This window comes from Oncorhynchus nerka, linkage group LG1 (assembly GCF_034236695.1).
Source record: "Oncorhynchus nerka isolate Pitt River linkage group LG1, Oner_Uvic_2.0, whole genome shotgun sequence".
Classification (NCBI taxonomy): domain Eukaryota; kingdom Metazoa; phylum Chordata; class Actinopteri; order Salmoniformes; family Salmonidae; genus Oncorhynchus; species Oncorhynchus nerka.
The window spans coordinates 48,222,167-48,639,144 of NC_088396.1; the positions used below are offsets into that span (position 1 = coordinate 48,222,167).

General features: G+C 44.7%; 9 protein-coding genes and 1 pseudogene across 27 annotated transcripts in view; 6 read left to right on the forward strand and 4 right to left on the reverse strand.

Annotated features, from left to right (window-relative positions):
• LOC115124084 (dedicator of cytokinesis protein 9-like) overlaps positions 1-17,616 on the forward strand; it is a 229,148-nt gene extending 211,532 nt beyond the window's left edge. For all 10 annotated transcript variants that reach the window (XM_065019375.1, XM_065019381.1, XM_065019383.1 and 7 more), the window contains 3 exons: positions 16,132-16,232; positions 16,634-16,772; positions 17,167-17,616. In XM_065019375.1, coding sequence (XP_064875447.1) covers positions 16,132-16,232; positions 16,634-16,772; positions 17,167-17,292 — 366 coding nt within the window. In that variant the 3' untranslated portion in view covers positions 17,293-17,616. The remainder of the gene's footprint in view (positions 1-16,131; positions 16,233-16,633; positions 16,773-17,166) is intronic.
• Positions 17,617-22,257: 4,641 nt separating this feature from the next.
• LOC115119730 (serine/threonine-protein kinase 24-like) lies at positions 22,258-46,108 on the forward strand. 2 transcript variants are annotated; one of them, XM_029648593.2, is made up of 11 exons: positions 22,258-23,125; positions 29,636-29,866; positions 37,334-37,390; positions 37,535-37,643; positions 37,741-37,898; positions 38,557-38,742; positions 39,025-39,170; positions 39,375-39,507; positions 42,518-42,586; positions 42,998-43,137; positions 43,290-46,108. In XM_029648593.2, the coding sequence occupies exons 1-11, from the start codon at positions 23,084-23,086 to the stop codon at positions 43,321-43,323; spliced, it is 1,305 nt and encodes a 434-aa protein (XP_029504453.1). In that variant the 5' UTR covers positions 22,258-23,083; the 3' UTR covers positions 43,324-46,108. The 2 variants fall into 2 exon arrangements, with proteins under 2 accessions (XP_029504453.1, XP_064875473.1); XM_065019401.1 differs by lacking the exons at positions 22,258-23,125; positions 29,636-29,866 and adding an exon at positions 31,725-32,488.
• Positions 46,109-49,756: 3,648 nt separating this feature from the next.
• On the reverse strand, positions 49,757-70,883 carry LOC115119725 (INO80 complex subunit D-like). 2 transcript variants are annotated; one of them, XM_029648587.2, is made up of 11 exons: positions 70,596-70,883; positions 70,160-70,232; positions 62,296-62,542; positions 61,264-62,180; positions 61,013-61,118; positions 60,710-60,931; positions 59,892-59,989; positions 59,572-59,705; positions 59,257-59,483; positions 55,773-55,930; positions 49,757-55,491 (listed from the first exon to the last, which is right to left on the reverse strand). In XM_029648587.2, exons 2-11 carry the CDS (start codon positions 70,164-70,166, stop codon positions 54,527-54,529), a joined length of 3,081 nt encoding a protein of 1,026 aa, XP_029504447.2. In that variant the 5' UTR covers positions 70,167-70,232; positions 70,596-70,883; the 3' UTR covers positions 49,757-54,526. The 2 variants fall into 2 exon arrangements, with proteins under 2 accessions (XP_029504447.2, XP_029504449.2); XM_029648589.2 differs by lacking the exons at positions 70,160-70,232; positions 70,596-70,883 and adding an exon at positions 64,196-64,278.
• A 24,613-nt stretch (positions 70,884-95,496) lies between these two features.
• On the reverse strand, positions 95,497-98,879 carry LOC115119724 (chemerin-like receptor 2). 3 transcript variants are annotated; one of them, XM_029648586.2, is made up of 3 exons: positions 98,582-98,879; positions 97,722-97,849; positions 95,497-97,487 (listed from the first exon to the last, which is right to left on the reverse strand). In XM_029648586.2, exon 3 carries the CDS (start codon positions 97,470-97,472, stop codon positions 96,363-96,365), a length of 1,110 nt encoding a protein of 369 aa, XP_029504446.1. In that variant the 5' UTR covers positions 97,473-97,487; positions 97,722-97,849; positions 98,582-98,879; the 3' UTR covers positions 95,497-96,362. The 3 variants fall into 3 exon arrangements, with proteins under 3 accessions (XP_029504446.1, XP_064875491.1, XP_029504445.1); XM_065019419.1 differs by having other exon boundaries at positions 97,738-97,849; positions 98,707-98,878; XM_029648585.2 differs by having other exon boundaries at positions 97,738-97,849; positions 98,582-98,878.
• Positions 98,880-100,567: 1,688 nt separating this feature from the next.
• Positions 100,568-154,781, forward strand: LOC115119727 (disintegrin and metalloproteinase domain-containing protein 23-like). Its single transcript, XM_065019425.1, has 26 exons — positions 100,568-100,897; positions 102,353-102,555; positions 103,058-103,134; positions 120,912-120,975; positions 123,124-123,206; positions 124,613-124,676; positions 126,564-126,636; positions 127,027-127,094; positions 128,532-128,597; positions 129,018-129,086; positions 130,421-130,587; positions 130,910-130,994; positions 131,073-131,160; positions 131,324-131,375; positions 134,171-134,270; positions 134,385-134,456; positions 134,545-134,631; positions 135,489-135,569; positions 135,660-135,710; positions 135,959-136,022; positions 136,191-136,296; positions 136,640-136,759; positions 137,181-137,349; positions 140,338-140,449; positions 147,728-147,818; positions 152,600-154,781. The coding sequence occupies exons 1-26, from the start codon at positions 100,822-100,824 to the stop codon at positions 152,643-152,645; spliced, it is 2,334 nt and encodes a 777-aa protein (XP_064875497.1). The 5' UTR covers positions 100,568-100,821; the 3' UTR covers positions 152,646-154,781.
• Positions 154,782-169,436: 14,655 nt separating this feature from the next.
• LOC115119721 (caspase-8-like) lies at positions 169,437-181,018 on the forward strand. 4 transcript variants are annotated; one of them, XR_003862026.2, is made up of 13 exons: positions 169,437-170,239; positions 170,793-171,076; positions 172,144-172,249; positions 172,394-172,529; positions 172,677-172,750; positions 172,864-172,909; positions 173,042-173,118; positions 173,933-173,966; positions 174,077-174,172; positions 175,077-175,165; positions 175,350-175,470; positions 177,229-177,966; positions 178,115-178,200. XR_003862026.2 is itself a non-coding variant. In XM_029648581.2 (13 exons), exons 1-13 carry the CDS (start codon positions 170,237-170,239, stop codon positions 178,290-178,292), a joined length of 1,761 nt encoding a protein of 586 aa, XP_029504441.1. In that variant the 5' UTR covers positions 169,438-170,236; the 3' UTR covers positions 178,293-181,018. The 4 variants fall into 4 exon arrangements, 3 of the variants coding, with proteins under 3 accessions (XP_029504441.1, XP_029504443.1, XP_064875500.1); XM_029648581.2 differs by having other exon boundaries at positions 169,438-170,239; positions 177,229-177,745; positions 178,115-181,018; XM_029648583.2 differs by having other exon boundaries at positions 169,438-170,239; positions 173,099-173,118; positions 177,229-177,745; positions 178,115-181,018.
• Positions 181,019-186,129: 5,111 nt separating this feature from the next.
• Positions 186,130-190,817, forward strand: LOC115119728 (interferon-inducible double-stranded RNA-dependent protein kinase activator A homolog). The gene is made up of 8 exons (XM_029648591.2): positions 186,130-186,327; positions 186,562-186,737; positions 186,892-186,973; positions 187,087-187,162; positions 187,350-187,467; positions 187,608-187,702; positions 187,819-187,981; positions 188,112-190,817. The coding sequence occupies exons 1-8, from the start codon at positions 186,257-186,259 to the stop codon at positions 188,267-188,269; spliced, it is 939 nt and encodes a 312-aa protein (XP_029504451.1). The 5' UTR covers positions 186,130-186,256; the 3' UTR covers positions 188,270-190,817.
• A 4,873-nt stretch (positions 190,818-195,690) lies between these two features.
• Positions 195,691-362,907, reverse strand: LOC115119723 (oxysterol-binding protein-related protein 6-like). 2 transcript variants are annotated; one of them, XM_065019433.1, is made up of 22 exons: positions 362,638-362,907; positions 316,419-316,707; positions 304,443-304,565; positions 304,213-304,266; positions 303,267-303,380; positions 302,880-303,071; positions 299,403-299,682; positions 294,076-294,179; positions 289,562-289,742; positions 284,903-285,033; positions 284,357-284,464; positions 283,704-283,835; positions 280,333-280,420; positions 210,563-210,816; positions 206,382-206,519; positions 205,450-205,513; positions 205,256-205,334; positions 204,568-204,712; positions 203,763-203,907; positions 200,572-200,698; positions 199,814-199,936; positions 195,691-198,423 (listed from the first exon to the last, which is right to left on the reverse strand). In XM_065019433.1, exons 2-22 carry the CDS (start codon positions 316,566-316,568, stop codon positions 198,315-198,317), a joined length of 2,841 nt encoding a protein of 946 aa, XP_064875505.1. In that variant the 5' UTR covers positions 316,569-316,707; positions 362,638-362,907; the 3' UTR covers positions 195,691-198,314. The 2 variants fall into 2 exon arrangements, with proteins under 2 accessions (XP_064875505.1, XP_064875507.1); XM_065019435.1 differs by lacking the exon at positions 284,357-284,464.
• A 4,660-nt stretch (positions 362,908-367,567) lies between these two features.
• Positions 367,568-371,829, reverse strand: LOC115123318 (RNA-binding protein 45-like; annotated as a pseudogene).
• A 13,317-nt stretch (positions 371,830-385,146) lies between these two features.
• Positions 385,147-389,430, forward strand: LOC135572175 (cytochrome c). Of its 2 annotated transcripts, none has more exons than XM_065019452.1 (3): positions 385,147-385,276; positions 388,443-388,616; positions 388,719-389,430. In XM_065019452.1, exons 2-3 carry the CDS (start codon positions 388,448-388,450, stop codon positions 388,862-388,864), a joined length of 315 nt encoding a protein of 104 aa, XP_064875524.1. In that variant the 5' UTR covers positions 385,147-385,276; positions 388,443-388,447; the 3' UTR covers positions 388,865-389,430. The 2 variants fall into 2 exon arrangements, with proteins under 2 accessions (XP_064875524.1, XP_064875520.1); XM_065019448.1 differs by having other exon boundaries at positions 385,148-385,302.
• Positions 389,431-416,978: the final 27,548 nt, after the last annotated feature.

A 416,978-nucleotide genomic window follows, 5' to 3' on the forward strand; every position in this document is an offset into this window, starting at 1 on the left:
ACTTGTTCTGTATGGTAAATATATCCCTCAACTTGTTCTGTATGGTGAATATATCCCTCAACTTGTTCTGTATGGTAAATATATCCCTCAACTTGTTCTGCATTATCAATATATCCCTCAACTTGTTCTATATGGTAAATATATCCCTCAACTTGTTCTGTATGGTAAATATATCCCTCAACTTGTTCTGCATTATCAATATATCCAACTTGTTCTGTATGGTAAATATATCAACTTGTATCCCTGTTCTGTATGGTAAATATATCCCTCAACTTGTTCTGTATGGTAAATATATCCCTCAACTTGTTCTGTATGGTAAATATATCCCTCAACTTGTTCTGTAAATGGTATCCCTCAATATATCCCTCAACTTGTTCTGTATGGCAAATATATCCCTCAACTTGTTCTGTATGGTAAATATATCCCTCAACTTGGTCTGCATTATCAATATATCCCTCAACTTGTTCTGTATGGTAAATATATCCCTCAACTTGTTCTGTATGGTAAATATATCCCTCAACTTGTTCTGTATGGTAAATATATCCCTCAACTTGTTCTGTATGGCAAATATATCCCTCAACTTGTTCTGCATTATCAATATATCCCTCAACTTGTTCTGTATGGTAAATATATCCTCAACTTGTTCTGTATGGTAAATATATCCCTCAACTTGTTTTGTATGGTAAATATATCCCTCAACTTGTTCTGTATGGTAAATATATCCCTCAACTTGTTCTGTATGGTAAATATATCCCTGTTCTGCATTATCAATATATCCCTCAACTTGTTCATATCCCTCAACTTGTTCTGTATGGTAAATATATCCCTCAACTTGTTCTGTATGGTAAATATATCCCTCAACTTGTTCTGTATGGTAAATATATCCCTCAACTTGTTCTGTATGGTAAATATATCCCTCAAATTATCAATATATCCCTCAACTTGTTCTGTATGGTAAATATATCCCTCAACTTGTTCTGTATGGTAAATATATCCCTCAACTTGTTCTGCATTATCAATATATCCCTCAACTTGTTCTGTATGGTAAATATATCCCTCAACTTGTTCTGTATGGTAAATATATCCCTCAACTTGTTCTGTATGGTAAATATATCCCTCAACTTGTTCTGTATGGTAAATATATCCCTCAACTTGTTCTGTATGGTAAATATATCCCTCAACTTGTTCTGCATTATCAATATATCCCTCAACTTGTTCTGTATGGTAAATATATCCCTCAACTTGTTCTGTATGGTAAATATATCCCTCAACTTGTTCTGCATTATCAATATATCCCTCAACTTGTTCTGTATGGTAAATATATCCCTCAACTTGTTCTGTATGGCAAATATATCCCTCAACTTGTTCTGTATGGTAAATATATCCCTCAACTTGTTCTGCATTATCAATATATCCCTCAACTTGTTCTGTATGGTAAATATATCCCTCAACTTGTTCTGTATGGTAAATATATCCCTCAACTTGTTCTGTATGGTAAATATATCCCTCAACTTGTTCTGTATGGTAAATATATCCCTCAACTTGTTCTGTATGGTAAATATATCCCTCAACTTGTTCTTATCAATTATCAATATATCCCTCAACTTGTTCTGTATGGTAAATATATCCCTCAACTTGTTTGTTCTGTATGGTAAATATATCCCTCAACTTGTTCTGCATTATCAATATATCCCTCAACTTGTTCTGTATGGTAAATATATCCCTCAACTTGTTCTGTATGGTAAATATATCCCTCAACTTGTTCTGTATGGTAAATATATCCCTCAACTTGTTCTGTATGGTGAATATATCCCTCAACTTGTTCTGTATGGTAAATATATCCCTCAACTTGTTCTGCATTATCAATATATCCCTCAACTTGTTCTATATGGTAAATATATCCCTCAACTTGTTCTGTATGGTAAATATATCCCTCAACTTGTTCTGCATTATCAATATATCCCTCAACTTGTTCTGTATGGTAAATATATCCCTCAACTTGTTCTGTATGGTAAATATATCCCTCAACTTGTTCTGTATGGTAAATATATCCCTCAACTTGTTCTGCATTATCAATATATCCCTCAACTTGTTCTGTATGGTAAATATATCCCTCAACTTGTTCTGTATGGTAAATATATCCCTCAACTTGTTCTGCATTATCAATATATCCCTCAACTTGTTCTGTATGGTAAATATATCCCTCAACTTGTTCTGTATGGTAAATATATCCCTCAACTTGTTCTGTATGGTAAATATATCCCTCAACTTGTTCTGTATGGTGAATATATCCCTCAACTTGTTCTGTATGGTAAATATATCCCTCAACTTGTTCTGCATTATCAATATATCCCTCAACTTGTTCTATATGGTAAATATATCCTCAACTTGTTCTGTATGGTAAATATATCCCTCAACTTGTTCTGCATTATCAATATATCCCTCAACTTGTTCTGTATGGTAAATATATCCTCAACTTGTTCTGTATGGTAAATATATCCCTCAACTTGTTCTGTATGGTAAATATATCCCTCAACTTGTTCTGTATGGCAAATATATCCCTCAACTTGGCAAATATATCCCTCAACTTGTTCTGTATGGTAAATATATCCCTCAACTTGGTCTGCATTATCAATATATCCCTCAACTTGTTCTGTATGGTAAATATATCCCTCAACTTGTTCTGTATGGTAAATATATCCCTCAACTTGTTCTGTATGGCAAATATATCCCTCAACTTGTTCTGTATGGTAAATATATCCCTCAACTTGTTCTGCATTATCAATATATCCCTCAACTTGTTCTGTATGGTAAATATATCCCTCAACTTGTTCTGCATTATCAATATATCCCTCAACTTGTTCTGTATGGTAAATATATCCCTCAACTTGTTCTGTATGGTAAATATATCCCTCAACTTGTTCTGTAAATTATCAAATATATCCCTCAACTTGTTCTGTATGGTAAATATATCCCTCAACTTGTTCTGTATGGTAAATATATCCCTCAACTTGTTCTGCATTATCAATATATCAATATATCCCTCAACTTGTTCTGTATGGTAAATATATCCCTCAACTTGTTCTGTATGGTAAATATATCCCTCAACTTGTTCTGTCAATGGTAAATATATCCCTCAACTTGTTCTGTATGGTGAATATATCCCTCAACTTGTTCTGTATGGTAAATATATCCCTCAACTTGTTCTGCATTATCAATATATCCCTCAACTTGTTCTGTATGGTAAATATATCCCTCAACTTGTTCTGTATGGTAAATATATCAACCTCAACTTGTTCTGTATGGTAAATATATCCCTCAACTTGTTCTGTATGGTAAATATATCCCTCAACTTGTTCTGCATTATCAATATATCCCTCAACTTGTTCTGTATGGTAAATATATCCCTCAACTTGTTCTGTATGGTAAATATATCCCTCAACTTGTTCTGCATTATCAATATATCCCTCAACTTGTTCTGTATGGTAAATATATCCCTCAACTTGTTCTGTATGGTAAATATATCCCTCAACTTGTTCTGTATGGTAAATATATCCCTCAACTTGTTCTGTATGGTGAATATATCCCTCAACTTGTTCTGTATGGTAAATATATCCCTCAACTTGTTCTGCATTATCAATATATCCCTCAACTTGTTCTATATGGTAAATATATCCCTCAACTTGTTCTGTATGGTAAATATATCCCTCAACTTGTTCTGCATTATCAATATATCCCTCAACTTGTTCTGTATGGTAAATATATCCCTCAACTTGTTCTGTATGGTAAATATATCCCTCAACTTGTTCTGTATGGTAAATATATCCCTCAACTTGTTCTGTATGGTAAATATATCCCTCAACTTGTTCTGTATGGCAAATATATCCCTCAACTTGTTCTGTATGGTAAATATATCCCTCAACTTGGTCTGCATTATCAATATATCCCTCAACTTGTTCTGTATGGTAAATATATCCCTCAACTTGTTCTGTATGGTAAATATATCCCTCAACTTGTTCTGTATGGCAAATATATCCCTCAACTTGTTCTGTATGGTAAATATATCCCTCAACTTGTTCTGCATTATCAATATATCCCTCAACTTGTTCTGTATGGTAAATATATCCCTCAACTTGTTCTGTATGGTAAATATATCCCTCAACTTGTTTTGTATGGTAAATATATCCCTCAACTTGTTCTGTATGGTAAATATATCCCTCTATTTGTCCTGCATTATCAATATATCCCTCAACTTGTTCTGTATGGTAAATATATCCCTCAACTTGTTCTGTATGGTAAATATATCCCTCAACTTGTTCTGTATGGTAAATATATCCCTCAACTTGTTCTGTATGGCAAATATATCCCTCAACTTGTTCTGTATGGTAAATATATCCCTCAACTTGTTCTGCATTATCAATATATCCCTCAACTTGTTCTGTATGGTAAATATATCCCTCAACTTGTTCTGTATGGTAAATATATCCCTCAACTTGTTCTGTATGGTAAATATATCCCTCAACTTGTTCTGTATGGTAAATATATCCCTCAACTTGTTCTGTATGGTAAATATATCCCTCAACTTGTTCTGCATTATCAATATATCCCTCAACTTGTTCTGTATGGTAAATATATCCCTCAACTTGTTCTGTATGGTAAATATATCCCTCAACTTGTTCTGCATTATCAATATATCCCTCAACTTGTTCTGTATGGTAAATATATCCTTGTTCTCAACTTGTTCTGTATGGCAAATATATCCCTCAACTTGTTCTGTATGGTAAATATATCCCTCAACTTGTTCTGCATTATCAATATATCCCTCAACTTGTTCTGTATGGTAAATATATCCCTCAACTTGTTCTGTATGGTAAATATATCCCTCAACTTGTTCTGTATGGTAAATATATCCCTCAACTTGTTCTGTATGGTAAATATATCCCTCAACTTGTTCTGTATGGTAAATATATCCCTCAACTTGTTCTGCATTATCAATATATCCCTCAACTTGTTCTGTATGGTAAATATATCCCTCAACTTGTTCTGTATGGTAAATATATCCCTCAACTTGTTCTGCATTATCAATATATCCCTCAACTTGTTCTGTATGGTAAATATATCCCTCAACTTGTTCTGTATGGTAAATATATCCCTCAACTTGTTCTGTATGGTAAATATATCCCTCAACTTGTTCTGTATGGTGAATATATCCCTCAACTTGTTCTGTATGGTAAATATATCCCTCAACTTGTTCTGCATTATCAATATATCCCTCAACTTGTTCTATATGGTAAATATATCCCTCAACTTGTTCTGTATGGTAAATATATCCCTCAACTTGTTCTGCATTATCAATATATCCCTCAACTTGTTCTGTATGGTAAATATATCCCTCAACTTGTTCTGTATGGTAAATATATCCCTCAACTTGTTCTGTATTATCAATATAAACTTGTTCTATATCCCTCAACTTGTTCTGTAAATATATTATCAATATATCCCTCAACTTGTTCTGTATGGTAAATATATCCCTCAACTTGTTCTGTATGGTAAATATATCCCTCAACTTGTTCTGCATTATCAATATATCCTCAACTTGTTCTGTTCTATGGTAAATATATCCCTCAACTTGTTCTGTATGGTAAATATATCCCTCAACTTGTTCTGTATGGTAAATATATCCCTCAACTTGTTCTGTATGGTAAATATGAATATATCCTCAACTTGTTCTGTATGGTAAATATATCCCTCAACTTGTTCTGCATTATCAATATATCCCTCAACTTGTTCTATATGGTAAATATATCCCTCAACTTGTTCTGTATGGTAAATATATCCCTCAACTTGTTCTGCATTATCAATATATCCCTCAACTTGTTCTGTATGGTAAATATATCCCTCAACTTGTTCTGTATGGTAAATATATCCCTCAACTTGTTCTGTATGGTAAATATATCCCTCAACTTGTTCTGTATGGCAAATATATCCCTCAACTTGTTCTGTATGGTAAATATATCCCTCAACTTGTTCTGTATGATAAATATATCCCTCAACTTGTTCTGTATGGTAAATATATCCCTCAACTTGTTCTGTATGGTAAATATATCCCTCAACTTGTTCTGTATGGCAAATATATCCCTCAACTTGTTCTGTATGGTAAATATATCCTCAACTTGTTCTGCATGTATCAATATATCCTCAACTTGTTCTGTATGGTAAATATATCCCTCAACTTGTTCTGTATGGTAAATATATCCTCAACTTGTTCTGTATGGTAAATATATCCCTCAACTTGTTCTGCATTATCAATATATTCTGTATGGTAAATATATCCTCAACTCTATTTGTCCTCAACATTATCAATATATCCCTCAACTTGTTCTGTATGGTAAATATATCCCTCAACTTGTTCTGTATGGTAAATATATCCCTCAACTTGTTCTGTATGGTAAATATATCCCTCAACTTGTTCTGTATGGTAAATATATCCCTCAACTTGTTCTGTATGGTAAATATATCCCTCAACTTGTTCTGTATTATCATATATCCCTCAACTTTCTGTTGTTCTGTTCTGGTAAATATATCCTCAACTTGTTCTGTATGGTAAATATATCCCTCAACTTGTTCTGTATGGTAAATATATCCTCAACTTGTTCTGTATGGTAAATATATCCCTCAACTTGTTCTGCATTATCAATATATCCCTCAACTTGTTCTGTATGGTAAATATATCCCTCAACTTGTTCTGTATGGTAAATATATCCCTCAACTTGTTCTGCATTATCAATATATCCTCAACTTGTTCTGTATGGTAAATATATCCTCAACTTGTTCTGTATGGTAAATATATCCCTCAACTTGTTCTGTATGGTAAATATATCCCTCAACTTGTTCTGTATGGTGAATATATCCTCAACTTGTTCTGTATGGTAAATATATCCCTCAACTTGTTCTGCATTATCAATATATCCTCAACTTGTTCTATATGGTAAATATATCCCTCAACTTGTTCTGTATGGTAAATATATCCTCAACTTGTTCTGCATTATCAATATATCCCTCAACTTGTTCTGTATGGTAAATATATCCCTCAACTTGTTCTGTATGGTAAATATATCCCTCAACTTGTTCTGTATGGTAAATATATCCCTCAACTTGTTCTGTATGGCAAATATATCCCTCAACTTGTTCTGTATGGTAAATATATCCCTCAACTTGTTCTGCATTATCAATATATCCCTCAACTTGTTCTGTATGGTAAATATATCCTCAACTTAAATATATCCCTCAACTTGTTCTGTATGGTAAATATATCCCTCAACTTGTTCTGTATGGTAAATATATCCCTCAACTTGTTCTGTATTAAATATATCCCTCAACTTGTTCTGTATGGTAAATATATCCTCAACTTGTTCTGTATGGTAAATATATCCCTCAACTTGTTCTGTATGGTAAATATATCCCTCAATATATCAATATATCCTCAACTTGTTCTGTATGGTAAATATATCCCTCAACTTGTTCTGTATGGTAAATATATCCCTCAACTTGTTCTGTATGGTAAATATATCCCTCAACTTGTTCTGTATGGTAAATATATCCCTCAACTTGTTCTGTATGGTAAATATATCCCTCAACTTGTTCTGTATGGTAAATATATCCCTCAACTTGTTCTGTATGGTAAATATATCCCTCAACTTGTTCTGTAAATATATCCCTCAACTTGGCATTAAATATATCCCTCAACTTGTTCTATATGGTAAATATATCCTCAACTTGTTCTGTATGGTAAATATATCCCTCAACTTGTTCTGTAAATATATCCCTCAACTTGTTCTTATCAATATATCCCTCAACTTGTTCTGTATGGTAAATATATCCCTCAACTTGTTCTGTATGGTAAATATATCCCTCAACTTGTTCTGTATGGTAAATATATCCCTCAACTTGTTCTGCATTATCAATATATCCCTCAACTTGTTCTGTATGGTAAATATATCCCTCAACTTGTTCTGTATGGTAAATATATCCCTCAACTTGTTCTGTATGGTAAATATATCCCTCAACTTGTTCTGTATTAAATATATCCCTCAACTTGTTCTGTATGGTAAATATATCCCTCAACTTGTTCTGTATGGTAAATATATCCCTCAACTTGTTCTGTATGGTAAATATATCCTCAACTTGTTCTGTATGGTAAATATATCCCTCAACTTGTTCTGCATTATCAATATATCCCTCAACTTGTTCTATATGGTAAATATATCCCTCAACTTGTTCTGTATGGTAAATATATCCCTCAACTTGTTCTGCATTATCAATATATCCTCAACTTGTTCTGTATGGTAAATATATCCTCAACTTGTTCTGTATGGTAAATATATCCTCAACTTGTTCTGTATGGTAAATATATCCTCAACTTGTTCTGTATGGTAAATATATCCTCAACTTGTTCTGTATGGTAAATATATCCTCAATGCACTTATCTGTATGGTAAATATATCCCTCAACTTGTTCTGTATGGTAAATATATCCCTCAACTTGTTCTGTATGGTAAATATATCCCTCAACTTGTTCTGCATTATCAATATATCCCTCAACTTGTTCTGTATGGTAAATATATCCCTCAACTTGTTCTGTATGGTAAATATATCCCTCAACTTGTTCTGTATGGTAAATATATCCTCAACTTGTTCTGTATGGTAAATATATCCCTCAACTTGTTCTGTATGGTAAATATATCCCTCAACTTGTTCTGTATGGTAAATATATCCCTCAACTTGTTCTGTATGGTAAATATATCCTCAACTTGTTCTGTATGGTAAATATATCCCTCAACTTGTTCTGTATGGTAAATATATCCTCAACTTGTTCTGCATTATCAATATATCCCTCAACTTGTTCTGTATGGTAAATATATCCCTCAACTTGTTCTGTATGGTAAATATATCCCTCAACTTGTTCTGTATGGTAAATATATCCCTCAACTTGTTCTGTATGGTAAATATATCCTCAACTTGTTCTGTATGGTAAATATATCCTCAACTTGTTCTGTATTATCAATATATCCTCAACTTGTTCTGTATGGTAAATATATCCTCAACTTGTTCTGCATTATCAATATATCCCTCAACTTGTTCTGTATGGTAAATATATCCTCAACTTGTTCTGTATGGTAAATATATCCCTCAACTTGTTCTGTATGGTAAATATATCCCTCAACTTGTTCTGTATGGTAAATATATCCTCAACTTGTTCTGTATGGTAAATATATCCCTCAACTTGTTCTGCATTATCAATATATCCCTCAACTTGTTCTGTATGGTAAATATATCCTCAACTTGTTCTGTATGGTAAATATATCCCTCAACTTGTTCATGGTAAATATATTGTTCTGTATGGTAAATATATCCTCAACTTGTTCTGTATGGTAAATATATCCTCAACTTGTTCTGTATGGTAAATATATCCCTCAACTTGTTCTGCATTATGGTAAATATATCCCTCAACTTGTTCTGTATGGTAAATATATCTTGTTCCATTATCAACTTGTTCTGTATGGTAAATATATCCCTCAACTTGTTCTGTATGGTAAATATATCCCTCAACTTGTTCTGTATGGTAAATATATCCCTCAACTTGTTCTGTATGGTAAATATATCCCTCAACTTGTTCTGTATGGTAAATATATCCTCAACTTGTTCTGTATTAAATATATCCCTCAACTTATGGTAAATATATCCCTCAACTTGTTCTGTATGGTAAATATATCCCTCAACTTGTTCTGCATTATCAATATATCCCTCAACTTGTTCTGTCCCTCAATGGTAAATATATCCCTCAACTTATTCTGTATGGTAAATATATCCCTCAACTTGTTCTGTATGGTAAATATATCCCTCAACTTGTTCTGTATGGCAAATATATCCCTCAACTTGTTCTGTATGGTAAATATATCCCTCAACTTGTTCTTCATTATCAATATATCCCTCAACTTGTTCTGTATGGTAAATATATCCCTCAACTTGTTCTGTATGGTAAATATATCCCTCAACTTGTTCTGTATGGTAAATATATCCTCCCTCAACTTGTTCTGTATGGTAAATATATCCCTCAACTTGTTCTGTATGGTATCAATATATCCCTCAACTTGTTCTGTATGGTAAATATATCCCTCAACTTGTTCTGTATGGTAAATATATCCCTCAACTTGTTCTGTATGGTAAATATATCCCTCAACTTGTTCTGTATGGTAAATATATCCCTCAACTTGTTCTGCATTATCAATATATCCCTCAACTTGTTCTGTATGGTAAATATATCCCCCTTGTTCAACTTGTTCTGTATGGTAAATATATCCTCAACTTGTTCTGTATGGTAAATATATCCCTCAACTTGTTCTGTAAATATATCCTCATTATCAATATATAAATATATCCCTCAACTTGTTCTGTATGGTAAATATATCCCTCAACTTGTTCTGCATTATCAATATATCCCTCAACTTGTTCTGTATTATAAATATATCCCTCAACTTGTTCTGTATGGTAAATATATCCCTCAACTTGTTCTGTATGGTAAATATATCCCTCAACTTGTTCTGTATCAATATATCCCTCAACTTGTTCTGTATGGTAAATATATCCCTCAACTTGTTCTGTATGGTAAATATATCCCTCAACTTGTTCTGTATGGTAAATATATCCCTCAACTTGTTCTGTATGGTAAATATATCCCTCAACTTGTTCTGTATGGTAAATATATCCCTCAACTTGTTCTGCATTATTATCAATATATCCCTCAACTTGTTCTGTATGGTAAATATATCCCTCAACTTGTTCTGTATGGTAAATATATCCCTCAACTTGTTCTGCATTATCAATATATCCCTCAACTTGTTCTGTATGGTAAATATATCCCTCAACTTGTTCTGTATGGTAAATATATCCCTCAACTTGTTCTGTATGGTAAATATATCCCTCAACTTGTTCTGTATGGCAAATATATCCCTCAACTTGTTCTGTATGGTAAATATATCCCTCAACTTGTTCTGCATTATCAATATATCCCTCAACTTGTTCTGTATGGTAAATATATCCCTCAACTTGTTCTGTATCAATATATAACTTGTTCTGTATATATCCTCAACTTGTTCTGTATGGCAAATATATCCCTCAACTTGTTCTGTATGGTAAATATATCCCTCAACTTGTTCTGCAATATATTATCAATATATCCCTCAACTTGTTCTGTATGGTAAATATATCCCTCAACTTGTTCTGTATGGTAAATATATCCCTCAACTTGTTCTGTATGGTAAATATATCCCTCAACTTGTTCTGTATGGTAAATATATCCCTCAACTTGTTCTGTATGGTAAATTTCCCTCAACTGCATTATCAATATATCCCTCAACTTGTTCTGTATGGTAAATATATCCCTCAACTTGTTCTGTATGGTAAATATATCCCTCAACTTGTTCTGTATGGTAAATATATCCCTCAACTTGTTCTGTATGGTAAATATATCCCTCAACTTGTTCTGTATGGTAAATATATCCCTCAACTTGTTCTGCATTATCAATATATCCCTCAACTTGTTCTGTATGGTAAATATATCCCTCAACTTGTTCTGTATGGTAAATATATCCCTCAACTTGTTCTGTATGGTAAATATATCCCTCAACTTGTTCTGTATGGTAAATATATCCCTCAACTTGTTCTGCATTATCAATATATCCCTCAACTTGTTCTGTATGGTAAATATATCCCTCAACTTGTTCTGTATGGTAAATATATCCCTCAACTTGTTCTGCATTATCAATATATCCCTCAACTTGTTCTGTATGGTAAATAAATATCCCTCAACTTGTTCTGTATTATCAATATATCCCTCAAATATATCCCTCAACTTGTTCTGTATGGTAAATATATCCCTCAACTTGTTTGTATGGTAAATATATTCTGTATGGTAAATATATCCCTCAACTTGTTCTGTATGGTAAATATATCCCTCAACTTGTTCTGCATTATCAATATATCCCTCAACTTGTTCTATATGGTAAATATATCCCTCAACTTGTTCTGTATGGTAAATATATCCCTCAACTTGTTCTGGTAAATATATCCCTCAATTATCAATATATCCCTCAACTTGTTCTGTATGGTAAATATATCCCTCAACTTGTTCTGTATGGTAAATATATCCCTCAACTTGTTCTGTATGGTAAATATATCCCTCAACTTGTTCTGTATGGTAAATATCTCAACTCCCTCAACTTGTTCTGTATGGTAAATATATCCCTCAACTTGTTCTGCATTATCAATATATCCCTCAACTTGTTCTGTATGGTAAATATATCCCTCAACTTGTTCTGTATGGTAAATATATCCCTCAACTTGTTCTGTATGGTAAATATATCCCTCAACTTGTTCTGTATGGTAAATATATCCCTCAACTTGTTCTGTATGGTAAATATATCCCTCAACTTGTTCTTCATTATCAATATATCCCTCAACTTGTTCTGTATGGTAAATATATCCCTCAACTTGTTCTGTATGGTAAATATATCCCTCAACTTGTTCTGTATGGTAAATATATCCCTCAACTTGTTCTGTATGGTAAATATATCCCTCAACTTGTTCTGTATGGTAAATATATTCAACTTCTGTATGGTAAATATATCCCTCAACTTGTTCTGTATGGTAAATATATATCCCTCAACTTGTTCTGTATGGTAAATATATCCCTCAACTTGTTCTGTATGGTAAATATATCCCTCAACTTGTTCTGTATGGTAAATATATCCCTCAACTTGTTCTGTATGGTAAATATATCCCTCAACTTGTTCTGCATTATCAATATATTCAACTTGTTCTGTATGGTAAATATATCCCTCAACTTGTTCTGTAAATATATCCCTCAACTTGTTCTGTATGGTAAATATATACTTGTTCTGTATGGTAAATATATCCCTCAACTTGTTCTGTATGGTAAATATATCCCTCAACTTGTTCTGTATGGTAAATATATCCCTCAACTTGTTCTGTATGGCAAATATATCCCTCAACTTGTTCTGTATGGTAAATATATCCCTCAACTTGTTCTGCATTATCAATATATCCCTCAACTTGTTCTGTATGGTAAATATATCCCTCAACTTGTTCTGTTGTAAATATATTCTGTATGGTAAATATATCCCTCAACTTGTTCTGTATGGTAAATATATCCCTCAACTTGTTCTTGTTCTGTATGGTAAATATATCCCTCAACTTGTTCTGTATGGTAAATATATCCCTCAACTTGTTCTGGTAAATATATCCCTCAACTTGTTCTATTATCAATATATCCCTTGTTCAACTTGTTCTGTATGGTAAATATATCCCTCAACTTGTTCTGTATGGTAAATATATCCCTCAACTTGTTCTGCATTATCAATATATCCCTCAACGTAAATATGTTCAACTTGTTCTTCAACTTGTAAATATATCCCTCAACTTGTTCTGTATGGTAAATATATCCCTCAACTTGTTCTGTACTTGTTCTGTAAATATATCCCTCAACTTGTTCTGTATGGTAAATATATCCCTCAACTTGTTCTGTATGGTAAATATATCCCTCAACTTGTTCTGTAAATATATTACTTGTTCTGTATGGTAAATATATCCCTCAACTTGTTCTGTATGGTAAATATATCCCTCAACTTGTTCTGTATGGTAAATATATCCCTCAACTTGTTCTGCATTATCAATATATCCCTCAACTTGTTCTGTATGGTAAATATATCCCTCAACTTGTTCTGTATGGTAAATATATCCCTCAACTTGTTCTGTATGGTAAATATATCCCTCAACTTGTTCTGTATGGTAAATATATCCCTCAACTTGTTCTGTATGGTAAATATATCCCTCAACTTGTTCTGCATTATCAATATATCCCTCAACTTGTTCTGTATGGTAAATATATCCCTCAACTTGTTCTGTATGGTAAATATATCCCTCAACTTGTTCTGTATGGTAAATATATCCTCAACTTGTTCTGTATGGTAAATATATCCCTCAACTTGTTCCTCAACTTGTTCTGTATGGCAAATATATCCCTCAACTTGTTCTGTATGGTAAATATATCCCTCAACTTGTTCTGCATTATCAATATATCCCTCAACTTGTTCTGTATGGTAAATATATCCCTCAACTTGTTCTGTATGGTAAATATATCCCTCAACTTATCTGTATGGTAAATATATCAACTTGTTCTGTATGGTAAATATATCCCTCAACTTGTTCTGTATGGTAAATATATCCTCAACTTGTTCTGCATTATTATCAATATATCCCTCAACTTGTTCTGTATGGTAAATATATCCCTCAACTTGTTCTGTATGGTAAATATATCCCTCAACTTGTTCTGCATTATCAATATATCCCTCAACTTGTTCTGTTTGGTAAATATATCCCTCAACTTGTTCTGTATGGTAAATATATCCCTCAACTTGTTCTGTATGGTAAATATATCCCTCAACTTGTTCTGGTAAATATGTATGGTAAATATATCCCTCAACTTGTTCTGTCAATGGTATGGTAAATATATCCCTCAACTTGTTCTGCATTATCAATATATCCCTCAACTTGTTCTGTATGGTAAATATATCCCTCAACTTGTTCTGTATGGTAAATATATCCCTCAACTTGTTCTGTATGGTAAATATATCCCTCAACTTGTTCTGTATGGCAAATATATCCCAACTTGTTCTGTATGGTAAATATATCCCTCAATCCAATATATCCCTCAACTTGTTCTGTATGGTAAATATATCCCTCAACTTGTTCTGTATGGTAAATATATCCCTCAACTTGTTCTGTCAATGGTATGGTAAATATATCCCTCAACTTGTTCTGTATGGTAAATATATCCCTCAACTTGTTCTGTATGTTCTGTAAATATATCCCTCAACTTGTTCTGTATGGTAAATATATCCCTCAACTTGTTCTGTATGGTAAATATATCCCTCAACTTGTTCTGTCAATGATAAATATATCCCTCAACTTGTTAAATATATCCCTCAACTTGTTCTGTATGGTAAATATATCCCTCAACTTGTTCTGTATGGTAAATATATCCCTCAACTTGTTCTGTATGGTAAATATATCCCTCAACTTGTTCTGTATGGTAAATATATCCCTCAACTTGTTCTGTATGGCAAATATATCCCTCAACTTGTTCTGTATGGTAAATATATCCCTCAACTTGTTCTGTACTTGTTCTGGTAAATATATCCCTCAACTTGTTCTGTATGGTAAATAAATATCCCTCAACTTGTTCTGTATGGTAAATATATCCCTCAACTTGTTCTGTATGATAAATATATCCCTCAACTTGTTCTGTATGGTAAATATATCCCTCAACTTGTTCTGTATGGTAAATATATCCCTCAACTTGTTCTGTATGATAAATATATCCCTCAACTTGTTCTATATTATAAATATATCCCTCAACTTGTTCTGTATGGTAAATATATCCCTCAACTTGTTCTGTATGGTAAATATATCCCTCAACTTGTTCTGTATGGTAAATATATCCCTCAACGTGTTATATATGGTAAATATATCCCTCAACTTGTTCTGTATGGTAAATATATCCCTCAACTTGTTCTGTATGGTAAATATATCCCTCAACTTGTTCTGTATGGTAAATATATCCCTCAACTTGTTCTATGTGGTAAATATATTCCTCAACTTGTTCTGTATGGTAAATATATCCCTCAACTTGTTCTGTATGGTAAATATATCCCTCAACTTGTTATATATGGTAAATATATCCCTCAACTTGTTATGTATGGTAAATATATCCCTCAACTTGTTCTGTATGGTAAATATATCCCTCAACTTGTTATGTTTGGTAAATATATCCCTCAACTTGTTCTGTATGGTAAATATATCCCTCAACTTGTTCTATATGGTAAATATATCCCTCAACTTGTTCTGTGTGGTAAATATATCCCTCAACTTGTTCTGTATGGTAAATATATCCCTCAACTTGTTATATATGGTAAATATATCCCTCAACTTGTTCTATGTGGTAAAGACATCCCTCAACTTGAGAATCTAAAATAAATGTTCCTTTAATCTATAGGTAAATGCTGGTCCCCTCGCATATGCCCGAGCTTTCCTCGATGATGCCAGCACCAAGAAGTACCCTGACAACAAGGTCAAACAACTTAAAGAGGTCTTCAGGTGAGTTGCTAAAGTACACATTGTAAAATAGGATAGTACTTGACAGGAATATACATATGAAGTGGGTAAAACAGTATGTAAACATTATTAAAGGGGCCAGTGATCCATTTTTAAAGTGACCAGTGTTCCATGACTATTTACAGTACATAGGGAAGCAGGCTCTAAGGTGCAAGGTAGAGTAACCTGGTAGTTGCCATCTAGTTCAGGGCAGGGTACTGGACAGGGGCCAGCTAATGGTGACTATTTAACAGTCTGATGGCCTTGAGATAGAAGCTGTTTTTCAGTCTCTCGGTCCCAACTTTGATGCACCTGTACCGACCTCGCCTTCTGGATGGTAGTGGGGTGAACAGGCCGTGGCTCAGGTGGCTGATTATTTATGACACTGGCCTTTTGTGGAGCAGGCAGTTTGTGGAAGCGTGTGGCCATGGCCTGGGCATCAACGAGCGGCTGATTAAAGAGGACCAGCAGGAGTACCATGACGAGATGAAGGCCAACTACAGAGACCTGGCCAGAGAGCTGTCCGCCATCATGCACGAGCCAGTAAGCATGAGTTACCTACTATCGTAACTAACATTGGGATCCATCATTGTTTGTTCATCAGCCGTTTTTTGATTATTTGTAAATTTTGGAAGAATCTGTTGTGTTTGTTTTGATTGCAATACTGGTAAAACAGTTTAATTGGAGTATTATTATGAAAGTAATAGTTATAATTAGTAGGGCATTGGGATTTCGTAGTAATTTTATAATATTTCATGCTATTGTGATATTTGATAACCCCCTTTTCCCTCTGTTTGTCCTTTGTGCTGACATGAGCAGATTGGATGGTAAAACATCTCTGGACTTTATTACGTGTGATTCATTCTTACTAAGTTGTCGGAACGAATCATTTGTTCCTGTAACATTATCTTGAACACCCTCCGTCGCTCCCTTCCAGATCATTCCAGTGGAGGATGGCATGAAGAACGTTCTTCCAGACTCACTGCACATCTTCAACGTCATCAGTGGTACCCCCAGCGGCGCCACCATCGTGGGCCTGCCCAACTCCTCCTCTGTGGTGTGAGACCCACCGGATTGGCTGACTCCTGACCTCAAACGCTCTGTGCCAGCGCTGCCATGAGTGGCCATTTCCTGCTTTTCTGTTCTCCTTATCATCAAGTTTGCTTTTGGCTAAACTGAGACAATATTGATGTTCTGTTAATTTTCTCTCACACCTTCTCTGGCTTGTCCAATGGACCAGGACAAAGGATTGTGTTACACAGTTGTATAGAGTACAGTCACTCTGTGGAGGATGGGACCCGGGGCATTCATCCATGAGGATGGATGAACTAAAAGAATGCCACATGAACAGAGAGGGGGGGGTGACTTGAGGCATGGGGGGGGGGGGGGGGGGACTGGTGTAGCCTCCATCCTGACTGGGGTTCCTGTCTGTGGAGTGTTGGGGTTCCTGTCTGTGGTGTGTTGGGGTTCCTGTCTGTGGAGTGTTGGGGTTCCATGATTCATACAGTGGGAGGAAAAAGTATGTGAACCCTTTAGAATTACCTGGATTCCTGCATAAATTGGTCATACAATTTTATCTGATTTTCATCTAAGTCACAACAATAGACACACACAGTCTGCTTAAACTAATAACACACAAACAATTATAATTTGTCATGTCTTTATTGAACACACCATGTAAACATTCACAGTGCAGGTTGGAGAAAGTATGTGAACCCTTGGATTTAATAACTGGTTGACCCTCCTTTGGCAGCAATAACCTCAAACAAACGTTTTCTGTAGTTGTGGATCAGACCTGCACAACGGTCAGGAGGAATTTTGGACCATTCCTCTTTATAAAACTGTTTCAGTTCCACAATATTCTTGGGATGTCTGGTGTGAACCGCTCTCTTGAGGTCATGCCACAGCATCAGGACTGACTGGGCCACACCAGAAGGTCAGGACTCTGACTGGGCCACTCCAGAAGGTCAGGACTCTGACTGGGCCACTCCAGAAGGTCAGGACTCTGACTGGGCCACTCCAGAAGGTCAGGACTCTGACTGGGCCACTCCAGAAGGTCAGGACTCTGACTGGGCCACTCCAGAAGGTCAGGACTCTGACTGGGCCACTCAGATTGAGGTCAGGACTCTGACTGGGCCACTCCAGAAGGTCAGGACTGACTGGGCCACTCCAGAAGGTCAGGACTCTGACTGGGCCACTCCAGAAGGTCAGGACTGACTGGGCCACTCCAGAAGGTCAGGATTCTGACTGGGCCACTCAGATTGAGGTCAGGACTCTGACTGGGCCACTCCAGAAGGTCAGGACTCTGACTGGGCCACTCCAGAAGATCAGGACTCTGACTGGGCCACTCCAGAACGCATATTTTCTTCTGTTCAAGCCATTCTGTTGATGATTTACTTCTGTCTATTGGGTTGATGTCCTGTTGCATCACCTAACTTCTGTTGAGCTTCAATTGCCAGACAGCTAGCCTTACATTCTATTGCAAAATGTCTTGATAAACTTGGGAATTCATTTTTCCTTCGATATTAGCAGGCTGTCCAGGCCATGAGGCAACAAAGCAGCCCCAAATCATGATGCTCCCTCCACCATAGTTTACAGTTGGGATGAGGTTTTGGTGTTGGTGTGCTGTGCCTTTTTTTCTCCACACAGTGTTGTGTGTTCCTTCCAAACAACACAACTTTAGTTTCATCTGTCCACAGAATATTTTGCCAGTAGCGCTGTGGAACATCCAGGTGCTCTTTTGCAAACTTCAGACGTGCAACAATGTTTTTTTTGGACAGCAGTGTCTTCTTCCATGGTGTCCTCCCATGAATACCATTCTTGTTTAGTGTTTTATGTATTGTAGACTCGTCAACAGAGATGTTAGCATCTTACAGAGATTTCTGTAAAGTCTTTAGCTGACACTCTAGGATTCTTCTTAACCTCGTTGAGCATTCTGCTCTGTGCTCTTGCAGTCATCTTTGTATGACGGCCACTCCTAGGGAGAGGAGCAACAGTGCCGAACTTTCTCCATTTATAGACAATTTGTCTTACCGTGGACTGATGAACATCAAGGCCTTTAGAGATACTTTTGTAACCCTTTCCAGCTTTATGCAAGTTGACAAATGTTAATCTTAGGTCTTCTGTGATCTCTTTTGTTTGAGGCATGGGACACATCAGGCAATGCTTCTTGTGAATAGAAAACTCAAATTTTGTGAGTGTTTTTATAAGGCAAGGCAGCTCTAATCAACATCTCCAATCTAGTCTCATTGATTGGACTCCAGGTTAGCTGAGTCCTGACTTCAATTAGCTTTTGGAGAAGTCATTAGCCTAGGGGGGGGTTCACATACTTTTTACAACTTACACTGTGAATGTTTAAATTATGTATTCAATATAGACAAGAAAAATACAATAATTTGTGTGTTATTAGTTTAAGCACACTGTGTCTATTGTTGTGACTTAGATGAAAATCAGATCAAATTTTATGTCAAATTTATGCAGAAATCCAGGTAATTCAAAAGGGTTCACATACTTTTTCTTGCTACTGTATATGACATCACTGGTAGTGTTTCCTGTGGAGCCGTCCCCATAGGGATCCTTAAAGCGACAGAAATGTGCATGTGATGTCACTAGCCCTCATCAGCTTTCTGTCGTCTCATTTTGATCTCTGTTTGTTTCGATCATTTGTCTTCTACTCTGAACTCTTCAAGTGATTTTCTTTGTATTGATGTCTTGACGAACATTATAAACCAGGTGGTTTGAGCCCTGAATGCTGATTGGCTGAAAGCTGTGGTATATCAGACCATTTACCACGGCTATTTAAAAAAATATATATATGTTAGTAACCAGTTTATAATATCAATAAGGCACCTCAGGGGTTCGTGGTATATGGCCAATATAGCACGGCTAATGGCTGTATCCAGGCACTCCGTGTTGCGTCGTACATAAGAACAGCCCTTAGCCGAGGGAATATTGGCCATAAACTAGTCCCCTGAGGTGCCTTATTGCTTAAATATATGCTGCATAAATTGGCATTCATCTCTCTGTACATGTACACGAAGACGTGTTATATTTCTACAAAGCTGCAATTTATTGGGAAAATAGCCTCCTATGAAAAAGTTAGCATTCAACCTTAATCATTTAAATGTCTTAGAATGGGATTTCTTTTTTTTTTTATATTTAAATCCATTGCGTATAAGTATATTCCAAGCTGTTTATTCATGTATATAAAAAAGGAGTGCAATATTTGTATTTTGCAAGGTACAGTGTCTTGCTGTGTTGGGTTCAATAATACATTGTAAAGATTATGTTCATACTTCTTTTCAAAGCAATTCTAGTGTTTATTGACAGACCTACCATTTGAGTGTTTATTCAAATATTTAAAGAAATCGTTTTATATTTGGGAAGCAATGGGGTTTTTAATTTTTTTTTCTGCTGTAAACAGAAATGTTCTCTAATGCTTTTCTTTTCAATAAAATTCACTCATTCCTCTTCACTTCTACCTTGGGATTTCCTAATCAACTTTGTTTGTTTATTGTCCAATAATTGTACAACCGCCCTAGATATGGAATGTTTGGTTCTAAACCATATTGATGGGATTAGAGAAGCTAGTTGACTGTTTGGTTCTAAACCATATTGATGGGATTAGAGAAACTAGTTGACTGTTTGGTTCTAAACCATATTGATGGGATTAGAGAAGCTAGTTGACTGTTTGGTTCTAAACTATATTGATGGGATTAGAGAAGCTAGTTGACTGTTTGGTTCTAAACTATATTGATGGGATTAGAGAAGCTAGTTGACTGTTTGGTTCTAAACCATATTGATGGGATTAGAGAAGCTAGTTGACTGTTTGGTTCTAAACCATATTGATGGGATTAGAGAAGCTAGTTGACTGTTTGGTTCTAAACCATATTGATGGGATTAGAGAAGCTAGTTGACTGTTTGGTTCTAAACCATATTGATGGGAGTATAGGTCAAACACATAAATGTAATCCTAATCTTATTTTATCTGCAGGACGTGGAAACAGCACAGAAGATTTCCTTTATGGCCCCCACCTCCTTCAATCATGAGGCCCTAAATGGAACAATAAAACAGAATTGGTATAGCATGTTACATTGAGAGTTTACAGCTGTTTGCCCCGGTGTCATGTGGCTGCCGTGTTGACTTTCCTCTGGCCTTGTAGTATCTTTTTATATGTATTAAGAGAGAGCCATATCAAAAGAAGTGGTGGGGCAGAGAGGTAGAGGTGGAGGTGGTTGAGGAGTTCATCGGAAACTACATGCATGACCTTGATGGGTTGGTCATAATGTCTGCAAAAGTCGTGAACGACTATATATAACAAATACAGCATATCATTTCACTCCTCTACCTTGACCTCCCCCTTGTCCTTTACCTTATAAACCACCTCTACCTCCCCCACAATCATATTTTTCTTCAATTACCAAGTTGGGGTTAGTGGGGCCCCTCAACAGTCTTTGTTTTAAACGGGCCACCAAATCGCTAAGTCCCCTGCAGTAGGCCTATCAAGAGCACTCTCTCTGAGGTGAATTAACTCAGACTGCTGAAGTGATGTATAGCGAGCGCTCTCAGACTTGTCTGTCAACCAAAAGCTATTGTAATGTTTTACAATACATACAAGTCCATTGTAATGACGTGTCATAAATCCTAAACAAATATATATATATTTGAACTTTTTTCATCAGTCACTGAGACTTAACCTACCTCTCTCTCTCCAATATGTTTCTTCTCACAACAAGTCTATTTCTGAGGGGAAGACACAGGGGCAGCTGATTGGCAGATAATTAAGGTATTCATATATTCAAAACCCATACCAGGAAGTTTAGTAATAAGAGACAACTCAAGTCATATCAACTGATATCAATCAACAATTCAGCTTTATTAAACATAGATAGACATATTTATTAAAGTTTTATTAAACACACTACATCATTGTTGTCAACTCCTTGCCTTCTGGGACATCATGGTAACAGGACACAATGCAACTATACAGACTGAAGGTTGGGAGTGAGAGAGAGATGCAATCCATTACCAGCATAACTGTAGTTTGTGTATTTTAAAACCTGAAACTAATAATCCTATCTCACTCGTTAGCTAGTTGACGCAGTTTACATATAGCATTGTATATACGTCAATATTTGTCAGTCAATCGGAGCTGGCTGAATTTCTACAGTGACTCCCGACAGTATCTAGCTAGCTACTTTGCCGCTTTGGACGCGGTATGTAGTCTCCTCGGACGCGGTATGCATTCTCCTCGGACGCAGCTGTGGAAGCGTTGCTGAGAGCCCATTGGCTATCGAGCGGCCAATGGCGTGGGTCTTGATTGATTGGTCTTCCATGGAGGAATGTTCCGGTTCACTGCGCACGGCTGTAGTTTTCCTGAAGTGTTTCCCTAATGTCAGAATGACAGCTATAAAAATGGCGGAGGGCAATAGAGAAAAGTGATGAGGACGGGGCAACAAATGAGACAACTATCCTCAATTTATTATATTATTCTCATTGTTCATCGGATATTCTCGAAAACATTTAAGGTTTGGTGAGACTTGTGCAGAGCCTAGTTTGTTCTTCTGTTGAAGATTTAGCTAGCTAACGTTAGCTAGTTTGCTATCTGCGGAAGAGGCACAACTTCCAAGACATTGCAGCTAAAAAAACAAGCAATGTTTTTGAGCTGATTTCGTGATAGTTGGGGACTTTGTGTAAATCAGGCATTATAATTCCAATAACGCAAGGTATCATTAGCTGGACATAAACCGCTTTGCACTCTCCTCCGATTTGGGCTAGCTACAGTAACTCATTTAGCTAGCAAACAAAGTGGCGTCAACTGACTACGAATTTAGGTGATTGTTTATTTTATAACATGGCTCGTTCCCCGGATCAGAGTGGCATTCCAGGGATGCAGGTAAGATTTTTTGTCTTAGTTCATCAAGTAGTCGGTCTCCCTCAATTTCTTTGCAGTACTTTAGCAAACTTGTTAGCCAGCTAACCTTAACGATACTGACTCGATTACGTGATCAGTAACTCGACTTTATGTATGATCACATCCTCACTAGCTGTATTAGTATATTAGTTAACGTTAACTAGCCACTTAGCTAGAAAGACACAAGGTATTGGATTCTTTGCACCAGAAAAAGGCCCACTGATAAGGCCAATCTATTGAGCCATATTTATGTTTAGCAGAGATGTGGCCAGATTGTGGTGCAGTCTGTCTCTGACAGTCCTGTAGACTGGATGGCAAAGTTAAGCATCTGGTTTACAATATATAAACTATTTAGCATGTTGCTAAAACAATAAGTGTTTGCCATTTAAGCCAAATCCTAAGCTACAACTGAAATGCTTTCCCTGTAGTGTTACACTAATGCACATTAATTGTTTGTTTACTCAAAGGCAATACATTTTAAGCACGACTCAATGGCTCAACCACTAAACTACCTCTTTCCTTACTGTATTTATTTTATTTATTTAGCTCCTTTGCACCCCATTATTTTTATTTCTACTTTTGCACATTCTTCCACTGCAAATCTACCATTCCAGTGTTTTACTTGCTATATTGTATTTACTTTGCCCCCATGGCCTTTTTTTGCCTTTACCTCCCTTATCTCACTTCATTTGCTCACATCGTATATAGACTTGTTTATACTGTATTATTGACTGTATGTTTGTTTTACTCCATGTGTAACTCTGTGTCGTGTGTCGAACTGCTTTGCTTTATCTTGGCCAGGTCGCAATTGTAAATGAGAACTTGTTCTCAACTTGCCTACCTGGTTAAATAAAGGTGGAAAAAATAATAAAATAAAATAAACACATTTTATTCAACAAGGAAACATGAAAGCAAAACAGCAACATGTTACTGAGGTGCCTGCCAGTTTTGAGGCAGTGCAAAGTAATATTTCCTCTTAAACATTCTTAACATTTTTCAGTGCAGGCTGTCAACAACAAATCTGCCGGGACATGACTTATCTTGTAAGAAAACTAGGTCTCTAGGTCATTCCCCATTCTGACAATGGACATATGACTGTCATTCTCATGGGGCACCACTGCGAGATAGCCTTGAGCTGCATGAATAGAGCCATGTTTCACCACTGTACTGTCCTATCCTGAATGGTGGCAACATGGTTCATTCAGGCTTGGCCTGGGTAGAGCTGACCCAGAGGGAGAAGTGGAGTGTGTGTGTATATGGGGCGGGGGGGATGAGCCTCAGGGTGCAGACTGACTGCATTGGACCACGCAATCTGGTGGTGCAGCTGGGAGAGGAGCAAACTCATGCTTTTTATAGGGATGTTTTAGCAGTGGTGATAAACCTGACTGTGGAGGCTCCCACCCAGCATGTGGAGCCTGTAGTCACAGTGCCCAGTGTTTTTCCCATTGAGGTCAGTCTCAATAGGATGATTTTTCACCTGGATGACTGCTCTGCGGTTGTGACAGGCTTTATTCTTCTTCACCCCCCTTTCAACTCATGTCAAGATATTAGTAGTCTCTTTGCCTCTTTTTAATGGAGCAGATTTACAACATTCTCCAGGGGTTGTATTGACAATAGGCTAGCTGTTCAGCATTGTTTTTATGGTAAATTAAACTGTAATTCTAGTGCAAGCAAATCAAGTTCCTCTCTTTCCAGAATGCCCCATAATGGGTATCAAATTGTGATTTTTAGAGTATAGGGATATGAAATCTTTATCCCTGTAGTGAAATTAATTGGACATTGTTCACCTATAAAACAAAGTATTTTCAATAGAAAATGTTCCTTCACACTATTTCTGTTATGCAGCATAATAGACCGTTCCATAATTTGTGAAAAAAGTGCTTCAGGCAGTTAATCGTTGCAGTGCAGGAAGTGAATTGTAATGTCAAGCGTGAAGAGGACCATCCCCTCCTTTGTAGACCACAGGGGGGAAAAAGAGGGCCTGTCTGAGGGGAGGGGGTGTTGTGTTCCTGCTCCAAGCTATTCACCATCTTTATGGAGGAAGCCTTGGTTCTATTCTTTTACTGTCCGTATTGATGTTTAGATTTTTTTTTACTCCAAGAGATTTTCTCACTTTATCATATCGGGATTTTCTTGTCTGCTTCACAATTTCCCACTTTACTGGCCAAAGTACAAAATCCCAGTAGATTGTCCCAGTAGGGGCGGCAGGTAGCCTGGCAGGTAGGAGCGTTGGGCCAGTAACCGAAAGGTTGCTTGATCAAATCCTTGAGCTGACAAGGTAAAAATATGTTCTGCCCCTAAGCAAGGCAGTTAACCCACTGTTCCCCGGGCGCCAATGACGTGGATGTATATTAAGGCAGCCCCCCGCACCTCTGATTGATGGTTGGGTTAAATGTGGAAGACACAATTCAGTTGAATGCATTGTTGTACAACTGACTAGGTATCCCCCCTTTCCCTACATAGTAGGCATCCAGCCCGCCTCCACTGCTGGAAAAACAAGGGAAACACTGATTGCCTAACTTAAAGAAACATAGGCCTATTTGACAAAAATGGATAAAGGCAAGTGACCAAAGAGTCACTATTGCAAGGCAGAAAGTGTGAAAGACTGCTTTGTTTGTCAATAAGGCCGAACTAAAGCCATCGGATTAGTGATGCTGTTCACCTATTGGTTGTTACGGGTGTTTAGAATGAATTCCTCAAGCTGCTTGAGTTTCTCAGGGGTATAATGATGATATTATTGGTTTCAGCTTTGGGAATCCAAAGCTGTGCCCCCCTACACCAGAATCCTTTGTATTATAGCGTTCTGTGATTGGCCCAGGGAAGCATTAATAACTGAACAGATCCTTAATAGTCTTACCGTGTTGCAGAGTATGTAACCCTTCATCCATTGAGAATTTACAATAGTTACTCAATGTTTTTGAAAAATCTTTCCAGCTCACTTACTTTTGATAACCACTCGGCATGAAAGCGAAAAATGTCATGCTCTGATCCAGTGGAAACGTCATAAAATAGGCCTACCTGATAACTTCTTATCAGTGCTTGACTTGGGCTGAAATGGGTTACGGTACTCATTTTGGATGCTGGTACTGTTTACAGTGCATTCGGAAAGTATTCAGACCCCTTGACTTTTTCCTCATTTTTTTTACATTACAGCCTTATTCTGAAATGGATTAAATTGTTTTTCCCCCCTCAATCTACAAACAATAATGACATAGCCAAAACTGTTTTGTTTATACAAATAAAATTTAAAAAAGGGAAATATCACATTTACATAGGTATTCAAAACCTTTACTCAGTACTTTGAAGCACCTTTGGCAGCAGTTACAGCCTCGAGTTTTCTTGGGTATGATGCTACAAGCTTGACACACCTGTATTTGGGGAGTTTCTCCCATTCTTCTCTGCAGATCCGATCAAGCTCTGTCAGATTGGTGGGAAAAACAACACAATGACTACAGGCTCCACATGCTGGGAACCTCCACAGTCAGGTTTATCACCACTGCTAAAGCATCCCTATAAAAAGCATGTGTTTGATCTGCAGTCATTCTGCACCCTGAGGCTCATCGCTCCCTAAACACATGTGGAAGACTCATTTCAGTTGAATGCATTCAGTTGTACAACTGACTAGGTCATCCCCCTTTCCCTAGATAGTAGGTATCACCCCCCAGCCTGCCACCACTGCTGAAAAATGGGGAGCGTGGCTGCACAGCTATTTTCAGGTCTCTCGAGATATTAGATCAGGTTCAAGTCTGGGCTCTGGCTGGGCCACTCAAGGACATTTGGAAACTTGTCCCGAAGCCACTCCTGCATTGTCCTGTTGGAAGGTGAACCTTCGCCCCAATCTGAGGTCCTGAGCACTCTGGAGCAGGTTTTCATCAAGGATCTCTCTGTACTTTGCTCCGTTCATCTTTCCCTCAATCCTGACTAGTCTCCCTGCAGCTGAAAAACATCCCCAGAGCACAATGCTGCCACCACCATGCCTCACCGTAGGAATGGTGCCAGGTTTCCTCCAGACGTGACGCTTGACATTCAGGCCAAAGAGTTCAATCTTGGTTTTATCAGACCAGATAATCTTGGTTCTCATGGTCTGAGAGTCTTTAGGTGCCTTTTGGCAAACTCCAAATGGGCTGTCATGTGCCTTTTACTGAGGAGTGGCTTGCGTCTGGCCACTACCATAAAGTCCTGATTGATGGAGTCCTGCAGAAATGGTTGTCCTTCTGGAAGTTTCTCCACAGAGGAACTCTGGAGCTCTGTCGGTGACCACCAGGTTCTTTGTCATCTCCCTGACCATGGCCCTTCTCCGCCGATTGCTCAGTTTGGCCAGGCGGCCAGCTCTAGGAAGAGCTTGTTGGAAGAGCTTGTTGGTTCCAAACTTCTTCCACTTAAGAATGGAGGCCACTGTGTTCTTGGGGACCTTCAATGCTGCAGAACATTTTTGGTACCCTTCCCCAGATCTGTGCCGCGACACAATCCTGTCTCGGAGCTCTACAGACAATTCCTTCGAACTCATGGCTTAGTTTTTGCTCTGACATACACAGTCAACTGTGGGGCCTTATATCGACAGTTGTGTGCCTTTCCAAATGATGTCCAATCAATTGAATTTACCACAGGTGGACTCCAAGTTGTAGAAATATCTCAAGGATGATCAATGGAAACAGGATGCGCCTGAACTCAATTTTGAGTCTCATAGCAAAGGGTCTGAATACTTATGTAAATAATATATTTCTGTTTTTTATTTTTAGTAGATATGCAAACATTTCTAACAACCTGTTTTCACTTTGTCATTATGGGGCATTGTGTGTAGATTGATGAGGAAAAATAGTTTAATCCATTTTAGAATAAGGCTGTAAAGTCCCCAGTTTCATGATATCCAATTGGTAGTTTGTCTTGTCCCATCACTGCATCTCCTGTACGGACTCGGGAGAGGCGAAAGTCGAGAGCCATGTGTCCTTCGGAACACGACCCTGCCAAGCCGCACTGCTTCTTGACTCACTGCTCGCTTAACCCAGCCGCACCAATGTCAGAGGAAACCCAACTGGCGACCATGTTAGCGTGCATGCGCCCGGCCTACAACAGGAGTCACTAGAGTGCGATGGGACAAGGTCATCCCTGCCGGCCAAACCCTCCCCTAACCCGAACGACGCTGGCCCAGTTGTACGCTGCCTCATGGGTCACCAGGCTACAATGTGTTTTTGTTGCTTTATGTAGGCTATTTTGTTTACGTAGTTAGCAATAAAGTTACTTTTTAGGTTTTGTCGTTTTCATACAGATTTGGATATAATTTTGATGAACCACATGACAATGATTTTAAGATACGAAGACGTTATTATACATTTAAATTAAACGGTTTCACGAAAATGTGCATATGAAAACCAAAACTGGCACGCATATCAGTAAAAATTGTAAGATAAATTGGCATTCCACATGAGTGATTGCTGACTCCTCGTGTAGGCTATCGGCAACTTCAGGAGAGTAATGGCAGAATCTGCGAAAGTCAGCAGGAGTGGGAGGAGAGAATTTGGTTCAGGTTAAGATTTTTTTTCTGGTTATCTAGATCTCTTGAGGCGCATTTCATCAAACCGTAATGTTTTTTTAAAGTATCAGACAAACTCTTCCTATAGTTGATTTTATTAAAACACACAGGGTGTGTCTATATATGGACAAATACACCCCCCCCCCCAAAAAAAAATCTACCAATATATTAGTCAAAAGTACAGGACTTTCAGTCGACCAAGATTTTTGTTGTTGTTGGGGACAGCTCTAGTCTGAACATTTTTTTTTTTAAATACATTTTTTAATTGTAGATATGGTTGTCTGGATTTTATACTGAGGAAGGTGAGCTGTTGAGTGAACATTATCTCTAGCACAAGGGGAAGTTCATTTGGTTATACAGGAAGCAGATGTTCATAGGATATATAGAACAAATATCAGTCAACAAAGCCACTGGCCCAGATAACATCAGCAACCATGTTCTGAAATCCTGTCAAGGTATTGCTGGCTGTTCAATCGCTCACTGAGGGAACACACAGTACCAGCCTCCGTATGCCCAGCCTGTTAACAGTTTCATTTTTGAGAATTTCTCACCACCCTAATAACTATAAACACAACCCTCACTATTGTCATTGTTTGCACGAATTGCGCTGTTTGTCTACATAACCCGGTTCAAGCATTCATGACATCACCCTGAAGAAGGCACAGTGATGCTGCAACATTGGTGGTTTACCCAATAAAACTGAGCTTGTATATGAAGGGTCCAACTCTCTTTTATAGCGTACCGTTAGTCAGTACCTCTACTAACTTTTAATATTTATTTTTTTTGGGGGGGGTGGTTGTGCCAGCTCGTGCTTTTTATTGTACTATTATTAAAACCAGACAGGCTACAATCATCGACTAAAAACCTATGCTTAATCTCTTGATCGCATGGTCCTTCTTTACCTGTGATTTGAATGTTGCTCTGCTGTCCTTACCACAGCCCTGTTTCTCTCCTTCCCTCAGAACTTTAAAGCCGATCCGGAGGAGCTGTTCACCAAGCTGGAGAGGATAGGGAAAGGCTCTTTTGGAGAGGTGTTCAAAGGCGTTGACAATCGGACTCAGAAAGTAGTGGCCATTAAGATAATTGACCTCGAGGAGGCTGAGGATGAAATCGAAGACATCCAACAGGAAATAACAGTCCTCAGCCAGTGTGACAGTCCCTTCGTTACCAGGTATTATGGATCATATTTGAAGGTAAGTTGACCTAACCTCGTGTTATTTCAACATGCTGTGAAAAAATGATTTTGGCTGAATAGTCCATCCACAAATTGTGGCAAAGCATTGTTCTCTCTTTCTACACCCCCCCTCTCTCTATTTGTGTGACAGTTGTGGTGTCAGTTCAAGTGTTGCTGCCAGTGGTGGTATGTGTAACAATTGCAGGCAACTGTATGTGGGTCAATAAATGATTCATATGGTTAATGGGACAAGGCTCTCATTTAATTGTGCCTGAGCATTAGGCCTATGGCATGGATTGGTTACTGGTGATGGTGAGCAGAACACAGGCATGCATTACTTAATTATCCTATATGTCCTACAATGTACTGCATGTCATGCGAGGACAGTAATACTATTAAAAAACAATTAAGCATTCATGAGGATCCCGTGTTGACTTGTTCGTGAGGGATTTCATAATTTCCTGTCCCTTCGTTGCTGTGCACTATAGGTTTGAAATTAATCTGGATTAGGCAGAGTACTCCAGGTCTACATGTGATAGGGCTTAAGTGGCTCTTAGAGAGCATGTAGTGTGTTGGTGGCAGTACTTAAGTAAAAATACTTTAAAGTACTACTTAAGCTGTTTTTTGGGGCATCTGTACTGAACTATTTATATTTTTGCCTGCTTTTGCTTCACTATATTCCTAATGAAAATAATGTACTTTTTACTCTGTACATTTTCCTTGACACCCAAAAGTACTTGCTATATTTTGAATGCTTAGCAGGACAGGACAATGGTCCAATTCACATATTTAGTAAGAGAACATGCCTGATCATCCCTACTGCCTCTGATCTGGTGGACTCACTAAACACACATGCTTCATTATTAAATGATGTCTGAGTGTTGGAGCGTGCCCCTGGCTATCCATAAATAAATGAAACTTCTGTCTGGTTTAATTAATATAAGCATATATTAATTTTATGCTTTTAATACTTAAATATATATTTTGCAATTACATTTACTTTTGATACTTAAGTATATTAAAACCCAAATACTTTTAGACTTTTACTCAAGTACTGTTTTAATGGGTGACTTGCACTTTTACACAAGTCATTTTCTATTAAGGTATCGTTACTTTTACTCAAGTATGAGAATTGGGTGCTTTTTTTCCAATTACTGGTTAAGGGTTTACCTGAGGCCAGTGGTGAGAGGGCCAGCTAGCTGTTGGCTCCAGTCGTACTGACAGATGGAGGCTAGTGTTGTGTGCGTGTCTAAAAGTGGGGCAAGCAGGCAACCGGTGCTACTCCAGCCCTCGGAGCGCTGGTTCGTATAGCTCAGACCCAACATCTGCCCTCCCAGAGACGGCAATAGCCTGGCTCTGACCACACTCTGTTCAGCCAGACAATCAGCCTGTAGCCTGCAGCACGATCAGGCCAAGTCTAGGTGAATACACATACTGATGTTATGCAGTCTCTGAAAACGATAGCCGAATCGTATAGCATTTCAAATGCTTGGTTCTACGGCTTGTGCTCACTTTATATTTGATGTAAAAAAATAAACATGTAATGCTGCCCTCCCTGACATGAAATGGATCGATGTGGTATAACGTCCCTAGCCTTGACTGTCAACGGTTAACCACCGAAAATACATTTGACCGGTCATGCTTAACGGTCAATTTGCATCATTTAGTGGAATTAAATTCTGGACACCAATTTAACAGTCATAAAATAGGAAGTGTCTTGATCGGAATTATTATTATTTTTGCGGAAATAGTCAGTTAAAAAGTAGCTTTCGTATCTCAACTACTGTCTCTAGTCAGTCAGCCACGAGCAAACTAGAGCGGAGACTCGTTGCTAGGTAACTCAGAGGGAGCAGTGGGAGAGGGAGGAGCACCACAAAGCAGCTAACAGAAAAGCAACCAAAAAAGGAGTTCCATGAAGATTGCTCCGTGTAAATGTAACTTTTATCCCTCTCAAACTTAAATGTAACACCTCGGTTTATAGTTAACACGAGAACGGTCAGTAGACTGCTTATTTGATCTGAAACTAGTCAAAATGGATGAAAAAAAAAATGTGGAAAAGAGCAAAGGGAGAAGACAGTTGCTAGCTGACCACTCATACACCGGAGAGAACCCGCCACCTGACTCCTCAGGTGACGAAATGGAGGAATCTGGACATTCGGTTGATTCAGAAACTCCAGTCAATGGTTCTGCACCCAAAAAACACAGTTGTCTTTGAGTGAACTCCAGGTCGACATAATCAAAGCTGTCACTGCAAAGATGATCGAAAGAGCCAATGGTCTGGAAAAAAAGATACGCGAAAACACATAAAAAAATCATTGACCTTGAGAGCAGAATCATGCATACGAGAGTATCGAAGAGCTTAAACGTGCAAACAACCTAAATACACTGCACAGGAGAAGACTATAGTCTACATCGACATGCAAGAGCGCTTGTGTGAAGCAGAGCGATACCGGAGAAGGTGGGGGCTACAGCTTTACGGTGTCCCCGAGGACCAGGGTGAGAATGTGAAGCTCATAGTAAATGACATCTGTAACCGTGTGGCCCCGGACTTCCCCAAAGGATGTATGGCTGTGGATGTCGCTCATCGTATTGGGAAGAAGCAAGATCAAATTGTATTTGTCACATGCGCCGAATACAAAAGGTGAAACACTTACTTTACAAGCCCTTAATTAACCAACAATGCTTTAACAAATTAAAATTAAGATTTTTTTTTTTTTAAATACAAGTAACAAGTCGATGTAATATGTACATGTAGGTAGAGCAGTTGCCATACCAGGCAGTGATGCACCCAATGTTCTCGATGGTGCAGCTTGTTGAACTTTGAGGATCTGAGGACCCATGCCAAATCTTTTCAGTCTCCTGATGGGGAATAGGCCTTGTCGTGCCCTATTCACAACTGTCTTGGTGTGTTTGGAACGTTATAGTTTGTTGATGTGGACACCCAAGGAACTTGAAGCTCTCAACCTGCTCCACTGCAGCCCCGTCGATGAGAATGCGGGCGTGCTCGGTCCTCTTTTTCCCGTAGTCCACAATCATCTCCTTTGTCTTGATCACGTAGAGGGAGAGGATGTTGTCCTGGCACCACACGGCCAGGTTGCTGACCACTTCCCTATAGGCTGTCTCGTTGTTTGTGATCAGGCCTACCACTATTGTGTCATCGGCAAACTTGATGATGGTGTTGTGCCTGGCCATGCAGACATGAGTGAACAAGGAGCACAGGAGAGGACTAAATATTCCTGTTACATTGCACAACCTTAAATGGTATGTCATAATTATTGTAAAATTCTGGCAAATTAGGCGGCCCAAACTGTTGCATATACACTGACTCTGTGTGCAATGAATGCAAGAGAAGTGACACAATTTAACCTGGTTAATATTGCCTGCTATCCTGGATTTCTTTTAGCTAAATATGCAGGTTTAAAAATATATACTTCTGTGTATTGATTTTAAGGCATTGATGTTTATGGTTAGGTACACATTGGAGCAAGGACAGTCCTTTTTCGCAAATACCAACCGCATCGATTTATATGCAACACGCTAGATAAACTAGTAATCTCATCAACCATGTGTAGTTAACTAGTGATAATGATTGTTTTTTTATAAGATAAGTTTAATCCTAGCTAGCAACTTACCTTGGCTTACTGCATTCGCGTAACAGGCAGGCTCCTCATGGAGTGCAATGTAATCAGGTGGTTAGAGCGTTGGACTAGTTAACTGTAAGGTTGCAAGATTGAATCCCCGAGCTGACAAGGTAAAACATCTGTTCTGCCCCTGAACGAGGCAGTTAACCCACCGTTCCTACGCCGTCATTGAAAATAAGAATGTGTGTCTTGACTCTCTGTGGTCACTAAAGATCCCATTGCACTTATCAAAAGAGTAGGGTTGTTAACCCCGGTGTCCTGGCTAAATTCCATCATGGTCACCTAATCATCCCCAGCTTACAATTTGGCTCATTCATCCCCCTCCTTTCCCCTGTAACTATTCCCCAGGTTGTTGCTGTAAATGATGTGTTGTCAGTGAACTTACCCGGTAAAATAAGGGTTAAATAAAAGCGAATGATAGGCTCGCTATTGTCACATGACCATTCCTTCAATGCATAGTATTTTCTGTTGGTCACATTTTACCGTTTGGAATGAATTGAACCTTTTTGTTAACCGGTGAATTTGCTCAATTGCAATTTGTGGGAAAACCTAGTCGATAACAAAATTGACAAAGTCAAGGCCATATAAAAATTGGTTACAGACTGACTTTAAATCTCTCAATAATTCCTGGTAAAACTGTTATACAATAAGAACCATTAGAGAGAGAAGATATTAGTGTCAGTCAGTGATGAATTAGAACATGCCCAACCGAATACAATTTCCTATGTAATTACTCATAGGCCTAGTCTTTATAAAAATTCAAAATAAAGGTGAAATGTGCTCTTTTACACATGACGCTGGCACCTCAGGCAGGTTTATCTAGTCCGTCTAGCCACAGGCCTCAGTCTGCAGCTCATACTTACTCATCCACACACCACTGGCCTACATGATTACCTGTCTACAAGGGGAAATTCACAGCCGCAGCAGACCGTCATGCACAGCCATTTATAACAGAAAATGCTCACTCGGGCAGAATCGCCTTATGTTGCAGTCAACAAAGGTTGCAATTTGGTTCATTTTATATATTTTTCAGAAACACTAAATTACCAAATGTATGTGGACACCTGCTTATTGAACATCTCATTCCAAAATCATGGGCATTAATATAGAGTTGATCAGCCCCCTTTGCGGCTATAACAGCCCCTACTCTTCTGTGAAGGCTTTCCACTAGATGTTGAAACATTGCTGCGGGGACTTGCTTCCATTCAGCCACAAGAGCATTAGTGAGGTTGGGCGATTAGGTCTGGTTCGCAGTTGGCATTCCAATTCATCCCATAGGTGTTCGATGGGGTTAAGGTCATGGCTCTGTGCAGGCCAGTCAAGTTCTTCCACACCGATCTTGGAAAAACATTTCTGTATGGACCTCAATTTGTGCGTGGGGGGGTGGCATTGTCATTCTGAAACTGGTGGGGAAGGCCCTTTCCTAACTTTACAGTTGCCACTATGTATTCGGGCAGGTAGCGTTCACCTGGCATCCGGCCCTCGGACTGACAGATGTTTATGCGTGATTCATCACTCCAGAGAATGCGTTTCCACTGCTCCAGAGTCCAATGGTGGTGTGCTTTACACCACTCGAGCCGTCACTTGGCATTGCGCATGGTGATCTTAGGCTTGTCTGTGGCAGCTCGGCCATGGAAACCCATTTCACGAAGCTCCAAACTAACAGTTATTGTGCTGACTTTGCTTCCAGAGACAGTTTGGAACTCTGTAGGGAGTGTTGCAACTGAGGACAGACGATTCAGCACTTGGCTGTCCCGTTCTGTGAGCTTGTGTGGCCTACCACTTCAGGGCCGAGCCGTTGTTGCGCCTAGATCATTTCCACTTCACAATAACAGCACTTAGAGTTGACCGGGGCAGCTCTAGCAGGGCAGAGCTGACTTGTTGGAAAGGTGGAGTTCTATGACTGTGCCACATTGAACGTCACTGAGCTCTTCAGTAAGGTCATTCTACTGCCAATGTTTGCATGGCTATGTGGTCGATTTTTATACTCCTGTCAGCAATGGGTGTGGCTGAACTAACCAAATCCACAAATTTGAAGGTGTTTCTACATACTTTTCTATATATATAGTGTATTTCCCCCCCCCCGACTTCCAGGTTTTCTTCTGCGGAGTTGGTCATGTAGTATTTGTGCCTGATCATAGCTGTTCCTTATGACCCTTGATTGAGTGCTTGGGCTACTTTATAAACTCTTGGGTATTGTTCACCACAGTGCCTAGTGAAAGTCAACACGCCTTGCACAGTCTTCACATGAAATCTAAAAAGGGAGTAAATTAGATTTTTTTACTGATCTACACAATTTGCTCCATGTTATAAAAGTGAGAGAAATTAACATTTTCCAAATCAATGAAAAATGAAGATTTATTGATTTGTGAATGTCTTCACCTTAGTTAATACACATTTGGCAGCCATCACAGCTGTGAATAATTTTTAATACGTGTCTACCAACTTGCACAACACATCCATTGATTTGTCAAATTTGTTCAATTTCAGTAAATTTGGTTGGGCAGAAATATTTAAAACTCGTCTCTGATTTTCAAGCAGATTTAAGTCAGAACTGAGACTGAATCATTCAGAAACACTCAACATCTCTTGAAAAGCCGTTCTTTGACATTAAAATGTGTGTAAATACCCCAGGGTGAAAAGAGGAGTTTTCCATGTTAACAGCACCGTGCAGGGCCCATTACTTCTGCTCCACATACTGTTGCAATTATGGTTTACATATGAAATGCTCTGTCTGATCCCATACTGAGGATAAGAGCTGGTTAGTAGGCTATGGCAAGCTGCTGAAGAGATTCAGGCCAGGGAGGCTGGGAAGGAGAGATTCAGGCCAGGGAGGCTGGGAAGGAGAGATTCAGGCCAGGGAGGCTGGGAAGGAGAGATTCAGGCCAGGGAGGCTGGGAAGGAGAGATTCAGGCCAGGGAGGCTGGGAAGGAGAGATTCAGGCCAGGGAGGCTGGGAAGGAGAGATTCAGGCCAGGGAGGCTGGGAAGGAAACCAGCTGGTTTATGGATCATAACGAGGAAGAAAGTCTGGTCTTTTTTTGTGTTTAGTGTGTCCTGCATAACACACTAGACCCTTATAGCTAAACATCCTAGTTGTATTTCTTTGACCTGAGGCTATTCTGCTTTATAAATTGTTGTATTATGCCATCTCTCTCTCTCAAGGTTGTCAAGTCTGCTGTTAGAATGTGTAGGCTCAATTTGTATCGCATTGGCACATGAAACGCCAGGGTTGTGGGTTCAATTCCCACTGGGGGACCATTATTTAAAAAATATAAAACATTACAAGGATGAAAATGTATGCACTCACTACTGTAAGTCACTCTTGATAAGAGTGTCTGCTAAATGATACCATTTTTTAATGTGCTGCATTATTGAACTGCACTTGTTCCGGGCGTCGCTAGGCGGTTGTGTTCCGGGCGTCGCTAGGCGGTTGTGTTCCGGGCGTCGCTAGGCGGTTGTGTTCCGGGCGTCGCTAGGCGGTTGTGTTCCGGGCGTCGCTAGGCGGTTGTGTTCCGGGCGTCGCTAGGCGGTTGTTGCGTCATACCTTAAGTGACCTAACTTTCCACCATTTGATATGATCCCTGATGCAGTCAGATGTGCTGTGATTGACTCTCCTCTAGGCTCACCGGGAGAAGAGATTGCTGAACTGCTTAGCTTAAGCTTCTCATTTAATATGAATTATTATGAAAGTATTAAATGAGAGGTTAACTGTCTTCATCTTATATTTAATTTCCCCTTCCACTCTATTCCAATGTGATGCAGAATTATAACAGTACATGTTGATCTGTTTTAATAAAGACTCATCATGATTTATGATTAAAACATTCTCTCTTTTTAATTTCAGGATGCGAAATTATGGATTATTATGGAATATTTAGGAGGAGGATCAGCTCTGGATTTAGTAAGTTTCTCTACAGTATAGTAAACTCCTCAGTAAGATGGCATTGATGTAACACAGGCCTAACCCAAAAGGAGTCTTAACATTTCCATCAAGGTCCAGTAGGACACTTTTTTTTTATTTATTCCAGCCTGCTTTCTCTTTTAGTTGGAGCCCGGTGCCTTGGACGAAACCCAGATTGCCACTATTCTCAGAGAGATCCTGAGGGGACTTGAGTACCTGCACTCTGAAAATAAAATCCACCGAGATATTAAAGGTACTGTTTAGAACCCACTATGGCCATACAGTGCAGCATGAATATCCAACTGACTGGCCACCATGGTAAATCTCATAGTTTGTGTTATTGCCCTCAGCCGCTAACGTGTTGCTATCGGAGCAAGGAGACGTGAAGCTGGCAGACTTTGGAGTGGCGGGGCAGTTAACGGACACCCAGATAAAGAGGAACACGTTCGTGGGCACTCCGTTCTGGATGGCACCTGAAGTCATAAAACAGTCTGCGTACGACTCAAAGGTCAGAAATACCACAAGCTCTCTTTCAGGTTCTAGGTTGTCTCTTTCAGGTTCTAGGTTGTCTCTTTCAGGTTCTAGGTTAAGATGGCATATCTGTTCATAGGTTCGTGCAAAGTGTTATGTGTGGAATTGTCAACAAAATGTTTAATGCAAATTTGTTTTCATAGTGGGGATCCTAATAAATCAAATAGTGTCCAATTAACCTTTTTTCCCTAGCTGAATTGTTCTGCTGAGTAGAGGCATTGCAGAGGTAGCTTCAGCTCTGTAACCTGCGGTGATCACACTACAGCCAGGGCACAGCACTGCACACAGATAGAAAATATCACCAGACACATTAGGAACGACCACAACATATGAATCACCATGCGGCAAACCAGAGCCACCACAGTCTCACACTGGGTTGACGGTAGTTCCTTAAATGGCTTACTACAGGATCAGGTTGTCTGGCGAAATATAAAATGCCTCCCTCGTCTCTTGAATAGAAATCTCAAGTGTTATTATCACTTTCATTCTGTGACTCATGCTGTCTGTATATCCTTTGCATCACAAACCTTCCCTATTGATATTTGCTATGAGGTTTTGAAGTCCGTTGTGGAAGTGTGATGAATTTGTTCTAAAAAAATCTTTCTCAAGTGTCTTTTTTTCCCGTTGTGTCGCAGGCGGATATATGGTCGCTAGGTATAACAGCCATAGAGCTAGCCAAAGGAGAGCCGCCCTACTCAGAGCTTCACCCTATGAAGGTCTTATTCGTCATCCCAAAGAACAACCCGCCCACCCTGGAAGGAAACTACTGCAAACCCCTCAAAGAATTCATAGAAGCCTGTTTGAACAAAGAGCCCAGCTTTGTAAGTGGTGTTTGGGGAGCAATTGAGCTCAAATGGGCATTTCGTTAATTAGCGGTTAAGAGCGTTTGGGCCAGTAACCGAAAGGTCGCTGGTTTGAATCCCCGAACCCGACTAGGTGAAAAAAATCTGTCTGTTGCCCTTGAGCAAGGCACTTCTATTGCTCCTGTAAGTTGCTCTGGATAAGAACTGCTAAATTACAAGAAAATGTAGAAAGTCAACCCTCTGTACATTTAGAAAACACATCCAATGTTTACACTTGTTTGACTCTATGCTCCTCCTCAGAGGCCAACTGCCAAAGAGCTGCTGAAACACAAGCTGATCATCCGGCACGCCAAGAAGACGTCCTACCTTTCAGAGCTGGTGGAGAAGTACAAGAAGTGGAAAGCAGAGCAGTCTCGGGAGGACTCCAGCGACGACGAGTCGGGCTTGTAAGTAGTCATCATTTGATCCATTAAAGTCCTTTAATGTTATTTAGCCGATCGTGGTCATTCGTTCCTCGGGCAATTCACACACACACACACACACACACACAAGTGGTGGTTAACCAGATTGTTTATTGGGACAGTTTACTAATATGCTTCAGACTGTGCTTCCATGTGAGGTTGTCTAAAAGGTTGTCTTTGTCTTGTCAGTGGGCTGGATGGCCAGGCATCTGGAGTGAACGACTCTGGGAACGATGCCTGGATCTTCTACACCATCAGGGAGAAGGACCCCAAGAAGTTCCTGAATGGTGCCGCCCAGTTCGATGAGCTGGAGAGGAACCAGGTAAGATGGCAGAGAAACATGCATCTTAGGTTATCATGGTTATCCTCAACCCAAATTCTGATTTAAGCTGAGTGTGTATTCATACCATTGTGTGTGTTTATACCATTGTGTATATTTATGCCATATTATAAACCGGGTGGTTTGAGCCCTGAATGATGATTGGCTGAAAGCCGTGGTATATCAGACCGTATACATTGGGTATGACAATTTTTTTTTACTGTTCTAATTACGTTGGTAACCATTTTATAATAGCAATAAGGCACCTCGGGTTTGTGGTATATGGCCAATATACCACGGCTAAGGGCTGTGTCCAGGCACTCTGCATTGCGTCTTGCCTAAGAACAGCCCTTAGCCGTGGTATATTGGCCATATACCACACCCCCTCTGCCCTGGTAATTATACCAGGGCATTCTAGAGCACTTTCCCTATAATGCACGGTAGAATTCAATGGCTATAGTTAATTTTTACATGTTTCGTTTGAGCTACTTTTGAAAGCAGAAGTCAAATTTAAAACCTTGGCATTGTTGGAATTCTGAATGTGTTCATTTTTCAGGTTGTCATTGGATTTGGGGTGAAAAAAATGGGGTCCCTGGAAACTGCAGGGGATAAAATGGGGTCCCTGGAAACTGCAGGGGATAAAATGGGGTCCCTGGAAACTGCAGGGGATAAAATGGGGTCCCTGGAAAGTTTGAATACCACTGGCATAGTGTATTCCTATCATGGTATATACTCGTACCATGGTATGTACTCGTACCATGGTGTATACCGTAGTGTACACTGAGTGTACAAAACACCTTACTAATACTGAGTTTGCCCTCAGACTAGCCTTAATTCGTCGGGCATGGACTCTACAAGGTGTCCAAAGTGTTCCACAGGGATGCTGGTCCATGTTGACTCCAATGCTTCCCACAGTTGTCTGGATGTCCTTTGGGTGGTGGAACATTCTTGATACACACAGGAAACTGTTGCGTGTGAAAAACCAAGCAGCATTGCAGTTTTTGACACAAACCGGTGCGCCTGGCACCTACTACCATACCCCGGTCAAATGCATTTAAATCTTTTGTCTTACCCATTCATCCTCTGAATCCTTCTCTCGGGGCTTAAAAATCCTTATTTAACCTGTCTCTGCTTCATCTACACTGATTTGAAGTGTATTTAACAAGTCACATCAATAAGGGATTATAGCTTTCACCTGGTCAGTCTGTCATGGAAGAGCAGCTGTTAAAAAAAAAGGTTTTGTATATACTTAGTATATATTTATACCATAGTGTGTGTGTGTATTCATGCTGCCATAGTGTGTGTGTATTCATACCACCATAGTGTGTGTGTATTCATACCACCATAGTGTGTGTGTATTCATACCACCATAGTGTGTGTGTATTCATACCACCATAGTGTGTGTGTGTATTCATACCACCATAGTGTGTGTGTGTATTCATACCACCATAGTGTGTGTGTGTGTATTCATACCACCATAGTGTGTGTGTGTGTATTCATACCACCATAGTGTGTGTGTGTGTATTCATGCCGCCATAGTGTGTGTGTGTATTCATGCCGCCATAGTGTGTGTGTGTATTCATACCGCCATAGTGTGTGTGTGTATTCATACCACCATAGTGTGTGTGTATTCATACCACCATAGTGTGTGTGTGTGTATTCATACCGCCATAGTGTGTGTGTGTGTGTGTATTCATACCGCCATAGTGTGTGTGTGTGTGTGTGTATTCATACCGCCATAGTGTGTGTGTGTGTGTGTGTATTCATACCGCCATAGTGTGTGTGTGTGTGTGTGTGTGTATTCATACCGCCATAGTGTGTGTGTGTATTCATACCGCCATAGTGTGTGTGTGTGTGTGTGTGTATTCATACCGCCATAGTGTGTGTGTGTGTGTGTGTATTCATACCGCCATAGTGTGTGTGTGTATTCATGCCGCCATAGTGTGTGTGTGTATTCATACCACCATAGTGTGTGTGTATTCATACCACCATAGTGTGTGTGTGTGTATTCATACCACCATAGTGTGTGTGTGTATTCATACCACCATAGTGTGTGTGTGTGTATTCATACCGCCATAGTGTGTGTGTGTGTGTATTCATACCGCCATAGTGTGTGTGTGTGTGTATTCATACCGCCATAGTGTGTGTGTGTGTGTGTGTATTCATACCGCCATAGTGTGTGTGTGTATTCATACCGCCATAGTGTGTGTGTGTGTGTGTGTGTGTATTCATACCGCCATAGTGTGTGTGTGTATTCATACCGCCATAGTGTGTGTGTGTGTGTATTCATACCGCCATAGTGTGTGTGTGTGTGTGTGTGTATTCATACCGCCATAGTGTGTGTGTGTATTCATACCGCCATAGTGTGTGTGTGTGTGTGTGTGTATTCATACCGCCATAGTGTGTGTGTGTGTATTCATACCGCCATAGTGTGTGTGTGTGTATTCATACCGCCATAGTGTGTGTGTGTATTCATACCGCCATAGTGTGTGTGTGTATTCATACCGCCATAGTGTGTGTGTGTGTATTCATACCGCCATAGTGTGTGTGTGTGTATTCATACCGCCATAGTGTGTGTGTATTCATACCGCCATAGTGTGTGTGTATTCATACCGCCATAGTGTGTGTGTATTCATACCGCCATAGTGTGTGTGTATTCATACCGCCATAGTGTGTGTGTATTCATACCGCCATAGTGTGTGTGTATTCATACCGCCATAGTGTGTGTGTGTGTATTCATACCGCCATAGTGTGTGTGTGTAACCATACCGCCATAGTGTGTGTGTGTAACCATACCGCCATAGTGTGTGTGTGTGTGTGTAACCATACCGCCATAGTGTGTGTGTGTAACCATACCGCCATAGTGTGTGTGTGTGTAACCAAACACAGTTGTTCAGGAGGTGGTTTCTGGGCATTCTCTGTTTTAATAAGCTGACGTTCACTCTTCAGCTGTTTTTCAGCTCTTGCACTGAGCCATCAGTATGATTTTTAAATTTTATACTGTCTTTATCAGGTGCAAGACAATCCAGAAAGGCCTCTGTCACAGAGCTGGTGCAATATCATTTCACCTTTGTTTGCCGAGGTAAGAATGTATTTGGGCTCATTTTAACTATCTTCTGACGTTACTATTTCTCTTTTTATCTCAAGATAATAACGGTGAATCTCAGTCAAGTTGAATGATTCCGGGTCAAACTGTTCTGATATATCTGTTGACCTTATTGAAGTTACAGCTGCACACTTTAAGATTTTATTGAACTAGGCAAGTCAGTTAAGAAATTCTTATTCACAATGACTGCCTACACCGGCCAAACCCGGATGACGCTGGGCCAATTGTGCGCCGCCCTATGGGACTCCCAATCACAGCCGGTTGTGATACAGCCTGGATTGGAACTATGGTGTCTGTAACACTCTAGCACTGAGATGCAGTGCCGTAGACCGCTGCGCCACTTGGGAGCCAAAATCATCCAGTAAACTGTCTCTCCTTCCCTTACAGTTAAAAGAGAACCAGGTTGAGGCAACCAATGGCAAGCCAGAGGCTGTGGATGAGCTGAGGGAGGCCGTTTTCATGTTGGAGGAGTCCTATCCTGGTATCTCTGACGCCCTGGTGTCTGAACTAGTGCACAGACTACAGAGGTAATGGCATCAACACCTCCCGTGATTTGATGACAGCTCATAGTATTGTAATTTTATTCCAACATTAGGGTGCAGACCTATAAGTCTAGTATTGTTTCTCACACCTCCATCCCAAGGTAAATCTTCCCATTGTTCATCCTTTGCTCCTGCAGGTTTTCTCTACCCAGGGCCTCATCCTCCCAGTGACACACCCACCCCTACAGTAGCAGCAGTCTGTCAGTCCATGGCCTCTGACATCAACAGCCAAGATTAAGTCTCCCAGGAAGTTCTCCATCACTCATTCATTCACCTAAAGCAAAGCCTCAGCCCACTTTTTTCTTTTATTTTTTTTATCTCTACTTAAGGTATATTGTCACTTTGCGGCCAGTCACGGGCCTGTTGGTCAGCTGCCACTTTGACAACTGCTGTAAGACCTTTTGGGCTCAATACCTCCGATATGAACACAGGACCATTGATTCAAACATTTTGGTGTGGCTTATTCCTAAAAGGTCCTGAAGCCTTTCAGGGAGGATCTAACTTTCGTGTGTGTGTGTGTGTGTGTGCATGCATGTGAGCATCTCCTTTGAGATCCTGTGAAATGTGCGGTGGAGATTGAAGCATTCTTTTCAAAACTCAGGTATCCTTCTTTTAAGTAGATGGGGGGTCCTCTGGGAGAATTAAGAGATCTGTTGGGTGGCTGTACAAACTTGTAAATAGGCACATTTTTACAAATATTGAGAAATAATGGAGTGTACACAAAGGAATCTATGTGTACAAGTGGCCAAATGCTTCTGTACATATATTCTGTTAGAAAGGGTCAATGTTTAAAGAGACGTGTAAATGGTCATAACTGAGATTGCTTTGCCTTTATTACTTGCTCTTTTGTATTTCAGTCATGGATTCCCTCGTTTAAATAGCTCATCGTGGATTCCCTCTTGTTTAAATAGCTCATCGTGGATTCCCTCTTGTTTAAATAGCTCATCGTGGATTCCCTCTTGTTTAAATCATACATTTTCAAGGACACATCCATTCAATGGCAATTGCTTCCCTCTGTTGTCTTTTTGTTAATTGATACTTTGGCCACTTTTTTTTTTTTGTTTCGTTTTTAAATGCTCTTTGACCTTTTTGATGTCTCACTCCGTGACATGGCTGTAGTTGCCATGCAGTGCAGACCACAGAAACAGAATCTGTCCAGGTGCACTACTTCTAACCCTCTCTAGTCTTGACACTGGATTCTATGTTGCCAGAGCATCGAACTTCATGAGACCACATGGTTTCATGACAAGATGTCTGTTGGATTGTTCCTCTATCCTGTGTAAGATGAGTGCTTTAGTTCTATTGAAGGTTCACCTTTCCTCTTTTTTTTTTTTAACATGGCAGTAAATTAAACTACATCATCCCACAACAAACACGTCGTCTTTGGAACTGCAGTGGTACAATCTATTCAACAGCTTGAATTGGTCATTATTGTACAGGCATGTCTCAATGCTACATAAGACAACTGTCCACCTGAAGCAACACAGCTTGGAGCATAGTACAACAGAACACTAAACGTGAATTCCACACTAAGTTTAGTTGAAAAGGATTGCAGAAGTGCGTTATGGTGTGTTCATACTAGTTGACGTAAAGTAGCAGAAAGCCAGCGGCCATTAGGAAGCATACCGCACTTCCCTGCTGCTACTGACCCCCCCGTGTAGTTTTAAATGAATGTGCGTTAATGTACACGCATTTCGCTACACCCACTAAACACGTGTTTACATAAAGTTTAATTTGATGAAAAATAACTCCTGTGACTTGGCCTGCACAGTATTTATTTAACTAGGCAAGTCAGTTTAAAAATGGTGTTTTTTTTTTATTTTGTTTTTTTACAAGGATGGCCATAGGTACAGTGGATTAACTGCCTTGTTCAGGGGAACAGTGGGTTAACTGCCTTGTTCAGGGGCAGAACGACCGATGTCTTTACGCCTTGTCAGCTCAGGGATTCGACCTAGCAACCTTTCAGTTACTGGCCCAATGCTCTAACCACTAGGCTACCTGCTGCCCCTAATATCCATTGTAGCAAGCATGCTACTGGACTCTTAACCTGATGTCCTGGACCTTGAGTGTTCAAGTCAGCCTTAGCAACTTTATTGCGAGTGGGGTGCAGTCACATTTAAAATATTTTGAGCCAAGTGTTACATGGCAGCATGGACACATTTAACAATTGATTTACATCAGCTAAGTTAATGGTGTTTGCTCTTTACATGGGGTTAGATACTATAGCTTCATAAAGCACACAGAAGTATGAACACTGGGTCTCTTATGGGATTTCAACAGCTACTGGAAACCTTCTTTGTATTCGCTGTGTTCAGACCAATGTGAGATGTCCAGTATTGAACTGTTTTTCTTCTGAGTTTTGGGCATTTGGGATTGGAAACAGAAGTACCCCCTTGTTTTGAACCCACTTCTGTTGACCAGTTTTTCCAACATTTGAGTGGACCCCTTTTGATCTATTTCCGTTATTCCCCTCATGTCACACATGAAAGTGCCATGTATGGACGCCCATCTTTGTTTTGTTTTGTAATTTGCACCTTGTGGAGACAACTGTCCCGTTTCATTCTTTGTGTTGCACTTTTTGTAAGCGTTTTCTTCAGGATTCAAGTAAGAATAATGGTACTTGAGACCATAGTTTTTTTTTTTCTTTGTCATATCTTACGTGATTACTAGTAAACCTTTCTGAGTGTAGCAATAAAGCAGTGGCGGCGTCAGGACACATTTATCAGCACAGATATATTCTACGGAACAAGAATATATTTTTATAACTCACACAAGCAGTATGTATAGAATAAAGAATATTGTCCTTCCGTTTGTTATTAAAATTGAAATGTCATTTTCTGTAACATTGCAGACTGTTTATAGTCCTGTATATAATCATTGTTCATGTCACTCAAATTCCAAGGTATTGGGAGTCTTTGTAAGCTTTCAAGTGATTAAAATCGAATGCAAATTTAAATGGATATTTCTTTTGTGTGGAGCAATATTGTTTTTTACCAGCATTACAATGCAATACCAGAGTGCAGCTTTTTAAAACCTCTACAGGATCAGTGTCCTGGCAGGATGGTTGAGTTAACGTAGACTAATATGATTAGCATGACGTTGTAAGTAACAAGAACATTTCCTAGGACATAGACATATCTGATATGGTCAGAATGCTTAAATTATTATTATTATTAATCTAACTGCACTGTCCAATTTGGAGTAGCTATTACAGTGAAATAATACCATGCCATTGTTTGAGGAGAGTGCACAGTTATGAACTTGAAAATGTGTCAATAAACCAATTAGGCACATTTGGGCAACATTTTGAAATTAAATGGTTCATTGGATCAGTCTAAAATGCTGCACACACTGCTACCATCTAGTGGCCAAAATCGAAATTGTGCCTAACCTGGAATAATACCTTGAACTTTCTCTTGCATTAAAAAAAGATGGAACAAAAAAATGCATGTTTTTTTTCTTTGGATTATCTTTGACCAGATCTAATGTGTTATATTCACCTACATTAATTTCACATGTCCACTGACTTCAAAGTGTTTCCTTTCAAATGGTATCAAGAATATGCATGTCCTTGCTTCAGGTCCTGCGCTACATGCAGTTATATTTGGGTATGTCATTTTAGGTGAAAATTCAAAGGGTCCGATCCTGAAGTAAATTCACAAAGTTGTCATTAAAAAAACAAACGCCATTAATGAAAGAAACCCTACATTAGGCAGCTGGTTGTTTGGTCAGTACTGTGCATTTAGTTATGTTCTCATGCGGTTCCATCCGAGATGTTAGCTTCCTTGACAGGGCGAGGGGCAAAAAGGCCCTAAAGTTTAGTTTACTCATCACAGAAGGCATGCCTTTGTGACTTGACGGTCCGGATTCCGACAGGAAAGTATGCCTTACCTACACACTTCTCAGTAGTTGGTATTCCGAGTTACTTTATGAAGGTGCGTAACTGGCTTTGCAGACGTAGCTCCCTTGCACGCGCTAAATAAATGTAATCCAACCGCTGAAAACCCAACAGATTTTTCTCGTGGAGCTGCCATTCAATAGGGTTTTCAGTACACTTAAACCATCCCTTTAAATACTATTTACCTTTAATTAGAATTTTGTCGACAGACTAGACTACATCGAGAGAACGGGTTCAGAAAATAGGGATAAATGAAAGGAAGCTAAATATATGCATATTTGTCTCCGTTTCAACACCAACTGGTAGATTTCAAATAGTCAGATTTTATGGATTATTTTGGGCAAATTTCAGGGTTAGGAAATGTCTGAATCACAAACGGGTTTGGAGAACCTTTGCGCACTAAAATATATTGATGAATAAAACACTGTGGTTTGATTCAACCTAAAATCCTTGTTCTCAACTAGCTTACCTGGTTAAATAAAATAAAAATAAATTGTCATATTCAAATTCAATCCACGAAATATTAGAAAATGGGGGAAATCGTGTACAATGGGGGTGCCCTAATTCTCACTAATCATGCTCCATGTTTAACCGTTTGGTCTGAGTGCCATAATGATTAGATGGTAGATTTATAGGACCTGTCCCGAATGTATTACACAACGTTAGCCTAACATGATCCACTAACGACACCCAGGAACAATTTACACGGACGTGACAGAGGAAAGTAGGGTGAATGGAATGATGCTAAATGTAAGCTACAAATGGAACAAAACTAACACTAAAGTGACAGTTATAAATGTATGTGAGTATTACTGACGATGGCTTCCTATGATGGCTAATATTTATCATGATACACATTGTAAAATAAAACGTAGAAAAGCCTAGAATATTGAACATTCTATAGCGCATACACCAACTCGGCAGGTTCAGACCTACAGAAACCAATAGCTTGGTTGTCAAAATGTCATAAACGCAAATTGAAGGCATAGCTATGTACAGTGGGGCAAAAAAGTATTTAGTCAGCCACCAATTGTGCAAGTTCTCCCACTTAAAAAGATGAGAGAGGCCTGTAATTTTCATCATAGGTACTGTGACAGACAAAATGAGGGAAAAAAATCCAGAAAATCACATTGTAGGATTTTTAGTGAATTTATTTGTGTTTGGGATCATTGTCATGCTGAAAGACCCAGCCACGTTTAATCTTCAATGCTCTTGCAGATGGAAGGAGGTTTTCACTCAATCTCACGATACATGGCCCCATTCATTCTGTCCTTTACACGGCTCAGTCGTCCTGGTCCCTTTGCAGAAAAACAGCCCCAAAGCATGATGTTTCCACCCCCATGCTTCACGGTAGGTATGGTGTTCTTTGGATGCAACTCAGCATTCTTTGTCCTCCAAACATGACGAGTTGAGTTTTTACCTTTTTGGTTTCATCTGACCATATGACATTCTCCCAATCTTCTTCTGGATCATCCAAATGCTCTCTAGCAAACTTCAGACGGGCCTGGACACGTCTGGCACTGCAGGATTTGAGTCCCTTGCTGTTACTGATGGTAGGCTTTGTTACTTTGGTCCCAGCTCTCTGCAGGTCATTCACTAGGTCCCCCCGTGTGGTTCTGGGATTTTTGCTCACCGTTCTTGTGATCATTTTGACCCCACGGTGTGAGATTTTGCGTGGAGCCCCAGATCGCGGGAGATTATCAGTGATCTTGTATGTCTTCCATTTCCTAATAATTGCTCCCACAGTTGATTTCTTCAAACCAAGCTGCTTAACTATTGCAGATTCAGTCTTCCCAACCTGGTGCAGGTCTACAATTTTGTTTCTGGTGTCCTTTGACAGCTCTTTGGTCTTGGCCATAGTGGAGTTTGGAGTGTGACTGTTTGAGGTTGTGGACAGGTGTATTTTATACTGATAACAAGTTCAAACAGGTGCCATTAATACAGGTAACGAGTGGAGGACAGAGGAGCCTCTTAAAGAAGTTACAGGTCTGTGAGAGCCAGAAATCTTGTTTGTTTGTAGGTGACCAAATACTTATTTTCCACAATAATTTGCAAATAAATTCATTAAAAATCCTACAATGTGATTTTCTGGATTTTTTCCCCCCATTTTGTCTGTCATAGTTGAAGTGTACCTATGATGAAAATTACAGGCCTCTCATCTTTTTAAGTGGGAGAACTTGCACAATTGGTGGCTGACTTAATACTTTTTTGTCCCCCCCCCCACACTGTATATTCTATTTCACTGTGGAAATGGGGTCCCAATATGTCATATTTATATGATTTTCAGTTTTATTCCATATGGCTGGCTTCACTTTCATATCCAGGGATGGATATCCCCGAGCTGACAAGTTACAAATCTGTCGTTCTGCCCCTGAACAAGGCAGTTCAAAATAAGAATTTCTTCTTTACTGACTTGCCGAGTTAAATAAAGGTAAAATATATATTTTTTTAAATAACCAAATGGTTTCCTCTCGCGTAAAGGTGGTGGAATTATTCCCTTTTTTTCTCACTTTTCTCTATTCTGACCTTGAATTTGCGCACGAGAATAGCATGCTATTGTTTTCCTTTGGTGTGGAGATCTAAGAAATAAAAGGTGTGTCGACAGAGACACTGTATTCTGACTTGATTATTTTCCCTCAAACGTGTCATTTACGTACGTACGGGGGTATTATTGTCAGAATTGCGGATCTATAAATCAAAACCGACAACCCATGACAGTTTTATTTATACATCCAAAAACAAAAGATCACATTTTATCACACTATATACACATTCCATACAGTGTTTATACACATATTACATCGTTTGTACACAAGAAAAATATACATAAAAATGTAAACCTTTGTATACAAAAAAAATACCTTAGACAAATTATACAAGGACCGATAACAAAAGGTGACTAGATTATTATTACCTCATCCTATCATCTTTAAAAACAGTAATACAGTACATTCAATGAGTATAGGAATTTGTCAGCCATCTCTCAGATTTCAAGCAGTTACAAGTGCCTACAGAGCCCTGCTTAGTTTGTTCTATATGGTTGGTGAGGAGTCAAACTGCAATGAATCTAATCTCATGCTTTGTGAATACAGCAGTGTCGCCTTGCTTGCGAAAATTCAAGAAAACATTCCAGCCCACCTATTTCCTAGGGGCTGTACATCTAGGAACAATGCTGTGGTCAAGCAAAAAAGAAACTGAAACTTGAAGCATCTGCTCTGGTAATGTCTGTCTCTTTGAAATAACTAGGCCTTCTCACAGTTGGAAGTGGGGCCTGCTCGGTTCTAAGCAGTGTGTGTGCAGTTAATGGCAGCTGTTAGTTTTTCGTATCATGACAAAAGGCACGATGCTTACTGGGAGTATCTGGCCTCCCACAGTGCTGTTTAGAGCAGGTCAGGGGTGTGTTCCAAATCCAAAATGACTATGGGTGCTGTTATGTGCAGTATATATATATATATATATATATACATATATATATATACACATATACACACACACACACACACACACACATACATACTTGCGAGAAAAAATAATGCTATGGCTGGATTTACTGCTACCAAGAGATCTGGTAATCACAATAAGGGAGAAATGTTGTGGTCTTGCACTCAGCTGTAAAGTTGTCTCGCCATGCGACCCCAGTCTTTCAGCAGCAACTACTTGCCAGAGTTTAATAGCTATCAAAAATACTGTCTCACATTAGACATTTTTCCAGTTTGGTTAGCTAAATGACAATGTACACAAACAATCGATCATTTCACTTTGAAGAGAAACTACGAGAGTTTTGATAGCCATTAAAACAAGGGGTGTTTTAAAAAGTTTCCATCAAGCGCATCACAAAAAACTGACTTCATTTTTCAATCCATTGCCACTCATTAACTCACAATAAAACCTAAACTGTAGAGACCTCTACCCTATAAATATATATAATACTTAACAATGAGTAGTCTTTCCATTTCTACGTTTCTAAAAAAAATAAAAAATCCATGATTTACTACTGTAGAGTTTAAAACCAGACAGGGCAGAGTTGTCTGGTTAATTCCATCCTCATTCCTTAACAGTTAACATTGAGACCCATGCTTCATTAACCTTAATGCACCTGAGAATGTATTTATTTAGTACAACAGACAGTGCTATCTATACCTCAGAAATGCTCATTGCACCAGTTTACACCAATGGTGTCACACTACCACACAAAACAGATAAGATGCTAAAACAAGGGGGCATCATTTCACATGTCCAGATACGTATCCATATACACGGCTAGACTAGTGAAAGATGACTTTCTGGTCCTTTACTGGGGGGAGTTACAGAGTGGACAAAACATTAGGAACACCTGCTCTTTCCATGACAGACTGACCATGTGAAAGCTATGATCCCTTAATGATGTCACTTGTTAAATCAACTTGAAATCAGTGTAGATGAAGGGGTGGAGACCGGTTACGGGATTTTTTAAGCCTCAAAACAATTGAGACATTGAATGGCACACGTACACAATCCGAGGGTGAATGGGCAAGACAAAAGACGTAAGTGTATTTGAACGGGGTTATGGTAGTAGGTACCAGGCGCACCGGTTTGAGTCAACTGAAGCACTGCTGGGTTCATGCTCAGCTTCTCATGTATCAAGAATGGTCCACCATCGAAAGGACATCAAACAAGGGCCAGCATCCCTGTGGAACGCTTGACACCTTGTAGAGTCCATGCCCCGACAAATTGAGGCCATTCTGAGAGTTAAAAGAGAGAGAGAGGGGGGGGGGGGGTGCAACTCAATATTTGGAAGGTGTCCTACTGTTTGGTATACTCAGTGTATACCCCCCCCAGGTTCCTTAAGTAGTTTCTATCTAGATGGGACCATATCCTTGAATGTCCTTTTAAAATGCCATTATATAGCAAGAGCACCATGGAGAGTTGTGGACACCCGAGCAGATGGATTTGGCCCCTTGCAATAACTACTCAGTATGACCTAAGAGAAGCATCCTGTTCAATGGTCAGTTACAGTCTCTCTCTACTCAGACAGTTCTGACTTGATTTAGAACAAACGGTTTATGCCACAGAGAGTTACACAGGGCCCAAACATATCTGGTCCACATCGGTTTGGATTACATAGTGAAGATACATAAAGTGGAGACCAATTCAATACTGTGACAAGAGTGTGTGTCAATGTGCTTATTGCTTAAAGTAACACCATTTACCTTCAAGTGGCTAATAGGTCACCCATAAGGAGTCCCACAATGGTGAGGTCAATAGATCTTTTACATTTCTGAGTGACCCAATAATAGAGCAAATATATACACAATATATAAAAAATAAACGCTGTTTAAAAGTGGTTTGGCCAAATTCTCTGTTAAGTGATGGAGGACAGGACTACATCATGGTAAGATGGCGGAGCCATTTCTTCTGTTGCTTCACAATGGACCTACCTTAGAATCTCTTTCAAAAAGGTGAATGGAACAGATGAACCCATGCAATGACCAATAGCAAGGCAGGCAGGATACACTACCCTACGTATTTATTTGGACAGTGAGGAGAAAACGTTTAATTTGGCTCTATACTCCAGCATTTTGTATTTGAGATCGACTGTTTCATATAAGGCAACAGAATGTCACCTTTAATTTGAGGATACATTCATACACATCCGTTTTACCGTTTAGAAATGAAAACACAATGTATCTAGTGCCCCTCACAAGTATCTGGAAAAATTCCCTTGTCTATTAAAGTAGTCAAAACGTGTAACCTAGCACGCAATGATTACATCAACCTTGTGACTCTACAACCTTGTTGGATGCGTTTAAAATTTGCGTTTCAGATTATTTTGTGCCCTATTAATATTAAAATAGTAAATAATGCAGTGTCATTTTGGAGTGACTTGTGTTTCTGAACCCTTCTACATTAAATGTGGAGGCGGCAGGGTAGCCTAGTGGTTAGAGCGTTGGACTAGTAACCAAGAGGTTGCAAGTTCATATCCCCGAGCTGACAAGGTACAAATCTGTCGTTCTGCCCCTGAACAGGCAGTTAACCCACTGTTCCTAGGCTGTCAGTTAAGAATTTGTTCTTAACTGACTTGCCTAGTAAAATAATAAAGATAAAATACCATGAATAATGAGTGAGAAAGTTAGAGGCATAAATATCATACGCACACCAAAAAATGCTAACATCCCGTTATTGGTAATGGAGAGGGGTTATCATGTCTTGTGGGTATGATATAAAATGCTAACATCCCGTTATTGGTAATGGAGAGGGGTTATCATGTCTTGTGGGTATGATATAAAATGCTAACATCCCGTTATTGGTAATGGAGAGGGGTTATCATGTCTTGTGGGTATGATATAAAATGCTAACATCCCGTTATTGGTAATGGAGAGGGGTTATCATGTCTTGTGGGTATGATATAAAATGCTAACATCCCGTTATTGGTAATGGAGAGGGGTTATCATGTCTTGTGGGTATGATATAAAATGCTAATGCATCCAACAGTATAAACTTTGTGCCTCGAACTCATTCATGATTATTCATAATCAGCATCCACATTATTGTAGAAGTGTTTAGAAACATTCTATATATATATATATAAATAAGTGACTATACAAGATTTACTTTTCATTTCTATGGGGGCACAACATAATCTGAAACATCAACAAAACAAACTAAAATGCAGCCAACAAGTTTGCAGAGTCACAAGCTTGATGTGTGCTAGGAAACTGGGACCAAATACTAAACTTGACTACTTTAATACACAAATGAATTAGTCCAAATACTTATGACACATTCAAATTGGGGTCTAGATACATAAAGTGCTTTTTTTTTCTAATTTAATCTCAAATCCAAAATGCTGGAGTATAGAGCCAAATTAAAAGTTGTAGCTTCACTGTCCAAATAATACACAGGGGAGTGTTGTTGATGTATGTCAGACACGAATAAACTGGCAATATTATTATTTTATTTTTTTAATTGACCATTGATTGACGCTTTGTCTCCGTATTCTCTAGCACTGTTTTCACTATGATATAAATAATCTCTCCTAAAGTCCATCCTTCAATGTTCCCCCACATCAATCCATGTTTTCCTCGTGTCACTATTTCTATTGTATCTTGAACTCCGCATTGTAACTCCGACTCGTAAGTAAGCATTTCACTGTTAGTCTACACCTGTTTACCAAGCATGTGACAAATAACATTTGATGTTTCTACTGAACCACCTCCCTCCACACACACACACTCTGCCCCCTGCTGGCGAAACTCTGGAGCTGCGTTTACATCAAACCACTGGACCCTTTCAGGTGGCCAACTGGCTATATTACCACCAAATCATTACACGGTTAAGGAATATCTGAGGTTGTGCAAATTCCAATAGAACAGTGAAGCGTTAGGTCCGTTACCACATTGCACACTTGAAGCAGAAGGGAAATGAATGGACACTGGGTGAATACGTTTCTAGAGTCCACGGTTTGACCTACAGCCATTGTACTGTGCACGGCTTGCTCTAGTTACTGTGTGGAAAGGGGGGCGTTGCACTGTTGGCACTTGCAGCGGTGGCACTAGCTATGGAGAAGCCAGTGGGGGGCGCTGTGGAGCTGTGACTGGGCTGCACGTCCTTGGGGATGCCACTGTGGGAGGCCAGTTGGTGGCCGAAGGCAGCACTGAACTGAGGGAGCTGCTGCTTGGGAAGGGTGGAAATCAAGAGGTCGTGTGGTGGCGAGGCGGCGGGGAGCGCAGTCAAGCCCGTCAAGCCGCTCTGGGGCAACGCTGAGAGGGCAGCCATGGGCTGTAGGGTCACAGAGTGGGAGGAGGGGGGAGTGGACAGAGAGGTGGATACGAGGTGGCCCTCTGGTCTGATGAGGTTGCCGAACTGTGTGGGGTCAGTGAGGGCCAGGGGGAGGTTGTTCCAGGAGGAGCGTGGGGTACTTGGTACCTCCAGCAGGAGAGGAGAGTCAGTCTGAAAGGAGGTGGCATGGGTAGAGGACATGTGGTCATTGTAGGGGGATGGTACATGCTCGCTGCAGTAATGGGTACCCTGCGGAGACGATGTGGGCGCCTCCGGCTTGGCCAAGATGTGAGGCGGGTGTGTCCGGGGGACTGTGCGGGTGGAGGAGGTGAGGCTGGGTCCCGAGGGAGGAGTCTGGCCCTGGGCAGGGGGCTGCTGAGGAGACACCGAGGGGGAGAAGTGGCCACCAGCAGAGTGCAGCAGGTTGTCCTCCAGCTCCAGATTGGAGAAGTTCTCTACGGGGATGCGGCCGTTGAGCAGGTCCCCCATCCCCCCCGGCTGGACCCCTGGCCCAGGGAACACTGCTGCCATGGTCCGGTGGTCCACGCCATCTGCCTGCGCCATCTCCGCCATGGAGGTCAGGCACACCAGGGAGTCTGGGTAGGAGCCCATCAGCCCTGCCTGTAGTGCTCTCACCAGCTCCTCTGCCTCCTCTGTGGTGGGAAGCAGCTCCCCATTCTTACCTGAGGATATACACAATATCTCTTACCCACACCGTAGGAATCTACCAACCATCCCCCTTTCTCAGAGAGCAGGAAGAAATGTTTGAGTAAATACTTGAGCCTTCAGCTTATTCAATAATATTCAGACAAACCTGTTCAAATAAAACCATTTTTTGTAAAGATAAAAATAGCTGATGTCACACACACACAAGCTAAAATGACCCCTTTTTGGAAAGTAGAGTGGCTAGAGTGGTGAAATCCATGACAACAATGAGCAAAAAAAAAAAAAAAAAAAAAAGTACCTTCAAACAAGTCAAAGTCCTGAAGGTCATCGGGAAGCCTGGGTAACACGTCCGAGAAATCCTCCTGGTTGAGCTCGAGGTCGTTTGGAATGTCTGACATGTCATTGGTGATGTCATCGGGAAGTTCATCGGTGCTCAGTTCAGGCGTCGAGGGACTCCTGCCATCAAGGGAGAAAAGAATTCAGCAAGTACATAAGGACTGTTCATGTACAACACACACTCCTAGTGTCTGGAACAATATGTTCATAGCAGCGGAGGTTCCTCAGAGGAAGGGGAGGACCATCCTTCAGAAAAATTAAAAGTTAAAATGTTCAAAAGTTATCCTTTTTAGATGAAACTATAATAAATATAATCACGTCACCAAATAATTTATTAAAACTGTTTTGCAAAGGTTTACAGTAGCCCAACACCCTCTAGGGTAGCATCATGGTGTAGCCGGAGGACAGCTAGTTTCCATCCTCCTCTGGGTACATCGACTTCAATACAAAACCTAGGAGGCTAATGGTTCTCACCCCCTTCTATAACCTTACACAGTAATTATGATAACTTCCAGAGGATGTCCTCCAGTCTATCGGAGCTCTTGCAGCATGAACTGACAAGTACACCCAATCAAAGGATCAGAGAATTAATCTAGTACTGAAAGCATAAGATACAGCTAGCTAGCACTGCAGTGTATAAAATATGGTGAGTAGTTGACTCAAAAGAGAAAAAAAGTTTAACAGTTTTGAAAAAAATGTATTTTTCAAAATGAAGGAGAAGCGAGAGAGAGCTAGCTATATTTTATTTTTTTCACTTTCACCGCTAGCTAGTTTAGCAAACTCAAACACTCAGCTCAAACAGAGAGGGATGTTATGTTAGCTAGTTGGCCATGGCTATCCAACACGAACTCTTTCAAGTCAAGGTTTAATTAAATTTATTGCCACCGGGGCCCACCGATGTAATTGCTAAACTGCTCGCTGTACACTGTACTGCATGATTGTAGCGGGTTAACTAACACGTTAGTTTTCTAGAACTATGTTGATGGCGCCGGAGGAGATGGCTGAGGTTTTACAGGCTCCTTACCAATGGTGCTATTTTGTGGGAGGGTTTCGCTTAATTTGTAACTTATTTTGTAAATAATCTCATGACCGAAAAGAGCTTCTGGATATCAGAGCAGTGATTACGCACCTCGCACTGAACAAATTTTTCATTTCTTTAACAAGTCGGACGCAAATGATTTACTCCAGATACCTGACCAGGCCCAAATCCCTGTCAATCTCTTGAAGAGAAGACGCAGGTCCGGGTTACCCGCCTCTACCATCCGTCTTATTAGCCAATGTGCAATCATTGGAGAATAAACTGGATGAGCTCCGTTCAAAACTATTCTACCAACGGGACATTGAAAACAGTATTATCTTATGTTTCACAGAGTCGTGGCTGAACAACATATACAGCTGGCTGATTTTTCGTGCTTCAGCAAGACCGAACAGCTGCCTCTGATAAGACAAGGCGTGAAGATCTGTGTCTATTTGTCAATAACAGCTGGTCTCAAGGTTTTGCTCGCCTGAGGTATTTCATGATAAGCTGTAGACCACACTATTTCCCAAGAGAGTTTATCTATATTTTTCGTAGCTGTCTATTTACCACCACAAACCGATGCACTAAAACAGCACTCAGTGAGCTGTATACGGCCATAAGCAAACAGGAAAATGCTCATCCAGAGGTGGCGCTCCTAGTGGCCGGGGACTTTAATGCAGGGAAACTTCAAATCTGCTTACCTCATTTCTACATGTGCAACAAGAGAAGAGAAAAAAACCTCTACACCAAAAGCCTTCTGAACAGCTTTTACACCCAAGCCATAAGGCTGCTGAACAGCTAACCAAATGGCCACCCAGGCTATTTGCATTGACCCCTCCCCCCCTTTTTAAACATTGCTGCTACTCTCTGTTTATTATCTATGCATAGTCACTTTACCCCTACATACATGTACATATTACCTTAATTACCTTCACTAACCTGTACCCCCACACATTGACTCGGTACCGGTACCCCCTGTATATAGCCTCGTTATTGTTATTTTATTTAGTTATTGTTATTGTATTTATTATTTTATTACTATTTTATTTAGTCATTATTTCCTTAACTGCATTTTTAGTTAAGGGCTTTTAAAAGTAAGCATTTCACGGTTGTACACCTGTTGTATTTGACGCATGTGACAAATAACATTTCATTTGATTTGACTATGGCGTTAGCTAATATGGTGAAAACGATGTAGGCTGTGAGTAGCAGTTAATGGTTTGAAGGTTTGGCTTGGAAAGTTTTTTTTCCGCCTGGTCACAGACGGTTGTGCTCTTCAGTCCACAAGCGAAGGGAAAAGGTGAGATGAAGAGAGTGCGTAGAAGCGAAGAGGAAAGGTGAGATGAAGAGAGTGCGTAGAAGCGAAGGGAAAAGGTGAGATGAAGAGAGTGCGTAGAAGCGAAGGGAAAAGGTGAGATGAAGAGAGTGCGTAGAAGCGAAGGGAAAAGGTGAGATGAAGAGAGTGCGTAGAAGCGAAGGGAAAAGGTGAGATGAAGAGAGTGCGTAGAAGCGAAGGGAAAAGGTGAGATGAAGAGAGTGCGTAGAAGCGAAGGGAAAAGGTGAGATGAAGAGAGTGCGTAGAAGCGAAGGGAAAAGGTGAGATGAAGAGAGTGCGTAGAAGCGAAGGGAAAAGGTGAGATGAAGAGAGTGCGTAGAAGCGAAGGGAAAAGGTGAGATGAAGAGAGTGCGTAGAAGCGAAGGGAAAAGGTGAGATGAAGAGTGCGTAGAAGCGAAGGGAAAAGGTGAGATGAAGAGAGTGCGTAGAAGCGAAGGGAAAAGGTGAGATGAAGAGAGTGCGTAGAAGCGAAGGGAAAAGGTGAGATGAAGAGAGTGCGTAGAAGCGAAGGGAAAAGGTGAGATGAAGAGAGTGCGTAGAAGCGAAGGGAAAAGGTGAGATGAAGAGAGTGCGTAGAAGCGAAGGGAAAAGGTGAGATGAAGAGAGTGCGTAGAAGCGAAGGGAAAAGGTGAGATGAAGAGAGTGCGTAGAAGCGAAGAGGAAAGTGATCAAATAGTTTGTATGTGGCTGCTATGAATGTGAACTGTGTTTGCAGGTGATCAGTGGTGCATTCATTCTGGCGATTCTGTTGAAAAAACGTTTCACAAACAGAATGGGGATAAACATCCCTGAATTTGTCCAATAGAAATGCATGTTTAGAATTGTTGGACTAATGACTAGACCCTAGATCAGCTAGATGCAGGCAAGAGCGTGCAAGGCGGTATTGAACGCGTGTCACTTTCACCTTGATTACTCAAATTTGTCTCTGTCCTGTGTGCACCTACGTTGTAACCTTGAATTAATAGGTTAGATTGTAGCAACCTCGTGATAGGTACAGGGGAAATTCTAGTATCATTGTAGTAGCCTAAACCTATATAGGGACTAGGGTTCCATTTCAGACCCAATGAGAGACCAGATGGTTCTGGGACAGACCTGATGTTGGCCTGGGTGGGCATGGTCAGGCTGGAGGAGGAAGGCATTCCCAGGTTCCCCTGGGGCAGCGCCGGCGGGATGGGCTTCTGGGGCCGCCACGGCCCTCTCCTCCTCTTCTTCTTGTGTTTCTTGGTGAGTGCAGGCGGTTTGGTCTTCTTACGCGGCTTTCGCTGCTGCTGCTGCTGGTGCTGCACTCTTCGGTTACCGTCTCCACGCAGGAAATTGTCCTGTAGGAAGAAAAAAAACATGTGTCCGTAAGTATAGTAATACAGAGCAGATACATATGTATAACAATGGTACTCCCAATGTACTGACCATCTTTTTGGCATGCTCCTCACAGAGCGGTGTCTGATGCGTGATGTCAAACACAGGAATGGAGCACTGTTGTCCATCTGCAAATTTGGCTGTGCAACTGGAGAAGAGCTGCTGGGAGCGATTCAACAGAATGTCTGCAGAAACAACGTGAAGGAAGCACTCCAGTGGAAAAGAGGACAACTGTCATGTCTCAAAAACAGAAGCCATACTTTGAGTCTGTTAACTTCTATTAGGACAAGTTGTAAAGCCATATTCTGCAATAATGACAGTTTGGTCCCAACATTCCAGTGTGTCATGTAAGAGGTTGGTGAAAAGGATACGCTGGAAGCAGTGTCGGGTGAAGGGTAGAGCTCGGCTGCTACATGCCTGGCCCTTGGTGCTTCCAGTGCAGATTCCCGTCTCCTGCTGCCCTGGCGCACTGAGCAGAGACAGATAGGCCCACGCTCAGGACACAACCATGTCAACACTCTCTCAGCTCTTCACAACACAACTATCATTACTGACCACATTAGCAGTGTGAGAGGGCTGGCCGATGTCAGTCACGCAAAAAAGGGTTTTACTAAAACAACTGGAAAGGTTTCTTCCAAATTTTTATAAATATATAAATACGAGAAAAAAAAAGAAGGCTTAAAAAATGGCAAAGAGTTAAAATTGTAAAAACAAGGACTAAAAAGATTAAGACGAAGAATAAAATAATAATCTTCGCTGGTCTATCCCTACTTACCTCTCTTCCCCACTGGCACTCTCCCACAAACAGCTATAGCTCATCATCTCATTTAGGTGCAGGGGTCCTACAATTACCTCTTTAGCCAATAGCAAATTCAGACACTCAATTTACTAGACACTTAAATGGTTCTGGTGAAATTAGATCTCAACTATGGCATGATATGAATAATGTAAGTTAAGCAGGAACCTCTTATACAATACACATAGAAATACATTTAAAAAACGCACAAATCCAATTTAAATAAGGAACTGTGCTCAAATGAGGATGTACTCACATCACAACCAGGAAAAGCTTTAGTATCTAAGTCATTTAAAAATGTACCATTGACATGGTATTGGAGGAGACTATTAAGGTTAGTCGGGCTCAATTTCACAAATGGGAGTGTTGAGCAGTGTTGAGTATTTAGTTTACCTTGAGGTCTGGGAGACCTTGCGCAACTTCTGAATCAACTGGCCAGCACAGTCAGGGTCTTTACTGGCGGCGTGCAGCAGGGCTTTGCGGAAGGCATAGTGGTATTTCTTCTGGCGCATGGTAGCCCTCTCCTGCCTGCACAGGTGCTTGTATTTCTCCTGGAGGTATGAGCACAGCCGAGCCAGCCGCGTTCTCCGCGAGCCACCAGCATCTTCATCTGAGCTGGAATAAATAAATAAACAATTCAAAAACAAATCCATGTTTGATTTCATGATAGTATAACTATGTATGTAAGAAACTTACACATCCTGCATGTGTCCTTCCTGTAGTCTCCAGGCATTGTGATAGGGTGGAACTCTCTCTGCCTCCACTTCATCATCCTCTGAACTGTCTTCAGACCAGTCCAACCCTGAAAGAAGATAACCTGTTAGTACAGCTGGTCTCAGCTGTATAATGTCAAATTATCTTTATTTATCTCGTCTTACACAGACCCAATACGACATTCAACTAATAAGCAAAATACAGTATGTCATGTGAATAGGGAGGAGAGGTACCTAGATGATGGAAGAGGTCTCCGTGCTCCTGATGTCTTTGGGTGCAGAGCTGCACCAGATGCTGTAACCTTGCCATGCAGGCAAGGGGAGGTGAGAAGGCAGCCGGACGCATGGTCACCAAATGACGCTGAGTGCTGTCCCAGCTACTGGATGGCAAGTGCGTGGCAGTGAACAGAGCTTTCCTGCCGAGGGGGGGACAGGAGGACTGCAGCGGACTGGGAGCTGTGTTGGGGGGCAGTCCGACAGGCAGAAAGGCGGGAATCTGAGGTGGAGCTAGCTTACATAATAAACCCTGCAGCTGTCCTGGGAGGACAAACGAGGGCATGGTGGAGGGCTGGGGGAGTCCTGTCTGCAGCTGTCCAGGGAGGACAAACGAAGGTATAGTAGAGGGCTGGAGGAGTCCTGTCTGCAGCTGTCCAGGGAGGATAAACGAAGGTATAGTGGAGGGCTGGAGGAGTCCTGTCTGCTGCTGACAGGGAAGATGAGGATGAAGGGGCGAAGAGCGGTGCACACAGGTAAGAGGAGAGGGGCTAAAGTGCTCCGGAGGTGGTTGGAGGAGGGCATTGTCGTGATGGGGGAGCTGGAGTTTCTGGCTGAGCACCAGTCGACTGTGTAGTTTCTTCCTGACAGTGGAGCCCTTCCGAGGAGGGCCCTCTTCCCCATCAGTGTCCTCCTCGTAGAAGGCAAAAGGGTCCAAGAGCTCCCCATCTGGGAGGGGTAGCAGACGGATGCAGGGTGGAGAGGGTGGCAGCTCGTCCAGGCCATTGGAGGCCTTCAGAGCTAGCGAGGGCACAGTTATGTTAAGAGCCACTGACTCCAGGTGAGGTGTTGAGCGCATCTCCTCCAATGCATTGTGTTTCTTCCTCCGCTCCTTCTTGGGGATAAAGCCAAGGACTTGGAGGTGGCTGTTACAGTATCTGTGGAACAAACACACCTTTAACATGCTGTTTCACAACTATGACAGATACATCAATCACAAAGACCTGACGTCTTCTGTGGCGAGGACAGCTTCTACTGGAACGCCACACCCACCTGCGGTCCTCAGACTTGGGGATGGGGTTGGTGCATCGTTGGCTGTTGTACTTGGCCACATATTCACATTGCTTGAAGGGAGCGGTCTTATCCTCCAGGACATGACGGATACAGAAGGCATAGCCATTGAGTCTGCGCTGCTTGCAGAGCTTTGGGCTGTATGAGCACAATGGCTTATTGTCCACCTCCGAGAAGTGGATGTGTTTGCCCTCATACATCACGTGACTCTGGTCCTTGAGAACATCAGCTGATGGGAGAGGGAGAAAGCAAGGAAAACCATGAGTCTTACATTATGCACAGTAATTACTGAGACTGCCCTGAATATGCAAACAAGACAAAAACAGACCAAGGGTACAGATTGAAATAAGCATTTACAGCTCCTCTGACTCTATAGTTTGACTGTTGCTAGCAAGAACTTAACATGCACAATTCAGGCAACTAATTAAGAATGTGGTAAAGAAAATAGTCTACTAGTGTAAAAAAAAAAAGTTTCAAACAAACATGCATACATGACTAAAACATTAGGAAGATGTTCTAAGAAATCAAGGGTGAAATTGGAAATGTCAAGATACACCTCTGTGGCATATGACTTCATCTTAAATGTGTTTTTGATCCAATGATGTAAGGGATATTTCTGGCTTACCACCCCCAGGTTTAGAATTTAGACTGTACGCTTTCCCAAACATGTGGCTACTGTCAATTCAAGCGCCCATGATGCAGCGTCAGACTGGGGTTTTCTGTTACATGCAAATGCAGGATACAGACACGGACTGTACAGTACTGTCACAATGTAATTTGCCAAACGAAGGGTAATACAGTAGTGTGTCCACGTAACATTGAATTAAATGTGTCTCTCGTAAAAACATAGCTATTAGCTAGCTCTATAGCTAACGTTATGATTCAATCTGGAGGAATTGCATAGCTAACTAGGTAAACTAAATGCATTAAAACGTGCAGACTTGAGCAAATTTACATCACGAGTTAGCTGTGCAAGTGAGTATTTGTTTAGCAAATAATTAGCTGACTACACAGAACAATGAACTTTGCATAACTAGGTACCTACTAGTTATCAAAACAAATAGTTCGGTTATTTTCCTACTTACTACCTAACGTTAGCTAGCATAGATAACCTAGTTAGGTAAAGTTAACAAACCCGAGCTAGTTAACGTTAGCTACCTAGATTTTGTGTAGTTGTTCCCTTGCTAACTAAATAGCTACATTCTGGCAAATTTGCAATAATCCGAAAACAGAGTATAGGCATTGGACAACAAGTAGATGTGGTTAACGTATACATTAACATCATACAATAAAACGACCTTATAAAAATGGCAATTTTAGCCTGCTACGGTCTAGTGATAGGTAGCTAACTAGTTAGCACATTAGCTAGCTACGCTAAAAACACAAGTAGCGGTAGCCAGGAAACGGAAACATCAAGACATAGAAGATTTCTATGAAATATGATGGGGAATTTACAATAATTTTTTAGTGTATTTGGAAATAGTTAAAAATATAAAAAGTACTTAAGATGAGGATTTCACGACAATCAAACCGCCTAATTTGTGGCAAATAGGAAAACAAAGGGAGAGGCACAGAGGCTCTTTCAAAAAGGCCTTAAACTAAATATTGCCCGCAAGTCATCCGGTCATTTTCTGTTTAAGAAAATGAATACATTTAGGTGAATAACGAAACGTTGTGAATATATGTATATAATAAAACAACTCCGTAACTATCATAATCATATGTTGTGTGATACAGATAACGATCAAAAGTTAAACATTTAACATGAAACGATAAGGCCTATCAGACCTAGTAACCCTAGGGCCTCGAGTAGCAAAGTCGTCCCGTCTAGTCCTGCGCCATAAGCGGCCTCTCCAAAAATTGATGTCGAGGCTTCACTTACCTTCAATTTGTATAGGCTGTGTAAGGTATTCGCTCCTGATAGAGTAGAAGTGCCTATTACAACCAGCTCGCCTATTTGTGCATCGATATTCGATATTTTAGGTAACTAATAATGCTCCTATCTGAATGCAATATCATTGAAAATACTGATGCATGTAAATGTAGATTATCCACAGCAAACATTAGCAGGTGGGAGCTGCTGAGGATTTTAGATTAGTCCACAGCAGACTCCTCACAGCACCACTACAGGCACTGCGGGGACATGACAACAGTCCACAGTCCAACAACAACCTCTCTACCATATTGGAAATTCAACTTTGTATAAGCTACAGCAGGGAAGAAATACAATGTTATGTCTTGTCGACTGCATGCATGGCAATGCTGATTGAAGGGTATAGTAGCTATAGTTATGTACTTTTAAATAAGTGAAATGTCCCTGCTTATATCAACATGGTTTAGAAACTCTTATATAACACATGTCAAATTCCTATCTGGCAACGGGCTTATGTCACATTCTTTATGAATGGTTCTCTACTCTGGCTGCAACACTGTTGCTCAATGCTGATGCAGCACGTGACCATCTCCTACTAAACACTTGGAACGCTAAAACATTATAGGAACACAGTTTAAGGCCCTATACTCCTAAGGCCCTACATCCCACATTTGTCGTATTCTTTCCCCAAGGATAGTATTTAAAAGTTATTGTTTTTTTTTTTTACTTTCTTGCCTTAATGATTTGAAAGGCACATGTTACCAGCTCAATTTGACCATACTACATGCATTTGTGGGTGTGTGACTATAAACACGTATTTAATGAAGGCATTACAATTTAGTCAATTTGATCCTATTTCAACAGTGTAATACAAATATTTGTAATCACTGGTATAAACTGTGCTATAATAATAATGACACATAAGATATTCCACTGTGATAGATTGTGCTGACCAATGTCTCTATACAGGCTTTATCTAAAGATTAAGAACATGTTGATATTTACCATTTATTACTACTGAAGAAAAATAGATTTCTTAAATAGTTTATTGTGTACATTATCTACAAAGCAGCATATTCTCAATAGTCATTGGGGAAAATACAATCTTTACACAATTCACAGCTGTAATATACATACAGGAAATAAACTATGCAGCTGGAAGACTGAAAGGTGCTTGTACTGCATTTGGTCAATAAGGAATGAGGAAGTTGGTTCTCAAACCTCCTAAGGGACCCCCAGACGCTTTACAATGTTGTTGTAGCTCTGAACTAGCTCACCTGATTCAATTAGTCGAGGGCTTGATGATTAGTTGACAAGTTCAATCAGGTGTGCTAGCTCTGGAATAGATCAAATGGATGGAAGGGCTGTGCGTCCTGAGGCTAGGTTTAAGAACCACTGCTGTATAGGGATGGGAGTTGTGCGTATAGCGTACAGGAAGTCGTGCGTATATAGCGTACAGGAAGTTGTGCATATAAGGTGAGAGAGGAATAGGCATCTATAAGAATGACTTTACTGCATAATAAATATGTGTCTACGGATGTTTAACAGCTATTTTTTATAAGTGAGGATTGGATAGGTACTGTATCTATCGCATTGACTTTACAGAAAACATTCAAGTAATTGTCCAGTGAAATTCTCACTTTTAAAAGTTCATATTTTGTTAACTCATACCCAAATAATGTTGTTGAATCATATGTGGCCAAAGCATAAATTGGATTTTTAAAAACATGTAAAAAACCCACCTCAAACTTGTATTTTATTTTTATTTTATTGAACCTTTATTTAACTAGGCAAGTCAAACCAACCGTTTCAAAAATGCTTGTTATTTCCTGATAGAGGATGTTTTCCTCCTGAAGAGGATGAGCTGGCCAATCAGCGGTTTACTCTAATGAATATTTTTATGACTGGTATATGCCCAGACTCTTCTGTTGTTGGGGTATGCCCACACCATTCCAACACAGAAACACTGCTTTTTAACGTAATTAATTACACTTTTTTGGAAGGAAATCTATTTCACTCTCATATGGTACAAAAAAAGGGAGCTACCCCCTATTTCCCCCCCCCCCCCATCCACATCGATGGGACGGCAGTGGAGAAGGTGGGAAGTTTTAAGTTCCTCGGTGTACATATGACCGACAAACTTGAAATGGTCCACGCACACAGACGCGGTGTGAACAGGCAGTGGCTCGGGTGGTTGTTGTCCTTGATTATCTTTTTGGCCTTTCTGTGACATCGGGTGCTGTAGGTGTCAGGGAGGGCAGGTAGTTTTCCCCCAGTGATGCGTTGTGCAGACCGCACCACCCTCTGGAGAGCCTTGCAGTTGAGGGCGGTGCAGTTGCCATACCAGGCTTGGATACAGCCCGACAGGATGTTCTTGATTGTGCATCTGTAAAAGTTTGTCAGGCTTTTGGGAAACAAGCCAAAAGGAGGCTGAAGACACATTCTCTGTGTGGGTGGATCATTTCAGTTTGTCTGTGCTGTGTACGCCGAGAAAATGTATACTTTCCACCTTCTCCACTGCTGTGTGGATAGGGTGCTGCTCCCACTGCTGTTTCCTGAAGTCCACGATCATCTCCTTTGTTTTATTGACGTTGAGTGATAGTTGAACAGGCTGGAATCTATTACAATGACACTGTATGGCATATAATAACATTTCTATGGATGTATGTAGGCCTCAGAGTTATTTCTGTCTGTGTGAGTTGGATAGACAGCTTGTACATGTAGAGAGGAATGACCTGGAAAACAGATCTTAAGCATATGGATGGCTCCTCTATAGCTTGGGCTCCTTCAGTCACAGCCTACACACACTTAGCCATGGTCTGACAGGCTCTGCTGATTGAATCTGTAGACAAGAGGGATATTTTAACACAACCAGTGCTTGAGTTGGGCAGGAGCTCGGAGCCGAGTACCAGTACCTGAAATGTTCTACTGCTTGAGCTCCTGTTCCTCTTATAGAGTATTATCTCAAAAGTATTGTGGATCTCCTGCACCTAAATGTAAACAGTACCGGCACCTATTTCAGTCCAAGTCAAGCACTGAACACAACATTCACATACAGTAGTAAAGACAGACAGAGTCAGATGATGTTGGTTCAATTATTAGAATTCCATTTCTTCTTCTTTTTCTGTGAGCTCAATGCACCATCGCACCGCTTATCTTAAGATAAATTAGATCCAGACTGAACTGTGCAATGTAGTAAGGAGTTGTAGTTTCCAACATGCCAATATTCTACGTAGTATTGTGCATAAAACGTGGTAATTAACTACAATGACTAGGGTTGCACATTTTGGGTAATATTCAGAGGTGGAAACTTTCTGTGGGAATTAATGGAAATATATGCAAATTCATATCAATACCATTTAAATGTAAATGTTTTTTTGCATTGGATATATTTACCATATCATATGGAGACAGAAACATAAACCTTTTACCTCATCATAAGTAGACATAATTGCAAAAAATGTAATCCTTCCAATAGAAATAAAATAAAATAAACATTTAGTTACAAATTTAACTTTAAATAAATGAGTTGACTCTTCACATGGGATGATTTCACTGAACAACAAAAGAAAGGGAATATTGAATTATCCCCAACGATCCATTGCATCTGTAAAATTATAGTCGAGAAACTAAAGCTTTGGTTGTCTTCCTCTCAGGCTTCCATGTCTTCTCCCTGGACCTCCTCAATGTCCACCTCTTGAACATCAAACTCTGAGGCTTCATCTTCACTGTCACTTTCCAACCTTGTTGAGGATGGCTCATTGTCAGGCTCAAAAAGCCTCACATTTTCCCAGAATGCCACCAATTCTTCAACCCTTGTATTGGTCAGCGTGTTGAGGGCTTTGGAGTGTGTGTTCCCAAACAAGGACCAGTTGCGCTCAATTCCTGCTAATTGAGTCTCCGCAGGTTCTTGTGGTATTGGGATTCTCTTGGCTCCAGCGACACAATCCATCGATTAACTGGTCTACTGATGCCATCGTGGCCTTGAGCCCGTTCTGCCACGCCCACTGCCTGAAATCCTCTCTGCCTGCCCCGGAACATCTTCCTGGGGGCTTGGAGATTGTCCCGAACCTCTCCGCCATTCCCACGGAGTATCAGGACCTCCGGGAGGGGTTCAGTACGACCCGGGCCATTTCGCTTCCAGAACACTGACCGGTACCCAAGGAGGTTAAGCCAGATACGCTGGCACGCCACTATAGCCCCGCGGCTACACCCCCAGAAGCCGAGACATTTCCCCCATGCTCCAAAATCAATAGCCCCTCTGCTGTTTGTCCTCTGTTGCCCCGTACCCTCATTATACTTCCTACTTTTCATGTGTCTAGATGTAAACCCATGTCTCACAGCCCTTTGTCTCCTGTTTCCAGGCCCACCCCTCTCCCCCGTCTCATCGACGTCCAACAGGCTTACAGGGTGAGACGTCGGGGCAGGGGATTCCAGTACCTGGTTGACTGAGAGGGTTATGGCCCGGAGGAGAGTTGCTGGGTCTCCGCTAGGGACATCCTGGACCCAGGTCACATCTCTGAATTCCAACACCGACACCCCGGTCAGCCAGGTGGTGTCCCCAGTGTGTGTGTGTGTGTGTGTGTGTGTGGGGGGGTACTGTCACACCCTGATCTGTTTCACCTGTCCTTGTTTGACCCCCCTCCTCCCCAGGTGTCGCCCATCTTCCCCACTTATCTCCTGCCTATGTTTCTGTCTGTCTGTGCCAGTTCGTCTTGTTTGTTCAAGTCAACCAGCATTTTGTCTCAGCTCCTGCTTTTCCCCAGTCTCTCTTCTTCTTGTCCTCCTGGTTTTGAACCCTGCCGTCCTGTACCTTGGCACCACTACTCTGGATTTCCGACCTCTGCCTGACCTGACCCTGGGCCTGCCTGCCGTCCTGTACCTTGGCACCACTACTCTGGATTTCCGACCTCTGCCTGACCTGACCCTGGGCCTGCCTGCCGTCCTGTACCTTGGCACCACTACTCTGGATTTCCGACCTCTGCCTGACCTGACCCTGGGCCTGCATGCCGTCCTGTACCTTGGCCCCACTACTCTGGATTATTGACCCCTGCCTGACTTGACTTGTCGTTTGCCTGCTCCTGTTGTTGCAATAAACATTGTTACTTCAACACAGTCTGCACTTGGGTCTTACCTTACACCCGATACTCATTAGTGTGCAAGATCTTGAGAATCAGTTGAACATGTGATGGAAGAATGCACTGTGCATGCAGAGGGTTGCAATTCCATTGAATTGGGGAAAGTTTAACCAAAATATGGCACAAGACCTAGAATTACCTAATGTGTATCCCACAAAAGGTTCACTAATCACTTGGCTACCTGCCGCCCCAAAATTGAATTCTGTAACACAGAATAAAATAATTAATAAAAGTCCCATGATGGTAGTGACTGCCCGTTACTGCGTATTAACCATAGTTTATTCACACGACTTTAATCAAATATTTCACTTGTGTAGGTTATATTACATTTGTTTGATTTGATTACTTTATTATTTAGTCTCTTCTCTATAAAGCTGCTGTCTGGGGGAAAAACAACTATTTTGTAGTTCAAAGTAAATAAGGCATACTTGTATGACTGCTGAATACCAACTATCAATCACTTAGATCATATTTTCAGGTAGAGATTCATTTTGCTTAAATTCATCCAAAAAGTTTTAGCTTTAGAGCGTTGGGCCAGTAAATCGAAAGGTTGCTGGATCGAATCCTCGAGCTGACAAGGTATAAATCTGTCGTTCTGCCCCTGAACAAGGCAGTTAATCCACTGTTCCCCGGTAGGCTGTCAGTGTAAATAAGAATTAGTTCTTAACTGACTTGCCAAGTTAAATAAAGGTTACATTTTTAAAAATTCAACCCACATAATGCATAGTTAATTTAATGTTTAAAAATACATGATCTAAACCGAAATCCGTGATTATCTTTTAATAATCGAACCGAAACCGACCTCAAAAAGCACTAATCGCTCTGCACTACTCACCTGTCATGTAAAAGTTTCGAACTCTGAGCTGTGGAGGGACCAGAGGCTCTGTGAGGACAGTTTGATTCACATCCTGCGGTAGAAGACAGACATTATTATTTAACAACCTCACTAACCATAGGGATGAGAGAATAATGTCAAAATAACAGTAACATGTTTATAGGAGGGGGTTTCCTTAGGCCAACTATGTCCGTCATTAGAGGACCACTAACTATATTCTGTATGGCGCTCCAGGGAGGGGAGAGGGGTGTGTGTGGGTGTACTATCATCATAGCGCAAACCTCCGCCAATCTGTCACCCACCTCATCCATGGTGTCATAGAGCAATGTCACTCCAGCAAGCTTTAGGGTAACCCCCGCCCCCGCAACAATGATACTAACTCATGAAATTACTACTGAACACATTCACTGACTAGTGTGGTGAAACATTAGTTTACCTCAGATATGGCAGAATGATCTTCCAACCCTGCCGGGCCATGCCTGGAGCAGTCACAGCCAGCCTGGTCTGCTGGTCGCGCCCCTCAGTGTTCACATAGGTGCTACATTTCTCTGTGTACGCTGCTCCAGGGAGAATGATGTCAGCCATCGCCGCCCCAGCGCCTCCATGGTGCCCTGTGTAGAGGTCTGAAACTAAAAATACATTCAGTCTGACACAAGACTCAATTAAAGATCATGGATATTAATTCTAAGTGCTGCACATCTGATCATGTTTTTTTGTGTATCTGTTGTGGAAGAGCGTTGCAGCCAGCATCCGCCCCAAGGAGGAACAGGAAATGGTGACAGATAAACAAAGAGGGAGTTGGCTATGAAAACTGAGCTGTCAATAGCATTTTATAAAATTCACCAATCTAAATGTGAGATCAGGTACAGTAGTAGATATTAGCTGTGAAGCACATTGAGAACCTTCCAGCATTCTCCTACTCCACTGCTGGCATTATGAGCAATGGTGGACACGGCTGCGTTTATAGCGGCTCCATTCCTCTCTCTGCAGAGAACCACTACAGGATGCTTTGCCTTGGCAAGAACCTAGGAACAAGATTTGTAATAATTGTTGACATAGTGAATTCTCTATGACTACACTTAGTGACCAACCATCAGACATGTGTAAATAATAGATGATTACCTTAGAAAAGGGTTGGTCCCAGAAACTATTTCCTGCAGGACCTTAGCAGACTCCCCCAGATAATCGTACGTGTAGGTCAGATCCACCTCCTGCCCCACCAAGGCCACCTACAGCTTGTTGTGAAGCCAACTACCAGGGGTACATGAAGTATCCATAGAATACCACCAGTCACGTTTCAGATTTATAGTTTCCACTTAAAGAGAGAGTGTAAATCAGGAGCTGGAAGCAGTTATTTACATGCAAATTGATATGCCAGTGATTTTCGACAGCACTTAAATCCCATCCCGACCTCCCAGCTATACCTCTTTCTGATGCGTGCGTTGAAAAGTGGTGCCTCATAGTGTGGGTTGGTGCCAACTAGGAGCAGCCAACCAGCCTCTTCAATGCCAGCGGTGCAGGAATTCAGAAGGTAGTTTGAGCGCAGGTCAAATCTAAAGGAAATAGAACCCAGATCAGGAATGTTCCACTGTTCCCCTCAGGCTCGGCCAGTGTTTCCCCTATATTCATTTAGCAATTGCGCTAGCATCCTAGTTGTTCCTGTAGACTTCCAGTCATTGCGCTAACGCTAGTTAGCAATGGCTTGCGAAACTACCTTCAAATTGATGGAGGTTATGATATCGTGAAGGACCTTGAGCGTGGCTAAGGTGCACCCATGACCAGCTCTGAAACCAGATTGCACAGCGGAGAAGGTACGGTGGGATTCGAAATGGTCGGTAATCTGTTTGTTGACTTGGCTTTAGAAGACCTTGGAAAGGCAGGGTAGGATGGATATAGGTCTATAACAGTTTGGGTCTAGAGTGTCTCCCCCTTTGAAGAGGGGAATGACCGCAGCAGCTTTCCAATCTTTGGGAATCTCAGACGATATGAAAAAGAGGTTGAACAGGCTAGTAATAGGGGTTGCAACAATTTTGGCAGATAATTTTTTAGAAAGAAAGGGTCCAGATTGTCTAGCCCGGCTGATTTGTAGGGGTCCAGATTTTGCAGCTCTTTCAGAACATCAGCTGACTGGATTTGAGAGAAGGAGAAATGGGGAAGGCTTGGGCAAGTTGCTGTGGGGGGTGCAGGGCTGTTGACCGGGGTAGGGTTAGCCAGGTGGAAAGCATGGCCAGTCGTAGAAAAATGCTTATTGAAATTCTTAATTAGAGTGGATTTATCAGTGGTGAAAGTGTTTCCTATCTTCGGTGTAGTGGGCAGCTGGGAGGAGGTGTTCTTATTCTCCATGGACTTTACAGTGTCCCAGAACTTTTTTGAGTTAGTGTTGCAGGAAGCAAATTTCTGCTTGAAAAAGCTAGCCTTGGCTTTTCTAACTGCCGGTTTCTAGCTTCCCTGAATAGCTGCATATCACGGGGGCTGTTCGATGCTAATGCAGAACGCCATAGGATGTTTTTGTGTTGGTTAAGGGCAGTCAGGTCTGGGGAGATCCAAGGGCTATATCTGTTCCTGGTTATACATTTCTTGAATGGGGCATGCTTATTTAAGATGGTTAGGAATGCATTTAAAAAAAATAACCAGGCATCCTCTACTGACAGGATGAGATCAATATCCTTCCAGGATACCCCGGCCAGGTCGATTAGAAAGGCCTGCTCGCTGAAGTGTTTCAGGGAGCGTTTGACAGTGATGAGTGGAGGTCGTTTGACCGCTGACCCATTACGGATGCAGGCAATGAGGCAGTGATCGCTGAGATCTTGGTTGAAGACAGCAGAGGTGTATTTAGAGGGCAAGTTGGTTAGGATGATATCTATGAGGGTGCCCGTGTTTATGGCTTTGGGGAGGTACCTGGTAGGTTCATTGATAATTTGTGTGAGATTGAGGGCATCAAACTTAGATTGTAGGATGGCTGGGGTGTTAAGCATGTTCCAGTTTAGGTCGGCTAGCAGCACGAGCTCTGAAGATAGATGGGGAGAAATCAGTTCACATATGGTGTCCAGTGCACAGCTGGGGGAAGAGGGTGGTCTATAGCAGGCGGCAACTGTGAGAGACTTGTTTTTAGAGAGGTGGATTTTTAAAAGTAGAAGCTCGAATTGTTTGGGTACAGATCTGGATAGTAAGACAGAACTCTGCAGGCTATCTCTGCAGTAGATTGCAACACCGCCCCTTTGGCAGTTCTATCTTGTCGGAAAATGTTATAGTTAGGGATGGAAATGTCAGGGTTTTTGGTGGTCTTCCTGAGCCAGGATTCAGACACGGCTAGGATATCCGGGTTGGCAGAGTGTGCTAGGGCAGTGAATAAAACAAACTTAGGGAGGAGGCTTCTAATGTTAGCATGCATGAAACCAAGGCTTTTACGGTTACAGAATTCAACAAATGATAGCGCCTGGAGAATGGGAATGGAGCTAGGCACTGCAGGGCCTGGATTAACCTCCACATCACCAGAGGAACAGAGGAGGAGTAGGATAAGGGTATGGCTAAAGGCTAAAATAACTGGTTGTCTAGTATGTTCAGAATAGAGAGTAAAATGAGTAGATTTCTGGGCACGGTAGAATAGATTCAAGGCATAACGTACAGACAAATGTATGGTAGGATGTGAGTACAGTGGTGGTAAACCTGTGCATAGAGTGACGATGAAAGAGATATTGTCCTTAGAAATATAATTTAAACCAGGTGATGTCACCGCATGTGTGGTAGGTGGAACTGAAGTGTTTAAATAAGGCGTATTGAGCAGGGCTAGAGGCTCTACAATGAAATAAGGCAATAAATATTAACCAAAACAGCAATGGACAAGGCATATTGATGTTAGCGAGAGGCATGAGTTGCCGAGTGATCATAGGAGTCCAGTGAGTGGCTTCAGGCAGCTTGCGGGCCAGGGCTAGCAAGCTAACAGAAGGACCTTGGAGGGACGTCGTGACGGAAGAAAGTCTGTTGTGGCCCCCTCGTGCTGTTACGTTGGCAGATGGATCAGCAGGGCTCCGTGTGGTAAACCAGGCCAATTGGCAGAATAGGTATAGTGACCAGAGAATTTGTCCGATGGGCCTCTTAAGCTAACAGCCCGATGTGCTCTGGACAGCTAGCAGGCCGCGGCTAGCATGCTAGCGGATGGGATTTCAGGGGATGAAGAGACGGCGGAGCCAGTTGAGAAAAACCCCATCGGGCGAATCACGTCGGTGGTCCAGTCGTGACGAGTCGTCATGGGTCCAAGCCAGTTGGCAAAAAGAGGTATTGTAGCCCAAGTAGTGGCTGATGGACCTCTTTGGCTAGTCGGGAGATGGGCCTAGCAAGGCTAGCTCCAGGCTAATTGGTTATTGCTTCGGGACAGTGACGTTAGCCAGGAGTGGCAACTCGAATAGCAGCTAGCTAGCTGCGATGATCCAGGTGAAAGAAAAAAAAAGTTCAGAGCTTGCGGTAGGAATCCTGAGATATGGGGAAAAATAAGTCAGAATTGCCCTGATTTGAGTGCAGACTGACTTGAGTTGTCAGTGCTAGTTAGCTGGCTAGCTTCTGTTGGGGTTCCGGTTCAGGCGACGGATCAGCAGGGCTCCATATGGTGGGTATAGTGGCCAAAGAATTTGTCCGATGGGTCTCTTAAACTAACAGTCCGATGTACTTTAGACAGCTAGCGGGACGTGGCTAACTAGTAGCCAGTTAGCTGGTAGCCAGTCAGCTGGCTAGCTTTTGATGAGTTGATGAGTTCTTAAGTATAAAAATAGCAGATCTGTACCACATTGGGTGAGGCGGGTTGCAGGAGAGTATATTCAGTCCGTAGATAGAAAGTGATATTAAAATATTAAATATATATACAACAAAAAAACAAGGAAAAACAATGTTTACAAGGGACAGGAAGGGCAAGACAAAAACACACGTCCGACTGCTACGCCATCTTAGAGAAGGTCTATATACTACTACTTGGACTCTATTCCAAGAGCCGATTTGTACTGTATACACAACAGAGTGCACATACCTGGTCTCCCAGGGACAGGAAGTGAGGGCATATGGCTTGGAAGTCAATGCTCCCACAGGGCGTATGTCAATCACATTCCCAGACAGCGCAGACATGAACATCTTCTCCACATGAATGCCAATCTGCAGGTCACTGGCAAAGCTACAAAGGGGAAAAACCTTATTTGGCGCATAGATCTCTGTCCCCTTTGAAATTCTTGGTAATAATTAGGTGTTGCCCTCTATAATGAATGCTTCCAAGGTGGACCATACTATGATTACTAGCCTGACTCACCGGACACAGTGGGTGGCTGGATACAGCGGGTCATGACGGTCTTGATGAAGGGACCAATGTTCTTGTCCTCCACAGCTCTCTTGCTCTCTAAGAAGCGGCTCCGGTCACTGGTCCCGCACAGAACAGCACACAATGGCAACATGTTCCTTTAAGAAGTCCAATGCCAAAAACCTTGTTGCCAGTCCCTCCCAGAGGCTGAACCATCATCATGATTAACCAGTCCCTCCCACAGGCTGAACCATCATCATGACTAACCAGTCCCTCCCACAGGCTGAACCATCATCATGACTAACCAGTCCCTCCCAGAGGCTGAACCATCATCATGACTAACCAGTCCCTCCCACAGGCTGAACCATCATCATGACTAACCAGTCCCTCCCACAGGCTGAACCATCATCATGACTAACCAGTCCCTCCCACAGGCTGAACCATCATCATGACTAACCAGTCCCTCCCACAGGCTGAACCATCATCATGACTAACCAGTCCCTCCCACAGGCTGAACCATCATCATGACTAACCAGTCCCTCCCACAGGCTGAACCATCATCATGACTAACCAGTCCCTCCCACAGGCTGAACCATCATCATGACTAACCAGTCCCTCCCACAGGCTGAACCATCATCATGACTAACCAGTCCCTCCCACAGGCTGAACCATCATCATGACTAACCAGTCCCTCCCACAGGCTGAACCATCATCATGACTAACCAGTCCCTCCCACAGGCTGAACCATCATCATGACTAACCAGTCCCTCCCACGGGATGAACCATCATCATGACTAATCTCTAAATGAGGCTTAGAAGCTTTAGGAAACAATGATGTTACGTTTTTACATGAAGGTCACATTCTCCCCCCGGGTCACAGGTTGGGCAGTCTAAAGTGTGATTGGCCAACTGAAACTCCATAACACCCTGGCTACCGGAAGATGTAGGTAAAAGTTATGAAAAACACTATAATACTGGTGATTATCACCAAATAAGAAGGTAATGCAAACATCACTATAGAGAAACAGATTATCAAAGGGATTATGTATTTGCAGTTGATTCTGACTACTATTACTTATCTTGTCAAGAGTCGGTTCAAATGTTCCAACCCTTCAGGGCTAATGAGTGGCACAACGGTCTAACGCACTGCATCTCAGTGATAGAGGCGTCACTACAGACCCTGGTTCGATCCTGGGCTGTATCACAACTCATAGTTCAAATCAAATCAAATTTTATTTGTCACATACACATGGTTAGCAGATGTTAGTGCGAGTGTAGCGAAATGCTTGTGCTTCTAGTTCCGACAATGCAGTAATAACCAACAAGTAATCTAACTAACAATTCCAAAACTACTGTCTTATACACAGTGTAAGGGGATAAAGAATATGTACATAAGGATATATGAATGAGTGACGGTACAGGGCAGCATACAGTAGATGGTATCGAGTACAGTATATACATATGAGATGAGTATGTAGACAAAGTAAACAAAGTGGCATAGTTAAAGTGGCTAGTGATACATGTATTACATAAGGATGCAGTCGATGATATAGAGTACAGTATATACGTATGCATATGAGATGAATAATGTAGGGTAAGTAACATTATATAAGGTAGCATTGTTTAAAGTGGCTAGTGATATATTTACATCATTTCCCATCAATTCCCATTATTAAAGTGGCTGGAGTTGGGTCAGTGTCAATGTCAGTGTGTTGGCAGCAGCCACTCAATGTTAGTGGTGGCTGTTTAACAGTCTGATGGCCTTGAGATAGAAGCTGTTTTTCAGTCTCTCGGTCCCAGCTTTGATGCACCTGTACTGACCTCGCCTTCTGGATGATAGCGGGTGAACAGGCAGTGGCTCGGGTGGTTGATGTCCTTGATGATCTTTATGGCCTTCCTGTAACATCGGGTGGTGTAGGTGTCCTGGAGGGCAGGTAGTTTGCCCCCGGTGATGCGTTGTGCAGACCTCACTACCCTCTGGAGAACCTTACGGTTGAGGGCGGAGCAGTTGCCGTACCAGGCGGTGATACAGCCCGCCAGGATGCTCTCGATTGTGCATCTGTAGAAGTTTGTGAGTGCTTTTGGTGACAAGCCGAATTTCTTCAGCCTCCTGAGGTTGAAGAGGCGCTGCTGCCCCTTCTTCACGACGCTGTCTGTGTGAGTGGACCAATTCAGTTTGTCTGTGATGTGTATGCCGAGGAACTTAAACTTGCTACCCTCTCCACTACTGTTCCATCGATGTGGATAGGGGGGTGTTCCCTCTGCTGTTTCCTGAAGTCCACAATCATCTCCTTAGTTTTGTTGACGTTGAGTGTGAGGTTATTTTCCTGACACCACACTCCGAGGGCCCTCACCTCCTCCCTGTAGGCCGTCTCGTCGTTGTTGGTAATCAAGCCTACCACTGTTGTGTCGTCCGCAAACTTGATGATTGAGTTGGAGGCGTGCGTGGCCACGCAGTCGTGTGTGAACAGGGAGTACAGGAGAGGGCTCAGAACGCACCCTTGTGGGGCCCCAGTGTTGAGGATCAGCGGGGAGGAGATGTTGTTGCCTACCCTCACCACCTGGGGGCGGCCCGTCAGGAAGTCCAGTACCCAGTTGCACAGGGCGGGGTCGAGACCCAGGGTCTCGAGCTTGATGACGAGCTTGGAGGGTACTATGGTGTTGAATGCCGAGCTGTAGTCGATGAGCAGCATTCTCACATAGGTATTCCTCTTGTCCAGATGGGTTAGGGCAGTGTGCAGTGTGGTTGAGATTGCATCGTCTGTGGACCTATTTGGGCGGTAAGCATATTGGAGTGGGTCTAGGGTGTCAGGTAGGGTGGAGGTGATATGGTCCTTGACTAGTCTCTCAAAGCACTTCATGATGACGGAAGTGAGTGCTACGGGGCGGTAGTCGTTTAGCTCAGTTACCTTAGCTTTCTTGGGAACAGGAACAATTACATTTTACATTACATTTAAGTCATATAGCAGACGCTCTTATCCAGAGCGACTTACAAATTGGTGCTTTCACCTTATGACATCCAGTGGAACAGCCACTTTACAATAGTGCATCTAGGTCTTTTAAGGGGGGGGGGGAGGTGAGAAGGATTACTTTATCCTATCCTAGGTATTCCTTAAAGAGGTGGGGTTTCAGGTGTCTCCGGAAGGTGGTGATTGACTCCGCTGTCCTGGCGTCGTGAGGGAGTTTGTTCCACCATTGGGGGGCCAGAGCAGCGAACAGTTTTGACTGGGCTGAGCGGGAACTGTACTTCCTCAGTGGTAGGGAGGCGAGCAGGCCAGAGGTGGATGAACGCAGTGCCCTTGTTTGGGTGTAGGGCCTGATCAGAGCCTGGAGGTACTGAGGTGCCGTTCCCCTCCCAGCTCCGTAGGCAAGCACCATGGTCTTGTAGCGGATGCGAGCTTCAACTGGAAGCCAGTGGAGAGAGCGGAGGAGCGGGGTGACGTGAGAGAACTTGGGAAGGTTGAACACCAGACGGGCTGCGGCGTTCTGGATGAGTTGTAGGGGTTTAATGGCACAGGCAGGGAGCCCAGCCAACAGCGAGTTGCAGTAATCTAGACGGGAGATGACAAGTGCCTGGATTAGGACCTGCGCCGCTTCCTGTGTGAGGCAGGGTCGTACTCTGCGGATGTTGTAGAGCATGAACCTACAGGAACGGGCCACCGCCTTGATGTTATTTGAGAACGACAGGGTGTTGTCCAGGATCACGCCAAGGTTCTTAGCGCTCTGGGACGAGACACAATGGAGTTGTCAACCGTGATGGCGAGATCATGGAACGGGCAGTCCTTCCCGGGAGGAAGAGCAGCTCCGTCTTGCCGAGGTTCAGCTTGAGGTGATGGTCCGTCATCCACACTGATATGTCTGCCAGACATGCCGAGATGCGATTCGCCACCTGGTCGTCAGAAGGGGAAAGGAGAAGATTAATTGTGTGTCGTCTGCATAGCAATGATAGGAGAGACCATGTGAGGTTATGACAGAGCCAAGTGACTTGGTGTATAGCGAGAATAGGAGAGGGCCTAGAACAGAGCCCTGGGGGACACCAGTGGTGAGAGCACGTGGTGAGGAGAGACGGATTCTCGCCACGCCACCTGGTAGGAGCGACCTGTCAGGTAGGACGCAATCCAAGCGTGGGCCGCGCCGGAGATGCCCAACTCGGAGAGGGTGGAGAGGAGGATCTGATGGTTCACAGTATCGAAGGCAGCCAATAGGTCTAGAAGGATGAGAGCAGAGGAGAGAGAGTTAGCTTTAGCAGTGCGGAGCGCTCCGTGATACAGAGAAGAGCAGTCTCAGTTGAATGACTAGTCTTGAAACCTGACTGATTTGGATCAAGAAGGTCATTCTGAGAGAGATAGCGGGAGAGCTGGCCAAGGACGGCACGTTCAAGAGTTTTGGAGAGAAAAGAAAGAAGGGATACTGGTCTGTAGTTGTTGACATCGGAGGGATCGAGTGTAGGTTTTTTCAGAAGGGGGTGCAACTCTCGCTCTCTTGAAGACGGGAGGGACGTAGCCAGCGGTCAGGGATGAGTTGATGAGCGAGGTGAGGTAAGGGAGAAGGTCACCGGAGATGGTCTGGAGAAGAGAGGAGGGGATAGGGTCAAGCGGGCAGGTTGTTGGGCGGCCGGCCGTCACAAGACGCGAGATGTCATCTGGAGAGAGAGGGGAGAAAGAGGTCAGAGCACAGGGTAGGGCAGTGTGAGCAGAACCAGCGGTGTCGTTTGACTTAGCAAACGAGGATCGGATGTCGTCGACCTTCTTTTCAAAATGGTTGACGAAGTCATCTGCAGAGAGGAGGAGGGGGGAGGGGAGGAGGATTCGAGAGGGAGGAGAAGGTGGCAAAGAGCTTCCTAGGGTTAGAGGCAGATGCTTGGAATTTAGAGTGGTAGAAAGTGGCTTTAGCAGCAGAGACAGAGTAGGAAAATGTAGAGAGGAGGGAGTGAAAGGATGCCAGGTCCGCAGGGAGGCGAGTTTTCCTCCATTTCCGCTCGGCTGCCCGGAGCCCTGTTCTGTGAGCTCGCAATGAGTCGTCGAGCCACGGAGCGGGAGGGGAGGACCGAGCCGGCCTGGAGGATAGGGGACATAGAGAGTCAAAGGATGCAGAAAGGGAGGAGAGGAGGGTTGAGGAGGCAGAATCAGTAGATAGGTTGGAGAAGGTTTGAGCAGAGGGAAGAGATGATAGGATGGAAGAGGAGAGAGTAGCGGGGGAGAGAGAGCGAAGGTTGGGACGGCGCGATACCATCCGAGTAGGGGCAGTGTGGGAAGTGTTGGATGAGAGCGAGAGGGAAAAGGATACAAGGTAGTGGTCGGAGACTTGGAGGGGAGTTGCAATGAGGTTAGTGGAGGAACAGCATCTAGTAAAGATGAGGTTGAGCGTATTGCCTGCCTTGTGAGTAGGGGGAAGGTGAGAGGGTGAGGCAAAAAGAGGAGAGGAGTGGAAAGAAGGAGGCAGAGAGGAATGAGTCAAAGGTAGACGTGGGGAGGTTAAAGTCGCCCAGAACTGTGAGAGGTGAGCCGTCCTCAGGAAAGGAGCTTATCAAGGCATCAAGCTCATTGATGAACTCTCCGAGGAACCTGGAGGGCGATAAATGATAAGGATGTTAAGCTTGAAAGGGCTGGTAACTGTGACAGCATGGAATTCAAAGGAGGCGATAGACAGATGGGTAAGGGGAGAAAGAGAGAATGACCACTTGGGAGAGATGAGGATCCCGGTGCCACCACCCCGCTGACCAGAAGCTCTCGGGTGTGCGAGAGCACGTGGGCGGACGAAGAGAGAGCAGTAGGAGTAGCGGTGTTGTCTGTGGTGATCCATGTTTCCGTCAGAGCCAAGAAGTCGAGGGACTGGAGGGAGACATAGGCGGAGATGAACTCTGCCTTGTTGGCCGCAGATCGGCAGTTCCAGAGGCTACCGGAGACCTGGAACTCCACGTGGGTCGTGCGCGCTGGGACCACCAGATTAGGTGGCCGCGGCCATGCGGTGTGGGAGCGTTTGTATGGTCTGTGCAGAGAGGAGAGAACAGGGATAGACAGACACATAGTTGACAGGCTAGAGAAGAGGCTACGCTAATGCAGAGGAGATTGGAATGACAAGTGGACTACACGTCTCGAATGTTCAGAAAGTTAAGCTTACGTAGCAAGAATCTAATTGACTAAAATGATTAAAATGATACAGTACTGCTGAGGTAGGCTAGCTGCGTTGTTGACACTACCCTAATCAAGTCGTTCCGTTGAGTGTGAAGTTTCTACAATGCTGCTTTTCGGGGGCTAGCTGGCTAGCTAGCAGTGTTGGTTACGTTGCGTTGCGTTAGGAGAACGACAATAGCTGGCTAGCTAACCTAGAAAATCGCTCTAGACTACACAATTATCTTTGAAACAAAGACGGCTATGTAGCTAGCTATGTAGCTAGCTACGATCAAACAAATCACACCGTTGGGACTGTAATGAAATGAAATGAAAATATGATACTACCTGTGGAGCGAAGCGGAATGCGACCGGAATACGAAAGTTCTATTCATAAGACGTTGGCTGGCTATTGGCTAGCTAGGAGTGTCTCCTACGTTAAGGACGACAAAATAGCTGGCTAGCTAACCTCGGTAAATTAAGATAATCACTCTAAGACTACACACTCTAACTACACAATTATCTTGGATACGAAGACAGCAAAGACAACTATGTAGCTAGCTAATACTACACTAATCAAGTTGTTCAGTTGAGTGTGATAGTTACTACAGTGCTACGGTAGACGGTGAACGTGTTGGGCAGATAGGAGACGACGAAATACGATAATTACGCAATTATCTTTGATACAACGACGACTATGTAGCTAGCTAAGAAGAAATTGCTAAGATTAGACAAATCAGACCGTTGTACTATAATGAAATGTAATGAAATGTAATGAAAAAGTTATACAACCTGCAGACCGAAGCGCGGATGCGACCGGCTCGCTCCAACCCGAAAGTTGCTATACGACGCCATCGTCACTATAAAAAACTGAACTAGTGCCCCAAACCCAGTGGCACACAATGGTGGCACTCTTGAAGCATGTGGGAACAGCAGACTGGTATAGGGATTGATTGAATATGTCCGTAAACACACCGGCCAGCTGGTCTGCGCATGCTCTGAGGGCGCGGCTGGGGATGCCGTCTGGGCCTGCAGCCTTGCGAGGGTTAACACGTTTAAATGTCTTACTCACCTCAGTGAAGGAGAGACCGCATGTTTTCGTTGCAGGCCGTGTCAGTGGCACTGTATTGTCCTCAAAGCGGGCAAAAAAGTTATTTAGTCTGCCTGGGAGCAAGACATCCTGGTCCGTGACTGGGCTGGGTTTCTTCTTGTAGTCCGTGATTGACTGTAGACCCTGCCACATGCCTCTTGTGTCTGAGCCGTTGAATTGAGATTCTACTTTGTCTCTGTACTGACGCTTAGCTTGTTTGATAGCCTTGCGGAGGGAATAGCTGCACTGTTTGTATTCGGTCATGTTACCAGACACCTTGCCCTGATTAAAAGCAGTGGTTCGCGCTTTCAGTTTCACGCGAATGCTGTCATCAATCCACGGTTTCTGGTTAGGGAATGTTTTTATTGTTGCTATGGGAACGACATCTTCAACGCACGTTCTAATGAACTCGCACACCGAATCAGCGTATTCGTCAATATTGTTATCTGACGCAATACGAAACATGTCCCAGTCCACGTGATGGAAGCAGTCTTGGAGTGTGGAGTCAGCTTGGTCGGACCAGTGTTGGACAGACCTCAGCGTGGGAGCCTCTTGTTTAAGTTTCTGTCTGTAGGCAGGGATCAACAAAATGGAGTCGTGGTCAGCTTTTCTGAAAGGGGGGCGGGGCAGGGCCTTATATGCGTCGCGGAAGTTAGAGTAACAATGATCCAGGGTTTTACCACCCCTGGTTGCGCAATCGATATGCTGATAAAATTTAGGGAGTCTTGTTTTCAGATTAGCTTTGTTAAAATCCCCAGCTACAATGAATGCAGCCTCCGGATAAATGGTTTCCAGTTTGCAAAGAGTTAAATAAAGTTAGTTCAGAGCCATCGATGTGTCTGCTTGGGGGGGGATATATACGGCTGTGATTATAATCGAAGAGAATTCTCTTGGTAGATAATGCGGTCTACATTTGATTGTGAGGAATTCTAAATCAGGTGAACAGAAGGATTTGAGTTCCTGTATGTTTCCTTCATCACACCATGTCTCGTTAGTCATGAGGCATACGCCCCCGCCACTCTTCTTTACCCGTTGGCTGCACCGCCCGGATAGCGTCTCTCCAGTGAGCCATGTTTCCGTGAAGCAGAGAACGTTACAGTCTCTGATGTCCCTCTGGAATGCTACCCTTGCTCGGATTTCATCAACCTTGTTGTCAAAAGACTGGACATTGGCAAGAAGAATGCTAGGGAGTGGTGCACGATGTGCCCGTGTCCGGAGTCTGACCAGAAGACCGCTACGTTTCCCTCTTTTACGAAGTCGTTTTTTGGGGTCGCTGCCTGGAATCAATTCCGTTGGCCTGTTTGTAAGGCAGAACACAGGATCCGCGTCGCGGAAAACATATTCTTGGTCGTACTGATGGTGAGTTGACGCTGATCTTATATTCAGTTGCTCTTCTCGACTGTATGTAATGAAACCTAAGATGACCTGGGGTACTAATGTAAGAAATAACACGTAAAAAAACAAAAAACTGCATAGTTTCCTAGGAACGCGAAGCGAGGCGGCCATCTCTGTCGGCGCCGGAAGTACCACCTGGTAACAGAAGCGAGGAATATGCACTCCCACCTTTTCACATGCCTAAAAAACAAAACAAACAAAAAACTTCAAGAAGCCTGATTTCATTGCCGAAACGGTTACTATCTACAAAAATGAGACAAGATGCTCTATTCTACAGTCAGATACAGTGAGTAGAGCCCCTGCTACCTGCAGCACTGTAGTTTCTGGTTCCACTATGAGTGACTTCCCATCCACACACACCGCCCGGTTACTTCCTGCTTGCTGTAGCTGTACTACAAGCACAGATGACAAACCCCACATCGTCTGCATCCTTGTATCAGAAATCACACTGCGTCTCACACAATGACGTCGGCTTTATTAGTATCCCCAGTACATCACGCGTTAGTTAAATGTGAAGTGTACCATCACAATAAAAGGTAGTCTTAACAAACCACCTATACTAAATTGAGCAGATCTGATGTCACCATTTCGGCAACGGCCTGGCACCTATTCTCATTCCCTCCTTGGTTCATCTGTAATCTTGCAGATAATCCAGGAATGGAATAAGGGACAACATCGGCACACTTCTTACTCCTGCAGCTATGATAACAGATCATGATAATAATAATAATAATAATAATAATAATGCTACTAATGCTAATAATATGAATAATAATGTGAATAATACTAATAATAATAATAATGATAATGATAATAATAATATGAATAATAATACCAAGAATAATAATCATGCCGATAATGCTAATAATACTAACAAGACTGCTAATAATGCTAATAATACCAATGCGGATAATGCTAATAATAATAATAATACTGCTAATAATGCTAATAATAATAATAATAATGCTAATGATGCTAATAATAACAATGCTAATAATACTAGTAATAATGCTAATAACGCTAATGATAATACTAATAATAATGCTAATAATGCTAATGATAATAATAATAATGAAAACTGTTGTGCTGCTTTTTGACTGTAACACCAGTGTTATACTAGCAGGGTAATATGAATGGTAATTCACCCCCTCTCTACTCTTGCTCAGTGGTACCCAGAACTATATATGTGACCTCTTGGTTACGGTGACACCGTTCTGCCGAAGACACCCAAAGCCCAAGATGCCCGACCCTTTCTGGAAGGGGCTGTAGCCCTGCTTGGAAAATTTAGCCTACATTTGCTATTGGTTGAGACGCATGGCTCATTCTAGCTAGGTATGTCAGGGTGGGCAATTGGAAATGTGAATCGGGCCAAATTGGAGGTAATAATGCAATAAGTAATAGTTTATTGAGATGCATGAATACACCACACCAGGCTTACATTAGGCTGTAGCCTACAAATAGCTATACTATGTGGTTGTAGGCTAAAGCCTACTGAAAATTATTGTTGTTTCTCCTGAACTGGCCGAATGCACAGAGCTATCCTTCAGCATCAAATGATTGGAAGGGAGATACAGTTTGGACTTTCACAGATAAAACATGAATAATTATTATTCATGATTAACAGGGATGATGGATTATTGGAAGTTGGTAGCATATGCCTAACTTAGTGTTTGAGGGTATTAAAAATATTACATTTTCTTGAAAATACGTTGCAATTGGAGGATGCATTTTATGCATATTCTATAATGATAGGCTATTCAATTATCTATGTCTGTCTGTAAAAAATGTTGATTGAAGAAATGTTCATAAAAATACATTTAAAAAAGAGCACTCCCTTACCTAAAAAAAATGACACTACACTAGTGTACACTAGTGTATACACATGTATGTTATTCTAGGGAAATTGTGATTATTATTATCATTATCTCGTCGAATAAGACATGGGAGATGACGAATTTTGGCAAAGAGATTTATTTATAGACTAATACAAAAATCAGTATTGGATTTAGTTACGGGCGACATGGGTAGGGCGGCATCTTGCTGGTGGCAGCATGGGGCGATGTGCCTGCCAGAATCCCCCCCCCCCCCCCCTTCGCGTTCTTCATTGCTGCGACTTGCTAGTTGAGATTTCTGCTCTTCACTCCATTGTCAGTTTAGCCTACATTTCCCTGATCTTAGTAGCAGAAAGCATTTTTGCCTGTAGTTTTCAGTTTGGCTATTTGTTTCAAGTGTATGTGGCGGTTCTAGCTTGTATGGCGTCCTGAGCGAACCCCCCTCTTCAGTGCACGGACCCCCCTCCCATGTTACCCGTACCTAAATCCAGTACTGATTTGTATTAGTCTATAAATAAATCTATTTGACAAAATTCGTGTTTCTCTCCCATGTCTTATTCAACTAGTACTTTTTAAAGTGTAAGGATAATAATTCAGCCATAGTTGTTCTGAAATGTTTATTGTTTGCCAACATTTTACTCCCTCCTCTATGTTTAATATAACACACATACATTAATTATTCATTTCGGTTGCCTATCCTGATGTGAAGTTTGTTCTACAGAAAGTATTTGACTCTAGCCACAAAATTAAGGAAATTAGAAGGGGTTGGGGGGTGGGGGGTTCTGGCAGGGGGAGATTTTCGGCACAACACCGGCCTGCATAGATGGGAACACTCGGGTATATCCTGCATGGATTGGTAAATTGGTAAATGCACTAACTTTGTCGACCAAGGTAAAGGCAGTTTCAAGTTGGATATTCAATGGATATTCACGCTTTCAAACCTCAGTAGCTTTCAAACCACTTGAGCCACAGACTCCAAATAAGTGTCATGATGTTGGAAACATTGCACAGGTCTTATTTTCACGATTTGGACATTCATTCGCTTTCCAAAGCTAATAAACATGTGGAAATGTGAGCAGCATTTTGTATTCCTAGTTGAATTAGTTAGGGAGCGTAAACAAAGTACAAACCTTTTTACATTTGAAATTCAATAGCTCCTTGGTCAATGGACCTACTTGACTCAAACAAGGTTCAGAGTGTCCACTGACTACCCTTCTATATTGCACACCCTTTAATTTGTCCATTTTCGTCACACACGTTTTCACATTCATTTTTCTAACTTTCTCATTTCAATAGCTCCTTGGTCATGTGACCTACTGGACTCAAACAAGGTTCACAATGAACACTCAGTGGGCCTACACATTACACACCCTTCAGTTTGTCCATTTTCATCTCACACATATACATTTTTTTTCCATTTATAATTTCAATAGCTCCTTGTTCATGTGACCTACTGACTTCAAACAAGGTTCAGAATGTACACGGACTGGCGGAGACGGGTGCCGCGAGGCATCCAGTGCGGTAACGCGACTGATCCCTGAGAAGCTGGCGGGAGCCCCGGGGAACTCTGGACGTGCACCAGGCCCATCTCGCAGATCTCCCCAGCTACGGCGTTCGCCGGCCCCTAACATTGTAGGTGGGGAGGTCTCCTCTACGCTCACTAGGCTCGAGGTGGAGACTAAACCCATTAGCCCCGCAGTGATAGGGCGTTGCATGGATCTAGCTCATGCCCTACGAAGTGGGGAGAGGTATCTCCAGCTTGTCTGGGGAGGGAGGCCTACATCTGATGTGGGTAGTACCATCCACACCCATTGATTTGCTGCTGAACCATAAAACGGACGGCAGACGCCTAGGTTTCCACTGGGCACAGATCACTGAATGTCAACTTGATGAAATTCAAAGGAGCACAGGGTGACCCGTGGGGTGACTGTGACCCCTCATGTCAAAGTGAGGAATATGATGGACCACTGGTAAAGGTGGTTCCTATGGTTCTGTCCCAGAGGGCTGACTGGGAAAGCAAATGATTGAAAGGGGATGATTATTTTCTGTTGCTTCTTCCGACACCCGGTTGATGGTGCCGCTAGATACTGCGAGGGGTATTTGGTTCTCAAGCCTATAAGTATTGCGCTGGCACTTGATGTCGATTGGGTGTAAAAAAAAAACAACTGTTAAAGTCCGCAGAAAGTTAGTAGAGGCAATTGATGTCCAGTTTGTACAGAAAAGCCTCTGATGATACCACCGGGTGTGACTCAGGGGCTGGGGGCAGACTTAGTCTCTGGGCGGGTCACCAGGTGCACAGACCTTGATTCAGGTTACCAGGTGCACAATGAGGCCTCCATCAAGGCGGGGGGCACTCCGAGTCCAAGCGGGGCGGGGGGCCGGACTTGGGGGCAGCACTCAGGGCATGGAGTTTGGAGTGGGGACTTCAGTCTGTGAGCAGAAAGGGTCACCAGGTGCACAGAGCCTGTTTCGGGTCACCAGGAGCACAGAGCCTGTTTCGGGTCACCAGGTGCATAGAGCCTGTTTCGGGTCACCAGGTGCATAGAGCCTGTTTCGGGTCACCAGGTGCACAGAGCCTGTTTCGGGTTACCAGGAGCACAGAGCCTGTTTCGGGTCACCAGGAGCACAGAGCCTGTTACGGGTTACCAGGTGTACGTGGTTCCTGACGGTAGGACTATAGACGTCTTAGGGGAGTAAGCTATACTCCAAGGCCAAGGGAGAGGGGTGTTGACCGGGTAGGGAGAGTAGGTGTGGAGGCCTGGAGGTCTGTAGTTCCAGGGAGTAAGCTTTACACTCTCAGGCCCAGGGAGAGGGCAGGCAGGCAGGGAGGGTAGGCTAAGAGGCCAGGAGTCAGAGGTCACCAGGTCAATGGAGGAATGCCTTGAGACCAGAAGGCCCAAGTGAATAGGTGTGTGAGTGACACTGTCCTTCAGGGGGGCAGAGCAGGCAAATTAATGTAAAATCGTGTGAGATGAAAATGGACAAACAAATCAAATCAAATTGTATTTGTCACATACACATGGCTAGCAGATGTTAATGCGAGTATAGCGGAATGCTTGTGCTTCTAGTTCCGACAATGCAGTAGTAACCAACGAGTAATCTAACCTAACTATTCCACAACTGCTACCTTATACACACAAGTGTAAAGGGATAAAGAATATGTACATAAAGATATATGAATGGGTGATGGTACAGAACGGCATAGGCAAGATGCAGTAGATGGTTTCGAGTACAGTATATACATATGAGATGAGTAATGTAGGGTATGTAAACATAAAAGTGGCATAGTTTAAAGTGGCTAGTTATATACATAAAGATGGCAAGATGCAGTAGGTGGTATAGAGTACAGTATATACATATGAGATGAGTAATGTAGGGTATGTAAACATTATATTAAGTGGCATTGTTTAAAGTGGCTAGTGATACATTTTTTAAAGTGTTTTTTAAAGTGGCTCGAGTTGAGTCAATATGTTGGCAGCAGCCACTCAATGTTAGTGGTGGCTATTTAACAGTCTGATGGCCTTGAGATAGAAGCTGTTTTTCAGTCTCTCGGGCCCTGCTTTGATGCACCTGTACTGACCTCGCCTTCTGGATGATAGCAGGGTGAACAGACAGTGGCTCGGGTGGTTGTTGTCCTTGATGATCTTTATGGCCTTCCTGTGACATCGGGTAGTGTAGGTGTCCTGGAGGGCAGGTAGTTTGCCCCCGGTGATGCGTTGTGCAGACCTCACTACCCTCTGGAGAGCCTTACGGTTGTGGGCGGAGCAGTTGCCGTACCAGGCGGCGATACAGCCCAACAGGATGCTCTTGATTGTGCATCTGTAGAAGTTTGTGAGTGCTTTTGGTGACAAGCCGAATTTCTTCAGCCTCCTGAGGTTGAAGAGGCGCTGCTGCGCCTTCTTCACAACGCTGTCTGTGTGGGTGGACCAATCCAGTTTGTCCGTGATGTGTACGCCGAAGAACTTAAAACTTACTACCCTCTCCACTACTGTCCCATCGATGTGGATAGGAGGGTGCTCCCTCTGCTGTTTCCTGAAGTCCACGATCATCTCCTTTGTTTTGTTGACGTTGAGTGTGAAGTTATTTTCCTGACCCCACACTCCGAGGGACCTCACCTCCTCCCTGTAGGCCATCTCGTCGTTAATCAAGCCTACCACTGTAGTGTCGTCCGCAAACTTGATGATTGAGTTGGAGGCGTGCATGGCCACGCAGTCGTGGGTGAACAGGGAGTACAGGCCTGGGCTCAGAACGCACCCTTGTGGAGCCCGAGTGTTGAGGATCAGCGGGGTGGAGATGTTGTTACCTACTCTCACCACCTGGGGGCGGGCCGTCAGGAAGTCCAGTTCCCAGTTACACAGGCGACGTTGTTTAGGCGATTGCGTAGTCTGTGGACCTATTGATGACGAGTTTGGAGGGTACTATGGTGTTAAATGCTGAGCTGTAGTCGATGAACAGCATTCTCAAGTAGGTATTCCTCTTGTCCAGATGGGTTAGGGCAGTGTGCAGTGTGGTTGCGATTGCGTAGTCTGTGGACCTATTGGGGCGGAAAGCAAATCGGAGTCGGTCTAGGGTGTCAGGTAGGGTGGAGGTGATATGGTCCTTGACTAGTCTCTCAAAGCACTTCATGAAGTGAGTGCTACGGGGCGGTAGTCGTTTAGCTCAGTTACCTTAGCTTTCTTGGGAATAGGAACAATGGCAGCACTCTTGAAGCACGAGGGGACAGCAGACTGGGATAAGGATTGATTGAATATGTCCGTAAACACACCAGCCAGCTGGTCTGCGCATTCTCTGAGGACGCGGCTGGGGATGCCGTCTGGGCCTGCAGCCTTGCGAGGGTTAACACGTTTAAATGTTTTACTCACGTCGGCTGCAGTGAAGGAGAGTGCCCAGGTTTTGGTAGCGGGCCGTGTCAGTGGCACTGTATTGTCCTCAAAGCGAACAAAGAAGTTATTTAGTCTGCCTGGGAGCAAGACATCCAAATCAAATCAAATCAAATCACATTTTATTTGTCACATACACATGGTTAGCAGATGTTAATGCGAGTGTAGCGAAATGCTTGTGCTTCTAGTTCCGACAATGCAGTGATAACCAACAAGTAATCTAACTAACAATTCTAAAACTACTGTCTTATACACAGTGTAAGGGGATAAAGAATATGTACATAAGGATATATGAGTGAGTGATGGTACAGAGCAGCATACAGTAGATGGTATCGAGTACAGTATATACATATGAGATGAGTATGTAGACAAAGTAAACAAAGTGGCATAGTTAAAGTGGCTAGTGATACATGTATTACATAAGGATGCAGTCGATGATGTAGAGTACAGTATATACGTATGCATATGAGATGAATAATGTAGGGTAAGTAACATTATATAAGGTAGCATTGTTTAAAGTGGCTAGTGATATATTTACATCATTTCCCATCAATTCCCATTATTAAAGTGGCTGGAGTTGGGTCAGTGTCAATGACAGTGTGTTGGCAGCAGCCACTCAATGGTGGCTGTTTAACAGTCTGATAGCCTTGAGATAGAAGCTGTTTTTCAGTCTCTCAGTCCCAGCTTTGATGCACCTGTACTGACCTCGCCTTCTGGATGATAACGGGGTGAACAGGCAGTGGTTCGGGTGGTTGATGTCCTTGATGATCTTTATGGCCTTCCTGTAACATCGGGTGGTGTAGGTGTCCTGGAGGGCAGGTAGTTTGCCCCGGTGATGTGTTGTGCAGACCTCACTACCCTCTGGAGAGCCTTACGGTTGAGGCGGAGCAGTTGCCGTACCAGGCGGTGATACAGCCCGCCAGGATGCTCTCGATTGTGCATCTGTAGAAGTTTGTGAGTGCTTTTGGTGACAAGCCGAATTTCTTCAGCCTCCTGAGGTTGAAAGGCGCTGCTGCGCCTTCTTCACGACGCTGTCAGTGTGAGTGGACCAATTCAGTTTGTCTGTGATGTGTATGCCGAGGAACTTAAAACTTGCTACCCTCTCCACTACTGTTCCATCGATGTGGATAGGGGTGTTCCCTCTGCTGTTTCCTGAAGTCCACAATCATCTCCTTAGTTTTGTTGACGTTGAGTGTGAGGTTATTTTCCTGACACCACACTCCGAGGGCCCTCACCTCCTCCCTGTAGGCCGTCTCGTCGTTGTTGGTAATCAAGCCTACCACTGTTGTGTCGTCCGCAAACTTGATGATTGAGTTGGAGGCGTGCGTGGCCACGCAGTCGTGGGTGAACAGGGAGTACAGGAGAGGGCTCAGAACGCACCCTTGTGGGGCCCCGTGTTGAGGATCAGCGGGGAGGAGATGTTGTTGCCTACCCTCACCACCTGGGGGCGGCCCGTCAGGAAGTCCAGTACCCAGTTGCACAGGGCGGGGTCGAGACCCAGGGTCTCGAGCTTGATGGCGAGCTTGGAGGGTACTATGGTGTTGAATGCCGAGCTGTAGTCGATGAACAGCATTCTCACATAGGTATTCCTCTTGTCCAGGTGGGTTAGGGCAGTGTGCAGTGTGGTTGAGATTGCATCGTCTGTGGACCTATTTGGGCGGTAAGCAAATTGGAGTGGGTCTAGGGTGTCAGGTAGGGTGGAGGTGATATGGTCCTTGACTAGTCTCTCAAAGCACTTCATGATGACGGAAGTGAGTGCTACGGGGCGGTAGTCGTTTAGCTCAGTTACCTTAGCTTTCTTGGGAACAGGAACAATGGTGGCCCTCTTGAAGCATGTGGGAACAGCAGACTGGTATAGGGATTGATTGAATATGTCCGTAAACACACCGGCCAGCTGGTCTGCGCATGCTCTGAGGGCGCGGCTGGGGATGCCGTCTGGGCCTGCAGCCTTGCGAGGGTTAACACGTTTAAATGTCTTACTCACCTCGGCTGCAGTGAAGGAGAGACCGCATGTTTTCGTTGCAGGCCGTGTCAGTGGCACTGTATTGTCCTCAAAGCGGGCAAAAAAGTTATTTAGTCTGCCTGGGAGCAAGACATCCTGGTCCGTGACTGGGCTGGGTTTCTTCTTGTAGTCCGTGATTGACTGTAGACCCTGCCACATGCCTCTTGTGTCTGAGCCATTGAATTGAGATTCCACTTTGTCTCTGTACTGACCTTAGCTTGTTTAATAGCCTTGCGGAGGGAATAGCTGCATTGTTTATATTCGGACATGTTACCAGACACCTTGCCCTGATTAAAAGCAGTGGTTCGCGCTTTCAGTTTCATTCTGGTTTGGGAATGTTTTTATCGTTGCTATGGGAACGACATCTTCGACGCATGTTCTAATGAACTCTCCTGGTCCGCAACGGGGCTGCCACATACCTCTTGTGTCTGAGCCGTTGAATTGCGACTCTACTTTGTCTCTATACTGACGCTTAGCTTGTTTGATTGCCTTGCGGAGGGAATAGCTACACTGTTTGTATTCGGTCATGTTTCAGGTCACCTTGCCCTGGTTAAAAGCAGTGGTTCGCGCTTTCAGTTTCATGCAAATGCTGCCATCAATCCACGGTTTCTGGTTTGGAAATGTTTTAATAGTTGCTATGGGTACGACATCGCCAATGCACTTTCTAATGAACTCGCTCACCGAATCAGCGCATTCGTCTATGTTGTTGTTGGACGCAATGCGAAACATATCCCAATCCACATGATCGAAGCGGTCTTGAAGCGTGGAATCAGATTGGTCGGACCAGCGCTGAACAGACCTGAGCGCGGGAGCTTCCTCTTTTAGTTTCTGTCTCTAGGCTGGAAGCAACAAAATGGAGTTGTGGTCAGCTTTTCCGAAAGGAGGGCGGGGGAAGGCCTTATATGCGTCACGGAAGTTAGAATAACAATGATCCAAGGTTTTACCAGCCCTGGATGCACAATCAATATGCTGATACAATTTATGGAGTCTTGTTTTCAGATTAGCCTTGTTAAAATCCCAAGCTACAATGATTGCAGCCTCAGGATATGTGGTTTCCAGTTTGCATAGAGTCAAATAAAGTTAGTTCAGGGCCATCGATGTGTCTGCTTGGGGGGGAATATATACGGCTGTGATTATAATCGAAGAGAATTCTCTTGGTAGACTGTGCACTGCGCCCTGGCCCGCCACAGGAGTCGCTGGTGCGCGATGAGACAAGGATATCCCTACCGGCCAAGCCCTCCCTAACCCGGACGATGCTAGGCCAAATGTGCGTCGCCCCACTGACCTCCCGGTCGCGGCCGGTTGCGACAGAGCCTGGGCGCGAACCCAGAGTCTTTGTATGTTTTCATGGAAAACAATGACATTTCTAACTGACCCCAAACTTGTGAACGGTAGTGTACATGTTGTTTATGGTCGTGTACATGTTGTTTCCTACTCCCCAACACTGCTATCTAATCGATAAATTGCCATATCTCTATGAATGCATTATCTACCAATAGTGAACACAGCTACTCAACAATAAACATTTTAGTATTTTTAATTAACCACAACTACTCAACAATAAACATAGTGAACATGTTAGTAGTGTTTTTAATATGTTAATTAGTCTACTGGTCATTTCTTTGCATGTCATGTGAGAGAATTTCAGACGTTCTCACTGGCTGAGCAATTCATTTCCATCAATGACTTGCAGAATTATTTTGCTTCACTGAGATGCAATTGATTTTCATTCCTATCTATATTCAATTCAAATTGTGCCGAAATCTCAGATTAAATGTCCAAAAACCCTAATCTTGTTTCATTCATTCCAAATGATTTTTTATTTAACAATTCCATCCATTTGCCAGTTAAATAAATCTGAATCAAATGTCAACAGCCCACTTTTCCAAGCATTGCATCAATATATTTGTGAGGACAGACACTGGGAGACGAGAAGCAAGTACAAGGAGTGAATATTGAATAAATAACCGACATGACACTAATCAAGGACGGCGTCTGGACAGGGGGAACAAAACAACATTAATGCTGACACAGGGATGAAACTGAGGAATAGACAGATATAGGGGAGGCAATCAATAAGTGATGGAGTCCAGGTGAGTCCAAGGAAACGCTGATGCACGTAACGATGGTGACAGGTGTGCGTAATGATGGGCCGCCTGGCGAGCTTGAGCACCAGAGAGGGGGAGTGGGGGCAGGCGTCACAATATTGATGGAAGAAATGGGGGTAATTAACAAACAATGATACAGTTGATGTTCTTTGAGGCCATGGTCCCAGATGTGGACTTCACTCAACCAAACTCAAGTCATCTCGGTTTGTTTGCTATGGGGGGGTTTTGGCAATAACAGGAAATAGCTGCATTTACATTGTCAACAACTGGACTGAACTTCAGGAAGCCAGCAGTTAGGACTAAGTGAGGTACTGTTTCAAGTTATATTGTCACGTGCACAAGTACAGCGAAACGCCTTTATTGGAAATGCACATCTGTGAGAGTGGAGAGCGGCAACACTCTCTCTAGCTAGACCTGAATAGGTGTTAGGTATTCAGGTCTTGTGTTTCCTGCTTTCATCAACTATGTGTGTAGTATTTTCATTCCATCTACAGGGTATTGTAACCATAATTGAGGTTACAGGCAATATACCGTTGATCCTGTTAGATTGAGCACCACTCTATATAACGGCACTTCTGGCACTGCGTCTGTATAACACAGAAGGAATACATATTAACACCCACTACCAATACCGAGAAGGGACTGGATTCATTGTTTATTCCTTTGACTCAAGTATATTACAATTAACAAGTCAATTGCATGCCAGATTTCCCTCATATATTTCAAATTCCCACAAAAAAGAATTGCACACAGTGATTGACAATGTGAACACTATTAGAAAATGTAATTTAAACATTGAGATTAATTTATACGCTTAATATAATTACAACATAAAAAGAACGGCCTAATAGAATTTGTCTCATGTGTACAGCAGCCATATAATAACAGAGTACACTACAACAGCAAATCAACTGGTAATGGGAAACTTTTCAACGTAACAAGAAAGAGAAGGACTAAATTCCCGTCAGGGTTAAACTTGGATTTGTTTGATGACCGAAATCTAAATACAAAAGTGTTTATGAAAATGGTAGATCTGCTTCTAATCATTCCTGTTCCAGAGACAGTCTGTTCCAGAGGCAGTCTGTTCCAGAGACAGTCTGTTCCAGAGACAGTCTGTTCCAGAGACAGTCTGTTCCAGAGACAGTGGGGAAGGGTGGCCTCCTTTCCTATTAGTCTTCGGGGTAAATAGGATCAGATACTTCTTTTTAAAATCATTAAATAAAGTTGCTTCTTTTCCCCTGTGCAAGTTATACTTTTAGTGTATGTCTTTACTCAAGTTTTCCTATGAGGGCACTCAAACAGACCTTGGCACTCAAACAGACCTTGGCACTCAAAGTAATTGCTACTTGGAAGTATCCAACTCAAACAACTAGCACAAATGTTACACTAAGTAAAATATAAAATAAGTCACATTTGGACTAAAAGAATGGTCAGGCTGGTTCTTTTAGGTCAAATGGCAGTTTCTGACGGTTTCTGCTATAGGTAACTGTGGGATTAGATCAGTATAATCAAACAGTTGATGATTCTGTGGGATCCTGTGGTGCACTGATGTATGGAGCTCTTATGTCAGCTACAGGCACTAATTCAGTTGCAGAAATGGACTGGTTGAGCTCCCGCAAAGAACTCTTTGTGATGTCCAGACACGAGCGTTTCAGGAGCTGGCGAACCTTCTTACCCACCAGCACGTAGATGAAGGGGTTGACGCAGCTGTTGAAATAGGCTAAGCTCGTAGCAAGAGGAAAGCCTGTCTTCAGAACAGCATGTAGGTTCAGTGATGAGTTGAAGGAAAGCTCCATTAAACTAAAGATATGGAATGGTGCCCAGCACAAAAAGAAGGCCAGAATGACAGCTGAAACTGTCTTAGAAAAGCTAGACAGGCTCACAGAAAGGTCAGACTGGTGGACTTTGATTGCCAGGAGAATTCCAGTCACACAGACAGCACTGAAGGGCAGTAAGAAGCACACTGCTGTACGGATGACCACCAACGTAATGTGTCTCACAGCAGCTGTATGTCTATCCTGGACATTAAAGTTGTTGAAGCACATCACCCGGTCACGGTAACTCACAGTGTCACGGAATATCAGGGTAGGGAGGCTCAGTAGAGCAGACACCCCCCACACAGAGCCACATACGATCCAGGCTCGCCATACACTGCGACACCTCTGAGACCAGCTAAGGTGAATCAACGAGACATACCTGTCTAGACTGAGCATTGTGAGAAAGAGCACACTGGCATACATGTTCATCACAGACACAAAGGAGTTGAGCTTACACATGACCAGGCCAAAGCCCCAGTGGAAGTCTCGGAGGACGTAGTCGACAGAGAAGGGTAAAAAGAGCACAAACACAAAATCTGCCATAGCCATGTTCAGCAACCAGACACTGTTCACTGTCCGTTTGCTTTTAAATGCCAACACCCATATGACTGTTCCATTTCCAGTGACGCCGAGCACAAATGAAATACTATACATGACGACTGATATGATGTGCATAGCCTCCTTCTGGGAGTATCCGTCTGGGGCATTTTCTTCATCGAAGTCTCCGTACTCCAGATAATCGTAGGTGTAATTGTCGTAGTCCTCCATGGATTTTTCCATTGCTGCAACACTACCTACCATGTGTAAGCAGAGGTCCTGCAAGAATGAGAAAGCAATACATCCTTTTAATATGTGGATTTTATTCAGTAAAACTTTTACAAGTTGCTCTTGTACTTACTGGTGTAGTTTAGAAACAATAATTATTAATTTTAACACAATGTTGTTAATTACTGTGTAACCGCACAAGTATAAGAACTTAATATATGTTACCAGAGTTTCTGTCAACACAACAGCCTACTGTTTTGTCATAGTAGCCCATAAGGTTTTTACCTCATAGATTATTCACCTGAAAGCCCTTGCACTTCTTTGACACAAATGTCCTTGTAATTATCCCGGTCACAGTTCCTCCAGTTGTTTTAGAACAGAGATTGTAAAATACAGCTGGGTTGGTCCTTATCCTGTTAGAGAGTGTCATCATGAGTAAGTCGACTAGAAAAAGAGGGGATGTGGAGTGCCCACACCCTTCACGCACACACACACACACACACACACACACACACACACACACACACACACACACACACACACACACACAACACACACACACACACACACACATACACACACACACACACGCACAAACACACACACACACACACACCCTTCACACACACACACACACACACACACACAAACACAAATACACACACACACACAAAATCAGGAAATCATCCTGCTTGTCTGTTTCTTCTGGGCATTAACATAAACTTGTGACCTTTAAACACAGGAAACCTCCAACCTACACAAATGTGGACAACATGGTGTCTTCAGTCTCAGTTCCTCTAATTTAGACCTTGAAGGTTTATAGTCAGATATAAACTGACGGCAACAGTAGAAACACTTAAAACCCGGTACAACATAATCTTCCATTTAACTGCAGGCCTAATAAAAATGTATTTTGTTTTAAAATAATTTGCCACATGATACAGTATGTGAGCTATGAAACTATTACTAACATAGACATGCGTGGGCTGTGCGTATTCTATAAAATACAGATATTACTGATTGATCAGAAAACGATTACATCTAACATTTTGCGGATGCTGTCCATTTTCCTATGCGTTATCCAACAGCCACGAAAGCCTAGTCTACTTATACAGTAGCCTATATATATATATATATACACATACCTTCCAGTCGCTGAAAGTTACTATGTCCTGCCAATCCTCTCCGAGTTGGAATCACCCAAAATCAAAACTTTTAGAAGTTCAACGGCGTAAACGTAGTTAGGCTACAGCAACTGCCAATACTTTACCATTTGTCTCATTCGGTGATATGTTTCATTGAAATTCCAAACTCCATCCCTATTTTATCACTGGAGTTTGGGTATTGTTCCTGTTCGGGTATCTTCGTTAGTCTGTGCTGTGCATAAACCCGTTACGCCGTAATACATATTGGAGGAGTTGTGTTGTCGTTCAGTAGGCGCGTCCACTGACGCGTCACTTGCGCTGTATAAGAATGAGGAGTACTGGGGTAAAGGAATGCCTTGTGTAAAATTGTACAATCGCTAAACTTGTAGTCTGTCAAAAAAATAAAAGATCGCATGATTTATAGGACAGTTCAGGACGGATTTCCGACTGGTTGACCACTGGCAATGCAATCTCAGAGGTTCTAAGCCCCAACCTACAATGGAACATTTACACAATCTAACCAACCAACATGATTTACTGTAGTGTAGCACATCATACAGGAGCAGCTCAATATACCGAGTCTAAATCAGTCTAAATCAAAAACAAATTTTAAAAAAGACTCCGGTAAGTAACGCTGGTCATCACGAATACAGATATGGCATTATTTGGATGTTTTACAATCACTCCTTATCATCTTGTGCAGATTTTAGATTTGATGTCAAGTATAAGTTACGAAATGAAAATCCTCAGCATTCCAAAGTTGTCTGATTGATTGATGAAGCTAAAAAATCCGTTGGTGCAAATTAAATCTCCAAACGATGTCCTTTAGGTGGAGCACTGCTCACGTATTACCCCCGCTTGCGTCGTGAGATAACAAAACAGGCTTTTCTCTTATCTCCGCCAAGCGACCATCCCACTGCAGACACATTTAGCCCTGAGTGAGGAGCTGTCAGATCCTGCAGGACCATTTACATTTTAGTTGTTTAGCAGACACTCTTATCCAGAGCAACTAGGGTTAAGTGCCTTGCTCATGGGCACATCGACGGGGTAGGATTCAAACCAGCGACCTTTCGGTTACTGGTCTAAAAAAAAACGCTAGACTACCTGACGCCTCATGATAGGGTGTGTGTGTGTGTGTGTGTGTGTGTGTGTGTGTGTGTGTGTGTGTGTGTGTGTGTGAAATTGTTGGACCCATACATTATTTGAACTGGACTTGCTGGGCGCTGTCTTATAAACATGATTGAAATACTGCCTTCTGTGAGCATTTCCTTGACTGCTTAAAGTGCTGTGGACATTAAATCTGAAGGTGCCACGTGTTTTATGCAAAGCTTTATCAAATATTTAAAACACAGAAATGCAGGCAATCATGGACATTGATTGTGTCCTTTGAACTCTAGCCTTAGCGAAGCAGATATACTCTCCCACTAGCTCCGATCGTAAAGCATCTTGTCTGTGTGGGGGATATGTATCACACACACAATTTCCCAATACAGATCGTAGTTTAGTCTAGACTTTGGTCAATCAACAAAATCCCACTAATGTTGCTGCATTTTAATGAACACTCTGTTTAAGGGAAGGACACGATGATTAACAAAAACAATGCCCAATTATTAGCTCTTCAACTGTTAAATAGCTCTTCAACTGTTATGATGTTTATCACTGTGAGATTAGACAGAGATAGGCACTGTGGAGCAGAATACAGTAAACGTATAATAATCAGTCTGTAAAATACATAGGACATACACATTAGCCTACCCACCACATCACAAAACTGCTCACTATTTATTTTGACTATGTAAAATACAATGGGAATCAGGATAGACATGACATGATACACTACAATAGATGAATGCAGTAGTAGGGATGGGAGGCAGTTCAAGCTGATGATCTCTGGGATGCGGCATGCCGGGATATCTTCCCTGTGAAAAAGCACTTGCTTGTACTTTTAAAGCTCGTGCACGAGCCTGTGCTATGTGCGCGCGGGCAAAGCGTGGATTTATATTGAATTGTAAAACACTGCACTTGCGCGGATGCAGCATAGGAGTCTGCTCGTTGGTTTCAGGTGTCTGGCCATCGCCTTCCATTCGCCCCGCGCCCGATGCTGCAAGAGTCATCTCCCACACTGACTGGATACATGAAGACTTTCCCGTAAACGACATCTCCCCCGCTATAACGGGCCGGAAGATAATTACTGCGTTGACGTGTTGATATACATATATTTAAAATATCAAATATGAATCATGCATTTGATATTTCTAGCAAATTTGCTCGTGAGCATCCTTGCAGCCGGACTCCATTCATCCATAGCATCAATCGGTATGTAGCCTACTTGCATGTTCTTAGCCCAGTCAGAACGGTATCAGGTGCATCTAATAACTTGCATGCTCCTTTGTGTCATTATCTGATAGATATGATTGATATGTTAGTTTTTCTCGCTATACTGTTTCTAATTTGTGACGGAAGTGTCTGGCCCGGAGGACAAGTCTTTTTAAGTGACGTTGAGAGAGTGGGCTCAGTATCTTTTTGTTTAGGTTATGAACATGAAATATATCTATATTAACCTGTGAGGAATGTTTGACATGAACTCCTTTTAACTCTAGGCCTACCATTTTGTCCAGTTATTACTGGGTATTTTCCAGAACATTTCAGAGGAGCCAGCAAGAATAGTGCACTCTATATGTGCTCTGGGTCATTAGACACCATTAGACACCATTAGACATGCACCTGTCTGGGGAGTGGACATGACTTTTTATTTCTGTACCAGTGCTATGGCCTAATATCTAAATGTTGCTATGGGTACGCCCATTGGGACTATGCCAGAACGCGAGTGTTCGTTTCGGAGGAGTTAGCAGGATGACACGTCTGTTTATTTTTGAAACTATTGCTGTGGCTCTAATGGTTCCATGTCCTAATATGAAACCAAACTAAAATCAGTGCAAGGCAATAAGATAATGGTGACTAAATTCCAGAGGGGATGAGTCATGAAAAGGAGTTACTATGAGTGTGACGTAAGGAGGACAAATGAGTGTGTGCCGGGGGTTGAAAAGGCAGTTGTTTTCACGAACCAGCTCGGCTTTTATTGTATTGTAATACAAGTATATTTGAACTCACAGGCTCCGGTATTTGAGAATGATTATTGACTGAATATTTCCACGACATTATTAGTACCTCAACGAAGATCAAAACACCTTTTATAAACTGCTGATCTTTGAGATGTTATTTACCAGCATTGACCTTATCAAGGCGCTTATATTATGAATTGAACGGTGCTTTTTCCAATATTAGAATTATATTATATTATGAATTGAACGGTGCTATTTCCAATAGTATAATAATATTCAAGAAAACATAAAGTACTCTACCCGGTCTGTCATATTCAATTGATCTGATTCTTTTTGTTGAAGTCAACTAGAGATTTATGTAATGGAATTTCACATTATTTTGAGTTTTTATAATTGTGTATTTCAATGTAAGCATAGCATTTTGATGAGAATCCCCAGGTATCATTTTTAGGTAGATTGAAAAATGTATATCATAGTTTACTGCCATACCCTGTATACTCAAATGGTCTGAATACACAACATTATACAGCAATATGTACTTCGCTCTCTCCTCTGTATCCAGGAGGAATGGGGAAGTCATGAGCACTTCCTGCAGTAGCAGCATGTTTTATATGATTGACAGGCTTCCTTATGTGGGGGCTATGCAGAGTGCCAACTGACTGTCACATGCTTGTGTGGTGGTGTATCTCCTCTTCTGCACTTTCTCAAGGAGGAGAGAATGAGGTGGTGGAGAGAGACGCAGAAGCATTATTGTCGGAGCGAGAGGCAACTGCAGCAGCGGCCACAGACAACACAAGTCATGTGATCACTTACCCCTCTCGGCTCATCTATTACCTGAAGGAGGACTCAGAGAGCACTTACCATGACCTGGACACCCGGGCTAGAAACCAGGGCACAGAGGGCCATGACCAGGTACGACAACATACCAGACTGATATGCATATGGCCATCCTATTACAGCCTCAGAGTTGCTGTGAGGTTATACTTGTCAATGGAAGTACACTTGTCCACGTTGGCACACTGCATAAAGTAAACTGATGAATGGGTATACTTTGATTGAAATGATAGCCTAGACGGAATCATCAATGAGAACATTGTGAGGGTGATTAACTATTTTACTTGATATGCAAGGGACTTACTTAACTTGGATTGGCAGTGACGTTGGCATGCCATTCCTGACAGTCATTATTACAGTTGCAATTTCTCAATGTAATACCCATGGCTATAAGATTCTAATTATTTGGTTATTAACTAATAATGAATTATAATAATACATTTCATATGTATAGCTCTATATCTACTCTTACCATTATCAAGGGTGACCATTCTCCCAATATACCTACAATTAGAAAGGAAAACAACCTGATAAGAAGAGAAAACAGTGACCTGTGTTTAACATTCTGTCTGTTCCACAGGCAGTCCATCTTGCCCAAGCCAGTTTCCAGTTAGATGCCTTTGGCTCCAAATTTGTACTGGACCTAACGTTAAACAAGTAAGAGCTTTTATCTACCTTAAACCTCACTGTTCTTACTCAATACAGTTTTGTCAGCAGGCTGATATTTTAGCTTATGAAATAGGCATGGGTATTTGCTAACAGTGATGAATATGGGAATTTGGGTGTTGCACTGCTCTTGGTTTTTCATGTTTTACAAGCAAGGAGGTCTTTTTATATGAACTTAAGGAGTCAATTTCTGAGCAGTCTTCCATTTTGAAACAGATCCAGTTTGTGGAACACATCCAACTACAGTTTCTGTTGTCCAGGTCATGGTTACAACAGTAGCCACATTTTGCATGGCTGCCAGGCTATACTCATTGATACGGAGAGCACCATATTGGGCTCAGTGGGACATCTTTAAATCAAAAGTGACAGGCCCCATGATTCCTGGGAGTTCTATGTGAACTCCTGGGAGTTCTAACTAACTAGTAATGAGGTGTATTAAAGGAAGATACCTAATCAGTTGTACAACTGAATGCATTCAACTGAAATGTGTCTTCCACAACCCAACCCCTCTGAATCAGAAAGATGCGGAGGACTGCCTTAATCAACATTCACCACGCCCAAGGAACAGTGGGTTAACTGCCTTGCACAGGGGCAGAACGACAGATTTTTACCTTGTCAGCTCGCGGATTCAATCACGCAACCTTTCAGTTACTGGCCCAACTCTCCTTATCCGCCAGGCTACCTGCCGCCTCATGTGAATGATTCATGCAGGGCCTCACGTAGATAATGGGGTCTGCTATGGCGATTGAACAGGTCATCTTGAGAGAGAGAGACTGCCTGTTTGTCTCATCACTGGTAGACTTCATATTGCGACCACCATCAGTCTTCTCAGCACTGTCACATGAACAATATTAGCTCCTATGACTGTGAACATACATTATGGTGTGGGCTGACTATAACAAGCTAAATTAACACTTATAGAATGAGCATGGCAAATGCATTGTCTTTTCAAGTGAATAGAGGAATTGGGAAGCATGGAGACTCATGGCAGACATTGACTACTGAAGGTGGTGTGGTCTGATGACCATGTGAAGGTGGTGTGGTCTGATGACCATGTGAAGGTGGTGTGGTCTGATGACCATGTGATGGTAGTGTGGTCTGATGACCATGTGAAGGTGGCGTGGTCTGATGACCATGTGAAGGTGGCGTGGTCTGATGACCATGTGATGGTAGTGTGGTCTGATGACCATGTGAAGGTGGTGTGGTCTGATGACCATGTGAAGGTGGTGTGGTCTGATGACCATGTGATGGTAGTGTGGTCTGATGACCATGTGAAGGTAGTGTGGTCTGATGACCATGTGAAGGTGGTGTGGTCTGATGACCATGTGAAGGTAGCGTGGTCTGATGACCATGTGAAGGTGGTGTGGTCTGATGACCATGTGATGGTGGTGTGGTCTGATGACCATGTGATGGTAGCGTGGTCTGATGACCATGTGAAGGTGGTGTGGTCTGATGACCATGTGAAGGTGGTGTGGTCTGATGACCATGTGATGGTAGTGTGGTCTGATGACCATGTGAAGGTAGTGTGGTCTGATGACCATGTGAAGGTGGTGTGGTCTGATGACCATGTGAAGGTAGCGTGGTCTGATGACCATGTGAAGGTGGTGTGGTCTGATGACCATGTGATGGTGGTGTGGTCTGATGACCATGTGATGGTAGCGTGGTCTGATGACCATGTGAAGGTGGTGTGGTCTGATGACCATGTGAAGGTGGTGTGGTCTGATGACCATGTGAAGGTGGTGTGGTCTGATGACCATGTGAAGGTAGTGTGGTCTGATGACCATGTAAAGTGGTGTGGTCTGATGACCATGTGAAGGTAACGTGGTCTGATGACCATGTGAAGGTGGCGTGGTCTGATGACCATGTGAAGGTAGTGTGGTCTGATGACCATGTAAAGGTGGCGTGGTCTGATGACCATGTGATGGTAGTGTGGTCTGATGACCATGTGAAGGTGGTGTGGTCTGATGACCATGTGAAGGTGGTGTGGTCTGATGACCATGTGAAGGTGGTGTGGTCTGATGACCATGTGATGGTGGTGTGGTCTGATGACCATGTGATGGTAGCGTGGTCTGATGACCATGTGAAGATGGTGTGGTCTGATGACCATGTGAAGGTGGTGTGGTCTGATGACCATGTGAAGGTAGTGTGGTCTGATGACCATGTGAAGGTGGTGTGGTCTGATGACCATGTGAAGGTAGTGTGGTCTGATGACCATGTAAAGTGGTGTGGTCTGATGACCATGTGAAGGTAGTGTGGTCTGATGGTCTGATGACCATGTGAAGGTAGTGTGGTCTGATGGTCTGATGACCTTGTGAAGGTAGTGTGGTCTGATGACCATGTGAAGGTGGCGTGGTCTGATGACCATGTGATGGTAGTGTGGTCTGATGACCATGTGAAGGTGGTGTGGTCTGATGACCATGTGAAGGTGGTGTGGTCTGATGACCATGTGAAGGTGGTGTGGTCTGATGACCATGTGAAGGTGGTGTGGTTTGATGACCATGTGAAGGATAGCAGTAGAGATGGGGGAAGTGGTCATGTGGATCAATGCTGTCAGAGGAAGAGGGTTGATGTTCCTGATTGCCAGGGGCCAGATGTTGGCACTCTGTTTGGAGACGTTTGACCATGGGTCCACTATGCCTTAATCACTGTCATTCCAGAGGGAGTAGGGATTGTGGTAGTTTATAGCAATGTAATCTAGAACCATGTAGCTGGGTGTATAGATTAGCACCTGGCCTTCACACACACACACACACACACACACACACACACACACACACACACACACACACACACACACACACACACACACACACACACACACACACACACGCACACACACACACACATACACAGTAAACTACAGCAGGAAGCATGTAGAGACATGAGGGGTTGATGTCCTGTCCCTGACCTGAGAACTTAACCATCTCCGGTCCTCACAACACATACTAGTTTGGATGTTACTGTCAGTCCCAACACTCACAATTACACAACAGGCTTTGAACAATGGGGTTTAAGCAAGAACACAAGTGTTTTTTTGATCAGATAATAATTAGACAACGACCTGGGCGGCGGGGCAGCAGGTAGCCTAGCGGTTAAGAGCGTTGGGCCAGTAACCGAAAGGTCGCTGGTTCGAATCCCTGAGCCGACTAGTTAAAAACAAATTTGTTGATGTGCCCTTGAGTAAGGCTCAACAACCCTGATTGCACATGTAAGTCGCTCTGGATAAGAACGTCTGTTTAATGATTAACTACGTCAATCTGCAGAAGAGGAGCTGTGCTTTGTGACCAGATTCTATGTTGTTCTTCATTGTTTGTGAGTGAGCTTACTTTGGTGCATGTTTTTCGTTGTCTGTGTCTATGGGTAGGATGAATTGTGTTCACTGTTGTAGCTGCGACAGTGCTGATCTAAATATAGATAGGTCTGCAAACCCTCCAATGGGCACAACTTCTACCCCCTTCTCACTGCTACCTGTCACTATTGCACCTGGAGAACATATTTTCAGCATAATGGAGTTTCATATTCTTAAAGGAATAGTCCACCCAAAATTACAAAATGACATGTCGATTTCTTTCCCTGTAAGCATTTGTGGCACACATCCCATTCAAGTCATGCTACTGATATATTAGCATTTTTTTGGTGCATCATGTTCATATCATCTATAAGTGACATTGTTGAGCTTCGCAGTCAATTTGAGATACTTTCGGACGATGTGGACACGACCAGCGAAAATGGTGAATATTGGTATCATGACTTGAATGGGATTTGTGCCATTAAATGTTAGCATTTGGAAACAGTGTCAGGAAAATAAAACCAAAGCATGGATTGCTGTCATACCTTTTCCATAGACATATTACAGGGCAAGAAAACCCATGTTTAATTTTGTAATTTGGGTGAACTTGTAACGATTCTCGTTGGTGGAAGAAGGTGAGGACCAAGGTGCAGCGTGGTATGTGTTCATGATTTTAAATATAATCAAAACAGAACACTAAACAAAATAACAACTAGGAAGACCGAACAAACGAAACAGTCCTGTCTAGTGATGACACACAAAACAGAAAATAAACACCCACGAAACACAGGTGGAAAAATGCTACCTAAGTATGATTCTCAATCAGAGACAACTAACGACACCTGCCTCTGATTGAGAACCATACCAGTCCAAACTCAAAAACAAACAGACTGCCCACCCCAACTCACGCCCTGACCATACTAAAACGAAGACAAAACAAAGGAACTAAGGTCAGAACGTGACAGAACTATCCCTTTTGAGGAGAATATGTGTTTTATTGTCATTACAGCATAGCATGTGGGTAAATCCATTTAAATTCAATCACTTTTTGACAGCACCCCTTTTGATTTGAACAAAACCTTTCATACATATTTGCCCACTGAAGAAGTGCTCAGAAAGTGACTTTCATCAGTTAAAGGTGCTCAAAGTTGAATTATTTAGATTTTTGATTAGATCTATTAGGATCTGAGCGATATAAGAAAGATCAGGGAACATTTAAATTTTTTTTTTTACATGTATTTAACCCCTTATTGTTGGCACTAAACAGTCTCCATATACTGTATACTTTCAGACATTTTTTTTCAATTGATACCGGGGGACCTTCAGACGAATCTTGTGAGGTCTGTGGGTGTCCTAGAGCAAAAACAACCGATATGGTCATGGGAGTCTCACCTTTCCACAGAGGGGTCATATTAGTGTGTAGCCCAAACTGTTCAGAACCTACCGACAGAAGTTGGCAGGTCGTAGAGCAAAACGGAGAACGCCATCGTGTTGGTGAGAGTCTCATCTTTCCACGGAGGGAAATATATATAGATATATATTTTTTTAAACGTTTTTTTGTGAGAAAACAGACTTTTGGGATGTCTCATGGTCTGACAAACACTGCTCTAGCTCTGTCACCTTCCACTGCAGATGGGGGAAGGGCGATATCAGCAGATGTGGTGGATTGAGACAATGCAACAAAAAAAAACGGATATTTGTATTTTAAACAATCAGATTTTGATGGGGGCGCAGAAATTGTATGCTAATCGCTATTTGAAACTGTAAGACCACAAACCACACGGTGGATTGGCTATATATGATTTCCAGGGTAAATTACCAATACTATACACACCTAACTCCTTTTGTGTCAGCTGTTGCTGGCAGTTCTAAGACTCAATGTAGATGCATGGCGATGGAAGAATAACAACCATGTAGTGACTATCAGGTGTGCTACAGGAAATATACAGTTCACAAGTCAAAGCAGCCACAGTTGCATTATTAAACCTTAGTCCCCCGACCCCCCCCCAAAAAAATGTTGGCTACCGTGTCAGACTCATCACACTCTGATACTTACATTGTGGTCAGCGCTTACAAGATTCACTGTCAATGCTGGTACAGCATCCATCTTCAGGATTAGCTTTCTGGCAAGACCCATTGAAGGTTCTCTCCAATTGATAAGCAACTTCACTCAAAATGTGACATGCTCATACTTTTCGGTGCAGCCTGTCCACCCGAAATGAAAAGCAGCCAATACAGTCAGATGTCTTCATTCTTCGGAAAATAGTGGAAGGTTAATTTTACGCTATGGCAACCAGTCACAACACAGTGTGCTTTCGCCGGCATGCTGGTAAGTAGCTTGCTAGCTAACAGTCACACCACAGACGAAAGGTTACCACTATCTTTGGTCGTACGTTCTGCTTATGGTTTGTAAACAACGCCAAAGCAAGGTGTAGACATGAAACATGACATAATACAGAACATTAATAGACAAGAACAACTCAAGGACAAAATTACATAATAATTTTTTAAAGACATGTAGTCTCTACATATCAATACATACAGACCAACTATCTAGGTAAAATAGGGGAGAGGCGTTGTGCCGCGAGGTGTTGCTTTATCTGTTTTTTAAAATCAGGTTTGCTGTTTATTTGAGCAATATGAGATGGATGGACATTCCATGCAATTAGGGCTCTATATAATACTGTATGCTCTCTTGAATTTGTTCTGGATTTGGGGACTATGAAAAGACCCCTGGTGGCATGTCTGGTGGGATAAGTGTGTGTGTCAGAGCTGTATGTATGTTGACTATGAAAACAATTTGGGATTTTCAACACATTAATGTTTCTTATAAAAAGAAGAAGTGATGGAGTCAGTCTCTCCTCAACTCTTAGCCAAGAGAGACTGATATTTACAGTATTAATATTAGCCCTCTGATTACAATGAAGAGCAGAACGTGCCAGTCTGTTCTGGCCCAGCTGCAGCTTAACTAGGTCTTTCCTTGCAGCACTGGACCACACGACTGGACAATAATCAAGATCAGACAAAACTAGAGCCTGCAGAACTTGCTTTGTGGTGTCAAAAAAGCAGAGTATCTCTTTTTTACGACCAGATCTCTCCCCATCTTTACAACCATTAAATCTATATGTTTTGACCATGACAGTTTACAATCTAAGGTAACGACAAGTAATTTAGTCTCCTCAACTTGTTCAACAGCCAAACCATTCATAACCAGATTCAGCTGAGGTCTCAAACTTAGGTAATGATTTGTACCAAATCCAATGCTCTTAGTTTTAGAGATGTTCAGGAACAGTTTATTACTGGCCACCCATTCCAAAACAGACTGCAACTCTTGGTTAAGGGTTTCATTGACTTCATTAGCTGTGGTTGCTGATGCGTAAAATGGTTGAATCATCAGCAGGTTATGGTTATGGTCAATAATATCTAACAGTACAGCGCCCCACAATCTTCTTATTATCAATTTATTTCACCCAATCATCAGTCATTTGTGTCAGTGCAGTACATGTTGAGTGCCCTTCTCTATAAGCATGCTGAAAGTCTGTTGTTAATTTGTTTACAGAGAAATAGCATTGTAGTAGGTCAAACACCATTTTTTCCCCAACAGTTTGCTAAGACTTGGCAGCAAGCTGATAGCTCTGCTGTTACAACTAGTAAAGGCCACTTTACCACTCTTGGGTAGTGGAATGACTTTGGCCTCCCTCCAGGACTGAGGACAATGACTTTCCTCTAGGCTCAGATTAAAGATGACAGATAGGAGTGGCTATAGAGTCAGCTACCATCCTCAGTAGCTTTCCATATTTGTCAATTGTCAATGCCAGGAGGTTTGCATTATTGATCGATAACAATACTTTTTTGACCTCTCCCACAATAACTTTACAGAATTCAAACTTGCAATGCATGAATACAATGGCTTGCCCACTTTTCCAATGAAGTCATTAAAATAATTGGCAACATCAAATGGTTTTGTGATGAATAAGCCATCTGATTGGATGAAAGATGGAGTTGAATTAGTCTTTCTGCACATAATTCCACTTAAAGTACTCCAAAGTTTTTTTCCAACATTCTTTAGATCATTGATCTTGGCTTCATAATACAGTTTATTCTTCTTTTTGTTGAGTTTAGTCACATAATTTCTCAATTTGCAGTAAAATGTGCAGCCAGACTTATTTGCCACTCCTTTTGCTCCATCTCGTTCAATCATACAGTTTTTCAATCCCTCATCAATCCATGGAGCCTTAACAGTTCTAACAGTCAGTTTCTTCTTATGGCTGCAGGGGCAGTATTGAGTAGCTTGGATGAAAGGTGCCCAAAGTAAACGGCCTGCTCCTCAGTCCCAGTTGCTAATATATGCATATTATTAGTAGTATTGGATGGTAAACACTCTGAAGTTTCTAAAACTGTTTGAATGATGTCTGTGAGTATAACAGAACTCATATGGCAGGCGAAAACCTGAGAAAAATCCAACCAGGATGTGGGAAATTTGGTCGATTTTCAACTCATTGCCTATCGAATATACAGTGTCTATGGGATCATATTGCACTTCCTAAGGCTTCCACTAGATGTCAACAGTCTTTAGAACCTTGTTTGATGCTTCTACTGTGCGGGAGGGGGGAATAGGAGCTGAATGAGTCAGAGGTCTGCTAGAGTGGCATGAGCTGATCACGCACGTTCACGTGAGGGTTAGCTTGCGTTCCATTGCATTTCTACAGACAGGAATTCTCCGGTTGAAACATTATTGAAGATTTATGATAAAAAACATCCTAAATATTGATTCTGTACTTCATTTGACATGTTTGTACGAACTGTAATATGACTTTTCGTCTGAACTTTCGCCTGGACCTGCCCGCACGTCGTGAGTTTGATTGTGTTCTAAACGCGCAAACAAAAAGGGGGTATTTGGACATAAATGATGGACTTTATCGAACAAATCAAACATTTATTGTGGAACTGGGATTCCAGGGAGTGCATCCTGATGAAGATCATCAAAGGTAAGTGAATATTTAAAATGCTATTTCTGACTTCTGTTGACTCCACAACATGGTGGATATCTGTTTGGCTTGTTTTGTTGTCTGACCATAAAGCACCAATGTAAACTGAGATTTTTGCATATGAACTTTATCAAACAAAACATACATGTATTGTGTAACATGAAGTCCTATGAGTGTCATCTGATGAAGATCATCAAAGGTTAGTGATTCATTTTATCTCTATTTCTGCTTTTTGTGACTACTCTCTTTGGCTGGAAAATGGCTGTATGTGTTTTTGGTACTAGGCTCTGACCTAACATAATCATATGGTGTCCTTTCCCTGTAAAGCATTTTTGAAATCGGACACGATGGGTAGATTAACAAGAAGTCAAGCTTTAATTTGGTGTATTGCACTTGTGAATGTTTGAAAGTTAAATATTTCAAAAAAATATTTTTGAATTTCGCAATCTGCCTTTTCAGCGGATGTTGACGAGGCAGAACCCCTAACAAGTTAAGAGTCGCAGCAAAATATTTTGTACGATCTCTTATACATTATTTAAGGACCAGCTGTTTGAACTTTGGCTTTCCCGGAAATGGCCACTATTCTGTGATCCAGCTTTAGAACAAAGTTCTACAGTATTAGTAAAAATGTGATCGATACATGAGGATGATCTTGTTCCTGTAGTGTTCGTAAACACCCTGGTAGGTTGATTCATAACCTGAACCAGATTACAGGCACTGGTTACATTAAGAAGCTTTGTCTCGAGCGGACAGCTTGATGAAAACCAGTCAATATTCAGGTCCCCAAGAAAGTAGACCTCTGTGTTTACATAACATACATTTTCAAGCATTTCAAAAATATAATTTAGAGACTGACTGTTCATGCTTGGTGGCCTATAGAAACACCCCAAAAGAAAAGGCTTTCAAGTGAACCTGCAACTTCAATAAGACTTGACATAAGATCTTCTCTAAGTATGACATCGAATTGGCTCTGAATATATACAGCAACACTTCCCCCATAAGCATTTCTGTCTCTTCTATAGATGTTATGTCCTTGTTTTGCTACTGCTGTATCATCAAATTAATTATTTAAGTGAGTCTCAGAAATTGATAATATATTAATGTTATCTGATGCTAGCAAGTTACTGATTTCATGAACCTTATTTCTAAGGCTAGATATATTCATATGGGCTATTTTCAGCCGTTTCCTGAGGGCCTTATCAGAGATAGACATAATACTGAAAAGAGCAAACAAAGCAAAATAAAAAATATACATTCAGCAGTCCATTAATCAATATATGTGTGTGTGTGTGTGTGTGTGTGTGTGCGTGCTGCGGGGTTGAAGCTACGAAAACCATAGGCTTGGCTCTCTCATCCCCTCCAGGCTTCTGGGAGGGAGGTTTGACAATGAGCCTGTCATAGCGGATGTAGGCCATGTCAACCCACACGCTCTGGCAGCTTTCATGACAGGATCAGTTCTTTCCTCTTCTGGCGCACAGCTTCAGGATAGTCCTCGTTAAGGAAGATATACAGTGTCTTACAAAAGTATTCATCCCCCTTGGTGTTTTTCCTATTTTGTTGCGTTACACCCTCTAATTTAAATGGATGTTTATTTGGACTTCATGTAATGGACATCCACAAAATAGTCCAAATAGGTGAAGTGAAATGAAAAAAAAATCACTTGTTTCAAGAAATTCCCCAAAATAAAAAACGGGAAAAGTGGTGCACGCTGTAACGATGGGTGAGTGATGGGTGAGGAGTCAAATGCAGAGAGCAAAGTAAACGGGAAAAAACGCTTTAATGTCCTTAACAAAGTAACAGGTCCAAACATGGGTGAATGCCCTAAAACACAGGTGCAAAAACAAACCCAAAACCTAGTTACACAAACCCGGATAGCGAAAACCCAAAACCGACGATACACCACAAACGTAACAAACACAACAAGCCCGCACAAACACCAGCGGGCAAAACTAACTTAAATAACACCCATCCCAAAACCCCAACAAGGAACAGGTGAAAACAATTAGACAAAAACAAACTAAAAGGAAAAAGGGATCGGTGGCAGCTAGTAGACCGGCGACGACGCCCGCCGAGCGCCACCCGAACAGGAAGGGGAGCCACCTTCAGTGGCAGCTAATAGACCGGCGACGACGCCCGCCGAGCGCCACCCGAACAGGAAGGGGAGCCACCTTCAGTGGCAGCTAATAGACCGGCGACGACGCCCGCCGAGCGCCACCCGAACAGGAAGGGGAGCCACCTTCAGTGGCAGCTAATAGACCGGCGACGACGCCCGCCGAGCGCCACCCGAACAGGAAGGGGAGCCACCTTCAGTGGCAGCTAATAGACCGGCGACGACGCCCGCCGAGCGCCACCCGAACAGGAAGGGGAGCCACCTTCGGTGGTATTCGTGACACATGCATATGTTATCACTCCCTTTGCTATGAAGCCCCTAAATAAGATCTGGTGCAACCAATTACCTTCAGAAGCCACACAATTAGTTAAATAAAGTCCACCTGTGTGCAATCTAAGTGTCACATGATCTCAGTATATTTTCACGTGTTCTGAAAGGCCCCAGAGTCCGCAACACCACTAAGCAAGGGGTACCACCAAGCAAGCGAGACCAAGGAGCTCTCCAAACAGGTCAGGGACATAGTTGTTGAGAGGGCCGCCCACCAAAACTCAAGGACCAGGCAAGGAGGGTGTTAATCAGAGAAGCAACAAAGAGACCAAAGATAACCCTGAACGAGCTGCAAAGCTCCACAGCGGAGATTGGAATATCTCTCCATAGGACCATTTTAAGTCGTACACTCCACAGATCTGGGCTTTATGGAAGAGTGGCGAGAAAAAAAGCCATTGTTTAAAGACAAAAACGAGCAACAGGTTTGGTGTTCGCCCATAGGCATGTGGGAGACTCCCCAAACATATGGAAGAAGGGACTCTGATCAGATGAGACTAAATTGAGCTTTATGGCCATCAAGGAAAATGCTATGTCTGGCGCAAACCCAACACCTCTCATCACCCCGAGAACGCCATCCCATCCCACAGCATCATGCTGTGGGGATGTTTTTCATCAGCAGGGACTGGGAAACTGATCAGAATTAAAGGAATGATGGATGGTGCTAAATACAGGGAAATTCTTGAGAGAAATCTGTTTCATTCTGCCAGAGACTTGAGACTGGGACGGAGGTTCACCTTCCAGCAAGACAATGACACTAAGCATACTGCTAAAGCAACACTCGAGTGGTTTAAGGGGAAACAGTTAAATGTCTTGGAATGGCCTAGTCAAAGTCCACACCTCAATCCAATTGATAATCTGTGGTATGATTTAAAGATTGCTGTACACCAGTGGAACCCATCCAACTTGAAGGAGCTGGAGCAATTTTGCCTTGAATAATGGCCAAAAATCCCAGTGGCTAGATGTGCCAAGCTTATAAAGACATAACCCAAGAGTCTTGCAGCTGTAATTGCTGCAGAAGGTGGCTTTACAAAGTATTGACTTTGGGGGGTGAATAGTTATGCACTCTCAAGTTTTCTGTATTTTTGTCTTATTTCTTGTTTGTTTCACAATAAAAAAAATATTTTGCATCTTCAAAATGGTAAGCATGTTGTGTAATAGCTTGATTTGGAGCTAGTTACCCTTAATAGCTCCTTGGTCAGCAGGAGTCACTAGAGCACAATGAGCCAAGTAAAGTCCCCCAACTTTACGACGCTGGGCCAATTGTGCCCAGCCCTATGGGTCTCTGACACAGCCTGGAATCAAACCTGGCTACTGTAGTGACATCTCAAGCACTGTGATGCAGTGCCTTTGACCGCTGCGCCACTCAGGAGGCTTTTATTGCAATTCGATGTTCAAAACATATGCTGCGGAGAGACAAGAGAAAAACAAAATGTTGTTCAGACAAGGAAATGAAAGTGCTGAAAACAAATTGGCTCCCTATTTGCACTGAACAAATATATAAACGCAACATGAAACAATTTCAAAGATTTTACCGAGTCTATAATATAATCTATGGATTTCACTTGACTGGGAATACAGATATACTGTACATCTGTTGGTCACATATACATTAAAAAAAAGGTAGGGGTGTGAATCAGAAAACCAGTGTGACCACTATTTGCCTCACGCATTGCGACACATCTCCTTCACATAGAGTTGATCAGGCTGTTGATTGTGGCCTGTCGAATGATGCCCCACTCCTGTTGAATGGCTTTGCGAAGTTGCTGGATATTGGTGGGAACTGGAACATGCTGTTATAAACATTGATCCAGAGCATCCCAAACTTGCTCAATGGGTGACATGTCTGGTGACTATGCAGGCATGGGAAGAACTGGGACATATTTAGCTTCCAGGAATCGTGTACAGATCCTTGCGACATGGGCTGTGCATTATCATTCCACATCACATAAGGTGATGGCGGCAGATGAATGGCATGACAATGGGCCTCAGGATCTCGTCATAGTATCTCTGTGCATTCAAATTGCCAGGTGGCTTATGGTAAAGAAATAAACATTACATTCTCTGGCAACAGCTCTGGTGGACATTCCTGCATGCCATTTGCACGCTCCCTCAAATTTTGAGACATCTGTGGCATTGTGTTGTGTGACAAAACTGCACATTTACTAGTGGCCTTTTATTGTCCCCAGCACAAGGTGCACCTGTCTAATGATCATGCTGTTTAATCAGTTCTTGATATGCCACACCTGTCCGGTGGATGGATTATCTTGGCAAAGGAGAGATGCTCACTAACAGGGATGTACCCACATTTGTGCACAACATTTGAGAGAAATGTTTTTTGTACGTACATGTATGGAATATTTCTGGGATCTTTTATTTCAGCTCATGAAACATGGGACCAACACTTTTATTCAGTTAAAAAATATATATGGAATAAGCTATGAAGGAAAATTTCAGTGCAGTTCCAACCTACTAGCACAAAAATAATGTTGCGATATTGTCAAAACTAAACAACATATCGTCAAAAATACTATCCCTATATGTAACTTAGGGATTTTTCCTTCCATCACTTGCAAACATTTATGGAAAGTTTTGTTTAAATCAAAAGGGATGCTGTTAAAAAGTAATTGAATTCAAATGGATTTATCCAATATAGTTTTCATAGAATCCCTATATGCAGATGGTTTAATGTATTGTAGATCGAGTATTTTTTGGGGCTCATAATACCTCTGTGTTTTAATAAGCATTGATCTGGGACTGATTCAGTCATTCAGTATGTCTGGGTCTTGGCTGCAGAACAGTATGTCTTGTCCTCCCTCTCCCATAGCATCACTATTCAATTCTGAGCAGAGCTGATTATTTCCATGTGTCAGAGACATAGCAATGACAGCATCACGTGTCAGTGAATTTGGGCAGGAGCTGGTCCGGTGCCAGGCCCCAGAACCTCCTGCAGTTTCTGGTCTCCCCCTCTCTTCTAACACTGCATTGTCAGTCTCCTGTGGACTCAAAGACCTCAGGGAAGGACTCCCTCCTCTTTAGCCACACACACATAAACACTCATACACACTGACTGCACACTGCGACGTGTACTTCCTCCGACCTCCCTTCTCCCCACACTCCACTCACTCACACACACACACACACACACTCACTCACTCACTCACTCACTCACTCACTCACTCACTCACTCACACACACACTCACACACACACACACACACACACACACACACTCTCTCACACACACACACACACACATCTTTGCATTCCACTGATCCAGCCCACCAGACTCTGCAATGCTGCACTCCCCCCCTCTTTCTATCGCTCTCTCTCTCTCTCTCTCTCTCTCTCACTTTCTCCCCATCTCTCTCTCTCTCGCTCTCTCTCTCTCTCTCTCTCTCACTTTCTCCCCATCTCTCTCTCTCTCTCTCTCTCTCTCTCTCTCTCCCTGTCTCATCCATCAAGCTAAAAATAGCCCTTCACTGGTGCTTTGACACTCTCTCTCTCTATCTCTCTCGCTCTCTCTCTCTCTCTCTCTCTCTCTCGCTCTCCTTCTCTACACCTAACTGTGTGCAGGACTTCCTGCCCACTCGTTGAGCATTGCTCAAAACATGTCAGGCACACACACATTTCAAAATATTTTTCTTAGTATTTGGTTTCTACTTATCTGCAGCAAACGGTGCTGTATGTCCAGGGGTGGGAGGGTGTCTTCAATTAGATCTACAAGGTTACCTTGAAAAGTGCCATTGTGGCAGAAATGGCAGTCTCTTGAAGTCAGTGGTCAGCTAACATATTGACTGTGTGTAACTGTGTGGTGTGGCATGGCTTGCTGAGTCAGACGGTGGGAACAGCCTGGAGGACAGCGGGGGCTCAAGGTGAACCAAAGGCCTCAAACAATCATTTACCATGTGATGCTTCATTGACACCATGTTGAAAGGGGATATGTCTTATATCAATGTCATGCCTGTCGCTGATGTTCTTTCTATGTTTTGTCTGTCATGGATTTTCTTTCTAATCAATGAATTTGTGAAATAGTGAAACATTGTTTTAGATATTTTCTTGCTTTAAATGTTTTTCAAAGGTTAAAATAGATTTGACATTGTTTTGAACTTCACTGGTTGGCTGTAAATTACAGCTTTGTTGTAAGGGTTTTCCTGTGGTGAAGTAGAGGAGGACCAAAACGCAGCGTGGTTATATTGATTCATGTTTAATAAAAACAGATAAACATGAACACTACAAAACAATAAACGTGGAAAACCAAAAACAGCCCTATCTGGTGCAAAACACAGAGACAGGAACAATCACCCACAAACACACAGTGAAACCCAGGCTACCTAAGTATGATTCTCAATCAGAGACAACTAATGACACCTGCCTCTGATTGAGAACCATACTAGGCCGAAACATAGAAATACCCCAAAACATAGAAAAAACAAACATAGACTGCCCACCCAACTCACGCCCTGACCATACTAAATAATGACAAAACAAAGGAAATAAAGGTCAGAACGTGACATTTGTGATGAATTCTGGATCCCATTGTGTACACTGGCTGTCACCACTGTGTGTTGACTGAGTTTCAGAGTATGTACCTTACTGTATCTATCTTATAATGTATTATTGTATTATTAGTATAGTCTTTAAATCAAAATCAAATGTATTTATATAGCCCTTCGTACATCAGCTAATATCTCAAAGTGTTGTACAGAAACCCAGCCTAAAACCCCAAACAGCAAGCAATGCAGGTGTAGAAGCACGGCAGCTCCACAAAAAGGATCTGGTGCATCTTACCTGCTGATGCAGCATCTAACCCGCTGATGCAGCATCTTAAATACTGATGCAGCATCTTAAATACTGATGCAGTATCTAACCTACTGATGCAGAATCTAACCTACTGATGCAGCATCTTAAATACTGATGCAGCATCTAACCCGCTGATGCAGCATCTAACCCGCTGATGCAGCATCTTACCTACTGATGCAGCATCTTAAATACTGATGCAGCATCTTAAATACTGATGCAGCATCTTACCTACCGATGCAGCATCTAACCTACTGATGCAGCATCTAACCTACTGATGCAGCATCTTACCCGCTGATGCAGCATCTTACCCGCTGATGCAGCATCTTACCTGCTGATGCAGAATCTTACGCGCTGATGCAGCATCTTACCTACTGATGCAGCATCTAACCTACTGATGCAGCATCTTACCTACTGATGCAGCATCTTACGCGCTGATGCAGCATCTTACCTACTGATGCAGCATCTTACCTACTGATGCAGCATCTTACCTACTGATGCAGCATCTAACCCCCTGATGCAGCATCTTACCATCTTACCCGCTGATGCAGCATCTTACCTGCTGATGCAGCATCTTAAATACTGATGCAGCATCTTACCTGCTGATGCAGCATCTTAAATACTGATGCAGCATCTAACCTACTCATGCAGCATCTTACCTACGGATGCAGCATCTAACCCCCTGATGCAGCATCTTACCTGCTGATGCAGCATCTTAAATACTGATGCAGCATCTTACCTGCTGATGCAGCATCTAACCTACTGATGCAGCATCTTAAATACTGATGCAGCATCTTACCATCTTACCCGCTGATGCAGCATCTTAAATACTGATGCAGCATCTTACCTGTTGATGCAGCATCTAACCCCCTGATGCAGCATCTTACCATCTAACCCCCTGATGCAGCATCTAACCCCCTGATGCAGCATCTAACCCCCTGATGCAGCATCTAACCCCCTTACCATCTAACCCCTGATGCAGCATCTAACCCCTGATGCAGCATCTTACCATCTAACCCCCTGATGCAGCATCTACCATCTAACCCCTGATGCAGCATCTAACCCGCTGATGCAGCATCTAACCCGCTGATGCAGCATCTAACCCCCTGATGCAGCATCTAACCCGCTGATGCAGCATCTAACCCCCTGATGCAGCATCTAACCCCCTGATGCAGCATCTAACCCCCTGATGCAGCATCTTACCATCTAACCCGCTGATGCAGCATCTTACCCCCTGATGCAGAATCTTACCCCCTGATGCAGCATCTAACCTACAGATGCAGCATCTAACCCTCTGATGCAGCATCTTACCTGCTGATGCAGAATCTTACCTGCTGATGCAGCATCTAACCTGCTGATGCAGAATCTTACCTAGTCTTCCTATAGCTGCACAGAATGCAACGTTTAAGCTACCTTTAACTGTGAGATGATGTGGGTGGGTGTATTTAGGTTGCCGTGGGTGTATTTGACTGTGGGGTTTGAATAAGATTAAGGTTTGTGATGCTTGTTGAATGTTGTTCAGCTGTTAAACAGGATGAACCTCTCCGTGTAAGCCACAAGGAAAACTGAGTCACGGTTCTCGATCAGACCAAATCGAATCAAATCAAATTTATTTATATAGCCCTTCGTACATCAGCTGATATCTCAAAGTGCTGTACAGAAGCCCAGCCTAAAACCCCAAACAGCAAGCAATGCAGGTGTAGAAGCACGGTGGCTAGGAAAAACTCCCTAGAAAGGCCAAAACCTAGGAAGAAACCTAGAGAGGAACCAGGCTATGTGGGGTGGCCAGTCCTCTTCTGGCTGTGCCGGGTGGAGATTATAACAGAACATGGCCAAGATGTTCAAATGTTCATAAATGACCAGCATGGTCGAATAATAATAAGGCAGAAGAGTTGAAACTGGAGCAGCAGCACAGTCAGGTGGACTGGGGACAGCAAGGAGTCATCATGTCAGGTAGTCCTGGGGCACGGTCCTAGGGCTCAGGTCCTCCGAGAGAGAGAAAGAAAGAGAGAAGGAGAGAATTAGAGAACGCACACTTAGATTCACACAGGACACCGAATAGGACAGGAGAAGTACTCCAGATATAACAAACTGACCCTAGCCCCCCGACACAAAAAACTACTGCAGCATAAATACTGGAGGCTGAGACAGGAGGGGTCAGGAGACACTGTGGCCCCATCCGAGGATCACAGATGGTTAGGGCAGCAGGTCATCACAACAGATACTAACCCACGCCCCCTTCTCTTTCTACTTCCCAGTGACTTGTTGTCGTCGGATTATGTGGAGATCCACTATGAGGAGGGTAAACCTGTTCTATCAAAGGTAACATCTCCAGTCAGAATACTCACTCTGTTTGGGTTCCTGTTTTCATTTACCTTCTTTTTTTTCTTTTTCGGGCGGAGCCTAATTGGTTCCCAGTGGAAGATACAGGGCCTACAGCTGGTAAAGAATGGATTGGTTTGTTTTACGGGGGGCTGATTAGGGCCAATCAAAGTACAAGTGGATAGTTAAAGTAATATGTAGCAAAACGCTTAAAGACTATTCAGTTGTACCATGTCTACAGGACCTCTGGAGTTCACAGACATTCAACTAATTAATATGGCGGCCATTGTCCATGTAGAGTACAGAGAGGTACTTTTATATTTCTACTGTGATGTTATTTATCCACTTGGTCTTGATCTGTCCTAATATAGCTCTTATTGATTAGCATTACCGAACTTCATCAAATACAGTATGTGGTGCCAGTTTGCATCATCAGTTCAAATGTGATTCGTCCTGATGTTCAAGTGTGATTCATACTGATGTTCAAATGTGATTCATCATGATGTTTTTTTTTTTAATCCCTCTCACCCCCCCTTCCCCTTAAAAGATTTAGATGCACTACTGTTCCACTGGATGTCATAAGGTGAATGCACCAATTTGTAAGTCGCTCTGGATAAGAGCGTCTGCTAAATGACTTAAATGTAAATGTAAATGTTCAAATGTGATTCATACTGATGTTCAAATATGATTCATTCTGATGGTCAATTCTGATTCATCCTGATGTTCAAATCTGATTCATTCTGATGTTAAAATCTGATTCATTCTGATGTTAAAATCTGATTCATCCTGATGTTAAAATCTGATTCATCCTGATGTTCAAATCTGATTCATCCTGATGTTGCGTAAGTGTTGTTTCTGTTTTAATGATGAAGAAAGAGAGTGAGGGAGAGCTAGGGGAGAGAGAGACAGGAGAAAGAGAGAGGGAAGGAGGGATAGATGGGGAGAGGAAGGATGGATGGTCGAGAAAGAGAGAGAGAGGGATGGTAAAGAGAGAGAGAGGGGAGAGGGAACTGCCACTGGTGTTGCTGAATCAGGATCAGGCTGAGGGGCTGATGGGCTGGGGGGCTGATGGGTTGAGGGGCTGAGGGCTAGGCCGAGGGGCTGATGGGTTGAGGGGCTGAGGGCTAGGCCGAGGGGCTGATGGGTTGAGGGGCTGAGGGCTAGGCTGAGGGCTCAGGGGCTGAGGGCTAGGCTGAGGGGCTGATGGGTTGAGGGGCTGAGGGCTAGGCTCAGGGGCTGAGGGCTCAGGGGCTGAGGGGCTGAGGGCTAGGCTGAGGGCTCAGGGGCTGAGGGCTAGGCTAAGGGCTGAGGGCTAGGCTGAGGGCTAGGTTGAGGGGCTGAGGGCTAGGCTGAGGGCTAGGCTGAGGGCTAGGCTGAGGGCTAGGTTGAGGGGCTGAGGGCTAGAATGAGGGGCTGAGGACTAGGCTGAGGGGCTGAGGGCTAGGTTGAGGGGCTGAGGGCTGAGGGCTGAGGGCTGAGGGGCTGAGGGCTAGGCTGAGGGCTAGGTTGAGGGGCTGAGGGCTGAGGGCTAGGCTGAGGGGCTGAGGGGCTGAGGGCTAGGCTGAGGACTAGGCTGGGCACAGTGGAGCTAGCTGACTCAGCATGGCTCCACTCCGCTCCCCTGCCTGCCTGGCTGCAATCCAGATCACGTGACAGGGAAGGGAGAGACTGGCGCTCTGCAGTAGCTATGCAGCGTGGGATGGTGGCTCTTTCTGAGAGAGAGAGAGAGAGAGAGAGAGAGAGAGAGAGAGAGATGTGGACCATTGAGGCCCACAAGCACAACCCACACTCCCAAAATGTATTATTTCTAAATGTGGGCTGATTTCGTTAACCAGGCTGCAGAAGATGTACTGTTTTGGAGAAAAGTATATTCCTCCCAACTGAATAAACAGTACTACAACACAGTTGCAATAATGCAGCAAATACACAAAGGTACTTCATCTGAAGTATATTCCAGATGGTATAGATGAATTAGTATGTGATTTTATTTTGTTTGTTGAATGTCTTGGTGAAGACCACTGGAGTGGTGCTCTAATCATCATGTCCCCCATCTTCTCCACATTAGGTTGCTGTGATGTGAAGTGTTGTCTAAGTGTTGTTTAAGTGCTGTTTAAGTGCTGTTTAAGTGTTGTTTCTGTGTACCCTCAGGGTGGTGAACACTGTTACTACCACGGCCAGGTGAGGGGGAAAGATGATTCCCACGTGGCCTTGTCTACCTGCAATGGGCTGCAGTAAGTGAAGGAACAGCAGCAGTTGTATATATAATAATCCGTGCCTGGAATATGTGTGGAGATTCATCTGTGCTCTCGACAGCTGCTATTGACTCAGTATTGACTGTCTTCTCTCTTCACTTTGCCTCTCGTTCCCCCTGCCTTTTCCTCTCGTTCCCCATGCCCTTATCTCTCGTTCCCCCTGCCCTTGTCTCTCGTTCCCCCTGCCTTTTCCTCTCGTTCCCCCTGCCTTTTCCTCTCGTGCCCCCTGCCCTTGTCTCTCGTTCCCCCTGCCCTTTCCTCTCGTTCCCCCTGCCCTTTCCTCTCGTTCCCCCTGCCCTTGTCTCTCGTTCCCCCTGCCCTTGTCTCTCGTTCCCCCTGCCCTTTCTCTCGTTCCCCCTGCCCTTTCCTCTCGTTCCCCCTGCCCTTTCCTCTCGTTCCCCCTGCCTTTTCCTCTCGTTCCCCCTGCCCTTGCCTCTCGTTCCCCCTGCCCTTTCCTCTCGTTCCCCCTGCCCTTTCCTCTCGTTCCCCCTGCCCTTTCCTCTCGTTCCCCCTGCCCTTTCCTCTCGTTCCCCTGCCCTTTCTCTCGTTCCCCCTGCCCTTGTCTCTCGTTCCCCCTGCCTTTGTCTCTCGTTCCCCCTGCCTTTTCCTCTCGTTCCCCCTGCCCTTTTCTCTCGTTCCCCCTGCCCTTGTCTCTCGTTCCCCATGCCCTTGTCTCTCGTTCCCCTGCCCTTTCCTCTCGTTCCCCCTGCCTTTTCCACTCGTTCCCCCTGCCTTTTGTCTCTCGTTCCCCTGCCCTTGTCTCTCGTTCCCCCTGCCCTTGTCTCTCGTTCCCCCTGCCCTTGTCTCTCATTCCCCCTGCCTTTCCTCTCGTTCCCCCTGCCTTTCCTCTCGTTCCCCTGCCTTTCCTCTCGTTCCCCCTGCCTTTGCCTCTCGTTCCCCCTGCCTTTCCTCTCGTTCCCCCTGCCTTTCCTCTCGTTCCCCCTGCCTTTCCTCTCGTTCCCCCTGCCTTTGCCTCTCGTTCCCCCTGCCTTTCCTCTCGTTCCCCCTGCCTTTCCTCTCGTTCTCCCTGCCTTTCCTCTCGTTCCCCCTGCCTTTGCCTCTCATTCCCCCTGCCTTTGCCTCTCGTTCCCCTGCCTTTCCTCTCGTTCCCCCTGCCTTTCCTCTCGTTCCCCCTGCCTTTCCTCTCGTTCCCCCTGCCTTTGCCTCTCGTTCCCCCTGCCTTTCCTCTCGTTCCCCCTGCCTTTCCTCTCGTTCCCCTGCCTTTCCTCTCGTTCTCCCTGCCTTTCCTCTCGTTCCCCCTGCCTTTGCCTCTCGTTCCCCCTGCCTTTGCCTCTCATTCCCCCTGCCTTTGCCTCTCATTCCCCCTGCCTTTCCTCTCGTTCCCCCTGCCTTTGCCTCTCGTTCCCCCTGCCTTTGCCTGACAGTGGAATGTTTGACGATGGACTCTATCTCTATATAATGGAGCCTTTGCAACAGACTCACTCAATTGTAAGTTCTTCCTTCCACTTAGGTTTTTAACCATCTTTGCTACACAAATAACATTGTTCTACCTCTACTTGTGCTACTGCTAGGATCGCTTTTGCCACTTTTACCCTTACTAAAGCCCCCTTTACCCTTACTAAGGCCTCCTTTAGCTTTACTAAAGCCTCCTTTACCCTTACTAAAGCCCCCTTTACCCTTACTAAGGCCTCATTTACCCTTACTAAAGCCTCCTTTACCCTTACTAAAGCCCCCTTTACCCTTACTAAGGCCTCCTTTACCCTTACTAAAGCCTCCTTTACCCTTACTAAAGCCTCCTTTACCCTTACTAAGGCCTCCTTTACCCTTACTAAAGCCTCCTTTACCCTTACTAAGGCCTCCTTTACCCTTACTAAAGCCTCCTTTACCCTTACTAAACCCTCCTTTACCCTTACTAAGGCCTCCTTTACCCTTACTAAAGCCTCCTTTACCCTTACTAAAGCCTCCTTTACCCTTACTAAAGCCTCCTTTACCCTTACTAAGGCCTCCTTTACCCTTACTAAAGCCTCCTTTACCCTTACTAAGGCCTCCTTTACCCTTACTAAAGCCTCCTTTACCCTTACTAAAGCCCCCTTTACTCTTACTAAGTCCTCCTTTACCCTTACTAAGGCCTCCTTTACCCTTACTAAAGCCTCCTTTACCCTTACTAAGGCCTCCTTTACCCTTACTAAAGCCCCCTTTACCCTTACTAAAGCCTCCTTTACCCTTACTAAAGCCTCCTTTACCCTTACTAAAGCCCCCTTTACTCTTACTAAGTCCTCCTTTACCCTTACTAAAGCCCCCTTTACTCTTACTAAGTCCTCCTTTACCCTTACTAATGCCCCCGTTTTACAGTAAAGGCACATTAGGTTATCTAGTGAAAATTGATACTTCATTGTCAATCTTGTTTTTGAAGGAAGTCCATGGTGTACTATAATGAAGGACATATGATTAATCATCAATCACATTTATTTATAAAGCCCTTCTTACATCAGCTGATGTCACAAAGTGCTGTACAGAAACCCAGCCTAAAAACCCCAAACAAAAGTGCTGTATGTTTTGCCTCACTAATCTCTCATTGATCTTTTTCTAAAGTCACATAAGCCCAGAACACCGTATCCCATTCAAGGTCCATGATGATAATGGAAAGGATAATAATCATGGAAATGATAATTATAATGGAATGACAACGACAATGGAAAAGATAATGATAATGGAAATATGAATGATAATGGAATGATAATGATCATGGAAATATGAATGATAATGGAATGATAATGATCATGGAACTATTAATGATAATGGAATGATAATGATCATGGAAAGATTAATGGTAATGAAATGATAATGGTCATGGAAAGATTAATGGTAATGAAATGATAATGGTCATGGAAAGATTAATGGTCATGGAAAGTATAATGATCATGGAAATGATAATTATAATGAAATGACAATGGAAAGGATAATGACAATGGAAATTATAATGGAAGTATAATGATAATGGACAGGATAATGATGATGGAAATAATAACAATAATGGAATGATAATGACACCGGCAAGGATAATAATAGTGGAAAGGACAGTGATAATGGAAATTATAATGATACTGGAAATATGAATGATAATGGAATGATAATGATCATGGAAAGATTAATGGTAATGGAAAGGATCGTGGTAATGTAATGATAATGTTTTTAGGGTAGTCAAGTATTCCATTTTATTTATTGATTAATGTTGACTCTGTAGTTGTGAAAACCTGATCATGTGCCTTGTTATACAGTGGAATGGGAATACCCTCAGATACCCTCTTCTTCTGTAACTTGACCCCTGTTCCCTGTTCCCTCATCACACCCCTGTTGATGGTTTCTCCCTCACAGGATACAGCCGCACGGCCCCACTCTCTGCGCAGGATGCCCAGCCTCCAGTGGAACAGTGACTCAGAGGAACTGGGTAAGGTGTTCTGCATCTGACTGCCATCTTGGATCTTGCATAACGTCCACCCGCCCTCCACCACTTTACATCAACACTCTCATGGCCTGTCTACCTGGCCTTCCAGAACCTCTCCTACTAACGCTGACATTAGATTCCCCTCATCTGGGTCAAAGTACATCATGTAAAATACGTTCAAAAACCCTGTGTTGCTCTTGATTTGGTTTGCCCAGTAGAGTGGAAGGTAAATGAACTTAAAGCATACCTCAACTTAATACTTTAGTGTATGGTGCAGGTTGGGACTGTTGACACATAACCACAGAACCCAGCATGGCATCGGTATCCTGTCGTAGACCTCATTGTGTTTATCGACCTTTGTTATTGTGTTTCTGTGTTCCCGTGTTTCTCTAGTGAAGGACGAGCGGCTGCTTTCGGAGCTGGACGACATGTCCTGGCTGAAGCGCAGGAAAAAGCGGGCTGTAAGTCTGTGACCTCATCAGTCCCTTAAAGGGATTTTGTAAAACACTCCACCTACTCTAACCCTAACCCTACTGTAACCATATCCTAACTCTAACCCTACCCTAACCCTACCCTAACCCTACTGTAACCATACCCTAACTCTAACCCTACTGTAACCATACCCTAACTCTAACCCTACCCTAACCCTACTGTAATCTTACTGTAACCCTAACCCTACTATAACCCTACTGTAACACTAATCATACTGTAATCCTACTGTAACACTAATCATACTGTAAACCTACTGTAATCCTACTGTAACCCTACTGTAACACTAATCATATTGTAAACCTACTGTAACCCTACTATAACCCTACTGTAACCCTACTGTAAACCTACTGTAACACTACTGTAAACCTACTGTAACACTAATCCTACTGTAACCCTACTGTAACCATACTGTAACCCTAACCCCAATGTAAACCTACTGTAACCCTACTGTAAAGCTACTGTAACACTAACCCTACTGTAACCCTACTGTAACCCTACTGTAATCCTACTGTAACCCTACTGTAATCCTACTGTAACAATAACCCTACTGTAACCCTTCTGTAATCCTACTGTAACCCTTCTGTAATCCTACTGTAACCCTACTGTAATCCTACTGTAACCCTAACCCTACTGTAACCCTAACCCTACTGTAATCCTAACCCTACTGTAACCCTACTGTAATCGTAACCCTACTGTAACCCTACTGTAATCTTACTGTAACCCTAACCCTTCTGTAAACCTACTGTAACCCTACTGTAATCCTACTGTAACCCTAACCCTACTGTAACCCTAACCCTACTGTAAACCTACTGTAACCCTACTGTAACCCTAACCCTACTGTAATCCTACTGTAACCCTAACCCTACTGTAACCCTACTGTAAATCTACTGTAACCCTAACCCCACTGTAACCCTACTGTAAACCTACTGTAACCCTAACCCTACTGTAACCCTACTGTAACAATAACCCTACTGTAACCCTACTGTAACAATAACCCTACTGTAAACCTACTGTAACCCTAACCCTACTGTAACCCTACTGTATAATAACCCTACTGTAACAATAACCCTACTGTAACAATAACCCTACTGTAACCCTACTGTAACAATAACCTTACTGTAACCCTAACCCTACTGTAACCCTACTGTAATCCTACTGTAACCCTACTGTAACCCTACTGTAACAATAACCCTACTATAACCCTACTGTAACCCTACTGTAACAATAACCCTACTGTAAATCTAGTGTGCTATGTAGCCTCATGTTATAAACTAGTGTGCTATGTGGCCTCTTGTTATAACCTAGTGTTCTATGTAGCCTCATATAATCCTCTATTTTCTTCTCATCCTCTATAAATCTGTCATTGCTGTGTTTTATGAAAATTAACTAATCTGTGGCTTTTTCAGATGCCTAGGAATGTATTTGAGGAGATGAAGTATTTGGAGATTATGATCGTCAGTGACCATAATATGGTATGTGCCCTCAAAAGCCAAGCAACACTATCTAAACAGAAGACAGGAAACACGAATGAATATTTCAGCAATGTTTCATTATTTTACTGTTAAGAGTCTCGACAGCATTCCGTCAACACCAAGGAGGCTTGTGTCTCCTCCTCTCGTGTCTTATGCTTAGCCAGCTACACCCACAAGAGAATGCAACACTGTTGAATGTGGTGGTGGATGCATGATTCACATCCTAGCTAACGTAACCGTTGTCCAGATGTGAAAACACCAGGCTTATTCTATTGTTGGTGTGGACCATCAAAAATCAACATGTATATTTTATGTATTTTCTAAAAGGGTGTTGTAGAAGCTTGTATGAGAATTGATTCATGTTCCCCTTAATAATAGTTTTGAATAACATTTGTGTCATTGTTTTTGTGTGGTCTGCAGTATAAGCGACTCAAGACCAAGCAGCACACCAGGAACTCTGCCAAGTCAGTGGTGAACCTTGTTGATGCTGTGAGTAACATCTTCAGTTGGCTCTGAGAACTGATTCTTATTTTTATTTAAAAAAAAACTTTTATTCAACTGCAGATATTCAGACCTTCACCTCCTCTTTCTGGTGTATGTTTCAGGGTGTCCATCTAGAATAATGTTGAACTGATTCTAATTCTCTGGCTCTTGTGTGACTAAATAATACTTTCAATGCAATCATAGTTGAATCAATCATAGTTGAATCAATCATAGTTGAATCAATCATAGTTGAATCAATCATATTTGAATCAATCATCAATCATAGTTGAATCAATCATAGCTTAATCAATTATTGTGTTTGCAAAACACAAGTATATCTAAACGTTGAATTTACAGATGAATTGATCAAATGTATATGTATTTTTTTGTTGAGAACAGCTGTTTACCATTTATATTGAAGTTCCCCTAGAGGTAGAACCCAGAATTGACCAATTCGTCATGTGTCATACACTACTTATCTCATGTACCCTGAGTCTCATGTTCCCTCAGTTTCCTGCATCTCAAGTCTCCTGTAATCTGAGTCTCCTGTAATCTGAGTCTCCTGTAATCTGAGTCTCCTGTAATCTGAGTCTCTTGTAATCTGAGTCTCTTGTAATCTGAGTCTCTTGTAATCTCAGTCTCTTGTACCCTCAGTCTCCTGTACCCTCAGTCTCCTGTACCCTCAGTCTCCTGTAATCTGAGTCTCTTGTAATCTGAGTCTCCTGTACCCTCAATCTCCTGTAATCTGAGTCTCCTGTACCCTCAGTCTCCTGTAATCTGAGTCTCTTGTAATCTGAGTCTCCTGTACCCTCAGACTCCTGTAATCTGAGTCTCTTGTAATCTGAGTCTCTTGTACCGTCAGTCTCCTGTACCCTCAGTCGGCCCCATACATGTGTCTGTTATGTTCAGATTATACACTGTATCACTGTGCTTGTTGTTGCTCTGTGTAGCTGGGATGTGGAATAACAGTCTTGTGTCTCTCCTTGCTCCCAGTGTGCTGTATCCCCTGTCCTGTCCTGTCCCATGTCTCTCCTTTCTCCCAGTGTGATGTATCCCCTGTCCTGTCCTGTCCTGTCCCATGTCTCTCCCTGCTCTCAGTGTGCTGTTTTTCCCCTGTCCTGTCCTAACTTGTCTTGTCTTGTCCCATGTCTCTCCCTGCTCTCAGTGTGCTGTTTCCCCTGTCCTGTCCTGTCCTGTCCTCAGACAGTACAGATGATCATTCACACCCAGTATTCTTCTCCTCTTCCTGTGCTGTGATCTCTCCATCTCTCTCTCTCTCTCTCTCTCTCTCTCTCTCTCTGTGTGTGTTCTCCCACTACCCCAACACGCTCCGATGACAGATCTTTAAGGAGCACCTGCACACACGGGTGGTTCTGGTTGCCGTGGAGATCTGGTCGGACAAGGACCCGATTCCCATCAGTGTGAAGCCTCTGGACATGCTGAAAGATTTCTCTAAGTACCGGGCGCAGAGCATCAAGCAGCACGCTGACGCTGTGCACCTCTTCTCGTAAGTGCTCTCTCCTCCCTGTTCCTCAGGGCCACCCCATACTGATGCTGTAGTAAGTATCTCTTGCACACAGAGCCCCTTTATGGCTTCCCAGATCAGTAGATCATGTTAAAGGACTAGGCCCTAATGCTTTTGCTTTAACAACAAAGCAACCTTTTTCCATCCACTTTCATTTTTCCTCCAAGGGTGGCTGAAATACCACTCACATGTCCATTATATGTCTGTCTGCCTGTCCACCTGTCTGTCTGTGTATCTGACTGCCTGTCTGTCTGCCTGTCTGTGTGTCTGTCTGATAGTTACTCTGTGTCTCTTCGATGCACAGCAATGTGACCTTCCACTATCGCCGAAGCAGTGTAGCGTACTTCGGGGGCATGTGCTCTGTGAGCCGTGGAGTAGGGGTCAACGAGGTGAGACTACTGTCCAGGATCATACTTTTTTTATTATGGCAGAACAGACTAGTAACTGCTAATGTTTTGTACCTGCAGTATGGCACCACATGGACTATGGCTTCGTCACTCTCCCAGAGCTTGGCACAGAACCTCGGCATCCAGTGGGATCCAGCCGCAAAGAGAAGTACACAGACCAGCTCACATTCATATATGTCTCACAGATTTACAAAGCAGTCCTTTAAAAAAAATAATTATATCTCATTTTACAATCTATGTTTAAAATTTGGAATAATTTTAGGCACATATGTTTCTTTGATGGACATGCTGTGTGTTGTTCTCTCTCACAGAGGAATGTGGCTGCTCTGACTCCTGGGTGGGCTGCATCATGGAGGACACTGGGTAATGGGCTGCTGAACTACTGTTATTCTCACTCTCTGTTTCTGTCTATGTCTCGCTCTCCCTGTCACATGTGCCCCCCTCACACACACATACACACAGACAGATATATATATATTTATATATATATACACTACCTGTCAAAAGTTTGGGGTCACTTAGACATTTCCTTGTTTTTGAAAGAAAACAGCAGTCTCAACGTGAACAGTGAAGAGGCGACTCCGGGATGCTGGCCTTTTAGGCAGAGTTGCAAAGAAAAAGCCATATCTCAAACTAGACAATCTAATGTACTTGTCCTCTTGCTCAGTTGTGCACCGGGGCCTCCCACTCCTCTTTCTATTCTGGTTAGGGCCAGTTTGCGCTGTTCTGTGAAGGGAGTAGTACACACCGTTGTACGAGATCTTCAGTTTCTTGGCAAGTTCTCGCATGGAATAGCCTTCATTTCTCAGAACAAGAATAGACTGACGAGTTTCAGAAGAAAGTTCTTTGTTTTTGGCCATTTTGAGCCTGTAATCGAACCCACAAATGCTGATGCTCCAGATACTCAACTAGTCCAAAGAAGGCCAGTTTTATTGCTTCTTTAATCAGAACAACAGTTTTCAGCTGTGCTAACATATTTGCAAAAGGGTTTTCTAATAATCAATTAGCCTTTTATAATGATAAACTTAGATTAGCTAACACCACGTGCCATCGGAACAGAGGAGTGATGGTTGCTGATAATGGGCCTCTGTACGCCTATGTAGATATTCCATAAAAAAATCAGCCATTTCCAGATACAATAGTCATTTACAACATTAACAATGTCTTCAATGTATTTCTGATCAATTTGATGTTATTTTAATGGGCAAAAATAGCTTTTCTTTCAAAAACAAGGACATTTCTAAGTGACCCCAAACTTTTGAACGGTAGTGTATAGAGAGAGGGAGAGAGAGAGAGGGATAGGGAGAGAGAAACCACAGTCTCTCTCTATGAGCTGCTAACCACCTAGCGCCCCTGCTTCTCTCTATGAGCTGCTAACCACCAAGCCACCCCTCTCTATGAGCTGCTAACCACCTAGCTCCCCCTCTCTATGAGCTGCTAACCACCTAGCCCCCCCTCTCTATGAGCTGCTAACCACCTAGTGCCCCTGCTTCTCTCTATGTGCTGCTAACCACCTAGCTCCACAGCCTCTCTCTATGAGCTGCTAACCACCTAGCCCCCCCCTCTCTATGAGCTGCTAACCACCTAGCCACCCCTCTCTATGAGCTGCTAACCACCTAGCCACCCCTCTCTATGAGCTGCTAACCACCTAGCCACCCCTCTCTATGAGCTGCTAACCACCCAGCCACCCCTCTCTATGAGCTGCTAACCACCTAGTGCCCCTGCTTCTCTCTATGTGCTGCTAACCACCCAGCCACCCCTCTCTATGAGCTGCTAACCACCTAGTGCCCCTGCTTCTCTCTATGAGCTGCTAACCACCTAGCCACCACTCTCTATGAGCTGCTAACCAACTAGCACCCCTGTCTCTCTCTATGAGCTGCTAACCACCTAGCACCCCTGCCTCTCTATGAGCTGCTAACCACCTAGCCACCCCTCTCTATGAGCTGCTAACCACCTAGCCACCCCTCTCTATGAGCTGCTAACCACCCAGCCACCCCTCTCTATGAGCTGCTAACCACCTAGTGCCCCTGCTTCTCTCTATGTGCTGCTAACCACCCAGCCATCCCTCTATATGAGCTGCTAACCACCTAGTGCCCCTGCTTCTCTCTATGTGCTGCTAACCACCCAGCCACCCCTCTCTATGAGCTGCTAACCACCTAGTGCCCCTGCTTCTCTCTATGAGCTGCTAACCACCTAGCCACCACTCTCTATGAGCTGCTAACCAACTAGCACCCCTGTCTCTCTCTATGAGCTGCTAACCACCTAGCACCCCTGCCTCTCTATGAGCTGCTAACCACCTAGCCACCCCTCTCTATGAGCTGCTAACCACCTAGCGCTCCAGCCTCTCTCTATGAGCTGCTAACCACCTAGCGCCCCAACCTCTCTCTATGAGCTGCTAACCACCTAGCCACCACTCTCTATGAGCTGCTAACCAACTAGCACCCCTGTCTCTCTCTATGAGCTGCTAACCACCTAGCACCCCTGCCTCTCTATGAGCTGCTAACCACCTAGCCACCCCTCTCTATGAGCTGCTAACCACCTAGCCACCCCTCTCTATGAGCTGCTAACCACCTAGCCACCCCTCTCTATAAGCTGCTAACCACCTAGCACCCCTGCCTCTCTCTATGAGCTGCTAACCACCTAGCCACCCCTCTCTATGAGCTGCTAACCAACTAGCACCCCTGCCTCTCTCTATGAGCTGCTAACCACCTAGCGCCCCTGTCTCTCTATGAGCTGCTAACCACCTAGCCACCCCTCTCTATGAGCTGCTAACCAACTAGCACCCCTGCCTCTCTCTATGAGCTGCTAACCACCTAGCACCCCTGTCTCTCTCTATGAGCTGCTAACCACCTAGCACCCCTGCCTCTCTATGAGCTGCTAATCACCTAGCACCCCAACCTCTCTCTATGATAGTAGGCCAATGACTGGATGTATATCGCTGAATCTGCAGCCACCAGAGGCTGTGCAGGGCCATGACCTGCGGTAGCATGTGAAAGTTGCCATGACTTCATGCTTGTGTTGTTGACAGTGGCTCGTGTTGCACACTGGTCCAGAGTCACCTGACGTGAATAACATCTGCCACACCTTTCACTCTCACGCTAGGACATGGTCAATGAACAGTTGGATGATAAAGGTGGATCTATTCCTTTCCCCCTCAGGGTCCAGCATCCCCGGAAGTTCTCCAAGTGCAGCATCTCAGACTACAAGGCGTTCCTGCTGAAGGGCGGTGGATCATGTCTCTATAACAGGCCGACCAAGGTGAGTAGTTTACGTTGCGGTCGCCATACAGCTCAACATCAAAAAAGAGCAATACTGTGTATAACCAGTCATTCAGATACCGTTCTAACCCTCTGATTCTGTTTGTTTGGGCAGCTGTTTGAATCTACAGAGTGTGGGAATGGATACATTGAGGTGGGAGAGGAGTGTGACTGCGGAGATAGAACAGTAAGTTACTATTAAATACTAGTTTATTTACATCTCAATAATATGGTTCAAATACAGTGTCAGACTGGTGCTGCCGTCTATGTTGTAGGAGTGCTACAAGGACTGCTGTAAGAAGTGTTCCCTAGCTAATGGTGCACATTGCGCTGACGGACCTTGCTGCAACAACACTTGTCTGGTAAGAGCTGTTTAATCACTGTGTCAGGATGCTCACTAAGAACCGATATGGCTGTTTAATCACTGTGTCAGGATGCTCACTAAGAACCATTATGGCTGTTTAATCACTGTGTCAGGATGCTCACTAAGGACCATTATGGCTGTTTAATCACTGTGTCAGGATGCTCACTAAGGACCATTATGGCTGTTTAATCACTGTGTCAGGATGCTCACTAAGAACCATTATGGCTGTTTAATCACTGTGTCAGGATGCTCACTAAGAACCGATATGGCTGTTTAATCACTGTGTCAAGATGCTCACTAAGAACCAATATGGCTGTTTAATCACTGTGTCAGGATGCTCACTAAGAACCGATATGGCTGTTTAATCACTGTGTCAAGATGCTCACTAAGAACCGATATGGCTGTTTAATCACTGTGTCAGGATGCTCACTAAGAACCATTATGGCTGTTTAATCACTGTGTCAGGATGCTCACTAAGAACCAATATGGCTGTTTAATCACTGTGTCAAGATGCTCACTAAGAACCAATATGGCTGTTTAATCACTGTGTCAAGATGCTCACTAAGAACCGATATGGCTGTTTAATCACTGTGTCAGGATGCTCACTAAGAACCAATATGGCTGTTTAATCACTGTGTCAGGATGCTCACTAAGAACCAATATGGCTGTTTAATCACTGTGTCAGGATGCTCACTAAGAACCAATATGGCTGTTTAATCACTGTGTCAGGATGCTCACTAAGAACCGATATGGCTGTTTAATCACCAGTATGTTTTTTTGTGTTAGTGTTGTTTAAGAGACCTGATAAGATTGGTACAGGAAATCCCGGTCTCTTGTTCTCTCTTTCTATGTTAGTTCTACCCACGTGGTTACAGTTGTCGCTATGCGGTGAATGACTGTGACATCTCAGAGACATGCTCAGGAGACTCTGGCCAGGTGAGTTGGGCTCTAACCATTCATTTTCTGAAACAGGATGAAACGTTCAGCTGTCTTAAAAGGAAATATTTTTTATGTTGTTCATTGTAGTGCCCTCCCAACCTCCACAAACAAGATGGCTACCAATGTCAAGTCGACCAGGTGGGCAGCATGATCACTAAGCCACAAGGACATACTGTATACCTATTCAGATTATGTGATTTAGAAAATGATTGTCATTATGAACTTGCTTGAACATATGGGGAATGAATGAGTATACTCCGTGATTCTACACATGCATTGCTTGCTGTTTGTGGTTTTAGACTGGGTTTCTGTAGAAGCACTTTTTGACATCTGCTGATGTAAAAAGGTGCTATGTAAATACCTTTGATATGATTTTGTCTCTTTAGGGACGCTGCTACAGCGGAGAGTGCAAGACCAGAGGAAACCAGTGCAAATATCTCTGGGGCCCAAGTGAGTTCAGAATCCCTCTTGCTTAAGTTACTCAATGCCAGTACAGTGGTCAAGATATGTCATATAAAATGCAGAGAATTTGAGACTTGTACTTTAGTGATATTAGCTTGTAGTGAGGTGTGGTAATCCTCCTCCCTTTCTCCTCTCCTGTGTTACCTCCTTGTGCAGAGGCGGGAGGGTCTGAAAAGTTCTGCTACGAGAAGCTAAACACAGAAGGAACCGAGAAGGGTAACTGTGGAAAGGATGGAGATAAGTGGCTCCAGTGCAGCAAGCAGTGAGTTTACAGCTGATACCAAATATACACTGGTGTACACTGTAGTCATGCACTATACCAGAACAAATAGTCAAGTACTGCTGTGTCTGTTCTACATCAAATGTAGTATTCACAAATTGTCAATGTTCCCTTAGTCAATTCAATTCAAGGGGCTTTATTGGCATGGGAAACATGTGTTAACATTGCCAAAGCAAGTGAGGTAGATAATATACAAAAGTGAAATAAACAATAAAAATTAACAGTGAACATTACACATACAGAAGTTTCAAAACAATAAAGACATTACAAATGTCATATTACGTATATATACAGTGTTGCAACGTCTCCGATTCTCCCTCTGCAGTGATGTGTTCTGTGGGTTCCTGCTGTGCAGTAACATCGGACACAACCCCCGCATCGGCATGATGAAGGGAGACATCACTCGTACCTCCTTCAACCATCAGGGCAGGCCGGTGAACTGCAGGTGGATACAACCTCCTCACCTGTCAACGCACAGAGACAACATACGGATACTAACTCGCCTCTCTCTCTCTCTCTCTCTCTCTATGGTCTCTCTCTCTCTCTCTCTCTCTCTCTATGGTCTCTCTCTCTCTCTCTCTCTCTCTCTCTCTATGGTCTCTCTCTCTCTATGGTCTCTCTCTCTATGGTCTCTCTCTATGGTCTCTCTCTCTCTCTTTCTCTATGGTCTTTCTCTCTCTCTATGGTCTCTCTCTCTCTCTATGGTCTCTCTCTCTCTATGGTCTCTCTCTCTCTCTCTGTGTTTCTCTCTCTCTCTCTCTATGATCTCTCTCTCTCTCTCTCTCTCTCTCTCTCTCTATGGTCTCTCTCTCTCTCTCTCTCTCTGTTTCTCTCTCTCTCTCTATGGTCTCTCTCTCTCTCTCCAGTGGTGGCCATGTTCTTTTGGACGATGAGACTGACTTAGGCTACGTGGAGGACGGAGCGCCCTGTGGGCCGTCCATGATGTGCCTTGACCACAAGTGTCTGCCCATCCAGTCCCTCAACATGAGCACCTGCCCCAGCGGGCCCAACGGCCAGGTGTGCTCATCCCACGGGGTGAGTCCAGGGGAGCTGGTTCACCCTGTAGGCCAGGGTTCCCCAACTGGCGGCCCGCGGGATGAATTTAAAAAAAAAAAACAGCTCCAAGTGATTTTAATTTAAGAAATCTGTTCCCAAGTATTTCCCACACATAATAGAGACACAACTTGATTGGATACAAATGTAAGGTTTGAAATTATTATGTTTTAGTCAAACATATCTGTTTGGGCTTCTTGTGGTCAATTTGCAGTCCACAAATGATCCCGCAGCTGAATCTAGTTGATCCCTGCACTAGGTGTACCCATATGAAGCTGAATCTAGTTGATCCCTGCTCTAGGTGTACCCATATGAAGCTGAATCTAGTTGATCCCTGCTCTAGGTGTACCCATATGAAGCTGAATCTAGTTGATCCCTGCTCTAGGTGTACCCATATGAAGCTGAATCTAGTTGATCCCTGCTCTAGGTGTACCCATATGAAGCTGAATCTAGTTGATCCCTGCTCTAGGTGTACCCATATGAAGCTGAATCTAGTTGATGATCCCTGCACTAGGTGTACCCATATGAAGCTGAATCTAGTTGATGATCCCTGCACTAGGTGTACCCATATGAAGCTGAATCTAGTTGATGATCCCTGCACTAGGTGTACCCATATGAAGCTGAATCTAGTTGATGATCCCTGCTCTAGGTGTACCCATATGAAGCTGAATCTAGTTGATGATCCCTGCTCTAGGTGTACCCATATGAAGCTGAATCTAGTTGATGATCCCTGCTCTAGGTGTACCCATATGAAGCTGAATCTAGTTGATGATCCCTGCTCTAGGTGTACCCATATGAAGCTGAATCTAGTTGATGATCCCTGCTCTAGGTGTACCCATATGAAGCTGAATCTAGTTGATGATCCCTGCTCTAGGTGTACCCATATGAAGCTGAATCTAGTTGATGATCCCTGCTCTAAGTGTACCCATATGAAGCTGAATCTAGTTGATCCCTGATCTAGGTGTACCCATATGAAGCTGAATCTAGTTGATGATCCCTGCTCTAGGTGTACCCATATGAAGCTGAATCTAGTTGATGATCCCTGCTCTAGGTGTACCCATATGAAGCTGAATCTAGTTGATGATCCCTGCTCTAGGTGTACCCATATGAAGCTGAATCTAGTTGATGATCCCTGCTCTAGGTGTACCCATATGAAGCTGAATCTAGTTGATCCCTGCTCTATGTGTACCCATATGAAGCTGAATCTAGTTGATCCCTGCTCTAGGTGTACCCATATGAAGCTGAATCTAGTTGATCCCTGCTCTAAGTGTACCCATATGAAGCTGAATCTAGTTGATCCCTGCTCTAGGTGTACCCATATGAAGCTGAATCTAGTTGATCCCTGCTCTAGGTGTACCCATATGAAGCTGAATCTAGTTGATCCCTGCTCTAGGTGTACCCATATGAAGCTGAATCTAGTTGATCCCTGCTCTAGGTGTACCCATATGAAGCTGAATCTAGTTGATGATCCCTGCACTAGGTGTACCCATATGAAGCTGAATCTAGTTGATGATCCCTGCACTAGGTGTACCCATATGAAGCTGAATCTAGTTGATGATCCCTGCTCTAGGTGTACCCATATGAAGCTGAATCTAGTTGATGATCCCTGCTCTAGGTGTACCCATATGAAGCTGAATCTAGTTGATGATCCCTGCTCTAGGTGTACCCATATGAAGCTGAATCTAGTTGATGATCCCTGCTCTAGGTGTACCCATATGAAGCTGAATCTAGTTGATGATCCCTGCTCTAGGTGTACCCATATGAAGCTGAATCTAGTTGATGATCCCTGCTCTAGGTGTACCCATATGAAGCTGAATCTAGTTGATGATCCCTGCTCTAAGTGTACCCATATGAAGCTGAATCTAGTTGATGATCCCTGCTCTAGGTGTACCCATATGAAGCTGAATCTAGTTGATGATCCCTGCTCTAGGTGTACCCATATGAAGCTGAATCTAGTTGATGATCCCTGCTCTAGGTGTACCCATATGAAGCTGAATCTAGTTGATGATCCCTGCTCTAGGTGTACCCATATGAAGCTGAATCTAGTTGATGATCCCTGCTCTAGGTGTACCCATATGAAGCTGAATCTAGTTGATGATCCCTGCTCTAAGTGTACCCATATGAAGCTGAATCTAGTTGATCCCTGCTCTAGGTGTACCCATATGAAGCTGAATCTAGTTGATGATCCCTGCTCTAGGTGTACCCATATGAAGCTGAATCTAGTTGATCCCTGCTCTATGTGTACCCATATGAAGCTGAATCTAGTTGATCCCTGCTCTAGGTGTACCCATATGAAGCTGAATCTAGTTGATCCCTGCTCTAAGTGTACCCATATGAAGCTGAATCTAGTTGATCCCTGCTCTAGGTGTACCCATATGAAGCTGAATCTAGTTGATCCCTGCTCTAGGTGTACCCATATGAAGCTGAATCTAGTTGATCCCTGCTCTAGGTGTACCCATATGAAGCTGAATCTAGTTGATCCCTGCTCTAGGTGTACCCATATGAAGCTGAATCTAGTTGATCCCTGCTCTAGGTGTACCCATATGAAGCTGAATCTAGTTGATCCCTGCTCTAGGTGTACCCATATGAAGCTGAATCTATTTGATCCCTGCTCTAGGTGTACCCATATGAAGCTGAATCTAGTTGATCCCTGCTCTAGGTGTACCCATATGAAGCTGAATCTAGTTGATGATCCCTGCTCTAGGTGTACCCATATGACCCGAGCCCAGAACTACAACCTTGAAGGCTTTGTTATTAGCCATAAGGGCCCACAATGATTTCTCCAATGACACAGTGTCAGCAAGTGAATTATTCACTACAATTTCACCAATCGTGTAAAATCCCCAGCATGCAGCAGTAATTGAGCCTGGGGACGAGTTTAACAAGGGTGACGTATTAATTTGTCATGGAGCGTAGATGAATGAATTCCTCCCTGCCGCCTCTCTTCCTCCCTTTGTCCTACCTGGCCAGGTGTGTAACAACGAGGCGGCGTGCACCTGTGACACCACCTGGGCGGGGACTGACTGCAGCATGCCCGACCCTCCCAAGGAGCCTGCACCCACAGAAGACGAAGAACCAAAAGGTTTGTTTCCGTCTCGTTTTCAGAACCTATATATGGTAGACTAAAGTAACGTGCTTCCCTGACTAGAATCATTCCTTTGACTTTCTGATCATCTTTACGGCAGTTGGTTTTCAAATACCTTCTTCTGTCTAAAGATCAGAGCTACAGTTGAAGTCAGACGTTTACATACACCTTAGCCGAATACATTTAAACTCAGTTTTCACAATTCCTGACATTTAATCCTAGTACAAATTCCCTGTCTTAGGTCAGTTAGGATCACCACCACTATTTTAAGAATGTGAAATGTCAGAATAATAGTAGAGATAATGATTTATTTCAGCTTTTATTTCTTTCATCACATTTCCAGTGGGTCAGAAGTTTACATACACTCATTTAGTATTTGGTAGCATTGACTTTAAATTGTTTAACTTGTTAGCCTTTCAGGTTATGTCTATATAGGACTAGTTTTACTTTGGATATTGATACTTTTGTACCTGTTTCCTCCAGCATCTTCACAAGGTCCTTTGCTGTTGTTCTGGGATTGATTTGCACCTTTCGCCCAAAGTACGTTCATCTCTAGGAGACAGAACGCGTCTCCTTCATGAGCAGTATGGCGGCTGCATGGTCCCATGGTGTTTATACTTGCATACTTTTGCTTGTACGATGAATGTGGTATCTTCAGGCGTTTGGAAATCGCTCCCAAGGATGAACCAGAATTGTGGTTCATCAGGTCTTGTGTCATGCACAAAGTAGATGTCCTAACCGACATGCCAAAACTATAATTTGTTAAGTTTTAATGTCTCCAACCTAAGTGTATGTAAACTTCTGACTTCAACTGTACATGTCACAGAACATTTGTACATGTCATAGTGAATGGAAGGTCCTTGGAGATGAAATGCTATGGCATTTAACTAGTGTGCCTTTTCATTCTTCTTTGACTGTTTTCCGTTTATAAATGTTTTCCTTTTTTAACTTTCAAATATATATATATTTTATATCTGCTTTTGTTGCTCTTATCGTTTTATTGTGCTATTTTATAGTTTTTTTTTTAAGTGCTAATTTTAACAGCACTTTAAGTTGCTGATGCTTGTATGAAAGGTGCTAAACAAATCAATTTGATTATAATCATTAACGTTATTATTCTGGAATAGATACATCTAATGATTCCCAGGAGAATAGGTGCTGTAGCCGTGGCCTCTAATATCATCACAGATACATCTAATGATTCCCAGGAGAATAGGTGCTGTAGCCGTGGCCTCTAATATCATCACAGATACATCTAATGATTCCCAGGAGAATAGGTGCTGTAGCCGTGGCCTCTAATATCATCACAGATACATCTAATGATTCCCAGGAGAATAGGTGCTGTAGCCGTGGCCTCTAATATCATCACAGATACATCTAATGATTCCCAGGAGAATAGGTGCTGTAGCCGTGGCCTCTAATATCATCACAGATACATCTAATGATTCCCAGGAGAATAGGTGCTGTAGCCGTGGCCTCTAATATCATCACAGATACATCTAATGATTCCCAGGAGAATAGGTGCCTCTAATATCATCACAGATACATCTAATGATTCATCTAATATCATCACAGATACATCTAATGATTCCCAGGAGAATAGGTGCTGTAGCCGTGGCCTCTAATATCATCACAGATACATCTAATGATTCCCAGGAGAATAGGTGCTGTAGCCGTGGCCTCTAATATCATCACAGATACATCTAATGATTCCCAGGAGAATAGGTGCTGTAGCCGTGGCCTCTAATATCATCACAGATACATCTAATGATTCCCAGGAGAATAGGTGCTGTAGCCGTGGCCTCTAATATCATCACAGATACATCTAATGATTCCCAGGAGAATAGGTGCTGTAGCCGTGGCCTCTAATATCATCACAGATACATCTAATGATTCCCAGGAGAATAGGTGCTGTAGCCGTGGCCTCTAATATCATCACAGATACATCTAATGATTCCCAGGAGAATAGGTGCTGTAGCCGTGGCCTCTAATATCATCACAGATACATCTAATGATTCCCAGGAGAATAGGTGCTGTAGCCGTGGCCTCTAATATCATCACAGATACATCTAATGATTCCCAGGAGAATAGGTGCTGTAGCCGTGGCCTCTAATATCATCACAGATACATCTAATGATTCCCAGGAGAATAGGTGCTGGTATTCTAATATCATCACAGATACATCTAATGATTCCCAGGAGAATAGGTGCTGTAGCCGTGGCCTAATATCATCACAGATACATCTAATGATTCCCAGGAGAATAGGTGCTGTAGCCGTGGCCTCTAATATCATCACAGATACATCTAATGATTCCCAGGAGAGAATAGCCGTGCCTCTAATATCATCACAGATACATCTAATGATTCCCAGGAGAATAGGTGCTGTAGCCTCTAATATCATCACAGATACATCTAATGATTCCCAGGAGAATAGGTGCTGTAGCCGTGGCCTCTAATATCATCACAGATACATCTAATGATTCCCAGGAGAATAGGTGCTGTAGCCGTGGCCTCTAATATCATCACAGATACATCTAATGATTCCCAGGAGAATAGGTGCTGTAGCCGTGGCCTCTAATATCATCACAGATACATCTAATGATTCCCAGGAGAATAGGTGCTGTAGCCGTGGCCTCTAATATCATCACAGATACATCTAATGATTCCCAGGAGAATAGGTGCTGTAGCCGTGGCCTCTAATATCATCACAGATACATCTAATGATTCCCAGGAGAATAGGTGCTGTAGCCGTGGCCTCTAATATCATCACAGATACATCTAATGATTCCCAGGAGAATAGGTGCTGTAGCCGTGGCCTCTAATATCATCACAGATACATCTAATGATTCCCAGGAGAATAGGTGCTGTAGCCGTGGCCTCTAATATCATCACAGATACATCTAATGATTCCCAGGAGAATAGGTGCTGTAGCCGTGGCCTCTAATATCATCACAGATACATCTAATGATTCCCAGGAGAATAGGTGCTGTAGCCGTGGCCTCTAATATCATCACAGATACATCTAATGATTCCCAGGAGAATAGGTGCTGTAGCCGTGGCCTCTAATATCATCACAGATACATCTAATGATTCCCAGGAGAATAGGTGCTGTAGCCGTGCCTCTAATATCATCACAGATACATCTAATGATTCCCAGGAGAAATATCATCACAGATACATCTAATGATTCCCAGGAGAATAGGTGCTGTAGCCGTGGCCTCTAATATCATCACAGATACATCTAATGATTCCCAGGAGAATAGGTGCTGTAGCCGTGGCCTCTAATATCATCACAGATACATCTAATGATTCCCAGGAGAATAGGTGCTGTAGCCGTGGCCTCTAATATCATCACAGATACATCTAATGATTCCCAGGAGAATAGGTGCTGTAGCCGTGGCCTCTAATATCATCACAGATACATCTAATGATTCCCAGGAGAATAGGTGCTGTAGCCGTGGCCTCTAATATCATCACAGATACATCTAATGATTCCCAGGAGAATAGGTGCTGTAGCCGTGGCCTCTAATATCATCACAGATACATCTAATGATTCCCAGGAGAATAGGTGCTGTAGCCGTGGCCTCTAATATCATCACAGATACATCTAATGATTCCCAGGAGAATAGGTGCTGTAGCCGTGGCCTCTAATATCATCTAATGATTCCCAGGAGAATAGGTGCAGCCGTGGCCTCTAATATCATCACAGATTCCCAGGAGAATAGGTGCTGTAGCCGTGGCCTCTAATATCATCACAGATACATCTAATGATTCCCAGGAGAATAGGTGCTGTAGCCGTGGCCTCTAATATCATCACAGATACATCTAATGATTCCCAGGAGAATAGGTGCTGTAGCCGTGGCCTCTAATATCATCACAGATACATCTAATGATTCCCAGGAGAATAGGTGCTGTAGCCGTGGCCTCTAATATCATCACAGATACATCTAATGATTCCCAGGAGAATAGGTGCTGTAGCCGTGGCCTCTAATATCATCACAGATACATCTAATGATTCCCAGGAGAATAGGTGCTGTAGCCGTGGCCTCTAATATCATCACAGATACATCTAATGATTCCCAGGAGAATAGGTGCTGTAGCCGTGGCCTCTAATATCATCACAGATACATCTAATGATTCCCAGGAGAATAGGTGCTGTAGCCGTGGCCTCTAATATCATCACAGATACATCTAATGATTCCCAGGAGAATAGGTGCTGTAGCCGTGGCCTCTAATATCATCACAGATACATCTAATGATTCCCAGGAGAATAGGTGCTGTAGCCGTGGCCTCTAATATCATCACAGATACATCTAATGATTCCCAGGAGAATAGGTGCTGTAGCCGTGGCCTCTAATATCATCACAGATACATCTAATGATTCCCAGGAGAATAGGTGCTGTAGCCGTGGCCTCTAATATCATCACAGATACATCTAATGATTCCCAGGAGAATAGGTGCTGTAGCCGTGGCCTCTAATATCATCACAGATACATCTAATGATTCCCAGGAGAATAGGTGCTGTAGCCGTGGCCTCTAATATCATCACATCTAATATCATCACAGATACATCTAATGATTCCCAGGAGAATAGGTGCTGTAGCCGTGGCCTCTAATATCATCACAGATACATCTAATGATTCCCAGGAGAATAGGTGCTGTAGCCGTGGCCTCTAATATCATCACAGATACATCTAATGATTCCCAGGAGAATAGGTGCTGTAGCTGTGGCCTCTAATATCATGATATCATCACAGATATAGACATCATGATATCACCATCATCATAGATATAGACATCATGATATCATCACAGATATAGACATCATGATATCATCACAGATATAGACATCATGATATCATCACAGATATAGGCATCATGATATCATCACAGATATAGACATCAATCCCTTCTAGACAACTTCCTAGACAAAACGTTTCACTGTCATAGTAGAACACCTAAACAGTATATTTGACCTCTTAGCTTCCATATCACATCAAAACATTTCACTGTCATAGTAGAACACCTAAACAGTATATTTGACCTCTTAGCTTCCATATCACATCAAAACGTTTCACTGTCATAGTAGAACACCTAAACAGTATATTTGACCTCTTAGCTTCCCTATCACATCAAAACGTTTCACTGTCATAGTAGAACACCTAAACAGTATATTTGACCTCTTAGCTTCCCTATCACATCAAAACATTGCAAGCAGGCAACAACAAAAAATTAACAACAAGGTCAAATGGTTTGATGAAGAAGGCAAAAACCTAAGAAAGAAATTGCAAAACATAGAGACCCAGAAAACCTGAGCCTATGCCTTCACTGTGGTGAATCACTAATACAGAAATACACTACGGGAAAAGAAGGAACAGCACTTCAGAAATCAGCTCAATGTAATTGAAGAATCTATAGAATCTAACCACTTCTGGGAAAATCAGAAAACTCCAAACAAATAACAACACGAAGAGTTATCTATCCAAAATGAAGATGGATAATGTATGGATAAACCACTTCTCCAATATGTTTGGCTCTGTAACAAAGAACAAACAGTGTTCTTTGTGATATAATAATGTTAGTGGCGGTTTGAGGAAGATGGCGGACTGAACACAGAGATGCAGATCGCCTCAAGAAGAAAAAAAATTCAATATCTGCAAGTTTGACTAAATATGAGCACTTCAGAGATAGAGATGGAGATAGACACCCGGTCAAGAGAAGTGAACCGTCGTGAGATACTGTATCCTGTCTGTGAGTGGTGACTAGGACTCCCAAAGAGTTCCAATGTGGTCATTTATCCGCATATAGATCACCTGTCACTAACTTCATGCAGTTAGGCTGAGACTGTAGCTAGGTGCATGCTGCCATAAAGGAGTAAAACATCTCTCAGTCTACGATAATACAGTAAGAGAGGTTTATGATCTCCCGAGATTTGTTATGCGCTAACGACCATGTTTATCGGGACCATTTTTTTCTGGCCAACTTTTCAATGTAGTGGTCTCAGTCTTTTCAAAACCTCTTACAGTACCTCCACCTGTAGGCAATAGGGCTCCTGAGATGTAGACTTGTCCATTTAATTTACAAGCAAAGTGCCACATCACATCAGATCACTACTACCACGGTAACGTTGAGTAGAAGGTCCTGATAATCACTACTACCACGGCAACGTTGAGTAGAAGGTCCTGATAATCACTACTACCACGGCAACGTTGAGTAGAACGTCCTGATAATCACTACTACCACGGCAACGTTGAGTAGAAGGTCCATATAATCACTACTACCACGGTAACGTTGAGTAGAAGGTCCTGATAATCACTACTACCACGACAATGTTGAGTAGAAGGTCCTGATAATCACTACTACCACAGTAACGTTGAGTAGAAGGTCCTGATAATCACTACTACCACGGCAACGTTGAGTAGAAGGTCCTGATAATCACTACTACCATGGCAACGCCGAGTAGAAGGTCCTGATAATCACTACTACCACGGCAACGTTGAGTAGAAGGTCCTGATAATCACTACTACCATGGCAACGCCGAGTAGAAGGTCCTGATAATCACTACTACCACGGCAACGTTGAGTAGAAGGTCCTGATAATCACTACTACCACGGCAACGTTGAGTAGAAGGTCCTGATAATCACTACTACCACGGCAACGTTGAGTAGAAGGTCCTGATAATCACTACTACCACGGTGACGTTGAGTAGAAGGTCCTGATAATCACTACTACCACGGCAACGTTGAGTAGAAGGTCCATATAATCACTACTACCACGGCAACGTTGAGTAGAAGGTCCTGATAATCACTACTACCACGGTAATTTTGAGTAGATGGTCCTGATAATCACTACTACCACGGCAACGTTGAGTAGAAGGTCCATATAATCACTACTACCACGGTAACGTTGAGTAGAAGGTCCTGATAATCACTACTACCACGGTAACGTTGAGTAGAAGGTCCTGATAATCACTACTACCACGGTGACGTTGAGTAGAAGGTCCTGATAATCACTACTACCACGGCAACGTTGAGTAGAAGGTCCATATAATCACTACTACCACGGTAACGTTGAGTAGAAGGTCCATATAATCACTACTACCACGGCAACGTTGAGTAAAGGTCCTGATAATCACTACTACCACGGCAACGTTGAGTAGAAGGTCCTGATAATCACTACTACCACGGCAACGTTGAGTAGAAGGTGCTTATAAGCATGCAAAAAATATACCATACGTGAGTCATTCATGTCTTTCTCCCCCATAACCCTTTGCAGGTCCTAGTGCCACCAATCTTATAATAGGCTCCATCGCCGGTGCCATCCTGGTGGCTGCCATAGTGCTGGGGGGGACCGGATGGGGCTTTAAGTAAGCAACACACCACACACCTCTTCTCCATGACTCTGGCATCCCCTGCTGTTGCATATAGACACCAGTGTTTGAGCTCCTGCTACAGAATACGGACATGGACTCAGGGACAAACAGACACGCACGCACACACACACACACGCACACACCTGATACAGAATGGGACACACACACATACCTGATGCACGTTTGTCCGATGTACCATCACTTGCACAGTAAGCAGTAAACACACACTGACATGTTTTGAAGTCATCTTGCATGTGTTCATGATACCTTTACTTTTCTTAAAGGTCCACAATCAATCATATAGGGTGAATAAATACCATAGAGATTATGTTGGGGGAGAGGTTGGGCATCTGTGAGTCTGTGGCAGAATCTCAAACTGATAAAACGGGCACAGTGCAAAGTTTGACATGCATGTTCAGTACAGTTACTAAACCTGCTAGCTAAGCAGAATAATCATTAAATCAGATAGGAGCACTTGGAGACCAAACTGTTCTTACTACTAATCTAGTATGTGCATTAAGATTATACTGTAGCTTCTTGACACATTCAGATTATAGCTCCTTGACACATTCAGATTATAGCTCCTCGACACATTCAGATTATAGCTCTTCGACACATTCAGATTATAGCTCCTTGACACATTCAGATTATAGCTCCTTGACACATTCAGATTATAGCTCCTGGACACATTCAGATTATAGCTCCTGGACACATTCAGATTATAGCTCCTTGACACATTCAGATTATAGCTTCTGGACACATTCAGATTATAGCTCCTGGACACATTCAGATTATAGCCCCTCGACACATTCAGATTATAGCTTCTGGACACATTCAGATTATAGCTCTTCGACACATTCAGATTATAGCTCCTCGACACATTCAGATTATAGCTCTTCGACACATTCAGATTATAGCTCCTTGACACATTCAGATTATAGCTCCTTGACACATTCAGATTATAGCTCCTGGACACATTCAGATTATAGCTCCTGGACACATTCAGATTATAGCTCCTTGACACATTCAGATTATAGCTTCTGGACACATTCAGATTATAGCTCTTCGACACATTCAGATTATAGCCCCTCGACACATTCAGATTATAGCTTCTGGACACATTCAGATTATAGCTCTTCGACACATTCAGATTATAGCTTCTGGACACATTCAGATTATAGCTCTTCGACACATTCAGATTATAGCCCCTCGACACATTCAGATTATAGCTCCTCGACACATTCAGATTATAGCCCCTCGACACATTCAGATTATAGTTTCTGGACACATTCAGATTATAGCTCCTTGACACATTCAGATTATAGCTCTTCGACACATTCAGATTATAGCTCTTCGACACATTCAGATTATAGTTTCTGGACACATTCAGATTATAGCTTCTGGACACATTCAGATTATAGCCCCTCGACACATTCAGATTATAGCTTCTGGACACATTCAGATTATAGCTCCTCAACACATTCAGATTATAGCTCCTGGACACATTCAGATTATAGCTCCTCGACACATTCAGATTATAGCCCCTCGACACATTCAGATTATAGCCCCTCGACACATTCAGATTATAGCCCCTCGACACATTCAGATTATAGCTCCTTGACACATTCAGATTATAGCTCCTTGACACATTCAGATTATAGCTCCTTGACACATTCAGATTATAGCCCCTCGACACATTCAGATTATAGCCCCTCGACACATTCAGATTATAGCTCCTTGACACATTCAGATTATAGCTCCTTGACACATTCAGATTATAGCTCTTCGACACATTCAGATTATAGCTCCTGGACACATTGTGTTGTGTTCACTGATCTGAGGCATCAAGTGTCAGTCGCTCACTGGTCAACCTGTTGTGTTGGGCAACAGGGGTGTTACACACCATTAATCTAAAGAAAGAAAAGGAGTTGATAAATATAGTTCAGCCACCAAAGCATGCCAGTTAGCAAAGCATCATGTTTGTCACCAAAACATTTATTTCTGCATGTTTACTTGGATAAGGTCAGTTCATTGCACAAAGGCTGAGCCTAACCCAGGATGACATGCTCCTGGGTTACCATACTCTTATCACTACCATCATCTTTTTCTCACTCCGGTACGAGGGTTCGAGGGTGAGAGTTTAAGCGGAAGTGGTGAGAGAGAAGCCAGGGCCATATTGTTGGCCGCAGCCTTTGTGTCATGGCTGGCCACACCCACCTGGATGGCCAGGCTCCGCCCTAGAGCAGAGCAGGACTGCCGGACCCGCCCACAACAGCTGCCATTGCTGCCTGCTTCACAGACCTGGTACACACACGGCGCATTGTACTGCATGACCCACCACGCACATCAATAGAGCCATCTCCAACTGGCCTACTATTGAAACAGGTGCATGACAGACTGCTAGAAGCCCTACATCAAGCCACTTACAGAGAGGTTATGCACCAACTCATGTTGTTGGTGTTATCTTGTTGTTGTTGTTGTCGTCTTTGTGGTTGTTGTTGTTGTTGATGTGTCGTTGTCTCCTCTTTCCCTCCTTTTATAGAGTACATTTTTGTTGGTTCTCTCTCACCCCAGATGCTAATGTTTTGAATGGAACAAATGTGTATTTTCCTGTCAAAGATGGTAATGAGAGATTTGTGTCCTCTCCTTGTCCTTGTGTTTTGGAAAGCTAACTGTATGCCACATGGACTAGCACAGCCTCTTCTCATTGCCTCCAGCACCATGCTGTGGTTGCTAATGAGAAAAACACTAAATCAGTGTCATTGCAATGCAGACTGATTTACTCACCGTCTTTCTGAAAAATAAACAACCATAAAAGCACTGCACATACCAATAGTTAACGTACCAGTAGTTAACATACCAATAGTTAACGTACCAGTAGTTAACATACCAGTAGTTAACATACCAGTAGTTAACATACCAATAGTTAACGTACCAATAGTTAACGTACCAGTAGTTAACATACCAATAGTTAACATACCAGTAGTTAACGTGCCAGTAGTTAATTCCAATAGTTAACATACCAATAGTTAACATACCAGTAGTTAATTTATCAATAGTTAACGTACCAATAGTTAACGTGCCAATAGTTAATTTATCAATAGTTAACATGCCAATAGTTAACGTACCAATAGTTAACTTGCCAATAGTTAACATTCCAATAGTTAACGTACCAGTAGTTAATTTATCAATAGTTAACATTCCAATAGTTAACGTACCAGTAGTTAACGTACCAATAGTTAACGTACCAGTAGTTAATTTATCAATAGTTAACATACCAATAGTTAACGTACCAGTAGTTAATTTATCAATAGTTAACGTACCAATAGTTAACATACCAATAGTTAACGTGCCAATAGTTAACATACCAATAGTTAACGTGCCAATAGTTAACGTACCAGTAGTTAACATACCAGTAGTTAACGTACCAGTAGTTAACGTGCCAATAGTTAACATACCAATAGTTAACGTGCCAATAGTTAACGTACCAATAGTTAACATACCAGTAGTTAACATACCAATAGTTAACGTACCAGTAGTTAACATACCAATAGTTAACGTACCAATAGTTAACATACCAGTAGTTAACATACCAGTAGTTAACGTGCCAATAGTTAACGTACCAGTAGTTAACATACCAATAGTTAACGTACCAGTAGTTAACATACCAATAGTTAACGTACCAGTAGTTAACATACCAGTAGTTAACATACCAATAGTTAACGTACCAATAGTTAACGTACCAGTAGTTAACATACCAATAGTTAACGTACCAGTAGTTAACGTGCCAGTAGTTAATTCCAATAGTTAACGTACCAATAGTTAACATACCAGTAGTTAACATACCAATAGTTAACATACCAGTAGTTAACATACCAATAGTTAACATACCAATAGTTAACATACCAGTAGTTAACGTACCAATAGTTAACATACCAATAGTTAACATACCAGTAGTTAACGTACCAATAGTTAACATACCAGTAGTTAACGTACCAATAGTTAACATACCAGTAGTTAACGTACCAATAGTTAACATACCAGTAGTTAACGTACCAGTAGTTAACGTGCCAGTAGTTAATTCCAATAGTTAACATACCAATAGTTAACGTACCAGTAGTTAACGTACCAATAGTTAACGTACCAGTAGTTAATTTATCAATAGTTAACATACCAATAGTTAACGTACCAGTAGTTAATTTATCAATAGTTAACGTACCAATAGTTAACGTGCCAATAGTTAATTTATCAATAGTTAACATGCCAATAGTTAACCTACCAATAGTTAACGTGCCAATAGTGAATTTATCAATAGTTAACATACCAATAGTTAACGTACCAATAGTTAACGTACCAGTAGTTAACATGCCAATAGTTAATTTATCAATAGTTAACGTGCCAATAGTTAATTTATCAATAGTTAACGTGCCAATAGTTAACGTGCCAATAGTTAATTTATCAATAGTTAACGTGCCAATAGTTAACGTGCCAATAGTTAATTTATCAATAGTTAACGTGCCAATAGTTAACATTCCAATAGTTAACATTCCAATAGTTAACGTACCAAATAAATACCAGGAATCTACTCTCCAGTGACGTCACTGAAGACCTTAGCTGCAGTGAACAGTCCATTATGAAACCACCAGATATGACTGCTGTTGTCTTAGAGATGAGTGTGGCTGCTTCTCCAATGTGCACTTACTGTACCACCATAATCTGTAATATACCAGACATTAACCCCTGTCTTCTTTTCCGACTCTCCCCTGAACGTGAAGAAATGTGAAGAAGCGAAAGTACGACCCCAACGCCAGCGCCATATAAGGTCGGAGGAGAGGTCAGCGGGCACAGAGGAAACCTTCTGGGCTTCCTTAGTACTCTACAGCTGGACTGCACTTACTGCGGAGGATTTTTTGGGCATTAGATTTACTTGAAAAATACATAGAGGACAATTTAACATTATCCATCATAGTCATGTAGAGATGTAGCCTTTTTCAACCCTAACAACCTCACCCACCTACCTAACAACCCACCTAACAACCTCACCCACCTACCTAACAACCCACCTAACAGTCCCACCCACCTAACAACCCCGCTCACCTAACAACCACACCCACCCACCTAACAACCCCACCCACCTAACAACCCACCTAACAACCTCACCCACCTACCTAACAACCCAGCTAACAACCCTGCTCACCTAACAACCACACCCACCCACCTAACAACCCCACCCACCTAACAACCCACCTAACAACCCCACCAACCTACCTAACAACCCACCTAACAGTCCCACCCACCTAACAACCCCGCTCACCTAACAACCACACCCACCCACCTAACAACCCCACCCACCTAACAACCTCACCCACCTACCTAACAACCCCACTCACCTACCTAACAACCCCACCCACCTAACAACCCCGCCCACCTCCCTAACAACCCCACCCACCTACCTAACAACCCCACTCATCTACCTAACAACCCCACCCACCTACCTAACAACCCCACCCACATACCTAACAACCCCACTCACCTACCTAACAACCCCACTCACCTACCTAACAACCCCACTCATCTACCTAACAACCCCACTCACCTAACTAACAACTCCACTCACCTAACTAACAACTCCACCCACACACCTAACAACCCCACTCACCTAACAACCACACCCACCCACCTAACAACCCCGCTCACCTAACAACCACACCCACCCACCTAACAACCCCACCCACCTACCTAACAACCCCACTCACCTAACAACCCCACCAATGGTGGACTGGCCGTCAGGAACCCCGGGGACATTCCCGGTGGCCTGAGGGTCGTTTGGGACTGCCGTGAATAGTCAACTTGACCAGCGATAATATAGCAAGCAGGAATTAGTTGACGGAGAATCCACGAATCAGGCGCGACTCTCACACTCTTGCTGCAGTGTCCCAGTGCCAAAAATGACCTCAGGTCTCTCCACGACGCACATAGCAACCGTCTACCTGCTTCTCTACCGATAACATTTTAGACAAGTCGCACAGCGAAATGGTCAGAAAGGGAAAAGTGGAGCAGAGAGGGAGAGAATAAAAAACAGAAAGGCCTTTTGCCACAGTCAAAAACACCAGCTAAAACACACACACACGTCACCCAGCATGGCTAGCTAAGTAGCCTAGCTAAAACACACACACACGTCACCCAGCATGGCTAGCTAAGTAGCCTAGCTAAAACACACACACACGTCACCCAGCATGGCTAGCTAAGTAGCCTAGCTAAAACACACACACACGTCACCCAGCATGGCTAGCTAAGTAGCCTAGCTAAAACACACACACACGTCACCCAGCATGGCTAGCTAAGTAGCCTAGCTAAAACACACACACGTCACCCAGCATGGCTAGCTAAGTAGCCTAGCTAAAACACACACACACGTCACCCAGCATGGCTAGCTAAGTAGCCTAGCTAAAACACACACACACGTCACCCAGCATGGCTAGCTAAGTAGCCTAGCTAAAACACACACACGTCACCCAGCATGGCTAGCTAAGTAGCCTAGCTAAAACACACACACACGTCACCCAGCATGGCTAGCTAAGTAGCCTAGCTAAAACACACACACGTCACCCAGCATGGCTAGCTAAGTAGCCTAGCTAAAACACACACACGTCACCCAGCATGGCTAGCTAAGTAGCCTAGCTAAAACACACACACACGTCACCCAGCATGGCTAGCTAAGTAGCCTAGCTAAAACACACACACACACGTCACCCAGCATGGCTAGCTAAGTAGCCTAGCTAAAACACACACACACGTCACCCAGCATGGCTAGCTAAGTAGCCTAGCTAAAACACACACACACGTCACCCAGCATGGCTAGCTAAGTAGCCTAGCTAAAACACACACACGTCACCCAGCATGGCTAGCTAAGTAGCCTAGCTAAAAGTAGTGACACAATGGCAAGTAGTCTAAACAGCTAGCTAAGTAGCCTTCGCTAAAAATTATATCATAGCAATGAGTGCTAAGTAGCCTCATAATATGACATTGAAGGCAATATGTTTCAACTAGCTAAAACATAGTGACACAATGGCAATGGAGTCTAAACAGTTTGACTCATGCCACATTAGCGAGGGAGGAATCCACTGTACAGTGAAACAGTGCAACATAGTAACCTAACCATAATGCATCCATGAACGTAACACAGTATGTTTCAACAGCACAACAATGACAAAGATCATGGACTTGCCATTAGTACCAGCATTACAATTTACTACAATAATATACAGCTCTGGGGGAAAATTAAGCACATCCAAATTAAGTGAAACAAATTAGAGTTACTAAGAGAACACTCCAAATTAAGAGAACACTCCAAATTAAGAGACCACTCCAAACAATGAGAAACTCAAATTAAGAGACCATTAGTACCAGAACACTCCAAATTAAGAGAACACTCCAAATTTAAGAGAACACTCCAAATTAAGAGAACACTCTAAATTAAGAGACCATCTCCAAATTAAGAGAACACTCCAAATTAAGAGACATCTCCAAATTAAGAGACCATTCTTCAATACCCAGAGCTGTATTAATGTAGCCTACTGATACACTAATGATAGTATGATAATAGAGTATTGTCTTTGTAAAGGTGCAGAAGGAAGCAGCAGCAGCACTAGAGTTTCAGGTGCTCCTGCTGAACTGGAGGAGGTGGTCAGTTCAGAGTCAGACTCAGAGCAGGAACCTTCAGCTACAACTTAAGAGCACAAACCTAAACATGTAGGCTATGATTTTAGATTAATATGTGCTTTATTTATGAGATTATTAGTAGGACTGTAATCGGGGGCCATACCTTGTACATTTGTATGTGCTATGATTGGTGTATTCCTATAGAGTTTATGAGGGGGCACCCATAGCCATAGCATACCTTCAAAACTCAGTGTTCAGATAGGCTACTTGTTGGTCAGTCCCAAATGTTTGCATTTTATAATGTGGGTAACTTTTTTCCCAGATTAACATAGTGGCCAAATGTATAACTAGTTTGGTACCAGTTACATCAACAAATAGGGTTAGCCTACAAAATTAGCGGTCTGGTGGTTTGTGTGAACAGGGTGGCCTGGGATGGAGTCAAATTCTCCGCCTGAATTATTGTTTCAGTCCGCCCCTGAACCCCACCACCTAACAACCCCACCCACCTAACAACCCCACCCACCTAACAACCCCACCACCTAACAACCCTACCCACCTAACAACCCACCCACCTAACAACCCCACCCACCTAACAACCCCACTCACCTAACAACCCCACCACGTAACAACCCCACCCACCTAACAACCCCACCCAACTGCCTAACAACCTACCTAACAACCCCACCCACCTACCTAACAACCACACCCACCTCCCTAACAACCCCACACACTTACCTAACAACCCACCTAACAACCCCTCCCACCTATCTAACAACCCCACCCACTTACCTAACAACCCACCTAACAACCCCACCCAACACCTAACAACCCCACCCACTTACCTAACATCCCACCTAACAACCCAACCCACCCACCTAACAACCACACCAACCTTCCTAACAACCCCACACACTTACCTAACAACCCCACCCACCTACCTAACAACCCCACCCACCTTCCTAACAACCCCACACACTTACCTAACAACCCTCCTAACAACCCCTCCCACCTATCTAACAACCCCACCCACTTACCTAACAACCCACCTATCTAACAACCCCACCCACCTACCTAACAACCCCCCACCTACCTAACAACTCCACACACTTACCTAACAACCCCACCCACCCACCTATCAACCCCAAACAACCCCACCCACATACCTAACAACCCCACCCACCTACCTAACAACACACCTAACAACCCCACCCACCTACCTAACAACCTCACCCACCTACCTAACAACCTCACCACCTAACAACCCACCTACCTAACAATCCACCTACCGGGCCTCCCGGGTGGCACAGTTGTCTAAGGCACTGCATCGCAGTGCCACCAGAGATTTTGGGTTCAAGCCCAGGCTCTGTTGCAGCCGGCCGTGACCGGGAGGTCCATGGGGCGATGCACAGCGTTGTCCGGGTTAGGGAGGGTTTGGCCGGCAGGGATATCCTTGTCTCATCGCGCACTAGCGACTCCTGTGGCGGGGCGCAGTGCATTTTGACCAGGTCGCTAGGTGTACGGTGTTTCCTCCGACACATTGGAGGACGCACATATAGGTTGGATGTGCGTTATGTCAAGAAGCACTGTGATGTTATTTATCCACTTGGTCTTGCTAGGATTAGGTTGTGTTTGCATCATCAGTTCAAATGTGAGGATGTTCAAGTGTGATTCATACTGATGTTCAAATGTGATTCATCATGATTTTTTTTTTTTTTTGGATAAAGTAATCCCTCTCACCCCCCTCCCCTTAAAAGATTTAGATGCACTACTGTTCCTGGATGTCATAAGGTGAATGCACCAATTTGTAAGTCGCTCTGGATAAGAGTTGCTAAATGACTTAAATGAAACAAGACTGTAACTACCAATTGGATACCATGAAATTGGGGAGAAAAAAGGGGTAAAAAATCATCAAAAATATCAACCCACCTACCTAACAACCCACCTTCCTAACAACCCACCTACCTAACAACCCACCTTCCTAACAACCCACCTACCTAACAACCCACCTTCCTAACAACCCACCTACCTAACAACCCACCTTCCTAACAACCCACCTACCTAACAACCCACCTACCTAACAACCCACCTTCCTAACAACCCACCTACCTAACAACCCACCTTCCTAACAACCCACCTACCTAACAACCCACCCACCTACCTAACAACCCACCTTCCTAACAACCCAACAATCTAACAACCCCACCAACCTACCTAACCCACCTACCTAACAACCCACCTTCCTAACAACCCACCTTCCTAACAACCCACCTACCTAACAACCCAACAATCTAACAACCCCACCAACCTACCTAACAACCCACCTTCCTAACAACCCACCTACCTAACAACCCAACAATCTAACAACCCCACCAACCTACCTAACAACCCACCTTCCTAACAACCCAACAATCGAACAACTCCTCCAACCCTACCTAACAACCCACCTTCCGAACAACCCAACCACCTAACAACACCACCCTGATATCTATAGCCACAGAACTCCTCTCTTCTGATCGCCAGTCCACAGAGGTTCACCAGGCATGAATTCCCTCGCAGAGCGTGCATCTCGCTGGCCCTGGCATGCGGAGCCCTCGCAAAGAACTGCATGGCAAAGCTATGAACAGCACACAGCAAAAAGAGAGATCTACTGAATCATCAAATGGAGGAGATGGCCTCATAAAAATGGGAAATACAGACCACATTCAATAAATGGAAATATATACATTGGGCAAGATTGTACATAAAAGAGGAACAAGAGTGCAGCTTCTGAATTAAACATATAATTTCTGCTTTGGGTTTATTTTAAGCATGTTGTATAGCGGGTGTTTATGGTAATGTTAATGAAAGAAAACAGTAACAGAATTATGATTTGGTCCAAAATGCTATGGATAACCAGAGAATGTAATGATCTACCTATTAGGTGTTCAGCAAAGTTATCACTCGTTACACACTGTATTTATCCAATATAGAGGTCAAGGGTCAAGGTCAGTATACATGGGACAGAGCAGAGGTCAGATTTAGGGGTGTCTTCTCCGGAGGTCAGATTTAGGGGTGTCTTCTCCGGAGGTCAGATTTAGGGGTGCTTCTCCAGAGGTGAGATTTAGGGGTATACAGTACATGTGTCTTCTCTAAAGGTCAGGGCATAGTGATAACGACAAAAAGATAGATCACACATGACACAGTCTATGAATGACGTCATCGGGTTCCTTAAGTACTTCCAGTAGTGACTCAAAATCCAAAGAATCAATCACGTGGAATGTTTGGATGTTGTCGCACACAGAGCACTTTCCCCATTGTCTGTTCCTCTCTCTCACAGTGCTGCAGACATACACACAGTGTGTCCCTGCAGACTAGTTCCACCTGTCTGATCAGGTGGTGTCACTATTTAACAGTCCTCATCAACACCCACTATACTGGCTGGCTTGTGCTCTCATAAACTCTTACTAGAAATCAAGTTCATCTCTGCTGGTACGCTGCATGTATTCACACTATAGTGGGCTTATAATTCTATAAGGGAGTCCCAAATCCGCAAGATAAAATATGCTGCTAAAGAAAAGGTGCATGTCAACAAACTAAATATTAAAATGTTATTTCTATGCAAAGAAAGATGTTGCACAAACTTATGGGTTTATTACATGAAATAATGATATCAGTATAAACATGGAATAAAAACCTCTGCGAATCAGCCAACATTTTGTATTCAGCTATACCCACATCTCATTTCATTTCGCTTCAAAGTACTGAAATAAAGAATGACAATGTGCATAATTGAATCAACATGTCCAAGTGAAAGAGCATCCTTTTACATTTGTGGAATTGAAGAAAATATATATTTTGTGTGTTTTTCAACCTATCTAAAAATGACTATTCCAAATCTGACATACTGTATGTGCCGAGGCCTCAACGGGTTACTTTTCCAGGACTTTAGTTTCCAGCTCAGCTGACAGACAGTTGGTGTGTTCCAAGTGCTGCCATAGCACTGGCATTGTGTAAAACTCCATGTTAGTCATCATCTCGTGTCCCTATCAACACTGGTATCATGTACAGTTGGACCGACGAATAAACTACTGAAATATTTTATCCAAGGACCTCTGTCTTTCTTATTAGCCTGAGAACTAGTAGTACACATCTGGCCTAAATTATACAGGCAATGTACACCATAAACAAGTTGAGGGCAACTGTTGTATCGCACTTGATTCTGTATATAAATCCATCATGTGACTGTCCATATCCTGTTCTCAGACGTGTGGAATAGGAACATGAACGTGAGTGTATTATAAATATGTAGGCCCCTATGTCATGAAAAGAAAACTGCCTCATCAGCCAGGAAGTGCAGCTCTAACTCCTGTAAGTGAAGTCTTTTAAAATGTTTGATGCTTCTGTCACACATGTACAGTATAACAACCCCTATCCTCATGTTTATATCATCTAAATGAATAGTGAGCCCCGAACTTCCTTCTTATAATCGCTCTATCATATTAATTTGAACTTTACTATTCCTAATTTGTACCCTGACGTGATTGCTTTCCTTTATCTGAAAGACAATTCTAGTGTCTTCTTATCCAACCTGGTCTCAGAGCATTTCGTAGCATTATCCTGTACATAAATCCGAGACGTTCCATTTAGTATGATATGATATGTTTCGTAGGGTATGTATTCATTTGTGGACGTCCGTCACTCATTTCGTATGATATGTTACGAATTACAATTTGGATTACGCCGAATACAACGGGTGTAGACTTTACCGTGAAATGCTTGCTTACGAGCCCTTCCCAAAGATGAAGAGATAAACATTTATAATTAAAATTTTAAAAAACACGAAGGGCCTCCCGAGTGGTGCAGCAGTCCAAGGCATTGCAGTGTTGCGGTGTCACTACAGCTTAGGGTTTGATCACAACCAGTTGTGACCGGGAGTCCCATAGGGCGGCGCACAATTGGCCCAGCGTCGTCCAGGTTAGGGGAGGGTTTGGCCGGGGGGGGGCTTTACTTGGCTTATTGCGCTCTAGTGTCTCCTTGTGGCGGGCTGAGCGCCTGCAGACTGACTTAAGGACGTCAGTTGAACTGTGTTTCCTCCGACACATTGCTGCAGCTGGCTTCCGGGTTAAGCGAGCGGATGTTATGAAGCGGGGTTTGGAGGAGGAGGCCTGACTCAACCTTGGCCTCTCCCGAGGCCGTTGGGGAGTTGCAGCGATGAGACAAGATCGTAATATCCCGAAATTGGGGAGAAAAAGGGGGTAACATTACAAAAAAAAATAAATAAAAAAAAAGATTTAATAACACAAGAGGAATAAAATACACAAGAATGGAGCTACATACAGGAAGTACCAGATCAATGAGGAGCTATATACAGGAAGTACCAGTACCAGATCAATGTAGAGCTATATACAGAAAGTACCAGATCAATGAGGAGCTACATACAGGAAGTACCAGTACCAGATCAATGAGGAGCTACATACAGGAAGTACCAGTACCAGATCAATGAGGAGCTACATACAGGAAGTACCAGATCAATGAGGAGCTACATACAGGAAGTACCAGATCAATGAGGAGCTACATACAGGAAGTACCAGTACCAGATCAATGAGGAGCTACATACAGGAAGTACCAGTACCAGATCAATGAGGAGCTACATACAGGAAGTACCAGTACCAGATCAATGAGGAGCTATATACAGGAAGTACCAGTACCAGATCAATGAGGAGCTACATACAGGAAGTACCAGTACCAGATCAATGAGGAGCTATAGTACCAGTACCAGAAGAGCTATATACAGGAAGCTACCAGTACCAGATCAATGTGGAGCTACATACAGGAAGTACCAGTACCAGATCAATGAGGAGCTACATACAGGAAGTACCAGTACCAGATCAATGAGGAGCTATATACAGGAAGTACCAGTACCAGATCAATGAGGAGCTACATACAGGAAGTACCAGTACCAGATCAATGAGGAGCTACATACAGGAAGTACCAGTACCAGATCAATGATGAGCTACATACAGGAAGTACCTGTACCAGATCAATGAGGAGCTATATACAGGAAGTACCAGATCAATGAGGAGCTATATACAGGAAGTACCAGTACCAGATCAATGAGGAGCTATATACAGGAAGTACCAGTACCAGATCAATGAGGAGCTACATACAGGAAGTACCAGTACCAGATCAATGAGGAGCTACATACAGGAAGTACCAGTACCAGATCAATGAGGAGCTATATACAGGAAGTACCAGTACCAGATCAATGAGGAGCTATATACAGGAAGTACCAGTACCAGATCAATGAGGAGTTACATACAGGAAGTACCAGTACCAGATCAATGAGGAGCTACATACAGGAAGTACCAGTACCAGATCAATGAGGAGCTATATACAGGAAGTACCAGATCAATGAGCTATATACAGGAAGTACCAGTACCAGATCAATGAGGAGCTATATACAGGAAGTACCAGTACCAGATCAATGAGGAGCTACATAAAGGGAGTACCAGTACCAGATAAATGTGCAGGGGTACGAGATATTTGAGGTAGATATGTACATGGAGGCAGAGTAAAGATAATAGGCATCAGGATAGATAATAATAAGAGTAAAATAAAGAGCAGAGTAGCAGCAGCAAATTAAGAGTGTAAAAGTGTGTGTGTGTGTTTGTGGTTGGGTGTATGTGTGAGTGTATATATAGTGTATATATAGTGTGTATATAAAGTATAGTCTTGTGAGTGTGCATAGAGTCAGTGCAGATAGTCTGGGTAACCATTAACTATTTAGCAGTCTTATGGCTATTAAGCAATCTTATGGCTTGGGGGTAGAAGCTGTCTCGGAGTCTGTTGGTCCGTGGGCCGATGCTCCGGTACCGTTTGCCGGACAGTAGCAGAGTGAACAGTCTATGGTTTTGGTGGCTGGAGTCTGGCAATTTTTGGGGCCTTCCTCTTGACACCGCCTGGTATAGAAGACCTGGATGGCAGGGAGCCCGGCACCCGTGATGTACTGGGCTGTCCACATTACCCTCTGTAGTGCTTTGTGGCCGAGTGTAGTGGATTTGCCATACCTGGCGGTGCCGCAGCCAGTCAAGATGCTTTCTATGGTGAAGCTGTAGAATTGTTTCAGGATCTGAGGGCCCTTGCCAAATAATTTCAGCCTCCTGAGGGGCAAGAGGTGCTTTCGTACCCTCTTCACGACTCTGTGGGTTTGTGTGGACCATGTTAATTCCTTAGTGATGCGGACACTGAGGAACTTGAAGCTCTTGACCCGCTCCACTACAGCCCTGTCGATGTGGATGGGGGCGTGCTCGCCCCTCTTTCTCCTGTAGTCCATCCAGCTGCTTGACAAAGAGAAGTTTTTATTATTTTACAGACTGAATATTGATTAATTGTCCCCATGGGGCATGAAATGTGGTTTAACCCATTTATGTTGCGTAACATACTGTAGTGTCTTGTCAACAAATCAATCATGTTTTTCACCAAAGTAAGTATTTTTAATAAAAACTACATGTACCCTATTCTTAGTCCACAGTACTTTTTACTGACATATCAACCACCTGATTAAGAAAATGTTTACAAGATTCTTGCATTTTAGTTTTTTTACATTTTAACTATTTATTTTCCTATTCCTACTATTCAAGGTCTCTGCTAACAGGAATGGTGCTATATTAATTCCTCACCAATTGAATTACTGCCTTTTGACCAACATCTCTGGTGACTGATTTGGAGTCTTCTTACAGTCCTCTGAATGGGAAAAGTTAGAGTGCCACAACACTGAACTGCAGTAAGCCAAAATCATACAAATTATGTTCATTGGTGCAGGAAGGTTAGGGGAGTTGACCAATCAGGTTCCCGTGAAGGTTTTTGTTCATATCCAGTTCTAAATCCACTGTCAAAATATGCTCTACCATCCAGTTGAGAACAGGGTTAAAGGGCAACTCCACCACTTTTCAACACCTCCAGCACAATACCACTGTATACATGTGTAAAAAACGACACATTTCTACTTTTTGTTAGAAAGAAAATATATAAAAGTTCAAAAGTTCTAATCTGGCTTGAAACTCTGTGTGGGTTTTGAAAATCACCGTTTTTTTTTATCCAACCCTGTGATGTCACAGAGATCTTCCTTCTCATCTTTCTAACCACAGATCATAGAAACATAAATGTGTAGGCAATGGTTTGCTGCTGGAGAAAATGAAAACGAGGTTGAAAAGTGGTGGAATTTCCCATTTTTAAAGCTTTAACTGATTGAATCTAGGCCTTAGTGCCTGTATCTGACACTTTTCTCTCCATTTTACAGTTTGGGCATGGATACTTTTTAAAAGGAGGCATCCTCGGCTCTGTCTGTGAGTACAGGACACACGCTGATCTGGTGCCTCCTTAGATAGTGGGTTGTGAGATGCTAACCACTATGTTGTGTGTTGATATACACTGAACAAAAACATATAAACACAACATGCAACAATTTCAAAGATTTTACTGAGTTACAGGTCATATAAGGAAATCGGTCAATTGAAATAAATTAATTAGGCCCTAATCTATTGGTGACAAATCATAAAACCAGTCAGTATCTGGTGTGACCACCATTCTCTTCATGCAGAGCGACACATCTCCTTCACATAGAGTTGATCAGGCTGTTAATTGTGGTCTTGTGGAATGTTGTTAATTGTGGCCTGTGGAATGTTGTTAATTGTGGCCTGTGAATGGCTGTGCGAAGTTGTTGGATATTGGCGGGAACTGGAACGTGATGTCGTACACGCCGATCCAGAGCATCCCAAACATGCTCAATGGGTGACTTGTCTGGTGAGGCCGTGGAAGAACTGGGACATTTTCAGTTTCCAGGAATTGTGTACAGATCCTTGTGACATGTGGGCGTGAATTATCATGCTGAAACATAAGGTGATGGTGGTCGGATGAATGGCATGACAATGGGCCTCAGGATATCGTCATAGTATCTCTGTGCATTCAAATTGCCATCAATAAAATGCAACTGTGTTCATTGTCCACGGCTTATGCCTGCCAATACCATAACCCCACCATGGGGCACTCTGTTCACAAAGTTGACATCAGAAAACCACTCGCCCACACAACGCCATGCATGCTGTCTGCCATCTGCACGGTTGAGTTGAAACCGGGATTCAGCTGTGAAGAGCACACTTCTCCAGCGTGCCAGTGGCCATCGAAGGTAAGCATTTGTTCACTGAAGTTGGTTACGACGCCAAACAGCAGTCAAGTCAAGACCCTGGTGAGGACGACGAGCAGTTTGTTCAGACATTTTGTTTTTCAGTATACATGTACATTATTGATGACTAAATTGCTAATAATTGTGAAAAGATCATCATTATGAGATAGTGGGATCTGCTGTGTACCCATTAGGCTTCTGCAGGAAACATATTCACCACCTAATGATTCAATCTTTATCTATTTATTTTACAGAATCTTTTGTTCAGGACTCACAGATTAACTTTTCCAAACTGAAGGAGTCGTCTCAGGGCTGGCTCAAGATCCAGGCTCAGGATCCAGGATCAAGATCCAGGTTCAGATCCAGGTTCAGATTCAGGTTCAGATCCAGGCTCAAGATCCAGGCTCAAGATCCAGGTTCAGATCCAGGCTCAAGATCCAGGTTCAGATCCAGGCTCAGATCCAGGTTCAGCACTTTAGACCAGGCCTTTTAAGTCACATCATTCGTTCCAGGGGGATCAAGAGGAGATCTATTCCTTATTGTCCCCATGTCCTACTACTGACTTGTTCTACCGTTGATGTGTTGAATATAATTATAATCTGGGTGGTTCCAGCCCTGAATGCTGATTGGCTGATAGCCGTGGTATATCAGACCGTATACCACACCGCCTTATTGCTTAACTATAAAATGCAGAGAATTTCTCTGAGTCTGTGTTGTGTATGGCAATGCTTGGATGATTGTGCATTTGTCTGAGGATGACTAATGACCTCGTGCTCATTCACTGTATGAGTCAGTTATTGCAACATTGTATTCTTCGCAATGTGTTCATTGGAGAGGTTGTCTCCATTTCTTACCTACTCTCATTGTTATTATTTCACCCCCGATCTAAACGCTTAAATGATTTAAATGTGCAAGACTGCTATTTTTGATAGCGTTTGTACTTTTTGTACTACAACAGTATTTAAATTAGCTCAATAAAAATGCCATAGACTTAGATGGGGAAAATGTGAGCATTCTATACAGTTTTTTGATACTATTTATACTTTTTAAAGATGTGTATTAAAAGCTCCATAGCCTTTAATGGGAAATATTTGGATTCACCACTCCTTTTGTACAATTTATGTTACAAAGACCAAACCAACATTGAAATGTGCAGGCCGACTCAATTTAGATTGCTTGTCAAAAGCTGTGTGATACTATTTATACTTTTTGAACTTAGCAATTTAACATTTGCATAAATTAACATGGGTTTGAATGAGAACCATAGGAATATAGTTGTAGCTACTCAAAATGGCCCTGCTCCTTGATCAATTAAGCTACAAGACCAACTTTAAAACCTTCAGGCTATCCTAACTTCAAATTCTCTAAAACCTTTAGAAACAATCGTAATTTGCATAAATTAGCATAGAATTTCATGGATTCAATGGCAACCATAAGAACACAGTGGTAGACATTTAATATGCTACTGCTCTTTAACCATTTCACCGACAACAACTTTAACATTTTCAAAACGTTTAGAAATTAGAATGATTTAAATTAGCTAAATTAGCATAAAATGACCCACCAACAGTAACTCTTGAACCGTTCAATCTAGAGACACCAATCGAACATTCATATGTTAAAGGCCCAATGCAGATGTTTTTATATCAATATCAAATCATTTCTGGGTAACAAAACAGTACCTTACTGTAATAGATTTCCATGAAAATGGGCTAAAATTGCTTTTAGAAAAATACTATTTCTCTAGCAAGAATTTTGCTAGGACTGTCTAGGAATGGTCTGAGTGGGGAGGGGAAAACTAAAACTAGTTTGGAACTCTCTTTGTTATTGGTCCATTAACCAATTTACTGCATGGTGATATCCCCATGGAAAGCCAAAACCCCTGCCCATGCAAACCTGCTGATCATAAGGTCCTGTGTAGATTGTATTTTCAACCAGCAACTATCAAAAAATAAAAACTGATCAAATGTTTTCACACTTTTACAGTTTTAGTTTCATCAGCGGTTGTACAATATGATATAGTATTTTGACTGCACTGGGCCTTTGTAAGGCTTTCCTAACCTTCAAGACAAGGGTTGCATTCCAAACACTTAACAGACACACCCTCTCCCCTTAGCCCTCAAATTAAGAGGACACTTCTGATGACGTATCGTTACGTCTGACGAGTATACACTTGCAGGGTAAGGGAGGAAGAATGGATTTTTAAATGGACCACCATTGCCCGGAAATTTGTCACTTGTTCATCCCACAACGATTTGTGTTTTCTAGTGATGGGCATTCCGTCTCTTTTCAGTGAGCCGGCTCGTTCTGCTCAGCTCACCAAAAAGAGGATTCCTTCCTGCTGCATCCCCAGTTGCTCTCTCGTCAAACAGCATCCAAACAGAAGACGTTTGTGGCACTACTACTGGTGCTTCTGCTCCATCTGAACCCTCTTCTTCCTGTTGCCACGGTGCCTGAGCCAGCTGACTGCTGGGGCTGTCCCTCCCTGCTGCTGAGGTTATTCTTTGAAGAGCCTCATCATTCGCTCTGGCATCACTGAAGGCTAACTTCTTAAACCTGGGGTCAAGTGCAGCGGTTTCTGATAGCACGTGATTATATTTCAATCTGTGGAACTTTCTGTCCATTGATGAACATAGGGTGTCCATCAACTCTCACATGTCCTGTGGTTACATTTTCTTCTCTCTGGTGGCTGGCTGTGATTCGCTGCAGACCCGTACACAGGAGTATCATTTTTGAGGCTGTCACATAGCTGAAAAGAGAGAACAGTCATTTATTATTTCAGGTTCATGTTTTGTCTACTGATACAACATTCTCATCTACTGCTCATATACATATATAATACTGGATGAAATAATGACGTAGTAATAACTGCTTACTGTACCTCTCTCCACTGATCTCCACCTTGACCTGCTCAAATGGTTCCAGAACTCTGCACACCTCCTCCACCACCTCCCATTCCTCTTGGGTCAGAGCATCAACAGGTGCATTGACAATGGCCAGGGTAGAGATGATGTCATCCTTTGACTCAAGAAACCGCTTCAACATATAAAATGTTGAATTCCACCTTGTATGGCAGTCTTGTTTATAGGCCTCAGCTCAGGCATCCCCATCTGGCGTTGTGTAGACGTTTAGTTTTTCAGAACCTACTGTGCTCCTGTGGAAGTATTCCACAGCTGCTTTCACTTTGTCCACAGTGGGCTTCGTCACCTTCAGAGCATCTCTTACAATCAGGTTGATTGTGTGGGCAAGACATGGATGACTGGTCAATTTAAAAAGTGTTCATGGCTTTGGTTATGTTAGCTGCATTGTTGCTAACACAACAGACCCCTTTTCCATCTTACTTGCCATTCTCTGGCCACTCTCAACAGTTCCTCTGCCAAGTTCTCCGAGGTGTGTCTGTCGCTGAAGTCAAAGCAGTCCAGAAGACAGCAGTCCAGAAGACAGCTAGACATCGTAAAATGTTCAATGAAGTGACATGTAAGAAGTGGTTATTCTTGATGTCCAGCAGTCAGTCGTAAGGCAAACTGCAGTAGCTTTTTGGACTCTTTCCCACACTGAAGCCTGTGTGCTCTCGAACAGTTGTGGAATAAGTGATTTTTAAAGGGTTTTCCTGCTTGGAATTGTGTACATTGGATTTAGACTATTGCTATAATTTCTAAAACCATTGTCCTTCCCGATCGAAAATGGCTGGAAATCGGTGGCAATCATTTTAGCCAATGCAATATCCATTTGGCCTTGTTTTGCTAGACATAGACTGTGGCATAAACTGGTCCATAGAAGACTGCGTTGCTGTGGGTCGGGGAGTAGGCCTACTTGACTGAGTGGATACATCTCTCCACCACTATCACGCCCGCTAGTTTCTCGAAGCTCCGCTACAGCTAGCTTCACAGTTGGGTGCACAATTCGCATATGCCAGTGTAGGTTGTGCATAGAATCTGCTTTATATGAGATTTTATTTGGGGAAATTCTACACTGTGCTCTAACATTGTCTACATTATTAAAATGCATCCAAATGCTACTGTGCTTCCGACTCACTGGAAAGCTATCTTTCCTCTCTCTCCTCGGGTGCTAAGTGTGTGACTGTGAGTGAGTTGGCTCGGCCATCCCTCACGCATCTTTGGTTCATTGGTTGACACTGTTGTGTCTGATTGACAGGAACAACAGGTGAGACTGTTAGTCTGAGCAGACAGTCAGAACTAAGGTGTTTGCACCTGAGCATTTAGGCCTATACATTTTTTTTTCGTTCTTTGAATTAGTTAATTATATTAATTTAAATATTTTGATTATTCATATCTTAATTTTTAAAATATTTGTATAAATAGATTCCGCTCTTCTGATATGCGAGCCGATCACTAGTGTTTTCAGCCACCGGTAGCTTGTGGGTGCTTTATATGCGCTACACTCAATTATGATTGCATGTCTACTTACATTAAATATATAATTATGAATATACGTCTGCTGTATGATAGCTAGCAAATTAATTAGCTAACTAATGTTGGCCTGCCTAGCTGGAACTTATTTCTACAATTTCCAAAAACTGACCAAACAAAAACAAATGACTTTTACGATACGTGTTTGTAACTTATTTAACATTCGTCTTTACTTATGTTGACTTTGAGTTTTTGGCTGCGTTTCAGGTCCCGAAATGAACATAATTGTACACTCGCAAACGTCATTAAAAACTAGGGCTGAGGGGCTTACGTTGCACACTTCCCTTGTTTAGCTAATAATTTGGACCGAAGACAAAATATTGCCGCTGGGATTCCCCCAAAGCATTAAGGCGGAGGGTAAGTGGACAAGGGTGTGTCTTTTGTTTGAAACAGCCAAGAGAGCAAGCGCACATATTTTTTTCAAGAAATGTACCTTACTTTCTATTTGGAAATGTGCGTAAGGAAAGCGAGAGTTCTGTACTTGTGTTCTGGCCACTTTGTAGCCTACAGTACCTGACATTCCGAAGGACTTCAAGTTGTTGATCAACTAAAATGACTTGTGGTTGTCATCGTGAAGAATACCGGATCGTTGAAAAACATAGATATTCCTGTAGCCTACTTTGTTACCCCTCTAAACGTATAGGCGGGCCTATGTGGATGTGAGATATCTGATGCACATTTAAAACATCGAGCGCACAGGTTACCTAATGGTAGGACACTTTTCCTTATTTTTTGGGGGGAGGGGGTGGAACATTTGTTCGAATTAACAGTAAACATGGTATTCTACACTATATAGTCTATCTGTACAGTGAACACATTTTTATTGGACAGCCATGGGTGAATTAATTTATACTTGTCATGGATTCTCATACATAGTTTAGCCTAACAATTAGACATATGGATATTTAAATATATTACAATTATATTTAATTTTGTAGCCTACAGCCACTTTGTAGCCTACAGTACCTGACATTCCGAAGGACTTCAAGTTGTTGATCAACTAAAATGACTTGTGGTTGTCATCGTGAAGAATACCGGATCGTTGAAAAACATAGATATTCCTGTAGCCTACTTTGTTACCCCTCTAAACGTATAGGCGGGCCTATGTGGATGTGAGATATCTGATGCACATTTAAAACATCGAGCGCACAGGTTACCTAATGGTAGGACACTTTTCCTTATTTTTTGGGGGGAGGGGGTGGAACATTTGTTCGAATTAACAGTAAACATGGTATTCTACACTATATAGTCTATCTGTACAGTGAACACATTTTTATTGGACAGCCATGGGTGAATTAATTTATACTTGTCATGGATTCTCATACATAGTTTAGCCTAACAATTAGACATATGGATATTTAAATATATTACAATTATATTTAATTATGTGAGCCTAATCTTTGACAAAATGTCTTAAGCACCTGCTCTTCTATAGAGTGAGGTGATTTTTGCCCCCATACCCAGCCCCCTGGTTGAAAGTGAGGTACCTAGGGGTCCCCAGCACCCTGGTTTGGGTCTCCAGCCCCTGGTTGAAAGTTGCTAGACTATTCAAGAGGTCTATCCATAGGCCTATATTTACTACACACTTGAAAGATATTTTCAACTGACAACATATTATTACCATGTGCTGAGATTGTAAATTAACAACATGTATTTATAGTATAAATATCAAACATAGTGATCATGTTTGTTTTCATTATATTGGTTTTGCGACAGGAGATGGATTTCCAAAAGCTGCTGTTGCAGGTGGAACAAGGCCTGTGCAGTGAAGAAGTACAAGCACTTGCATTTCTTTGCAAAGATCTGCTTGAGAAAGACTGTAGCTCAGTGCCCACAGCAAGTCAACTCTTCTCTCTTCTGATGGACCAAGAACTGTTAACCCCCGATCAGCCTTACTTACTTGCCGATTTATTATGCACCATCCAGCGGCACAGCTTGATGCGAGAGCTTGGCCTCAACAACCAGCTTCCAACAACCAGTAGCCTCATCTCTCCTTATAGGTGAATATACAGGCCAGAGGTAGAAAAAGTACTTAATTGTCACACTTGAGTAAAAGTAAAGATACCTTAAATAAGTGAAAAGTGAAAGTAATTCAGTAAAATACTACTTGAGTAAAAGTCTAAAAGTATCTGGTTTTAAATGTACTGAAGTACAGAGGTAGAAAAAGTACTTAATTGTCACACTTGAGTAAAAGTAAAGATACCTTAAATAAGTGAAAAGTGAAAGTAATTCAGTAAAATACTACTTGAGTAAAAGTCTAAAAGTATCTGGTTTTAAATGTACTGAAGTACAGAGGTAGAAAAAGTACTTAATTGTCACACTTGAGTAAAAGTAAAGATACCTTAAATAAGTGAAAAGTGAAAGTAATTCAGTAAAATATTACTTGAGTAAAAGTCTAAAAGTATCTGGTTTTAAATGTACTGAAGTACAGAGGTAGAAAAAAGTACTCAATTGTCATACTTGAGTAAAAGTAAATGCTATACATCAAATTCCTGATATTAAGCAAACCAGACGGCACCGTTTGCTTATTTTGTATTTATTTTTGACAGCCAGGCCGACACTCAAACATAATTTGAAAACAAAGCATTTGTGTTTAGTGAGTTTGCCTGATCGGAGGCAGTAAGGATGACCAGGGACGTTCTCTTGCTAAGTACACAAATTGGACCATTTTCCTGTCCTGCTAAACATTCAAATTGTAACGAGTACTTTTGGGTGTCAGGGAAAATGTATGGAGTAAAAAGTACATTATTTTTTTTAGGAATGTAAATGAAGTAAGAGTAAAAGTTGGCAAAAAATATAAATAGTAAAGTACAGATACCCCCCCCCAAAACGACTTAAGTAGTACTTTAAAGTATTTTTTACTTAAGTAATTTACACCACTGTATTGGCCTCATTTACCACATCTGGATTGCATACAACAGCTTTACCCACAAATGAATAGCGATAAGTAGAAGTTTATAACACAAATGTAAACACTCATGTTGTTGTGTTACTGTTTCCTCACATACAGAATACTGTAGTGTAATAGGATGTTTTCTGATGAGTCATTGTAATCCACCATCTGCAGAAAACTGCTGTATGACCTATCAGAGAACACCACTGAAGACGAGTTGAGAGAGATTAAGTTCCTATTGGTTAACATACTCCCTCGTAGGAAACTGGAGGGCAACGTGGTGAGTACGTCAGAACAGTCTGAAATTCAACACGTGTCGTCCAGAATAGGGTAGTAACTTGTATTATTTAGTGAAATATGAGTAGAAAAAATGCTTCATCTTGAAGGACCAACTGACATTACACATTTTGCTCTATTCTTTCAGACTACCTTGCAAGTATTCCTGGAAATGGAGAAAATTGATATTTTGAGCGTCATAAAACTAAACACTGTTGAAAGTATGTTTGGAAGTGTCTGCCCCATGTTGAAAACAAGAATCAACCAGTTTAAAACAAAGCAGGGCAAGTGTTTCACTTTCAGTTTCTTCTTCATTTCCCTAGTAAATTACTGACTGGCTGAACAAACCTATTCATTGCCTGTATATGCCTGTCAATGATTTAGCACAGTAGTATGACTCAGATGTGTTATGCAATGCTATATTCAAACAGGGCCAGTAACCCCAAAAACAGGGGTGGGATTGTTAAAACCAAGGTCTTCTTCTGCATGTCTTCCAGAAAACCAGGTAACATAGAATGATTTATTACATTATCTTGATATCCACCAGTCCTTATGGACATTTCTCAGTTTCCGTCTGGATTATCATCACAGAAAGTCATGACTATTCTTTTCCATCAGGCTGTCTCCATGCTTCCAATGAGACCTGTGTCATGTGGACTATCAGGTAGGAACTATGACTACAGTAGATGTCAAATCTTCTTCAGTATGTTATCAAACCTTTTATTTATTTTTCATTTAACCTTTTATTTAATTTGCTAAAACATGCGTCCATTTATTTTCCTGTTGTGTGTCTTAGTCGAACAACGTGGACATTCTGACACGATGTTCTTTCCCTCTTCGTACTTCTCTTCAGGTACACAGCCTTCAGCTGAGGTCAGTGACTAATGTTCAGGTTCACAGCCTTCAGCTGAGGTCAGTGTCTAATGTTCAGGTGCACAGCCTTCAGCTGAGGTCAGTGACTAATGTTCAGGTTCACAGCCTTCAGCTGAGGTCAGTGACTAATGTTCAGGTTCACAGCCTTCAGCTGAGGTCAGTGTCTAATGTTCAGGTTCACAGCCTTCAGCTGAGGTCAGTGACTAATGTTCAGGTTCACCACCTTCAACTGAGGTCAGTGACTAATGTTCAGGTTCACAGCCTTCAGCTGAGGTCAGTGACTAATGTTCAGGTTCACAGCCTTCAGCTGAGGTCAGTGTCTAATGTTCAGGTTCACAGCCTTCAACTGAGGTCAGTGACTAATGTTCAGGTTCACAGCCTTCAGCTGAGGTCAGTGTCTAATGTTCAGGTTCACAGCCTTCAGCTGAGGTCAGTGTCTAATGTTCAGGTACACAGCCTTCAGCTGAGGTCAGTGTCTAATGTTCAGGTTCACAGCCTTCAGCTGAGGTCAGTGACTAATGTTCAGGTTCACCACCTTCAGCTGAGGTCAGTGACTAATGTTCAGGTTCACAGCCTTCAGCTGAGGTCAGTGTCTAATGTTCAGGTTCACAGCCTTCAGCTGAGGTCAGTGTCTAATGTTCAGGTACACAGCCTTCAGCTGAGGTTGGTGTCTAATGTTCAGTTCAGGTTTTGAGACACACTTATTTATGCTGCATTGGTCCTACCTGACACACCACGTGTCTTTACATCAAAGGCTACGGCCATCCCTCATGTCTGTGTAGTCACTAATTATTCCCTCTACTTCCTTCCACAGGTGTCCACTCTGAATCCAGCTGACACCTCTCTGGGTGAGTCCCACACTGAACAAGGTGTGGCTCAGCACATTTTCTCTGTATTGGAGTACAGTGCAGAACTCACAAAACCTTTGTTGTGTCATCTTGGTCTGCTCACACACCAGATGTTCGGAGGGTCTCAGATACAGTGGATGCAGTACTTTCACATAGGCTGGGTCTCCTAAGTACCAGTGGGGACAACGATGCTGCTCTCAGCCAAGGTCAGTTCATATAATTTAGAATGCCAATCTATACTGAAAAAATATATATAAACGCAAACATGTAAAGTGTTGGTTTCATGAGCTAAAACAAAAGATCCCAGAAATTTTCCAGACACAAAAATATTTTTTTTCTCTCAAATTTTGTGCAGAAAGTTGTTGACATCCCTGTTAGTGAGCCTTTGCCAAAATAATCCATCCACCTGACAGGTGCAGCATATCAAAACACTGATTAAACAGCAAGTACAGATGCACCTTGTGCTGGGGACAATAAAAGGCCACTCTAAAAATGTGAAGTTTTGTCACACAACACAATGCCACAGATGTCTCAAGTTTTTAGGGAGCGTGCAATTGGCATGCTGACTGCAGGAATGTCCACCAGAGATGTTGCCAGGGAATTTCAATGTACATTTCTCTACCATAAGCCGCCTCTAACGCCATCTTAGAGAATTTGGCAGTACGTTCAACCAGCCTCACAATCGCAGACCACATGTAACCACGACAACCCAGGACCTCCACATCCGGCTTCTTCACCTGCGGGATCATCTGAGACCAGCCATCCGGACAGCTGATGAAACGGAGGAGTATTTCTGCCTTTAATGAAGCCCTTTTGTGGGGGAAAACGCATTCTGATTGGGTGGGTCTGGCTCCTGGCTGTGCCCCTGCCCAATCATGTGAAGTCCATAGTTTAGGGCCTAATACATGTATTTCAATTGACTTAACTGAACTGTAACTCAGTAAAATCGTTTAAATTGTTGCATTTTTGCGTTTCATATTTTTGTTCAGCATACAAAAGGGGCCTGTAGACTGTCCCCTCTACTCAATCTGTTGGTTCATCGGCATCACTGTTAAATGTTAGCCATATCATTGATTCATTCTTACCTGATCCATGTCTTCTCTCCCATAGGGAATCACCATGTTTCATCCATACCCTCACGTGGACACAATAAGAACTTTGACCCTGCAAATCGTCAGACAGGAAACACCACAAAAGAGGTCTCTCGTGATACTAACCTTTTTTTAAATGAGCATTGACAAAGTCTTGTCAGTCCATGCTTTTACTGAAAACTGACTGGGTATTGTATAGATTATTTGAAGTACAGTAGCAGTTTTGGGGATTATGGATGATGCTGTCCTTAACTGGATTTGTGAATTATTTATGCATGTTTTCTTTCTGTAGGAAGTGGGAGAATATGCTATGACAGGAAGAAAGAGAGGTTACTGTCTGATAATTAACAACTACAACTTCAGAAATTCTCCAAAACCCCTAAACAATAGAGAGGGAACACAGGTTGATGAAAGTAAGACATTTGTAGATATATTATAGTAGATATTTGTTACAGAGGAAGTCGGAACGCATAAAACTCGTTTTTCAACCATCCCACAAATATCTTGTTAACAAATGATCATTTTGGCAAGTTGGTTAGGACATCTACTTTGTGCATAACACAAGTAATTTTTCCAACAATTGTTTACGGACAGATTATTTCACTTATAATTCATTGTATCACAATTCCAGTGGGTCAGAAATGACCCTACACTAAGTTGACTGTGCCTTTAAACAGCTTGGAAAATTCCAGAAAATGACATCATGGCTTTAGAAGCTTCTGATAGGCTAATTGACATCATTTCAGTCAATTGGAGGTGTACCTGTGGATGTATTGCAAGGCCTAACTTCAAACTCAGTGCCTCTTTGTTTGACATCATGGGAAAATCAAAAGAAATCAGCCAAGACCTCAGAAAAAAATTGAAGACCTCCACAAGTCTTTTTCATTCTTAAGAGCAATGTCCTAAATGCCTGAAGGTACCACGTTCATCTGTACAAACAATAGTACGCACGTATAAACACCATGGGACCACGCAGCCGTCATACCGCTCAGGAAGGAGACGCGTTCTGTCTCCTAGAGATGAACCTACTTTGGTACAAAAAGTGCAAATCAACCCCAGAAAAACAACAAAGGACATTGTGAAGATGCTGGAGGAAACGGGTACAAAAGTATCTATATCCACAGTAAAACGAGGCCTATATCGACATAACCTGAAAGGCCGCCCAGCAAGGAAGAAGCCACTGCTCCAAAACCGCCATAAAAAAGCCAGACTACGGTTTGCAACTGCAGAAGCGGACAAAGATCGTACTTTTTGGAGAAATGTCCTCTGGTCTGATGAAACAAAAATAGAACTGTTTGGCCATAATGACCATCGTTATGTTTGGAGGAAAAAGGGGGAGGCTTGCAAGCCAAAGAACACCATCCCAACTGTGAAGCACGGGGGTGGCAGCATCATGTTGTCGGGCTGCTTTGTTGCAGGAGGGACTGTTGCACTTCACAAAATAGATGTTATTATGAGGAAGGAAAATAATGTGGATATATTGAAGCAACATCTCAAGACATCATTCAGGAAGTTAAAGCTTGGTCGCAAATGGGTCTTCCAAATGGACAATGACCCTGAGCATACTTCCAAAGTTGTGGCAAAATGGCTTAAGGACAACAAAGTCAAGGTATTGGAGTGGCCATCACAAAGCCCTGACCTCAATCCCATCGAAAATGTGTGGGCAGAACTGAAAAAACGTGTGCGAACAAGGAGGCCTACCAAACTGACTCAGTTACACCAGCTCTGTCAGGAGGAATGGGCCAAAATTCACCCAACTTATTGTGGGAAGCTTGTGGAAGGCTACCCAAAACGTTTGACCCAAGTTAAACAATTTAAAGGCAATGCTACGAAATACTGATTGAGTGTATGTAGACTTCTGACCCACTGGAAATGTGATGAAATAAATTAAAGCTGAAATAAATAATTCTCTCTACTATTATTCTGACATTTCACATTCTTAAAATAAAGTGATCCTAACTGACCTAAAACAGGGAATTTTTTACTAGGATTAAATGTCAGGAATTGTGAAAAACTGAGTTTAAATGTAAATTGGCTAAGGTGTATGTAAACCGTCCGACTTCAACTGTACATGTTATTCTTGAAATAGTGAAATACTTTTAAGTCGTTTGGTTTTGTAGGACCAGGCCTAAATCACAATCCCCATGTACCTCTATGTGTTTGTGTCTCAGGCAGTTTGGTGAGTGTGTTTGAGTGGCTGGGCTTTGAGACGCAGATTGAGCCAGACTGCAGCCGGGAGCAGTTACTGTCTCGAGTTGAGGAGCTCCGCAGCCGTGACCACAGCCAGATGGACTGCCTGGTGTGCTGCGTTCTGAGCCACGGGCTGGAGGGAGGTGTTTATGGGGTGGACGGGCTGAAGGTCAGAGTCAGGGAGCTCACAGAGCCCTTCTCTGGACTGGAGTGCAGCTCACTGAGGGGGAAGCCCAAGCTGTTCTTTATCCAGGCCTGTCAGGGCATCAAGGAACAACAGCCAGTGTTCATTCAGTCCGATTGCCCAGGCGCTGATGGCTCTACTATCACCAGCTCTATCTGCACTGATGCAGTGGTACCCAGAGACTCCATTCCCTCTGATGCCGACTTCCTTCTGGGCATGGCCACTGTCCCTCACTTTGCCTCTTTCAGAGACATAAGTAAGGGCACTTGGTTCATCCAGTCATTGTGCCAGAACCTCATCAACATGGTTCCCAGGTTAGTTCCAGAAACTCATCAACATGGTTCCCAGGTTAGTGCCAGAACCTCATCAACATGGTTCCCAGGTTAGTGCCAGAAGCTCATCAACATGGTTCCCAGGTTAGTGCCAGAACCTCATCAACTTGGTTCCCAGGTTGGTTCCAGAACCAGGTTAGTTCCAGAACCTCATCAACATGGTTCCCAGGTTGGTTCCAGAACCTCATCAACATGGTTCCCAGGTTAGTGCTCAGATGTGCTTGGTTTCTTTATATTGTGTCATTCTGAAATCCTCTTTGAAAACATCAGTAAACACTGGACTGTGACATGCATATGGTTGGTAAATCATTATCAGATTGAATTTCCTCTCATTGTTCTTTCTCCGTCCAGTGGGTATGACTTGCTGTCCATCCTGACCAAGGTAAACGATGATGTCAGCAGTAAGAGTGATAACCATGGCACCAGGAAGCAGATGCCCCAGCCTGCATACTCACTCAGGAAGAGGCTGGTCTTTCCCATCCCAAAAGACCCTCCTCCCAGACTACATGAGCCAGAAATATTTGCTTGAGAGCACTAGAGCAGAGGGGTTTAAATCTGGTCCTTTTACTTTCCCATCCCAAAAAACCCTCACCCCAGACTACACCTCCCAGACTACATGAGCCAGAAATATTGGCTTGAGAGCACTAGAGCAGAGGGGTTTAAATCTGGTCCTTATACTTTCCCACCAAATCAGGGACGGATTCAGACACTGTATGTGTAGACTCACCAACAATATATACACCCTCTGGGATCACTCAGGTAGAAGGTGCATGTTTACAGTTTATTTTTTATACCTCGCCCTGTTTTATTTACACTACCAGTCAAAAGTTTGGACACACCAAGTCATTCCAGGGTTTTCTTTATTTTTACTATTTTCTACATTGTAGAATACTAGTATAGACATCAAAACTATTAAAATAACATATATGGAATCATGTAGTAACCAAAAAAAGTGTTAAACAAATCAAAATATATTTGAGATTCTTCAAAGTAGCCACCCTTTTCCTTGATGACAGCTTTGCACACACTTGGCATTCTCTCAACCAGCTTCGTGAGGTAGTCACCTGGAATGCATTAAAATTAACAGGTGTGCCTTGTTAAAAGTTAATTTGTGAAATTTCTTTCCTTATTAATGCATTTGAGCCAATCAGTTGTGTTGTGACAAAGCAGGGGTGGTATACAAAAGATAGCCCTATTTGTTAAAAGACCAAGTCCATATTATGGCAAGAACAGCTCAAATAAGCAAAGAGAAACGACAGTCCATTACTTTAAGACATGAATGTCAGTCAATATGGAACATTTCAAGAACTTTGAAAGTTTCATCAAGTGCAGTCTCAAAAACCATCAAGCGCTATGATGAAACTGGCTCTCATGAGGACCACATTTACATTTACATTTAAGTCATTTAGCAGACGCTCTTATCCAGAGCGACTTACAAATTACAGGAAAGGAATACCCAGAGTTACCTCTACTGCAGAGGATAAGTTCCTTAGAGTTAACTGCACCTCAGATTACAGCCCAAATAAATGCTTCACAGAGTTCAAGAAACAGACACATCTCAACATCAACTGTTCAGAGGAGACTGTGAATCAGGCCTTTATGGTCGAATTGCTGCAAAGAAACCACTACTAAAGAAACATGAACAATGGACATTAGACCGGTGGAGAATGTTTGGTTTTATTTAGAATTCAAGGCACACTTACACTCCAGGCTGTGTAAGGGCTGTTTTACCAAGAAAGAGAATGATGGAGTGCTGCATCAGATGACCTGGCCTCCACAATCACCCAACCCTAACCCAATTGAGAGGGTTCGGGATGAGTTGGACCGCAGAGTGAAGGAAAAGCAGCCAACAAGCGCTCATCATATGTGGGAACTCCTTCAAGACTGTTGGAAAATAATTCCAGGTGAAGCTGGTTAAGAGAATGCCAAGAGTGTGCGAAAGCTATCATCAAGGCAGAGGGTTGCTACTTTGAAAAATGTCAAATATATTTTGAGTTGTTTAACACGTTTTTGGTTACTGTATGATTCCATATATGTTATTTCATAGTTATGATGCCTTCACTGTCATTCTACAATGTATAAAATAGTACAAAATAAAGAAAAACCCTTGAATGAGTAGGTGTGTCCAAACGTGTGACTGGTACTGTATATATCTAGATTGTGACTTGCTACTTGTTCTTGTACTCAGGCTAAATGTGATTTTCACCTTTGTGGTGCAGATGGCACCAGAAGGGGCCATTAGAACATTAGGAGAGTTTTAAACCATGTTTCACAATCAGAAAAACAGGTTGCTCGTGACATTTCCAGGCGGAGGAAGGAGGAGTGGTAATTCTGCCTGATCTGATTGGCATGTTAAAACAAGGCCCTGCTGTCAGAGTGGCAAGTCAAGACAAAATAACACACATAGTAGTCATCGCTCTACTCGGCTCTGCTCTGCTATCAATGTAGGTAGTCTTGTTTGTGCAAAGTTTAAATCTCACAGAGACTCGTAAATATTGAGGAGCTGTTTAATTGAACATGACCTTTTTGGAATGTTGGAGCTGCAGTTAAATCCTACACAAGAGCAATATTTTCACAACCCCTGGACATTATGTTTGTTATTTCTCCTTTCATATTCTTTGTAGCCTACTGGTTACTACATGATTCCATATATGTTCTTTCATAGTTTTGATGTCTTCACTATTATCCTACAATGTAGAAAATAGTACAAATAAAGAAAAACCCTTGAATGAGTAGGTGTGTCCAAACTTTTGACAGGTACTGTATAAAAAAATGAAATTCAGTAGAAATATATCCAAAGAACTGTAAATAGAAAATTGTAGGAAATGTTTTTAATGCTTCAATATGAAACCTTTTGGCCAAAGTCACATGAAATTTGAGTTATAGATCTGTGATTCTCATTGAAAGCAAGTCTATGAAGCAGTAGATCGGTTCTATGTGGACTATCTTTTGTTTACATCTGTTTTGTACACCAGTTTCATACACCTGAAAATACAATATTATTGGTTATGGAAAATATATTTCACAGCAGTTTAAATGGTACAATGATACTCTACATTATACTTGCTTGTTTTGTCACAAACTGAAATTAGGTGAACTATTAGAATTTTAGCAACCAGGAAATGGCAGAGTGATTTATGCATATTGCATCTTTAAATTGTATTTTTAAATGGTGTAAAGGAGAAGCAATAACAAAATAACTGAAGAGCACTTATTATGCAACTTCCTAAATCAATAAAGGCAATTTTCATTCAATGTTGATAAGTTTGTTGCGGTTTCTGTTACAGCACATCAGTGTACTCCTTGGCACAACATGGCATGTCATACAACACATTTAAGACAAATTCTTTGACATATCAAGAATAAAACAAAGTGACGTTCAAACATTTATTGGTGCGGTCATAAGTTGCACTATGGCTCTCTTGCTTCTTGCGTGACATGCGACTTGGCCCAAGCCGGTGTGCGTTTTTCTCAAAGTCAGACATATGACAGGTTTGTCACAAGAAGAAGATTGCTCAAACCTGCTAATGATGGCTGAAACTCCAGGTTTGAGCAGAGACTCCAATGACACTTGCTCTGCATGAAGAGGATACATAGAATACCCGTATCGTAACAACTATGTCCAGTTCCTGTTGTGTCTGGTGGAGAGCTGTTCTCAACAAACGGCAAGACGGAGCTGCTCTTCCTCCCGGGGAAGGACTGCCCGTTCCATGATCTCGCCATCACGGTTGACAACTCCACTGTGTCCTCCTCCCAGAGCGCTAAGAACCTTGGCGTGATCCTGGACAACACCCTGTCGTTCTCAACTAACATCAAGGCGGTGGCCCGTTCCTGTAGGTTCATGCTCTACAACATCCGCAGAGTACGACCCTGCCTCACACAGGAAGCGGCGCAGGTCCTAATCCAGGCACTTGTCATCTCCCGTCTGGATTACTGCAACTCGCTGTTGGCTGGGCTCCCTGCCTGTGCCATTAAACCCCTACAACTCATCCAGAACGCCGCAGCCCGTCTGGTGTTCAACCTTCCCAAGTTCTCTCACGTCACCCCGCTCCTCCGCTCTCTCCACTGGCTTCCAGTTGAAGCTCGCATCCGCTACAAGACCATGGTGCTTGCCTACGGAGCTGTGAGGGGAACGGCACCTCAGTACCTCCAGGCTCTGATCAGGCCCTACACCCAAACAAGGGCACTGCGTTCATCCACCTCTGGCCTGCTCGCCTCCCTACCACTGAGGAAGTACAGTTCCCGCTCAGCCCAGTCAAAACTGTTCGCTGCTCTGGCCCCCCAATGGTGGAACAAACTCCCTCACGACGCCAGGACAGCGGAGTCAATCAACACCTTCCGGAGACACCTGAAACCCCACCTCTTTAAGGAATACCTAGGATAGGATAAAGTAATCCTTCTCACCCCCCCCTTAAAAGATTTAGATGCACTATTGTAAAGTGGCTGCTCCACTGGATGTCATAAGGTGAATGCACCAATTTGTAAGTCGCTCTGGATAAGAGCGTCTGCTAAATGACTTAAATGTAATGTAAATGTAACAAACGGAAGGTTACATCCTCTATCAGATCACCAGCTAGTACCTAGAAAGCCCCACACACTCAGTAACTTCAGAGGTAAACTATCCTATTGTCCAAACCACCTATAAGTCAAAATCAGGTTAACAATTGGTAGCAAGAACACTCCTCTGACCTGGATCTCCTCAAACCTGGCTGGGGAGGTCTTCCATTTCTATATCAAAGGCCATTCTTTGGTTATCCTTTTCCTGATAACTTTTGTTCAACTTGCTGTCAGGGCTGAGAAACATATATATATATATTTTTTTAAACGTCAACACTGAAACTCCGGAACTGTATAATAACTGTACTTTCCCAACTGTGAATAAACTCAATGGTTTAATAGTTGAATAACCTTACAATGCATCATGGGAAACCTCTCCTGCTCCTCTTTCTAGCTGTTCTCTAAGCTTCACCTCAAAGCTACTGTTCTAGAGCAGTAGGGGGAAGAAAAAAAAACATGTTTTTATTACCACAATAATTCAAACTTAATTTCCAGTACATTTCACAACACAAAACGTGAAACACCAAGTTCTGACTGGTGCTATGTGCCAACAGGTGGCTAATTCACCTTGAACATGCAGAACGAGCTCTGGAGGAAGCCATTATCCTTCTCCAGCATGGATGCGAGGGTTTGAACGGTGAGAGTGGTCAGTTTGACGTATTAGTTAGGAAGCCACCAGCTGTTTCTTGTTTCATACCACGTCTGTCCTCTGCACAGCCCCTCTCCCCCTCCAGAGCCTTGGTGTGGAGGGTCACCAAAGAACTGATTTCAGATCTGAGGGGCTGCATCAGCATTCTGTAATCAGAGGGAAGTGGGCACTAGGAATCACCTCGATGTCATAGGACCTTATTCCAATTTGACAGTCCCACATAAAAGTGATCTACAACAGTGTAATAACAAAGTTGTCCAGGTAAAGCTATACATTTTTTTGGGACCATTTGTAGTGTAACCTAGATGTGCTGTAAAAAAAATAAAATGCACACTACTTCCCTTCCTTCCAAAGTACACCTCTGCTAGCAGTGGGGCATAAAGCATCCACTCCATCTCCAGTTGGTTGTAGCTGCTGTCGGACTCAGCTCTGCCTCGTCCAACAGCTGTGAAACAGAGACATGACGACCTAACAAAGAGACAGAGGTTCCCTTCACCTGACCATGTTGGAGAAACTATCTAGATATCGCACCGCACGGCAGCTGTGCTGGTGGGGCCGCCATTCATCCATCAGGAGGACAGTCAGCTTCCCCACCTGCTCTGGCATGTCCTGCAAAACCCCCTGCCTAGAGAACACAAAGGCATGTATAGGCCAATCATGTATAGGCCTATTGGCTCCCGAGTGGCTCAGTGGTCTAAGGCACTGCATCTCAGTCATAGAGGTGTCACTACAGACCTTGGTTTGATTCCAGGCTGTATCACAACCGGCCGTGATTGGGAGTCCCATAGGGCGGTGCACAATTGGTCCAGCGTCTTCCGGGGTATTGACGTCATTGTTAATAAGAATTTATTCTTAACTGACTTGCCTGGTTAAATAAATACAGAAAATGTATAGGTCAAGAACAGGTTTTATGCACGGAATGTTACTGCCCACGTAAACTACCCATTTGAACTATATCAATGGTATTTGAAAGAGTTTTGTGCTTTGAGTGACATACTGACTTGGGCAAGGGAAATTAAAAACTCTCACATCTCCATAGTCTGGGAAACTCAGTTGCCTACAAAGACACCCAAAATGTAAGGAGTACTTTTGCATGTCAGGGAAAATGTATGTAAATGTAAAGTATATTTTACCATTGGGAATGTAGTGAAGTAAAATTAAAAGTAGTCAAAAATATAAATAGGAAGGTACCCCTAAAAAACGACTTAAGTAGTACTTTAACGTATTTTTTACTTAAATTATTTACACCACTGATTAAAACAATGATACTGTAGGAATAAAGCTGCAATCTCTTTCTAGGTAATGTAATCTCGTGCTCCTCATTAACCAGTAGATGACAGTATTAACCTATTATCTGACCTACAACTGCGGGTGAACCGGTTGTTGTTGATCAAGTTGTCAACTGGTGAAATCGGCAATTCACCCAGCTAAATCCGCCGGTTTCTGCAACAGACAAATACACTTGTACAATATACCATTAGCGTGACGCGCATTAACATCCCGGCAGCAATATTAAGCCTTGCGGTTTTCCGATTTTGCCTTCAAAATAAAACTCTGCGTTAAAACGATATTTGTATATTCATATTGCAAAATGTTAAAATTATGTTACAAAATTATAACTAGATCAGGGAAAAATCTAAACTAAAGATAATTACTATACAAGATAAAGAATATTATAAAGTGAATCACATTGAGAAATCACTATGTTTTTAATATGTCATTGTGTGTTAAGTACATGACTGGTGCTAAGCTTAAAAGTGTTGCTTGGTTCTTACAGATCCTATCACGGTTTTAATTGAATTCCAGTTTGCTCGAGATGTATTCCTGAATGATTATATGGCCTAGTGCATGGTGTAGGCAACTCCGGGTCCTGAAGTGTCGCATGCACTTAATGTTTTTGATTTAACAGACCTGAAAGACCAGGTGTATTGAGTTTAATCACTGAACTGATCAATTAGCTCAGCTGGTCATGTGTTTCACGTAGTTGGAACAAAATCCTTCAGTACCTCTGCAGCACTCCAGGAACAGGGTTGCCTACCCCTGGCCTAGTAGCTTACCTAAGTATCTTATCTTAGTAACACCCTCTAGTGGCTTACAACCTCGTGTATCTTATCTAGTGGCTTACAACCGTCTGTATCTTATCCTAGGGTTTTCCTAAATCGGTCTTCTGTTCAACCTGATAATCAATTGTACACACCTGGTGTCCCAGGTCTAAATCAGTCCCTCAACCAATTGTATTAGTTTGGGGACAGGTCGAAAGTCAAAACATTCCAAGACATTTAGCTACCTTGCTGTTGCTAGATCATTTGTCTTGGGAGATCAACATTGGGTTGTTCTTTTACCTGAAATGCATATGGTCCTTTTTTCAAATAATGAACTAATTGATGGAAGCCATAATATCTCTACAAATTAAAGCTGATCTACCCACTACATTTAAAAAAAATAACTAAATAGTAATGAACTCATCAAGTTTTGATTATTTGAATCAGCTGTGTAGTGCTAGGGCAAAAAAAAACTAAACATGCACCATTTGGGGTCCCCAGGACCAGGTTTGGAAAACACTGCCTTATGGAGTTTTTTATAACTTGTCAGAAAGTTCCAGATCAACTAGCCCATGTCAGCTAACATTTTTTTAGTTAGATTTTTTTTTATCCCATAGATTTTGTTGTAATGTTTGAGTCACCTAAATATCACATGAATAAACAGACATGGCAAAATGTATAGAATTTCAAGAAAATTGGCTTTAAAATAGGAAAGTTTTCTCGGCACCCCATGACAAAACGTGTAGAATTGCAGGAAATAAGCTAAATATAAGCTACATTTTATAAAAATGAAAGGTAGAGTAAAGCTTCTAGGTAATTGGATCCATAGCCATGTCCATTTTTACAAGCAAAGTCTGTGGGACATTGGTTACATAAAAGCCTGAATGTTGAGAGCTTTTTTGAATTCTCAGATATGTTACATGTTCTGCTCTGTTGATCGGAACCAACAACGTGTTGGCCGATGCTTTCTGCAGAAATGACCCTCATTTCTACTATCAGTTGTATTGAAGTCTGGCCATACACTGCCTGGGCATAACACATCCTGGAAAGGTTTACACTGTGAATGTAGAGCAGATCATTTGCTAAGCAACTTCCGGGTAGAATTTCCTGAACAAAATGTTTAGGGTTATTGACATTTTTCTGCTATTACGTAGGGGACTCTTATTTTGAAGATTTCTGAAATTCCGTGACCCGGAAGTTGCCGACGAGATTTTGATCAATATACCCAACAGTTTTATTAAGTAGATGTTGTTAGCCATGTCTCAAGACGGATTTCAACCTACACTTATAAGGACCACGCACACTAACAACACGAGGTCTGTCATGCTACTACTAGCTAGCTACATCCATTTGATGCTCGACGTTAGCTAGTACGCTAACCCTAGATAGCTACCTGGTATAATTGTTAATAGCAATGCCCAACTAGCTAGCCATACTGTGCTTCTCGCACCTTGTACTGTCATTGGTTGCTAAATAATACAACAAACACAGCTATACCATTCAATCTAATACAGTGACACTAATGACTGTTCATCATGCCTTTTACACAGCTCGAGTATTCAACAACCACAGGCACCGTGCCCTGGTAAAACACCCATACAAGTTCTACATGAATATGGAACAAAAATTGGTAACCTTCCCGTGTACGTGATGGAAAAGGCCGAAGGGGAGGCGCACCAACCCAGCTTCATCTTCAACGTTACAATAGGAGATATGTCTTGCACAGGTGAGTGAGTCATCTTGCAACGTAGATCGCTAGTCACGTACGTTACACTACTTTTACAGTAGCTAGAGGATTAGGGGGCTTGTATAAACCACCGTTATATTGTCTGCCTCGTTTTCAATACTTTGCATAATGTCATTCGGTTGTTGTATCCCAGGTCAAGGAGCCAGTAAAAAAGCCGCCAAACACAAAGCCGCTGAGTCTGCCCTGAACCTTCTGGAAATAGACCCCGGAACACCGTGAGTTAACATGGACGATATCTGACATGAGCATTCATGAAAACAAGTAGCATTTGCAACCATTATGGCCACCAGTAACATTCACTTTTTACGTCTGATTTCCCCTACTGCAGACTTCACATAAAGAAGGAGAGTAATGGCAACCCAGCAAAGCCTAACGACCAACCCAACTCAGTGGGGAAACTGCAGGTGTTTTTATTATTTACCTTTTGTTAAGACAATAGGGCTGTGTACTGTTGCATGGCTGTAATCTTCGTAACACATTTGTGTTGTCAATGAGTCTCTTCAGGGTATCAGATGAAAAATAGTCCACACACATGATAATGAATAGATTGCTTGTTTTCACATCTTTGCTAATATGGATTCCTCCCCAAAGGAGCTGGCGCTGCAGCAGGGATGGCGCCTCCCTGAATACACTGTTTTCACAGAGGCAGGCCCACCTCACAAGAGAGAGTTCACTGTTACCTGCAGAATGGAGTCGCTCACAGAGACCGGTATGGTGTTTCCACTGTTGTTCTTGATAAATGTTTTATCATTGCATTGAAATAACATATTAGAGTTGTTGTTTTTACCTTCGGGAAGTGTTAAATTGAGTCATTCATAGTGCTGTATGTCATCCACGTGTAACCGATAGCGACGGGAAATTCCAAGAAGGTGGCTAAAAAGGCAGGTGCTGAGAAGATGTTAGCAAAACTTCTAAATGTGTCTGGTTGTCCTGAAATCACATGGGTATGTAGAATATTTCCTCTCTTTGGCCTCTTCACCAAGAATAATAAAACATATATTTAGGCCATTTTGTCATCTAGAATGTATGTAATGTGTATTGTTTGAACAACTCATTCCAGATCCCAAAGCCCGGTGTCCGATTGGAGAACTTGCGTAACTCCTCGGCAGAGAAGATGTCTCTCCTAAGAAGGAACCCACTCAGTATTCCCAACACAGACTACATCCAGATGATGCTGGAGCTGTCCCAAGAGCAGGGCTTTGAAGTCACATACTTTGACATTGGTGAGTAGAGTTCATCTCTTCATTTGACTGAAATTAATCAGATGTGAACTTTTGTCTGTTTTCTAGAATGGGTAAACGGGGGCCTAATTCCAGGTGCTATTGTACAGTGTGTCTGTCTTCTGCTTGGCAGATGAGCTGACAGTGAACGGGCAGTACCAGTGCTTGGCAGAGCTGTCCACCTCACCCATCGCCGTATGCCACGGAACAGGCATCTCCTGCGGCAACGCACATAACGACGCCGCACACAACGCTCTCCAGTACATCAAGATCATGGCTTCCATCAAATGAGCGATCGTAGTAAACGGCACAGGTGTTTTTTTTAAGGAAAAACATTTAATCTCAACTGAAAGGTGTCGCTATCCTCCATCTACCACTGTTTTCACGCCTTACCCCAGTGTTCACTTGGTGTGGAATTGGTGAATATTGATGGCAGTATCAATAGAAATCATGCCATTCAGACAAATCTACCTAGTTTGTGTTTTTTTACAGTGACAGGAAACACAGTTCATCACCTGTGGTGTCTGTCAGCCATTTTTAAATTAGGTTAAGAAAAAGATCAGCGGTACACAGTGAAAGCTAATCCTGTGGAGTTGATGTACTGTGGAAGGACAAGGGAATAGAATGGACACAAGTCTTGAAAGGCCTTGCTTCCATAATGTTGACAACAGTCTCCACCCTATCCCATTGTTGACAACAGTCTCCACCCTATCCCATTGTTGAGAACCGTCTCCACCCTATCCCATTGTTGACAACAGTCTCCACCCTATCCCATTGTTGACAACAGTCTCCATCCTATCCCATTGTTGACATGTTGAGAACAGTCTCCACCCTATCCCATTGTTGAGAACAGTCTCCACCCTATCCCATTGTTGAGAACAGTCTCCACCCTATCCCATTGTTGACATGTTGAGAACAGTCTCCACCCTATCCCATTGTTGAGAACAGTCTCCATCCTATCCCATTGTTGACATGTTGAGAACAGTCTCCACCCTATCCCATTGTTGAGAACAGTCTCCACCCTATCCCATTGTTGAGAACAGTCTCCACCCTATCCCATTGTTGAGAACAGTCTCCACCCTATCCCATTGTTGAGAACAGTCTCCACCCTATCCCATTGTTGAGAACAGTCTCCACCCTATCCCATTGTTGAGAACAGTCTCCACCCTATCCCATTGTTGAGAACAGTCTCCACCCTATCCCATTGTTGACAAGTCTCCACCCTATCCCATTGTTGACATGTTGACAACAGTCTCCACCCTATCCCATTGTTGACATGGTGACAACAGTCTCCACCCTATCCCATTGTTGACATGTTGAGAACAGTCTCCATCCTATCCCATTGTTGACATGTTGACAACATTCTCCACCCTATCCCATTGTTGACATGTTGAGAACAGTCTCCACCCTATCCCATTATTGGCATGTTGAGAACAGTCTCCACCCTATCCCATTGTCGTTGTTTTTCTATACACGCAATAGTGTATTGAATGGTAAATGTAAAACTATTTGCACTGAACAAAATTAATGAGAGAACTCGTTTTGCCTCGTTTACTCATAAGCCTATGATAAAAAAGGAATTTATCAATGAATTTGATGAAACACTAACGTAAGTCTGACCCTCATTTTTCAAATAGGGATATTTTCTAAACGAAGCAGAAATGAAGTAGGAACAAACTAAATATTCATTACACGTTGGTATTTTGTTTGATTTAATTGGTTATTATTCATCTTTGCCAAGTCAATATTCAATTACATTACTGTGAAACACTTTTCCATAGTGTATATTAATGCCATAGTCTATCATAACTTTTAGTTTGATTTTAAAGTTTGAGCTTTGGGTTAACACCATTATATTAGTTTCTTTTTCATTGTATTTGATTCCGTCAAACAGGACTCTTGTTTTGTGTAACTACCACATGTCTTAACAGAGAACAAGACCAACAGCAGGTTTTAGTTTAGTGTCAAAACAAAAACAACCGCTCAATTGGGCTCCGGAGTGGCGCAGCGGTCAAAGGCACTGCATCTCAGTGCTAGGGGCGTCACTACAGACCCTGGTTCGATTCCAGGCTGTATCACAACCGGCTGTGATTGGCAGTCCCATAGAGCGGCGCGCTATTGGCACAGCGTCGCCCGGGTTAGAGTTTGGCCGAGGTAGGCCATCATTGTAAATAAGAATGTGTTCTTAACTGACTTGCCTAGTTAAATAAAAATTCATTAGAAAATGTAACATTTGGCTTGTTTAGGTTGAATTGTGCTTACATCACATGAGATTATATAAATCTACATGTCTAGACTATGAAAATATGTATTTCTTTTTGTAAAATGTATATTTAATTTAATGGTAGCAAGATTACATACTCGGAAACATCGGGACAACTCCTGTCTTAGACTTCAAGGCTGCCATTTTGTTGTCTTCACTCTACAAAGAGACAATAATTAGAATCTTTGTAGCTTTGATGTTGATGTCTAAGATTGGTGATGTCATCTTTCTCAGTCTACCTGTAATGTAGCCTAGTTATGTCAGGTGTGTATGAAGTCATTTTGCTGTGTGTGTGTGTGTGTGTGTTTTGAAGGCTTTGTGATTGTGCTGGTTGAAATGCTATGCTAATGACGGGATGATATTTACTACCGGATTCCACCTTGTCCTGAGTTTGTCACAAAGCCTCTTGATTGGGTGGTTTAATCACCTTTTGGTTTCCTTTAACAAGGTGTGTATTGTATGTAATGTTTTTTGGTAGACTCATCCCAAACGTGTGCTGTGTACCTGACCACATTAATACACAACTATTACATGTGAAGTGGGACAGACATGTTAAATAAATCTATTTGACATCGATCTCATTCTAAATTTGTCCCCTTTTTAAACAATCATGGAAAAATATATATATATTTTTTGAACCACTACTGTAGACTGACTATATAGATTAGCCTGATTTGTAGGAGAGTGAACTCTGTATTTAGGTTTCTGTGACTAATAATTCAGTTCTCTCTACAGTCTCTTGGTATGGGTCAAGATGTCAACAGCAGCACTGATGAAAAAACCCAAATAGCCCACACAATATTATTGCAATCCGGTGCAATATTTCCTTCACTTGTTTTTGAGTCACTGGCAACCTGGTCCATTACTGCGATCTACTGTGCAGGAGACTCAAAAGTATGATGATATTACAATAACTATTCTAGTAACTACTACACTAACCTCAGTAATGCTTGGCTGAAACTACTACACTAACCTCAGTAATGCTTGGCTGAAACTACTACACTAACCTCAGTAATGCTTGGATGAAACTACCTCACCAACCTCAGTAATGCTTGGATGAAACTACCTCACCAACCTCAGTAATGCTTGGCTGAGTTTGGAGGGTCAACGCTCAAGGCAGCACAGTGTGTGGCAGACTCCTCCTCGGTTGTATTTATTTTGTATTAGAACAAGCACTATGATAGCAGCAGTGTACAGTGGTCATGGAAAGATATGTACTTAAGACAATTGCACTTTAGAAGGTACCCATTAGAAAATGGACTTAAAGAACTCCGCTGACACAGTGTGTAATGTTTACATGTCAGTTCGAAACTCAAAAGAAAAAGTCCAATAGAGGAAATAAAAATCTTTCATAAGGCATTTGCAACATTCATTGGCAGGCTATGTCATTTAAACATGCAGATACATAAACATTGTAACCCATTAACTACTCGGGAAGTTTCATCGTTCTACTCTGATGAAACAAGTCTTAGTTATTTTTCTACAAGGTCTCTCTCTCTCTGTAAACAATGTATTCATCTAGAACATCACAGACTACATGATCCTCCTCAAATATCCCGATGAACTAAGTATTATGTTGATGTTGATAGTAAAGTCTTTACATCAGTCCAATCCAAAAGAGGAGACAGGAATATTCTGCTGTTTACATGTAGTGCAGTAGAGTACTGGGCTGACAGTATGATACTGACAATAACAGTGATCACAAATGAGTGGAGTTGACTGCACAGAAAATTTGAATATCTAGATTTATGGGAAATGTCATTGTCCCCCCCGCCTACATCGTACCAAGATTTCAGACACATTCCGAGCACTTCTATTCCCCAACATTATTCAGTACATAATACAATTTGGGGAACAATACTCAAGTGGGGAAAGTGGTTGATTGGATTTGAAATGGTTTCCTTATCTGACTTGTATGTGGTTTCTTATCAACATTGTGTGCGAGGCGTTAATAAAATGTATTAAGGCACATCAAGTGGAATTGACAGCGGACAAACAAATTCGATTTCTGAATACATGGCTGCAATATGATGTTGTAGTCATATCTATCGTTTTTCCTGTCTTAATCTTCAGTACTGGACATTACACACAAAAATAATAGTTAAGACTTTATAGTTGAACGTTTCCATTCTATATATTTCCAACGTAGGACCACTTTCCTCGTTTCAGTTTCCGGCTTCTCTAGAACAAAACAAAGAATAAATCAATATAATCCAAATGTATAATGTATCGTTCCAGATTCTGTGGTAGTCTAACACACTGAACCATTGTGTATGGACTGCTACACACGGTGACAAGAGGGAAGGGGAACATCAAATATACATTAAAGCTGTTTGGCAGTAATGATCTAATCCTTGTAAAATTGTATTGGTGAATGGTTAAGGACAACATCATAGCAGTACATTCTAGGAACTGGACACTTGTTTAAAGGATAATCAAATATAATAGCCTTTTCTCTGTGTGGTAACGACATAATGAAAACACCACAACTAGAATGAGTTTATATTTTTTCTATAATTAAAAAAACACTTGTCTTTGGCTTTAACATCAACATTCTGCCACGTTAAAGGATTTGCAAAAGCAAAATAATTCTGAACGTTGTAAAATAATTTTGGCCCTTGGCCTCTTTTACATAACACAAATTAATATGTATATGGGAATCTGTTATGTCAAAGAACTGGCAAATAGGCATCACTTGTGTTTTACAATACACTTGTATGTGGGGGTATCTAGTCAGTCAGTCTGGTGTAGTTGTATAAGTGGGGGGTATCTAGTCAGTCAGTCTGGTGTAGTTGTATAAGTGGGGGGTATCTAGTCAGTCAGTCTGGTGTAGTTGTATAAGTGGGGGTATCCAGTCAGTCTGGTGTAGTTGTATAAGTGGGGGTATCTAGTCAGTCAGTCTGGTGTAGTTGTATAAGTGGGGTATCTAGTCAGTCAGTCTGGTGTAGTTGTATAAGTGGGGGTATCTAGTCAGTCAGCCTGGTGTAGTTGTATAAGTGGGGGTATCTAGTCAGTCAGTCTGGTGTAGTTGTATAAGTGGGGGTATCTAGTCAGTCAGTCTGGTGTAGTTGTATAAATGGGGGTATCTAGTCAGTCAGTCTGGTGTAGTTGTATAAGTGGGGGGTATCTAGTCAGTCAGTCTGGTGTAGTTGTATAAATGGGGGTATCTAGTCAGTCAGTCTGGTGTAGTTGTATAAGTGGGGGTATCTAGTCAGTCAGTCTGGTGTAGTTGTATAAGTGGGGGTATCTAGTCAGTCAGCCTGGTGTAGTTGTATAAGTGGGGGTATCTAGTCAGTCAGTCTGGTGTAGTTGTATAAGTGGGGGTATCTAGTCAGTCAGTCTGGTGTAGTTGTATAAGTGGGGGTATCTAGTCAGTCAGTCTGGTGTAGTTGTATAAGTGGGGGTATCTAGTCAGTCAGTCTGGTGTAGTTGTATAAGTGGGGGTATCTAGTCAGTCAGTCTGGTGTAGTTGTATAAGTGGGGGTATCTAGTCAGTCAGTCTGGTGTAGTTGTATAAGTGGGGGTATCTAGTCAGTCAGTCTGGTGTAGTTGTATAAGTGGGGGTATCCAGTCAGTCTGGTGTAGTTGTATAAGTGGGGGTATCTAGTCAGTCAGTCTGGTGTAGTTGTATAAGTGGGGGTATCTAGTCAGTCAGTCTGGTGTAGTTGTATAAGTGGGGGTATCCAGTCAGTCTGGTGTAGTTGTATAAGTGGGGGTATCTAGTCAGTCAGTCTGGTGTAGTTGTATAAGTGGGGGTATCTAGTCAGTCAGTCTGGTGTAGTTGTATAAGTGGGGGTATCTAGTCAGTCAGTCTGGTGTAGTTGTATAAGTGGGGGTATCTAGTCAGTCAGTCTGGTGTAGTTGTATAAGTGGGGGTATCTAGTCAGTCAGTCTGGTGTAGTTGTATAAGTGGGGGTATCTAGTCAGTCTGGTGTAGTTGTATAAGTGGGGGTATCCAGTCAGTCTGGTGTAGTTGTATAAGTGGGGGGTATCTAGTCAGTCAGTCTGGTGTAGTTGTATAAGTGGGGGGTATCTAGTCAGTCAGTCTGGTGTAGTTGTATAAGTGGGGGGTATCTAGTCAGTCAGTCTGGTGTAGTTGTATAAGTGGGGGTATCCAGTCAGTCTGGTGTAGTTGTATAAGTGGGGGTATCTAGTCAGTCAGTCTGGTGTAGTTGTATAAGTGGGGGGTATCTAGTCAGTCAGTCTGGTGTAGTTGTATAAGTGGGGGTATCCAGTCAGTCTGGTGTAGTTGTATAAGTGGGGGTATCTAGTCAGTCAGTCTGGTGTAGTTGTATAAGTGGGGGTATCTAGTCAGTCAGTCTGGTGTAGTTGTATAAGTGGGGGTATCTAGTCAGTCAGTCTGGTGTAGTTGTATAAGTGGGGGGTATCTAGTCAGTCAGTCTGGTGTAGTTGTATAAGTGGGGGTATCTAGTCAGTCAGTCTGGTGTAGTTGTATAAGTGGGGGTATCTAGTCAGTCAGTCTGGTGTAGTTGTATAAGTGGGGGTATCTAGTCAGTCTGGTGTAGTTGTATAAGTGGGGGTATCCAGTCAGTCTGGTGTAGTTGTATAAGTGGGGGTATCTAGTCAGTCAGTCTGGTGTAGTTGTATAAGTGGGGGTATCTAGTCAGTCAGTCTGGTGTAGTTGTATAAGTGGGGGTATCTAGTCAGTCAGTCTGGTGTCGTTGTATAAGTGGGGGTATCTAGTCAGTCAGTCTGGTGTAGTTGTATAAGTGGGGGTATCTAGTCAGTCAGTCTGGTGTAGTTGTATAAGTGGGGGTATCTAGTCAGTCAGTCTGGTGTAGTTGTATAAGTGGGGGTATCCAGTCAGTCTGGTGTAGTTGTATAAGTGGGGGTATCTAGTCAGTCAGTCTGGTGTAGTTGTATAAGTGGGGGTATCTAGTCAGTCAGTCTGGTGTAGTTGTATAAGTGGGGGTATCTAGTCAGTCAGCCTGGTGTAGTTGTATAAGTGGGGGTATCTAGTCAGTCAGTCTGGTGTAGTTGTATAAGTGGGGGTATCTAGTCAGTCAGCCTGGTGTAGTTGTATAAGTGGGGGTATCTAGTCAGTCAGTCTGGTGTAGTTGTGACACTCCAATGATCATGTGGATCCCAGTAGAGGTCACGTGGTTCCCAGTAGAGGTCATGTGGTTCCCAGTAGAGGTCACGTGGTTCCCAGTAGAGGACAGTTGACCTCTATACTGCTACAGGACAGCAGGACTAATACTCCACTTTCACTACGCTTGTCATTTCACTGAGGGGCTTAGTTGGAAAAATAACGTGAAAAGGAAATACACTAACGAGCCAACCAGCTACCACATTATACATAGAGCTGTATCAAAGATGAGTCGGTGTAACTATGTATCCAGACAAGTGACCCGGGTTTAAATAGATTCTTTAGAAGGGATGGGCACACGGCCAGTAGGTATGTCTTCATATCACCATATCAGATGTCTTGGGTGGTGCTGGCATGTCTTTATAGTTCTACTGCAGGCTAGGATTCTCACTATAACACTCAGACAACAACACAGATCAATTGTATTACAGGAAATTAAAGAACATTCAAATTATATTCATACTTTTTTTTCTTTCTTAAACTATCAAAAATAGTTTTCGTGTGAGCTGAATAACAGAAAGCAGAATTGTCTATACATGTAAAAGTTAATTACAAGGAAGTATTGTCTGTAGCTTAAACAGTTGTGGTGAGTGACAAGGGGGGTGTGCTGCATGAAGGCTCGAAAAAGGAAGTCACTTTCCAGTGCTTATGTATCAGCTGTTGGGCCAGTCTCCCTCAACTAGCCAAGCTGGAAATAAACGTCTCAACTCAAGGGGTTTTGTCTTTGGGAGTTGCTGAGAAAACGTCTCGGCATACAGCAATGTCCTTCACCAATACCAGTGATTAAAACAAATTAAAGACATGTTCCGGAACTTTGCCCGACAAATACGTTTTTAAAAATATATTTTTTAATTTTTTAAACCTCTCGCTTTGGGCTAGATGTGTCAATAGCCATGTTTATACCTGTTAATAACATGCGCCCTTTGTTCTGTTCTTGTCCTCATTCTGATTGTGCCACATTTTTAGACAGATGTAGATCAATAAAAAAGACACGTTGTGAACTGAGTTTGATCAGATCTTACAATTGTATACTGGCAAGATCAGGACGAAGGACGCACGTAAGTGGCAGGTATAAACGGGGCTAATGTATAGTTCATACATGCTTAATCTATGAGCAGAATTATGGTTTTACCTCAATTAGACACACAATCCCTAGTTTGAAAGTAACTGTTTTTCTGGAAGCTGAGTTGCACCATTTCCCCCCACGTGGTCCAGCCCCCTAGAAATTCGAGTTCAACCAATGAGCTTCAACCATTTGAGTGACAGCTAACAAGAGGCACATGATGCACACACAGCAGAGAGAGAGAGAGACAGAGCAATGATGTGGTGCACAAATCTGCACATACGTGATGTAGTACACAATTTTCCTCTTTTTTTTTGGCTCACGAGTGTTACTTTCAGAACTACTGGCTGAAAACTATACAAAACTACCGGAGAATCTCTTTAACTTTCACAAAGAATGTGTGACCCAATAGAGAATACAGCTATGATTCAGACTGAACTAATGCAAATGGCTAATTAAAAAAAGAAATAAGAGCAATCTTCCAATATTGTATATTAGTTACATTTTCACTCAATTCTATGTTGTTGAAGATATTTTACAAAAACTTCAGACTTCTTTATTTTCTTTTTGTTTTTAAAACAAATAATGTTAGTCTATATAGGATATGCCAATGAAAGCTGGACTCTAAACATGCATGACACATACATTAGTAGTTGGTCAAAGGCCTAATCCAAACACTAGTCTAAATCAAACCGCTTTCATTACCATCACTAGTCTAAATCAAACCGCTTTCATTACCATCACTAGTCTAAATCAAACCGCTTTCATTACCATCACTAGTCTAAATCAAACCGCTTTCAGAACCATCACTAATCTAAATCAAACCGCTTTCAGAACAAACACTAGTCTAAATCAAACCGCTTTCATTACCATCACTAGTCTAAATCAAACTGCTTTCAGAACCATCACTAGTCTAAATCAAACCGCTTTCATTACCATCACTAGTCTAAATCAAACCGCTTTCATTACCATCACTAGTCTAAATCAAACCGCTTTCATTACCATCACTAGTCTAAATCAAACCGCTTTCATTACCATCACTAAACTAAATCAAACCGCTTTCATTACCATCACTAGTCTAAATCAAACCGCTTTCATTACCATCACTAGTCTAAATCAAACCGCTTTCAGAACCATCACTAATCTAAATCAAACCGCTTTCATTACCATCACTAGTCTAAATCAAACCGCTTTCATTACCATCACTAGTCTAAATCAAACCGCTTTCATTACCATCACTAGTCTAAATCAAACCGCTTTCATTACCATCACTAAACTAAATCAAACCGCTTTCATTACCATCACTAGTCTAAATCAAACCGCTTTCATTACCATCACTAGTCTAAATCAAACTGCTTTCATTACCATCACTAGTCTAAATCAAACCGCTTTCATTACCATCACTAGTCTAAATCAAACCGCTTTCATTACCATCACTAATCTAAATCAAACCGCTTTCATTACCATCACTAGTCTAAATCAAACCGCTTTCATTACCATCACTAATCTAAATCAAACCGCTTTCATTACCATCACTAATCTAAATCAAACCGCTATCAGAACTCAAGTGGGTTTCACTAAAAGCTTTAAAATGTGTGGTGTGGATAGATGACATTAAGGCAAGGACAAACACAAAACGACTTAGGATAGATCTACATGGTAAGATTGTTGCCCTGACAACCCAGCCTCCGCACCAAGCTCAATGAGGGGGATCCAAGAGGATGCTTGAATGGGTGACTGGCCGGCTGAATAGGGCGATGGTAAGTCATCAACTCATCTCAGCTCTTGTATCCTTCCACACTGTCATTTTGTCAATGAGATATTCATTTGAAAACCTCATTGTGCATAGATAAAAGCCTTTGTCAGCGATGATGATATGGTGTGCATAGCGATCCATATGCTACCATAGATTAGGGTTTTCCATGTTGATGAAGCCGGGGGATTTGCGAAGCTCCCAGTAGGTGTTGTTAGTGACCCAGCGCTCCCTTTGATTGGCATCAACCACTTTCCTGGGAGGAGAGAGACGGGCAATCAATGGTAGGGAGTTAGATGTCATGAATGGAATGGATAATCATTAATGACACAACTCAGCCACACAAGTAACAGTCAGAGGTAATTCTATCTATCTTGGGGAGACCCTCCCAACTTACCCAGTTCCCTCACGAAGCTGGCCTGGGGAAAACCTGCCCAACTTCCCCCTGATTCCCCCACTAAGGTGGCCTGGGGGAGACCTTCCCAACCTACCCTGTTTCTCCCACTAAGCTGGTCTGGGGGAGACCTTCCCAACCTACCCTGTTTCCCCCACTAAGCTGGTCTGGGGGAGACCTTCCCAACCTACCCTGTTTCCCCCACTAAGCTGGCCTGGGGGAGACCTTCCCAACCTACCCTGTTTCCCCCACTAAGCTGGTCTGGGGGAGACCTTCCCAACCTACCCTGTTTCCCCCACTAACCTGGCCTGGGGGAGACCTTCCCAACCTACCCTGTTTCCCCCACTACACTGGTCTGGGGGAGACCTTCCCAACCTACCCCCTGTTTCCCCCACTAAGCTGGTCTGGGGGAGACCTTCCCAACCTACCCTGTTTCCCCCACTAAGCTGGTCTGGGGGAGACCTTCCCAACCTACCCTGTTTCCCCCACTAAGCTGGTCTGGGGGAGACCTTCCCAACCTACCCTGTTTCCCCCACTAAGCTGGTCTGGGGGAGACCTTCCCAACCTACCCTGTTTCCCTCACTAAGCTGGTCTGGGGGAGACCTTCCCAACCTACCCTGTTTCCCCCACTAACCTGGCCTGGGGGAGACCTTCCCAACCTACCCTGTTTCCCCCACTAACCTGGTCTGGGGGAGACCTTCCCAACCTACCCTGTTTCCCCCACTAACCTGGTCTGGGGGAGACCTTCCCAACCTACCCTGTTTCCCCCACTAACCTGGCCTGGGGGAGACCTTCCCAACCTACCCTGTTTCCCCCACTAACCTGGCCTGGGGGAGACCTTCCCAACCTACCCTGTTTCTCCCACTAAGCTGGCCTGAGGGAGACCTTCCCAACCTACCCTGTTTCTCCCACTAACCTGGCCTGGGGGAGACCTTCCCAACCTACCCTGTTTCTCCCACTAAGCTGGCCTGGGGGAGACCTTCCCAACCTACCCTGTTTCTCCCACTAAGCTGGCCTGGGGGAGACCTTCCCAACCTACCCTGTTTCTCCCACTAAGCTTGCCTGGGGGAGACCTTCCCAACCTACCCTGTTTCTCCCACTAAGCTGGTCTGGGGGAGACCTTCCCAACCTACCCTGTTTCTCCCACTAACCTGGCCTGGGGGAGACCTTCCCAACCTATCCCCTGTTTCCCCCACTAACCTGGCCTGGGGAATACAGTCCTTGTAAATGACCATCTAGCCTCTTTACTCACTTGAAGAAGCGTGGTTCATGCTTAATGTCGTTCTCGTCTTGCCACTTCCTCCTGGTGCGCTGCATGTCCTCAATACGCTGCTTTTCTGAGGCTGCCATTTCCACATTCCCCTCCTCCAGGTGTCTAATGTAGAGAAACAACATCCCCATGAGTCGAATATACTGTCAAACGTCACTCATCAGGGAAATACACACAAAGCTTGTAAACATATTTAACCATACAAATACTATCTCATCCTCTTATTTCAGATGTAAAACTAGCTTTTAGTCCTTTTTTAGAGCTTCACTAATCAACCATTCTGTAAATCTATATCAGACCACAACAACAGCTGCATTGTGCTGGTTGGCATTTATTGTCATGAATCTTACCCAGGAGGCAATTATGCACTAGTGGTCACTAGCTGGCACAGCCACAAAGTCATGAAATCTGATTTTAAACCTAACATTAACTACACCGCTAACCCTAATGCCTAACCCTTGCTTTAAATTTAGACCAAAAAGCACATTTTTGTTTTCATACATTTTAACGATATAGTCCATTTTGATTTGGCAGCTGGTTCAACTAGCCTCCGGGTCAAGGTTCATGACAATAAAGGTGTGCTAGTTCAGTGGTTCATCCAGTCCGTTCTGTATGATACTGGTACCGCTCCACCTTCTCTCAACAGGTGGCAGCGGTAGGTAGCACACAGTGCATTTCTCATACAGTCTTCTAGGCACAGTAGCTGAAAGTGTGATGGCGCAACGGTTGTATGTTTCTACCTCTGATCGGGTCTGAAGCGGGCATCTGTGGGTGGTAGCAGGTCTTGCATCTCAGGGCAAAGCTCATTGAGCTCAATGGCAAACCTGGTAAAGCCATAATACAGCTCGTAGTCTGTGGGCATGGAGCCTGAGGAAGGAACACATGACATCACACGGGTCAAGAATCAGTTCAAAGTTCTTTTTTTTCTCTTCTTTTTTTTTTTTTTTTTGAAATGCAGACAATTATATTGATGGAAGCAACAATCTATCTGCAATATTAAAGCTGATCCCCTAAAATAAAATACTAACGAGTTCAAAGTTTTTATTTTCCATTGGTGTGGATTATTGACACCAGTGTCAACACTTTCTTTGTCCCCGTATTATAATCTCATGTACTAGTATTTTATGGTTTAATCTAATGCCGTTGTCTGCTTAACGATTGCGGATATCCAATTCAAAGCATCCTGCTTAGCAACAGTATGATTGACGTAGTTACTTTCGTCAACAGTAACTATGACGAAAAATACTCGTCAACTACCTATTTTTCCTGACTGAAACTATGACGAGACACCCTGGGAGAAAAAACCCCGATAACTATTACAAATTACTTTTCATTTTAGTTGCCGAAAACATGACGAGACGAGAATTCCACGTGAGACTAATGGACATTTCATTTGACATGTATCTCCTCTTCATCTGTTTTCTCTTAATGCATAAATGCTTGACAAATATTTCATGCAATCCTCTCAGCTGCATGGTCTGATAGAGCTGTTCTCCCACACAGCTTTTTTTTTGTCCATCTTTTGAACTGATGTGAAGCCAGGACATCTCCTTTTAAAAAAAAAAAGAAAACCTTTATTTATACAGGTTTTTCTCATTGAGATAACATCTCTTTTTCAAGAGAGACCTGGTCTAACCTCAACTAGAAACAATCTTTCTTTACTTTCATGTAGGCTTTTTTTTGCTTTGATTAGGGACAGATTGAAATTTACTGGGGAGTGGGAGGGGCTGGTCCAACTCAAGGTGTCATAAAAAAATGCCCCCCCCCCCCCCCCCCCAACATAAAAAAATATTTTTACACGACCCTCCTCTTAGCCAATCAAATACATGGAACACCCTCCTCTTAGCCAATCAAATACATGGAACACCCTCCTCTTAGCCAATCAAATATATGGAACACCCTCCCCCTCATTGAATTAACTCAAAATAATGTTTAACAACAGAAATAACAATAACAGTAGCGACCTTATGTTTCTAAATGTGGATATCGACTTTGCCTCTTCAGCTTTTGTGGCACAGTCGATGCCACGCAGGGCTACAGACCAGAAGGGGGAGGTTTCACCGACCATCACAGACGAGCTCACTCTCCCTGCCTGTTTCATTACACTACGAACAGAGTCAGCTGCAGACAATAATCAGCTAGGAAGAAATCACATTTTCAATATTTTGATGCCATATTTATTAAAATATATGCAACACTTTTATCACCGACAGGTTTCTGTGCCAATGCACCACACAACCAATAAACAATAGTGACTTTGGGCACTCCCAATATCTCTGGTTTGTGTTTTCAACACCACAATAAATACGTAGACTATGTCAATCTCAACAAACAGAAAATGTATTCTGCGTGTCATTTAAAATGCTTGTTGTTTTGTAATAGATGTCTCTTTCCATTCATCAAATGTCCGCTGCATAGTTTGGATTGATTGATTTAAACCATTTTATTTGTCAGTGAAAAACCATACATATACATACTTTTCAAAAGTTTGGGGTCACTTAGAAATGTCCTTGTTTTTAAAAAAAAAATATATATATATTTTTGTCCATTAAAATAACATCAAATTGATCAGAAATACAGTGTAGACATTGTTCATGTTGTAAATGACTATTGTAGCTGGAAACGGCTGATTGTTAATGGAATATCTACATAGGCGTACAGAGGCCCATTGTCAGCAACCATCACTCCTCTGTTCCAATGGCATGTTGTGTAGCTAATCTTAAACATTTTAAAAGGCTAATTGATCATTAGAAAACCCTTTTGCAATTATATTAGCACAGCTGAAAACTGTTGTTCTGATTAAAGAAGCAATAAAACGGGCCTTTGAACTAGTTGAGTATCTGGAACATCAGTTTTTGTGGGTTCGATTACAGGCTCAAAATGGCCAGGAATAAAGACCTTTCTTCTGAAACTCGTCAGTCTATTCTTGTTCTGAGAAATGAAGGCTACTCCATGCGAGAAATTGCCGAGAAACTGAAGATCTCATACAATACTGCATACTACTCCTTTCACAGAACAGCGCAAACTGGCTCTAACCAGAATAGAAAGAGGAGTGGGAGGCCCCGGTGCACAACTGAGCAAGAGGACAAGTACATTAGAGTGTCTAGTTTGAGATATAGACGCCTCACAAGTCCTCATCAAGTTGCTGTTGCTTTTGTCCTACGGGAAAAACAAATGCTATTTGTTGAATATAAGGAGTACAGTAATAGATTTTGAAAAGCTGAAATTCTCCCCTTTTCAAGGAAACCACTTTTATTTACCCTCCTTGACAGTTATGACAGGGAGAAAAATCAGCTGTAAATTGCTTAACCTGTAGCCAAGGCTTTGTAGCCTATATGGTTAATTATTATTATTATTATTTTTTTTTAACCTTTATTTAACTAGGCAAGTCAGTTAAGAACAAATTCTTATTTTCAATGACGGCCTGGTAACAGTGGGTTAACTGCCTGTTCAGGGGTAGAACGACAGATTTGTACCTTGTCAGCTCGGGGGTTTGAACTTGCAACCTTCCGGTTACTAGTCCAATGCTCTAACCACTAGGCTACGCTGCCGCCTCTACACTCTAACCACTAGGCTACGCTGCCGCCTCTACACTCTAACCACTAGGCTACGCTGCCGCATTGGTTCCAATCTGCCACAATATCAACGTTTCCAGCTAAGGTATTCATGGGGATAGTAGGTCTAGTTGGACAAGGCTATCTGAATGTGCACAAGATGGAAGTTAGAGGTAGCCTAAATATTCATTATTTAATAGAAGAAAAAACTATTATGTGGCTAAAATGTCTGTGACTAAAACTACACTAAAATAGTTTTAGTCGACTGATAATAACTAAAACTAACGAAGGATGAAATGACTAAAATGTGACTAAGACTAAAAGGTATTTTAAAATAAAAATCTAAAATAGCTGCCAAAATTCACACTGGTAGTTACCTGGCCTCCAGATGCATCTGGCAGAGGGCGGGACTCCACAGTAAAGGCCCTCGTGCCATTTTCCGAACAGCCGACGCACCACCTTCCCCTCTTGGTCCATCACAAACCCTTGAACCTCATTCACATTAGAACTCCAGTAATTTCCCTACAAGCAAAATGAGACAACAGTAACATTGCGATCATAAGATACATAACATCCATCATCCACTAGCAAGGAAACAATATAGACAATAATAAAAATGTCCAAATTGTAGTCAGCCAAGATATGTGATACATGCTCCAACAGGGATGGCTATTTCTCAGCACATAATTGTCTTTGGACTTCATAGTGATTTTATGGGACTTATTCCACAGCCGAGTTCACCGTCAAGAAAATTGCAATGGAGGTCCCTGAAAGCCTTGTTAACATGAACCATTCTCTCTTTAACACCTCCCTTCGCATGCATTGGTAGTGTTGCTAGAGACACCTTCCAGAAGAAGACCTCAGAAACCCAGGTCTCCCTTTGCATGCATGCATTGGTAGTGTTGCTAGAGACACCTTCCAGAAGAAGACCTCAGAAACCCAGGTCTCCCTTTGCATGCATGCATTGGTAGTGTTGCTAGAGACACCTTCCAGAAGAAGACCTCAGAAACCCAGGTCTCCCTTTGCATGCATGCATTGGTAGTGTTACTAGAGACACCTTCCAGAAGAAGACCTCAGAAACCCAGGTGAGCTTTATCTGGTTGTGTTTAACAGGAACCACATAAGCGCAACTGAGGTGCCTAATGAATAATAATGACGAATTTGTGTCTAATGATGTCTTACCTTGACGAAGGTCAGTTTGCAGATACAGGCGCTGCTTTTGGTGTTTCTAACGGTGATCTCTCCGTAGTGTTCGATCCACCTTCTCCCGCTTAGGATGTTGTGCACGCAGGTGGTGACCTTGTTCCATTCATAGTGGTCCCCAAAGCTGAACGACATAACAGCAGCAGTCAGGATATCTACAGTAATCACGTGACAGTTATGAAGTCTGTCTGTGTCTTTAAGATGATAACCTGGCCACATAATCACACAGAGTGTTAGAAGTCTCACAAGCTAAATAGCAGGGCCTGTGGAATCTCATTTTCTGAGGCACAGACACTTGCGATGTACTATAATCTATGTGCTTATTCAGCAACCTTCACACATCCCTTCCCGCTCTTCTGTCTAAGTGATTCATTTCCCAAACCCTGTCAAGGGGCACTTTAATAGGACGTACAGTAGCTCTGTAAAGCTTCCAGGGACCCAGAGTGGAGTGATGACTGTGGCAGGGGAAGGCTAGCAGGGACCTGAAGGCTTCAAGAAGGTAAGGCCACTGTTATGGATGTACCTCCTATAGTAAGTGACAGTGGGGATATGTCTTGAGGATGTCAGACTGTGTGTGTGTGTGTGTGTGTGTGTGCAGTGTGTGTGTGTGTGTGTGTGTGTGTGCAGTGTGTGTGGGTGTGTGTGTGTGCGGGTGTGTGTGGATTACCTTGGAAGGATAACATTAACGGTGCCAATTGGAAGGATTTCCATTGATTTCCCCCAGAATTTGTTTTTCCATCTGACGTCTGAGAAGAAGATCGGCAGAATTAACCATCAATGTACCATCTTGATGCAAAATGAAAAACCATGACCTCATTGAGGAAGTGCGCGTGTGACCCTGTAATTCAACAGGTAACGTACCTTGCAAGAAGGTGAACTTGTTGGAATCAGCGTGACAAGCTGATATGGGTGGATGGTGGCTCACCTTCAAGAGATAATCAAACGTCATAACATCAGTGACAATACTGACAGATTATTGCCTCTTAGAGGAATTCATTTTAGGTCCAGATACAAAAGCAGCCACTTCATTCTAGAACCATTCTTAAACGTGTTGTGAGAAGAAGAGGGTGAGTCATTATATCGTGACTATCATGCGGACTGGGCAACCAGTAACAGCTAACGCCAGCACTGAGGCTAAGTGCAAACCAGGTTCAGTCAAGGCCAGTCATTCAGGTTCTCAGTCGAGCCAGTCATTCAGGTTCTCAGTCGAGCCAGTCATTCAGGTTCAGTCAGTCAGTCAGGTTCAGTCAGGCCAGTCAGGTTCAGTCAGGCCAGTCAGTCAGGCCACAGGTTCAGCCAGTCAGGTTCAGTCAGGTCAGTCAATCAGGTTCAGTCAGGTCAGTCAGTCAGGTTCAGTCAGGCCAGTCAGTCAGGTCAGTCAGTCAGGTTCAGTCAGGCCAGTCAGTCAGGTTCAGTCAGTCAGGTTCAGTCAGGCCAGTCAGTCAGTCAGGCCAGTCAGTCAGGCCAGTCAGTCAGACCAAGGGAACAATGGTACCAAGGGAACAATGGTACCAAGGAAACAATGGTACCAAGGGAACAATGGTACCAAGGAAACAATGGTACATTGTGGGAGGCAACCAGTCTGTCTATAGAGACTACATTTGACCCTGTTTTTTTTGTTTATGGACATTTACAGTATTTATTCATTTGTAGACAACGTATACACCATATGGGGGGGTTAAAGGTATTGGTAAATACGCCAGAGCCTGTATTCATAGGAGTAGCTGATCTAGGATCAGGTATCACCCTGTCCATTCATTATAATCTAAAAATGCAGTACTGTGGGAACCTACCTGCTCAGCGATAAAACACATGCCCTTGTCCTCACGGATACATTCATACGTCTCTCCCAGTAAAGGGTTGAATGGCTTGCTTCCCGCTCTGTAGTACGTGGAGGAGTATCCTGAAATGACGAACGCTGCCATAATGGCCTGTAGCAGAGAAACGGCAACACGATCAAATTATTATTTTTTAAAATACACAAACTACATAAAACATATGTAACAGTATAAATTTAGACCGTCCCCTCGCCCATACCCGGGCACGAACCAGGGACCCTCTGCACACATCAACAACTGACACCCTCGAAGCATCGTTACCCATCACTCCACAAAAGCCACGGCCCTTGCAGAGCAAGGGGAACTACTACTTCAAGGTCTCTGAGCAAGTGACATCACAGATTGAAACACTATTTAGCGCGCACCACCGCTAAGCTAGCGTTTCACATCCGTAACACATACACAATGTCTTCAATGCCGTACGTTAATATGGCTGCTGTCGTTACACTGAAACACAAATTCTCCTTTTCTGAAAGTTATGCATGAATCATTTGTGCATCAAATAATGCATGGTACCATTAAGTAACAGCAGTTAAACCCCTGGAACATCCTGGTTTACAACAGCCCAGTAATGAAATGTCATAGTCTTTTATCTAACAAGTCCAACATGTTTGTATTCACACACCGTCCTGTTATGATAACTAAGTCAGTGGAAGGACAGATGTGAGATTGAACAAGGTCGACAGCTGCATCAGAGCATGATATTTCTGGCCTTTGTCTCTGGAAGCCTTCAGAATGTTTACTTTGGGCTTGTCCCTGTCAACGCCACAGCAGCGCACACAGATATAGACAAACTAACATGTCTGTCAGTACCAGTGACTGGATCACGCTGTATGGGTTAGTGGTGGGAGACACTGGGTTACGCTGTATGGGTTAGTGGTGGGAGACACTGGGTTACGCTGTATGGGTTAGTGGTGGGAGACACTGGATCACGCTGTATGGGTTAGTGGTGGGAGACACTGGGTTACGCTGTATGGGTTAGTGGTGGGAGACACTGGGTCACGCTGTATGGGTCAGTGATGGGAGACCCTGGGTCACGCTGTATGGGTTAGTGGTGGGAGACACTGGATCACGCTGTATGGGTTAGTGGTGGGAGACACTGGGTTACGCTGTATGGGTTAGTGGTGGGAGACACTGGGTCACGCTGTATGGGTTAGTGGTAGGAGACACTGGGTCACGCTGTATGGGTTAGTGGTGGGAGACACTGGGTCACGCTGTATGGGTTAGTGGTGGGAGACACTGGGTTACGCTGTATGGGTTAGTGGTGGGAGACACTGGGTCACGCTGTATGGGTTAGTGGTAGGAGACACTGGGTCACGCTGTATGGGTTAGTGGTGGGAGACACTGGGTCACGCTGTATGGGTTAGTGGTAGGAGACACTGGGTCACGCTGTATGGGTTAGTGGTGGGAGACACTGGGTCACGCTGTATGGGTTAGTGGTGGGAGACACTGGGTTACGCTGTATGGGTTAGTGGTGGGAGACACTGGGTCACGCTGTATGGGTTAGTGGTGGGAGACACTGGGTCACGCTGTATGGGTTAGTGGTGGGAGACACTGGGTCACGCTGTATGGGTTAGTGGTGGGAGACACTGGGTCACGCTGTATGGGTTAGTGGTGGGAGACACTGGGTCACGCTGTATGGGTTAGTGGTGGGAGACACTGGGTCACGCTGTATGGGTTAGTGGTGGGAGACACTGGGTCACGCTGTATGGGTTAGTGGTGGGAGACACTGGGTCACGCTGTATGGGTTAGTGGTGGGAGACACTGGGTCACGCTGTATGGGTTAGTGGTGGGAGACACTGGATCACGCTGTATGGGTTAGTGGTGGGAGACACTGGATCACGCTGTATGGGTCAGTGGTGGGAGACACTGGGTCACGCTGTATGGGTCAGTGGTGGGAGACACTGGGTCACGCTGTATGGGTTAGTGGTGGGAGACACTGGGTCACGCTGTATGGGTTAGTGGTGGGAGACACTGGGTCACGCTGTATGGGTTAGTGGTGGGAGACACTGGGTCACGCTGTATGGGTTAGTGGTGGGAGACACTGGGTCACGCTGTATGGGTTAGTGGTGGGAGACACTGGGTCACGCTGTATGGGTTAGTGGTGGGAGACACTGGGTCACGCTGTATGGGTTAGTGGTGGGAGACACTGGGTCACGCTGTATGGGTTAGTGGTGGGAGACACTGGGTCACGCTGTATGGGTTAGTGGTGGGAGACACTGGGTCACGCTGTATGGGTTAGTGGTGGGAGACACTGGGTCACGCTGTATGGGTTAGTGATGGGAGACACTGGGTCACGCTGTATGGGTTAGTGATGGGAGACACTGGGTCACGCTGTATGGGTTAGTGATGGGAGACACTGGGTCACGCTGTATGGGTCAGTGATGGGAGACACTGGGTCACGCTGTATGGGTTAGTGGTGGGAGACACTGGGTCACGCTGTATGGGTCAGTGATGGGAGACACTGGGTCACGCTGTATGGGTCAGTGATGGGAGACACTGGGTCACGCTGTATGGGTCAGTGATGGGAGACACTGGGTCACGCTGTATGGGTCAGTGATGGGAGACACTGGGTCACGCTGTATGGGTTAGTGGTAGGAGACACTGGGTCACGCTGTATGGGTTAGTGGCGGGAGACACTGGGTCACGCTGTATGGGTTAGTGGTGGGAGACACTGGGTCACGCTGTATGGGTTAGTGGTGGGAGACACTGGGTCACGCTGTATGGGTTAGTGGTGGGAGACACTGGGTCACGCTGTATGGGTTAGTGGTGGGAGACACTGGGTCACGCTGTATGGGTTAGTGGTGGGAGACACTGGGTCACGCTGTATGGGTTAGTGGTGGGAGACACTGGGTCACGCTGTATGGGTTAGTGGTGGGAGACACTGGATCACGCTGTATGGGTTAGTGGTGGGAGACACTGGGTCACGCTGTATGGGTTAGTGGTGGGAGACACTGGGTCACGCTGTATGGGTTAGTGATGGGAGACACTGGGTCACGCTGTATGGGTCAGTGGTGGGAGACACTGGGTCACGCTGTATGGGTCAGTGGTGGGAGACACTGGGTCACGCTGTATGGGTTAGTGGTGGGAGACACTGGGTCACGCTGTATGGGTTAGTGGTGGGAGACACTGGGTCACGCTGTATGGGTTAGTGGTGGGAGACACTGGGTCACGCTGTATGGGTTAGTGGTGGGAGACACTGGGTCACGCTGTATGGGTTAGTGGTGGGAGACACTGGGTCACGCTGTATGGGTTAGTGGTGGGAGACACTGGGTCACGCTGTATGGGTTAGTGGTGGGAGACACTGGGTCACGCTGTATGGGTTAGTGGTGGGAGACACTGGGTCACGCAGTATGGGTCAGTGGTGGGAGACACTGGGTCACGCTGTATGGGTTAGTGGTGGGAGACACTGGGTCACGCTGTATGGGTCAGTGATGGGAGACACTGGGTCACGCTGTATGGGTTAGTGATGGGAGACACTGGGTCACGCTGTATGGGTCAGTGGTGGGAGACACTGGGTCACGCTGTATGGGTCAGTGATGGGAAACACTGGGTCACGCTGTATGGGTCAGTGATGGGAGACACTGGGTCACGCTGTATGGGTTAGTGATGGTAATGTCTATGGTTGCTAATGCATCCTAATATAAAGAGGTTTCACATCATCTGATGAGTCTCTGTGGTATGTTTCCTCTGTGTTAGCTGGTTGACTGGGTCACATCATCACTAAGAGTTACAGTAATGTGCCATTTTGTCATAGCTTGTGGTGGTAGAGAATGCAGAGTTATACTGGTGGCCTTTTCAGAACTGTAACCATGAAGCTTTATACGACTCAGAGGGGTGAGTCTTTGGGCCGTACCATGAGTTCATACTCAGAGGGGTGAGTCTTTGGGCCGTACCATGAGTTCATACTCAGAGGGGTGAGTCTTTGGGCCGTGCCATGAGTTCATACTCAGAGGGGTGAGTCTTTGGGCCATACCATGAGTTCATACTCAGAGGGGTGAGTGTTTGGGCCATACCATGCGTTCATACTTAGAAGGGTGAGTGTTTGGGCCATACCATGAGTTCATACTCAGAGGGGTGAGTGTTTGGGCCATACCATGCGTTCATACTTAGAAGGGTGAGTGTTTGGGCCGTACCATGCGTTCATAAGGGTCCTCCGTATCGGCAGCCCTGTCTAGTAGCTCAGTGTACTCCAGCTCTTCACACATGTGCTGAAGGGTGTTGAGGGGCTCGTTGAGCTCCACGGGCATGGACACCTTGGACAGGTCCTTCCCTATGTTGTTCCTCAGGATGTTCCACAGGTTGATGTTGCTGCAGTCTGGCGAGGGGGCGGGGAGACACGGGCGACGCCCGTTACGGAAGGCACTTCCAGCCAGGTCTCCGTTCGGCACTGAAACCAGAAGAAAGTACAGTACTGTCACGGACCATCATCGGGACTGACGACTGTCTGAACTACAAGGCCTCGTCAAACCCTAATCCTTGCCTCTCATCGTAGCCACAGGTAGTTCACGACTGACGACTGTCTGAACTACAAGGCCTCGTCAAACCCGTATCCTTGCCTCTCATCGTAGCCACAGGTAGTTCACGACTGACGACTGTCTGAACTACAAGGCCTCGTCAAACCCGTATCCTGGCCTCAGCCACAGGTAGTTCACGACTGACGACTGTCTGAACTACAAGGCCTCGTCAAACCCTAATCCTTGCCTCTCATCGTAGCCAGCTGTCTGAACAGGTATCCTTGTTAGCCACAGGTAGTTCACGACTGACGACTGTCTGAACTACAAGGCCTCGTCAAACCCGTAATCCTTGCCTCTCATCGTAGCCACAGGTAGTTCACGACTGACGACTGTCTGAACTACAAGGCCTCGTCAAACCCGTATCCTTGCCTCTCATCGTAGCCACAGGTAGTTCACGACTGACGACTGTCTGAACTACAAGGCCTCGTCAAACCCGTATCCTGGCCTCTCATCGTAGCCACAGGTAGTTCACGACTGACGACTGTCTGAACTACAAGGCCTCGTCAAACCCGTATCCTGGCCTCTCATCGTAGCCACAGGTAGTTCACGACACGACTGACAAGGCTGTCAAAGAATCCCTGCCTCTCATCGTAGCCAAGGTAGTTCACGACTGACGACTGTCTGAACTACAAGGCCTCGTCAAAATCCTGGCCTCTCATCGTAGCCACAGGTAGTTCACGACTGACGACTGTCTGAACTACAAGGCCTCGTCAAACCCGTATCCTGCCTCTCATCGTAGCCACAGGTAGTTCACGACTGACGACTGTCTGAACTACAAGGCCTCGTCAAACCCTAATCCTGCCTCTCATCGTAGCCACAGGTAGTTCGACTGACGACTGACTGAACTACAAGGCCTCGTCAAACCCTAATCCCTGCCTCTCATCGTAGCCACAGGTAGTTCACGACTGACGACTGTCTGAACTACAAGGCCTCCGTCAAATAGCCCAGGTAGTTATCCTGAACTGCCTCTCATGCCTCTCAAGCCACAGGTAGTTCACGACTGACGACTGTCTGAACTACAAGGCCTCGTCAAACCCGTATCCTGGCCTCTCATCGTAGCCACAGGTAGTTCACGACTGACGACTGTCTGAACTACAAGGCCTCGTCAAACCCTAATCCTGGCCTCTCATCGTAGCCACAGGTAGTTCACGACTGACGACTGTCTGAACTACAAGGCCTCGTCAAACCCTAATCCTTGCCTCTCATCGTAGCCACAGGTAGTTCACGACTGACGACTGTCTGAACTACAAGGCCTCGTCAAACCCTAATCCTTGCCTCTCATCGTAGCCACAGGTAGTTCACGACTGATGACTGTCTGAACCCAAGGCCTCGTCAAACCCGTATCCTGGCCTCTCATCGTAGCCACAGGTAGTTCACGACTGACGACTGTCTGAACTACAAGGCCTCGTCAAACCCTAATCCTGCCTCTCATCGTAGCCACAGGTAGTTCACGACTGACGACTGTCTGAACTACAAGGCCTCGTCAAACCCGTATCTTTGCCTCTCATCGTAGCCACAGGTAGTTCACGACTGACGACTGTCTGAACTACAAGGCCTCGTCAAACCCGTATCCTTGCCTCTCATCGTAGCCACAGGTAGTTCAAGACTGACTGAACTACAAGGCCTCGTCAAACCCTAATCCTTGCCTCTCATCGTAGCCACAGGTAGTTCACGACTGACGACTGTCTGAACTACAAGGCCTCGTCAAATCCGTATCCTTGCCTCTCATCGTAGCCACAGGTAGTTCACGACTGACGACTGTCTGAACTACAAGGCCTCGTCAAACCCGTATCCTTGCCTCTCATCGTAGCCACAGGTAGTTCACGACTGATGACTGTCAGAACTACAAGGCTTCGTCAAACCCTAATCCTGGCCTCTCATCGTAGCCACAGGTAGTTCACGACTGACGGCTGTCAGAACTACAAGGCTTCGTCAAACCCTAATCCTGGCCTCTCATCGTAGCCACAGGTAGTTCACGACTGACGACTGTCTGAACTACAAGGCCTCGTCAAACCCGTATCCTTGCCTCTCATCGTAGCCACAGGTAGTTCACGACTGACTGAACTACAAGGCCTCGTCAAACCCTAATCCCTGCCTCTCATCGTAGCCACAGGTAGTTCACGACTGACGACTGTCTGAACTACAAGGCCTCGTCAAACCCGTATCCTTGCCTCTCATCGTAGCCACAGGTAGTTCCGACTGACCACTGTCTGAACTACAAGGCCTCGTCAAACCCTAATCCCTGCCTCTCATCGTAGCCACAGGTAGTTCACGACTGACGACTGTCTGAACTACAAGGCCTCGTCAAATCCGTATCCTTGCCTCTCATCGAAGCCACAGGTAGTTCACGACTGACGACTGTCTGAACTACAAGGCCTCGTCAAACCGTATCCTTGCCTCTCATCGCAGCCACAGGTAGTTCACGACTGACGACTGTCTGAACTACAAGGCCTCGTCAAACCCTAATCCTGGCCTCTCATCGTAGCCACAGGTAGTTCACGACTGACGACTGTCTGAACTACAAGGCCTCGTCAAACCCTAATCCTGGCCTCTCATCGTAGCCACAGGTAGTTCACGACTGACGACTGTCTGAACTACAAGGCCTCGTCAAACCGTATCCTTGCCTCTCATCGTAGCCACAGGTAGTTCACGACTGACGACTGTCTGAACTACAAGGCCTCGTCAAACCCGTATCCTTGCCTCTCATCGTAGCCACAGGTAGTTCACGACTGACGACTGTCTGAACTACAAGGCCTCGTCAAACCCGTATCCTTGCCTCTCATCGTAGCCACAGGTAGTTCACGACTGACGACTGTCTGAACTACAAGGCCTCGTCAAACCCGTATCCTTGCCTCTCATCGTAGCCACAGGTAGTTCACGACTGACGACTGTCTGAACTACAAGGCCTCGTCAAATCCGTATCCTTGCCTCTCATCGCAGCCACAGGTAGTTCACGACTGACGACTGTCTGAACTACAAGGCCTCGTCAAACCCGTATCCTGGCCTCTCATCGTAGCCACAGGTAGTTCACGACTGACGACTGTCTGAACTACAAGGCCTCGTCAAACCCTAATCCTGGCCTCTCATCGTAGCCACAGGTAGTTCACGACTGACGACTGTCTGAACTACAAGGCCTCGTCAAACCCTAATCCTTGCCTCTCATCGTAGCCACAGGTAGTTCACGACTGACGACTGTCTGAACTACAAGGCCTCGTCAAACCCGTATCCTGGCCTCTCATCGTAGCCACAGGTAGTTCACGACTGACGACTGTCTGAACTACAAGGCCTCGCCAAACCCGTATCCTTGCCTCTCATCGTAGCCACAGGTAGTTCACGACTGACGACTGTCTGAACTACAAGGCCTCGTCAAACCCTATCCTGGCCTCTCATCGTAGCCACAGGTAGTTCACGACTGACGACTGTCTGAACTACAAGGCCTCGTCAAACCCGTATCCTTGCCTCTCATCGTAGCCACAGGTAGTTCACGACTGACGACTGTCTGAACTACAAGGCCTCGTCAAACCCGTATCCTTGCCTCTCATCGTAGCCACAGGTAGTTCACGACTGACGACTGTCTGAACTACAAGGCCTCGTCAAACCCGTATCCTTGCCTCTCATCGTAGCCACAGGTAGTTCACGACTGACGACTGTCTGAACTACAAGGCCTCGTCAAACCCGTATCCTTGCCTCTCATCGTAGCCACAGGTAGTTCACGACTGACGACTGTCTGAACTACAAGGCCTCGTCAAACCCTAATCCTTGCCTCTCATCGTAGCCACAGGTAGTTCACGACTGACGACTGTCTGAACTACAAGGCCTCGTCAAACCCGTATCCTTGCCTCTCATCGTAGCCACAGGTAGTTCACGACTGACGACTGTCTGAACTACAAGGCCTCGTCAAACCCGTATCCTGGCCTCTCATCGTAGCCACAGGTAGTTCACGACTGACGACTGTCTGAACTACAAGGCCTCGTCAAACCCTAATCCTGCCTCTCATCGTAGCCACAGGTAGTTCACGACTGACGACTGTCTGAACTACAAGGCCTCGTCAAACCCTAATCCTTGCCTCTCATCGTAGCCACAGGTAGTTCACGACTGACGACTGTCTGAACTACAAGGCCTCGTCAAACCCGTATCCTGGCCTCTCATCGTAGCCACAGGTAGTTCACGACTGACGACTGTCTGAACTACAAGGCCTCGTCAAACCCGTATCCTTGCCTCTCATCGTAGCCACAGGTAGTTCACGACTGACGACTGTCTGAACTACAAGGCCTCGTCAAACCCGTATCCTTGCCTCTCATCGTAGCCACAGGTAGTTCACGACTGACGACTGTCTGAACTACAAGGCCTCGTCAAACCCGTATCCTTGCCTCTCATCGTAGCCACAGGTAGTTCACGACTGACGACTGTCTGAACTACAAGGCCTCGTCAAACCCGTATCCTTGCCTCTCATCGTAGCCACAGGTAGTTCACGACTGACGACTGTCTGAACTACAAGGCCTCGTCAAACCCGTATCCTTGCCTCTCATCGTAGCCACAGGTAGTTCACGACTGACTGAACTACAAGGCCTCGTCAAACCCTAATCCTTGCCTCTCATCGTAGCCACAGGTAGTTCACGACTGACGACTGTCTGAACTACAAGGCCTCGTCAAACCCGTATCCTTGCCTCTCATCGTAGCCACAGGTAGTTCACGACTGACGACTGTCTGAACTACAAGGCCTCGTCAAACCCGTATCCTGGCCTCTCATCGTAGCCACAGGTAGTTCACGACTGACGACTGTCTGAACTACAAGGCCTCGTCAAACCCTAATCCTGGCCTCTCATCGTAGCCACAGGTAGTTCACGACTGACGACTGTCTGAACTACAAGGCCTCGTCAAACCCTAATCCTTGCCTCTCATCGTAGCCACAGGTAGTTCACGACTGACGACTGTCTGAACTACAAGGCCTCGTCAAACCCGTATCCTGGCCTCTCATCGTAGCCACAGGTAGTTCACGACTGACGACTGTCTGAACTACAAGGCCTCTCAAACCCGTATCCTTGCCTCTCATCGTAGCCACAGGTAGTTCACGACTGACGACTGTCTGAACTACAAGGCCTCGTCAAACCCGTATCCTTGCCTCTCATCGTAGCCACAGGTAGTTCACGACTGACGACTGTCTGAACTACAAGGCCTCGTCAAACCCGTATCCTGGCCTCTCATCGTAGCCACAGGTAGTTCACGACTGACGACTGTCTGAACTACAAGGCCTCGTCAAACCCGTATCCTTGCCTCTCATCGTAGCCACAGGTAGTTCACGACTGACGACTGTCTGAACTACAAGGCCTCGTCAAACCCGTATCCTTGCCTCTCATCGTAGCCACAGGTAGTTCACGACTGACTGTCTGAACTACAAGGCCTCGTCAAACCCGTATCCTTGCCTCTCATCGTAGCCACAGGTAGTTCACGACTGACTGAACTACAAGGCCTCGTCAAACCCTAATCCTTGCCTCTCATCGTAGCCACAGGTAGTTCACGACTGACGACTGTCTGAACTACAAGGCCTCGTCAAATCCGTATCCTTGCCTCTCATCGTAGCCACAGGTAGTTCACGACTGACGACTGTCTGAACTACAAGGCCTCGTCAAACCCGTATCCTGGCCTCTCATCATAGCCACAGGTAGTTCACGACTGACGACTGTCTGAACTACAAGGCCTCGTCAAACCCTAATCCTGGCCTCTCATCGTAGCCACAGGTAGTTCACGACTGACGACTGTCTGAACTACAAGGCCTCGTCAAACCCTAATCCTTGCCTCTCATCGTAGCCACAGGTAGTTCACGACTGACGACTGTCTGAACTACAAGGCCTCGTCAAACCCTAATCCTGGCCTCTCATCGTAGCCACAGGTAGTTCACGACTGACGACTGTCTGAACTACAAGGCCTCGTCAAACCCTAATCCTTGCCTCTCATCGTAGCCACAGGTAGTTCACGACTGACGACTGTCTGAACTACAAGGCCTCGTCAAACCCGTATCCTGGCCTCTCATCGTAGCCACAGGTAGTTCACGACTGACGACTGTCTGAACTACAAGGCCTCGCCAAACCCGTATCCTTGCCTCTCATCGTAGCCACAGGTAGTTCACGACTGACGACTGTCTGAACTACAAGGCCTCGTCAAACCCGTATCCTTGCCTCTCATCGTAGCCACAGGTAGTTCACGACTGACGACTGTCTGAACTACAAGGCCTCGTCAAACCCGTATCCTTGCCTCTCATCGTAGCCACAGGTAGTTCACGACTGACTGAACTACAAGGCCTCGTCAAACCCTAATCCCTGCCTCTCATCGTAGCCACAGGTAGTTCACGACTGACGACTGTCTGAACTACAAGGCCTCGTCAAACCCGTATCCTTGCCTCTCAAGCCACAGGTAGTTCACGACTGACTGAACTACAAGGCCTCGTCAAACCCTAATCCTTGCCTCTCATCGTAGCCACAGGTAGTTCACGACTGACGACTGTCTGAACTACAAGGCCTCGTCAAACCCGTATCCTGGCCTCTCATCGTAGCCACAGGTAGTTCACGACTGACGACTGTCTGAACTACAAGGCCTCGTCAAACCCTAATCCTGGCCTCTCATCGTAGCCACAGGTAGTTCACGACTGACGACTGTCTGAACTACAAGGCCTCGTCAAACCCTAATCCTTGCCTCTCATCGTAGCCACAGGTAGTTCACGACTGACGACTGTCTGAACTACAAGGCCTCGTCAAACCCGTATCCTGGCCTCTCATCGTAGCCACAGGTAGTTCACGACTGACGACTGTCTGAACTACAAGGCCTCGCACAACCCGTATCCTTGCCTCTCATCGTAGCCACAGGTAGTTCACGACTGACGACTGTCTGAACTACAAGGCCTCGTCAAACCCGTATCCTGGCCTCTCATCGTAGCCACAGGTAGTTCACGACTGACGACTGTCTGAACTACAAGGCCTCGTCAAACCCGTATCCTTGCCTCTCATCGTAGCCACAGGTAGTTCACCACTGACGACTGTCTGAACTACAAGGCCTCGTCAAACCCGTATCCTTGCCTCTCATCGTAGCCACAGGTAGTTCACGACTGACGACTGTCTGAACTACAAGGCCTCGTCATAACCCGTATCCTTGCCTCTCATCGTAGACACAGGTAGTTCACGACTGACTGAACTACAAGGCCTCGTCAAACCCTAATCCTTGCCTCTCATCGTAGCCACAGGTAGTTCACGACTGACGACTGTCTGAACTACAAGGCCTCGTCAAACCCTAATCCTGGCCTCTCATCGTAGCCACAGGTAGTTCACGACTGACGACTGTCTGAACTACAAGGCCTCGTCAAACCCTAATCCTTGCCTCTCATCGTAGCCACAGGTAGTTCACGACTGACGACTGTCTGAACTACAAGGCCTCGTCAAACCCTAATCCTGGCCTCTCATCGTAGCCACAGGTAGTTCACGACTGACGACTGTCTGAACTACAAGGCCTCGTCAAACCCTAATCCTTGCCTCTCATCGTAGCCACAGGTAGTTCACGACTGACGACTGTCTGAACTACAAGGCCTCGTCAAACCCGTATCCTGGCCTCTCATCGTAGCCACAGGTAGTTCACGACTGACGACTGTCTGAACTACAAGGCCTCGTCAAACCCGTATCCTTGCCTCTCATCGTAGCCACAGGTAGTTCACGACTGACGACTGTCTGAACTACAAGGCCTCGTCAAACCCGTATCCTTGCCTCTCATCGTAGCCACAGGTAGTTCACGACTGACGACTGTCTAAACTACAAGGCCTCGTCAAACCCGTATCCTGGCCTCTCATCGTAGCCACAGGTAGTTCACGACTGACGACTGTCTGAACTACAAGGCCTCGTCAAACCCTAATCCTGGCCTCTCATCGTAGCCACAGGTAGTTCACGACTGACGACTGTCTGAACTACAAGGCCTCGTCAAACCCGTATCCTTGCCTCTCATCGTAGCCACAGGTAGTTCACCACTGACGACTGTCTGAACTACAAGGCCTCGTCAAACCCGTATCCTTGCCTCTCATCGTAGCCACAGGTAGTTCACGACTGACGACTGTCTGAACTACAAGGCCTCGTCAAACCCGTATCCTTGCCTCTCATCGTAGCCACAGGTAGTTCACGACTGACTGAACTACAAGGCCTCGTCAAACCCTAATCCTTGCCTCTCATCGTAGCCACAGGTAGTTCACGACTGACGACTGTCTGAACTACAAGGCCTCGTCAAACCCGTATCCTTGCCTCTCATCGTAGCCACAGGTAGTTCACCACTGACGACTGTCTGAACTACAAGGCCTCGTCAAATCCGTATCCTTGCCTCTCATCGTAGCCACAGGTAGTTCACGACTGACGACTGTCTGAACTACAAGGCCTCGTCAAACCCGTATCCTGGCCTCTCATCATAGCCACAGGTAGTTCACGACTGACGACTGTCTGAACTACAAGGCCTCGTCAAACCCTAATCCTGGCCTCTCATCGTAGCCACAGGTAGTTCACGACTGACGACTGTCTGAACTACAAGGCCTCGTCAAACCCTAATCCTGGCCTCTCATCGTAGCCACAGGTAGTTCACGACTGACGACTGTCTGAACTACAAGGCCTCGTCAAACCCTAATCCTTGCCTCTCATCGTAGCCACAGGTAGTTCACGACTGACGACTGTCTGAACTACAAGGCCTCGTCAAACCCGTATCCTGGCCTCTCATCGTAGCCACAGGTAGTTCACGACTGACGACTGTCTGAACTACAAGGCCTCGCCAAACCCGTATCCTTGCCTCTCATCGTAGCCACAGGTAGTTCACGACTGACGACTGTCTGAACTACAAGGCCTCGTCAAACCCGTATCCTTGCCTCTCATCGTAGCCACAGGTAGTTCACGACTGACGACTGTCTAAACTACAAGGCCTCGTCAAACCCGTATCCTGGCCTCTCATCGTAGCCACAGGTAGTTCACGACTGACGACTGTCTGAACTACAAGGCCTCGTCAAACCCTAATCCTGGCCTCTCATCGTAGCCACAGGTAGTTCACGACTGACGACTGTCTGAACTACAAGGCCTCGTCAAACCCGTATCCTTGCCTCTCATCGTAGCCACAGGTAGTTCACCACTGACGACTGTCTGAACTACAAGGCCTCGTCAAACCCGTATCCTTGCCTCTCATCGTAGCCACAGGTAGTTCACGACTGACGACTGTCTGAACTACAAGGCCTCGTCAAACCCGTATCCTGCCTCTCATCGTAGCCACAGGTAGTTCACGACTGACGACTGTCTGAACTACAAGGCCTCGTCAAACCCTAATCCTGGCCTCTCATCGTAGCCACAGGTAGTTCACGACTGACGACTGTCTGAACTACAAGGCCTCGTCAAACCCGTATCCTTGCCTCTCATCGTAGCCACAGGTAGTTCACCACTGACGACTGTCTGAACTACAAGGCCTCGTCAAACCCGTATCCTTGCCTCTCATCGTAGCCACAGGTAGTTCACGACTGACGACTGTCTGAACTACAAGGCCTCGTCAAACCCGTATCCTTGCCTCTCATCGTAGCCACAGGTAGTTCACGACTGACGACTGTCTGAACTACAAGGCCTCGTCAAACCCTAATCCTGGCCTCTCATCGTAGCCACAGGTAGTTCAACTGACTGACGACTGTCTGAACTACAAGGCCTCGTCAAACCCTAATCCTTGCCTCTCATCGTAGCCACAGGTAGTTCACGACTGACGACTGTCTGAACTACAAGGCCTCGTCAAACCCTAATCCTTGCCTCTCATCGTAGCCACAGGTAGTTCACGACTGACGACTGTCTGAACTACAAGGCCTCGTCAAACCCGTATCCTTGCCTCTCATCGTAGCCACAGGTAGTTCACGACTGACGACTGTCTGAACTACAAGGCCTCGTCAAACCCTAATCCTTGCCTCTCATCGTAGCCACAGGTAGTTCACGACTGACGACTGTCTGAACTACAAGGCCTCGTCAAACCCGTATCCTTGCCTCTCATCGTAGCCACAGGTAGTTCACGACTGACGACTGTCTGAACTACAAGGCCTCGTCAAACCCGTAATCCTGGCCTCTCATCGTAGCCACAGGTAGTTCACGACTGACGACTGTCTGAACTACAAGGCCTCGTCAAACCCTAATCCTGGCCTCTCATCGTAGCCACAGGTAGTTCACGACTGACGACTGTCTGAACTACAAGGCCTCGTCAAACCCTAATCCTTGCCTCTCATCGTAGCCACAGGTAGTTCACGACTGACGACTGTCTGAACTACAAGGCCTCGTCAAACCCGTATCCTTGCCTCTCATCGTAGCCACAGGTAGTTCACGACTGACGACTGTCTGAACTACAAGGCCTCGTCAAACCCGTATCCTTGCCTCTCATCGTAGCCACAGGTAGTTCACGACTGACGACTGTCTGAACTACAAGGCCTCGTCAAACCCGTATCCTGGCCTCTCATCATAGCCACAGGTAGTTCACGACTGACGACTGTCTGAACTACAAGGCCTCGTCAAACCCTAATCCTGGCCTCTCATCGTAGCCACAGGTAGTTCACGACTGACGACTGTCTGAACTACAAGGCCTCGTCAAACCCTAATCCTTGCCTCTCATCGTAGCCACAGGTAGTTCACGACTGACGACTGTCTGAACTACAAGGCCTCGTCAAACCTAATCCTGGCCTCTCATCGTAGCCACAGGTAGTTCACGACTGACGACTGTCTGAACTACAAGGCCTCGTCAAACCCTATCCTTGCCTCTCATCGTAGCCACAGGTAGTTCACGACTGACGACTGTCTGAACTACAAGGCCTCGTCAAACCCGTAATCCTTGCCTCTCATCGTAGCCACAGGTAGTTCACGACTGACGACTGTCTGAACTACAAGGCCTCGTCAAACCCTATCCTGCCTCTCATCGTAGCCACAGGTAGTTCACGACTGACGACTGTCTGAACTACAAGGCCTCGTCAAACCCGTATCCTTGCCTCTCATCGTAGCCACAGGTAGTTCACGACTGACGACTGTCTGAACTACAAGGCCTCGTCAAACCCGTATCCTTGCCTCTCATCGTAGCCACAGGTAGTTCACGACTGACGACTGTCTGAACTACAAGGCCTCGTCAAACCCGTATCCTGGCCTCTCATCATAGCCACAGGTAGTTCACGACTGACGACTGTCTGAACTACAAGGCCTCGTCAAACCCTAATCCTGGCCTCTCATCGTAGCCACAGGTAGTTCACGACTGACGACTGTCTGAACTACAAGGCCTCGTCAAACCCTAATCCTGCCTCTCATCGTAGCCACAGGTAGTTCACGACTGACGACTGTCTGAACTACAAGGCCTCGTCAAACCCTAATCCTGGCCTCTCATCGTAGCCACAGGTAGTTCACGACTGACGACTGTCTGAACTACAAGGCCTCGTCAAACCCTAATCCTTGCCTCTCATCGTAGCCACAGGTAGTTCACGACTGACGACTGTCTGAACTACAAGGCCTCGTCAAACCCGTATCCTTGCCTCTCATCGTAGCCACAGGTAGTTCACGACTGACGACTGTCTGAACTACAAGGCCTCGTCAAACCCGTATCCTGGCCTCTCATCGTAGCCACAGGTAGTTCACGACTGACGACTGTCTGAACTACAAGGCCTCGCACAAACCCTAATCCTGGCCTCTCATCGTAGCCACAGGTAGTTCACGACTGACGACTGTCTGAACTACAAGGCCTCGTCAAACCCGTATCCTGGCCTCTCATCGTAGCCACAGGTAGTTCACGACTGACGACTGTCTGAACTACAAGGCCTCGTCAAACCCGTATCCTGCCTCTCATCGTAGCCACAGGTAGTTCACGACTGACGACTGTCTGAACTACAAGGCCTCGTCAAACCCGTATCCTTGCCTCTCATCGTAGCCACAGGTAGTTCACGGACTGAACTACAAGGCCTCGTCAAACCCTAATCCTGCCTCTCATCGTAGCCACAGGTAGTTCACGACTGACGACTGTCTGAACTACAAGGCCTCGTCAAACCCGTATCCTTGCCTCTCATCGTAGCCACAGGTAGTTCACGACTGACGACTGTCTGAACTACAAGGCCTCGTCAAACCCGTAATCCTTGCCTCTCATCGTAGCCACAGGTAGTTCACGACTGACGACTGTCTGAACTACAAGGCCTCGTCAAACCGTATCCTTGCCTCTCATCGTAGCCACAGGTAGTTCACGACTGACGACTGTCTGAACTACAAGGCCTCGTCAAACCCTAATCCTGGCCTCTCATCGTAGCCACAGGTAGTTCACGACTGACGACTGTCTGAACTACAAGGCCTCGTCAAACCCTAATCCTGGCCTCTCATCGTAGCCACAGGTAGTTCACGACTGACGACTGTCTGAACTACAAGGCCTCGTCAAACCCTAATCCTTGCCTCTCATCGTAGCCACAGGTAGTTCACGACTGACGACTGTCTGAACTACAAGGCCTCGTCAAACCCGTATCCTGGCCTCTCATCGTAGCCACAGGTAGTTCACGACTGACGACTGTCTGAACTACAAGGCCTCGCCAAACCCGTATCCTTGCCTCTCATCGTAGCCACAGGTAGTTCACGACTGACGACTGTCTGAACTACAAGGCCTCGTCAAACCCGTATCCTTGCCTCTCATCGTAGCCACAGGTAGTTCACGACTGACGACTGTCTGAACTACAAGGCCTCGTCAAACCCGTAATCCTGGCCTCTCATCGTAGCCACAGGTAGTTCACGACTGACGACTGTCTGAACTACAAGGCCTCGTCAAACCCTAATCCTGGCCTCTCATCGTAGCCACAGGTAGTTCACGACTGACGACTGTCTGAACTACAAGGCCTCGTCAAACCCGTATCCTGCCTCTCATCGTAGCCACAGGTAGTTCACGACTGACGACTGTCTGAACTACAAGGCCTCGTCAAACCCGTATCCTTGCCTCTCATCGTAGCCACAGGTAGTTCACGACTGACGACTGTCTGAACTACAAGGCCTCGTCAAACCCGTATCCTTGCCTCTCATCGTAGCCACAGGTAGTTCACGACTGACTGAACTACAAGGCCTCGTCAAACCCTAATCCTGCCTCTCATCGTAGCCACAGGTAGTTCACGACTGACGACTGTCTGAACTACAAGGCCTCGTCAAACCCGTATCCTGCCTCTCATCGTAGCCACAGGTAGTTCACCACTGACGACTGTCTGAACTACAAGGCCTCGTCAAACCTAATCCTTGCCTCTCATCGTAGCCACAGGTAGTTCACGACTGACGACTGTCTGAACTACAAGGCCTCGTCAAACCCGTATCCTGGCCTCTCATCGTAGCCACAGGTAGTTCACGACTGACGACTGTCTGAACTACAAGGCCTCGTCAAACCCTAATCCTGGCCTCTCATCGTAGCCACAGGTAGTTCACGACTGACGACTGTCTGAACTACAAGGCCTCGTCAAACCCTAATCCTTGCCTCTCATCGTAGCCACAGGTAGTTCACGACTGACGACTGTCTGAACTACAAGGCCTCGTCAAACCCTAATCCTGGCCTCTCATCGTAGCCACAGGTAGTTCACGACTGACGACTGTCTGAACTACAAGGCCTCGTCAAACCCTAATCCTTGCCTCTCATCGTAGCCACAGGTAGTTCACGACTGACGACTGTCTGAACTACAAGGCCTCGTCAAACCCGTATCCTGGCCTCTCATCGTAGCCACAGGTAGTTCACGACTGACGACTGTCTGAACTACAAGGCCTCGCCAAACCCGTATCCTTGCCTCTCATCGTAGCCACAGGTAGTTCACGACTGACGACTGTCTGAACTACAAGGCCTCGTCAAACCCGTATCCTTGCCTCTCATCGTAGCCACAGGTAGTTCACGACTGACGACTGTCTGAACTACAAGGCCTCGTCAAACCCGTATCCTTGCCTCTCATCGTAGCCACAGGTAGTTCACGACTGACGACTGTCTGAACTACAAGGCCTCGTCAAACCCTAATCCCTGCCTCTCATCGTAGCCACAGGTAGTTCACGACTGACGACTGTCTGAACTACAAGGCCTCGTCAAACCCGTATCCTTGCCTCTCATCGTAGCCACAGGTAGTTCACGACTGACTGAACTACAAGGCCTCGTCAAACCCTAATCCTTGCCTCTCATCGTAGCCACAGGTAGTTCACGACTGACGACTGTCTGAACTACAAGGCCTCGTCAAACCCGTATCCTTGCCTCTCATCGTAGCCACAGGTAGTTCACGAGACTGTCTGAACTACAAGGCCTTCAAACCCTAATCCTTGCCTCTCATCGTAGCCACAGGTAGTTCACGACTGACGACTGTCTGAACTACAAGGCCTCGTCAAACCCTATCCTTGCCTCTCATCGTAGCCACAGGTAGTTCACGACTGACGACTGTCTGAACTACAAGGCCTCGTCAAACCCGTATCCTTGCCTCTCATCGTAGCCACAGGTAGTTCACGACTGACGACTGTCTGAACTACAAGGCCTCGTCAAACCCGTATCCTGGCCTCTCATCGTAGCCACAGGTAGTTCACGACTGACGACTGTCTGAACTACAAGGCCTCGTCAAACCCGTAATCCTGGCCTCTCATCGTAGCCACAGGTAGTTCACGACTGACGACTGTCTGAACTACAAGGCCTCGTCAAACCCGTATCCTGGCCTCTCATCGTAGCCACAGGTAGTTCACGACTGACGACTGTCTGAACTACAAGGCCTCGTCAAACCCTAATCCTTGCCTCTCATCGTAGCCACAGGTAGTTCACGACTGACGACTGTCTGAACTACAAGGCCTCGTCAAACCCGTATCCTTGCCTCTCATCGTAGCCACAGGTAGTTCACGACTGACGACTGTCTGAACTACAAGGCCTCGTCAAACCCTAATCCTTGCCTCTCATCGTAGCCACAGGTAGTTCACGACTGACGACTGTCTGAACTACAAGGCCTCGTCAAACCCGTATCCTTGCCTCTCATCGTAGCCACAGGTAGTTCACGACTGACGACTGTCTGAACTACAAGGCCTCGTCAAACCCGTATCCTGGCCTCTCATCATAGCCACAGGTAGTTCACGACTGACGACTGTCTGAACTACAAGGCCTCGTCAAACCCTAATCCTGGCCTCTCATCGTAGCCACAGGTAGTTCACGACTGACGACTGTCTGAACTACAAGGCCTCGTCAAACCCTAATCCTTGCCTCTCATCGTAGCCACAGGTAGTTCACGACTGACGACTGTCTGAACTACAAGGCCTCGTCAAACCCTAATCCTGGCCTCTCATCGTAGCCACAGGTAGTTCACGACTGACGACTGTCTGAACTACAAGGCCTCGTCAAACCCTAATCCTTGCCTCTCATCGTAGCCACAGGTAGTTCACGACTGACGACTGTCTGAACTACAAGGCCTCGTCAAACCCTAATCCTTGCCTCTCATCGTAGCCACAGGTAGTTCACGACTGACGACTGTCTGAACTACAAGGCCTCGTCAAACCCGTATCCTGGCCTCTCATCGTAGCCACAGGTAGTTCACGACTGACGACTGTCTGAACTACAAGGCCTCGCACAACCCGTATCCTTGCCTCTCATCGTAGCCACAGGTAGTTCACGACTGACGACTGTCTGAACTACAAGGCCTCGTCAAACCCTAATCCTGGCCTCTCATCGTAGCCACAGGTAGTTCACGACTGACGACTGTCTGAACTACAAGGCCTCGTCAAACCCGTATCCTTGCCTCTCATCGTAGCCACAGGTAGTTCACCACTGACGACTGTCTGAACTACAAGGCCTCGTCAAACCCGTATCCTGCCTCTCATCGTAGCCACAGGTAGTTCACGACTGACGACTGTCTGAACTACAAGGCCTCGTCAAACCCGTATCCTGCCTCTCATCGTAGCCACAGGTAGTTCACGACTGACTGAACTACAAGGCCTCGTCAAACCCTAATCCTGCCTCTCATCGTAGCCACAGGTAGTTCACGACTGACGACTGTCTGAACTACAAGGCCTCGTCAAACCCGTATCCTTGCCTCTCATCGTAGCCACAGGTAGTTCACGACTGACGACTGTCTGAACTACAAGGCCTCGTCAAACCCGTATCCTGGCCTCTCATCGTAGCCACAGGTAGTTCACGACTGACGACTGTCTGAACTACAAGGCCTCGTCAAACCCTAATCCTGGCCTCTCATCGTAGCCACAGGTAGTTCACGACTGACGACTGTCTGAACTACAAGGCCTCGTCAAACCCTAATCCTTGCCTCTCATCGTAGCCACAGGTAGTTCACGACTGACGACTGTCTGAACTACAAGGCCTCGTCAAACCCGTAATCCTGGCCTCTCATCGTAGCCACAGGTAGTTCACGACTGACGACTGTCTGAACTACAAGGCCTCGTCAAACCCGTATCCTTGCCTCTCATCGTAGCCACAGGTAGTTCACGACTGACGACTGTCTGAACTACAAGGCCTCGTCAAAGGCTCTCATCGTAGCCACAGGTAACGACTGACGACTGTCTAAACTACAAGGCCTCGTCAAACCCGTATCCTGGCCTCTCATCGTAGCCACAGGTAGTTCACGACTGACGACTGTCTGAACTACAAGGCCTCGTCAAACCCTAATCCTGGCCTCTCATCGTAGCCACAGGTAGTTCACGACTGACGACTGTCTGAACTACAAGGCCTCGTCAAACCCGTATCCTTGCCTCTCATCGTAGCCACAGGTAGTTCACCACTGACGACTGAACTCTGTCAAAACTACAAGGCCTCGTCAAACCCGTATCCTTGCCTCTCATCGTAGCCACAGGTAGTTCACGACTGACTGAACTACAAGGCCTCGTCAAACCCTAATCCTTGCCTCTCATCGTAGCCACAGGTAGTTCACGACTGACGACTGTCTGAACTACAAGGCCTCGTCAAACCCGTATCCTTGCCTCTCATCGTAGCCACAGGTAGTTCACCACTGACGACTGTCTGAACTACAAGGCCTCGTCAAACCGTATCCTTGCCTCTCATCGTAGCCACAGGTAGTTCACGACTGACGACTGTCTGAACTACAAGGCCTCGTCAAACCCGTATCCTGGCCTCTCATCATAGCCACAGGTAGTTCACGACTGACGACTGTCTGAACTACAAGGCCTCGTCAAACCCTAATCCTGGCCTCTCATCGTAGCCACAGGTAGTTCACGACTGACGACTGTCTGAACTACAAGGCCTCGTCAAACCCTAATCCTGGCCTCTCATCGTAGCCACAGGTAGTTCACGACTGACGACTGTCTGAACTACAAGGCCTCGTCAAACCCTAATCCTTGCCTCTCATCGTAGCCACAGGTAGTTCACGACTGACGACTGTCTGAACTACAAGGCCTCGTCAAACCCGTATCCTGGCCTCTCATCGTAGCCACAGGTAGTTCACGACTGACGACTGTCTGAACTACAAGGCCTCGCCAAACCCGTATCCTTGCCTCTCATCGTAGCCACAGGTAGTTCACGACTGACGACTGTCTGAACTACAAGGCCTCGTCAAACCCGTATCCTTGCCTCTCATCGTAGCCACAGGTAGTTCACGACTGACGACTGTCTGAACTACAAGGCCTCGTCAAACCCGTATCCTGGCCTCTCATCGTAGCCACAGGTAGTTCACGACTGACGACTGTCTGAACTACAAGGCCTCGTCAAACCCTAATCCTGGCCTCTCATCGTAGCCACAGGTAGTTCACGACTGACGACTGTCTGAACTACAAGGCCTCGTCAAACCCGTATCCTTGCCTCTCATCGTAGCCACAGGTAGTTCACCACTGACGACTGTCTGAACTACAAGGCCTCGTCAAACCCGTATCCTTGCCTCTCATCGTAGCCACAGGTAGTTCACGACTGACGACTGTCTGAACTACAAGGCCTCGTCAAACCCGTATCCTGCCTCTCATCGTAGCCACAGGTAGTTCACGACTGTCTGAACTACAAGGCCTCGTCAAACCCTAATCCTGGCCTCTCATCGTAGCCACAGGTAGTTCACGACTGACGACTGTCTGAACTACAAGGCCTCGTCAAACCCGTATCCTTGCCTCTCATCGTAGCCACAGGTAGTTCACCACTGACGACTGTCTGAACTACAAGGCCTCGTCAAACCCGTATCCTTGCCTCTCATCGTAGCCACAGGTAGTTCACGACTGACGACTGTCTGAACTACAAGGCCTCGTCAAACCCGTATCCTGGCCTCTCATCATAGCCACAGGTAGTTCACGACTGACGACTGTCTGAACTACAAGGCCTCGTCAAACCCTAATCCTGGCCTCTCATCGTAGCCACAGGTAGTTCACGACTGACGACTGTCTGAACTACAAGGCCTCGTCAAACCCTAATCCTGCCTCTCATCGTAGCCACAGGTAGTTCACGACTGACGACTGTCTGAACTACAAGGCCTCGTCAAACCCTAATCCTGGCCTCTCATCGTAGCCACAGGTAGTTCACGACTGACGACTGTCTGAACTACAAGGCCTCGTCAAACCCTAATCCTTGCCTCTCATCGTAGCCACAGGTAGTTCACGACTGACGACTGTCTGAACTACAAGGCCTCGTCAAACCCTAATCCTGGCCTCTCATCGTAGCCACAGGTAGTTCACGACTGACGACTGTCTGAACTACAAGGCCTCGTCAAACCCGTATCCTTGCCTCTCATCGTAGCCACAGGTAGTTCACGACTGACGACTGTCTGAACTACAAGGCCTCGTCAAACCCGTATCCTTGCCTCTCATCGTAGCCACAGGTAGTTCACGACTGACGACTGTCTGAACTACAAGGCCTCGTCAAACCCGTATCCTTGCCTCTCATCTAGCCACAGGTAGTTCACGACTGACTGAACTACAAGTCAAACCCTAATCCCTGCCTCTCATCGTAGCCACAGGTAGTTCACGACTGACGACTGTCTGAACTACAAGGCCTCGTCAAACCCGTATCCTTGCCTCTCATCGTAGCCACAGGTAGTTCACGACTGACTGAACTACAAGGCCTCGTCAAACCCTAATCCCTGCCTCTCATCGTAGCCACAGGTAGTTCACGACTGACGACTGTCTGAACTACAAGGCCTCGTCAAACCCGTATCCTTGCCTCTCATCGTAGCCACAGGTAGTTCACGACTGACTGAACTACAAGGCCTCGTCAAACCCTAATCCTTGCCTCTCATCGTAGCCACAGGTAGTTCACGACTGACGACTGTCTGAACTACAAGGCCTCGTCAAATCCGTATCCTTGCCTCTCATCGTAGCCACAGGTAGTTCACGACTGACGACTGTCTGAACTACAAGGCCTCGTCAAACCCGTATCCTGGCCTCTCATCGTAGCCACAGGTAGTTCACGACTGACGACTGTCTGAACTACAAGGCCTCGTCAAACCCTAATCCTGGCCTCTCATCGTAGCCACAGGTAGTTCACGACTGACGACTGTCTGAACTACAAGGCCTCGTCAAACCCTAATCCTTGCCTCTCATCGTAGCCACAGGTAGTTCACGACTGACGACTGTCTGAACTACAAGGCCTCGTCAAACCCGTATCCTGGCCTCTCATCGTAGCCACAGGTAGTTCACGACTGACGACTGTCTGAACTACAAGGCCTCGTCAAACCCTAATCCTGCCTCTCATCGTAGCCACAGGTAGTTCACGACTGACGACTGTCTGAACTACAAGGCCTCGTCAAACCCTAATCCTGCCTCTCATCGTAGCCACAGGTAGTTCACGACTGACGACTGTCTGAACTACAAGGCCTCGTCAAACCCGTATCCTTGCCTCTCATCGTAGCCACAGGTAGTTCACGACTGACGACTGTCTGAACTACAAGGCCTCGTCAAACCCGTATCCTGCCTCTCATCGTAGCCACAGGTAGTTCACGACTGACGACTGTCTGAACTACAAGGCCTCGTCAAACCCGTATCCTTGCCTCTCATCATAGCCACAGGTAGTTCACGACTGACTGTCTGAACTACAAGGCCTCGTCAAACCCTAATCCTTGCCTCTCATCGTAGCCACAGGTAGTTCACGACTGACGACTGTCTGAACTACAAGGCCTCGTCAAACCCGTATCCTTGCCTCTCATCGTAGCCACAGGTAGTTCACGACTGACGACTGTCTGAACTACAAGGCCTCGTCAAACCCCTAATCCTGGCCTCTCATCATAGCCACAGGTAGTTCACGACTGACGACTGTCTGAACTACAAGGCCTCGTCAAACCCTAATCCTGGCCTCTCATCGTAGCCACAGGTAGTTCACGACTGACGACTGTCTGAACTACAAGGCCTCGTCAAACCCTAATCCTTGCCTCTCATCGTAGCCACAGGTAGTTCACGACTGACGACTGTCTGAACTACAAGGCCTCGTCAAACCCTAATCCTGGCCTCTCATCGTAGCCACAGGTAGTTCACGACTGACGACTGTCTGAACTACAAGGCCTCGTCAAACCCTAATCCTTGCCTCTCATCGTAGCCACAGGTAGTTCACGACTGACGACTGTCTGAACTACAAGGCCTCGTCAAACCCGTATCCTGGCCTCTCATCGTAGCCACAGGTAGTTCACGACTGACGACTGTCTGAACTACAAGGCCTCGTCAAACCCGTATCCTTGCCTCTCATCGTAGCCACAGGTAGTTCACGACTGACGACTGTCTGAACTACAAGGCCTCGTCAAACCCGTATCCTTGCCTCTCATCGTAGCCACAGGTAGTTCACGACTGACGACTGTCTGAACTACAAGGCCTCGTCAAACCCGTATCCTTGCCTCTCATCGTAGCCACAGGTAGTTCACGACTGTCTGAACTACAAGGCCTCGTCAAACCCTAATCCTTGCCTCTCATCGTAGCCACAGGTAGTTCACGACTGACGACTGTCTGAACTACAAGGCCTCGTCAAACCTGTATCCTGGCCTCTCATCGTAGCCACAGGTAGTTCACGACTGACTGTCTGAACTACAAGGCCTCGTCAAACCCTAATCCTGCCTCTCATCGTAGCCACAGGTAGTTCACGACTGACGACTGTCTGAACTACAAGGCCTCGTCAAACCCGTATCCTTGCCTCTCATCGTAGCCACAGGTAGTTCACGACTGACTGTCTGAACTACAAGGCCTCGTCAAACCCTAATCCTTGCCTCTCATCGTAGCCACAGGTAGTTCACGACTGACGACTGTCTGAACTACAAGGCCTCGTCAAACCCTAATCCTTGCCTCTCATCGTAGCCACAGGTAGTTCACGACTGACGACTGTCTGAACTACAAGGCCTCGTCAAACCCGTATCCTGGCCTCTCATCGTAGCCACAGGTAGTTCACGACTGACGACTGTCTGAACTACAAGGCCTCGTCAAACCCGTATCCTGGCCTCTCATCGTAGCCACAGGTAGTTCACGACTGACGACTGTCTGAACTACAAGGCCTCGTCAAACCCTAATCCTTGCCTCTCATCGTAGCCACAGGTAGTTCACGACTGACGACTGTCTGAACTACAAGGCCTCGTCAAACCCGTATCCTGGCCTCTCATCGTAGCCACAGGTAGTTCACGACTGACGACTGTCTGAACTACAAGGCCTCGTCAAACCCGTATCCTTGCCTCTCATCGTAGCCACAGGTAGTTCACGACTGACGACTGTCTGAACTACAAGGCCTCGTCAAACCCGTATCCTGGCCTCTCATCGTAGCCACAGGTAGTTCACGACTGACGACTGTCTGAACTACAAGGCCTCGTCAAACCCGTATCCTTGCCTCTCATCGTAGCCACAGGTAGTTCACCACTGACGACTGTCTGAACTACAAGGCCTCGTCAAACCCGTATCCTTGCCTCTCATCGTAGCCACAGGTAGTTCACGACTGACGACTGTCTGAACTACAAGGCCTCGTCAAACCCGTATCCTTGCCTCTCATCGTAGCCACAGGTAGTTCACGACGACTGTCTGAACTACAAGGCCTCGTCAAACCCTAATCCTTGCCTCTCATCGTAGCCACAGGTAGTTCACGACTGACGACTGTCTGAACTACAAGGCCTCGTCAAATCCGTATCCTTGCCTCTCATCGTAGCCACAGGTAGTTCACGACTGACGACTGTCTGAACTACAAGGCCTCGTCAAACCCGTAATCCTTGCCTCTCATCGTAGCCACAGGTAGTTCACGACTGACGACTGTCTGAACTACAAGGCCTCGTCAAACCCTAATCCTGGCCTCTCATCGTAGCCACAGGTAGTTCACGACTGACGACTGTCTGAACTACAAGGCCTCGTCAAACCCTAATCCTTGCCTCTCATCGTAGCCACAGGTAGTTCACGACTGACGACTGTCTGAACTACAAGGCCTCGTCAAACCCTAATCCTGGCCTCTCATCGTAGCCACAGGTAGTTCACGACTGACGACTGTCTGAACTACAAGGCCTCGTCAAACCCTAATCCTTGCCTCTCATCGTAGCCACAGGTAGTTCACGACTGACGACTGTCTGAACTACAAGGCCTCGTCAAACCCGTATCCTGGCCTCTCATCGTAGCCACAGGTAGTTCACGACTGACGACTGTCTGAACTACAAGGCCTCGTCAAACCCGTATCCTGGCCTCTCATCGTAGCCACAGGTAGTTCACGACTGACGACTGTCTGAACTACAAGGCCTCGTCAAACCCTAATCCTTGCCTCTCATCGTAGCCACAGGTAGTTCACGACTGACGACTGTCTGAACTACAAGGCCTCGTCAAACCCGTATCCTTGCCTCTCATCGTAGCCACAGGTAGTTCACGACTGACGACTGTCTGAACTACAAGGCCTCGTCAAACCCTAATCCTGCCTCTCATCGTAGCCACAGGTAGTTCACGACTGACGACTGTCTGAACTACAAGGCCTCGTCAAACCCGTATCCTGCCTCTCATCGTAGCCACAGGTAGTTCACGACTGACGACTGTCTGAACTACAAGGCCTCGTCAAACCCCTAATCCTTGCCTCTCATCGTAGCCACAGGTAGTTCACGACTGACGACTGTCTGAACTACAAGGCCTCGTCAAACCCGTATCCTTGCCTCTCATCGTAGCCACAGGTAGTTCACGACTGACGACTGTCTGAACTACAAGGCCTCGTCAAACCCGTATCCTTGCCTCTCATCGTAGCCACAGGTAGTTCCGACTGACTGAACTAGTTCAAACCCTAATCCTTGCCTCTCACTAGCCACAGGTAGTTCACGACTGACGACTGTCTGAACTACAAGGCCTCGTCAAACCCGTATCCTTGCCTCTCATCGTAGCCACAGGTAGTTCACGACTGACGACTGTCTGAACTACAAGGCCTCGTCAAACCCTAATCCTTGCCTCTCATCGTAGCCACAGGTAGTTCACGACTGACGACTGTCTGAACTACAAGGCCTCGTCAAACCCGTATCCTGGCCTCTCATCGTAGCCACAGGTAGTTCACGACTGACGACTGTCTGAACTACAAGGCCTCGTCAAACCCTAATCCTGGCCTCTCATCGTAGCCACAGGTAGTTCACGACTGACGACTGTCTGAACTACAAGGCCTCGTCAAACCCTAATCCTTGCCTCTCATCGTAGCCACAGGTAGTTCACGACTGACGACTGTCTGAACTACAAGGCCTCGTCAAACCCGTAATCCTGGCCTCTCATCGTAGCCACAGGTAGTTCACGACTGACGACTGTCTGAACTACAAGGCCTCGTCAAACCCGTATCCTTGCCTCTCATCGTAGCCACAGGTAGTTCACGACTGACGACTGTCTGAACTACAAGGCCTCGTCAAACCCGTATCCTGGCCTCTCATCGTAGCCACAGGTAGTTCACGACTGACGACTGTCTGAACTACAAGGCCTCGTCAAACCCGTATCCTGCCTCTCATCGTAGCCACAGGTAGTTCACGACTGACGACTGTCTGAACTACAAGGCCTCGTCAAACCCGTATCCTTGCCTCTCATCGTAGCCACAGGTAGTTCACGACTGACGACTGTCTGAACTACAAGGCCTCGTCAAACCCGTATCCTTGCCTCTCATCGTAGCCACAGGTAGTTCACGACTGACTGAACTACAAGGCCTCGTCAAACCCTAATCCCTGCCTCTCATCGTAGCCACAGGTAGTTCACGACTGACGACTGTCTGAACTACAAGGCCTCGTCAAACCCGTATCCTTGCCTCTCATCGTAGCCACAGGTAGTTTCGACTGACTGAACTACAAGGCCTCGTCAAACCCTAATCCCTGCCTCTCTGAACAGGTAGTTCACAAGGACTGTCTGAACCTCGTCAAACCCGTATCCTTGCCTCTCATCGTAGCCACAGGTAGTTCACGACTGACGACTGTCTGAACTACAAGGCCTCGTCAAACCCTAATCCTTGCCTCTCATCGTAGCCACAGGTAGTTCACGACTGACGACTGTCTGAACTACAAGGCCTCGTCAAACCCGTATCCTTGCCTCTCATCGTAGCCACAGGTAGTTCACGACTGACGACTGTCTGAACTACAAGGCCTCGTCAAACCCGTATCCTGGCCTCTCATCGTAGCCACAGGTAGTTCACGACTGACGACTGTCTGAACTACAAGGCCTCGTCAAACCCTAATCCTGGCCTCTCATCGTAGCCACAGGTAGTTCACGACTGACGACTGTCTGAACTACAAGGCCTCGTCAAACCCTAATCCTTGCCTCTCATCGTAGCCACAGGTAGTTCACGACTGACGACTGTCTGAACTACAAGGCCTCGTCAAACCCGTATCCTGGCCTCTCATCGTAGCCACAGGTAGTTCACGACTGACGACTGTCTGAACTACAAGGCCTCGTCAAACCCGTATCCTTGCCTCTCATCGTAGCCACAGGTAGTTCACGACTGACGACTGTCTGAACTACAAGGCCTCGTCAAACCCGTATCCTGGCCTCTCATCGTAGCCACAGGTAGTTCACGACTGACGACTGTCTGAACTACAAGGCCTCGTCAAACCCGTATCCTTGCCTCTCATCGTAGCCACAGGTAGTTCACGACTGACGACTGTCTGAACTACAAGGCCTCGTCAAACCCGTATCCTTGCCTCTCATCGTAGCCACAGGTAGTTCACGACTGACGACTGTCTGAACTACAAGGCCTCGTCAAACCCGTATCCTTGCCTCTCATCGTAGCCACAGGTAGTTCACGACTGACTGTCTGAACTACAAGGCCTCGTCAAACCCTAATCCTTGCCTCTCATCGTAGCCACAGGTAGTTCACGACTGACGACTGTCTGAACTACAAGGCCTCGTCAAACCCGTATCCTTGCCTCTCATCGTAGCCACAGGTAGTTCACGACTGACGACTGTCTGAACTACAAGGCCTCGTCAAACCCGTATCCTGGCCTCTCATCATAGCCACAGGTAGTTCACGACTGACGACTGTCTGAACTACAAGGCCTCGTCAAACCCTAATCCTGGCCTCTCATCGTAGCCACAGGTAGTTCACGACTGACGACTGTCTGAACTACAAGGCCTCGTCAAACCCTAATCCTTGCCTCTCATCGTAGCCACAGGTAGTTCACGACTGACGACTGTCTGAACTACAAGGCCTCGTCAAACCCTAATCCTGGCCTCTCATCGTAGCCACAGGTAGTTCACGACTGACGACTGTCTGAACTACAAGGCCTCGTCAAACCCTAATCCTTGCCTCTCATCGTAGCCACAGGTAGTTCACGACTGACGACTGTCTGAACTACAAGGCCTCGTCAAACCCGTATCCTGGCCTCTCATCGTAGCCACAGGTAGTTCACGACTGACGACTGTCTGAACTACAAGGCCTCGTCAAACCCGTATCCTTGCCTCTCATCGTAGCCACAGGTAGTTCACGACTGACGACTGTCTGAACTACAAGGCCTCGTCAAACCCGTATCCTTGCCTCTCATCGTAGCCACAGGTAGTTCACGACTGACGACTGTCTGAACTACAAGGCCTCGTCAAACCCGTATCCTTGCCTCTCATCGTAGCCACAGGTAGTCACGACTGACGACTGACTGAACTACAAGGCCTCGTCAAACCCTAATCCTGCCTCTCATCGTAGCCACAGGTAGTTCACGACTGACGACTGTCTGAACTACAAGGCCTCGTCAAACCCGTATCCTTGCCTCTCATCGTAGCCACAGGTAGTTCGACTGACTGAACTACAAGGCCTCGTCAAACCCTAATCCTTGCCTCTCATCGTAGCCACAGGTAGTTCACGACTGACGACTGTCTGAACTACAAGGCCTCGTCAAACCCGTATCCTGGCCTCTCATCGTAGCCACAGGTAGTTCACGACTGACGACTGTCTGAACTACAAGGCCTCGTCAAACCCTAATCCTGGCCTCTCATCGTAGCCACAGGTAGTTCACGACTGACGACTGTCTGAACTACAAGGCCTCGTCAAACCCTAATCCTTGCCTCTCATCGTAGCCACAGGTAGTTCACGACTGACGACTGTCTGAACTACAAGGCCTCGTCAAACCCGTATCCTGGCCTCTCATCGTAGCCACAGGTAGTTCACGACTGACGACTGTCTGAACTACAAGGCCTCGTCAAACCCGTATCCTTGCCTCTCATCGTAGCCACAGGTAGTTCACGACTGACGACTGTCTGAACTACAAGGCCTCGTCAAACCCGTATCCTGGCCTCTCATCGTAGCCACAGGTAGTTCACGACTGACGACTGTCTGAACTACAAGGCCTCGTCAAACCCGTATCCTTGCCTCTCATCGTAGCCACAGGTAGTTCACGACTGACGACTGTCTGAACTACAAGGCCTCGTCAAACCCGTATCCTTGCCTCTCATCGTAGCCACAGGTAGTTCACGACTGACGACTGTCTGAACTACAAGGCCTCGTCAAACCCGTATCCTGGCCTCTCATCGTAGCCACAGGTAGTTCACGACTGACGACTGTCTGAACTACAAGGCCTCGTCAAACCCGTATCCTTGCCTCTCATCGTAGCCACAGGTAGTTCACGACTGACGACTGTCTGAACTACAAGGCCTCGTCAAACCCGTATCCTTGCCTCTCATCGTAGCCACAGGTAGTTCACGACTGACGACTGTCTGAACTACAAGGCCTCGTCAAACCCGTATCCTTGCCTCTCATCGTAGCCACAGGTAGTTCACGACTGACGACTGTCTGAACTACAAGGCCTCGTCAAACCCGTATCCTTGCCTCTCATCGTAGCCACAGGTAGTTCACGACTGACGACTGTCTGAACTACAAGGCCTCGTCAAACCCGTATCCTTGCCTCTCATCGTAGCCACAGGTAGTTCACGACTGACTGTCTGAACTACAAGGCCTCGTCAAACCCTAATCCTTGCCTCTCATCGTAGCCACAGGTAGTTCACGACTGACGACTGTCTGAACTACAAGGCCTCGTCAAACCCGTATCCTGGCCTCTCATCGTAGCCACAGGTAGTTCACGACTGACGACTGTCTGAACTACAAGGCCTCGTCAAACCCTAATCCTGCCTCTCATCGTAGCCACAGGTAGTTCACGACTGACGACTGTCTCTGAACTACAAGGCCTCGTCAAACCCTAATCCTGGCCTCTCATCGTAGCCACAGGTAGTTCACGACTGACGACTGTCTGAACTACAAGGCCTCGTCAAACCCTAATCCTTGCCTCTCATCGTAGCCACAGGTAGTTCACGACTGACGACTGTCTGAACTACAAGGCCTCGTCAAACCCGTATCCTGGCCTCTCATCGTAGCCACAGGTAGTTCACGACTGACGACTGTCTGAACTACAAGGCCTCGTCAAACCCGTATCCTTGCCTCTCATCGTAGCCACAGGTAGTTCACGACTGACGACTGTCTGAACTACAAGGCCTCGTCAAACCCGTATCCTGGCCTCTCATCGTAGCCACAGGTAGTTCACGACTGACGACTGTCTGAACTACAAGGCCTCGTCAAACCCGTATCCTGGCCTCTCATCGTAGCCACAGGTAGTTCACGACTGACGACTGTCTGAACTACAAGGCCTCGTCAAACCCTAATCCTTGCCTCTCATCGTAGCCACAGGTAGTTCACGACTGACGACTGTCTGAACTACAAGGCCTCGTCAAACCCGTATCCTTGCCTCTCATCGTAGCCACAGGTAGTTCACGACTGACGACTGTCTGAACTACAAGGCCTCGTCAAACCCGTATCCTTGCCTCTCATCGTAGCCACAGGTAGTTCACGACTGACGACTGTCTGAACTACAAGTTCAAACCCGTATCCTTGCCTCTCATCGTAGCCACAGGTAGTTCACGACTGACGACTGTCTGAACTACAAGGCCTCGTCAAACCCTAATCCTTGCCTCTCATCGTAGCCACAGGTAGTTCACGACTGACGACTGTCTGAACTACAAGGCCTCGTCAAACCCGTATCCTTGCCTCTCATCGTAGCCACAGGTAGTTCACGACTGACGACTGTCTGAACTACAAGGCCTCGTCAAACCCGTATCCTTGCCTCTCATCGTAGCCACAGGTAGTTCACGACTGACGACTGTCTGAACTACAAGGCCTCGTCAAACCCGTATCCTTGCCTCTCATCGTAGCCACAGGTAGTTCACGACTGACTGTCTGAACTACAAGGCCTCGTCAAACCCTAATCCTTGCCTCTCATCGTAGCCACAGGTAGTTCACGACTGACGACTGTCTGAACTACAAGGCCTCGTCAAACCCGTAATCCTTGCCTCTCATCGTAGCCACAGGTAGTTCACGACTGACGACTGTCTGAACTACAAGGCCTCGTCAAACCCGTATCCTGGCCTCTGATAGCCACAGGTAGTTCACGACTGACGACTGTCTGAACTACAAGGCCTCGTCAAACCCTAATCCTGGCCTCTCATCGTAGCCACAGGTAGTTCACGACTGACGACTGTCTGAACTACAAGGCCTCGTCAAACCCTAATCCTGCCTCTCATCGTAGCCACAGGTAGTTCACGACTGACGACTGTCTGAACTACAAGGCCTCGTCAAACCCGTATCCTGGCCTCTCATCGTAGCCACAGGTAGTTCACGACTGACGACTGTCTGAACTACAAGGCCTCGTCAAACCCGTATCCTTGCCTCTCATCGTAGCCACAGGTAGTTCACGACTGACGACTGTCTGAACTACAAGGCCTCGTCAAACCCGTATCCTTGCCTCTCATCGTAGCCACAGGTAGTTCACGACTGACGACTGTCTGAACTACAAGGCCTCGTCAAACCCGTATCCTTGCCTCTCATCGTAGCCACAGGTAGTTCACGACTGACGACTGTCTGAACTACAAGGCCTCGTCAAACCCGTATCCTTGCCTCTCATCGTAGCCACAGGTAGTTCACGACTGACGACTGTCTGAACTACAAGGCCTCGTCAAACCCTAATCCTTGCCTCTCATCGTAGCCACAGGTAGTTCACGACTGACGACTGTCTGAACTACAAGGCCTCGTCAAACCCGTAATCCTTGCCTCTCATCGTAGCCACAGGTAGTTCACCACTGACGACTGTCTGAACTACAAGGCCTCGTCAAACCCGTATCCTGCCTCTCATCGTAGCCACAGGTAGTTCACGACTGACGACTGTCTGAACTACAAGGCCTCGTCAAACCCGTATCCTTGCCTCTCATCGTAGCCACAGGTAGTTCACGACTGACTGTCTGAACTACAAGGCCTCGTCAAACCCTAATCCTTGCCTCTCATCGTAGCCACAGGTAGTTCACGACTGACGACTGTCTGAACTACAAGGCCTCGTCAAACCCGTATCCTTGCCTCTCATCGTAGCCACAGGTAGTTCACGACTGACGACTGTCTGAACTACAAGGCCTCGTCAAACCCGTATCCTGCCTCTCATCGTAGCCACAGGTAGTTCACGACTGACGACTGTCTGAACTACAAGGCCTCGTCAAACCCGTATCCTTGCCTCTCATCGTAGCCACAGGTAGTTCACGACTGACGACTGTCTGAACTACAAGGCCTCGTCAAACCCTAATCCTGGCCTCTCATCGTAGCCACAGGTAGTTCACGACTGACGACTGTCTGAACTACAAGGCCTCGTCAAACCCTAATCCTGCCTCTCATCGTAGCCACAGGTAGTTCACGACTGACGACTGTCTGAACTACAAGGCCTCGTCAAACCCGTATCCTGCCTCTCATCGTAGCCACAGGTAGTTCACGACTGACGACTGTCTGAACTACAAGGCCTCGTCAAACCTAATCCTTGCCTCTCATCGTAGCCACAGGTAGTTCACGACTGACGACTGTCTGAACTACAAGGCCTCGTCAAACCCGTATCCTTGCCTCTCATCGTAGCCACAGGTAGTTCACGACGACTGTCTGAACTACAAGGCCTCGTCAAACCCTAATCCTGCCTCTCAAGCCACAGGTAGTTCACGACTGACGACTGTCTGAACTACAAGGCCTCGTCAAACCCGTATCCTTGCCTCTCATCGTAGCCACAGGTAGTTCACGACTGACGACTGTCTGAACTACAAGGCCTCGTCAAACCCGTATCCTGCCTCTCATCGTAGCCACAGGTAGTTCACGACTGACGACTGTCTGAACTACAAGGCCTCGTCAAACCCTAATCCTGCCTCTCATCGTAGCCACAGGTAGTTCACGACTGACGACTGTCTGAACTACAAGGCCTCGTCAAACCCGTATCCTTGCCTCTCATCGTAGCCACAGGTAGTTCACGACTGACGACTGTCTGAACTACAAGGCCTCGTCAAACCCGTATCCTTGCCTCTCATCGTAGCCACAGGTAGTTCACGACTGACGACTGTCTGAACTACAAGGCCTCGTCAAACCCTATCCTGCCTCTCATCGTAGCCACAGGTAGTTCACGACTGACGACTGTCTGAACTACAAGGCCTCGTCAAACCCTAATCCTTGCCTCTCATCGTAGCCACAGGTAGTTCACGACTGACGACTGTCTGAACTACAAGGCCTCGTCAAACCCGTATCCTGGCCTCTCATCGTAGCCACAGGTAGTTCACGACTGACGACTGTCTGAACTACAAGGCCTCGTCAAACCCTAATCCTGGCCTCTCATCGTAGCCACAGGTAGTTCACGACTGACGACTGTCTGAACTACAAGGCCTCGTCAAACCCTAATCCTTGCCTCTCATCGTAGCCACAGGTAGTTCACGACTGACGACTGTCTGAACTACAAGGCCTCGTCAAACCCTAATCCTTGCCTCTCATCGTAGCCACAGGTAGTTCACGACTGACGACTGTCTGAACTACAAGGCCTCGTCAAACCCGTATCCTTGCCTCTCATCGTAGCCACAGGTAGTTCACGACTGACGACTGTCTGAACTACAAGGCCTCGTCAAACCCGTATCCTTGCCTCTCATCGTAGCCACAGGTAGTTCACGACTGACGACTGTCTGAACTACAAGGCCTCGTCAAACCCTAATCCTTGCCTCTCATCGTAGCCACAGGTAGTTCACGACTGACGACTGTCTGAACTACAAGGCCTCGTCAAACCCGTATCCTTGCCTCTCATCGTAGCCACAGGTAGTTCACGACTGACGACTGTCTGAACTACAAGGCCTCGTCAAACCCGTATCCTGGCCTCTCATCGTAGCCACAGGTAGTTCACGACTGACGACTGTCTGAACTACAAGGCCTCGTCAAACCCGTATCCTTGCCTCTCATCGTAGCCACAGGTAGTTCACGACTGACGACTGTCTGAACTACAAGGCCTCGTCAAACCCGTAATCCTGGCCTCTCATCGTAGCCACAGGTAGTTCGACTGACTGACTGTCTGAACTACAAGGCCTCGTCAAACCCTAATCCTTGCCTCTCATCGTAGCCACAGGTAGTTCACGACTGACGACTGTCTGAACTACAAGGCCTCGTCAAACCCGTATCCTGCCTCTCATCGTAGCCACAGGTAGTTCACGACTGACGACTGTCTGAACTACAAGGCCTCGTCAAACCCGTATCCTGGCCTCTCATCGTAGCCACAGGTAGTTCACGACTGACGACTGTCTGAACTACAAGGCCTCGTCAAACCCGTATCCTTGCCTCTCATCGTAGCCACAGGTAGTTCACGACTGACGACTGTCTGAACTACAAGGCCTCGTCAAACCCGTATCCTTGCCTCTCATCGTAGCCACAGGTAGTTCACGACTGACGACTGTCTGAACTACAAGGCCTCGTCAAACCCGTATCCTTGCCTCTCATCGTAGCCACAGGTAGTTCACGACTGACGACTGTCTGAACTACAAGGCCTCGTCAAACCCGTATCCTGGCCTCTCATCGTAGCCACAGGTAGTTCACGACTGACGACTGTCTGAACTACAAGGCCTCGTCAAACCCTAATCCTGGCCTCTCATCGTAGCCACAGGTAGTTCACGACTGACGACTGTCTGAACTACAAGGCCTCGTCAAACCCGTATCCTGCCTCTCATCGTAGCCACAGGTAGTTCACGACTGACGACTGTCTGAACTACAAGGCCTCGTCAAACCCGTATCCTGGCCTCTCATCGTAGCCACAGGTAGTTCACGACTGACGACTGTCTGAACTACAAGGCCTCGTCAAACCCGTATCCTTGCCTCTCATCGTAGCCACAGGTAGTTCACGACTGACGACTGTCTGAACTACAAGGCCTCGTCAAACCCGTATCCTTGCCTCTCATCGTAGCCACAGGTAGTTCACGACTGACTGTCTGAACTACAAGGCCTCGTCAAACCCTAATCCTTGCCTCTCATCGTAGCCACAGGTAGTTCACGACTGACGACTGTCTGAACTACAAGGCCTCGTCAAACCCGTATCCTTGCCTCTCATCGTAGCCACAGGTAGTTCACGACTGACGACTGTCTGAACTACAAGGCCTCGTCAAACCCGTATCCTGGCCTCTCATCGTAGCCACAGGTAGTTCACGACTGACGACTGTCTGAACTACAAGGCCTCGTCAAACCCTAATCCTGGCCTCTCATCGTAGCCACAGGTAGTTCACGACTGACGACTGTCTGAACTACAAGGCCTCGTCAAACCCGTATCCTGGCCTCTCATCAGCCACAGGTAGTTCACGACTGACGACTGTCTGAACTACAAGGCCTCGTCAAACCCGTATCCTTGCCTCTCATCGTAGCCACAGGTAGTTCACGACTGACGACTGTCTGAACTACAAGGCCTCGTCAAACCCGTATCCTGCCTCTCATCGTAGCCACAGGTAGTTCACGACTGACGACTGTCTGAACTACAAGGCCTCGTCAAACCCGTATCCTTGCCTCTCATCGTAGCCACAGGTAGTTCACGACTGACGACTGTCTGAACTACAAGGCCTCGTCAAACCCGTATCCTGGCCTCTCATCGTAGCCACAGGTAGTTCACGACTGACGACTGTCTGAACTACAAGGCCTCGTCAAACCCTAATCCTGGCCTCTCATCGTAGCCACAGGTAGTTCACGACTGACGACTGTCTGAACTACAAGGCCTCGTCAAACCCTAATCCTTGCCTCTCATCGTAGCCACAGGTAGTTCACGACTGACGACTGTCTGAACTACAAGGCCTCGTCAAACCCTAATCCTGGCCTCTCATCGTAGCCACAGGTAGTTCACGACTGACGACTGTCTGAACTACAAGGCCTCGTCAAACCCGTATCCTGCCTCTCATCGTAGCCACAGGTAGTTCACGACTGACGACTGTCTGAACTACAAGGCCTCGTCAAACCCGTATCCTGGCCTCTCATCGTAGCCACAGGTAGTTCACGACTGACGACTGTCTGAACTACAAGGCCTCGTCAAACCCTAATCCTTGCCTCTCATCGTAGCCACAGGTAGTTCACGACTGACGACTGTCTGAACTACAAGGCCTCGTCAAACCCGTATCCTTGCCTCTCATCGTAGCCACAGGTAGTTCACGACTGACGACTGTCTGAACTACAAGGCCTCGTCAAACCCGTATCCTTGCCTCTCATCGTAGCCACAGGTAGTTCACGACTGACGACTGTCTGAACTACAAGGCCTCGTCAAACCCGTATCCTTGCCTCTCATCGTAGCCACAGGTAGTTCACGACTGACGACTGTCTGAACTACAAGGCCTCGTCAAACCCGTATCCTTGCCTCTCATCGTAGCCACAGGTAGTTCACGACTGACTGAACTACAAGGCCTCGTCAAACCCTAATCCTTGCCTCTCATCGTAGCCACAGGTAGTTCACGACTGACGACTGTCTGAACTACAAGGCCTCGTCAAATCCGTATCCTTGCCTCTCATCGTAGCCACAGGTAGTTCACGACTGACGACTGTCTGAACTACAAGGCCTCGTCAAACCCGTATCCTGGCCTCTCATCGTAGCCACAGGTAGTTCACGACTGACGACTGTCTGAACTACAAGGCCTCGTCAAACCCGTATCCTTGCCTCTCATCGTAGCCACAGGTAGTTCACGACTGACGACTGTCTGAACTACAAGGCCTCGTCAAACCCTAATCCTTGCCTCTCATCGTAGCCACAGGTAGTTCACGACTGACGACTGTCTGAACTACAAGGCCTCGTCAAACCCGTATCCTTGCCTCTCATCGTAGCCACAGGTAGTTCACGACTGACGACTGTCTGAACTACAAGGCCTCGTCAAACCCGTATCCTGGCCTCTCATCGTAGCCACAGGTAGTTCACGACTGACGACTGTCTGAACTACAAGGCCTCGTCAAACCCTAATCCTGGCCTCTCATCGTAGCCACAGGTAGTTCACGACTGACGACTGTCTGAACTACAAGGCCTCGTCAAACCCTAATCCTGCCTCTCATCGTAGCCACAGGTAGTTCACGACTGACGACTGTCTGAACTACAAGGCCTCGTCAAACCCGTATCCTGGCCTCTCATCGTAGCCACAGGTAGTTCACGACTGACGACTGTCTGAACTACAAGGCCTCGTCAAACCCGTATCCTTGCCTCTCATCGTAGCCACAGGTAGTTCACGACTGACGACTGTCTGAACTACAAGGCCTCGTCAAACCCGTATCCTTGCCTCTCATCGTAGCCACAGGTAGTTCACGACTGACTGTCTGAACTACAAGGCCTCGTCAAACCCGTAATCCTTGCCTCTCATCGTAGCCACAGGTAGTTCACGACTGACGACTGTCTGAACTACAAGGCCTCGTCAAACCCGTATCCTGCCTCTCATCGTAGCCACAGGTAGTTCACGACTGACGACTGTCTGAACTACAAGGCCTCGTCAAACCCTAATCCTGGCCTCTCATCGTAGCCACAGGTAGTTCACGACTGACGACTGTCTGAACTACAAGGCCTCGTCAAACCCTAATCCTTGCCTCTCATCGTAGCCACAGGTAGTTCACGACTGACGACTGTCTGAACTACAAGGCCTCGTCAAACCCTAATCCTGGCCTCTCATCGTAGCCACAGGTAGTTCACGACTGACGACTGTCTGAACTACAAGGCCTCGTCAAACCCGTAATCCTGCCTCTCATCGTAGCCACAGGTAGTTCACGACTGACGACTGTCTGAACTACAAGGCCTCGTCAAACCCGTATCCTGCCTCTCATCGTAGCCACAGGTAGTTCACGACTGACGACTGTCTGAACTACAAGGCCTCGTCAAACCCGTATCCTTGCCTCTCATCGTAGCCACAGGTAGTTCACGACTGACGACTGTCTGAACTACAAGGCCTCGTCAAACCCGTATCCTTGCCTCTCATCGTAGCCACAGGTAGTTCACGACTGACGACTGTCTGAACTACAAGGCCTCGTCAAACCCGTATCCTGCCTCTCATCGTAGCCACAGGTAGTTCACGACTGACGACTGTCTGAACTACAAGGCCTCGTCAAACCCTAATCCTTGCCTCTCATCGTAGCCACAGGTAGTTCACGACTGACGACTGTCTGAACTACAAGGCCTCGTCAAACCCGTATCCTTGCCTCTCATCGTAGCCACAGGTAGTTCACGACTGACGACTGTCTGAACTACAAGGCCTCGTCAAACCCTAATCCTTGCCTCTCATCGTAGCCACAGGTAGTTCACGACTGACGACTGTCTGAACTACAAGGCCTCGTCAAACCCGTATCCTTGCCTCTCATCGTAGCCACAGGTAGTTCACGACTGACGACTGTCTGAACTACAAGGCCTCGTCAAACCCTAATCCTTGCCTCTCATCGTAGCCACAGGTAGTTCACGACTGACGACTGTCTGAACTACAAGGCCTCGTCAAACCCTAATCCTTGCCTCTCATCGTAGCCACAGGTAGTTGACTGAACACGACTAACGACTGTCTGAACTACACGACTGGACTGTCTGAACCTCGTCAAACCCGTATCCTGGCCTCTCATCGTAGCCACAGGTAGTTCACGACTGACGACTGTCTGAACTACAAGGCCTCGTCAAACCCGTATCCTTGCCTCTCATCGTAGCCACAGGTAGTTCACGACTGACGACTGTCTGAACTACAAGGCCTCGTCAAACCCGTATCCTTGCCTCTCATCGTAGCCACAGGTAGTTCACGACTGACGACTGTCTGAACTACAAGGCCTCGTCAAACCCTAATCCTGCCTCTCATCGTAGCCACAGGTAGTTCACGACTGACGACTGTCTGAACTACAAGGCCTCGTCAAACCCGTATCCTTGCCTCTCATCGTAGCCACAGGTAGTTCACGACTGACGACTGTCTGAACTACAAGGCCTCGTCAAACCCGTATCCTGGCCTCTCATCGTAGCCACAGGTAGTTCACGACTGACGACTGTCTGAACTACAAGGCCTCGTCAAACCCGTAATCCTTGCCTCTCATCGTAGCCACAGGTAGTTCACGACTGACGACTGTCTGAACTACAAGGCCTCGTCAAACCCGTATCCTGGCCTCTCATCGTAGCCACAGGTAGTTCACGACTGACGACTGTCTGAACTACAAGGCCTCGTCAAACCCGTATCCTTGCCTCTCATCGTAGCCACAGGTAGTTCACGACTGACGACTGTCTGAACTACAAGGCCTCGTCAAACCCGTATCCTTGCCTCTCATCGTAGCCACAGGTAGTTCACGACTGACGACTGTCTGAACTACAAGGCCTCGTCAAACCCGTATCCTGGCCTCTCATCGTAGCCACAGGTAGTTCACGACTGACGACTGTCTGAACTACAAGGCCTCGTCAAACCCTAATCCTTGCCTCTCATCGTAGCCACAGGTAGTTCACGACTGACGACTGTCTGAACTACAAGGCCTCGTCAAACCCTATCCTGGCCTCTCATCGTAGCCACAGGTAGTTCACGACTGACGACTGTCTGAACTACAAGGCCTCGTCAAACCTGTATCCTGCCTCTCATCGTAGCCACAGGTAGTTCACGACTGACGACTGTCTGAACTACAAGGCCTCGTCAAACCCGTATCCTTGCCTCTCATCGTAGCCACAGGTAGTTCACGACTGACTGTCTGAACTACAAGGCCTCGTCAAACCCGTAATCCTTGCCTCTCATCGTAGCCACAGGTAGTTCACGACTGACGACTGTCTGAACTACAAGGCCTCGTCAAACCCGTATCCTGGCCTCTCATCGTAGCCACAGGTAGTTCACGACTGACGACTGTCTGAACTACAAGGCCTCGTCAAACCCGTATCCTGGCCTCTCATCGTAGCCACAGGTAGTTCACGACTGACGACTGTCTGAACTACAAGGCCTCGTCAAACCCTAATCCTTGCCTCTCATCGTAGCCACAGGTAGTTCACGACTGACGACTGTCTGAACTACAAGGCCTCGTCAAACCCGTATCCTGGCCTCTCATCGTAGCCACAGGTAGTTCACGACTGACGACTGTCTGAACTACAAGGCCTCGTCAAACCCGTATCCTGGCCTCTCATCGTAGCCACAGGTAGTTCACGACTGACGACTGTCTGAACTACAAGGCCTCGTCAAACCCTAATCCTGCCTCTCATCGTAGCCACAGGTAGTTCACGACTGACGACTGTCTGAACTACAAGGCCTCGTCAAACCCTAATCCTTGCCTCTCATCGTAGCCACAGGTAGTTCACGACTGACGACTGTCTGAACTACAAGGCCTCGTCAAACCCTAATCCTGGCCTCTCATCGTAGCCACAGGTAGTTCACGACTGACGACTGTCTGAACTACAAGGCCTCGTCAAACCCTAATCCTGGCCTCTCATCGTAGCCACAGGTAGTTCACGACTGACGACTGTCTGAACTACAAGGCCTCGTCAAACCCGTATCCTTGCCTCTCATCGTAGCCACAGGTAGTTCACGACTGACGACTGTCTGAACTACAAGGCCTCGTCAAACCCGTATCCTTGCCTCTCATCGTAGCCACAGGTAGTTCACGACTGACGACTGTCTGAACTACAAGGCCTCGTCAAACCCTAATCCTTGCCTCTCATCGTAGCCACAGGTAGTTCACGACTGACGACTGTCTGAACTACAAGGCCTCGTCAAACCCGTATCCTGCCTCTCATCGTAGCCACAGGTAGTTCACGACTGACGACTGTCTGAACTACAAGGCCTCGTCAAACCCTAATCCTTGCCTCTCATCGTAGCCACAGGTAGTTCACGACTGACGACTGTCTGAACTACAAGGCCTCGTCAAACCCGTATCCTGGCCTCTCATCGTAGCCACAGGTAGTTCACGACTGACGACTGTCTGAACTACAAGGCCTCGTCAAACCCGTATCCTGGCCTCTCATCGTAGCCACAGGTAGTTCACGACTGACGACTGTCTGAACTACAAGGCCTCGTCAAACCCGTATCCTTGCCTCTCATCGTAGCCACAGGTAGTTCACGACTGACGACTGTCTGAACTACAAGGCCTCGTCAAACCCTAATCCTGGCCTCTCATCGTAGCCACAGGTAGTTCACGACTGACGACTGTCTGAACTACAAGGCCTCGTCAAACCCGTATCCTTGCCTCTCATCGTAGCCACAGGTAGTTCACGACTGACGACTGTCTGAACTACAAGGCCTCGTCAAACCCGTATCCTTGCCTCTCATCGTAGCCACAGGTAGTTCACGACTGACGACTGTCTGAACTACAAGGCCTCGTCAAACCCGTATCCTTGCCTCTCATCGTAGCCACAGGTAGTTCACGACTGACGACTGTCTGAACTACAAGGCCTCGTCAAACCCGTATCCTTGCCTCTCATCGTAGCCACAGGTAGTTCACGACTGACGACTGTCTGAACTACAAGGCCTCGTCAAACCCTAATCCTTGCCTCTCATCGTAGCCACAGGTAGTTCACGACTGACGACTGTCTGAACTACAAGGCCTCGTCAAACCCGTATCCTTGCTCTCATCGTAGCCACAGGTAGTTCACGACTGACGACTGTCTGAACTACAAGGCCTCGTCAAACCCGTATCCTGGCCTCTCATCGTAGCCACAGGTAGTTCACGACTGACGACTGTCTGAACTACAAGGCCTCGTCAAACCCTAATCCTGGCCTCTCATCGTAGCCACAGGTAGTTCACGACTGACGACTGTCTGAACTACAAGGCCTCGTCAAACCCGTATCCTTGCCTCTCATCGTAGCCACAGGTAGTTCACGACTGACGACTGTCTGAACTACAAGGCCTCGTCAAACCCGTATCCTTGCCTCTCATCGTAGCCACAGGTAGTTCACGACTGACGACTGTCTGAACTACAAGGCCTCGTCAAACCCGTATCCTTGCCTCTCATCGTAGCCACAGGTAGTTCACGACTGACGACTGTCTGAACTACAAGGCCTCGTCAAACCCTAATCCTTGCCTCTCATCGTAGCCACAGGTAGTTCACGACTGACGACTGTCTGAACTACAAGGCCTCGTCAAACCGTATCCTTGCCTCTCATCGTAGCCACAGGTAGTTCACGACTGACGACTGTCTGAACTACAAGGCCTCGTCAAACCCGTATCCTGCCTCTCATCGTAGCCACAGGTAGTTCACGACTGACGACTGTCTGAACTACAAGGCCTCGTCAAACCCGTAATCTGGCCTCTCATCGTAGCCACAGGTAGTTCACGACTGACGACTGTCTGAACTACAAGGCCTCGTCAAACCCTAATCCTTGCCTCTCATCGTAGCCACAGGTAGTTCACGACTGACGACTGTCTGAACTACAAGGCCTCGTCAAACCCGTATCCTGCCTCTCATCGTAGCCACAGGTAGTTCACGACTGACGACTGTCTGAACTACAAGGCCTCGTCAAACCCTAATCCTGCCTCTCATCGTAGCCACAGGTAGTTCACGACTGACGACTGTCTGAACTACAAGGCCTCGTCAAACCCGTATCCTTGCCTCTCATCGTAGCCACAGGTAGTTCACGACTGACGACTGTCTGAACTACAAGGCCTCGTCAAACCCTAATCCTTGCCTCTCATCGTAGCCACAGGTAGTTCACGACTGACGACTGTCTGAACTACAAGGCCTCGTCAAACCCGTATCCTTGCCCTCTCATCGTAGCCACAGGTAGTTCACGACTGACGACTGTCTGAACTACAAGGCCTCGTCAAACCCTAATCCTGGCCTCTCATCGTAGCCACAGGTAGTTCACGACTGACGACTGTCTGAACTACAAGGCCTCGTCAAACCCGTATCCTTGCCTCTCATCGTAGCCACAGGTAGTTCACGACTGACGACTGTCTGAACTACAAGGCCTCGTCAAACCCGTATCCTGGCCTCTCATCGTAGCCACAGGTAGTTCACGACTGACGACTGTCTGAACTACAAGGCCTCGTCAAACCCTAATCCTGGCCTCTCATCGTAGCCACAGGTAGTTCACGACTGACGACTGTCTGAACTACAAGGCCTCGTCAAACCCGTATCCTGCCTCTCATCGTAGCCACAGGTAGTTCACGACTGACGACTGTCTGAACTACAAGGCCTCGTCAAACCCGTATCCTGCCTCTCATCGTAGCCACAGGTAGTTCACGACTGACGACTGTCTGAACTACAAGGCCTCGTCAAACCCGTATCCTTGCCTCTCATCGTAGCCACAGGTAGTTCACGACTGACGACTGTCTGAACTACAAGGCCTCGTCAAACCCTAATCCTTGCCTCTCATCGTAGCCACAGGTAGTTCACGACTGACGACTGTCTGAACTACAAGGCCTCGTCAAATCCGTATCCTTGCCTCTCATCGTAGCCACAGGTAGTTCACGACTGACGACTGTCTGAACTACAAGGCCTCGTCAAACCCGTATCCTGGCCTCTCATCGTAGCCACAGGTAGTTCACGACTGACGACTGTCTGAACTACAAGGCCTCGTCAAACCCTAATCCTGCCTCTCATCGTAGCCACAGGTAGTTCACGACTGACGACTGTCTGAACTACAAGGCCTCGTCAAACCCGTATCCTTGCCTCTCATCGTAGCCACAGGTAGTTCACGACTGACGACTGTCTGAACTACAAGGCCTCGTCAAACCCGTATCCTGGCCTCTCATCGTAGCCACAGGTAGTTCACGACTGACGACTGTCTGAACTACAAGGCCTCGTCAAACCCGTATCCTTGCCTCTCATCGTAGCCACAGGTAGTTCACGACTGACGACTGTCTGAACTACAAGGCCTCGTCAAACCCTAATCCTTGCCTCTCATCGTAGCCACAGGTAGTTCACGACTGACGACTGTCTGAACTACAAGGCCTCGTCAAACCCGTATCCTTGCCTCTCATCGTAGCCACAGGTAGTTCACGACTGACGACTGTCTGAACTACAAGGCCTCGTCAAACCCGTATCCTGGCCTCTCATCGTAGCCACAGGTAGTTCACGACTGACGACTGTCTGAACTACAAGGCCTCGTCAAACCCTAATCCTGGCCTCTCATCGTAGCCACAGGTAGTTCACGACTGACGACTGTCTGAACTACAAGGCCTCGTCAAACCCTAATCCTTGCCTCTCATCGTAGCCACAGGTAGTTCACGACTGACGACTGTCTGAACTACAAGGCCTCGTCAAACCCGTATCCTGGCCTCTCATCGTAGCCACAGGTAGTTCACGACTGACGACTGTCTGAACTACAAGGCCTCGTCAAACCTAATCCTTGCCTCTCATCGTAGCCACAGGTAGTTCACGACTGACGACTGTCTGAACTACAAGGCCTCGTCAAACCCGTATCCTTGCCTCTCATCGTAGCCACAGGTAGTTCACGACTGACGACTGTCTGAACTACAAGGCCTCGTCAAACCCGTATCCTGCCTCTCATCGTAGCCACAGGTAGTTCACGACTGACGACTGTCTGAACTACAAGGCCTCGTCAAACCCGTATCCTGGCCTCTCATCGTAGCCACAGGTAGTTCACGACTGACGACTGTCTGAACTACAAGGCCTCGTCAAACCCGTAATCCTTGCCTCTCATCGTAGCCACAGGTAGTTCACGACTGACGACTGTCTGAACTACAAGGCCTCGTCAAACCCGTAATCCTTGCCTCTCATCGTAGCCACAGGTAGTTCACGACTGACGACTGTCTGAACTACAAGGCCTCGTCAAACCCGTATCCTTGCCTCTCATCGTAGCCACAGGTAGTTCACGACTGACGACTGTCTGAACTACAAGGCCTCGTCAAACCCGTATCCTGCCTCTCATCGTAGCCACAGGTAGTTCACGACTGACGACTGTCTGAACTACAAGGCCTCGTCAAACCCTAATCCTTGCCTCTCATCGTAGCCACAGGTAGTTCACGACTGACGACTGTCTGAACTACAAGGCCTCGTCAAACCCGTATCCTTGCCTCTCATCGTAGCCACAGGTAGTTCACGACTGACGACTGTCTGAACTACAAGGCCTCGTCAAACCCGTAATCCTTGCCTCTCATCGTAGCCACAGGTAGTTCACGACTGACTGACTGTCTGAACTACAAGGCCTCGTCAAACCCGTATCCTTGCCTCTCATCGTAGCCACAGGTAGTTCACGACTGACGACTGTCTGAACTACAAGGCCTCGTCAAACCCGTATCCTGGCCTCTCATCGTAGCCACAGGTAGTTCACGACTGACGACTGTCTGAACTACAAGGCCTCGTCAAACCCGTATCCTCGGCCAAACCCCCTGGCCTCTCATCGTAGCCACAGGTAGTTCACGACTGACGACTGTCTGAACTACAAGGCCTCGTCAAACCCGTAATCCTTGCCTCTCATCGTAGCCACAGGTAGTTCACGACTGACGACTGTCTGAACTACAAGGCCTCGTCAAACCCGTATCCTTGCCTCTCATCGTAGCCACAGGTAGTTCACGACTGACGACTGTCTGAACTACAAGGCCTCGTCAAACCCGTATCCTGGCCTCTCATCGTAGCCACAGGTAGTTCACGACTGACGACTGTCTGAACTACAAGGCCTCGTCAAACCCTAATCCTGGCCTCTCATCGTAGCCACAGGTAGTTCACGACTGACGACTGTCTGAACTACAAGGCCTCGTCAAACCCGTAATCCTTGCCTCTCATCGTAGCCACAGGTAGTTCACGACTGACGACTGTCTGAACTACAAGGCCTCGTCAAACCCGTATCCTGGCCTCTCATCGTAGCCACAGGTAGTTCACGACTGACGACTGTCTGAACTACAAGGCCTCGTCAAACCCTAATCCTGGCCTCTCATCGTAGCCACAGGTAGTTCACGACTGACGACTGTCTGAACTACAAGGCCTCGTCAAACCCTAATCCTTGCCTCTCATCGTAGCCACAGGTAGTTCACGACTGACGACTGTCTGAACTACAAGGCCTCGTCAAACCCTAATCCTTGCCTCTCATCGTAGCCACAGGTAGTTCACGACTGACGACTGTCTGAACTACAAGGCCTCGTCAAACCCGTATCCTTGCCTCTCATCGTAGCCACAGGTAGTTCACGACTGACGACTGTCTGAACTACAAGGCCTCGTCAAACCCGTATCCTGGCCTCTCATCGTAGCCACAGGTAGTTCACGACTGACGACTGTCTGAACTACAAGGCCTCGTCAAACCCGTATCCTTGCCTCTCATCGTAGCCACAGGTAGTTCAGCCGACTGACGACTGTCTGAACTACAAGGCCTCGTCAAACCCGTATCCTTGCCTCTCATCGTAGCCACAGGTAGTTCACGACTGACGACTGTCTGAACTACAAGGCCTCGTCAAACCCGTATCCTGGCCTCTCATCGTAGCCACAGGTAGTTCACGACTGACGACTGTCTGAACTACAAGGCCTCGTCAAACCCTAATCCTGGCCTCTCATCGTAGCCACAGGTAGTTCACGACTGACGACTGTCTGAACTACAAGGCCTCGTCAAACCCGTAATCCTTGCCTCTCATCGTAGCCACAGGTAGTTCACGACTGACGACTGTCTGAACTACAAGGCCTCGTCAAACCCTAATCCTGGCCTCTCATCGTAGCCACAGGTAGTTCACGACTGACGACTGTCTGAACTACAAGGCCTCGTCAAACCCGTATCCTTGCCTCTCATCGTAGCCACAGGTAGTTCACGACTGACGACTGTCTGAACTACAAGGCCTCGTCAAACCCGTATCCTTGCCTCTCATCGTAGCCACAGGTAGTTCACGACTGACGACTGTCTGAACTACAAGGCCTCGTCAAACCCGTATCCTTGCCTCTCATCGTAGCCACAGGTAGTTCACGACTGACGACTGTCTGAACTACAAGGCCTCGTCAAACCCGTATCCTTGCCTCTCATCGTAGCCACAGGTAGTTCACGACTGACGACTGTCTGAACTACAAGGCCTCGTCAAACCCGTATCCTTGCCTCTCATCGTAGCCACAGGTAGTTCACGACTGACGACTGTCTGAACTACAAGGCCTCGTCAAACCCGTATCCTTGCCTCTCATCGTAGCCACAGGTAGTTCACGACTGACGACTGTCTGAACTACAAGGCCTCGTCAAACCCGTATCCTTGCCTCTCATCGTAGCCACAGGTAGTTCACGACTGACGACTGTCTGAACTACAAGGCCTCGTCAAACCCGTATCCTTGCCTCTCATCGTAGCCACAGGTAGTTCACGACTGACGACTGTCTGAACTACAAGGCCTCGTCAAACCCGTATCCTGGCCTCTCATCGTAGCCACAGGTAGTTCACGACTGACGACTGTCTGAACTACAAGGCCTCGTCAAACCCTAATCCTTGCCTCTCATCGTAGCCACAGGTAGTTCACGACTGACGACTGTCTGAACTACAAGGCCTCGTCAAACCCGTATCCTTGCCTCTCATCGTAGCCACAGGTAGTTCACGACTGACGACTGTCTGAACTACAAAGCCTCGTCAAACCCGTATCCTGGCCTCTCATCGTAGCCACAGGTAGTTCACGACTGACGGCTGTCAGAACTACAAGGCCTCGTCAAACCCTAATCCTGGCCTCTCATCGTAGCCACAGGTAGTTCACGACTGACGACTGTCTGAACTACAAGGCCTCGTCAAACCCGTATCCTTGCCTCTCATCGTAGCCACAGGTAGTTCACGACTGACGACTGTCTGAACTACAAGGCCTCGTCAAACCCGTATCCTTGCCTCTCATCGTAGCCACAGGTAGTTCACGACTGACGACTGTCTGAACTACAAGGCCTCGTCAAACCCGTATCCTTGCCTCTCATCGTAGCCACAGGTAGTTCACGACTGACGACTGTCTGAACTACAAGGCCTCGTCAAACCCTATCCTTGCCTCTCATCGTAGCCACAGGTAGTTCACGACTGACGACTGTCTGAACTACAAGGCCTCGTCAAACCCGTATCCTGGCCTCTCATCGTAGCCACAGGTAGTTCACGACTGACGACTGTCTGAACTACAAGGCCTCGTCAAACCCGTATCCTGCCTCTCATCGTAGCCACAGGTAGTTCACGACGACGACTGTCTGAACTACAAGGCCTCGTCAAACCCGTATCCTTGCCTCTCATCGTAGCCACAGGTAGTTCACGACTGACGACTGTCTGAACTACAAGGCCTCGTCAAACCCGTATCCTGCCTCTCATCGTAGCCACAGGTAGTTCACGACTGACGACTGTCTGAACTACAAGGCCTCGTCAAACCCGTATCCTGGCCTCTCATCGTAGCCACAGGTAGTTCACGACTGACGACTGTCTGAACTACAAGGCCTCGTCAAACCCTAATCCTGGCCTCTCATCGTAGCCACAGGTAGTTCACGACTGACGACTGTCTGAACTACAAGGCCTCGTCAAACCCTAATCCTTGCCTCTCATCGTAGCCACAGGTAGTTCACGACTGACGACTGTCTGAACTACAAGGCCTCGTCAAACCCTAATCCTGGCCTCTCATCGTAGCCACAGGTAGTTCACGACTGACGACTGTCTGAACTACAAGGCCTCGTCAAACCCGTATCCTTGCCTCTCATCGTAGCCACAGGTAGTTCACGACTGACGACTGTCTGAACTACAAGGCCTCGTCAAACCCGTATCCTGGCCTCTCATCGTAGCCACAGGTAGTTCACGACTGACGACTGTCTGAACTACAAGGCCTCGTCAAACCCGTATCCTGGCCTCTCATCGTAGCCACAGGTAGTTCACGACTGACGACTGTCTGAACTACAAGGCCTCGTCAAACCCGTATCCTTGCCTCTCATCGTAGCCACAGGTAGTTCACGACTGACGACTGTCTGAACTACAAGGCCTCGTCAAACCCGTATCCTTGCCTCTCATCGTAGCCACAGGTAGTTCACGACTGACGACTGTCTGAACTACAAGGCCTCGTCAAACCCGTATCCTGCCTCTCATCGTAGCCACAGGTAGTTCACGACTGACGACTGTCTGAACTACAAGGCCTCGTCAAACCCTAATCCTTGCCTCTCATCGTAGCCACAGGTAGTTCACGACTGACGACTGTCTGAACTACAAGGCCTCGTCAAACCCGTAATCCTTGCCTCTCATCGTAGCCACAGGTAGTTCACGACTGACGACTGTCTGAACTACAAGGCCTCGTCAAACCCTATCCTTGCCTCTCATCGTAGCCACAGGTAGTTCACGACTGACGACTGTCTGAACTACAAGGCCTCGTCAAACCCGTATCCTGCCTCTCATCGTAGCCACAGGTAGTTCACGACTGACGACTGTCTGAACTACAAGGCCTCGTCAAACCCGTATCCTTGCCTCTCATCGTAGCCACAGGTAGTTCACGACTGACGACTGTCTGAACTACAAGGCCTCGTCAAACCCTAATCCTGGCCTCTCATCGTAGCCACAGGTAGTTCACGACTGACGACTGTCTGAACTACAAGGCCTCGTCAAACCCTAATCCTTGCCTCTCATCGTAGCCACAGGTAGTTCACGACTGACGACTGTCTGAACTACAAGGCCTCGTCAAACCCTGTATCCTGGCCTCTCATCGTAGCCACAGGTAGTTCACGACTGACGACTGTCTGAACTACAAGGCCTCGCCAAACCCGTATCCTTGCCTCTCATCGTAGCCACAGGTAGTTCACGACTGACGACTGTCTGAACTACAAGGCCTCGTCAAACCCGTATCCTTGCCTCTCATCGTAGCCACAGGTAGTTCACGACTGACGACTGTCTGAACTACAAGGCCTCGTCAAACCCGTATCCTTGCCTCTCATCGTAGCCACAGGTAGTTCACGACTGACGACTGTCTGAACTACAAGGCCTCGTCAAACCCGTATCCTGGCCTCTCATCGTAGCCACAGGTAGTTCACGACTGACGACTGTCTGAACTACAAGGCCTCGTCAAACCCTAATCCTGGCCTCTCATCGTAGCCACAGGTAGTTCACGACTGACGACTGTCTGAACTACAAGGCCTCGTCAAACCCTAATCCTTGCCTCTCATCGTAGCCACAGGTAGTTCACGACTGACGACTGTCTGAACTACAAGGCCTCGTCAAACCCGTATCCTGGCCTCTCATCGTAGCCACAGGTAGTTCACGACTGACGACTGTCTGAACTACAAGGCCTCGTCAAACCCTATCCTTGCCTCTCATCGTAGCCACAGGTAGTTCACGACTGACGACTGTCTGAACTACAAGGCCTCGTCAAACCCGTATCCTTGCCTCTCATCGTAGCCACAGGTAGTTCACGACTGACGACTGTCTGAACTACAAGGCCTCGTCAAACCCGTATCCTTGCCTCTCATCGTAGCCACAGGTAGTTCACGACTGACGACTGTCTGAACTACAAGGCCTCGTCAAACCCGTATCCTGGCCTCTCATCGTAGCCACAGGTAGTTCACGACTGACGACTGTCTGAACTACAAGGCCTCGTCAAACCCTAATCCTGGCCTCTCATCGTAGCCACAGGTAGTTCACGACTGACGACTGTCTGAACTACAAGGCCTCGTCAAACCCGTAATCCTGCCTCTCATCGTAGCCACAGGTAGTTCACGACTGACGACTGTCTGAACTACAAGGCCTCGTCAAACCCGTATCCTTGCCTCTCATCGTAGCCACAGGTAGTTCACGACTGACGACTGTCTGAACTACAAGGCCTCGTCAAACCCGTATCCTGCCTCTCATCGTAGCCACAGGTAGTTCACGACTGACGACTGTCTGAACTACAAGGCCTCGTCAAACCCGTAATCCTGCCTCTCATCGTAGCCACAGGTAGTTCACGACTGACGACTGTCTGAACTACAAGGCCTCGTCAAACCCGTATCCTTGCCTCTCATCGTAGCCACAGGTAGTTCACGACTGACGACTGTCTGAACTACAAGGCCTCGTCAAACCCGTATCCTGGCCTCTCATCGTAGCCACAGGTAGTTCACGACTGACTGACTGACTGTCTGAACTACAAGGCCTCGTCAAACCCGTATCCTGCCTCTCATCGTAGCCACAGGTAGTTCACGACTGACGACTGTCTGAACTACAAGGCCTCGTCAAACCCGTATCCTGGCCTCTCATCGTAGCCACAGGTAGTTCACGACTGACGACTGTCTGAACTACAAGGCCTCGTCAAACCCGTATCCTTGCCTCTCATCGTAGCCACAGGTAGTTCACGACTGACGACTGTCTGAACTACAAGGCCTCGTCAAACCCGTATCCTTGCCTCTCATCGTAGCCACAGGTAGTTCACGACTGACGACTGTCTGAACTACAAGGCCTCGTCAAACCCGTATCCTTGCCTCTCATCGTAGCCACAGGTAGTTCACGACTGACGACTGTCTGAACTACAAGGCCTCGTCAAACCCGTATCCTGGCCTCTCATCGTAGCCACAGGTAGTTCACGACTGACGACTGTCTGAACTACAAGGCCTCGTCAAACCCTAATCCTGGCCTCTCATCGTAGCCACAGGTAGTTCACGACTGACTGAACTACAAGGCCTCGTCAAACCCTAATCCTTGCCTCTCATCGTAGCCACAGGTAGTTCACGACTGACGACTGTCTGAACTACAAGGCCTCGTCAAACCCGTATCCTGGCCTCTCATCGTAGCCACAGGTAGTTCACGACTGACGACTGTCTGAACTACAAGGCCTCGTCAAACCCGTATCCTTGCCTCTCATCGTAGCCACAGGTAGTTCACGACTGACGACTGTCTAAACTACAAGGCCTCGTCAAACCCGTATCCTTGCCTCTCATCGTACCACAGGTAGTTCACGACTGACGACTGTCTGAACTACAAGGCCTCGTCAAACCCTAATCCTGGCCTCTCATCGTAGCCACAGGTAGTTCACGACTGACGACTGTCTGAACTACAAGGCCTCGTCAAACCCGTATCCTGGCCTCTCATCGTAGCCACAGGTAGTTCACGACTGACGACTGTCTGAACTACAAGGCCTCGTCAAACCCGTATCCTTGCCTCTCATCGTAGCCACAGGTAGTTCACGACTGACGACTGTCTGAACTACAAGGCCTCGTCAAACCCGTATCCTTGCCTCTCATCGTAGCCACAGGTAGTTCACGACTGACGACTGTCTGAACTACAAGGCCTCGTCAAACCCGTATCCTTGCCTCTCATCGTAGCCACAGGTAGTTCACGACTGACGACTGTCTGAACTACAAGGCCTCGTCAAACCCGTATCCTGGCCTCTCATCGTAGCCACAGGTAGTTCACGACTGACGACTGTCTGAACTACAAGGCCTCGTCAAACCCGTAATCCTGGCCTCTCATCGTAGCCACAGGTAGTTCACGACTGACGACTGTCTGAACTACAAGGCCTCGTCAAACCCTAATCCTGCCTCTCATCGTAGCCACAGGTAGTTCACGACTGACGGCTGTCAGAACTACAAGGCCTCGTCAAACCCTAATCCTGGCCTCTCATCGTAGCCACAGGTAGTTCACGACTGACGACTGTCTGAACTACAAGGCCTCGTCAAACCCGTATCCTTGCCTCTCATCGTAGCCACAGGTAGTTCACGACTGACGACTGTCTGAACTACAAGGCCTCGTCAAACCCGTATCCTTGCCTCTCATCGTAGCCACAGGTAGTTCACGACTGACGACTGTCTGAACTACAAGGCCTCGTCAAACCCGTATCCTTGCCTCTCATCGTAGCCACAGGTAGTTCACGACTGACGACTGTCTGAACTACAAGGCCTCGTCAAACCCGTATCCTTGCCTCTCATCGTAGCCACAGGTAGTTCACGACTGACGACTGTCTGAACTACAAGGCCTCGTCAAACCCGTATCCTTGCCTCTCATCGTAGCCACAGGTAGTTCACGACTGACGACTGTCTGAACTACAAGGCCTCGTCAAACCCGTATCCTGGCCTCTCATCGTAGCCACAGGTAGTTCACGACTGACGACTGACTGTCTGAACTACAAGGCCTCGTCAAACCCGTATCCTTGCCTCTCATCGTAGCCACAGGTAGTTCACGACTGACGACTGTCTGAACTACAAGGCCTCGTCAAACCCGTATCCTGGCCTCTCATCGTAGCCACAGGTAGTTCACGACTGACGACTGTCTGAACTACAAGGCCTCGTCAAACCCGTATCCTTGCCTCTCATCGTAGCCACAGGTAGTTCACGACTGACGACTGTCTGAACTACAAGGCCTCGTCAAACCCGTATCCTTGCCTCTCATCGTAGCCACAGGTAGTTCACGACTGACGACTGTCTGAACTACAAGGCCTCGTCAAACCCGTATCCTTGCCTCTCATCGTAGCCACAGGTAGTTCACGACTGACGACTGTCTGAACTACAAGGCCTCGTCAAACCCGTATCCTGGCCTCTCATCGTAGCCACAGGTAGTTCACGACTGACGACTGTCTGAACTACAAGGCCTCGTCAAACCCTATCCTGGCCTCTCATCGTAGCCACAGGTAGTTCACGACTGACGACTGTCTGAACTACAAGGCCTCGTCAAACCCTAATCCTTGCCTCTCATCGTAGCCACAGGTAGTTCACGACTGACGACTGTCTGAACTACAAGGCCTCGTCAAACCCTAATCCTGGCCTCTCATCGTAGCCACAGGTAGTTCACGACTGACGACTGTCTGAACTACAAGGCCTCGTCAAACCCGTATCCTTGCCTCTCATCGTAGCCACAGGTAGTTCACGACTGACGACTGTCTGAACTACAAGGCCTCGTCAAACCCGTATCCTTGCCTCTCATCGTAGCCACAGGTAGTTCACGACTGACGACTGTCTGAACTACAAGGCCTCGTCAAACCCTAATCCTTGCCTCTCATCGTAGCCACAGGTAGTTCACGACTGACGACTGTCTGAACTACAAGGCCTCGTCAAACCCGTATCCTTGCCTCTCATCGTAGCCACAGGTAGTTCACGACTGACGACTGTCTGAACTACAAGGCCTCGTCAAACCCGTATCCTTGCCTCTCATCGTAGCCACAGGTAGTTCACGACTGACGACTGTCTGAACTACAAGGCCTCGTCAAACCCGTATCCTGGCCTCTCATCGTAGCCACAGGTAGTTCACGACTGACGACTGTCTGAACTACAAGGCCTCGTCAAACCCTAATCCTGGCCTCTCATCGTAGCCACAGGTAGTTCACGACTGACGACTGTCTGAACTACAAGGCCTCGTCAAACCCGTATCCTTGCCTCTCATCGTAGCCACAGGTAGTTCACGACTGACGACTGTCTGAACTACAAGGCCTCGTCAAACCCGTATCCTGGCCTCTCATCGTAGCCACAGGTAGTTCACGACTGACGACTGTCTGAACTACAAGGCCTCGTCAAACCCCTAATCCTTGCCTCTCATCGTAGCCACAGGTAGTTCACGACTGACGACTGTCTGAACTACAAGGCCTCGTCAAACCCGTATCCTTGCCTCTCATCGTAGCCACAGGTAGTTCACGACTGACGACTGTCTGAACTACAAGGCCTCGTCAAACCCGTATCCTGGCCTCTCATCGTAGCCACAGGTAGTTCACGACTGACGACTGTCTGAACTACAAGGCCTCGTCAAACCCTAATCCTTGCCTCTCATCGTAGCCACAGGTAGTTCACGACTGACGACTGTCTGAACTACAAGGCCTCGTCAAACCGTATCCTGGCCTCTCATCGTAGCCACAGGTAGTTCACGACTGACGACTGTCTGAACTACAAGGCCTCGTCAAACCCGTATCCTTGCCTCTCATCGTAGCCACAGGTAGTTCACGACTGACGACTGTCTGAACTACAAGGCCTCGTCAAACCCGTATCCTTGCCTCTCATCGTAGCCACAGGTAGTTCACGACTGACGACTGTCTGAACTACAAGGCCTCGTCAAACCCGTATCCTTGCCTCTCATCGTAGCCACAGGTAGTTCACGACTGACGACTGTCTGAACTACAAGGCCTCGTCAAACCCGTATCCTTGCCTCTCATCGTAGCCACAGGTAGTTCACGACTGACGACTGTCTGAACTACAAGGCCTCGTCAAACCCTAATCCTGGCCTCTCATCGTAGCCACAGGTAGTTCACGACTGACGACTGTCTGAACTACAAGGCCTCGTCAAACCCTAATCCTGGCCTCTCATCGTAGCCACAGGTAGTTCACGACTGACGACTGTCTGAACTACAAGGCCTCGTCAAACCCTAATCCTGGCCTCTCATCGTAGCCACAGGTAGTTCACGACTGACGACTGTCTGAACTACAAGGCCTCGTCAAACCCGTATCCTTGCCTCTCATCGTAGCCACAGGTAGTTCACGACTGACGACTGTCTGAACTACAAGGCCTCGTCAAACCCGTATCCTGCCTCTCATCGTAGCCACAGGTAGTTCACGACTGACGACTGTCTGAACTACAAGGCCTCGTCAAACCCGTATCCTTGCCTCTCATCGTAGCCACAGGTAGTTCACGACTGACGACTGTCTGAACTACAAGGCCTCGTCAAACCCGTATCCTTGCCTCTCATCGTAGCCACAGGTAGTTCACGACTGACGACTGTCTGAACTACAAGGCCTCGTCAAACCCGTATCCTTGCCTCTCATCGTAGCCACAGGTAGTTCACGACTGACGACTGTCTGAACTACAAGGCCTCGTCAAACCCTAATCCTTGCCTCTCATCGTAGCCACAGGTAGTTCACGACTGACGACTGTCTGAACTACAAGGCCTCGTCAAACCCGTATCCTTGCCTCTCATCGTAGCCACAGGTAGTTCACGACTGACGACTGTCTGAACTACAAGGCCTCGTCAAACCCGTATCCTGGCCTCTCATCGTAGCCACAGGTAGTTCACGACTGACGACTGTCTGAACTACAAGGCCTCGTCAAACCCGTATCCTTGCCTCTCATCGTAGCCACAGGTAGTTCACGACTGACGACTGTCTGAACTACAAGGCCTCGTCAAACCCGTATCCTTGCCTCTCATCGTAGCCACAGGTAGTTCACGACTGACGACTGTCTGAACTACAAGGCCTCGTCAAACCCGTATCCTTGCCTCTCATCGTAGCCACAGGTAGTTCACGACTGACGACTGTCTGAACTACAAGGCCTCGTCAAACCCGTATCCTGGCCTCTCATCGTAGCCACAGGTAGTTCACGACTGACGACTGTCTGAACTACAAGGCCTCGTCAAACCCTAATCCTGGCCTCTCATCGTAGCCACAGGTAGTTCACGACTGACGACTGTCTGAACTACAAGGCCTCGTCAAACCCTAATCCTTGCCTCTCATCGTAGCCACAGGTAGTTCACGACTGACGACTGTCTGAACTACAAGGCCTCGTCAAACCTGTATCCTGGCCTCTCATCGTAGCCACAGGTAGTTCACGACTGACGACTGTCTGAACTACAAGGCCTCGCCAAACCCGTATCCTTGCCTCTCATCGTAGCCACAGGTAGTTCACGACTGACGACTGTCTGAACTACAAGGCCTCGTCAAACCCGTATCCTTGCCTCTCATCGTAGCCACAGGTAGTTCACGACTGACGACTGTCTAAACTACAAGGCCTCGTCAAACCCGTATCCTTGCCTCTCATCGTAGCCACAGGTAGTTCACGACTGACGACTGTCTGAACTACAAGGCCTCGTCAAACCCGTATCCTGGCCTCTCATCGTAGCCACAGGTAGTTCACGACTGACGACTGTCTGAACTACAAGGCCTCGTCAAACCCTAATCCTGGCCTCTCATCGTAGCCACAGGTAGTTCACGACTGACGACTGTCTGAACTACAAGGCCTCGTCAAACCCTAATCCTTGCCTCTCATCGTAGCCACAGGTAGTTCACGACTGACGACTGTCTGAACTACAAGGCCTCGTCAAACCCGTATCCTTGCCTCTCATCGTAGCCACAGGTAGTTCACGACTGACGACTGTCTGAACTACAAGGCCTCGTCAAACCCGTATCCTTGCCTCTCATCGTAGCCACAGGTAGTTCACGACTGACGACTGTCTGAACTACAAGGCCTCGTCAAACCCTAATCCTTGCCTCTCATCGTAGCCACAGGTAGTTCACGACTGACGACTGTCTGAACTACAAGGCCTCGTCAAACCCGTATCCTTGCCTCTCATCGTAGCCACAGGTAGTTCACGACTGACGACTGTCTGAACTACAAGGCCTCGTCAAACCCGTATCCTGGCCTCTCATCGTAGCCACAGGTAGTTCACGACTGACGACTGTCTGAACTACAAGGCCTCGTCAAACCCGTATCCTTGCCTCTCATCGTAGCCACAGGTAGTTCACGACTGACGACTGTCTGAACTACAAGGCCTCGTCAAACCCGTATCCTGGCCTCTCATCGTAGCCACAGGTAGTTCACGACTGACGACTGTCTGAACTACAAGGCCTCGGTATCCTTGCCTCTCATCGTAGCCACAGTTAGACTGACGACTGTCTGAACTACAAGGCCTCGTCAAACCCGTATCCTTGCCTCTCATCGTAGCCACAGGTAGTTCACGACTGACGACTGTCTGAACTACAAGGCCTCGTCAAACCCGTATCCTTGCCTCTCATCGTAGCCACAGGTAGTTCACGACTGACGACTGTCTGAACTACAAGGCCTCGTCAAACCCGTATCCTGGCCTCTCATCGTAGCCACAGGTAGTTCACGACTGACGACTGTCTGAACTACAAGGCCTCGTCAAACCCTAATCCTGGCCTCTCATCGTAGCCACAGGTAGTTCACGACTGACGACTGTCTGAACTACAAGGCCTCGTCAAACCCTAATCCTTGCCTCTCATCGTAGCCACAGGTAGTTCACGACTGACGACTGTCTGAACTACAAGGCCTCGTCAAACCCGTATCCTGGCCTCTCATCGTAGCCACAGGTAGTTCACGACTGACGACTGTCTGAACTACAAGGCCTCGTCAAACCCGTATCCTTGCCTCTCATCGTAGCCACAGGTAGTTCACGACTGACGACTGTCTGAACTACAAGGCCTCGTCAAACCCGTATCCTTGCCTCTCATCGTAGCCACAGGTAGTTCACGACTGACGACTGTCTGAACTACAAGGCCTCGTCAAACCCTAATCCTGGCCTCTCATCGTAGCCACAGGTAGTTCACGACTGACGACTGTCTGAACTACAAGGCCTCGTCAAACCCTAATCCTTGCCTCTCATCGTAGCCACAGGTAGTTCACGACTGACGACTGTCTGAACTACAAGGCCTCGTCAAACCTGTATCCTGGCCTCTCATCGTAGCCACAGGTAGTTCACGACTGACGACTGTCTGAACTACAAGGCCTCGCCAAACCCGTATCCTTGCCTCTCATCGTAGCCACAGGTAGTTCACGACTGACGACTGTCTGAACTACAAGGCCTCGTCAAACCCGTATCCTTGCCTCTCATCGTAGCCACAGGTAGTTCACGACTGACGACTGTCTAAACTACAAGGCCTCGTCAAACCCGTATCCTTGCCTCTCATCGTAGCACAGGTAGTTCACGACTGACGACTGTCTGAACTACAAGGCCTCGTCAAACCCGTATCCTGGCCTCTCATCGTAGCCACAGGTAGTTCAAGACTGACGACTGTCTGAACTACAAGGCCTCGTCAAACCCTAATCCTGGCCTCTCATCGTAGCCACAGGTAGTTCACGACTGACGACTGTCTGAACTACAAGGCCTCGTCAAACCCTAATCCTTGCCTCTCATCGTAGCCACAGGTAGTTCACGACTGACGACTGTCTGAACTACAAGGCCTCGTCAAACCCTAATCCTGGCCTCTCATCGTAGCCACAGGTAGTTCACGACTGACGACTGTCTGAACTACAAGGCCTCGTCAAATCCGTATCCTTGCCTCTCATCGTAGCCACAGGTAGTTCACGACTGACGACTGTCTGAACTACAAGGCCTCGTCAAACCCGTATCCTGGCCTCTCATCGTAGCCACAGGTAGTTCACGACTGACGACTGTCTGAACTACAAGGCCTCGTCAAACCCGTATCCTTGCCTCTCATCGTAGCCACAGGTAGTTCACGACTGACGACTGTCTGAACTACAAGGCCTCGTCAAACCCGTATCCTTGCCTCTCATCGTAGCCACAGGTAGTTCACGACTGACGACTGTCTGAACTACAAGGCCTCGTGAAATCCGTATCCTTGCCTCTCATCGTAGCCACAGGTAGTTCACGACTGACGACTGTCTGAACTACAAGGCCTCGTCAAACCCGTATCCTGGCCTCTCATCGTAGCCACAGGTAGTTCACGACTGACGACTGACTGTCTGAACTACAAGGCCTCGTCAAACCCGTATCCTTGCCTCTCATCGTAGCCACAGGTAGTTCACGACTGACGACTGTCTGAACTACAAGGCCTCGTCAAACCCGTATCCTGGCCTCTCATCGTAGCCACAGGTAGTTCACGACTGACGACTGTCTGAACTACAAGGCCTCGCCAAACCCGTATCCTTGCCTCTCATCGTAGTTCATGACTGACGACTGTCTGAACTACAAGGCCTCGTCAAACCCGTATCCTTGCCTCTCATCGTAGCCACAGGTAGTTCACGACTGACGACTGTCTAAACTACAAGGCCTCGTCAAACCCGTATCCTTGCCTCTCATCGTAGCACAGGTAGTTCACGACTGACGACTGTCTGAACTACAAGGCCTCGTCAAACCCGTATCCTGGCCTCTCATCGTAGCCACAGGTAGTTCACGACTGACGACTGTCTGAACTACAAGGCCTCGTCAAACCCTAATCCTGGCCTCTCATCGTAGCCACAGGTAGTTCACGACTGACGACTGTCTGAACTACAAGGCCTCGTCAAACCCTAATCCTTGCCTCTCATCGTAGCCACAGGTAGTTCACGACTGACGACTGTCTGAACTACAAGGCCTCGTCAAACCCTAATCCTGGCCTCTCATCGTAGCCACAGGTAGTTCACGACTGACGACTGTCTGAACTACAAGGCCTCGTCAAACCCGTATCCTTGCCTCTCATCGTAGCCACAGGTAGTTCACGACTGACGACTGTCTGAACTACAAGGCCTCGTCAAACCCGTATCCTGGCCTCTCATCGTAGCCACAGGTAGTTCACGACTGACGGCTGTCAGAACTACAAGGCCTCGTCAAACCCTAATCCTGGCCTCTCATCGTAGCCACAGGTAGTTCACGACTGACGACTGTCTGAACTACAAGGCCTCGTCAAACCCGTATCCTTGCCTCTCATCGTAGCCACAGGTAGTTCACGACTGACGACTGTCTGAACTACAAGGCCTCGTCAAACCCGTATCCTGGCCTCTCATCGTAGCCACAGGTAGTTCACTGACTGACTGTCTGAACTACAAGGCCTCGTCAAACCCTAATCCTTGCCTCTCATCGTAGCCACAGGTAGTTCACGACTGACGACTGTCTGAACTACAAGGCCTCGTCAAACCCGTATCCTTGCCTCTCATCGTAGCCACAGGTAGTTCACGACTGACGACTGTCTGAACTACAAGGCCTCGTCAAACCCGTATCCTGGCCTCTCATCGTAGCCACAGGTAGTTCACGACTGACGACTGTCTGAACTACAAGGCCTCGTCAAACCCTAATCCTTGCCTCTCATCGTAGCCACAGGTAGTTCACGACTGACGACTGTCTGAACTACAAGGCCTCGTCAAACCCGTATCCTGGCCTCTCATCGTAGCCACAGGTAGTTCACGACTGACGACTGTCTGAACTACAAGGCCTCGTCAAACCCGTATCCTGGCCTCTCATCGTAGCCACAGGTAGTTCACGACTGACGACTGTCTGAACTACAAGGCCTCGTCAAACCCGTAATCCTTGCCTCTCATCGTAGCCACAGGTAGTTCACGACTGACGACTGTCTGAACTACAAGGCCTCGTCAAACCCGTATCCTGCCTCTCATCGTAGCCACAGGTAGTTCACGACTGACGACTGTCTGAACTACAAGGCCTCGTCAAACCCGTATCCTGGCCTCTCATCGTAGCCACAGGTAGTTCACGACTGACGACTGTCTGAACTACAAGGCCTCGTCAAACCCTAATCCTGGCCTCTCATCGTAGCCACAGGTAGTTCACGACTGACGACTGTCTGAACTACAAGGCCTCGTCAAACCCTAATCCTTGCCTCTCATCGTAGCCACAGGTAGTTCACGACTGACGACTGTCTGAACTACAAGGCCTCGTCAAACCCTAATCCTGGCCTCTCATCGTAGCCACAGGTAGTTCACGACTGACGACTGTCTGAACTACAAGGCCTCGTCAAACCCGTATCCTTGCCTCTCATCGTAGCCACAGGTAGTTCACGACTGACGACTGTCTGAACTACAAGGCCTCGTCAAACCCGTATCCTGGCCTCTCATCGTAGCCACAGGTAGTTCACGACTGACGACTGTCTGAACTACAAGGCCTCTCAAACCCGTATCCTTGCCTCTCATCGTAGCCACAGGTAGTTCACGACTGACGACTGTCTGAACTACAAGGCCTCGTCAAACCCGTATCCTTGCCTCTCATCGTAGCCACAGGTAGTTCACGACTGACGACTGTCTGAACTACAAGGCCTCGTCAAACCCGTATCCTTGCCTCTCATCGTAGCCACAGGTAGTTCACGACTGACGACTGTCTGAACTACAAGGCCTCGTCAAACCCGTATCCTGCCTCTCATCGTAGCCACAGGTAGTTCACGACTGACGACTGTCTGAACTACAAGGCCTCGTGAAATCCGTATCCTTGCCTCTCATCGTAGCCACAGGTAGTTCACGACTGACGACTGTCTGAACTACAAGGCCTCGTCAAACCCGTATCCTGGCCTCTCATCGTAGCCACAGGTAGTTCACGACTGACGACTGACTGTCTGAACTACAAGGCCTCGTCAAACCCGTATCCTTGCCTCTCATCGTAGCCACAGGTAGTTCACGACTGACGACTGTCTGAACTACAAGGCCTCGTCAAACCCGTATCCTTGCCTCTCATCGTAGCCACAGGTAGTTCACGACTGACGACTGTCTAAACTACAAGGCCTCGTCAAACCCGTATCCTTGCCTCTCATCGTAGCCACAGGTAGTTCACGACTGACGACTGTCTGAACTACAAGGCCTCGTCAAACCCGTATCCTGGCCTCTCATCGTAGCCACAGGTAGTTCACGACTGACGACTGTCTGAACTACAAGGCCTCGTCAAACCCTAATCCTGGCCTCTCATCGTAGCCACAGGTAGTTCACGACTGACGACTGTCTGAACTACAAGGCCTCGTCAAACCCTAATCCTTGCCTCTCATCGTAGCCACAGGTAGTTCACGACTGACGACTGTCTGAACTACAAGGCCTCGTCAAACCCTAATCCTGGCCTCTCATCGTAGCCACAGGTAGTTCACGACTGACGACTGTCTGAACTACAAGGCCTCGTCAAACCCGTATCCTTGCCTCTCATCGTAGCCACAGGTAGTTCACGACTGACGACTGTCTGAACTACAAGGCCTCGTCAAACCCGTATCCTGGCCTCTCATCGTAGCCACAGGTAGTTCACGACTGACGACTGTCTGAACTACAAGGCCTCGTCAAACCCGTATCCTGGCCTCTCATCGTAGCCACAGGTAGTTCACGACTGACGACTGTCTGAACTACAAGGCCTCGTCAAACCCGTATCCTTGCCTCTCATCGTAGCCACAGGTAGTTCACGACTGACGACTGTCTGAACTACAAGGCCTCGTCAAACCCGTATCCTTGCCTCTCATCGTAGCCACAGGTAGTTCACGACTGACGACTGTCTGAACTACAAGGCCTCGTCAAACCCTAATCCTTGCCTCTCATCGTAGCCACAGGTAGTTCACGACTGACGACTGTCTGAACTACAAGGCCTCGTCAAACCCGTATCCTTGCCTCTCATCGTAGCCACAGGTAGTTCACGACTGACGACTGTCTGAACTACAAGGCCTCGTCAAACCCGTATCCTGGCCTCTCATCGTAGCCACAGGTAGTTCACGACTGACGACTGTCTGAACTACAAGGCCTCGTCAAACCCGTATCCTTGCCTCTCATCGTAGCCACAGGTAGTTCACGACTGACGACTGTCTGAACTACAAGGCCTCGTCAAACCCGTATCCTTGCCTCTCATCGTAGCCACAGGTAGTTCACGACTGACGACTGTCTGAACTACAAGGCCTCGTCAAACCCGTATCCTTGCCTCTCATCGTAGCCACAGGTAGTTCACGACTGACGACTGTCTGAACTACAAGGCCTCGTCAAACCCGTATCCTGGCCTCTCATCGTAGCCACAGGTAGTTCACGACTGACGACTGTCTGAACTACAAGGCCTCGTCAAACCCGTATCCTTGCCTCTCATCGTAGCCACAGGTAGTTCACGACTGACGACTGTCTGAACTACAAGGCCTCGTCAAACCCGTATCCTGGCCTCTCATCGTAGCCACAGGTAGTTCACGACTGACGACTGTCTGAACTACAAGGCCTCGTCAAACCCGTATCCTTGCCTCTCATCGTAGCCACAGGTAGTTCACGACTGACGACTGTCTGAACTACAAGGCCTCGTCAAACCCGTATCCTTGCCTCTCATCGTAGCCACAGGTAGTTCACGACTGACGACTGTCTGAACTACAAGGCCTCGTCAAACCCGTATCCTTGCCTCTCATCGTAGCCACAGGTAGTTCACGACTGACGACTGTCTGAACTACAAGGCCTCGTCAAACCCGTATCCTGGCCTCTCATCGTAGCCACAGGTAGTTCACGACTGACGACTGTCTGAACTACAAGGCCTCGTCAAACCCTAATCCTGGCCTCTCATCGTAGCCACAGGTAGTTCACGACTGACGACTGTCAGGTAGTTGAACTACAAGGCCTCGTCAAACCCCTAATCCTTGCCTCTCATCGTAGCCACAGGTAGTTCACGACTGACGACTGTCTGAACTACAAGGCCTCGTCAAACCCTAATCCTGGCCTCATCGTAGCCACAGGTAGTTCACGACTGACGACTGTCTGAACTACAGGTAGCCTCTCATCGTAGCCACAGGTAGTTCACGACTGACGACTGTCTGAACTACAAGGCCTCGTCAAACCCTAATCCTGGCCTCTCATCGTAGCCACAGGTAGTTCACGACTGACGACTGTCTGAACTACAAGGCCTCGTCAAACCCGTATCCTTGCCTCTCATCGTAGCCACAGGTAGTTCACGACTGACGACTGTCTGAACTACAAGGCCTCGTCAAACCCGTATCCTGGCCTCTCATCGTAGCCACAGGTAGTTCACGACTGACGACTGTCTGAACTACAAGGCCTCGTCAAACCCGTATCCTTGCCTCTCATCGTAGCCACAGGTAGTTCACGACTGACGACTGTCTGAACTACAAGGCCTCGTCAAACCCGTATCCTGCCTCTCATCGTAGCCACAGGTAGTTCACGACTGACGACTGTCTGAACTACAAGGCCTCGTCAAACCCGTATCCTTGCCTCTCATCGTAGCCACAGGTAGTTCACGACTGACGACTGTCTGAACTACAAGGCCTCGTCAAACCCGTATCCTTGCCTCTCATCGTAGCCACAGGTAGTTCACGACTGACGACTGTCTGAACTACAAGGCCTCGTCAAACCCTAATCCTTGCCTCTCATCGTAGCCACAGGTAGTTCACGACTGACGACTGTCTGAACTACAAGGCCTCGTCAAACCCGTATCCTGGCCTCTCATCGTAGCCACAGGTAGTTCACGACTGACTGACTGTCTGAACTACAAGGCCTCGTCAAACCCGTATCCTTGCCTCTCATCGTAGCCACAGGTAGTTCACGACTGACGACTGTCTAAACTACAAGGCCTCTCAAACCCTATCCTGCCTCTCATCGTAGCCTCGACTGTCTGAACTACAAGGCCTCGTCAAACCCGTATCCTTGCCTCTCATCGTAGCCACAGGTAGTTCACGACTGACGACTGTCTAAACTACAAGGCCTCGTCAAACCCGTATCCTTGCCTCTCATCGTAGCCACAGGTAGTTCACGACTGACGACTGTCTGAACTACAAGGCCTCGTCAAACCCGTATCCTGGCCTCTCATCGTAGCCACAGGTAGTTCACGACTGACGACTGTCTGAACTACAAGGCCTCGTCAAACCCTAATCCTGGCCTCTCATCGTAGCCACAGGTAGTTCACGACTGACGACTGTCTGAACTACAAGGCCTCGTCAAACCCTAATCCTTGCCTCTCATCGTAGCCACAGGTAGTTCACGACTGACGACTGTCTGAACTACAAGGCCTCGTCAAACCCTAATCCTGGCCTCTCATCGTAGCCACAGGTAGTTCACGACTGACGACTGTCTGAACTACAAGGCCTCGTCAAACCCGTATCCTTGCCTCTCATCGTAGCCACAGGTAGTTCACGACTGACGACTGTCTGAACTACAAGGCCTCGTCAAACCCGTATCCTGGCCTCTCATCGTAGCCACAGGTAGTTCACGACTGACGACTGTCTGAACTACAAGGCCTCGTCAAACCCTAATCCTGCCTCTCATCGTAGCCACAGGTAGTTCACGACTGACGACTGTCTGAACTACAAGGCCTCGTCAAACCCGTATCCTTGCCTCTCATCGTAGCCACAGGTAGTTCACGACTGACGACTGTCTGAACTACAAGGCCTCGTCAAACCCGTATCCTTGCCTCTCATCGTAGCCACAGGTAGTTCACGACTGACGACTGTCTGAACTACAAGGCCTCGTCAAACCCGTATCCTGGCCTCTCATCGTAGCCACAGGTAGTTCACGACTGACGACTGTCTGAACTACAAGGCCTCGTCAAACCCTAATCCTGGCCTCTCATCGTAGCCACAGGTAGTTCACGACTGACGACTGTCTGAACTACAAGGCCTCGTCAAACCCGTATCCTTGCCTCTCATCGTAGCCACAGGTAGTTCACGACTGACGACTGTCTGAACTACAAGGCCTCGTCAAACCCGTATCCTTGCCTCTCATCGTAGCCACAGGTAGTTCACGACTGACGACTGTCTGAACTACAAGGCCTCGTCAAACCCGTATCCTTGCCTCTCATCGTAGCCACAGGTAGTTCACGACTGACGACTGTCTGAACTACAAGGCCTCGTCAAACCCGTATCCTTGCCTCTCATCGTAGCCACAGGTAGTTCACGACTGACGACTGTCTGAACTACAAGGCCTCGTCAAACCCTATCCTTGCCTCTCATCGTAGCCACAGGTAGTTCACGACTGACGACTGTCTGAACTACAAGGCCTCGTCAAACCCGTATCCTTGCCTCTCATCGTAGCCACAGGTAGTTCACGACTGACGACTGTCTGAACTACAAGGCCTCGTCAAACCCGTATCCTTGCCTCTCATCGTAGCCACAGGTAGTTCACGACTGACGTCAAACTGACTGTCTGAACTACAAGGCCTCGTCAAACCCGTATCCTTGCCTCTCATCGTAGCCACAGGTAGTTCACGACTGACGACTGTCTGAACTACAAGGCCTCGTCAAACCCGTATCCTGGCCTCTCATCGTCGTCAAGCCACAGGTAGTTCACGACTGACGACTGTCTGAACTACAAGGCCTCGTCAAACCGTATCCTGCCTCTCATCGTAGCCACAGGTAGTTCACGACTGACGACTGTCTGAACTACAAGGCCTCGTCAAACCCGTATCCTGGCCTCTCATCGTAGCCACAGGTAGTTCACGACTGACGACTGTCTGAACTACAAGGCCTCGTCAAACCCGTATCCTTGCCTCTCATCGTAGCCACAGGTAGTTCACGACTGACGACTGTCTGAACTACAAGGCCTCGTCAAACCCGTATCCTTGCCTCTCATCGTAGCCACAGGTAGTTCACGACTGACGACTGTCTGAACTACAAGGCCTCGTCAAACCCGTATCCTTGCCTCTCATCGTAGCCACAGGTAGTTCACGACTGACGACTGTCTGAACTACAAGGCCTCGTCAAACCCTAATCCTTGCCTCTCATCGTAGCCACAGGTAGTTCACGACTGACGACTGTCTGAACTACAAGGCCTCGTCAAACCCGTATCCTTGCCTCTCATCGTAGCCACAGGTAGTTCACGACTGACGACTGTCTGAACTACAAGGCCTCGTCAAACCCGTATCCTGGCCTCTCATCGTAGCCACAGGTAGTTCACGACTGACGACTGACTGTCTGAACTACAAGGCCTCGTCAAACCCGTATCCTTGCCTCTCATCGTAGCCACAGGTAGTTCACGACTGACGACTGTCTGAACTACAAGGCCTCGTCAAACCCGTATCCTTGCCTCTCATCGTAGAGCCACAGGTAGTTCACGACTGACTGACTGTCTGAACTACAAGGCCTAGTCAAACCCGTATCCTTGCCTCTCATCGTAGCCACAGGTAGTTCACGACTGACGACTGTCTGAACTACAAGGCCTCGTCAAACCCGTATCCTGGCCTCTCATCGTAGCCACAGGTAGTTCACGACTGACGACTGTCTGAACTACAAGGCCTCGTCAAACCCGTATCCTTGCCTCTCATCGTAGCCACAGGTAGTTCACGACTGACGACTGTCTGAACTACAAGGCCTCGTCAAACCCGTATCCTTGCCTCTCATCGTAGCCACAGGTAGTTCACGACTGACGACTGTCTGAACTACAAGGCCTCGTCAAACCCGTATCCTTGCCTCTCATCGTAGCCACAGGTAGTTCACGACTGACGACTGTCTGAACTACAAGGCCTCGTCAAACCCGTATCCTTGCCTCTCATCGTAGCCACAGGTAGTTCACGACTGACGACTGTCTGAACTACAAGGCCTCGTCAAACCCGTATCCTGCCTCTCATCGTAGCCACAGGTAGTTCACGACTGACGACTGTCTGAACTACAAGGCCTCGTCAAACCCTAATCCTGGCCTCTCATCGTAGCCACAGGTAGTTCACGACTGACGACTGTCTGAACTACAAGGCCTCGTCAAACCCGTAATCCTGGCCTCTCATCGTAGCCACAGGTAGTTCACGACTGACGACTGTCTGAACTACAAGGCCTCGTCAAACCCGTAATCCTTGCCTCTCATCGTAGCCACAGGTAGTTCACGACTGACGACTGTCTGAACTACAAGGCCTCGTCAAACCCTAATCCTTGCCTCTCATCGTAGCCACAGGTAGTTCACGACTGACGACTGTCTGAACTACAAGGCCTCGTCAAACCCGTATCCTTGCCTCTCATCGTAGCCACAGGTAGTTCACGACTGACGACTGTCTGAACTACAAGGCCTCGTCAAACCCGTATCCTGGCCTCTCATCGTAGCCACAGGTAGTTCACGTCAAACTGCCTCTCACGACTGACTGTCTGAACTACAAGGCCTCGTCAAACCCGTATCCTTGCCTCTCATCGTAGCCACAGGTAGTTCACGACTGACGACTGTCTGAACTACAAGGCCTCGTCAAACCCGTATCCTTGCCTCTCATCGTAGCCACAGGTAGTTCACGACTGACGACTGTCTGAACTACAAGGCCTCGTCAAACCCGTATCCTTGCCTCTCATCGTAGCCACAGGTAGTTCACGACTGACGACTGTCTGAACTACAAGGCCTCGTCAAACCCGTATCCTGGCCTCTCATCGTAGCCACAGGTAGTTCACGACTGACGACTGTCTGAACTACAAGGCCTCGTCAAACCCTAATCCTGGCCTCTCATCGTAGCCACAGGTAGTTCACGACTGACGACTGTCTGAACTACAAGGCCTCGTCAAACCCTAATCCTTGCCTCTCATCGTAGCCACAGGTAGTTCACGACTGACGACTGTCTGAACTACAAGGCCTCGTCAAACCCTAATCCTTGCCTCTCATCGTAGCCACAGGTAGTTCACGACTGACGACTGTCTGAACTACAAGGCCTCGTCAAACCCGTATCCTTGCCTCTCATCGTAGCCACAGGTAGTTCACGACTGACGACTGTCTGAACTACAAGGCCTCGTCAAACCCGTATCCTGGCCTCTCATCGTAGCCACAGGTAGTTCACGACTGACGACTGTCTGAACTACAAGGCCTCGTCAAACCCGTATCCTTGCCTCTCATCGTAGCCACAGGTAGTTCACGACTGACGACTGTCTGAACTACAAGGCCTCGTCAAACCCGTATCCTTGCCTCTCATCGTAGCCACAGGTAGTTCACGACTGACGACTGTCTGAACTACAAGGCCTCGTCAAACCCGTATCCTTGCCTCTCATCGTAGCCACAGGTAGTTCACGACTGACGACTGTCTGAACTACAAGGCCTCGTCAAACCCTAATCCTTGCCTCTCATCGTAGCCACAGGTAGTTCACGACTGACGACTGTCTGAACTACAAGGCCTCGTCAAACCCGTATCCTTGCCTCTCATCGTAGCCACAGGTAGTTCACGACTGACGACTGTCTGAACTACAAGGCCTCGTCAAACCCGTATCCTGGCCTCTCATCGTAGCCACAGGTAGTTCACGACTGACGACTGACTGTCTGAACTACAAGGCCTCGTCAAACCCGTATCCTTGCCTCTCATCGTAGCCACAGGTAGTTCACGACTGACGACTGTCTGAACTACAAGGCCTCGTCAAACCCGTATCCTTGCCTCTCATCGTAGCCACAGGTAGTTCACGACTGACGACTGTCTGAACTACAAGGCCTCGTCAAACCCGTATCCTTGCCTCTCATCGTAGCCACAGGTAGTTCACGACTGACGACTGTCTGAACTACAAGGCCTCGTCAAACCCGTATCCTGGCCTCTCATCGTAGCCACAGGTAGTTCACGACTGACGACTGTCTGAACTACAAGGCCTCGTCAAACCCTAATCCTTGCCTCTCATCGTAGCCACAGGTAGTTCACGACTGACGACTGTCTGAACTACAAGGCCTCGTCAAACCCGTATCCTTGCCTCTCATCGTAGCACAGGTAGTTCACGACTGACGACTGTCTGAACTACAAGGCCTCGTCAAACCCGTATCCTGCCTCTCATCGTAGCCACAGGTAGTTCACGACTGACGACTGTCTGAACTACAAGGCCTCGTCAAACCCCTAATCCTGGCCTCTACAAGGCCTCATCGTAGCCACAGGTAGTTCACGACTGACGACTGTCTGAACTACAAGGCCTCGTCAAACCCTAATCCTGGCCTCTCATCGTAGCCACAGGTAGTTCACGACTGACGACTGTCTGAACTACAAGGCCTCGTCAAACCCTAATCCTGGCCTCTCATCGTAGCCACAGGTAGTTCACGACTGACGACTGTCTGAACTACAAGGCCTCGTCAAACCCTAATCCTTGCCTCTCATCGTAGCCACAGGTAGTTCACGACTGACGACTGTCTGAACTACAAGGCCTCGTCAAACCCGTATCCTGGCCTCTCATCGTAGCCACAGGTAGTTCACGACTGACGACTGTCTGAACTACAAGGCCTCGTCAAACCCGTATCCTTGCCTCTCATCGTAGCCACAGGTATTTCACGACTGACGACTGTCTGAACTACAAGGCCTCGTCAAACCCGTATCCTTGCCTCTCATCGTAGCCACAGGTAGTTCACGACTGACGACTGTCTGAACTACAAGGCCTCGTCAAACCCGTATCCTTGCCTCTCATCGTAGCCACAGGTAGTTCACGACTGACGACTGTCTGAACTACAAGGCCTCGTCAAACCCTAATCCTTGCCTCTCATCGTAGCCACAGGTAGTTCACGACTGACGACTGTCTGAACTACAAGGCCTCGTCAAATCCGTATCCTTGCCTCTCATCGTAGCCACAGGTAGTTCACGACTGACGACTGTCTGAACTACAAGGCCTCGTCAAACCCGTATCCTGGCCTCTCATCGTAGCCACAGGTAGTTCACGACTGACGACTGACTGTCTGAACTACAAGGCCTCGTCAAACCCGTATCCTTGCCTCTCATCGTAGCCACAGGTAGTTCACGACTGACGACTGTCTGAACTACAAGGCCTCGTCAAACCCGTATCCTTGCCTCTCATCGTAGCCACAGGTAGTTCACGACTGACGACTGTCTGAACTACAAGTCCTAGTCAAACCCGTATCCTTGCCTCTCATCGTAGCCACAGGTAGTTCACGACTGACGACTGTCTGAACTACAAGGCCTCGTCAAACCCGTATCCTGGCCTCTCATCGTAGCCACAGGTAGTTCACGACTGACGACTGTCTGAACTACAAGGCCTCGTCAAACCCTAATCCTTGCCTCTCATCGTAGCCACAGGTAGTTCACGACTGACGACTGTCTGAACTACAAGGCCTCGTCAAACCCGTATCCTTGCCTCTCATCGTAGCCACAGGTAGTTCACGACTGACGACTGTCTGAACTACAAGGCCTCGTCAAACCCGTATCCTTGCCTCTCATCGTAGCCACAGGTAGTTCACGACTGACGACTGTCTGAACTACAAGGCCTCGTCAAACCCGTATCCTTGCCTCTCATCGTAGCCACAGGTAGTTCACGACTGACGACTGTCTGAACTACAAGGCCTCGTCAAACCCGTATCCTTGCCTCTCATCGTAGCCACAGGTAGTTCCCGACTGACGACTGTCTGAACTACAAGGCCTCGTCAAACCCGTATCCTGGCCTCTCATCGTAGCCACAGGTAGTTCACGACTGAAACATAGTCCAAAGATGCCGGGTTAGAATAGAAGATGGAGGCGTTCCTGCACTTCACACTGATAGCTTTCATAAGCCTCGAGTGCAGCTGTTGGCACACAGTGAGGCCTGTGAGGTCAATCCCCCTCACACACACACACACACACACACACACACACACACACACACTGTAATGGAAGGAGAGGCATTTTTGGAAAGCTAAGGAGAACCTACTTTGTCTGGAGACATTATCAGTCACGCTGGCATTGTCTTCTGAAATGTTATCACTCACATCGCTGACGTATGATTCATCGTCTGAGGCCTAGAGGGTTAGAGGAAGACAACAGAGCCACTGAGTCAGTACAGTACAGTACACACACACACACACACACAGTACAGTACAGTACACACACAGTACAGTTCAGTACAGTACACACACAGTACAGTACAGCACACACACACAGTACAGCACACACACACAGTACAGCACACACACACACAGTACAGTACAGTACAGCACACACACACAGTACAGTACACACACACACACAAGTACAGTACACACACACACAGTACAGTACCACACACACAGTACAGTACACACACACACAGTACAGTACACACACACACAGTACAGTACACACACACACACAGTACAGTACAGCACACACACACAGTACAGTACACACACACACAGTACAGCACACACACACACAGTACAGTACAGCACACACACAGTACAGTACACACACACAGTACAGTACAGCACACACACACACAGTACAGTACACACACACACAGTACAGTACGCACACACACACAGTACAGTACAGTACACACACACACACAGTACAGTACACACACACACACACAGTACAGTACACACACACACACACACACAGTACAGTACAGCACACACACAGTACAGTACAGTACACACACACAGTACAGTACAGCACACACACACAGTACAGTACAGCACACACACACACAGTACAGTACAGCACACACACACAGTACACACACACAGTACAGTACACACACACACACAGTACAGTACAGCACACACACACAGTACAGTACACACACACACAGTACAGTACAGCACACACACAGTACAGTACAGCACACACACAGTACAGTACAGCACACACACAGTACAGTACACATACACACAGTACAGTACAGCACACACACAGTACAGTACAGCACACACACAGCACAGTACAGCACACACACACACACAGTACAGTACACACACACACACACAGTACAGTACAGTACACACACACACACACACAGTACAGTACAGTACACACACAGTACAGTACAGTACACACACAGTACAGTACAGTACACACACAGTACAGTACAGTACACACACACACACAGTACAGTACACACACACACACACACAGTACAGTACACACACACAGTACAGTACAGTACACACACACACTACAGTACAGTACACACACACACACACACACAGTACAGTACACACACACAGTACAGTACACACACACACACAGTACAGTACAGTACAGTACAGTACACACACACACACACAGTACACACACACACACAGTACAGTACACACACACACACAGTACAGTACACACACACAGTACAGTACAGTACACACACTACAGTACAGTACACACACACACAGTACAGTACACACACACAGTACAGTACAGTACAGTACACACACACACAGTACAGTACACACACACACAGTACAGTACACACACACAGTACAGTACAGTACAGTACACACACACAGTACAGTACACACACACACACAGTACAGTACACACACACAGTACAGTACAGCACACACACACACAGTACAGTACACACACACACACAGTACAGTACACACACACAGTACAGTACAGTACACACAGTACAGTACAGTACACACACACAGTACAGTACACACACACACAGTACAGTACACACACACACAGTACAGTACAGTACACACACACACACAGTACAGTACAGTACACACACACACACACACAGTACAGTACACACACAGTACAGTACAGTACACACACACACACAGTACAGTACACACACACACAGTACAGTACAGTACACACACAGCACAGTACACACACACAGTACAGTACACACACAGTACAGTACACACACACACTGCATTTTGCCAGTGACTAACAAACTGCCGTCAGTGCTTGCTATCTCTTCTCTCTCTTTCTGCAGTCACCACAAGATGAGACACTATATAAGTAAAGTGGAAATGCTGCAGTAACATACAATGATCTTACTGACGATACCAGAGAATAGCAGATTGTGGCTGTTGGTAGTAATGGCCTCTAATGCAGTACAGTCGGCTGCTGGAAGAGGGTTTATTGACCAACAGAACTCTGCTGGTTTGAATAGGGCCAGGTACCTGAGGCAGAGGGTTTATTGACCAACAGAACTCTGCTGGTTTGAATAGGGCCAGGCCCCTGAGGCAGAGGGTTTGGCTCTAGCCTGGTGATGGATCTCCGTGTTGAGTAATCCTTCAGCAGAACTCTAGATAGCAGCACTTGGTTTTCACACCTGGGGAGCAGCCAGATAGGCCTGAAGGGTGATGGCTCTTATGGGGCCATATTGACTGGTGCTCGGTACTCATGGCATTGGGTCTGTCATGGCAGTGAGTTAAAAAAAAGCCAACTCTGTGGCTTAAGAACAGACAAATCATCAGACTGGAGGAAGGACCATGCCAAATCCATAAAGAAGGGCGTACCATTGAAAACCTGGAGTTGGTTTCATGAGAAATTGGACATGACTGGACTCAGTTAAAGGACATGACTGGACCCAGCAGCATTATAGACTAGAGACTGGAGAGTCCCCCGCTAGTTTGGAGAGTCCCCCTCTAGTTTGGAAAGTCCCCCGCTAGTTTGGAGAGCCTCCCCTCTAGTTTGGAGAGCCCCCCCTCTAGTTTGGAGAGCGCCCCTCTAGTTTGGAGAGCCCCCCTCTAGTTTGGAGAGCCCCCCTCTAGTTTGGAGAGCCCCCTCTAGTTTGGAGAGCCCCCCTCTAGTTTGGAGAGTCCCCCTCTAGTTTGGAGAGCCCCCTCTAGTTTGGAGAGCCCCCTCTAGTTTGGAGAGTGCCCCTCTAGTTTGGAGAGCCCCCTCTAGTTTGGAGAGCCCCCTCTAGTTTGGAGAGCCCCCTCTAGTTTGGAGAGTGCCCCCTCTAGTTTGGAGAGTGCCCCCTCTAGTTTGGAGAGTCCTCCCTCTAGTTTGGAGAGTCCCCCCTCTAGTTTGGAGAGTCCCCCCTCTAGTTTGGAGAGTCCCCCTCTAGTTTGGAGAGCCCCCTCTAGTTTGGAGAGTCCCCCTCTAGTTTGGAGAGCCCCCTCTAGTTTGGAGAGCCTCCCTCTAGTTTGGAGAGCCCCCTCTAGTTTGGAGAGCCCCCCTCTAGTTTGGAGAGTCCCCTCTAGTTTGGAGAGTCCTCCCTCTAGTTTGGAGAGTCCCCCTCTAGTTTGGAGAGCCCCCTCTAGTTTGGAGAGTGCCCCCTCTAGTTTGGAGAGTGCCCCCTCTAGTTTGGAGAGCCCCCTCTAGTTTGGAGAGCCCCCCTCCCCAGCCCTCTCTCACCTCGTTCTCTGACGAGCTGGCCGACAGCAGCACTTCCTGGGCGTCGAAGAACTCCGACACAGACTCTGACATCGACAGCCTGCTCTCATTGGACGTCTGTTGAGTCAGAGGGATTCCCCTCTGCTCACCCCCCTTTTTTAAGGAAACAGAGAAACACAATCAGTACATTGTCTTTTACTAAGTGACTTTAGGTGGCGAGACGACATAGAACCCGAACTGTGTGAAAGTGGAGACGGTGGAGACCCAGCAGTCATTGGAGACTTAATTCTTCCTATATTCCTGGTAGGATCACATAGTTTTTTTTCTCCATTTACCTTGACGTCAGGCTCAGCACAACTTTAATGATCAGTGAGCTCACCTGCCAAGACATACTGGAAACACCATCTTTCTTTAAGGACAGGAATCAATACCCTAATTGGTAAACGCAGTAAAGCAGAGGATACACAATGTTTTCCAGTTAACTAAAGTTACTTGTCCAGCTCTACAACAGGATGTATAACACCACAGAGGAGATAAACAGTAGACAAGATCACTATTCTCCCTGACGTCACCTGCCATAAGCACACCCAGCACTGCAATGGCAAGTGTCCTGCATTTCAGGGACAATGACAACAAAACAACAACTTGATCCAGTAGAAGACGTAGCTAGCTACCTCATCAGGACTAGTGATGAGGTTCACACTGATTGTTTGTTCAGACAGGACCGACTCAGAGTGGATGCGGCCCAGTCGGGTTTTAAGCTCAGCGTTTTGGGACAGGGCCTGAAATGAGGAGAAATACTAATCAATCACTAATCTGTCAGCTGGATGAGAGGGGTGTAGAGAGGAATACAGAACTGAACAGATAAACATTACAACTGGATCTATATTGTACAGCTCTACATTCATATTCAGCTCTACACTACATACCATGGCTGCTCTGTTTTTGTCTCACAATGTGACTATATGCAATGGATCCATTCGCAAAGAATCAGAAATCAAACTCAAGCAGTGATGAAAGTCATACCGATTCCTTTGAAACCCCTCATCTCTCCAGCCAGTACATTTCATGTTTCAAGTGCTGCACATAATATTTAAGGTGATGTAATGTGTTCTGACAAAAAAAAAACACAATTAACCATTTATAGTGACTGTTCCCAGTGCAGGAGGATTATGGGTAGTGTAGAAGGAGAATTCTAAATGAACACCTGCCGGTCTCACCTGTGACAGAGACTTCCTGAGGGTGATGACCTGGGCAGGCCGCTCTGACTGCTCCTGGTCTGAGAGAACAGATTTGATCTTCTCCTTCTCCATGGCCACTGTGTTGAACGCAGACTTCAACATGGAGTGGACTGCAAAAGACAGGAACCAGAAGTCATTTTAAACACGCCCTCTGGTTACTTACAACTCTTACTAATGGTTTCCCTACACTTTGCTGGTATAGTGTAAAGGGACGGACCGATGCAGGAGCTTCCCGGGGCTAGGCAGCAAAAACACAAATAGTAATATAATAATAAGTTTTAATATATACAGAGCATTCGGAAAGTATTCAGACCCCTTCACTTTTTCCACATTTTGTTACGTTACAGCCTTATTCTAAAAATGTATTCAATTAATATTGTAGCATTGAGTCTTCTTGGGTATGACTCTACAAGCCTGACACATCTGTATTTAGGCAGTTCTCCTATTCTTCTCTGTAGATCCTCTCAAGCTCTGTCTGGTTGGATGGGGTGTGTTGCTGCACAGCTATTTTCAGGTCTCTCTAGAGATGTTAGTTCGGGTTCAAGTCCGGCCTCTGGCCGGGCCTCTCATAGACATTCAGAGACTTGTCCCGAAGCCACTCCTGTGTTGTCTTGGCTGTGTGCTTAGGGTCATTGTTCTATTGGAAGGTGAACCTCCGCCCCAGTCTGAGGTACTGAGTGCTCTGGAGCAGGTTTTCATCAAGGATCTCTCTGTACTTTGCTCCGTTCACCTTTCCCTTGATCCTGACTAGTCTCCCAGTCTCTGCTGCTGAAAAACATCCCCACAGTATGATCCTGTCACCACCATGCTTCACCGTAGGGATGGTGCCAGGTTTCACCGTGACAGTGCTACTGTCAACTGTGGGATCTTATATCAACAGGTGTGTGCCTTTCCAAATCATGTCCAATCAATTGAATTTACCACAGGTGGACTCAAGGATAATTAATGGAGACAGGAGGCACCTGAGATCAATTTCAAGTCTCATCGCAAAGGGTCTGAATACTTAAGTAAAAAAGGTATTTTTCTTTTTTAAAAATTAGACATTTGCAAACATTTCAAAAAACGTGTTTTCGTTTTGTCATTATGGGCTACTGTGTGTAGATTGCTCAAGATTTGTATTTATTTAATCCATTTTAGAATAAGACTGTAACATAACAAAATGTGGAAAAATTCAAGGGGTCTGAATACTTTCCGGAAGCACTGTATACTTCATATTTTATAGTAAGAACATATACAGTAATGAGACAATGAAAGAGAACATATACTTTCCCCAAACAACCTTGCTGACTGTTGCAGGTGTTTCAAAAGTGACATTCTGGATTCTTATAAAACAAGTGGTACGAGCAAGAGCAGTGTTTCTCTCATCTTGGAACTTTGTCTGTGGGTTGACAGCTTATCGGCCTTATTTCACGGACGTGTAGCCTATGAATGCATGTCCAACGGGATGTAGACCAAACCATTATTTCAACTGGTCTGGTTGGCTTTCCCCCCAGTAAATTTACCCATGGGCAGCTACTGAAGTTAACAAATTGCATCTTTGTGCGCCGATTTCATTACAGAAAATGAGGGTGTGCCAGGAGGTTGTGCTGGGGATAACAAAACCCCGGGGCCTATGATTTGTTTACAGAAATTGAGGGTGTTCCAGGAGGTTGTGCTGGGGATAACAAAACCGTGGGGCCTATGATTTGTTTACAGAAAATGAGGGTGTTCCAGGAGGTTGTGCTGCGGATAACAAAACCCCGGGGCCTATGATTTGTTTACAGAAAATGAGGGTGTTCCAGGAGGTTGTGCTGGGGATAACAAAACCCCGGGGCCTATGATTTGTTTACAGAAAATGAGGGTGTTCCAGGAGGTTGTGCTGGGGATAACAAAACCCCGGGGCCTATGATTTGTTTACAGAAAATGAGGGTGTTCCAGGAGGTTGTGCTGGGGATAACAAAACCCCGGGGCCTATGATTTGTTCATCTGGACGTGAAGTGTAAATACATTTGTTGGTTGGTGTGAAATGCATTCCAGTGTAGTTAACATGACCTATCAATCAGTGCAGCAGACTGTGATTGTGTATAAAGTATATGTGTGTATGTGTATACAGTATATCTGTGTATGTGTATACAGTATATGTGTGTATGTGTATACAGTATATGTGTATGTGTATACAGTATATGTGTGTATGTGTGTATACAGTATATGTGTGTGTGTGTGTGTGATTGTATATACAGTATATGTGTGTATGTGTGTGATTGTGTATACAGTATATGTGTGTATGTGTGTGATTGTGTATACAGTATATGTGTGTTTGTGTGTGATTGTGTATACAGTATATGTGTGTGATTGTGTATACAGTATATGTGTGTGTGATTGTCTATACAGTATATGTGTGTGTGATTGTGTATACAGTATATGTGTGTGTGATTGTGTATACAGTATATGTGTGTATATGTGTGATTGTGTATACAGTATATGTGTGTATGTGTGTGATTGTGTATACAGTATATGTGTGTATGTGTGTGATTGTGTATACAGTATATGTGTGTGATTGTGTATACAGTATATGTGTGTGTGATTGTGTATACAGTATATGTGTGTGTGATTGTGTATACAGTATATGTGTGTATATGTGTGATTGTGTATACAGTATATGTGTGTATGTGTGTGATTGTGTATACAGTATATGTGTGTATGTGTGTTTTTGTGTATACAGTATATGTGTGTGTGTGTGTGTGATTGTATATACAGTATATGTGTGTATGTGTGTGATTGTGTATACAGTATATGTGTGTATGTGTGTGATTGTGTATACAGTATATGTGTGTTTGTGTGTGATTGTGTATACAGTATATGTGTGTGATTGTGTATACAGTATATGTGTGTGTGATTGTCTATACAGTATATGTGTGTGTGATTGTGTATACAGTATATGTGTGTGTGATTGTGTATACAGTATATGTGTGTATATGTGTGATTGTGTATACAGTATATGTGTGTATGTGTGTGATTGTGTATACAGTATATGTGTGTATGTGTGTGATTGTGTATACAGTATATGTGTGTGATTGTGTATACAATCACACCTGTTTCAATCTTCCAGAGATTTAAGACTGGGACGGAGGTTCACCTTCCAGCAGGACAATGAGCCTAAGCATACTGCTAAAGCAACACTCGAGTGGTTTAACCTCTTCAACCTATGGGGGCGCTACGTCATTATTGGATAAAAAGACGTGCCCGTTTTAAGCGCAATATTTTGTCACGAAAAGATGCTCGACTATGCATGAAATTGACAGCCTTGGAAAGACAAAACTCTGACGTTTCCAAAACTGCAAAGATATTATCTGTGAGTGCCCCAGAACTAATGCTACAGGCGAAACCAAGATGAAACTTCAAACAGGAAATGAACAGGATTTTTGACGCTGTGTTTACTAACGTCTCCTTATATGGCTGTGAATACGCTGTGAACAAGCTTATGCGCTCTGCCGTTCATCCAAGATGTCTGCTGCATTGTGGCGTATTTGTAGGCATATCATTGGAAGATTGGCCATAAGAGACTACATTTGCCAGGGGGCCGTCCGGTGTCCTTTTCTAAATCGGTGCGTAATTCCCAGCGGCAACCATTGTACCTTGCGTTACAGAAGGAGACTCATACTTCCAGGAACGATACATCATTGAAGAGATATGTGAAAAACACCTTGAGGATTGGTTCTAAACAACGTTTGCCATGTTTCAGTCGATATTATGGAGTTAATTTGGAAAAAAGTTCGGCGTTTGGATAACTGAATTTTCGTTTTTTTTTGGTAGCCAAACGTGACGCACCAAACGGACCGATTTCTCCTGCACAAAAAATCTTTCAGGAAAAACTGAACATTTGATATCTAACTGAGAGTCTCCTCATTGAAAACATCTGAAGTTCTTCAAAGGTAAATGATTTATTGAATGTTTTTGCTGGTTTTTGTGAAAATGTGGCCTGCTAATGCTAACGCTAAATGCTAACGCTAAATGCTAACGCTAAATGCTAAATGCTAGTTTGCTATGGTAGTGAAGCATATTTTTGAAAATCTGAGATGACAGTGTTGTTAACAAAAGGCTAAGCTTGAGAGTTAGCATATTAATTTCATTTCATTTGCGATTTTCATGAATAGTTAACGTTGCGTTATGGTATTGAGCTTGAGGCTATGATTACGCTACCGGATCCGGCATGGCTCGACGCAAGAAGTTAAGGGGAAACATTTAAGTGTCTTGGAATGGCCCAGACCTTAATCTAATTGAGAATCTGACTTGGTATGACTTAAAGATTGCTGTACACAGTATTTCCTTGAAGAATGGGCAAAAATCCCAGTGGTCAGATGTGCCAAGCTAATAGAGACATACCCCAAGAGACTTGCAACTGTAATTGCTGCAAAAGGTGGCTCTTCAAAGTATTGACTTTGGGGGGGTGAATCGTTATGCACGCTTAAGTTTTCATTTTTTTTTGTCTTATTTCTTGTTAGTTTCACAATAAAAAATATTTTGCATCTTCGAAGTGGTAGGCATGTGGTGTAAAACAAATGATACAACCCCCCCAAAAAATCTATTTTAATTCCAGGTTGTAAGGCAACAAAATAGGAAAAATGCCAAGGGGGTGAATACTTTCACTGGCCACTGTACCTTTCTGAGCGATGAGGCAGAAGTCCTCCTGTAGTTTGATGTAGTCACCGCCACACTCCATGTTGTCAGGAATCTGGCGAGAGACAGGGGTCTGGAAGTCCACCTGCTCAGCGCACAGGTTGGGGTTGGAGGAGTGGAGGCACGTGGGCGACATACTGGCACTCACAGGGAGAGAGGGGACCTGAGAGGAGCGGAAGGGAGGAAGGAGAGGAGGAAGGGAGGAGAGGAGAATGGAGAGAAATGAGAGAGAGAGGAGGGAGGGAGGAGAGTAGAGAGAAACGAGAGGGAGAGGAGGCGAGGAAGGAGAGGAGTGTCAGTACCACTTGGAGACTTGGGAATGTAGTAATGTGATCTACAGGTGGATTTCCATAAGACCTTCTGCGGTCTCTTCTGACATAGTCAAGACGGATACTCACTCTGTTTATATCACTATATGAATCACACCAAGTCTGACAAGTCATATGGGACAGCAAAGCACAGATGAAGCTGAGGCTTCGTTCCAACCAATGTTCTTTTTAAGCCTGGGCTATAAATACATCACTTCATTTTGCTTAAAAAAAAAAAACTACGAAAAAAATTATTCCCCTTGTTTCTCCTGGACTGATGGCTCACTCATTCATTAACAACACTATGTATGTGTACCAGAAGGCCGCTAGTGAGAAAACAGTTGGTTCTGGGCTACCTGGTGAGGAAACGGTTGGTTCTGGGCTTCCTGGTGAGAAAATAGTTGGTTCTGGACTACCTAATCTACCAGAACACACGCAGTGATAAAAACTAAGTATCATGAAGGAAAAGGCTTTTAAACTGTTGCCATAGGTAATTGGGAGAGTTTAAAAAAATAGTGTAATATGAATCCAAAGCATGATTAGCCTTCTCCTGAAGCTTTACAGAGTGTTAAAAGTAAATGGGGTAATTTAGTCAACATGAGAATAAGGCATTGTACAGCCCCAAAAATGTGGTTCAGGCTTTGTATTATAATAAGCACAAAATGACATTGAATCGAGAGCAGATAACCGAAAATGTTCTTTGCCCTGACATAATTGCATAACGTACAGTTAGGACTATAATTACTGTTCCCTGAAGGAGGGAAACGAGGTACAACACATATTATATAACTACTGTTCCCTGAAGGAGGGAAACGAGGTACAACACATATTATATAACTACTGTTCCCTGAAGGAGGGAAACGAGGTACAACACATATTATATAACTACTGTTCCCTGAAGGAGGGAAACGAGCTACAACACATATTATATAACTACTGTTCCCTGAAGGAGGGAAACGAGGTACAACACATATTATATAACTACTGTTCCCTGAAGGAGGGAAACGAGCTACAACACATATTATATAACTACTGTTCCCTGAAGGATGGAAACGAGGTACCACACAGCTACGGGGATATGAAATCAAGCCCCAAGCCGAACCCCCAGCGGACACCAAATGAAATGGCCCCACCACAGACCACCCAGAGTTCCAACCCGACAGGAAAACCTCCGGTATCTGGGTATTGCGTAATCTACCCATACACTGGGAGGAGTGTCATCCAAGCGATAAAACCTCACAAAAAGTGTGTGGTGATGCTCAACTAGCCGCAACACAAATATCTCCTTCAGGCAACCCTTTAAACAACGTCCAAGAGGCCGCCAGACCCCTGGTAGAGTGGGCGTGTACACCGCTATGTAATTCCTGTCGTTTGAAGGAGAGATATCCTCCACAATCCAGTTGGAGAGACGCTGCTTAGAAAGTGCTCTACCACGAGCCGGATTATCAAAACAGACAAAAAGTTAGTCACACAAACTGACACCCCTGGTCCGCTCAATGTACATGGTAATGCTCGTACTGGACACAGGGCATGCAACCTGAAAAGCTCAAAAGCTAAAGACCTGTATAGGACATAGTCATGACCTTAGGGTCAAAGGTCACATTAGGACGCAATGTCAACTTAAGAGTCGTCAAGGGCGAACTTCATACAGACTGGATAGTAGCAATGACGTTTAGAGGTAAACATCTTGCCATCTGATTGGACCTTTCAGGGGCCAAGCCCACAGATTCCAAATCTCCGGCCGCGGGTTCCAGACATGGACATGTCCGTGCACCTGGGACAACAGGTCCCTGAAACAACAATCCCACCTAAAAGGATGATCCCCATGAACCAAGGTCGTTTGGGCCAATGGGGAGCCACAAGGATCAAGGACAAGCCCTCCCAACGTACCGTCTAGTGAGTGCTGAATCAGATCCACAGCGGGAAAAGTGTAACGGCGGGTCAAAGGCCCCTGGTGCGTGAGAGCATCCATTTCTAACGGAGCACCCAGGTGCCTTATCTAGAAAAACTGCTGATAAGTCGCATTTTCTCACGATGCGTAAAGATCGATGTCAGCCCTGCCTAATATTTTCTACATCTAGGAGACCGCCCATGGGTATCTGGAGTGAGGGAAAGTGTGCACTGCTCCACAGCAGTAGAGAGCGAGCAAAGGATAAGAGAGCTTGAGACCGCACCCCTCCCTGTGCCACCGCTGTCCTGTTTTCGGTCCTCACCAGCACATGCTGAACTGTCAACACTGGGAAAAAACACCTGAGCGCTATGTACACCTCCAACAGTTCCAGGTAATTGATGTGCAGGCCGCTCTGCAACACTGTCCACAACCCCCGATATGTGTTGCCCTCGCACAGCACACCCTCGATGCGTCTGTCGAGATCACCTTGTGGGATATAACTCGACCCATGGGATTACTCAGCGACAACAGCCACGGGTCCTTCCACCAAGCCCGTAGGCATGACGGGGATACCAGGAGAGGCCGGTTTAGATGTCGTGCTGCGTCCAAGCGAGTGTCTATCACCCACCAACATTACATCACATCAGCAACAGCCCGAGTGGAACCAAAGTCATCATAGAAGCCATCATCCCCAATATGCGCAGGTACTGACGAAAACGCACTGTGACCCAGCCAAAATTGGGCCAAGCACAACTAGAAACCGGCCTCCCTCTGCGGGGACAAGAATGCACGATTCTCGACAAGTCAAACTCGAGACCCAGAAACGAAATGCGCTGAGATGGATTAAAACGTCTCTTCTCTTGATTCACTATGAAACCCAGAGAATGAACATTGGAAACCAGCACCTACTCCCTCGACTCCTCGACTCAAGATTTTTGGTTCCAACCGCTGTGTCTTTGTGAGACGCAGAGTAGGTGAACGGATGATCTCTGCATGTGTGGTTCCCACCGTGAAACACAGAGGAGGTGTGATGGTGCTGTGCTGGTGACACTGTCAGTGATTTATTTATAATTCAAGGCACACTTAACCAACATGGCTACCACAGCATTCTGCAGCGATCTGGCCTGTAATCTCTAATGGACTTCCTTTCCTGTGGCGGTCCTCATGATAGCCAGTTTCATCATAGCTTTTGATGGTTTTTGCAACTGCATTTTTTATTTGTTTAACACTTTTTGGTTACTACATGATTCCATATGTGTTATTTCATAGTTGAAAATAGAAAATAGTAAAAAAATAAAGAAAAACCCTTGAATGAGTAGGTGTCCAAACTTTTGACTGGTACTGTACATGGGGTACACCGTCCACCAGGATACACGTGGTGTACACCGTCCAACGGGATACACGTGGTGTACACCGTCCAACAGGATACACGTGGTGTACACCGTCCAACAGGATACACGTGGGGTACACCGTCCAACAGGATATACGTGGGGTACACCGTCCAACAGGATACACCGTCCAACGGGATACACGTGGTGTACACCGTCCAACGGGATACACCGTCCAACGGGATACACCGTCCAACGGGATACACCGTCCAACAGGATACAAGTGGTGTACACCGTCCAACGGGATACACGTGGGGTACACCGTCCAACGGGATACACGTGGGGTACACCGTCCAACGGGATACACGTGGGGTACACCGTCCAACGGGATACACGTGGGGTACACCGTCCAACGGGATACACGTGGGGTACACCGTCCAACGGGATACACGTGGGGTACACCGTCCAACGGGATACACGTGGGGTACACCGTCCAACAGGATACACGTGGGGTACACCGTCCAACAGGATACACGTGGGGTACACCGTCCAACAGGATACACGTGGGGTACACCGTCCAACAGGATACACGTGGGGTACACCGTCCAACAGGATACACGTGGGGTACACCGTCCAACAGGATACACGTGGGGTACACTGTCCAACAGGATCCACGTGGGGTACACCGTCCAACGGGGTACACGTGGTGTACACCGTCCAACAGGATACACGCGGGGTACACCGTCCAACTAAATGCTTAATTGCAGGTTCCTGCGTGTGTGTGTGTGTGTGAGTGCATGTGTTCTAAGGTGTGGAGAGCAGGTGTCAGTCCAGTTCAAGTGTTCAGCAGTCTGATGGCTTGTAGATAGAAACTGTGTCTCTGAGACGGTTTTTATCAGGCCTCATGCTCTGTTACCGTCGACCCGGGGTCCATGACGATGTGTGTGTGAGTGTGTGTGTGTGTGTTACCTGCATGTCAGTGAAATTGGGCGCTGACTGGGTCCTCTGTAGGCCCTCCAGGCTCTGCAGTAACTTGCTCAGCTCAATCAGGCTGGACTGGCAGCGGGCGAGCTCTGGAAAGAAGCAACACAAGGACATGGGTCACACTGGAAGGCCACCTAAGACCCAATGAAGTGACACTCTGCTGTGCTTAACAAATGAGAGAACAATTACGGAAAAACAAATGTCCTTATTAGTTTAAGTAACAAAGTGGAATAATATCATAGACAGGCGCTACTATCAGGATATATTGTAAATCCGTAATACCAGGGCATGGGGAACATATACCATAATACCAGAGCATGGGGAACATACCATAATACCAGGGCATGGGGAACATATACCATAATACCAGGACATGGGGAACATATACCATAATACCAGTGCATGGGGAACATATACCATAATACCAGGGCATGGGGAACATATACCATAATACCAGGGCATGGGGAACATATACCATAATACCAGGGCATGGGGAACATATACCATAATACCAGGGAATGGGGAACATATACCATAATACCAGGGCATGGGGAACATATACCATAATACCAGTGCATGGGGAACATATACCATAATACCAGGGCATGGGGAACATACCATAACACCAGGGCATAGGGAACATACCATAATACCAGGGCATGGGGAACATATACCATAATACCAGGGCATGGGGAACATATACCATAATACCAGGGCATGGGGAACATATACCATAATACCAGGGCATGGGGAACATATACCATAATACCAGGGCATGGGGAACATATACCATAATACCAGTGCATGGGGAACATATACCATAATACCAGTGCATGGGGAACATATACCATAATACCAGGGCATGGGGAACATATACCATAATACCAGGGCATGGGGAACATATACCATAATACCAGGGCATGGGGAACATACCATAATACCAGGGCATGGGGAACATATACCATCATACCAGGGCATGGGGAACATATACCATAATACCAGGGCATGGGGAACATATACCATAATACCAGGGAATGGGGAACATATACCATAATACCAGGGCATGGGGAACATATACCATCATACCAGTGCATGGGGAACATATACCATAATACCAGTGCATGGGGAACATATACCATAATACCAGGGCATGGGGAACATATACCATAATACCAGGGCATGGGGAACATATACCATAATACCAGGGCATGGGGAACATACCATAATACCAGGGCATGGGGAACATATACCATAATACCAGGGCATGGGGAACATATACCATAATACCAGGGCATGGTGAACATATACCATAATACCAGGGCATGGGGAACATACCATAATACCAGGGCAAGGGGAACATATACCATAATACCAGGGCATGGGGAACATACCATAATACCAGGGCATGGGGAACATATACCATAATACCAGGGCATGGGGAACATATACCATAATACCAGGGCATGGGGAACATATACCATAATACCAGGGCATGGGGAACATATACCATAATACCAGGGCATGGGGAACATATACCATAATACCAGGGCATGGGGAACATATACCATAATACCAGGGCATGGGGAACATATACCATAATACCAGGGCATGGGGAACATATACTATAATACCAGGGCATGGGGAACATACCATAATACCAGGGCATGGGGAACATATACCATAATACCAGGGCATGGGGAACATACCATAATACCAGGGCATGGGGAACATATACCATAATACCAGGGCATGGGGAACATACCATAATACCAGGGCATGGGGAACATATACCATCATACCAGGGCATGGGGAACATATACCATAATACCAGGGCATAGGGAACATACCATAATACCAGGGCATGGGGAACATATACCATAATACCAGGGCATGGGGAACATATACCATAATACCAGGGCATGGGGAACATACCATAATACCAGGGCATGGGGAACATATACCATCATACCAGGGCATGGGGAACATATACCATAATACCAGGGCATGGGGAACATATACCATAATACCAGGGAATGGGGAACATATACCATAATACCAGGGCATGGGGAACATATACCATCATACCAGTGCATGGGGAACATATACCATAATACCAGTGCATGGGGAACATATACCATAATACCAGGGCATGGGGAACATATACCATAATACCAGGGCATGGGGAACATATACCATAATACCAGGGCATGGGGAACATACCATAATACCAGGGCATGGGGAACATATACCATAATACCAGGGCATGGGGAACATATACCATAATACCAGGGCATGGTGAACATATACCATAATACCAGGGCATGGGGAACATACCATAATACCAGGGCATGGGGAACATATACCATAATACCAGGGCATGGGGAACATACCATAATACCAGGGCATGGGGAACATATACCATAATACCAGGGCATGGGGAACATATACCATAATACCAGGGCATGGGGAACATATACCATAATACCAGGGCATGGGGAACATATACCATAATACCAGAGCATGGGGAACATATACCATAACACCAGGGCATGGGGAACATATACCATAATACCAGGGCATGGGGAACATACCATAATACCAGGGCAAGGGGAACATATACCATAATACCAGGGCATGGGGAACATACCATAATACCAGGGCATGGGGAACATACCATAATACCAGGGCAAGGGGAACATATACCATAATACCAGGGCATGGGGAACATACCATAATACCAGGGCATGGGGAACATATACCATAATACCAGGGCATGGGGAACATATACCATAATACCAGGGCATGGGGAACATATACCATAATACCAGGGCATGGGGAACATATACCATAATACCAGGGCATGGGGAACATATACCATAATACCAGGGCATGGGGAACATATACCATAATACCAGGGCATGGGGAACATATACCATAATACCAGGGCATGGGGAACATACCATAATACCAGAGCATGGGGAACATATACCATAATACCAGTGCATGGGGAACATACCATAATACCAGAGCATGGGGAACATATACCATAATACCAGGGCATGGGGAACATATACCATAATACCAGGGCATGGGGAACATATACTATAATACCAGGGCATGGGGAACATACCATAATACCAGGGCATGGGGAACATATACCATAATACCAGGGCATGGGGAACATACCATAATACCAGTGCATGGGGATCATATACCATAATACCAGGGCATGGGGAACATACCATATTACCAGGGCATGGGGAACATATACCATAATACCAGGGCATGGGGAACATACCATAATACCAGGGCATGGGGAACATACCATAATACCAGTGCATGGGGATCATATACCATAATACCAGGGCATGGGGAACATACCATATTACCAGGGCATGGGGAACATATACCATAATACCAGGGCATGGGGAACATATACCATAATACCAGTGCATGGGGAACATACCATAATACCCTTAACACAGTTCCATCATGTGAACACAGTTCCATCATACGAACACAGTTCCATCATACGAACACAGTTCCATCATACGAACACAGTTCCATCATGTGAACACAGTTCCATCATACGAACACAGTTCCATCATGTGAACACAGTTCCATCATACGAACACAGTTCCATCATGTGAACACAGTTCAATCATACGAACACAGTTCCATCATGTGAACACAGTTCCATCATACGAACACAGTTCCATCATGTGAACACAGTTCCATCATACGAACACAGTTCCATCATACGAACACAGTTCCATCACACGAACACAGTTCCATCATACAAACACAGTTCCATCATACAAACACAGTTCCATCATACAAACACAGTTCCATCATGTGAATACATGAGAGGAAGAGAGGAAGAGGAAGAGAGAAAGGAAGAGAGGAAGGAAGGAAGAGAGTGTCTCCTGACCCCTCCTGTCTCAGCCTCCAGTATTTATGCTGCAGTAGTTTATGTGTCGGGGGGCTAGGGTCAGTTTGTTATATCTGGAGTACTTCTCCTGTCCTATTCGGTGTCCTGTGTGAATCTAAGTGTGCGTTCTCTAATTCTCTCCTTCTCTCTTTCTTTCTCTCTCTCGGAGGACCTGAGCCCTAGGACCATGTCCCAGGACTACCTGACATGATGACATCTTGCTGTCCCCAGTCCACCTGGCCGTGCTGCTGCTCCAGTTTCAACTGTTCTGCCTTATTATTATTCGACCATGCTGGTCATTTATGAACATTTGAACATCTTGGCCATGTTCTGTTATAATCTCCACCCGGCACAGCCAGAAGAGGACTGGCCACCCCACATAGCCTGGTTCCTCTCTAGGTTTCTTCCTAGGTTTTGGCCTTTCTAGGGAGTTTTTCCTAGCCACCGTGCTTCTACACCTGCATTGCTTGCTGTTTGGGGTTTTAGGCTGGGTTTCTGTACAGCACTTTGAGATATCAGCTGATGTACGAAGGGCTATATAAATACATTTGATTTGATTTGAAGAGAGGAAGAGAGGAAGGAAAAGAGGAAGGAGGGAAGGACGAGAGGAAGAAAGAGAGGAAGGAAGGAAGGAAGAGAGGAAGAGAGGGAGAAAGAGAGGAAGAGAGGAAGGAAGAGATGAAAAGAGGAAGGAGGGAAGGAAGAGAGGAAGAAAGAGAGGGAGGAAGGAAGGAAGGAAGAGAGGAAGAAAGAGAGGGAGGAAGGAAGGAAGAGAAGGAGGAAGGAAGGAAGGAAGGAAGGGAGGGAGGGAGGGAGGAAGGAAGGAAGGAAGGAAGGAAGGAAGGAAGGAAGGAAGAAAGGAAGGAAGGAAGGAAGGAAGGAAGGAAGGAAGGAAGGAAGGAAGGAAGGAAGGAAGGGAAGGGAAGGAGGAAGGGAGGAAGAGAGGAAGAGAGGAAGAGAGGAAGAGAGGGAGGAAGAGAGGAAGAGAGGAAGAGAGGAAGAGCGGGAGGAAGAGAGGAAGGAAGAGAGGAAGAGAATAAGAGAGAGGAAGAGAGGGAGGAAGAGAGGAAGAGAGGGAGGAAGAGAGGAAGAGAATAAGAGAGGGAGGAAGAGAGTAAGAGAGAGAGGAAGAGAGGAAGGAAGAGAGGGAGGAAGAAAGGAAGGAAGAGAGGAAGGAAGAGAGGAGGAAGGAAGAAAGAGAGGAAGAGAGTGAGGATGAGAGGAAGAGAGGGAGGAAGAGAGGGAGGAAGAGAGTAAGAGAGGGAGGAAGAGAGGAAGAGAGGGAGTAAGAGAGGAAGAGAGTAAGAGAGGGGGGACGAGAGGGAGGAAGAAAGGAAGGACAAGAGGAAGAGAGGGAGGAAGAGTGGGAGGAAGAACTTACCCTCTGTACACTTGTCCATCTCCTCTGACTCCTGGAGCCATGCGGCCACCTTGCTCTGCCCGTTACTGTAGGAGGCAGGCAAGCTGCTCCTGGTACTGGGGGCTGCGGGGGACTGCCATGGTGGAAGACTGGTGCTGCTACTGGGGGCTGCGGGGGACTGCCACGGTGGGAGGCTGGTGCTGCTACTGGGGGCAGGGGGGGGATGCCATGTTGGGGGACTGGTTCTGCTCCTGGGGGCCGGGGGGGACTGCCATGGTGGAAGGCTGGTGGGCTTGGTCTGCTGGAGGACATGGAGAGAGACAAAGGGGTTGGTTAGTTAACACACCTCAGTCTACAACACCTGAATAACACACACCAGATGTGAAAGAAACATTATGTTTCAGGCTTTCAAGTCTAAGATAATTCCATACCTTCTAAGAGAAATCTGTATAATAGCTGAAGAAAAGGAAAAGACATAGTATGTGGCCTACAACTCTAAATGTCAAACCACCAAAGATATCCCTTCTGTTTCACCATCACTTCAAAGCAGCAGATGTTTACTGACTCGGTCTCAGGCCCTGTGAGAGTGCTAATCAGTAGGCCATGCAAGCCCAGACCCAACCCGGGCCCAGACCAGGCCCAGAACCATGCAGGCCCAGACCCAGACCAGGCCAAGACCCAGATCCATGCAGGCCCAGACCCAGACCAGGCCCAGACCCAGAAAAGGCCCAGACCCAGCTGCTCTGAATATACAGGCCTGTTTGATGTCCTAATGGCTTCAGTCTGCCAGACTGTTCTCTCCCTGGGGACACAGTGTGTTTGCCTTAACACATTCACAGACAAATATACGTGATACTGCATTACTCACTGTAATTACCCACATCATTACCCACTGTAATTACCCACTATAATTACCCACTATAATTACCCACTATAATTACCCACTGTAATTACCCACATCATTACCCAGAGCATTACTCACATCATTGCCCACATCATTCCCACTGCAATTACACACTGTAATTACTCACATAATTACCCACTTTAATTACTCACAGCATTACCCAGTATAATTACACACAGCATTACACACTGTAATTACACACAGCATTACACACTGTAATTACTCACATCATTACCCACTATAATTACCCACATCATTCCCACTGTAATTACACACAGCATTACCCACTGTAATTACACACAACATTACCCACTGTAATTACACACAACATTACCCACTGTAATTACTCACATCATTATCCACTTTAATTACCCACTATATTTACACACTGTAATTACTCACATTACCCACTGTAATTACCCACAAAATTATCCACAGCATTACCCACTGTAATTACCCACAGCCTTACCCGCTGTAATTACTCGCCACATTACCCACAGCATTACCCACTGTAATTACCCACAGCATTACCTGCTGTAATTACTCACATCATTACCCACTATATTTACACACTGTAATTACTCACATTACACACTGTAATTACCCACAGCATTACACACTGTAATTACCCACAATATTACCCATTGTAATTACTCACCACATTACTCACAGCATTACACACTGTAATTACCCACAATATTACCCGTTGTAATTACTCACCACATTACTCACAGCATTACACACTGTAATTACCCACAATATTACCCGTTGTAATTACTCACCACATTACTCACCACATTACCCACTGTAATTACCCACAGCATTACCCGCTGTAATTACTCACCACATTACTCAGAGCATTACACACTGTAATTACCCACAGCATTACCCGCTGTAATTACTCACCACATTACTCACAGCATTACACACTGTAATTACCCATAATATTACCCGTTGTAATTACTCACCACATTACTCACCACATTACCCACTGTAATTACTCACACCATTACCCACTGTAATTACCCACACCATTACCCACAGCATTACCCGCTGTAATTACTCACCACATTACCCGCTGTAATTACTCACCACATTACCCACTGTAATTACCCACAGCATTACCCGCTGTAATTACTCACCACATTACCCGCTGTAATTACTCACCACATTACCCGCTGTAATTACTCACCACATTACCCACTGTAATTACCCACAGCATTACCCGCTGTAATTACTCACCACATTACCCGCTGTAATTACTCACCACATTACCCACTGTAATTACCCACAGCATTATGGCATTAAGACCATATCTGATTCAGACTCATTAGTATTATAATTAGCTCAGTAACTGAACAGGGCTGTTAGTAGTAATAGAACCAGTCACAAATTAAATGTTGCGTGTCTGTATACTGAAACATTAATAGCTTTTTATGTGGGTCAGACAGAAAAGAGCTCAGTTTACCACAACAGAGAACAACTGTGCCGAGCTAACTGACAAGGAAGTGAAGCTAACTGACAGTGAATAGGTGCCAACCGCCAGAGAAGTGGCGCTAACTGCCAGGAAAGTTAGCTTTTCTGTCAGTTAGCTTCACTTTCCTGTCAGTTAGCTCCTCTTCCCTGTCAGTTAGCTCGGCACAGTTGTTCTCTGTCGTGGTAAACTGAGCTCTGGTAAGCTTCCCACAGGGAAGTAGCGCTAACCGACAGGGAAGAGGAGCTAACTGACAGGAAAGTGAAGCTAACCGCCAGGGAAGAGGAGCTAACTGCCAGGGAAGAGGAGCTAACCGACAGGGAAGAGGAGAAGAGGAGCTAACCACCAGGGAAGAGGAGCTAACCAACAGGGAAGAGGAGCTAACCGCCAGGGAAGAGGAGCTAACCGACAGGGAAGAGGAGCTAACCGCCAGGGAAGAGGAGCTAACCGCCAGGGAAGAGGAGCTAACCGCCAGGGAATTGGAGCTAACCGCCAGGGAATTGGAGCTAACCGCCAGGGAAGAGGAGCTAACCGACAGGGAAGAGGAGCTAACCGACAGGGAAGAGGAGCTAACCAACATGGAAGAGGAGCTAACCAACAGGGAAGAGGAGCTAACCGACAGGGAAGAGGAGCTAACCGCCAGGGAAGAGGAGCTAACCGCCAGGGAAGAGGAGCTAACCGCCAGGGAAGAGGAGCTAACTGACAGGGAAGAGGAGCTAACCGACAGGGAAGAGGAGCTAACCGACAGGGAAGAGGAGCTAACCGACAGGGAAGAGGAGCTAACCGCCAGGGAAGAGGAGCTAACTGACAGGGAAGAGGAGCTAACCGACAGGGAAGAGGAGCTAACCGACAGGGAAGAGGAGCTAACCAACAGGGAAGAGGAGCTAACCAACATGGAAGAGGAGCTAACCGCCAGGGAAGAGGAGCTAACTGACAGGGAAGAGGAGCTAACCGCCAGGGAAGAGGAGCTAACTGACAGGGAAGAGGAGCTAACCGCCAGGGAAGAGGAGCTAACCGCCAGGGAAGAGGAGCTAACCGCCAGGGAAGAGGAGCTAACTGACAGGGAAGAGGAGCTAACCGCCAGGGAAGAGGAGCTAACCGCCAGGGAATTGGAGCCTACCTTTACTTCATGTTGTCCTGCAGCGGGGGAGGGGGATGGGTGGGGGTGAGGGATGGGGGACTCGGTGCTGGCAGGGGGAGGAAACGTCCTCATGGTGGCGTCTCGGGGGGAGCGGACGATCTCATTCTGCCGGTAGAGACGGTGGTGGCGCAGCTTGACCACCCAGGAGTCAAAGATGTCTGGAGACTTGATCTGTAAAGAGGAGAGGAAAGTGGAGAGGAAAGAAGAGGAGAGAGATGCCACAGTAGGCTATTGTTCATAGAAATTGTAATCGTCCAAGCCCTCAGACAAGGGCAAGACTACCATCCATCCCGTGAATCTCTGTCACTCTTTCAAGCTAACCTTGAGGTGGTAGATATGTTTCTCTGTGTCCAACTCAATGCTAACCTTAAGGTGGTAGAGATGCTCCTCTGTGTCCAAGTCAATGCGGCGGGCTCTCTTCTTGATGGACATGACAGAGAGACCCACATCAATGCAGCCATGCAGCTTGCCTTTCTGAATCTTAGAGAAAAGAGAGTTAACATAAGTCATGTATGGCATCTCATTGTTGCTGTATAAATGGAATCTCAAGGTGAAGAAAGAAAGTTATCAGATCATGATCGAAAGGACTAATTGACTCTGTTAGGAATACTTTGCGGGCCTACTTAACACTTACAGGACTACTTGAAGTCTTATAGGACTACTTGAAGTCTTACAGGTCTACTTGAAGTCTTACAGGTCTACTTGAAGTCTTATAGGTCTACTTGAAGTCTTATAGGTCTACTTGAAGTCTTATAGGTCTACTTGAAGTCTTACAGATCTACTTGAAGTCTAATAGGTCTACTTGAAGTCTTACAGGTCTACTTGAAATCTTATAGGTCTACTTGAAGTCTTACAGGTCTACTTGAAGTCTTACAGGTCTACTTGAAGTCTTACAGGTCTACTTGAAGTCTTACAGGTCTACTTGAAGTCTTACAGGTCTACTTGAAGTCTTACAGGTTTACTTGAAGTCTTAGTAAGTAACCACCATGAATCATCATTCTGCACAATATCATGCAGTTTAGTTTGTCAGTTTGGTTCAAAGAGATCAAGGCTGACAAGAACATGGCTGCTTCCAGGAGACACTGTGGAAGGAAGGACCCTTTGGAAACATCAGATAAGTTTGGAGGCAGCAGTTTTGCCAGTCATTTGAAGATTTCCTACAGAATGACACGGGCAGCAGAAACACTATAGGCATTAGTGACCCTGGAGGTGTTTCTGCTAAGTTACCATTGTGCCATAGGGATGCCAACTGAGGCTGCCCTCCATCCCTGCTCCGTCTCTGCTCCATTGGCTACTAGTCAGGGTTACTCACATCAATTGGTGACTTGGAGTACTTCAGCATCCCATTGTCCAGGACAAAAAAACGCTGTGGGAAAAACAAGAACAAACATTGAGTAGGAGAATAACAGCACTTGTCTCTGGAAATGAATGTACTCTTTCTGAAAGAGGGTGTGGTTGATGGCTTTTCTGAAGGGTTTAAACAAGGAAATCGATGAAAACAAGTACAAGTGTTGTCTCTCTCGGTCGGCCATCAAGCCCTACCTTGTGCCAGCCTTTCAGTGGCCATTTTCGCTTCTTCAGCATGAAGCCCTCGTGTTTATCTGGCCTCTGGACGTTGCTCTGACCGATTTTCAGCCCCTCGATGATTTCCCAGCTGTCTGCCTCCTAGGGATGGAGAGAAAAACAGAGCCGTGTCGGAACTCATCTGTTCACTTCTCCGGGTCCGGCGGTAACAGCAGAGAAAACAGCAACAGTACAGAAAGGCCCCCGGCCCGGACTGCAGTGGTTTCCTCGGGTACATGGCGTAGCCAGCCAGGGCGTTGGCAGAACGAGCTCTATTTTGGTTGCCTCTGGTACATATTCTAATGCCTTGATTCCATCCGAAGTACACAGCTAAATTAATGAATACTTTAACGACTTTACCTCCCAGATTGGTAAAATGAGTTGTGGTATTGAGTGGAAAGACATGACTTGACTACAATTAAAATGACAGAAAATGTATGAATTCAGTGTGTTGTTAGTTGTTTTGATTATCGTCTAGGCCTTTGTGACCAACACTATTTTCTAAATAAGAGAACCTTTAATATGAAAACCTCTCTACTCTTGAGATTCATGTCATATTTACAGTTTTTACTGCAAGATTTGAATGGCCACAATGATGTTTCTTCTTCAAATTATGCTGCTACTGGGGGCAGGATGTTTATGACTTATCAATCAATCACTGTGGATTGAGGGACGGTGGTAGATGAGTAATCTAGTCATAAAAACGAGTCTACAATTTCAATGTAGTTTATTGTGGCAAAAACCAAAGAAAAAAATATTGCAAACATGAATTCCCTGTTGAGAAACAAAGTCAGGAATAGATCTACCAGTATTTTTATTTTATTTAACCAAGTCAGGTAAGAACAAATTCTTGTTTACAATGACGGCCTAGAAACGCCGGCCAAACCCGGACGACACTGGGCCAAGTGTGCGCCTCCCTATGGGACTCCCAATCACAGCCGGTTGTGATACAGCCTGGATGATGGAAGACTGACGCAGCTGTTAAACCAGCAGTTGACTACTATGTTTGGCGATTTATCTGCAGATTAATTATATTAATAATGAATTAAGAGGCGTCACTACAGTCACTACAGTTCGTATCCAGGCTGAATCACATCCGGCCATGATTGGGAGTCCCATAGCGTCGCCCGGGTTTGGCCGTCATTGTACATAAGAATTTGTTCTTAACTGACTTGCCGAGTAAAATCATTTTTATTTCATTAGGCAAGTCAGTTAAGAACAAATTCTTATTTACAATGACGGCCTACCCTGGCCAGACTCGGACGACGCTGACTCCCAATCACAGCCGGATGTGATAGTGACTGTAGTGATGCGTCTTGCACTGAGATGCAGTGTCTTAGACCGCTGCGCCACTTGGGAGCCCAATGCATCAAAATCATTAAATCAGTGCAATAACCAGTAATTGGTTGGATTCAGTGTATGGCTATTAAATCACAAACCCAGGTAGTAAAACGATCTAGACTGTTAATGCAAATGCCTTAATAGAACTTCAAAAGAGACAGCCATGATTAGGCCGAAGCAATGCAGCCCAACCATGCAAAAAGACAGTAACTGCTCACTTGAGTTCATGTCATTTTCGCTACATTAAATACATCCTTAATCATGTGGACAAGTATCCTGCCTCTATTGTATTGTGTTTTTGAGAAAATAGGGGTCATGTTATCAGTAACTGCATAAAGTCACTCTGAAACCAAGGTAAATAAAAGCATTTTTTCCTCAGTTCCACGCTATAAGCAGTTACTGCCTTTTTGCTTGGTAGGGCAGAAGCATGTTGCGTTTATATATTAGTTCAGTATACATTGAAACACACTGGTGTTTTGGGCTACATTACGACACCTAGCTACATTGAAACACACTGGTGTATTAGGCTACATTAACCTCTAATACTGCAATGAATCAAACCTTTACTACAGGCAAGGTCTTTAGGAGCAGGGAATATAACAAACGATACTTGGGAACTGGGTAATAAATATCTAGACCTACACGGCAGCAGCACTGTGGGGTAGATAGCCAGAGGGACACCTTAGGGTAAATCTGGGTAATAAATATCTAGACCTACACGGCAGCAGCACTGTGGGGTAGATAGCCAGAGGGACACCTTAGGGTAAATCTGGGTAATAAATATCTAGACCTACACGGCAGCAGCACTGTGGGGTAGATAGCCAGAGGGACACCTTAGGGTAAATCTGGGCAATAAATATCTAGACCTACACGGCAGCAGCACTTGTGGGGTAGAGAGCCAGAGTGTCACGTTCTGACCTTTATTTCCTTTGTTTTGTCGTTATTTAGTATGGTCAGGGCGTGAGTTGGGTGGGCAGTCTATGTTTGTTTTTCTATGTTTTGGGGTATTTCTATGTTTCGGCCTAGTATGGTTCTCAATCAGAGGCAGGTGTCATTAGTTGTCTCTGATTGAGAATCATACTTAGGTAGCTTGGGTTTCACTGTGTGTTTGTGGGTGATTGTTCCTGTCTCTGTGTTTTGCACCAGATAGGGCTGTTTTGGGTTTTCACGTTTCTTGTTTTTGTTAGTTTGTTCATGTGAAGTGATTTATTAAAACATAAATCAAAACAACCACACTGCGCTTTGGTCCGCCTCTCCGTCAATGGAAGAAATCCCTTACACAGAGGGACACCTTAGGGTAAATCTGGGCTACCCAGACTAGAGGTCAACCGATTATGATTTTTCAACGCCAATACCGATACCGATTATTGGAGGACCAAAAACCCGATACCGATTAATCGGCCGATTAAAACAATTTTTGGGGGAATAATGACAATTACTGAATGAACACTTATTTTAACTTAATATAATACATAAATAAAATCAATTTAGCCTCAAGTAAATAATGAAACATGTTCAATTTGGTTTAAATAATGCAAAAACAAAGTGTTGGAGAAGAAAGTAAAAGTGCAATATGTGCTATGTAAGAAAGCTAACGTTTCAGTTCCTTGCTCAGAACATGAGAACATATGAAAGCTGGTGGTTCCTTTTAACATGAGTCTTCAGTATTCCCAGGTAAGAAGTTTTAGGTTGTAGTTATTATAGGAATTATAGGACTATTTCCCTCTATACCATTTGTATTTCATATACCTTTGACTATTGGATGTTCTTATAGGCACTTTAGTATTGCCAGTGTAACAGTATAGCTTCCGTCCCTCTAGTTAGCGCGCGCTAACTAGCTAGCCATTTCACTTCGGTTACACCAGCCTCATCTCGGGAGTTGATAGGCTTGAAGTCATAAACAGTGCAATGCTTGAGGCACAACGAAGAGCTGCTGGCAAAACGCACGAAAGTGCTGTTTGAATGAATGTTTACGCGCCTGTTTCTGCCTACCACCGCTCAGTCAGATACTTGTATGCTTGTATACTCAGTCAGATTATATGCAACGCAGGACACGCTAGATAATATCTAGTAACATCATCAACCATGTGTAGTTAACTAGTGATTATGATTGATTGTTTTTTAATGCTAGCTAGCAACTTACCTTGGCTTACTGCATTCGCGTAACAGGCAGTCTCCTTGTGGAGTGCAACGAGAGAGAGGCAGGTCATTATTGCGTTGGACTAGTTCACTGTAAGGTTGCAAGATTGGATCCCCCGAGCTGACAGGGTGAAAATCTGTCGTTCTGCCCCAGAACAAGGCAGTTAACCCACCGTTCCTAGGCCGTCATTGAAAATAAGAATGTGTTCTTAACTGACTTGCCTAGTTAAATAAAGGCAAATAAATGATAAATAAATAAATAAATAATTTTTAAACAATCGGCGCCCAAAAATACCTAATTAATCGGCCATTCTGATTAATCGGTCGACCTCTAACCCAGACCCCTTCTTTTACGCTGCTGTTTCTCTCTGTTTATTATCTATGCAAAGCCACTTTAACTCTACCTACATCTACAGTTGAAGTTGGAAGTTTACACTTAGGTTGGAGTCATTAAAACTAGTTTTTCAACCACTCCACATTTTTTTTGTTAACAAACTATAGTTTTGGCAAGTCTATTAGGACATCTACTTTGTGCATGACACAAGTAATTTTTCCAACAATTGTTTACAGACAGATTATTTCACATATAATTCACTGTATCACAATTCCATAGGATCAGAAGTTTACATACACTAAGTTGACTGTGCCTTTAAACAGCTTGGAAAATTCCAGAAAATGATGTCATGGCTTTAGAAGCTTCTGATAGGCTAATTGACATCATTTGGGTCAACTGGAGGTGTACCAAACTCAGTGCCTCTTTGCTTGACATCATTCGAAAATCAAAATAAATCTGCCAAGACCTCAGAAAAATAATTGTAGACCTCCACAAGTCTGGTTCATCCTTAAGAGCAATTTCCAAACGCCTGAAGGTACCACGTTCATCTGTACAAACAATAGTACGCACGTATAAACACCATGGGTCAGGCAGCCGTCATACCGCTCAGGAAGGAAAGCGTTCTGTCTCCTAGAGATGAACGTACTTTGGTGCGAAAAGTGCCTTGACATTTTAGAGCCTTTACATTGGCCAAGTGTCCCTTGACATTTTAGAGCCTTTACATTGGCCAAGTGTCCCTTGACATTTTAGAGCCTTTACATTGGCCAAGTGTCCCTTCACATTTTAGAGCCTTTACATTGGCCAAGTGTCCCTTGACATTTTAGAGCCTTTACATTGGCCAAGTGTCCCTTGACATTTTAGAGCCTTTACATTGGCCAAGTGTCCCTTGACATTTTAGAGCCTTTACATTGGCCAAGTGTCCCTTGACATTTTAGAGCCTTTACATTGGCCAAGTGTCCCTTGACATTTTAGAGCCTTTACATTGGCCAAGTGTCCCTTGACATTTTAGAGCCTTTACATTGGCCAAGTGTCCCTTGACATTTTAGAGCCTTTACATTGGCCAAGTGTCCCTTGGCATTTTAGAGCCTTTACATTGGCCAAGTGTCCCTTGACATTTTAGAGCCTTTACATTGGCCAAGTGTCCCTTCACATTTAGAGCCTTTACATTGGCCAAGTGTCCTCAATGAAATTGCCTGGTACAAAAAATAGGTTGAATAAAACACTGGACTTGGTGGTTGGACAGAGGGGAAAGACAAGGACAAAACAAGTGCTTTGTTGGATTTACTTTGCCACAGTGAAAAAGGCAGAGATTTATTCCATTGTCAGCACAGGTGGTTCATCACACCATCTGCCATCAATGTGTTCTGACCATTACCATGAACACAGCCTCTTTCTGTGGCTACCTCTATGATTTCACTCCTGCTAGTCATAATCAGCCATTAATACACTAGTCATCTGCTATCAAAATACTTTTCCTGGTCACCCACAGAAATATACAGGGAATCAACTGTTTCAGATTAATCTTCCATACAGGGAACCAACTGTTTCAGATGAATCTTCCATACAGGGAACCAACTGTTTCAGATGAATCTTCCATACAGGGAACCAACTGTTTCAGTTGAATCTTCCATACAGGGAACCCCCTGTTTCAGATTAATCTTCCATACAGGGAACCAACTGTTTCAGATTAATCTTCCATACAGGGAACCCCCTGTTTCAGATTAATCTTCCATACAGGGAACCAACTGTTTCAGATTAATCTTCCATACAGGGAACCTCCTGTTTCAGATTAATCTTCCATACAGGGAACCTCCTGTTTCAGATTAATCTTCCTCACTATATCTAATATGTCTCAAAACTAGGAGATGACAGGTGGTTGTGAAAGCATAAAGAAAAGGTTAGTGTGATTATCTGGATACACAGAGGGATGACTGTGTATGATGAGTTGTGTGTGGGTTGAATCTCTCTCTCTGTGTGTGTGTGTGTGTGTGTGTGTGTGTGTGTGTGTGTGTGTGTGTGTGTGTGTGTGTGTGTGTGTGTGTGTGTGTGTGTGTGTGTGTGTGTGTGATATAGACTGCAGGTGGTGTCTAGTTGCACTCGTGAGGGTCTCCAGAGCGTTTAATGGTGGTCAGTAGCATAAGGGGAAGTGATATGTATTGATCCCAGAAGGGCTGGATATCATTAAAGCTTCCCCCACAAATAGCCACTTCACTCACTTTCCCCTCGCACACTGACACGCACTGCAGCCCAGCCTTTCATGGCCTTTACCCTGGGTCTGTAGTCTGCACCGCTTCCCCAGGAGTCCTTAGAGAGGATGTAACCCTTATATGGCACGGCACCGCACACTAACACACTAACCAGCATAGACAATGAGGCAACATAGAGTTATCAAGAAGGGTCTTGTGGCTTGAGTTAATGCATCACTATGGTGATGGCGACACTGAGCTGGGCTGTAGCTAGCTGTGACGTTCACCTGGGAGCCAACAGGGACACAGGATAAGCCTGAATGAATTAATCACACCACATGGCCCCGCCTCCAGCCTCAACACAACAAGACAATCCACTTGGATTTTCCTGCCCGGTAAATGACTACAGTAACCAAATACAACAGCAGTCACTTTGGTCCAATAACATTCTCTAAGTATCGCAGCCTCACAAAGAACAGACTAAAGTGATTCAATTGGACCCAAGTCCCTAATTTGTTGAACACCTCTTACCTCCCTCAATCTCTACTTTAATTAAACTTGTGAAATTAGAGGAGTAGGAATGGGACATCAATATGTTATTGAGATCAGAGTGAGTTCAGACAATAGGCTAGAAGACTGCAGAGCTCACAAGGGATCTTTTGTACACCGTGTACAGTATTTGATGACACGGACCAGGGTAGGACAGGGCCCCGAGTGGGACAGGAACCAGAGTAGGACAGGGACCAGAGTAGGACAGGGCCCCGAGTGGGACAGGGACTAGAGTAGGACAGGGACTAGAGTAGGACAGGGACCAGAGTAGGACACGGACTAGAGTAGGACAGGGACCAGAGTAGGACACGGACCCAGAGTAGGACAGGGACTAGAGTAGGACAGGGACCAGAGTAGGACACGGACCAGAGTAGGACACGGACCCAGAGTAGGACAGGGACCAGAGTAGGACACGGACCAGAGTAGGACACGGACCAGAGTAGGACACGGACCCAGAGTAGGACACGGACCAGAGTAGGACAGGGACTAGAGTAGGACAGGGACTAGAGTAGGACAGGGACTGGAGTAGGACAGGGACTAGAGTAGGACAGGGACTAGAGTAGGACAGGGACTAGAGTAGGACAGGAACCAGAGTAGGACAGGGACTAGAGTAGGACACGGACTAGAGTAGGACAGGGACTAGAGTAGGACAGGAACCAGAGTAGGACAGGGACTAGAGTAGGACAGGGACTAGAGTAGGACAGGAACCAGAGTAGGACAGGAACCAGAGTAGGACAGGGAGTAGAGTAGGACAGGGACTAGAGTAGGACAGGAACCAGAGTAGGACAGGGACTAGAGTAGGACAGGGACTAGAGTAGGACAGGGACTAGAGTAGGACAGGAACCAGAGTAGGACAGGGACTAGAGTAGGACAGGGACTAGAGTAGGACAGGAACGAGAGTAGGACAGGGACTAGAGTAGGACAGGGACTAGAGTAGGACAGGGACTAGAGTAGGACAGGAACCAGAGTAGGACAGGGACTAGAGTAGGACAGGGACTAGAGTAGGACAGGGACTAGAGTAGAACAGGAACCAGAGTAGGACAGGGACTAGAGTAGGACAGGGACTAGAGTAGGACAGGGACTAGAGTAGGACAGGGACTAGAGTAGGACATGAACCAGAGTAGGACAGGGACTAGAGTAGGACAGGGACTAGAGTAGGACAGGGACTAGAGTAGGACAGGGATCAGAGTAGGACAGGGACCAGAGTAGGACACGGACTAGAGTAGGACAGGGACTAGAGTAGGACACGGACTAGAGTAGGACAGGGACTAGAGTAGGACAGGGACTAGAGTAGGACACGGACCCAGAATAGGACAGGGACTAGAGTAGGACACGGACTAGAGTAGGACAGGGACTAGAGTAGGACACGGACCCAGAATAGGACAGGGACTAGAGTAGGACAGGGACTAGAGTAGGACAGGGACTAGAGTAGGACATGGACCCAGAATAGGACAGGGACTAGAGTAGGACACGGACTAGAGTAGGACAGGGACTAGAGTAGGACACGGACCCAGAATAGGACAGGGACTAGAGTAGGACACGGACTAGAGTAGGACAGGGACTAGAGTAGGACACGGACCCAGAATAGGACAGGGACTAGAGTAGGACAGGGACTAGAGTAGAACAGGAACCAGAGTAGGACAGGGACTAGAGTAGGACAGGGACTAGAGTAGGACAGGGACTAGAGTAGGACAGGGACTAGAGTAGGACAGGAACCAGAGTAGGACAGGGACTAGAGTAGGACAGGGACTAGAGTAGGACAGGGACTAGAGTAGAACAGGAACCAGAGTAGGACAGGGACTAGAGTAGGACAGGGACTAGAGTAGGACAGGGACTAGAGTAGGACATGAACCAGAGTAGGACACGGACTAGAGTAGGACAGGGACTAGAGTAGGACAGGGACTAGAGTAGGACAGGGATCAGAGTAGGACAGGGACCAGAGTAGGACACGGACTAGAGTAGGACAGGGACTAGAGTAGGACACGGACTAGAGTAGGACAGGGACTAGAGTAGGACAGGGACTAGAGTAGGACACGGACCCAGAATAGGACAGGGACTAGAGTAGGACACGGACTAGAGTAGGACAGGGACTAGAGTAGGACAGGGACTAGAGTAGGACACGGACCCAGAATAGGACAGGGACCAGAGTAGGACAGGGACTAGAGTAGGACAGGGACTAGAGTAGGACATGGACCCAGAATAGGACAGGGACTAGAGTAGGACACGGACTAGAGTAGGACAGGGACTAGAGTAGGACACGGACCCAGAATAGGACAGGGACTAGAGTAGGACACGGACTAGAGTATGACAGGGACTAGAGTAGGACACGGACCCAGAATAGGACAGGGACTAGAGTAGGACAGGGACTAGAGTAGGACAGGGACTAGAGTAGGACACGGACCCAGAATAGGACAGGGACCAGAGTAGGACAGGGACTAGAGTAGGACACGGACCCAGAGTAGGACACGGACCCAGAATAGGACAGGGACCAGAGTAGGACACGGACCAGAGTAGGACAGGAACCAGAGTAGGACAGGGACCAGAGTAGGACACGGACCCAGAATAGGACAGGGACTAGAGTAGGACAGGGACTAGAGTAGGACAGGGACTAGAGTAGGACACAGACCCAGAATAGGACAGGGACCAGAGTAGGACAGGGACTAGAGTAGTACAGGGACTAGAGTAGGACAGGGACTAGAGTAGGACACGGACCCAGAATAGGACAGGGACCAGAGTAGGACACGGACCCAGAGTAGGACACGGACCCAGAATAGGACAGGGACCAGAGTAGGACACGGACCCAGAGTAGGACACGGACCAGAGTAGGACAGGGACCCAGAGTAGGACAGGGACCCAGAGTAGGACAGGGATCCAAAGAACGACAGGGTCCCAGAGTAGGACAGGAACCCAGAGAAGGACAGGGACCAGTGTAGGACAGGGACCCGTGTAGGACAGGGACCAGTGTAGGACACATGTTTCCTGAACCAATAGAGCCTTGGCTTTCTCACTCTGCCTCATGAATAATTCATGATTCACCTTCGGAAAAGCTGTGATGTCAAAGACTCCAGTGCAATGTCCTGTTTCTTGGTTGCTACGGTGATACGGCAGTTCAGTTCACAGCTTCACACCACGACTAAAGGCTTCAGCTTCACACCACGTCTAAATGGCCTAACATTTAAGCCCCCATTTAAGCTGACCCTAAATAAGAATTATAATTCACTGTTTACAATAACGTCGCAAAAAGCATCAAGCGCTATGATGAAACTGGCTCTCGTGAGGACCGTCACAGGAATGGAAGACCCGGAGTTCATTAGAGTTACCAGCCTCAGAAATTGCAACCCAAATAAATGCTTCACAGAGTTCAAGTAACAGACACATCTCAACATCAACTGTTCAGAGGAGACTGTCTGAATCAGGCCTTCATTTATCGAATTGCTGCAAAGAAACCACTACTAAAGGACACCAATAAGCAGAAGAGACTTGCTTGGGCCAAGAAACATGAGCAATGGTCATTAGACCGGTGGGAATTTGTCCTTTGGTCTGGAATCCAAATGTGAGATTTTTGGTTCCAACTGCCGTGTCTTTGTGAGACGCAGTGTGGGTGAACGGATGATCTCCGCATGTGTGGTTCCCGCTGTAAAGCTTGGACATTAGACCTGTGGAAATGTTAGATTTTTCATTCCATCCACTGTGTCTTTGTAAGATGTGTATTTCCCACTGTGAAGCATGGAGGAGGAGGTGTGATGGTGTGGGGTGCTTTGCTGGTGACACTGTCAGTGATTTATTTAGAATTCAAGGCATACTTAACCAGCATGGCTACCACATCATTCTGCAGCGATACGCCATCCCATCTGGTTTGAGCTTAGTGGGAATATCATTTGTTTTTCAACAGGACAATAACCCCAAAACATACCTTCAGGCTGTGTATGGGCTGTTTTACCAAGAAAGAGAGTGATGGAGTGCTGCATCAGATGATCTGGCCTCCACAATCCCCCAACCTCAACCAAAATGAGATGGTTTGGGATGAGTCGGACTGCAGAGTGAAGGACAAGCAGCCAACAAGTTCTCAGCATATCTGGGAACTCCTTCAAGACTGTTGGAAAAGCATTCCAGGTGAAGCTGGTTGAGAGAATGTCAAGAGTGTGCAAAGCTGTCATCAAGGCAAAGGTTGGCTATTTGAAGAATCTCAAACATAAAATATATTTTGATTTATTGAAAACTTTTTTGGTTACTACATGATTCCATATGTGTTGTTTCATAGTTTCATAGTCTCCCCAATTGGTAGTAGTTACAGTCTTGTCTCATCGCTGCAACTCCCGTACTGACTCGGGAGAGGCGAAGGTCGAGAGCCATGCGTCCTCCGAAACACAACCGAACCAAGCCGCGCTGCTTCTTGACACAATGCCCATCCAACCCGGAAGCCAGCCGCACCAATGTGTCCGAGGAAACATCGGGCACTAGCGACTCCTGTGGCGGGCCGGGCACAGTGCACGCTGACACGGGTGTACGGTGTTTCCTCTGACACATTGGTGCGGCTGGCAGGATATCCCTGCCGGCCAAACCCTCCCTAACCCGGACGACGCTGCGCCGCCCCATGGGCCTCCCGTGAGCCTGGACTCAAACCCAGAATCTCTAGTGGCATATGCGATGCAGTGCCTTAGACCATTGCGCCACTCGGGAGGCCCTGTTGTTTCATAGTGTTGATGTCTTCACGATTATTGAACAATGTAGAAAATAGTAAAAATAAAGAAAAACCCTTGAATGAGTAGGTGTTCTAAGATGGTAGTGTTTGTGTGTGTGTATATATATATATATATATATATATATATATATATATATATATATATATATATATAGGGGTTTGGGGGCACCCCGGCTTCACGGGGTCTGAGGGGTACGTGCAAAGTCACTGCTTATAACTAACTATAAGTTAAGTGTAAATATAAAAAAATATAAGATGTGTCAAATAAATTATATCCAGCCCAGGGCTCCAGCTATGCGTTTCGTTTGCTAACTTGCTAGCTAAGTGGCTAGATGTCAAGATCAAGCTTCATGGTTACAACAGAGATATTCAATCCTCTCCTGGATCAAGATCCCTGTTGCCAAAATAGTTTTGTGCTCCCAATTATTCTATCTATTTTTTAAATAGTGCCCATTGTGCACATTCGGTAATACCGTAAACCCCGATATGGTAGAGAAACGGTATGATGGTATGAAAATCCGGATACCATCCAATCCTAGACAGATCATCTGCAGGCTGTGCTGATGGAGCTGCTACTACCAAACAGTCAGTCCCGCTCTTTCTCAAGGAACCAGAGACAGAATCAGTCCACTAGTCACTGTTCCCAGAGCAGCTGACTGTGTCTAACTCTGTGTCTGGCGGTGGGCAGGTCGGTCGCTACTTACCTGCCGGCTGTCGCGCTGGGATGAGGAGGAGGACGAGGCGCTCTTGTGTGTAGGTGTCTTGTGGTGGCGGATGGGCGTGGAGCTCCTCTCCTCGGCGCTCATTGTGCGGTGGCTGCCCTGGCTGGGGTTCCTGTGGTGGTGGTAGGACATGGTCCCTCTCTGCGAGTATCTCCCTGACTGTACAGGACTGTCTGTTCCTCCCTCAGCAGCAGCTCCAGGCTGCGCGTGTCAACAGCATTATCTCAGGCAGTTATGCAGCACACTTCCCACTGGCTCACGCTCCTCTCATCTTGCAGCACAGACAAAGAGACAGAGAGACATACAGACAGGAAACAGACGTTAGACTACGTTATGTTAACCCCTCCTCCCCTCACTGTTTGCGTCAACATAGCCAGTAAACACTTGTCAAAATAGTCAATTAATCTAAGATACATTTTTAAATAATCTGTTTTTGCCAACGAGGTTTAAGTCACACAATGTTACATTTACTAAGAGGTTTGGTGCAGTACTTTTCAAGTGAAAGAATGTGCATGAAAACTAGTCGTCTCGTTGAATGACCACAGAAACACTTAATTGAAGAATCCCGTCAATAGTTCCCACTCCTACTAGGGGTAGCACTGTTGACCAATCACTGATGAAAAGGGCATAGACTTCAACTATGGAAATTTGACTTCCCTCAAGAAAAAAAATGTGTGCGCATGAACAGCCCCCCCCGAAAAAAACCTGCAGAACACCAAAACTAACAAAAGCGTCACAAAATGTTGTCATAATATATGTCAACTGGGAAGCATACGGTAAGATTTAGCGTTTGGGCCCCTGCCAACTTTTTGAACCAATCCACCAGTCTAAATTCGCTACCCGAGCCAGCAGCAGGACTCGATTAAATGGTTATTTTTAGAAACATGGATGTTCAACCCTATTCTTCTCTAGTTACAGTTTGTTACCTTTAGCCTTTAATGATGGTTGTTATGGTGAGAAATGTGACTCATGATCCACCTTGGACTGCAGTGGTGTCTGGCCTCCTATCACTACTCTGCATGTCTCTCATGATCCACCTTGGACTGCAGTGGTGTCTGGCCTCCTATCACTACTCTGCATGTCTCTCATGATCCACCTTGGACTGCAGTGGTGTCTGGCCTCCTATCACTACTCTGCATGTCTCTCATGATCCACCTTGGACTGCAGTGGTGTCTGGCCTCCTATCACTACTCTGCATGTCTCCGTCTCCTACCCAGTATAACTTGCTCATCACCCTCGTCTCAGACAGAGATGAGACACAGGACACCCACTCGGCCTTGTAAATTATCCAGTTCTGTTGTGTGGCAGAACGCCATGTGTTCACTTAATTCATGAGCGTAATCAGCGTCTCGATTGCAGTGGGAAAACTAGCCATCTCAGATCCCACAGGCAACATCAATCCCTCTGCATCTAATTACCATTATGATAATGAGTTAATGACGCCAATCGGGTGAGGATACCAAATCAATACAAAGACAGACACAGTGTCTATGCAGTACCAGGAACACCAACAAGACAGTATCTATGCAGTACCAGGAACACCAACAAGACAGTATCTATGCAGTACCAGGAACACCAACAAGACAGTATCTATGCAGTACCAGGAACACCAACAAGACAGTATCTATGCAGTACCAGGAACACCAACAAGACACAGTATCTATGCAGTACCAGGAACACCAATAAGACACAGTATCTATGCAGTACCAGGAACACCAACAAGACACAGTATCTATGCAGTACCAGGAACACCAACAAGACAGTATCTATGCAGTACCAGGAACACCAACAAGACAGTATCTATGCAGTACCAGGAACACCAACAAGACAGTACCTATGCAGTACCAGGAACACCAACAAGACAGTATCTATGCAGTACCAGGAACACCAACAAGACAGTATCTATGCAGTACCAGGAACACCAACAAGACAGTATCTATGCAGTACCAGGAACACCAACAAGACAGTATCTATGCAGTACCAGGAACACCAACAAGACACAGTATCTATGCAGTACCAGGAACACCAACAAGACACAGTATCTATGCAGTACCAGGAACACCAACAAAACAGTGTCTATGCAGTACCAGGAACACCAACAAGACAGTGTCTATGCAGTACCAGGAACACCAACATGACACAGTGTCTATGCAGTACCAGGAACACCAACATGACACAGTGTCTATGCAGTACCAGGAACACCAACAAAACAGTGTCTATGCAGTACCAGGAACACCAACAAGACACTGTGTCTATGCAGTACCAGGAACACCAACAAGACACAGTATCTATGCAGTACCAGGAACACCAACAAGACACAGTATCTATGCAGTACCAGGAACACCAACAAGACAGTGTCTATGCAGTACCAGGAACACCAACAAGACAGTGTCTATGCAGTACCAGGAACATTAACAAGACACAGTATCTATGCCGTACCAGGAACACCAACAAGACAGTGTCTATGCAGTACCAGGAACACCAACAAGACAGTGTCTATGCAGTACCAGGAACACCAACAAGTTTAGGCTGTATGCCAGGCTTGCCTCTAATGTAGCCCAGGGGGTGGCAGGTAGCCTAGCATTTAGAAAGTTGGGCCAGTAACCAAAAGGTCGCTAGTTCAATCCCCGAGCCGACAAGTTGAAAAATCTGTCAAAGTGTCCTTGAGCAAGGCACTAAACCCTAATTGCGCCAAATGGCTGACCTTGGCTGTGACCCCACTCTCCGAGGGTGTCTCAGGAGGAGATGGGATAAGCAATTCCAATTCCCACATGCGTATAATTACACACTTATACATGTGTAATACAAGACAATTATAAGCACCCACCTAATTAATCAATATTATTATTCAATTGTTTTGAATGGATATGGAATGAATAGTCACTATAGTCATCTGAGTCAATGGTTGCATTATATAGCCATCATACTGTATTAGAGAAACATCGCTATAGTCATCTGAGTAAACAGATCACCGACCATTTAGAATCCCACCCGTACTATGCAATCTGGTTTCCGAGCTGGTCATGGGTGCACCTCAGCCACGCTCAAGGTCCTAAACGATATCATCACCGGCATCGATAAAAGACAGTACTGTGCAGCCGTCTTCATCGACCTGGCCAAGGCTTTCGACTCTGTCAATCATAGCATTCTTATCGGCAGACTCAATAGCCTTGGCTTCTCAAATGACTGCCTCGCCTGGTTCACCAACTACTTCTCAGATAGAGTTCAGTGTGTCAAATCGGAAGGCCTGTGGTCCGGACCTCTGGCAGACTCTATGGGGGTGCCACAGGGTTCAATTCTCGGGCTGACTCTTTTCTCTGTATATATCAATGATGTCGCACTTGCTGCTGGTGATTCTCTGATCCTGTTATGCAGGTGAGTGAGGACCCAAAAGCGGTTTAACAGAAACAGAGTCTTTTAATGTCAAAACACAGGGAAGACATAGATCCTCTTCAGATGTATCGATTGACAAAACAGACAACCCGCAGACAGGGCGACAAATAAATCATAAAGTCCTCTGATCTTTACAGGAGAGTCCCCTTCTAGCAGCAGAGGAGAATAGCAGGGTTAGCGGCAACAGACTGCTGGTCTCTCCGGGTAGGCGCGGGTTGTAGAGGACAGAGGTACCTGATCATACGTAGCATCTGATGAAGAGGCAGATTACGACAGGACGGGACAAGGGTGAAGCAAACGAGAATCTAAGAAGACAGAAGCAGAAACAGAGAGAGAAATAGAGACCTAATCAGAGGGAAAAAAGGGAACAGGTGGGAGAGGGTAAACGAGGTAGTTAGAGGAGATGAGGAACAGCTGGGGGAAGGAAAGGAAGAGAAGGTAACCTAATACGACCAGCAGGGGGAAACGAAGTGAAGAGAAAGCACAGGAACAAGACATAACATGACAATACATGACAGATCCACCTCTACACAGACGACACCATTCTGTATACTTATGGCTCTTCCTTGGACACTGTGTTAACAAACCTCCAAACAAGCTTCAATTCCATACAACACTTCTTTCGTGGCCTACAACTGCTTTTAAATGCTAGTAAAACTAAGTGCATGCTCTTCAACCAATTGCTGCCCGCACCCGCCAGCCTGACTAGCATCACTACTCTGGACGGTTCTGACATAGAATATGTGGACAACAACAAATACCGGTGTCTGGTTAGACTGTAAACTCACCAGACTCACATTAAGCATCTCCAATCCAAAATTAAATCTAGAATCTAGTTTGCAGCAAAGTCTCCTTCACTCATGCTGCCAAACATACCCTCGTAAAACTGACTATCCTACCAATCCTTGACTTTGGCGATGTCATTTACAAAATAGCCTCCAACACTCTACTAAGCAAACTGGATGTAGTCTATTACATTGCCATCCGTTTTGTCACCAAAGCCCCATATACTACCCACCACTGCGACCTGTATGCTCCCGTTGTCACGCCCTGACCGTAGAGATCTTTTTATTCTCTATGTTTGGTTGGTCAGGGTGTGACTCGGGTGGGAAACTCTATGTTCTTTATTTCTATGTTTTGGCCGGGTATGGTTCTCAATCAGGGACAGCTGTCTATCGCAGCCTGTTTTGCCACCTTAGTTTTGTGGGATGTTGTTTTTGTACAGCTCTGTGTAGCCTACCGAACATTACGTTGGTTTTCCTTTTGTTGTTTTTAGGTGTTAATTTTTAATAAAGATAAAATGTACGCCAACCACGCTGCACCTTGGTCCGATCATTTTGACGATCGTAACAGAACATCCCACCAAAGAAGGACCAAGCAGCGTGGACAGGACGAGTGGACGTGGCAAGAGATCCTGGATGGTAAAGGACCCTGGACGTAGGCTGGAGAATATCGTTGTCCAAAGAAGGAGATAGAGGCAGCGAAGGAGGAGCGGCGACGATATGAGGAGGCAAGTCATCGACGGAAGCCCGAGAAGCCACTCCCCCAAAAATTGGGGGGGACACACGGGGAAGTTGGCGGAGCTAACTCCCCGTGCACACGGCAAGGAGCGTGGTACTGGTCAGGCACCGTGTTATGCGGTAAAGCGCACAGTGTCTCCAGTACTCCCCCACAGCCGGGTTCGACCTGTGCCTGCGCTCTGGATGTGCCGGGCTAAAGTGGGCATTCAGCCTGGAAGAGTGGTGCCAAGGATAAGCACCAGATCTCCAGTGCTCCCCCACAGCCCGGTTCATCCTGTGCCTGCTCCACGGACCAGGCCTCCAGTAGGTCTTCCCAGCCTGGTGGGTCCTGTGCCTGCGCCACGGGTCAGTCCGGAGCCTGCAGCGAGGGTCTCCAGTCCGGAGCCTCCAGCGACGTTCTCCAGTCCGGAGCCTCCAGCGATGATCTGCAGTCCGGAGCCTGCAGCGAGGGTCCCCAGTCCGGGGCCTTCAACGAGGGTCCTCAGTCCGGGGCCTGTAACGAGGGTCCCCAGTCTGGGGCCTGCGGTGAGGGTCCCCAGTCCGGGGCATGTGGAGAGGGTCCCCGCACCAGAGGCGCCACCAAAGTGGGGGAAGCCAGAGGTGGAGTGGGGTCGACGTCCCCCACTTTGGTGGCGCCTCTGGTGCGAGGATAGATGCCACCAGGATAGAGGCCCACCCGGACCCTGCCCTATAGTGTCAGGTTTGCAGCCGGAGTCCGCACCTTTGGGGGGGGGTTCTGTCACGCCCTGACCGTAGAGATCTTTTTATTCTCTATGTTTGGTTGGTCAGGGTGTGACTCGGGTGGGAAACTCTATGTTCTTTATTTCTATGTTTTGGCTGGGTATGGTTCTCAATCAGGGACAGCTGTCTATCGTTGTCTCTGATTGGGACTCATACTTAGGCAGCCTGTTTTGCCACCTTAGTTTTGTGGGGTGTTGTTTTTGTACAGTTCTGTGTAGCCTACCGAACGTTACGTTCATTTTCCTTTTATTGTTTTTAGGTGTTAATTTTTAATAAAGATTAAATGTACGCCTACCACGCTGCACCTTGGTCCGATCATTTTGACGATCATAACACTCGTTGGCTGGCCCTCACTGCATATTCGTCGCCGAACCCACTCACCCAGGTCATCTATAAGTCTTTGCTAGGTAAATCCCCGCCTTATCTCAGCTCACTGGTCACCATAGCAACACCCACCAGTAGCATGCGTTCAAGCAGGTATATATCACTGGTCATCCCCAAAGCCAACACTTCCTTTGGCCGCCTTTCCTTCCAGTTCTCTGCTGCCAATGACTGGAACGAACTGCAAAAATCACTGAAGCTGGAGACTTATATCTCCCTCTCTAACTTCAAGCATCAGCTGTCAGAGCAGCTTACCGATCACTGTACCTGTACACAGCCCATCTGTAAATAGCCCACCCAACTACCTCATCCCCATATTGTTATTTATCCTCTTGCTCTTTTAAACCCCAGTATCTCTACTTGCACACTACTTGCTCATCTGCACATCGATCACTCCAGTGTTAATGCTAAATTGTAATTATTTCGCCTCTATGGCCTATTTATTGCCTTACCTCCCTACTCCTTCTACATTTGCACACACTGTACATAGATTTTTCTATTGTGTTATTGACTGTACGTTTGTTTATGTGTAACTCTGTGTTGTTGTGTGTCGAACTGCTTTGCTTTATCTTGGCCAGGTCGCAGTTGTGAATGAGAACTTGTTCTCAACTGGCCTACCTGGTTAAATAAAGGTGAACTGGCCTACCTGGTTAAATAAAGGTGAAATAAAAATAAATACATACATTTTTCAACCAATTTTTAAATCATTTGGAATAACCAAAGGCTTTGATTTCTGGTCTTTTCTCATTTCTGTCCCTCATGAGGGAGGATAATGAATGTTCACAGGAGTAACAAGTAGAGGTAGACCTACCAATAGTTATGTTTTTACTGATATCAAGTTTGTTTAAGAATTATTAAGGGATTAAAACTCATAATTCTGTTACCAAATCGGTAACGGAATTAGGCCTAATGCAAATCAATTGGCCAGAACGGGAAGTAATAGTAGTTACAAACCACAGTTGGGTCACCTGCTACTGTCCTCCCTTCCCCTGGCATACTGTTATACTCAGCTCATATTAAGACCGGTACGATGCCAGTATCACGATACTCTTTAGTACCCTTGAAAGGAAACTAAACACGAAGCGGATTTAATTTAGGGAAATCAGCCCTACATTTGGAAAAATATATATTTTATTGTCCGGATTCACATGTATTTATTTCCAAAAACTAAAACACACTATATTTTATATAGAGCAGGTTTTTAAAGGACCTAGGAGTTTGGTCTGCTTTGTGTTTTCATCTTTTCAAAGGAAAAAAGATCAAGATACTGGTATCGTCCAGGCCGTAGCTCATAACTGTTTTTTTCTCTTTCTGTCATCTGGTGGTCAAAGCAATACTGTGAAAACAGTCTGGACAACCTCTCCCTCTCCCTTCCGCTCTCTCTTTTCTCTGTCTCTCTCCAGTTAATGTCACCTCTCCCGGCTCATACTGTCACCTACCACCTACCCTATTTCCATTTGCTGCAACAAACATCCTCGCCCATGGATAACCGACCCACACCGGACGTCCACAGGTGATGATTTGGTCAGCCCAGGCCGGACCAAATCTGGACCAATCATAGATGTCTATGTTTCGCAAATTTGGACAACACAGAACAGTACAGAACAGTAAAGAAAAGTACAGTACAGCACACTAGATTAGAGTACCGTAAAATATACTGTATTGTACTGTACTCTACTGAACATATCTGCTGTACTGAATTTTGCTCTACTGTTCTGTGCTCTACTGTGATGTTCCAAACTTGAATCGTTTGCTAAATTACTCAAATGTAAATGTACTCATACATACTCTACTGAACTCTACTGAACTGAGCTCTACTCTACTGAACTGAACTCTACTGTACTGTGCTCTAACCACGTTTCTCTTCTTCCTAGACAGAAGAGGAAGTGACCTATAGGCCTATATCTCCATGCCTACTTCCTAGACAGAGGAAGAGGAAGTGACCTATTAGAAAGCTATAATTATCAGAATGGGCTAAGGGTTTGTCTCAGCTTAGTTCCTAGTTGGTTAAAGACAGGGGCTGGTGACATGCTAAATGGATCTGAATTATAGATGGAACTCTGTGTGTGTGTGTGTGGGGGGGGGACTGGCACGCTCAGGGGTGTGTCGTTACGACTATACCGTATACTGTTATTGAAATAAGGAGTCCTTCTGAATCAGCTCTTTCCTATAAGAACTAGGCCTACTGTAACTATGGAGGAAGGTTACACGGAAAGAACGTGGTGATCAGACGCACAACTAATCATACCCTGTGGAAGGGAGCAGCTTGGAAACAAGGCCCCTGATTCTACCCTATCAACATTTGTTTTTAATTTGACCTTTATTTAACTAGGCAAGTCAGTTAAGAACAAATTCTTATTTTCAATGACGGCCTAGGAACAGTGGGTTAACTGCCTGTTCAGGGGCAGAACGACAGATTGTACCTTGTCAGCTCCAGGATTTGAACATGAAACCGTTCGGTTACTAGTCCAACACTCTACCCTGCAGCCCCAACATGTCTTTTTACACAGTCTGTTATTCACTCTACCAGACGTAGACCTGGCATCAGTCAGTCGTCTGTTCCTGTCTTTGGTTTCAGACACACCAGTGGAATAGACTGCTGTTATGTGTTACGTTGCCTACTGTGAAATTCAGCTCTGGTCCTCAGGGTCCAATGAACCTGCAGTGTCTCCCTCTCCCTGTACACAGTAGCAGCCTACACTACATTTGATCAATACACAGAGTTTGTTTGTAGCGCTTCATGTTAGCAATGAGCGTGTGTCTGGTTTCTCTGTCCTCTTAATGTTGACGGAGAGTGAGTGCCTGAGCAGGCGTACAAGTAGGCTAGGAAATTTGGGGATGTCTGATTTCTGATTGTCTTAACTCACCACCACTATTTGGCTGAACTTCTTAGTGATTTTTTTCTTCACATCAAAACAGTAAGTCAAAGAAGTGCTACATTGACCAAGTCTTTCCCTTCGTTCAATGCGCTCATTTATTCAGCTGCCAACGGCCCACGGTGAATCAGTGTGTCCACATGGCAGAGGCTAGTCGCATAAGTGGAATTTAAACTTTTAGATTTGAACATTTTAATTCTAATTTGTATTATTAATCACGTGATAATGTTTTTGAGAAAACAAAAGCGTTATTATTTCAATTAAACCGTTCCACGAAAATGTGCACGTGAAAATCATAACGGCCACTCAGATCGGTAGAAATTGTTGGATAAATTCTAGGCTAAGCTTGAAACTTGTAAACTTGAAACTCACATTCTGCCTAGGAATGATGTCTTCTACATTGTAGAAGACATCAAAACTATGAAATAACACATATGGAATCATGTAGTAACCAAAAAAAGTGTTAAATAAATCTAAATATATTTTATATTTGAGATTCTTCAAAGTAGCCACCCTTTGCCTTGATGACAGCTTTGCACACTCTGGGCATTCTCTCAACCAGCGTCACCTTAAATCCTTTTTCAACAGTCTTGAAGGAGTTCCCACATATGCTGAGCACTTCTTGGCTGCTTTTCCTTCACTCTGCGGTCCAACTCATCCCAAACCATGTCAATTGGGTTGAGGTTGGGTCATCTGATCACTCTCCTTCTTGGTCAAATCAAGGAGAGTGGCTGCTGCCAACATACTGTCTCAAATCTCTAGCCACTTTAATAATAAAACATTGGATGTATTAAATGTATCACTAGTCACTTTAAACAATGCCACTTTATATAATGTTTACATGTCCTACATTACTCATCTCATATGTAAATACTGTACTCTATACCATCTACTGTACATCTATACCATCTACTGTACATCTATACCATCTCTATACCATCTATCTTGCCTAAGCCGCATGACCATCGCTCATCCATATATTTATATGTACATACTCTTATTAATCCCTTTACATTTGTGTGTATCAGGTAGTTGTTAATTTGTTAGATTACTTGTTAGATATTACTGAATGGTCAGAACTAGAAGCACAAGCATTTCGCTACACTCGCTAGCATTAACATCTGTTAACCATGTGTATGTGACCAATATAATTTGATTTGAAATAGCCCAAACACAGCCTGAAGGTTTGTTGAGTCAATGTCCTGTTAGAAAACAAATTATAGTCCCACTAAGCGCACACCAGATGGGATGACGTATCACTGCAGAATGCTGTGGTAGCCCTGCTGGTTAAGTATGCCTTGAATTCTAAATAAATCACTGACAGGCTCACCAGCAAAGCACCCCCAGACCATCACACCTCCTCCATGCTTCATCGTGGGAACTACACATGCAGAGATCATCCATTCACCTACTCTGCGTCTCACAAAGACATGGCGGTTGGAACCAAAAATCTCAAATTTGGACTCATCAGACCAAAGGAAAGATTTCCACCGGTCTAATGTCCATTGCTCGTGTTTCTTGGCCAAAATAAGTCTCTTCTTCTTGGTGTCCTTTAGTAGTGGTTTCTTTGCAGCAATTAGACCATGAAGGCCTGATTCATGCAGTCTGCTCTAAACAGTTGATTTTGAGATGTGACTGTTATTTGAACTCTGAAGCATTTATTTGGGATGCAATTTCTGAGGCAGGTAACTCTAATGAACTTATCCTCTGCAGCAGAGGTAACTCTGGGTCTTCCTTTCCTGTGGCGGTCCTCATGAGAGCCAGTTTCATTATAGCGCTTGATGGTTTTTGCGACTGCACTTGAAGAAACTTTCAAAGTTCTTGACATTTTCCAGATTGACTGACCTTAATATCTTAAGGTAATGATGGACTGTTGTTTCTCTCTGCTTATTTGAGCTGTTCTTGACAGAATATGGACTTGGTCCTTTACCAAATAGGGCTATCTTCTGTATACCACCCCACCCCTGCCTTGTCACAACACAACTGCTTGGCTCGGACTCATTAAGGAAAGAAATTCACACCTGTTAATTGAAATGCATTCCAGGTGACCACCTCATGAAGCTGGTTGAGAGAATGCCAAGAGTGTGCAAAGCTGTCATCAAGGCAAAGGTTTGAAGAATATCAAATATATTTTTATTTGTTTGACACTTTACAATGTAGAAAATAGTAAAAAAATTAAAATAAAAAATAAACTGGAATGAATAGGTGTGTCCAAACTGTTGAGTGGCAAATGATACATTTGCATCTGTTGACCATCAAATAGGCAATTCATTTATATGCCATTGTAGGCTACCTTTTGATACAATAAATGTGTTGAAATGACGATATCGCTGGAGTCACTTGTGTAGCCTTCCTGGAGCTGGCAAACAGATGTAATACATAGCCCATAACTTCAGTTTATTGTTGCTGCCTTGTGTTATTATGCTGTTATTAATGGCCATGTGTAGTTCATTCATTTGGAAGTTATCAATTGTGATCATGGTCACAGATCTACTGCTCCACCTTTAATGTCAATTTCATTGTTGACTTTTCCCTGAAATGAGATGTCAGGGGCTATAGGCTACTAGCTCAGCAAACCATGGCAATTATGTAGTGTCTTCTCTCTTGTCGTGATGTGTTTTTTGTCCTATATTTTTATTTAATTCATTTTTATTTTTAATCCCAGCCCTCGTCCCCGCAGGAGGCCTTCTGCCTTTTGGTAGGCCGTCATTGTAAATAAGAATTTGTTCTTAACTGACTTGCCTACTTAAATTAAAAAATGAAAGGTGAAATGCAATTATAAACCCAGATTTTAGTCAGTAGTCTATGTATATTGAAATAACAAGTCAATCTCGCAAATATGCCATTTATAATGCGCAATCTGGATTTATTCACAATTATAAACTGAGTGGTTTGAGCCATTAATGCTGATTGGTTGAAAGCCACGGTATATCAGACCGTATACCACGGGTTGGTAACCAGTTTATAATAGCAATAAGGCACCTCTGGGGTTTGTGTCCTAAGAACAGGCCTTAGCCATGCTATATTGGCCATATAGCCTACAACACCTCCTCGGGCCTTATTGCGTAATCATTGCAGAAAAACAAGTAAAATCGACATCCATTGATGGAAAATGATCTGGCAAGTTTAAAAAGGGTGTATTATCTTTTCTCTTGGGACATATTCTTAAGGTTGCAATAATTATTATTTTGATGGAAAAACACATTTAGTTTCTTAGTCTACGTTCTAACAAATCAAGTCGATATTCCTTCATTCGCTCGATAACGTTATGGAAAAGGGGTGGATAAATGTGGCAAAGCATCTCTTGCTGCAAAATAATAATAAATAGGACTAGTTATCCTTGTGGGCAGGTTTCAAGAGGTCAAGGGCTATACATTTTAGCTAGACCTGGCAACCCTGTTTATGCCTGTGAGATTGAGAGTCTGACTAGTATCCCCATTGCTTCTCTTCCCTAGCAGTTGAAACTCAAACATTGAAAAACAACCTAGCTTGTGAACAAAACGATGTAAATAGCCAAGAAACACAACAACAAAGTTTCACTTCAGTAAACTTATGTTTCAAGTAAAAATTAGAACAACTTTTATGCCTCCGCGCAGCGCTTCTAAAAATGAATCTGTCACTCAGCTCTTCAGGTGCGCACAGTCCCCAGCCATGCAGTGTTGCAGCGTCAGGCAGAAATACTTTGAAAACAGCTACTGCAGAGTTTATTTTGCCCTGATCATACTTCACTTTTTACTGGAGCCCTTTTTACTGGCTAATGAAATGCCCAAATCTACCCGCATTTGGCGGGTGTTAATTTTAGGCCCTGGGGGAGAGGGACAGAGAGAGGGGGGAGAGCGAGAAGGACAGAGAGGCCTGACTTAACACAAACTAAACTGTCTATCGTACAGCAGAGTGCGTGTCCGAATCCAACCCCCCACAACTGAATATATATATAAGAACATATCACAGAGCTGTGAGCTCTACATGCACAATGGGACCCATATATAAATATCCCACATTTTGTTTCTCCCCCTGTGACACAGCTGGCCGTACCCCGTACAAATCAAGAGATTAAACAAGAATAACTGGACTGATAATTGTCAGAATTAAATAAATATTTATTAGGCTATAAAACAGATGGTTTTAAAGAGGTTAAAACAGACCATGCTAAAAGGTTATTAAAACAAAAACACTTTTCCCGCAGAGCATATAGCTTGTCTACCTCTTCCAAGCATTCCTCTCCCACTATTCAAAACAGACCACCTTTCAAGACATAAACCAATTACTAACACACCTGAACACAATCAAATTGTCAAGACAAACTGCTGACTGTTGTGTATACATATATGGAATGGTTTTGAGCCCAATTAATACAAACGTAACGAAATCACACATTTAAATTGTATAAGTGAAGGTGTAATAAAATGCAATTTTCACTCTCCCCAATCTCATTATTATTCACAATAATAATTTAACGGAGAAATTATGTATTCGTTGTTTAAAAATTGCAACACAGATGCTTGCAGTTTTGCCACCTCACCACCAGGGGGTGCTGCAACACCTTCAGCACTTCCCGCAGCTATGATCAAGGGTGCCAACAATTACGGACCTGACTGTATATTAGGCCACTCACTGTAGGCTAGTCTGGAGACAGAAGTTGTGAGCTGATTAGGCTAATGTTGATGAAACAACAGAAGTCAACACTTCCTCTGTACTGAGAACTGTTGTAATCATCAAGCGCTAAGCTAATGCATACAGAAAGCGAGCTATGTTATGTTCAGCTTGAAAGGGAAGTTGAATTCTTCCCATCTAATCCTTGTAGCTCAACTTCTCACTAAATTCTAGGTATTAGCGTCATTCAGAGAAAAATATGAAATGAGGACATTTCAAATAGCTGGTTCCTGTTTGAGTTTGAATCTGAATATTGACTGTGTTTGATTCACATTGACTGAACAGTAGCACATTGTCACTTTTTACAGTTTGGTCTAAAGAATGCCTTGAGCAGCTCCAAGTAGGGACACTGAATGACACTTGTGTCCAGCGGATTGGTGACAGACCCTAGTCAAACATCAGTTACCCAGCAGGACCTTGCTCTTGGTTCTTTTTACAACCAGGAGAAATGACACCAAACGAAGCCAATTGATAACACTGCAAGGAACAGCATGCAAAACATCCTCAGAATGCCTTTTGCATGCAAGTCTCTTACTGCTACGTTAGAGGTGTTTACATTGACACATAAGAACAGACTGAGAAATAACCAGAATACATGGACTGGCTAGATCCTCTTTACCAAGAGTGGGAGTTCATCCTCACACAGTTCTAGATGGCTTTTGGAAAATCTTAACATTTGAATATTCAAACATGTCCTATCCTCAGTTCAAAACCAATCAAAACGGGCAAAGGGATAACATCAGCTAAAATCACAAAGAACATGTTGTAAAAGCGATGAGACTTTGGAGCTACGGTAAATCCAGTGGTCGTGGAGCCTGGACTCTAATTTCACCCAAACATTTCCAAACGGCCCGGTGAAGGAAAACGGCCCCCTTCGTGAACAATTCTATGAGAAGCAGTGACATACACTCTGAATGATCTAAAATGATGAAGCCCATATTGGTCTTTCACAGTCAGGCCAACCCAAGCTGTACTGTTCAGTAGGATAATAGTAGGCCTACTATTGAAACAGATAAACGGAGTCAGAATTTCACAGGTTTCAGATTCTCCCCGATTTTTTTTCAGATTTGTGTTCTCAAAGTATAATCATATCATTCTGACAGGTAGGCATAGGCTAGCTTTGTAGCTAGTTAACAATTAATAGAGAAGGTTTTTGGGAAAGCTGTTCCATCTACCATCTATCATTAGCATCGCTATATTTTTCCTGTTCCTTAATTGTTTGAAACCTGGACGTTTTATTTCATATGATGAGGCATCTTACCTTGCTTCAAAGTAGAAGCCTATAGACAAAATCCCACCATAGAAACGTGGAGGCAATTATTTTATAACGACTTACTCATTATGTGTTCTACTGGTTCTGTGAACTTTATTTATTTTTATTTTTTTATTTAACCTTTATTTAACTAGGCAAGTCAGTTAAGAACTAATTTTTATTTACAATGACGGCCTAGGAACAGTAAGTTAACTGCCTTGTTCAGGGGCAGAACGACAGTTGTTTTTACCTCGCCAGCTCCGGGATTCGACCTTGCAACCTTTTGGTTACATGTCCAACGCTCTAACCACTAGGCTACCCTGCCACCCCCTTTCATTGTCTAGCAGCCAAAGGCATTATCCAAGTCATATTAACATCCCATAATAGTTGTTGCATCTTTAGATCTCCCCTCTTTCTAACAGACATTTCTATCTCTGTCCATGAAACCACAGTGCACATTTTAGAACAGTGTTTCTCGGCAAATTGCATTTTGAAACATTCACACATAGGCCTCCTGCCTTGTGCACATTCAAACAATAGTTTATCAACATTTTAAGCCTAATAACATTCCAAATCTGTTCCATCAGCTCTATTAATTGATAAGGTGTATACCCTCCACTACACTACTTTGACACGTATCAGTGGCGATTAAGTGGGTATTAAGCGTATACCCTCCACTTTCAACACTGAATAAAACCCTTCAGTTAAATTAGATTATAGTCAAATCATCATGTCTTTCCTGTGTCAAGGATTGATAGAGGACAGTAATAAATCAGTGTAAATACCCTCTCTCACTCTCTTCTCTCCAGCTGTTAAAAATATGTTGATGCTGCCTGCTCCAAGGCTGTCAAATCCAATAGGTCCATTATAACATGTGATGGTTAAATCCCCTTAATGGGACAGACTTAATTAGCCAAGACAAGACAACCCAAGGACAAAATAAACACAAATAAAAAGTGATTGATGCAGTGCTTTACCATTAATGTTAGTCACGTTTTCATTTTCCTTCATTAGAGCTGCACAAAGGAAGAGTACACGATTCCAAACAAGACTTTCAGATTGATCAGCTCTTTCTTCAACAATTATTAGGTTTTATAACATGGAGAGATATACTACTAGGGCTGGGAATTGCCAGGGACCTCACGCCAAGGGACCTCACGCCAGGCACCTCACGCCAGGGACCTCACGCCAGGGACCTCACGCCAGGGACCTCACGGCAGGGACCTCATGCCAGGGACCTCACGCCAGGGACCTCATTCCAGGGACCTCATGCCAGGGACCTCACGCCAGGGATCTCATGCCAGGGACCTCACGATACTTAGGTGCCGATACGATACGTGTTGCGATTCTATAGGTATCACGATTCTATATGTATGCTATTGAGATTAGATACTGCAATTCAATAGCGATTCGGAGTTCCAAACATATTGCTCACCACATGTCTGCTGCAGAGGGACAAGAGAGAATACATGTTGAATTCAGGCTGTAGCACAACAAAATGTGGGATAAATCAAGGGGTATGAATACTTTCCCAATGCACCAGCGCTTAGATTTACCATTGCGTTAGGTTTGTTAAAATAGAGGCCCAAGTCTCAAAAAAGTCTCGTCAGTCAATCATATTTCATGGCTCACAGAGTTTGTGTGCCCCCCCCAGTGTTAGTTATGAAGATGAGATGTTAATGACAAATTACAGGCCGCCAAATTGAAGTGTCTTGAGTTTTGTTCGTATCTTCTACAGTCGTGTAAAGACAAGGGGGTAACTGGAACAGGCGATGTAACATCCACATTGTATTTTTAAGAAACGCCTTTGTAAAACATGAACCATTACATTGGATCATCTTGAAACTTTCTCTGTAAAGGTTTAATATGGTCTATAATAATTGGTTTCTCTTTTTCAAATGTTAGTATCCATTTTCAGCGTTATGATGTAAAATCAAATCAAAATAACATTTTATTCGTCACGTGCACCGAATACAACAGGAGTAGAACTTACAGTGAAATGCTTACTAACAAGTCCTTAAGCAACAAAGCAGATTTAAGAAAAATAAGTGTTAAGTAAAAAATATATATATATCCGTAACATCCATTACTGTTGAGAATGTGATGGATATTAATGATGTCGGTAACATCCCATAACGGTTGAGAATGTGATGGATATTAATGATGTCAGTAACATCCCATAATGGTTGATGATGTGATGGTCCTATCAACCTCAACTCTGTCCAATCAACCTCTACCCTGTCCTATCAACCTCTAACCTGTCCTATCAACCTCTAACCTGTCCTATCAACCTCTAACCTGTCCTATCAACCTCTAACCTGTCTTATCAACCTCTATCAACTCTGTCTTATCAACCTCAACTCTGTCTTATCAACCTCAACTCTGTCTTATCAACCTCAACTCTGTCTTATCAACCTCAACTCTGTCTTATCAACCTCAACTCTGTCTTATCAACCTCAACTCTGTCTTATCAACCTCAACTCTGTCTTATCTACCTCAACTCTGTCTTATCTACCTCAACTCTGTCTTATCAAACTTGGTGAATAAGTAAACTATGAACAACATCTGCACAATCGTAGGTTTGCAGAAATGCAAGGTGGAAATGGATTACTAAATTACTAAATTCAACAATGGTGCGCCACGCAGCTTAGCGGTTAGAGACTTGAGCCAGTAACCGAAAGATCTCTGGTTTTGAATCCCAGAGCCGACACGGTGAAAAATCTGTAGATTTGAGCTAGGCACTTAACCCTTAATGCTACTGTAAGTCACTCTGGATAAGAGAGTCTGCAGCTAAATGACTAAAATGTAAATGTAACACCACGCAGTATATCATCTCTGATATTTTATTAGCCATGTGACTGTGTAATAAATGTTTAAAAAACACCAATGCCACGGATCCTGTAAGGTATCCTTTTGCCTTGAGGACCTTCTGATAAACATAAAGGCATAATGGAGAACACTAAGCCAATGACCTCAGCACTCTTCCTTATTCGTTCCAAATAGGCTATACTACCAAATGTTCACTGTTGTAAAACTACCCCCACAAGCTCTTAAACACCATACATGGTGTCAACAACATATTGTTGAACGTCTATGAACACACAGTCATACATCTCTAAAATGAGCCATCACATTGATGTGAAGTGAGCCATGAAGTCCCATGTACTGAAAACTGAGTGCATGGAGGAGAGAGACAACAGAGAACGTAAAACGGCATTAATACCATCGTTTCTGAGTGGGTGGAGGACAGTAGTAACGTGAGTGTTGTCTGGTAGGTTGCCAGGACTGCAGTAGATTGAACTGCATTGCCACTTATGGGCATACGCAGGACCATTTCTGAATTGTGAATCACGTAATTTTATGTTATTTTTAATGTTTGAGCAATAAAAAAATGGTAGCATAAAAGTTAAGGAAAATGTTACATTTGTCACCTGCCTGCATGAAATCTCAACCCTGTCCTATCAACATCAACTCTGTCCTATCAACATCAACTCTGTCCTATCAACCTCAACCCTGTCCTATCAACCTCAGCCCTGTCCTATCAACCTCAGCCCTGTCCTATCAACCTCACTCCTGTCCTATCAACCTTGCATTTGAATCCTCAACTCTGTTCTATCAACCTCAACTCTGTTCTATCAACCTCAACTCTGTTCTATCAACCTCAACTCTGTTCTATCAACCTCAACTCTGTCCTATCAACCTCAACTCTGTCCTATCAACCTCAACTCTGTCCTATCAACCTCAACTCTGTCCTATCAACCTCAACCCTTTCCTATCAACCTCAACCCTTTCCTATCAACCTCAACTCTGTCCTATCAACCTCAACTCAGTCCTATCAACCTCAACTCGGTCCTATCAACCTCAACTCTGTCCTATCAACCTCAACTCTGTCCTATCAACCTCAACCCTTTCCTATCAACCTCACCTCTGTCAACTTCAACTCTGTCCTATCAACCTCAACTCTGTCCTATCAACCTCAACCCTGCCCTATCAACCTCAACCCTGCCCTATCAACCTCAACTCTGCCCTATCAACCTCAACCCTGTCCTATCAACCATGCATTTGAATCCTCAACTATGTCCTATCAACCTCAACTCTGCCCTATCAACCTCAACTCTGTCCTATCAACCTCAACCCTGTTCTATCAACCTCAACCCTTTCCTATCAACCTCACTCCTGTCCTATCAACCATGCATTTGAATCCTCAACTCTGCCCTATCAACCTCAACTCTGTCCTATCAAACTTAACCCTGTCCTATCAACCTCAACCCTGTCCTATCAACCATGCATTTGAATCCTCAACTCTGTCCTATCAACCTCAACTCTGTCCTATCAACCTCAACTCTGCCCTATCAACCTCAACTCTGTCCTATCAACCTCAACCCTTTCCTATCAACCTCACTCCTGTCCTATCAACCATGCATTTGAATCCTCAACTCTGTCCTATCAACCTCAACTCTGTCCTATCAACCTCAACTCTGTCCTATCAACCTCAACTCTGTCCTATCAACCTCAACTCTGTCCTATCAACCTCAACTCTGTCCTATCAACCTCAACTCTGCCCTATCAACCTCAACTCTGTCCTATCAACCTCAACCCTGTCCTATCAAACTCAACCCTGTCCTATCAAACTCAACTCTGTCCTATCAACCATGCACATGAAACCCCAACTCTGTCCTATCAACCACGCATATGAAACCTCAACTCTGTCCTATCAACCTCGCACATGAAACTTCAACTCTGTGCTATCAACCACGCCCATGAAACCTCAGCTCTGTCCTATCAACCTGATAAAATAATGCATATGTTGAAAGATAATGATAAAATAAGTCCACTCTGAAACCTTATAATTGTATGAAATTGATTAGAATCATAAAATTATAATCTGATGACGTGTGTAGTTTTAGTCAGAATTAGATTTGTATTTGTATAGTGGAAAAACAAAGACTGTCTGAGCAAGGCATAGCTTAGGATTTGAACTTGTATGTGTGCCGAAGGAAAAAAAAAACGAGAACAATTAAACTGTGTTTGGACCGACCTGGCTAGGCCTCTGAGGAACCTATAAGAGCATAGGGAGTACTTCTCAAGGTTTCCCTAATCTCGGGGGAATGGAACTGTCGGCTGGGTAGTGATACACAGTGGTGAGAACTACGGAGAAAGATAAAACTCACCTACTGTTTGTGTGTATGTATGTGTGTAGGATACCTACTGTTTGTGTGGAAGTATGTGCACAGCTATAAAAATGGATGTCTTCGTATAATGGACTTCAGAACGTTCTGGTGAATAAACTGTACTATCTTTTTGCATAAACTGAGTCTTTGACTAATTATTATTAAACCCATGGTCTTACAGATCTCAGGGATTGGTCAGAGCTATTGATTGTCAGCTATTATCATTGGTATTGAAAATTCTCGTGACACAACCTCAACGCTGTCCTATCAACCTCTACTCTGCCTTATCTTATCATGATTTCACCAGCCAGCAAAGCTCAAGAATGTCAGATGGTTTTTGTTTTCCTTCCAGAACCCAGTTTGGATTCAAACCATCCACCACCTTCCGGAGACACCTGAAACCCCACCTCTTTAAGGAATACCTAGGATAGGATAAAGTAATCCTTCTCACCCCCCTTAAAAGATTTAGATGCACTATTGTAAAGTGGCTGTTCCACTGGATGTCATAAGGTGAACGCACCAATTTGTAAGTCGCTCTGGATAAGAGCGTCTGCTAAATGACTTAAATGTAAATGTACTTGGAGACGTGTCAATTAACGGTCTCTGTGAGTGGCTATGGCAGGGAATTCAGCAGGATACACTGTAGCATTGTTTTGTATGGAAGAGGATGACACAATATGGATTCAACAGTATGAGGTTTCACACCGCTATACACTATCAAGGGAGAGAATTTCATTGTATAATTTAAATAAATCTGAATTAGAGCCATCTGTGCAGACATCTGTTTCTTGACTTATCAAGGTTCATTAAATTGAACTCTGGAGCCAGTCCAGCCCGCCTGCAGACAGTACAGCAGGATCACTGAGTAAACAACACTAATCATTAGACAAGAGGGTGATAGAAAGACTAAACATTGGTCACATGTCGTTATTAGTGTTCAGCTCAGTGAAATACTAAATCGTAGTCCTCGCCACAAAGACTGGAACTGTTGAACAGCTTCTTTCACCAGACCATCAGACTGTTGAACAGCTTCTATTACCATCAGACTGTTGAACAGCTTCTATTACCATCAGACTGTTGAACAGATTCTATTACCATCAGACTGTTGAACAGCTTCTATAACCATCAGACTGTTGAACAGCTTCTATTACCATCAGACTGTTGAACAGATTCTATTACCATCAGACTGTTGAACAGCTTCTATAACCATCAGACTGTTGAACAGCTTCTATTACCATCAGACTGTTGAACAGCTTCTATTACCATCAGACTGTTGAACAGCTTCTATCACCATCAGACTGTTGAAAAGCTTCTATCACCATCAGACTGTTGAACAGCTTCTATTACCATCAGACTGTTAAACAGCTTCTATTACCAGACCATCAGACTGTTGAACAGCTTCTATTACCATCAGACTGTTGAACAGCTTCTATTACCAGACCATCAGACTGTTGAACAGCTTCTATTACCAGACCATCAGACTGTTGAACAGCTTCTATTACCAGACCATCAGACTGTTGAACAGCTTCTATTACCAGACCATCAGACTGTTGAACAGCTTCTATCACCATCAGACTGTTGAACAGCTTCTATTACCATCAGACTGTTGAACAGCTTCTATCACCATCAGACTGTTGAACAGCTTCTATTACCAGACCATCAGACTGTTGAACAGCTTCTATTACCAGACCATCAGACTGTTGAACAGCTTCTATCACCATCAGACTGTTAAACAGATTCTATCACCATCAGACTGTTGAACAGCTTCTATTTACCATCAGACTGTTGAACAGCTTCTATTAACATCAGACTGTTGAACAGCTTCTATCACCATCAGACTGTTAAACAGATTCTATTACCATCAGACTGTTGAACAGCTTCTATCACCATCAGACTGTTGAACAGCTTCTATTACATCAGACTGTTGAACAGCTTCTATCAGACCATCAGACTGTTGAACAGCTTCTATTACCATCAGACTGTTGAACAGGTTCTATTACCATCAGACTGTTGAACAGGTTCTATTACCATCAGACTGTTGAACAGCTTCTATTACCATCAGACTGTTGAACAGCTTCTATCACCATCAGACTGTTGAACAGCTTCTATTACCATCAGACTGTTGAAAAGTTCTATTACCATCAGACTGTTGAACAGCTTCTATTACCATCAGACTGTTGAACAGCTTCTATTACCATCAGACTGTTGAACAGCTTCTATCTCCATCAGACTGTTGAACAGCTTCTATTACCATCAGACTGTTGAACAGCTTCTATTACCATCAGACTGTTGAACAGCTTCTATTACCAGACCATCAGACTGTTGAACAGGTTCTATCACCAGGCCATCAGACTGTTGAACAGCTTCTATTACCAGACCATCAGACTGTTGAACAGCTTCTATTACCATCAGACTGTTGAACAGCTTCTATTACCCGACAATCAGACTGTTGAACAGCTTCTATTACCAGACCATCAGACTGTTGAACAGCTTCTATTACCAGCAGACTGTTGAACAGCTTCTATTCACAATCAGACTGTTGAACAGTTTCTATTACCAGACCATCAGACTGTTGAACAGCTTCTATTACCAGCAGACTGTTGAACAGCTTCTATCACCATCAGACTGTTGAACAGTTTCTATTACCAGGCCATCAGACTGTTGAACAGCTTCTATTACCAGGCCATCAGACTGTTGAACAGCTTCTATTACCATCAGACTGTTGAACAGCTTCTATTACCATCAGACTGTTGAACAGCTTCTATCACCATCAGACTGTTAAACAGCTTCTATAACCATCAGACTGTTGAACAGCTTCTATCACCATCAGACTGTTGAACAGCTTCTATTACCAGACCATCAGACTGTTGAACAGCTTCTATTACCATCAGACTGTTGAACAGCTTCTATTACCAGACCATCAGACTGTTGAACAGGTTCTATCACCAGGCCATCAGACTGTTGAACAGCTTCTATTACCAGGCCATCAGACTGTTGAACAGCTTCTATTAACAAACCATCAGACTGTTGAACAGCTTCTATTACCAGCAGACTGTTGAACAGCTTCTATTACCAGACCATCAGACTGTTGAACAGCTTATTTTACCATCAGACTGTTGAACAGCTTCTATTACCATCAGACTGTTGAACAGCTTCTATTACCAGACAATCAGACTGTTGAACAGCTTCTATTACCAGACCATCAGACTGTTGAACAGCTTCTATTACCAGCAGACTGTTGAACAGCTTCTATCACCATCAGACTGTTGAACAGTTTCTATTACCAGGCCATCAGACTGTTGAACAGCTTCTACTACCATCAGACTGTTAAACTGCTTCTATAACCATCAGACTGTTGAACAGCTTCTATTACCAGACCATCAGACTGTTGAACAGCTTCTATAACCATCAGACTGTTGAACAGCTTCTATCACCATCAGACTGTTGAACAGGTTCTATTACCATCAGACTGTTGAACAGCTTCTATCACCATCAGACTGTTGAACAGCTTCTATTACCATCAGACTGTTGAACAGCTTCTACAACCATCAGACTGTTGAACAGCTTCTATCACCATCAGACTGTTGAACAGCTTCTATTACCATCAGAAGCTGAACAGCTTCTATTACCATCAGACTGTTGAACAGCTTCTATCACCATCAGACTGTTGAACAGCTTCTATTACCATCAGACTGTTGAACAGCTTCTATAACCATCAGACTGTTGAACAGCTTCTATAACCATCAGACTGTTGAACAGCTTCTATCACCATCAGACTGTTGAACAGCTTCTATTACCAGACCATCAGACTGTTGAACAGCTTCTATTACCAGACCATCAGACTGTTGAACAGCTTCTATTACCATCAGACTGTTGAACAGCTTCTATTACCAGACCATCAGACTGTTGAACAGCTTCTATTACCATCAGACTGTTGAACAGCTTCTATTACCAGACCATCAGACTGTTGGACAGCTTCTATTACCATCAGACTGTTGAACAGCTTCTATTACCATCAGACTGTTGAACAGCTTCTATTACCAGACCATCAGACTGTTGAACAGCTTCTATTACCATCAGACTGTTGAACAGCTTCTATCACCATCAGACTGTTGAACAGCTTCTATTTACCATCAGACTGTTGAACAGCTTCTATTACCAGGCCATCAGACTGTTGAACAGCTTCTATTACCAGACCATCAGACTGTTGAACAGCTTCTATCACCGTCAGACTGTTGAACAGCTTCTATCACCATCAGACTGTTGAACAGCTTCTATTTACCATCAGACTGTTGAACAGCTTCTATTACCAGGCCATCAGACTGTTGAACAGCTTCTATCACCATCAGACTGTTGAACAGCTTCTATTACCATCAGACTGTTGAACAGCTTCTATTACCATCAGACTGTTGAACAGCTTCTATAACCATCAGACTGTTGAACAGCTTCTATTACCATCAGACTGTTGAACAGCTTCTATAACCATCAGACTGTTGAACAGCTTCTATAACCATCAGACTGTTGAACAGCTTCTATCACCATCAGACTGTTGAACAGCTTCTATTACCAGACCATCAGACTGTTGAACAGCTTCTATTACCAGACCATCAGACTGTTGAACAGCTTCTATTACCATCAGACTGTTGAACAGCTTCTATTACCAGACCATCAGACTGTTGAACAGCTTATATTACCATCAGACTGTTGAACAGCTTCTATTACCAGACCATCAGACTGTTGAACAGCTTCTATTACCATCAGACTGTTGAACAGCTTCTATTACCATCAGACTGTTGAACAGCTTCTATTACCAGACCATCAGACTGTTGAACAGCTTCTATTACCATCAGACTGTTGAACAGCTTCTATCACCATCAGACTGTTGAACAGCTTCTATTTACCATCAGACTGTTGAACAGCTTCTATTACCAGGCCATCAGACTGTTGAACAGCTTCTATTACCAGACCATCAGACTGTTGAACAGCTTCTATCACCGTCAGACTGTTGAACAGCTTCTATCACCATCAGACTGCTGAACAGCTTCTATTTACCATCAGACTGTTGAACAGCTTCTATTACCAGGCCATCAGACTGTTGAACAGCTTCTATCACCATCAGACTGTTGAACAGCTTCTATTACCATCAGACTGTTGAACAGCTTCTATCACCACCAGACTGTTGAACAGCTTCTATCACCATCAGACTGTTGAACAGCTTCTATTACCAGACCATCAGACTGTTGAACAGCTTCTATTACCATCAGACTGTTGAACAGCTTCTATTACCATCAGACTGTTGAACAGCTTCTATCACCATCAGACTGTTGAACAGCTTCTATCACCATCAGACTGTTGAACAGCTTCTATTACCATCAGACTGTTGAACAGCTTATATTACCATCAGACTGTTGAACAGCTTCTATTACCATCAGACTGTTGAAAAGCTTCTATTACCATCAGACTGTTGAAAAGCTTCTATTACCATCAGACTGTTGAAAAGCTTCTATTACCATCAGACTGTTGAACAGCTTCTATTACCAGACCATCAGACTGTTGAACAGCTTCTATTACCATCAGACTGTTGAACAGCTTCTATTACCAGACCATCAGACTGTTGAACAGGTTCTATCACCAGGCCATCAGACTGTTGAACAGCTTCTATTACCAGCAGACTGTTGAACAGCTTCTATCACCATCAGACTGTTGAACAGTTTCTATTACCAGGCCATCAGACTGTTGAACAGCTTCTATTATCAGCAGACTGTTGAACAGCTTCTATCACCATCAGACTGTTGAACAGTTACTATTACCAGGCCATCAGACTGTTGAACAGCTTCTATTACCACCAGACTGTTGAACAGCTTCTATCACCATCAGACTGTTGAACAGCTTCTATTACCATCAGACTGTTGAACAGCTTCTATTACCATCAGACTGTTGAACAGCTTCTACTACCATCAGACTGTTAAACAGCTTCTATAACCATCAGACTGTTGAACAGCTTCTATTACCAGACCATCAGACTGTTGAACAGCTTCTATTACCATCAGACTGTTGAACAGCTTCTATTACCAGACCATCAGACTGTTGAACAGGTTCTATCACCAGGCCATCAGACTGTTGAACAGCTTCTATTACCAGGCCATCAGACTGTTGAACAGCTTCTATTAACAAACCATCAGACTGTTGAACAGCTTCTATTACCAGCAGACTGTTGAACAGCTTCTATTACCAGACCATCAGACTGTTGAACAGCTTATTTTACCATCAGACTGTTGAACAGCTTCTATTACCATCAGACTGTTGAACAGCTTCTATTACCAGACAATCAGACTGTTGAACAGCTTCTATTACCAGACCATCAGACTGTTGAACAGCTTCTATTACCAGCAGACTGTTGAACAGCTTCTATCACCATCAGACTGTTGAACAGTTTCTATTACCAGGCCATCAGACTGTTGAACAGCTTCTACTACCATCAGACTGTTAAACAGCTTCTATAACCATCAGACTGTTGAACAGCTTCTATTACCAGACCATCAGACTGTTGAACAGCTTCTATAACCATCAGACTGTTGAACAGCTTCTATCACCATCAGACTGTTGAACAGGTTCTATTACCATCAGACTGTTGAACAGCTTCTATCACCATCAGACTGTTGAACAGCTTCTATTACCATCAGACTGTTGAACAGCTTCTACAACCATCAGACTGTTGAACAGCTTCTATCACCATCAGACTGTTGAACAGCTTCTATTACCATCAGACTGCTGAACAGCTTCTATTACCATCAGACTGCTGAACAGCTTCTATTACCATCAGACTGTTAAACAGCTTATATAACCATCAGACTGTTGAACAGCTTCTATAACCATCAGACTGTTGAACAGCTTCTATAACCATCAGACTGTTGAACAGCTTCTATCACCATCAGACTGTTGAACAGCTTCTATTACCAGACCATCAGACTGTTGAACAGCTTCTATTACCAGACCATCAGACTGTTGAACAGCTTCTATTACCATCAGACTGTTGAACAGCTTCTATTACCAGACCATCAGACTGTTGAACAGCTTATATTACCATCAGACTGTTGAACAGCTTCTATTACCAGACCATCAGACTGTTGGACAGCTTCTATTACCATCAGACTGTTGAACAGCTTCTATTACCATCAGACTGTTGAACAGCTTCTATTACCAGACCATCAGACTGTTGAACAGCTTCTATTACCATCAGACTGTTGAACAGCTTCTATCACCATCAGACTGTTGAACAGCTTCTATTTACCATCAGACTGTTGAACAGCTTCTATTACCAGGCCATCAGACTGTTGAACAGCTTCTATTACCAGACCATCAGACTGTTGAACAGCTTCTATCACCGTCAGACTGTTGAACAGCTTCTATCACCATCAGACTGCTGAACAGCTTCTATTACCAGGCCATCAGACTGTTGAACAGCTTCTATCACCATCAGACTGTTGAACAGCTTCTATTACCATCAGACTGTTGAACAGCTTCTATTACCAGGCCATCAGACTGTTGAACAGCTTCTATCACCATCAGACTGTTGAACAGCTTCTATTACCATCAGACTGTTGAACAGCTTCTATCACCACCAGACTGTTGAACAGCTTCTATCACCATCAGACTGTTGAACAGCTTCTATTACCAGACCATCAGACTGTTGAACAGCTTCTATTACCATCAGACTGTTGAACAGCTTCTATTACCATCAGACTGTTGAACAGCTTCTATTACCATCAGACTGTTGAACAGCTTCTATCACCATCAGACTGTTGAACAGCTTATATTACCATCAGACTGTTGAACAGCTTATATTACCATCAGACTGTTGAACAGCTTCTATTACCATCAGACTGTTGAAAAGCTTATATTACCATCAGACTGTTGAACAGCTTCTATTACCATCAGACTGTTGAAAAGCTTCTATTACCATCAGACTGTTGAAAAGCTTCTATTACCATCAGACTGTTGAAAAGCTTCTATTACCATCAGACTGTTGAACAGCTTCTATTACCAGACCATCAGACTGTTGAACAGCTTCTATTACCATCAGACTGTTGAACAGCTTCTATTACCAGACCATCAGACTGTTGAACAGGTTCTATCACCAGGCCATCAGACTGTTGAACAGCTTCTATTACCAGGCCATCAGACTGTTGAACAGCTTCTATTACCAGACCATCAGACTGTTGAACAGCTTCTATTACCAGCAGACTGTTGAACAGCTTCTATTACCAGACCATCAGACTGTTGAACAGCTTATTTTACCATCAGACTGTTGAACAGCTTCTATTACCATCAGACTGTTGAACAGCTTCTATTACCATCAGACTGTTGAAAAGCTTCTATCACCATCAGACTGTTGAACAGCTTCTATTACCATCAGACTGTTGAACAGCTTTTATTACCATCAGACTGTTGAACAGCTTCTATCACCATCAGACTGTTGAACAGCTTCTATTACCATCAGACTGTTGAACAGCTTATATTACCATCAGACTGTTGAACAGCTTCTATTACCATCAGACTGTTGAAAAGCTTCTATTACCATCAGACTGTTGAAAAGCTTCTATTACCATCAGACTGTTGAACAGCTTCTATTACCAGACCATCAGACTGTTGAACAGCTTCTATTACCATCAGACTGTTGAACAGCTTCTATTACCAGACCATCAGACTGTTGAACAGGTTCTATCACCAGGCCATCAGACTGTTGAACAGCTTCTATTACCAGACCATCAGACTGTTGAACAGCTTCTATTACCATCAGACTGTTGAACAGCTTCTGTCCCCATCAGACTGTTGAAAATGCTGCTATCACCATCAGACTGTTGAACTGCCTTCTATTACCATCAGACTGTTGAACATTTATTACCATCAGACTGTTGAACAGCTTCTATCACCATCAGACTGTTGAACAGCTTCTCCACCAGGCCATCAGACTGTTGAACAGCTTCTATCACCACCAGACTGTTGAACAGCTTCTATCACCATCAGACTGTTGAACAGCTTCTATTACCAGGCCATCAGACTGTTGAACAGCTTCTATCACCACCAGACTGTTGAACAGCTTCTATTACCATCAGACTGTTGAACAGCTTCTATTACCATCAGACTGTTGAACCGCTTCTATTACCAGGCCATCAGACTGTTGAACAGCTTCTATCACCATCAGACTGTTGAACAGCTTCTATTACCACCAGACTGTTGAACAGCTTCTATTACCATCAGACTGTTGAACAGCTTCTATTACCATCAGACTGTTGAACAGCTTATTTTACCATCAGACTGTTGAACAGCTTCTATTACCATCAGACTGTTGAACAGCTTCTATTACCATCAGACTGTTGAAAAGCTTCTATCACCATCAGACTGTTGAACAGCTTCTATTACCATCAGACTGTTGAACAGCTTTTATTACCATCAGACTGTTGAACAGTTTCTATCACCATCAGACTGTTGAACAGCTTCTATTACCATCAGACTGTTGAACAGCTTCTATCACCAGGCCATCAGACTGTTGAACAGCTTCTATTACCAGACCATCAGACTGTTGAACAGCTTCTATTACCATCAGACTGTTGAACAGCTTCTATTACCATCAGACTGTTGAAAAGCTTCTATCACCATCAGACTGTTGAACAGCTTCTATTACCATCAGACTGTTGAACAGCTTTTATTACCATCAGACTGTTGAACAGCTTCTATCACCATCAGACTGTTGATCAGCTTCTATTACCAGGCCATCAGACTGTTGAACAGCTTCTATTACCATCAGACTGTTGAACAGCTTCTATCACCATCAGACTGTTGAACAGCTTCTATTACCAGGCCATCAGACTGTTGAACAGCTTCTATCACCACCAGACTGTTGAACAGCTTCTATCACCATCAGACTGTTGAACAGCTTCTATTACCAGGCCATCAGACTGTTGAACAGCTTCTATCACCACCAGACTGTTGAACAGCTTCTATTACCATCAGACTGTTGAACAGCTTCTATTACCATCAGACTGTTGAACCGCTTCTATTACCAGGCCATCAGACTGTTGAACAGCTTCTATCACCATCAGACTGTTGAACAGCTTCTATTACCATCAGACTGTTGAAAAGCTTCTATCACCATCAGACTGTTGAACAGCTTCTATTACCATCAGACTGTTGAACAGCTTTTATTACCATCAGACTGTTGAACAGCTTCTATCACCATCAGACTGTTGAACAGCTTCTATTACCATCAGACTGTTGAACAGCTTCTATTACCATCAGACTGTTGAAAAGCTTCTATTACCATCAGACTGTTGAAAAGCTTCTATTACCATCAGACTGTTGAAAAGCTTCTATTACCATCAGACTGTTGAACAGCTTCTATTACCAGACCATCAGACTGTTGAACAGCTTCTATTACCATCAGACTGTTGAACAGCTTCTATTACCAGACCATCAGACTGTTGAACAGGTTCTATCACCAGGCCATCAGACTGTTGAACAGCTTCTATTACCAGGCCATCAGACTGTTGAACAGCTTCTATTACCAGACCATCAGACTGTTGAACAGCTTCTATTACCAGCAGACTGTTGAACAGCTTCTATTACCATCAGACTGTTGAACAGCTTCTATTACCATCAGACTGTTGAAAAGCTTCTATCACCATCAGACTGTTGAACAGCTTCTATTACCATCAGACTGTTGAACAGCTTTTATTACCATCAGACTGTTGAACAGCTTCTATCACCATCAGACTGTTGAACAGCTTCTATTACCATCAGACTGTTGAACAGCTTATATTACCATCAGACTGTTGAACAGCTTCTATTACCATCAGACTGTTGAAAAGCTTCTATTACCATCAGACTGTTGAAAAGCTTCTATTACCATCAGACTGTTGAACAGCTTCTATTACCAGACCATCAGACTGTTGAACAGCTTCTATTACCATCAGACTGTTGAACAGCTTCTATTACCAGACCATCAGACTGTTGAACAGGTTCTATCACCAGGCCATCAGACTGTTGAACAGCTTCTATTACCAGACCATCAGACTGTTGAACAGCTTCTATTACCATCAGACTGTTGAACAGCTTCTATTACCATCAGACTGTTGAAAAGCTTCTATTACCATCAGACTGTTGAAAAGCTTCTATTACCATCAGACTGTTGAACAGCTTCTATTACCAGACCATCAGACTGTTGAACAGCTTCTATTACCATCAGACTGTTGAACAGCTTCTATTACCAGACCATCAGACTGTTGAACAGGTTCTATCACCAGGCCATCAGACTGTTGAACAGCTTCTATTACCAGCAGACTGTTGAACAGCTTCTATTACCAGACCATCAGACTGTTGAACAGCTTATTTTACCATCAGACTGTTGAACAGCTTCTATTACCATCAGACTGTTGAACAGCTTCTATTACCATCAGACTGTTGAACAGCTTCTATCACCATCAGACTGTTGAACAGCTTCTATTACCATCAGACTGTTGAACAGCTTCTATTACCATCAGACTGTTGAACAGCTTCTATTACCATCAGACTGTTGAAAAGCTTCTATTACCATCAGACTGTTGAAAAGCTTCTATTACCATCAGACTGTTGAACAGCTTCTATTACCAGACCATCGGACTGTTGAACAGCTTCTATTACCATCAGACTGTTGAACAGCTTCTATCACCATCAGACTGTTGAACAGCTTCTATTACCAGGCCATCAGACTGTTGAACAGCTTCTATCACCACCAGACTGTTGAACAGCTTCTATTACCATCAGACTGTTGAACAGCTTCTATCACCATCAGACTGTTGAACAGCTTCTATTACCATCAGACTGTTGAAAAGCTTCTATTACCATCAGACTGTTGAACAGCTTCTATTACCATCAGACTGTTGAACAGCTTCTATTACCATCAGACTGTTGAACAGCTTCTATCACCATCAGACTGTTGAACAGCTTCTATTACCATCAGACTGTTGAACAGCTTCTATTACCATCAGACTGTTGAACAGCTTCTATTACCATCAGACTGTTGAAAAGCTTCTATTACCATCAGACTGTTGAAAAGCTTCTATTACCATCAGACTGTTGAAAAGCTTCTATTACCATCAGACTGTTGAACAGCTTCTATTACCAGACCATCGGACTGTTGAACAGCTTCTATTACCATCAGACTGTTGAACAGCTTCTATTACCATCAGACTGTTGAACAGCTTCTATTACCAGGCCATCAGACTGTTGAACAGGTTCTATCACCATCAGACTGTTGAACAGCTTCTATCACCATCAGACTGTTGAACAGCTTCTATTACCATCAGACTGTTGAAAAGCTTCTATTACCATCAGACTGTTGAAAAGCTTCTATTACCATCAGACTGTTGAAAAGCTTCTATTACCATCAGACTGTTGAACAGCTTCTATTACCAGACCATCAGACTGTTGAACAGCTTCTATTACCATCAGACTGTTGAACAGCTTCTATTACCAGACCATCAGACTGTTGAACAGGTTCTATCACCAGGCCATCAGACTGTTGAACAGCTTCTATTACCAGCAGACTGTTGAACAGCTTCTATTCAGACCATCAGACTGTTGAACAGCTTATTTTACCATCAGACTGTTGAACAGCTTCTATTACCATCAGACTGTTGAACAGCTTCTATTACCATCAGACTGTTGAAAAGCTTCTATTACCATCAGACTGTTGAACAGCTTTATTACCATCAGACTGTTGAACAGCTTCTATCACCATCAGACTGTTGAACAGCTTCTATTACCAGGCCATCAGACTGTTGAACAGCTTCTATTACCATCAGACTGTTGAACAGCTTCTATCACCATCAGACTGTTGAACAGCTTCTATTACCAGGCCATCAGACTGTTGAACAGCTTCTATCACCACCAGACTGTTGAACAGCTTCTATCACCATCAGACTGTTGAACAGCTTCTATTACCAGGCCATCAGACTGTTGAACAGCTTCTATCACCACCAGACTGTTGAACAGCTTCTATTACCATCAGACTGTTGAACAGCTTCTATTACCATCAGACTGTTGAACAGCTTCTATCACCAGGCCATCAGACTGTTGAACAGCTTCTATCACCATCAGACTGTTGAACAGCTTCTATTACCATCAGACTGTTGAACAGCTTCTATCACCATCAGACTGTTGAACAGCTTCTATCACCATCAGACTGTTGAACAGCTTCTATTACCATCAGACTGTTGAACAGCTTCTATTACCATCAGACTGTTGAACAGCTTCTATTACCATCAGACTGTTGAAAAGCTTCTATTACCATCAGACTGTTGAAAAGCTTCTATTACCATCAGACTGTTGAACAGCTTCTATTACCAGACCATCGGACTGTTGAACAGCTTCTATTACCATCAGACTGTTGAACAGCTTCTATTACCAGACCATCAGACTGTTGAACAGGTTCTATCACCAGGCCATCAGACTGTTGAACAGCTTCTATTACCAGGCCATCAGACTGTTGAACAGCTTCTATTACCAGACCATCAGACTGTTGAACAGCTTCTATTACCATCAGACTGTTGAACAGCTTCTATTACCAGACCATCAGACTGTTGAACAGCTTCTATTACCATCAGACTGTTGAACAGCTTCTATTACCAGACCATCAGACTGTTGAACAGGTTCTATCACCAGGCCATCAGACTGTTGAACAGCTTCTATTACCAGACCATCAGACTGTTGAACAGCTTCTATTACCATCAGACTGTTGAACAGCTTCTATCACCATCAGACTGTTGAACAGCTTCTATTACCATCAGACTGTTGAACAGCTTTTATTACCATCAGACTGTTGAACAGCTTCTATCACCATCAGACTGTTGAACAGCTTCTATTACCAGGCCATCAGACTGTTGAACAGCTTCTATCACCACCAGACTGTTGAACAGCTTCTATCACCATCAGACTGTTGAACAGCTTCTATTACCAGGCCATCAGACTGTTGAACAGCTTCTATCACCACCAGACTGTTGAACAGCTTCTATTACCATCAGACTGTTGAACAGCTTCTATTACCATCAGACTGTTGAACCGCTTCTATTACCAGGCCATCAGACTGTTGAACAGCTTCTATCACCATCAGACTGTTGAACAGCTTCTATTACCATCAGACTGTTGAACAGCTTCTATTACCATCAGACTGTTGAACAGCTTCTATTACCATCAGACTGTTGAACAGCTTATTTTACCATCAGACTGTTGAACAGCTTCTATTACCATCAGACTGTTGAACAGCTTCTATTACCATCAGACTGTTGAAAAGCTTCTATCACCATCAGACTGTTGAACAGCTTCTATTACCATCAGACTGTTGAACAGCTTTTATTACCATCAGACTGTTGAACAGCTTCTATCACCATCAGACTGTTGAACAGCTTCTATTACCATCAGACTGTTGAACAGCTTCTATTACCAGACCATCAGACTGTTGAACAGGTTCTATCACCAGGCCATCAGACTGTTGAACAGCTTCTATTACCAGACCATCAGACTGTTGAACAGCTTCTATTACCATCAGACTGTTGAACAGCTTCTATTACCATCAGACTGTTGAAAAGCTTCTATCACCATCAGACTGTTGAACAGCTTCTATTACCATCAGACTGTTGAACAGCTTTTATTACCATCAGACTGTTGAACAGCTTCTATCACCATCAGACTGTTGATCAGCTTCTATTACCAGGCCATCAGACTGTTGAACAGCTTCTATTACCATCAGACTGTTGAACAGCTTCTATCACCATCAGACTGTTGAACAGCTTCTATTACCAGGCCATCAGACTGTTGAACAGCTTCTATCACCACCAGACTGTTGAACAGCTTCTATCACCATCAGACTGTTGAACAGCTTCTATTACCAGGCCATCAGACTGTTGAACAGCTTCTATCACCACCAGACTGTTGAACAGCTTCTATTACCATCAGACTGTTGAACAGCTTCTATTACCATCAGACTGTTGAACCGCTTCTATTACCAGGCCATCAGACTGTTGAACAGCTTCTATCACCATCAGACTGTTGAACAGCTTCTATTACCATCAGACTGTTGAACAGCTTCTATCACCATCAGACTGTTGAACAGCTTCTATTACCATCAGACTGTTGAAAAGCTTCTATTACCATCAGACTGTTGAACAGCTTCTATTTCCATCAGACTGTTGAACAGCTTCTATTACCATCAGACTGTTGAACAGCTTCTATCACCATCAGACTGTTGAACACCTTCTATTACCATCAGACTGTTGAACAGCTTCTATTACCATCAGACTGTTGAACAGCTTCTATTACCATCAGACTGTTGAACAGCTTATTTTACCATCAGACTGTTGAACAGCTTCTATTACCATCAGACTGTTGAACAGCTTCTATTACCATCAGACTGTTGAAAAGCTTCTTTCACCATCAGACTGTTGAACAGCTTCTATTACCATCAGACTGTTGAACAGCTTTTATTACCATCAGACTGTTGAACAGCTTCTATCACCATCAGACTGTTGAACAGCTTCTATTACCAGGCCATCAGACTGTTGAACAGCTTCTATTACCATCAGACTGTTGAACAGCTTCTATCACAATCAGACTGTTGAACAGCTTCTATTACCAGGCCATCAGACTGTTGAACAGCTTCTATCACCACCAGACTGTTGAACAGCTTCTATCACCATCAGACTGTTGAACAGCTTCTATTACCAGGCCATCAGACTGTTGAACAGCTTCTATCACCACCAGACTGTTGAACAGCTTCTATTACCATCAGACTGTTGAACAGCTTCTATTACCATCAGACTGTTGAACCGCTTCTATTACCAGGCCATCAGACTGTTGAACAGCTTCTATCACCATCAGACTGTTGAACAGCTTCTATTACCATCAGACTGTTGAACAGCTTCTATCACCATCAGACTGTTGAACAGCTTCTATTACCATCAGACTGTTGAAAAGCTTCTATTACCATCAGACTGTTGAACAGCTTCTATTACCATCAGACTGTTGAACAGCTTCTATTACCATCAGACTGTTGAACAGCTTCTATCACCATCAGACTGTTGAACAGCTTCTATTACCATCAGACTGTTGAACAGCTTCTATTACCATCAGACTGTTGAACAGCTTCTATTACCATCAGACTGTTGAAAAGCTTCTATTACCATCAGACTGTTGAAAAGCTTCTATTACCATCAGACTGTTGAAAAGCTTCTATTACCATCAGACTGTTGAACAGCTTCTATTACCAGACCATCGGACTGTTGAACAGCTTCTATTACCATCAGACTGTTGAACAGCTTCTATCACCATCAGACTGTTGAACAGCTTCTATTACCAGGCCATCAGACTGTTGAACAGCTTCTATCACCACCAGAATGTTGAACAGCTTCTATTACCATCAGACTGTTGAACAGCTTCTATTACCATCAGACTGTTGAACCGCTTCTATTACCAGGCCATCAGACTGTTGAACAGCTTCTATCACCATCAGACTGTTGAACAGCTTCTATTACCATCAGACTGTTGAACAGCTTCTATTACCATCAGACTGTTGAAAAGCTTCTATTACCATCAGACTGTTGAACAGCTTCTATTACCATCAGACTGTTGAACAGCTTCTATTACCATCAGACTGTTGAACAGCTTCTATCACCATCAGACTGTTGAACAGCTTCTATTACCATCAGACTGTTGAACAGCTTCTATTACCATCAGACTGTTGAACAGCTTCTATTACCATCAGACTGTTGAAAAGCTTCTATTACCATCAGACTGTTGAAAAGCTTCTATTACCATCAGACTGTTGAAAAGCTTCTATTACCATCAGACTGTTGAACAGCTTCTATTACCAGACCATCGGACTGTTGAACAGCTTCTATTACCATCAGACTGTTGAACAGCTTCTATTACCATCAGACTGTTGAACAGCTTCTATTACCAGGCCATCAGACTGTTGAACAGGTTCTATCACCATCAGACTGTTGAACAGCTTCTATCACCATCAGACTGTTGAACAGCTTCTATTACCATCAGACTGTTGAAAAGCTTCTATTACCATCAGACTGTTGAAAAGCTTCTATTACCATCAGACTGTTGAAAAGCTTCTATTACCATCAGACTGTTGAACAGCTTCTATTACCAGACCATCAGACTGTTGAACAGCTTCTATTACCATCAGACTGTTGAACAGCTTCTATTACCAGACCATCAGACTGTTGAACAGGTTCTATCACCAGGCCATCAGACTGTTGAACAGCTTCTATTACCAGCAGACTGTTGAACAGCTTCTATTACCAGACCATCAGACTGTTGAACAGCTTATTTTACCATCAGACTGTTGAACAGCTTCTATTACCATCAGACTGTTGAACAGCTTCTATTACCATCAGACTGTTGAAAAGCTTCTATTACCATCAGACTGTTGAACAGCTTTTATTACCATCAGACTGTTGAACAGCTTCTATCACCATCAGACTGTTGAACAGCTTCTATTACCAGGCCATCAGACTGTTGAACAGCTTCTATTACCATCAGACTGTTGAACAGCTTCTATCACCATCAGACTGTTGAACAGCTTCTATTACCAGGCCATCAGACTGTTGAACAGCTTCTATCACCACCAGACTGTTGAACAGCTTCTATCACCATCAGACTGTTGAACAGCTTCTATTACCAGGCCATCAGACTGTTGAACAGCTTCTATCACCACCAGACTGTTGAACAGCTTCTATTACCATCAGACTGTTGAACAGCTTCTATTACCATCAGACTGTTGAACCGCTTCTATTACCAGGCCATCAGACTGTTGAACAGCTTCTATCACCATCAGACTGTTGAACAGCTTCTATTACCATCAGACTGTTGAACAGCTTCTATCACCATCAGACTGTTGAACAGCTTCTATCACCATCAGACTGTTGAACAGCTTCTATTACCATCAGACTGTTGAACAGCTTCTATTACCATCAGACTGTTGAACAGCTTCTATTACCATCAGACTGTTGAAAAGCTTCTATTACCATCAGACTGTTGAAAAGCTTCTATTACCATCAGACTGTTGAACAGCTTCTATTACCAGACCATCGGACTGTTGAACAGCTTCTATTACCATCAGACTGTTGAACAGCTTCTATTACCAGACCATCAGACTGTTGAACAGGTTCTATCACCAGGCCATCAGACTGTTGAACAGCTTCTATTACCAGGCCATCAGACTGTTGAACAGCTTCTATTACCAGACCATCAGACTGTTGAACAGCTTCTATTACCAGCAGACTGTTGAACAGCTTCTATTACCACACCATCAGACTGTTGAACAGCTTATTTTACCATCAGACTGTTGAACAGCTTCTATTACCATCAGACTGTTGAACAGCTTCTATTACCAGTCAATCAGACTGTTGAACAGCTTCTATTACCAGCAGACTGTTGAACAGCTTCTATTACCAGACCATCAGACTGTTGAACAGCTTCTATTACCAGCAGACTGTTGAACAGCTTCTATTACCATCAGACTGTTGAACAGCTTCTATTACCATCAGACTGTTGAACAGCTTCTATTACCAGACCATCAGACTGTTGAACAGCTTCTATTACCATCAGACTGTTGAACAGCTTCTATTACCATCAGACTGTTGAACAGCTTCTATCACCATCAGACTGTTGAACAGCTTCTATTACCATCAGACTGTTGAACAGCTTCTATTACCATCAGACTGTTGAACAGCTTCTATTACCATCAGACTGTTGAACAGCTTACATTTAACATTTACATTTAAGTCATTTAGCAGACGCTCTTATCCAGAGCGACTTACAAATTGGTGCATTCACCTTATGACATCCAGTGGAACAGTAGTGCATCTAAATCTTTTAACCATCAGACTGGGATTACTTTATCCTATCCTAGGTATTCATTCTATAACCATCAGACTGTTGAACAGCTTCTATTACCAGACCATCAGACTGTTGAACAGCTTCTATCACCATCAGACTGTTGAACAGCTTCTATTACCAGAACATCAGACTGTTGAACAGCTTCTATTACCATCAGACTGTTGAACAGCTTCTATTACCAGACCATCAGACTGTTGAACAGCTTCTATCACCAGGCCATCAGACCGTTGAACAGCTTCTATTACCAGGCCATCAGACTGTTGAACAGCTTCTATTACCAGGCCATCAGACTGTTGAACAGCTTCTATCACCAGGCCATCAGACTGTTGAACAGCTTCTATCACCATCAGACTGTTGAACAGTTTCTATCACCATCAGACTGTTGAACAGCTTCTATTACCATCAGACTGTTGAACAGCTTCTATCACCATCAGACTGTTGAACAGCTTCTATAACCATCAGACTGTTGAACAGCTTCTATCACCATCAGACTGTTGAACAGCTTCTATTACCATCAGACTGTTGAACAGCTTCTATTATCATCAGACTGTTGAACAGCTTCTATTACCAGACCATCAGACTGTTGAACAGCTTCTATTACCATCAGACTGTTGAACAGCTGCTATTACCATCAGACTGTTGAACAGCTTCTACTACCATCAGACTGTTAAACAGCTTCTATAACCATCAGACTGTTGAACAGCTTCTATTACCAGACCATCAGACTGTTGAACAGCTTCTATTACCAGAACATCAGATTGTTGAACAGCTTCTATTACCAGACCATCAGACTGTTGAACAGCTTCTATTACCATCAGACTGTTGAACAGCTTCTATCACCATCAGACTGTTGAACAGCTTCTATTACCAGGCCATCAGACTGTTGAACAGCTTCTATTACCAGGCCATCAGACTGTTGAACAGCTTCTATTACCAGGCCATCAGACTGTTGAACAGCTTCTATTACCAGGCCATCAGACTGTTGAACAGCTTCTATTACCAGGCCATCAGACTGTTGAACAGCTTCTATCACCATCAGACTGTTGAACAGCTTCTATTACCATCAGACTGTTGAACAGCTTCTATCACCATCAGACTGTTGAACAGCTTCTATTACCATCAGACTGTTAAACAGCTTCTATTACCAGACCATCAGACTGTTGAACAGCTTCTATTACCATCAGACTGTTGAACAGCTTCTATTACCATCAGACTGTTGAACAGCTTCTATTACCATCAGACTGTTGAACAGCTTCTATTACCAGGCCATCAGACTGTTGAACAGCTTCTATCACCAGGCCATCAGACTGTTGAACAGCTTCTATCACCATCAGACTGTTGAACAGTTTCTATCACCATCAGACTGTTGAACAGCTTCTATTACCACCAGACTGTTGAACAGCTTCTATTACCACCAGACTGTTGAACAGCTTCTATCACCACCAGACTGTTGAACAGCTTCTATTACCATCAGACTGTTGAACAGCTTCTACTACCATCAGACTGTTGAACAGCTTCTATTACCAGACCATCAGACTGTTGAACAGCTTCTATTACCAGAACATCAGATTGTTGAACAGCTTCTATTACCATCAGACTGTTGAACAGCTTCTATTACCATCAGACTGTTGAACAGCTTCTATTACCAGACCATCAGACTGTTGAACAGCTTCTATTACCATCAGACTGTTGAACAGCTTCTATTACCAGACCATCAGACTGTTGAACAGGTTCTATCACCAGGCCATCAGACTGTTGAACAGCTTCTATTACCAGGCCATCAGACTGTTGAACAGCTTCTATCACCATCAGACTGTTGAACAGCTTCTATTACCAGACCATCAGACTGTTGAACAGCTTATTTTACCATCAGACTGTTGAACAGCTTCTATTACCATCAGACTGTTGAACAGCTTCTATTACCATCAGACTGTTGAACAGCTTCTATTACCAGACCATCAGACTGTTGAACAGCTTCTATTACCAGCAGACTGTTGAACAGCTTCTATCACCATCAGACTGTTGAACAGTTTCTATCACCATCAGACTGTTGAACAGCTTCTATTACCATCAGACTGTTGAACAGCTTCTATTACCAGACCATCAGACTGTTGAACAGCTTCTATTACCATCAGACTGTTGAACAGCTTCTATCACCATCAGACTGTTGAACAGCTTCTATTACCATCAGACTGTTAAACAGCTTCTATTACCATCAGACTGTTGAACAGCTTCTATCACCATCAGACTGTTAAACAGCTTCTATTACCAGACATTCAGACTGTTGAACAGCTTCTATTACCATCAGACTGTTGAACAGCTTCTATTACCAGACCATCAGACTGTTGAACAGCTTCTATCACCAGGCCATCAGACCGTTGAACAGCTTCTATTACCAGGCCATCAGACTGTTGAACAGCTTCTATTACCAGGCCATCAGACTGTTGAACAGCTTCTATCACCAGGCCATCAGACTGTTGAACAGCTTCTATCACCATCAGACTGTTGAACAGTTTCTATCACCATCAGACTGTTGAACAGCTTCTATTACCATCAGACTGTTGAACAGCTTCTATCACCATCAGACTGTTGAACAGCTTCTATAACCATCAGACTGTTGAACAGCTTCTATCACCATCAGGCTGTTGAACAGCTTCTATTACCATCAGACTGTTAAACAGCTTCTATAACCATCAGACTGTTGATCAGCTTCTATTACCATCAGACTGTTGAACAGCTTCTATTATCATCAGACTGTTGAACAGCTTCTATTACCAGACCATCAGACTGTTGAACAGCTTCTATTACCATCAGACTGTTGAACAGCTTCTATTACCATCAGACTGTTGAACAGCTTCTACTACCATCAGACTGTTAAACAGCTTCTATAACCATCAGACTGTTGAACAGCTTCTATTACCAGAACATCAGATTGTTGAACAGCTTCTATTACCAGACCATCAGACTGTTGAACAGCTTCTATTACCATCAGACTGTTGAACAGCTTCTATCACCATCAGACTGTTGAACAGCTTCTATTACCAGGCCATCAGACTGTTGAACAGCTTCTATTACCAGGCCATCAGACTGTTGAACAGCTTCTATTACCAGGCCATCAGACTGTTGAACAGCTTCTATTACCAGGCCATCAGACTGTTGAACAGCTTCTATTACCAGGCCATCAGACTGTTGAACAGCTTCTATCACCATCAGACTGTTGAACAGCTTCTATCACCATCAGACTGTTGAACAGCTTCTATTACCATCAGACTGTTAAACAGCTTCTATTACCAGACCATCAGACTGTTGAACAGCTTCTATTACCATCAGACTGTTGAACAGCTTCTATTACCATCAGACTGTTGAACAGCTTCTATTACCATCAGACTGTTGAACTGCTTCTATTACCAGGCCATCAGACTGTTGAACAGCTTCTATCACCAGGCCATCAGACTGTTGAACAGCTTCTATCACCATCAGACTGTTGAACAGTTTCTATCACCATCAGACTGTTGAACAGCTTCTATTACCACCAGACTGTTGAACAGCTTCTATTACCACCAGACTGTTGAACAGCTTCTATCACCACCAGACTGTTGAACAGCTTCTATTACCATCAGACTGTTGAACAGCTTCTATCAACCATCAGACTGTTGAACAGCTTCTATAACCATCAGACTGTTGAACAGCTTCTATCACCATCAGACTGTTGAACAGCTTCTATTACCATCAGACTGTTAAACAGCTTCTATAACCATCAGACTGTTGAACAGCTTCTATCACCAGACTGTTGAACAGCTTCTATTACCATCAGACTGTTGAACAGCTTCTATTACCATCAGACTGTTGAACAGCTTCTATAACCATCAGACTGTTGAACAGCTTATATCACCATCAGATTGTTGAACAGCTTCTATCACCGTCAGACTGTTGTTGAGTGGTCCAATGTTATTTACACCATAATTTGCAAATTAATTAATTAAAAATCCTACAATGTGATTTTCTGGATTTTTTAAAAATCATTTTGTCTGTCATAGTTGAAGTGTACCTATGATGAAAATTACAGGCCTCTCTCATCTTTTTAAGTGGGAGAACTGGCACAATTGGTGGCTGACTAAATACTTTTTTGCCCCACTGTACATACTGTACAGAAATATATAAACGCAACATGTAAAGTGTTGGTCCCATGTTTCATAAGCAGACAAGTACCATCATATTTACATATCACTTAATCTATGTGGGGTAAGGGGGTGCTATTGTTTATTTTGTTTAGATGAGGCATATGCCAGGTTCATGTACAATAACACCTAGTCAGTCATCAATATCACAGTGTTATTACCCAGACTGTCAGTCATCATTATCAGTGTTATTGACCAGACTGTCAGTCATCATTATCAGTGTTATTGCCCAGACTGTCAGTCATCATTATCAGAGTGCTATTGCCCAGACTGTCAGTCATCATTATCAGTGTTATTGACCAGACTGTCAGTCATCATTATCACAGTGCTATTGCCCAGACTGTCAGTCATCATTATCAGAGTGTTATTGACCAGACTGTCAGTCATCATTATCACAGTGCTATTGCCCAGACTGTCAGTCATCATTATCAGAGTGTTATTGACCAGACTGTCAGTCATCATTATCACAGTGCTATTGCCCAGACTGTCAGTCATCATTATCAGAGTGTTATTGACCAGACTGTCAGTCATCATTATCACAGTGTTATTGCCCAGACTGTCAGTCATCATTATCACAGTGTTATTGACCAGACTGTCAGTCATCATTATCACAGTGTTATTGACCAGACTGTCAGTCATCATTATCAGTGTTATTGACCAGACTGTCAGTCATCATTATCACAGTGTTAGTGACCAGACTGTCAGTCATCATTATCACAGTGTTATTGACCAGACTGTCAGTCATCATTATCACAGTGCTATTGCCCAGACTGTCAGTCATCATTATCACAGTGTTAGTGACCAGACTGTCAGTCATCATTATCACAGTGTTAGTGACCAGACTGTCAGTCATCATTATCACAGTGTTAGTGACCAGACCGTCAGTCATCATTATCAGTGTTATTGACCAGACTGTCAGTCATCATTATCACAGTGTTAGTGACCAGACTGTCAGTCATCATTGTCAGTGTTATTGACCAGACTGTCCGTCATCATTATCACAGTGTTATTGACCAGACTGTCAGTCATCATTATCACAGTGTTAGTGACCAGACTGTCAGTCATCATTATCACAGTGTTAGTGACCAGACTGTCAGTCATCATTATCACAGTGTTAGTGACCAGACTGTCAGTCATCATTATCACAGTGTTACTGATGGTCTGCTGCTCCAAAGGTGCTGCTGATCACCATTTCTGTTCCATAATTAAGCAGGTGGAAAACAGACCCATGTAGATCACATTACAGGAAGAGAACACAGGGGCTTCATTCCTATCAGGGAACAACTACTGTGTGATATTAACAGGTAATAAGCGCACAGTGATTGGTTGACTGGGAGGGGTGAAGAAGGTGAGATGAACTGAACTACTGGCAATGAGGTTAATACAGATGAGAATCCATTTCGTATGGTATCACTTTCATATGTGATGACAAAAGTATTGCATCCGCTTCCACTGGCACATTGTAACACTGGCACATGAGCAAACAGTCTTACAACACTCACTCAGTTGGACAATAGAACTTAAATGGGAAGGCAATCATGTGATGTGGATGTGCATTGTAACTAGGCCTATACCATCAGTCTGATTTGACAGTGAAAGGCCTGTGGAGCTAAAGGTAGTGCATTGTGAAGGTGTACTACAATAAAACAATACAAAAAGATGACTATTGCACCCTGAATATTGTATTTACAATAGTAGAATGGACTGAACATTTCATTAACGTACAGTCTCGTTAAACCTGACGTTAAACAGGGTCCTTCAGAAGCACAGGCTCTCAGCAAACTACTATAATTGACTAATTAAAAACAGCTCAAGGGTTCCAATTGTGTCACAATTTTTTTAATGAAACAAGTCATCAGAAAGATGAAAAGGTCTCTGTGTTTAATAAGAGAGCTGGTCTAGGATCAGTTTTGCCTTCTAAATCACATGAATGAGAAGGGGGATCTGACACTTGACCATCATGAAATTAAATGAGGACACCTTGAGCAGGTCTCCTCTCCTCAGTCCCCAAAAATGACAATCAATGAATAGTGCAACCAAAGCTTAATCTGTTCAGGGATGTGAATGCCTACACAAAGTTCTGACACACACACTTACCCCACCAGACATGCCACCAGGGGTCTTTTCATAGTCCCCAAATCCACAACAAATTCAAGAGAGCATACAGTATTATATAGAGCCCTAATTGCATGGAACTTCCTTCCATCTCATATTGCTCAAATAAACAGCAAACCTATTATTTTTATAAAGATAAAGCAACACCTCGCGGCACAACGCCTCTCCCCTATTTAACCTAGATAGTGTGTCTGTATGCATTGATATGTAGGCTACATGTGCATTTGAAAAAAAAAATATCTGTATTTGAGCTGTTCTTGTCTATTGATGTTCTGTATTATGTTTCATGTTTTGTGTTGGACCCCAGGAAGTGTAGCTGCTGCTTTTGCAACAGCTAATGGGGATCCTAATAAAATACCAAATACCATGTAGTGACAGGCAGATAATTACAACATTGTGATTGTGAATCCCTCCCTCCAGGCAATGCCCTTTTGGTTAATTCAAGTCTGTGTTTAAACCTCACTGCAATGTCATATTCTGACCTTCGTTGCATCTGGCTAAATTCCCTTATGGGATGGATTCTCATGCAGAATATCGTTGTAGGCTACTGCTCGGTGGGAAAAGGTATTGTACACAGTGCATGACAATCACATGTGAGAAGGTATATAGTGACAGCGTGATGATGCAACTTGTGTAGTCACTCACCAACTCATTTCTTCCTCATATAGACTACTTCACTTAATCGAAAGATAGTTTTTGACATTGTACAACTAAGACAACCATTTGAAATGAAGACATGAAATCATTGTAGTCCATTAGGCACTAGCAAATGCAGCAGAATTACTGTCATCAGTTTCTCAGGTAGGCATTGGTCAGGTGGGGCATAAACAGAAGTAGCCTTCCCTAGTGTCTGAGGATGCCTTGTTAACACTTGACTGGAAAGGCTTTTCTAGAAACAATTTGACTTCAATTACAAAGCGCAGGGCCGCAATTCACATAAAGTACAGTTTGACCAAGTATGGAAAACATAGCTTACCGAGGTTTTATTGTACTGACCATGTCTTGCATTTTTTTGGCGCAGGAAATAAAATGAGACGACTTCCCTATACAACTGAAAAACCCGCGCCCTTCTTGAGACAGATGATAGCTAGAAGGTTCCGCGTTGAAACCCCTTGTGCATATAATAGATGATATAAAAGGTTTTGAACATAGGCAATGAAAAGTAAAAAATAAATAAAAAAAGTACTGTATATATCCGTTTTCTTGAATACAGTGAGACGGATGCTCAATGCTCCTCCCTGCAGCAAGGATGAGTTTTGGAGGGAAGAAATGGCCGGACTGGATCCGCACGCGAGATGGACCAATGGCGCTTTCGCAAACCCAGGCACTGGATTTCTGTCAGCGCAGTAAACAAGTCACGACAAGACTGCTAAAGACATTTCCAAAATGAGAATAATTGGGGTTAGAAAGCTTGTACTAAATTCAAGCCTACTTGAAACGCAGGGACTTTTTTTTTATTTTAGTCTCTTTATGGAAACAAACATAGTGAAACACAGTTTCACGTCAAACGTTATATTTTAGTGATGCTGGCTTAGAACATCTGACGTTCGTTATTATAGGTCCCTGTATGTGACGGTACTATAAATTCTACTCTAGCCAATGAAGTCTAGCGCATATGTAGAGTGACCAATAACTGCAAATGGGATAACTGTTAGAAGCGTTCCCATGTTCGTACTGGGGTTTGTGACGGAGACATTTTACGATTGGGGAAATAGTCTTGTATAATAGCATAGTACGGCCTCTGCCAAAACGGCCTGGATCCTCATGACACAGGTGGTACCGTTTACACTATGGTTTCTGGTTTGAGCTAGAATCTGTGCTCCATTAAACAGTGGTGGTGGTGGGGGGGGTTAAACTGAACTCACTATTGGTAAAAATGTAGAATTTCCATTTGTCCAGGATGAATGAGTCACCTCATTCCACCCCTCTCGTTGTGGAAGAGGATTAAGCAATGCAGCAGTCTCTCCCAATAATTAGACTGCCATCTTGTGGTTGTACTGTTAACCAAAGCCCTCAACTAGGCAAATGCAATTCTGTGGAATTTGTGACAAGCAAGTTTTATAGCCTGAACATATAAAAGTTTGTTTAGTGCCTACTCAATCACTTTTTATAGCTACTGTTTACAGGCCTCCTGGGCCATATACAGCGTTCCTCATTGAGTTCCCTGAATTCCTATCGGACCTTGTAGTCATAGCAGATAATATTCAAACTTTTGGTGACTTTAATATTCACATGGAAAAGTCCACAAACCCACTCCAAAAGGCTTTCGGAGCAATCATCGACTCAGTGGGTTTTGTCCAACATGTCTCTGTACCTACTCACCGCCACAGTCATACTCTGGACCTAGTTTTGTCCCATGGAATAAATGTTGTGGATCTTAATGTTTTTCCTCATAATCCTGGACAATCGGACCACCATTTTATTATGTTTGCAATTGCAACAAATAATCTGCTTAGACCCCAACCAAGGAACATCAAAAGTCGTGCTATAAATTCACAGACCACACAAAGATTCCTTGATGCCCTTCCAGACTCCCTTTGTCTACCCAAGGACGTCAGAGGACAAAAATCCGTTAACCACCTAACTGAGGAACTCAATTTAACCTTGCACAATACCCTAGATGCAGTTGCACCCCTAAAAACAAAACAAAATTCTCATAAGAAACTAGCTCCCTGGTATACAGAAAATACCCGAGCTCTGAATCAAGCTTCCAGAAAAATGGAACGGAAATGGCGCCACACCAAATTGGAAGTCTTCCGACTAGCTTGGAAAGAAAGTACCGTGCAGTATTGAAGAGCCCTCACTGCTGCTCCACCAAACTGGAAGTCTTCCGACTAGCTTGGAAAGACAGTACCGTGCAGTATCGAAGAGCCCTCACTGCTGCTCCACCAAACTGGAAGTCTTCCGACTAGCTTGGAAAGAAAGTACCGTGCAGTATTGAAGAGCCCTCACTGCTGCTCGATCATCCTATTTTTGCAACTTAATTGAGGAAAATAAGAACAATCCTAAATTTATTTTTGATACTGTCGCAAAGCTAACTAAAAAGCAGCATTCCCCAAGAGAGAATGTCTTTCACTTCAGCGGTAATAAATTCATGAACTTCTTTGAGGAAAAAATCATGATTATTAGAAAGCAAACTACGGACTCCTCTTTAAATCTGCGTATTCCTTCAAAGCTCAGTTGTCCTGAGTCTACACAACTCTGCAAGGACCTAGGATCAAGAAACACTCAAGTGTTTTAGTACTATATCTCTTGATACAATGATGAAAATAATCATGGCCTCTAAACCTTCAAGCTGCATACTGGACCCTATTCCAACTAAACTACTGAAAGAGCTGCTTCCTGTGCTTGGTCCTCCTATGTTGAACATAATAAACGGCTCTCTATCCACCGGATGTGTACCAAACTCACTAAAAGTGGCAGTAATAAAGCCTCTCTAGAAAAAGCCCAACCTTGACCCAGAAAATATAAAAAACTATCGGCCTATATCGACCCCATCATAGCACTGAGACTGCACTTGTGAAGGTGGTAAATGACCTTTTAATGGCATCAGACCGAGGCTCTGCATCTGTCTTCGTGCTCCTAGACCTTAGTGCTGCTTTTGATACCATCGGTCACCACATTCTTTTGGAGAGATTGGAAACTCAAATTGGTCTTCACAGACAAGTTCTGGCCTGGTTTAGATCTTATCTGTTGGAAAGATATCAGTTTGTCTTTGTGAATGGTTTGTCCTCTGACAAATCAACTGTAAATTTCGGTGTTCCTCAAGGTTCCGTTTTAGGACTACTATTGTTTTCACTATATATTTTACCTCTTGGTGATGTCATTCGAAAACTTAATGTTAACTTTCACTGCTATGCGGACGACACACAGCTGTACATTTCAATGAAACATGGTGAAGCCCCAAAATTGCCCTCGCTAGAAGCCTGTGTTTAAGACATTAGAAACTAACCTAACCTACCTACAACCTTACCTAACCAACAAAGCATTACATGGGCTTGCTCCTACCCATCTCTCTGATTTGGTCCTGCTGTACATACCTACACGTACGCTACGGTCACAAGACGCAGGCCTCCTAATTGTCCCTAGAATTTCTAAGCAAACAGCTAGAGGCAGGGCTTTCTCCTATAAAGCTAAATTTTTATGGAATGGTCTGCCTACCCATGTGAGAGATGCAAATTCGGTCTCAACCTTTAAGTCTTTACTGAAGACTCATCTCTTCAGTGGGTCATATGATTGAGTGTAGTCTGGCCCAGGAGTGGGAAGGTGAACGGAAAGGCTCTGGAGCAACGAACCGTCCTTGCTGTCTCTGCCTGGCCGGTTCCCCGCTTTCCACTGGGATTCTCTGCCTCTAACCCTATTAGAGGGGCTGAGTCACTGGCTTACTGGTGCTCTTTCATGCCGTCCCTAGGAGGGGTGCGTCACTTGAGTGGGTTGAGTCACTGATGTGATCTTCCTGTCTGGGTTTGTGGGCTATACTCGGCCTTGTCTCAGGATGGTAAGTTGGTGGTTGAAGGTATCCCTCTCGTGGTGTGGGGGCTGTGCTTTGGCTGTTTGGCCCTGTCCGGGGTGTCCTCGGATTGGGCCAGTGTCTCCTGACCCCTCCTGTCTCAGCCTCCAGTATTTATGCTGCAGCAGTTTATGTGTCAGGGGCTAGGGTCAGTTTGTTATATCTGGAGTACTTCTCCTGTCTTATCCGGTGTCCTGTGTGAATTTAGGTATGCTCTCTCTAATTCTCTTTCTCTCAGAGGACCTGAGCCCTAGGACCATGCCTCAGGACTACCTGGCATGATGACTCCTTGCTGTCCCCAGTCCACCTGGCCGTGCTGCTGCTCCAGTTTCTGTTCTGCCTGTGATTATTATTTGACCATGCTGGTAATTTATGAACATTTGAACACCTTGGCCATGTTCTGTTATAATCTCCACCGGCACAGCCAGAAGAGGACTGGCCACCCCACATAGCCTTGTTCCTCTAGGTTTCTTCCTAGGTTTTGGCCTTTCTAGGGAGTTTTCCTAGCAACCGTGCTTCTACACCTGCATTGCTTGCTGTTTGGGCTTTTAGGCTGGGTTTCTGTCCAGCACTTTGAGATATCAGCTGATGTACAGAGGGCTATATAAATCAATTTGATTTGGTGACCATCCTAAATGTATCTACAACCAGCCACCACCATTACTACTGCAAACTAATATTATATAAACATTTTTCAAAACCATAGATACTCTTAAAACTTTAACCACAAAAATACTTAAGAGAAAGCAATTACCATCAATTGTACTTCATGTGCAATTACCATCTAGTTTATGTTCACTTCGCCAATATTCAACGCCGTCTCTATTACAGTAGGTGCCGCTGTTCAACAGCAAAGCACAGAGTATTTGCTAGTTGACACCATGGGGCATATATACTAGTTATCAGTGTAGTAACTCAGGTGATTTATCATTAATATATGACTCTGGCACAGTATATATATATAATACACACACACAGATTTCACCCCTCACCGGTCAAACTAAAAGCATCTCACCTGCATTGCTTGCTGTTTGGGGTTTTAGGCTGGGTTTCTGTACAGCACTTTGAGATATCAGCTGATGTACGAAGGGCTATATCAATTTGATTTGATCTCCGTTTTATATCTGAAGTCTGAACGTTGCTTTCCTGGTTCCATTTTAGACCCCACCCAACCCTAGCTGGTCCTTAATGTATTATTAATGTATTTTTACCCCAACTCAGTCTTTCCAGCAACATTCTGAATTTGCGGCCCAGTTATGCCCTTCAGCACACTGGAAACAACAAGTAGGCTGCATTAAGAAAATATAAAACTTGGATATAACACAACAAATCTAGTCTGCTAATAACATTGAGGAAAAACCTACAATATTTGACAAAAATAAATTCACACACAAAATGCATTGGGTGTTTTTTTTATTGAGAACATATTAGGACCAATGCAGATTCAAACTATTCCGTAACATCAAAATATCAATCTTGAGGAGAAAAGGACCACCACTGTCATCACCTTCAGCGTTAGTACAAAGAAACATCAAAGTAAGGTACAGAGATCACTGTCCGTAGTGTGGTCGTAATTTGGTCCTGTCATCATTTATGTCGGTTCAGTCATGTTGGAGGTCATGTCACTTAGGTCATCTCTGTAGGAACAAAAACATCAGCACTTTAAATATGCATTAAACTGTGTTGGTCTCTCCTAATGTGTTGCCCAGAGTCAGGTTAAGAAAAAAAAGGTATATTGTTTAGTCCTGCTATGTACTTACCTTATGTCTGCTGGTAACGCAACATACGGCTCTGGTAATTCAAGTATGTATAAAGAAAAAAACAGCTGGTGGACACTCGCTGTCATTGATCGCTACAGAATTTAGTCTTAACCCTTGGAGACACTTACCTTGTTCTGTGTCCCCTTAATAGGTGCGTTGACGCTTGTGCGACTCCTCTTTGGGCGGGTCAGCCCGCATCACCTTCATTTTAACGCCATTCACCATTTGACCATGTAGGGTCGCCATGGCATCATCAGCACTCTTTCTCTCTGCGTACTTCATGTAGCCCACATTCCGTCCAGGCACAAGGAAAACCTCAACCAGAGAGCCAAAACGGCTGTAGAAACAGAGAGAGAGGGGAATAAGTGATCGGCAGGAATTTTGACCTCCCCCCAATCATCAATACTCACAAGATCGCAACTATCCCTCTAGCCCAACTATCCCTCTAGCCCAAAGTTAAAAAGGGAATTGCACAGTACAGAAAACCTTATAAACAATTAAAAGTATTTTATAAACAGTTGTTAGTTTATTAAAGAGTTTATCAGTAATAAGTCTTAATAAACAGTGTATTAATGAAAATAATGGCAAGTATCTCATACCAGAACACATCTTCAAGCACATCCATGGGCAGAGGCAAAGGTTTGAAGACCACAAATAGGCGTTCTTTCACCCGGCTGTCGGAGGGGGCCAACTTCTGGAGAGGTGGGAGTGCAACATCTGTCTGTACCCGGGGGCTCTGAGGAACAGCGGGTGATGGGTAGCCCTGACAACGACATATCATAAAGTTTGTTAGGAGGTTCAATCATCATGTAGTAGTTTTTTTATTTTTAAATCTTGGTTAGCTCTAGAAAGTACTAGAAAAGGCCTCGTTCCCTCAAAGTTAACCAAGTCAGTAACTTACAGTACTCGTCTTCCTAAGTGGTGGTGGGCCAGTAGGAGCATTGCACACGATAGACATCATCTGGGCTGCTACCAGCTGCATGGCCATCCTTCCCACGGGGCTGGAGACAACAAGAGGGTAAATAAGGACCAAACAATAACGACCTACCAACAACAACAACCTACCACACCCACAATAACATCTACTAAACAGTTGTATGTGACAAATAAAATTAGATTTGATGTACAATACCATGAAGTTACATTTCATCCTACCTTCTTCTGTCCTGCCCATCATCAATGTGAGTGACTACTAGCCGGTTCCCGGGTGGGTACTCAAAGCCATCCAGTTTGTTTTTCGCATAGACAGCTGATCCAAGGTTGTTGTAGCGAATCATAGCTTGCCCTGAAAGGGTAAAAAACACACACAAAAAACACTACTAGCCACCAATTCCTATGCAATACATCAGGTGTTGCGTCTGGGGGAGTAACTGTGTGTTTTGTGGCTACCTGTGCTGAAACCATATGAATCCTGCTGCATCTCGCAATAATCCATCCCCGGGATCAGGTCAAAGAGGCTATAGACTTGATCTTGTGTGATGCTGCCTATGATGACATCATTAAGCACCTGGTGATGATGTCTGTGCCCCGCATGTCTCCCCTGGTATGAAAACCAGAGTCCACTTCAATGGGAGGAAATAGAATGGTTTAGAATTTGCGGAAAAACAATCATGGTCTGAAGAAATTGTAGGTCTAATCACACCAATGGCAGGTACATACCAAATGGATAGGAAGTCATTCCTGGGTCACCCTGGACATGCTCTGCTCTGGCAGGGCTGAAGTAGTCGTTGTCTGGAGCTGGCGTTTTGTTCCTCGGCTCTGCAAGAATGGCCCTATATGCTGTTGTAAACAAAAACGACACAAACATGAATTACTAGATTGATAGTTTGGGTTTTCCCAGACATGTGATATGAATAAAAAAAAGAGACAACTTACTCTTCTCACAGTTCTCTATGGCGGTGGCTGCCTGTGAGGGTTTGTGGTATCTCACATACCCCAGGCCCTTACTTTCTCCTGTGGTTTTATTCTTTACGATGATGCAATACTCAATGTCACCATATTCCTGTGAGAACAAATGAGTGATAAGCATAGGCAATTCCAATACGGTTTGTCAGCCAAATACAACATGATCGAGGGTGATGAACTACCTTGAATGTTTCTTTCAAGTCGTCCTCTGTAAAGGTTTTGGGAATCATCACAAATATTCTGGTGAGCTCCTCATCCTCCACGTCTCGGTGGCTTCCGGAGGACCTCGCCTGGGCAATAAACACCTGGCAGAAGAGATAACTTAGCACGGTTAATAAATATATAAAAAAATACACACACACACACACCAAACCTGACAGAAGAGAAAGAACCTACGCCGACAGGTGAGGTAAAGGCTTACTAGCCGCACCCCAATGATCAGGAAAATGACTGAGATTACTCTGGCCCAGTGAGAGTATGATTCATGCCTTTTGTCCAATCCGTTTGCAGTATAAGACTGGTATCTAGAAGTGGACTTGTGTGTCTGTCTTCCTCCCAGAGGGAGAGAGCACTAGGCATTACGAGCAGTCTCATGCTGTGATCTCCAGAGCAGAGTGCTGCTGAAAGGGGGAATCCCCGGTGTCTGTCATGCACACGATGTGGTGCAACGCAGACAAGGTTTCGAGCGCCAGACTGAGGAGACCAAGTCGGTCCTTCTGGTTGCACTTGGTATTTTGTCTTTGGAAAAAAAAAACGTTAGATTGAGAGTTGTGCCTGTTGTCAGAGGGCTGGACTCATCATGGATATAACCTGTTTAAACATATTTTAGTAAATACTTTTAACACCTATTTTTCACTCATGTCTACACCTTTTGTATTCGGCACGTGACACATACAAATATTTTATTTGACAGCATCCACCATTTTAAAGTAGTCAACTGGGTGGGGATTCTTATGAGTTGGGAGCAATTCGCCAATGAAGAAGAAAATAGAGTACCTTAAAACAAATACTGCCTCAATGGCGCTGCCCATACCGTCACAGATGCTATATAAACGGCACAGATACAAAAAGGAGTCCTCCATCTCCATGGCCTGCTCACACGCTTATCTGCCCTCATTGGCTAGAATGGTCCCAACTGACCCTCCCCCACCCCCATCTTAAAAGACATGCAGTTCCAATAGTGGCAAATCGATATCTTGTTAATATAATAGACCATCTGTAATCTGTCTAGGGATAAGATGCTGGTGCAATTTCTTACCCCATCCCATGTCACTTTTTTGGTCAACAAAATGTGCACGGCACTTTTCGAACTTCGAAAGGCAGCCATACGTAAGGCCCAACTCCTTCACCCAGCATGATACTACACAAATCCGCCGGGAAACCAAATGAAGAAGCACTAGCTACAATAAGTGTTAATAACATGAGCAAAGTCACTGAAGCCAGAGTACATACCTTGATTGGTTTGGTTCCTTCGACCAAGCATTTTCCATGCATTTCTTCCATAGCCGTACATGCCTCGGACGATTTGGTAAATTTCACAAAGGACACTCCTTTTGACTCCTTTGTCTGTTTGTCTTTGACTACCCAAACATCCTGAATTTCTCCAAAAGAGCAAACTGCTCCCGGATCATGTCCTCGGTGATGGACTTACTTGTAACTAGAAACAAGCGACTATTTGGGGATCATCGAGATCCGTCGACGGCCTAAATGCATCCTCCATTTTACCACCCTGAAAACTATCTCGCTAAGCTAACGTTAGCTAACAAGAGACACACACACACTTGCGAAGTGGAGTCGACGATGATCCGTAAACAGTTATCGATAGTTTAAAGGTTTCACTTGTTCTGTCTAGCACCGTTTAAATTAAATTTAAAAAACAATTAATAGTATATTTTCTGTAGCGAGTGATGTTACGTTTGATACTGAAACTCCGAGAAATGCGTCGAAATTGCGGCAACGTACAAACGCCTGTCTCTCCTTTTCCGGAAGAAACACGTGATCAATGACGTCCAAAGATTCGTTTCGTCGAACAACCACCTGATTGGTTAGGTGTAGAGAGATAAATAGTAATGGCGTCTTTTTGTAGGCACTAACTCCGCTATGAAATCGTTGGACCACTATGGAGAAAATGAATTACATTCTGGTAGTTTTTGTTTGTTTGTTGCATAAACACAGATTTAGGAGATCTTATACGTTCTGTTATATGAGATAATCTTAATCAGCTAACGTCACATTTTGTGAATGTTGAAGAATTTATGTTATTAAAAAAAGTACATAAACCACAAAAAGGCTTCATAATTCATAAAGGTCATGTTATCTGACTGCTATTATCTTATAGAACAAAACGTAAGATCTCCTAAACCTTAATTCCAAAAGCCTATTTAGACATACTTTTTTTCACATAGGGGTGGCTGAACGAACCAGAGGTTCTGGCTTTAGGGCTACAAGCAAGCGCTTCCTTCTTCTTCTTTTGAGTTTAACGGAGTTTGGCATCCGATATGTTGCAATACAGCCCCCAACTGGACTATACTATAAATTTATTACACTTTCAAATCAAATAAAAATGTATTGGTCACATACACATGTTTAGCAGATGTTAATTGCGGGTGTTGCGAAATGCTTGTGTTGTAGCGAAATGCTTTGTGGTCCATAAAGTAAAACATTAAAATACATTTTTAAAAACCTTCCAACTAACCCTACAGTCGTTAAAAACCAACTACCCCAATCCATTAATATGACCCTATCTGCTCCCACACCTTGCCAATGTCCTGGGAGGAAGGGATATCACCACACAACACACCCTATAACTCTTCTGAAGTCAAATCTCGTACGCCCAAATACTTCTCTGCAGCTGCCACCACAACATCTATTTCTGTGATTTACGTTACATTTCTGCGGTACAGTTGATAACCATTGCACATAAACGCTAAGAAGCCAACCTTACTGAAGCATTTATCACTCGTTGGCCTATCCCTCTGTGCTGGCACATTGTCCTGGTCACCATCGTCCTGGTCACCTCAGAAAACTTCTCAGAGCGCCAATATTTGGAGAGCATGAGCAGTGGCCACACACAGGAGAAAAAACAAACTCAACTCTGTTCTACTGTTCTTGGTGATTTTCTTGGCCTTTCTGTGACACTGGGTAATGTAGATGTCCGGGAAGGCAGGCGTTGGGCAGACCCCACCACCCTCTCAAGAGCATTGCGGTTGTGGACGTTGCAATTGCTGTACCAGGTGGTGATACAGCCCGACAGGATGCTCTCAATGGTGCATCTGTAGAAGTTTGTAAGGGTCTTAAGGGGCCAAACTGAATTTCTTCAACCTCCTGCCTTGTAGGGTTGTCACGATACCAATATTTGCAAAACTACGATAACAGATTTTCCATGGTAAAAAAATATAACACGAATTAGACTAAACTATGGTCCTATAAAAACCTACTTATGTAAAATGTTGTGTGTTAAAGCTTCTAAAATAAACAAATGTGACAACATAATGCTGTTTGTTTAAAAACAAATGTTCCTCAAGATATTAAATATTTTGTTTCCTTGCCACGATACTTCCGAGTATTGCGATACTGGTATTGTAGCAAACCCAAAACTTTTTCACCACACCCTCTGTGTGAGGGACCGTTTCAGGTCATCAGTGATGTGCACGCCGAGGATCTTGAAACTTTTGACACTCTTCACTACAGGCCCTTCGATGTGGATGGGTGCGTACCAGTGGAGGCTCCTCAGAGGAGGAAAATTGTAAAACATTTGAAAAAGTTATCCCTTTTAGATAAAACTATACTAAATATAATCACGTCACCAAATAACTGAAAACACATTTCGCAATGAAGGTCTACAGTAGCCTCACCAGCACTTTGTAGGGTAGCACCATGGTGTTGCCGGAGTACAGCTAGTTTCCGTCCTCCTCTGGCAACATTGACTTCAATACAAAACCTAGGAGGCTCATGGTTCTCACTCCTTTCCATAGACATACACGGTAATTATGACAACTTCCGGAGGACGTCCTCCCGTCTATCAGAGCCCTTGCAGCATGAACTGACATGCTGTCCACTCAATCAAAGGATCAGATAATTAATCTAGTACTGAAAGCATAAGCTACAGCTAGCTAGGACTGCAGTGTATAAAATGTGGTGAGTAGTTGACTCAAAAAAAATAAACCTGAGAGGGTGGTACCGCTTGTGACAATATTCCATGTAACCGCTCTGCCGCGTCCACAATGATTTCGATCTTCCTGGACCTTCTCTCCACCTTGGCAGTGCCATTAATCCCCATAGCGATAAAGCCCACAAAGTCCACCTTCTTAACCTTTAAAATGTCAGGATTCTACTGGTGAAATGCAACCCCTACAGCCTGCAGTGAAGGTCTATCCACCACCATGGACTCTTCAGGTGCACCATTCAAACCCTCAACCCTTTTAACAGCCGCTGTATATGATGAAATGCTCTGTACAACCCTGACTTTGGCCACCTCATTCTCTTTCCCCCTTGTGGGGCATTTGAAAGAAGTGGCTTCATGGTTCCCACCACAATTGCAACATGTCATTATTTTCATCACTTTTATACTTGATATCATTGGCCACTTTAATAAATGGAACACTAGTTACTTTAATAATGAGACAATAAGAATGTTTACATATCTCACATTAATCATCTCATATGTATATACTGTATACCCTATCCTTCAATATCTATTCTTTACTATCTATTGCATCTTAGCCGTTCTGTCACTGCTTATCCATATATTTTATACTTATATATTACATTTAACATTTAAGTCATTTAGCAGACGCTCTTATCCAGAGCGACTTACAAATTGGTGCTTTCACCTTATGACATCCAGTGGAACAGCCACTTTACAATAGTGCATCTAGGTCTTTTAAGGGGGGAAGGGGAGAAGGATTACTTTATCCTATCCTAGGTATTCCTTAAAGAGGTGGGGTTTCAGGTGTCTCCGGAAGGTGGTGATTGACTCCGCTGTCCTGGCGTCGTGAGGGAGTTTGTTCCACCATTGGGGGGCCAGAGCAGCGAACAGTTTTGACTGGGCTGAGCGGGAACTGTACTTCCTCAGTGGTAGGGAGGCGAGCAGGCCAGAGGTGGATGAACGCAGTGCCCTTGTTTGGGTGTAGGGCCTGATCAGAGCCTGGAGGTAGTGAGGTGCCGTTCCCCTCACAGCTCCGTAGGCAAGCACCATGGTCTTGTAGCGGATGCGAGCTTCAACTGGAAGCCAGTGGAGAGAGCGGAGGAGCGGGGTGACGTGAGAGAACTTGGGAAGGTTGAACACCAGACGGGCTGCGGCGTTCTGGATGAGTTGTAGGGGTTTAATGGCACAGGCAGGGAGCCCAGCCAACAGCGAGTTGCAGTAATCCAGACGGGAGATGACAAGTGCCTGGATTAGGACCCAGGCACTTGCCATTCCTTTACTAGATTGTGTGTATTAGGTTTTGTTGTGGAATTTGTTAGATATTAAATTTAGTTGTGAAATTGTTAAATATTACCTGTTAGATACTGCTGCACTGTCAGATCTAGAAGCATAAGCATTTCACTACACTCGCAATAACATCTGCTAACCATGTGTATGTGACCAATAAAATTTGATTTGATTTGGATTTTTTTCTACTTCTACGGATCAGAAGAAACGTGTGTTGTGTCTCACACGATTTTATAAGTTTGAAGTGTCGTGTGTGTCTCTTAGGAACAGGGCACCCCTCAAGGGGCTTATATCTGGCGTCTTGTGGGAAGTGGATGTTGAAGAGATTTAAAAATATTCCTGGAGTGATTGATGCATGTCAGATGAATCACGTGGTTAAAGAAGACAAATTGAAGAGTCTATCTGTTCTTTAGAGTCAGAGAATTTATCCCAAGACCAATGCAGTGTGATCATTGTAAAGCTTTTGGTCATGTTTCAAGTGTTTGCAGAAGGGAGAAGCCGAGATGTCCAAGTAGTGGAAAATATCACATTATACAGTGCCTTGCAGAAAGTATTCGGCCCCTTGAACTTTGCGACCTTTTGCCACATTTCAGGCTTCAAACATAAAGATATAAAACTGTATTTTTTGTGAAGAATCAACAACAAGTGGGACACAATCATGAAGTGGAACGACATTTATTGGATATTTCAAACTTTTTAACAAATCAAAAACTGAAATATTGGGCGTGCAAAATTATTCAGCCCCTTTACTTTCAGTGCAGCAAACTCTCTCCAGAAGTTCAGTGAGGATCTCTGAATGATCCAATGTTGACCTAAATGACTAATGATGATAAATACAATCCACCTGTGTGTAATCAAGTCTCCGTATGAATGCACCTGCACTGTGATAGTCTCAGAGGTCCGTTAAAAGTGCAGAGAGCATCATGAAGAACAAGGAACACACCAGGCAGGTCCGAGATACTGTTGTGAAGAAGTTTAAAGCCGGATTTGGATACAAAAAGATTTCCCAAGCTTTAAACATCCCAAGGAGCACTGTGCAAGCGATAATATTGAAATGGAAGGAGTATCAGACCACTGCAAATCTACCAAGACCTGGCCGTCCCTCTAAACTTTCAGCTCATACAAGGAGAAGACTGATCAGAGATGCAGCCAAGAGGCCCATGATCACTCTGGATGAACTGCAGAGATCTACAGCTGAGGTGGGAGACTCTGTCCATAGGACAACAATCAGTCGTATATTGCACAAATCTGGCCTTTATGGAGGAGTGGCAAGAAGAAAGCCATTTCTTAAAGATATCCATAAAAAGTGTCGTTTAAAGTTTGCCACAAGCCACCTGGGAGACACACCAAACATGTGGAAGAAGGTGCTCTGGTCAGATGAAACCAAAATTGAACTTTTTGGCAACAATGCCAAACGTTATGTTTGGCGTAAAAGCAACACAGCTCATCACGCTGAACACACCATCCCCACTGTCAAACATGGTGGTGGCAGCATCATGGTTTGGGCCTGCTTTTCTTCAGCAGGGACAGGGAAGATGGTTAAAATTGATGGGAAGATGGATGGAGCCAAATACAGGACCATTCTGGAAGAAAACCTGATGGAGTCTGCAAAAAGACCTGAGACTGGGACGGAGATTTGTCTTCCAACAAGACAATGATCCAAAACATAAAGCAAAATCTACAATGGAATGGTTCAAAAATAAACATATCCAGGTGTTAGAATGGCCAAGTCAAAGTCCAGACCTGAATCCAATCGAGAATCTGTGGAAAGAACTGAAAACTGCTGTTCACAAATGCTCTCCATCCAACCTCACTGAGCTCGAGCTGTTTTGCAAGGAGGAATGGGAAAAAATGTCAGTCTCTCGATGTGCAAAACTGATAGAGACATACCCCAAGCGACTTACAGCTGTAATCGCAGCAAAAGGTGGCGCTACAAAGTATTAACTTAAGGGGGCTGAATAATTTTGCACGCCCAATTTTTCAGTTTTTGATTTGTTAAAAAAGTTTGAAATATCCAATAAATGTCGTTCCACTTCATGATTGTGTCCCACTTGTTGTTGATTCTTCACAAAATAATACAGTTTTATATCTTTATGTTTGAAGCCTGAAATGTGGCAAAAGGTCGCAAAGTTCAAGGGGGCCGAATACTTTCGCAAGGCACTGTATGTTGTCTGTAGGTAGGCAGTCACCTCTCTGTGCTAGTGGTGGGTGTTTAACAATCTGATGGACTTGAGATTGAAAAACAGCTTCTATCTCTCTGTCCCATCTTTGATGCACCTGTACTGACCTCGCCTTCTGGATAGAAGCAGGGTGAACAGGCAGTGGCTCGGGTGGTTATTGTCCTTGATGATCTTTTATGCCTTCCTGTGACATTGGGTGTTGTATGTGTCCTGGAGGGCGGTTGTGGGCAGTGCAGCTGCCGTACCAACCCAAACCGGCTATGCGCGTGCGCTATCGTGCATAAATGTATTTTGTCCCCGTTCACCAAACGCGATCACGACACACAGTTTAAAATATCAATACAAACGCTGAACCAATGACATTAATTTGGGGACAGGTCGAAAAGCATTAAACATGTATGGCAATTTAGCTAGTTAGCTTGCACTTGCTAGCTAATTTGTCCTATTTAGCTAACTTGCAGTTGCTAGCTAATTTGTCCTGGGATATAAACATTGAGTTGTTATTTTACCTGAAATGCACAAGGTCCTCTACTCCGACAATTAATCCACACATAAAACGGTCAACCGAATAATTTCTAGTCATCTCTCCTCCTTCCAGGCGTTTGAACTTATATGGTAATTGGCATCTACACTTTCATAGTATTACCACGACAACCGGCAAAACAGTTTGTCTTTCAATCACCCACGTGGGTATAACCAATGAGGAGATGGCAAAGTGGGTACCTGCTTCTATAAACCAATGAGGAGGTGGGAGAGGCAGGACTTGCAGCCGATCTGCGTCAGAAATAGAAAGGAGTTCTATTTTAGCCATTGGCTACTCAGACGCTACTCAGACGCTTGGCGCGCGCAAGCAGTGTGGGTGCAATAATTGAATAACATGGATTTCTAAATGTATTTTGCGACGCGACGCAAGCATTGTAGTCAGGGTATTACAGGATGCTCTCAATTGTGCACCTGTAAAAGTTAGTGAGGGTTTTCAGTGACAAGCCAAATTTTTTCCGCCTCCTGAGGTTGAAGAGGCGCTGTTGCACCTTCTTCACCACACTGTCTGTGTGCATGGACCATTTCAGTTTTGTAGGTGATATGTTACATCGAGGAACTTAAAACTTTCCATCTTCTCCACTGCTGTACCGTCAACGTGGATAGTGGGGTGCTCCATTTGCCCTCCTCTCGTGATCCTCACAGCCTTCACTCTACCAGTTTGGATATCTCAAATGGATTCCTCAAGATTGGTAATTCGATCAGCTGCTTCTCATTAATAAACTGTACTCCAACAATATACAAAGTGACATTCTCATCAATGTATACTACTTGGTCCGTTTACCATTCTTTTGGACAATACTTCAATTCTCCTTGATAATACTGCCATTAGATTCAGAATCCACTTCGCCATCTTTTTCTCCATATATGCTTCGCCTCTTCCTCTCTGGTATAGTATTGTAATGACCTGACTAGATCATAAATGAACAATTGTCCAGACAGAGGCTTGAGTTTGCGAATTGACGGTTTATTGAACCAACTTTACACAGGCTACTGTTTGGGCCGTAGCACACGCCAAATAGATGACAGATAACCCACAAGCCAATCGTGACCTTCTCTTGTGAAGCCCAGACGTAAGAGAGAGAGAACAAAGGCTGAACCTGGTCTTAACTTCCAATGCCCAACCCCCCTCCACGCCACTCCGCCAACCACCAGGATGCCCGGCATCAGAACATTCCAGGCATTCCCGTGATTGGCAGATAGCAGGTTGATTGACATGTCGGACCCCGCGAACACCGGGTACTGGTCAGTACAACACAACCACCTCCTAGCCTAGCACATAACACACAGCTGTCTGTGCGGGTCGCTACACAGCCCCCACCACAAAGTCCCTCGTCCCCGAGGGAACAAACAAAGTCTCTGAAGTGACCCGGAGGTCTCCTTTGCCTGCGTGGCCGTGATGGTCGCAGAGTGCCCCTCTGGGAACCAGGGGATGAAGGCAGGGATATGGGGGACAAGGAAGCGGGAACGGGTAATACAGTCCGTGGTTCTGGGGAACCACGCGGTGACACAGGGGGAGACAGGGGGAGTGGGCTGTCTGGAGCCTTGTCTGCGGCACCTGAGGGTGGGTGCCTGGAGAATGTCATTGCCAGAGAGGGGAATTGTGGGGGTTCCTGGGGTTTGGGGAGAAGAGGCCCCTCTGTATGGGGCTAACCTGTCCCGGTGCAGTGCCACCTTTCTCCCCTGGGAGGAAGCTGCACCCGGTACACAACCTCCCTACCCTCTCCAGGACACTGCAGGGTCCCACCCAGTGACTGTCCAACTTGGGGCATCTGCCTTTTTTCCTTAGGGGCTGTAGACCCAGACCAGCTCCCCAGCCACAAAGTGCCTTCCCGGGTGTGCACGTCATAGTTCCTTTTCTGCCTCACACCTGCATTCACCAGCTGCTCTCTGGCGAAGGTGTGGGCTGTCTCCAGGCGGTCCTGGAGTCTCCGGGCATACTCCGGCCCGGAGGAACATGAGGGCTATCCAGGGGCCGACCAAACGCCATCTCCGCAGGGTGCGGATCTCTCTCCCCAGCATGAGGAGGGCAGGCGTGCAGGAGGTGGAGTCTTGGACAGCGGAGCGGCATGCCATGAGGACCATAGGCAGGTGCTTGTCCCAGTCACGCTGGTGTTTGGAAGAGACGATGGCCAGCTGCTGTCCAAGCGTTTTGTTGAAGCGCTCCACAAGGCCATCACTTTGAGGATGGAGAGGAGTAGTGCGGGTCTTGTGCATGCCCAGCCTCTCACACATGGTGGCGAACACACGGGACTCAAAGTTTCTGCCTTGGTCGCTGTGGATGGACTCTGCAGCTCCAAACCTGCTGAACATCCCCGCTGTCAGGCGTCGACGATGGTCTCTGCCTCCTGGTCAGGCAGAGCATAGGCCTCGGGCCATTTTGTGAAATAGTCCATGGCCGTGAGCACCCAGCGGTTTCCACTGTCTGTGGTGGGGAACGGCCCAACTACATCCACTCCCACCCTCTCCATGGGAGCCCCCACTGGGAACTGTTGGAGCTGAGCATGAGAGCGGCCTGGGGGCCCTTTCTCGCTGTGCAGTTGTCACAGCGGCGACAAAAGTCCTCCACATCCCTCTTGTGCTGCCCCCAGTAGAAGCCCTGACGGAGACGGGCGCAGTGTTTTGTGACCCCAAAGTGTCCAGTCCCCACCCCCATGAGTACTCTGGAGCACAGCCTCCCGCAATGCTTTTGGGACCACCACCTGCCACCTCTCCTCTCCCGTAGCTGACTCCTTCCATGCCCGCTGTAGCACGCCATCAGCCAGCCGCAGTCTCTCAAACTTCGACCACAACCCTTTGGTCGCGAGTGAGAGCGCTGTCACCTCTTCCCATGGTGGCCTCACCTGCGCCTCTACCCACTGTAGCACTGGCTGTAGGTCTGTGTCCCGTCCCTGCTGCTGCCGCCATTCAGCCACGTCGACAGTCTGCAGCTCACAGCAGACAGGCCCGCTCGCCCGACACACTGTGGCACAGACACCCTCCTCTGCCCGCAGCTCTCTCTCCCGTCCCTCTCTCCGTTCACAGTGGCGGCAGCCGTCTGCAGTACAGGGCCGACGGGACATGGCGTCGGCGTTGGAGTGGCGTGCCCCTGCCCTGTGCACCACCGTGAAGTCATACGGCTGAAGCTCCTCCAACCAGCGTGCCACCTGCCCCTCTGGCTCTCTGAAAGACATGAGCCACTGGAGAGCAGAGTGGTCAGTCCTTACAGTAAAGGGCAGACCACCCAGGTAGTACTTGAAGTGTTTGACGGAAGCCACAACAGCCAAGAGCTCCCGCCGGGTGACACAGTAGCGGCGCTCATGTTTGTCAAATGTTTTGCTGAAGTACGCCACCACTCTCTCCCCCTCTGGCCCCACCTGGGCCAGCACCCCACCCATGCCCACATTGCTCGCGTCTGTGTCCAGGATAAAGGGCAAGGTGAGGTCAGGGGGGGCGAGCACGGGGGCCTTGATCAGTGCACGTTTCAGGGTGTTGAACGCCTCCTCACACTCCACTGTCCAAGTGAAAGCCTTGTCCTTCGGCAGCAGGCGGTTCAGTGGAGCAGCAATGCTTGAGAAGCCCCGTACAAACCTCCTGTAGTACGAGGCCAGGCCCAGGAAGCTCTTCAGCTGACGCTGGTCGGTGGGGGTGGGCCAGTCTCTGACAGCCCCTACCTTGTCCTCCATGGTGCTGATCCCCTCCTTCCCCACTCGGTGGCCCAAGAAGGACACCTCTCTCCTCATGAAGTGGCACTTCTCGGGGTGGAGCTTCAGACCTGCGGCAGCCACCCTCTCCAGCACACGCCGTAGCGCCCCAGGGCTGACTGGAAGGAGCTGCCATGGGCCAGGATGTCATCGAGGTATACCAGACACTGCTGTCGGGGATGCCATCCAGCACCCTGTCCATCAAACGCTCAAAAGTAGCTGGAGCGTTGCACAGGCCAAAGCACAGGACCTTGAACTGCCAGTGTCCTCTGTTAGTGGAGAACGCAGTTTTGGCTCTGGCCTCTGGGGAGAGGGGCACCTGCCAGTAGCCGCTGCGGAGGTCTAGTGAGGAGAACCAGGAGGACCCCCTAACCAGGTCCAGTGACTCATCGATACGTGGTATGGGGTATGAGTCCTTCCTGGTTACCTCATTCAGCCGCCTGTAGTCCGCACAGAACCTCAGCTTGCCCCCCTTCTTCGGAACCATGACGACTGGCGCCGCCCAGGGCTGTCTGAGGGCTCAATGAAGTCTGCCCGCTGCATCTCCAACACAGCCTTGTCTGCCGCCTCCTGGCGTGCCAGCGGGATACGGCGGGGACGCATCTTGATGGGTCGAGCATCACCTGTGTCGATCTCATGCTGCACCAGATGGGTCTGACCCACCTCTTCCTCACTCAACGCAAAGCTGTCTCTGAATTCAAACAGCAACTGCCACAACCGTCCCTGCTGCTCGGGGTCAAGACCAACACAGTTCCTCCCCCATATCTCCCTCACTGCAGACAGTGTCCTCTCCTCTCCCATCTGGGGTAGCTGGGCTGGGGGGGTGCGGCCCGGGCTCACAGAGGGCTGTGTCATGGAGGTAGCTGGGGAATGTAACACACCGCCGTAGGTGACAGGGGACTGGGGAAAAGTCACACACAGCTGTGGGGGAGGGCGCAGCCATGAGTCTCTGCTGCTTTAACTGTTGGAGTAAAGGGTTTGTTGGGTTGAGTGAATGTGACATTAGGGGGGGCCATGGTGACTTCCGTCCCTCCCTGGAAGCTCAGTGTGCCCCTATTTAGGTCTAACTGGCAGCCTGTGCTCCTAAGAAAGTCCAACCCCAGGATACAAGGGTCCTGCACAGCCGCCACCCACACAGGATGACGCACAGTCCTGCCCCTACTGTCAGAGTCATTATTCCCTTCCCTTTCATGGGTGCCAGCTCACCTGTGACTGTGCGGAGCTGCACAGTTGTAGGCTCACACTGAGTCCAACCTGGCACAATATCTGGCCTCACCAGGGTTACTGTGGACCCAGTGTCCACCAGGGCGGAGCAGGGCACCCCCTCCACAGTGACAGGGACATGACAAAGTCCCCAACACAGGTCCGGCCCACCACAACAACAGGCTCCATCCGCTTGCCCTCGTCTGCTTCTGGGGAAGTGGAGCCTTGCTTCCCCGTCTGTGCCGGTGGGCTCCTCCTGAAGATGATGGTGGTTGGGATAGAAAGCCAGGGGTCCGCACTACCCGGTCTATGCGGACCCCGAGCCGTTTCCCTGAGCTCTGGGGACATGGGGCAATCTCGGCGCAGATGGCCTGGCTGGCCACAACCCCAGCAGACCCTGGGACCAGGGCTTGTGTTTCGTGCCGCCTGTAGCGACACAGCCCGAATGAGTTCTGTCATTTCGGCCACCCAAGCAGGCTTTTCCGGCTCCGGGCTGCTCTGCCCCCAGCTCGCACAGAGGGTGTGTCTCCCTGCACCCCCACCAAAGCCCCAGCTGAAGCCCCAGCCTACACCAGCTCCTCTCCAAAGCCATCTCCAAGGCTGTCTGCAATGACTCAGGATGAGCCAGCTGGGTCTGTATGCGCAGCTCCGTAGGGGAGAGCGCCTGTATGAACTGGTCCCGTGCTAGCTCGCTCTGCACGGAGGGGGCATGTGAGCATATGCCCGCCGAGAGAGGCTCTCAATGTCATTAGCTAGCACCCGTAGAGGCTCTCCAGGCTGCCTGCGTCTATTCCTCAGTTCGGAGCGCAGTAGCCCGGGCTGTACACACTGTCCATAGCGCCTCCTCAGTGCTCCCACTAGAGCACCATAATCATGCCTGTCCTCGGGGCTAATCAATATCAAACAGGACAGAGCTTCATCCGTGAGGCATAAAGCCAACTGCAGTGCCCTTTCTTCATCCGACCACCCCTAAAATGAGCTAACAGTTCAAACTGAGCATGAAAAGCTTCCCAATCCGCCTTACCGGAATACTTCGGGGTCTTAACAGATACGGACGCAGCCGGGAACTGGGCGCCGCCATGTTTGTTTACATCCTGAGCCCCAGATTCCTCGTCACCCCGCGTCGACGTCGCCACTTCGGTCCGCCCACCAGAATCCCGCGAAATACACTCGACGAAGCACTCATGCCCGCTTCAGCGGCCATCACTCTAACGTCCTCCCTCAAGCGGCCTCTGCGCTCCGACGCCCTGACGATCTCCTCAGACAGAACCCCGACGTCCATTCACACGCACCTCCTTGGCCATAATCGTCCCCTACCTCCACCTTCACTTTCGGATTCCCTCGAAGCATTTTCAATCCCGTTCTCACCTACGGTAGCTAGCCACATAAGTCAGCTAGCTAGCTGGCTAACTTGTATCAACGTTTTTACTTCTGACACCAATGTAATGACCTGACTAGATCATAAATGAACAATTGTCCAGACAGAGGCTTGAGTTTGCGAATTGACGGTTTATTGAACCAACTTTACACAGGCTACTGTTTGGGCCGTAGCACACGCCAAATAGATGACAGATAACCCACAAGCCAATCGTGACCTTCTCTTGTGAAGCCCAGACGTAAGAGAGAGAGAACAAAGGCTGAACCTGGTCTTAACTTCCAATGCCCAACCCCCCTCCACGCCACTCCGCCAACCACCAGGATGCCCGGCATCAGAACATTCCAGGCATTCCCGTGATTGGCAGATAGCAGGTTGATTGACATGTCGGACCCCGCGAACACCGGGTACTGGTCAGTACAACACAACCACCTCCTAGCCTAGCACATAACACACAGCTGTCTGTGCGGGTCGCTACAGTATGTACTTTGGTTAGCTATGTGTAGCTATATCTTCTTCTCAAAAGAACTACCTGGTGTTAGGTCGATGTATGGTTATAGGGATGCAACAAACCCTCTTCACAATAAAAGACAATGAAATTCCCCACAACAATCTTACACATTCCAACTGTTGTCTGATCTTTCCAATGATGATTATTGGTAAAAAAAAAAAAAAGTAGTCTAAGAGGAATACAGACATATTTGTTGTGGTGTTAGTGTGAATACAAACAACAACAACGGCATTTTCACTGAAATGTTGTGTATGCTATTACCATTCGTGTAGTAGGCCTATATCATTGTTCTCAACTCCATCTAGGGCTTGAATGCAAAGCAGCTGTGTTCGTCAGAGTGATGATGGAGCATGTGACTGGCCAGTCTGGATGACATAAAAAAAATATTCTGGAGGGAAGAAAAAGGAACTTGGTCGCAATACTATTAGATCTAGTGAGTCGGCTACCGGCAAGGGGGAAAGCGGATCGGATTGGAACTAAAGCACACAAAAAAAGCTCAGAAGTTGGAACAACTGTAAGGAATATAGTTTATTTAAACAGGTAACATTGATTAAATACGTTTTAGTAGTTGAATTTGTAGTCAGTTTCTCGAATTGTGAACATTGCTTTCGTTTTTATTTTTATTTATTTTTATCTAAAGGAACCTTTGCCTGATTCTGTATCCGCCGTTGAAACGTGGTGACTTTACGAGCCCGCTAAACATCTCAACTCAAATCGATAACTGAAAAGCCATGACTGAAGAAATGGCACACCGGGAGACCGTTGTAGTGATTTGAGTTAATAGCTAACGTTAGCTAGACTGCTTAAATCAGCCGTTTTGTAACGTCGTGATTACTATGGTCTTGCCTTTTTAACGCGTTAGCCAACCTTGGCCACGGCGAGCTAGCTAACCTTGGCCACGGCGAGCTAGCTAACCTTGGCCACGGCGAGCTAGCTAGCTAACCTTGGCCACGGCGAGCTAGCTAGCTAACCTTGGCCACGGCGAGCTAGCTAGCTAACCTTGGCAACGGAGAGCTATCTAGCTAACCTTGGCAACGGAGAACTATCTAGCTAACCTTGGCAACGGAGAACTATCTAGCTAACCTTGGCAACGGAGAGCTAGCTAGCTAACCTTGGCAACGGAGAGCTAGCTAGCTAACCTTGGCAACGGAGAGCTAGCTAGCTAACCTTGGCAACGGAGAGCTAGCTAGCTAACCTTGGCATCGGAGAGCTAGCTAGCTAACCTTGGCATCGGAGAGCTAGCTAGCTAACCTTGGCATCGGAGAGCTAGCTAGCTAACCTTGGCATCGGAGAGCTAGCTAGCTAACCTTGGCATCGGAGAGCTAGCTAGCTAACCTTGGCATCGGAGAGCTAGCTAGCTAAAACTGATGCCCTCTTATTTGAAAGACGTTTTAACAAAACTGTAACGTTGACTTGGTTTATCATTCAAATGCAGCCTAATTTGCCCGTCGTTTGATGGCTATACTACCCAAGCTTAGTTTTACGTTTCTTACAACCAAAATGCCGGTACGTTCAGTCATTCGACTCAATCCTAGCTAACAAGTTTTCTTATGTGGAGATTGTCAGCGAAGTTTCATGAGGAATTATAAACCCCAAGGTGACCACGACCTAACACCTGCCTTCCTTTCCAGTGAATTTATTTCAGCTACATACTGTACTGGTGTCGCTAGCGACTGCACATGACCAATTTTTAAATGTTTCAATTGAAAGTAAAAATGTCCTACACTGAGAATTGTGTTTACAGCCCAACACCGTGCAGGACGTTTGGCATTTGCCAGAGAACACCAAGTTTGTAAATTCGCCACTGGCGCCCTGTGCTCTTCACAAATGAAAGCAGGTTCACACTGAGCACGTGACAGTCTGGAGATGCCGTGGAGAACGTTCTGCTGCCTGCAACATCCTCCAGCATGACCGGTTTGGCGGTGGGTCAGTCATGGTGTGGGGTGGCATTTCTTTGGGTGGCCACACAGCCCTCCATGTGCTCGCCAGAGGTAGCCTGACTGCCATTAGGTACCGAGATGAGATCCTCAGACCCCTTGTGAGACCATATGCTTGTGCAGTTGGCCCTGGGTTCCTCCTAATACAAGACAATGCTAGATCTCATGTGGCTGGAGTGTGTCAGTAGTTCCTGCAAGAGGAAGGCATTGATGCTATGGACTGACTGTTCCTCAGACCTGAATCCAATTGAGCACATCTGGGACATCATGTCTCGCTCCATCCACCAACGCCACGTTGTACCAGACTGTCCAGGAGTTGGCGGATGCTTTAGTCCAGGTCTGGGAGGAGATCCCTCAGGAAACCATCCGCCCCCTCATCAGGAGCATGCCCAGGCGTTGTAGGGAGGTCATACAGGCACGTGGAGGCCACACACACTACTGAGCCTCATTTAGACTTGTTTTAAGGACATTACGTCAAAGTTGGATCAGCCTGTAGTGTGGTTTTCCACTTTAATTTTGAGTGTGACTCAAATCCAGACCTCCATGGGTTGATTCATTTGATTTCCATTGATACTTTTTGTGTGATTTTTGTTTTCAGCACATTCAACTATGTAAAGAAAAGTATTTAATAAGAATATTTCATTAATTCAGATCTAGGATGAGTTCTTTTAGTGTTCCCTTTTATTTTTTTTGAGCAGTGTAGTTTGTCCCTAGACCAAACCCCACACTCTGTCACTCAAGGAGCACATTGTTTGTTCCTTGACCACGAGACATTGAATTGAACAATCAGAATGGAGAGACTCATTGAAATGAGAGTTTTGAACATTATTAAAAATGTAAAAATACATTAAGATAATTCAGCCATATTGCCCAGCCCTTATTATTATTATTATTTTTTTTTAAATATACATGTAATTGTTTGAAAGCTGAAAATTTTACTACATATGAGGCATGTCTTTGCTTCAAAGTAGCCTAGCCAAAATCGGATCCGTGGAGGCAATTGTTTTAATCAACTTTCTTTCCTTGTCCATTGGTCAAAGGCATAGTCCTAGTCATATTAACAACTAGGTTTGGGTGCTATATCATTTGCCTTTATTATTTTTGTTTCATAGTCCTACTTGTTATGAATTTGTGATTCATTATCCCACAACTGTCCCGGCGTCTGTTTTAGAAAAGAGCAGGTTAACATTTTTACCATGGTGTTGGTTGAGGAAAAGTGGACAGGTATTCTAACACATCTGAAGTGCGCATCAGAATTTGGTATGAATGACTGCATATTGTTGCATCCTTGGCTTGCATGTTCTGTTAATACGAATTACCACCATCTCTAAATGGGATTTCTGTCATTCTGAGCACCATGGGGGGGACGCCTTATTCGGTTACACACCCAATGCATATAGGTCCTGTACATTTCTCAAATGTTACCGGTTTAATGAATCCTGCTCTGTACTCCTGTACTGTTGTCTTTTAGTCATGCAATTTTAAGCGAATTCAGCTGCTGAGATGTCTGACAATATATTCACTAGTTCTTCTAAGATGAGGCATACTGGGCTCACACAACCTGAACTAAATGGAATTCCATTTAATGAACTGTTGTTTATTCGGGGGTATTAAACAATGTTGGTTAATCGCTCAGCATTACCATTAATGCAGATCTATTTAAAAAAAAAAATATATATATATATATATATATATATATATATAGGTACTGTAGCTGACCTCTTCTGACTTATTGTCCAATAGGAAACATGGGTGACATTGAAAAGGGGAAAAAGGCTTTTGTCCAGAAGTGTGCCCAGTGCCATACTGTTGAAAATGGAGGAAAGCACAAGGTCGGGCCGAACCTCTGGGGTCTGTTTGGACGCAAGACCGGACAGGCTGAAGGCTTTTCCTACACGGATGCCAACAAAGCCAAAGGTACGTCCTGAGATTGTCCACATTCTACAGGAAATAAATGCAGTCTGACAATGTGACACATTTCATTCTCATCCTGACCTGTCCCTTCACATGTGATTTCAGGCATTGTCTGGGATACTGATACCCTCATGACTTACTTGGAGAACCCCAAGAAATACATTCCAGGAACAAAGATGATCTTTGCTGGCATCAAGAAGAAGGGAGAGCGTGCAGATCTCATAGCATATTTGAAGTCTGCAACTTCCTAGACTAATGTCTACATTTTGTTCAATATTATTATTATTATTTTTTGTCTTCGAGAAATATCAACTGTTCAGAGAAGGGGGATCTTTTCAAGAAGCTTAGACTTGTATTCTTAATCAGTTATGCCTTATGTCTGGTGATTGTTGTGGCTTTCAATAACCTGCATGACATAACTGCTGGGACTCTGAATGGCGTTTGCATGATCAGTTGCCATATTGATCACCGCTGTATCTTTGTCTTTGTTTCTCCATCTTGATGGCGTATATTATATCCCCTGGTTTAACAGGTGCTAATATACATCAATTATTGAGCCATAGACTGAGGGTTCCAGAATGTATTGAGTCAAAGCTGTGTGACTATATGCTTTGAAACGACAACAAAAAATGGTCTAAATTACATTACTGGTTTTAATACTTGCATGGCTAATGCAAACGGTCAATCAGATTTGGAAGAGTTTGTACATTTCAACGGGTTACCTTGAAAGTGATCCCTGGCAATATCTTCCAGTTGCTACTACTTCATGTATTTTATGTAGGTTTGTTAATTTAATAAATTACATGCTAAACAAGTATCCCAATTGTTTTTGTGGTCAAGGATCAGGAAGGCAACACGGCTACTTCTTCTTTAACCAATGTGCAGGAATTGAGCAAAAACCCTGAAGGCTCGTAATATATTATGTCTTGAGTACTAGATGTATGTTTTATTATGACTGAAGGCAAGAGCTGGCAACCTAAAGCTTTCCTGGTTACCCAAACTCTTTCCTTCGGGCCAAACGCCATGTTCACGGACATTAGTTAGTGTGTTTGCGTTCTAATCTGATTGGTCCCAGAACACAGGTTGGGTCAGCCAGAACACGCGGTTAATGCAGAGTTTTGAACTTTCGTCATTTGCTTTGATAATCTGGTTAGATATGATCCAATCGCTTATGACTTGACGTCACCACAAAACTACTTCAACGATGGCAGTCTGAGGTACGCAGCGGAATTATTCAGTTTGAATCGTAAGGCCCCTGTGAATGTTAAGTTCATACATCAAAATGGAAGTGTTTCAGAAGGTCACTTGAATGACCTTGTCATGCCATTTAGAGTATGTGAGAGAGTAATGCTGCATTCATAACCAATTGGGAAGGTGGAAATTACCAGTTGTGAAATCACATACCTGTTGGATGCATTTACTTGCTTTGAACATGTTGAGAAACCAGATTGGCTAATGGCCAAGTTCCGTCAACCATAGACTGAAAGTACAGCAATCATGCTTCAAAAACGATTGCATTTAACTGCCAAAAATGCTCTTATCGAGGTCATTTATTTAGGTGACGTCAGCATGTGGGAGTTGGTGCTCAGGGATGATATGCTGCATTCATGTACTAGTTGGAACTAGGAACTCTGAAATGTTTAACTTGCTAACTGATTGAATGGCATATTGTGTGGCACGTGTAAAACTACAACCCGTTAGGAAGTCTGAAATTTCAGTTTCCTAGTTCCAACTAGTAATTACCAGTTGAAGGGGTGTTCAAGTAAATTCCACCATTACCCTGCGTTCATAACCAAATGGGAAGTGCCCAACAGAGTTTCTCAATCCATGGGTTGTTACGTGGGAGAAAGTCAAACTTGAATGGAATGGCCAAACGATAGAGCTAGATAAAGGACACTAGTGTCCGAAAGCCCGTTCTAGCATGGGTAGTGTCATTGAGGACTTTCACCAGTTTTGAAGTAGTCTACTGGGTGGGACATCCTGTGGGTTAAGGACTGATCACATAATTCCATCCGGGTCATCAGGAGCGATCTGCCAATGAATGGCCTCTACCAGGATTTCACCTTTATGTCAGAAAGAGGCTAAAAGAGTTGGAATTAGGCACGGTCAGAGGCGGAAACCGAAAGCCAACCATTTTCACTGGTGCCCACGGGGTAATGTCATTTCAACCAAATTATATGTAAACTAAAAACAATCAAAATATAGTATGCTAGTCCTGTAAATCAGCTTTGGATAATTTGTGCTTCTGAGAAGGGATGTTTTTTTATTGAATTTAAATCAACATCTACTCACAATCAGCCAGCAGCGGCTGGCAATCAGCATTCATACCTACTTTTCATTTTCAGTGGCGTTTTAGCAATTAAATCTTGGTGGGGTAAACAAAACAAAGCATTGTGGGATGCATGTGAGCAAAGCCACTACACAACACAATACTAAACAACACATTAATTACACTGTAACGGTGACATGGTGCCCACAAACTGTTAGGGCCAACATAAAGCAGTCCAACACCTTACCACTGCTACACCTGGCTATCAGCGGAGCCTTGTCTGGCAGTGAAACAGTTAATTCAGCCTCATTTACTGCCTTTTAAAAACATAGCTGACTTGCTTAAACAAATGTGGTTTCTACTGACAATTGAGATGTACAAACTATGGCATAAGGGGACGACAAGCAGATAAGAGGCAATCTGTAATTTTGATTAAGACAATGAGTTAGGACGGACATAGTCAGTAAAACTATTTGTTCAGCACTTTTGAAATGTACAGTGACATAATTCAGAACATGGGCCGTTCTTACAGTGTTCTCCCTGTACACCAAGTCAGAACTGTAGGATAAATAAAGGGGGCATATAAGCAGACAATGTAAGCTCTTACAATATTCGATGATTACATTTCTCAAAAACAGGTTATAGGCTTCCACCAAGTCAGAACAGTTGGCAAAATGATTAGGGTGAGATATTTGGGCTACTAACAGCTTACTACACAACATAACCTTAGTATTACTTTGTTAACTACAGTATATATATATATATATATCTCCCTGGCATATTACATAATTTATGCAGCAGCATACAATACATTTTTGGACTGTGCTCACTTGAACAGGAAGGTGGCGCGGTGGTCCTTCGTGGGCAAATTTTGTCATCAAAATCTGCCATTCTCTGGATTTATGGTGTTTTCAAGACAACTGGGAACTCGAGAGAAAAAAAAGGTAGAATTATAATGACGTCAGTGATCTTCAGGTCGTAGCTCTAGAAAGAGGCCAGAGTTCCGGAATGAAAATTCAAAACGTATTTTCCCAGTCGTAGCTCGTTTGCCCAAGTTCTCAGTTGTTTCGAACTCACTAAAATCAGATTTTGCAGTTACGAGTTAACAGTTGTTTTAAGCGCGGCATGCAGGTATCACAGTTTTACCTCTATGAGTAACTCGGATGAAGTTCAAGTTCCTTGGGGAAAGGGAATCATTGGATATGTTGCTGAGCATTGAGAGAAAGTCAATATCCCAGATGCCTATCAGAGAGAGAGGGAGGGGTGGGGGAGGGTGAGAGAGAGAGAGAGTGAGAGAGCAAGAGCACGCCCACCTTTGAGTGTGTTTGTCTATGTGCTACAGAGGAGATCATAGAGGACACATCAACACATCTTTGGATTTTTGATATTTGTATTCTTACCTCCATCACTGACTGATGATTTATCAACAGAAAATTGGTATCACCACATAAAGTAAAGATAACCTACTGTAAGGAAACGTAAAAAGAAGTGTGTGTTTATACCTCAGTGGTGCTGTGCTGCTGCGCCACCCACCAGAGATGAAGTGGACTACTGCTGCTGACTCCCCAGCACCCCCAGGACCTCACGCTGATTTGATCTGACCAAGAAAGGTAGTCTTGATTTACAATCCAGTTTGCAGACACTGGATGCACAACTCGTCCAAATATAGTTAGTGTGAAAAATGCGTTGTGTGCATTGGAGTGGCCCAGGCCATCAACAAGAGTCTAGGGGAGGGGAGGAGAGGGGAAGGGGGGGGGAGGTGATGACAAGGTAAATGTAATTTGACTGTTTGACAGGTAACTTTTATACCTGTTATATATCTGCAGTAACACTGTTATTACACTAGTAACAACACTCAACTATGAAATGACCATCAAACAACTCAAAATGTTCTGTTTTGAACAGGGTTGCTGGAGAATGACAATTGCTTGTGCTGAATGTTTCACTGTACTGTCTGTCTGTTTCTCCCCTATCGTCTGTCACACATTCTAGCTTTCAATTGTCCGCCGATTCTGAGAGTCCACACGTATAACCGTTCGGACAGATATAGACTTCTGTTCTGTTTCCATGTGTCAACAGGCATGCCTCCATCTTCCCTGGATCATCTTACATCCCTTTTACATGACCCCAGAAACAATGAAGCCACTGAGGCAGAAAACAAAGGGATACGTGGACCGTGTTATTAAGACCACTTATAGAGGCCATAGATGGTTTCTCATCTGCGAATCACTTGAAATGAATAGAAGTAAATACATTAAAAGCCATCTAGGCTGTTGTTAACAAGGATGCTCTCATTCCATTGATAAAGGCTAAATAACAGATGAGGCCAATATAGACCCTTTATGATGTTTTAACAAAATACTGAACTGTGTATTTCAAGCGGAGAGAAGAGTTTTGTAGTTCACGCCGATGTTCACATTATTTCGGTAGCGTTATCATTTTCCCGCATTAAAGCAGAAGTGGGGCATTTTTTCAGTGATGCGGTCGACAGCTGGGGTGTTTGCAAGGCTTGCAGAGGTACCTGGGGGAGCAGAGGTACCTGGGGGAGCAGAGGTGCCTGGGGGAGCAGAGGTGCCTGGTGGAGCCTGGTGTCTTCCTTACGGCTGTCTGTCAAGGTTGTTTAGAAGTGTATTTTATAATTACCTGAGCATTAATGTCTCAGAGCAAAAATACGAGTTATTTTTTTGACCATAATTGATCTTTGTAACTGGGACTTGACCTGTCATGTTTTTATTATATGTAGAAAAAACAGGCTTTCATTATCTCGGACCATAAGACAAATAGATGGATGTTGTTTACGAACAGAAGGCTCCCAGTTTGCAGTATTTAGTGACTGTCACGCTGCAGTAATCCCAAATACCAATGACAGATGGCAACTTTTGCTCATTCAGTGTAGAATTTCCATCCACAGAGGCGCTTCCAACCACACTGTCTTCTAGTAATAGATTACATTTTTTTTTTTAAATCACTACTTACCACCTCATTAATAGCTACTTATTAGCCAAAGTGAATTATCACTGGGTTCTACTGTAGTTAGCTGTTTGTGGATACACACAATGGTTAGAGAGTATGGCTGGTGTGTCTTCATATACTGAATTGGCTCAAACTGTAAGCAGATGATCTGAGTTGGCATTTGCACCCAAGACAAAAACGTTTCTAATGAGGCATACTATTCTGGTAGGGGGGCTGGCGCCTCTCATTGATCTTCCGGATGGGACATGCTGATTCCTAATGAGCAGTTATTTGGCACGGTTAATCATTTAGCTCACTAGAGACCTGCACTTGCGCTCTGTACTTACCCACTTCAAACCCTTCCAAGGCCAGACAGAGGCAGGTAGTCCTAACCCTTCCATGGCCAGGCAGAGGCAGGCAGCCCTAACCCTTCCATAGCCAGGTAGAGGCAGGCAGCCCTAACCCTTCCATGGCCAGGTAGAGGCAGGCAGCCCTAACCCTTCCATGGCCAGGCAGAGGCAGGCAGGCAGCCTTAACCCTTCCATGGCCAGGCAGAGGTAGGCAGCCCTATCCCTTCCATGGCCAGGCAGAGGCAGGCAGCCCTAACCCTTCCATGGCCAGGCAGAGGCAGGCAGCCCTAACCCTTCCATGGCCAGGCAGAGGCAGCCCTGTGATGTAGTCTTGTTTTTAAATGTATCTCTTAGCCGTGCTAGCTCCAGAAATAAACAACTGCATAGAGCTAAACACAGAGGAATCTTTGAAAATAAACATGAAACCCAACTTGAAATATTTTTAGTAGATTTTGTCATTCAGATGCGTTTATTGTACGTAGAATGCACGTTCCTTATGAAAGGTTTAGTGTTGTCCCACTGTGTATAATGGATGGAGTGACTAACACAATTTTCATGTGTTTTCAGAATGTTTCAAATTGCATTAGGATCACACTAATTCAGAGATGGTTACAGCTGAATTAGGAATGAAATCCAATGTTGGCATTTGAGAACGACGGAAGCTACATGCTACGATGCAATCGTAGTTTTATCGAAAGCCCATTTAGAATTACATTTATCAAGTGAACACTTCATTATCCGTTGGTATAACGACTTACAGATTCTACATCTGTTGTAAATAAGTGCTGCTCACCATCATACAGGACCTTCATTTAATATATTGCTATAGCTCATCATATTGGCTTTGTTCTTAAATGCCACAGGATTATACTACTTTTGGGAGATTGGATAATGGCATCATTTTATTTTCTCATTTTTATTAGACAAGTACACACATTGAATTTCTCATATGCAAATAACTTCAGGTTATGATGCAGTCTCTGGCGTTATTATTTCGTTTTGCATGATAATATACTGTAATACTACTGATAATGTACTGTAATACTACCGATAATATAGTGTAATACTTCTGGTAATATACTGTAATACTACCGATAATATACTGTAATACTACCGATGATATACTGTAATACTACTGATAATATACTGTAATACTTCTGATAATATACTGTAATACTACTGATAATATACTGTAATACCATTGATAATATACTGTAATACTACTGATAATATACTGTAATACTACCGATGATATACTGTAATACTACTGATAATATACTGTAATATACTGTAATAATACCAATAATATAGTGTAATACTACTGATAATATACTGTAATACTTCTGATAATATACTGTAATATACTGTAATACTACTGATAATATACTGTAATACCATTGATAATATACTGTAATACTACTGATAATATACTGTAATACTACCAATAATATACTGTAATACTAGTGATAATATACTGTAATACTACTGATAATATATTGTAATACTACTGATAATATACTGTAATACTACTGATAATATACTGTAATACTACTGATAATATACTGTAATACTACCAATAATGTACTGTAATACTACTGATAATATACTGTAATACTACTGATAATATACTGTAATACAACTGATATACTCTAATACTTCTGATAACCATAACATTTTATTGTGCAAAATTAGCTCATTGAACACTGCTAGTTTACAAGTTTCTTAATACCTGGAAATAAAACTGGAAATATACCTGGATATATACCTGTAAATATACCTGTCAATATACCTGTCAATAGACCTGTAAATATGCCTGTCAATATACCTGTAAATATGCCTGGAAATGAACCTGGAAATATACATGTCAAGTGATTGAGCTGAAACTTTTGCCATTCTCAAGATTTTCTCCAGTTCTGACTGCTACAGTTGATAGTTCTGACTGCTACAGTTGATAGTTCTGACTGCTACAGTTGATAGTTCTGACTGCTACAGTTGATAGTTCTGACTGTTACAGTTGATAGTTCACCAGGGGTTCATTGCTGATAACTGATAACACTCATTCTGTCTATGTACCACTGTGGAGAGCTGCTAGATTGTGGTGGTCTGGCTGCATGTCCGTGCTGTCACCATACACCACCTCCTCCTCCCCTGTCACCATACACCACCTCCTCCTCCCCTGTCACCATACACCTCCTCCTCCTCCCCTGTCACCATACACCACCTCCCCCTTCCCCTTTCACCATACACCACCTCCTCATTCTCCCCTGTCACCATACACCTCCTCCTCCTCCCTGTCACCATACACCTCCTCCTTCTCCCCTGTCACCATACACCTCCTCCTCCTCCCCTGTCACCATACACCACCTCCTCCTCCCCTGTCACCATACACCTCCTCCTTCTCCCCTGACACCATACACCTCCTCCTCCTCCCCTGTCACCATACACCTCCTCCTTCTCCCCTGTCACCATACACCTCCTCCTCCTCCCCTGTCACCATACACCTCCTCCTTCTCCCCTGACACCATACACCTCCTCCTCCCCTGACACCATACACCTCCTCCTCCTCCCCTGTCACCATACACCTCCTCCTTCTCCCCTGACACCATACACCTCCTCCTCCCCTGTCACCATACACCTCCTCCTTCTCCCCTGACACCATACACCTCCTCCTCCCCTGTCACCATACACCTCCTCCTTCTCCCCTGACACCATACACCTCCTCCTTCTCCCCTGACACCATACACCTCCTCCTCCCCTGACACCATACACCTCCTCCCCTGTCACCATACACCTCCTCCTTCTCCCCTGACACCATACACCTCCTCCTCCCGTCACCATACACCTCCTCCTTCTCCCCTGACACCATACACCTCCTCCTCCCCCTGTCACCATACACCTCCTCCTTCTCCCCTGTCACCATACACCTCCTCCTCCTCCCCTGTCACCATACACCTCCTCCTTCTCCCCTGTCACCATACACCTCCTCCTCCTCCCCCTGTCACCATACACCTCCTCCTTCTCCCCTGTCACCATACACCTCCTCCTTCTCCCCTGTCACCATACACCTCCTCCTCCTCCCCTGTCACCATACACCTCCTCCTCCTCCCCTGTCACCATACACCTCCTCCTTCTCCCCTGTCACCATACACCTCCTCCTCCTCCTCCCCTGTCACCATACACCACCTCCTCCTCCCCTGTCACCATACACCTCCTCCTTCTCCCCCTGACACCATACACCTCCTCCTCCTCCCCTGTCACCATACACCTCCTCCTTCTCTCCTGTCACCATACACCTCCTCCTCCTCCCCTGTCACCATACCTCCTCCTTCTCCCCTGACACCATACACCTCCTCCTCCCCTGACACCATACACCTCCTCCTTCTCCCCTGACACCATACACCTCCTCCTCCCCTGTCACCATACACCTCCTCCTTCTCCCCTGACACCATACACCTCCTCCTCCTCCCCTGTCACCATACACCTCCTCCTTCTCTCCTGTCACCATACACCTCCTCCTTCTCCCCTGTCACCATACACCTCCTCCTCCTCCCCTGTCACCATACACCTCCTCCTCCTCCCCTGTCACCATACACCTCCTCCTTCTCCCCTGACACCATACACCTCCTCCCTCCTCCCCTGTCACCATACACCTCCTCCTTCTCCCCTGTCACCATACACCTCCTCCCCTGTCACCATACACCTCCTCCTTCTCCCCTGTCACCATACACCTCCTCCTTCTCCCCTGACACCATACACCTCCTCCTCCCCTGTCACCATACACCTCCTCCTTCTCCCCTGACACCATACACCTCCTCCTCCCGTCACCATACACCTCCTCCTCCCCTGTCACCATACACCTCCTCCTCCTCCCCTGTCACCATACACCTCCTCCTTCTCCCCTGACACCATACACCTCCTCCTCCCCTGTCACCATACACCTCCTCCTTCTCCCCTGTCACCATACACCTCCTCCTCCCCTGTCACCATACACCTCCTCCTTCTCCCCTGTCACCATACACCTCCTCCTCCCCTGTCACCATACACCTCCTCCTTCTCCCCTGACACCATACACCTCCTCCTCCCCTGTCACCATACACCTCCTCCTTCTCCCCTGACACCATACACCTCCTCCTCCCCGTCACCATACACCTCCTCCTCCCCTGTCACCATACACCTCCTCCTTCTCCCCTGACACCATACACCTCCTCCCTCCCCTGTCACCATACACCTCCTCCTTCTCCCCTGACACCATACACCTCCTCCTCCCCTGTCACCATACACCTCCTCCTCCCCTGTCACCATACACCTCCTCCTCCCCTGTCACCATACACCTCCTCTCCCCTGTCACCATACACCTCCTCCTTCCCCTGTCACCATACACCTCCTCCTTCTCCCCTGTCACCATACACCTCCTCCTTCTCCCCTGTCACCATACACCTCCTCCTTCTCCCCTGTCACCATACACCTCCTCCTCCCCTGTCACCATACACCTCCTCCTTCTCCCCTGACACCATACACCTCCTCCTCCCCTGTCACCATACACCTCCTCCTTCTCCCCTGACACCATACACCTCCTCCTCCCCTGTCACCATACACCTCCTCCTTCTCCCCTGTCACCATACACCTCCTCCTTCTCCCCTGTCACCATACACCTCCTCCTCCCCTGTCACCATACACCTCCTCCTTCTCCCCTGACACCATACACCTCCTCCTCCCCTGTCACCATACACCTCCTCCTTCTCCCCTGACACTATTGTGAATTGAATTGTTGGACATAATAGACTGTGGGTGCATTCGTAAATTCACTCTGGCCATCTACTCCAATTTCAGAGTGCAGAATAACTGATGAATTTCCAAACGCTCAACACCCGTTGAATAAAATGTAGTTACGTTACGTTGTTACCAGCAGCACAGTTACAGTCCCCAACGCTCTAGATAACATGAAAACAGCCTAACCAGCTCTGCTAGGATAAGGGGGACACCTAGTCAGTTGTACAACTGAATGCCTTCAACTGAAATGTGTCTTCCGCATTTAACCCAACCCCTCTGAATCAGAGAGGTGCGGTGGGGATGCTTTAATCGACATCATCAGCGCCCAGGGAACATTGGGGTTAACTGCCTCGTTCAGGGGCAGATTTTTTTGACCTTGTCAGCTCAGGGATTCGCCCCTGTAAATGGTCAGAGTGAGGTGTTCTCTGACTTGTGTTTGGAAGTAGCTGGAAAGCTAGCCAACTTTAGCCAGTTAGCTTGGGTGATTGACTGCCATTGTGTGGTCAGAACGCTCGGAACAACCCTACTCCTCGGCCAGAGCGTCCAGTGTGCGATCTGAACACACCGAGAGTGAAACACTCTGAATTTACGAACTGACAAGGCTCTGGATTTACAAACGCTGGGAGCGCGCTCTGAGCACACTCTGGCCCTCCAGAGTGAATTTACGAACACACCCTTTAAAAACACCAGGAAATCAGCTCCGTTATTTTAATTCCGTCTGTGGCCACACCACCTAAGCCCCATTTTGATCCAGAAAAACCCTGCATATAAATGAATAGTGAGTCTAATTCAAGGGGAAAAGAGAGAGCTCAAGGATTGAGTCCATCAGCCAGCAGGAACCATTCATTAAAACACAACTTTTTTCTCTCTCTCTCATCTCTTCTCCTTCTGTCTAACCATGTCTCTCTCTCTGTATCTCGTATCTCTTCTCCTTGTCTAACCATGTCTCTCTCTCTCGTATCTCTTCTTCTGTCTAACCATGTCTCTCTCTCTCTCTCTGTCTTTGTCTCTCTCGCTCTGTCTCTTTCTTTGTCTCTGTCTCTCGCTCTGTCTCTCTCTCTGTCTCTCTCTCTGTAAGATAGATTGAGTGAACCCCTCCATGCCATGATGGTATTTAATGGGAACCAATGAACCGAGGATCTGGTCTTGCAATAATACCTAGCAATACAAAAACAATACACACAAATCTTAAAAGTAAAATAATTAACACAAGACATATATCTATTCTAGGACATTCCTTGGTGTGCGTTGTATGATGTGTAACTATTTGCCATTTTAAAGTGTTTTTCATGGTTGCAAAGTCAAGGGACATGTCATGGACCACTGTCTAATACAGCCTGGGTACCAGCCTGTTTGTGCTATCAGATCTGGTACCAGCCTGTTTGTGCTATCAGATCTGGTACCAGGCTGTTTGTGCTATCAGATCTGGTACCAGGCTGTTTGTGCTATCAGATCTGGTACCAGGCAGTCTACACCATGACATTTGTCAGTGCAATTCAAGAACGCCTCATGAAGTAGACTGCCCGGTACAAGATCTGTTTATGCTCTTGCCAACTCCAATGACAAACAGGTTTGGCATGACAGTGACTGAGTTGGCAAGATAGCAGGCGGGTACTCAGGCCGTATTAGACAGTGATCCATGACAGGTTTTGTGACCCTCTTCCCTGTGTGATTCCTTTATTTATTTTTTTATTTTTTTATTTTTTTAGAGTAGTCATTTTTTTTAATATATATTTTTTTATTATTATTATTATTATTTTTTTAATTTTTATTAACAACAAATCAATACATAAAGCACATGAGGGAACACCAGCATACATAGATTACAAACAATGGACAATCGAGCTAGGGGCGGGGCTGGGGGCGGGGCTAGGGGGTACAATATCACATTACAATTACACAAGGACCTTAAGGGACATGCATATACTTACAATTCTAACAGCTTTTTTGTTAGTAGAGCATTTAACCGTCTTAAAATACAGTTCAATTTCTTTTTGTAGGATACGAAAATGTGGTTTTCTGTTTGTAAATTTACATTTGTGTATATGAAATTTGGCCAAAAGAATAATGAATTAATTACATAAAAATGATTCCGCTTATTTCTATTGTATGTAAAGAATCCAAACAGTACATCTCTCCACAATAGTGTAAAATCTTCATAAATGTGTTCAATTATTACATTTACATTTAAGTCATTTAGCAGACGCTCTTATCCAGAGCGACTTACAAATTGGTGCGTTCACCTTAAGTGATTATCACCTTAATTATAAACCTACTGATGTCTTGCCACAGTTTTCTTACATGCATACAATGCCAAAAAAGATGCACAACTGTTTCTGGGTGGTCATTACAAAAGGAGCAATTTGAGTTGATGTTTTCCTTAAACTTCTTCATATAGTGGTTGGCAGGATAGTATTTATGAATAATTTTAAAGGAAACTTCCTTAATTTTGTTAACAAGTAGGTATGTTTGTAGCAACATCCAAACTTTTTTCCAACAGATATTATCAATAAATCCATTCCAGTAAGGCATGACATAAGGAATAGATACAACATCCTGCTGAAACAAGGACCGTATCGCTCTGTTGTTGAATGGACCAAAAGAGAAACAAATCTTTCCTACTGATGAGTCAACAGGGTCAATAGAAGGTAGGCTCTGAGGGTCAGGTCTTGACACGTTCCTGAATAACAGAGCAACACCTGAGGGAATGGCATCTAAAACAATTGCAAAATCTTTAGGTGTTACAGGGACCTTGTAAAGTGATAAGAATTCTTTATAACTGAGTAAAAGACCCTCTGCATTTACCAGTTGGCTCACCAATAGGATATTATTTCTGAACCAATATTCTAAAAACAGAGAGGTATTTTTATACAATATATCCCCATTATTCCATATATAATATCTGTGTGGAGAAAAATTGTGTTTATAAATTAAGGACCATGACAAGAAAACCTGCCGATGAAAAGCAGAAAGTTTCACTGGAACTTTGTCAATATTATGATTGCAAAACAACATGAAGTTAAGGCCACCAAAAGTAGAGAAGACATGATGAGGAATACAATTCCAGATAGAAGTGGGTCTTCTTAGGAATTGTTTTATCCAATTGATCTTGAAAGTATTATTTAAAGTAGTAAAATCCAGAAAATTCAGTCCACCATTCTCATAAGTGTTCATTACAACAGTTTTCCTAATGTAATGGGTATGGTTTCTCCAAAGAAAGTTGAAAAGCATCTGGTCTATCTCCTTGCTTATTTTACGGTCAAGATATAAAGATAGAGCACCATATGTTAGTCTAGAGATACCTTCAGCCTTGGTTATTAGGACTCTACCTTTTAAAGATAAGTCCCTCTGTAGCCATTGATTTAGTGTCTTCTGGGGTTTTTTAATAAGAGGGTTCAAATTTAGTAAGCCTCTAGACTTTCGATCCTTTGTAATGGTTATGCCTAAATATGTAAGTTCTTCTTTTACTGGAATACCATGAAGGTGTCACACAATCTTTGACAGCCATGAGTTCACATTTCTTAATGTTAAGATATAGACCAGACGCTTTGGAAAAGGATTGTATCACATTGATCGATATGGGAATTTGGTTAGCGTCTTTCAGAAAAAGTGTAGTATCGTCAGCCAGCTGGCTTATAATAATTTCTTTACCAGCTATGGAAATACCTTGTACAGGACTATTATTTAAAGAATTTGCAAGAAGTTGGGTGATTAATAAAAACAGGTACGGAGAGATAGGACAACCTTGCCTAATTCCTCTCTTTAACTCAAATCTAGGTGAGGTGCCATATTTCAATTTGATAGAGCTGTTACCATTTGCATAGAGAGTCTTAATAGCCTTACGGAAAAAATCCCCAAAGCCAAGTCTCTCAAGGGAGTGGAAGAGAAACTGATGCTCTACTGTGTCAAATGCTTTATAAAAATCTAAAAATAATATGAAGCTATCCTCAGTTATTAGGTCTGAGTAGTCAAGTACGTCTAATACTAGTCTGACATTGTTAGAAATATGTCTGTTCCTCATGAAGCCAGACTGTGTTTCATCAATGATTGCATCCAAAACTTCTTTAATTCTTTTTGCAAGTAGTGAAGCTAATATCTTATAGTCATTATTAAGAAGACAAATTGGACGCCAGTTATCGATGAGCAGCACTTCTTTTTTAGGTTTAGGTATCAGTGTTATTAACCCCTGACTCATTGTAGGAGGGAGAACATTGTTTTTAATACTCTCTAAAAAGACTTCAAATAGGAAGGGAGCTACTTGTTCAGAAAATAATTTGTAAAATTCTGATGTAATTCCATCAACACCTGGTGATTTATTGTTCTTTAGATGTTTGATAGACTCTATAATCTCTTCAACTTTGATGGGTTCATCACACTGTTTAGATTCTATATCACTGATAGAGTGAACATTATTCAGTGAGTTAAAAAACACATCTGTGGATTCCTGACAGTACGTAGAGCTATACAATTTTCTGTCAAAATTGCTCCAGTATTTAGAGATTAATTTTTGGTCATCTGTAATAACACCATCAATGTTTAACTTATGGATAGTGTTATTTTTAGAGTGAAATTTCTCAAGTCTAAAGAAATAGGATGAATTCTGTTCTCCCTCCTCAATCCATTTTTCCTAGATCTAATAAAGGCTCCTTCTGCTTTTAATTTATATATATTATCCAGTTTATTTTGTAACTCAATTAGTTCCATCTTCTCCTCCCCCAAGAGGTCAGCTGGGGACCTCTGAGAAAGGGAAGCTATCTTAATGATCACCTTTTCCTCCTCAGCTCTTCTGGTCTTAGCAAGATTACTACCATATTTTCTAAGATATTTGGACACCTCAAATTTAAAGAGCTCCCAGTTCTTGCAATAAGATTTTCTTCACAAGCCCTTTCCCAAAAGTGTGAGAGCAGATCTTTAACCTCAAATGTAACTATATCATTATTTAATAATGAGCTATTTAGCTTCCAGTAGGATGCTCTACCAAGGTTTGTATCAGGGGTAAATATTTTGATATCAATGTAAATAGCCTTATGGTCTGTGAGGGAGTAGTACAAATATTTGTAGTAACACACTCACTATCAATACATTTGGATATAAGCCAAAAATCTATTCTGGATTGTCTGAGCCTGTTTTGTTACTCCAAGTGAATGATCTGTCGGCCGGAAACCTCTCTCTCCATATATCAGTAAGATCAAACTTTTCCATAAAAAGTATTAAACCCAAATTCTGATTGGTTGGCCTACCTGGGGCCATCTATCAGTTGAATTATCTATTGTAATGTTAAAGTCCCCTCCTATCAATAATAACGAATTGGGAAATTTAGATAACCAATGAAGTATATGTTTCTCTATAGATTCAAGCAATTCATCATTCTCATGTTTGGTGTTGTACATTTACATTTACATTTAAGTCATTTAGCAGACGCTCTTATCCAGAGCGACTTACAAATTGGTGCTTTCACCTTATGACATCCAGTGGAACAGCCACTTTACAATAGTGCATCTAGGTCTTTTAAGGGGGGAGGGGGAGAAGGATTACTTTATCCTATCCTAGGTATTCCTTAAAGAGGTGGGGTTTCAGGTGTCTCCGGAAGGTGGTGATTGACTCCGCTGTCCTGGCGTCGTGAGGGAGTTTGTTCCACCATTGGGGGCCAGAGCAGCGAACAGTTTTGACTGGGCTGAGCGGGAACTGTACTTCCTCAGTGGTAGGGAGGCGAGCAGGCCAGAGGTGGATGAACGCAGTGCCCTTGTTTGGGTGTAGGGCCTGATCAGAGCCTGGAGGTAGTGAGGTGCCGTTCCCTCACAGCTCCGTAGGCAAGCACCATGGTCTTGTAGCGGATGCGAGCTTCAACTGGAAGCCAGTGGAGAGAGCGGAGGAGCGGGGTGACGTGGAGAGAACTTGGGAAGGTTGAACACCAGACGGGCTGCGGCGTTCTGGATGAGTTGGGGGTTTAATGGCACAGGCAGGAGCCCAGCCAACAGCGAGTTGCAGTAATCCAGACGGGAGATGACAAGTGCCTGGATTAGGACCTGCGCCGCTTCCTGTGTGAGGCAGGGTCGTACTCTGCGGATGTTGTACCCGTAGAAGTTTACAGTAATGAGTGTAATGTCATTGTAACTGATCACAAGACAAATAAAGTGACCAAAGGGGTCACATTCCAGTGTAGAATATTACCACCAAAGGTATTTTTCATTGTAGTGACACCAGCAGAGCGTTCAGATCCATGGGAAAGCCAAATATCGTTGCCCCACTGTGACCTCCATAAGTTGACATCAGCAGAAATTGAGTGAGACTCTTGAAAAAAGCAAAAATCTGTTGAAATTGTTTAGCAAATAAAAATAAGGCCTTGTGCTTCACACTGTTTCGTAACCCCTAGCATTAAGAGATAATATAGACAAAGACAAAACAACAAAGATTATATAAAAGTATAAACTGTAGTAGGATGAGTCAAAGACGTAGGAGCAGTGAACATCAAACGATAAGGAACCGAGATCTGCACCATTTAAGTCAATTTAAAGTGAAAATAGCTTATTCCATAACCTTTGAAATGCAACTCAACTGGAAATTATGTTCAAGACCAAACCAAGTGTTCTTGTAGTACGAGAGACTAAAAACCCTCTTTAGTGTAATCAGGAACTATTCTGAGAAATCATACAAATAATAATTTAAATAAAGGGTACCTACTATTTTAAGTACATATGAAAACTGATCATAAAATAATTGAATAACAAAATGTTTTACATATAAACGTTCCTAAGACCTTTTTTGGAAATAAGTATTAATAACTAAATAGAACAATAACCGTGTAAAGTCAGAGCAGACCTGTATGCCATTTAAAACAGTATCTTAGTTACTGTATACATAAAACATAAATTCAGCTTTCAATCTTCTTCGTAAGTTTATAAACAAAATAGGACTTCTGGTCATACAAGAACAAACTAATGAATTGAAATACCTGAGTATTCCTTTAAAATAGTCACCTGATACTTGTTAGGTAAACAACATAAGGAAAATGAGAATACCATGGCTGAAACCATCAATCAACCTGTTCCTTCTGGTGAGATTTTAGGGAGGAATATGGATTTCTGAACCGTTGATGAAACCTCGTCCTCCGACGAAGTAAGCAGCCTTCCCCTCACTTCGTGCTATCTTGATCGTTGGCCACAACTTGTTCCTTCTTTCTATGTCTTCCGGGCTGAGATGCTCGGCGAAACGCATACCATGGCTCTGAAGGAAGGCGTTCTTCCTAGCAGCTTTCCAGACAGCATCCCTGTAGAATCTGGTAGTGAATAGGATGATGATACCCTGGGTCTTGAATCGCTTTGCTGTTGCTTCTTGCCGAGGCGATGTACAACGTCGATGTTATCACCAACTTTGTTCTTCTCTGCAGGCAAAACTTCTTGGCAGATACGGATAGCCTCTCCTCGCACATCTTCATTCTCCACCTCTGGCAAGCCGTAGAGTCTCAGGTTCCATTTTCTTGTGTATTGTTCCAGATCAGTGAGACGTCTATGGTAGACATTGTTATTCTTTTCCACCCTTTCCACATTTTTTCAACTTTTGTCACTCTCGTTTTCACATCATTAATTTCACCACATGCAAACTCCACAGTCTTTTCAAGCCTTCGATAACCATGGTGTTCGCGGCTACCATTTTCTCAATGGCGTCACACCTGGAGTTGATGAGTAAGGAGAGGGTAGCCACGATGTCAGAGTTCATGTTGGGTTTTTTGGAGGTGGAGGTTTGCACGGAGTAACCGGTAAAGAGGGGAATTCGTCATCTTCAGCATTCGAAAGCATGATATTATCCATAGGCCAAGTGTAGTTATGGCAGTTGTCTATAAGCACGTTTCTCTCTTGTTGATTAGCAATAGAACGGCTAACTTTTTCCTTTCTTTTTTTGTCACGACTTTGCATGGACATGCTGAAATAAATTATCCAATTATCATTCCAGTCACAGGAAAGGTCTTATATCTTGAACAAATAAAAATAATAATGACTAAACTTTTTTTAAAACAATTTTCACAATCTTTCTGAAGTTTGGTACGGAGCTCGGTAAAAAAGCGTCTGTTCAAGCAGCCATCTTGGCCAATCCTTCCTGTGTGATTCCTCAGGGACACAACATCTTCTCCAAGCTGTCATCCAGAGAATATAGTTTCCTTATGCAGCTGTTGAAACAGTCCATCGTGGCCACAGACCTCATGCTCTACTTTTTGTATGTACTTTATTGTACACCAGATGGGATTTGATATAGACATATTTGAGGATATAGTCTCATACAACTCACTTCAAAAGCCTAGTGCAATCGTTTTAGTTTTTGCCCATATATATGATAACTGGCTTCATCTTTTTTTGACATACGAACTTGATGTACAAGTAAAAGAATCTGTATTCTCATCACAGCTCTTGGTGAGTTAACAAATATTCTAGTCTGTACTGCCCCCTTGTGGATTTTTATATCACTTACGCCCCAGTGAACAAAATGGACTAGAATCTATGCAGTCTCTCTTTTAGGAACAGGAACATGTTTTTGCGCGAGTCGACTGGAATGTGAAAGGCCACAGAGACGTGTATAGCCAGACAACTGGATGTTTTAGCTGAGATCATGACTGTCTGCCTGAACTCTCCCAGGTCCATGCTGATGACAGCGTGTAACTTGGGGTCCGGCACCAAAAACCCTGGGAAATATCACACAAGGTAAGACGGATATGTTTAAAAAAAAAATCTTTTTGACCCGGACAAGTTTATATTAGGTTATTGTGAATACTATCAGGCCTGTCATTTCACTGTATTCATGTAAAAAAAAAACTTTATTCTGTCTTGCTAATAATAGTTATTCTGATGTCCTTCTGCTAGGTGGCAGAGCTGGTCACCAGAGTAATTCAGCTTCACCAGGAATTTAGTTTAAGAAATATGTTTCAAAAATAAATAGATTAAGAAAAATAAGTGTTTTTCTTTGACTTATCTTTTCATTTTAATTGTATTTTAATTTTTTCAAATGTACTATTATATTTTGACTTTTATTTGTATTTTTTAAGGCTGTCACATCTGTGAATGTGGAATATGTTTGTTGGTTGATTGAAAAACAAGAAAACTTAATAAAACTTTAAATTGAAAAAAAAAAGAAGAAAATAAATATGTTTGAGTATTCCCACAAATAAACAGAGATGTGAGGGAATAGGGCATATTCCCCACAGAAATGTCTGAGAACTTACAGGTGACTTTGTGGAAGAGTGGGGTAACATCTCACAGTAAGAACTGGCAAATCTGGTGCAGTCCATGAGGAGGGAGATGCACTGCAGTACTTAATGCAGCTGGTGGCCACCCAGATACCTACTGTTACTTTTGATTTTGACCCCCTTTGTTCAGGGACACATTATTCCAGTCTATACATATAGCCAGTATAATTTCAGTTAGTCACATGTCTGTGGAACTTGTTTAGTTTATGTCTCAGTTGTTGAATCTTATGTTCATACAAATATTTACACGTTAAATTTGCTTCAAATAAAATGCAGTTGACAGTGCGAGGACATTTCTATATTTTGCTGAGTTTGTTACATTATAATTATTTCTATATGTCATGTTACATTAGAACTCTTACTAGGTCGTGTTACATTAGAACTCTTACTATGTCATGTTACATTAGAACTCTTACTATGTCATGTTGCATTAGAACTCTTACTATGTCATGTTGCATTAGAACTCTTACTATGTCATGTTGCATTAGAACTCTTACTATGTCGTGGTTGCATTAGAACTCTTACTATGTCATGTTGCATTAGAACTCTTACTATGTCGTGTTACATTAGAAGTCTTACTATGTCATATTACATTAGAACTCTTACTATGTCGTGTTACATTAGAAGTCTTACTATGTCGTGTTGCATTAGAACTCTTACTATGTCATGTTGCATTAGAACTCTTACTATGCCGTGTTGCATTAGAACTCTTACTATGTCATGTTACATTAGAAGTCTTACTATGTCATGTTACATTAGAAGTCTTACTATGTCGTGTTACATTAAGTCTTACTATGTCATGTTACATTAGAAGTCTTACTATGTCATGTTACATTAGAACTCTTACTATGTCGTGTTGCATTAGAAGTCTTACTATGTCATGTTACATTAGAAGTCTTACTATGTCATGTTACATTAGAAGTCTTACTATGTCGTGTTACATTAGAAGTCTTACTATGTCGTGTTACATTAGAAGTCTTACTATGTCATGTTACATTAGAAGTCTTACTATGTCGTGTTACATTAGAAGTCTTACTATGTCATGTTACATTAGAAGTCTTACTATGTCATGTTACATTAGAAGTCTTACTATGTCGTGTTACATTAGAAGTCTTACTATGTCATGTTACATTAGAAGTCTTACTATGTCATGTTACATTAGAACTCTTACTATGTCGTGTTGCATTAGAACTCTTACTATGTCATGTTACATTAGAACTCTTACTATGTCATGTTACATTGTGAACTCTTACTATGTCATGTTACATTAGAAGTCTTACTATGTCCGTGTTGCATTAGAACTCTTACTATGTCGTGTTACATTAGAACTCTTACTATGTCATGTTACATTAGAAGTCTTACTATGTCGTGTTACATTAGAAGTCTTACTATGTCATGTTACATTAGAAGTCTTACTATGTCATGTTACATTAGAAGTCTTACTGACCCGGAAGAGTTGTTTAATACGCCACATGATTGAAATAGGGATCAATCACACAGAAATTTGCCTTTACAAAATAGTTATGATCATTTCACATTTGATGAATGATTTCAACCATTGTGCATTATCAGTCTGTTAGATCACCACTGCAATGTAAATGTTATACTATTGTGCATGTTGATTGAACAGAGAATGGTTATGTTCAACTGCTGATGCCATTTCAGCTGAGGAAAAAAGTGTATCGGGAATGTCCCACAAATAGTGTAACGGCAGCTCTTTCCTTGCATGTGCACCTCAGAATACCATGTCCACAAAACGACTCTTCCAGGCCACAGATTGTGTGATTCTGTGAAAATTAAAAACGTACAATTGTCCTATTGCTGATGAATTGAAGGGAAACTGTGAACCCAGTTGGTTCCCTGTAGAACAGAAAGGGCCATGGTGTAGCTGCATTATCCTAAATAAAAGTTAAAAATGGAAGCTATGAATTGTCTTGTAGATTTGTTCATTGGAGTAAATAAATAAATAATAATTGCTGTGTGCATTGTTGGGTATGGATCTTTGACTACAGTATTGAAATCAACCAATTGCTATGGATGTAGCAACATATCTGAAAAACTGCTCATTTCATTTCAATGTATTTATTGCACAAACATCATTGATAAAATGTACTTAAAATGTTAACTTTTAAGAATAAAAAAAAGTTAAAAATAAATAAAATACATGCATAACATTCAGATTTCAAGCCTATTAAGTTCTCTTTCGGGAACCATCACAGGTAAAATCATGAAACTGATTAGATAAACGCTGCCTCCGGCTCCACCATTTCCTTTGAAGGTGGAGAGGTGGAGATACTTGGGCAGGATTCGTATCCTACAAAAAGAAATTGAACTGTATTTTTAAGACGGTTAAATGCTCTACTAACAAAAAAGCTGTTAGAATTGTAGTATATGCATGTCCCTTAAGGTCCTTGTGTAATTGTAATGTGATATTGTAGCCCCGCCCCTAGCCCTGCCCCAGCCCCGCCCCTAGCTCGATTGTCCATTGTTTGTAATCTATGTATGCTGGTGTTCCCTCATGCTTTATGTATTGATTTGTTGTTAATAAAAAAAAAAAAAAAAAAAAAAAAAGAGATACTTGGGCAGGAAGGTGACAATGCATTGTGGGAAAGCTGCGACGCCGAGAACAGGAGGAACGCAGTAGTGACAGTAAAACGGTAGCAATACATTTCATGCATCTTACTCAAGCACCGTACAGTACAATCCCATTTCTGAGTTTAGGATTGGGCACAACATCGACACATGCCTCGCAAAGAGGCCAAACTGATAAGCATAATCATCTGTAAATTGTGACGAAAGGTACAATTATCTTTCACTCAAATGTATCGTTTCCAACATTACCACAACGCTGGGACGCTCACCAGGGAACAGACAATTCAGTCGGATGCATTTCGTTGTTGTCTAAATACAACCTCAAGCAACTGTTTTAAGTAGTGACAAAATATTGTAATTGAATTTAAAGAAAATGTTTTTCTTTGACATGAACACGTAACATTTAAAGTAACAAATATGAACACATCTTTTGATATTTGAAAATTTGCATATCGAAAAAAAAAGAAGTTTAATCAGGATATAGGTTCATGTATTAACTGTATGAACGTGCCATACATTTAACTATACGGCATGTACAGACCTACATATCCAGGATGTTTGCATGGTCTATATAAAGTAGTGAAAGGGCTGTGCTGAAAGTCTTTGGAACAAACATGGGTATTGGGATTCAGTAGTCTGTAAAATGTTCACACTAAAAGCACGCATGTCTCTGTCCACAAACTGAACTCTGTATGACAGGCAAAAACCATGCAAGGTCAAATCTAAAATAAAACTTTTTTAATAAGAAAAATACGTTGATATGCATCATATCCTAGTTTCTTCATATACAGTTTAACGTTTGGGTTTGAGGGCCATTTTAACCCAAAGGTACATTTTCAGAAGAGGTACGACTTCCAACGTAATATAAATCCTCTTAGGTAGGTAAAACAAAACACACATCTCCCAGTAATCATTAATAGTATAAGTAATGGCTTGAGTGGAGAAGCAAAGACCAACTGGAAACAGGACATCTAGAATGAAGGACACGCACATGAGGAACATACAGGACGCCATAAATAAACCAGTGTGTGTGTGTTGTGTAGGAAAGGGTGAACAGACATCTTCAAGGCACAGAGCTTTAGAAAAAGCATTCATCTAGAACTCCCTGCTAAAGTACTGCCAATACACAGGTAAAATAAACATCTACCAAAAAAAACATCTAGTTAATGAAATTGGCAAGAATTATAGGAAAATTAAATTATAGGCAAATATGGGATGTTATCCTGCATCATGTACAATATGAAAAGGGCATTCTTACGGCGTGGTTGTAGACACGTGACTGAAATGACCGCATCTCATCACACATTTACAGTACTACCGCTGCATGATACACACGTTCATTCACCAGATCATCCTGGACGAGGACACTACTGAGGACCTGATGCAATGAGCTTCTAAATGAATCATAGACCATTATGACCGTTACAAGCATTTATTTTAACCTTTATTTTACTAGGCAAGTCAGTTAAGAACAAATTCTTATTTTCAATGACGGCCTAGTGGGTTAACTGCCTGTTCAGGGGCAGAACGATAGATTTGTACCGCGTGTCAGCTCGGGGATTCGAACTTGCAACCTTCCGGTTATTAGTCCAACGCTCTAACCACTAGGCTACGCTGCCGCCCCAGCATGTTAAGTGCAGTAAGGCAAGTCATCTGACTGATGTTGACTGCACAACAAAGTCACCCCGAAGGTGAATGACATTGATACTGCTCGCCATATTTAGTAACCATTATTCCAAGAGGTTGTTATAAAAATGTCATGTAAATAAATTAGAGAGGAGGTTTCGGTTGCCGAGAAAATGTTTTCCGGGTCCACATAGTCCTTAACGGACTTGAGCACCCGACCCACGTTAGAGATGCTGTCCTTCATCCACTCATACGAAGTTTCCCAACTGGAGAGATAGAGAGAAGAAAAAAACACCAAGGAGGCGAAATCAGCCCGATTGCCCAGGTGGCTGCTGGGAGACAATCCATCTTGTTAGAGTGAGTGAATAAACAGAGGGTGATAAATGCCTTTATTCAGAGAGGAGAAATATTTTGCATGGCATGATTTATGGAGCCCAACAGCCTATCAAACTCATTAGGCTCTGTGTGTTCCCCGGCTGGCTCTACCTTTCCCTCTCTCATGTTCACTAAGCCCATTCTCCTCCCACAGATGTCACTGTGGGTGTATTTGTTCCCTCTCAGGCTGAATAAAACAACCCTAAAAGTCCAAGTGGGCTGCCCCCCCCACCACACACACACACACCTCTCTTCTGGCCGTGGGCCAATGGAGGTGAACAGCATGGGTCAGGCTGGCCAGGGTGCCCAGCAAGGTACCAAGACCAGCTCTGCTTTACCAGCTGTCCAAACAGACACATTCCAGAGCCCCCAGTCCTGCCATGACCTATGCAGGGGAGTCTGGAGCCTCTGGGGAGAGGGACTCAGTTGTCACTGGTCCCTGAGAGGGACAGGTTGTCACTGGTCCCTGGGGAGGGACAGGATTGTCACTGGTCCCTGAGAGGGACAGGTTGTCACCAGTCCCCGAGAGGGACACCGTCAACACCAAGAACCCAACACTGACCACAGGATGTCTGTAGGCCAGGAGTTTTAGGACTTACAAATGCTGCATTGAAAAATGTTCAATCCACTGTCAGTTATAGAATGGCAATAGACTCCCTGCATCTCCCCAAACGTGAATAAAAGGTCTACAGCAACCTCATTCCTTTCGTCAGATAAACACACAATTCATTTAGGAAGTAAAATAACGAGCAAACACAATGTTGATGAAACAAGATTCAATCTGAAAGCAAAACATTGGATCCTTGAAGAGTAGGGAAGCTAGCAGTGTGTTTGCTCAGTGTCTGGGTAAGGGTCAATCATAAGGTCACGCAGTTTTTAGAACAGCACACTATTCTATAAAACAGCCCTGAGAACAGAATGAACTTGAGCAGGAGCCATGAACACATACTTTGGTAGTACACAGAGCATACAGTGCCTTCAGAAACTATTTGTACCCCTTATTCCCACATTTTGTTGTGTAACAGCTTGAATTCAAAATGGAGTCCAATCACCCGTCCGCCCCCCCCACCCACCCCACCCATCTACACAATACCCTGTCAAGTTGGTTGTTGGTTGGTCATTACTAGACAGCCATTTTCACGTCTTGCCATAGATTTTCAAAGCGATTTAAGTCAAAACCAACTCTGCCAATCAGGAACATTCACTGTCGTCTTGGTAACCATCTCCAGTGTAGAGTTCACCATAGCTCTATTATTTTTCATCCAACAGCATAACACTTGTCAGTCCTTGCCAATGACAAGCATAGCAGTAACTTAATGCAGCCACCGCCATGCTTGAGAATATGAGTTTCCAGAGTGGCACAGTGGTCTATAAGGCACTGCATCGCAGTTGCTAGCTGTGCCACTAGAGATCCTGGTTCGAGTTCAGGCTCTGTCGCAGCCGGCCGCTACCGGGAGACCCATGGGGCGGCTCACAATTAGCCCAGCGTCGTCCGGGTTAGGGGAGGGTTTGGCCGGCAGGGATGTCCTTGTCCCAACGTGCTCTAGCAACTCCTGTGGCGGGCCGGGTGCAGTGCACGCTGACACGGTTGCCAGGCGTATGGCGCTTCCTTAGTTAAGAGGGCATTGTGTCAAGAAGCAGTGCGGCTTGGTTGGGTCGTGTGTCAGGAAGCATGGCTCTCGAGCCTCGCCTCTCCCGAGTCCGCATGGGAGTTGCAGTGATGAGACAAGAGTAACTACCAATTGGATATCACAAAATTGGGGAGAAAAAGGGGTAAAAGTAATTTTTTAAAAATGTTTAAAACCTTGACGAGTGGTACTCAGTGATGTGTTGTGTTTGTCCCAAACAAAAAATGAATTTCTTTGCCACATTTTTTGCAGTTTAACTTATTGCCTTATTGCAAACAGGAAGCACATTTTCGAATACTTTTATTCTGTACAGGATTATCTTTTTTCACTCCGTCAATTAGGTTAGTATTGTGGAGTAATTACAATGTTGTTGATCCATCCTCAGAGTTTTTAAATGACTGTGATAGGAGAACTAACTGTTTTAAAGTCACAATTGGCTTCATGGTGAAATCCCTGAGCGGTTTCCTTCCTCCCCGGCACCTGAGGAAGATGGAAGGAAGGAAGGACACCTGTTACTTTGTAGTGACTGGGTGTATTGATAAACCATCCAAAAGTGTCATTAATAACTTCACAACGCTCAAAGAGATATTCAATGTCTGCTTTTTATTTTATTTTTTAGCTATACCTTTGAGCATGGTGAAGTTATTAATTACACTTTGGATGGTGTATCAATACACCCAGTCACTACAAATATTCCGGCATCTACGTCAGGAAGGAAGCCTGTAAAGGTAGGAAACCGCTCAGGGACTTCACAATGACTCCAATGGTGACATTAAAACAGTTATTTTAATGGCTGTGATGAGAGAAAAGAGGAGGATAGATGAACAACATTGTAGTTACTCCACAATACTAACCTAAATGACAGAGTGAAACACTCCAAAACAGGCCCCGAATTAAAACTGCAAAGAAATGTGGCAAGGAAATCAACTTTATGTCCTGAATACAAAGCTTTATGTTTGGGGCAATTTTTATTTATTTTATTTTACCTTTATTTAACTAGGCAAGTCAGTTAAGAACAAATTCTTATTTTCAATGACAGCCTAGTGGGTTAACTGCCTGTTCAGGGGCAGAACGACAGATTTGTACCTTGTCAGCTCGGGGGTTTGAACTTGCAACCTTCCAGTTACTAGTCCAACGCTCTAACCACTAGGCTACCCTGCCGCCCCAAATCCAACACAACACGGAGTTCCACTCATCATATTTCAAAGAATGGTGTTGGCTGCAGTTTATGGGTATGTATGCTTGTCATCGGCAAGGACTAGGGAGTTTTTCCAGGATAAAAATTAAACGGAATAGAGCTAAGCACAGGCAAAATCCTAGAGGAAAACCTGGTTCAGTCTGCTTTCCAACAGACACTGGGAGACAAATTCACCTTTCAGCAGGACAATAACCTAAAACACAAGGCCAAATCTACACTGGAGTTGCTCAACAAAAGGACACATTTAATGTTCCTGAGTGACCTAGTTAGAGTTTTGACTTAAATATCTATGGCAAGACTGGAAAATGGCTGTCTAGCAATGATCAACAACCAATTTGACAAGAGGTTGAACAATATAAAAAAGAATCATGTGTAAATATTGGTGTACAAAGCTCTTAGAGACTTACCCAGAAAGACTCACAGCTCTTAGAGACTTACCCAGAAAGACTCACAGCTCTTAGAGACTTACCCAGAAAGACTCACAGCTCTTAGAGACTTACCCAGAAAGACTCACAGCTCTTAGAGACTTACCCAGAAAGACTCACAGCTCTTGAGACTTCAGGACTCACGCTCTGAGACTCCAGAAAGACTCACAGCTCTTAGAGACTTACCCAGAAAGACTCACAGCTGTAATCGCTGCCAAAGGTGATTCTAACGTGTATTGAATCAGGGGGTGGAATACTATCTCTGCACACCCTGACCTCGTGTAAACACAGGTTAGAATAATGTATATTTCCTGTGGTGGCCCCTCCCACCTTTCCTTCCCAGACTACATTGGTTTTCTTTGCTACACACCCCAGTGAGACGAGCTCCATTTGTCATGTGTTGATTGTGGGCAGACAAACCGCCTGTCTGCGCCCAGATAGCAGGCTGTTATTAATCACAATTACAGAGCGGGCCTCGCACCCAGGAGCTGCATCAATATCCCCTCCTCCCGGCTGCACACCCTCCTACTCAGCCCTGGGTGGGTGGCTGGCTGGCTGGGTGGGTGGCTGGCAGGCTGGGTGGCTGGCTGGGTGGTGGCCCACTATTTGGAGGGCAGTAAATACTGGGTGATAACAGCAACATCATTTACCCTGGCCCACTGCCTTCTTATATTAGCAATCTGTTCATTTTTAACCTTCCCCACCTTCAGGAGAAATGGTGATTTCATATCGCAGCTGATTCACTGCGTGCTGTTTCTGGCAGGCAGAATAGCCTGAAGTGATGTATGAAAACAGACGAGGCGCCTGGCAATATAGATGAGGCAGCCATTAGGGTTTGCCCTGATAGTTGCTTCACACTCCTCCCCTGCTCACGTTTCATTTGGCCCGTGTTAAGATGAACAAAGCGCCATTTCTCTGTACTGTGGGAAACTTTGGAGGTGGGAA

What these genes read in the sequence shown, in the direction of transcription:
- LOC115119730 (XM_029648593.2), top strand. Translation starts at nt 23,084, where the DNA reads ATGGCTCGTTCCCCGGATCAGAGTGGCATTCCAGGGATGCAG. An exon ending in AGCGACGACGAGTCGGGCTT is followed by an intron (nt 39,171 to 39,374) that starts GTAAGTAGTCAT and finishes TTGTCTTGTCAG; the next exon opens with TGGGCTGGATGGCCAGGCAT. An exon ending in CTAGTGCACAGACTACAGAG is followed by an intron (nt 43,138 to 43,289) that starts GTAATGGCATCA and finishes TTGCTCCTGCAG; the next exon opens with GTTTTCTCTACCCAGGGCCT.
- LOC115119725 (XM_029648587.2), bottom strand. An exon ending in GAAGGACACATGCAGGATGT is followed by an intron (nt 60,932 to 61,012) that starts GTAAGTTTCTTA and finishes TATTTATTCCAG; the next exon opens with CTCAGATGAAGATGCTGGTG. An exon ending in CACCCGACACTGCTTCCAGC is followed by an intron (nt 59,706 to 59,891) that starts GTATCCTTTTCA and finishes TTGTTTCTGCAG; the next exon opens with ACATTCTGTTGAATCGCTCC.
- LOC115119724 (XM_029648586.2), bottom strand. Translation starts at nt 97,472, where the DNA reads ATGGTAGGTAGTGTTGCAGCAATGGAAAAATCCATGGAGGACTACGAC.
- LOC115119727 (XM_065019425.1), top strand. Translation starts at nt 100,822, where the DNA reads ATGCATTTGATATTTCTAGCAAATTTGCTCGTGAGCATCCTTGCAGCC. An exon ending in CAGTGACTCAGAGGAACTGG is followed by an intron (nt 126,637 to 127,026) that starts GTAAGGTGTTCT and finishes GTGTTTCTCTAG; the next exon opens with TGAAGGACGAGCGGCTGCTT. An exon ending in TCGTCAGTGACCATAATATG is followed by an intron (nt 128,598 to 129,017) that starts GTATGTGCCCTC and finishes TGTGGTCTGCAG; the next exon opens with TATAAGCGACTCAAGACCAA.
- LOC115119721 (XM_029648581.2), top strand. An exon ending in GTACACAGCCTTCAGCTGAG is followed by an intron (nt 173,119 to 173,932) that starts GTCAGTGACTAA and finishes TTCCTTCCACAG; the next exon opens with GTGTCCACTCTGAATCCAGC. An exon ending in TCCAGCTGACACCTCTCTGG is followed by an intron (nt 173,967 to 174,076) that starts GTGAGTCCCACA and finishes CTCACACACCAG; the next exon opens with ATGTTCGGAGGGTCTCAGAT.
- LOC115119728 (XM_029648591.2), top strand. Translation starts at nt 186,257, where the DNA reads ATGTTGTTAGCCATGTCTCAAGACGGATTTCAACCTACACTTATAAGG. An exon ending in ACGCACACTAACAACACGAG is followed by an intron (nt 186,328 to 186,561) that starts GTCTGTCATGCT and finishes CCTTTTACACAG; the next exon opens with CTCGAGTATTCAACAACCAC. An exon ending in GGAGTCGCTCACAGAGACCG is followed by an intron (nt 187,468 to 187,607) that starts GTATGGTGTTTC and finishes TGTAACCGATAG; the next exon opens with CGACGGGAAATTCCAAGAAG.
- LOC115119723 (XM_065019433.1), bottom strand. Translation starts at nt 316,568, where the DNA reads ATGTCCTACCACCACCACAGGAACCCCAGCCAGGGCAGCCACCGCACA. An exon ending in CACTGAAAGGCTGGCACAAG is followed by an intron (nt 304,267 to 304,442) that starts GTAGGGCTTGAT and finishes TTTTTCCCACAG; the next exon opens with CGTTTTTTTGTCCTGGACAA. An exon ending in ACTCCAAGTCACCAATTGAT is followed by an intron (nt 303,381 to 304,212) that starts GTGAGTAACCCT and finishes CTTTTCTCTAAG; the next exon opens with ATTCAGAAAGGCAAGCTGCA.
- LOC135572175 (XM_065019452.1), top strand. Translation starts at nt 388,448, where the DNA reads ATGGGTGACATTGAAAAGGGGAAAAAGGCTTTTGTCCAGAAGTGTGCC. An exon ending in GGATGCCAACAAAGCCAAAG is followed by an intron (nt 388,617 to 388,718) that starts GTACGTCCTGAG and finishes ATGTGATTTCAG; the next exon opens with GCATTGTCTGGGATACTGAT.